This window comes from Sorex fumeus, unplaced genomic scaffold (genome assembly GCF_029834395.1).
Source record: "Sorex fumeus unplaced genomic scaffold, SorFum_2.1 ptg000039l, whole genome shotgun sequence".
Taxonomy (NCBI): domain Eukaryota; kingdom Metazoa; phylum Chordata; class Mammalia; order Eulipotyphla; family Soricidae; genus Sorex; species Sorex fumeus.
In genome coordinates this window covers 2,255,752-2,832,467 of record NW_026606096.1, presented here as the reverse complement: position 1 = coordinate 2,832,467, position 576,716 = coordinate 2,255,752, and the positions used below count along the sequence as shown (strand labels likewise).

At 43.1% G+C, this 576,716-nt stretch overlaps 6 protein-coding genes and 2 pseudogenes across 9 annotated transcripts in view; 3 read left to right on the top strand and 5 right to left on the bottom strand.

Annotated features, from left to right (window-relative positions):
• Positions 1-32,001: 32,001 nt before the first annotated feature.
• Positions 32,002-45,054, bottom strand: RAB7B (RAB7B, member RAS oncogene family). The gene is made up of 5 exons (XM_056119185.1): positions 44,989-45,054; positions 44,245-44,371; positions 43,404-43,619; positions 35,988-36,113; positions 32,002-32,128 (listed from the first exon to the last, which is right to left on the bottom strand). Exons 1-5 carry the CDS (start codon positions 45,039-45,041, stop codon positions 32,048-32,050), a joined length of 603 nt encoding a protein of 200 aa, XP_055975160.1. The 5' UTR covers positions 45,042-45,054; the 3' UTR covers positions 32,002-32,047.
• A 20,599-nt stretch (positions 45,055-65,653) lies between these two features.
• Positions 65,654-76,996, bottom strand: CTSE (cathepsin E). The gene is made up of 9 exons (XM_056119168.1): positions 76,923-76,996; positions 75,791-75,947; positions 75,254-75,371; positions 74,271-74,389; positions 72,522-72,721; positions 70,195-70,317; positions 68,092-68,233; positions 67,897-67,995; positions 65,654-65,818 (listed from the first exon to the last, which is right to left on the bottom strand). The coding sequence occupies exons 1-9, from the start codon at positions 76,988-76,990 to the stop codon at positions 65,654-65,656; spliced, it is 1,191 nt and encodes a 396-aa protein (XP_055975143.1). The 5' UTR covers positions 76,991-76,996.
• A 97,584-nt stretch (positions 76,997-174,580) lies between these two features.
• AVPR1B (arginine vasopressin receptor 1B) lies at positions 174,581-178,961 on the bottom strand. Its single transcript, XM_056118814.1, has 2 exons — positions 178,025-178,961; positions 174,581-174,906 (listed from the first exon to the last, which is right to left on the bottom strand). The coding sequence occupies exons 1-2, from the start codon at positions 178,959-178,961 to the stop codon at positions 174,581-174,583; spliced, it is 1,263 nt and encodes a 420-aa protein (XP_055974789.1).
• Positions 178,962-210,971: 32,010 nt separating this feature from the next.
• LOC130028082 (prefoldin subunit 6-like) lies at positions 210,972-213,010 on the top strand (annotated as a pseudogene).
• A 44,304-nt stretch (positions 213,011-257,314) lies between these two features.
• FAM72A (family with sequence similarity 72 member A) lies at positions 257,315-268,757 on the bottom strand. Its single transcript, XM_056118892.1, has 4 exons — positions 268,606-268,757; positions 264,973-265,050; positions 262,000-262,124; positions 257,315-257,499 (listed from the first exon to the last, which is right to left on the bottom strand). The coding sequence occupies exons 1-4, from the start codon at positions 268,755-268,757 to the stop codon at positions 257,405-257,407; spliced, it is 450 nt and encodes a 149-aa protein (XP_055974867.1). The 3' UTR covers positions 257,315-257,404.
• Positions 268,758-270,193: 1,436 nt separating this feature from the next.
• On the top strand, positions 270,194-567,372 carry SRGAP2 (SLIT-ROBO Rho GTPase activating protein 2). 3 transcript variants are annotated; one of them, XM_056118891.1, is made up of 24 exons: positions 270,194-270,328; positions 272,161-272,770; positions 381,982-382,174; positions 426,042-426,204; positions 484,978-485,040; positions 493,542-493,757; positions 494,353-494,481; positions 505,071-505,295; positions 509,797-509,898; positions 511,075-511,272; positions 524,172-524,256; positions 527,727-527,754; positions 529,692-529,716; positions 534,383-534,443; positions 539,803-539,880; positions 540,815-540,949; positions 542,540-542,645; positions 551,492-551,716; positions 554,902-554,981; positions 557,538-557,718; positions 559,542-559,688; positions 563,078-563,396; positions 564,100-564,197; positions 565,865-566,003. In XM_056118891.1, the coding sequence occupies exons 2-23, from the start codon at positions 272,704-272,706 to the stop codon at positions 564,190-564,192; spliced, it is 2,919 nt and encodes a 972-aa protein (XP_055974866.1). In that variant the 5' UTR covers positions 270,194-270,328; positions 272,161-272,703; the 3' UTR covers positions 564,193-564,197; positions 565,865-566,003. The 3 variants fall into 3 exon arrangements, with proteins under 3 accessions (XP_055974866.1, XP_055974865.1, XP_055974864.1); XM_056118890.1 differs by lacking the exon at positions 564,100-564,197 and having other exon boundaries at positions 505,074-505,295; positions 565,865-567,372; XM_056118889.1 differs by lacking the exon at positions 564,100-564,197 and having other exon boundaries at positions 565,865-567,372.
• Positions 407,409-408,132, bottom strand: LOC130028186 (60S ribosomal protein L23-like; annotated as a pseudogene).
• A 7,639-nt stretch (positions 567,373-575,011) lies between the features above and the next one.
• Positions 575,012-576,716, top strand: part of IKBKE (inhibitor of nuclear factor kappa B kinase subunit epsilon) — a 19,405-nt gene continuing 17,700 nt past the window's right edge. For both annotated transcript variants that reach the window (XM_056119046.1, XM_056119045.1), the window contains exons 1-2: positions 575,012-575,147; positions 576,367-576,482. In XM_056119046.1, the coding sequence (XP_055975021.1) occupies positions 576,396-576,482 (87 nt within the window). In that variant the 5' untranslated portion in view covers positions 575,012-575,147; positions 576,367-576,395. The remainder of the gene's footprint in view (positions 575,148-576,366; positions 576,483-576,716) is intronic.

The window sequence follows — 576,716 nt, the reverse complement described above, 5'->3', positions numbered from 1 at the left end:
CAGTGGGGCCCCTGCCCCACAGGCTCCCCCAAGGCAGATAGCCGGGCTGAGAAGGGAGACTGGTGGACCCCTCTCTGAGATTGCTGTCCCCTGCTTTGGGCCTGGGGTCAAGCCAAATAGCCTCTTGGACAATGGAATCCATTGAGGCTACCAAGGGGTGTGGTCCTGGGGCTGCTTACTTTGAAGAGCAGAAAGGTGGGCAGGAGGTTGGGGACAGGTCTCAGTACACCCTTGAGGAAGAAGATGGAGCATGTTGGGGAGGTTTGGGCTTTGGATGAAGACCTGGCTCCTCCCTCTGTGCCGAACCTCGGGTCACCTATGAGGGTGGTGCCTTGGGCTCTCTACACAGGACCAGAGAAGGCTTTCCACAGTCCCAATGACCCCGGCCATGTCAGGGAGCAGGAGGCTTCTGATCTGGTAAAAGAGCTAAAAATATTGGGCATCCATATTCTGCTTCCTTTTTGGCATTTATGTCCCCATCAAATGGCATTTCCAACATCTTAGACTGCCTTGACTGTATTTGATCAATACAGATTGGATAACTTATAATTTGAGCATTAGAACCATCTAGAAGGAATGGTTTATAAAGTCTCACAACTGTGGTATCGGTGAAAGTAGGAGAAATATTTAATAGACTATTAGGACAAAAATTAAAATAATCATTTACAATATAACTTAGTGTCTTCCTTGTTATATCAATATTATGGCATGAAAATCATATATAATTGGCAATAACATTTTTATGAATAGGCAGAAAATTTCTGTGGCCTGGCACAGTTGTATAAAATCACAAACCTAGAATGATTAATCTTATTTTGTGACACAATCTCTTCTACCTTTCTCTACATTTGCTACGATCTTCCACATCTTTGAACTCATTGATCTTTATTTCCCTTTTCTTCAGACTAATGTTCATTGTTTTATATTACCCTACTTTCTTCCTAATATTTTAATATAATTGATATTTTTAGCCAATTCATAAAGGGAATCATTAAACATAGCATGTTCTGTTCTTCCTTCGGTTTTATTCCGGACTCTCCAAATTATCAAGTCTGATACAATCTGGTTGTATTTAATATTCATAATTTGAAAAAAATGAAACCTAGCCTGTGGTTTGCTTACAACTTTGAATTCTGTCCTATATTTTCATTTGATTGCTAAATATTCCCATCCTTACATGATACAAACATTTCAAAACAAACACCTTCAAAAGTTTTCTACATGTCTTTCTCACCCTATTAACCACTGTGGGTTAACAGAAGGCATCATTCCAAGTTATTATTACAAATTATTTTCTATCATGGTAATCCCTTGGGCTGGAGTGATAGCATAGCGGGTAGGGCGTTTGCCTTGCATGCAGCCAACATGGCCGGCCTGAGTTCGATTCCTCCGCCCCTCTCGGAGAGCCCGGCAAGCTAACGAGAATATCTCGCCCGCACGGCAAAGCCTGGCAAGCTACCCGTGATGTATTCAATATGCCAAACACAGTAACAAGTGTCACAATGGAGACGTTACTGGGCCCGCTCGAGCAAATCGATGAACAATGGGAGGACAGTGACAGTGACAGTGACAGGTAATCCCTTATTAATGAAATGTCACTCTAAAGACTGGTTATGCCTTTAAATGTAGAATATTCATTTTTAATAATCTATTCATGACTTTACAAATATTTGGGTAATTATGCAAATATTCTAAAATATATGCCATCATATATTCCCAAAGAATACTATCAATAATTTGAAGGTTTGAAATTCTGGATTCATCCTGCATCATTTCAAGAAACTTATATTTTCTGGGTCACAGCAGCCCTAGCTCTTGCCCACTGTCTGATTTCAAGCTACCTGTCAACCTGCACCCCTTAAGCACTGTGGGGGGGAGGGGGGAAACCTCAGCGAGGGTGGGGAGGTGAAGTCAGAGGCAGGGGGGTTTTGACATCTTCCCTCAAAGGGAAAATCCCCCTGACCAAAGGCTCCTACCTCAATGGCGTCTGGGACCTGGTCATGGAAGGGAGGTCCAGGAAGATCTCAAGATAAGCTGAGTGAGAGAGACTGACAACTTGGAGTACTGAGTCATCTTCCTTCCTTCTTGAGAAAAACAGGCTCTGAGGTAGGCTGGAGCCAGTACAGGGGCCTTCAATAAGGCACCCCTGAATTTTAGAGTGTAAATGTTCCTGGGAAGGTATAACAAGTGAGCTTCGGTACATAATAGGGACTCGATAAATATTTGTTGAATGAATGAAAGAATGAATTGTCAGTAAGCCCAACCCAAGGGAGAGTTTGTAGGTGCATTTCTGTGGGGACCAGGGAAACACCCGGGTCACTCAGAGTTGTCAGGGTGTAGCCAGGGGATCGAACACACCTGAAGAAGGTGTCAGAATGCGAACTGCTCCAGCCTGGGCTGCCCACCAGAGGACACTTGTGCATGGCCACTTCCCCCCAGGGCTTGTAGGTCTTCTCTAGTGCCCTGTTCCCAGGCTCCCTTCTTCCCCACTGGGACAGAGTGGAGATATCTGTCACCCTTTCCACAAAGACGAGGATCTCTGAGGAAGCACTTTGCCCATTTCCTTCAAGTTTGTGTCATGGTCTCCTGCCACTGTCCCACATTCAGTCCAGGATCTCAGTCTTGATTTGTGGAAAGGGTGAATGACTGAGAGAAATTTTGGATAAAGCAGTTGGAGGGCAAGAGATTGTCTATATATCTCAACATTGTTCAGTGCAACGAGGAGGCTGACAGATTCTAAACTTGGGACAGGCAATTCCTAGAAAGCAAACGAGTCATCAGACTGCCCCCATGGCCAGGTGACAGTGACCATCGAGATCACACTCAAAATCCTTTATTCTGGGAGACCACTTTTGAACGTCTGAGGCTGTCCTCAGGTTACTTCTCTCAGCTGAGCTATAGACATGTGGGTCTATCCACTGGTCCAGTGTGTGTTTGTTCATGTGAGTTGGTTTTCCTGAATCTGGCTGACTTTTTATAATGACACTCCGTTTTCAAAAAGGTTGTTTACTTAGTTTAATTCTCATAATAACCCCATAATCTAGGCATGTTGCTTTCATTTTTTTCAATCAGCAAATTATGATTGGCTGAAGTTAGAATTTTTCCAGTCACAAAAACCTGAACAGAAGGGGCCGGAAGTGAACTTGGATACTGTATCTTCAGATCCTGTGTTTAGGATCCTTCGTCCTTGAGCCTGCAAGATGAGGCCCCAGATGCAGGCCCTGACAGTTGAATGCTTTCAGCCTCCCTCTCAGGTACAGCTCCCAAGGTAACCTGGATGAATATGACTAGCGCTGCAATAGCAAGATCTGGGGTTAGGAACTTGTTGGTTCTCTCTCTCAATCCTTCTCTGATTGTCTTGACAAAAAATTGGGCAGAGATATCTTGTATAAGGACAGGAAGGATACATGAATCCAAAGGTTCCTCCTTTGTTACCTGCAGAGACAGATCGGGATCAAGTCTGGAGACTGGTGATGGGTGAGAGGCCCAGGAAGAACTCAGGATAAGCTGAGGGAGAGATGGATAACTCCGGAGGCCATCTTAGTGGTATCTTGGACAGAATTTAACTGGCTACTTCAGGTTGATGGAAGGAAAATAAAACAAACAAACAAATTAAAAAACAACAACAACAGGTGAGTATTATGTGTTATTTCTGGGGTAATACAGATTCTTCTTTGGAGAGACAGTGATAGCAGAAACAGACATGCAGAGATGATGGATCTCAGAGCAAACAGAGACACCGAGAACACATCTGAGAGAGATGGTTATCTATTTGTTTGTGGGGGGCGGGGGTTTGTGGTTTGGTCCATTTCTGGTGGTACTTGGGGCTTACTCTTGGCTCTGTGCTGAGTGATCACTCTTGCTGGGAGTTGGGGGAACATATAGGGTGCTGGGGCTCGAATCAGGATTGACCGAATGTAAGTTAAGTTCCTACCTGCTGTACTATTGCTCTGACCCCCAAACAGCTCATAGTCTTGATTTTTTAAAAAATTTATTTATTTCTTGGCTTTTTGGGGGGTTCACACCCAGCAGTTTATGCCCAGGCATTGCTCAGTGGTTACTCCTGGCTCTGCACTGAGGAATTACTCCTGGAAGTGCTTGAGGGACCATATGGACCATATGAGATACTAGGGATTAAACCTGGGACTGCCACATGCAAGGCAAACACCCCAAGCACTGTACTATGGCTCTGGCCTCTCATCTTGATTTTTGTTATGTCTTGTTTTCCCCAGTCACAACAGTTAAGGATGACCTGTTCTTCTTTCTGGACCAGTATAAATTCATTGGGAACAAGTGCTTAATGACTCCAGGGTGAAATATAACAATCTTCACACACTTTCCTCTAAGGAAACTTTTTGGGATCATTTTTAGCGGATTATTCATAACAAGCAATACAAAATAAATTATTTAGGTCCTGCTTTGGGAGCAGGGTTTGGGTGCCGGGGTGTTGAAATATGGTGGTGGGAAGGTGTAATGGTGGTGGGGATTGGAATATTCAATGTAATAAATTATTGTGAACAACTTTATAAAAAGAAAATTTAAATTAAAAAATTCAGTGGAAGCTAGTCTATGTACCCACATCATGAGGGTGTAAAGTTGTATCTATTTATTCATTCATGCACTTAATAAAACAAGTACCAGGATCCTGTCCTGGGAACAGGAATACAGACTCCATCTGTGCCCGGAAGAGGACGACAAGGTCAGACACAGGGAAGCTAAGAGCCACAGAGATGGGGGACAGGCTCCTAGCTCAGCCCTGGAGGAAAGCAGGGAGAGCCAGAAAGGCTTTTTAATGGACTAGGACCCAGCCAGTCCCCCACAGGTGAGGTCTCCAGTTTAGAGACCTTGGCTTATAAACTCCAAGGAGCTGTTCATAGGAGGAAGTAGAACTGGGGCGGGGCGGGGAGGGGGGGATTGCTCTGGAAGTTCTATTTCCAAAAGGGGGCTCCACTTGTCCTCGGTCCTTGAATCCACCTGAAATGCCCAGCTTCAAAACCCATCGTGTCTGTCTGTCTGTGTTCATGTCTGTGTGTCCATCACACTCTCATTCCTACCCAACACTTTGGAGGATTCACTGGGTTATGCAAATAAAATCCAAGTCTTCACAAAGTGCCCTTTTGACCCGCCTCTCCTTTGAGCTGGTCTAGCTAAGGAACAGGGAATCCCTCTATTCCAGATGAGTAAACTGAGACCAGATTGCCATGAGATCGATGCACGGCTTCTGTTCATCCCTGGGCCTCGGTCTGATCTGCTGCCACGGGCTCGCTGCACGTGTGCCTTGTACAGTTTGTGCCAAGGGAAAGGGCAGGGTCATGTTTTGAGCAGAGCAGCCCAGTGACTTAAGCAAACAGCTCCAGGCTGAAGATGGAGAAGTCTGAGCCTTGCTCCGCAGGTCTGCGAGTGCCAGAGAGTTTCTTCTCGCCTGTCCCATGTCGGGGAGGTCAGTGGCCCCGTGAGTGATGGGAGGAGTGTGGGGTAGAGAAAACCTGTGTCCAGTCTTTCAACACGGGCACCTGGGCTCCTGCTTTGTCCTGCCCTGTGCTGATTCTGAATCCAGGACCCGTGACGACTGTCCTCAGGATGGTGGGCAGAGGATGACAGAGTTTGGGGGGAGGGTATCTGCTGGAGGAACCTTGGGGTGAGCTCTGAAGAGTGGAGGAAAGGCCAAACCTGAGTGCTGGATAAGAGTTGTCAAGACTCAAACGCCCGAGGCCAGAGGTCAGGAGTGTCACAGGGTCACAGATGAGGGGGGAGAGGAAGGAGCCTTGGGGATCATCTGCACTCCCCACCTCATCGAACAGATGGGAAAGTGGAGGCTAAAGAGGCCTAGAGGGGGAGGAGCAGACCAGAAATCAGAAGAGATAGTTCAGACCGATGGTGACGCCGTAAACCCAGCCTATGCCCCATGTGCCCTGAAGCACCAACCAAGATCTACCTCCACCAAGGAGCAGGAGGCTGTTTATGGGGTCTCTTCCAGCTCCTCATTCTCAGTGTGGCTCAGAAACGAAGCCCAGAGTGGGCTGTATCCTTCAGCGGAGTGACTGGGAAGGGTCAGTAGATATGGGAGTTGGGGGTGCTGAGAGCCCAGGGGGATGCAATACAGCTCCCAGGGGGGCTGGTCCTATAGTTTCAAACAGAAGAGAAGGTTTCTGCTCAGAACCGGAGAGGTGCGGACTGGGAGAGGCGTTCCAGGCGGTTCCCGCTGCCCCGGGAAGGCTGAGACTGGGGCTGGAGTGGGGAGGGCCGTTCCGCGTGAGTCTCGCTGACTGACAGGCCTCCTGGCTGTTCCTCTGACTTCGGGGCCCAAAGCCAAGCTCTTACTAAGCTGGGTGTCAGGGTGGGGCACGAAGGGCCTAGACTGCTGCACCCCACTGAGGCCTCACCTCAGAGAACTCAGACAGCTGGGGAAGAGGAATCAGTCAGCCTGGGTGCTCGGCCTTGCTGAGGCTCAGCATGGCCAGAGAACAATGTCTGAAGGTACAGTTGGTGCCTTTGGGAGGAATATGGGAAATTAGGAAACTCCCCACTCCTAGTTCATGTGTCCCCACCCTGGCCAGGGAGACCCCTGTCCACCGCCTTCCTCCTTCTATTCTCTCTGAACCCTTGAATGGCCAGTTCTAGGGCTCTGAGACCTTGTGTCCCCACCAGTTCCTTGAGCCAGGGGCCGAGTCCTGGAAGGAGCAGAGCCTCTGGGCTCAAAGCCCATGTCTGGGTTTCTAGTTGTATGTCATGTGACTGCATGTGATTTATGTCCCATGTCCTCCTCCTCCCATCTCCTCATGGGGCTTAACTGGCTCCCCTGTTTTTGTTTTTTTTTTAAAAAAAAAACAAACCCAAAAAACATGTGGTACGAAGGAGGTGCTTTGTCAGATGCTTCCTTCTACACGTCTTGAGTGATGCCCACTCAGCCCAGGCAGGCAGGGCCTGTCCCCAGCATCTTTGGTGGGTGCTTCTCTCTCTTAGCTACACATCACGGGGCCCAGAGCTCGCCCCCGCTTGAAGGTTTGTCCCCACAACCTCCCGGCATGCAGAATGGGTTCAGAAAGATTCTTCCAACTGCTCTAGCCAAGCAACCTCCTCAGAACCTGAACTGGGCACTCTGGGAATCCCGTGGGTCTCCTGGAGGCCCCACACAGGTGGGCTGTGAGGGGAACAGTGTACATGCAAGGTACCGGTGCTGAACAGAGAGGGGTGCGTCTCTGAAATGGGGCTCAAGCACACATCCATCCTTTCCTCCCTCCCTCATGCCCGGCTCCCTGGTAACCACTGCCTGTGGTCCTTCATTCTCCCCCACAGCTGGCCATGTATGAAGCTGGCGAGCCCTCACCCTCTTACGGAGCAAAGTGGTCTTTCTTCCTTCCTTTCTTTCTTTCTTTTTTTGCTTTATGGGTCACACCCAGCGATGCACAGGGGTTACTTCTGGCTCATGCATTCAGGAATTACTTCTGGTGGTGCTCAGAGGACCATATGGGATGCTGGGAATCGAACCCGGGTCGGCCATGTGCAAGGCAAACACCCTACCTGCTGTGTTATTGCTCCAGTCCCAGCCTTTATTTCTTTTGAGTTCCCTTTTCCCTTCTGTATGCTGTGATGCCGGGCTCACACTCTTGGCCAGGGGAGCTGGGGGTCAGTTATGCAGCTTGCTCTCTTCTCAGTGCTCAGCGGGGTTGCATGCTCGGCTATGTGCTTGCACACAGAGCTGCAGTACTCGGGGTGACACTACACACTGGTTGTGGCGCTCAATCAGTGGCTGAAGTGTGCCTGAGATCACACACTTTTTTTGCTGTGGTGCTGAGGATCCCCAGCAGAAACACTGCTAGGGTGGCCTCTGTGTGAGTTGTGTGGGGGTCGAACTTCTGGTCTTACCCCTGAGCGGCAGGTGCTCTGCTCCTGAGCTACCTCTGAGCCCTGACCCACACTGTTAAGGACCCGGCCCACTGCATGTGGGCAGTTCTTGCAAGATGAGCTGGTAGCTGGGCTGTGCCCCCTTCCCTGTTGGTGTTGGAGAGAGGGAGGACAGAGGTGGATGTGTCCACTTGAGTTTTCCCTCAGGACCTTTGCCGGGGGGGGGGGGGGGGAAGTCAGAGGATTTCTCAGGCCCTGTCGTATTTTTAACCTTCCAAGGTCAGGTCATTAGCACCCTGGTTATTCCCTCTTATTCCTTTCGGAACTCCCCACCCCACCCCCTGGCACTCATAAGGAGGGGGAGCCAGGTCAGGGTTAGTTTGGGGTTGTAGAGGTGGGGCTTGTCCATCTTCTTGGGGTCACAGGGCTCAGTCAAGGCTCTGTTACCTGGGACACAGTAAGTAACACAGTCTGTTACTCCATGCCCAGCCTGAACCCCCTTCTGGTTTGGGGAGTCAGGAAGATGTGAGGTGTGCCTGGAGTTCCCCGATAACACAAGCTAAGAGTGTGGGGGAAGAGGGAACTAGGCACCAACTCCCAGGTGTCTCAACTGGAGTCACTTCTGGGTCCCCAGCACATCAGACAGCAGTTAGCACATGTCCTGGGCCCAGAGGGCAGGAGCAGCGCTTGGCAGGGGCAGCGTGAGGAGCACCAGGGCGCCAGGGTCGGCTAGGGCTAGTTCCTGTCAGCTCTCCAAGGCTGGGCCCCAGCTGGACTCTTCACAGAACTGCATTGTTCCCCAGAGCCTTGCACTCAGCTTGTCTCATCTTGCTGGTACATTCGTTGGCTGTGATTCCCACTGAAGACATCTTGGGGGGAGGCAGGCAGGGTGCCAGGTTTGCGGGCAGGACCTGGATTATTCCACGGAGCAGCAGGGGCTTGTCAGATGGTGAGCAGACAGCTGGAGTGTTTGCCAAGGGCATTGAGGCTTCCTGGGAAGTTCTGATGCCATCACGAACGAGCACTGGAACAGCGCTAAGAATGGATTTCACCTCCAAAGCATCCTGGAATGAGGCTCTGGCTTCCCCTAGGTCGAAGCCCATGATTATGAGCTGCTGAGTGAACTTTCCGGAGCTCTCAGTTCCCTCATTTGCCTAATGTAGATCCTGCCAGCAGTTCCTCTGAGTGATGTTGGGAAGATTGAACAAGGAGACCCAGGAAAAGCACAGAGCAGGACCTGGTACTTTCCAGAAGACCCACCTCACCAACATTGTTCTTTTGCTCTTAAACCTTCCCTCCATCTAGCTTGAAAAGCTTCCCCTTCCCTATCTTTCTTTCTCATAGCTCTTCTAGTCCTTCAGCTCAAGCCACACCTCCTCTATGAAGCTCTCTCTGCTAGCTCTGGGGACAGCCACCTTCTGCAGTATTCTCCAAGGCAGTCACACTTGTCTCTGTACTGCTAGGGATTGGTTGACAAGAGGCTGCCTTCTGGGAGCATAGGATTCAAGTGTTTTGCTTCTATTGCGTTCTCCATGGAACCAGAGATGCTAAGCAAAGTTTAACAAGCCTATTAAAGAAATGTGCCCATTAACAGTCATTAGAAGGACCCCCAGTTAGTGCATGTCAGCCACACTCTCAAAGAGAAGGTCCAAGGGGTGCTCCCACTGCAACCCCAGCCCCTCACCCTTGCAGTTGCTGTGGTTAGTCGGGGGAGTCCCTGGGGCCCTGGGGCCCCTTTTCTGCTCCAAGCAGTGAAAACACCTGGGCAGTCTGGGTTGGGGATGGCAGCCAGGTATTGGACAAGCAAGACACGGTAAGAGACGTTAAGCAACTGCACCCCTTGCCTTGTTTTTTTTGCGCACCGTTCTGTGGAGCTGGATGGAAAAGAAGGAATTCTGAGCTATGGGGGTAGCCAAGGGTGATGATTCCCTGCTGGGAAAATGGTTCAAGGAAGGATTCTGGGTCCTTAGAGTAGGGGGAGGTGAGGTGCTGCTGTCACCCACAGGTGACCTGAGGACAGAGGTAGCAGGGAAGCCAGATGGGGTGGGCTAGAGAGGGGGATGATCCCCTTTCAGTCAGTCATGCAGAATCCTTTGCAAGAAACCCCACCTTCTGGGAGGGACTTAAGGAGGTAGTAAGCTACCCTGGGGCTTTCATCCATGCCATTGATTGCTACCAACATGGAGACAAGATCCCCCCACCCCCCAACCCCCCGAGGATTCTGTTCTGCTGCCTCCAGTCCCTGGCCACACAGTCATGGACGGCCACTCCATGTGTGGGTAGTGACTGTTCTCACACCTAGATCGGCCACCTCCAGCCTCCTGTGACACAGAGTCTGCCCCCAGAGAGCATGAAGGAACGATCTGGCATCCCTTGCCTGCAATGTGATCAAGCCCGCACAGGGGGCACTGTGGGGGAGGCGAGCCGCTTCCAGGTGGAGGCTTTGGCGCTCTCCCTTCGGTGCTGGTGTCCCAGCTGCTGCCCTGTGCAGTAAAAATACCCGGGCAGTGGGGAAGACACAGTTGGAAGAGCCCCGGACCAGCATGATTCCACTGTACCAGGGGCTCTGCTCATGAGAGAGTCCTCCCTGCCCGTGGTGCTCCATGATGCACCTTTGACAATCTTTTCCCTAGCCTGGCTCCAGTGTGCTGAGCCCAGTCCCAGCCCTACCCACTCCCTCAGGGCTGGCCAGTGGCCAGAGAGGCACATCTCTGGGCGCTCCCTCTCTGCCCCTGACACTTGACCACAGCGATTCTGACTGTCCTGTAAACAGAGGCCTGGAGGGCTCTGATTCACGGGCTCATTAGACACACCCAGGCTTGGATTTAAGGTTGAAACTGGGATTTAGGATTAGCGGGGATACCCAGTCCTGTATATCACCAACAGCAGACACTTCCTGATTGACGTCCCTGCCTCTCCCCTGGCCCCTACTCCTACCCATTCTGGTGGGTCTCCTGGAGGAGGAGGGTGCAGCTTTTGTTGGCTCACCTGTCTCCTTAGAATAAGATGGGAGAAGGGTGGGGGGGTCTTTAAGACAGAACTAGGTGGGTGAACAAGTTCTACACATCTCTTGTATCTGTCCAGGGAATAGCAAGCAGGATGAACTGAGGTTAAGAAAAATCTGCTTTGGTTCCGGAAGGTGGCTCAATGGCTTAGGGTGCTTGCCCCAGCAAGAAGGGCACGGAAGAGGGCTCAGGGGAGTTTTTAAGCACTTGCCAGACAAGTGTGAGGCCAAGAGTTCAGGCCCTGGTGTTGTCCACAAGGATGAGGGCGATCCTGCTAGCCTTGCTGCTAGGAGTTTCCAGAGAGAAAGGACCGGAAAGATGGCTCAGTGGCTTAGGAAGCAACTCAGGCCCAGCATGAGGCACTCATATTCATCCCAGATGCACGCAGATTCCACCACTGCCCCAGGAGGTGGGGTCTCTGGGGAGGGAAGAAAAAAGAAAATAAAGGAAAAACAGTATTTTGATCCCTGCGTTTGTAGAATACTAGTAGCTAACAGAGAAATTCCCATTGTTTAAAAAAAAAAAAAAGAAAGAAAGAAATTCCCATTGTTGTTCTCAGGAAGAGGCTGTGGCACAGATAGAATTCTTCACTGCCATTTTACACGTGAATCTGACGGTTAGTTCCCCAAATGCCCAGACTGGGATTGGACCTCAGGGCTTCTGAATCCTGCTTTGGGCTCTCATTTCTGTATCTAGACAGCTGGAAACATGCCATTCCCTGACTTAGGCGCAGTGTGAAGCATCTGGGAGATTGAGATAAGAGGGTTTTGTCTTGAGGAACCTCAGTTTGTCCTTCTATACGTGAGAAGGGCATCTTTGCCAAGCCCAGACCAAATGGGGGATTTGCTACTCCTTCTGCTCACTTGCCAGAATGCCAGGGCTTCAAGGTCATTGGTTCTATGGGCCTCAGCTTCTCTGGGGAAGTGGGGTGTGGGACTGAAGAGGTGTCCCAGGGCTGCTGCCCCCAGATGGGTTGAGTGTCGTTAAGCCTCCTCAGGTTAGCTTTACCCAGGAGAAGCCTCAGAGCAAGGGGACCGGGGGTTGGGGACTCACTCTTTCGCCTCCAGTGGCCCTGCTATGGGGCACTTGGACAGAGTGCAGAGTAAAGGACCAGATAGAAGAAAGGCTGGTTTGGCCTCAGTGCAGCCCCACCAATCACGCATACAAACATACCAGCACAATCCTCAGGTCCACAGCCTCAGCCCCAGCCTGCAGGCTCCTGGTTCCCTAGAAAAGCTACACAAAGGCTTTAAGACACAAAGGAGAACTTCCTGGGTGAGGAAATGAGAGCAGAGACTCACCTGGAGTCTAAAGGAAGCATAATGTTGTGTAGATGTGGAAAAAAAAAGGACTCACCCCTTGGGTCTGGGGAGGAGGATGGGGAGAAGACAACTGGTCAACCCAGAGCAGCAGAGAAGCAGAGAGGAAGGTGCAGTCTGGGTTGGGCATGGACAAGCAGCCAGGTATTGGACTAGCAGAACACAGTAGGATACATAAAGCAACTGCACCCCTAGCCTTGGTGTTTTTTTTTTTTTTTTGTGCACCATTCTGTGGAGTTGGGTGGAAAAAGAAGGAATTCTGAGCTATGGGGGTAGCCAAGGGTGATGATTCCATGCTGGGAAAATGGTTCAAGGAAGGATTCTGGGTCCTTAGAGCAGGGGGAGGTGAGGTGCAGCTGTCAGCCACAAGTGACCTGAGGACAGAGCCAGTGGGGAAGCCAGATGAGGGGGCTAGAGAGGGGAAGGCCGGCCCCTTTCGGTCATCCAGAACCCTTTGCAAGAAACCCCACCCCTGGGAGGGATCTAGGGAGATAGCAGTCTGCCTTGGGGCATTCATTTTTATTTCTACTTGTATAATGAAAATGCTGAGTGCAGAAAAGGTGAAAGAATTCTACAGTGAACACCGTATTCCCAGCCCCTCACATTTTCTCGCCATTAGGATTTGGCTTCTGTGCTACATTGCCCACTACCCAGCTGCATCTGTCCCTGAAGCCAGTCATCAGCCCTGCTTAGTTTTGGACTCATTTAGAAGGAAGGTGCAGCCAAGAGTGCCCGTGTCGGCAGCAGCTCAGCCATGTCACTAACAAGAGACAGACACGTTTCGTAGCTCCAAAATAGTTTTTCTATTTTGAACGGTATATGCTTCATATGACAGAATGTGCAAATCTCCAGCACCTCATGTATGAGTTCTGACAGTCGCTGCGCTGTGATCCCTGAATGTCTGTCAAGGCACTCGGTGTGGTGATGAATCTAGTAAGACTCCCCCCTTTCCTGCTCCACCGGTCTCAGGACTCCCCCACAACCCCCAGATGTTTTCTCCCTTAACTCCCTATAGCCTGTGTTCATACTTTATCTACGCAGATGAAACCCTACTGCTCTTGGCAGGGCTTCTCCTTCAGCTGATTGATTCCTGCATTCTTCAGGAAGGTGTCAGCTTTAAACCATTTTCCCTCTGTTTTATTGAGAAATAACCGATATAAGTTAATGTATGAGTTCAAAATGTATAGTGTAATGGTCAATTGACATACATGGTGAATGGATTACAGTGTGTTTAGCTGTAAATGTGTGTTCAAACATCATCATCTCATATAGACACAGTAAAAGGCAAAGAACAATCTTTATTTTTTTATTTTTTTAATATTTTTTTATTAGTGAGACAGCATGAGGCACAGTTGTAGACTTACAAATTTTTGTGCTTGGGTTTCAATTATACCCTTCCCTCCACCAGTGCCCACTTCCCACCACCACGGATCCCAGTATCGCTCCCACCCCCCCCCCCCCCATCTCCCCCCATCCCACCCTGCCTCTGTGGCAGGGCATTCCCTTTTGTTCTCTCTCTCCTTTTGGGTGTTGTGGTTTGCAAAAGAGGCATTGAGTGGCAATCATGTTTTGTTTATTGTCTACTTTCAGCATCTTATCCCCTGTGATGAGAACACTTTGGCACTCAGATGGCCGCACATGACACCCCTAGGACGTATTTATTTTATAACTGGAAGTTCAAACTTTTAGACCACTTTCTCTCAGTCCCCCTTCCCCCAGTTTTTTCAAGCACCAAGAAACATGTCCCCCAATCTAATCTTCATTAAGCTCAGGGAAGCTGTGTTTACAAGGGCGTGATCAACCCCCAGCATGCTCACTCTGTTTGTCCTTGACCAGCTGAAGGCAAACAGGGCCGGCCCCACGAGATCTGGGAGTGGGGCAAGATTCTTCAGACCCCAGCCCCCTTTTTATGTGAACGTTGTCATCAGCCTCTCTTTGCCCTTTTGGGTACTCCCCTCCCCCAATGTGGTCACTAAGGGCTCTGCCTCCCTCACACCTCCCACCTACACCCCCAAACCTGGGGGATCTGATAGCAGTCATTTGCTCTTGATAACTGATAGTCAGGTTACACTGTAACTGGAGGCCTCTGAGGTGCAGCCTCTCCCCATGTTGACTTGTTCCCACTTTATCTCTGAGTGGTGATAGGCTCCCCAGCCTGTGCCCCTCACACTTCCCCTGAGGCTCCCTGAGGACAGAGTCACACTGGGATCCTCTGGGGCCTCTCTGAGAAAGAGTGTTTCTAGAGTTTTTGAGACTCAAACCAGAGACTGCAGAGGTGGAAGGTTGGGGTGACAGAGGAAGCACCCATGCTGACAGAACAGGTGGGCAGGGTGAAAGGTGGTGCTCCTCCTTCCTGGATGGGAGGCCACACACAAAAAAACCCAGAAAATAAGGTTCCCTCCTATGAAATGAGGAACAGAAGACCTCCCTGTCATAAAAAAGGTTAGGGAGGGGAAGAGGGAGATGAGAACAACTTTAGGAGCAAGGTCCTGTGCATTTTCTCAAAAGTGGGGATGAGGAATTCCACTGCCTCTGTTGAGCATGACCTTCCTTCCTTCCTTCCTTCCTTCCTTCCTTCCTTCCTTCCTTCCTTCCTTCCTTCCTTCCTTTATTTCTCTGTCTTTCTGTCTTTCTTCTTTCTTTCTGTCTGACTTTCTGTCTTTCTTCTTTCTTTCTTTCTTTCTTTCTTTCTTTCTTCCTTCCTTCCTTCCTTCCTTCCTTTCTTCCTTCCTTTCTTTCCTTCTTTCTTTCTGTCTGTCTTGACAGAGTGATTACAAAGCTATCTATAGTTGGGTTTCAGGCATACAATTTTCCAGCACCAATTCCACCACCAATATCAATTTCCCTCCACCTTTTGGGTACTCACCAGTGTCCCTGGCTTCCCTCCCAACCCACAGTCTTCCTCTCTGACAGGCACATTGTTAAATTTAGTTGTAGTTTGGATGTCCTGCTTTCAGTGTTTTGGGTTCTGTGGTTTAGATCTATAGATCTGTACCACTCTACACCACCCATGTACTCGAGGCCTTGGACCTCTATGCCCATCCCCACCCCCACCTCTGTTATCTCTTCTTACTTTCCCCTCAATTTCTTCTTTTGTTTTGTTTTGCCTTTTGAGTCACACCTGGTGATGCTTAGGGGTTACTCCTGGCTCTGCACTCAGGAGTTACTCCTGGCATTGTTTGGGGGACCATATAGGGTGCTGGGGATTGAACCCTGGTCAGCCATGTACAAGGAAGAAACATCCTACCTGCTGTATTATTTCTCTGTCCCCAGTAGGAGCCCCTCTTAATTTCTTTCCTTCCCTATCCTTCTCCTTTCTATACTCTAAAGTCAAGGATGATCTGGGAATTCCCTCATCCAATTATTCTATATATGTTCTATAAGTGAGAACATCCAGCATTTGTCCTTCTGATCATTTCAATTAACATGATATCCTCTGGTTCCATCTAAGTTGCATGATTTCATCATTCCTTGCAGCTGCATAGTACTCCATTGTGCATACATACCATATCTTTATAATCCATTCATCTGTCACTGGACATCTACGTTGATTCCATATCTCAGCTATTATACTGAGTGCTGCAATGAATAGAAGTGTGCACATGCCTGTTGGAATGGCAGCTTCTGTGTCTTGGGGATAGACACCCAGAAGTGGAACTGCTGGGTCATACGGCATCTTGAGTGCCATTTCTGAGGAGGTACCCTTCCCCACAGCCCCCAGTCCTTCCAAAATCTCCCAGTGATGGTCTTATGTGCTGTTGGAGTTCTGTGACCTCCGACCCCAGCACCTCACTTCCAGCTGCTCTAGCTGAGAGTCTCAGCCTTTGGTGGAAACTGGAAATGGAAATGGGAAATGGGAAGCATTTGTGGGGTAAGAGAGCAGCTCCAGTCCCTCTGCTGGGCCTGGGGGACACCCTGGCAGTCCTTGTATCAGGACTGTGGGTGTGTGTGGGTGCTCGGTGGACTGGATTTCTTTCTCCTACTCCCTCACCCCACCCTAAACCATCCCTGCTGCTGCAGAGATAGAATGTGCAGTGGCAAAGTTTGTTTTGGAACCAAGTTCAAGTTCTGGAAGGGCTCTTTGGCTCAGGAGGGTGCCTCAACTGGGCCCAGAACTGCCTGGCAGAAGGCACGCCCCTCCAGGTCTGCCCCCCGCTCTGTCCTAGCCAGCTACCCTCTCCCTGGCCACCTCAGCCAGGTTTGGACAGGGACTGCCCTGGGGACAAGAGTCTGCACTGAGCTGCTCAGATACACTTGTGGGACCTACTCAAAGTCCCTCAGACAATTCAGATGCAGAGCAAGGTAAGAGGAGGCCTGCCCATCCTTCTGCCTCTCTCCCCAGCAGGAGCTCACGAATAATGTGATTCTGAGGGTAATCAATGACTTTCACAGTTTATCAAATATCTATTTGTCAATAAATAAAATTATGCTTTCCCACATCATTTATTATTATGACATCTCATTCCTACTTTGACAAACTGCAGAGTCTGGCAAACTCCCCATGGCGTACCCAATATGCCAAATACCAGTAACAATGATGGGTCTCATTCTCCTAAAGACCCTTGAATATAATCTCAGGGCTAGGATGAAGGAGACGTTACTGGGGCCTGCTCGAGGCAATCGACGAATAACAGGATGATCTGTGATCTGTGATCTGTGATCACATCATTTAATATTTCCTTCTCTTCCCCTCCATATGAGCTAGTTACAGTGTCTCGGGGCTGCACTTTGGGTCTCAGTGTTCCTGAGACCATCTTTGTGCGTTTCTGTTTTGGGGCCACACTTAGAAGTGCTCAGGTGATACTCTTGGGCTACTGTTTGGAGGTCTCTCTTGGCAGTTTTCAGGGAACCTGAGTTGTTGGGGAGCAAACCCAGTCCCCTTGAATGGAGAGCGTGTGTGTAGCCTTTGAGCTAACTCTTGGTCCCGGTGTGTTTGTTTGTTTGTTTATTTTTCCAGGGAGCTCAGAGGCTGAGGGCCACTACTGATGGTGCGAGTCTCATGGCTCAGTGCTCAGGCCTGGGGATATGGTTCTGCTTGGGTCCAGCAGTGTTGGGTGCCACCAGAGCTGCCCTGGGATGGTGATGAGGGGACTCTACGCAATGGTAGAGATCAAATTTAGGACTTCAAGCATGCAAGGTAGATGCTAAGCATTTTGAGTTGTCTCCTTGGCCCTATATTTGCTGCTTGTTTTTGTTTTTGCTTGTAAAGGTAACACTTGCTCATTATAAAAATTTCAAATAAAGATAGCACTGTATCACTGTCCTCCCATTGTTCATCGATTTGCTCGAGCGGGTATCAGTAACGTCTCCATTGTGAGGCTTGTTGTTACTGTTTTTGGCATACCGAATAGGCCCTGGCGAGCTTGCCAGGCTCTGCCATGGGCGAAATACTCTCAGTAGCTTGCCTGGCTCTCTGAAAGGGATGGAGGATTCAAACCTGGGTCGACCGTGTGCAAGGCAAACGCCCTACCCATTATGCTATCGCTCCAGTTACACATATCTATCTTCCTTGGCTGGGGATACAGCCCAGGTACTATGGACGTGTGTGGGACTCTGGTTTGTGGTCCTGCCACTGCAAGGTCCCTTCTCAAATCTGAGATATGAAGATAGCTGGCAGAGATAGCTGAGCTTCACCAGGAATGACCCTGAGCCCTCTAAGCTCCGCCTGGGGCTCCTTCCCCTACGCAGTGCTTGAGCACCCTGATCAAAAAATTAGTATCGTATCAGAACCAAGTTCAACTTCTGGAAGGGCTCTTTGGCTCAGGATAATGCCTCAACTGGGCCCAGAACTGCCTGGCAGAAGGCACGCCCTTCCAACCCCGCTCCCCTCTCCCACTCAGGAGGAACCTTTCCCCAAAGGTTCTGTGATACTAAAGCTCCATAATCTAATTTCCTAATGATAACCAGCCTGAGCCAAGGAGCACACGCCCTTTAGATCTCTCCCTAAGCGCACGAACAGCTTCTGCATGCTGTGCTACTTCCCCCAACGCCTTTTTCAGGCTGTTGACTCCGTCTTCTTGGAGCGAATGCCTGTTTCGCTTTGCCTGCCTCACTTGGCCCCATTCTCTGAACTCAGCCCATTCTCCTCAGACACCCTCCAGTCTTCCCTGGGCTATTGGAACCACGGCACAGCCCTGGCAAAGCACCGAACACCGGGAATGACAAACTCCTCATTGCTGTGTCTGTCTTCCTCACTAGAGTGGAGCGTAGTGGGCTAGAGGTGAGATGGGGGTCCTTCCCCCCACCCTGTGCTAAGTGCTCCACTACCTTTGGCTCTGCTAGGCTGTCCTCTCTCTCACTGTGCTCAGCGGATGGCACCCCATGGGCGTTGGTGGAATGAGTGCCATGTAGCAGGACTTATCTCTGCACAGGTGGAGGGCTGGAGTGGGCGGCCGCCCAAGAGCTGAAGATCTCTATGGTGCCTGCACCCACAAGCTGTCACTCAGCAGTCCTTGTGTAACTTGGGGACACCTCAGGGTGTCTTAGGCACTGATGAATGGAGCTTCTCTCCCACTCGGGAGGAACCTTTCCCCAAAGCTTCTGTGATGCCGGCATCCCTCAGGTCTCTAGCTGGGGGCTGGCAGGTGGCTGTCACCACCCCCAGTCCCCTTTCATTCTACACATTGAAATCAGAATTCTCCTCCTATCACTTGAAAGGCTAGGGATGAGACACTGGAAGTTCCAATCTGCAGGGCTGTAAGTGCCTGCTCCCTCCCACCAGGGCCCCTAGCACTGCCTCCCTGCTGGGGAACTTGAGACAGGCCATTCCTGCTTCCTCACCTGTTAACTGCAGTGGGGGGCGGGGAGGGGGCGCTCCTGCCCTCAGGTTCTTTGTCCCCACAGCACTGTGGGCCTGAAGGACTTTGCAGAGAGGTTCCCTTCAGCTCCTGGAGCTCCTACCCCACAACAGAAACAGTGGAACAGTACCTGGGATCACCAACTTTGGACTTCTGGGCCAAGCGACATCACAGATCACTACAAAACCTTCAGCTGGCATGTTTGTGCTCAGAGAGGGCAGGTGGGCCGGGGGAGGGAACTCACATGTGGGCTTTTGGGTCGAGTCATGGGGTTCATTCCTCAAACCAGCAGCACCACTTGGGGGCTTGGTGAGAATGATGATTGGGCCCGCTCCTGCCCAAGGTTCTTGGAATCTGAGTCTTTGATGCATTATCACAGGCCCCTGGGGAGATTTTAGGGGTAGTGAGGTCGGAAACCGAGAGCTGAGATCGAGGACTGAGCCAAGTGTGGCCCATGACATCATCACAGCCTCGTCTCCAGGATGGTGTCGGGGTGGTGGAGGGAAGATAAGACCGGCTGAATGAACAGTTTCAGAGGCCCAGGCAGGAGGGCCGCCCCCAGCTGGAGGCCCTGGAGGCTGCTTCCTCACCACCCACCATCCCATCCGCCCGGGCTCCTTCACACGCTCGCCCTCTCCCTCACAGGGCCCGGCCGGCTGGCCAGGAATGCTCCGCTTTGGGTCCAAGGAGGAAACTTGAGGAAGGGCTTGGAAGCGAGCCAAGAGGAGAGCCAAGGAAGTGAGGAAAGATATTTTTAGGATTACTTATTCCAGAAAACACCACGGGGAACACCTTATCCAAGAACTGGAGATGCTTCCTCATTAGACTCTTGACCAGGAACTGGAGGTGAAACAGCAGCTGAAGGACTAAGGTGGCGCAGGAGACGCTGACCCAGGAGAAGGTCACGTGGTTTCCTGAGCATGGCCCGCTGTGTGCCTGGCACTTGCCCTTCTGAGCACAAGCGCGGGTGGAACCTCTCCTGGGGGACAGAGCCACCGTGCCTGGGGCGGAATCCTGGCTGGCTGGGGCACAGGTGGGGATTTTGTTCACACAGCCTGGTGTGGCTTGTGCCCCTCTGAGGGGCACGTGAGGTTGAGTGTATGCTGCTGAGGGTTCTACCAGAAGAGCAAGAGGTGCTCAGAGGGCTGATATACCCTCCTGGGGAGCTGTTCTCTGCCCTGTGGGGACACTCCTTCCCTGTGGGTGTCCCTTCACCGCCCACTGGCTTCCCTGCTCCTCAGAAAAACATGGATGAGCAGCCAAGTTTCACACTCAGTCACTACATTTCTCCAGGAGCTTCCTTCCAGGTGACTGGATGGCTGTTCCCCACGCCTATCTCAGAACCATCACTGCAGTCTTCCATTCCCTCCTGACCACCTCCCCTCCCCTCCACATAGCTGCTTCAGTCACTCCGGTCCCCTCGGGCCCCCGCTGCTCACGGAACCACTGGCCCGCCACATTCTGTGCCAATTTCTCCTCAGTGTGAGGGTCCATTGCCCTTGGCCTCCCAAGCCATAACCCCCTCCCCCAACAAGCTAGTTTCTGAGGGTTTGCACAGCCCAGCACTAGCAAGGAGGTTCCGGGGAGGCTGAAGGAACCTTCTTCTGCCCCCGGAAGTGAGTGGCTTCGGTCCATGAGGCAACGGAGAATGATTCAAGTCCAAACCCACAGGAACTGGGAGTAGAAACTGGGCAAACTCCGTCCCGCTCCTGAGTCACCAGCAGCCTCGCGACAGCCGGAACCTCTCTGGGCTCTCCTGGTGCAATGGGAGGCGGATCCTGGGCCTTCCGGAGCGAAGGCGTGAGGAAGGACGGACAGGAGCAGTGGACGGTGTTTGTCTAGTATGCTATGTGCTGGGAGCGGCGTGAAATATTTTCCGCATTGTATTTACCCTTCTTAGCACCGCTGAGGTGGCACTGCTGTTATTTTTGTTTTTTAGACCAGCAAATGGATGCAGAGAAACGAGATGCTGCCCAGCGCCAAGGCTGGATTGGGGCCGGACCCTTCTGACGCGGCCCCTTCCTTCAGGAACAGGATGAGGGATAAGGACCAGGCAGACCCCTGAAGGCCACTGCAGAGATGCCGCCTTCCTCAGACCCTCAAGTCTCTCCATCCAGTCCCTGTCTCGGGGCGGGCTGGGAACGGGGGGCCCACCCCGTCGGCCCAAACCGGCCTGCTTCCTCCTGGGGGTGGCCTGAGCTGGCACATCCCAGCTGGGACTCGTGCCTTTGTCCGTTTTAGAGCCTTCTCTCACTCTTCCTCCCATTTGCCAGAGGAGGGATTAAATGCTCAGGTCAGAGCGAGGGTGCCCGGCTGCCGTGTTGGTTGAGGCAGAGCTGCAGCTCAGAACTACTCCAAACTTGTTTGAACAGAAACGCGCACATTTCCCCACCTCGTGAGCTGCTCCCGAGTGCAGCCAAGCCCTGGCTGCCAGCGGGCCCCACAGACAGTCGCGGACCCTCTCTCAGATCTGATTTTTCCAAGTGGGCTCCAACCGAGGAGAGTGTGGGCTCAGCTTCCATGGCCAACGCACGGCCCACCACTTCTCTCACTCAGCCCCTGGGAAGCTCACCGGTCGGTCTGGGGGGAACCCAGCGAGCAGCCCCCCCCTCACTCTCACACAGGGGCTGCTGAAAGGGGGTCCACTTGCATGGGCGTGAGGGAACCTTGGTGCCCAGTCTCCTGTCAGTGATTAGGAAAAGGGATTCTACACTCTGGACATTCTGTTTAGAGATTGCTGAGGGGCCCAGGGCTGGAGCCACAGGACGTAGACTCTGGGCCAGAGCTCCTGGCCCACTGGTCACCCGAATTCGGCTGGGTGCAGCTCTGCAGGGCCCAAGCACTGCCTACACACAAGCCTGTTCTTGCTGGAAGTAGCACCCCCTCTCCCCCCAATAAAGACTCTTGTGAACCAATCCAAAATTTCAAACAAGTGACCTAAGGCTTGTTAGACCACATTCCTGCTGAAGTCTCGAAAACCCTCGCCCCAGAGTGACAGACTTGAAGCTTTGCCCCCACTCCTGTCCTGTTCCCTGAAGACAGGCCCCAGGACCCTGGAGGCCCGTGTGCAGTGGGGAGGGGCGTCGCCTGTCCATAGCAGGGGGTGTCTTGGGCTCCCTCACTCTGCACCTGGCACCGCACCTTAGAGTCTGAGGCCAGAATAGCGTCCACCCATTGCAGCCGCACTTCTGTTCAGCGGCATTTCCCAGTCCTGCTCTCATTGTGGTGGCCGTGGGGGCAAACAGTGAGGGGGACACTGTGCTTTTGGGAGGCCAGTCAAGTTTAAGCGGATACCTGGGGATGATTGCAGTGAGCCCCTGGAAAGCAGGATGGAGCTTGCAGGGTGTGGGGGGGGTGTTGGGGGGAGGATGCAGTGTAAGTTTTAGCAGTAATTGTTTGGGAAAATCCAATGGCAAAGAGACAAAGCGTCATTAGCGCCATCTTAGCTCAGACTCTTGATCTTTTTTTTTTCTTTTTGGGTCACACCCGGCGATGCACAGGGTTCAGTCCTAGCTCTGCACTCAGGAATTACCCTGGCAGTGCTCAGGGGACCATATGGAATTCTGGGACTCGAACCCAGGTAGGCCGCGAACAAGGCAAAAGCCCTACGCACTGTGCTATCACTCCAGCCCCCAGACTCTTCATTTTTCAACTGCCTGAGCCCCCCTCCCTGCCCTGCTCCCCTCTTCTCTTCTCATTGGAGCCTTCACTTCCGCCCAGAGCGGTATGATTGCTGGGACTCCCCTGGGGTACTGAGAAGGAGCAGGTGAGGTGGAAGGGACGGTGGAGAGGAACATCCTGACAGGGCTGGTCCCAGGGAGCTCGGGAAGCCTTTGTTCTGCCCGCCTGTAATGGGTTTCAGGAGAGAGCTTCAATATTTGCTGCAAACAGCAGCACAAAGGCCGTGTGGGCTATTGTGGGTTTTGCAAAGAAGAGCTCACCCTCCGGCAAGCCGCGGGCCCAGAGGGGTTCAAGTGCTGGGCAACTGCTGAGGGTGTTGCCGTGTATGATACTGGCAGGAGATAATAGCACGGATGGAGACAGTCTCTGCACAGGTGGAGGGAGGGGGTGGCGGTGGGGGACAGCACCTGTCGGGAAGGCTCCGGGCAGGCCACACCCACCCACGCCCACCCCAGGAGCTGCTGGGACCTATAGTTTCCTGTGGCCTGACCCATCCTGCGCAGTCCTGCTGTCCTTGGCCCAGGGGTCACTTGAGTCTAGGAGGTGGGGCAGCCTCGGTCGGGGCTCATTTTCTTTCCTTTTTGCTCGCTCTAGTTCTCTCTGGGCCTCTTTCCGGCCCAGTGCACAGAGACAAGCCGTTTCTTGGTACTGGGGCCCAAGGAGAGGGAAGCCAGCCATATTTGCATCTCATTAGCATACAGACTTAATTTGCTACTTTCAAGTCTACTTTCAGCTTCTCCAAACCTGCCCATCATCTCTGCATATTTGGTCCAGTGACAGGGTCAGGAGGTGTTGGAGCAGTGAAGGGGCTTCCTGAACCCTCCTGCGGGTGTGAGGACCAGCCCAAGTTAGAGGCCTGCAGCCACAGCGGGGTTGGAGAAGTGTAGGCAGTGCTACGAGGGTCCCTGAACCCATAATCACATCCGGGGAAGCAAAATCAAAAGGAGGAAATGGGGCTGACCTAAGTGGCCATTCACATGGGTGACATTATTCATTTTTCCAGAATTGCAATCTCTCTCTCTCTTTTTTTTTCTTTTTGGGTCACACCCAGCAATGCTCAGAGGTTACTCCTGGCTCTGCACTCAGGAATTCCTCCTGGTGGTGCTTGGGGGACCATATGGGATGCCGAGGATTGAACCCAGGTCAGCTGTGTGCAAGGCAAATGCCCTACCCACTGTGCTATCATTCTGGCCCCAGAATTGCCATCTCTTTGCTTCCCCAAAATTCCTGCCCTTGGGGCTGTCTTCCCTCACTTTTGAACAGCTTCCTAAGATGCACATCTGCTTCCTCTTGAAGAGGGAGCCGAGGGACATGCAGGAACTTGGTGCCAGGGGCACAGGAGATCAGACAGGGGAAGCCTGGGGGCCCTGAGGTCTGAGGTGTGGGGGATTCTGTCTTTGAGCCCCCTGCTTTAGTGCCTGCAGCTATTCCCCGGGTAGAGACTGCCCAGGGGCCGGGGCCTGACCAGGCTTTACAGCCACTGTCCTCTCATCTGAAAGCAAGCGCCTTACTCCTGGGTTCTAAAAAGGCCCAGGAAGCATCAAGAGCTCCCCAGGGACATTCGACAGCAGCAGAGGAAGAGAAAGTAGAAGAACTTGGGTCCCTCATCTGGCAATGTCAGCCATGTAGTTATTTCCACAATCAGCCCCATTTCCCTGTATCAGAAATGAGGCTTTAATTGGCCACAGCTAAGCGGAAACCTCAGGCAGATGGGATAACTCTCCTTGACCTGGGCCATTAGTGTCATTAGTGTTGTCTCAGCTCTAAAAGAGGAACTTCCCTGTCCTCTTTTTGGAAATTCTCTCTTGTCTTCTGTTTTTCTTTCTCACTGAGGATGTCTCGAGTGTTTCCCAAACCACTGAGCCATCGTCCTGGCCCCTTTCTCTCTGGTGTGGCTCGCAGCAGGACTGGCAGTCTTTTCAACAATTGTTGGGAAACTAGGTTTGACCTCATGGCTTTGTCCTTGCTGGGCAGACAGTTCTGATCACTAAGTCATCTTCCAGGGACCTTAAACAAGTCTTTAAATTATATTGTTGCAGCCTCAATAAGCAAACTCCTGTGCTTCTCGACAACTAAAAGAAACCCACAATCTCTTGTAAAGCCAAAGTCCAGTGACTTGGCTCTCCAGCCTGGAAACTGTGGCTGACCCAAGCTGCCTGGCTTAGCTAAGCTCTAAGGAACGGTTCCTCCAGGACCCTGAAGGTCTCCATGGACAAGCCCCCTGGCCTCTCTACCCAGAAAGCCCAGCTTCTCCTCCTGCTTTGGGGTATATTTTCCTTATGGACACAGAGCCTCATTCCTCTCCCTGCTCCAGTGCCCAGCAAAGCGCTGAGAACATAGTAGAGACTCGCGGAATGTTTGCCAGGTGAGTCAGTGGGTAATAGCCGTGGCAGCAGGGATCGGCAGCCACCACGGTCCCTCTCCTGGTTCTGTCAGTGGCCGGGGAATGGTCACGGGCACATGACTCACCACCCTGAGCCCCTTTGCCTCCTCTGTGAGCAGGGATAATGATAACTTAGGGACGGAATTGAAACTCAGCTTTATGTAGTGTCTGGTGGTGTCAGGCAGTAGGAGGGGCTCCTGAGATAGTGATTATTAATTTGAGTAATTATATCTTGGTTTCAGAATCACCCTGCCCTGGGATCTGCTCCTGCCCTCAAAAATTCACTTTGATGCTCGAGCTGCTGGCTGGGAGAAAGAGCACTGTAGAGCGAGGTAAGCCCTGCCCGGGAGAGAGTGGGGCTGCTGCCGCCAGCTCTGCTCAGACCTCCCACTGTGGTGACCCAAAGTCACATGCTAGCCCCTCACCCAAGACTCGTCTTCCCCAAACTCATACACTGGCCACCAATCCCTGAAGGATGTGGGGCCTATGGGAGATGTTGAGCTGGGAGGGAGGAGCCCTCACTGCTGAGACAAGCCCCACCCCACCCCCAACAGCCCTTCTTCTCTGTCATAAGCTCAGTACATGTTTGGTAACCTGATAGAGCTGTCAAGCAATCGAGGCTTTTTTGGTTTGCTTGTTTTTGGACCACAACGGCAGGGCTCAGGGCTTACTCCTGGCTCTGTGCTCAGGGCCATTCCTGGCAGTGCTCGGGTTGTGGATGTGAGGTTGGGGTTAGGTTTGGCTGTGTGCAAGGCAAGCGCTTTAATCCCTCCCTGTACCAGCTCTCAAGCCTGTAGTCAAGAGGGTTGATTCCTAATGCAGTATTCCTTTTACATTGAGCTATGTAAACCTGCACAGTTTCCAAACCTCTAATGCACACATGAGTTACCTTTTTATCATTCTTGTGGAATAAGAAATAATTATTACTATACTCATACAGAGGAGTTTCATTGTTCTCCTGTCCAGAGGAGAAAACTAAGCCTAGAAACACCATTGGCTCAATAGCAGACAAAAGCATCGTCAAGATTCTATGACTTTGTGGCCCGCAGAGACTGTTCAAAGGGCTGAGTACATGCTCTCATGCAGGATGCCTGGGTTCATCCCTGGTACCGTGTGGTTCCCCTGAGTACTGCAGAGAGTGACCTCCCTCCAGCAGTGCCTGAGCACTATTGAGTGTAGCCCCCAAATGAAACAAACAAGATAATATGACTTCAAATATGCCAGTCTCCTGGATTCTTAGCTCGTTCCCCAATCTAGTCCAAATGAGAAGAATGAAAACTCAGAGCGTCAGGGCTAGAGCGATAGTACAGCGGGTAGAGCATTTGCCTTGCACGCGGCTGACCGGAGTTTGATTCCCGGCATCCCATATGGTCCCCTGAGCACCGCCAGTATTAATTCTTGAGTGTAAAGCCAGAAGTAACCCCTGTGCATCGCCAGTGTGACTCAAAAAGCCAAAAAGAAAAGAATTAGAGAAAAAAAGAAAACTTAGGGCGAGGTCATAGAGATTCTCAGGCCTGAAAAATGTCTGTGAGTTCAAGTCCCGGTTTCTCCGTGTCTTTCATGTCAGGGTTTATATCTTCAGTGACATTCTTCACATCCTGGGGTTGTTGTTTTATAGCAGACAAAGGTAGTTGGAGTTTCAAGGTCAAGGGGACTCTGACAGATTCAAGAGCGAGGACAGAGGCCTTCCAAGCAGGGCCTTCCGGGCCAGCTGGAGGTCTCTGCACCTCCAAGGGTGGTGAGCATGGGGGGCACTGCCAGGGCCTTCTCAGAGCCCCTCGGCCAGGACCTTTGGCACTGTTTGCCAGCTGGCTCCTTCATGGACCCTGGGGAGGTGTGAACATGGTACTGTGATTTTTTTTTTTTGCTTTTTGGGTCACATCTGGTGATGCACAAGGGTTACTCCTGGCTCTGCACTCAGGAATTACTCCTGGCGGTGCTCGGAGGACCTTATGGGATGCTGGAAATCAAACCCGGGTCGGCATCGTGCAAGGCAAACACCCTACCCGCTGTGTTATTGTTTCAGCCCCCGGTATTCTGTGTTTTGTCTTAAGTGATGACACTGCTCACCAGAGATTTGCACCTCTGAGGTCTGTAGGAAGAGTAAAACCTGTTTGCTTGTCTGTTTTGTTCTTGTTCATTGTGTCATTGGGATCCGGATTCTGTGTGCCGAATCACAGTTAAAGAAAACACCCACGGCTGATCCTGAGCCCTTAGGCGCCTCCATCCAGAGCTGACGCTGAGATGCAGGGGTGCATGCAGTTCGGAAGGGACACTGACATCACCATCGGAGAGATGGGCTCTCTAGGGGGACAGTGGGGCAGTGACACACCACACAGGGTTTGTATCCTGGCTTTTGGAAGCAAATCCAGGATGCAAACCCAGGCCTACTTGACTTCCAGAGTTAAAAAAAATTTCAATTTTCAATAATGAGCCATAAAAAGGAGTAAGAGTCACATATTTCTACTACGTGAAGCATCATTCTGGGTGTCTGTGGCCCCAGTACCAGTTGAAGGAGCTGATCGTTCCGTGCAGCATCCAAAAACCTTGTGGGTTTGGCCCCAAATGTGTTCCCCCACATCCCTTCACTCAGCCCTCATCCCAGACCACCTGAATTTTGGGTTCTTCATTTCCTTTTATTGCTGTGTTCTGTTACTTCACCGTCTGAGGTTGTGATAACTGTGGCGATCAACTTAGATGGGCTTGGTTTGGAACTTTACGTAAATGGGATACAGACATCTTTTTTTTGGCTTTTTGGGTCACACCTAGTGATGCTCAGGGGTTACTCCTGGCTCTGCACTCAGGAATTCCTCCTGGCGGTACTCTGGGGACCATATGGGTTGCTGGGAATCGAACCCAAGTCGGTCGCGTGCAAGGCAAATGCCCTACCCGCTGTACTATTGCTCCAGCCCGATACAGACCATCTTGCCTGACTTGTAATTTTCCAAATGCTTCCCAGAGTCATTTGGAAAATCCTTCCCGGCGGGTTACAGCATGTGACTTTAGTGTATTCATTTCTATGCTGTGAAATCCCACTACTGAGTAGCCTACGTTTTATTCACCCAGTTTCCTGTTGAAGGATGTCTAGGCCACTTCCAGCCTCTCTCCTATTTCAAACGGTGCTATAAACAGAACTCCTGCATGTGGCCACAGTGACGCGGGGCCGGAACTATTGCCATGGGCTGCTCTTGCTCTTCGTACTTGCTGCCCACCATGCACAGACGTGCCAGGGGGCCTGGGTGTCTTTTCAGGGGCCTGCGGTGGGTTTAGGGCAGGGGCTCTGCAGCGTTGCCTGACTGGTGAACCCTGAGTTGAGTCCTGGGAAGCCCCATGGCCCTGTGCACCTGCTCATTCAGTAATTCTCAGCAGTCTATCTCTAGAACTGAGCCTCCGCTTGGAAACTCCTGTCTGTTATCGACAGGCAGCTGCTGGGACAGGAACCTCTACTGGGAGAACAAAAACACCTCCGGGCTGTCTTGCCCCGCCTGGGAGGTCGTGTGGGTGTGTGGCTGGACGCCGCTTAGGTGTTTGTGCTTCTCAGCGCTGGGGACCGCGACTGGCGCTTGCCCATGGCCATGTGATGTGTCGGTGGGGAAGGAGGCCCTGCTGGGAGTCGCAGCCCCTCGTCCTGCTGCTTTCTCCCTCCCTCCCGTCAATACTCATTTTCCTTCAATACAATGATTGAGGAATTCCTTAACTGAGTTCAAAGTGTGAAGCTATACAAGCAAACATCCCGCGCCCACTCCCGACACTCGCTTGCCTGTGCAGCGGCCACTTCTGTTCTCCGTAACACAGTCTTTTCCTATTTTCTCTGCACTGGCAAATGTGAACTGGCTTTTCCCGGCCTCTTCTGGACAGGCAAGTGTGTCTGTATGTAGCTTCCTTTGCTTTTGAGGTAATTTGGTGGCTCGGACTCCTTTCCCTGCGAGGACACATTTTTGCTCCTCTGTGGCAATGCGGGGTGGGTTACTGTCCTGCCACACGACAGCACTGGCCTCTATGCCAAGTGCACATTCAGATGGCGAAGCAGTGATGGGACGTCTGCAGAACACTGAGCGGGAGCAGATAGCAGAATTTGTGGTTCCCCGAGTCCCCTTGGGTAGTACGATAAGATTTGGTTTTGTTTTACCCCAAGCCCAAGGGCATATGCCTCCAGAGTCCTGGCTGGGTTTAGCAGCAGCCTTGCCTTGCCTCTGGGAGCTGAGCTGCAAGCACACATGTGAGGGCATGTATGTGAGAGCTCATGTGTGCATGTGTTCATATGTGCATGCATTTCTGTGACTGTATATGTATGCATGTGTTACACCCATATGTGGCTTGTGTATGTGTGCATACGAGTATATATGCACACGCATGTTTATGTATGTGTGCACATGTGCATATGTGTTGCATGTGTTTGGGTGTGCCCGTGTGCATGTAGCTATGCATGTATACATGCACGTGTATGCATGTCTTTGTGTCTCTGTGTATTTATGTATGTGTGTTTATGTGTGCGGGTATATGTGATGTGTATGTGTGCTTGTGAGTGTTTACATGCATGTATGTACGTGTATATATGTAGATGTGTGTGGTGATTGTGTTTGTGTATGTGTGTGAATGTGTGTGGTGGATTGTGTGCTTGTGTATGTGTATACGTGAATGTGTGTGGTCTGTGTTTGTGTGAATGCGTCTGATGTCTGTGTGTTTCTGTGTGAATGTGTGTGGTGGATTGTGTGCTTGAGTATGTGTATATGTGAATGTGTGTGGTCTGTGTGTTTGTGTGTGAATGTATGTGATGTCCGTGTGTTTGTGTGTGAATGTGTGTGATGTCCGTGTTTTGGGGGCAGGGATTTGGGATGGGCTGGGAGCACAGGAGAGGTGAGACCAGGGTGGTCTTTTCTCTGAAGGGGTCCAGGAAGTGCTGAGTTCCAGCCCCCTTGCATGTTCTCCAGTTGATCCCTATGTCTGGGCATGCCTCAGGCTGCATGCAGCGAGGCCCAGGGGGCCCTGCGGGCTGCTGTCATGGTCCCTTGGTTCTTCCCACATCTTAGACAAGGCACCCGCCTTTCCATCTCTCACCGGCCTTGACTAGCTCTGCAGCTGGCCATTTCCCTGGTCTTCCCTTTAGTATGGTCTGAACTTTGAACTATGGAGATGTGTGTGTGTGTGTGTGTGTGTGTGTGTTTTAAATGTGAATGGCGAATACACAAAGGATCCAAAGGACACCTTTATTATTTGTTGCTCACATTTGGAAACGGTCCACATGGCCACGTCACTGCCCCAGCCCTCTGCGCACGCACCGCCCACGCTTCATACCTCCATGCCACTGAGACGGGAGCGCCCTAGAGGGACGGGCCAGGGCCAGGTCTTACCCTCAGCCAAGGGGAGCAGGGACAAGGGCCTCCAGACCCTGCGCTGACTCTTCTGCACCCTCCATACAGATCCAGAGTCAGTGCTTGAGGCAGGAGCAGCGTGTGACCCCAGGAGCCCCCCAGGAATCCTGAGGGGTCATCCTGTTTGCTCCTCCAGGCTGGGCTGCATCTGTCTATGCGGCCACAGCCAGGTCAGAGATTCTGACCTTAGAGTCTGCTTTACTCTAGTACTGGTCAACAAAGTGTACTTTAAAAAAATTAAATATATTTAATTAAAATTCAAAAATCGTCAGACCCTCCTGGCTGTATTCAGCTCCCAGCTCTGAGCTTGGGCATTTCCCCTGCCTGTGCTCAGGGGACCATATACAGTGCCGGGGTCAAATCCAGGCCTCCAGCATGAAGGCCTGCGCTCAGCCTGCTGAGCCTCCCTATGTGGATCTTGCCTGAATCACCAATGTAGCAGTCTTGGTGGGCTGGAGCGATAGCACAGTGGTAGGGCATTTGCCTTACAAGCGGCCAACATGGTCGACCCAAGTTCGATTCCTCCACCCCTCTTGGAGAGCCCAGCAAGCTACTGAGAGTATCTCGCCCTCACGCGAGCTACCCGTGACGTATTCGATATGCCAAACACAGTAACAAGTCTCACAGTGGAGACGTTACTGGGCCCGCTCCAGCAAATCGATGAACAATGGGAGAACAGTGACAGTGACAGCAGTTTTGGTCTATTTCTTATGGGATTCTCCTCCTGACCAATTTCCAAGGGCTGAGGATGCCCAGAGCTGTCTTTGAGCTTTACCACAAGGGGCTCGCCACTGAGCCTGAGCCTGAAGGAGCACTACTGCCCTCTCGTGGCATGTTGGCAGAGGCGCAACAAACCGTCCAGGGGTGAGTGTCCTTTCTGTGTTCCAAGCTCGTCCTTGTCTCAGTCAGGCATTGACCCTTGCTGCTCCCTCTCTCTGGAATGCTCTTTGTCCAGATCTCAGGTGGCAGCCCCTTTCTTATTCTCTTGACCTCAGGCTAAATGCTGCCTCCTCAGGAAAGCCCTCCAGGACTACTTAGTCTGAAACAGCCCCCAGTCCTAGCCCTTCCCGTCCCTCTCGATCGGGTTATTTCACCTCTCTCAAGCAATTGCTGCTAGTTGGAAATACTGGCTTAAAGTCCGTGTCGCTTGCCTTTCTCCCTCAGCAGTGTGAGGCCTGGGAGAACAACCAAGAGGTGAGCAGGGCTGTGGGGTTCCAGGCCTGCTGCGAGGTAAATGAAGCACAGTCTGGGTTCGAGAGACTCCTGGGGTCTTCCTGGGACCCCCGTGCTCTTCCTGAGCGTCTGGAAGGGCAGCTCCCCAAAGTTTCAGCAGCAGAGTTCCACACCTCCGACCATGGTCCCTCAAGGTGGCTGAGCTGCACCTGGTCCCGCGCGGTGGGTGGTGACAAAGTTCAGTCTCGGAGCGGGCCAGGAGCCGTCGGGGCAGGAGGGGATCTGAGGAGAGTGGCCGGCGACTCTCCAGGGCCAGGGCCTGGCTGTGGCAGTTTGGGTCTCCGCCCAAGCCATCACCAGTTCTCTGGTGGCAGGCTCGGCACAGTCCTGGGGCATCAGGCCACGTGCCTGGGCAGTGCTGGCGTCGTGGGGCCTGGGGTGACCAGGCTCAGTGGCTCCGAGGGAGTCAGGACTAGCAGCATCGCCTCTGGGACGGGTCTTCGGGGGAGAGCTTGACGGAGTCTGTGAGGTAATTGTCCAGGATGCTCCGGTACTGGGGGAGGAAGGGGACGTCAGTATCCCTCGGTCCCTGCGCCAGCGGCCAGGGGCAAGCTCTGCTGCTGGGGGATAGGGGCAGAGCAGGATGCTGGGGCTCCCCACTGCCCCTCCTCCCCATTGCCTCCAGTGTCTTCCTGGATCCCAGAGCGGTCCCGTGGCTGGGCCAGGGGCCAGACCTCACCCAGCTGAGTCATGTTTTCCAGACAGGAGGCCTGATGGCAGCCCCCTTTCTGCTAGACTGCTCCCCAGAGCCCTTCATGCCTCCCTTCTCTCCACTGCAACCCCCTGCTCCTGAGGAGGCCCAGGACACCTTGTTCTCATTTGCCAAGGGGCCTTCATGCCCTCTGCCCTCTGCCCGCCTTCTCTGTCCAGGAAAAACCAACTCAGTCAGGGGCACACCGGTCAGGGACCACCCACCCTGGGGCAGGGCTGGGACAGGGGGCCTTTCTCTGCATCTGGGGTCTCCAGGGGGGTCCTTAGGGAAGTTCGGGAGCATGAGCTGGTCTTGTGAGCAATGTGAGGGGAGAGCAGGCTGGGCACCCTGGGACACCTTCCTGGATGGCCTGTCTGAGAGCCACATGTTAGGTGGAGCTGTGGTCAGCTCTGTCTCCAGCGGCCCTCGCATGGAGCTCCACAGTGGAGACTTTCTCTCTGCTTCTTCCCCTTCGGGCTGGCTGGGACTGCAAGCGCATTTCAGCCCTACCCCTAGTGACACATGCAGGGAGTGTCAGGCCCTGCTTGCTGCATTCTGCCATGGCGGCTGCCCAAAATGCAGGAGAAGACCCTCATTAACTGCCGCTGCAGACAGAGCCGGTCGCCAAGCCTGGGGCAGGCTGCTTCGGGCACTGGGCTCAGTCCTGACCTGGGTCTGGACTGTCCTGGGAGACCGCCCGTGTCTCAGTCTTCCCTGGGAGCCTTGGGGCCAGCGGTGTGTCAGCTGCCCTCTGTCAGCCTGAACTCAGCACATCCGTTGGAAGCCTTAGAGCTGAGCCTGAGCATGAGGTATTTTAAGAGGAGAAGACTCCAGGCCTTCCTCCCAGAGCCCTCTGGAATGCCCAGCTCATCCCCCTCAGAGTCGGGAGAGGCCTCAGGTGCCCTGAGAGAGTAAAAGCCCCACCTGTGTGGTCTGCACCCCAGCAGCACTCAGGCCTCGGTGAGAGTGAGGTGGGCTTGGGCCACCAGCTCTGGAGACCCCCCCCATGGACTCCGCCAACTACATAGGGAAGGGTCACCGGCTCAACTGTTAAAATCTTGACATTTAGGAAACTCTGGAGGACAAAGGAAGTGCCGTCTTGGCCCCTTAAAGACCACTGAGGGGCTGAGAGCGATAGCACAGCGGGTAGGGTGTTTGCCTTGCATGTGGGTGACCGGGTTCCATTCCCAGCATCCCATATGGTCCCCCGAGCACCTCCAGGAGTAATTCCTGAGTGCAAACTCAGGAGTAACCCCTGGGCCAATGCTGGGTGTGACCCAAAAAGAAAAAAAACAGACCACTGGGTTCTCCGCACCCCCTTTTCCATTTTTGCCGATAGATCCCTATTCAGGCAGGCGCTGGGAAGAACCATGAGTTTGGCACTTTTCCTGGGACCTCTGTCCCCGTGAAAGCCAAAGCCAGTTGATGGCCATCAGGAGCTCTACGAAGCTCAGAGGCTTGTGCCACCACTGCAGGCAGCAGTGCCCAGGGCTTTACTGCAGGGACGACCTGTCCTGGTGGACAGGACACTCGCCAAGGGCATGCCAGGGCTGAGGTCTGGCACCCACCCTCTTCTTGGCACCCACCTGCCTGCCCAGAATGTCCCTCTGCACTTCCCATCCCGCCATGGCCTCTCTCACCCCTGAGGTCTCCTGGACACCGCCAGTGACCCGCAGCTGTAATGTGTTTCCTGCTGCGATTCCCTTGCAGGCCGTGGTCCTCTGAGTCTCACAAGGGTGACTGGGTGTCATTGTAAGGGTGTGAGTGTGGGGGAGGAGGTGTCTTTGGGTCCCATCCCCTCCACGTCCTGCCTTTACATCCTGCCTCCTGAGGGCCCAGCCATTTCCTGTCACCTCACCAAGCTCGCCTGCAGCCAGCCTGTCTCCCCCAGCCAAGGTAGCCGAGTCTTTCTCCAGTGTTCAAAGGAGGCCACAGATGGCCGCCTTCTGCAGCAGCTCCTGCCCCGAGTCTGGGGAAGACCAAGCCCATGGCTCCTGCCAAGGTGCTCCTCTCACCCTTCGGGGAATAACAAGGCTCTTGAGCAGCTTGGGCTGCTCCTCTCCTCCGAGCAGGCCACGGAGCACTGTCCAGGCTGAGTCACTGGCACTCCTGCCTCGTTGGCACGCACCTCAGGAAGCTGAGGGCCAAACCGGATGGACTACGATGCCCCCTGAGCGGTGTCTACTCTCCCTCCTCTCTATTCGGGTCCAGGGTACCCCAGACCCACGGCTTTCCAGTTGCCAAGCTAGTAACCAGGCCCCCGATCGCCTCTTTCCCATATTTCATCACCACCAGCCCTGTTGGTTCTATCTCTGAAGCATCTCGAAGCAGCCGCCTGCATGCCTCAGTGCCTCTCGTGGCTGCGCTGGGCAGGATCTGGGCACTCAGCCCTGGTGCCGTTTGCACACAGCCTGCTCTGCTTAACGCCTTTCCTGGGCTCTGCTAGGGTTTCCTGTGGCTCCCAGCAGCCAGGCCCAGGCGAGGTATTATTTATTATTAGTACTTTAAAGAGTGGAAAGTGGTGCTTTAGGCCATTCGCAGAAGTTGCTTACAGACACCAGAAACAGAAGAAGGTGACCCAGGATTCAGGCAAGAGCTGGGTCCTCCTTGGTTCACTCACTGTCTTGGAAAACTCTCTTAACCTTAAAAAATTAATTTGCAAGCTTCAGTTTTAAAATGACTGGGAAAAAAATGACTGGGAAATATGCATACATTTGCATTTCTTGCCCTTGGAAGTTTGCATTGTTTATTTTTTTTTCTTTTTCAATCTGCCTGAGCCTCACACAGTCAAGGCCAGTGCCCTCTGGAGTAGCCTGCCTGGCCCTGGCCCCTCGTAGGCTTTATTTATTTATTTACTTACTTTCTCAAAATAATTTGCGTCACACTATGTGCTCCCAGTTGAAGAATTGGGTAGGGGACCATGTGGTGCAGGGGGCAATGGACCTGGGTCCCTGCACACAAAGCCTGTGCTCAGCCCATTGGGCAGTGTCCCTGGCTGAGTTATCCTCTTGTAAAGGTGAGTGCTTCTCCTCTGAATTTCTGAGTAACGTGGCACAGCAGAAAGACCTGCTACATAGACTCTCGGGTCCCAGGGGAGTCCTGGTGTGCTGAAGTGGTCAACTGTGCTACCTGGAAGTATCCGGGGCCTTGCCCAAGACCTAGGAGCTCGCCTGTACTCAGGACCTCGCCTGAACCCTGTACCCAGCACTTTGTCTGTCCCCAGGAGCTGCCTTGCTTGCTCACCTATATTGCCACTCAGGAGAGCAGGCTGAGCCCCTGCAGTGCTCCTTCCTGTCACTTGCTCCTGCCTGCTGAGTGACTGCCCCAGAGACTGCATGAAGCACCCTGTTCCTGAGGGTGCCAACCCCTGCAGCCTTGACAGTGCCGTGGGCAGGTCCTAGGCTCCTGAGGGCTCCTGGTGAGCACTCAGTCTGCCTCGCAGGCCCGGGATCATTCAGCACCTCGGGCTGAGGCTGGAGGAAACGACCCAGTCCAGGATCCATCACACTCTTCTCCATGGCAGCTGAGAACAGCAGTGCTGATTCCAGAGAGGGGACAGTCGAGGCCTCTCAGAAACATAGAGTAACCGGCTCTACCCACACCCCACCAGGGCCGGTTTGTCCCCTGGAAGTCCCAGCCCCCATTCCCTGGTGCCACTCACTCTGCACAGAGCCCGACCGGCCAGCATCTCGAAGGCTTGGACCACATTGAAGTCACTCTTGGCACTGACTTCAAAGTAAGGAATATCCTTTTCTTTACACCAACCTTGGGCTACCTCTTGGGACACCTAAAAGAGGGAAGGAAGTGATCACTGTTCATAGAACATCCTCCTCCTTCTCACCATTCCCCACCCCTCTAAACATTGTCACGTCCCCCATCACACCCTCTGCTGTCACATACCCCATTATTGTGACATCTCACCCCCATTGTCCATGTTCTCACATCTCCACTATTGTCATAGCCCATCCCCCATCCTCGACATTGTCATATCCCCACCCCCACCACTCTCGTATCCCCACCACTATTCTATTTATTTTTTTGGAGGCCACACTCAGTGATGCTCAGGGTTTACTCCTGGCTCTGCACTCAGGAATCACTCCTGGCAGTCTCAGGGGACTAGATGGGATGCTGGGGACCAAATCTGGGTTGGTCACATACAAGGCAAATGCCCTACCTGCTGTGCTATCGCAAGAGTCCCTCCTGGACACTTTCATATGATTGTCACACCCCCAACCACCATTATCTCATCCCCACCACCATCCTCACCACGGTCATATCCCTACCACAATCCTCGACCTTGTCACATCTCCATCACTGTCACCCCCCGCCCCCCACAATTGTCACCCCTCCATGACATCCATCCCACCAACGCCACCCCACTCCATCTTCGTGTCCATAATATGTGTGTAGAGAGAACAACATTATTTTTTAACATGGATCTATGGTTTGACTGTTCAGCTCCATTTTACAGAGGAGAAAACAGAGGAGCAGGATTGGGCAGAATCACTACGTGCCCTTTGCTGCTTCCTACAGCCATGACTAGGATCCTTCCCTGCTATTGGCACCTTCTTCAGTCCCTCCTAAAGGGAGAGGGACACGATGGACACCAGGCTGGGAGGTGTCCTAGTGAAGGTCTCTGCTTCCCAGGGCAGAGTCCTAGGAATTCTGCTGAGCTCCTGATGTCACCAGAGACACCTAATGGACACTTGCTCCTGCTCCCTTTCCTGTGCTTTGTTGCTCCTTCGGGTTCAGACTCACACAAGGTGATGTGGGTTGACTCCCGGCCTCACGCAAGCGAGGCAACTGCCAGAGTCACATCCTCAGGCTCATGTATTTATTCATGTCAAGGCAATGCCAGGAGCTGGTCTTACGAGATCCCTTTGCGGATAAGAGCACCATGGCTCAGAGCAGCTCTTGACTAAGAAAGACAGAGATGACAGGCTGCCTGCAGCTGCCTCTGTGGGGGCTCTGCCCTAGAGCAGCTGCTCTACTGTCTAGGGCATGTTCCTTGAGCTCAGAATCATGGCCCTGAAGGAGTTCATCACTAAACCGAACGAAAGACCCATCACAGTTGGAATGCTCAAAACGCCCTGGCAGCCTGCTGGGCGACTTTCAAATCCAAGTGGTACCACCGGGTTTCACATTGAAGGTTTTGTGAGAAGGGTTTTGTGAAATGTTGTAGCTTGGCCGTGCCTCTTTAAAACTGCTGATTGAATTTGTTTCAGGGGGCCTGGGTTTTTCTTATGGGGAAAGGACCATTGCCCAGAACAGAGACTCCCGGGGAGATGGACACAGTCTCATGGAATCGCCTCCCCTGTCCTTTTATTGGGGCTACAGAGACCTTCAATGATTGCTGTCCCCTTGCCACAAGCCCAGAGCCCAGGGCCCTCTTCCACAGCACCTTTGCTCTGGCAGCCTCACTGGGTGCAGCCTGGCCAGGACTGGCCGGGAGGGCTTCTGGGAGACTCCTCTGCGCAGGCGCGGCCTGGCCAGTCTTCCTGGAACTCTGACCAGGCGCCGATCTGGACCTGTTCTTGGCGATGGATCTGAGGCTTTCCTGCCTTTGGAGCGAGGGGCCCCAGAGGGAGCCTCACCGCATGGAGAAAACCCTGGGCTGTTTGCAGGAAGGATCAAAGGCCCGCTGCTAATGAAGGGCAGGGTTACCATTTATGAGTGTTCTCACTAGTCACAAGCAGAGAACCATAAGAAATTAACACATTAGACAGGCCTGGATGGCATGTTAGTCAAAGGCTTTCTACCTGCCACCGTGCAAGATGGAGCATGTCTGCCTGCTCCTTTCTTCACAGCTGCCCCAGCTCCGAGTCCTTGACTAGGCACAGCACGGAGGCTCAGGGTGGGCGGCAAGAAAGGAGTGAAGGGGGATGTAGAGAGCTCAAAAGGCTTGTGATGTCCTGGGTAGCACCCCCAGAACCCCTCCTGAGCATCAAAATAAGCACCACAGGGTGTGACCCTTCCCCAAAATGAATCAACCAAGCAAACAAAAGGGAAGTGAAGCAAAAAACAAGTCAGGGTCTCTGTTTCAGGGCATGCTAGCAGAAGCCAAGAGGGTGCCCGAGACAGCCAGGGACAGGATCAGGATGAGCGGCCCTATGTAGCCACCTCCTGCTTCCTCCCTGGCCCTGCCCTGCCCAACATGGAGCAGACCTGCACAATACATGCTTCACCTCTTTCCCCTGTGCGTTTTCTCTCTAGGGTTCACTGTTATCTCCCATAGTCTTCAGGGCATGTGCTCCTACTCCCCATGGATAGCCTTCCCCACAACCTCAATGAGAGTCGAATGTACAAATTAGGCATAGGAAGAGAAAGCAGTAACTAATAATAAAATAGAACATTAAAACAATATGTGAGGGCCAGAGAGATAGTACAGTGGGTAGGGCATCTGTCATATGTGCAGCCTCCTCAATGTTTCATCCCTGGAACTCCATATGCTTTCCTGAGCCCCACCAGGAGTGACACTTGAGCACAGAGCCAGGGGTAAGCCCTGATCACCTCTAGGTGTGGTCCCCAAAACAAAGCAGAACAAAAATAGAACTTAGTCCAAGTTTGGAGAGTGTGGTGTCTCTCAGAATATCTTACTATTTATTATATTTTCAGACCATGGTAGTATAAGGGTTTCGTGAACACATAAGGAGAGACTCCCGGAAAGCACACTGGAATGTCAGGTGACTTAGCTGTAATTTAACCTTTTAATACCCACTTGCTTCTCCATCCGCATCAGAAGTAAGTTGGGAACATAGCACTTTTTACTTTTCTCTTCCAATTCAAGTTATAGCTTTCAAATTTGAAAAATAGTCATGTCTTTGATTTACAAAATAACTTATTCATAATCAATTTGGAAATATACTCCAGGTGTGGTACTTGGAGACATGGAAAGACAATTTTAGAAATGCTACTTCCATTTATTTTTAAAATTTTTTGGAAGGGCACAATCAGGGCTCTCCTGGTGGTACCCAGGGTACCACATGTGGTACTGGGGATCAAATCTGGGTCAGCTGCATACGTGCCTTACCTGCTTTCCTATCTCTGGGCCCTCATTTTGCTTTGGGTGGGCAATATACTGTCAACGGTTTGCTTCTTCTTTTAGAGTACTACTGATTTATCAGAGGTTAATGACAACGTTAGTTCACTAATTTATGCTTTTCATCTCATTTACACAAAGGTTAATAATCATGCCTCTTAAAATTAGTGTCTCAAATATATAGAGATCCACTACCAAGAATAAGAACGAATATTTTAGACATATAATCTCAACACTATCAAGCAACCGTATCAGAAACTGCCTGAACATGGAGCAAATAAGCAGAATGCAGGCCTGTCACACCTTGTCACACACTTCCAGGGGGTGCTGGTAGCCTCCAGTGCAACTGGTGTGCATGTGGGGGGGCACTCTTCTTAAAGAAGGTTGATTTTTTAGAGCATGCTAAGTAATTTTTATTATATTTTGAAAGAGGGGGCAGTAGGCCCAGTATGTTTAGAAGCTTCTATTGGCAGGCTAAATTCTGTTTGGGGGTGGGGGTGGGGGAGAAGGTGGAAGAGGTCAACTCACCAGTGCCTGGGGCTTATTGCTCAGTGATCACTCCTTGCAAGGATTGAGAGACCATGTGAGGTGTTGGGGATTAAACCTGGGTCGACCGTGTACCAAGCAAGCGTCTTACCCACTCTATTATCTCTAGTATCTAGTATCTCTGCAGCCCCAAATCTGTCATTTTAAGCAACTAATACTCTTTTACTATTACCAGAAGGAGCAAGGAATTTAAAGAAGTCTAAGTCAGAGTCAGAGAATAAGACCTCAATGTGTAGGATGACGGGATTTGACCCCCAGCACCGCATGGTTCCCTGAGCAGACCAAGAGCAGGCAGCAATCACAGAGCTGGGAGTACCCCTGAGTGTGGACCCCAGACCAAAATCATAAATAAAAAGTTTAAATAAAAAAAAAACTAAGTCAGGGGCTAGAGCGATAGCACAGTGAATAGGGAGTTTGCCTTGCACATGGTAGACCTGAGTTCAATCTCTAGCATCCCTTATGGTCCTGCCAGCACCGCCAGGAGTAATTCCTGAGTGCAGGCAGAGCCAGGAGTAATCCCTGAACATCACTGGGTGTGACCCAAAAAGCCAAAAATAAAAAAAAGCAAACAAGCAAAAACCTTAAAAAAAAAAAAAACCTAAGTCAGTAATCTATTAAAAATCATTATGGCAATATATATGTTTATTGTGATAAAATAGACATAAACCTAGAGCTGCACTTTATGGCATTAAGCACATTTCCCATTTCCAAGACCTTTTATCATCCCCAATCTAGCAATATGGTTTTAGAGGGTCATTTTCTTTTTGTTGAGAGGGGAAAGCTCCCTCCCTATCTCCTCAGCTTCATGTTTGGGAGAGAATAAGGAGAATCATCATTTCCATTGATTAAACTTCCCATGTGCTTTTTATAGGCATTGCTCTGTCAAGGTGTTTTTTTTTTTTCAACTTTGTCCTTCTATTTCCCACAAAAATTGAGAAGGACTCTCAGGAGTTAGAAAAGCAAAATGGATTGTCTTAGGGCTTGTTTGGAGGGCATGACACTCTGTCCCTGGGAGAAGCTGCCCCAGGTTCTCTTGGCCCTGAATGGGACAAGGTAGAACTTGAGGAACTTTTGCACTGACGAGGACCCCAGACCCCTGGCTGGCCAGGTCTGACCAGTGGGACTGCAGGCAGAGCCCTCAATCTCTAGTCTTCTCAATCTTCATCACCATACTAGAAAGCACACCTACAACAATTCCCTGCCATTTCCTGAAACTGTGTACCTGTATATGTTCATTGCCTGCTCCTCCATTTTGCTTGCTCAATATGTATTAGCTATCTGGAAAAAAACCCCCAAAACTACAAGGGTATGCATAAGCTGTGCCATCTCGACTCCTCTTCCTCTCTTGAGGCTTGTTCTCCAGCCCAGGCTGGTGGGCACTCTTCCCATTTAAACTGTTCTCTTGCCAGTAAAGCTTCCCTTTTCTAGCATTTGCTCCTGTGCTTTGTTGAGGACAACATTACCTTTGCTCCTCAAACACTCTGTGCAACTGTGTCTGCATTGGAGTCCGGAGAGGGGGTGCCCGCAGCTTCCTCCTGGGTCTACCCTGAGGAAGGGGCAATTGTCCTCTCCAAGCCTAACACACGCCTCTCATCAAGTCCCCTAAACACCCCCATGTCCCTTACTCCCAACCCCAAAGTCAGCCTTACCTCTTGGCTTAAAAAAGAAAAGGTTTTTCGTTTGCTTTGGGGGACACACCAGGCTTTGCTCAGGGCTTTCTCCTGGCTCTGTGCTCAGGGCTCACTCTTGGTATTGCTCAGACAAGCATTGCATTATCCCTCTGGCCCCACCTCTGCCTTTAAAGTCCTCTGCACCCCTCCTCCTGGAGTTATTTCTGCACCCTACCCAACTTAGATCTCAGAGAAGTGGTTGGACTTGCCTGGATCTGTACTGCTTCTTCTTCTTCTCTTCTTTCTTTCATTTGTTTAGCTGTAGTGCATGTAGAATTCAGGTCTTACATGTGCAAAGTGAATGCCCAGCTTCTGAGCTACACCGCCAATCAATTCACTGTTTCTCTTCCAGAACAAGGTTCATGCCTGAGTTTGGCTTGGGCCCATTTCCCTTCCCAGTCGGTCCGCACTTTCCATCCTGCTGGGCCCCTCACTACATGAATACTTGGAGGACCTTCACCATGGAACTCCACCTCTCACAACACCCACATTTCATCCCTCCGACACTCTTAGCCTTTTCTCCACATTAACTTCTTCCCGGCCAGACCCTGGCCCTCTGTCAGATGTCCAGTTCTGATGCCCACTCTGTGATATGGCCCCTTTGCCATCAATTTCCTCTGACCTCACGCGTGTCCTATCCTTAGAGTTCTTAGCATGTAGCCATTGGCCCTCCTGCTGGTGCCTCCCAGCCCATTCCCATTGCTTACACAGCCCTGCTCTACAGAGTCCCTTGACTGAGGGAAAGCTGATTTAATCATATGCACCGTTACTTCAAAGCAGAAGAACAAAGCCCACTTGGAAAGCTCTGGGACTTGGGAACTTCACCAGTGACCAACATCCACTTGAGGGATCTCAGTGAAAGACACAGGGCAGAGGGAACAGGAGCTCCGGCAGCTCTTGTTCCTATGGTCCCCAGTGCCACTAGTGATTTCCAGTAGCTCCACAGCCAGACATATGTGGGCACTGCAACGGGATCTCACTGAGTACCACAAATCTCAAAGGCGTGTGATAGTTCCTGGCCAGGAAGCGTGACTCTGGTGAACTCGTGTGCGAGAAGCCAGATGATAATCTGTGCACATCAACTCAGCTTGCGATCCCTATGAGCACATGTGCAAGAAGAAGCTTGCAGTGCAGACCTCGTGGGCACTGCTGCAGAATGTGCTGGCACCACAACCTGCTGTCACACCACCACAATGAAAACTCTGTGGGCACCCCTGCCAGGGCTGCGGGCAACCCGATCACAACAACGATGGAGGTCAGGGGAGGGGACAGGGTCTCCAACATATATAAAGTAAAACACTAAAAATTGTGCACAAGAGGGGCTCGAGGGATAGCACAGTGTGTAGGGTGTTTGCCTTGCACGCAGCCGACCCACGTTTGATTCACAGCATCCCAGGTCCCCTCAGAACCGCCAGGAGTAATTCCTGAGTGCAGAGCCAGGAGTAACCCCTGTGCATCACTGGGTATGACCCAAAAAGCAAAAAAAAAAATTGTTCGCAAGAGAACCTAACATATAAAACAAAAGCAAAACCTCCTTCGGTCTCAGCTCACATTAGAAAGTTCCTTTGCTTGTGCTCTTTCTACAGCCTGGAACCTCTTCCCCTAGGAAGCCTTTCTGTAGTCTGGGTTTGAGTGGCTGCCCTTTCCCTGGAGACAGAACCCAAGGTCTATAGCTGCACCTGCCATCATACAGCATCACGATTGCCCTTTAAAGTGCTGAGTCCACCGTAGGCTGTGAATGCCGAGGACCCACTGATGCAGGTCTGTGTGGCTGGCACAGGTCTTCACACCACGCCTGGGGAATGAGGGAACGAAATGATACCTGCCGCTCGGCCAGGTCGACCTTGTTGCCCAGCACCACCATGGGGTAGGATTGCTCCATGGGAATGGTTTTGGCCAGGACATCTCCTCTCCAGGTCTCCAAGGCTTCAAAGGATTCCAGGTCAGTGACATCAAAGGCCAGGATGCAGCCATCAGAGCCCTTGTAGAACGTGGACACCATGGAACGAAACCGCTCTTGTCCACCTGTGTCCCAGATCTGGGATTGGGGGGAGGGGGCAGATCAGTGATTCATGGGTCAAGGGGAGTTGCCTGAGGGGCCCATTTGGGTCCAAAAGCTTCCTTTTCCATACCTTTATCTTGTGGGTATTTCTGATCTGCTGATATGTGCATGCCCGTGCCCTTATAATTGCACCAGCATCCCAAGAGTATGACTCCACCCAAGCTCAGTTTTCCCTGGGCTGTTAGGGTAGGCACTGGTTCTCACACCGGTCAGTTTGGAAACTGGGGACTTTGGGAGCTGAGGCACCCACAAAGTGTAAGAGAGGCATGTATCTATGCTTGGATTAGCGCACTCCCTCCACCAGTACCAGGAAGTTATTTTTGGAGTCAGATAACAAATATTTGAAGCTGCTGGTGAGATGACTCCACCCTGCAGTGGGGTGGGGTGTGTAGGTGGAGTGGGGACAGCAGCCTCAGACTGGAAGCAGCTGGAGGGGAGTCTGCATTCCCACCAGACTTTGTCTATCCAGTAAGGAGAACCAGGCTGGCCTCTAAGTTGAGTTTCACTAACCCGCATTCTAGATCTTTCTAGATCCCCTGGCACATTCCTGTCTGTGGGCCCTGACTCTCAGACCTGTTCGTTAAAGAGGGAAGGGGCTTACCTGAAGTTTCAGTGTTGTGTCATCCAGGATGATGATCTTGGAGAGGATGCTGGCCCCGAGGGTGGTCTGGTAATCCTCGGAAAACGTCTTGTGCACGTACCGGTGGAGGAGCGAAGTCTTCCCCACCCTGGGGAGCCCCGCAGACCCAGTGAACACACACACACACACACACACACACACACACACACACACACACACTCCCCTCGCTGATCCTGCACCCTTGCCCGACCCCCTCTCCTGCCTCTAGCTGCCTAAGATTCTCTACTTCTTTCTTTTTTGAGGAAAGTCTCAGAACAGTGCTCTGAAGACCCGAAGGCCTGACCCAGAGATTCTCATCCAATGGGGCCCAGGACACACGTGCTAGGGGCCAGAACCTGCAGTGTTGGACACCATGCATGGCCAGGGATGGCATACTCCTTACCCTGTGCCCTTCTCTGGTGCCTGAGATGCTGAAGTTCTAACACCAAGGACATGCTTTAAGCAGCTGGGACCCAGAGATGGGTTTGCAGAAACAGGGACCAAAGTGGGCAGAAGGCTTGGAGGGAATCAGTGCCCTGGGGAGGGGACAAAGTGGTAACCAGGGAGATCGAGTCACAGCCTAACTCCTGGTCTGTTCCTACCAACTGACCTCTCTTCCTGGGTGTCACCCTGGACCAGGAAAGGTGCCAGGAGTGGCAACCCAGCCAGGAGGTCTCAGCACTGGGGAGACTGATGCTGCCCCCATCCCCGCCTAGCTGGGCTTACCCCAGGGATCCGATTATGATGAGCTTCAGATCCACCTTCTTCCGAGGATTCATGAAGGGACTGTAGAGCCTGTCAGGAGACAGAGGACAATTGCACACCATGGGGTGGGCTGTGGGCTGGGCCCCACTTTCCCTCCCAAGCTGCAGACCTCTGTTCTGGGCTCAGAGACCCAGGACGGGGTGGGGGGAGGGGATCTTGAAACGCTGATTCAGCAGCCTTCCACACTCGCACCCTCTCCCCATGGCTGGAGGAAGGTAACCCCCTACAACAGGCACATTGCTCACCCCCTTCTGCACCCTGTTTCTGAAGGCAGCCTGGAACCCCAAGAGGACCAAATGTATACCCTCGACCCCCAGCCCCCTCCCTGACCCCCAGTCAAGCTTAGAGCCAGAGCCAGGGGCAGTGCAGAGCAAAGCGAGGCAGGCAGGGCCAGGGACCATTGTCAGGATGGGAGGCTGTCACGGAGGAGCTCCTCATCCCCGCACAGCTCAGGGACAAGGGGTTGCTGCTGTCACAGAATCAAAGGCTCTTCGCTAGCGCAGTTGGTGAGGGCATTGGCACATGGCGCTGAGAACCACTTGGCAGTAAGCACGGAGAGCACGAAGGCTCCTTCTCTCCTTGACAAGGAAAGCGTCCCATGAAAGGGTGGGACGCAGGCAGAGGCTTTGCTCACAGCCGCCTTAGCAATACCACAGAACAGCCGTTTATAAATGAACAGTGGGGCAGTTGTTGAGGGAGCCACTGCACACAGGGAGAGAGAAACAGTCTCTGGAATGGAGTGGGGGAGTGTAGGATGCTAAGGAGAGGGGAAAATGAGAAGATGCCAATCTGCACACTCAGACCCCCCATATCTGAAGCTCATGAGAAGCTCTCATTCAGAGCTCATGAGAGCTCATATTGGGAGGTGTTCCTACTTGGGGAAAATATATATGTATATATATTTTTTCATATGTATTTTATATATAAAATATCTATATGTATATATGCATGGCAGAGCCTGGCAAGCTCCCCGTGGCATATTTGATATGCCAAAAACAGTAACAATAACGAGTCTCATTCCCCTGACCCTGAAAGAGTCTCCAATATGGTAGCGTTGGGAAAGATGAGTAAGGAAAGACTGCTAAAATCTCAGGGCTGGGATGAATGGAGATGTTACTGGCGCCCGCTCGAGCAAATCGATGAACAACAGGATGACAGTGTGACAGTGTTACAGTGATACAGTGATATGTATATATATTTTTTTCAGACAGTAGGCAACAAATCATAGAGGGAAATATACATTTATATATATGCCTCTCGGAGAGCCTGGCAAGCTACTGAGAGTATCTCGCCCACACCACGAAGACTGGCAAGCTACCCATGGCGTATTCGATATGCCCAAAACAGTATCAATAACGGGTCTCAATCCCTGACCATGAAAGAGCCTCCAATACAGCAGCGTTGGGAAGGACGAGTAAGGAGAGACTGCTAAAATCTCAGGGCTGGGAGGAATGGAGACTTTACTGATGTCCACTGGAGTAAATTGATGAACCATGGGATGACAGTGACACAGTGATACAGTGATATGTATATATATGTGTATGTGTGTGTATATATATATATATATATATATATATTTGAGTGCTTGGGGCCAGAGAGCTAGAACCATGAGTAAGGCCCTTGCTTGCATACAACTGGCCAGTGTTCAATTCCTGATTTCTCTAACCACACCAGGGGTGACCTCTGAGCACAGAGCCAGGAGTAAGTCTGAGTACAACTGGGTGTGGCCCCCAACACCAACCAACCAGTCAACCAAACAAAAATAAATAAGTGTTTAAATCTGGGTGGTAAGAGATTACATGGATCCAGTTTTCTTTTTTAGTATGTTTTATTTTTTCAATAAACATATCAAGCTGATATCATTTTTACCAAAGAAAAATACACGTAAATGCATGACCTCTATCTATATTTTTATCTTTACTTTCTAATCTTATTTATTTCTATTTTAAACAGGGAGAGCGAACAGGAGACAGTCATATCTAGCTCTTTGGTTCGGCCCTTGCCCAACTAGAGGCTGACCCTGTTGGATCCCCAACACTCCAGATCTCTTCTGGGTGAAAAAATGTCATTGAATGGAACTGGAACTCACTGGACCACAGTGCCTTGCTGGGGAGTGTGTATTAGAAACCCCAAGGCCCGGGATTACCAGTGTTCCCTCCATGGGGAGTCCCATTGGTGTCCCAAGGTTCTGCTCAGAGCTGCTTGTTCTTGAAGCTGGATCTGATGGCTCTGGCCCTTCTTCTCCAAGCCTGGAACATTGCTCCAAAAACTAGAGATTGAGCTCCCGTTGGACCCAGCAATATTACTTCTGGGAATATTTTCTGGAGCCCAGAAACACACAACAGAATCACCACCTGCACTTCTATATTCATTGCAGCACTATTCAAAACAGTCAGAATCTGGAAACAACCTGAGTGCCTGAGAACAGATGACTGGATAAGGAAACTATGGTACACCTACACAGTGGAATACTATGCAGTCACAGGAAAAATCAAGTCATGAAATTTGTTTATAAATGGATGGATATGGAGAGTATAAATATGATGAGTGAAATGAGTCAGAAAGAAAGGGGCAGACATAGAATTACTGCATTCATTTGTGGGATATAAAAAAAATAATATGAGCAGAATATTCAAGGTCAGGGAAAACAAGGGCCAGGAAGACTGGCCAATGGCTGGAAGTTTGGCACAAGTATGTGTGTGTGGGTGGTGGTGGGGCAGCATAAAGGACAGTTAGGATAAAGAAGGAACCAGTATGACAAGAATATGACACTAATAGTTGGAAATGATCACTCTGGACAAGAACTGAGTGTTGAAAGCAGGTAAAGGGATATACATGAAGGCCTTTCAGTATCTGTACTGAAGATCGTAATGTCCAAAGGGGGGGGGGGGGAGAGAGAGAGAGAGAGAGAGAGAGAGAGAGAGAGAGAGAGATGCCAAAAAAGGCTGGGGGGAAGGTATTTGGAACGTTGATGGTAGGAAAAATTACACTGGTGCAGGGATAGATGTAGGAGTGGGATGGGTGTAGGAACATTGTGTGATTGAAACACAATGGTGAACAGCTTTGTAACTGTGTGTCAGTAAATAAATAAATCAATAAACCCAGCCCCAGGCAGCCTGAAGGGAGGCAGTAAAGAGCCCTCCTGACTAGATCTGAGTGAAAGAGCAAAGCCCCTCCTCAGAAGCCCTGAGAAGTGCTGTGGGAATCCAGAGGGGCCCAAGAGGTCAGAGACAGACTGACCTGTGGAAATGTGACCCGTGGGAGTCACAGGTTAGGTGCTGAGTCAACCAAGCCTGGGAGGCTTCGAGTGAAGAGGCAGGAGCAGGGTTTGCTCCAGGGACTCAAGAGGCCAAGGGTGCAGAGGAGGGAGGCCGGCCCAGAGAGGAAGTAAGAGAAAGATGGGAGGTGCATGCCAGGCTTGGATTCATTCATTCATTCAGCAGATATGACCTGTGTTCTAGGAAAGCAGGGGAGAGAAGTCAAGGTCCCCGGGGAGCTGCCCACATGGGGAAACAGCAGGGAGGAGCCCCGAAACCCCCAAGCCACTAAGCGCCACTCAGAGAAGGGGGTGCCACCTGCAATTTCTCTGAAGGCTGTGGCTGACCTAGCATCCAAAGCTCATACAATGCCTCAGAAGGGAGCCAGAGTGAAAGGGGAGCAGGGTGAACCCTAACAGGAAGAGGCTTCAGCTGACCATCCTCAGGGCAAGCTCTGTGCACTCTCGGGAGCTTAGGGAGACCCCATCCCCAACCAGCCCCTCGGGAGCTTATGAGCTGAGAACAACCAAAGCCCAGAGACTTGTTACTTCTAACTCCCATACAGACCACCAAGCAAGTAATAAATGGTTAACTTAATGGTTAAATTGAAGGTCAGACTTGCTGCTTCCTTTATAAAAGATATTTTAGTTAACAGAAAGTTTGGGGGGCATCCCCAGCAGGGTGTCTGGAGGTCACTCCCAGTGACCCTCACTCAACTGGGTTGGATGGTCCAGTATGGGGATGCGGGGGTCTGGGAGAACTGGGGACCCTCTGTGTCACCCACAGCAGGGATCGGCAAGACGTGTTTGCTGGGAACTAGGGTCTCTGTGCATTCCAGGCCTGAGCCTCATCCCCCAAAGTTGCCTTTTGAGCTCCTGAGTTTCAACTCAGATAATTGATGTGCACGATATGTAGGTTTAGATTATTTGAGCCCTCACTGAAACTCAAGCAGAGTTTTAGGGGCGGTTAAGAGAAAGGCAGCCAAGTGGCAAGAGGTGAAATGGGAACAGAGAGCTGCAGAGGTGTGTGGGGACACACATGTCCCTGGCCAGGGACTGCCCAAGAGCAGTGACGTGCCTGGCACTGTGTCAGGGGTTCTGGGCAAGTGAATGAGCAGTGCACACCCCTTGTGAGTTAGATGAATGAATGCATTGTCCTCAGCACACTTGGTACCAGACATTATTATAATACACATAGTGGTACAATCAGGCCTCAAAACTGTTAGCTACTTCTGCCTATTATTAGCGCATTAAAAATAGCCTCTGGAATCAGCACTATTTTTAGCTCTGCTTCGCCATTGGCCCAGCAGATGTTTAGAGAAGTGAAGCGGCTTCTCTCTGAAGACACAGTCCCTAAGCCTGGACTCGGAGCCGGGGCTGGAGTCCTGGACTAACTCCAGACATTACACCCTTAGCTGCTAGGGCCTATGTTTTTGTGCAAAAGGACCTTGAGAATCATGGCCCCTGCTACTCTGTGCCCTTCGAGAGGGGCTCAGGGGCAGGAGGCTGTGATTGATGTGGTATGATGGTGACAGGATGAAAGGAAGTGGGGTGAGAGTGCGGCAGGGTAGGCGGGAAGTGTCTGTGTCCAATAGCAGGTCAAACACCAGGGTTTAGAGCGTGGGTCTCTGCACATAATCCAATACAACAGGAAAATCAAAAGTGAGCAAATAAAAAGTGATTAAATAACCAGTAGAAGTGTTTTTTTTTTTTTGGTTGTGGTTCTTTTGTATGTTTGTTTGTGTTTTTTTTTTGGGGACCAGCTTACTGCTGGTTCTGTGCTCAGGGATCACTCCTTGTGTGGCTGTTGGGACACTATGTGGTGCTGGAGACTATACCCAAATTAGCTGCATGCAAGGCAAGCAGTACTAGCCCACAGTATTATCTCTTGGGCCCTAAAAAGAAGCCTTACAAATACCAGAAGTAAAATTTGAAAAAATATCACCCTTACTGTTATGGACATAAAAAAATTTAAAAATACCATTTTTTTTTATCCATGAAGTGGTACAAATTGAAGACTGGGAGTGGGGGGTGGCTCTAGTGGTAAGCATATGCCTTGTATGTACGAGGTGCTGGCCCTAATGACCTGCACCGTGTGCCCTAGCCTAGCAACACTGGATGTGGTGCTGGTGGCCTCTGAGTACCAGAACCAGCACTGAAGGGAGGGTCTATTAAAGAAAAGATTGTTTTTCTTTTGTTTTTGGAACACACGCAGCAATGCTCAGTGGTTACTCCTGGTTCTGCACCCTGGTGGTGCTCAGGGGACCATATGGGATGCTAGGCTCCAACCTGTATCAACCATGTTCAAGGTAATTGCCCTACCCACTGTACTATCAATCCAACTCCAACAAAAGATTGATGACATTATTTCAGGATTGATCAGTGAGTAGGACAGACACTAAAGCATATTGTTATAGGAGTATGAATTGCACAGCTGTTCTTGGAAGCTATTTGACAAATACCAAAATTTATCATCTGCATATTCTAGGTTTTATTCTAAGAACACTGGAACACACCTATACTCAAAGCACACGGTTTAACAAAGGTGACTGTTGAAGAGCATTGTTGCACCTCAGTGTCTGTCACTAAGCGACTCTCCACATAAATTATTGCCATTCACATCTGGAATTACCAGGTGGCTTTGAAAAGAATGAAGCAATGAAGTAGAAAGGCTTTGCAATTTAAGGTACAAAAGAAACATCACTGGACATGCCGTATAGTACAATACAATTGTAAAAAACCTTTTGTGTGGGGCCAGAGAGATAGCATAGGGGCTAAGGCCCTTGCTTTCCATGTGGTCATCTCTGGTTCGATCCCTGGCACTGCTAATGGTCTTCAGGCACTGTCAGGAGTGATCCCTGAGCACAGAGCCAGGATTAGCTCGTGAGCATATTGGGTATAGCCTTCAAACCAAACAAACAAATAAAAGAGAAAAATAAAATCAAAAGGATTAAACCTTTCCTATGTGGCATGTCTATATTTCTATATTTGCATGTCCGGTAGACACAGAGAGTTTTGCATAGATACACACTAAGTGTTTAATGGAAGGTGGGAAAGATGGTTAGAGATTAGGAGCTACTGCGTTCTCCTTTCCTTTTCTCTTCTTTTTTTTCCTTTCCTTTTTTAGTCTTCATATGTGCAGTCTGCTAATTGTTATAAAAACCTAGGACATTAATGGGGCTGTAGCAATAGTACAGCAGGTAGGGCATTTGTCTTGCATGTGGTGAACCCAGGTTCCATTCCCAACATCCCATATGGTCCCCCGAGCACCGCCAGGAGTAATTCCTAAGTGCAAAGCCAGGAGTAACCCCTGTGCATTGACTAGTAAGACCCAAAAAAGAAAAAAAAACTAAGACATTATAATAAAAAAATACAGTAAGGGGCTAGGAGGCGGTGTATGGCTAAAGCATCTGCCTTATAAGTGTGAGGCTACAAATTTGAGCCCTGGTCCTGCTCTCGTGTGCAGGGCACCCATGTGGCAGCACTGCTGACTCTGCTGATCTCCAGCACCACAAGCAATTTCCTGGCTCATTGCAGTGGGTGTCACAACTAAAAAGATATGGGAGCACCATGGCTGGGACCGTGACCCCCAAGCGAGCACATGTGAGTCCCACAGCTGAAGGGAATGACTCTGGTGACCCCGATGACACCAGAATTTGCAGAGTTTCCACAGTGAAGAACCTGCCCTCTGGTCATTGCCACAACGTCAGCAGGGGAAGAGAAAGTATGCAGAGCTTTGTTTTTTTTTCCTTTCATTTTATTTTTTAATGATTTATTTATTTGGCTTTTAGGGGTCACACCCAGGAATGCTCAGGGGTTACTGTTGGTTCTGGACTCAGGAATTTATTCCTGGAGGTGCTCAGGGGACCATATGGGATGCTGGGGATCAAATCTGGGTCAACCACTTGCAAGGCAAATGCCATCCCTGCTGGACTATCGTTTGGGCCCAGTTTGTTTATTTTTAGAGTGATTTGATTTCATGGGTGCTCACAGCCGCATAGTATCTACTGTATATTTACCACATCTTCACAATCTGTTCCTGTGTTTTGGACACCTAGATAGACTCCATATCTTAGATATTGTGCTGAGTGCTACAAAGAATAACAGTATTCATATGTCTTTTTGAGTGTTTTTTTTTATCTTGGGAGTAGATGACCATAAGTATTCTAAGTCTATGACTCAATTATCAAAAACTTTGTAAATCACTGTTCTCAAATTAAGAAAAAGAATTTTAGAGTGACTTGATTTCTTTTAGAATACACACACCTAATAAGTGTTAGAATTTAATTTAAATATTAGAATCACAAATTAAGAGCACAGGACTGGAAGATGGAGGGTCTGGTGTGACTCTCTGACAGGACACATCATTTTTGGGGATTCAGGGTAGGGAGGCTGGCTAGAATCAGGCACTGATCATGAGTTTTGGAGTCAGGGCTGGCATCACGAGTTTTGGTGTCAGGGATGCTTCCACTCCACACATTCGTAACCTTGGTCAAGTTACTTAACCTTGGTGAGGCTGTTCCTTCTTGGCAAAGATGGACATCATCATTGACTGTGGTTTATATGAGGTGGTATTGGTCATGTTCTTATACCACAACAGGCTCCCCCAGAATGGGGGTGGTGGACCCAGGCAAATGGTTGAGCACATGAGGGTGGTGGGTGGCTTTCCTGACTCATAGCACCAACAACTCTCCTACTTAAATGCTCCCAACTTGGCTGATTTCCAGAGACTGGTGTTATGCTGCCCCAGCCCACAAGAGATGCCTCAGAGGATACCCAGTCCAGTCCCCACCTAGCTCTGAGTGTCCCTCCACATTCAAGGATGGATGGAGTCACATTTGCCACTGTAGAGCATCGTCCCCACTTGGAGTGGATTTCTCCTGGTGACCAGTCAAATGCCAGCCCTTGAGTGGGTCTTTTCGGAGGGTGAGGGGTTGATTGGGGGCCATACCTACTGTGGCTTTCTCCTGGCTCTGAACTCAGGAATTACTCCCCTCAGTACTCATGGGATCATATAGGGTGCCAGGGACGAACCCATGTTACCACGTGCAAGGTAAGGATCCTTACCGCTGTACCGTTGCTTCAGACTCGGCTTTGAGCCATTTAATCTCTGAGTTTGACTGGGATCTTCTCATCGATAGGGCCTTTAACCCATCTCAACCATAAGTTTCCTTATTTCTCCACCACCTTCTGTCTCCCCCACTAAATTGTCCTCTCGTCTTTTCCCTGGAGAAGGCAGAGACCCTTCTCCACTCCCGAGGTGGGGCATTGCTGAGGCTGCTATTGAAAGCAGCCAGACAGAGGCTCAGGACAACTGGTAAGAGGGTTACTAGGGCAGCGGCAAGGAGGGTGGGCAGCCAGGGTAGACCAAGGAGGCACAGACAGATTTCATCCAGAGCTAAACTTCCTCACCTGGGTTGCGGGCATTTGGGTGGGTTTTGACATTTTTGGCCTTGTGTAGTTGTCCTTAGTATAAAAGCCTTTTCCTGCCCACTCAGCTGACTCAGTGGCCTCCCAGAGGTCAGGCTGAGATCTCACCGGCACTGATAAGTAACGGTGAAAAGCATCTCAGAATGCAGACCCTGCTCCTGCCAGCCCAGACCCGCACAGCAGGCGGCAGACCTCTGCCCTACGCTGCAGGTAACAACGCTTTTCCCTTCTCGCCAGAGCATGTCTAAGCCCCAGGGCCTTGGCTCTGCCCACTTACCCAAACTATAATGCAACCCATTGCTGGGGACAAGGACAGACAGATCTAATCTCCAAGTCTGGAGCTTGGGATCATTCCACAAGAACTCTCTGACTGCTCCCACCTGCCACTTCCCCATCTTCCTTTCCTCTAATCCCACCAGAAATCAGGCACAATTTTCAACCTCCTATGTGTTGGGTAAGGGGACATTTCTGTAAACAAGGAATAAATGCCCAGTGAGCCGGGAAGACGGTCTTCTGACTCTGGGAAAGTCTTCCCCAGCCCAGGGCTGTCTTTCTTGGTTTCTTTTCCTGCTGCTCATTTCAGCCCAGCCCCTGCCCATACTCTCACACCTTGGAGACTGGCAGAACATATCTACTTCAAAGCATAGGATTTACAGTCTTGGCAGTCCAATTTGTCTTTGGAAAGGGGCCTCTTAGGGGGAGTACAAAGCTTTATCATCGACCAGAAATGCTAGCAACACATAACTCCTTGGAGACTGGGGAGTTTTGCAGTGTATGTACCCAAAGGTTTCAAAAAAAACCTTTGTACTCCTGCTCTTCAGGTCTTTGAGGGCATTCATGCTCTCTCTCCAAATAGACTCAACGCTTCCTTGCATCCCTCCAAATACCCTGCTCCGTGCTGGGATATTGACTCTTCCATAAAGTCATTCATTTGTCCACCCATTCACCTGTCCCTCTATCTGTCCGTCCATCCATTCATATATTCGTTCATTCATCTTTCCTTCCATCCTTGTCTGTCTGCCTATTTGTCCGTTCAACACTTGTTCTGTGTTCCTACTATGCAGCGTATATGGGCCTGAGGGTACAGGCAAGTTACTGTGGGACTTAGGTGATGCGGGGTAAGTCTGAAGAAACTGTTTTTAATTAAGACAGAATCCTCAGTAATTACAGGGCACTTTTCAGCTCACAAAAGGCCACTGTAGCTCAATACATTCCGGAGTGAACTCATCAGAGGCAAGCTGAGACCAAAGCCTGAGTCTGAGCTGTATCCAACAGTTGGCCAGCCTGCAGCACTGTGCTGGGCAACTCTGCTTGAGCTTGGAACAAACAGGAGGCCATGCTCCTCCTCTGGACTTTCCTCTTTGCTGCTGAGACGGCCCCGGTGCCATCCCAGAAGGGCCCTGTGGCAGCAGCTGGACTTGGGTCTCCTGCTGGCCCTCCTCAGAACACTCAGCCCTGTCACCCTGCAGTCTGGCACCAGCGTCTGGGGCAGGGCCCAGCTGAGCCGCACCCGGTCCCTGGCCTGGGCAGCTCAGTCTTGCCTCAGGGAGTTTCTCTGGAGTGGGGGTGAGGGGTGTCTTCAGGCTGCATCTGCATAAATTCTGCTGGATTTATGAGTCGTAGCATCCCCTGACTGCACTAATTCCCAACAGCCCACAGAGCTCAGGGCTTTCTCTCCTGAGACCAGTTCTCTCAAAGCGGCCGAGCAAGACTCAGGGCTCAAGTACTTACAGTCGTGACTGCTGGCAAGCAGCTCCCGAGGGTGAGGCAGGGTCTCTTCTTGTTTTCTGGGGCCTCCTCTGAGAGCAACAGTCTCGGCCGGCCGGAGGATATAAGGCCTGGGGAGCACAGAGGCTGCGCGAGTCACTTCCTTCTCTGTTTTCCTTCTCTCCTCATGCACAGACTTGGGAAAGTTGCAAAAGAGGCTGGGCGGGGTGAGCTCAGCCCTATGGGCGGTGGGTGGGGTGGAGAGGGAGGCTTCTGAGCAGCACATTGTAGCCTGAGAATAGAATACGGTGTGGGGATCAGTCCCTGGGGGAAATGGGAGAGAGAAGCTGAAGGGTGGGCGCTGGGGGGCAGGGCATAATGGGCCAGGTAGGGGGCACCTTAAAAAGCCTCAGAGACAGAGCCGACTTAGTGGCTGAATTCACTCCCCCCTTTTTCCTCCTCCCTTCCATACACACATTGCCTGGTCCCCTTGAGCATTCCTGGGTGTGTCCCTCAAACAAAAACAAAAAAAAAAACACAAGCAGCTAGGAATAGCTGTCTCTTCTGTGGCAGTCACCCAGGAAACGGGTGCTTTGGTTTTCTGGGCACACATCTGGCCACAGAGGTGCCATCCTCACAGGCAAGGCAGACTCTGTTCACTACCAGCCCGCGGTGGGGTGGGAGGCACCCTTCAGGCTTCACTGCCTCTTAATTATTTTTTTTCTCATCTCCTTAAAAAAATTATTTTATTTTTTATTTTTAAGCATCATGCTCAACAGTACTCTTAAAGATAGGGTTTCATGCATTGTTACTGCACCACCCCCAGAACCAGAGCGGCCCCCTCCTCAACAACCCCTAACTCTATTTGTTTGTTTGTTTATTTATTTATTTATTTATTTATTTTTTACTATCACTCAGCCCTCCTCCTTTAAATGCTGTACACACACCAGACCTTAGCTCACATGCACACCACACACACACACACACACACACACACACACTCACTCACTCACTTACTCACTCCAGACACGTGACATGGAACACCAGTCCTGACATTTTCCTGATCTCTTGGATGGGGCACTGAGGGAATTAGAGCAGTTTAAAGTGCTATTAGCAAGAGGCTCATTTGGGTACCTTGGAGGTTTCTGTAGCCATGCTTGGGAAACGCAGTTAAAAGGCAGTTAAAATTGGTTTAGACATGCCCCACTCACAGAGGTCATCAGATTCCATGACCCCCTCTGGTTTATGCTCCATCCCTTCTTTCTTGAACTTGGTTTTTTCCTCCTTGGCTTCCTATTTCTTTGTTTACTACTCCTCACTGTTAAAAAATTCTAAGGTCAGAGAGATAGTACAGTGGTTAAGGTGCTGGCCTTGTATGAGGCCCCTTTAGTGGTGACCCTAGTTTGATTCCTGACACCACATGGAGTCCCCTGGCCACCAGGAATGATCTCTGAGGACAGAGCCAGGAGTAAGCCCTCAGCATACACATTGCGTGGGTCCCAAACAAAAGAACCAAAACACAGAAGTTTTTCCTCGTGCTCAACATGAGTTATTCTGTTATCCCTGCGCCATTAGATCGTTCATCCCTGAGGGCAGACTTGGTAACCTGAATCCCACACTCAGTCACTTGCAATGCTAGATACAGGGGAGATCTTGGTGCCACAAAGAACATCAGTGACAGATGATTTCTTGCTTCGACAGAGAAACTGCCTGGATGAAGACACGGTGATCTCCATAGCTGGACACGTGGAGGGCAAGAGCGACTTACTGTCTGTTTATTCCAATGTCTAGTTTTCTTGCTTGGAAAAGGCGCATACCTGGTATAGGATGCTGTTTTTTCCTGAAATTGTTGCTCTTTAGAATTTCCTCTGATACTCTTCTAAGGTTGTGAGACTAGGTTTTAGAGATATATTTGTGAGTGCGTGAGCCCTGTGTGCACACACGTGTGTGCATGTGTGTGTGTGTGTGTGTGTGTGTGAGAGAGAGAGAGAGAGAGAGACAGAGAGACAGAGAGACAGAGAGACAGAGAGACAGAGACAGAGAGAGAGACAGACAGAGAGACAGAGAGTTGTGAGGAGGAAAAGGAGCACCGTTAGAGGCACCGTGAGCCCCTTCAGAGAACAATGCCTCATGCCTGCTGCCTTGGGAGGCTTCTGAGCTGGAAAAGGGAACAACCCTGCACTTGCCCCACAGCCTCTGAGCCTGGACTTTCACTTTGCCTTAGACTTTGGGGGGAGGTTTGCAGAACCCCCATAACACCTTTGGAAACTGAGTCACCAAGCACCCTCAGGCTCTAACTCCCACTTCCCCGCCCATGGGGGTGGCATCAGCACTTCCCTCTCTTGCTCTGACACATGCTCCCATGGACCATGACATGAAGCTTTCCCGCTGTGGTCGCTGGATTTACTTCCTTCCTTCCTTCTTTCCTGCATATTCACCCAGCCCTGACAGAGCCTGTGAGGGACACAAAATGATTACTTGCTTTTTATCACAGTGCAAATAATGATCTGAGAAATGCAGTGAAAGGGATGGGAGCAGAGGTGAATTCTGGTTATAGGGGCATCTCATTAAAGAGGGCTCGTGGAAAGGAGGTTTGAACTGAAGCCTGAGGGATGAGCAGGACAGGAAAGTGAGTGATAAGTGGAGTACAAGATACATTTCACACAAGAAGAGGTGATCTGGGGGTCAAGGTGGTGGGGGCAGCACGCGAATCCCTGTGAGGAGCTGGGGTGGGAGCAGAAAGACTACGGTTGGGGTGCCCACCTCAGCAGCCTGCCCCAGGGCTGGGACTTCCCCCTGGCTGTCTGTGGAACCAGGACTGTCACCTCCTCCAGATGCCTCAACTCTGGTGGAAAGGGCTCACTTGGGGGAACTTGCTCTTCTTGTGAAGAAGAGAAAGAATCTCAGACCAGGGTGCAGGTGTGAGTGGGACTTGCTTTGGTCTGGAAAACAGATACAAATGGATGCAGAGATATATTGTGGATTCCAGGGGGCAGGGGGTGCTGTGGGGCCACTGATAGGTGGGGAGCGAGCTAGGATGCCACTCAGGCCAGAATACAGAAATGCATCAGAGCCTGAGAAGACCTCAAAATAACCCCGAGGAGAGAAAGGGACTAGGGTGTGGGGACAGGGACAAATCCCAGAAGTAATTTGGTGTTTTTGTTTTTCTCTGTGTGTGTGTTTTCTTTTTTTTTGAATTTATTTATTTTTTATCGAATCACCGTGTGCTACAGTTACAAAGCTTTTGTGTTTGAGTTTCAGTCATACAATGATCAAACACACATCTCTCCACCAGGATACATTTTCCACCACCAATGTCCCCAATATCCACCACCACTACCACTACCATCACCCCCGCCATCCCACCCCTCCCCCTGCCTCTATGGCAGACAATTTCCCTCTTACTCTCTCTTAACTTATGGACATTATGGTTTGCAATACAGATAATAAGAGGCCATCATGTTTGGTCCTTTTTCTACTTTCAGCACACATCTCCCATTCCGAGAAATCCAACTATCATTCCCTTCGCTATCCCAGCTGCCTTTCCCCCGGCTCATAAGGCAGGCTTCCCACCCTGGAGCAATCTTCCTGGCCCTTGTGTCTAGTGTGTGTGTGTGTGTGTGTGTGTGTGTGTGTGTGTGTGTGTGTTTGAGGGGAGGCATACTCAAGGGCCATTTCGGGTGGTGCTCAGAATGGAACCTAGGCATCCTGCATACAAAACACATGCATTCAGCCTGTTATGTCTCTGGCCCTCATAAAATCAGTTTTGTAGCGAGCCCCAGAGTTGTTGTGAAGGGGAAGTGGGTGACTGGTTCCATCATCCAGCTGATGTGGCTTAGGGGTTTCCTTCTCCGGACAGCACCAAGCTGGGCTATGCAGGCAGTGGAAAGTGAGACACTCACCTCTGCTCTTCCGTGGCATTCGGAGGGTTCTCAGAAAATATCAGTTCAGTCAACAGATATGCTGCGATGGGGAGGCAGGAGGCTGGCAGAGGGGTAAGTCTTGGCTCTGTACATAGAGTCTGTATAGTGCAAGTGTATGCCAAGGAGGCCCAAGATGGGTGCATAGGGAGATGCAAAGGGACAGGGCTTCCCATTTTGTGTCACTGAGGTTGAGATGCCAGCAGGACATTTCCACGACACACTTAAGGGTGAGCTCTGTCTCGCCCAGATGCTCTCCAGTATCTGCTTCTGACCCAAGCCTGCCCAGCCTCAGCTTCTGGTGGAAGCAAAACTGGGGATGACTCCAGCTGTGTCCAGGTCCCAGATCTACCAGCACCCCTACTACAGATCAAGTAACCTGGCTCCCAGCTGAGAAGAAAAGGGATCTGGGCCTACAGCCCAGAGGGCTACTGGTCGCAGAAGTTCTAGCTCAACACCAGCTCCCTGCTGAGGAGAAACAAATAGGAGGAATGGGAATGAAATGCTATAGGCAAGACCTTGACCAACTGAGGTAGAAGAGCAAAGAACACACAAAGTTCAAGATCACCCCTTTCCCCTCCTCCCGACCACCAGTGGTCACTGACCCTGGGAGCTGCGTGTGGTCAGAATCTTGCTGCAGTTGGTTTGTGGCACCCAGCAAGAGCTGTGTTCATTGCAAATTGACAGTCAACCTGGAATTTGTTTTCATTCCCCTTCTCTCCCTCACTTCCCTTTCTCTACTTTTGCTTCCTTTGTATTAACTTCCTAGTAAAAGGTTTCGTATGAGCATCTGACTCAGGTATTAAAAATTTGTTTTCTCAGGGATACTAGACTAAGAGAGGGATCCATAACTATTTGTAGGGTAAATAAATGATTCTAGGATTAGACCTGGCCCTACTGTGAGCAGGGTCACAAGCAAAGATACTCGATGTGAAAAGCTCCTAGGTTTGGAAGGCATCACTTAGAAAGGCATCACCTCCAAAGGCCACACTCCCAGACTTTGTCTCTGAGGTGTGGTAGGAGGATGGATAAAGGGAGAAAGAACCGGAGTCTGGTGAGGCAGATACTGAGCTCCCTCTAGCTGCCAGGCCTTTGCTAGGGGGCATTTTCCTTCCACCCAGGGCCAGGGACTGCTCCCATTGGTCAATGAATAGAGCAGTGAACAAAACAGCTCCTGTCTGTAAGGTGTCCAGGCAAACAGGAAGCACCCTGCCAGCACTGAGCTTTTGCGAATCCTGACCCAGTCAGACCCCTCACAGGACATGCATCCTTTCCTATCTCAGGGATGCAGGGTGGGCTCTGTCCCAGGTTGTGTGGGAGTGACAAGATTTTGTGGGGAGAGTGGGGCTAGGAACACGCTCAGCTGTGCTCAGGACTCACTCCTGGCTCCGTACTGAGGGATCAGTTCTGATGCTGTTCAGGGAACCATCTGGGGTGCCAGAGATCAAACTTGGATGGGTCGTATGCAAGGCAACACCCTACCCACTGTACTAGCTTGGCCCCTGGGACTGATAAGACGGAAGGAGACCAGCTCTTGGCTTCCTCCTGATGCAGTAACCAAGATTTGGGAGTTTATAGCTTTATCTGACAAGAAAAGAGGCTGCTGTGGTGTAAGAACTTGGGTGGGTGGGGGACTAGTAGCTCCAAAATTTGCCCTCTTGTTCTCAGATCGGGTACCCAAGGTGTATTCCGAAGTATATGTTCTACCCGACCTCACAGGCTCATGTTCTTCCTGCCCATATCGCTGAGCAAGTTTTGGAGCTTTGCTTCAAAGACATCAGATGCCCTGAGACTGTTGACCCATGGCCAGGCCATCTGCTCACCTTCATGCAGACCTGAGTTCATCCCTGTAGTGTCTGTGGATAGGCAGCCCACCAGGCTCACTCGGGAAGGAGTGGCAGATGCTCAAAGGCAGGGCCTCAAGGAAGCAGTGGGCTATGAGAGCAGCCTATGTCCCCCAAGGAGCAGACAGCGGCCCGCATCCTCTCGAGATCAGCAGCTACATCTCTCTGCAGCCAGCGTATCTTTATTTTTAGAAGGAGCTTTTTGGGGAGCTGACTACAATCCACTTGCTGTCCTCGCACTGCAGATGAGCTGGCTTAATGCATACGGGGGTCCAGGGAGAGGAGTGAATTAGAAGCAGTAGATTCGGAGTAGATTAGTAGCTTTCACAAGATGGGGGTTCCCCTTTCACCTCTGCTTTTGGGAGGGTACTTCTCTGTTTTACTCTCCAAATTCCTCATCTAGTAAACCTGGTTATAAAATCTGCTCTGCCAGATCTACAAATTCGTTGGGGGGGGGGGGGGAGAGAATAGAACAGGAAAACAAAATACAGAAAGTTCTGGAAAGAACTTTAAGAAGTCAAAACTCAACTAGAAGAGCAATTCATTGGCAAAGGGTCTGGTATAGGTTGAACCATGATCCCTCCTAGGAGGTATGTGGGGTCCTAACCACCTCCCCCACAGAGACTGGGAGGGTGGGTCTCTGGCCCTGCAAGACTGGCATCCTTGTCAGAAGAGACACAGGTGTAGACACAAGGCAAGCACCATAAGGTGTGGGCTCAGCAGTGCTGCCAACACACCTGTCCTGCTCCCCGCATTGCTCACTCTGCCAGAGGTCACAGAGCCAGAAGGGCCCACCTTGCCATCTTGGAGGTGGGCAGACCCTGCAGCCCTGGATTTTGGCCTGGATCTGACTTCAAGCATAGCATGTATTTTAATGCCACACTGTCAGTGGTCCCTGGTTACTAAAGCCCTGTTCCATCCTGGAGAGGTGGGACACCTGTGTCCAGTGTCAGCCATGGACAAGGCTCTGGGTTCGAGGGATCAGCATCCCTCACAGACATGGAGGGCATCCAGAGCAAAGAGCCATCTGGGACACACCATCTGCTACAGGGCTGAATAGGGTGTCAGCTGCAGAAAATGGCCCACACTGAGTCCACTCTAAGTCCACGCTGAGCCCATGCTGACAGAGCTGCGCTTTCCTGGCTCCCACTGCTTGTGGGCTGGTGGAACATCTTCCTCAGACCCCAGGCCCTGCGTCTTGGGCTCCTGAACCTCCAGCCACCAGGCCATACATTCAAAACCGGAGGGGGGTCCTGCTCATACAAAGACGGCCCCTACTGGGTTCTTGGGTGCTTCATTTTAGAGGAAGAGTCATTAAGCATATTTTACTAGGTACCTTCTGCTTTTCATGAAGTTTGCCTGTGCATTTGCTGGGTAAAGGGGGGTGGGGTGGGCTGTGTGTGCCTGTAGGCATGTACATGGCTAAGTAAAAACCATGGCCTTCTGCTTTCTAGTCCTCACACTAGCACCAGGAGGGGGTTACTACTAATTGAACCCATTTTACAGTCAAACAAATGGAGGTGCAATGGCCCCATGGCAGTGTCAGGGACCAAGTTTGTCTGACCCTGAGCCTGTGTGTGTGTGTGTGTGTGTGTGTGTGTAGCTGCTCTGCTCTCTTGAATTGCTCACACAGTTCATATGGACCAGCTGTTCAGAATGAACCCTGAGAAGAATAATTCATCCAATGGCATCATAGTGTACTGTAGCCATTGTCTTCATTAAAAATGATGATTATGGGAAGGAAGGCTCACTCAGGAGCTGGTTCTTCTCACTGGTTGAGTTAAATGGCATCTGCACAGCTCTGGCAGGTGGATCTCTCAGAGCAAGGAGGAAGTGGCCCAGTTCATGAGAACACCTGTCCCAGCTGTGTGAAGGGAGAGTCGAAACCTATCTCGGACAGCAGAGTACTTGGCTTTAGCTCCTGGCACAGAATCAAAATGTACTGGACTGTGTGAAGTCCCTCTGCAAAGTGCATGGAAGGCTATTGAGAGGATTTTCTAATAACATCTAACTGGACACAGCTCCGAGTCAGAGCGAGCTACCCCACTGCAGGGAATCCACCATGCAGCAATACCTTCAGAAAGAAGAAGCCTGCCCAGTAGCCACGTCCACTCACATACCTAAAAGAGAACATCCGCACAAAACAACTTAGCACTGACAGTAATGCTTATCAGTTTGAACATCTCCAAGGGCAAAACAGAAGCAAGGAAAAGAAAAGCAAGTTATTTTTGGTGACAAAAGATCCCCCTAAAACACAGCTCAGATAGAGAAGGGAACACCAAGTAAAGGATGTTTGGAAGACTCACTTGAGATATGAGATGCTTGCTGAAAGTAGACTACAGACCGAACATGATAGTCACTCAATACCTCTATTGCAAACCACAACACCCTAAAAGAAAGAGAGAGCAAAAGGGAATGCTCTACCACAGAGGAGGGGTGGGGTGGGGGAGATGGGGTGGGGATGGGAGGGCTACTGGGTTCATTGGTGGTTGAGGATGGGCACTGGTGGAGGGATGAGTACTTGATCATTGTATTACTGAAACCCAAACATGAAAATTTGTAAGTCTACAACTGTACCTCATGATGTCTCAGTAAAAAAAAAAAATCCCCCTAAATGGGGTGTGTCTTGGTGAGGACTCCCAGGGAAAGGGTTCACTGAGTCCTCATTTTGTGTGGACATTCTCCTTTAGGTATATGAGTGGACGTGACTACTGGGTAGGCCTCTTTTTTCTGCAGGAAAGGAGCTGCATGGCATTGCTGCATGGTGGATTCCCTGCAGTGGGGCAGCTCGCTCTGCCTTGAAGCTGTGTCCAGTTACTTGTTAGTTAGCAAATTCTCTAACTCCATGGACTAGGAAATATTTTCATTTAGAACAAACATATAAGCGTTCTACACAGATCAGGATTCCTTGGGAAAACAGGCCCAGACAGCTCTGTCCTAAGATTGTCGTAAGTTCATTGGAGATAACTGTCTAAGGTGATTAGTAAGTCTTTAAAAGCTCTAATAAGGGGCTTGTGAATTAATACAACAGGTAGGATACTTGCCTTGAACGTGGCCAACCTGGATTCAGTACTTGGCACCCCATACAGTCCCCAGACTAACAATAAAGAATGACAATAAATTGAAATACTCTCACAATTCTGACTTCGGTAGAGAAATAAAAGCCCCATGGACCAGTGATTACCTTGACCTTCCTGACTGAGTGAGCAAGTAGTTGATAAAGGTTACTATTGGCAGGGACTGGCATACCCAGCAGTGCTCAGGGCTTGTTTGTTAACCCCTGTGCTATTTCTCTGGTTCTTAAAAATCATTTTAAAATTGAAGAATCTCAGCAAACAGAAGGAAAAGTGGAATTTAAAATTCCCTATTTTGAACCCTAGCCAGCAGTGAATCTAAGCAGATGATTCTGTGTCTGCTGAGACCTTCTAGGTAAAAGTTGGAGACCCTTTACCAGGGCTGGGTGAGCGAACTCTGGCACCCACCCAGTCCTGACACTACCAACATTGGGTTTCTTTGTCCCTTCATGGTATTCAGCACCACTGAAGAAGTATTTCTGTCACAAAATCAGGCCTGTGGTTTTACCTATCAATTTATAAAAAAGGCTAACTCTGAGAATCACACCCACAACCACTCTGGGTTTCAACCTGTCAAGTTAAGAATGTGGTGAAACTTGCCGATGAAAAGAACAAAAGAAATTTCAAATAAACACAGTTTGTGGACTTGGAATCTTGATACAAACAAGTCAGCTATAAAAAATGACCATTTCTGAGTCAATAGGCAAATTCAAATACTAACTACATTATTTGAGGGTATTAGGACTTGTGACAAGGTGATATGATGCCGAGAATTTTCATAAAAATGTCCAGGAATAAGGGAATGCCCTGCCACAGAGGCAGGGTGGGAAGGGTGGGGATGGGGGTGGGAGGGATACTGGGATCCGTGGTGGTGGGAAATGGGCACTGGTGAAGGGATGGGTAATTGATCATTGTATAATTGAAACCCAAGCACAAAAATTTGTAAATCTACAACTGTACTTCATGATGTCTCACTAATAAAAATTTAAAAAAAAAGAAAAAAATGTCCAGGAATGTAGCACTGGAGAGAGGAGAGGGCAGTGGCAGATAAAATAGGCCTGAGCAAAGGATTCAGGCTGAGAGGGTGCAGGAACTGGTTTCAGAAGAATCTTTGCTGGTGAGTATGTTTAGAGATTTCCATGATAAAAAGTTAGCAGAAAGCCACAAGAAATCATTTAACTTAACTTCACATGCCTTTATTTGTTTGCAATGTGTGTGAGGTGGATGGGTAAAAGACTTCTCATGCTGGTCTTACCATGACCAACATGTTTGGTCTTAATTCAAATTCATCTCTGGCACAGCTGCCTTCTATTGAAAATGGCCTTTTGACAGGCCCCAGCCCAACAGACCCTTGAGAAGTTCCAAGGAGCAGCAGATAACATAGACTCAAGGAACTCAGGGTATTGCTGGGGCCAACCCGACCAGGTTATTCCCACGGTCAAACACGGAGTAAAACTGTCTAATAAAGACATCACCCAGGATCCAGAGGGGCCCATCTGGAGGCTGGATGTCAAGACCTTGAAAGCCGCTGCTGCAGAAGTTCATCCCATCGACAAAGTCCTGGGCAGGAAAGGAGCAGGTGAGAGAATGCGTGGGAGGAGGGAGTGTGTGTGTGTGTGTGTGTGTGTGTGTGTGTGTGTGTGTGTGTGTGTGTGTGTTAGACTCTGCTGTGCGCTGTGAGCTTGGACAGTCACTTTGTAGTTTGGGCAGGCTGGTTGGTTCTTCTTCCTGCTCCACAAATTTCTAGCCTGGTTTCCTTAGTCAAGTGTCTGCACAAATTTACGTGTGTGGGCCTAGGAATCTGAGTTCTAGGATTGTGAGAATTGCTCATTGGTTAATCCTTAGCTTAGTTGGTTTAATCCTTCCTTAGATCTATCCAAGACTTTATAACTGGGCAAACCAAAGTCTTGCTGTGTGATTGCATGATCAGAAGATAACCTGTACCCTTAAATTTGGGCTTTTTAAACTTTTGATGAAGGTCACTGCTACTGCTGCTGCTACCACCACTACTGCCACTACCACTACTGCCAGTACTACTACTACTACCACTATTTCTTCTTCTTCTTCTTCTTCTTCTTCTTCTTCTTCTTCTTCTTCTTCTTCTTCTTCTTCTTCTTCTTCTTCTTCTTCTTCTTCTTCTTCTTCTTCTTCTTCTTCTTCTTCTTCTTCGTTTTAGAGCCACACATGGCTGTGCTTAGGGCTTATTCCTGGCTCTGCACTCAGGAATCTGACTTCTGGAGGTGCTCAGGGAACCATATGTGCTGCTGGGGATCAAACCCAGATCGTGTGTACATTGCAAGCACCCACTATACAATAGCTCCAGCCTTCTGGTCTTAATTTCTCTATAGGAGAGAAGCTACTGTTTGCCTGGCTGGCCTTGACTTTTGTTGTCGATGCTCTGGGAAGGATAATGAGTGGACCCTTGCGGGCAGTAAGGTGTCTATGGCTCCATTAGTAGAGCATCAGTGCCCCCAACCTTAGTTTTCAGTTTAGGAACACCTTTAGTTTCGCCTTACAGCAAAAACTGTAGCAAATGTGGGTCTAACCATTAGGCAAACTCTTTCAAATAACCCTTGGAAATCTGATGTTGATTCTGAGAAGATGGAAAACTTGTTTGAGAGGAGGAGATAAAAATTCAATATTATTACCACAAAGTCTAATGACTGAGGTGGCCCTGACATATGAAGGCGGAAAAGGCACACGGTACCAAGTGACATAGGCCAGGATTGGGCACACATCAGGATCACGTAAGGTGAAGGTGGAGAGTATTGGAGTGCTGGTGTGACAATGATGACAAGACCGATGAACTTGGCCCAGCTGCAGGGTTGACTTGACCTGAGTCTGGTGCCCACAGGGTCATGCCAGAGTTTTCTGTTGGAGGAGCCTTGGGGAGTTGGTGTGAAGCTGTGCTTTTAGTCAACAGTTTCACTTGCACTGTCGATTGTGTTTGGAAGGGTTGCTAGACTGGAGTGTGGTGGGGTAGGAATGCTAAGTCTCTTGTTCCGTGCCTTAGTGTTCCCTCTGAAGCTTGAGCCACTCTAGGGGAAAGTGAGCAAAGTGAAGCGTTGCCAGTGAACGGCATGTTGGAAATCCTGTCAATGGTAGTGTGGAGTGATGGCCGGTTTCCAGAATACCCAGAGTTCTCTCTCTATCTCACCCTTCAAATATAGAATTTATGTTTGTGGCAGTAAAGGCCACAATCTTGTTGGAGGAGAATGCTAGAATGCTAGTGTGAATGTTTGAAGAGATATAACCGTATTCCGTATGCCCTTTTCAGCCCAAGCAACTCATAATTTCAACCCAGTAATTCTCTAAGTCTCTATATCCTCAACTGTAAAATGGGATAGTAAAATAGCTTCTGTCTACCTGACTGGGAAGTGATGAAACACTGTCAGTTTAAAAGTCCTGGTGACATGGTCAGAAAATCTCCTTAAGTTTCTTGTCTGGAGTTTCCTGCTACTTCACGGCACAACAAGAATTGAGAGAAGCAGCCCAGGGGTCTTTCCACTATGGGCATCCTGTGTCCCTCAGAGGGACTGTGCTTCAGAGTAGGGAGAGAGGCCTGGGGGGGGGGGGAGGGTGTGAGGAAATGCTGCCTGACTATTTGAGAACTAGCATAAAGAGGAAACAGTTGTTACCAGAAGGGTGTAGGCAGTTGGTTGGAGGGTGTAGGGGATTCCATTGATGGTGAAGGTGACATCGGGCATGACGTTGAGGTTGTCACACTCCATTGCATACTGAAATGGAATATAGAGGATTCACTTAGGACTCCTTGCTCCTGGAAGACAGCCTTTCCTGCCTGCTGCGCCCTCTGCAACCCAGCAAGCACTCACTTCTCCATCCACCGGCTGTGCCCCGATGGCCCTTTGCAGGTGTTTGATCTCCTTTGAGGGGCCTGTGATGAGGGAGGTCCCTGTGTCCACGATGGCTTGGCAGCCCCTGGAGCAGAACATCACTGTGCCTCCCACCTGGATTCTGCAGGCAAAGGAAGCATCATCAGATTTGCAACACCCCAAAGCCCCCCTGTCTCGCTGCAGTTTTCACCCCCCACCCCGGGCTCTCCCTGTGCTAAGACTCACACACAGTGCTTCATTTTGGGGTCTCTCACCACACAAGCATTTCCAAATCCTTTGGGCTGAAATCTATAGTAAGAGTCAGGTTGCTTCTTGACCCAGCACAAATATACAAGCACTTGAATTAAAGTTTCATGAACAGCACCCAATTACCTAATCTTCATATGTGACATAACATTTTCTATTTTATTCCTTTTCATTGGAAAGTGTAGGTCATGGTCCCTTTTAGCAATGTAATAATCCATCACCAGATAATCCCTCTGTTTGAAAATACCTCTGCAGAGCCGGAGCAATAGATAGTACAGTGGGTAGGGCATTTGCCTTGCAGGCAGCCGACTCAAGTTCAATCCCCGGCATCCCATATGGTCCCCCAAGCACTGCCAGGAGCAATTCAGGAGTAACCCCTGAGCATCACTGGGTGGACCCCAAAAAAGCAAAAAGAAAATACCTCTGCAGAGAGTGAATGTTGTGACTTTTTGGTTTGTGTTCACAGAGTGGCACCTTGCAGGAACTATTTCTTGGTGGAACTGAGTCTGAATAATACTTTCTTGAGTCTCTTCATTGTCTAGGACAGTTCTAGGAAAGTGGCTGGGGTCTAGACCACTTGCCTAACTTGCTCCTGCCCAGGCACTTGCCAAGGCTCCACTGAAGTGCCATTCTTTATAAGATCTTGAGGAGTTTTTCCTACAGAGGCTGTCTTGTCTTGTCCCACCTCTTGGGCCACTCTGGTGCACCTCTCTGGGGTATTGACTACTGTCCACCTCAGATGGCAGTGACTTGTATGCATGTTTTACTCCCTTCCCCAAGTTTTATAATTGATATGCAATACTTCTAAGTTTAAGGGGAAGGCTTGAATGATTTGACATAAAAACAAATTACAAATGGTTCCCACAATGACGTTAGTTAACAACCGTGATCGCATACAGTTATAAGCTGTTTTTCGTGCTGATAACTCTTAAGATCTAGTCTCCTAGCAACTTCCAAGTGTACCATACAGCAGTGCTGACCAGTAGTCACAATGGGGGACATTGCATGGCAAATACTTCTAGCCTTATACTTAGAAGTTTGAGCCTTTTTTACCACCTTTACCCAATTCTTTTGCTCCCTGTCTTTGGTTATCATAAATATGATTTCTTATTTTGTGTTTTATTTACTTCTATTTTCTATTTCTATTGTATTTCTATTTCATACATAAGGTCACATAGCATTTGCATTTCTCTGATGTCCTCAAGGCCAGCCATGTCACAGATGCCAGGTTTTCTTTCTTTTATAACTGAATTTTATCATATGTATGCATGTGTGCCATAGTTCTTAATGTAGGGGACATGGGGACATAGAGATCTCTCTGACATAATAATCCAATTTACTTTGTATAAATAGCCAGCAATGAAATTTCTGAATCCTATGAATTATCTGAATTATCTGTGATAATCTGCATTATCTATTATGTCTCATATGTCTCACGTATTATACAAAAGTCCCTTTTCACCTCCTACCATTACTTGTCTTTTGCTTTGTGTGTTTCTGAACGTTGATTGATATAAGTATGTGGCAATGTGTCTCTGTTGTCGACTGTTGAATTACAGGTGCACCACGTGTATAAGGATAGAAGCTGAGGATTGGTACTTGGCTCGCTTCCCTGGAACCTTCTGAATCTCTGCTTAGCACAATCCCACACTCACCCATTCACTTTTTATAAATACCCAGAAGAAAAACTGCTGGATCCTATGATAGTTCAATTATGTCTCCCACAACAATTAAAAACCACACATCTTCAGTCCCTCACAGGTATCTGTTCAGTCAGATAGGTTCAGTCAATACAATTCAGGTAGCATATAAAATCTCTCCACAGAGGTCACTCACGAGTCCAGTGAGATCTGCCAATAGCCTTGCTTGGTGACCGGGACCCAGTTTAAGCTCCCAGAGAAATGGGAATGGTCATAGCCTCCGAAAATCAGCTCACTCCCCGCACCACCTTCTGGGTTACTGCAAGGAGAGAAAGACAGATTGTCAAGGAAGGGCCATTGGGAAGCCTGGGAATGAGCCTTAGTTGGCTCTGTCACTCAAATCAAGGACAGAGAAAGGCATATATGTTGGCTTTGTCTTTGTGCCAGGGATTCTGACTGCCACAAATTGGACCTGGGCAGAAGAATAGAAACTGATTTGTGATTGTACTCCTGCTTCTTGGCTGTATGGGGGAGGGAGAGCATGATAACCTCTCAGTCTCTGCCCAAGAGGAGCAAGAAAGAAATAAAGTGCCTCCCATAGAGACAGGCTGGGGGAGGAAGGTGGTGGGAGGGAAACTGGGGACATTGGTCGTAGGAAATGCATACTGGTGCAGGGATGAGTGTTGGAATATTTTGTGACTGAAGCCCGATCATGAACAGCTTTGTAAGTGTGTATCTCATGGTGACTTAGTTTAGAAAAAAAAGCTGCAAAAAATATGGTACCCTCCCACCCCTGCACTCCAAACCAAGAGATCTTTTTCCTAAATATAGTCCCAACATGGAAGTGCAGCTTCCTGAACTTTCCACATTATTTTCTCCTTTATTAAGGCTAATTTAAATGCAGTTTTCAGTAGTGCTGATTTCTCAGACTATGTTTTGTCACTAACAGGATTCTAGAGGAAAAAGATAGAAACCAGATTTATTTCCAGAAAGAAAATGATCAGAAGAAAGGCAACTTGGAGTTTGCAAGACAGAGCAGTGAGGTAGGTGGGACTTGGCTCGGGATGGGGGCGGGGGGGCGGGTGAGGGAGTCCTGGGAGTCTCGGGTCCTCGAGAAGAGGAGCTGGCCTTTCCAGACCTCACAGGAAATGCTGTGCTGACAATTTGACCTACATAATCTCATTTCATGATAACATGGCCTAGCGTCATTTAAGGAAACTGGACCAAGGAAAATGTCTGGCTGAATGTCAATATTAGTCCCACTGGCTCCAAAACCTCTGCTATTTCACTTACTAATGTCTTCCCAGGTTGGAAGGGGGCAAAAAGTTCTGTAAGGGGGAAATGGAGGGGTCCAGCTGTCCTCCCTCTTATGTCTGGCCTGGTCCCACTTTATTTATGCCCTAGGAGAGGCCGCACTGTAGAGAGGAAGCTGGGCTCTCCATGAGAGAGAGAAGGAGGAGGCTAGTGTGGGGAAAGCTCTGAGCAGGCTCACTGGGAAGGAGGCAGGAAGGGAAGAACCTTCCGATTTGGGAATGAAGGTGAGTGGGGCCTCCCAGGCGCAGGGAAGAATGCCCAGTGGCAGCAGCAATTTAAAATAATGCCAAAGCTGGTAAAACACACACAACATAAAGGTTATCAATGTTCCCATTTTTAAGAGTTCAGAGTAATCTCCAGAGCCTTTTCAGTTTGCAAAATAAAAACTTACACTCATCAAGAATCAGTTCCCCCTCACGTGTGTGTGTGTGTGTGTGTGTGTGTGTGTGTGTGTGTATCTTTTTGTTTTGTTTTGGGACCACACCTGGCTGTGCTCCAGGTTTATACCTGTCTCTGTGTTCAAGGAATGCCAATGCTGAAGGCATTCTACTATAGTTTATCATTTCACCCATAAATGGTGTAATTATATTATTATTGATTTATTTTTCTGCTCTCCCCACTATACATACACTGAAATGACCCTATTTTCTTGTGCTTTTAGTGCCCAACAAGATGCTCAGTTGGTGATAGGTACTTGATAGAGATTTATTCATTGCATAAGTGAACATTCAGACCCACTGTCACTGTCTTCCCATTGTTCATCAATTTGCTCGAGTGGGCCCAGTAATATCTCCATTGTGAGACTTGTTGTTACTGTGTTTGGCAAGCTTTGCCATGCGGGTGAGATACTCTCAGTAGCTTGCTGGACTCTCTGAGAGGGGTGGAGGAATTGAACCAGGTGGGTCAGGTTGGCTGCATGCAAGGCCCTACTGCCTGTACTATTGCTCCAGCCCATTCAGACCCAAGGATTTCTTAACTTAGCCATGGGTGGTCCCATTCATAGCTTTTCACAAGACCATATAAGGCTAACTCTATTTCCTCACTATTCAGGTAAAGTGTTTTGCCCGAGTGCACACAGCTGGTAATAGCTCAAAAATGCACTCGAACCAGCTGTTAAGATTGCTAAGACTAGGGTTCATATAGCAGGAACTACAAGATGACCCCTTGTGGTTGTAATGACCTTAACTTGGTGGACATGATGGGCCTTACCTGCTCATGTACACAGAAAACATGGGCACATCTACCAGGTTCTGGGCCATCATGTTGTCAAAAACTGGGGTGACTCCCCCAACAGCCAAAGAGGGGTATCCCAGGCCCAGAATTCCATCAAACTCTGCATTTACAAAGGTGTTTCCTGGCTCGGTGACGCTCTCTCCAAACTGCTGGCCAACCACGGTCAGTCCCTCCACCTGACCAGAGAAAACCCAAAGTTTGATCAGCTCATTGGCAGATTCGTGTAGATTTTCTCTCTTCTCTAGAGCTAAATCTTCCTGTTTAGTTTTCCTTGATTAAATGGGCACAGGCTTTGGGGGCATATTTTCACACATTTAATTTTTTAATACATACCATAAGAAGTTGAAGTATAGTAATGAATACAAAAATTATAAGTGTACAGTTCAATGGTTTCTTTTTTTTTTTTTTTACAAATCTACACAGATCCATATAAGTAAGCTTCCAAACAGAACATTACAATGTCAGAGAAGTCCTTTCATGTCCGCCTTGTGATTATCCTATTCCCCCTCAGACGCAGTATGTCTCCAGACATTTTTTTTCTTTTTGGGTCACACCGGGCAATTTACAGGGGTTACTTCTGGCTCACACACTCAGGAATTATTTCTGGTAGTGCTTGGGGACCATATGGGATGCTGGGAATTGAACCCAGGTTGGCCACATGCAAGGCAAATGCCCTACTTGCTGTGCTATTGCTCCAGTCCCTGTCTCCAGACTTTTAACAGCATAGATAACTTGCTCATTTTTGAATTATATTGTAAAGGAATCATGTGGTCTGAATTCTTTTGCACCTGTTTTCTGTCACTCACAATTATATTTGCACATGCTATTGTCTCATGGGCATTGCGATAGCACAGCGGGTAGGGCGTTTGCCTTACAAGCGACCAACATGGCCGACCCGAGTTCGATTCCTCCGCCCCTCTCGGAGAGCCCGGCAAGCTACCGAGAGTATTCGATATGCCAGACACAGTAACAACAAAAGTCTCCAATGGAGACGTTACTGGGCCCGCTCGAGCAAATCGACGATCAACGGGAGGGCCTTTATTTATTATTTATTATACTTTCTACCATTGATGTATGTTTGGACAGTTTCTTGGTCTTGGCTATTGCTAATAGTGCTCCCTGCACCTGTCTTTGGGAGGATACATGTATATATTTTATGTTGGATATAAGCCTGGCAGTGAAACTGTAGATCATTTGTTTTGCCTCAGTAAATATGTGATTATACCAATCTATGTTTCAACAACAGTTCCTGTTGTTCCACATTCCTCTTAACACTAACATTGCTATCTTTTGTTCCATTTTAGTCTTCTCTGTATATGCAAAGGGTTACATTGGGATTTTAATTTGCATTTCCTGGTTAATTGACAAAAATCAACATTGAATAACCTTTTTGAGTGAAGTGGGTTATGTATTAAAATTGATTGGTAGGAGTTCTTTATTCTGGAGTCAAGACATTTGTTGCAGCACTTGACTGCTCTTTGTCTTTAAGATGGAGGCTAAGTCTTGAGTCCAGCAGCCACCAGGCTCTCAGCCTAGACTCTGTTCCCATGGGAACCTCCCCCTGCTGACTCCCTAAGGACTCAGAACCCTGAGCGACCTACTCAGCAAGCAGTGCCTGGCCAGGCCTCCCCATCCCTGGAAATCAGCTCTGCTTCCCCTAAGTATTCTGACAGAGCTAGTCACCCAAGTGTCTGCCCAGAGAAGAGGTGATGTGATTGTACTCACAGTGACGTCGTCGGCTCCAGTGATCCCAGACAAGCTTCCAGTCCCATACTGAATGGAAAAGTGACTTCCCAGTGCGTTGTATGTGTCCGACTGTGATGGAATGAACTGGGCGTGCGTCTCTGCAGAGCAAGGGTGCTGCTTTTGCCTTGCTGACCTCACCTTCTGCCATCATCTTAGAGGCGAGGTCATTCCCCTCAATTCCACCAGAAAAGGTGACTCTGGCCTCCTCCTGCCCCCACCCATGGCGCCTTCATCTCCCTGACCACATGAGCTAGCCTTCCAAGTCATTGGTCCTGGGCCTGTCGTCTGCAGAGACGTCATGAGGCTCACCAAGTTAAGTGCCATTCATCAGATGCCAGATACCATTTATCTCTGCCAAGGGTGTGGGGGAGAGTCTGGCCTTCAAAGGAAACTCAGTCACAGTTACTGTTCCAGGAAGCAACTCTGGACTTCAGGCTCAACCTTAGGATGCTTTGCTGTGGGGGTTCCCAAGATATTCTGCCTCAAGAATTGGTCTCCATACCTTTCCTTAGCTTATAGTTTCTTAGTTACCTCTGACTTCATGAACCCTCCCACAAGTGCCCCTCCCCAGTTCCATCTGGGTATGTTAGGAGATAAGCCCCCAGCAATGCCTGAAACAGTGAGCCCCTCCCACTCTCTATTCCCCAGAAATAACCAATGGCAGGGACCTTTTCCTCACATCCTTGTGGGTGTTCCAAAGGCGGTGAGTCATCAATCATTTTCAGTAGCTGAGTTTCATTAATCCTGGTCAGTATTAGGCTGACAACTTAGAAAGCAGATTCATTTTTAGCTCTCCTTCTCTCTTTTTTGGCCTAGCCCTGATTCTGTAGGGACAGGCAGATTCAGAAGTGGAGAGGGGCTGCAGGTGTGGCAGGAAAGTCAGTTTCTGGCTGTCTTGACACCCACCCCCCTTCTGGGAGGTCTCCAAGTCATTCCACACTAGGGCTCCAGGTCCCACTTACTGCAGGCGGGGCTGGTGCAATACACAGAGGGGACCCAGAGGTTGGAGGAGCCTGTGTCGAAGATGACAGTGAAGTTCTGTGGTGGAGAGCCAATGGAGATGGTGCCGAAGTACTCCATCTGTGGGAAATGGAGGGAGAAGGTGGAACATGTTGGTGGTGGGGATGAGGGGCCAGAAAAGGGAAAGCAGCTGAGTCAGGAGGTCTCTTGGTAGCAATATTTTCCCAGTCTCCTGGCCTGCGAGCAAGCAGGGAGCAGTTGTTTTTCTGCTCTGCAGTCAGGGGCCAGGACTGGGAGGGTCAGCCATTGCTGAGGGCGTGCTGCTCAGAGCAGAAGCTGACCTGTCTCCTTCAGAGACCACCACATGTTCATGCGGGCACACTGGAACTAGCTCAGCTGAGTCCCAGAGATGCCAGGGGGTTGTGCGTATGAGCCATCCCAGGGTGCCTAGTCACACTGGCTGCCACTGGTCCTGCCCTGGCCAATCCTGCCCACCCCCTTCCCCTCAGTGCCCTTTCCCAACCCCTTTGCAGTCTCACATCCAGGTAGTTGATGAGGGGCTCATTGGCACTCTGGTCCACCGTGCAGGATTCTGTGTATTCGATCATGTCCAGACTCTGGGCTTTCCAGAACTCAGAGAGCTGGCCCCGTGCTCGGAGTTTCTTCCGCAGGGACTGGCGCCTCCTGAGTGGCACCCTGAGAACAAACCCAGGGGAGGAAGGTTGCATTTCTGACCTCTCTGCCCTTCATCTGCCCATGCCAGTCCTCAGTGTCAGACAGGGTTGCAGATTTGCAAAGCAATGGGTCAGGGTTAGGCCAGAACATCCCAGAACAAGCCCTGGACAGCCACACAGACTGAGGTGGACATCCCCAGGAGATAGGCTCCTCACACCTGCCAGGAAAACAGGTCTGTGGATGAAGGAGTTCTATAGGAACTATGGGGGGTAATTTAAAGGGACAGATACCCTGTGCGTGGTGGCAATGGCCAGTCCCCTCAGCAGGTACTCAGGTTCTTTATGGACTAACGTAGTGGAGAGTTCTTTCTCTTCCCTACACAGAGAAACTCAGGCACGTAGCCCCTGTGGGGGAGAGGCAGAGGGACCCAATCTGCCACAGACTGGAGCTGAGAGCCCATACAAGGCAAGCCCTGGGGAAAGTCTTTCCTAGCTCTCAATTCCTTCCTTCCTTCCTTCCTTCCTTCCTTCCTTCCTTCCTTCCTTCCTTCCTTCCTTCTTTCCTTCCTTCCTTCCTTCCTTCCTCCCCACCCTCCCTTCTTCCTTCCTTGCTTCTTTTTCTTTATTTCCTTTTTACCCTCCCTCCCTCCGTCCTTCCCTCCCTCCCTTCCTCCCTCCCTCCCTCTCTCCCTTCTTTCTTTCTTTCTTTCTTTCTTTCTTTCTTTCTTTCTTTCTTTCTTTCTTTCTTTCTTTCTTTCGTGATGGGTGAGTGTTTGGGCCATACCCTCTGGTGCTCAGGGCTTACTCCTGACTCTGTGCTCAGGTAAAATTCCTGGCAGGGCTCAGAAAACCATGGGGTGCCAGGGATTGAGTCTGAGCTGTTCCACATGCCTTGCATAAGTACTATAACTCCAGCTCCCTCTCTCCTCTTTCTGCTATCAGCTTTCCTCTCCCAGGGCAGCTAAACCTAGAGGCCAGAGTCTGGGGCCAGACTCACCTATGGAGAGACCCTTGGGCCTGTCCCAGGTCCAGGAACACCAGCAGCAAAAGGAGCAGCACTTTCATTGTGGGTCTCCCAGTGGTTCCTTCCTCACTGTGCCAAGGCCTTCCTTGGTTCTCTCCTTTATCTGTTCCAGGGCGGTGGGACCTCTCAGATCTGCCCTGCCCAGCCTGGTCCCAAAGATAATGGTCTGGAGTCAATCAGTAGCCAGACCCAGAGTAAACAGAGTGTGAGACAGGGCGTTCCACCTACACCCACAGCTGTGCCCTTCGGCAGCAGGATCTGGTGAGGAGGTGTTGGACTGAACACCTTGTTACCCCAATATGTGAGACCCTCCCTCCCCCACCATAAAGCCATCTCTATAGCCATAGCGCCCCTAACAGGGCAGATTCTGCTTTCTGGAGTGTCTGTGATTCAGGTCAATCAAACCCTCTAAATGCAGGTAGCAGAGCCCATCACCACTGTCCCAGATGCCAGCACTGCCCAGATCTGGAGCAGGAGACAGAAGACCTGGGCTAGGTTGATTCTGTACTCATCAGTCAGTGGCTTGGGAAGTCTATAGATAGCGACTGTGAGCACTGATGTCCAGCAGACAGACTTAGAGTTGGAACTAAACTAAGGCCTGCCTAAGCTTCTAAAAGCATAAAAGGATAACCTCCTCCCCTCCACTCCTCACCTCTTTTCTACCCCTCCCCTTCCTCTCCCCTCCCCTCTTCTCCTCCCACCTTCTTCTCTCTCCCCTCTCATCCCCTCCCTTCCCCTCTTGTCCTCTCCCCTCCCTTCCTGTCCCCTCCCATCCCCTCCTGTCCTCTCCCCTCCCCTCCTCTTCTCTGTTTCCTTTTCCTTTCTTTATCCAGCTATGCTCAGGGTCTTCTCTCAGCTTGGTGATTCTCAGGGAACCATGTAGTTCTGGGAATTGAACTAGGCCTCTCACATGCAAAGCATGAACACTAATCCTTTGGGTCACCTCTGGAGTTCCGAGACAATTTATTTCAGCACTAATTTGGCTACATTCACCATATTGACCTGCCACAAAATGCCTTAGTTTTGTCTTCTAATTACTACCTTTAAGGAAGGACCAAGTACATGGCAGAGAAACATGTAGAAGCACTTGAGAAACTGTTCATGTCTCAGGGGGACTGAGGTTGCTACGGCAGAGACCCTCTGCCAGGTGGCTTCTCTAGACATTCTTGCACATAAGTGGGAAAATGGGGGCACAGAGAGATGAGCCTATGGATGTGTGATTCATTTAGATGCAGTGCTCAGATTAGGACTCGGGCCTCCTGATTTCCTGCCAGTGATCTTTCTACAACATTCTCACTGAACTAGTGAAATGAGTTTAACCATGACCCTTTCCTCCTCACCCAGAATTCTGACCTTCCCCAATTCCCAGATTTTGCCCTAAGAGTGGAGGCTGAAGGACTAGCTCAGTGGGATGAGTGCATGTTTTGCATGTGGGAGACCTTGGGTTTGATCCCTGGCATCTCTGTGATCTTCTAAGTATATTCAGTTGTGATTCCTTAGCCCAGAGCCAGGAGTAGTGCCCCCTACCCCAAACAATAAAAGGGAGTAGAGGGTTTGGTGGGCACAAGCCAACCACACTGACTGGAGGAGAGACCACGTGGGTCATTTGTGAGAAGCTCCAGGGATCAGGATCATGGGACACAGGTAGGAGGATAGAACTAAACAGCTCAGTTTTCTCTGCAAACACCAGTAACCTCACTTACCTACTGCAACGATTCAGTGTTGGCATTGGTAAGAGGGTATCATGAAAGGCTCTCTGGGATACAGGTGGGATACTAGTTTGAGGCAGAGGTTTTGTCTGTTTATAGCACATTTAACTTCTATTGGCTGTGACACTATCCAATCGATCTTTCCTCTCTAGAGTTTCAGTTTTCAGAAGGTGAACAGATAATTAGAGGACAATTTCTCAGTGCTCTATAGAATCACTTTATTGGGTGACACAGTCCTAGAGACCACGTGTCAGCATGACAGTTACTCGTGGCTTCTCTAAGGTTCTGTTGGCAGCTGATCTAGGGAAGAAACAGCCTTGGCACCTTGAGAATTCGTCTCAATAACCCTCAACACTCTTGACCTGCACAAGTAACTTTACCAGCTCAGAATGGAGATGACAAATGGAAATATCCTATTCTCTTTAAGCTTAAAGTTGATGAATGAAGGAAAAAAATCTATAACATTGTATGTAGCACTGTGGAAAGAGTGCTGGGCTGGGCTACAGGGATCTTGACTTGGCTCTGAGACTAATTGGCTGAATGCAGGGAGATGAAGCACATTTCTCTGAATCTAGTTTCCTCATTTCCTATGAAATGAGGAGACTGCATGAGGAAATAATAGCAAAGATCACTTGCGGGGTGTAGACTACATGCCAGCTGTGAACTAAGGACTTTAAAAGCATGAGTTAACTCAGGGCTAGGGATGTAGCTCAGTGGTAGAGAACTTGCCTTGTGTATGTGAGACCCTGGATTTCTTCTACTGCAAACACACACACACACACACACACACACACACACACACACACACACTTAACCTTTACACCAATCCCATCCAGTCAATATTCTTTTAAAACCCATTTTATGAACAAGATAAAGATAACTTGCAATATTGGGGGCCAGAATGATAGGACAGTGGGGAGAGAGTTTGCCTTGCATGCAGCAGACCTGGGTTTGGTCCCCAGCATCACATATGGTCCCCTGAGCATCTCCGGGAGTGGTTCCTGAGTGTAGAGCCAGGAGTAACTCCTGAGAATCGCCTGACGTGACCCCTCCCTCCCTAAAAAAATATCCAGGGCACAAACCCAAGCTAGTTTGACTTTAAAGTTGACATTCTGTATTGGATGATCTTCAGGGTCAGCCGTTTAAGAATTTTTTTCTGGAAGAGAAAAACAGAGGCTGAATAGATGAGAGGGAGGAGCAAGAGAAAAATTTCCTGCAAGATGGAAAAATCAACTCATTTCATTGCGAGAGAAATGGGTGTGTGCAGGGTGGAGTGTGGTGGGAATAGCTGTGTGAAGAGAAATCATGTAGCTGCTCTTTCATTTCTTCCAATTTTTCTGCCACATCCGGTGGTGCTCAGGGACTGAGTACAACTCCCTATAGTGCTCAGGGACCATGTGGTGCTGGAACCAAATCCAGAGCCTCACAAATGAAAATAAATGCTCTACCACTGTGTCACATTAAGTAAAGTAAAGTAAAGGCCCTCCCGTTGATCATCGATTTGCTCGAGCGGGCCCAGTAACGTCTCCATTGGAGACTTTGTTGTTACTGTGTCTGGCATATCGAATAGTCATGGGGAGCTTGGCAGGCTCTGCCGTGCGGGCGAGATACTCTCGGTAGCTTGCCGGGCTCTCCGAGAGGGGCGGAGGAATCGAACTCGGGTCGGCCATGTTGGCTGTGTGCAAGGCAGACACCCTACCCGCTGTGCTATCGCTAGTCCTTTCATTGCTTGTATTTGCAAATATTTCCACTATTTTCTTCCAAGAACCTCTCTGCAAGGATTATTGCATTCAGTTTCAAAGATCCTTCCATGCAACCCTCTGCTAGTGGTTACCTGGTGGTTACTTTCTACTCTACACTAAATTGTGAAAAATAAATGTGTAAGAGCTAGGGATAGAGTACAGGGGTCAGGGGTTTCATATTTTACATGTGTGATATCTAGGTTCCACTTCTATTACATGTGACCCCCGAATCACCATTTATATCCATGAAGGCCCCAAGTACTTTTGGGGTGGTCTTGGGAGTCTTCATCCATTAGCTCTCCTAGACATCTTTGGGTCCCAGCACCAGGCCATTTGGCCCAGCTGGCTGAGTATTACAAGGAATGGCCTGTGATGGCTTGAACACTGTTTGAGAAGACCCTCAATTAATTAATTAATTTTTGCTTTTTGGGTCACACCCTGCATGCACAAGTGTTATTCCTGGTTTTGCACTCAGAAATTACTCCTGGCGATTCTCAGGGGACCATATGGGATGCTGGGAATCAAACCCGGGTCAGCCGCGTGCAAGGCAAATGCCCTACCCACTGTTCCATTGCTCCAGCCCCCCTCAATTTTTTTAATGGAAAAGAACAGTTTAAGAATACTGAGCTATTTGTTTATTGCTAAAATTGAGCACTTGGCACAAAAGCTTGCCTGGTGGCTTGGCCTGCTTTGGTTTGGCAATGCCTCTTGTTTTCATGCAACTAGAAATTAGAAGGATCCATTGTCCTTAACAGCTTACCATATCAAGAATTTAGTGTTTGAATCATTTCCAAAACCATTGTCCACCCTATTCCAGGAAAGTGCCTCTCAGAGCAGAATTATACAGTCAGCAAGGTCTAAGCTTGGGAAGTTTCTTTCCTCGTTCCATAAGGTATGGGTTTCCTAGGTGTTCCTCTCTGAGTTTTAGAGGGCTGAGGAGTACTGCAGCCCCTACTCCCACCAACCTCTGTGCTCATTCTTGAACCCAGACCCCAAAAGGAGATAGAGCAAGGTGGGTATCAACCCTGCTGCTTAGATGGCTGTGTGACACTGAGTTGTGAGGAGCTCCCGAATCCCTTCCAGTAGGAAAGCATGATGTGAGGATCCCACAAGACCATCATCAGAATGAATCTTTATAGGTGTCCCCAACCCAGTGCATGGCAGAAATCAGGACTAAGTACCAGGGCCTGCCCAACAGAGGGACTGGAACAAGCATCTGATGTCATGCCTGCTTTTATTTTTAATTAAAATTAAATGTAATATAGTGGATGTGTTCACATTAATGGTCTTGGTGTACAGAGTTACCTCTCCCTGGTTCTTTTTGGCGGAGTAGTGGTAGTCACAGCTGACTGAGATTAGGGTTCATGCCAGGTCCTAGGCTCAGAGATCACTCCTGGTGGAATTCAGTGGACCATATCTGGCACCAGGGATCGAATATGGGCCAGCCACATGCAATGCAAGCATCTTATTCCTTGTCCAAACTCTCTGGACCTGCACAATTTTTAAAGGTGATTAAGAATAGCATTTATTTGGGTGGCTTGGGAGTCACATCCAGTGGGTCGTGGGGGCTGCTTCTGGCTCACTGCTCACCATGCAGTGCCAAGGATGGAGCCTGAGACAAAGAATGCTCTATCCCAGCCCTTTGGGCTATCTCTCTGGCCCAGTGTCACTATTTAAAGACCAGAAAATGAAAATATGTAATGGAGTTGTTTGGAAGATGGAAGATTCTATCAAGGCATATGTGAACAAGTGCTTAATGAATACCTGATCACGTTTTGCTCTAAGGGGAAAGGAGGGTCTGCTTGGGCAAAAGTGGCTTCAGTCTGGATCAAGCTCCTTAATGGCTATGATTTCAGAGACACACAAGCGGAAGTCAGAGCCCAGAAGCTTTTGGCAGAAATGCGTCCGGACTTTGCATTAGGTTTAGGGCACAGGGCCACTCCAGGTGGGAAAAGGTGCCATCCCTCCTCCTTTTCCTCCTGGTGGCTCGGTGGCCGCCATCTTCCAGAGGCCATTGGACAGTGAGGTATGGGCCAGCAGTGACGAGACACATGGGGCCTCACGGGATGGTGGTGGTGCCTACCCTTGATATCCCCTGCCCCAACGAGATTCCCGAGTCACCACCCATGAACTGTCCCTCCAGCTACTGATCAAGCTGCTTAACGGCCATGATCCCAGAGACACACAAGCAAAACTCGGAACCCAGTGGCTTTTGGCAGAAATCCCTCCAGATTTAATTATTAAAATTTCAGAATTCCAAAATATCATATGGTAGTCATAATCAGCAATAAAAAAAATGGTCTAATGTTGCCCTTTTTTGCAGACCTGAGTGTTGGGGGAAAGTCCCAAATAATAATGGTGGATCTGGTGTAAAAATATTGAATGTAATCAAAGTAGGGAGAGAGAGTGATGTGGAAACCATGTGCCACAAAGGTAGGGCGAGGGGGTGGGATGGGGGGATACTGGGGTTTTTGGTGGTGAAAAATGTGCACTGGTGAAGGGACGGGTGTTTCATCATTGTGTGACTAAGACTTAAACTCGAAAGCTTTGTAGCTGTTCTCACAGTGATTCAATAAATAAATTTTTTTTGAAAAAGTGGCTTCAGTCTGGTGCCTTCCCTCCCTTTGGGGTACTCCTCAAGCTTCCTGTGATGCACTGTACTTCAGCAGAACTTCTCTCCCAGGCCAGCTTTTCCTCTACCTATATGTCTCGCCCAATCAATTTTCTTCCTGAAACTGATTCAGGAACCCTCAGAGTAAGACTCAGGCTGTGTCTAAATAACAGAAAGGCCAATTTAAATCTCAATCTGATTAAAATGAATTTGTCTCCATTAACAGAAACTCTTGTCTGGTTCCTAGTCCATTCAGCCTTGCAAACCACAGGAGGAAAGAGCCCTAAAGACACAGTGGAGATGATCTTTATTCTGGGACACTGAGCTACTTGCCTCATCCTCCCTTCAGGCTTCACAGGCCCAAATGACACCCCACCGCAAATTCCATTTATTTATTCACACACACAAAAAGACAGGACTCTGATTGATCCTCTTAAAAACAAGACCCCAAGAATTCTTTTCCTTTAAAATCAATCTACAAGTCCAAAAAAACCCCCTCCCCAAACATCCACATAAATGAGTCCACTGAACAGACCTCAGGAGATGTCAGAGACTTGGAGAGAGTGGAGATGGAGGAACTGTTGTATTGAGATTTGTTTTCTGCCAAAAACCCTCAGAACAGGATTGTGAATTTGATGAAGATAAAGGAAGTGAAAATAAAGGATGACTTCTATAATTTGTTTCACAGAATCACTATGTTCTCTGAAAAATAGGCTGGTACTATGTTAAATATTCACTGACCACTGTTTGGGATGGGAAGAGTAAGTAATTATGAGTTATCAAACAGATGGAATGCTGTGGAACCAATAATCAAAACATGAAAAAATGCCAAAGTATATATTGGGCTAGAGTAGGCTGTCCCAAAGAGGTCACTGGAATGATTTAGGGGGGTGCTAGAGTAACTCCAGCTGCAATTAGGGAAACTGAGTGGAAACAAGGGAAGTGGTAGAAGCAGATAGCAGAGAAGGGAAAATTGAAAAATATTTATACATATATATTTTTCTTTTTGGGTCACACCTGGCAATGCACAGGGGTTCCTCCTGGCTCTGCACTCAGGAATTACCCCTGGCAGTGCTCAGGGGACCATATGGGATGCTGGGAATCGAACTCAGGTCGGCGGCGGGTAAGGCAAACACCCTACCTGCTGTGCTCCAATATTCATACATATTTTATCTGGTCGTAACACAGCTGTTATGGCTTCCAAATAAGCACTCAAAATGCAAGTTATAACCAATCAGTGGTCAAGTTCGTCTACAAGTCTTAGCAAGTAAGTGCTAGCAGGTGAGTGTGTGTGCACTGTTGAGAGAAAGCCAGCATACAGCTGGAAGGATATATGCATGTCATGATTGACTTGCAAAATAATAGTATGAATAAGAGACATGTAGGAAGTCTAATGTTATTTCTGAATTCTGTGACAAGTGGTTAAAAATAATTCAAGGACAATAAGTATTTAAAATTTAAAGTTCATTTTTGCTATCTTCAATTTTAGTGTATTATGAATCATATAAAAGTGTCACCATTATTTCAATAAAAGTATTTACATGAAATGTTCCCTTCTATTGCTTTTAACTTAAATTAAAAAATTTAGGCGCTGTGATTTACAATGCTGTTAATAATAGTTTCAGGTACACAATCCTGCAACAATGTCAGCATCCCTTCACTAATGTCTCAAGGTCCTTTCTTACCTTCCCACCCTGTGGCAAACTCACTTAAACATTTAATTATTAAATTGTAATTATGTATTATTAATTATTCGTCATTTGTTTATCAGTTCAACTCTTTGAATTTTACTCAAGTCCAAGCAATATTGCCTAAGCTTGAGTGGCACAATGGTGGCAGCAGCAGCAGAGAGACCCTTCCCTCTTACCCGGGGCTGAGACCAAGGAGGACAAAGACAAGACTTCTCCCATAAAATTCTCTCAGAGACCTCCACGAGCAGTGGAGGAGACAATGACAGTGAAGTGGGACAGACGTACTTCCATATTACAAAAAGAGCCGGGCTAAAGCAATGCAAAAACACAACACAGTAAGTGGGTGAACATTGTAAATCGGACGACCCTATCAGTAACAACCTCCTGTGTAATCTCTCTGAAAAGGAGCTTAGAGTGGAAATTATTGGGATGTTTAACGAGTTCAAAGAGACTAGGGAATGCACAGCCAATAAAACAAAAGAAGATATAAGAACAGAAATAAGAAAGCTACAAACAGAAATGACAGATCTGAAAAGCATGGCAGCTGAAATGAAAAACTCACTCTGGGCCTCACCAGCAAAGTGACAGCTGCTGAGGATAGATCAGTGAGTTCCAGAATGAGGTACAGAAAACTTTCAGACAAGAGCAGAAGATAGAAAGAAGCCTTAAAACAAGCAAACAGATGAAAGAGAGCTTTGGGATGAATTTAAGAGGAACAACTTAAGAATGATTGGGGTTCAGAGGGCCAGGAAGACAACTCTGATGAAGAAGCGTCAAAAGTTATCATTGCTGAGAAGTTCCCAAAGGTCAAGAAGAGTGCATGCATCCAGATCCAGGAGGCCTGCAAAAAGAGATTCAAATAAAAATACCCTGAGACACATTCTAATCAGAATGACAAAAACACTAGATAGGGATATAATACCGAAAGCAGCAAGATCAAAGAAGGAAGTTATATACAAAGGAGAATCCTTAAGATTTACAGCAGACCTAATCACATGAAACTCTCTGAGTCTGAAAATAATGGTGAGATAAAGTTAAAAAAAAAAACCTCAATAAACACCTCACCAAGAATACTTTACCCAGCCAGACTCTCATTCAGATTTGAAGGAAGGGCACACAATTTCATGAATAAAAAACAGCTGAGAACTTCATAGGTATGAGACCATCTTTACAAGAACTAAAGGGACTAATTTAAGGCAAAATGATTCTCCCAAACCTCTGTAGAACGATGGCACAGAATTCCTGGTTTCAGTAGTCTCTCTCATTGTCAGTGACTAAATGCACCAATTAAGAGACACAGAATGGCAGGATGAATTAGAAAACTGAACCCAACATTCTGTTGCCTGCCCCTAAGTATTGCTTTTGCTATGTCCCATATGCTCTGATAGTGTGTACATTCAGTCCTGTTTACTGTGAGCTTTAAAAAATATTTTTCTTTGATTTCTCTTTGATACAACAGTTATTTCTCAATAGATTGTTCCATTTCCAAATGCTGGATTTTCTCAACATTTGGGGCTTGAGGATACTATTCATGTCTACTAATCCCAGTTGTTTTGGGCTATTTATTTTTTAAATTGTTGATTTGTCTGGTTTATCTTTCCAGTGATCAAAGTGGGTGTTAAAGTCTTTCATTGCTATTATGTTGCTTTAGTTTTATCTCCAGGTCTATTAGGCAGAGCTTTATATACTTTGCTGCTGCTCCTTCATTTACACACATATTTGTTGATAAGGAGTCAGTTCTCTAGATCTATTTATCTCTTAACCAATATGCCATATCCATACCTATATATAACTACTCGTAAAAATGATTTTAAATACTTTTAAAATCATATTTTGTTTTTAAAGTGTTTTATATATTTTTTACAGCTCTACTATACATTTTTGTGTTCTCTAGAGTTTATTAATTATAAAATCATAGCACACTTATGTCATACACTACCATTTGAAGTGTACAGTTACTATTTGTCATGTTTTATTATATTAGTGGAAACAGGAAAATCAATTCCTAAAAAAACCTGTCAATCATTTATATCTATTAAGTCTTTCAAATAATCTGTTAACTGAAAAATAAGTCATGTGTTAGTGAAAAACATTTTTCCACTTTATTTTAAACATCACGATTTACAAAGTTGTTTATGATGATTTCTTAGAAGCATTCAATATTCCAATACCAATACCACCACCACCATCAACTTTGCTCCATTGTCCCCATTTTCCCAACCATCCCTCAAGCCTTCTCCCATAGCAGACCCACAAACATTTATTTTAGGTTGCTTATTACCACTAAATGGCAAATAGAATGATTAAAAAATACTTCAGTAAAAGAAAATTTGTGAAAATTTCTGTATCTCACCATGGGGATAGTAAGTCTTTGAGAGTTTCCTAAGCTGTTGTTGCTATTTAAGCCTTCATTGTTTTGTTTTTATTAATTGGCTTTTACATTACATTCCTATCCAACCTGATATGCTCCTATTGGCATGTTAGTATAATAGAGTTTGGAGACTTTGCTCCAGAATATTTAACTGAGCAGTGAGCTTGCATGGCGGTGGTAGTGTGGCTGCAAGTGCTTCTGGAAGTACAAGGAGGCGTGGGGAGGTCACCCACCCTGACTCTGAGAAGTATTTAGCCGAAAGTCCTCAGTGTACCTGAAATTTTCAGCAATTTGGCATCTCTGTGGAGCTCAGTCATGAGCTGATGTTGTCTGGCTGGAGCTATGGCAGCAGCTGTTGGGATTAAGTGTGGCTGCCAGGATTTTGGCAGGGTGGGAGCTTGTCTCATCCACCTCCAGAGATTGCCCAGACAAAGAATAATTTTTTTTAAATAAGGGAATCCATATTAAAATTATTAACTTATTTTTATTTTTATTTTGGCACATCTAAAATTATTTATTGATAAATTTAGTTTTATATTTGACAATTTAATATCAAATATAAATTTCTAATACTGAACAAAAACTAAACTCATTTAATAATTTTTTAGTATTTTTGTTTGTCTTTTGCTGTCCCACACAAAAAACACTTTTTACTTGATGCTGTGACCGTCATTCTAATAACACAATCATTGTTTTTTTTTAAAAAACTTGGCTTTAGGGCCAGAAGGATAACACAGTGGTTAAACTCTTTGCCTTGCAATGACGACAACCCTGGTTTAATCCCTGGCACCTCATATGGTCCCCCGAGTATTGCCAGAGATTACTCTTGCACAGAACTAGGAAAAGCCCCTGAGTACTTCCAGGTATGTCCCATTTTCCACACCTATTTTGAGTACAGTGAGAAAATTGCATTTTTTAATTAAATAAATTGTATTTTCAGTAATTTTCTAATTATTTTGTTATTATAAGTACACAAATTTTGGAAGATAATATCATAATATAGTGCCAAATGTTTGAACTATGGCTTTATTTGGTCACCTACATGTAATACATTACTGATGTGCCTGATTGGTCAAAAAGTTTTATCAAATAAAACTATGAAACATTCATAACTATAAGAACATTTGATAAAAATTCATGCTGATAAAAAATAAAGATGTATCTTATTTTCCAGAACTTCAGGAAAAATAACCTGAGACAACTGACACGGGCAAAATGCTTTTCAATCACCTCCATACAGATGGTGCTGAGCTGCATCTTCTTACAATATATTTTGCTGATTGCTGCATCAGGAATGCTTTATATTCATGGGGAGGAATGAATTCTACTGACCATAAGTGAGGAGATGCACATTAAGCTATGTAAGTCTAGGTCTAATATTGTCAATCATTGTAGCACTGTAGCACTGTCCTCATGTTGTTCATCGATTTGCTCGAGCAGGCACCAGTAACATCTCTATTATGAGACTTGTTGTTACTGTTTTTGGCATATTGAATATGTCACGGGTACTGTTTTTGGCATATTGAATATGTCACGGGTAGCTTGCCAGGCTTTGCCATGTGGGTGGGATGCTCTCAGTAGCTTGCCAGGCTCTCTGAGAGGGACGGAGAAATCAAACCCGGGTTGGCCTCATGCAAGGCAAACTGCCTACCCACTATGCTATTGCTCCAGCCCAGGTCTAATATTACCAAAAAATTTTTTTCAAACAATAATACAGTGCAAGAAAAATAAATGACTCAAGATGTTAAAGACTCATTATTTAAATATTTTAAAACATCCTTGTTATCTGTACAACTTGATAAGTCTACTTTCCCAGCAAATAAAGTATATGTGTGATTCATAAAAGAAACATTTCATAAAAGAATTATTATTTGATAAAAATTTGCAAACTAACACTAAAGGAAAAATTCTATTTTATGTATAAAAGAGCTCTTTTTAAAAAAAACAAAAAGAAATCTCCAGAGGCCCCACATTCAAGCTCCACCATGACAAGCTAGCCAGCTTCAAAACTCTAGAAGCCTGCATGTCACCACACCTTCCAGCACAATAGAAGCACCGCAAACCTAATGGGGAAGACACCTAGAAACCCAACAAGCTCAATGAGCAAAAATAAGAACATAGAGGACTGAAGCAACACCGAACAGTTCAGTAAATTCTCAGTGACTTTAGTGGCACCATTGTGAGATTGTTTAATGAGATCAGAGAAACAATAGCATAAGTAGTTAGCTGGAGCGATAGCACAGCGGGTAGGGCGTTCGCCTTACAAGCGGCCAACATGGCCGACCCGAGTTCGATTCCTCCACCCCTCTCGGAGAGCCCGGCAAGCTACCGAGAGTATTCGATATGCCAGACACAGTAACAACAAAGTCTCCAATGGAAACGTTACTGGGCCCGCTCGAGCAAATCGACGATCAACGGGAGGGCCTTTACCTTTACCTTTAAGTAGTTAGCAAAGTCAGCAGTGCAGAAGAAGGAAGGAGTGCTGAAATGAGAAAACTAAAGCAGAAATGAATAGCATGGTAGGTGATTTTTAAAACTCAATAGAAGTTCTGAACAGCAGATTAAGAGAAGTTGAGTAAAAGATCAAAGAGACCCAATATGAGATGAAGAAAACTGCTAGAAAACAGAAGAAGGTGGGAAATAGCATGAAAGGAAAGGAATAACCAGAGAACTACTTGATGAATTCAGGAGGAACAACTTAAGAATCACCAGAGTCCCTGAAGAACAGGAAGGCAAATTTGAAGAAGAAAAAATATTTTAAGAAATCACAGAGAGGGGCTGGAGCAATGGCACATCGGGTAGGGCATTTGCCTTGCACGTGGCCAACCCGGGTTCGATTCCCAGCATTCCATATTGTCCCCTGAGCATCGCCAGGAGTAATTCCTGAGTACATGAGCCAGGAGTAACTCCTGTGCAATGCCGGGTGTGACCCAAAAAACAAAAACAAACAAAAAAAGAAATCATAGAGAAGAATTTTCTAGACTTGTTGACTATAGGCATTGAGATCCAAGAGGCCTGGAGAGTTCCAGGGAAAATAGACCCAACTAGAAAATTCCAAGATTCATTGTACTCAAAATAAAAATTCCAAAGATAGAGAGAATATTTAAAGCAGCAAGATCAGTAAAACAAATTTACATATAAAAGAGATCCCATACGATTCACAGCAGAGCTATCAATTGAGACTCCTACAAGGAGAAATGAAAAGAATACAGTTTTTAAAAATCAATGAAATGAACACCTTACCAAGAATATTCTACCAAGTTAGATTATCATTTAAATTTGAAAGAATGGTACAAAGCTTCAGGGACAGGCAACGTTTTAGGGAATTCATAGTCTTAGAACTAGTTCTCCAAAAAGTATTAAAGGGGCTTGTTTAAAGGACAGGACAAATTTATCAGCATGTGTCATTGAGTATGGCACTCACTCATGGTGCTTAAGATTGCCCTCTACTAGATAAAGGAAGGTATAGTGGGTAGGGTGTTTGCCTTGCACATGGCTACCGGGCCAACCCAGGTTTGATTCTTCTGCCCCTCTCAGAGAGCCCGGCAAGCTACCGAGAGTATCTTGCCTGCACAGCAAAGTCTGGCAAGCTACCTGTGACATATTCAATATGACAAATACAGTAACAAGTGTCACAATGGAGATGTTGCTGGGCCCACTCGAGCAAATTGATGAACAACAGGAGGACAGTGACAGTGATGTTTACTCCTAGCTTGCTAAGGGATTTTATACATTTTCAATAATGAATTAAAATCTCATTTCTGTTGAATGTGCTATATCTTATATATTTTCAATATTTCCTTTCTAAAGATAAAACACTGTTCTTTCACAAGACTATTCAGATCCTGCCCTTTAAATTTTCCTTTTTAAAATTTATTTTTTATTATTTTAGTTCTCAAGTACATTTTAAAGTAGACAAAAGCCACAACTATTGATACAATTCTATTGATAGAGTTGAAATTGATTAGATGATTAGATAACAGAACTCCAATATTAAAATCAATAAGTTTAAAAATCAATTTTTATGTGAAAATGATATGTCATCATGGGGTTAAGTGCTTGTCTAAGAATTTACTAAGCTATTTGTTACTAGTTGAGTCTTCTTTGTTTTTGTTTATTGTTTTTGTTTAGTTGGCTTCTATGTGACTTTCCCATCTAATTTGTTGTGCTCCTACGAAATTTCAATATTGAGGAATTAGGAGGTGTCCAAAGCCCAGGGACTTCAGAATCTATGTGGATATAGGAGGTGGGCATGGCTCCTGGGGCTTCAGAAATACAAGGGTAGTGAGGAGGGAGGCAGCCCACCCTGACCTGGAGAAGACACCAGAGTTCTCAGTCTGGGCAGGTGGAAATGGTTCACAGTTTGAGGTCTCTCCAGAAAATAACTGTGAAGCAGTGGAGTTGAGCCCTAGGCATGGCTGCAGTGACGGGGTGTGGGTGTAACCACCAGGACTTGGGCAGGGCAGGTATTGGCCCACCAGCCTACTAAGGGTGCCCCAGAGTTTTCAGCCAGAACTGGTGTTTTCCATGAATTTTCATTACTTGACTAACAACTCCTCAGAGATTTAGTCAGGAATTGGTAGAGTAAGGCAGGCGGCTGAGTCAACATGGTGGCAGATGTGGGAGGCGGACCCTTTTTAATTTTCTTAATTCTCTTCACTCTTACTAAATTTAGTAAGTTTTTGTCAGTTGTTGGCTTTACCTATTTCATGCAAATATATTAGTGAAGAATTAAAAAATAGTTTTATCGATGACAGGAAGATAGGATTATTACCATAATTATACACTGTAGCACTGTCCTCTGGTTGTTCATCGATTTGCTCAAGCGGGCACCAGTAACATCTCCACTGTGAGACTTGTTACTGTTTTGGCATATTGAATATGCCACGGGTAGCTTGCCAGGCTCTGCCGTGTGCGCGGGATACTCTCCATAGCTTGGATCTCCGAGAGGGGTGGAGGAATTGAACTTGGGTCAGCTTTGTATAAGGCAAATGCCCTACCGCTGTCTATTGCTCCAGCCCACCATAATTATACATGTATAAAATACAAGTAAGTGCAATATATTTTTGATACCAGAATTGAAAACTTATCTATGTAAATTAAGGTAGGTATTGTATTAAATTATTGCATTTTCTTTATTTACATAGGCTAATATTACATAGCAACCAATGATCACGAATTTACTTTTATTAATTTATTTTTTTATAGTTGCATTTGCCATTCCCCTAAGTTGTCTTGATGCTAGTAATTTGAGATAGTTCTTTTGGGGTGCTTGCTAAGGGAGCAGGCTGGGGGGATACTGAAATCATTGATGGAGGGAAGACCACACTGGTGGTAGGATTGGTGTTAGAACAATTTATACCTGAAACAACTGTATTATGAATAATTTTGTAAATCACAGTGTTTTAATTAATGTAATTTTAAAAATAAAAGATAAAGAAATATTCCTATTAATATTTGTCAACTGCTACTGAAAGAAGAGACATTACAACAGATTCCTCAGAAATTCAAAATATCATTAGAAGTTACTATGAACAACTTTACATGGTTAAGCTGGAGAAATTAGAAGAAATGTATAGATTTCTAGAATCTTACAATTTCCCAAAACTGAGTGAGGAGAACATAGAAAACATAAACAAGCCAATAACAAACAGGAAATTATAATAGTAATTAATAATCTCCCCAAGAACAAAAGCCCTGGTCCAAAAGTCTTTAAGGAAGATTTACTACCCTTGCTCTTTAAGCTCTAACAACATATCAAAGGAACAGGAATCCATTCAGACAGCTTTTATAACGCCAACATTACACTAATACACAATGCAGATAGAGATACTACTGTCTTTCTGTCTGTACACTGTCCTCCCATTGTTCATCAATTTGCTCAAGCAGGCCCAGTTACGTCTCCATTTTGAGACTTGTTACTGTGTTTGGCATATCGAATACATCACAGGTAGCTTGCTAGGCTTTGCCTGCAGAAGCCAGCAGGAATGATAGATTACACAGTGGTAGGGTGTTTGCCTTGCACAAGGCCAACTGCATGCAAAGCCTGGCAAGCTACCCTTGATGTATTCAATATACCAAACACAGTAACAACAAGTCTCACAATGGTGACGTTACTGGGCCCACTCGAGCTAATTGATGAACAATGGGAGAACAGTTACAGAGATACTACTAAAGTAGAAAATTTTAGGCCAATTTCCCTAATGAACATCAACAAAAAATCCCCAATCTTAGTCAACTGAATCCAACAACATATTAAAAAAATCATACACCCTTATGGAGTGGGATTCACTTCAAGGATGCAAAGATGGTCCAACATATGCAAAACAATTAAGATAATACAGTACATTTCTAAAGGAAAAGATAAAAATCATATGATCATATTAATCAATGTAGAGAAAACTTTTGACAATATCCAATATTCATCAACGATAAAAAAAAACAACAGCATCTCAATAAAATAGGGTTAGAAGAACTCTTCCTCAAGATAGGAATGGCCACTTATAAAAAAATCCACAGACATTTTCATTCTCAATGGTAAAAAACAATGGTGAAAGCAATCCCTTTGAGAATAGGCACAAGGCACACTATCTCCACTTTTATTAAATATAGTATTAGAAATACTTGAATAGTAATAAGACAAGGAAAAGAAAAGGGATCAAAATTGGAAAAGCAAAAGCCAATTTATCACCATTTTCAAGTGGTAATTTGTATACAAGATATTAAAAAGATACGATAATATACATTAAAAAACCTGAACAGTCAACTAAAAAGCTCCTTGAAACAATAAACCAATAAAGTAAAATAGCTGGCAACAAAGTCAACACACAAAAAATCTGTCTCATTCCTATATGCAAATAATGAACTAGAAGAGAAAGAGATCAGAGAATCTTCTTCATTAAAAATAGTGCTCCAAAACATCAAGTACTAGGACTAGATTTAACAAAAGAAGTGATGTACATGTATATACAAAATGAAAATTATAAGTTAAGAAAAAGATAGAAGAAAACCTTAAAACCTCATGGGAAGGGGGGCGTTCCGGTCCATCCTTCACGCCCTACCGAGGTCACCAGTTGCCCCCCACGAGCGGCTCTCCAGCACGGCCACAGCCCCAGAAGCACAAGGACTTAATGCAGAACCCAGCAGCTTGGAGCAGAAAAGTGAAAGGACTATGCGTTAATCCAGGCCATCATGTCTGCCCAGAGGGGGAAGGGTGTTGCTCCCTTCCGCCCTCCTCCCTCTGGAAAGAAAGATGGCGGCTGCATGGGAGCCTTGTGGACAGCAAGTATGAGCCGGGGGTGTGGGGGCGACTAAAACCTCATGGGAAGGGGGGCGTTCCGGTCCGTCCTTCACGCCCTACCGAGGTCACCAGTTGCCCCCCGCGAGCGGCTCTCCAGCACGGCCACGACTCCAGAACACAGAAACCAATTTCTTAACTATCTGACTTTCAGTAGAAATACTTCCAGGGTCAATAGGTAAAATAGCAGAAATCCAAAACCAACATTTAATTCTTGAACCCAGCTGTAGAAAGCAAATCACCTCACAATGCCTTTTCAGCATGTCTGATTTGGGGGGGGTAAACTCTAAATAATAGTGGTGAATCTTTTATTGAAACAGTGAATCTAATCAAAGCAGATAGAGTGTTAACTAGAATTCATCTGCCTCACAGGGACTGGGAGGGGTGGGGGGTGGGGTTTTATTGGGGTTCTTCATGGTAAAAAAAAGTATTGGTAAAGGGAAATGTGTTTGATATTTGCATGACTGAGACCTAAACCTGAAAGCTTTGTAACCTTTCCCACAGTGATTCAATAAATAATAAAAAAAAAAGAAATAAGAAATAAAAAACAATTCATGTTCATGGAGTGGAAGAATCAATATTGTCAAAATTACCATCTACCTAACTTATTATATATTTTCACCTCAAATACTCATCTTAATTCCCATGGTATTCTTCAAAATCTTAGGAAAGCCAATGATAAAATTTGTATGGAATCCTAAAACAACTGAATAATTTAAATCACACAGGGAAACAAGAAATTGGAAGGTATTAATTTATCTAACTTGAAACTGTAGGCTATCACTATATAACTATAAAGTTATGTATAACTATAAAACTGTAGTGATCAAAACAGTATGGAATAAGAATAGGTGCCCCTGACCTCTGACCAATGTCAGAATTTAGTGCTCAAAGTCAAGATCCCTGACCTGTGGTCAACTTATTTTCAAAAAAAAAACTGGGTACATAAAGTGGAGTAAAGATAGCCTCTTCAATAAATGGTATCAGGAAAACTGGATAATCATGTATAAAAAAAACATGGAACTGTACCCATGTATCAGATCTTACAAAAAAGTCAATTCAAAGTGAATCAAAGAACTTGAGATCAGATCAGAATCAATAAAATGCACTGAGGAAAATATAGACAGAATATTCCAAGATTTGGACCTCAAAAATCTTTTCAATAATATGACTCCATTGGCAAAGGCAACAGAAACAAAAATAAATAAATGGGGCTATACAATTCTGTATGGCAAAAGAAACATGAGCTAAAACTACAGGACTCCCTACTGAATCAGAGACAATATTTGCACTCAACATATCAGATGAAGGGCTGATATCTAAGATATATAAAGCACTCACAAAGATTAACAACAAAAACAAACAAAAACTCCAAGACCTATCAAAACATGGAGAGACAAATGAACAGGTACTTCTCTGAATAAGACAACTAGATATCTAATAGGTACATGGAAAAAGTGCTCATAATTATTTATTATCAGGGAAATCCAAATCATGATGACTATGAATATCAGCATCTCACACCAGTTAGAATGGCACATATTTAAAAAAAAAAAAAACCAAAAAAACAAAAACACGGGTAAAATCTGTGTTGGTAGGAATCTGGTGAAAAAGGAACTCTCATTTACTGCTGGTGGGAATGTTCAACCTCTATGGAGATTTCTCAGGAATGTCAGAATAAAAATTCCATACACCTCAGGAATTCCACTTCTTGATACTACCCCCAAGACACAAAAACATTCTTGCAAACATATGCACACCATTACTCATTACAGCACTTTGTACAATAGATAGTATATGGAATCAACACTCCCAATGACAGAAGTCTGGATAATGAAGGTGTGCCATAGATCTATATCTATATCTATATCTATATCTATAACTATATCTATATCTATATCTAATGGAATATGATGTAGATGTAAGGAAAAATGAAATCATGCTGTGTTCTGAAAGTAGACTATAGACTGAATATGATGGCCACTCAATACCTCTATTGCAAACCACAACACCCTAAAGGAAAAAGAGAGCAAAAGAAAATGCCCTGTCACAGAGGTGGGGCAGGGTAGGGAGCAGGGGAATAGGATGTGGGGGGATTACTGCGACCATTGGTGATAGAGTATAGGCACTGGTGGAGGGATGGGTACTCGATCATTGTATAAATGAAACCCAAGTACGAAAGTTTCTAAGTCTACAACTGTACCTCATAGTGTTTCACTAATAAAAAATTTTAAAAAAAGAAAGAAATCATGCGATTTGCAGCAACTTTGATGGAAGAGGAGGATATAATGTTAAGTAAGTCAAAAGGAGAAATACCAGTGATCTTACTTATTTGTGGTATTTAGAATAATGGAACAAGGAAAGGCAAGGTACCACATTACTCTTGACCCTAGATTATAGAAATGAGAACAGAAAAGTAAAGAAATTAATGGGGAAGTAAGAAGAAAATAGGAGGTAAAAGGGCCAGAGTCAGGGGCCATGAGCATTTCAGTAGTACAACGGTGCGGTACAGGCATATATCTAAACCACAGTGCCAACAACACTGTAAGCATGAGACCCAAATCTCAATACCAAGCTTAAAAATATAACTAATGAGGGATATAATATGCATGATACCGTTTCAGTAACAGTATTGTGAACCAAAATGCCTAAAAGGGGGACAGGGCTGGGAGGGAGGGAGAAGAAAAGTATCTGCCATAGAGGCAGGTACGGGGGCTAGAGGGAAACTCTGGACATCAGTGGTGGAAAATGTAACTGGTGAGGAACCAGTATTAAGACATTGTATGACTTAAACTCAATGATGAACAACTCCGTAACTATGTATCTCAAGGTGATTAAAAAAATATGCCTGCCAAGGAGGCAGACTGGGGGTGGGGGAAGGTGAGGAGTGTGGGAGGGAACCTGGAAACATTGGTGGAGCGAAGTGAACACTGGTGATGGAAATGGTGTTATAAAGTTGTATTCCTTGGGCCAGAGAGATGACACAGCAGGTAAGGAGAGCAATTGCTTTGCATGAGGCTGACCCAGGTTCTATCCCCAACATCTCATATGCTCCTTGTGCCAGTCAGTAGTGATTCCTAAGCATAGAGCACTACCTGATGTGGCCCCAAAATAAACAGACTATTATACTTCTTAAACAATTGCAAATAACTTTGTGAATCACAGTGCCTTAATAAAAAAAATTAAACAAGCAAAAGAAATATCCCTAATTATATCTTGTCAGTTGATACTGAAGCTGCCACCAGCAATGAGAGAGCGTAAAGGAATTTTCTTGTGTATTTTTAAAAAATTGGTTCTTGGGCCAGATAGTGCAGGATGAAGGTGCTTTCCTTGAATGCAGCTGATACCAGTTCCATTCCCAGCATGACAAGGTTGGTCCCCTAAGCACTGTCAGGTGTGATTCTAGTAGCACCACCACCAAAGGTGGGGGCGGGGACAGTCCTGGAAGTATTCACTCTACACTGTGTCATTCATTGGCAATGTTTAGTTACCAGAATTTTAGCGAACACCTATATAGGTCATTACTTTATGTCATTAAATAAATCAATTAAATCAGAAGCAATTCATTGTTTAAATAACTTTGTATTGAAAATAATGAAGAATTCAATTACTTGCAGCTTCATACAAAAGTTTGTTGGCTATCAAAAAGCAACTGGCGGGGATAAGGTGAAAAAGAGACTATTTGGATTTGTTTTACATTTTACGATCTTTTTTGACTCATGGCTAGAGTTCCTAGGGAACCAAGATGGTGCTTTATGAGTCAAGTTGGTTGATTCCAAACTAATACAGCTTATTTTACAGACTTGTTTAATAAACTTAATGAAACAAATCTACAGCACCAAGGTCATCAGCTGAATCAAATCAAAACAAAAACTGTTATTTCTGCATTTGTGGCAAATTTTTTTCTGTGCAAATGAAATTTAAGGCAAGAATAATTCAGCCAGTTTCTAAATTTATCAAAAGTACAAAACTTGACGAAGATATGCTTTCCTATTGCCAGCCCTTGGAGGCTCTCCATTATGACTTCTGTAAATAATTTGAAGATATTTTTAAAACGAATTTCTGGATTATTTTTCAAGTTAAAAATACAGAAAAATGCCCTAAATTAGAAGAAGAAGAGATAGAAAGAATTTAAATTTAATTCAAATGTGGCTATCAACAGTTCTGGCTAAAAAAGCAGATGCCTACACTTTATCTTGAATTCTGGACTGTCATACAGAAGTTTTAAATTGCATTTACATCATTATAATTATTGAAACATGGGTTCAGTGTGGTCACAAATCTGTAAACTAAAAAAGGAAACAACTGCAAATAGCTAATGATAATAACCTAAGAATGCACTGACAAAAATAGAGCCAAGCAATAAATGGATAGCAGTTCACTGGGCCAACCTTCTCATGAAGATTTGATTAGTATTCAGATGGGAACATATGAACCTGGGAACAAACCCAGTGATTCTCAGGGGCTAATTTCAGCTCTGTGCTGAGTGGTCATTCCTGGTAGTGTTTGTAAGATGACATGTGGTGCTGGGGGTTGAATTGGGATTGACCATGTACATGCAAATGCTTTAATCCCTGTCATATGTCTCCAGCGCTTCATTAGGATTATTTTAATTTATTTTGGTTTTTAATTTGTATTGTCTTTTTGCACCTTCCCACTCCTTCTCCCACCATACTCCCCAATCCCTCAACGGCGACAGAAGTGAAGTTGCTGATCATTAAAATTATTTTTAATATTATTAATAATTTTTAATTTTTATCTGATCTTTGGGTTTATTAGTTTTCTGTGTGCAATATGAATGTTGACATCACTGATTTTAATAAATAATTGTATATTTTCAAACTTTAAGGTATCTTATTGACAGCATCTTTATTACTACGCTGTAGGATGTAGGTATGTAAAAAATAAATGAGAATGAAGACAAGCTATCAGAACCTGTGGGTCCCAGCTGAAAATAATATTTACAGACAAGTTCATAGCTATGCAGGCTTATGTCAAGAAAAAGTTCAAATCAATGACCTAACCTCACAGATTAAGAAACAAGAAAAAGAACAAAAATAAATTCCAAAGCACATAGAAGGTAAGAAAAATAATAATTATAGCATAAATCAATTATATGGAAATCAAGAAAACAATAAGAGGAGTCTATGAAACAGGAGTTTTTTTTTTTTCAAAAGAATACACAAGATTGGGGCTGGAGCAATAGTACAGAGGGTAGGGCATTTGCCTTATAAGCAGCCGACCTGGTTTTTATACCTGGCATCCCATATGGTCACTCAAGCATCTCCAGGAGTAATTCTTGAATGCAGAGCTAGGAGTAACCCCTGAGCATCGCTGGGTGTGACCTAAAAAAACAAAAACAAAATAAAGAATACACAAGATTGACAAATTCTCAACTATACTTAAGAAGAGGAAAAAGAGAATACCCAGAGATCAAATCAGAGATGAAAGGAGAGAAATTATAACAGGCATCTTAGAATACAAAATATCATAAGAGGTAACAAATAACTTCATTAGGGTGGAGAATTTAGAAGAAATGAATGAGTTTTTATAATCATTTAACTTTCCAAGACCAAATGAGGAGGAAGTAGAAAGCCTGAACTGATCAATTACAAACACAGAAATTAAAACAGTATTTAAAAATCTTCCCAAGAATAAAAGCCCAGGTCCAGATTGGCTCACTGGTGAGTTCTACCAAACCTTCAAATATTTATTACTCTCAAACTCTTCCTAACTATTAAACAGAAATATGTCCCAATAGCTCCTAGGAAGCCAACATTTTTTTTGTAGGAGTACTGCTATTTATTCAGCCACTAATTAGCTGATTGAATTGGGCATGAACTCCACCTTAATTTTTTAAAATTTTATTTATTTTTTCCTTTTTATATTTATTTATTGAATCACTGTGGGAAAAGTTACTAAGCTTTCAGGTTTAAGTCTCAGTCATACAATGATCAAACACCTTTCCCTTCACCAGTACTCATTTTTCACTACCAAGAACCCCAGTATACCCCTCTCCCACCCCTCCAAATGCCTGTGATGCAGATGATTTCTACTTAACTCTTCTCTACATTGATTACATTCATTATTTCGACAAAAGATGCACCATTATTGTTTAGAGTTTCCCCCCAAACAATCAGAATTGCTGAAAAGGCATTGTGAAATATTTTGTTTTCTATAGCTGGTTATGAGAATCATATAATGTCACGCGGCCACGATTTTGGATTTCTGCAAAGAGCCAGATAATTACGAGATTGGTTTCTGTGTGTCTGGTGTTATGGCTGTGCTGGAGAGCCGCTCGTGGGGGGTAACTTGTGACCTCGATAAGGCATGAAGGATGAGCCGGTACTGCACCCCTTCCCATGAGACTGCAGTTGACCCATCACCGCCTAGCCAACATTTTTACCTTCACACCAAAAGGAGACTGAGATACCACTTAAACAGTGAAATTGGACACCCACATCCCACATCATGTAAACTCATCTGTTGGCCTAGCTTTACAGATTCACAGTTAAATCTTGGAAGAGATGCAGTCCATGCTGCTGAAATTTATGAATATACTGATCTCCCAGATGAAAACTCTGGGGCACCCTCAGAAAGAGTGTAAGCTGATTTCCCAGCCAACTGAAATATCGGCAGCAGCACCTACACCCACACAGTTATATGTGGCCTCAAAACAAAACAAAGATGGAATGTTCCCAAGCTTTTTACTTTTTTTTTTTTTTTGGTTGATGTGACCCGGGTTCAATTCCTCTGCCCCTCTTGCAGAGCCCGGCAAGCTACCGAGAGTATCTCGCTTGCACGACAAAGCCTGGCAAGCTACCCGTGACGTATTCGATATGCCAAACACAGTAAGGACAAGTCTCACAATGAAGACGTTACTGGGCCCGCTCGAGCAAATCAATGAAAGACAGGAGGACAGTGCTACGGTGCAGTGCAGTTTTCTTTTCAATAATCTGCTAAATTTAAAAAAAAACCTTCTAAAATAGAGAGCAAAAGGGAATGTCCTGCCACAAAGGTGAGGCAGGGTGGGGGAGATCAGCTGGGGGTGGGTGGGAGGGCTACTGGGATCATTGGTGGTGGAGAATGGGCACTGGTGGAGGGATGGGTACTCGATCATTGTATAACTGAAACCCAAGTACAAAAGTTTGTAAGTCTACAACTGTACCTCATGGTGTTTCACTAATAAAAATAAATTGTAGATCAGATACAAGGGAAAATAACCTTAAAAATAAATTGATTTACAATAAAAAAACCCTTCTAGTATAATTTAAAAAAATGTGAATCTAGTAATTTTTTCCTGAGATTTAAGAAAAAATGTGTTCTCAATGACCACTCAATGCCTCTAGTGCAAACTACAACACTCAAAGGAAAGAGAGAACAAAAGGTAATGCCCTGCCACAGAGACTGGGGAGGATGGGGTGGGGATGATGAGGATATTGGGATCATTGGTGGTGGGGAATGGGCACTGGTAGAGGGATGGGTACTCGAGCACTGTATGACTGAAATGCAAGCATGAAAGTTTGTAAGTCTGTAACTATACTCCACGGTGATTCACTAATAAAAAATTTTAAAAAATAAAAGAAAAAAGAAAAAAATGTGCTCTTTAAAAGTACTCCAAACTTTCATTCGTATTGTCTCTCTGATGTCCTGGCTCTGGCTGGGAGGTTGTCCCCATACATGACTGCACCCTTGGTTGTGCTCCTTGAGGATTATGCATGTTTAGTGGTAGTGCTGGCTCATGTGATTACTGGTGCCTGCGCTCTTGGCCACAGTGCTCATCCACCTTTAGGTGTGGTACTCACTGGATACCTCATGCTTTACTTGTCCTAAAGAAATTGGGGCCGTAACAATAGTACAGCGGGTAGGCCGTTTGCCTTGCACGCCACCAACCAGGTTCAATCTCTGGCATTCCATATGGTCCACCAAGCACCTCCAGGAATAATTCCTGAGTGCAGAGCCAGGAGTAACCCCTGAGCATTGCCAGGTGTGACCCAAAAACAAACAAACAAACAAAAAAAACAAAACAAACAAACAAACAAAAAGCTTAAAAAAAAACTAAGTCAGTAATTTATTTAAAATTGGGGCTGGAGCGATATAGCACAGCGGGTAGGGCATTTGCTTTGCACGCGTGAGACCCAGATTCGATTCCCAGCATCCCATATGGTCTCCTGAGCACCGCCAGGAGTAATTCCTGAGTGCAGAGCCAGGAGTAACCCCTGAGCATTGCTAGGTGTGACCCAAAAAGAAAAAAAAAAGAAATGAAATTCACTGTTTAGAAACAATATCTTTTTCTTGATTGTGGTATTTATTATTTTATTTATTTTTGTGGCTACACAGTATGGTATTTTGTACATATAATAGTAATTTTTATCCATTCATCTCTTTTTTGGACATTTGGATTTCCACGTTGCCAGGGGGAAGTGAGGAAAATGATTAGGCCAACTGGAAGTAAGATGGGGTCACAGGTGTAGAAACAGTATCTATGCTGTAACTAGCTGTCCAAAACGTAACTGCATCTAATTTATGAATATAAAATACTTTGAACATATGCAGTGAAAATGAACATTAATTTCTACAGAAGTGAGTTCTGTCACAGTGCCTAAATGAAAAAAAAAGGGGGGGGGACAAAAAGAGAGCAAGAGAAGAAAAGTGTATGCCTTGGAGGCAGGCTGGGGTGGGGTCCAGGAGGAAACTGGGGACATTGGTGATGGAACACACACATTGTTGAAGAGAATGGGTGTTAGAAATGAAACTCAATCATGACAACCTTTTAACTCTGTATCTCAGGGTAATTCAATAAAAAAGTGAGTTGTGTCATAATTAAATATGATAGACGCAGATTAGGGTGGGGAATGTAGAGTGCTGAATTGCCATCAGGTAATGTGAATTCTAACCCAAAATTTTAGATTTAGCTAACATACAATACTAATAGAGAATTTAAAAATTGGATTAAATATCTAGAATTTTAGTTTTAAAGGCAACCATTTGAAATCACTATCCTTTGTTAGTATTTTGTTTTATTTTATTTTGTAGGAGTAGTGCTATTTATTCAGCCATTGATTAGCTGATTGAATTGGGCATGAACTCCACCTTAATTTTTTTACTTATTTTTTTTCTTTTTATATTTATTTATTGAATCACTGTGGGAAAAGTTACTAAGCTTTCAGGTTTAAGTCTCAGTCATACAATGATCAAACACCTTTCCCTTCACCAGTACTCATTTTTCACTACCAAGAACCCCAGTATACCCCCCTCCCCTCCCAAATGCCTATGATGCAGATGATTTCTACTTAACTCTTCTCTACATTGATTACATTCATTATTTCAACAAAAGATGCACCATTATTGTTTAGAGTTTCCCCCCAAACAATCAGAATTGCTGAAAAGGCATTGTGAAATATTTTGTTTTCTATAGCTGGTTATGAGAATCATATAATGTCACGCGGCCACGATTTTGGATTTCTGCAAAGAGCAAGATAATTACAAGATTGGTTTTTGTGTATCTGGTGTTATGGCCATGCCGGAGAGCCGCTCGTGGGGGGGTAACTGGTGACCTCAGTAGGGCGTGAAGGACGGTGCCGGTACCGCCCCCTTTCCCATGAGACTGCAGTTGCCCCGTCATGGCCGGCTCGTACCTGGCTTTCCTATAAGCTCTGAGGCAGCGGCCACCTTGCTGCCAGGAGGGAAAAAGGTGGAAGGGAGCAACACCCTTTCCCTCCTGGGGAAGCATGGCATCGTAGTTTAACGCATGGTCCATTCACTTTTCTTCTGCAAGCTGCTGGGCTCTGGACTAAGTCCTTTTGCTTCTTTAGCCATGGCCCTGCCAGAGAGCCACTTGTGGGGGGCAACTCGTGACCTCGGTAGGGCGTGAAGGAGTTGGTACCTCCCCCGTTCCCATGAGATTGCAGTTGCCCCATCACCGCTGGCTCATAACTGGCTTTCCAATAAGCTCTGAGCTGGCAACCACCTTGTATGCAGTCCAGATGCATTTCTGCCAAAAGCCACTGGGTTTCAAGATTTATTTCTGAGTCTCCGGTATCATGGCTATTAATCATCTTGATCAGGAGCCAGAGAGGCCGTTTGTAGGCGGAGATTCGGGGTCTCGTTGGGATGGAGAGAAAGAGTCAGCTCCACCCCCATGTGGTGAGGCCCCATGTATCTCGTCACTGCAGGCCCAAACCTGACTGTCCAGTGGCCTCTGGAGGATGGTGGTCACCAGGCCGCCAGGGGGAACAGGCCAAGGCACAAAACCTGTTCCCACCTGGAGTGGCCCAGCGTCAATAACCTACTGCAGGAACAGGATGCATTTCTGCCAAAAACCTTTGGTTTCTGAGATTCGTTTCTGAGACTCTGGGATCATGGCCATTAAGTAATTCGATCAGGAACCAGAGAGGTCATGCATCCAATTATATAGCTGAGCCGGAGGTGGTTTGTGGATGTGTCTCCCACATACCTAACTTTTGGCCATTTACTTTCTTGGTAAACTTTGCCCCAAGTTTTTGGGGTCTGGCCAAAGGCACAGCAGCAATTTTGGGGTATCTGAAAGACTGACGTTGCCATCAGGCTGTTGATGCACTCACCTCACAGGTACAGATTGACCTGCTGGCAGCACCATATCCCCCTTTGTTAGTATTTTAAATCAGAAGGTTTTACAAAAGCATGGCTACTCAATAAAAAAGAGAAGAAAAAAATCAGAAGGTTTTTATCACACTCATTATGTTTCAACTTATGATGTCAACATTATTAGAATAAGTCAGTTTATTGTCGTCCGTTTATTAGGAAAGTTATATGGACAAATCCTTGTAGATAAAACCTTTTATTATCTGATAGAAAAGTACTGGAATAAGAATAAAATTACTTACTCTTGAAGCTAGCTGTTAAATAAAAACATGAAAAAGATTTCAAAACAATAACTATTATGTCTTGGACACCATGACCTTGAACAATAAACAAGCTTGTGTTCTCTAAGCTTTATGTAGCCATTGCAGCTAATAAAGGGCCTCCCAGGGGCTGGGAAGAAAGTTCAAATAATGATTAGAGCTTAAATAATTTTTGTTTCCATCCAATTTATTTTCTTTGCTTGTAGTCTTCAGAATGAACTGATCCCGTTCCTCAGCTGGTGGGTGTGTCTCTTCCTACAGGCTATTTGTTGCATAGTTTTGATTTCCTTTACTCTCCACGACCGTTCTCTCACCCCATCATGCCTCTCCCACAGGGATACGCAGTCTTGTTTTGTTCAAGTGTACCCCATGATGCTCTCGAAAGAACCCTAAGGCCATTTCCACAATTATGCAAGCTTGAGCATTCCTTGTTTGGGGCCAAATTTGTCTTTTGGTCAAGGACTGAATCACTTCACTGAGGTTTCAATAGGGCAGGTGGGCCTGGCATCAGGGCTGGGAGCGGTCAGAAGCTTGGCCTGATCTGAGCTTCCTCCCCAAACTGCCCTGCCCCAGCCTGGCCCCCCTGCCCTGAATCTCTGGCACTCAGGCAGCCCCCGAGTTCTCTCTCATGAGTGGTAAGTCCTCCACATGCACAGCCATTTGAGAACCCCCTTTGTGTCTCTCCTGAACCTTTTGACTGGTACCCTTGGGTATTCCAATGTCTTGGTGGGACCACCTATCCCCCTCTCTGGTGAAGAGACAAGCCAACAATGATCAAAATGTTTTGGTCTTAGGACCCTTTTGCCCTTTAAAATTTATTCAGGAACCTCAAAAGCTGTTTGTGTAGCCTAGTTACACTGATAGTTACCATATCAGAAATGGAAGTGGACATTTTAAAAGTATTGATTTAATTCTTTTTAAAATAGTAAATGTTAAGCAGCACATTTTAATGAAAAGAGCCTTTTGTGGTAGTGGGGGCAGGTGTGGGGTAGGGAGCTTGTTAGGCCATACAGGCCATTTTCATGTATTACTCCTGGCTCTCTGCTTAGGAATTACTACTCTTGGTGCTCAAAGAACTGAGATGCGATGCAGGGGATCAAACCCAGTTGGCTGCGTACAAGGCAAGACTCCCTACTGGCTGCACCATCACTGTAGCACTGTCCTCCCATTGTTCATCAATTTTCTGGAGCGGGCACCAATAATATCTCCATTGTAAGACTTGTTACTGTTTTTGGCATATCAAATATGTCACCAGGTAGCTTGCCAGGCTTTTCCATGCGGGCGGAATACTCTTGGTATCTTGCCGGGCTCTCTGAGAGGGGCGGAAGAATCGAACCCAGGTCAGCTTCATGTACTACCACTCCAGATAAATGTTAAAAAAAAAACATTTAGAGAGGAGAAAGGCCTGATGTACAGTTTTTCAAGCCTCGTTACTCATATCTGGCTTGATGAGAGATGGCTGGGCTCTCAGCTCTGTCTGTGTCTGTCTGCTACAGGGTCACATTGTAGGGACCTGTGGAATGTTCCACAGGATCTTGAGAAAGACTGGGGACAGGAACTGCACCTCTTACAGTACTATTAGGGGAAGAGTTTGGAACTGACAAAGCCCTTGAAAGAATCTTTAGACTCAAAGAGGTTCCCAGACTACACTTTGAGAACTACCTGCCTCCTTAGCCCACCAGTTGCTTGATGGTAAGACCTTCTCTGCTCATTCTTGTGGCTGTGGTTTTAGCAGACTGTCGCTGGGAGAAATGTTGGAAATACCTATGTTGTGGGGTGTTTTCCCACTCCCATCACAGTGGCCTGGAATCAGTGGCTGGCTGGGAAATGCCCTATTTATTCTGGGGAGGCCACGCACATGATGGGGGTTTCTCGGTGGGATCAGATTTTTGTTTTCTGTCCTTACTATAAATGGAAGTGTCTTGCTCTAGCAGTCTCTCCCAGCTGGTATCCCAGCCTTCATTCACACTGCCAGGATGTAGCATGAAATCTCACATCCTCCCTCTCCTTCCCTGCCCCAACCACCTACACATCCAGCCCAAGGGCTTGGTACTTCATCTGAATGTGGGCACAAAACCTGGTTTCTGTTTCTATTCTTTCCTTCCTCAGAAGGTAGACAGGAACTGTCAAAGAGAAACTTGGTGAGGTCAGCTGTCTTACTCAGAATGGACACAGAAAAAGGCAGAGAGACAAAGTCATTCACTAAAATTCCATCCATCCTGACTACCCCAAGAGGCTAAAATTCTTGGCAATTCCACCCATTCTTTGAGGTTAGTTTTCATTTTTCCCAGTGATCTAGTATGTCCCTTCCACTTCACTCCAATAGAAGTTCTCATTTGAGTGTCTGAGTAGCCAATTCCTCAGGTACATGTCCAGGTATTGCCTGCCATTGGTGACTAACTGCAGCTTAACTTTTGGAGGAAGAAATAATTTACTGAGTTCAGGAAAAGGGAGCTTTGAGTTTAAACTTGAAAAACAAGGTAGGCAGATCCTAGGTCCAGAGGTAATCTGGGAGAAGGGACTTAACTGCATTTCCTCCCCTATAAGGCAAGAGGATTTAGCTAAATATGTTTAAAGATCCATTTTGACTGTGGAAATCCAGGAACAGATTGGAAAAAATCAAGAGAACATTTTTTTTCCACAGTGTGAACTGTAGCATTGTCCTCACCAGAGCATGGACAGACTCTCACACCTCTGTTTAGACCAGTTAGCTTCTGTCTTCTCCCTGGAAAGCCCCTCAGATGCCCATCCTTGTACCTTGCATCTGCATCGCTCTGATCACCTTTATTCTATCCAACCCCAGATGGTAATCCATATTTCTTTGTGAGAATGCAACAGTGAAATGGTCACACAAATGCTGTGATACATACTTGCAAACATACAGTTTAAAGTCAGAGAGATGGTGGCTCAAGTTTGAGCTCAGCTATTTACTCGACCTTGAGCAAGCCTGATCTCCATGAACTTCTTGCTTTTCCATAAGATGGGGATGATAATTGTTTCTACTTCATTGATTAGTTATGAAGATAAGTGAGCTGATGAATATTTCCAGCATGTATTTCTGCCCAAATAAATAGCACTGCACTGTACCACTGTCCTCCCATTGTTCATCAATTTGCTCGAGTGGGCCCAGTAATGTCTCCATCATGAGACTTGTTGTTACTGTGTTTGGCATATGGAATACATCATGGGGAGCTTGCCAGGCTTTGCTGTGAGGGCGAGATACTCTCAGTAGCTTGCCGGGCTCTCTGAGAGGGGCAGAGGAATCGAACCTGGCTCGCCCTTGCAAGGCAAATGCCCTACCCGCTGTGATATCGCTCTTAACCAGATCTATTTTAACCACATGTGCCTGCATGTGGTATCCTTTATTGTGCCTGTCTTCCCTTAATGCAGAAAATATCACCACCCTTAAGCCAGAAACCAGAACTCATGAGGTGAGCGAGAGCAGGGCTAGCCTGAATTTCCCTGTGTTAGCATTATGGTCCTCATTTTGCTCTCTGTAAGGCTCTTGCCCATGGCCCAGAAGAAATGGGGTATAATGAGAACCTGAGAACAGACGACTGGTTAAAGAAACTTTGGTACATCTACACAATGGGATACTATGCAGCTGTTAGAAAAGATGAAGTAATGAAATTCACTTAAGTGGATGGACATGGAGAGTATCATGTTAAGTGAAATGAGTCAGAAAAAGAGGGACAGACATAGAACTGTACTCACTTGTGGAATATAAAATAGCATAATATGAGATGGACACCCAAGGACAGTAGACACAAGGGCCAGGAATATTGCCCCATAGTTAGAAGCCTGTCTCATGAGCTGGGGGAGAATGCAGCTGGAATAAAGAAGGGATTATGATGGTTGGAGGAATCATTCGGAATGGGAAATGTGTGCTGAAAGTAGATAAAGGACCAAACATGATAACCTCTCAGTATCTGTATTGCAAACCATAATGCCCACAAGTAGAGAGAGAGTATGGGGGAAACTGTTTGCCATGGAGGCAGGGAGAAGATTTGGATGGGGAGATACACTGGAGACATTGGTGGTAGAGAATGTGCACTGGTGGAGGGATGGGTATTTGATCATTATATGACTGAAACTCAAATATGAAAGCTTATAACTGTATTTCATGATAATTCAATAGAAAAAAAAGAAACAGGTCATGAGAGTAAGATGTCTAACTGACCCTGAAACTGTGGGTGGAGAGTTGACACCCACTACCTCAAACGGGTGGTAGAGCTGAGGTGACTTGGGGATGAGAGGAGTGGGCAGGTTAGAGGGCCTCTTCTCTAGAGCTGCACAAAGCAATAAGATTTATTTATGAGACAAATTATTAATTCTGAAAATCAGATCTCAGCAGTATACATATATTCCAAATATTCTGAGGTTTATCAAGTGGGAGAAATATTGATGTCATATAATTACACCTCATATTAAATTACACAATATTTTAATGTGGTTCACTTCACTTCTCTTCGTGGACACTGGCTTTACCTAAGAGATTGAAAGTGGTGGGTTTGCATTTCAAAATTCAACTCTAAATCCAATTAACAATCAAATGAAAGTGGTTACTACTCAAACTGAGTCTCCCAGTTTGTTCATTTTTCTAGGACTATTTAAGAAACAACTGAAGAATGAGGCCAACTTTCTCTACAAATGCTCATCAAGGACATAGTTAAGTAGTACTAGTGGGGTTCTGGTCATTTTTGCTGTGATTTCATACTGTTCTCTAAATAACCCCCATACAAAGGCTTGTGGCAATGAGGCAGAGAACAACCTGAAAGAAATGTTTCTGTGGATGGAGGGGGAGCCAGAACTTGTTCAGCAGAAACTCAGTGTTTCACTTACTGCCTAGCCTAGCAGATGATTACCCCCCCCCCCTCCCCACACACACACACACACACTTTGGTCTTTGGTGCCCTTCAGCTGAAATAGCTCAGTTGGAGAGCATTAGACTGTAGAAGTTTCTGGTGAACAGCCATCTGCCTCTAAGCAGAGGTTCTTTCTCTAAAGGATCATTTCTGTCATGCTGACAGCTTGCATTCAGATGATTGAGCTGCCCTCTGAAACATTGATGACTCCACTGTCTATGTCAATGGACTTTCTTTTGCTCATGCATGAATTCACCAGAAGAAGTGGAATATGCCACCATAAAATTCCACTCATGGGGGGCTGGAGTGATAGCAGAGAGGGTAGGGTGTTTGCCTTGCACGCGGCCAACCAGGGTTCGATTCCCAGCATCCCATACGGTCCCCCGGGCACCGCCAGGGGTAATTCCTGAGTGCATGAGCCAGGAGTAACCCCTGTGCATTGCTGGGTGTGACCCAAAAAGCAAAAAAAAAAAATTCCTCTCATGGGAAGCAGCAGAGATGCTTCAGGCAGAGTCAGAACTGAGTCTTGGAAAATTCTCAGAGGATTTTAATTTGTGTGTGTGTGTGTGTGTGTGTGTGTGTTAATGCACGACACACATTCTAATAAAGGTAGGTATCTGGAGCTTCTAATTTGTTAGCAGTGAAATGTAAGTCAGGGAAAGGAAAGACATGAGAGGCAAAAGACATGCTCATACCAGCCCCTGTCAGACCCAGAAGAAGGTTCTGAGTAAGATTGGTTGTCAAAGGAATATTTTTGAGCTTTTGCCCTTCAGAGGTAAGGGCTAAGAGAGACTACTTCTCTTCAGATTCTGCCTTCCAGATTTGTCTTCCCTGCTCTTCCAGTTAGGGATTTCCTGTAGAAGTTATTCATATTCGTGCATGAAGTCTGTGGAGCTACTATGTAAAATCATGATGGCTGACTTCCTCACATGTCTGCTCAAAAGAACCTAATATCGCTGGGAAACACATAAAGTATTAGCAGAGGAGGGGAGGAGAACTTCAAGGATGTAGAAGGTGCTCCTCACCAAGAGTGAGATCTGGGGGGGCTTCCACAAAGAATGGAGGCCCCCTAAGAAAGAGTGCCTAGTGGAAGGGGATTGCATGTTACCACCAACCAGAGCCAGTTGTCAGTGGAAATTGCTCCATTCCTTTCTTTCATCTAAAAACATTAGATGCTGTTTCAGTCACACGTCTGTAGCGAAGCTTGAATCCAACAAAGCAAACCTCATCCTCCTGGAGTGTAGCCTCTAGGTGGGAGGTACGATCAATGAATAACTAAATAAGCAAATGTACAGACCCTCAGAGAGGCCTTGGGGGGGGGGGAGACAAAACAAGTCACGTGAAAAGGGAGCATCAGGTGAGACTGGGCTGTTATTTCATACTGATGCGTCAGTGATGGCCTCACTGATATTTGGAAGTGAGAATAGTGAAGAGCCCTCCCGTTGTTCGTCGATTTGCTTGAGCGGGCCCAGTAACGTCTCCATTGGAGACTTTGTTGTTACTGTGCCTGGCATATAGAATTCGTCACAGGGAGCTTGCCAGGCTCTGCCGTGCGGGCGAGATACTCTCGGTAGCTTGCTGGGCTCTCTGAGAGGGGCAGAGGAATCGAACTCGGGTCGGCCATGTTGGCTACGTGCAAGGCAAATGCCTTACCGCTGTGCTATCGCTTTTGAAAAATGCAAAGGTCCTGACAGGAAGTAGACCTCACATGATTGAAAAACAGCAAGGACAGCTCAGAAGATAGTACAGAGGTTAAGGCCCTGCTTTACATCCCACTGCTTGCAGTTTGAATCCTCAGCACCACATATGTCCTCCAAGAATCTCCAGAGGTCACTCCTAAGCACAGAACCAGGAAAAATTCCTGAGCACCACCAGATGTGTCTCAATACCTCTCCCTAAGTCAAATTTTAGAAAAGAATATAAAGGAGATGGCTTTGTCTGGAGGGAACACTCTGGGCGATAGGGTGATGCTGAAACGTTTCATGTATGAAACCCTACCATTAACAGTATTTTAATCATGATGCCTAAAATAAAATAAAAAATTTAAACAAAAGAGAAAGAAAACAGTTGATTTAAGTTTTGGAACTGCTGTGGGACAGACCAGGTAGGAAGGAACAGAAACTCTGAGCTGTGTTCTCTTCCCTGGGTCAGAGAAGGCATGCCAGGAGCAGGCATGATCTTTGTGGGAGCAAGGCCATCACATGGTTGGTTCCCTGGGACTTTCCTGCTACTCACTCCTGTCCCTATGAAATGATTGCGTCCCCTTTCACTCTCGAATGTGTCATCATAGTTTGGATGTGACATCCTGTAATTGCTTGCTAAGAAGGCTTTGAAAGTTCCAAAATAGGTCTATGATCAAGAAAGGCAAGCAAACAAGGAGAATGGATTGGAGGCAGAGTGCATGGGGACCTGGAAAGGTTGTGAGTTGGTAGAGGATGCAGAAAATTTGGGGGGAAAATAGGTGAGAAGTACACAGAAGACTTGTACTGCAAACTTCAGTAAAGCTTGCTGTACAGCCAAGGCATCAGTGGGTTTGGGGGAAGGGAAAATCAGTAAAGGGGAACCCCCCACCCCTATTTGAGTCTACATAGAACAGAAGCAAAAGGGAAGTGGTAAGAGGTGAGATACGAGGGAGCTGATCAGTCTCAGAAAGACTGACCATAGTGCTGGTAGTGACCCAAAGAACACAAATCCCCACAATCCTCACAAATCTCAGGGTACACATCAGAGCTACTAGAGAACCTAGAGTTGGGAGACTGAGTCCATTATACTTAAGTTTCAGTGGTAAGTGACTTCGGTGTAAACGTGAGATAAAAATTTCAAAAAGATTTTTAGGGATAGCAAGACAGTCCAGGGGTTCGGGTACATACCTTACCTGTGCCTGACTCAGGCTCATTCTCTGGCACTACATCTCTGGCACCTTTCAAGCATCACTGAATGTGTGCCTGGAGGTCGCCAAGCACTGTTGGGATGGCAACCCAGGCTGCCCCACATCTTTTGGACGAAGCATGACCTTTGTTCCCCTGAACACAAAAACAAACAGAAGTTTAGTAGGTTTTACAAGACAGGTAGCATCTTTTGTTGGTGGTAAAAGTAAAAGTAAAGGCCCTCCCATTGATCATCGATTTGCTCGAGCGGGCCCAGTAACGTCTCCATTGGAGACTTTGTTGTTACTGTGTCTGGCATATCGAATACATCATGGGTAGCTTGCCAGGCTCTGCCGTGCGGGCAAGATACTCTCGGTAGCTTGCCGGGCTCTCCGAGAGGGGCGGAGGAATCGAACTCGGGTCGGCCATGTTGGCTGCATGCAAGGCAAACGCCCTACCGCTGTGCTATCACTCCAGCCCTTGTTGGTGGTAGTTGTTGTTATTGTTGAGTGGGTCAGACAAGGGAAGTATCCAGTGCTGTGAATAGAAACGGGCCTCATTCATGTAAGGCATGAGCTCTACCACCTGCACCCCAGTTTAGGCTCAGTTAGGATAAGAGAGTTCTGGACATTTCTAGCCAAAGCCTAGCCTTTAGTAATCCCCCTCAAGGAAGCCCGGATCTTTTGTTTTTTGTCAATTTGTCTGGTTGGCAAGAAGGGAAACATCAGGACAAATTCCCTTAGAAAATTGCCCTAACTAGGTGGTCTTTGCCTTCCTGGTATACCCATACTCATGGCTTCTCTGTGGCATGTTCTCCCAGAAGCTTTTAGTGTCTTTTTTCCATCAGTGAAATCATCCATGTATGCTCTACATAGCCCCAGCCATGCTCAGGGGCTACTCATGGTGCTTGGGGGAACATGAGGCGCAGAGAATCAAACCTGGCTACCTGCATGCAAATCAAGTACTCCAGCACTATGAGCCATCTCCCTGTTGGAGCAATGTATCATCTGTGTAGTTTTTATAATATGTAAGTCCACTGCAAGTGTCAAAAAGAAAATGTCTCATCGAATCCTCACAACAGTACTAGAGAAAGTGACGGTTACTATCAACTACAAGAAAATGAGTCACAGATTCCATAATAGCAGTAACACGGCAGATCCAGAAAGGCTTCAGGGTCTGGTCCTTACCTCTTTGTATCCTTCTTCCTGCCTAGCCATCAATGGATAAATGCAGACATGAGCTCACCTATGTCTGTTACCTCCTCACTGCCCCTCTTGCCTTTTTCCTTTTGTCTTGACTGACTTTCGATGTTTCAAATGCTCTCAGCTCTTTCCCGAGTTCTTACTTGTGTTTCTTTCTCTGCCTGCAACCCCTACTGCTTAAGTTTCAGCACAGGTCCTCTGACCTGAAATTCAGCATAGCATTCATCTCATCTTGGTGCATTGCTGTGTGCAGTCTATGATCCCATGTGCTTGAGAATAGGGGCCATGACCAATTGCTAAGCATAAGGCCAAGTGCAGTGTAGACTATCCAGAAATATCTTTAGAATAAAAACTGAATGCTAGAAGTATTTGGAAGGAAGAGCATAGTGTCTAGACTAGCAAGGCCCTCGATATTTAATATTGTTCATTAAAAAATGATTTATCTAGTTTTTCCAATTTTCCCCTTTCACTTTTATAAACACTGCGGATGGAAATGTTGTTCGTGATGATTTGTTACAGGCACTTAATATTCCAACAGCAGTCCCACTACCATTATACCTTCTCTCCACCATTGTCTCCAGTTTTCCCAACCAACCTTTAATTATGCCCTAGCTTAATTTAATTTTGCTTGTTATCAATAATTTGCATAGCAGGCACTCAATAATTTAATTTTGCTTGTTATCAATAATTTGCTAATAGAATGAATTTGCTAATAGAAAAAATGTCTCCTTAGAAGAAAGTTAGTGGAGATTGTTGTACCTCACCTTGAAGCCATTAGGTCCTGTATAAGAGATTACTAAGATGTTGTTACAGCTTAAGTCTTATGTGTTTATACTTTTCTTTTCTTTTTTTTATTGGTGAAACACCATGAGGTACAGTTGTAGATCCACAAATTTTTGTGCTTGGGTCTCGACTATACAATGATCAAACACCCATCCCTCCACCAGTGCCCATTTCCACCACCATGGATAATATCCCTCCCACCCCCATCCCCCCCATCCCATCCTGCCTCTGTGGCAGGGCATTCCCTTTTGTTCTCTCTCTCCTTTTGGGTGTTGTGGTCTGCAAAAGAGGCATTGAGTGGCAAACATGTTCAGTCCATAGTCTACTTTCAACATGCATCTCCCCTCCTGGGAGGATCCTCCAAACACCTTTTATTTGGTGCTCCCTTCTCTATCTGAGCTGTTCTTTCCCATAGAACACCCGGCTGGCCTCTAAGCTATGGAGTAATCCTCCTGGTGCTGATCTCAGCTATTCTTGGGTATTAATCTCATACTTTGTTACTTTATATCCCCCAGATGAATGCAATCTTTCTATGTCTAGCCCTCTCTTTCTGACTCATTTCGCTTAGCATGATACTTTCCATGTTGTACCACTTGTATGTAAATTTCATGACTTCATCTTTTCTAACAGCTACATAGTACTCCATTGTGTAGATGTACCAAAGTTTCTTTAACCAATCATCTGTTCTTGGGCACTCAGGTTTCTTCCAGTTTCTGGCTATTATAAAGAGTGCTGCAATGAACAAATAAGTGCAGATGTCACTTCGACTATACATTTTTGCCTCTCTGGGATATATTCCCAGGAGTGGTATTGCTGGGTCAAATGGGAGCTCAATTTCTAATTTTTTGAGAATCGTCCATACTGTTTTCCGAAAGGGCTGAATCAGTTGGCATTCCCACCAACAGTGAAGAAGTGTCCCTTTCTCACCACATCCACGCCAGCATCGGTTGCTTTTGTTCTTTTGAATGTGGGTCAGTCTCTGAGGTGTGAGATGGTATCTCATTGTGGTTTTGATCTGCATCTCCCTGATGATTAATGATGTAGAGCATTTTCTCATGTGCTTTTTTGCCATTCGGATTTCTTCTTTGAGAAATTTTCTGTTCATTTCATTGCCCCATTTTTGGATGGGGTTGGATGTTTTCTTCTTGTGGAGTTTAACCAGTACTTTGTATATTCTTGATATCAATGCCTTGTCAGATGTGTATTCGGTGAATATCCTTTCCCATTCTGTAGACTGTCTTTGTACTTTGGTCACTGTTTCTTTTGAGGTGCAGAAGCTTCTTAGTTTAAGATAGTCCCATTTATCTATCTCTGTTTTCAGTTGCTCGGCCAGTGGCGTGGCATCTTTGAAAATACCATTAGCTTCAATATCATGGAGGGTTTTGCCAACTTTGTCTTCAATGTACCTTATGGTTTCTGGTCTGATGTTGAGGTCTTTAATCCATTTTGATCTTACTTTTGTACAGGGTGTTAGGCAGAGTTCTGATCCCATTTTTTTGCATGTAGCCATCCAGTGATGCCAGCACAATTTGTTAAAGAGGCTTTCCTTACTCCACTTCACATTTCTTGCACTTTTATCAAAGATTAGATGATCATATGATTGAGGGGAGATGTCACTGTATTCAACCCTGTTCCACTGGTCTGCAGTTCTGCCTTTGTTCCAGTACCATGCTGTTTTAATTATTACTGCTTTGTAGTAGAGCTTGAAGTTAGGGAGGTTGATTCCTCCCATTTTCTTTTTCCCAAGAATTGCTTTAGCTGGTCGTGGGGGCTTATTGTTCCATATAAATTTCAGGAGTGTTTTTTCCATTTATTTGAAGAATGTCATGGGTATCCTTATAGGGATTGCATTGAATTTATACAATGCTTTCGGTAGTACTGCCATTTTGACAATGGTAAGTCTCCCGACCCATGAGCAGGGGATATCTTTCCATTTCCTCATGTCCTCTTTTATTTCCTGAAGTAGAGTTTTGTAGTTTTCTTTGTACAGGTCCTTTACTTCCTTAGTTAAGCTGATTCCTAGGTACTTGATTTTCTGGGGCACAATTGTGAACGGGATTGTTTTTTTCATGTCGCTTTCTTCTCTCTCACTGTTTGCGTATAGGAAAGCCATGGAATTTTGGGTATTGATTTTATAGCCTGCAACTTTACTATACAAGTCTATTGTTTCTAGGAGTTTTTTGGTGGAGGTTATTGGGTTCTCTAAGTAGAGTATCATATCATCTGCGAATAGTGAGAGCTTGATTTCTTCCTTTCCTACCTGAATGCCCTTAATATCTTTTTCTTGCCTAATCGTTATTGCAAGTACTTCCAGTACTATATTGAACAGCAGTGGAGATAGTGGGCATCCTTGTCTCGTCCCTGACCTTAGAGGGAAGGCTCTCAGTATTTCCCCATTGAGGATGATGCTTGCTGTAGGCTTGTGGTAGATGGCTTTAACTATGTTGAGGAACTTCCCCTTATACCCATTTTGGCTAGGGTTTTCATCATAAAGGGGTGCTGGATCTTGTCAAATGCTTTCTCTGCATCTACTGATATGATCATATGCTTTTTATCTTTTCTTTTGTTGATATGATGGATTATGTTGGTTGATTTCCGAATGTTAAACCATCCTTGCATCCCTGGGATGAATCCTACTTGGTCATGGTGTATGATCTTTTTGATGAGTAGCTGGATTCTATTTGCTAGTAGTTTGTTGAGGATCTTTGCATCTGTGTTCATCAGGGATATCGGACTGTAATTCTCTTTCTTTGTGGTATCTCTGTCTGCCTTTGGTATCAGTGTGATATTTGCTTCGTAGAAACTGTTCGGAAGTGTTTTTGATATTTCAATTTCGTGGAAAAGCTTAAAGAGGATTGGGAGTAAGTCCTCTTTAAAGATTTGGAAGAATTCACTGGTGAATCCATCTGGGCCAGGACTTTTGTGCTTGGGGAGACTTTTTATTACCATTTCAATTTCCTTGATGGTGATAGGTCTGTTCAGGTATTCCAGGTCTTCTTGGTTCAGTCTTGGGAGTCTGTAGGAGTCTAGGAATTTATCCATTTCCTTGAGGTTTTGATGTTCCGTGGCATAAAGCTTCTCAAAGTACTCCCTGAGGATCCTTTGAATTTCTGTAGTTTCTGTTGTAATGACCCCCTTTTCATTTCTGATTCGGTTTATTAGGGTTTTCTCTCTCCCTTTCTTTGTGAGTTTTGCTAGAGGCTTATCGATCTTGTTAATTTTCTCGAAGAACCAGCTCTTGGTTTCATTGATCTTTCAAATTGTTTTTTGGGTTTCCATCTCATTAATCTCTGCTCTGAGTTTTATTATTTTCTTTCTCCTGTTCGGGTTGTGCTCCTTTTGTTGGTCCTTCCCCCAAGCTCTTAAGCTGTGAGGTTAGGTTATTTATGTGTGCTTGCTCCTCCTTCCTGAGGAATGCTTGTAGAGGTATAAACTTTCCTCTTAACATAGCTTTTGCTGTGTCCCATAAGTTTTGGTAACTCGTGTCCTCATTTTCATTCGTTTCCAGGAATCTTTTGATTTCCTCTTTGATTTCCTTTCTAAGGCACTCATTGTTCAATAGTGCACTGTTTAATTTCCAGGTGTTCGATTTAGTTTTCTGTTTTTGTGTGTGATTTACTTCTAATTTCAGCGCATTGTGGTCTGAGAAGATTGTTGATACAATCTCTATCTTCTTAATTTTATGGAGGCATGTTTTGTGGCTCAGCATGTGGTCTATCTTGGAGAATGTTCCATGTACACTTGAGAAGAATATGTATTCAGCTTTTTGAGGATGAAGTGTCCTGTATATATCTACTAAATCCCTTTCTTCCATTGTTTCCCTCAGGTGAAGTATGTCCTTGCTGAGCTTGAGTCTGGTTGATCTATCAAGAGGTGACAAAGCGGTGTTGAAGTCTCCCACTAGTATTGTGTTGCTATTGATGTCTTTTTCCAAATCTATGAGTAGTTGTTTTAACTACTTTGCTGGTCTCTCATTAGGTGCATATACATTATTATTGCAATTTCTTCCTGTTGTACAGATCCTTTGATCAATAATAAATGGCCTTTACTGTCTCTTATGACCTTCTTCACTCTGAAATCAATGTGGTCTGATATTAGTATGGCTACCCCAGCTTTTTTATGGGAGCTGTTTGCCTGTAGGATTGTTTTCCAGCCTTTGACTCTGAGTCTGTGTTTGCTTTGACTATTGAGATGTGTTTCTTGCAGGCAGCAGAATGTTGGGTTCAATTTTCTAATCCATCCTGCCACTCTATGTCTTTTAATTGGTGCATTTAGCCCATTGACATTGAGAGAGATTATTGTTATGGGATTTTGTCCCATTGTTCTGTTGAAATTAGGTGTATTTGAGGGGCCTGTCTTGCCTTAAAGTAGCCCATTTAGTTGTTGTTGTAACCATGGTTTTGATTCTATGAAGTTCCTGAGCTGTTGTTTGTCTGTGAAACTGCGTGTTGTTCCTTCTATTATGAATGAGAGTCTCACTGGATAAAGAATTTTTGGAGAGGCATTTATTTCATTGAGTTTTTTCACTATGTCCCACCACTGTTTTCAGGCCATGAGGGTTTCATCAGAAAAATCAGCTGTGAATTTTAAGGATGCTCCTTTGTAAGAGATTTCTTTCTTCGATCTTGCTGCTTTCATAATTTTGTCTCTATCTAAGGTTTTGGTCATTTTGATCAGGATGTGTCTTGGGGTATTTTTATTCGGATTTCTTCTAGCTGGTACCCGTCGGGCCTCCTGAATGTGGTCACAGGTTTTCTTCAGCTCTGGAAATGTTGCAACAATGATGTTTTTGATAGTTTCTTCTTCAACAAGGTTTTCTTCCTGTCCCTCTGGGACTCCAATAATTCTTATGTTACCCCTCTTGGCTTTATCACGATCTTCTCTTGCCATCTGTTCCCGAATTGTGAGTCTCTTTTCCATTTTCTGCTCTTTTCTGGAGAGTCTCTGAACTTCATCTTCGAGCTCACTGATTTTGTTTTCAGCAGCTGTTACTCTGCTGCTGAGGCCTTCCACTGAGTTTTTCAATTCACCTACCAGGTTTTTCAGGTCTGACATTTCCGATTGCATTTTCCTCATTTCTGCCTTCAAATCCTCTTGTCTTTTATTGGCATGGCTTTCCACTGTTTCTTTTAGTTCCCTAAGCATCCTAAGTAGCTCCCTTCTGAATTCCCTGTCAGAGAGGTTGTCTAACACTACAGTACTGTTGGTGTCTTCTGGGCTAGCCTCTTCAATAAGAAAGTTCGGTGGGCTTTTGCGTTGCTTTACCATTGTGATCAGTGTGGTTTAGTCCTTCACGTTCACTGTTACTATTCTGGTTGAGTGAGGAGAGAGTTCCTGGAGCCGTTCAGCTTTTTTGCCGCGATATGGGCCTCAGTTCCCGTCCTGCGCTGACCATACTGTTCCCTCTGAAGGTGGGAAAGGATTTTGGATAAGGTTGTTCGATGGTAGCCAGCCTTCTACCTTTCTGAATCTGACCTTCTCAATCAGGCGTTATTCTTTGTTTTATAACCGACATTGAGTGAAACTTTGGAGGAGGTGCTATTTAGTATTGAGCTTGTACAGCTCATTTCAAAAAGGTCTTTTGTTAGAAATGGCGTAGGTGAGTGGGATGTTGTTGAGTTGTAGTAGAAGTGGTGAGAAATTTTTGGTCGGTATTAGGCGACAAGTTGTGGGATGAAAGTCCTGAGTGCTCTGAGTGGGTAATATAACTGCGGCCACTCAGGAGAAGGTCACACCCACTTTGGGAGGCCACGCCCCCTTCGTAGTGGCCACACCCCTAGCCCGTCCTGGGCCACTCCCACCCAGGATCCAGGAATGGAGGAAGGGTAGTGGACAGTCCCACAGAGCTGGACCTGCCGCAGGGGTCTCCGTGCTGGGGTTTGGTGGGAAGAGGCGCGCGGCTGCAGGGGAGGAGCGGCTCCCGCCTCATGTGTTTATACTTTTCAAATCAAGATTGGTTACCTTCTGTGGTATATTCCATCCAATCTGTTGTGCTACTATTGATTTATCAGTGTTGTAAAGTCTGAGATACTGAGTTTGGGATGTTTATCAGTGTTGTAGAGTTTGAAATGACCCAAAGTTATGAAGCTGCCTGCGGCTTGTGGTGGTAAGATCCAGCTGTGAGGATCAATAAGCTTAGACAAGCACCTTAACCCCATACTATCTGTACAGAACCCCAAATGTTATTCTTTTTAATATCAGCCTTATTGAGTTGTAGCTTGCCAGGCTCTCCGAGAGGGGCAGAGGAATCAAACCCGCGTCAGCTGCCCGCACAGCAAAGCCTGACAAGCTACCCATGACGTATTCAATATGCCAAAAACAGTAACAAGTCTCACGATGGAGACATTACTGGTGCCCGCTCTAACAAATCGATGAACAACAGGAGGACAGTGACAGTGATTGAGCTGTAACCTACACACCATACTCATTCAAAATGCACACTCTATTTTTATCTGTCCACAAAAGAATGTGGGCTATCACACTACCTATCAGCCTTAGAACAGTTTCACCCGGAAGATACCCAGTCATTCTATTTTCCTCTTAGTTATTTTAAAAGATAATTTGTAGTGTCTTTTTCCTAACAGTACACTACTCATAGGTTCAGTGAATCTCAAACATTTCTGTGAGGTTGTTATTTAAATGAGGTTAAATTTTAATTTGTAGAATGAGACTTTAATCAATATAAAAAGTCCAGTCTGAAAGGAAGAGGAAGAGGGGTGGAGATGACCTGAGAGCCGGAAGCTCAGCTCAGTCTAGACTTGGGGAGGCCCAGATCAGAGGATGCAAATGTGTGGTCCTAGGTATTTGGTGCTGCTCTGCCTGCCAAGCCAGGGCAGAGTACATGCTTGATGCTTTTTTCTCTTAGAGATTCTGATGCAGAGACTCAGTCAGCTGGGAAGTGGGGGGGGGAGTGGTGGTGCCTGGGAGCGTAACTTGTACAGAAATAATAATAAACACATGACTTTTTAAAAAATATATTAATTTATTTTAATATTAATTTAATATTAATTTATATGACGTATGTATTTTATTTTTATGTATTTAAAATTTTTTAGAATTTTTTATTTTAGAGAGTAGTTCACAATATTTGATTACATTTAATATTCAAACACCAATCCACCACCATTCCACCTTCCTGCCATCATATTTCAGATCTCCCTATCTCAAACCTTAAAGCAGAACTGAAATAATGTATTTTATATTGTTTGTTATGAAAAACCGCAGAAACCGCTACAAAAAAGTATCCTTAAAGGAAAGCGTGTGAGGACTATTATATTTCACCCAGGGACTATTAAACCCTTCTTTAAGTCTGTAAAGAAAATATTTCCCTCTAAGATTGGTTGCCTCCATCAAATGAGACTTGTAGAATGAACCCCATCAAATGTGGTGCGGTGCTCTTGGAGTATGGTGTGCAGTATGAAGTGTCATGCAGTCAACTCAATATAGGTTGAGTTCTGGAGGCTTTTGGCTCCCAGGGCTGAGTCTCTTGGGGCGGAGAGGGATCTCACCCGTCCCCTCCGAGGTGCCCCAAGTGAAACAGCCTGGCGTGGGGTCCAGCAGCATGGTTATGGCGAGCATCATGTTATGCTCCCTTTCAGGAGAGAAGGATATGCAATCTCGATGGTGGCCGATGCCGAGATTATCTGGTGCCAGTCAGAGGTGGCTGAGTCGCCAGAGGGGGGGGGGGGATACAGGCAGAGGACATCTGTTCCTGGTACCATTGAGTCCAGAGTTTTCAGTCACAAAGTTCCGTATACCTTGGTTTTCTGGGGGTTCACTCATGGTTGAGGCTCAGCCCAAGGGTGTGGAGAGTGGCTGTAAGCATGGCAGTGGTTGAGTTCTGGAGGTATTCAGCTGCCTAGAGCTGGGTCCCTTGGGGCTGGGCGGGGTCTCACCTGCCCCCCTCTGGGGCATCCAAAGAAGTACATGACCTTTTAAATAAGCAGAGCTCAGAGGATGGTGCATGTGGTCCTCCAGCTTCAATACTCTGTACTACATGGTCCCCAAGCATCTCAGGCTGTGCTCCTGGGGACTCTCACAAGCTGCTGGATATGGCCGGAGGGATCCCTGGTGCTATAGGGCTCAAATAGTATCACAGCCTAACGTGCTGGCCAAGAATCCCTGGGAGTGGTCCCCAGGCCTCCTGAGCACCACTTTGGAGCCTTTTCCTCCTCTAAATAAAATTTAAAATGCCATGAAGAGTTTGGGCAAAGAGGGACTCCTTTGCGGGAGGGCCTGGGAGAGTGAGGAGCAGGTGGGCAGAGGTGGAGGAGAAGGTGAGAAGCAGTCAGAAGCGTGGGCAGGCCTGCAGGTGGGGGTCTCCTAGGTCTGCTCTGTTGATGAATTGCATCCAAATGCAGGGAGAAGTTAGTGGAGAATTGGAAGCAGAGTCACACAACCCAAACTGGGTTTTAAATACTCCTTTGTTAGAATGTGAAAAACTATTTGAAAAGCAGTAAAGCCTGCCCAAGTGGGAAAGTGCTGTGCAATCACACTGGGGCATAAATAGGACTTCCTCTTTTCAAAATTTCTCTCATCATCCTGGCACACCACTTTTCTCCCTTAAAAATGGAAACGGGGGCAGAAAGATGGCCCAAGGGGCTGGTGTGGGTGCAGGCTTTGCAGGCAGGGGTCCTTCAGACTGTACCACATAGTCTGAACACTGCTGAAAATGACCCCCGGACATGAGTCAGGAGTTGCCTCCAAGCACCATTGTGTGCAGCCCTCCAACAAAAGGAGGGAGAATTAATTCTTCCACAGAGAGCAAGTATTTTCTCTGAAAGATTAATGCACAAATGGTGAAGACGTGCAGGGAAAAAGAGTTGAGCCTGAAAGTAAGTAGGTAAAGGACCAAATATGATGGCCTCTCATCATCTTTATTGAAAACCATAATTAGAGAGAAAGAGGGAAATTGTCTGCCATAGAGGTGGTGGTGAGGTGGGGGTGAGATGGGAGTGGGAGTGGGGAGGGATACTGGGGACATTGGTGGTGGAAAATGTACACTAGTGGAGGGATGGGTGTTTAATCATTATATTACTGAAACTCAAACATGAAAGTTTTGTAACTGTAGCTCACAGTGATTCAATAAAATAAATAAATAAATGATTTTTAAAAATTAAAAAAAAAAGAGTTGAGGGAGGTGTCCGCTGAAACATGCAGATTGGAAGATGAAATTGTTATTGGTACCTCAGTGGTTCCTTCTCCATCAGATAATAAATTATCAATAAACTTCTTGCTGAAGTTACAAAATAACTTTATTTACTGCTGTTCTGATCTGCTTTGGGAATGATGTCTACCAACTGAAAGTGGAAAGGTGGGTCATAAAGTAAGGGCCTCAGCACCTGAAGGCCGGGATTTGAAGCTTAGCCAGGAGCTGGCTAAGAGTCTTTGTAAATCAATCATTGTTCATCTTCAGAAAATGGTCGCAGGTAGCCAGAGAGTATGGAAGGCATAGGAGCATCCTGTACATGTCTCCAGAGCACTTTAACTCCCTCGCTCACTTATCCATGCTACTGATGTGTGCTGAGCACATACTAGGAGAAGGCAGAGTTCTGGCAATCCAGGATTGGCCAAGAATAGCACTCAGTATTCTTAGTTTGCTAAGTAGAGTAATCATGGATGGTGTAAAGCACTTTGATTAAAATTCTTTTACCATTGCACATAATAAAATGTAAGCTTGGGGGTTCCGGGCCATTGAGGTTCAAGTCAAGTGGACTTTCTACTGGGCTGACACTGTCCTGTGAGAGAGAACATGGAGATTCCAAATAGATCCAGCTTGAAGCTCCCTATCAACCACCAGATACTGTGAGCCTCAGAGTCACATTCTGAAAGGCTCTGGTGCAAGACTGGCCCAGGAAAAGGGAGAAGGGTAAACACTGCACAGTTCTGGAAGTTGCACTATCTCCCCAGTTTGTGGGATGGGGTGACAGAATAGTGAGTCAAGGTTCCTGACTCGAGTCAGAAGTGATAGAAGAGAGCATAGGGCACCTTGAATGAGGTCAGCTTGGGTTCCATCCCCAGCATCCCATATGGTTCCCTAAATACCACCTGAGTGATTCCTGAGCACAGAGCCAGGAGTAAGCCCTAAGCACTGTAAACTGTGTCCTCAACTCCTGTATAAAAAAGAACTCCTGACTCACATCACTCATTGCATCTGGGTCCCTGATAGGAGCTGGCAGAGGTGGGAAGAGAAGTATAAGGGTGTGTCCTGGCATGAAAACTTGAAGGGTGAGAGAGCCCAGTTGGGAAATGGCTCCACACAGCTCCTTGAGTGAGACTGGAACCTCGTGTCTGAACACAGACAGGGTATACCAAGGAAGGGAAGCTGCACCAGCAGCCACATAGCCATCTAGACTGTTTCCTGTGGAACATAAAACTCTGGAGGGACTCAACTTAAAAGATGGCAATTTAAGCTTCACTTAGCAAAAAAATAAAAAATGGACTGTCTACTTACCACAGAGAGAAACTTCTATTCAGTGCTTTGCTCATTTATTTATATTATTCAATCTGAAGCTTATTTTTAAAATTACATATATGGATATATATGGACATATTAATAGGGACCATCTCCAGCAGTGCAGTGAGGGTGGGGAGCCCAGGGCCGCTCCTGGAGATGTTTGGTGTGGGCCTGGCAGTTGGTGTTTCAACCATGAGTTTTCCGGGATCCTTGTGGTGTTAGGGATCAAACTCAAGGCTGTGGACTCAACACACATATACTCTTCTACCCAAACTATCTTCCCGGTTCCCACTGACTTTTTAATTCAACCAGTATTAGAGATGACTTCTACTCAAATCTCTTCGATAGCCATGTCCACTTGCCGACATACCAAATTCCACAGGATGGATATGTCGTTCCCAACGTTCTCCCTTCCGAAATCTGACACGCCATTTCGTCCGTAAAGAAACAAATAGCACCCGGCCCAGACAAGGTCAAACCTGAACACCTGAAGAACCTGCCGTCAGTACTCATCAATACACTGGCTCGGCTCTTCACACCCTACCTGTCTGAGTGCAAGGTTACGTCCCAGTGGAAAACCAGCAGGACCGTACTACTGTTCAAGAAGGGAGACATCCATGACATTGGCAACTATCGCCCGATCTGCCTATTGTCTGTCATCTACAAGTTGTTCACTCGAGTCATCCTAAATAGGATTGGCAGAACACTAGATGAAGGACAACCATGCGAGCAAGCAGGGTTCCGCAAAGGATTCAGCACCATCGACCATATCCACACGATAACCAAGCTCATTGAGGTTTCTCGGGAGTTCAAGATGCCGCTCTGTTTAACGTTCATTGATTTAAAGAAGGCCTTTGATTCTGTTGAGACGGAAGCGGTCATTGAAGCCCTAGCCAATCAGGGCATTCAAGCCCAATACATCAGGATCCTCTGTGAGCTGTATTGCGGATTCACTACCAGGATCTCACCATTCTACAAAGAAGTGATCGTTGATGTCAAGAGAGGGGTTCGGCAGGGTGATACCATTTCACCGAAACTCTTCAGTGCCACCCTCGAGAACATCATGCAATGACTGGAATGGGAAGGAATGGGAGTGAAGATAGATGGTTGGCAACTACACCACCTCCACTTTGCTGATGACATTGTTTTAATAACACCAAACATCAGCCAAGCGGCACAAATGCTGGCCGACTTTGACCGTGAGTGTGGAAAGGTAGGACTACAGCTGAATCTTACGAAGACAATGTTTATGAAAAACAGCCTTGTTCCTGACGCCCCATTTGCTCTCAATGGAACGACCATCTCCGAATGCAACAGCTATGTGTACCTAGGTCGAGAGGTCAACATGACAAATGACCTGGCACCCGAGCTACGCAGGAGGAAGAGAGCGGCTTGGAATGCCTTCAAGAACGTCGAAGAAATAGCTAAGAGGACGAAGAACCTCCGGCTCCGGGCACATCTCTTTGATTCCACTGTTCTTCCTGCATTAACATATGCCTCAGAGACCTGGGCCCTACGCAAACAGGATGAGAACGCTATTCAGGTCTCCCAAAGAAGAATAGAAAGAGCTATGCTTGGAATATCACATTTCACTCAAATGAGAGAAAAAATCCGGAGTTCTGACATCCGTCGACGATCAAGGATCAGGGACGCTGTCTCATTTGCCAAGGTGTCGAAAATCAGATGGGCTGGTCACGTAATGAGATTTAAAGACGACCGTTGGACTAGAGCTGTTACTGATTGGATTCCACGGGATGTCAAAAGACCGCGTGGCCGCCCACCTACCAGATGGTCAGACTTCTTCGTCAAGATCATGAACGATCGGTTTGAGGCCCTTCATGTTCCCGGAGCGAACAGATGCCATTGGGCTACACTAGCACGCGACAGGGACAAATGGAGACGTTACTGGCGCCCGCTTGAGCAAATCGATGACTAACGGGAAGTTAAGTGATTAAGTGATTAAGTCTGGCTCGGAGGCTCCATTCATTGCTAGTAACTTGTCCTGAGACACAACCTGCAAAGTTCTGCTTAATTTTTTTTTATACCAAGGATCATTTTATCCTCCTCCTACCTCTTAATACTGAAGGTAAGGGTTTTAGCTCAAAGCTACAAGAGAGCTTACATCCACCTTTTATCTACCTTCCTGACACTGCCATGTTGTATCACTCCACTGAGGGTGCCATTTTTGACTGCAAAGAAGTTGTGCTGAAAAAAATCTTCATCATTACCTTTCATCCGATTTACACTCTTTTATTCTACAGTCAAATCACACAGCAGAGATGAGCCAATTTAGAAGGAAACTTGGCTAAGGTATAGAGATTTACTTATCATTTTACAGAGAAAAGCATGAGCTCCTACAAGGAAAACTTGACCTGTTAAAGCTCAGTGATAGAGCTGGGATTCAAACCCAGGCCTCCCGCCTCCTCCAGTGCACCCCCCGCCCTCGTCCTATGGCTGTGTGTAAGTTTGTGGAACTTACGTGTTCACAGGAGAAACAGTCTATTAAATTCCCTCCATCTATAGAAAGTGTCTGCAGCAGAGAATGGGTGAAAGAGATTGAGAGGTGTTCTCTGTCCCGTTTTCTCCTCTACTCAACTAGGTAAGATCTCCTAGCAGCACGCCCTAGTTTGTTGGGAAGAAAGAGATTTTTGTTAGTGACCCCAGTGACCAAGAAACTCCTAGGTGGTGTTGGAGGGGGAAGGGAGATGCCTCAGCAGGACAGAGCTGAAAAACAGGCGGGCCCCACCTTGCTCCTAGTACTCAGGGTAGGTCCACTTTCTCCTCCCAGGTGGGATCAGGAATCTTTTGAGGAGTGTGTGAGGTTGCAGGAGGCATTTCAGAGGGGATTGTCCATCCATGAGTCCTATTTCAGGTTGCGGATCTGCAGTAGATGAAGGAACACTGCGTTCTGGGTTTCTGTTGATTGGCTATCACCAGGTTTTTCTACATATTCAGGAATAAAAATACCGAGTAACAAATATGATCAGACTTAGAGTTAGAAACAGTAAAGTTTTATTGAAAATAGAAGAGAAATTTCATCATCATCATCATCATCATCATCATCATCATCATCCTCGTCTTCCTCATCATCGTAAGAGTAACAACAACAAAAAAAAAAATTTAAAAAAACTCTCTAACACTAAGTAAGGATTAACACTAAGTTTAACACTAAGTTAAGATACCAGTTCCTCACTGTATGACTGAAACCCAACCATGATCAGCTTTGTAACTCTGGATCTCACAGTTATTTAAGAAAGAAAGAAAGAAAGAAAGAAAGAAAGAAAGAAAGAAAAGAGAGAAAGCAAGAAAGCAAGAGAAAGAAAGAAAGAAAGAAAGAAAGAAAGAAAGAAAGAAAGAGAGTAAGGGGGGGAAGAGTGAGAGAAGAGAGGAGAGGGAGAGAGGGAGAGGGAGCAGGAGAGGGAAGGAGAGATATCAGTTCCTTGTGTTGGGCTTTATAGGAAAACAAAGTCTGTGTTTCTTATCAAGCTACAGGGCTTTTCCAAAGTATCAGAGGATTTGCATTTGTTCCCAGAGAAGTCATACAGATTTATTGTCTTTTTGTGTTACTAAAATAAGATTAACATCTTGCATTCCCACTTAGACTCCTGGGGGCTATCTGTTTACTTAAAGGTCTTTAGATTCTTTTTTAAACATCTGCCTGGCCTAAGACCTGGGTTATAGTTTGTGGCCCTGAGAAACTGTGGGCTCCCGGTCTAAAGGAGAGCTCTGGGGAAATTGTAGGAATATTTAGAATGTGGGCCAACTCTCAGCAGCTGGCAGGGGAAACTGGGACTTGGAGGCCTGAGGACTGGTACTTTTCACATTTGGGCATTCACCATCAGCAACAGTGACAGCCATCACTTGGGCTAGAAATCACATGGATTTTGGTTACAGAAAGAACTGGATCCAAAGAACTCTGTTAAACCTCTGTCAGTCTCAGATTCCTCATCTGTAAAATGGATAAAAAAAATCACCCATCTTAAAGTGTTGCTCTGAGGATTATAAGTACCTGGTGAGTGATCTAACAATAGTAGCAACGAATATATTTAAAGTTATTGGGGGCAGGTATTGGGAGCACATCAGGTATCACTCCTGGCAGTGCTCAGAGGACCATAGGTGGTGCCAGGGATGGAACCAGAGTTGGCCACATGCATGGCAAATACTAAACCCCTGTACTACATCTCTCTGGCCCTCTAATTATTATATCTTTTAAGTTAGTTGGAAATGAGGTATCTCCCCTCCAAGATGTTTTCTGAAGCTTCTGTCTGAGTTGCTTGTGAAGGAAAGGGGACCAGTTTTTAATTTAAAATGCTAAGAATGATGTTCAGAAAAATGCATGTTGTGAAAGGCAGCAACTACACAGACGTCCAGATAAGCAAGGTAGCCTCAGCACCAGGGTAAATGGTAGTAAAGTCCTTACACCCAGCTATCTCTGTGTCAAGTTTCACATAGATTAATTCATTTCCTCCCCACGCCAATCTACCAATAGATTTCTCTTTATGGTTTAAGAAACTAAGGGGCACAAATGTTAAGCGACTTGAATAAAGTCAATTAGTGAGAGCTGGCTTATTGGGAGAATGTCAGCATTACGGCAAAGTTCATGAAGTCTCTCCTCTCCATGCTCACTAAATCCTGGCACTTACCTGCAAGGTATTCTGCTCAGAAAGAGAGCCTTGGTAATTGCTGTCCCTGATTTTGTTCTGTGTATTAAACTTGGTTATCTGTGGTAATTATAAATATAATGCCCTGAGTATATCAGCTATTAATTGGCATGGCCTAGTGCAAATGAAAGCTGGGTTACCTTGTGAAAATGATTAATAAATTAAAATGGCAATAATAGAGCAATAAATCAGTCATTAGACCTTCTGACATTGGGGCCCTACTAGTTTGAGCAGGTGACATGACCATGATGCTGGCCTTGAACTTGAGACAGGAACAGGAAGTTCCTAGGATCTCCCCTGCTTGGCAAATTCTATGAGGAAGATGGATCACTTCCCAATTGACCAAGAAAGAGACCAAGAGTCAGGGACATTAAGTGGTATCTCCATAGTCAAACAGTGTTTATTCTATGCAAACTAATTTAGTTGCCATGTAGATGAGTAATGCTGTAAGCCTAGATCTTTGAGATCTTGAGTACAATGATTACCAAATATAAAGAAAGCATTTGGAAAGTCAGCAGTTAAGAGACATGGGTTTATTGTATACTTACAGAAACAAGCAAGCAGAACTAGCCAAGCAAGCAGGATCAGTGGCAGAAGGCGGTTTCCAACCTTAACCACACCAGGACTTTAGTCAGAAGGGAATGATTTATGGTTAGAGCAAAGGTAAAACAGAACAATGTGGGCATAGCCTTCAGAAAGGATCGAGGGAACAGAGATGCGTTATGTCAACAAAAGTGCTGACAGGGTTTGCAAGACAGTGGGGACACCTGACCAAAATTGTCCAGTCAGGTCCATTCCCAGAATTGGCTCTGCTTTTCCACCCTGAAGACTTCTGGAAGGTGTCAGTATATCATATTCCCCACACATCTACCTTATATTTTGCATATAAAATCATCGAAAACTGGGCAACACCTATAGGAAGGGAGGTAAGCAGGGTACATGTGCCACTCTGTACGGTGGCCAGCATATCTAGTGCCATGTAGTTGCCTTGGATCATTTTCTAGTTTGTGTTATTTTCTCTGTAAGGAGAGTGAGAGCAAGTTTGATTTGGTTCAAAGCAGCGGCTGTTATGGTATCCCAGAGCTTCTATGGGGGACTATACAGACCAATAGCTGCACTCCGGGATAGAGGAGGTCTAACGGGTTGAACCACCATGTGGTCATGGTGACTGACCCAGTGTACATCCTATTTAGAAGGCGCATTGAACAGGCTTTCTTGAACTTTGTCAGGAATATAGGGCCACTCACATACACCTCCTGTCCCATTACATGGTAAGTAAGGCAAGTCACATGAGTCAGATTGACACAGGATAGGGCTGGCTCCAGCATGTGATGAGTTATCTTGATACCCCACTGATTGGTAGAGGATAATAATTGTGACATTAGCTAATACATTGACTCTCAAGTTTCCATCTGACTACCAAGGTAGTCTCCTCTTTTGTCCCAAATCTATACAGCTTGAGAAATTCCGTAACTTGGTTTGTTTTTCCAATTATTTCATAGAATCAGTCTCTCAATCCTTAGTCCTTAGATCAGTTCAATAAAAGTGTTATATCTCCTTAATAGACATATGTTTTATACATTTAACACAGACAAAAAGAAAATGGATTAAAAAGGAATTTAACCAAAAACTGTTATGGAAGCTGTAATAATTGCCAGAGGGTAGTTATTCAATGCCTGCTTCTCCTGGATTATTCAGAAAATAAATAAAGATTTGTTTATAGTGGCTAAATTTCTGTAGTCTGTATTAAAACGTCTATTTCCAGCTTGCATGCTCTTTAGAAAAGGACAGTCTTCCGTTTTTAATCAATGCAAGTCAACTTTAACAAGGAAATATGGAAATATTGGCTTGAAAAATCATCACCAGATATTAGAGTGATTTACAATTTTTTCATTAATAAAGGGAAAATATTTTTAGTGACTAAGCAGACAATAATCTAACATTCACTAAAGGATATTAAATCCCATTAAAGGATATTAAATCCTATTTTTGTCTCCACTTTTATCTAAATTTTACTAAATTTAAATCTAAAAATGAAATTAATTTTTTTGCAAATTATATTTAGTTCAAATAAACTGTTGAATTACTTTTATATAAGCACACTAAGAACACAGAGAGTTATATAAATTCTTATAATTGGCTTTGCTGGAATTGATAACAATATAGTAGCATTTAATAAACCAACAGGAATTAGGTGGCTTCTCCCAAGGTGAGGTTGTCATATCTTTTATCTGCAGACAAGTCTGTTTAGCTTTCTAAACTCTGGCAAATCATTTGTACTTTGGAGGGGCAGGAAATGAGAATTATTCTATCTATCTCTTTGGTTCAGAGCCTGTTTCATAGAAACAGATAAACTAGAGTTAGATGATTCCTTTGGCACTCCTGTGTGGAAGGCAGAATGATATAGTGTTCTGCTCCACGTCCACCCAGGCCCTTAGAGAGACTCATATCTAGGTGTTAAGGAATAAAGCCAATTTAGGGCAACTGAGGCACAGGCTAAGTGTATATGATAATCATCTGAAGATTTACAAAATGGCTTTTCAGGGACCATGAGATAGTTTAGTGGTTGGTGGTAGGCATTTGCTCAGATTCAATCCCTCCCATCTCTTGTGAGGACCCTAAGAGTATAAAAAAGAAAATGGAAACGATATTTCATTTATCATTAGGATTTTACCTATTATAACTGTAAGTCTTCATTTCTGAAGCATTACAGCTGCTGACATTCCAATAAAAGCTTCTGTAATAGAACTTGTTTTCAAACTTTTAAATCATTTACAATCTTTCCTGATTTTATGCAAACATATTGCTATGAAAAAATAAGAATCTTAGAGATGTTAGTAAGAGACATAGCAAGTATCTCAGTTTTTCTTTCTTACAGTAGGATCAATCTACCAGGTTTCTGCAGGTTACAGTTTAAATAGGTAAAGTTTACAATTTGCTAGAAGTAAAACATATCATTCTGAAGTCATTTAAAATTATGCTCATGGCCACCCGCTTGGAGCAGAAAAGCAAATGGACTATGTGTTATACCGCGCCACCATGCCTGCCCGGAAGGGAAAGGGTGTTGTCCCGCTCGCCCGCTCCTCTCTGGAAAGAAAGATGGCGGCCGCACGGGAGCCTTGTGGACAGCAGGTTTGAGCCGGGGGCGGGGGGCTGCAGGGGCCTCATGGGAAGGGGGGCGTTCTGGGCCGTCCTTCACGCCCGACCGAGGTTGCCAGCTGCCCCCCACGAGCAGCTCTCCCGCATGGCCACGACTCCAGGGCACAGAAACCAATCTCTTAACTATCTAACTTTTAATAGAAATTCTTCCAGGGTCAATAAGTAAAATAGTAGAAATCCAAAACCGCGCGGCCGCTATTGCGGCCGCGTGACATCATTTTATTCTTAAACCAAGTTGTAGAAAGCAAATCATTTCACAACGCTGTTTCAGCATGTCTGATTGGGGGGGGGTCATAAACTCTAAATAATTGTGCATCTTCTATCGAAACAATGTATCTAGTCAAAGTAGATAGAGTATTAACTAGAACTCATCTGCCTCACAGGAATTGGGAGGGATGGGAGGTGGGGTTCTATTGGGGTTCGCGGTTAAAAATAAGTATTGGTAAAGGGAAATGTGTTTGATATTTACATGACTGAGACCTAAACCCGAAAGCTCTGTAACTTTTCCCACAGTGATTCAATAAAGAAATAAATTATAAAAAAAAAATTATGCTCATGGGGGTATGGTGCCGCCAGCAGGTCAGTTGGTACCTGTGAGGCAAGTGCATCAGCAGCCTGATGGTGCCTTTAGACTTCCAGATACCCCAAAATTGCTGTTGTGCCTTTGGCCAGACCCCAAATACTTGGGGCAAAGTTTACCAAGAAAGTAAACCGGCCAAAAGTTAGGTGTATGGGAGACACACCCACAAACCACCTCAGGCTCAGCTATATTATTGGAGGCAAGGTCTCTCTGGTTCCTGATCGATCTGCTTAACTGCCATGATCCCAGAGACTCAGAGACAAATCTCGGAACTCAGCGGCTTTTGGCAGAGATGCATTCAGTCCCCACAATGGGTTACTGGCGCTGGACCAGTTCAGGGGGGAAAGGATGTTGTCTTCACCTACTTCTCCTTGGTGGCTCGATGGCCGCCATCCTCTAGAGGTCATTGGACAGTCAGGTTTGGACCCACAGTGATAAGACACAGGGGGCCTCATGGGGTGGGGGTGGAGCTGGCCCTTTTCTCCCGCCCCAACAAGACCCTTGAGTCACTGCCCAAGAAAGACCTCTCTGGCTCCTGACAAAGCTGCTTAACAGCCATGATCCAAGAGACTCAGAAACAAATCTTGGAACCCAGCAGCTTTAGGCAGAAATGTGTCCAGACTCCGCAGTAGATTACTGTCGCTGGGCCACCCCAGGGGGGAAAGGGTGCTATCCCTCCACCTGCTCCCCCTTGGTGGCTCAGTGGCGCCATCCTCCAGAGGCCACTGGACAGTCAGGATTGGGCCTGCAGTGATGAGACACGTGGGGCCTCACGGGATGGGGGTGGAGTTGATCCTTTCCTTCCAGCCCCAACAAGACCCCCTAGTCGCTGCCCACGAATGGCTTCTCTGGCTCCTGATTAAACTGCTTAATGGCCATGATCCAAGAGACTCAGGAACAAATCTCGGAACCCAGCAGGTTTTGGCAGAAATCCCTCCAGATTTAATTGTTAAAAATTTGGAATTCCAAAATTGCGTGGCCACTACTGTGGCTGCACGACATCATATGTTATTCATAACATGCAATAGAACATAAATTGTTTACTGTTGCCTTTTCAGCAGATCTGAGTGTTGGGATAAAATCCCAAATAATAATGGTGGGTCTGGTGTCGAAATATTGAATTTAATCAAAGGAGAGAGAGAGAGAGAGAGAGAGAGAGAGAGAGAGAGAGAAATGTGGAAATCATCTGCCCCACAGATGGAGAGGGGTATGGGATGGAGGGTATACTGGGGTTTTTGGTGGTGGAAAATGGGCACTGGTGAAGGGTTGGGTGTTTCATTGTATGACCAAGACTTAAACCTGAAAGCTTTGTAACTGCTCTCACAGTGATTCAATAAATAAAAATTATAAAATTATAAAAAAGGAAAAAAATAAAAATGAAAATAAAATTATGCTCAACATCAATAGCTTGTTTATTTCTATGTAGAAACTCCCATTGTCCATTAGTAATTCTTGAGAAGTCAGTTTTTCTCTAAGTTCTGAGATTAATTATTCTCATTTAGTTTTACAATATATGGATATTTTAGTGCATTTGCCCACGTCCTTTCTGATAAATCCTCTGAAAACAAAGCATTTGTACAAACACATTTTGAAAATGGAAAACAATGTAAAATGGTGATAATTAGAGTTTCCATTAATTATTGAGAGATTTCATTCAACCATATGACACACATTTCAGAATAATACCCAGAATTGATCAAAATACATTAGAGTTTTCAGGAGTTCCATGGAATAAATTAAAATAATTAAATATCTCTTCTTATGTGAGAGAACTTCCCATGAGACTTTTACATACTAGTTAGTCTAAATTTATATATATCTTTTCTTACCATAAGGGAAAAAACAATTATTATGGGATTCCTTAGAAACTCTTCTGAGGGTGTTTAATATCCTCTCAGAAGTCCATGTTCCAGGGGTTGCTCTAGCTTCACCCCCTATATTCTAATATTAGAGAAACATCTGTGTTTTCTCAAATGATGGCTGCCATTTGATGGTTGTCTGGTAATGGAGATTGAATGTGGACATAACTTATCTTGAATGCTATCGTCCCTCAAGTTATAAGTATTTCTTTCTCATGTAAGTTAAAAAAATATTTTCTATATACACAAATAGGTATATATGTATAAATTTGACATTAGTGGATATATGCATTTATATAAACTTAAATATAATTCTAGAATATATATGTGAATAGTCTAGAATTGTATGGAATTCTAGAATGTATGAAGAATACACATAAATTTTTATAATAAATCTATTAGAATAATGAAAGGAAAAAAGAGAAGCAATTACTATTTTGTCTTTGGGCCTCACAGCTCTTTGAATCACATATTTATGCACCTATAAAAGTTACAGATGGGATTAAGCACAAGACAAGATTGTTCAATGAGATCACTCTTATTAAAAATGTTTTGAAATCCTTACCACAGCAATCAGACAAGAAAAAGATATCAATGGGACACAAACTGGAAACAAAGAAGTTAAACTATCACTATTTGCAGAATTGCAAATAGTGATAATTGAAAATGCTAAAGTTTCCACCAAAAAACTTTAAAAATAGACAATCAATAAATAGGTTATAAAATTAATCACTTCACTTGATCACTTGACATCCCATTACTCATCAATTAGCTCGAGCGGGCTCCAATAATGTCTCCATTCAACCCTGTTGCATGCTAGTGTAGCCCAATGGCATCTGCTTGATCCAGGAACACCAAGAGCCTCAAACCATTCATTCAGGGTCTTGACGAAGAAGTCTGACCATCTCGTAGGTGGGTGGCCACGTGTTCTTTTGACAGTAACAGCTCTAGTCCAGTGGTCGTCTTCAAATCACATTATGTGTCTGGCCCATCTGATTTTCAACTCCTTGGCAAACGTGACAGCATGCCTGATTCTCAACAGAGGTCGAAACTCCGGATTCCTTCTCTCACTTGAGTGAAGCATAATACTCCAAGCATAGCTCTTTTGATTCTTTTTTGGGAGACACAAATAGTGTTCTCATTCTGTTTTCATAGGGTCCAGGTCTCTGAGGCTTATGTTAGTGCATTAATTAATTAATAATTAATTTAAATTAATTATAAAATTAATGCGCAAATAAAATAATCAATAGAATAGGTTATAAAATTAATACACAAAAGTTTTATATGTAAATAATAAACTATAAGAAAAAGAAATTAAAAAGAATATCACTTTCAAAATATTTCCTTCAAATGGCAAATATCAGAAATCAACTTAATAAGGGAGGTGAAAGATTTGTACAGTAAAAACCATAAATCACTGCTTAGAGAAATAGAAAATAACACAAGTAAATGAAAAGATATTCCCTGTTTACGGATTGAAAAATTAACCTTATTAAAAATAACAATCCTACCTAAGGTATTATACAGATTCAATGGATTATTAAGATTCCAATGATTTTAATTTGATGAAATCCCACTATAATTTGATGAAACCATGAAACTTTCCAAATATCATAAGCAAGTCCATAAAAAACAAAGAAGAGAGGAGGCATTACATTTCTGAACTTCGAACTATACTACAGAGCTGTGTTAATCAAAGCTGCATTGTTCTAGAATAAAGGCAGGCCTGCAGACCAAGGAAACAGAATCAAGAATCCTGTGTTAACCCTCCAAATTTATAAACAGTAAATCTATGATACAGGAGCTAAGGAAGAAGTGGAACAAAGAAAATGTCTTCAATAAATGGTGCTGGGAAAACTGGGTAGTTACATGTTTAAAAAAATGAAATTAGTACTGTACCTTGTAGCATTCACAAAATTATACTAAAGTGGATTAAAGACTTTTAGATTAGACCAGAATTCATAAAAACATTGAAGAAGCAATTGGCAGAGCTCCCCAGGAAATTGGCAGGCTCTTTCAAGGCCATGTCCTCCCTAGAACACATATTCCTCTCTTTCGCTTTCCTCGTGTCTTTCCCGGTAAATTTATTTCTAAGAAAAAACTATCCTTATTATTTCGCCTCCTGAATTTTTTTCCTGCAAGGTAAGATTAGGATTGCTTTCCCTTTCCCACAAAGAGCAATCCTCCATTCCAATCTGAATTCATGACTCCGTGAGAAGTGGACTTCAGGCTCAACTTGATGGCAGCCTTGTAGGGCTGGTGGGTCCCCACCCTGACCCTTAACCAATCCTTACCCAATCCTGACCCAGCCAGGCATCAGGACCCTCGCCAGGATTGGTTATCCTGACTTTACCAATACTGACCCTAGGCAGGCATCATTTCTCCAGATGGCCCAGGAGGGTGGAGCAGAAAGATGGAAGCACTCTTTTCTTAAATTACCTCTCTTTCTTCCCACTTTATCAAGCCACTGGCAACACTTTCCCTCACCCACATCCCACCCATAAGCAAAATACATTCACTCCACCTCCCAAACATGGTGTAACTATTCTATGAGAAATACAGTTCTGACACTGCCACAGGCTAGGCTGCCATAATTGCTTGTTTATTAAACAATCTCTTCACATGTAACTCAGGTGTTGTCACTCCTCCACTTAAATTCCTCAATGACTTCTCAGTTGAGCAAAGGTCAAAATTATTATGTATACAAACAATAAGCTAAGTAGCTTCACCCTTCTCTTCCTACCTTTTGTCTTCCAGGTACACTAACTACTTTCGTTCTTCAAACAAAATTAATTTTTTTATTTACTGAGGACCTTTGCACACACTGTTCTCAGATTTTTTTTAAGACCTCTTCCCAGGGTGCCCCGGAATCACTCCTAGCAGTGATTTAGAGTAACAGGGATCAAGCTGGGGTTCAAAATATGTGATGCTGGAGCAATAGCACAGTGAGTAGGGCATTTGCCTTGCACGCGGTCAACCCGGGTTCATTCCCACCATCCCATATGTCCCCCAAGCACCGCCAGTGGTAATTCCTGAGTGCAGAGACAGGAGTAACCCCGGAGCATCGCTGGGTGTGACCTAAAAAGCAAAAAAAAAAAAAATGTGATGCAGGTGCCTTAGGCTCTATACTATTTTCAGATCTTAACCTGAAGAGACCCCCACCTTTCTTTCTCTATTTTGGCTGACTAGTTCTTATTTTCTAAAATTAGGTTAAATATCACCTCAACGATTTCTTTCCTGGTCACTTTATTTTAATGTATAGTAATGTACACACGAACTTCCATGCTCACTAGCTACATAATTGGCATGCAAGCAAGTTGTGATCAAGACTTGTAGTCCTGGTTATACATGTGCGACTTTGGCACCATCCCAATAGTGCTACTTAATGCATATTCCTCCTTTAATTTTGTTTATGTTTTCAGGAAGAGTTGGACCACACCTAGTGGATTTCTAAGGTGCTCCTCTAAAATATCTCACTGAAGAATCTTTCACCCCAAAATGAAATATTGACTATCCCTTCAGAGCACCTACACCCATGCCATGGGTATTTTCTATCTCCTTAATAAATCTCTACTATCCTCAAAAAAAAGAGAACTCTCCAGGAAATTGCCCACAGATATGTCATCAACAAGATGACCACAGTGGCAAAGACAACAAAAACAAAAATAAACAAATGGGACCACTTTATTCGGGTAGGGCGTTCGCCTTACACGCGGCCAACATGGCCGACCCGAGTTCGATTCCTCCGCCCCTCTCGGAGAGCCCGGCAAGCTACCGAGAGTATTCGATATGCCAGACACAGTAACAACAAAGTCTCCAATGGAGACGTTACTGGGCCCGCTCAAGCAAATCGACGATCAACGGGAGGGCCTTTACCTTTACCTTTACCTTTTTCATTGAATCACCATGAGATAGTTACAAAGTTTTCATGATTGAGTTTCAGTCATACAATGTTCCAACATCCATCTACCAGTGTACTTTAAATTAAAGGACTTCTGCAGGAGCCAGAGAGACAGCAGGTAGAGGGTTTGCCTTATATGCAGCCAACCTGGGTTCAATCTCCAGCATCCCATATGGTCCCCTAAACCCACCAGGAGTAATTCCTTAGTGCAGAACCAGGAGTAACACTGAGCACTGTGGGGTGTGGCCCAAAACCAACAACATAAAAAAAAACTACCACAAAATAAAACAAAGCACTTCTGCGCAACTATAATAAAAAGATGCCCTACTGAATGAGAAAAACATTTGCGCATAACACATCAGATAGAGGGCTAATATCCAAGATCTATAATACACTTACAAAAACTCATCAATAAAATATCCAGTGCCCCCATCCAAAAATAGGGAAGGGAGATGAACAGACACTTTCCCAAAGAAGACATATGAGTGGCCAATAGGCATCAGAGTAAAGTGCTCAGCATCATTCATGATTAGAGAAATGCAAAGCAAAACAATGCTGAGATATCATGTCACACCAGTGAGAATGGCACATATCAGAATGCCTGGATACAGCCAGTATTGGAAGGGCTGGGGTGAGAAAAGAACTGTCAACCATTGTTTGGTTCAGCCTCTGTGGAAAGCAGGATGGAGATCTTTACAAAACATAGAAATAGAACTCCCAGATGACCCAGTGATACCACTTCTTCGTTCTATTTCCCAAACTTAAAAGCCTACACTTAAAGTGATATATGCATACCTATGCTCATCGAACAGCTTTTAATACAATAGCCATGATATGGAAACAAGGCAAATGCCTAGCTATGGATAAATGGATCAAGAAGCTGTGGTATGCATACGTAATAGAATACTATGGAGCTCTAAGAGAAAACAAAATCATGCAATTTGCAGCAACATGGTTGGAACTAGAAGATACCATGCTGAGTGAAGTCAGTAAGAGGAAAGGGCTAATAGATGTTGAATGATCTCTCTCATATGTGGAACTTGAAGATACATAGCAAGGTACATACAAGATATATACAAGCAAAGGGCCAAAGGCAACACAACAGAACTGATACACGAAACTGAGTTTGTGTGTGTATGGTGGGGGGATTGAAAGGGAGGCACAAGGGGCCTTGGGGGATGGAGGTGGTTATACTGGTGATAGGCGTGGGGTTGGAATTATGTGCAGGAGAAACCATAATTTACAGCATTATAAATCACATAACCACAGTCAATTTTTTAAAAGTTAAAAAATATATAACCATAATTCAATTCAATGCCAAAAAACTTCTTGAATGTTATCTTGCACAAGATTACCCAAGATAGAAGGAGATGAGATTTTGGGCTTGTAGCAAACACCCTCCCTGCTGTCCTATTCCTCCAGCCCCTGTGAGGATGCCTCTTGAGAAGGTTTTCCTGTAGCTCCTCTTGGTCTCTCTGCCTCTCTTCTTACCACTTGTTAGCCTGCCTTCTGTACTGGGCATAGTTTCTGAGATGTAAATCTCACCCGGAAGTTCAAAACCTCATTTCCTTCTATCTTGGATAATCTGGTCCCCTGAGCATTGCTAGGAGTGATCCCTGATCACAGACTGAGGAGTAAGCCCTGAACTCCTCCAGGTGTGGTACTATAAAAATTTACAGATTACTTTGTATATTGTTAGCATTTGAGTACAGAATTATGTATGAATGTTGGTAATTTTATTCTTTCTTTTTTAGTATGTGTATCAGAGTAACTTCATTTTTATTGTACCCTCTTTTCTTTTTCTCAAATTATTGCATTAATATTATTTTATAATGATACCTGATTTTAATAGTTGCTTTTTAACAAATTGAAGATGATTAGTTCCTCCTAAATGGCTAAATTTGCATCCTAAGTGGATATTGATTTTGTTGAATGCTCTTTTTGCATATAACAAGTGAATAAATAATTATTCTATTAGGTACTTCACATTGCTACGATAATGCGCACTTTGTCTTGATATATATAGAGATGTGTTTGACATGTACGTTCAAAAGCAACAAGATGAAATTTTATTCCCTACTATTTATTGTCTTTATAATTTTTAAACTTACTACTGCTATATTTTTGTATTTGTATAAAACATAAAATATGAGTTTTTAAAATGTCAAAAATAAAACAAATGGTAAAATAAAATAATACATAAAATAAAACTTTACATGATTGTAAATAAGATGAGTCTTGTTAAAGTTAAGACTAAGTCTGTGAACTTATTCTGATATGCACACTATCTTTGCATTTTTGGCAAATTATTTACAGTTTAATAATAGAATGCAAACTGATCACAGTATTAAGAATTCTTTTTGACCATAGAAAATGAGAAACATCAAAGTATGTATATTCCAATGTTGACATCTAATTTTAAAAATTCTTAAAATTCATTCCTTCTAATTTAGTTTAACCACATAGAGTTCCTTTCAAAGATTCCTGTATCTGCCACATACATTTGTTTAATGCCACTTAAACCTGTCAAAAAACTTTCTACTTCTTCCTAGGTTTCTTCAGCTTTGTTCTATTCTTTCCCTTTTTTTACTTAAAACTCATATTTTTTTTTCCTGGAAAACATTTTTTTCTTTCTATTGTCTCATAATGTCTACAAACATTTATTTCCCTTTATTTCTTGAAATTCTTAATTTCTGATGAGCATTACAAAGTCCAGAGAGTTTCTGTTTGTGTTTTAAAATGACTTTTTTATTTCATTTTCTTTTGTCTGTCTCTAGTTGGACATTTAAGGGCTACACTCAAGAACAGTGAGGCTTTATTGTGTGCAGCTGCATGATAAGCAGACAGAATATATGTTCAGATGAGAGGAATGAAAAACTTCAAGTTGACTGAGCTGAGTTTGAAGGTCAAATGTTCCCTTGATGGCCCTTCCCTATTTTCTGCACAGAGTTCCACTAATTTGACAGTGAGACCTGCCAAACACTAGAGTGCGTGAGTTTGACAGAGGATCGAGCAAACTGGCACCCACCCCTCAGGATGATTGATCCTTCTGTGCTTTCACTATTTGCACCACAAGAGCCTCAATTATTTCTTTGCTCTCCAATTCTTCTATCTTCCTCTAAGGAAGTAGAGCCCTCAGCGAGGTCCCACCTTTGGGAATCCCAGTCCAGCCTGATGAGCACTGTTCTAATATGGGTGATTGGCAGTTTTCTTCCTCTGGTCCATGCAAAGCAGAATAAAAAGTCCATGAACTGGTCTTCAGCCTTCTCTAACTTCCAGGTTAACAGTTTATTACAGTTGGCTAGAGCTCAGTGAGCCTCTTGCTCTAGTTTTGACTCTTATTGCAGCCCATTGACCTAAATTTGCAATGTTATGGTCTTTTCCATTGCCAAATAGCACAAACTGCTGCAGCTATATGGAAAACAGCACTTTGTGAAGTTTTCTTTGTTAGAGATCTGCATCAGAAGAACTTGCAGTCCATCTGCTGCTTCCAGGAATCCTTATACACACACAGCAAGCCTCAGCGGCTGAAAAACTTCACTCTTCCAGACCAAATAAAGCACAGGTCCGTTCCTGGGTTTACCTGCAGCAGAGCTTCCCAAATCCATGATATCGACTTAGCAGCTGAGTCAGTGACCATTTCTTTGGAAACCTGCCAGGCTATCCCAGTCATAATGCTCATTGAGCTTGAGCACAATGACAAGCAATTCCAAAGAAATCACCTGGAAATTCAGCAATTAAAGAAATGGGTTTACTGTGTATTTACAGAAGTAGGCAGTCAACCCATGTCTTTAACTGCTGGCTTTCCAGGTGATTTCTCAGTGAGCACAATGATTACCAATTTTAAAGAAATCACTTGGGAAGTCAGCAGTTAGAGACATTGGTTTACTTAACAAAAGCAAGCTAGCAGAATTAACTGAGAAAGCAGGACAAGTAGAGGCAGGCTGTTCCCAACCTTAACCATACCAGGACTTTAGTCAGAGGAAATATATACGTATACAGCAAAGGAATGCAGAGAACAAACTGGACACAACGTGAGAAAGAATCAGGGGGAACAGAGCTACAGTATTGGGCACAAAGACAGTGGCCAACATTTCCTTCTTGGTACATTTCCATTCTGTCCCTGGGAATTGACTGGTCAGCTCAATTTCCAGGATTAACTCTGGGAGGGATCAATATCTTTTACTTCCTTTTCCCCATAGTATAATATTAGCTCAGTGTTTTCCCCAACAATTTTGTCAGTATTATGCCAGGAACACTGTAGTGTAAAATAACTAACAAGACATGGCCCCAGACCCCAAACATTAACAAACAGCATAACTTGTGGAAGACGCTTTTTCTCTTTTCCTTTTCTTTTTTCTTTTAGATGCTTTATTTTCTAAGAAATTTAGTTGACTGCTCTATGAAACAGAGAAATATTTGGCATTTCCAATTCATCTAGAAAATGATTTTTTGAGAAATCAAAAAATTAATCCATAAATACCACTTAATTGTTTATAATTCCTTATATTCTTGCTGATTTAGTCTTAGGGATAAGTGGTATACAAATTGCTTTTAGGTTTTCATTATTTTTTGCTTTATTTATCCCCTCCCATCACCACTTTATTTAAACACCATGATTTACAAAGTTGTTCCTGACAATTTTTTCAGGCATTTAATATTCCAACCCCAATCCCACCACCACTGTCACCTTCCCTCCACCATTATCTCCATTTTCCTAACCACCCCTCAACCTGTCTCTACAGCAGGATGACAAATAATTTTATATTGCTTGTTACCCTGAAAAGGCTAACGGAATGATCAAAAAATGTTCCTGTAGAAGAAAATTTGTATAAGTTGCCTGCTCGAGCAAATAAACAACTGGAGGACAGTGCTACAGTTGTATCCCATCATGGGGATATTAAGTCCTTGTCTGAGGGTTTACTAAGCTATTGCTGAAAGTTAACCTTTTGTGTTAAAATGTTTTTGTTGGTTTCTACATTATGTACCATCCATCTATTGGGATGTCAGTATCCTTGATATTGGAAATATTGCAGCCCCACTCTATAGAAAATTCAGATTTATTTTTTTTCGAACTGAAATATTTCCATATTTTCTATAATTTGAAAATATAGATATTTTTATTTTTTATTATTAGTGAAACACCATGAGGTACAGTTGTAGACTTACACACTTTCGTGCTTGGGTTTCAGTTATACAATGATCAGGTACCCATCCCTCCACCAGTGACCATTCTCCACCATCAATGAACCCAGTAGCCCTCCCACCCCCCACCCACCCCATCACCTCTAACCCCGCCCCACCTCCTATAGGGTGTTGTGGTTTGCAATAAAGGTATTGAGTGGCCATTGTGTTCGGTCTATAATCTACTTTCAGCACGCATCTCACATCCTGAGCGAATCCTTCAAACACCCTTTACTTGGTGTTCCCTTCTCTATCTGAGCTGCCTTTCCCCCCAGCATCTGCTGCTGGCTTCCAAGCCATGGAGCAAACCTCCTTGTACTTATCTCAACTATTCTTGGGTGTTCGTCTCCCGTTCTGTTACTTTATATTCCCCAGATGAGTGCAGTCTTTCTATGTCTGTCCCTCTCTTTCTGACTCATTGCTACTTTCCATGTACTACTACTCATGCTACTTTCCATGTAGTACCACTTGTATGCAAATTTCATGACTTCACCTTTTCTAACAGCTACATAGTATTCCACTGTGTAGATGTACCAAAGTTTCTTTAACCTGTCATCTCTTCTCTGGCACTCAGGTTTTTTCCAGATTCTGGCTATTGTGAACAGTGCAGCAATGAACATACAAGTGCAGATGTCATTTCGACTATACTTTTTTGCATCTCCAGGATATATTCCCAGGAGTGGTATTGCTGGGTCAAATGGAAGCTCAATTTCTAATTTTTTGAGACTCGTCCATACTGTTTTCCAAAAGGGCTGAACCAGTCGGCATTCCCACCAGCAGTGAAGGAGGGTCCCTTTCTCACCACATTTGCGCCAACACTGGTTGCTTTTGCTCTTTTGGATGTGGGGCAGTCTCTGTGGTGTGAGATCATATCTACCGAGAGTATTCCGCCTGCACGGAAGAGCCTGGCAAGCTATCCGTTGTGTATTCGATATGCCAAAACCAGTAACTACAACTGGTCTCATTCACCTGACCCTGAAGGCTTCACCGACATGGCAGCACTGAGAAGGATGAGAAAGGAGAGGCCGATAAAATCTCAAGGCCGAACTAGGCTGCCACAACGAAGGAAGACAAAAATGATCATCTGTACTTTCAATGCATGTACGCTAGCATCAGATGCATCCATCGAGGACCTGATGCTACAAGCACGAATGATCAAGTACGACATCATTGGTCTGACTGAGACAAGAAGGCATGAATCTCACCATGCCATTTTTGACACTGGAGAAGAATTGTTCCTCAGAACATGCGATAAAAGAGGTGTCAGAGGTGTCGGTGTCCTTGTCCACACAAACTTGGCCATGAGCATTGATTCATTTGAATGCCTAACAACCCGAATTGGATGTTTACATTTGAATAGACATGTGGCTCACTGCCGGCAGTTTCTATCTTCGTTGTCTACGCACCAACATCTCATTATGATGAAAGAGAAATCGAGAAGTTCTACATGGAGCTGGAGAAGTTCTATAAAGAAGACCACACCTTCTACAAGATCATTGTGGGTGATTTTAATGCCAAGATAGGACCGAGAAGATCAGCTGAAGAACTTCATATCGGGACCCATGGCCTAGAATGGAACGAACAGGGTGAGAGACTGTCTGAGTTCATCATGTCGACCAAGACCATCCATAGTAACTCACAGTTCCAGAAGGCAGAATCTAAACGTTGGACATGGGAGTCTCCCGGTGGACAATTCCACAACGAAATAGACCACATCATATTCAATCGACTGTTTTGCCTGACCGATGTTGCTGTTGTCCCAAAATTCTGAACAGGATCGGACCACCGTCTCCTTCGTGCAAAATTCTACTTCACAGAGCGGGGAGAAAGGGCTGCAAAGTTTAAAAAGAGAACTCCCAGAACGACCACCAACTGGGAGCTCTTTGGCACTATTGCGGCAACATGGGAAGATGCCATTGTTGACAACACTGATGAGGAATACGATCGACTGGTACAGCACCTCCATGAATGTGTGAGGAACGCGCCACCATGCCTGCCCGGAGGGGAAAGGGTGTTGTCCCGCTTGCCCGCTCCTCTCAAGAATCAGGGACGCTGTCTCAATTGCCAAGGTGTCAAAAATCAGATGGGCTGGTCACGTAATGAGATTTAAAGACGACCGCTGGACTGACTAGAGCTGTTACCGACTGGATTCCACAGGATGTCAAAAGACCGCGTGGCCGCCCACCTACCAGATGGTCAGACTTTTTCATCAAGATCATGAATGATCGGTTTGAGGCTCTTCATGTTCCCAGAGCGAACAGATGCCATTGGGCTACACTAGCACGTGACAGGGACAAATGGAGACGTTACTGGCGCCTGCTCGTGCAAATTGATGACTAACGGAAAATTAAGTGATTAAGTGATTAAGCTTTGATCTCCATCTCCCTGATGATTAATAATGTAGAGCATTTTCTCATGTGCCTTTTAGCCATTCAGATTTCTTCTTTGAGAAAGTTACTGTTCATGCCATCACTCCATTGTTTGATGGGGTTTGATGTTTTCTTCTTGTGGAGTTCAACCAGTGCTTTGTATATCCTTGATATAAACCCCTTATTGGATGGGTACTGGGTGAATATCCTTTCTCATTCTATAGATTGTCCTTGTATTTTGGTCACTGTATCTTTTGCGGTGCAGAAGCTTCTTAGTTTAAGATAGTCCCATTTGTTTATCTCTGTTTCCACTTGGTTGGTCAGTGGAGTGTCCTCTTTGAAGATATCAATATTGTGGAGGGTTTTGCCGGCCTTGTCTTCAATGTATCTTATTGGTTCTGGACTGATGTTGAGATCTTTAATCCATTTTGATCTGACTTTATTGCATGGTGTTAGGTTGAGGTCTAAGCCCATTTTTTTGCATGTGGTTGTCCAGTTATGCCAGCACCATTTGTTAAAGAGGTTTTCCTTGTTTCACTTCACATTTCTTGCTCCGTTATGAAAGATTAGATGTTCACACTTTTGAGTTTGTGTGTAAGGATATTCCACCTTGTTCCATCGGTCTGTGGCTCTGCCTTTGTTTCAGTACCATGCTGTTTTAATTGTTACCGCTTTGTAGTAGAGTTTGAGGTTGGGGAGGGTGATGCCTCCCATCGTCTTTTTCCCAAGAATTGCTTTAGCTATTCGTGGGCATTTGTTGTTCCAAATGATTTTTAGGAGTTGTTGATCCATTTCTTTGAAGAATTTCATGGGTATCCTTATAGGCACTGAATCTGTATAGTGCCTTAGAGAGTATTGTCATTTTGACAATGTTAATTCTTCCTATCCATGAGCAGGGGATATGTTTCCATTTCCTCATGTCTTCTTTTATTTCGTGGAGAAGCGTTTTGTAATTTTCTTTGTAGAGGTCCTTTACCTCTTTAGTTAGGCTGATTCCGAGGTACTTGATTTTCTGGGGCACGGTTGTGAACAGGATTGCTTTTTTTATGTCTCTTTCCTCTGTCTCATTATTTGCGTATATGAAGGCCATGGATTTTTGGGTATTGATTTTATTTTCTGTGACTTTACTGTACACGTCTATTGTTTCTAGGAGTTTCTTGGTAGAGACTTTAGGATTCTCTAGATATAGTATCATATCATCTGCGAATATTGAGAGCTTGATTTCTTCTTTTCATATCTGGATGCCTTTAATATCTTTTTCTTGCCTAACTGCTATTTCAAGTACTTCCAGTACTATATTGAACAGAAGTGGTGAGAGTGAGCATCCTTGTCTGTCCCTGATCTTAGAGGGAAGGCCCTTAGTTTCTCCCCATTGAGGATAATGCTTGTCATAGGTTTGTCGTAGATGGCTTTAACTATCTTGAGGAAAGTTCCTTTTAAGCCCACTTCGGTGAGCGTTTTCATCATAAATGGGTGTTGGATCTTGTCAAATGATTTCTCTGCATCTATTGATACGATCATATGGTTTTTATCTTTACTTTTGTTGATATGATGGATTATGTGGATTGGTTTCCGAATGTTAAACCATCCTTGCATCCCTTGGATGAATCCCACTTGGTCGTAGTGTATAATCTTTTTGATGAGTTGTCGGATTCTATTTGCTTATATTTTGTTGAGGATCTTTGCATCTGTGTTCATTGGAGATATTGGCCTGTAATTTTCTTTATTAGTGGTTTCTTTTGTTTGCTTTTGGTATTAGGGAGATATGTGCCTCATAGAAACTGTTTTGGAAAGTTCCTGTTTTTTTAATTTCCTGGAAAAGCTTGAGGAGAACTGGCAATAGGTCTTCTTTAAATGTTTGGAAGAATTCACTAGTGAATTCATCTGGGCCTGGGCTTTTGTTTTGGGGAAGATTTTTGATTACAGTTTCAATTTCCTTGATATTAATGGATCTATTCAGGTATTCCAAGTCTTCTTGGTTCAGTCTTGGGAGATTATAGGAATCCAGGAATTTATTCATTTCTTCTAGGTTCTCTTGTTTCGTGGCATACAGACCTCAAAGTAGTCTCTGAAGATCTTTTGAATTTCATTGGTTTCTGTTGTGATGTCCACTTTTTCATTCTGATTCGGTTTATTAGGGGTTTTTTTCTCTCTCTTTTTTTGTGAGTCTTGCTAGTGGTTTATCAATCTTGTTTATTTTCTCAAAGAAACAGCTCCTGGTTTCATTGACATTTTGGATTGTATTTTGGGTTTCTATGTCATTAAGTTCTGCTCTAAGTTTTACTATTTCTTTCCTTCGACTGGTTTGGGTTCCTTTTGTTGGACTTTTTCTAAGATCTTGAGCTGTGAAGTCAAGTTATCTATGTAGGCCCTTTCTTCCTTCTTGAGGAATGCTTGCAAAGCTATAAATTTTCCTTTTAACAAGGCTTTAGCTGCATCCCATATATCTGGTAGCTCTTGTCTTCATTCTCATTTGTTTCCAGGTATCTTTTGATTTCTTACTTGATTTTTTTCCTGACCCACTCATTGTTCAGCATTGAGTTATTTGATTTCCAGGTTTTTTTTATTTGATTCTCTACATCTGTGTGTCATTCGCTTCTATCTTCAGTGAATCGTGGTATGAAAAGATAGTTGATACAATTTCTATCTTCCTAATTTTATTGAGGTATGTTTTGTGACCCAGCACCTGGTCTATTTTAGAAAATGTTCCATGTGCACTGGAAAAGAATGTGTATTCTTTCTTTCGGGGGTATAAAGCCTGTATAGGTCTATTAGACCTCTCTCTTCTATTTCTTCCTTCAAAGCCAGTGTTTTCTTGCTGAGTTTTGTTGATCTATTCAGAATTGACAAGGCGATGCTCCAATTATTATTAAGTCTCCAATTATTATTGTATTGCTAGCAATGTCCTTTTTAAAATCTGTTAGCAGTTGTTTTAAGTATTTGGCTGGTCCCTCATTAGGTGCATATACATTTAAGAATGTGATTTCTTCCTGTTGTACATATCCCTTGATAAATAGAAAATGGCCTTCTCTGTCCCTTCTAATCTTTTTCAACCTGAAATCTATGTTGTCGGATACTAGTATGGCGACCCCAGCCTTTTTGAGGAAGTTGTTTGCTTGCAGGATTGTTTTCCATCCATTAACTTTGAATCTGCGTTTGCTCTGACTGTTCAGATGAGTTTCTTGTAGACAGCAGAATATTGGTTTCAGTTTCTGGATCCATTTTGCCACTCAGTGTCTCTTGATTGGTGCATTTAGACCATTGACATTGAGAGAGATTATTTCATGGGGTTTTGTGCCATCTTTCTGTAAGGAAAGATGTGCTTATGAGTTTGTTGTGCTTATGAGTGTTGAATTACAGGAGGCTATTTTTTAAATTTTTATTAATGAGACACCATGAGGTACAGTTGTAGACTTACAAATTCTGTGCTTGGGTTTCAATTATACAATGATCAAATACCCATCCCTCCACCAGTGCCCATTTCCCATCACCACAGATCCCAGTATCCCTCTCACCTCCCATCCCCCCATCCCTCCCTGACTCTGTGGCAGGGCATTCCCCTTTGTTCTCTCTCTCTCTCTCTCTCTCTCTCTCTCTCTCTCTCTCTCTCTCTCTCTCCTTTTGGGTGTTGTGGTTTGCAAAAGAGGCATTGAGTGGCAATCATGTTAGGTCTATAGTCTACTTTCAGCATGCTTCTCCCATCCTGGGAGGATCCTCCCAACCCCCGTTTTTTGGTGCTCCCTTCTCAATCTGAGCTGCCCTTTCCCCTAGCATGTGTGGCTGGCCTCCAAGCCATGGAGCAAAATTCCTGGTACTAAACTCAGCCATTCTTGGGTGTTAGTCTCCTATTTTGTTACTTTATGTTCCCCAGATGAATGCATATAAAGATATGTCTGTTCCTCTCTTTCTGACTCATTTCGCTTAGCATGTTACTTTCCATGTAGTGCCACTTGTATGTGAATTTCATGACTTCATCTTATCTAACCGCTACATAGTACTCCATTGTGTAAATGTACCAAAGTTTTTTTAACCAGTCATCTGTTCTTCGGCACTCAGGTTTTTGCCAGAGGCTTTTTAATCCTTCTTTTAGGTTTGATTTTGAGTCTATAAAGTTCCTGAGTTGTTGTTTATCTATAAAATAGTGTATCGTTCCAACGAGTTTGAGTGAGAATTTAGCTGGATAAAGTATTCTTGGTGAGGCGTTCATTTCATTAAGTTTTTTCACTATATCCCACCATTGTCTTCGGGTTTGGAGGGTTTCTTCTAATAGGTCTGCTGTAAATCTAAGGGGTGCTCCTTTGTATGTGATTTCCTTCTTTGACCTTGCTGCTTGCAGTATTGTGTCTCTATCCACAGCATCCATCATTCTGACTATGATATGCCTTGGAGTGTTTATATTCGGGTCTCTTTTACCTAGCACCCTTCTGATCCTTGGATCTGGATGCCTGCATTCTCTAACTCTGGGAACTTTTCAGCAATGATTTCTTTAACAATGGCTTTTTTCACTGGAGTTGCCTCCCTATACTTCTGGTACTCTGATGATTCTAATGTTGTTCCTCTTGGAGTCATCTCCTAGTTCTCTGATTTGCCTTAGAGCTATTTTGTGATCTTTTCCCATTTTTTGTTGTTGCCTATATGATTTCTGCAGCTCATCTTCAAGCTCACTGATTCTGTCTTCAGCTGTTGTCATTCTACTGTTGAAGGCACCCACTGAGTTTTTAATTTCATCTACCAAATCCTTTATTTGTGACACTTCTTTCTGTAGCTTTCTTATTTCTGCTCGCATTTCTTCCTGTATTTTCTCAGCTATCCATTCCACTGTTTCTTTCATCTCTTCCTTTAATTTTCTGGATGTCTGCTCCATTGATTCTTTGAGTTCCTTGAACATTCTCAGAATTTCATCTTGAAATTCTTTATTGGAGAGATCATATTTGTGGGTAACCCCTGTTGAGGATTCAGGACTCTTTTCTTCGTCCTCTCTTCGTAGTGGAGATTTGCGCTGTTTCCTCATGCTGTTGTGGTTGTACAGAGGTAAAACCTTCAAATTCACTAGCACTGTTCCCTCTTGTTGCGGGAAAGGATTCCGAATAAGGTCGGTCGATGATGGTCACCCTTCTCTCCTTCTAGAATATATCCTTCCTCTCAGACATTATTCTGTGGCTTATGATAGGCATCTAGTGAAGCATTGGAGGAGGTGCTCTTTTATATTGGGCTTTTACAGCTCCTTGGGTATACTCTGGTCTTTTGTTGGAATTGGAGTAGGCCGTAGTCTGGTGGATTATTATAATATTGTGTTTGAGGCGGCCAGGACGTTTTCCACAGAATTAGGTGATGAAGGTTGAGATGTGAGTCGAGAGTGCTGGAAGTGGGAAATATAACTGTGACTGCAGGCCTCACAGAAGGACACGCCACTTTTGAAGAGACCTCTCCCCCTACAGTGGAGACCACAGCCCCCGCCTGTCCAGATGCTAATCCTCAGACCTGCTGAGAGGGGCGGCTAGTTGGATTGGCGTCCCGGGGGGAAGTGAAGGCAGGTGCCCCCGGTCGGGGTCCGGTGGCTGGTGTTGAGGGGCGCGGGTCTGGGTGGGAAGGGGGCGCACAGAAGCAGGCACAGACCTGTTGAGACGGGAGGTAGCTAGTTGGGCTGGCGCTCCCAGGGGAAGTGAAGGCAGGTGCCCCCGGGTCGGGGTACCGGTGGCTGGTATTGAGGGGCACGGGTTTCAAAATTCAGATTTCTTAACTAGGAAGTCCAGTAGAGTTAAAAATTTAACTCTGAGATGGCTCGGAGTTTTCAGCCATATAAAATCCATGTAACTGAAGTTTCTAGCAGATCAGGTTCTCCTAGAGGATCAACTCTGAGATGATAGAATTTGACCAGAGGCATGGTGGAAGCTTTGAGGTGTGGGAGCGACTGAGGGGCTTTGTTTGGGCTGACCCACCCCCTTCAAGAGGGTCCTAAAGATCTTAGTTAGGAACAGATATCCGAGAAATTTTGGTGGCTATGTGATCTGCTTTGAGATTTATTTGAGTCTCTGGAGCACAGCTGATGCTCCTTACATGGTGGCAGATGTGGGATGTGGGTGTGGCTGCCAGGGTTTCTGGAAGTAGAGGGAGGAGGGGGAAGGTCACTCATCTCGATTCCAAGAAGGCCTGGAGTTTTTAACCATAAGGACACATTTAGTGGATTAGGTTCTCCCTGAGAATCAGTCCTAAGGTGATGGAGTCCAGTGAGAGGCACAGTGGCAGCTTTCCAAATTGCTTTCAGTTCAAATAGTTTCTTCCCAAAATACTTTCGCCTTTAGTATTATCTTTTAAGAGTATTTTATAAAATTACTATTTTATAAGGGCTGACTGGAGTGATAGCACAGCTGTAGGGCATTTGACTTGCGCGCAGCCAGCCGGCCAAGCCGGATTCGATTCCTCTCAAAGAGCTCAGCAAGCTGCCAAGAGTATCTCGCCCCCATGGCAAAGCCTGGCAAGCTACCCATGACGCATTCAATATGCCAAACACAGTAACAACAAGTTTTACGATGGAGACGTTACTGAGTCCACTCGAACAACAGGAGGACAGTGCTACAGTGCTACTATTTTAAAACAGAAAATTTAGTTGGATTTTTTCATTCTAAAACAATAATGCCTGCACCTTATCGATAAGTGTGGCTATAGACAAACCTATCTGGTTGATTTTCTATCAAAGTTTAATTTTCTAGTTACTTAGAGTGTTTCTCTTTATGTTCACTTACACTCACGTAATTTTAGAATAGCAAAATATCAGCACTGGATTTACTTAACTCATCAACCTTGGTTTAAAGATACAGAGTCCATATATGGCATGTGGTTCCCAAAGCATACAAAATAATAAATAAATTTAAATAAATAGATATAGGGAGGCTGAGGTTCACAGAAGAAAGTGACACTCATGCCCTAGATATTCATAAAAGTATTTACAAAGTTGGTAGAGTCTCCTGCCCCCGCGCCTGGCTGTCCTCACTGGGGCCCCTTGGAGGGGGGAAGGTTGAGTTTCTCTCCCCCCCCCCACTGCCCCGAGAAGAGCCCCAGCAGCTGAGGACCTCCGGAGCCAGTCATGGCCATGCTGGGACCACTCTCCATACGGCCGGACAGGCCTCATGCATGAAAGAACTGGCAGAGGAACCCAGGCATGCAGGTCCTGGAGCTGAGGTCTCCAAGCCTACTCAGTTTGGGACTGGGCCTTCTCCACCCAGACCCCCCATCTTCCAGTAGGTAGGCGTCACATCCACCAGCTGCCACCAGTGCCAGATTGGACCCATCAATGGCCAAGACGCAGAGACTATAAAACCCAGCTCCTGAAAGCGCATGGCCGCATTTGCGGCCCACGACATCTTATTTTTTCCTTTGGAAAACCTGACAGGCTACCAAAAGTATCCTGCCCGCAAGGCAGAGTCTGGCAAACTTCCCATGTCCTACTCAATATGCCAAATACCAGTAAAAATGATGGGTCTCATTCTCCTAATCCTGAAAGAGCATTGAAATGGCTCTTTTAAAATCTCAGGACTAGGAAGAAGGAGACGTTACTGGTGCCGCTCGAGGAAATCAACACAAACAACAGGATGATTGTGATCGTGATTTACAAAGTTGCCAAGACAGAATGTTGACTTTTGGTTATCATTTCATTTTCCAAACATATTACAACCATTTAGCCTAAGGCCCTGGGCATGAGGACAAGAGCTGAAAGGATCTGGGGATGATTCCTGCTCCCCAATACCCTCTGTGGTCTGATCTTCATGTTCATAGTTATGATCCTCACTCCTTCCTTTCCAGCACTGCTCATTTTGACTTTCTCTCTTTCCTGGTTTTGAGCTAGTGGCAGTCATTGAATCAGGCATTATTCAGAACCTGACACCTTCCAGGACTATATAACTCTGAACTATAGGCTCACTTATAACTCCCCCTGAAAAACATAAATGGGCCCCTTTTTTCTCAGAGGGTCCTGTAGAAACTGGAGTATATTTACAGTGAAGCTGATTTTCAGCCAAACCCTTATTCTCTCTGAGTATCACACCCTGTTTAGTACCTTCTATGCCAGGCACTTCTCTAGCTTTTTCAATACCAAGTGCAGCGTGCCAAGAACTGGCCCCAAATCACTTGGGCCTGAATTCTTCTTAGGGGATTAAAGCCTCTTTTTCTCATATGTGAAATGGGGATATCAATATTACATAATTCAGCTATTTTCTGAGGATTATTCGGTCAGATAATTTAAGTAAAACACTTCCATAATGTTTGCACACAGTAAAAACATATATGTGTCAGCTAAAAAGATGATCTGGGCACTGTTCTGTTTTATGGATAAGTAACTGATCCTGATAAGATAAAAAGCAACTCAAGGCCTCAAAGACCAGAACTGAAATTCCAGACTATAAAGTTCCTGGTCCTCCCACTATCCTATACTTACTCAAGAAGTTGCTCAGAAGACTCAGCTCTCTCCCACATTATCTTATTTCTAAGTTGGAGAATCTTTGTCATACTCTCTAAGCCCTAGTGTCCTTATCTTGGAAAAACTGACAGTGTCAAAAGGACAAAAAAGTGCATGGTGAATACTCAACACTAGTCAACTGGGGGGAACAGTATGTACAGACCTTCAGGATCACTCCTGGCAGTGCTCAGGACATGTGGTACCAGGGATCAAACCTGGACCAGTCATATGCAAGGTAATGTAGTATCTGTACCTCTGTACTATCTGATCCCTCAAAACTTTATCAATGTACTGGATTTCCTTGTAATCCCAAAACAGCTTCTTTTTGTTTGTTTGTTTGTTTCTGAGACATGCCCGCAATGCTCAGGGGTAACTCCTGGAACTGTACTCAGGGATTAGTCCTGAAGGTGCTCAGGGGACCATATGGGGTCCTGGGGGTCATACCTGGGTTGACCACATGCAAAGCAAGCACTGTATCCATTGAATTATTGCTCCAGCCCCAACAAAACAACTTCTTGATGTTATCATATAGTTGTCTCTGTACTGTTAAGTTTGAAGAGTTTTCAGACTATTTCTGTATCCCAGATGTACTTAGAGAGCAGAGAAATTAATTGATTCTTTAAAGTTTCAAATAACTGAGTTGCTCTGATAATGTGGTTTTAGTTTGTTTGCTATGAAGTCACACCTAGCAGTGTTTAGGGGGCTACGTGATGCCAGGGATTAAGCCTAGATATTCCCTATACAACACATGCACTCCAGCCCTTTAAGCTCTAAAGCTTTCTTACTAAGTTTTACTTTTGTGCCAGGAATTGGACTCAGGTCCTCATTCTTTCAAGACATGAGCACTACTAAGCTATACCTTCTTCTATCTCTTTAATTTCTAAATAATGTCATTTAGTCAGTTCTTATTACTATGTGCCAAAAGCTGTAATAACTGGTTCACATATCCAGTGCTCTTTTGTCCACAGAGGTAGTTATCATTTATGCTCATGTCCTCTAATGTTGAGAGTTAGTTCTTATTACTTCCATATTACAGGTAGGAAAACTGAGTCTTTGAGAAGTTACATAAACAAACTGGACTCAGGCAGAGACTGAGATGGGGGGACTTAAGCTGTGTGACTCCATGTTCCTTGCCTTTAGCATCTAGATACCATGCTGCCTACCAAACTTCTTGTTCTTTTGAAGTAAAATAGTTTTATTGATGAGGAATATTCAATTCTGTGGATAGCTTAAGATTCTCTAGAAAAAGAAAAAGACATCCCATTGCACCTACTAAAAAGAACACGAGGGAACCTCCTACCTATAGACAGGAAAAACAACACAATGGCAGCTCCCAGGATTTTTCACCAGGTCCAAAGTACATGAAAGAATTGTTCTTAGTACTCTGAACAACTGTGGGTTGGAAAGCCCCCAGCAGCTTGGGTGTTAAATCTCAGCAACGTGAAAAGAACAGTCTTAGGAACAGAACCTGTTATACAAATTCCACCTAGTCCATGTACTTTTGCACAACATGAATTACCTTAAATCGCTCATTTCCTGGTTGTTTGGTGAGATGGGGGAATGCACCGACCAATGAGCAGGCATTTCTACTAACTAATCAGAAACTAGGCTCTGAGGAGCAAACTGCTTGTTTTGGTTAAGGGCCATTAGCTACTTGACTAATGATGTTCATCTCTCATCCTGTCCTGAATCTACTCTAGTCTCCACTGGGTGATGATTTTGATTGATTAATATAATGCCTCCCACACCAGCATTCTGTAATGCTATGACTAAAGGCATACCCAGGAGACCAAGCAGGATCGCTCACTTCCCCTGTTATGCAAGTATAGAAACTGAGGCACTGAGAAGCTCAACAATTTTCAACAGAAAGGGGAGGGAAGCAAAATTCATATTTAGGACTGTTTGACTGTTGTCCATATACTATTCAGAGTCTCCTGCCCCTGCGCTTGGCTGTCCTCACCGTGGCCCCTTGGAGGGGGCAGGTTGAGTTTCCCTCCCCACCCCGAGGGAGCCCCAGCAGCTGAAGACCTCCGGAACCAGCCACAGTCATGCTTAAGACCACTATCCACATGCTCGGACAAACCTCACGCATGAAGGAACTGGCAGAGGAACCCAGGTGTGTGAGACCTGGGGCTGAGATCTTCAAGGCTGCTCTACTGGGCTTCCTCCACCCATGTCTTCCATCTTCTAGTAGCTAGGCTGGAGCCACCAACTGCCCCTGGCACCATGTAATCCCATCAACGGCCAAGACCCAGAGACTATAAAACCAAGCTCCCGGAAGCACACAGCCGCAAGTGCGGCTGCATGACTTCTTATCATCTAGTTCTCACTCTCGGAGAACCCGGCAGGCTACCGAAATTATCCTGCCCACATGGCAGAGTCTGGCAAGCTCCCCGTGGCGTATTCGATATGCCAAAACCCAGTAACAATGATGGGTCTCATTCTTCTGACTCTGAAAGAGCCTCCAATGTGGCACTTGCTAAAATCTCAGGGCTAGGACGAATGGAGATGTTACTGGTGCCTGCTTGAGGAAATCGATGAACAATGGGATGACAGTGACAGTGACTATTCAGATACTGTGGGTCATTTAAGTTGTAAGTTCTCATAATATATTCAGTAAAATGAAGTATGAGAGATAGACTTTTGTGTAAAAAAGTCAAAATCAGTATTTTTTAAGTTAATGGAACATTTATACACTGTCCTGATTCTCAATTGGATGCAAAAGTAGCTGAACTGCCTCAGAGGAGCATTGAAATGGTAAATTTTTTTCTGTCATTTTTGTTATGTCAACCTGTGGTGGTCTCCCAGCAAATGCAAAATGGTTCTGGACAACAAGGAATTGCCTCATTCCAAATATCAAATACTGCTAAGAAGTAAAATGGCATAGTCACCATTAAAAGTGATTAAAGGTGTTGTATCCAAAAAGACAATGGGTTAGTAAGCACCAGGGCTTCAGTTATACTGGTGATATGGGTGAGTGGTATAGCCATATATTCAAAGCACAGACTCAACAAAGCTGAAAACATGATATCGGAGCTGTAACCACTGAAACTTTGTAGTGTCTGTTAAGTTGACAGGTGAGGATGGGGTAGGGTTCGGGTGGGGAGGGAATATGGGAACACTGGTGATGGGAAGTTCACACTAGTGGTGGAATTGGTGCTGAAACATTATGTGCCTAAAACTCAACCATCAATAACTTTACAAACAATTGTTCTTTAGTTTTTTTTTAAAAAAAAGAAGAAGGAAAAAACAAAAAAATTACTTAGGGTGGGACCGGAGAGATAGGACAGTGGGTATGGCACTTGTCTTGCATGTAACCAACCTGGGTCCCATCCCTGGCATCCCACATAATCCCCCTGAGCACTGGAAGGAGTGATTCCTAAGTGCAAGGCCAGGAGTAACCCCTGAGCATTGCCAAGTATGGCCCAAAAACCAAATAAATAAATAAAACTAAAGGTGGCATACTCAGATGCACTTGGGGATCATTTGGGGCCTGACAGTACATGTCCCTTCTTGGAACATCCAAGTCTTTATTTTATGCCACGTATGTCAAAAACAGTAGCAACAAGTTCCACAATGGAAACATTACTGGTGCCCTCTCGAGCAAATCGATGAACAATGGGACAATAGTGCTACAGTGCTACCCTGGGGTCACTCCTAGCAGTGTTCAGGGAAGCATGTGGTTCTGGAGACAGAATCTCCTGCACACAAAACATGTGCTCCAGACCTTTGACCTTCCTTCCTTCCTTCCTTCCTTCCTTCCTTCCTTCCTTCCTTCCTTCCTTCCTTATTCCTCTGTTCCCAGAATCAAATCCAGTCTTCACACATAAAGCAAGTATTCTACTGCTAAACCACAATGTGGAAGAATAGAAAAATTTTAATAGGTTTTTCTAATTGGAAACATTTTTATGACATACTAAATGAAGAAGAGAGATTCTAATCCTATTTTTAATTTATTTTTATTAATATACTATGATTTACAAAGTTTTTATAATACTTTTGCTTCAGGCATATAGTGTTCCAACTCCAATCCCACTACCATTGTCTCCCTCTCTCTACCAATGTCCCCAGGTTCCCTCCCACCTTACCCCCCACAAAACTTATAGGAATGACAAATGAAACTATCAGAAAATAAATCAAAAAAGTTAATCTGTGATGATTGATTACTATATTATTTAACCTTTCTCATTTACATAAATACGTTTTCAATTCTGGCATCTAAAATGTGTTGTGTTAAATTTTATTTTGGCATATTGAATACTCTCAGTAGCTTTCCAGGCTCTCTGAGAGGGGCAGAGGAATCGAATCCGGCTCAGCCAGGCTGGCTGCAAGCAAGGCAAATGCCCTACCGCTGTGCTATCACAAGAAGTCTCACAATGGAGATGTTACTGGGCCCGCTCGAGCAAATCGATGAACAACGGGAGGACAGTGTTTTGACAGTTTGAAATTTTATTTTGTACCGGAATCTTATTGTGATAATTGTCATGTCTTCCCTGTCACAAGTAATACTCTTTAAAATTGTGTGCTTTTTTAGCTCAGATAGAGAAGGGACCACCAAGTAAAGGGTGCTAGGAGGGCCTGCTCAGGATGGGAGATGCGGGCTAAAAGTAGACTATAGACCGAACATGATGGCCATTTAATACCTCTATTGCAAACCACAACACCCAAAAGGAGAGAGAGAGAGAGAGAGCAAAAGGGAATGCCCTGCCACAGAGGCGGGATCGGGTGAGGGAGATAGGGTTGGAGTGGTGGGAGGGATGCTGGGACCATTGGTGGTGGAAAATGGGCACTGGTGGAGGGATGGGTACTCAATCATTGTATGACTGAAATGCAAACACGAAAGTTTGTAAGTCTGTAACAGTACCTCACAGTGATTTACTAATAAAAAAATTTTTTAAGTGTCTGCTTTTAAAAATTATATTATAGAATTTATGGGAAATCGGTAAAACCTACAAATGTAAATTTTGGTAAGAATGAAGAGAATTAAGAAAATTTAAGCTGGAAAGTCTAGATAAGCCTATAAAAGTACAAAGTGATTTTATCCTAAAAAATAAAATATTGGTTTTATATTTGAAAATATAGTATTATTGATACTTCTTGGGTTTCTATATTAACAAGTAAAATATTGCAATAAAATATGAAAATAAATTAACTGATAAGACATAGAACAGTCAATATAAATGAGATGCTAATTTATTATTGTAAATGTATAGATTCCCTTAGAAGTCTAGAAGCAAACATAGAAGCCAACTAAACTTGATTTGAAAAAGACTTTAACACAGAAAGTTCAACTAGCAACACTTTAGCAAACCCTCAGACAAAGATTTAGTGAACCCATGGTAATATACAACAATTCTCACAAATTTTCTTCTACTGAAGTTTTTTTTATAATTTTATTAGCCATTTAGTGGTAACAAGCAATATAAAATAAATTTTGGTCTGCTATGGAGGCAGGAGGGAGGAGTAGTCGGGGAAATGGGGGCAGGTGGAGGGAGGATCACGATGATGGTGGGATTGGGGATGGAATATTGAATGCCTATTACAAATGTATCATGAATAACTCTATAAACTAAGGTGTCTAAATAAAGAGGGAAAAGATGAACGTTTGGGACTGGAATGATTGTACAGCAGGTAAGGAGCTTGCCTTATACGTGACTAACTCAGTTTCAATCCCCGGCATCCCATATGGCCCCCTAAAGACCATCAGGAGTAGTTCCTGAATGAAGAGCAAAAATAACCCCCCAAAGTAATAAAATTTATAATGAACATTTTAAGCACAGTATTAAAACACAAACTTGGGTTGCATTTACCAGTCCTTAGATGGAAGTGGGTGAATGAATTTCATGACTGAGGTCAAGTAAGACATTAAATATGAAGTAATAAATATTCAGGTGCAGTTATAAATGCAGCATTTAAAATTTCTAGGCACACCTGCTTAGTTGCTAGCCCTGACCCAGATTTTAATGTCTTTTATGTTGCAATAAGTTCTTCAGCCATATCCAAAGAACTACTCCTGACCCTGCACTCAAGGGTCACTCCTGGTGGTACTTAGGGGACCATATGTGGTGTCAGGCATCAAATTGGGGTCAGCTGCATGCAAGCAAGTACTCCTACACTATTTCTCCAGTACCTCTGTACTAAAATATTGAGAAAGTATGCAAAGTAATACAAGAGAGGTTATTTAAGATAAATTCATGCTTATTTCTAATCAAGTCATCAAAACCCTCAAGACCATTTTTTTAATCTCTGAAAAGTTCCATTTTTTTCTTCATTTGATTGTTTTACGTGGAATTCCCAGCATTTTGGTGCTGCTATTTTAATTTTGTGCACAAGTTGAGCTTTTCAACTGAAGTTTGATGATCACTGGGAAGTAGTGGTTTTTCTATCCGTTTGCTATGGGGAGGTAATAAATGGGTTCTACATTCCTTTCTCGCCTGCCATGGGACAGGTCCTGCTCCCCACAGTCCCTTCTTCTAAGCCATAGAGTGAATTTGTGTAAGTTCTCCATCAGAAAGAACCTGAGACTTTCTGATATTCATGGGGTTCTGGGGTGCTTATTGGCAGTAGTGGGATGAAGCCATGAGGCTCTGACACCAGAGACAGAGGGGGAACTCTGCCAGATTGGAACAGCCTCCCGGCCCACACACACACAATCTCACATGATTAATATATGCAGGCTGTAGGGCTCAGGTCTGCATCCTGATATAAATCAAGTGAAGTGGAACTCAGAGTGATCATGAATGTGAAGATGTGTCTTGAATGTAGGACATTGGAAAGAGAGGGTGTAAATATGATAAATAAATTGGACATGTGTTGCTCCCAACTTTGACCTGGCAAAGAAATGTCATTCCTGAGGATTAGCTTATTGGTTTCTGATGGGTGTGGGGAGATTGGTGGTATTTCCTTTCCAGAAACTTTCATCCCACATTGCAGCCCTGAAAAGGAGATGGGAGAAGAGCCTGCACTTCCCCCCATCACTGCCTTCTCTCTCTGTACTCTCCATCCAAGTCTTGGTACTAGAAAGCTGTTGTGTGCAAAACAGTATTAAGTTTCCAAGGACTTTCTACATTGTACTCACAAGCTCTTGGGAGAATAAACTGTTTTTATTTATTGGATCGCCATGAGATAGTTAGAAGCTTTCATGTTTGGGTTAGAATCACACAATGATCAAACATCCATCCCTCCACCAGTACACATTCCCCACCACCAATATCTCCTGTATACCCCCTCTTTCCCACCCTCCCCCTGCCTCCATGGCAGACAATATTCCCCATACTCTCTCTATACTTTTGGGCATTATGGTTTGCAATGCAGATACTGAGAGGTTATCATGTTTGGTCCATTATCTACTTTCAGCACACATCTAGCTGGGAGAATAAGTTTTAACATTTTTACACTCTACAGAGGATACTGGGTGGCTACGTGACCCATCTCCACGCTCAGAAGTATCATTTCAAAAGTCTGAAATTATCATACTTTGGTTATAGTAAATTCTATATACAGCAACTGCTAATGGAACTTACAGCTGAGTTTTCAAATAAACATGTTCCTGAGAAACTAATAATAAATAGCATCCACAGAGGTTGTAAAGTCAAAAAAATTTATGGATGGGGGTGATTAGTATCTGTGCTCATTAAAAACTCTTCCCCATATCTTTGCTCAACTTGAAGCCCCTGGACATCTCCACAGCAGGTTAAGCTCCCAGTGAGAAGCCTTTCAGGTGAACCTAGGGCACGTAGGCCTGAATAGAGAGCTCACATCCAGGCCTGGTCACCTGCCAGTGTATGACAGCAGACACGTCCCTGGAACATTACACAGCTCAGAGAGAAGGAGGGGGAAAGGGAGGGAGAAGGAGGAGGGAGATCTGGTTTTAGGCGCATACAGCTGGCTGGAATGTCAGGTGTGTCTGGGCTCAGAACTGTGACCCCACCTAGTGTTAAATATTCACATTCTGTTGTCTGTTTGTAGATTCCCAATACTGAAACCAATAGAAAGAAGGAAGCAAATGACTCTAGGGACAACTAGGGGTAGAGTCCACGGATCTTGACCAGCTGTCTTGACCCCCAACAAGCCTCCAGAAAAGTCCTGCAGTGGCAACTACTTGAAGATGAGGTTCAGGGTGGTCTGCCCCTGTTGTCTCCAAATAGTTGCGTCCCACACTCAGCATCTGTGGCCACACTGCACGGAGCATAATTGCTGGCAGTGAGTTGCTCCAAGAAGTGCCTGGGCAAGGCTCTCCAAGGTGAACCTGCCTGGGCTCCATGTGTGTGGCATCCTCCTTTTGGCTGCTCAGGTTTCAGTGAAGGACTAAGAGATAGCCTCAGACATCCAGCAAAAACATCTGGACAGATGCACAGCTCCTGGATGAGGATGAAAGCACAGCTCCTGGATGGATGGACACTCCCGGATGGATGCACAGCACAGCTGCTGGATGGTTGCACACTCCTGGATGGATGCACACTCCTGGATGGATGCCTGGCTCCTGGATGAATGCATGGTTCCTGGATGGATGGACTCCCCTGGATGGATAGATGCTGCCGGATGGATCGACACTCCTGGATGGATAGACTCTGCTGGATGGATGCATGTCTCCTGGATGGATGCATGGCTCCTGGTGGATGTACGACTCCTGGATGGGAGTACAGCTCCTGGATAGATGCACAGCTCCTAGATGAATGCATAGCTCTGGATGGATGCATGGCTCCTGGTGGATGTACGGCTCCTGGATGGGAGTACAGCTCCTAGATGTATGGTTGTGCAGCTTCTAGATAATGTTCAGCTATATGCACCTCCTGGCCACCTCTGACCCCACACACGCCAGATACGACATGAAGCTCTGGCATTGCTTAATGATCACAGCAAGGTCCCTCTGGCTGCAGTACTGCCTCTTTGCAGCTGCAAGCTATCTACTCGGCCAGCACATGGATAACTCTCCACACATCCTGAAACAAGATGGGTCAATTTGAGCCTTGAATATCACTTTAAAACAACTTGAGGATCCACTGACCAGGACCTCCCTTTTCTGGCCAACTTTTAACTGAGTGATTCCCACTCTGACCCAAATTACTTTTGGTTGGGAATGGTTGCTGGAGTCCTTCCTTACCCAGGCATGAGCTAGCCCATCTTCTGCAGTGTTTAAGTGGGGAGACCCCTCAAACCTTGGGCTGCTAATGCCTCCATCATTCCAAGAACATAACAGGAGGAAACACAACAGAAGAGTTTGTGGTTAGACTGAGATAAGAAATTCCACTCTTTTTTTGTAGGGGGAAGGCAGGTTTGGGCCACACCAGGCCCAAACTTAGTGCTCAGGGGCTATTCTTTTTTTTTTTTTATCATTTTTTTTATTAGTGAAACACCATGAAGTACACTTATAGACTTATAAATTTTTGTGCTTGGGTTTCAGTTATACAATGATCAAGTACCCATCCCTCCACCAGTGCCCATCCTCCCCCACCACGGGTCCTAGCATCCCTCCCACCCCCCACCCCCGCCCCCATCCCACCCTGCCGCTGTGGCAGGGCATTCCCCCCTGTTCTCTCTCTCTTCTTTTGGGTACTGTGTTTTGCCAGAGAGGCATTGAGTGGCAATCATGTCTGGTCTATAGACTACTTTTAGCATGTCTCTCCCACCCTGGGAGGGTCTTCACAACACCCTTTATTTGGTGCTCTCTTCTCTATCTGAGCTTCCTTCTCACCTAGCACATGTGGCTGGCCTTCAAGTCATGGAGTAAAATTCCTGGTACTAATCTGAGCCCTTCCTGGGTGTTAGTCTCCCGTTTTGTTGCTTTATGTTCCCCAGATGAATGCAATCTTTCTGTGTCTATCCCGCTCTTTCTGACTCATTTCGCTTAACATGATACTTTCCATGTAGTACCACTTGTATGTAAATTTCATGACTTCATCTTTTCTAACAGCTACATAGTACTCCATTGTGTAAATGTACCAAAGTTTCTTTAACCAGTCATCTGTTCTCGGGCACTCAGGTTTTTTCCAGATTCTGGCTATTGTAAAGAGTGCTGCAATGAACAAACAATTGCAGATGTCACTTCGACTATACCTTTTTGCCTCTCTGGGATATATTCCCAGGAGTGTTATAGCTGGGTCAAATGGGAGATCGAATTCTAATTTTTTGAGAATCGTCCATACTGTTTTCCAAAAGGGTTGGACCAGCCTGCATTCCCACCAGCAGTGAAGGAGGGTCCCTTTCTCGCCACATCTGCACCAGCGCAGGGCTCTAAACTCAGGGGTAATACCTCAGGTATTACTCTCTCTCTCATTGCTTTTTGTTTTGGGGCCATACACAGTGGTGCTCAGGACTCACTTTCTCCTACATCTACACTCAGGGATCACTCTTGATGGGGCTCAAGGAACCACATGGGATGTTAGGATAGAAACGGGTTGGCCATAAGCAAGGCAAATGCCCTACCACTGAACTCTCCCTCTGACCCTGAGATTTCACTTCTGACCCTTGCTCTCTCCTGCTCAGCCAATGGTACTGAGCAGATACTGACAGGGGCCAGACCCAGTCAACTCTTACCCACACACCTGTTGCCAGGAGGCGAAGGTGCCCCTAGGAAAGAGAGAAACACCCCTGTGTCTGATCCCTGAGACAGGTATGAGTGTTGTGGTGGGAGAAACCTGAAGTGTATTCTGTTGTCAGGATTCATGGGAACCTACCTGTTCAACCCAGGGTCCACCCACCAGCCCAAACAGCAGCAAGAAACAGATGTTCCTTAGGCCCATCTCAGTGGGGGTTTTCCAATCTCCCTTCTAGGGAAGAGGTTGCTGCTGTGACATTGTTTAAGGGCATCTGAGTTCTTTTCCAGGCCTGTGCTTTCATGGAGGACTGCAGGCCTGGGGCTGTCTCCATTCTCTCTTTGTGGATCTGATGGCCGAGATTTCATCCTCCTCTGTCACCTCCAGCTCTGTGCTATCCGGCCTCCTTAGTTTTGGTGATGGATCAAATCTATATCCATCTCTGGCAACAGAACCAACTAAATCACCCTCTGCCCTCCCACCCTGCCCTATTTTTCTCTGTGTGAACTGGATGGCCTTCAAGATTATTTGCATAGTGACCACACTGTACTGCACTCTGAGACTCCATGCCCAGAGGTGACCCCTTTCCCAGTGGCTCAACTCTCAATTGATCTGTATTTTCTCCAAACCATCAAACATATCTTTTCAGCTGGAGAAGTCAGTCTGTCAGACTACCTTGGCATGAAGGCCTGAGTGAATGGGGGAGGGATCTAAATCCCCCACACCGGCCACATTCCATGGTTTGGAAGAATGGAAGCATCCTGGGTGACTCCCAGCTCTAGAGCCAGGCAGGGTCATAGGTTGGTGAGGCCTCAGAGATCATCAGGCAGCCCTATTGTTATCCAGGGTTCCAGAGTTTACCCTAGCACAAACAGGAACATGACCAGAATGGTCTCAGGCTAGGAATGGTCTAAAGTTAGTGAGTTCGGAATGGTCTAGGGTTCAACTGGAGCTTGCATGAGACTTGTTACTCCATGGGCACAGTCAAGCCTGGGATGCTGGTGTTCATTATTTATGGAGCTGGGCATGGCAGCTCAGATTCACAGACGTGCCCCTAGCTGTGGGACTGTCTCTCTCTCTCTCTCTCTCTCTCTCTCTCTCTCTCTCTCTCTCTTTCTCTCTCTCTCTCACTCTCTCCACTTTTTCTCTGCTTGATTCCATCTTTTTGGCAGGGGTATGGGGTTATTTTCTTGCTTTTCTATTCTTCTTTGAATGCTGGCTTTGTCTCTGTCTTTTTCTCCATCCCACTGTCTCCATCCTCTCCTGACACTGGTTTCTGCTTTCTTTAGAAGCAACTAGGTCAATTTCTCCCTAGATGACAGAGACAGTTCCTTGGACAGTTCATCTTTCTCCAGTATCTTGCCTCTTACTCATCGGTAAGGGACACTCTTGTGACCCCAGTCCTCTGCAGCAGAATAGGGCTCTACTGTAAACCTCTGAGGATTTAGACTACAGAGAGAGGAACACAGAGAAAGGGCATCCATTAGTGAGGGTGGTCAGGTTTCACTTACAGGCCCGTATCAGCCAGGACCATTCGAACAAAACCAGGCTGAGTGGGGTGCAAAATGAAAGTGCTGTTATGAACCTCTCTGCATCTATCCTTGCCCCAGTCTTAAACCATCTGCTCTGAGCCCTTAACCTCATTTGGACTGAGTCTCTGACTCTATTCTCCCTTAAGCTCTTTCATTCTCTACAAACCAGAAGAAAGGCATTGACAATCTTCCTTACTAGTTCTCCTGGCTGTGTTCTCAGACAGCCTCCTGGGGCCCAGGTCTTTCCCCTAGGAGCCTTGAGCCTCTTTCTGTCTCCTCCAAGTATGGTAGGGGGAGTGAAATACCTAAGATCTCTCTGTTCCTCTCTCCTCTAAGGCCATCAAAGACTTCAATTATACATGAGCAGTCTTTGCAATCTCCAGAAAATGGTAAAATGAGTCTACACTGAACTATGAGAATATAAAAGGAGCCAAAGACTTCTTGACATCCAGTGTCAATCCCCAAAACTATAAGCCAAATACTGGACTTCTCTGAATTGCACTGTCTTTGCACCAGTGGCCATGTAAATTCTAGGTTTTTGAAGAACTTTTTAGTGAATTCTTGCATTTATGTTATGGAGAAATGCCTTCTATCCTCCTTCCCTTCCTAACTCTGTTCTTTCTGTTCTTCCTCCCTCCCTCCCTCCCTCCCTCCTTCCATTCCTCCTTCCTTCCTTCCTTCCTTCCTTCCTTCCTTCCTTCATCAAAGGCGGGGGTTTTGGGGTGCAGGGGGGATTGACCTGTTTCTGATTGAGAGAGTGAGGTTAAGGAGCTGGGAATGTGACTCAGTGGTAAGATAAAAGTCTCACATTTCTTTGACCTTAGACTGACCTTGACACTACAAAATGTAAAGATTCAGATCACATGTCTTTGACCTTAGACTGACCTTAACACTACAAAATGTAAAGATTCAGGTAATATGTTAGGAAAATCTTCTAGATTAATTGTAAAATTTTGGGGGTATATCAGTGGGAAGAAGTGATTAAGTCTCTGCATAGAAAAAAATGTTAAAGATTTTAATCAGCTACAATAGAGTAGTGTTTGGTAATCTTATAATTACATGACTCTATGCTCTTTAATTACTGGTAATAAATCAAAAACTTCCTGGAAGTTTTAAATAAAACACCGGTCATTTGTTTCACTTTTTATCTGACCAGCTTGCACACTTACCCTCTTCTAGTGCTGGGTCTTCTGATTAATCTTGTTTTTCTCTCAGAACTTTAAATAGTACTTTCAAAATCCCATCATAAAGCACCCTTTGAATTTGCTGTTTCTATGAACAAAAGATGATAAATAGAGTCTTGTAAATACCAACCTACATCACAATCTGTTATCCCAAAGAAAATCTTCCCAAATTAAATCTAATAAATGTCAATATTCATTCATGGTTTGTTTGATTGTTTGTAACCATTTCATAATAAAAGGACAGGTCCTTAACTTGATTAACAATAGCCTCTCTCAAATCAACAGATGCCAGGGTATTTAACTATAGGTCATAGACACAGTCCTATTAAATCAAGAACAGCGTCAGAACATCCACAAGTCAACTCTCCCCGTCATCATCTAAGATGTTTCTTAAGGTTCTAATCAGTGCAAAAAATAGCACAAATAAGAGGTTTTTAATTTCTTTATTGGAAAGGAAGATAAACGTGTCATTTTTTGCAAATATCCAGTCTTAAAAAACTTAGAGAATTATTTTGTTCCTAGCACCATATAGTAAGCAGTGACTAGGAAACATATATCCAACACCTAATTAAGACAATAAACAAAAAAAGTAATACTTTTTTGCTCACAATAACTAAAAAATATTTTAAAAAGTAAAAACCCTAAAAAGAATAGTCCTATGGTCTACCCACTGTAGACCCCAAATGTGTGATTTCAGACCTTGACTGTGGTGTGAGAGGCTCTCTTGAACTCTACTATGGGAGCTGTGGGGAGCCACTAGCCTCCAGGGTTCCTCTTCTCCAAATGATGGGGGGTTGAACTTCTGGAACTGGAACATTCTTTTAGCTACCATTGTTTTCCCTCTCCCACCATAGTTTGAATGTTTGTCCCCCTGACTCCATGTATTGAATTCCGTTCCTGATACCCAGTGATAGTGTTAGCAGACAGAGCCCATGAAAGGACAAAGCCCTCATGAATAGTACAGTCTTCTTTAATTTTTTATTACAACATCATTATCTACCAAGTTGTTCATAATAAAATTGCTTCAGGCATTAAATGTTCCAACATTAATCCCACCACCAGTGTGCTGTTCCTTCCACCAATGTCTTCAATTTCCCAACCACCATCCAGCTTGCCTCCTTACAGGAACAAATAAATTTGCTTCAAATTGTTTGTTGTGAAGGCAAATGGAATTATCAAAACCTAGATGAACAATATTCAATTTATGATAATTGTTATATTTCACACTGATGTTACTAAAGTTATTTTCTACAGATCCTTTGTGCTGATTAGTGCTAGTTGAGCTTTCTGTGTTATTACTAAGTATCAATGGGTTTAGTGGTCTTCCATGCAACTTTCCAATCAGATTTGTTGTGATCCTACTGGACTTACACGACTATAAAATTTTGAGGTGTCACATGGCCACCTATGTGGCCTCATGGTCCAGTAGCATTAGATCTAGAACCATTTGGTGGTTTGGCAGCTTGCTGAGCTTCTGTTGTGGAGCTGTGCTATTTCTGTGTTGGAGGGTGTCAGATATGGTTGTGCCTTCAGGCAGAAAGAATAATCTTTCAGTCCCATGATGAGAAGGCCCCAGAGTTCTTAACACGGACCAGTATACCTGGGGAAATTTGGCAATATCATATTCTTTTGGAGATTTGACACTGGGCCTGTTATAGTTTACTTAACAAGAAAATCCAAAGAGTTCCCTGAAGCCTTGCTTCTGTGAAGATACAACAAGAACTATGTGACCTGGAAGAAGGCCCTTTTCTACCCACTGTCACCCTGATTTTGAACTTGTAGCCTCCAGACTAATCTTTTTTGTCTCAAACCCCAGTCTATTGTATTTTGTTATGATGGTCCAATAGGACTGAGGCATCTCCTTATAAAACTTTCTGATGGGGAAAATAAATTCTATTGATTGGAGAGAAATAAAAAACATTAATAGTGCCACAGCCAACCATAGATGATTTTTTTCATCCATATATGAATTCTAATTTTTACTGGTATCATCTGAAAGGGGCAGGGGGAAGACAAAAAAATGTGCTGAAGACAGGGATGTTGTCAAGACAGGTCCCACAGGAGAAGAGAATACAACTGCAGTGAGCCAGCTTTCTGCAAAATTCTGTCTGACCCTGGAAACTCTCATTTTTTTTGCTTTTTGGGTCACACCTGGCAATGCTCAGGGGTTACTCCAGGCGTTGCACTCAGGAATCACTCCTGGCAGTGCTAAGGGGACCAAATGGGATGCTGGGAATCGAACCCAGGTCAGCCATGTGCAAGGCAAATGCCCTACCCGCTGTGCTATCCAGACCCCAAGGCTGGAATTTCTACACTGTCTCTTCCCTAAGATGGAGCTCTTATTCTTTCCCCTCTTTGTCAAATACATATCAGTGACCTAACAGAGAAAGAAATGTGAACTCAGGCGTCACAGAAGAACAAGGTTAGCTGAGGGCCAAGTTTCCACATCTTTAGAATAAAAGATTAGAGCCAGGATGCAAGATGACCTTCCTGGGCAGCACTGTGGGTCTTTCCTTAGAGCATCCTTCCTTCTTTCAACTCCACACTGCCACCTAGTGTCTCCAGGGCATATCCTAGGCCTCTCATTTTTGTCTCCCACTTTTCCATTACCCACAGCCTCCCCAACCCCCTACACCCCATCCATCGTCCTCACTCCACTATCTCACACAGGAGATCAAATATTTACTTAGCTTCCATAATTACCCTGGAACATAAATATATCTAGAAACTTTCTGATCTTAAGAAGTTCTACTGATCAATTTAAATTGTTGATCAATTTAAACTGCTGCTGTATGTGAGCCTATAGCTCTTTGCACTTACGAGAACCCGGCTGAGCACATGCTTTGCAAGCAGGTGGCCTATGTTTGGGCCATTGGTTCCCCAAAGGGCCAGTGCCAAGAGTGACCCCTGAGCACTGAGTCTGAAGTAGTCCACAAGGTCAAGGAAAAAATAAATTTAAATTATTCAAAAATTAAAATATATATTAAAGACCATTGAAAGGGACTAGGGAAATAGTACAGTGGATAGGGAGCTTGCCAAGCACATAGCTGACCCAGGTTTAATACCCGGCACCACGTATTGTCCCTTGAGTCATGCCAGGAGTGATCCCTGAGCACAGAGCCAGGAGTAAGCCCTTAGCACAGTTGGGTGTGGCCCCCAAAAGAAAAAAACAAGACTATTGACATAAAAGAAAAACACAGTCACAGTCACATGGAACATTACTCAAATACACCAAGCAATATCAAAAAAAAATCATTCTGAGACACTTCTATAATCGACCAATTAATCTAAACTTGTTGTGGGCTAAAGTACTGAATTTTAGTGTGCCCTTGGATAGTGGAAACATTCTCAAAAAATGACCAATCCAGTGACTGCATTGTCCAGTTCTTCCTGTAGTTTGTGTCAGAAATGAATCTGACTGCTGAGGAGAGCACAGGACGCCTTTATAGCTTCTCAGAGATGCCCACTATCTTACCAAATCCAAGGCCCTTGTGCTACTCCCAGAACGTCCCTAAGAACTTCCTAAATGGTTTTGAAAGAGTTGTCATTCATAGATCCTACACAGGATCCTGTTGTTCCCACCGGGAACCTCTTGAACAGCCTTCCAGAGCACCTACTGGCTTGCTAAATGAAAAATATCAAGAACAGCCCTTCTGTGGGGGTTGGCAGAAACAGCCAGGACCCAAAACCACCACAAGTAGCCCCTGCCTTGGGTGATGCAAAACTGAAAGTGTAAGGGTGATATTATGTAGCAGGTGAAGCCCAGAGACTGAAGACACTGTGGTCAACCTTGATCCCAACTCTCCCCTTTGTCTCTGATCTGTGAGAGGTCCTGGGCCAGCACCTGGAGTCATCCACCAAATGCAATTCAGAGCTGGCATCATTGTCTCCTTTAACATCAGAGTGTCCTACAGTCTTTCACAAACTCCTCCCCAAACAATGGTCATTGTTATTCCTGTTATTAAAAAAGGGGACTCAGCTCAGATAACCTGTCCAAGATCATGTAAAAGGAATGAGATTGGGAGTCAGGTATTTCAGGTACAAGGCTGGTGTTTCTTCTTCTACCTGGATAGGTAAGATTTACTCCTACAGCCACCAGTATCACTGTGATCCTCAGGGAGGGGGAAGTTCCAGCGCAATTTGAATGGCTCAGACTGACAATGGACCTAAGTTCTGTTCCACTGGGGCAGATAGGCATGGAAGAAGGGGCTGGATGTCTGGACTGACATAGACAAAAGAGCAGAGTGAGGGGCACCAGGGGATTTCCCATTTGCCCTGAGCTTAGAACTCATGTCCCACCCTCTGGTTCCAGCACAGAAGGGCTGGATGCTTTACTCACTTACAACAGCCCTCAGCTTCATGCTCTTTCCAACATTAAGGGTATTTTAGATTAGAAGTAGAGTTTGTGTGGGAGCACGAATCCTGCTGGAGAGGATGAAGAAGAGCAGGACAAAGGCCCAGTTTCTACCTTGCCCTCTGCTCTCCTGATTTCAGCACTAAGGAACTGCAGGTGCTGTGAACAGTTTGACCATGACAAGATTCACTATTCCCGCACTGAATAAGGGTTATAAGTGTCATTTTCAGAAAATCCCCACAATTCTTCCAGAGCTTTTGTGTTTCCCAATTGTCACACCATTTACATTTGCTGCAAAGTCCTGCGAGACTAGAGCAGGAAATACCTTAGAAAGCATCTTTGTTCTGCAGGTGAGGAGACTGCGCTCCAGAGAGAGGTGACTTTCCCGTCATCATACAGACATACTGAAACAGAGCTGACTTTCCCGCCCTGGGCTCCTGACCTCATCAGAGCATGTGATACCCAAGGAACTCTGAAGCGCCAGGAAAAAATCCAGAGGCAGTACCACATCACATCTTCCTAACCATGTTCCTCTGGGCAGCCCAGAGTGAAGAAGGACTCCAGATCAGGGGTGGGATTGGGGAGGTGAGCAGCAGTTCCTATTGCCATTGGGGCTTTCTTCCCCATTTAATTCTGTCTCTCTGACTTCATCTCTCCCTTCCCAGCCTTTCTCTCTTCACATTCCACTTCCATGGGTCATATCACTGGGATTATGTGATGGGATAAACCTACAAACGAGCAGGTATAACAGTCTGCCCCGTTACCCACCCTATAAAGGGAAACTGGTCTGGGAAGAAGAGGGACTAGCATTGTCAGAGCTTCTACTAGCTTCCAGGGGTGAACTGAAACCTTTTTCTCCCTTTGGTAGGCAAGTGAGCATAACAGGGAAAGCCCTGCCCACTAACACGCTCACTTTTCTTTATTGAAAAGAAACAGAATGAAATTTGAATAACAAGTCCAATAAATTCCTCCTCAAGCATCTTTCTCTCCCCTGTCCTGGTTGTGCTGGATTGTGCCACTCAGGTTAGGATGGAGAGTTAGCCAAGGTAGGAAACCAGCCTCCCCGCTCCTCGTGGCCCCCAGATAGGACAGGTTAGACCCACCCCAGAATGGGGGCACCTCGTCCACCTTTACCATATGACCGTGTTCTCCCACATTCTGTAAGTGTGGCAGGAGCAGGGAGGGCCTCTAACTCCAGGTGTGGCATTGGGGGTGTATAAAGGCTCCATAGACCCCAGGGGCAGCTGAGAAATCAAGGGTAGAGAGATCCTGCTTCAAACTGCCACCCTAGTCCCAACACTGACCAGAGTCTTTTTCACAGAACCTGAGATGACAGAGCCCTCCGCTAGCCCTTCAGATGCTGGGGCCGCCCGAGTAGAGCACTCTAAAAGGCGCTGGTCTCCGTGGAGGCTTCGCCCGCTTGCTCTGGGACTTTGAGGGGCTCCATGGTCTCAGACCTCCCGCTGAAGCTGGGGCTCAGATGGAGGGCGGGTGGGCAGCTGGAGCGCAGCAGCAGCGTGGTGCCCCGGGTGGAAAGGCTCCCATTGGAGATCTGCCTGCGCATCTGGGGCGAGGGACCCCCGCAGCAGGCGAGATGGCGGAGGGGGCGCGGCCACAGGTGTCTGTTGAAGCCCATGTAGATCCAAGGGTTGCAGCAGCTGCTGAGGTTCCCCAGAAGCATGGAGATGGTGAAGGCTTGATTGGTTGAATCTGTGGGGGGGACAGGCACGGGAAACCTGAGACCCACCGAGCTCCAAGAGCTGCATGGCTGAGGCCCGCCCAGGGCAGAGGTCTGGGTCACTCCCGCTGGGTCCTGCAGAGAAGCACTGGTGGGACATGAACCTGGAACTTCCCAAACCCAGAGTCTCACCTCGCTAAGTTGTTTTTCTTTTTCTTTCTTTCTTTTTGTTTTTGAGTCTGGCGCCTTAGACCACTCGGCCATCCTGACATATATTATATATAATATAGGGCTGGAGCGATAGCACAGCGGTAGGGCGTTTGCCTTGCACGCAGCCAACATGGCCGACCCGAGTTCGATTCCTCCGCCCCTCTCGGAGAGCCCGGCAAGCTACCGAGAGTATCTCGCCCGCACGGCAGAGCCTGGCAAGCCACCCGTGATGTATTCGATATGCCAGACACAGTAACAACAAAGTCTCCAATGGAGACGTTACTGGGCCCGCTCGAGCAAATCGACGAACAACGGGAGGGTCTTTACCTTTACCTTTACCTTTACCTTTACCTTTTTGTTTTTGGGTGACAGGTTGAGGTCTGCTCCAAGTTGAATTTAGAGGTAGAAGCAATTAGGGACAGGACCAGCCCAAATAGGGCAGGCTGTTTCTTCCACAACCTTCAATTTCCTAATGGGCGTCAAGAGGGAAGCATCTATATGCAGAGGCAATACCAGTCTCCAAGTTGGTTTGGTTAAGGGATATATAAATATATATATATATGTATACAGACATATTTGCCTGCTATGTATATATTATATATCACTGTCACTGTCCTCCCGTGCTTGAGCAGGCCCAGTAACATCTCCATTGGAGACTTCGTTGTTACTGTGTTTGGCATATCGAATACATCACAGGTAGCTTGCCAGGCTCTCCAAGAAGGGTGGAGGAATCAAACTGGGGTCAGCCATGTTGGCTGCGTGCAAGGCAAACGCCCTACTGCTGTGCCATCGCTCCAGCCATATATTATATATAATATATGTTATATAGCACTGTAGCACTGTCCTCCCATTATTCATCAATTCACTCAAGTGAACACCAGTAACATCTCCATTGTGAGGCTTGTAGTTACTGTTTTTGGCATATCAAGGTAGCTTTCCAGGCTTTGCCATGCGGGTGGGAAACTCTCAGTAGCTTGCTGGGCTCTCTGCGAGGGGCAAAGGGATCGAGCCAGGGTCGGCCTTATGCAAGGCAAATGCCCTACCTGCTATATACATTATATACTATATACAATATATTATATATAAGGGTTATATATACATCTTAGTTCCAAGTCTGGAAGTAAGATAGATACAGATATAGATATAGATATAGATATAGATATAGATATAGATATAGATTGAGTAGATTAGGCCTGGAATTAAGAGATGTCACAAGATCCTTCACTTTGGAAACATCTCTTTGATTTGATCTTTCTTTGAAGTCAATACAGTGAAGAGTCAAGAGATTTGCTAAGATCTGACCTGGGAAATGGGTGACAAATTTAGGCAGCAGATTTGTCTAGAGATCCTCAAGTTTCAGTCATAGACAGCCCCTTTGTCCTGGCTGCAACTCAGCTGATAGCTGGCAACAGGGAACCCTAGCTAGGAACCTGCCTGACTCTGAGCAAGCCTTGAAGAAAGTAGCCAGGAGTCTGCAATATAGAGGAACTCAGCACACTGGAAGTTGATGAGTCTCACCCCAACTAAGAGGCCTCCCAACACTTGCTTTTAGTCTGAAAGATCACTCTACAAGAGAACAATTTGCTCCTCTTGAGCAAGGGTCAGCTCAGCACCACAGGTGAATCGTGTAGTGCCAGGAGACAGGCTTGTGATGGTAGTTTACATAGCAGGCAAGCAGGAAAGGCTGCCTTGGCTGGAATACAAAAGAGGCAGAATCCCGTGTTCTTGTGCGGTATTGTGACAGAGCATCTACTTACCCCCGCACCATTTGCTAAGCTGTGATTCTTGTGAGGGAAGTATTGTCATGAATAAAACTGGGACATTTGAGACCTTGTTTCAAGTCCTGGCTCCATCTTTCCTCCCAGTTCCGACTTAATTTTACCTCCCTTAGTCCTGGGTTAGTCCAGGGAAAAGGTGAGAGGTCAGCCCTCAGTAGCGAAAGAACGGAATGAACTGGGCACTCCAAGGAAGACCTTTGTCTCTTTTGTATTTAACAAGCAGAGAAGTCGCACTATGAGTCAGAATTAACATGCTCAGAACTTGCAGGGTCATTTGCAAATTTCCTCTTGTCCAGACTGATGTCCTTTAAAGATGGTCAAGAAGAGATAACTATGGGTGATAATCATATGGAATTGTTCTTGCACTAACTTTACAGGGCTGTGTCAAATTCATAAACCCCTTATTTCCTCTCTCTAGAAAAGCAAAGAATTTGGCTTAAATGGCACAAAAACACAAAGTCCAGGGGATCACTCCCTAAGATCTGGCAGGATTTGGAAGCTTGAGTTTGTTGTACACAACACCAACTATACTATACTCTCAAGCTGTGTAGCACATCCACTATACAGCTGAACTATACTCGACACCCACTATACACCCTGAGCTATACACAAAACCCACTATACTCTCTGAACTGTACACACACCCACTATTACTCTCTGAGCTGTACACACACTCACGATACTCTCTGAGCTATACACTACACCCACTACATACTCTGAATTGTACACTACACCCACTATACACTCTGTACATGACAACCACAGTACACCCTGAGATGTACATGACACCCACCCTAAGCTATATAAGACACTCACTATACACTCCGAGCTGTACACAACACTATCTATACAGTCTTAGATTTACACTACACCCATGATATGACCTGATGTGTACACTACACCCACTATATACTCTGAGCTGTACACGACATCGACTACGTAGTCTGAGTTGTACAGCCATTATATACCCTGAGCTGTCCGCTACAACCTTGACGCAACCTGACCTGTACACTATACCCATGATACCCAACATACATCAGAGCAGTCCTGATCTGCAGACACCCGATGGGTGACATTCCCCAGGCCCCACGTTTCTTGGAGCAGAACCTGCTGTCCCCCTGCTGGTTCTTTTCTACCACCCCGCACTGGAACACACACTTGCCTTCGTCAGGGGCATTCTCATCCCACACAGACCACATCTGGACACTGAAGAAGGGTGCCCAGCAGGCGATGTAGGCCAGCACAATGACAAAGGTCATCTTCACAGTTCGGATCTTGGCCCGGGAAATGGTGCTGATGCTGCTGACCCTGGAGGGCAGTCCTCGTGTGTCTGGGGCAGAGTGGGGAGGCCTGTCCCATGTCCTCCAGCCCCCTCCTTCTGCCCTCCAGGCCTGGGTCTTGACTTTAAGATTCTTCCAGATCTCGTGGCAGATGAGGCTGTAACAGGCTGTGAGCATGACCACAGGAAGAACGAAGATGGCCAGGGTGGTCCAGGTGATGTAGGCCTGCGGCCCCCAAGAGAAGCGGAAGTCTGCCCAGCAGTCCAGCACCCCAGAGCCCCGGATAACCTCACGCAGAGAAAAGATGAAGACTTGAGGGAGGCTGAGGATGGCAGCCAGCAGCCAGGGGGCAGCGATGAGTGGGTAGGTGAATTGGCTGGGCTGCTGGAGGCTGTGCAGTGGGTGGCAGACGGCCAGGTAGCGGTCCAGAGTCATGGCCAGGAGCATGTAGGTGGAGGCGAACATGCTGAGCCCCTGCAGGTACTTGACTGCACGGCACAGAAGGTCCGGGCCCTGGAAGCGGTAGGTGATGTCCCATAGCAGCTGGGGCAGCACCTGGAAGAGTGCCACGCCCAGGTCAGTGAAGGCCAGGTGCAGGACAAACAGGTTCATGCGGGAGCGCTTGTGGCCACGTCGACCCAGCATCAGCAGCACCGTCAGGTTGCCCCCCGTGGCCAGCACTAGGACCGTGGTCAGGACTCTGACCTCCACCTTGGCAAGCTCCTCATCCCGGCCCAGCCAGGGTGTGGTGGCATTGGGGGCAGAGAGGGTACCCCCGGGGGCCGTGGGCTGGGCAGCCAAGGGAGGCCCAGAAGCCATGACCCACGTTTACTGAGAGGGAAGGTGTCAGAGGCTGGGTGGAAAGTAGGAGTGCAAGTGGAGAGAGGTGCAAATGGAGGGAATGGGGCAGGCAGGGAAAGGTTTCAAATGGGCTGGAGGACAAAGCTAGAGAGGAGGAGCAGCAGGTATTTGCTGAAGGTATTTGCTGAAAGGAGCAAGGAGAGGTGGTCAGGAGGAGGCTGTGTGGGAAGGGAAGCTAGAGTTAGCTGCCGCCACTCCAACCCCGACCCACATCCACCTTCTCCGAACTTCTGAGGCAGAAAGCCGTGCAGCTGGGCCGCTTCGGGGTGGCCTGCAGGCGGCAAGCCCGAGGTCCTGGTCCGGATCGCGGAGCGGGAAGCTTTTATGCGCCGCCAGCCCCAGCCCAGCCGCCCGGGCTCGCCGGTTGGCTCCGGCAAAGGGCGGGGTAAGCTAGCAAGTACCCAGGCGGTGCGGGGTGGGGTGGGGGTGATCCTGGACTGTGAGGGCGGAGGGACCAGGACAGAGCCGAGAAAGAAGAAGCTGTCGCGAACGCGCGCCCCAGACTGCAAACAGGAACTCACCTACACCTGGCGATGCTGCTGTGTATCACCTTGTCTGGGGCCCCGGTTACCCTGTGAAAAAGTTGAAAGTTCGCGACGGTACCGGGTGGGCGAGGCAGCGCCCCAACCCCCCTCCCCCAAAAAAACCCGGTAACCATCGTCTGCACGTTAGCAGACACGGTCTGGAGACTTGGGGGGTTGCAGAAGAAGTGGGGGGACATATGTGCAGCGGGGAGATGCGGCTTGGGTGCAGGGAGAGGAGGATCTTGGTGGGAACAGACACGGGAATTTGCAGGTACCACCTCCATTCTCAACCCCCAAAGTCTCAACTCGGATCCTTTTTTTTTTTTTAATTAGTGAAACACCATGAGGTACAGTTGTAGACCTACAACTGTTTGGGTTTCAGTTGTACAATGATCGAGTACCCATCCCTCCACCAGTGACCATTCTCCACCACCAATGGTCCCAGTAGCCCCTCCCCCCTCCATCCCTCCCACTCCATCTCTGTGGCAAGGCATTCCCTTTTGCTCTCTTTTTCCTTTAGGGTGTTGTGGTTTGCAATAGAGGTACTGAGTAGCCATCGTGTTCAGTCTATAGTCTACTTTCAGCATGCATCTCGCATCCTGAGTGATTCCTCCAAACATCCTGTACTTGGTGTTCCCTTCTCTATCTGAGCTGCCTTTTCCCCCAGCATGTGCTGCCAGCTTCTAAGCTGTGGAGCAGACCTCCTGGTACTTATCTCAACTATTCTTGGGTGTTCGTTTCCCATTCTGTTACTCTATATTCCCCAGATGAGTGCCATCTTTCTATGTCTGTCCCTCTCTTTCTGGCTCACTTCATTTAGCATGGTACTTCCCATGTAGAGCCACTTGTATGTAAATTTCAACTTGCCTCCTTTAGGGGCATAGTTGACTCCACACAGTTTACCACCCTGGAAGGCCAAAAACTTGGTGGGGATTATGACAGAATGGAGGCTGTTCACCAAAATCTTTTTTTTTTAATTTAGTCCATGATTTATTTATTTTTTATTTTTTTATTAGTGAAACACCATGGAGTGTACTAAATTTTTAAATAGCTTTTGTATGATGCCTGTTAAATGGTCTTATATATACTAAAAGATACAATTTAACACAAAATATTTGGAAAATTAAAAATAAATTCTTCTTACTGCATCTCTATTTCCTAACTTGTGGTCCCCTGTTTGGTTGCGGTGAAAACTTCCTTGTTTTCCTGCCAAATCTGTGCGTTTGGTTAAGCAAATTTCTGGTATAATATACATGTTCTTGAAGTTGCGGGTCAAATTCTACATTATTTTTAAATTTGTCCATGATAATACACAAGGTACATTGTGTTTATTTAAATATTTCATCATATTCAAGTATGTGATCCAGGTTCTTTAAATAATAACTTGTATTTTCCCTATTTGTTTAAAATGTTACAATGGGCATTCTTCTTATATGTTTCTTTATAATCATGTGTGAAATTTTCAGTTATAAATTCAGAAGTATTTGCTGAATATTAGCATTGTTGTCAATATGTATGAAATTTTAACTTGATATGGACATATCATTAATTTTATCTCTAAATTTAATATTCTAATTTATTTTCCCACCAACTAACTTCACATATTCTAATATCTATACACTAAATTTTATCAATTTTACCAGTTTCAGAAATATAAAGTAGCATCTCATTTTATTTTTATTTTATATTTCCCTTATCACTAATTATCTAGAATATTTTTTCATATTTATTTGTGACTTAATCTCTTCTGTGAGGTTTTTATATTCTCTATGTAATTTTAATTGATATTTTTCAAATTCAAGTAGCATTACATGATAAAAGTTTCAGGTGTACATCATTAAAATCCACATGTGTATGTACTATATTAAGTTTCTCACTTAGAGTCCACTTCTACCCCTTACCATTTCCTCTTTGTTCTTCATTTACCCACCCTTTTCCCTTCTGGTTGTCATGAATTGGTCTTATATACATACATTTTTATCAATTATGTAATAGCACTGTCCATTATAGCACTGTCCTCCCATTGTTCATCAATTTTGCTCAAGTGGGCCCAGTAACGTCTCCATTGTGAGACTTCTTGTTACTGTGTTTGGCATATTGAATACGTCACGGGTAGCTTGCCAGGCTTTGCCATGCAGGCGAAATACTCTCGGTAGCTATACGCAAACAGTGAGAGAGAAGAAAGCAACATGAAAAAAACAATCCCATTCACAATTGTGCCCCAGAAAATCAAGTACCTAGGAATCAGCTTAACTAAGGAAGTAAAGGACCTGTACAAAGAAAACTACAAAACGCTACTTCAGGAAATAAAAGAGGACATGAGGAAATGGAAAGATATCCCCTGCTCATGGGTCGGGAGACTTAACATTGTCAAAATGGCAATACTACCGAAAGCATTGTATAAATTCAATGCAATCCCTATAAGGATACCCATGACATTCTTCAAAGAAATGGAGCAAACACTCCTGAAATTTATATGGAACAATAAGCCCCCACGAATAGCTAAAGCAATTCTTGGGAAAAAGAAAATGGGAGGAATCAACCTCCCAAACTTCAAACTGTACTACAAAGCAGTAATAATTAAAACAGCATGGTACTGGAACAAAGGTAGAACTGCAGACCAATGGAACAGGGTTGAATACACTGACATCTCTCCTCAATCATATGCTCATCTAATCTTTGATAAAGGTGCAAGTAATGTGAAGTGGAGTAAGGAAAGCCTCTTTAATAAATTGTGTTGGCATCACTGGACGGCTATATGCAAAAAAATAGGCTCAGAACTCTGCCTAACACCATGTACAAAAGTAAGATCAAAATGGATTAAAGACCTCAACATCAGACCAGAAACCATAAGGTACATTGAAGATAATGTTGGCAAAACCCTCCATGACATTGAAGCTAATGGTATCTTCAAAGATGCCATGCCACTGGCCGAGCAAGTGAAAACAGAGATAGATAAATGGGACTATCTTAAACTAAGAAGCTTCTGCACCTCCAAAGAAACAGTGACCAAAGTACAAAGACAGTCTACAGAATGGGAAAGGATATTCACCGAATACACATCTGACAAGGGGTTGATATCCAGGATATACAAAATACTGGTTAAACTCCACAAGAAGAAAACATCCAACCCCATCCAAAAATGGGGCAATGAAATGAACAGAAACTTTCTCAAAGAAGAAATCCGAATGGCAAAAAAGCACATGAGAAAATGCTCTACATCATTAATCATCAGGGAGATGCAGATCAAAACCACAATGAGATACCATCTCACACCTCAGAGACTGGCCCACATTCAAAAGAACAAAAGCAACCGATGCTGGCGTGGATGTGGCGAGAAAGGGACACTCCTTCACTGTTGGTGGGAATGTCCACTGGTTCAGCCCTTCTGGAAAACAGTATGGACGATTCTCAAAAAATTAGAAATTGAGCTCCCATTTGACCCAGCAATACCACTCCTGGGAATATATCCCAGAGAGGCAAAAATGTATAGTCGAAGTGACATCTGCACTTGTTTGTTCATTGCAGCACTCTTTACAATAGCCAGAAACTGGAAGAAACCTGAATGCCCAAGAACAGATGACTGGTTAAAGAAACTTTGGTACATCTACACAATGGAGTACTATGTAGCTCTTAGAAAAGATGAAGTCATGAAATTTACATACAAGTGGTACAATATGGAAAGTATCATGCTAAGCGAAATGAGTCAGAAAGAGAGGGATAGACATAGAAAGATTGCATTCATCTGGGGGATATAAAGTAACAAAGTATGAGATTAATACCCAAGAATAGCTGAGATCAGCACCAGGAGGATTACTCCATAACTTAGAGGCCAGCTGGGTATCCTAGAGGAAAGGGCTATTCAGATAGAGAAGGGAGCACCAAATAAAGGATGTTTGGAGGATCATCCCAGGAGGGGAGATGCATGTCGAAAGTAGACTATGGACTGAACATGTTTGCCACTCAATGTCTCTTTTGCAGACCACAACACCCAAAAGGAGAGAGAGAACACAGGGGATTGCCCTGCCACAGAGACGGGGGGATGGGGGGATGGGGGTGGGAGGGATATTATCCATGGTGGTGGAAAATGGGCACTGGTGGAGGGATGGGTATCTGATCATTGTATAATTGAAACCAAAGCACAAAAAATTGTAAATCTACAACTTTAAAAAAATAAAATAAAATAAAGGGGAAAAAAAAAAAAAGAAATACTCTCGGTAGCTTTTTGGGCTCTCAGAGAGGGGTGGAGGAATCGAACCTGGGTCAGCCTGTCTGGCCGCGTGCAAGACAAACGCCCTACCTCTTTGCTATCACTTCAGCTATCTTATGTGCTATCTTACGTAGTCATGGCTGAGTGGTTAATGCGATGGACTAGAAATCAATTATATAAATACATATATATTTATTGTTTATCAAGACACAGGTTATTTCTAAGGCTGGTCTACTGTAAATAACAATGTAATGAACATGGGAGTAATAAAATCTCTTTAAACTAGTTTTGTATTTTGGGGAGTAGTTACTCAGAAATGCCCTGTGTTCTTGCCAGTATGCTTCCTCATTCCTCACCCCCATTTTTTCTTCCTTGGCATTTTCATTTGAAAATATCTATTTTAGGGGCCTGAGCAATAGTGCTGTGAATAGGCTATTTGCCTTGCACAAGCCAGACCCAAGTTCTATCCCTGACACTCCTCAGGGGACCATATGTGATGCTAGGGATTAAACCTGAGTGGGTTGTGTGCAAGGCCAGTGCCTTGACTACTGCCTCTCCAATCCTCACTTATAATCCTTTATACACTCATAGCGCACTGTAGCACTGTCCTCCCGTTGTTCATCAATTTGCTCGAGCAGGCCCAGTAACGTCTCCATTGTGAAACTTGTTGTTACTGTGTTTGTCATATCAAATACATCATGGGTAGCTTGCCAGGCTTTGCTGTGCAGGCGAGATACTCTCGGTAGCTTGCCGGGCTCTCTGAGAAGGGCGGAGGAATCGAACCCGGGTCGGCTGGGTCTGCTGCTTACAAGACAAACGCCCTCCCTGCTGGGCTATAGTGTTTGTAACTTATTTTCAGTTTTTAGTTTTAGTTTAGTTTTAGATCTTTAGTTTTAATTTTATTTAATTGATTTTTATTTTGGTCTCTCTGTTAGTTTGGCTAAAGCACCTATTTTGTTCATCTTGATTTTGTTGACATTTTGGATCTTTTTAAATCTTTATTTTGTTCATTTTTTTTTGCTCTAATTTTAAGTATTTCTTTCTGTGCCTACTGACTTTTTTTTCTTTTCTAGAATTTTTTTTGTACTAGCTTAGATTTTTGTGATTCTTCTTGTTTCCTGAGGTAGTTCTGTATAGCTGTAATTTTTCCCTCTTTGCGCTAAGTTTTTTGCTATTTTCCATAGACTATAATAAATTTGGTATTTATTTTTATTTATCTCTAGGTATATTTTAATTTAGCTTTCTACTTCCTCATGGACCCAATAGTTTCTCAGTAATATGTTGCTTAGTCTTCAGAAATTTGTGAGTTTCTCTCTTTCTTATTTTGGTTGACTTTTATTCCATGAGCACCTGAAAAGAATATATATTCTAGTGTTCTGAAGTGGAATATGCAGAAAATATCTTTCAAATCCATTTAATCTAATTTGTTGGCTTTTTGCCTGTTTGAGCTGTCCATTGCTGTAAATGGGATTTTAAAGTCCCCATTATGACTGGCACACATCCAAAAGAACAAGAACAACCAGTGCTGGCACAGATGCGGGGAGAAAGGGACTCTCATTCATTGCTGGTGAGAGTGCCGACTGATCCAGCCTTTTTGGAAAACAATATGGGCATTCCTCAAAAAAACTAAAATTTGAGCTTCCCTTTGACCCAGCAATACCACTTCTGAGACTATATCTTTGGTCACAAAAACACAACAGAAACACCATCTGCACTCCTAAGTTCATTGCAGCACTATTCACAATAGCCAGAATATGGAAACAACTTGAGTGCCCAAGACCATTGGATAAAGAAACTATGGTACACCTACACAATGGAATACTATGCAGCTGTTAGGAAAAATGAAATCATAAAATTTACTTATTAAAGAATGGACATGGAGAGTATAATGCTGTGTTAACAAGGCAGAAGAAGGTATAAAATTATTGCATTCATTTGTGTTATATATTAAAAAAATAGTATGAGACTAACATCCAAGCCCAAGTAAAACAGTGGTCAGGAGGACTATCGATGGTTGAAACTACCACAAGTGAGAGGTGGGGGGTGGGCAGAGGTTAGGTAAGATAGAGAAGGGATCAGTATGACAATAATAATTGGAAATGGTCACACTGGATAAGAACCGAGTGTTGAAAGTAGGTAAGGGAATATACATGATAACCTTTCAATATCTATTGCAAACTGCAATGCTGAGAAAGAGGTAGAGAGAAAGGGACTTGGGGGAGGTGGGAGTGATGGGGAGGAACTGGGGACATTAGTGCTGGGTAATATACACTGGTGGAGGGATGGTCATTGGAACACTGTATAACTGAAACCTAATCATGTAAGGGAAAATCACACAATGATTCAACTTTTTAAAATTTTATAAATAAATAAAGTCTCCATTATGATTGTTAGTGTCTCTCTTTAATTATGTCAATATTTGCTTTACGTTTTTTGGAGCTACTATTATTTTTTATTTGGTGACAAACAGCAATTTAATATTTTGTTGGACAAGGAAGTGCTTCATTACATTGAACTCTTTGTTCTGTTTTTTTTATCTCCAGCAGAGGAACAAATATTACTATAAAAAGGAACATATTTGTTGCTTAATAGCTTAGTCTGGGTATGTAAGAATACGGATTTGGTAAGGTTTTCTTTTCCTTTGTATATTTATTTATTTATTTATTATTAGTGAGACACCATGAGGTACAGTTGTAGACTTACAAATTTTTGTGCTTGGGTTTCAATTATTCAATGATCAAATACCCATCCCTCCACCAGTGCCCATTTCCCACCACCATGGATCCCAGTATCCCTCCCACCCCCCACCCCCCATCCCACCCTACCTCTGTGGCAGGACATTCCTTTCTGTTTTCTCTCTCCTTTGGGGTGTTGTGGTTTGCAAAAAAAAACATTGAGTGGCAATCATGTTTGTTCCATAGTCTACTTTCAGCATGCTTCTCCCATCCTGGGAGGATCCTTCCAACATCCTTTATTTGGCGTGGGGCTACTATTTTGGGTGCATATATATTAAGAATTCTTATGCCTTCCTACTGTTATGATCACTTTATCATTTTATAAGATGACTGCCCTCCGACGTCTTGATGTCGACATCCGGATCTATCACATCTTCCAGAAGGGCCAGGGGTATGGAGGCAATTTTGGATTGTAGAATCAAGCAGCTTCTGGGGGCTTTGTTTGGGCAGGCACTAGGCCTACCCGCCCCCCTATGTTTCTTATTGTTTATTGCCCTATGGTCATAGCTATGTAAATATTCCATCCTTAATCTTAATGTATATGTCAGTTTTTGATGTACATGCTAACTATTCTTAATGTACCTGTTAGTGTAAACAATGGCTAGAGTATGGAGAGCCAGGAAACGGGGTGAGGGGTTTGCAGATATTCTACTCAATAAGTGGTCAGCCTGGCCCCATATTAGGGGGTTGCAAAGCTAACTTGTTACTTGGACAATCCACAGTATCATCTTATTCTTGGTGATTGACAGAATCAAGCTCTACCTTGGCAATCAGGCAGGTCGAAGATGACAATCCAATTGGCTTTACTGTGGTAAATCACCACACATGGACCAAATTGTTAATAAGTTTTTTAACAATAAAATATTTTATTAGCCAATTAAGGAATTCTGAATGCTGAATGAATATGTGATAATATGAATGTGTTATCGGTAGTATGGGGGATGGTTATGTATTGTAGTTATATTAAACATCTTCACCATTTAGAAAAATGCCTAAAAATTTATAGATGGAATGACATAAAGTCTGACATTTGTTTCAGAGTAATCTTGGGAAATAGACAAAGTGAAGGAATAAACAGATGAAACAAGACTGACTATACATTGATAATTACTAAAGTTGGGTGATAGCAACTGACTTGCTTAAGTGACAGAGCATGAGAAAGTTGGTTGATGGAAACAATGGGACTTCCCAACTCTAATCTCTCTAAGTTAATGCCAGGTTAAAATGTTGATTAATCCATCTCCACCCATTTTCCTTATAATCTTGTTTTTGTGTTTTGTTTTTCATTTTTTAGTGCTGGGATCAAATTCAGGGCTTCACACAAGTAAGGCAAATGCTCTACCACTGAGCTATGTTTAAAAGTAGCCTGTAAAATTTTCCACAATTTAAACTTTGAAAATTAAATTGTTTAGCAAGTTTCTATGCTGAGGCTAATTCAGATTCTGATGATATTATTTATGTCAGGATTTCCTGAGGTGTTAGTAAATGTTTCCATCAAGGATACATAATATCTTGTTGTCATCTTTTTATATTAGCAGTCACTGCTGTGATTGCATCGATCCATTAATTTCTCAGAATTACAAAATTATATTTATTTTACCCTGAGGTACAGTATATACAGGAGATATAGAAATACTATTTAGTACTTTTCCACCACCCATAGTTTTCATAACAATGAATTTATTCCCTGGAATTCTCTAAATTATAGATTTTATGTGTTTTAATGACTTGTAGCTGTTATTTTGTTGCTACAATTGCCGCATCTTTGGCTAATGGGGGCTTATTAAAGTTGATACTTGAGTCATTTGCGTTTTTATTGTTCACTTTGCAATTTATATTTAATGTATATATTTTAATGTATATTTATTGAGGTATAATTTTCATATCATAAAATTCACCTCCTTAAGTTACATAGTTCAGCAGTTTTTTTGTATAGAAAAAATGTTGTGCAACACTCAGCACCATTCTCTCTAAAATGTAACCAAACACACATAAAAAAACACAACAAATAACAGTCACTTCCTGTTTTCCCTCCCTCCCAACCCGTGGAAATTACTCTCTACTTCCATCTCTATGAATTTTCCTTTTCCAGACATTTCAGAGAAGTGAGATCATGCAACATGTGTCATAGTGTCTGGCTACTTTCAAATAAGCATGATGTTTCCAGGTTTTCATCTATATTGTAACTTTACCTTTTTTACTTTATGATTAAATAATATTCTATTGTATGAATATTTCAGATATGATTGATCCTTTGTATGGACATTTTATTTGTTTTTGTTTTTGCCTACTGTGGACATTCATGCTCTATGTATTTTGTGTGTTCTCCTCTTTTAACTTCTGCTAAAATTTTCTGAGGAACTGGGTTTCCAAACTTGCTGCTTCTTTTTATCCTGAGTTCTTTTGACAAAACTAGTATTCTTGGGTCAGTGGGATGGCTGACACACATGCTTTGCATGAAGGAGTTCCTGGTTTGACCCCAGCACCACATGGTCACTTGAACACCACTAGGGTGTTACACCAAAAACCAAATAAACCTTTATTTCTGGTACTTTTGTTGCTTTTAAGGTATGACAACACATTTTGTATATAGGTAGCTTGCTATACACATTTTTCTTCACTTGACTTCTCTCCCCTGCCCCCCACCCCTCCCACCACTTATCACAGTCTGGAGATCACTTCATAGGATAAGTTAGTGGTTTTTCCTCTATGCTTTGCTGTGTTTAGTATTTAAATTTGTAGAAGTACCAGAGTTTATTCATCCAACACCATATCATGGGAATTCATTGTATCTGTGTGTGTGTGTGTGTGTGTGTGGCATGCATGCCAGTCTAGCTTTGTGATAGATTCCTAGAAATGATATTGCCAGGTATGCCCATAACCATTTTTTCTTTATATTAACAAATTCTCCTCTCTAGTATTTGAACCAATTTGTATCCCCATTAAGAATATGTGAATATGTCAGTTATTTATTTTTCTATAGATGTCTACTCCTGTCTAATATTTTCCTTATGTCACTGTCACTGGGCTGGAGCGATAGCACAGCGGTAGGACATTTGCCTTGCACGCAGCTAACATAGCCGACCCGAGTTCGATTCCTCCACCCCTCTCCGAGAGCCCGGCAAGCTACTGAGAGTATCTCGCCCTCACGGCAGAGCCTGGCAAGCTACCCGTGATGTATTCGATGTGCCAAACACAGTAACAACAAGTCTCATGATGAGACGTTACTGGGCCCGCTTGAGCAAATAGATGAATAACGGGAGGACCGTGACCGTCACTGTCACGGTCCTCCCGTTGTTCGCCGATTTTCTCAAGCAAGCCCAGTAACATCTCCATTGTGAGACTTGTTGTTACTGTGTTTTATAAACTTTGGTAATTAGTCTTTATCTGATGGTTAAGCTAAAAATATTTTTCAATTATTTTCCCTGATGTGTTTACTTGGTTTATCACATTTACAGATATAATAATTATATGAAGTTATATGAATTTAAAGTTGAATATTTAGAAGTAAAGGTTGTATAGCATCTTCAATAAAAAATATTTTAAAAATTTGGAAAGAATAATTATTCTCAATTGTGTCTAATTCTTTACTAAAGAATTTGATTTCTTGGAGTTGAATGCTAGTTTCTACATTATGACTAGTGGACTGAGGCAGAAAAATTGAAATTGTTAGGTATCATCTCCACTGAAAAAGATTTTTCTTGGGGCTTGAGTACTGCAGGTAGGGCATTTTCCTTGTGTGCAGCCAACCTGGAGTTCAATCTCCATCATCCCATATAGTTCCCTGAGTACCACCAGGAATAATTCCTGAGTGTAGAGCCAGGACTGGTCCCTGAGCATTACCTGGTGTAACCTAAAAAGAAAAGAAAAGAAGGTATTTCTTTTTCATAAAAAGATTTTCTATTTTCATAGATGTCTTTGAATAGTGCTTTTCAAGAATGGACCTACCTATCAAAAAATAAAACTTGCTTTTTAGAGCATATATATTTTTTCCTTTCCTGATAATCTTCCTTTTGGCTGAAAGAATTAACTTGAAATCCTTCCTGCATTTTTGCTGGCATAGGGATATGTGCTATATTTGCCATATCTTTACATGGGTGGAAGAAAGTGGATAAAGTCTCACCTGTAGACTGGGGTTCAGACCCCTTTTAGCAGGTTGAGCTACTTGCTAGAGCTGGCATTTCACAGAGATGCCTCGTCTCTTCTTGATATGCCCACCAGACACCAGGCACTGCCTCTCTGCTTAACTGGGTGACCCTTGATTCATGGTCCCATAAATGTCTAGATGGAGGAAGCAGTCTGGGGGAGATGGACCATTATGGGACTAATGCATCTTTTATAGCCAAGAGCAGACCTTGATGCTGGCATCACATGCTAAGTGAGTTTAACCCTGAGAATAATGGAGAGTAAATGGGTAAAAATACTGGGCATGGAACATGGAAGTATGGGCCTAATTGGTGCTGACTCCCAGAAAGACTCCATTTTTCCCTCTCAAAATAAACTACCTGCAAAACTCATAGAATGTTGGAGTTGAAAAAAATCAATCTGAAATTCAAAGAGGCAAGTGAGATTCTCAACATCTCACAGATACGGAATGTGAGAGCCTGACCAGGATCTGCCTACCCACATCTGTGTTCTTTTTCCCATTGATCACTCAGAGCAGACTCTCCACCCGACTATACGTGATAATCTCCTTCACACATATGCCCAGGCCTTACCCTCAGAGATTCAGAGTAACTATTATAAGGCAAAAGTTCCAGCTCTTGCAAAAAAGGGGAGGTGGGTGAGTTGAAGAGTAGGGAAGGAAAAAAGGGATGCTAGGGGCGAGGTAAGTCCGCAAGGTGGCACAAGGCTGTTTCAAAAGAGGCATGTCTCATTTTAGCATCTGCTCTGAGGGCATTTTGACATACACATACTCTCCCCAGGTCTCGTATTTCCAATTTTGCCCTGATACATGGCTACCTGATATCAGGACCTAGGAAACAATGCAGAGGGCGTTGAGCAAAAGCCATACCTTGTATCTCAGTCATTGTTGAGACAGAGATGAAGAAAAATGCCAAGATTCAAAAGGGCCATTTGGTAGAGCTGGACACTGAAACTCGGGTGGTGTGTGATAGGTAGGGCAGATGGACTTTTCTGTGTGTATGTGTATGTTTGTGTGTATGAGTGTAGGGTTGTGTGTTTAAGATATTGTGTAGTGGTATGGGCCATCTCCTCCATATCCTGAGGAGCAGGTGCTTCAGAGGATCTTTTGCCCCTAAGTTCCACTCAGATGATCCCACTTTCTTTACAATCTGATTATTTATCCTCTCACCTTAGCTGCCTTTGTGTTTCCACTTTTGCTTTGTTCTTCTCCTCAATTGAAAATAATATTTGAGTTCAGGAGAGATCATTTTTCATACAGGATGCCAGTGTTCGATCCTCAGTACCACATGGTCCCCTGAATGCCTCCAGGAGCCACCTCTTATCATCAACCCCAAACACTGGTAGGTATGTGCCCAAAACAAAAAACAAGAATCTTTGCCATTCCTCAGCTTGTCCAAATCCTACTTTTATAAATCCGGACAGCAAAAAAGTCTATCCTTCCCAACCTCACCATGCAGGTGACGTTGGTCTTGAAGTGTCCACAGCTCCTGAGTTTCCACACCTTCCTAAATTCTCCATGTACTACTTGGTGCAGAGAGCTGCTACAAGATGTCCATGTTCCTTTACAACTAAAGAGCACATGGCTGAGAACTTCTGAGACATTCAGTTTTAAAGTACCTGCTTCACACAGAACTTACCTCACATGTGCATCCTAACTTAGAGTCCAGAAATTACAGCATCTGTTGCTAGCGGTGAAACTCAGCACCTACATGTGTCAGGAGATTCAGCTGTGCACCTATTGCAAGTTGTTGGCTCTGACAAAACTGGGGTATGTATGCTTGTTTGGAGTCTTTATGGAGCATACATGACTAGAGTCACTGGGACTGATGTTGTCAGTAGGGCTCAGACCCTCAGCTGTAGATCTATGCTTTCTCCCAGTCTCCCACCGTTCCCTGTAAAAGAGAAACTCTCTGAGAGAAAGGAACTCAGTTTGTCCACAATATACTCCTCTATCCCCACAATACAACTAAGTCGGGTTCCTCAAGGGGAATGTTTATGAACTGCCAGGCCCACCCATAGATCCTGCTATCCATGCCCTGAAGGCCACCTGGCTCTGTTGTTGGATGAAGATGAAAGACTTCTTAGTGGTCCAGGCCCTTGGGCTATCCCTAGACAACTCTGACAAGACCAGTCGCCTCCCAATTATTACCTTACTAAACTTCCTGGTGTTCAGAGAAAACAAGCCATCTAAAAGCTCCAAATTCCTCTACTCTCTGAATATATTGAAAATTCACTTCCACAAGAAACTAATCAATAAACTTTAAGGAAATGGAGAAAATGGAAAAATTAATCTTTTCGGGGGGGGTGAAATATAAGTGAAAAAATTTAAGAACAACTAAACTGAACTTTTACACACTGGTTATAAATTCCTGTCAGATTTTCAACGTTCTCTGTTGCTGGTCTACCAAGCTCCTTCAGTGCACTCTGCCTCCTCTGGGGCAGTGTCCTAACCCTCATTTCCACCCTCCTCCTGCCCACACACACACACATCGGACATTTGATAAAAGAGAAGCAGGGACTCACACTTAAAATCATGCCCCATCAAAGTCTAAGAATCCCAAGACATAAGAGATGCAAAGAAGGAGCAAACACATCTTTAGACTGCTTGCAGATGGGCGGAGATGGTAAAAAGCAGGAAGGTGTCATAACAGCTGTGTGTTCTGGGAAGATTAATTTGGCAGCAGCTTGCAGAATGGACCTGAGATGGCCACTGGAGGCAGAGAGTGGTTCCGAGATGTTGGCAAGGAGCCCAGAGGGAGATAAGGGCTGGAGGCACTCTAAAGGGCCAGACAGATGCCACATGTTGACCCCTGTCATAGATATGTATGTGTGTTTTAATTGCAGGCAGTCACCAGATCCTTTTGGAAGTTGCAAGGCAATAGACAAACAAATAAAACATATGAATTCACTTAGAAAAAAAAATGATCTATTCAAGTTGGTGGAGGCTTCAAGCCCTGGAGAGATGATGGTTGCCTTCCTGAATATAATTCAAATGAAACAACATCATGGAGGTTTAGTCTGTAGGCTTCTTTCTAGATTCTCTGACTTCAGTATTCCAAATACAATCACTGTAACTGCCTTCTCTTACCTTTTTTCACTCCTCTATACTGCCAAACCCTATGACTTTGTCTTTCTGGGAGGTAACCAAAGCTAGCTAGGGAGGCAGGCTAGAAATATGACAGGGGGTACTCTGGGAGTGGGGTGGATGTTCCAGGTAGAACATAGGGTACGAAAATGGAACTGAAGTTTGTTTATTTATTTATTTATTTATTTATTTGCTTTTTGGGTCACACCTGGCTATGCTCAGGGGTTACTCCTGGCTCATGTACTCAGGAATCACTCCTGGCGGTGCTCAGGGGACCATATGGGATGCTGGGAATAGAACCTGTGTCAGTTATGTTGGCTGCGTGCAAGGCAAATGCCCTACCCGCTGTGCTATCGCTCCAGCCCTGGAACTGAAGTTTAAAAAAAGGAAGTCTTCGCAGGAGATGAGTCTGTCAGGGGCAGAGGAATAGAAGCTTCTGGGCAAAGTTGCATTCAGCACTCTTTCAGAATATCTCTAAGAGCTGGATGGAAAGACAACTTGAGGAAAGCACAAATGAAATATGGATATGAAGAGAGTTGTTACAATTTGTACGTGTGTGTGTGTGTGTGTGTGTGTGTGTGTGTGTGTGTGTGTGTGTGAGGCCTCCCAAGCAGTTCTTGGGAAGCCCAGCAGCAGAACCCACTGGTGATTTTTGTCCAGCCAAGCTAGCAGTTCAGTGTGAGGGTTTAAGGCTGCAGTGATGCTCAGGCCTTACAAAGCAAGAAATTACCTGAGCCACTTCAGTGGTGCTTGGGACCCTTCAGAGTCACATCTGATGGTGCTCAAAGACCTTTAGGGATGTACTCAGCCTTGTCTGGGAAATAATAGGGTGCTGGGATAGAATTGGAGCCTGGCATATGCAAGACATGTGCCTTAACTCCAATAGTATCTCCCAACCCCTGTCAACTTTAAAAAAAAATTTGTGGGGCCATACAGGGACATACTTGAGGATCCAGTGGTCGTGGGTATAGGCAAGGGGAGTAGGAATGGGTTACAGGGATCAAACCAAGAATTCAAGGGCCTGGTGGTACTGGGGGTGGGGGGTAGGGATCCAGCTGAAGTGTGAGGGCCTTGTGGTACTGAGGACAAGGAGTGGGTGGTGAATGGTGGTCAGAGTGGGTGCTGGAGATCAAACCAAAGACCTTGAATGTGCTCTACCACTTGAATTCCCGGCCCTAGAATGTTGTCATCTTTTGTGATGCTCTTACATGGACAATACAAATTAGATAGTCCAAGAAGAGGAGTGCTCCAGAAGAATCCACTCCTAGGTGTTCTAGAAGGATCCAGGTCCCAAGATCTTCCACAGAATGAGGAAAAGTTCAGCCCAGCCATCACCACCTCTCTTGGGGTAGATTCTGAACTCACCCAGAAAGCTTCTGGCTATAAATTCCACTCCTGGAAATGTGTCTTGGAAAACAGGTGGATAACCTGTTCACTGCTAGCCCATTTGTGAATTGCCCTAGTGTGCATGTGTCCCATGAGGCACTGCCAGCCCAAACCTACATTCCAGGGTCTGAAATCAGAAAACAGCAGCAGGAGAGATAGTACTGTGTAAGGCATGTGCCCTGCACAGTGATGGTCCCAGTTGGATCTCTTGCACCATGTGACCCCCGAGCAAAGCCAGGCATGGCCCTAGAGGCCCCCAGCATTGCAACTTTGGGCCCCAACAATGAGCCATTGATCCTACAATCATTGAGAGAGGGCCCTGGGCTCCTGAGGACCACTTGAGGGCCCCCAAAAGTAGAAAACTGAGCTCTGACTCGATTAAGCTGAGGGAGCTGCAAAACCCAGGACCTGTGCCGGCTACAGCCAGTCTGCAGCCTCTATACATCTGCTCAGCGAGGCTGTGTGTCTGTTTTCATGGTGCTGAGTAAGGGTTTCATTTTTCAGAGAATATCACACTGAACCCCACATTTGCTTTTTATTTTAAAGTAAATCCCAGGCTTGATGGGAAAGGAATTTTTTTATTTTAATTTTTTTAATTAAAGAAAGATTTGTTGTTGTTGTTGTTGTTGTTTTAATTTTTATTACTGAAACACCATGAGGTACAGTTGTAGACTTACAAATTTTTGTGCTTGGGTTTCAGTTATACAATGATCCAGTACCCATCCCTCCACCAGTGAGGAATTTTTTTAATATAGTCATTTTCTCACATAACCATAGTGCCAATATCACATCTAACCAAATGATCAATAATGCCACAATACCATTGAGTATCAACTCCAAATTCAAATTTCTGCATTTGCAATAATGAGTTCATACTGGTTTGTGAGCAGCATGTTTTAAGATGCCTCCAACTTCTGCCAAATATCCCAGTAAAGGAATGACTGAGTGGGAGCAGTCCACCACAGCTTCCTGTAGGCTTTTTTTATTTAGAAAGAAAATGGGGAGTTCTATGAAAAAAAAACTGGGGTCCAGAGGAATAGTTTAGTGGCTTAGAGCACCTGCTTGCAGCTTATGATCACAAATTAAATCCTTTGTGGCATCATATACACTGAGTGTGATTCTGGCAGATCTGCTCTCTGAGGACCCAGGGTACTGCAAAAAATAACCACTTACATTGCATTCAGATACTACGATCATCACAAAAAAGGAATGAAGTTCCCAGCAAACACATCACTAAAACAGATGCAAGCACCACAACCAGGAAGCACAACCCCTGGTAAGCATATTTGAAACTTCTAGGAAGTTCCACAGCCAAAATGTAGACAAACACCAGAGCTAAAGGGTATGACCCTAGGCAACACGGAAGCTGGAACATGCAAATATCACAGCCAGGTGTGTATGCAGCCCACTGTCATCACAAAAACTTTGACATGAAAGGAGGAGAGCATAAAAATTACAAAGAAAAATGTTTAGAAATTTTCTCTCCTAATGTCTTAATCACTAATTGCTTTAAATTGAAGGGATGACTTCCTAATTGTGTGATAGAGAGGGATGCAAGGGAGATTTGGCAGGTAGTTGGATGGCTCTAAAAGGAGAGGATTTTTTTTCTTCCACTGGCACCATGACTGGGCCCTGGACTCCTGAACAGTCCATCCCAGAGCCTGGAATACCTCAGTCAACTTGATGGTTTCTCCCAGGCACTCACATGAGTGAAACCCTGTCTCTCCCCTCGCTAGGTGCCGAGGTTCCAATCCATGATCCTCCCTAGTTCCTGCTCATTTGTAGGGCAGATGAAATGGTCTGAAGCCAATGAATCTGGAATCCCACCTTTTAGTTTCTACTTCCCACTTTCCAAACTGCCTGAAGACCCTGACCCCAGAGGAGCTGGACTCCAAAATTTGAGTTATTACAGTCTGGTGTTACTAATCAAGACAAACAGAACATTCAGCCAGCACAGACATGGTCTTAGCAGCACAGTGAGAACAAGTGGGGCCCATCTGCTCTGGCTCAGCAGGGGCTGCAGCAGCGATTGGACCCGCCTGAAGAACACACACTGATGATTTCAGGAAATGCTGGCCCTTTCCAGAACCTTGAACATCACAGATTTCACTACCAGTGGGACACCTTTCTCCTTGTTAGGTATGCGCCTGCACTTGTGACTTTGAACCACTGCTCAGCACTTATTCCAGGCTCTATATTCATAGAGGTGCTCAGGACATCATATGAGGTACTGGGATTCAATTTAGGTCAGTTGCACATATGGTAAGGGCCTGACCTGCTGTACCAACTCTCAGGGCCCACATGTGAGATTCTTAAAGTTGAATTTTGGTGACTAAGCCTGCCCAGTCTCTCTCCAGCTTGAGGGCCACACCCAGTGGTGCTCAGAGGTTAAACTTTGCAGTGCTCACAGGACCATGTGGTGCCAAGTATTAAATTTAGGCTTCCCACATGTAAAACTTGTACCAGACTCTTTAACTATTTTTCTAGCCCACGGTTCTCTCTCTCTCTCTTTCTTTCTTTCATCTATTCTGCTTCACTGCAGGATCTTAAGCTCCATACAGATGGTATCAGTGTTCATCAGTAAACACATATTAATAAATACATATCAATGAATGCATAATTACCCAATAATTTGAAGAGTATATAGACAGTGTTTAGATAAAAAAAAACAGGGGACTGGAGTGGTATTACAAGATGTAGGGCATTTGTCTTGCACATGGCCACTTGGGTTTGATCCCAAGCACCCCAAATGATTTCCTGAGACACGCCAGAAGTGATCCCTGAGTACAGATCTAGGAGTAATTCTTGAGCACTGCTGGGTGTATCCAGAAAACAAACCCAAATAAAGCATCCTTTCCTAGCACAAATATTTTTATTACAAATTGATAAAATTATGGCTTATTTTTAATCTAATATTACTGGCCTATTTTAACTCCCTGGTTCTCTTTGGATATAAAAGAGCCATATCATCTGGTTTTATCCCTAAGGTGTTCAAGATTCAACTGGTGACAAACTCACTCAAGAAAGACAAAGCATCTAGACAACCTATGTGTCTCTTCAGCTCTCCAAGCATGATCCTGCCTTCAAAGTTCAGATGAGGAAATCTCCTCACACTGTGCATTCATAACTCATTCCTGCATTCAATCAGTCATCACTGAGAGCCAAGTACAATATCCAAGAACCAGAAACAGAACAGTGAATGAGAGAGCCATGTTTCCTTTTCTTAAACATAAGCTGATCTTGAAAACTTACAAATTTTTAAGACAAGGAAATCTTAACTTTAAGAACTCTTGCCCACCCTTCAAACTCCAGCTCTAATGCCGGTTATGCTGCCTCCTTTCCTGCAGAGGGCTAACTCCCTGTCACTATGAGTCCATACCCCTTGAGGAAGACCTCTACAGATAAAAGTTAGAATTACTCAAGCAGCTGGGTGTTTGGGAGAAAGGATGGGGCCCCACAACGAGCACCTCACTCTTCCTTGGATTCAGGGTGAGTAGAGGCACATGCCTGTAAACTTTGTCCTGCTAGGATGGCAGACAATCAAATAAACATCATTTATTTTGTTTGGCAGAAGCTTCTTAATTTGATGTAGTCCCATTTGTTTATCTTTGCTTCTGTTTGCTTGGTCAATGGCTTTGAATCACTAAAGGTGTCTCTAGATTCAATATCATGAAGTGTCCTTTGTTTTCCTCAATATAATTTATGAATTCAGCCCTATATTGAGGTCCTTAATCCATTTTGAATTTACTTTTGTCCTTGGTAAGAGAAAGGGGTCTGAGTTCATATTTTGATATATTGCTGGATTTGATTTGCTAATATTTTATTGAGGATGGTTGCATCTATATTTATTATGAATATAGGTCTATAGTTTTAATTTTTAGTGCTGTCTGCTTATGGTATCAGGATAATATTTGCTTTGTAGAAATATTTGGTAGGATTCCTGTTTCTTTGACTTTATGGAAGAGCCTGAAAAATATTGGAAGTAGGTTTTTGAAGGTTTGGAAACACTCACTAGTAAACCCATATGGGTAAAGTGAATTTTTAAGAATATAAAAATTAAATAAGAGTAAATTCTAGGCATTTGTGAGAATGAGGTGTCTTATCGGACTCTGCACAATTGGAAGTTGGGCTCACCAGCCAGAATGTGATAAGGAGACTTTGGAATGTCCACACAAAACTTTGCAACATGAGAATCACTGTAGCAATTGGTTGCCGGAAGAAAGTTGATATCTCAAAAGAGCCCACTCAGGAGGGTCAGGGGAAAGTTTTATCTGAGAAGGCAGGTGGAGGAGAGCGAGGAGTCAGGCAGTCACAGCCCACTGTAGAGAGGCTCCTGCAATGAGTGAGGGTGACTGGGATCTAATTTCAGGAGCCTGGGGTCAGAGGCTAGATAGTCCCTAGAAAGAGCAAGAGAAACAAAGGGGAGCCTGATTCATGGGTAAGCAGGGCATTTACTCAGGCAAGACTTCAACTTGGAACAAGGGATATGTATTGGAGGCTCAATACATTAAAATTGCAAGGAGTGTGTATGGAGGGTGCAAATATTGAAACTGCAAGGCGAAAAGGCTCAAATATCTGCTACATGACTGTACATCTCAGTAAAGTGAGACAGAGAAGGTTGTCAAAAAGAATAAACGAGGCTAGAATAGATGACCAACCAGACTAGTTATTTTCACCTGAAGCCAAGTTTTCAAGGTTTCTTCTAGCTCGCCTGACTGACTGGAAATCTTAAAAGTGAATAGTTTTGAAGAAACAAAAAGAGAAGACCCTGTAACTCTTCAGTTAGGCAACTCTTCAGTAGGCTTTGTGCTTAGTGAATGAGATTGTCTTCTGTTACCTATAAACCTGGATGGAAAGTTCTAGTTTCACTTTCTTCCAAAGCGTTTCTGTAACTGTTTCTTACTGAAACAGTTTACTTTGTTGACCACCTTTGAATCATATTAAACTACCAAACAAAGGAGTTGGAGGCTACTCACCAGGGCAGACTGGGCAGAGCTTCTCCTGATACATTTCTCCCCAGGACTAGGGATCACGGAATCTGGGCCAAATGAACGTGTCACTTTATTTCCCCCTTACCGCTCCTTTTGTTATTGTGATGATGTGATGAACAGAGATCACACACATTTTGTGTGTGTGTGTGTGTGTGTGTGTGTTGCCAGGAATCTCAAAGTTATGCTGGCAAGATGATACTTCTGCATGTGAGGTGGTGCCGGGGATCAAACTCACAGCCTCATACCTGTAAGTCTGGTGCTTGCCCACTGAAACACATCCTTGCGACCCCCAAAGAAGCCTTTCAAAGAACACTAAAGCGCTATCACACTATATAAACTAGTCTGTTTGAATAGAAAAGGTTCTCAAGAGTGAGGGTACTTCCTATCTCAGTTTCAGTAAAACCAGAAAAGCCCCCCATAACTGGAGACAACAGGCTCCCTACAAAAGAGCACCTCCATTTCTCAGAGAAAGACAATATGAGACAAGTAGTGACAGGCACACTTATTGCAGATAACTGGAGGTTTGGTGCTTTTTGTTTTTTTTTCTTTTTGGGTCACACCCGGTAATGTACAGGGATTACTCCTGGCTCATGCACTCAGAAATTACTCCTGGCGGTGCTTGGGGGACCATATGGGATGCTGGAAATTGAACCCAGGTTGGCTGCGTGCAAGGCAAACGCCCTACCCCCTGTGCTATCGCTCCAGCCTCCAACTGGAGGTTCTTCTAAGTAGATGTCTGGCCCCTTCATCATCAATAAATCCGGGGAGGGATTGAGGACTTAGATTTCTACCAAGTGGTGGTAATTAGAAAGCAAGAGTTTCCATTGTACTCGATGCTACTGCTGGACCACAGACAAAACATCTGCTCTGAAACACTGGATTCTTAACTGCACATTGGAGTCATCTAAGATTTAAAAAATCTGAGGGACCTGAGTCTCATCCCAGATATTCTGATGATTGCAGGGGTTTGTTTTGGAAGCTAAAGTTAAAGTTCCTGGAAGATTCTAGTGTGCAAGAAAATTTGAGACCATGGCTGGTGTACTGAGCAGACTGACATTTGCTTAACGATGTTTTCCTCAGGACTGCAAGCAGCACTCTGGCCTATATAGTGCTAGGGCTGGAGCATCAGAAGACACTTGCACTCCCTCAAGGGACTTCTTAAAGGGGAAAAGCATAAAGAAGTCCACATAAAATAATATATCAATTAAAAACTGTGACATTAACAAGGAACTAGGAACTAGGTGGAAGAAATTACAGGTATGAGGGTAGGAAGAGGCTGGGAGAGCTGGTTTATATAGAAAAAACATTGAGGACACACTGAAGTAAAAGTTGAAAATTCAGGAGCTCAACATGCCAAGTGGGGGGAGAAATCCACCCCCAAAAAAGATAGGGCTAGGGCTTATCATACACATTCCTGGAGGATGGTGAGCAAATGTCGAGGACCGAAACAGCATCATAGAGGCAGGACCACACAGAACAGTCTGGGGCCTTAGCCAATCAGATTGGCACCTTTGATTTCTGTCCAGCAGGAGCCAGTTACAGAAAATGAGACAAACATACAAGGACTGTCCAAGCTTTAGGGTCACTCGGGAGGCCATCAGTGAGCTCACAGGTTGCCATTTATTCAATACTTACTATATCACTCCTTCACCTGGGTTCCCAATACGTGAACCATTATCTAAGTTGACAGAGACATTAAGGACAGTTACTAAGCACATAAAAACTCAGTGGGTACATTAAAATCAGAGGCTGGGATATTGCACATAGCCAGTCAGTAGGCACCCTTAAGGTATAAAGTCATGACAATTTCCTATTCTATTTGTGCACATATTATTCTCTACATATAGAAGACCCTAAACTGTTGCGACCTATTCTTTACTGGGTGCATTTTTGCTTGCCTGGATTATATATTTTTTTTTTGGCTTTTTGGATAACACCCAGTATTGCTCAGGGGTTTCTTCTGGCTCTGCACTCAGTAATCACTCCTGGAAGTATTGGGGGACCATATGGCATGCCAGCGATCAGAACCAGATCATTCAGGCATTCAAGGCAAATGCCCTACCCACTGTACTATTGCTCCAGTCCCCGCTTGCCTGGACTCTATTCTAAAAAACCTAAAATGTTTTCCCAGGGTGCTCTCCCAACCTTATTGTTATTATTAGGGCGACATTTTTTCACAGTCTACGTGCAAGAAAATCCACTAAGTAATATATTGCTCTCCTGGTGCATATTTTCAGGTGCTAAAAGAATAATTTTTATACCTAAAAACTTTGTGACTGCCCAGGAACCTGGATGGAGCAATAGCACAGTGGGTAGAGCGTTTGCCTTGCACGTGGCTGACCTGGGTCCCTCTCGGAGAGCTCGGCAAGCTACCGAGAGTATCCACCCGCACAGCAAAGCCTGGCAAGCTACCCATGGCGTATTCAATATGAAAAAAAAAGTAACAAAAAGTCTCACGATGAAGATGTAACTGGTGCCCACTCAAGCAAATCGATGAACAAGGGAGGACAGTGCTACAGGGCCTAGGAACCCAGGGCCTCAGTTTCCCTGTCTCCTGTTGGGATTGGATCATCCACATCCAAGTGTGAAATACGAAATGGCAATTGGGAGCAACTAGCCTCAATTTCTTCATCAAAGAGAGTGAGAGTTTCAGATACTGGGAAGTCACAGAACCTGCATGCCCAACCCCATGGGCAGCTGTGATGCCAGAAGCTTATGTGGGCCCCAATGCAGAGGCTGCCGCATCTTCTTTGTGCCCTGCCTGGAATGATTCACCAGATATCAGATTACGTACATCAATATAACACCGCCTCCACCTCTTCTCAGCGGGGCTTTCTGCTGGAGGCTGTTCTAATGAGGGCCAGCTTTACAGTTCCCTGCTACCTGAGCTGAAGTTCCAGGGCTGGCAGCCAGGCGAGGCAGTCCAAAGCCAAGGCCTCTGGCCCACAGACACAGGACTCCCAGGTGCACTGCCATCTGCAGTCGTTCTTCATGTTGTGTGGGGAGCTTAATCTATCATCCAGGTGGAGCTGGATTAAATGGTTCTTGCATGTAACCAAAGACCTGAGTTGGGAGGGCAGCAGCAGGGACCGTCTGTGGAAAAACCTGTGTGAGGAAGCAGGTGCCAGCTACCCCAGGGCAAGAGAAGGGTCAGTCCCTTGATGCATGCAGAAACTCTCACCAGAAAATAATTTCAGAATTCATTTGAGCTGAAATGAAATCTGTCTAGAGAGAAAATTAATATTCCTTGTGCTGCCTTCTTGGAAACTTATCTTAAAATGCACAGAAAAAAATGACAGAAAGGCAGAAATTTTTTTTGTGGTCTGTTTTATAATCAGGGAAACAGTACAGTATCATAATGTGTAAGAAATGTATATTTTGTCATTCAAAATGTGATATTTCAAATATTTGGTCTTCACCCACAATTGCTGGCTCATGACTTAAATTGCTCTGGAACTATTTGAACGAAATTACTTCAGGACATATCTATGGGCAGTGGCGGCGGCAGGTTGTCTGGGGAACTGACCACTAGAGGGTTGGAAATTCCAGTCCCACCTACTGACCTCCAGAGGAGAGAAGGACTGGAGGCTGAATCATCACCAATAGTCACTGAGTTCAACAACCATGACTAAGTAGAATCATCATCATAAGAACTTAGAAGGATGGGCTCAGACATTTTAGAGTTGGTAGATACACAGAGTTTTAGGGGGCAACGGTGCACCAGAATGAACCTAGAAGCTCTTCTGTCATTCCTCTTACCTAGCCTGATGCATCTAGCTGTTCCTGCATTATAGCCTTTGTAATACTGAATGACTAAATGGGTTCCCTAAGTTATGTGAGTCACACCAGAAAATTTAGAATCAAAGGGTCTCTGAGATGGGAGCTCAGAGACCCTTTGATTTATGTATCCATTTTGGTCAGATGCACAAGTTGGGTGTCAGAGACAGTACAGTGGGAAAACACTTTCCTTGCACACAGCGGACCCAGGTTTGACCCCTAGCACCTCTCACAGGGTTCCCTAAGCACTGCCAGGAGTGATCTCGGAGCACAGACCAGGAGTAAACCCCAAGAACAGCTGGGCATGGCTGAAAATGAACAAACAAATAAAAAGCACAGACTTGCCTGGGTTTATGACCAGTAACTGAAGTGGAGGGTGGCTTGGGGGATTGAGTCCTTTACCTGTGGAAGCTGATGTTATCTCTGGGAGATAGTGCCAGTATTGGGGTGAATTCTCAAACACTCTGATGGTGTTGGTGTGGGAAAGCCTTCACACACTCATCCTGTAATTGGGTCTGGGAATCCCCATCACAGAGGCTCAGAGCAGGGCAGAACTGCTTTCGATGGAGAATGGGGAGGTGGGATAAGATGCCCTGGATCCTACTCACTATTCACTGCTGTATTCCCGTTCCCAGTATCCTGTCTTCCTTGGGAATAGCCTGTGTGAAAGGTCTTTGTGTCAGGAGAGAAGCATAGAATACATTGAGTAGGAACTGAGGGAGTGAAACTGGAGCGAGATGAGTGAATAAGGGACTAATAACTGGGTCTCCATCATGTTCCCAACAAAACTTTACTAATGGAGAGTAGGTGCTGGAAACAGAGGAGGAAAAGAGACATTACTTTTGCAGGGACACCTCTTATTTATCTCTGAACTATCAGTGCCTTTCACTTAGTAGACATTCAATACAGGGAGCTGCCTGCTTATGCAGGGTCTTTAAGTGGACCTAGCCCTGGGAGCTGCCTCACTCAGAGGGCCAAGTGTACTTGGCATAGCTCTCTGTCTCAACACCTCTAATATGTGGAGTAGTCATTATGTCACTAACTCAAGCTTACAGAGAAGTTAATACTACATCATCCTCAGTTTTCAAGAGAAGTTAATAAAAATGGATGCTTTGTGATCTTGTGGCATATGCGGGAAATAACACGTTGGTAAATCACGAAAGTATACAGGAAGGGTCAGAGTGTTCTTCAGTATACTTTGTTATTATTTCTACCTTGTTCTTATTTCCTGTTACTGATCTAAATAACATTGTTTTCATTATATTATGCTTCCTATGCTTCTTATGATCTAAGAAATGTATCACTGTCACTGTCCTCCCATTGTTCATCGATTTGCTCGAGCGGGCCCAGTAATGTCTCCATTTTGAGATTTGTTGTTACTGTGTTTGGCGTATCTAATACATCACGGGTAGCTTGCCAGTCTTTGCCGTGGGTGAGATACTCTCGGTAGCTTGCTGGGCTCTCCGAGAGGGGTGGAGGAACTGAACTCAGGTCAGTGGGGTCGGCCGCGTGCAAGGCAAATGCCCTACTGCTGTGCTATTGCTCCAGCCCAAGAAATATATCACTTGATCACTTGACTTCCCGTTAATCACCAATTTGCTTGAGTGGGCGCCAGTAACGTCTCCATTTGTCCCTGCCGCGTGCTAGTGTAGCCCAATGGCGTCTGTTCATTCTAGGAACACGAAGAGCCTCAAACCGATCCTTCAGACGAAGAAGTCTGACCATCTGGTAGGTGGGCAGCCACGTGGTCTTTTGATGTCCTGTGGAATCCAGTCGGTAACGGCTCTAGTCCAGTGGTCGTCTCCAAATCTCATTACATGTCTAGCCCATCTGATTTTTTTCTTTTTTTCTTTTTTTTGCTTTTTGGGTCACATCTGGCGATGCACAGGGGTTACTTCTGGTTTTGCACTCAGGAATCACTCCTGGCGGTGCTCAGGGGACCATATAGGATGCTGGGAGTCAAACCCGGGTCGGCCGCGAGCAAGGCAAATGCCCTATCTGCTGTGCATCCAGCCCCCCATCTGATTTTCGACACCTTGGCAAACGAGACACCTTGGCAAAGCGTCCCTGATTCTTGATCATCGATGGAAGTAGGAACTCCGAATTCTTTCTCTCATTTGAGTGAAACATGATACTCCAAGCATAGCTCTTTTGATTCCTCTTTGGGAGACCTGAACAGCGTTCTCATCCTGTTTTTGTAGGGCCCAGGTCTCTGAGGCATATGTTAATGCAGGAAGAACAGTAGAGTCGAAGAGATGTGCCCGGAGCCGGAAGTTCTTCATCCTCTTAGCTATGTATGATCTAAGAAAACACAAAATGTATGTTTTTTGCAATTACAATGGATGATTTTACCTGCCACAGCGATAGGGCGTTTGCCTTGCACACAGCCAGCCCGGCTGACCCAGGTTCAATTTCTCAGCCCCTCTCAGAGAGCCCGGCAAGCTACCGAGAGTATCTCGCTCGTTCGGCAAAGCTTGGCAAGCTAACCGTGACGTATTCGATATGCCAAACACAGTAACAACAAGTCTCAAAATGGAGACATTACTGGGCCCGCTCGAGCAAATCGATGAACTATGGGAGGACAGTGTTTGACAGTTTTGATTTTACCTGCCAAGTAAAATCATAGAGATGTATAAGAGGCTGTCTGAAATAAAGATCAGTGCTTCTGTTCCATGAGAACTCAGCCCTCTCAATCACTTGTATGCAGTTTCTTTGATCCTCTCCTTCCCTCACGACCTGTTCGACTGTCGGCTTGTCTGCTACCCAAACGCTGGGGCTTGAGGTACAGAAGTATGTGAGCCGCCCAGAAAAGAAGGCAGCACTGCAGGTTAAAGTAAGGAAGTCCGGTGCGGGACGGTTATTGTTGAAAGTAAGGGGGAAATAATGGGGCAACATTCAAGTAAGCAAATTTTTGTATAGATGCTGAAAACTATCTTGAAAGATAGAGGAATTAAGGTTAGTACTAAGCAATTACATGTATTTTTAAATTTTAGTAATGAAATATATCCTGCCTTCCCTGTAGATGGAACAATTGATTATGAAGTATGGAAACAGGTAGGGAAAAGACTACAGGAATATTTAGAACCCCAAGGACCTGGCAAAATGCCTATTTTTGCTATTTCACTTTGGTACGTCATTAAGGACAGTTTGGGGCCATCTCAAGAAGGATGTGGTAAGGAATCGTTGCCACTAATGCAACTGCTCCAGAAAATCCCTACCACTCATAACATATGAAGTTGGCAACCTTGACAGAGGGAAATGAGGAGTCAGATGAGGAAGGATTAAATTTCTCAAATCAGGAAAAGTTAGAACAAGAGGCTACACAGTACCATAAGCCTGATGCACAGTCCTGGAAAATTGTTATGAGTTCTCCAGTAAAAGAAGTTAAACAACAGTCAAATACTGATTTACAGGATTAAAAAAAGAAGGATTTGCTAGTTTGGAGAAAACCTTTTGCAAATTACTAAATATTGTCGCTTTAAGATCTAATTTTCTTCCTCCTTACAGAGAGGAGGCCCGCAAAAATCTTTCACGTTTCCACCCTCAGTTGTGGCAGGTTTAGATCCAGTTATCAACCCCCTGGAACCAACATTAATTAATCTAGACCAGCCAGTCTTAGAGCAACAATTGAGCCCCTTTCAGGGGGAATGTTAAAAGCAAAAGAACAAGAAGAGAATGTTACGGAATGTTACAACTTTCCCATATTCACTCAGCAGGCTACAGGTCAAAAATATCATGATCTGATTCCCTTTAAGCAACTAGAAGAGTTAAAGCAGGTGTGGGCTCAATATGCGCCTATTGCCCTATTTACAGTCACAACGCTTGAAGGAATAGTATCTCAAGCTCTAACACCAAATGACTGTAAGCAACTGGCTAAGGCGTGTTTATCAGGGGGAGATTATTTGTTGTGGAAATCAGATTAGAGCTCAAAATATAGGTGTTTCTTATGACATGCTGATTGGCGAAGGACAATATATTGATAATCAAGCTCAGTTAAATTATCCTCAGGCTGTTTATCCTCAAATTGCAGAAGCAACATACACAGAGCGTGGAAGAAATTGCCCTGCTCTAAAAGGAAATCAGAAGAATTATCTAAAGCCAGACAGGGTCCTGAAGAACGTTTCAGGACTCTTAGCTCGCCTTCTTGAAGCGTGGGTGAAGTCATTCCTGATGAGCATTCAGCTGTAGTTAAACAATTGGCTTATGAGAATGCTAACAGCGCATACTTAGAGGCATTGCACCCTCGCCCTCGTTGGAAAAAAAGGAAACCGTGTGCATAATAGTCTTAACCTCAAAGAAATTAAATGGGTGTGGTTTGGGTCACCCTCCCTGGATATTCCTCTGGGGTCACAGTGAGCTGATCCAATAGTTTGGCTTTCTGATACACAGGTCTGAGTTGAGCAGGGGCCACTTAATAAAGAAAAGCTCGCTGCTGCAGAAAAGTTAGTTCAAGAACAATTAAATCTGGGTCAGACAGTGCCTTCTCATTCTCCCTGGAGCTTAACTAATTTTCATAATAAAATAAAATAAAGGGATAAAAAAGAAAAAAATCAGGAAAACGGAGGCTTTTACAAGATTTAAGAAAAGTTAATGAAACTAGGGAACATATGGGAGCTTTACAGCCTGGTTTACCTGTGCCTTAACAATTGTTTTAACTCAAGCTGGACTTTCTATTGCTCCTGAGAAAGTACAACACAAGGAGCCTTATTCTTATTTAGGTTATCAGTTATTTACAGATAGGGTTAAAATGCAAAAATTAAGCCTCAGAAAAGAAAATTTATGTACTCTGAATGATTTTCAAAAACTTCTTGGTGGCATTAATCGGATTAGAACTGGTAGTAGTAGGCCATACTACTGGTATGCTTAAGGCATTGTTTGATATTCTTAAAGGAGACTCAGATCCCAATTCTTCTTGAGCATTAACCCCTCAAGCTCTAGAAGCGCTGAAATTAGTTGAACAAGACACTATGACTCAGTCCATTGGATATTGTGATTATACTCGCCCATGGACTTTATATGTTTTACCCACTGCCCATACTCCTACAGCAGTACTATATCAGGATAAGACTTTTTTTGTGGATTCATTTACAAGCTTCTCCTCAGAAAGAGTTAACTTCTTACTAGGAAATGGTTATTGCTTTAATTGCCTTGGGTCGAGAACAATCTAACTTATATTTTGGAAAAGACCTAGGAAGAACTGGAATTCCTTTTGACAAAGACAAGCAAAACTGGTTAAATCAGTTTTCTGATTCATGTGCCATTGCTTTAGCAGATTATTCAGGTATTATTTCTAATCATTTATCACAGGACAGGATTTTGCGTTTTATGGTGACTCATCCCTTTATTTTTTCCACATAATACAGTTCAACAGCCTATTATTACTAATGCCTGTTTAATTTTTACTGATGGATCTTCTAATTGGCCATGCAGTGGTACAAACAAATGCCAGCACTCAGGTTTGGCAGACAGATTACACTTCTGCCCAAGAAACTCAACTTTATGCTATACTTCAGACTCTTAAATTGTTTAATGATGTGCCCTTTAACCTTTATTCTGATAGTCAATATGTGGTTTGAGCATTACTTGTTATTGAAACTATTCCATATACTGGAACTTCTAATCATCTTGTACAGGATTTTTTAAATCAAATTCAAGCTGTTATTCGTAAGTGAACTCATCCATGTTATTTTGGATATATTCGCGCTCATTCTGGTCTTCCTGGACCTCTTTCAGAGGGAAATGCTTTGGCTGATAAGGCAACTCAAATATTCTTTTCTCAAGCTCAAGCCACTCTACTTTCCCATAAACTTCACCATTAAAACAGCAGGAGCTTCTGCCAGCAGTTTCATGTTCCTAGAGAAGTTGCCAGACAAATTGTTAAACAATGCTCTGAATGGCCTTTGCTGTGTTCAGTGCCTCATTATGGGGTTAATCATAGATGCCTTTTACCCAATATATTGTGGCAAATGGATCTCACTCATATTCTTGCTTTAGGCAATCTTCGCTTTGTTCATGTCACCATAGATACTTATTCAGGATTTTTACATGCTACTTAACAAACAGGGGAGTCTGGTAAGCATTGTATTGAGTATTGTTTGGCTTGTTTTGCAGTTATGGGTATCCCAAAACAGATAAAAACAAATAATGGGCCTGGTTATATCGGAAAAAATATTCAATCTTTTTGTGCACATATGAATACTGCACATAAGACAGGTATTCAGTATAATCCTCAAGGACAAGGCATTGTTGAACGAGCCCATCAAATTCTTAAAAATCAATTACAAAAAATAAACAAGGGGAGTTATATCCCCTACAAGAATTTATTAAATCATGCTCTTTTTAAAAAAGTTTTTATTAGTGAAACACCATGAGGTACAGTTGTAGACTTACAAAGTTTTGTGCTTGGGTTTCAGTTATACAATGATCGAGTACCCATCCCTCCACCAGTGACCATTTTCCACCACCACAGGTCCCAGTATCCCTCCCACCCCCCCATCCCTCCCATCCCACCCTGCCTCTGTGGCAGGGCATTCCCTTTTGTTCTCTCTCTTCTTTTGGGTGTTGTTGTTTGCAAAAGAGACATTGAGTGGCAATCATGTTTGGTCTATAGTCTACTTTCAGCATGCTTCTCCCTTCCTGGGAGGATCCTCCCAACACCCTTTATTTGGTGCTCCCTTCTCTATCTGAGCTCCCTTTTCCCCAAGCATGTATGGCTGGCTTCCAAGCCAAAAATCATGCTCTTTTTGTTTTAAAATTTGACTTTTGATAAAGATGGACACACCCCAGCACAGAAGCTGTGGGGGAAAAATATAGAAAATAAAAATTCCCATCCTCTTGTAAAATGGAAAGATCCATTGGATGGAAAATGGCATGGGCCAGATCCAGTATTAATGTGGAGATGAGAGCATGTTTGTGTCTTTCCACAGGATGCTGAAGAGCCGAGCTGGTTGCCAGAGAGGTTGGTACTCCAGCTATGCCGGAAAGAAAGAACCTGATCAACTGATTCGTGCAGGTGACATTGATGGATCTGACCATCTCTGCCGAGACCCTAGTGACTATGAAGCAGATACAACAAGCATACTTTCAAGCTAAGAGAAGTCAATAGAACGTAACCATGACTGCTTTCTGTGTACAGCTAATGCTCCTTAGTTCAGCAAAGGCAGACACGTTTTGGTCTCACATTGCAGACCCCCCCCACACCCCCACACCCCCACCCCCCGTGCTGCAGTTAGCCACTTGTGGAGGAGAGCAGATTCAGTTTTACAATAATGCTATTCAGTATGCTGGATGAATAAGAGCTGCACATATTATCTGGCACCAATCAAATATTTCTTTCTCTGGAATATCTCGAGGAACTCCTATTTGTTTAGAGAGAAATTCTTCTGCTAATGGGACTTTGGGAAATGCCTTTCTTCCTATTTGAAACCTGAAAATTTGTTTAAACTTACTTATGCTGTTGTTGGATTTGTAATAGTAGTGTTTATTGTACTTTTCCTCTTATTCATATTCTTGCCTTGTTTGTTTAAAAGACTTTTGAAGAACATCTTGCAGATGAAGGCTCTTTGGCGTCATAATGAGTTACATAAATTACCACCACCTTGGTAAAATAAAAAGGAGGAGCTGCAGGGAGTTGCCTGCTTATGCAGGTCTTTAAGAGGACCTAGCCCTAGGAGCTGCCTCACTCAGAGGGCCAAGTGTACTTGGCATAGCTCTCTGTCTCACCACCTCTAATATGTGGAGTAGTCATTATGTCCCTAACTCAAGCCTACAGAGAAGTTAATACTACATCATCCTCAGTTTTCAAGAGAAGTTAATAAGAAATGGATGCATTGTGATCTTGTGGCATATGCAGGATATAACACCTTTGTAAATCACGAAAGTACACAGGAAGAGTCAGAGTGTTTTTCAGTATACTTTGTTATTATTTGTACCTTGTTCTTATTTCCCGTTACTGATCTAAGTAACATTGTTTTCATTATATCATGCTTCTTCCTATGCTTCTTATGATCTAAGAAATGTATGATCTAAGAAAACATATATGTTTTTTGCAATTACAATGGATGATTTTATGTGCCAAGTTCCTTATAGAGATATACAAGAGGCTGTCTGAAATAAAGATCAAAGCTGCTGTTCCATGAGAACTCAGCCCTCTCAACCATTTATATATAGTTTCTTTGATCCTCACCTTCCCTCTCGACCCATTCTACTGTCAGCTGGTCAGGCAATTCAACATGTTTATTGATAGAAATTACTTAAGGACTTAACAAAACAAATTCAGTTAATTTATAAACTATTTAAGTGTTTCCTTGATAGAACAGTCTTCACATGAGACCTCTGGGAAGAAAGGGGACAGAAAGAATGGTAGGTGAGATGATGAATATTTGAGGAGAAAGAGAATTTAAGTTAAAGGATTTGGGATCACATTACACAGGCCAGTCCATGGGTGGATATTCCATACCCAAGAAGCTGCCATAAGTGAGAGTAGTCATTTCTTTCTTTTGTTGTTTTTTTTTTTTAGCCATGCCCAGAGATGCTCAGAGGTAACTCCTGACTCTATGTGGTCTGGCTCCAGGTACCATATGGGATGCCGAGGATCCAACCCAGTTTGGCTGTTTGTAAGGCAAGTGCGTACCTGTTGCACTCTCTCCAGCCGCGCGAGTTGTCATTTCTTTTGGCCAGGTTAGAAAATGGGGGCTCAAGTACCTTTCATAGTAAGAAACCCACTCTCCAGCTTACTGCAGATTTTGTTCTCACCGTGGCTGAGCTGATCCAGAAGAAACTACATGGGGAGGTGAAGAAATACCCGCAGCTACAGAAGACGGTCTTGAGTAAATCCATGTCGGGGCAGCAGAAGCTAGAGGCACAGCTAACAGAAAACAATATCATGAGGAGGAATTGGCCTTGCTGGAAGGATTCAACGTGGTCTTCAAACTTCTGGGTCCCTTGTCGGTCAAACAGGAGCTGGAGGAAGTTATAGCCACCATAGGGAAGAGGCTGAACTACATCTACATCACAGCTCAAATTGTACAGCACAAATCCTAGCTCTGGGACCTGGAGTGGCATTCAGAGCAGCAAAGAGAGACGCTGGCTAAGATGCAGCAGGACTTCCAGCGTGCCCAGGCAGCAAAGGCTGGGGCTCCTGGGAAGGCCTGACCTCATGGTATGAGTATATGTGGGGAGAGGGAGGACAGGGAAGGTAATGGAAAGGGAGGGAACAGGCAGCTCCACTGTTTTATACTGTAGCTTATAAAATATGAAAACAAAAATAAATCGAGGATAAAAAATGAGTGAATTTTATGGAAAATATAATAAAGAACAAGCAAGAAACTGAGAAAATCTAGTAAAGAAAATAAATATATTTATTGTATATTCGATATCTGGAGGTCAACAGTATCTCAAAATAATAAAATAATAAAAACTAATCACTATATTAATTGAATTGAAGAGAGGATTCAAGTGAAAGGTTTATGTACTGCACAAAAGACACAATAGATGATGTCTAGAAGTTTGACATAAAGAAACACCTCTATAAGCTTTTTTTTTTTTAAGATATATGGAGTTCAAAGTGATCACCCTTGGGAGTAAGAACAGGAAAGGCTCTAAAGACATCCTCCACCCTTTGGTTAGCTTGTGGCTCCCACACTTGTCTCTCAAATCCAGTCTCCCCACCAGCTTAGAAAGATAAGATTGTGCTGCGAAATGGAGAACCAGAACAGGCCCTTGAAAAGAAGGGATCCTCAGATGCTTTGGGTTCTTTTATAGAAATTTTCTAAGTTGAGATGTTATTTTTTTAATGTGTTTTATTTTAAAGGTTACGTGTAAAACTTCAACCAAGTTAAAAAAAAAATCTCCGTGGGAAGGAGCTCAACTGGTGGAGAACACACCAGCAGGAAGAGAGGTCATGATGGGATCAAAGCTAATCTTTTGGATGTTCTTCACCCAGCTGATGTAGTGTGTCCCAGATGGATTCAACCTTATCCATTTAGGGGACAAAGGAAAGAGGACTTTAATGAAATCACAAACTTGAGGCAGATAATAGAATGTCAGGGCTGGAGCTGTTTCAGGAAACTTCATGTTGCTTCTGCCTGAAATGGCACATGCTCAAGTTCAGTGAAGTTTGACACAGGCAGGCAGGGTAGAACAATCAACAAACTGAGTGTTCTGGCTTTTTTAGTTCCGTCCTTCCTCTCACTATATACCTCTAGAAAGAAAGGCAAGGTATTTAAAAAAAAAAAAACGGCTGAAAGAAAGAGACTTGAATTCCAGCTGGAGATGTTACTGGTGCCCACTCGAGCAAATCGATGAACAACGGGAGGACAATGGACAGTGCAGACAGTGTAATGATATTTCAACCATCTCATCTCAATCTCCAGCCCCAGAAGAGTATGTTCCAAGTTTGGAAAGAGAGATTTTATACTCATGTCATGCCTAAAAGATCTGCTTTCATACTAGAGGGATAAAGTATAAAAAAAAATCCCATAATTCACAAGAGCCAGGTTTTAAGCCTGGAAAGGTAGAATTCAGGTACTGGTATCTTTTACAAACATGGAAGGTTATATTTTATACTTGGAAGATAAAAAAATATCTATATGGTTGATTTCATATGGAAGATCATAGTTAAAATGCAGAATTTGCACCTAGGCTAGTTAAACTTATGCCTCAAAGTGTAGGCACAAATAAACAATATATAGGTTCTATGCCTGAAAGACCAAGTCTTATGAGTTTATCGCTCCTATGTTTTTGATAGCTCAACACCAGTATCTGTATTTTTAGGTATCTCACTTTCTAGGCAATTTTTCAGTATTGGATATTGATTTTCATACATGGTAAGCCAGGTTACAAGCTTCATATTATAATTTAACATTGAGTATTAACTTCTATGCTAGTAGGGTAAGGGTTTTCTTTTCTTGAGGAATTAATTTATGTTGTTTAAATTCAACCCGGGCTGGAGCAATAGCACAGCGGGTAGGGCATTTGCCTTACACGCAGCCAACATGGCCGACCCGAGTTCTATTCCTCTGCCCCTCTCAGAGAGCTCCACAAGCTTCCGAGAGTATCTCGCCTGCACGGCAAAGCCTGGCAAGCTACCGTGACTAATTCCATATGCCAAACACAGTAACAGTTGTCACAATGGAGACGTTACTGGGCCCGCTTGAGCAAATCGATGAACAACGGGAGGACAGTGACAGAGACAAATTCAACTCACTGTCTGAACCCCATCAAATACGGTGGGGTAGTTATGGGAAATGAGTAGGGAGTGAATTATGATGTGTCCAGGAATATGTTCACTCATGTCTGAGGCTCGGCCTGAGCATGTGGAAACCGGCCTGGAGCGTGGCGGTAGTTGGGTAGCGGAGGTCGGCTGCTGGGGCTGGATCCCTTGGGGGTGGGGAGGGCTCTCACACGTCCTTCTTTGGGGCACCTCAAGTGAAAACAGCCTGGTGTGGACAGTGGCATGGTTATGGGGGCCTCATTTTGTACTCCCTTCTGGGAGAAGAAGCTGTGAGTTCTGGAGGGTGACCTGTGAGGAGATTATCTGACAACAGCAGGAGGTGGCTTATGGGTGTGTTCCCTGGGTCGCCGGAGACTGGGGGAAGCAGAGGATCTCTGCTCCCTGGTCCCACTGAGCCCAGAGTTCAAGGTCACATAGCTCTGCATTATCTGGGCTTTGTGGGACTTCATTCATGCATGAGGCTCAACCCAAGCGTGTGGAAAGCAGCCTGGAACATGGTGGCGGTTGGGTAGTGGAGGTCCCTTGAGTATATAGAATCCTTATACTGGGATCTTATTATATGTTTAGATAAAAATAATACTTACAAGACCAAAATCAATACCTGAAAGCCCAGATTTCTTATTAGAGTGTCACTTATGAGAGATTTGGAGACTAAAATTCTGTATATGAGTCGCAAGCTTTTAATTTTAGAGAGGAGGAACTATATTTTAGATTTATGAGAGAATTAGTCTCCAATTTCCTAACTAATGCCCTTTCCTTTCTGAATTTATTTATGGTGCATTGCAGTAAAGCAAAATAAACTCCAAAGGAGTAATAGGGCACCTCAACATACTGTGGTTAGGATTCATATTTTCAACACGTTGTAAATCATAATCTTTGTGTGTGTGTGTGTGTGTGTGTGCGCGCGCACATGTGTCAAGAGATCGAACATGCATGCAAGACAGGTTCTTTCCCACTATACTTGGGTTCCATGTCTTTTTCTGGCATATCCATGTGACTGAGAAGAGTGAAGCATAATACAGAAAAAAATACATAATATGTATCCTGAATTCATGTGTATCACAGTGTTCAATGATCTTTTTAATGATTTAATGATATTGCCTTTCCCTTTAGCTGGTATTGTTAAAGAATGAGTTACTGAGTGAGTTCTGTGAAAGTATAGCATAGTCAGTACTAAATATTGACTGGAGCAAAGCTGCTTTATTCAGATGACAAAAATCTATCCTTTCTTCCCTGACTTTGCTTCTTTACCAGTCCTCATATGAATCTTGTCATAGAGAGGAAGGAAGGAAGGAAGGAAGGAAGGAAGGAAGGAAGGAAGGAAGGAAGGAAGGAAGGAAGGAAGGAATTTGGTAAAAAGATTTCTTTGTTTTGTTTTGGGCCCACAGCTGTGCTCAGGGCCAACTCCTGACTCTGAGCTCAAGGATCACTACTGGCAGGAGATCAGGGATCAAAGCCAGGTCAGCTATATACAAGGCAAACACACTACTCACTGTATATCTCTTCAGTCTTGCATTTCTTTTTTCTTTTTTTTTGTTTGTGTTTTTGTTTGGGGGCCACACCTGGATGTTCTCAGGGGTTATTGAGGACTTGCTCCTGGAAGTGCTGGGGGGACCATATGAGATGCCAGGAATTGGAACCATGCAATCCCTGTCTGCTGCATGCAAGGTATGCAAGGCAAATGCCCTACCCACTATACTATCTCTCAGGCCATGGTCAAAAGATTATTGATGCAACAAACCCATATTCAGCTGTTACTTGGATGTAATCTGCTGTTCTTCTGCACCACTGAATTACAATCACTTCTGATTTAGTCATTTGTGCTATGTGTTTATTAGATTTAGATTAACTTAATGGAGATGCATAATGAAGTCAACTGTAAATAATGCACTTAAAACAATAATCATTATCTTTTGTAAGCAATTCACTTACCAGGGTTCAGTACTTTCTTTTTCTTTTGCTTCTTAGTATTAAACTGATATTATAAAATCATATTATTAAACTGGTATTATTATTAACATGTTATTAAGCAGAATATTTACTTATGTAATAAAAAGTTCCCGAAACATAACTTAGTATGTACTGACCTACATTTTAGAAAATGAGCTTCATTAAATTTATATTAGAAATATATAAATTAAAATGTTCAAAAATTCAAAAAATGGGGTGATGAAATGAACAGAAACTTTCTCAAAGAAGAAAACCAAATGGCTAAAAGGCACATGAGAAAATGCTCTACATCACTAATAATCAGGGAGATACAGATCAAAACAACAATGAGATATGATCTCACACCACAGAGATTGGATCACATCCAAAAGGACAAAAGCAACTGGTGTTGGTGCAGATGTGGGGAGAAAGGGATTTTCCTTCACTGCTGGTGGAAATGCCAACTGGTTCAGCCCATTTGGAAAACAGTATGGACGATTCTCAAAAAATTAGAAATTGAGCTCCCATTTGACCCAGCAATACCACTCCTGGGAATATATCCCAGAGAGGCAAAATGTACAGTCGAAATGACATCTGTGCTTCTATGTCCATTGCTGCACTGTTCACAATAGCCAAAATCTGGAAACAACCCACGTGCCCATGCTAAGTGATATGAGTCAGAAAGAGAGGGACAGACATAGAAAGATCACATTCATCTGGGGAACATAAAGTAACAAAATAGGGAGACTGTAGCACTGTCCTCCTGTTGTTCATTGATTTGCTCCAGCGGGCCCAGTAACATCCCCATCGTGAGACTTCTTGCTACTGTGTTTGGCATATCGAAAACGTCACGGGGAGTTTGCCAGGCTCTCCAAAAGGGATGGAGGAATCGAACCCAGGTCGGCCACGTGCAAGGCAAACGTCCTACCCACTGTGCTATCACTCCAGCCCAAATAGGAGACTAACACCCAAGAATAGCCAAGATGAGTACCAGAAGGTTTACTCCATGACTTGGAGGCCAGACGCAAACGCTAGGGGAAAAGGCAGCTCAGATAGAGAAGGGAGCACCAAATAAAGGGTTTTGGGAGGATCCTCCCAGGATGGGAGATGCATGCTGAGAGTAGATTATAGACCGAACAAGATTGCCACTCAATGCTTCTTTTGCAAACCACAGCATCCAAAAGGAGAGAGAGAGAGAGAGAGAGAGAGAGAGAGAGAGAGAGAGAGAGAGAGAGCAAAAGGGAATGCCCTGCCACAGAGGTGATGTGGAATTGGGGGGGGTGGGGATGAGTGGGGGGGGAGGGCTACTAGGATCATTGGTGGTGGAGAATGGGCACTGGTGGAGAGATGGGTACTCGATCATTGTATAACTGAAACCCAAGCATGAAAGTTTGTAAGTCCACAACTGTACCTCATGGTGTTTCGCTAATAAAAAAATAATAAAATAAAATGTTCAAAAACCATTCAATTAAAGGATTTTAGGCCATTTGCATAACCTCAGGGAAAGATAACAGTTTAGAGGCAGTTAGAAGCAATCATGTCGCCTTTAAACCTACCACTAGAAGGACCTGGGCGGAGACATTATGCCAAGTGGTTGCTTCTGTTTGATCTGGAAGCTGGATGTCTTCTGCTCCCTCTGAATCTTCACCTAAATTGATTCTACACATGGCTCATATTTATGATATTTTCTTCTACCTTAACCATAGAGTGGTGGAACCAGTGCTATGTACCTGCATCATAGCATCAAGATAAGTTGAGAAAATTTGGCCCCTAATTTCAAAAGGCAGACTTCCTGTATCAGAGTTCCTTTTTAAAATTCTTTATTAAGGTGATTTACAATTTTGTTAATGAATATTTCATGGGCTGAAACGATAGCACAGCTGTAGGGTGTTTGCCTTGCTCGCAGTCAGCCCGGCTGAGCCGGGTTTGATTCCTCTGCCCCTCTCGGAGAGCCTGGCAAGTTACCGAGAGTATCTCACCCACACGGAAAAGCCTGGCAAGCTATCCGTGACGTATTCAATATGCCAAACACAAGTAACAGCAAGTCTCACGATGAAGACGTTACTGGGCCTGCTCGAGCAAATCGATGAACAATGGGAGGACAGTGATATAGTGACAGTGATCATTGCAACACCATACCACCACCAGAGTGTCTGTTTCCCTCCACCAAGGTCCCAAAGACCGGTCCAGCTTAAACCCCTCCCACCCATCTTCCTGTGCTCAATTCTGTGACCAGCACTCTAGGTCTGTTGCCTTTGGTCCTTTGTTGCTCCCTTACTGTGTGTCTTTAAATCTCACAAGTGAAATATCATTTGATACCTATCCCTTTCCTTCTGACTGACTTCACTCAGCATGATGCCCTCTAACTTCATCCATGTTGTAGCAAATTGCAGGATTTCCCCCTTTCTTACAGCTACACCGTATTCCATTGCGTATATATGCACAACTACTTGATCTGTTCATTGCTAGTTAGGTTTTTGACGTTTCTTAGCTATTGTACTAAGTGCCACCATGAACACAGGCGCATATGTCCATTCAAATTAAAAATTTTTGTGTTTGGGGGAGTTAATTTAAAATATATTGCTGAATCCTATGGAAGTTCTACCTTTTTTGCAAAACCTCCATATTGTTTTTCATAGAAGTTAAACTAAACGATATTTCCATCAACAACAAATGAAAATGATGAGAAAGTTCCTTGAAAAACAAAGAGCAGAGCCTTAGAGATAGCTCAAAGGGCTTAACATAAGCTTTGTATGCAGGAGGACTGTGTCAATCTCTGATATTGCATTGTGCCCCAACACTGACAAGAGCAACTTCAGAGCATAGAGCCAGAAGTGTGGGGGGGTATGTGTGTGTGTGTGAGTGTGAGTATATGTGAAAATTATACAAATAATGTAAAGTTTTTAAACTAAATTTTTTACTGAAGTAATATTTGTTTACAGCATTATGCTTCTGGTGTACAACATTATAATTTGATATCTATATGGTCATCAAAAGTCTTGTTTCCAACCACTACCATCCAGTTTTCATCCATAATTGCCCTTTCTCCTCTGGTAACAACCAAGCTGTTCTCTGTATTTAAGTATATTGTTATTTCCATGTATGTTAATTTGCTTTATTTCTTTATATTCCACATGAGTGAAAAATATACAGAATTTGTCTTTCTCAACATGACTTATCTCATTTAAAATGATAACTTCAATTCATCACTCCATTTCTCTGACTGCAAAAAATAGCATTTTATTTTTCATGACTGAATAATATTCTCATATAGGCCACATATTCCTGATCTATTCATCCATGGATTGGCTCTTGGGTTATTTCCATAATCTTGCAATGAACATAGGGGAACATACATCTTTTTTAGTTACTATTTTCATTTTCTTTGGATAACTACCTAGAAATAGAATAGCTGGGTCCTGAATGCCCAAGAACAGTTGACTGGTTAAAGAAACTTTGGTACATCTACACAATGGAGTACTACGTAGCTGTTAGAAAAGATGAAGTCATGAAATTTACATACAAGTGGTACAACATGGAAAGTATCATGCTAAGCGAAATGAGTCAGAAAGAGAGGGATAGACATAGAAAGATTGCATTCATCTGGGGGATATAAAGTAACAAAATATGAGGTTAATACCCAAGAATAGCTGAGATCAGCACCAGGAGGATTACTCCATAGCTTAGAGGCCAGCTGGGCATTCTAAGGGAAAGGGCAGCTCAGATAGAGAAGGGAGTACCAAATAAAGGGTGTTTGGAGGATTCTCCCAGGAGGGGATATGCATGTTGAAAGTAGACTATGGACTGAACATGTTTGCCACTCAATGCCTCTTTTGCAGACCACAACACCCAAAAGGAGAGAGAGAACAAAAGGGATTGCCCTGCCACAGAGGCAGGGTAGGATGGGGGGGATGGGGGTGGGAGGGATATTATCCATGGTGGTGGAAAATGGGCACTGGTGGAGGGATGGGTATTTGATCATTGTATAATCGAAACCCAAGCACAAAAAAAATTGTAAATCTACAACTGTACCTCATGGTGTTTCACTAATAAAAAAAAAGAATAGCTGGGTCATATTATAGTTTTATTATAATTTTTTAGGAACCTCTATGCTGTTTTCCATAATGTCCAAACCAAGTTACATTCCTACCAGCAGTATATAAGGATTTCCTTTCCTCCACATCCTCGCCAACATTTATTGCTTTTTTTTCAATAATTACCATTCTAACAAGAGTGAGGAGATATTTCATGGATATTTTGATTTACATTTCCTTGTTGAAAATGATGACAAACATCTCTTCACATCCCATTAGTCCTCTTTGTCTTCTTTGATTAAATGACTCTTTAGACCTTTTAAAAATATTTTTTGTTATGTTGAGTTCATGAATTTTTATGTATTTTAAGTATTAACCCCCTTGTCAGATGGATGATTTGAAATATCTTCTCCCTTTTAACAAAATATCTTTTTGTTTCAATGATTAATTTGTTCACTGTGCAGAAGCTTTTTGTTATGTAGTCTATTTTGGTAATTTTTGCTTTTGTTTCCTTTGCTTTCAGAGTTTAATCCTCAAAGAATTTTCTAAGGTCAATGAATGATATGAGTTTAAATACAAATAAAGGTAAAAAGGTAAAGGCCCTCCCATTGATCGTCGATTTGCTCGAGCGGGCCCAGTAACGTCTCCATTGGAGACTTTGTTGTTACTGTGTTTGGCATATCGAATACTCTCTGTAGCTTGCCGGGCTCTCTGAGAGGGGCAGAGGAATCGAACTCGGGTCGGCCATGTTGGCCGCGTGTAAGGCGAAAGCCCTACCCGCTTTGCTATCGCTCCAGCCCATTAGCACATAAATGAGAATTGTTTTCTATTTATTTTGCCATAATACTTCCATTCAGCAAATGATGCATTGTTTATCTTATTTTAAAATAATTGTTGCAAAGAGGAATGATTTTGTATTTGTAAAGTCAACAAATAACTCTTAAGGAGACATATCTTAAAGAGGATGGTTAGCTTGGAGATTGCATATTAAAATATACATAGAAATTTTTCCTCTTGTTACTGTAAATTAAAGACTGCTTTCAAAAATTGATATTTTGTGTTTTCCATTCAGCCTTTGAGAAACTGATCTGTTTTACTGAATTTTTAAAAATGAATCAACACCACTCCCACTTTAAGCCTTTCACGACATAATAGACCAGTGAATGTCACAGCCACCTGTTCTGAAACACTGCTTTACTCTTTGGAAGATACTCGAATCTCAACTTCTGGTTAGTTGAGATTTAGCACTACTCCCAGCTCACATTGTGTATGTCTTGCTGACCTTGTAGACATGCCAACATTGTCTGATCCTATAGACACTGGGCCACATATTGAGACTCTGATTGCAGTTTTCCAGAAATACACTGGCAAGAACGGAAATAACTGCCAACTATCCAAGACTGAGTTCCTAACCTTCGTGAACACAGAATTGGCTGCCTTCACAAAGAACCAAAAGGATCCTGGTGTCCTTGATGGTATGATGAAGACACTAACCCTCAACAGCAATGGGCAGCTCTTGTTTTCAAGAATTTCTTAATCTTGTCGGTGGCCTGGGAGTAGCTTGCCATGACTCCTTTATTCTGTCTACTGGTTCCACAAGTAGAGTCGAGGAGTGAGAAGACCTGCCCCTCAGACTGACCCTCCTTCCTGCCAGCTTCTTGTCATTGTGCCCCACGCAACCCATACTCCCCTAAGTCCAGGACCCCTACCACCCACTGCTGGCCATTCCTGCAGGTAGTAAAAAAAAGTTTTTAAAATTTTATTTATTTATTTATTTATTTATTAGTTTTTGGGGCCATACCTGGCACTGCTCAGGGATTAATCTTAGCTCTGAGCTGAGGAATCACTCCTGGCTGGACTCAGGGGGACAGCATGCAGTGCCAAAGATCCAGCCCAGGTAAGCCACATTCAAGACAAACACTTTAACAACTGTACTATCTCTCCAACCCCAGATTAAAAAAAAAAATACACACAGAACTTGAAGCGGTGTGTATTCAATCCCAGTTAGAATGACAATGGCTAAAATCAGACTGGCTCTGCAGCCTGAGGTCCACAGATGAGTCCTGCCTCCCTGCATCTTGGCTCACTTACTGTTGAAGTCAGTACATGTTTTAGTTGATCAAAGAATAGAATAGTTAGGGCGGTTTTCAGTGACTGCTTTCAGCTCTGCACACAAAACAAACACCTAAACAAAAATAACCATAAAATTAACCCTACCAGAAATGGGGCTGGAGAATAGTACAGGAGGAAAGAAAAGCCCTGGCCTTGCTCGCAACCAACCTCTTATTAGCATGATATCATGCAATCAGTTATGGTTCCCAATGCACCACCTGAGCACAGAGCCAGAATAGCTTCTGAGCACCGTATGGTGTGGTCCCAAATTCCCACTACTACCCTGTCCTCCAAAAATACACTACCCAAAACACCCAACCTGAGAAAAAGAAGTTCCAGAACAAGGACCCCATTCTGGCTCTAGAGCGCCCTCTGCAGCTTGGAACTCAAATGCTGCCAATTAGGTGCAAGGGGGACCAGGGTAGACCTTTTAATTAGGATCAATCCCATTTGGCTTTTTATTTACAGGGAGTAAAGATCTTTACACCCACAAAGTGTTACTGCCCAAAGAGTGTTTATAAATAGTATCCTGAAGCCTTTTATCTTATTTGTTCATTTAGAAACAAAACAGTTGGAACCTTATCTTTACTTAAAGCATATGGTATTCCAGTTGTAACCAGTGACCTTTTAGTTAAAAGAAAATGACAATAGCTTTTGCTTTCAACCAACCAATAAATTGACGAGGAGGATGGAACAGATCAAATACTGAAACAGGAAGCTAATCCCTTAGCAACCTTGTGTGAGTTAGGACTGGAGAGATACCTGGGGCCGGAGAGGTAGCTCAACGGGCTGAGCACACGCTTTGCATGCAGGAGAGCCATGTTCAATCCCCACCACCACATGGTCACCTGAGCACTTCCAGGAACAACCCCCAGAACTAAGCACCCCTGAGTGTGACCCAAAAACAAATACACCAAGTAGCAAAAAGAAGTGAATAGATGACTCTTGATGGCAATGAATGGCATGTGTTAGCAAGGATCCCGTTTTATCTATGATTTTTTTTTCTTAAAAGACCCCCAACCCAGAACTCCCAGTGCCAGTGGTGGTTCCAGGAATGCCCAAAGTGGTTGAGAGGGCTTAACTCTCCAAGTATGTGCTTAGTGTGGGCTGCATGTGACATCTGGGTAGGATGTGGCCTCAAGGCTCAGCATCATTAAGGCCTGCCACATTCACAGCCCATCCCAAGTGTTGCTCAAGTTCTGTAAACCCTCACAGGCTGTTCCAGTCTATCCAGTTCCTTTCATTTGCTTCAGTTGCTGCACATCAACTGTATGGATCATTTTGGCACTTCCACTGTTACTTCACTGTTTCCTGTGAGTCTTGGCTCCCTTTGAGAGAGTTCCTCGATTGTTGCTGTGTTATGCATTGCTGTGTGAAGTTACTGTTTTGTTGCACACTGAAATAAATGTGCATTACTCTCATCGGATACCCACAGAATATTCCAGAAGTAGGAGAGCTGGTGTCCTCCTTCCTGGGGCCTCCTAAGGTGAAGGTGTGACAGTCCCGTTAATTGCTTGAGGCAGAACATAGGAACTGTGCTTTTAAAAACTTCAACTTCAAAAGGACTCCAAACTGAAAGAAAACTTGTGTTTTTGTAAAAACAGGGGATTGTCTTTATACAGGAAAAAGTCAAGATGACAATTAATCCAGCTACAAGGGGTTAGTAAGACAAGACTTGGCTGCTGACTGAAGAAAAACTCTGGTAGACACAGAGCCATGAAGTTGAAAGATGCCATCAATTTTTTGCTTAGGACCAAAAGCTTCACAGATTTTATGAACTTACCTGATTTTCTTTTTACTCTCTCCTTCCAAGTCATACCATCTTAGGAAATATCTGCCATCCTATCAGCAATCAAGGGAAGGGGAAATCTCCAAGACCAGGCCAGAGCTCATAAAGGAAGCCCTATACTCCGGAGAGCTGTGTGTCTTGTGTTAGTGTAGAAAGAATCCCTCACTTTACAGCTGAACTGTCGGCTTCAGCAGAGAATAACAACACTTTCTATTGGGTGAATAAATCCATGTCCAAGCATAAGATCTCTGAGCCAGAACTTCACAAATGGGAATAGCAAAGACCCTCAGATTTCTTCTATGATAATTTCCAATTGTGGTCTAAGAGAAAAGACGTTGCTAAGTCTTTCATAAAGAAGTTTGAAACTTGAAATTGTTTTCTTAATTTCATAAATAGGTAAAATAGATGTGAGGAATAACTTCCTAACAGCAAAAAGATTAGATATTGGAATCAATTCTAAACTTAGAACATCTGTACAAAGCTTTTGTCTTTAAAAATTAAATAGAAAAGTCTCACACCTGCCTGCCATGACTTGGGTTATTACATCCCAGATAGGAAGAAGTAACTGCCAGGGATCTTGCTAATTAGGCACAAGACCCCAGCTCAACCTTTCCCTCTTACAAAAAACATCATCTTGAAAAAAAATATTGTTCTTAATCAGTTTTTAGCATAAAAATAAAAATAATGGTGACTGGAGCCATAGTTAGGGGCTAAGGCACTTGCTTTGCACACAGCTGACCTCTATTTTATGTCTCTGCATCATACAGGGTCTCCTGAGCACCTCCGGAGTGACTTCTGAGCAGAGTCAGGAGTAAGCCTTGAGCACTGTTGTTGTGGCCTCAAATCCCTGTCCCAGTAATAATAATAATAACAATAATAATAATTGAAGTGATTGCTCACAGGATTATTTGCAGCTAATGAATTGTTTGAGTATGACTGAGCACATTAAAATTGAAGGTGGTGTAACTATTAATGCTTATTATCATAATTAACTTTTAACAAAACCTCATAATAGCCTTTTCTCTAGCCTCTTAATCACACATTCCTGTCCTCCTTTACTGGGGTGCCAGCTTATGAGTCTCGGGTGCAGGCCCCAGAAGGGCTGGAATGGCATCGGGTATAGGAGAGAGCCTGCAAGGAGCTATTTGCACAATAAGTGGAGGAATCAATAGGAAGGATATGGAATTAGACTCACGCCACTGATTTCCAACCTGATTTCTCACAATCCACAACAATCAAGAGTAGGAGGTAAACAAGCAGCTGAACCATTATCTTGTTGTCAATCTGTAGGTAAGGGAAACAACACCAGGTCCACACTGTCACTTGAAAGAGCTCACCTGTGATGAAGAGCACTGAGCAGGGTCTGAACTAACACAGATGAGGTTGGAGGAGGGGGCGGGGGGGGGGGGTGGGTAACAGGGGTGGGCCTGGGCCTAGTCAGTCAGAACTAGGAGTGGCTAAGGGCAATGGCATCTAGAAACCACAGCATTAGGCAGACTTGGGGCTCTGTCTCCCTGGATAAATTTCCTTGTTGGAAAAATGCTTTAAAAGACTGAAATAGAAGCTGTAGCCCCAGGGCCTTGCTTCTCTTCCTCTTTATCTGGTTAACTCCAGTTTAGCTTGGGGCTTTCAGATGAGAGCCTACTTCTTCCAGGAAACCTTCCAACTGCAAGTCTGAGTTAGGTGTCACAGCTGCATGTTGTATCTTCTGCTAGTCCCCTCCTTCCCCCTCCCCAACATGATTCACACAGTGCAGTGCCACTGCCTGATTATGGGTCTTGTCCTCTGCTATATGTAAAGTTCCACAGGGTAGAGACCCTGTCAGCATTTTGCTGCTATAGTCTTGCTCCCATTCATAGTACCTGATGGGGCCTGAGATGATAAAGTTGCTTCCAGCTCTTAGAAAAGGCCTGAGAAGAATGTTCCATTGTGTGATCACGTGGTATTCTGAGGCCAGGACAAGACACAGAGGCTGACAGACAGGAAAGGAGTTTATAGACCGTGGGGGTCGCAATGACTTCATATAGGTAAGAAGACAAGATCCCCTAACAGCACCCTCATACTCAGAAGTCGCACGAAACAGGAAGACACCCACAGGATATTTTCTTTGCTTCCCCAACTAGCAAAATCGTCTCAAGTTTTCAATTTTGCTGTCCACTGTATCCTCATGCTGATGTGATTTTAGAGAAACCCATGCTGCTCCTCCACCTGCATTGTTGCATTTGGTCACCCTCCTTAATGGTCACCCTCCTCTATTTGAACATCCATGGACGTCTGATAAAAATTCTGAATCTTCTCCAAGAAAAAATAAGCACATAAACATATGTTAGGGACTGAAGCAATAGTACAGTGGGTACGGTTTTTGCCTTGCATGCAGCTGACCTGAGTTTGATCCCTGTTACCACGGGATCAAACTGTGGCCCTCTTGAGTCTCTCCAAAAGTGATCCCTGAGTCCAGAACCAGGAGTAAGCTCTAAGCATTATCAGGTATGATCCCCAAATCAAACAAACAAATAAAAACATAATATTTTATGCACATATACTCCTATGCGATTCCTCTGCCCCTCTCGGAGAGCCTGGCAAGCTACCGAGAGTATTCGATATGCCAGACACAGTAACAACAAAGTCTCCAATGGAGACGTTACTGGGCCCGCTCGAGCAAATCGACGATCAACGGGAGGGCCTTTACCTTTACCTTTTATACTCCTATGAAGCTCATCTGTTGACCTCAGTTCTCATTCTAATTCTTCATAAGCTGATTTTTATAGAAAGCATTTGGGGGAAAAAAATCATTATGTGTATTGAACTTTTGTTATCCTGAGGGAAAACCAGTACTAGGCCTAAGTCATGTTCTCCTCACACTTACTGAGCCTCAGGGTCTACTGTTCCTGCCAGTTCTGCCCAGGTTCTCGCATTGACCTTCCCTCCTTCCTGCTTCCTGGTTTCTCATCTAGCTTCTTGAGAACTTCCCAATATAGATTACTCAAATGAAAGCTCAGGTTCAGCAATTTGGGAAAACCAGACTCTGAGAAGTGATATTAAATGTCCTGCCTGATCTGCACCGGCCTGCTTTTCGTTGTTGTTGTTGTTTTGTTCTGTTTTGTTTTTTTGCTTTTTGGGTGACACCCAGTGATTCTCAGGGGTTACTCATGGCTCTGCACTCAGGAATCACTCCTGGCAGTGCTCAGGGGATCATATGGGATGCTGGGGATTGAATCCAGGTCAGTCTTGTGCAAGGCAAGTGCCCACCCCGCTGCCCTATCTCTTTGGCCCCTACCTTTTTGAGTTCCATCTCTTGCCACCCTACTCAGAGTCCAGTAGTTGTTTCTCTCATAACACTGAGATTTTTATGCCTTGTCTGAACATACTTTTCCTGATCTTTGGACTTTATTCTTACTCGTCTTTCAGGTTATAATATAGGTTGCCTCTTCAGGAAAATTATTCATTCAAACCTCTTCCCAGTTTGCATTAGCTTCTTCTGGCGTCTCAGAGCTGAACTTTCTTTTCCAGAGTTCTTACCACATAATGCTGTAGATATATCTATATATATAGATATAAATATATATAAATATAGATATAGATAGATAGATATAGATAGAGACATATCTACAGCATCACGTAGATATATACTAGATATAAAACCCATGAGCTTTATCTATATATTTTCCTCAAACCTTGCCCAGTGCATGGAACCCAACATTAGAATTCTGTAATTGTTGTAGACTGTCAGACTAAATGACACATGAAAGTTCTGAATTAAACCTGTGGCAGGCAGTAATGAAGGTTTTCATAACACTTAGGTATAAATAAAGCCAAGAGGAAAGTCTACTGATTATTTTGTTTTGTTTGTTTGTTTGTTTTGGGGGAGTGGCCACACCTGGTAATGTTCCTGGCTCTGCATTCAGGGGTCACTCTTGTCAGGGCTGGGGGGGACCATTGTGATACAGAAGATCTGGCCTGTGTCAGTCTCATGCAAGGCAAAAATCCTGCCCATTGTACTATCTCTGTTGCCATGCTAATTAATGTACTTCTCATCTTTTTATTAACACTTGCACTTAAATATAACTCTAGAAAAATCCAAATACTGTATTTAATAAACTTTCTTTTAATAGAAATTCTTGGTTTCTTTTTGTTAAAATTATGAAAAATTTGTCATAATAATTAATAGGGAACATGTAAATCTTTTGTTACAAATCTTTTGTTACATGTACCTTTTGTGCACAATGAAAACCAGGTCTGACATAATTATAAAAATTCTGTGTACAACAAACTGCTGAATAATATTAAACAAGTGGGTGAAAATCTTGGACAAAGGCAGAAAGAGACATGATCATAGCCTGTTTCCAATGTTGCTGTGTCGCTCTATGCAGTTAAGGAAGTCACTTTCTCCAAGTTTTTTCTAAGAACACCACTTTTTGAAAGTTAGAAACCACGTTATCTCACACAAATAGGGAAAGAAAGATTTCTACAGCTAGAACTGATATCCCCCCCCCAAAAAGTGGACTTGCTCTCTTTAGCTAGTATGTATGGATATTTAGTTATAATGATTAATACATGAAATTTATATAATTTTGAAGTGTAATGTCATTTCAATAAAAAAGACATGTTTAAAACTTCAAGAAGTGAGCCTTGGAGATGGTTCAAAGGACTGGAATGCATATTTGCATGCAGAAGTCAGGTTCAATGCCCAGTACTGCAAGGAGCATCTTCTGAGCAGTAACTGGAACTACATCCTAAGCGCAGATGCATGCTACCCAAAACCAAAATCCAAAAGGTCAAGAAGTCATTTCTTTGGGTGATCTGGAGAGAATCAATTTGAGACACAAATTTGAAATGTTGCAAAGATGGAGGACATTTGTTTTCTTCTCTTATTTGCTGAATGACGTTGGCATGATACCTAAGTTCTCTGAGCTTCAATGCCCCTGTGTGCATATTATCTCAGGGTTTCCCACATGTGAGGATACCAGTGAAGACATGTTAGGATCATTACTAGGTTGTGATGGTGACCCCTTAGCCTCCAGCTGCATGCCTGAGGAATGTTAAGTTTTCATCTCCTGTGTTACTTCTGGGACCCATATAATATCTCTCACATGTGCTCAAGTTCTGTTGACTAGATATTTGGAGAGGACCAGTGGCCACTGTCACTGATGCCACGTCTGATAGTAGGAGATACCTTACTACTCATCACTGTCCTGCACAGCTAGTTTTTCTGTGTTCCAGTAGAAACAGAAAGAACGCCTCTCCTTGCTTTGCACCATTATACTTTGTCAGCTGAATCTTAAACAACATTATTTGCCACTGAGGCTCCAAAGCCAATCAAACAAAGAAAGTACTGGGCTAGGGGTATAGGTATCACATGATTCTACTCTTCCCTTTTCATCCCACTTCCTCTCAGACACCTGCACTGGACCTTTCTCCATTCATACACAAATGCTTTATACACACACACAAACACACCACACATCACACAGAGAGAGACAAACCCCTTCATACCACACAAGAAGATGCTGGGAGCTGGTTCTCACATGACTCACATATCTAATGGACACTTAGGCTCTAGTAAGACAACCTGCTACACAGAAAATAAATATTTGTTGTGAGGATGAGAAATTAAACATAGAATATTGATTTTGCAACAAAAACAATTAAGTCCTAGTAAATATAAAACATGTATAAGTTAATAAAAAAAAAAGGCAGCCCAAAATTCCCAGAAACAGCTAAAGCAATCCTTCAGAAAAAGAAGATGGGAGGGCATAACCTTCCCCAACTTCAAGCTGTAAAACAAAGTGGTAGTAATTAAAACAGTATTGGAATAAAGATATTGGAATTGGTATTGGTATTGGAAGATATTGGTATTGGAATAAAGATAAACATGCAGATCAATGAAATAGATATGAATATCCTGACACAGACACTTTATCTTTGATAAAGGAGCAAGAAATATGAAATAAGGAAAGCTTCTTCAACAAGTGGTGCTGGGGAAACTGGGCAGCTACATGAAAAAAAGAAATAAGTTCAGACCACTTTCTTATACCAGGCACAAAAAACAGATCAAAATGTATTAAAGACATCAATATCAGACCTGAATCCTTAAGGAATATGGAGAAAAATATAGGCAGAACCAGCCATGACACTATCTTCAAAGATGAAAGACCAGAGGCTGGAACAATAGCACAGTGGGTAGGGCGTTTGCCTTGCACATGGCCGACCCGGGCTCTATTCCCAGCATCCCATGTGGTCCCCCAAGCACTGCCAGGAGTAATTCCTGAGTGCATGAGCCAGGAGTAACCCCTGAGCATCGGCTGGGTGTGACCCAAAAAGAAAAAAAAAAGATGAAAGACCATTGATGAAGCAATTGGAAGGCAAAGATAACAAGTGGAACTACATTAAACTAAGAAGTTTCTGTACCTCAAAAAGACATGGTGACCAAGATACAAAGACAGTTCATGGGATGGAAATATGATAAAGGGTTAATATCAAAGACATATAAGTCATTAGTATAACTTTACAAGAAAAAAATTTAACTCCATCAAAAAATGGGTAGAAGAAATGAACAGAAATTTCCTCAAAGAAGAAATACAAATGGCCAAAAGGCAGTTAAAAAAAGTGCTCCTCATTTGTGGAATATAAAATAACATAATATGAGATGGACACCCAAGGACAGTAGACACAAGGGCCAGGAATATTGCCGCATAGTTGGAAGCCTGTCTCATGAGCTGGGAAAGAAGGCAGCTGGAATAAAGAAGGTAAGTCTATGTTGGTTGGAGGAATCATTTGGGTTGGGAGATGTGTGCTGAAATTAGATAAAGGACCAAACATAATAATCTCTCAGTATCTGTACTGCAGACCATAATGCCCAAAAGTAGGGAGAGAGTATGGGGGGAATTGTCTGCCATGAAGGCAGAGGGAGGATTGGAAAGGGGGGATATACTAGGGAGATTGGTGGTGGAGAATGTGCACTGGTGGAGGTATGGGTGTTTGATCATTGTATAACTGAAACTCAAACATGAAGGCTTATAACTGTATTTCACAATGATTCAATAATAAAAATTTTTAAATTTTTAAAAGTTGTTTTAACTTTTTAAAAAGTGCTCTACATCACTAATCATCAGCAAGATGCAGATAAATCAACAAGGAGGTATCATCTCACACCACAGAGACTGGCTCATATCAAAAAGAACAAGAACAGCCAATGCTGGGGCAGATGCAGAGAGAAAGAAACTCTCATTTATTGTTGGTGAGAATGTCGGCTGGTCCAGCCTTTTTGGAAAACAATATGGGTGTTCCTCAAAAAACTAGAAATTGAGGTTCAGTATGACCCAGCAATACCACTTCTGGGAATATATCCTGGGGGTCCAAAAACATACTGAAGAAAAGCAATTTGCACTTCTATGTTCATTGCAGAATTATTCACAATAGCCAGGATCTAGAAACAATCCAAGTGTGTGAGAACAGACCACTGGATAAAGAAACTATCTTACATCTACACAATGGAATACTATGTAGCCACCAGGAAAAATGAAGTCATGAAATTTGCTAATAAATAGATAGACATGGAAAATATCATGCTGAATGAAATGAGTCAGAAGGAGAGAGACAGACAGAATGACTGCACTCATTTGTGGGATATTAAAAGAAAACATAATGTGAGACTAATATCGAAGGGCAGTGGAAACAAGGGCCAGGAGAATTGGTCCACAGTTGAAAGCCTGCCACAAGTAGTGTGGGAGGAGGGCAGTTAGGATAGAGAAGGGACTGCTATGTCATTGATAGCTGGAGATCAGCTCTCAAGAAACGAGGTTTGACAATAGGTAAAGGGACTGTAGAAGCAGGCTGAGGGTGGGGAAGTTGCTCGAGGGAAGCTGGGACATGGGTGGTGGGAAATGTACACTGGTGAAGGGATGGGTGTTGGAACATTCTATGACTGAAACCAGGTTATGAACAAGTTTGTAACTGTGTATCTCACTGGGATTCAGTTGAGAAAAAAAAGTTTAAGACAGTCCAACAAAAATATACCACTGTACCACTGCCCTCCCATTGAGACTTGTTGTTACTGTTTTTGGCACATAGAATATGTCTTGGGTTTGGGTGGGATACTCTTCGGTAGCTTGCTGGGCTTTCCAAGAGGGGCGGAGGAATTGAACCAGGGTCTGCCACATGCAAGGCAAACACCCTACCCTGTGCTATTGCTCCAGCCCATTTAAAAATATAAGTAACCCATAAACACAAACATTTTACTAAGTAACCAGGGAAACAGAAATTAGTAACTATTTTCATTTATCAGATTGCCCAGAACTGATGCTAAAAACAAAGAACTGATGAGGGGAGGAGGAGAGAGAAGATGGTGGCGGCAGCAGGCGTCGGAGCTGGCAGAGTAGTGGCAGCTCTCGGCGCTCTGATCAGCGGAGCTGATGGGTCATAAAACTTCTGCATGAGTGACCGTAAGTGCCCATTAAGTATTTTCTCTCAAAAGAGTGGCTTTAAGTGGAACCAAACTGGCGCGGGTGGCCAGAGAGGGACTCGTGAAGATGCTGCAGTGCTTGCCCGGGCTCTGAAGCTGACTGAGCTACTGGCGCTGCTGCAGCTCCTGGCTCTGTGGGTAGACGACCACCACGGAGACAGAAGTTTAGCATGAATGAATAGGGATCTTTGGGTTCAACTTGGCACTATCACAGAGCGTGGGTCCCCGAGTCCAGGGGGCGCCTGGGTTTCCGACGTGGGAGGCCAGATTAGGCAACATGCCACCAGCAAGGCGTCCCTACCACCCTTTCTTCCCCGGACCAGTCTACGCTGCCAGTGCCTTTTGCAGCATGTTATGGAAGAAAACCTCCCTGAGCACAACTGTTTGGAGACTGAGGATGGGGGCGAGTGACCCTGTTCAGGTTTTTGTCGGACTGATGGCAGCAGCCCACCCAGAGCACCTGAGCCATGAACAGTAGCAGCTCTGACTTCGGTCCCTTCTGTGGTCACTGCTGCCATCAACATGGACCCAGAGGGTACAGTGACACCCATGGGTCAACCTGGATACGGGCAGGTGTAGGAGAAAAAGGGGCGATGGCATCATCATTCTGATGGTGCCCTTGGCCTTTCTGACACTCCCAAATCGCCTCTGTGCCTCTGGCTGGATTCCAACAACTCAGGACCAAGTTTTCCAAGAAGTTAAACTGCCAAAAGTTAGGTATGTGGGAGCCACACCCACAAACCACCTCCAGCCCAGCCATACAAGCTCATGTATTGACCTTGTTCCAGAGACCTATAAATAAATCTCAAAAGAGATCAAAAGCTGAGGTTCATCTTAGACCCATGCAAGACTGAACAGACAGGGGTAGATTGGAGACGGCAGGTTAGCCTGGCAACCTCTTGCTCCCACAATCTAAAATTATACCATGTCCCCAGCCAGACTCCACCATCTTGGCACAGACCTCACCGAGTTATTAATCTGCTGAAAATTTGGGTATGTGGGTTTCGTAACTGAAATCTCCAGGCTTTCTCAGGCTCAGGATGGGCTACTCCCACTGACCTCCGTGTGCTTTCAAAAGCCCCGGCAGTCATACACCCCAAAGCTGTCATCCAGTTTTTTAAAAAATAACTCTAGCTGTACCTTCCCGATAGGAATACTGAATAAAGCAAACACGATGACCTCTTAGCACCTGTATTGCAAACTATATTGCACAAAAGGAGAGAAAGAAAGAAGGTGCCTGCCATGGGGGTATGTGGGGGGAGGAGGGTGAGAGGCATGGGAGGGAAATTAAGGACATTGGTGGTGGGAAATGTACACTGGTGGAAGGATGGATTTTGGAACATTGTATGACTGAAACTCAATCATGAAGAGCTTTGTAATGGTCGATCTCATGGTGATTCAATTAAAAAAATAAAGAAAAGAAAGAGAAAGAGCAAAAAGAAAAAAGAAAGGAAGAAAGAAAGAAAGAAAGAAAGAAAGAAAGAAAGAAAGAAAGAAGGAGAGAGGGAAGGAAGAAAGAAGTCATGAAGGGGTGGAGGATGTGGTTCAGCTTAGAGTACTTGCTTTGCATATGTGGCGCCCTGGGTTCACGCTCCACATCACGAAAATATATATGTGAATTAGATATACACACACACACACACACATACACACACAGTATTTGTATTTCTATGGATAAGTGAAAAGTCTGAGTCCAACAGTGGAGGCATTTTAAAAATCGTGATTTTGCAAAATCTATTAAGTTGAAGAGTGTGGAGCTGGCCTCACTAGAAGGTACTTAGAAGAAGCACATTCCCTGTTATTTATTAAAAGTGGAAAACAATAACTAGCTAGTTTCCATTTGTAGGGAAAAAGTTTAATAAACCATGATTTGTAAATGCAAAGACTCCTATGGATAGATTTATGTGGCATTGGAGGATCTCTGGAATGTAGTCTAAAGTTTGAAAAAAAAAAGGCAAGTGAAAAAAACAGTATATGCAGAATGATGCTGTTTTTCCACAGGAAAAAGTCCAAGGATTCACTGCCGTCCCCAGTCTCTGGGCATAACCGTCCCTAGGAGACAGTTATCCTACGTTTTTGTGCCATCTTATACCATCACAAGTTTTTGTGCCATCTTATACCATCACAGCCCTCACACACCTTAGTCTAAGGCAAACACAACTTCTTGGGAAAGGCAAGAAAGAGATGACAAGAAAAGGAGTTAAGTGAAAATCAGGCTATCCTGCTACTGAGGTGTTAACTTTTAAAAAATGTTTAAAAAAATGTTTAATAAACTGGGAGGAGCCCAAGTGGCAGAGCTTAGGGCCATACGTTTGTTTGATCCCCTCAGCGCTGGGTGTGGCCCCTATTTAAAAATGCAAAGAAGTTTATCTGGATCTTTTCTTATTGACAAAGTAATGCACTCACTTGATGTTTTCTAGTAACTGGGCATTTGAGGTCAAAACCATCAAAGTGTGGACCTAAAGAAGCATTGCATAAGGAAAACTTCCTTAGTGCCACTTTCTCCTCATGGCCAATGTTGTTTCTGGCTGGAAAGACAGCAGGTGGCAGCAGAATCGAGCATTTTCATGACAGAAGCTTCAAATGGGTCTCAGAGAAGGTGCCTGTAGGGAAAACCTTTTGTCTAAAAAAAAAAGGAAAAAATTTTAATTCGGCAAAGAGAACAAGATCAAAGCAGAGTGAAGAATTGCTATGGTGGGCCTCATCCACCACAGGCCCGGAAGTCACTGTTGGAGCACTCCACAGAACCACCAGAACCACACCTCAGCTGCCAGGGAATTCTGGGATTCCTTGCTTGCTGGCTGGGAGAGGAACCTTGTGGCCTCTCCTTGAAAGCTATTTTACAGGGTTCCTGTGCTAATGGTGTCCTTGTCACACACTGAAACTATGTCAACAAGAAAGAGGCTGGGCTCACTGGAGAGGTCAGGCTAAATTCAGAGCACATTTATGCCTAAAGAAAGGGTATTTACTATGCAGATTTTGCTGACAGTGAAAAGAAATAAAGCACCGATAGATGTCACAACATGAAAGAACTCTCAACACATGCTAAGTTAAAGAAGACAGTCACAAGAGACCACATAATACAGTCTTATTTATAGGAAACACTCTGAAGAGGCAAATCTAGAGACAGAAAATAGACTTATAGTTGCTGAGGGCAGGAAGATGGTGATTGGGAAATGCCTACTAATGATCACAAGGTTTCTTTCAAGGATGACAAAAATGTTCTAAAATCGGATTATGGTAATAGCATTGCAGTTCTGTAAATATACAAACAATAATTGAATTGTACACTTCATTAATTTTATTAACATTAGTTTAGCACACCTTTTAGGTTTCAGGTTCATAATTCTCACCTTGACAACTGTATAACTCACACCCTACCTACCACCAAATATTCAGTCATCGTCCACCAGAAACCAATTGGTTCCCTCCATCAGTTCCAGCTCCCCACCTCCAACCCGACCCCTGCTTTATCTTTCTGACTTGTTTCCTCTGTAATAATTCCCTGAAAGTTCATCCGTGTTATAAATGGTAAGGTTGTTTTCCCTACCCAGTGTGTGTATGTAGTCCATTGTGTGATTATGTATTATATATGTTTATCATGTTACATACATACATGCTTATACACATTTGTGTAGTGTTCACTCATCCATCATTGGACATTTGGGTCATTTACATATATTGAATATTGCAGATAGTGCTGCCATGAACTAAGAGTCTATGCAGCTTTTATCAGATTCTTCAGTTAAAAACCTAGGAGTGGCACTACTGGGTCTTATGGTAGTTTGTTGTTCTGTTTCTTTGTTTGTTTGTTTGTTTTTTAGGGAACTTAATACTATTTCCCCCAGCAGATGTATTAATTTAATTTCGCACCAACAGTTCCAAAGATTCCTTTATCTCCGTATCCTCAGTGACACATATTTTTTTTCTGTCCTTTTGTTAGCAGTCATTCTACCTGAAATAAGGGTAAGATCTCATTGCGTTTGATTTGCGTCTTCCTACTGATAAGGACTATAGAACACCTTTGATCTGTCTACTGATCATCGCTAAGATTTCTTTGGTGAAATGAATATTTAGATCATCTGTTCATTTAAAATATGTTTAGCCAATTTAATTGTAATCAATGTAATCATTGAACTGTATGCATTGTTTATATATTTTGGATATTAGCCCTTGATATATATATATGTATATTGTAATTTTTTCCCTCCCATTCAGTAGGCTTTTTTCATTTCAGTGATTGGTTTCTCTTGATGTGCAGAAGCTTTTTAATTTGATGTAATCCTCTCTATCTTCTCTTTTGTCATGTTGGAAATGAATCTTCAAATAAATCGCTAAGGTTGATCTTCTAATCACTTCTATTTCCTTTTGTGAATTTTATGGCTCTAGGTCTTATTAGATTCTATACTTTAAATGGGCAAATTTTATGCTATGCAAATGATCTCATTAAAGCTGTTTGAAAAAGAGGAAAGAGTACCTTTATCTTCAATATATTTTGAGTGTAAGTTAACCTCGAATAACTATTCAAGGAGAGAGAGACTCAGGGACTGAAGCTTCCACGAAAAAAAAAAAAATTGAAAGTTGGTTAACAACATGGCCCAGAACATTGGTGAATGTGACATTTTGTTCTGACTGTGTTATGGTGCTAAATGCTTCCTGCTCTAGTCATGCACTCTCCTTCCGTGAGAACTGTAAATACATAACTGATCAAGTGATATCTGGAGGCGGGGTGCCATCTCACCATTTCACAAAATGGTGTTTTTTCTGGAAAAGAGGCAGCATAGGCTGACAGAAATAACAAAATTCTGAACTTGCACAGACCAAAATCTTCCTCTTATTAGTGAGGCTGTGGATTCTTTTCCAGATACACAGGTCTATGGAGAACAACAATGATTTAACATGAAACATGAAAATGCCTAATCCATTGTATACAGAACTTGGATGACTCTCCTAGAACGCCCATCATCTTAGTAGCATGATACTTGCCCACAACCCCAGATGTGTCATCTTTTGGTGGTATAACTCTCAGGGCCTTCTCTGCTGCCCCTACCTTCCCTCAACTGCAGTTTCCATTGTTGATTTCACTGGCACTTTTTACAACATTGGGGAGGCACTGAGAATGGAAAAAATAGGTCAACGACAAGAAGAGTGTGAGGAGGAGGGCACCCCTCCCTTGGCTATTTGAAACACCACACTTAGCATCAGTGACACAATGTGACCCTGAATAGCAAATATGGACTGTGAGTATGGCTCCCACCAGAATAAGAGCAGTTTTTGTTTGTTTTGCTGCTTTTGTTTTTTGGTTTTGGGCACACTGGCAGTGCTCAGAGCTTACTCCTGGGTCTGTGCTCAGTGTAAGGCAAGCTTCCTACACAGTGTACTAACTCTCTAGCCCCAACAATAGAATCTGAGGTTTTAAAATGAAAGTAAATATAAAACTCTGGAATATTTGGGGGGAGTCAACATTCAAGTAAGTATTGTACTTGAAATTTATGCAAATTTTAGCATCATAGGCTTATGGGGGGAGGGATTATGCCCTGCTCATAATGTAATAAGTAAGAACATGGATTAAAGAACTGAACTGCCTTATTTTAAAATTTGCTTTTGCCTCTTGTAAAATTAAGGCAGCTGCTTAAGCTCTCTGTGCTTCAGTTTCCTCAGGCAATAATTGAGGGAATGATAGTATCTACCTCATAAGGCTGTTTTCAGGATTCTGTGAGCTAATGTAAAGTGCTTAGAAAAATGCTTGGCACATAGTAAGCACTGAATAAGTCCATAAATCCATAGCCACAAATGTTTACTGAATGTAGATGTGGCTCATTCAGTGCCATCTTTTCAGATGCTGGGAATACACACATCAACAAAACAAATGATGTAGCTTAATTCCTGAAGTGATGAATGGGGAAACGGCAACAAAACCATATATATATATATATAATATATATATTATATATATAATATATATAATATATACATGTGTGTCTATATGTCTGTGTATGCATAGATACACATACATACACATAAGTACATATATTCCTGTTGAAGTCCCAACCTCCAATAATGTGCTGGTATTTGAAGGTGGAACCTTGTGAGAATATTAGGTTTCTCGAGTCAGGAGCATGGAATGGGAATATTTCCTCTATAAGAAGAAGAGAGAGCTCTCTTCTCTCTCTCTCTCTCTCTTCTCTCCCTCTCCTTCTCCCTCTCTCTCTCTCCTCCTCTCTCTTTTGCTCCTCTACCTCACTTCTTGGCACCCCCACCATATGACTGCATAGCAAGACAATATCCTCTGAAAGTCATGAAGAGACCTCCCCAGAAACCAAATCTGCACTTTCATCTTGGACTTCCAAACTGATAATTGTAGTTGTTTTTTTTTTAAAAAAAAAAAACAACTATCTGTTGTTTAAATCATCCAATTTTCAGCTTGAGTGACTAATATTAACTTGCATAAAAATACATTATTATTACTTGTTTGTTTGGGGGGCCACACCCAATAGTGCTTAGGGCTTTCTCTTGGCTCTGCTCTGAAGGGTAACTCCTGGTGGGACTCAGGGAACCACATGTGATGCGGATCAAATTTGGACAGGCAATGTGCACAGTAAGTGCCCTACCTGCTGTATTATCACTCCAGCCCAGGAAATACATTATTTGAGAGAGAAGCTTTGCATTAGCCACATAGCCGATCTTAGCAAGGGAGCCCCATATGAAAGATCAGCAAGAGGAGTCTGCATCCCCCATGGCACCAGCTCTCCACAGTGTGGCCTTGAAGAAGGTACTCAGTTACTCACCTTGGGTTTCTACAACTCTAAAATGATAGACTGAGGGGGGGAGCGGCTGGAGCAATAGTACAACAGGTAGGGCACTTGCTTTGCACCATGACTGACCCACATTTGATCCCTGGCATTCCATACGGTCCCCTGCTCACAGAGCTATAAGTAATCTCTGAGCGCCATGGGGTGACCCAAAAACAAAAACTAAAACAAAACAGAATGATGGATGATTTCTGAAATATTTGACTCTGCCTATCTCATGGTTAGACTACAATTACATACACAGGTGTGCTAATGTTAGCGTGACAGAGAGGAATCCTGATTATCCTGATTGTAGTTTTCAATTGAAGATTCATTAAGCCTCTACATTTGAATTTGACTTCCTACTTAGCAATGTTTTCTTACTTTCTGGGAAAAGCAAAGCAAAACAAACTAACTAAAAGACAGTACATGTCAGACAAGATGTTCCTCGGGTCATTTTCCCTTCTCCCTGGCTTATTAGCTCTAAGTCTCTGACTTGCTATTCTCCGAGAGTCTCTTCCTTCCAGAGATGTCAAGCAAGCACAGAGCTCAGGCTTTTCTGAGGTTCTTTTGATAAATGGCTGGCATCTGACTGATCCATTCTCAGGATGCTTGTTACCTTCAGAGAAAAACTACAGAGGAACAACATAAGAGAATCATTTTTAAATTATTCAGACATTTTGTAAAATATGATTTTTCTGCCTCTCACTCCTGAAAGCTTTCACCCTGGTGTTTTGGATATAAAAGATTTATACATGTTCTTTTGCTATTGGAGTTTCCAGAATTCTCCAAGCAGGTGACAGCCATTAGAAGCATATTCAAGGAAGTGTCTTATCACTTCCACCCTTTCATCCCAAGAAACTTCCACTAACAAATGTAGAAGAAAATGAGAGCCTTTGTTTCTTATGAGCTCAGTGGAATTTCTTAATTCCACTGAGAAATTGGGAATACTGGGAGACCATGTGATGGAGTTGTCAGGTTACGAGTCTTGTTCGCTTGATGATGAGACTTGAGTGACTGTCATGAAACCATAGATATGTTATTTCACTTTCTCAAAAGACTAATCGAAGTGATTAAAGAATTGTCTCTATGATATGCTGCTAAGGAGGAAAAGGTACAGAAGTATGTGAAAAATTCTATTTGTTTAATATGCAGAAACCAATGACACAATTTGCATCTGGGGAGGAAAATTTGAAAACAGTTTGCCATTAACATCCTAATCTTTCATTTTAAACTTTATACGACTTATGTTTGTATGCATTTAAAAATCAGTTAAGATATCAATATCTGTAATAATCACACAAAAACCTACAAGAATATTAGCTCATATCATTAGATTTTGCTGTATGTCAGGCATGGGTTTTTAAACACTTTTGCCTGGAATATTTAATTTGATTTAATCATAAATTTAAGGCAGGTATTATTGTTATCAAGTATTATTGTTATCCCCAATACATAGAGTGGAAAATTGGAAAAAAAAAACAACCTGCCTAAGTATTCATACCTAATTAGTGGTATAACAGATTTGAACCCCACAAGTTTGGTTCTGGAGAACATACTCTTTGCCACCATTGTTTACTGTTCCTCTATAATCCTGACCTTAAATGAACTGCTAATGAAAATGTGACTAATATGAAACTTCGGTAAACTCAGATGTGCAAGAACTATTCCAATTCTTTATTGACTTTGAATCAACAAATCTGATTCTTAAATCCAACTCTATTAGCAGAAAATGTCAAATTATTGATGCATCTCCTTTTGAGGGATGTTACCTGTACCAAGGTCTGACAGAGACCCTGCCATAGTCAGCCCACACTCATCACCACAGCACTCACCCTGCTCCATGTGCCTTCTTATGCAGACGGTGACCTCCTCCCCACTCTCACCTATAGACTGCAAGTTTTTTTTAACATTTCTTAGAAATTTTCTCTTTCCCTGCTACCTTCAAAAACATTGAGGCTATTTCAATGAGTGTACATTCTAACTAAAGACAGCAAAATCATTCTTTTTTTTTTTTTGGCTTTTTATTTTTTTTTATTTTTTTATTTTTTTTATAATTTATTTATTTATTGGATCACTGTGGGAAAAGTTACAGAGCTTTCGGGTTTAGGTCTCAGTCATGTAGATACCAAACATATTTCCCTTTACCAATACTCATTTTTAACCCCGAACCCCAATAGACCCCCACCTCCCACCCCTCCCAATTCTTGTGAGGCAGATGAGTTCTAGTTAATACTCTATCTACTTTGACTAGATAGATTATTTCGATAGAAGATGCACAATTATTGTTTAGAGTTTACGACCCACCCCCCACAATCAGACATGCTGAAACAGCGTTGTGAAATGATTTGCTTTCTACAATGTGGTTTAAGAGTAAAATGATGTCGTGCGGCCGCGATAGCGGCCGCGCGGTTTTGGATTTCTGCTATTTTACTTATTGACCCTGGAAGAATTTCTATTAAAAGTTAGCTAGTTAAGAGATTGGTTTGTGTGCCCTGGAGTCGTGGCCGTGCCGGAGAGCCGCTCGTGGGGGGCAGCTGGCGACCTCGGTGGGGCGTGGGGGACGGCCCACAAAGCCCCCCTTCCCATGAGGTCCCCGCCGCTCCCCCGAGCCCGGCTCAAACCTGCTTTCCACAAGGCTCCCGTGCGGCCGCCATCTCTTTCCAGAGAGGAGCGGGCGGGCAGCAAAATCATTCTACCAAAAAATAAAATTAAAAAAAACCTCTCAGGTGAGAAATTCCTAAAGACCTATGTGAGATTAATGTGGAAAAATATCATAAGGCAAAAACTTCATATTTCAATAATTTATCCTATCACAGAGTCATGGTTCCACCCCCACCAACACACGCACACACACACACACACACACACACACACACACATGCGCGCGTGCTGAATACAGACACTTTTGTGTTTGAAATTCACATCCTTTATAATTTTCATCTTGTGTGCTTTGTGTGGTTCTGGAATAATGATAATAATAAAACTATGCCAGAGTGACTCCTAAGCACAGAGCCAGTAGTAACCCCAGAACAACACAGAACAGGGCCAGACCAACCCCCCTCAAAAAAAAAAGCCCCATCTATGTCATTCTTTGGTAGCAGATTTGGACTGAAACATGGGAACATTAGCCCTTACATGTTTAAAACAAAGTCACTCAGAGTATACTTTGCAAAAAGAGACAAAATAGAAACTGACGAGTAGGGTTAAAAGAATAACCTCTCTATAACATACAAATTCTAAAATGGGGCAGAAGGGGGAGTGGGTAAATGGGAAGATAACTCAATGGGCGGAGCACATGCTTTACCTGTAGGAAACCCAGACTTGACCCCAAACTATACAGCCCCTTGAGGCACCCTGGGAGAAAGCATGAGGCCAGGAGTAGCACCTCCTCACCAACCGTTATAGCCCCCAAACAGACAAATTCTCAAAAAAGTCTGGATAAAGAACTTAAAGGGTTGAGCACAATCTTTGCAGGCAAATGGCCCAGGTCCCATCTCTGAAATGGTGTGATATCCAGACCACTACCAGGAGCAACCCCTGGGTACCAAGCCAGAAATAACCCCTGAGCACTTCTCAGTGTATCCCCAAAACAAACCAAAAAAAAATTAAATCAGCTAATAAAATGTAAAACTTTCAAAAAAAAATCTCTCAAGTTTCTGGTCCCAGATCAAATAAACTACTCATAAATGAAGCAAAGGAAGATAGAACTAGAATCCAAGTAAGGATTAAAATTCAAGGGCCTAGAAACAAAGAAAATATATTTAAATAGAAACCAAGCTGGTGCCAGAACTTTGGGTTAGTTATAGCAGGCAGGAAACAGAGGTGTGTTCTTTTGACTCTAGGAGCCTGGGTAAGAGTTCTGCACCCAATTCCATCTGCCACCAATGAAAACAGAAAGGAAATGTGTAATGAGATCCAAGCCATAGGGAAACAATCCAAGATGGGTGTGTCCCCTATGTGTTTAGTAATTGTGTCCAGCTTAGAAAATCGGAGTTTCTTTGGACTACTATTCTTGTTTGGTTTTGTTTTGGTGGGGGAGTATATCCTGCAGGGATCAGCCACACACAAATCACCCTATAGTTGAATCTCTCTCATTCAACTACTTATTTTAATGAGCAGGGAACATTTGGTTCCAAGAAGTTTCAGAAACCCAGTTATCCACTGCCTCTCCCTCCTCTCAAAACCTTTGTCTAAGATTTGTAGAAAAAAAGAAATAATTGTAGTACTGATCTATAGTTGCTTGTGAGCACTGCTAGTGAACCAATTCCAGGTCCTTTGCTCCCCCTAGTGGATGTCTAGGCAGATAGCCCTAAAAAGAGCTCAATAATGAGAAGGGTGTGTATACTCTGGCTGACAAATCTGAACTTCCATCCGTCATTTATTGACAATATCACATTCTACTCCAACCTGTCCTTGCTCAATTCTTTCGTTTACTTTCATTAAAACCAAATATGTTGCTGAACCTAATATATTTATTTTCTCTTATAATACACGAAAAACATACGATAAGAAGACTCATTAGCCAGAAGAGTCTATTTCAATCATAATGGTCAAACAGAAAAATAATATGATATTTACTGCTGTTCAGTTAGTTCGTGTCCCTTGTATGTTTGGAAAAGGGTCTTTATAAATGTAATAAAGTGCAAATGAAGTCATGAGGATGGATCCAATTTTACTGGTCTCTTTAGAGAAGGGGAAATTTGGAATAGAAACACATACAGGAAGAACATAAATGCCATGTAAAAATTAAGATAGTTGTGTACAATCCAAAGACAGTGGCCTGAAATAGATCCTTTTCCTCACAGTTCCCAAAAACTCTACAAGTATCTTCATTTCTAGAATGGAGATAATAGATTTCAGTTATTTAAGTTATCTGCTCTGTTTCTTTATCTCTAGGAAACCAATAAAAATGTCCCTATAGTATGAGTGAGAAGATCTCTGGAGGGCCAGAGATAGTAAGGGGTTCAGGCACTCAACTTGTCTTGTATGTATCCAACTGGTTTTGATCCTCATCACCACGTGTTTCCTGAGTACAGAGTTGAGAGTAGCCTCCAGGCTGGAGGCCCTACAGGTGTGACCCAAACTACACTCCATCCCCCAAAAGAACACTGAATCACACACTAGTTCTGCTTTAGGCCAGAGAGATAGTATAGGAGGTAAAGCATTTGCCTTGTATGTGATGTGGCCAAACTTAGTTTGAATCCCTGGCACCATATATGCTTCCTCAGAACTGCCAGGAGTTACTCCTGAGCACTGGCTGTGGCCAAAAAAGAAGCTATCTGAGACCACATATACAGTTCAAAGGGATGAGTACATGCTTTGCACACCAGGTGCCTGTTTGCGCCTCAGCATCGCATGGTCCCCTGAGAACCAACCTGGGAGGAACTCTTGAGCACTACTGGTGTAGCCCTAAAGCCAGAAAAAGACAAAGTGGCTGTCTGTAAAAAAATGAAATTAATTCTCTAGAATGCTAGCATTATAAAGAATCTCCAAAAACATACTGATCGATCCTTTTGTTTTAAAATGGCTTGCCTAAGGTCACATATCAAGTTTGTGATTTAATCACCCATTTAGTTCAGTCTCCATTTCAAACATGGTTAAAAAAAAAATTAGCCAACGATGGTGACTGTATCCAAAACTATGTTAGAAAGAATTTCCTGCAAGACAATAAATAAGCATGGGCCCTTTCTAACTATGTGCTAAATAGGAAGATTAATTGCTCGCTAAATGGAGAACAGTAAGACAGATAGCTTGACCTCTCACTATGGTCCATAGTATCCATTATTTCTCTCGATTGATTCTTGGTTGTAATGAAAATCTGGCTCTTTTAGGGAAACTGCCCCCATCCCATCCCACTAAGGATGATTCACCAGAGTCATTCAATTATTCATGGGTCAGAAGCTCAGGTTCATGAGAGCGGGGTGGGGGTTGGGGAAACCAAGCTTGAGTAATGTTTCAGAGAGGGTGTGGAGACGTGTTGTAATAGTAAGTATGCTGTTGATTAAGTACATGACACAAATAATTGCTAGAGATTCCAAACCAGCTATCACCTAGGATTACGGAGATCTGATCTCATATTAGACGAAAAGCCCAGTTTCAACTTCGCAAGAGAAGCCTTTGAAAAGTGTCCAGGAGTATTTGGCATTTAATCAATGTAATCATAATCACAACATAGACTCCTTCAGTTCCAGGACCCCTTGTAAAAACTGAACTGCAAAAAAAGGGGGAGGGGGTGGAATATGTGCATGGAATTTCACCATCAAAAATATTTGCTTCACGGGGCTGGAGCAATAGCACAGTAGGTAGGGCGTTCGCCTTGCACGCGGCAGACCTGAGTTTGATTCCCAGCATCCCATATGGTCCCCCGAGCACCTCCAGGAGTAATTCCTGAGTGCAGAGCCAGAAATAACCCCTGTGCATTGCTGGGTGTGACCCAAAAAGCAAAAAAAAAAAAAAATTGCTTCACCGTCCTGATAGGTTCAAGTGAAAATATACATTCGCATTTTTATATTTGAGAAACACAGTTCCCTATTAATAAGAATCCAGTCTTATATCAAGAGTGGTATAGCAGTCTTAAGCATTTCCCTTTAGAGAGGGAAAAAGTAATAGGCGTTAATTTTGATGCAGAAAATGAATGCTGTAGAGACAGCTGAACATTTCACGTAAACTTTCCTTCGCTCTCCACAAAGCACTGGGAGGCATCTTGACTACTATGAGTCCTGAGTGTGAAAGGGGCATACATTGCTTATAATTAAGGGACAAAGAAATACCAACTCTGCTCTTGCTTTTTCTTCACAAAGTATTCCCACTGTGCATCAAATGGTGTTTAAAAGAGTATATATCTCTCATGGTAGATAGCCACTATTTGTGGGCCTATATTCTCTCTCCTTTTCCTGACTAGAGTTTATAGTTCTTATTCACTTTCCCCATAAAAGTAATTATATATTAAAAAAAAAAAGAGGAGGCCCATACTGGCCTCTCAAATCTTTCGTACATGACAGGTGACAGGAAGGAGGGTGAAAAAAGTTCTTAGGGACTTAATTATCCATACCCTGTTTGTTTAAGCAATGATATGTCTAATGTCATGTTTTTCAAAGGATACTCCCACTGCAGAATGACTATAGAGCTTGCTGACAATGCAGATTGCCAGGTCCTCATCTGTCTTCTGAGTCACAACTGATGCAGGTCAGAGCCTGGAATTTACATGTTAGCAAGAGTTTCTAAATATCTCCTATAAATACACTAAAATGGATTCTACTCATCTTCTCTACATAGAAACGCCGCCAGTCCCCAAGGTTCAGGCTCTTCTCTACATACACTTGGTTCCTTATTAACTGCATCACGGTTCATGATGCAATCTTTTTGTATTAAAAATATTGTCAAATTTATATCTGCAGACCACACCTCTTCACTCAAACTCCAAGAAAAACATAGGATCCTATCTACTGATTGATGTCTAATAGGTATATTAAAAAACAAGCCCTTCAATTTTTCTCTGAAATTTTTCTTTCTCATCTCAATAAAAGATAACACAATTCACCCCAGACCTTGCTGTTCTTGTTTCTATTCTTTGTTGCCATCTTCTACTCTTTCTCTCAAACTCATTCCAAACCATAAGAGCTCTGGAAGCTCTACTTTCAAAATATGTCCCATATCTTTCTCTCTTACCTGGAAACAAAGATGTTTGCTTCTTAGTCACCTTGTTACTTACTTGGCATAGCAGTGCTCAGCTGCAAATAACAGAAGCCACTCTAGGTATTTGAAGAGAGAGATTTAGCATGATTGTAGCACTGTTGTATTGTAGCACTGTCCTCCCGTTGTTCATCTATTTTCTTGAGTGAGCACCAGTAACGTCTCTATTGTGAGACTTGTTACTGTTTTTGGCATATCAAATACATCACAGGTAGCTTGCCAGGCTTTGCCATGCGGGCGAGATACTCTCAGTAGCTTGCCGGCTCTCCAATAGGCTCTCGAACCGAGGTCAGCCTCGTGCAAGGAAACGCCCTACCCGCTATGCTATTGCTCTGGCCCAGCATGATGATTATATTTAGTATAACTGGATTCAGTGTGATTGATACTACTATTCTTCTTGTTCCATATACCTTTAAAAAAATTGAGATTTTTCCAGAACTATGCAAAAGAAATTAAGTCTATTTTTCCCTCTTCTTAAATCTAGGCCAACCTTCTGATTAACTTTGACCAATAGAATGAGGCAGCAGTAACGCTCTGTAATTTCCAGACCAAGTCTTAGGAGACTTTCTCAGCTTCCATTTTTATTCTCTTGGAAGGCAGCTGTCCCAGATTACTTAATGAGAAGCCTTTACGAAAGAGAGGGATGGCTCTGACTTTTAGGCTTCCCTGCTAAGATCCCAGACCTGTGAGGGATGCCATTCAGGACCTTACAGCCTGACATGACTGACAATTAAATTCAGCCCCACCAGGGGAGAACAGTAGAAATACTCAATCAAGCTATGTAAAGGAGATGTTCATTACAGAGCAATAAATAAATGAAATGTTAGTGAATTTAGGCTTTGTGAAACCTTTAGAGGGCTGTAGGGGCAGGCTTTTGGCTAAGTCTCTAGGAATTACTCACAGAATAATACTGCAGAGGAAGTGCTATTTCTGCCACATTCTAGAAGCTAAAGATCAGGAAGCTATTAACCATTCTTTAGCTCCAGAAACACACCACCTCAGTCATGAGGGCAATCGGAAGTCTCTACAAGGTCTGATGGCTGCAGCTCCATACCTATCTTTTACATTAGCAAAACAGATCATTCATATGCTAATACAACCTTTTCCTCACTTAAGTTAGTTCTGAATTCCAGACTTCTGCAATATGCTTTTTGTATGTAATTGGCAAAAATCTGCACTTAGAGTAAATGAGAATCTAAAAAATGTTTGGCTCACAGTTAACGCTTCTAAAGTTATAGCTTCTAAACTAATGCCTGTATTTTGGCAAAGGAGTGATTGTACAGGCACCAAGATGATTTCCTTGCATCCTGCCAATCCCAATTTGAGTCTCCTGCACCATGAGAGTTTCCCTGAACACTACCAGGATTCATTTCTGAGTACAGAGTCAGGAATAGCCCCTTAACATCGCCTGGTGTGATCCCATCCCCCAAAACCCTAACTATAGAGATGACATAAAGTAACGTCTGCATCCAAGAGATACTTTTTAATGCTTGGACTAAAGTTTGATAAAGGAAAGGCATAATTGAGGGATGATTGTCTCCATCGATGCCAGAGTACATACTGTATGACTGAAAATTCCATTTTTGTCATTTCCTCCTATAAATGTATCTGCAAAATCAAGCAAGATTTATGATTTAAGATTTTAGCTTAGTCCTTGTCTTCTTTATTTTAAACATATTAAGTCTTGTTTTGGTAATAAATTTTTGTTAAAAATATGGAGTCAGGAAGAATTTTCTGGAGGGTGAGTTCTTCAGTATTCCCTACTCCCTGTGGCATCTCTCTTTAAGGGTTTGTTCTTCAGAATACTGACAGCTTGGTTTTCTTGCATAACATCATGCAAAGGAAATTAGCTCAGTATGTCTTCTACTGAATTCCATCTGTAGCTCAGCATTTAAAGGTATCTGTGAACAAGGTTACAGAGAAATTTTGATAAGTCAAGGCAATTCTCCAGTCTCTGAAAATATTCCCCGCCCCCTCCTCCTGAATCCATTTTTTTTTTAATACCAGAGAACAGCCTGAAAATCCACCCACGCATGAGCAATCTCCTGCAATATACAAAAAGCTTTTCAGGTGTCACAGCCATAATAGCAGGTGGCTTCTTTGGGCAGAAAAATTACGGCAAAGATAGAGCAACAGAAAGCAAACTGTTTTTTATATTCTGGGTACAGTTTTCCCCAAGTGAATCATTCCCATATGCATTGGGCCCCTTTCCAGAGGAAGTAGGTTGTGTGAAGGGAGGTGTAGAGAGGCATTCTGGTGGGCAAACTTTGGTAGTACCCGTATTTGGCAGAGCCAACTGATCTTTAGATATTTTTCAACCTACTCTTCTGTAAGCCGCAAAGACAAAATTTGAATATGCATTTCATACCTGTTTTTGCTTCTCTCATAATACATAATCTTGTTATAAAGATTCACATAGTGCTCATTTGAAGCAAAGCTACTTCTGGAATTTCACATAAATTGTTCTTAAATAATGCTTATAAGGAAGCTGAGGCAGAGCAATTGCAAAGAATAATCATTTGGATAACTTTTGGATATGCAAGTATTTAGAACATAGCACTGTGGCACTGTCATCCCACTGTTCATCGATTTGCTCAAGCGGGCACCAGTAACGTCTCCATTGTAAGACTTGTTACTGTTTTTGGCATATCGAATACACTACAGGGAGCTTGACAGGCTCTGCAGTGCGGGCAGTATACTCTCGGTAGCTTGCCGGGCTCTCTGAGAGGGATGGAGGAATCGAACCCCAGATTGGCCGCTTGCAAGGCAAATGCCCTACCCACTGTGCTATCGCTCCAGCTCAGAAAATAGGTAGTACTGCACTGCACCATCCTCCCATTGTTCATCGATTTGTTCGAGCGGGCACCAGTAATGTCTCCATTGTGAGATTTGTTACTGTGTTTGCATATGGAATACGTCATGGGTAGCTTGCCAGGCTTTGCTGTGTGAGCGGGATTCTCTCCATAGCTTGCCAAACTCTCTGAGAGGGGCGGAGGAATTGAACGCGGGTCGGCTAGACCAGCCGCATGCAAGGCAAACGCCCTAGCACCAGAAAATAGGTATTTAATGTTCCAGCCCCAGAAAATAGGTATTTACACTTAATTAAACTTTTCTTATAAGCTGAAGAGCTGGACTAGTAAAGATGACTCAATTTCAGATAGCAAAAGGAGACTCTGACATCACCATCTTAAAACAAAAATCAGCAAAGGTCTAATTGGGAAAGATGTATATAGGAAGTTTGCCAATGGAAAACCTCACTTTATTTGGATGGAAGACAACTATTTTGAAAAATAAAAGTGAAACAAAATTAATTGGTGGTGGCCCCTCTAAATCTTTTAATGGTATCATATACTAGTTATGTGATTTGTAAAGTTTTAAAACTCTCTATGCCTCAGTTTCTCCAACTGTCTGGTGAGAATAACAACAGGATTTACCTCTTAGTTTTGTTATATATATGAAACTCATAGAAAAGTGACTGGCTTTTAGTGAAATGAGTTGGCTCATTTCTTCCTTCTTCTCAAGAGAAGGAGGAAAAGCAAGAATTTTTTCTTACTTCGGTATCCCCTAGCTTTATTTTGACCATAGTAGTCATTTAATAAATATTTATTGAATGGATTCATTTATATAACTAGACACTGATGTAGAACATTTGAGACAAATTGTTCTAAGTTTAAAAACTGGTGAGAGGAAAGTAGACCTGCAGTTTAAGGGAGTTTAGCTTTTGGAAATAATCCCCAAACCAAGATGAGCAGACATATTTTAAGTTTAAATTCTTCCACCTCTTGAGATCTGATGACTAAGGTTTTCTTTCTTATTTTGTAAGCTAGAAACAAATATCAAGATTATTGTAAGGATAAAATTAAGGTGTATGTGAATGCTTACAATATAAAGAGATATAAAACATGTAGTATTATTAATTTTTGACACAGTAGGTTTGTCTATCAGCTTACAATAAACTTACTATATAAAAGTCTTGGAAGGAAGAATCTTTAGCTAAAGATTTAAGTACTAAAAATATTCAACCCCAGAGGTACCACAGACATAGACTAATTTTTTCCATCTGTGTAGTTTAGGATAGATTTGGCATACACTCAATACCAGGCAAGAAAGAATCTATGGTTTTAGGTTGCTTTGAAAGTTGAAGAAAAAAAATAAAGGCAGAAAAGGAAACCATTTCCTGTTAGAAGCATGAATGTTAAAATAGGGAAAGCCTTTGTCCAGTAATTCACCACTAAAGCAAGTCTATATTCTTTTCCATCTTTCCCCACGCCCCATTTATGTTCTATTTAGCTGTTACATGTATTATGATTCATGTGTTTTTGTTTGTTTTGTTTTTTCAGGTCAAGGATCAAACCCAAGGTCTTATACGTGCAAGGCTTTTACTCTACAACTGAATCACATTTCCATTCTCATGTTCTATTAATTATTGTAACTTCCTTATGACCAAAGAAAAGCAATACAGAATATTCTTTATAAGCCACATATGACTTGGAGGTTAAAAGAACACCTCTTTGTATTGTATTTTTAATGTTTAATATTTTTATATTAAAGACCTGATTTCAGAGTCAAGATTATTCAAAATGCTATGATTTTTAAAACTAGTCACCACCCAAGATGATTACATAGATTCTGAGTTTTAGACTGAGAAACTGACTTGAAAAGAAAATGTTATGGGCCAGAGAGACAGCTCAACAGGCTGACCACACACTTTGTATGAGGGAAACTTGGATTCAAAATCTAGCACTGCATGGTCTTCAAGTGTTGAGCCAGGAGTAACCCCTCAGCATTGCTGAATGTGACAACAGAAAAATAATTAATAAAAGAGATAAGGCATAGGGGAAAACAGGCTTTAATTAATGGGTTGATGACTCATTTGCTCCTCCCTTGAATTTTTGGAGTGACAAAATGAAAGATGGGGAAAGGCAGTGTCCCACTGCAGAAAGACCAGAAAGTCAGGGAAGTTAAAGATTAATATTAAATTAAGTAAAGGCAACAAATATAAATTCTATGGTCAAGATGATAGGTTCATTAATAAAAGGGGATCATGAAAAATAATTTTTTTTTTTTGGTTTTTATTCTCAGGCTGGAGCACAGCGGGTAGGGCGTTTGCCTTGCAAGCGTCCAATAAGACCGCCCGAGTTCGATTCCTCCACCCCTCTTGGAGAGCCTGGCAAGCTACCGAGTGTATCTCGCCCGCAAGGCAGAGCCTGGCAAGCTCCCCGTGACGTATTCGATATGCCAAAACACAGTAACAATTGTCACAATGGAGACATTACTGGTGCCCACTCGAGCAAATCGATGAACAGCGGGAGGACAGTGACAGTGACAGTGATATTCTTGGACCATTCTTGGGGGGGCCTGGGCTTATCCCCTTTGCACTAGGGGATCACTCCTGGCAAGTTTAGGGGATCATATGGGATTCTGGGAATCAAACCTGGGTTGGCCATGTATAAGACCTACGTGCTGTACTATCACTCTGGCCCCCTGAAAATTAATTGTATCCTAAATGTAATTGTTTTATTCACCTGCTTACAAACCTCAGTAGCATTGATCTAGTAGCATTGCTATTGAATCAATCTAAATTTATATTAGCATTGAAAAGTCTAATGGGTCGAGTCTTCATAACATGATCTCAACCTTCCATTATAGCTTCATAGTCTAATTAATTCTTACTACATAGCTTGGAAAGTGTAGAGGGCCACTTAAAATTTCCTAAATAAGTCAGATACTTTTAAGCTCCTGCCCACTTTTATACACTATTCTTTGTCCAAAATTCAACTTCATGCTAGTACATTTCTGTATTTGAGGCAAGTATCACTTATTTTCAATGGCTTTTTCTGCTCCCAGTGTCTTCTACTACTCAGAATGGTGTTCTTTTATTGTAAAGAGCTGTGGAACTTTTAGGCACAGCTTTGTTAAATCACTGAAACTGATACATTAAGGAAATTCATAGGATTTTATCCTCACCTAGTTCACTGCATTTTTCACAAAGGAAAGTGTAAATAAAACTTAGTGTTAGATTTAGAAGAGTCCTTCTCATAACCCAATTAGTTAAAAGATAGTTAAGTAATTTGAAACATTTTCCAGTTGGAGTTGGAATGACATTTGAGGGTTGCTTCAATCAGTAATCTGTCTTATTTTTTTCTCATTAAAGAGCCCCTCAATTATAGCCTTTAAAGGTATGAGCAGATGTCAGATGAAGTTTATGGAATTTTAAACTTGCCATATCCCCTACTCCAGTATTAACCTTCTATTTTTGTCGAATTTAACAAATTCATTTAAGAATTACATAATGTTGTATAAATCTATTTTTAAAATCTTATTGTTTCTGCTTCCTTAAAGGTTTCTTAAAAGAGGCTAATATAAATACGTGGTCTCAAAAGTACAAGTAGTTCCATTCTTACCCCTTTGGTTCTTTTACTGATCTTCCACCCGTTCTGATCATGAATGTGAAAGACTTTTGGAAACATTTTCCAGGAACCAGAAAAAGCATTTCCTGAAATAACTTTTTATCTTGGATTACAACATATGATTCTTTTGGTGCCCGCAGGTCACTTTTAATATAAAACAACTATGAGAGTTTCGATCTTGAAATCAGTTACTTGGGCCTTCACCTAGAATATGTAACAAGATAATTATCCAGCATGTATCCTGGATATATAAAATAGCTGATGGATATCTGCAGGTGCATATTGGGTACAGCAATAAGGATTAAGAGTAGGAGCTCTGGAATTTGTCTGCGTTTGAATCTGATCACCTGTCTGATAAGCTTGACCTCGAACAAGCTCTCTCTATGCTTCACCTATTTGATTAATCAAAAAAGGACTAGCAAGTGTACCTTCCTCATGGGTCTATCGTGTGAATAAATTACATTGTAAAGGATTTAGAACAGTGTCTTGCACATAGTAAGCACTCAAGCACATGATAAATGTTAATTTCTATAGCACTGCACTGTAGCACTGTCCTGTTGTTCATCGATTTCCTCGAGCGGGCCCAGTAATATTTCCATTGTGAGATTTTTTTAAAAAAATTTTTATTAGTGAAAAACCATGAGGTACAGTTGTAGACTTACAAATTTTTGTGCTTGGGTTTCAATTATACAATTATCGAGCACCCATCCCTCCACCAGTGCCCATTCTCCACCACCACTAATCCCAGTATCCCTCCCACCCTCCACCCTCCCCTCCCCCCATCCCACCCTGCCTCTGTGGCAGGGCACTCCCTTTTGTTCTCTCTTTTTGGGTGCTGTGGTTTGCAAAAGAGGAATTGAGTGGCAATCATGTTTGGTCTATAGTCTAATTTCAGCATGCATCTCCCATCCTGGGCGGATCTTCCCAACACCCTTTATTTGGTGCTCCCTTCTCTATCTGAGCTGCCTTTACCCCTAGAGTGTGCAGGTGGCCTCTAAACAATGGAGTACTATGTAGCTGTTAGAAAGGATGAAGTCATGAAATTTACATACAAGTGGTACTACATGGAAAGTATCATGCTAAGCGAAATGAGTCAGAAAGAGAGGGACAGACATAGAAAGACTGCATTCATCTGGGGAACATAAAGTAACAAAATAGGAGACTAACACCCAAGAATAGCCGAGATAAATACCAGGAGGTTTACTCCATTGTGAGATTTGTTGTTACTGTGTTTGGCACATCCGTGCGGGCGAGATACTCTCGGTAGCTTGCCGGGCTCTCCGAGAGTGGTGAAGGAATCGAACCCCGGTAAGCCTGGCCGGCCGCATGCAAAGCAAACACCCTACCGCTGTGCTGTCGCTCCAGCCTTGTCACACCCAGCAGTACTGTGGAAGTGAATTGGGGCCACTCCTGGTGATGAAGGCCTAACAGTTGTATGCTGGAGAGATCAAAGGGTCATAATCAAAAGTGTTGGGGATAGGTATAGAGTAAGAGAACAGGAAGATGGGGAACTCAAGGTCTCACATATACTAGGCATGTCCTTTACCACTTGAGCTCTCTCCATGTCCCTCTTATACTCTATACATATATACGTGTGTATATATATTTACATATATATTTGGGGATGGTTTGGGGGGGTCATACCTGGTGGCTCAGCGAACACTTTATGCAGGGCTGGGGACTGAACCAAGTGCAAGGCAATCAGGCGCCTTAATGATCTCTCTGGCCCCACCTTTATATATATATTTTTAATTTTTATTAGTGAGACATCATGAGGTACAGTTGTAGACTTACAAATTTTTGTGCTTGGGTTTCAATTATACAATGATCAAATACCCATCCCTCCACCAGTGCCCATTTCCCACCACCGCGGATCCCAGAATCCCTCCCACCCCCCATCCTCCCCATCCCACCCTGCTTCTGTGGCAGGGCATTCCCTTTTGTTCTCTCTCTCTCTTATTGCCCACCTTTATATTTTAAGAAAAGTAGTAAGCATAATAAATATTTATTTCTATTTTCAGGCAAGAAAAGGTTATAAGAAAAAACTGGAGGATGATCAACTTTACAACAAACTTTATTTACAAAACCATAATTCATCTGCTTTGGCGTTGCTATTGATAACATACCTAGAGTTAAGATATTAGCAAAGGCAATACAATGATTTTAACTTTATATAAAACCGAACACTATCTCAGTTTTCTTTTCCTTTGTGGCTCTGAATGCAGTTTTAAATGACACAACAACAGTGATGACAACAACAACAACAACAAAAAAAAAAAACAAACAGCACTTTAAAAAAATATATAATGGCCTAAGCAAACCACTTTAATTTTCCATTAAAAAAATACTTGCTATTTACAGAGGACACCCTGAAATGGGATAACTTAAAGATTGGGGTTTAGTTTATCTGGATTTCATAGCATAATATCCACAAGACAGTAAAAGTATAAAAATAATATTGGGTAAAAGTATAAATTGATATTTTTTTTAAAAATTCACTATCTGCCATGCTGAGGAATTAAGAGAATTCTGCCATACATTTTGAAGTTTTAAGTTTTCATTTCTTTTTGCTGATTATCAAAGTCTTGTTTCATATTACTTATCTTCAATATAAAATATGATAAACAGTACTCAAGAAACCTAACAGCCTGTTTTGTAATTCCCCATTAAGCATTAATTCCCAATTGAGTTTGACTTATTCATTCATGCATTTTATATACATGAATATATGCATGGTTGTATATGTGTGGGTACTAATGCTTCTTATTAGAATATGAAATTAATGACATGTGTCATTTAGTTGTAAGAAAATTCTCTCAGATTGGAAGCTTGCTAAATAATATGTGAAAAAATCTGTTTCTTTCTGCATTTGAAAATACATCTATCTTGGGTGAAGAGGGGAGAAAGAGAAAGAGGAAGTAGAAGTAGAAGGAAAAAAATTGACTCAACTATATTCAGATAATCTGAGAAAGCAAAGAAACAAACAAATGCATTTTAAAAAACTGAAAAATTCTTCAGAAATTTTAAAGTTGATCCATTAACACATATATTAAATAGGAAAAAGGCTGAACATCATCCATATCATAATTTCATTCATCTAATACACTCCTCTGCTGAAATATCTAATATGGCTTCATCTGTATTCTCTTCTGTCTCTGGCAAGTTCCCCCAAAGTAGGAAGTTTATACCTGCAAATTAAAGTTCATAAAGTTATTTAGCACTGACCACTATTATAACTCAGCATGAAATATGTAAATTAAAACATAATGGTTTCATTAATTTAAAAAATGTTAAAAAATGTACCACAAGTTGGACCGGAGAGATAGTACAGGAGTTAAGGCACTTACCTTGCACACTGGCCAACCCTCGTCCAATCCCAGGCACTGTCTATGTTCCTTCAGCCCACAAGGAGTGATCTCTGAGCACAGAGTCAGGTATAATGCCTGAGCACACCTTGGTGTGACTTAGACTTGCTCCCCCCACCCGCCTATCTTTCTCATAAAAGTACTACAAATAAAGAATCTGAGGAATATTTACTCAAGGCTTGCCTTAGCTCCATTTTGCCATAATCACTGTATACCAAAATTTCTAAAAATCCATTTTAGGGCTGAAGCGACAGAATAGTGAGCAGGCAGGGCACTTCCCTTGCTCAAGGTTTACGAGGTTCAGTCCCTGGCACCCCAAATTGTCCCTGAGCACTGCTATGAGTAATCCTTGAAAATAGATCTTATATCTTTTTAGAATAACTTTTTCTTTAGACTGTACCAGCAAACAAAAAACCTTAAGTCTCATCTCTTCAACAAGTGTAGAGGTAATTGATGCCTTTTGTTTTGTTTTGTTTTGGGGCCACACCCAGCAATGCATAGGGCTTATGCCTGGCTCTTTGCTCAGAAATCACTCCTGGCAGGCTCAGGGAACCATCTGGGGTGCCAAGGATCAAAACTGGTTAGGCCGTGTGTGAGGCAAGTGCCCTACCTGCTATTACTCTCTCTCCAACCCACCTTGTGCCTTTCTTAACAAGGTTCTGGAGTCAGCTTTAAAATAAAGAGAACCTGAAAGTAATTTAAGAACCAAACATGAATGTCCCTTAGTATCTGTTTTGCAAATCATAACGCCCCAAATTAGAGAGAAGGTAAGAAGGAATGTACCTGCCACAGAGGCAGGGGGTGGGATGGGGTGGGGTTGATGGGAGGGACACTGGGAACAATGGTGGCAAAAAATGTGCACTGATGGAGGGATGGGTGCCTGATCATTGCAAGACTGAAACATAATCATGAAAGTTTGTAACTGTATCTCACGGTGATTCAATAAAAAAAATAAATAAATAAAATAAAATAAAATAAAAAAGAGAACCACAGCAGGGACACTCAAGCAATGAGCAGGGTAGACAATGAGCACTGCCAGGTATGACCCTCAAACAAACAAAAATAATAAATTAATATTCTTTTAAATGAACAGTATTGTTTAATACACGTGGATTTTTTTTTTTTTGGTCAATATGACTATAAAATTTAGGAACAGAGTATAGCAGTCAATACAAAACCAGAATAAAACCTCATTGTGGAAGAATGGCCAGGTTTCATATTATAGAATTTAATATAATGGAATTTAATATAGTGCAGTATCACATAAATGCTAAAGAGATAATGAGATAGTTTATTAATGCACTATATCAATGTTAATTGAACCCAACACCAACAACAAAATAAGTGAGTTAAACAAATCTGGGCCAGAAAGATAGCAAAGGATTATTTCTAGTTCAAATCACATATGGTCCCCAGCACTCAAAGGTCACTCCTGGGTACAGAGTCAGAAGCAGATTCTAAATATATTACTGGGTGTGGCCCCAACTCACTCACACTGGCCCCACTACCCCACCAAATAAATAAAGAAAAAGGAAAAGAAATCTTAAGCTGTTCATTTGTGACTGTGGACACAGGAAGACTTAGCAACTCTAGAGACCCACACTGCAGACACTGACAGTAGTTAGATGGGAATTCTAAGACAAGATTAGTTATTTTAATCCAGTTTCTACCACTAGCAGTATAACATTCATGTTTATATTACTTTTGCTAAAGTATAAGCAACCACAAACTAAATATATTATTGTTTTATATGTTATACTGTGTATCTTTTAAATTCTTCTTTTAAATCATTTAACATGGAAATTTACCTATGTTCATATATGTAGATTTACCTATGTCCATAATGTGCAGCACTTTTCCTTCTGTAGGAGGGAAAATTTTCATAGATGCCCTAAGATAGACATGTGTAAGGATGTGTACTGTTGGAGAAACAGTAAAATAATCAATGATCTCTTGGTTGGGATACTAGAATCTAACCAGATTCTGGTGAAAATACAAATGTCTATCATCATATTTTTATAAATTCTGTTTTGTTTTGATTATAAAAAATAAAAAATATTTCGAGAGAGAGAGGGGAGGGGGGAAAGAAAGGGAGACAGAGAAAGGGGGGGGAGAGAGAGAGAGAGAGAGAGAGAGAGAGAGAGAGAGAGAGAGAGAGAGGAGTCTGCCATAGAGGCAAGCTGTCAGGGGGTGGGAGGGAGGAGACATTGGTGGCAGGAAATGTATACTGGTAAAGAGATGGATGTTGTAATACTGTGTGACTAAAACCCAATCATAAAAAAAAATTTAAAAAAATAATTTTGGAAAAAAAAAGGGTAAAAGAGAGTACACAGGTAGAATGTTTGCCTAGAATGCAGCCAGCTAGGGTTTTATCCCTGGCACCCCATATGGTCCCCTGAGCCTGCCAGGAGTGATCACTGAGCTCAGAGTCAGGAGTAATCCCTGAGCACCACTGGGTGTGGCCCCAAAACAACAACAAAAAAGCATAAGTGGTGCTTTGCCGCTGGTAAAATGACATTGAAGAGTGCATATAATCACCAGAATTACTATACCAAAATCTGAGGGGGTGATTTGAACTTGTAGGGGTAAATGGAAAGTTGAAGTTCATTTGCTTTTTAGATCATTTACTAATCACAGGGAATTTTAAGCGATGTTTTCTAAGCTTTCCTCAACAAAGTTTTGGAAAAGCAGAGCTACATATGAAGACTAACCTAGAGCATAAACTTATTGAGGGCTCTTTCAGTTTAAACTATTCTAGAATATTATAAAGCATCTGAAGGTATTCTGTTGATACTACCAATTCTGTGATCAAAGACAGTTCCAACACTATCAGAAATTCTGTTTATCAAGCACACACACACACACACACACACACACACACACACACACAATTCTTTAAATCACAATATTTAGGGGCCAGAGTGATAGTACTGCAGTTAGAGCACTTGCCTTGCACTAGGCCAACCAGAGTTGGACACCCCATTTGGTCCCTTGAGCCTGCTAGGAATGATCCCTGTGCACACAGTTAACCCCTGAAAACTGCTGGGTGTGGGTCAAAAACAAACAAACAAAAAAAATCACAATATTAGGGTTACAAAGAAGTTTGATATTTCTGGAGTCAATATTCAGAGACATGAGTAGCTCTGCACAATTGGTTCAAAGGACAAAAAATAAACTAAGCGTTTGGATCTGACAGAAGCAGTACCTTCCTTTCTCTGTTAAGAAAGAGGAAGGAAATCCTGTGATCCGTCTGTTTCTCCTGGATTACATTCAATACAAATGGAAAAATGCTAGGCTTTTCTCTTTGAAAAATTGACTAATATTAAAAAGTAAATCAAAATTGAAAAATCTCCACCTTGTGTTTTGAATTCCATAAAGCAGGAAAAAGAGTATCAAAGGAGAAACTTCCTTTAATGAGTCCCATGAGAAACACAAAATTGGAAAGCTAAATGAGCTGCCTACATCTCACTTTGCTCATAAATTTATGCCTTCATAATATATTATCATGTTAAATTAAGATCTTCCAACTGAAAGGTAGAGATGCACAATTGAACATGGGGTTATTAAAAAAAGTAGGATCACAATTTAAGGCTTAAAGACCTATGAACTTAGTTGAAAATTCATGATTTTTTAGTCTTTAAAGACAAATCATACTTTCAAAAACTGGGATTTATTTTAAGTTCTGAAGAAGATAAAAACAAATTGAAACCTGAGACTGCGAGTGCCAAATTGGATTGACAAGCTCTTTAAAGTTAACTCAATCTGTTATATAAATAGATTTAGACACTGAAAAATGTGTCCTATAACAGAAGTAAATGGCTTCATATAATATGAAATGCATTCAGTAAAAATCAGAATTGGCTATGCAATTTTCAATTAGACAACTAGTAAAACATATTAGTATTAAATTTCCCTAGGTTAAAATTGTATCATAATTTGTTACTATGAATTTATAGATGTCAGAATGTCTATTTTATGCTGAATAAACTTAAATATACTTTGCTATCAAATCTAAATTATTTCATAAATTTTCATAAGCTGAGATCATAATATCAAGGTAGAAATTTAAAGCAATTGAAACATTTAAGATCATAAAACTTAGTCATGTTTGAGGCTCTAAAATATAAATAACAAAAATAGAAATGGAAATTGTTGGTTAATAGGTGTCATAAAGAGATATTTGTGATAAAAGAATTAAAAAGTTTCATCCCAGTGAATCCATCCCAATATGTGGCTTTAAGGAAATTGCTAAAATTAATTTTTGGGAGTTCTAGACACTGCTAGACAAAATTTGGAGGAATATCAGAAATAATTATTTCTTACCAGAAGAGTCCAGTCTGTTAATACCATAAACTGCCTGGCTGTGAAACATCCAGAAGTGTCCATTATTGCAAGAAAGAAGGCAGGAACAACATGGAACAATCACATGATAACCTACAATGTTACCACTAAAAAGGAAAGTAAATATTACCTATATTATTTGGCCATATGAGCATTTTATGTGCTAATATAAAGAGATCATATAAAGAATTCATTTCCTCCTAACAACCTCCATGGCTGTGGTTACAGCTCTACTGCTGAGAGGAAAAATAAAAACAGTTTTTGGGTTAAGTAAAATACTACCACAGTCTTTGCTACTACTGTTTTATAGATTCTCCTACACAAAGCAAGCCTTAGAAGCTATAAAGTTGAGATTTGTTCTCTAAAGTACTCCAAATTGATGTGCTAGACACACAAAATACATAAAATAAACTCAGTGCTATAGGTAAAGGCTTTTTTCTAATCCCCAGAACTATGGCAAATTGGATTCTTCTATGTTCTAGTCCCATGAAACCTAAAAACTGTTTCAACAGATGGAGGAGTGGGAAGACAGCATGAGCTTCTCTAAACCAAACACAAGCTGGCTGCTCTACTTTTAGTTTCAGTATTTTGAAGGAATTTAGAAATAAAGCAAATCCAAAGCTTCTAGAAAAAGTTGCAAAAGTTTTTACTGTCTGCAGGATTATCCATTATAAGTAACTCACTCTTGAACAGTATTTTAAAAAAACTATCTGGTCACTATTAAAGGTGACTATGCAAGGAATGTTCTCATTCATACTTCTAAAAACGTGACATGAATATTTATACATTGGGCTGTAAAATTTCTATTAATTATAGGTTGTTCCCACGCTGTGAAATGTGGGAGTTAATCATTTTTGTGAGGCCTATGAAGAAATACTATACATGGTACTAAACCATCAAAAATGTCTCCTAATCAAAATCTGCTTGAAAAGCAAATAAATAAAGGCTAATATTCTTGGAGTAGAAGTGACAATTACTTGCAAGACTAAATTCTATGGGTTTAATTGTCACCCATGTTCATTCATTCTTTATTCCTTCAACTAATGTTTACTGAGCACTACTCTCACTGCCAGGAATACAGCAATGGACTAAGTCATTGTTGTCATGCAACTATTCTCACAGACACATTAGACCATTCTAATCTTTTGTTAAAACTTCAATGACTTCATACTGGAGAAGAACGATAACAAAACAACAGCCACTAGTTACATGCCCTGGTTAGAGGTGGGGGTGGGAAAGGAAGGGGAGGAGTCTACTGAGTCATCCCTGGCCCAAGGGGTGCTTCAGTCTAGTGCACAGTCCTTTCTTGTGTTTTGAATCTTGTGTGCTGAATGAGGCAAATACAAAGGATTCTATATTCCTGGGAAAACTTTGGACAGTCCCACAAAGGCTGCAAAAATCTGTAATTTAGAGTTCAGGAACATTTCTACTGCCCTGATTAGACAGAAGGGAACCTAACTGAACCTTTCGTTTCTCCAGAGACAGACAGTTGTGTCCCATTCTAGTCACACGCTAGATGACTAGTTCTGCTCCATGTTCAAAATCTCAAGGGTTATTAAGCCCTTGATATGTGCTGGGATGAATCAAGATAGATGCTCTCAGTATAAAATGTACTCTATATTTCAAAGACTAAAGAATAAAACAAAATATTTTGTTGATACTCATTAGGATATTTAAATGTTGAAATAAACATCTTGGATATATTACATTAAAAATCTGATTAAAGTGATCTTCACTTGTATCTTTTTATGCTTTAAAATGTGGTTACTAGAAAACTAAATTACACATGTAGTTTGCATATTTTGGTTACTTTGTTGGTTTTGGGCCATACTTGGCTGTGCTCAGTGCTTACTCCTGGCTCTGCACTCAGGAATCACTCCTGTCAGGGTTCATGGGGTGCTGGGGATTAAACCTAGGTGAGCACCCTACCCACTGTTCTATCTCTCTGGTTCCCAAATACAAGACTTTTTTCTATCTTAAGAAGATAGCTTTTATCTTCCAAAATTTACTAATATACTTTACCAACATACATATTAAATAAATAAGTTTAGAGGTTTGGAAGCATAAGTTTGCTCAAGATCACATAGATTGTAAGAATAAGAGGTCTGGGAGATAGTACAGTGGTTAAGCTGCTTATGCCTGACTTGGGTTGGATTCTTAGTACCATAGAGTCCCTTGAGCATCACCAGGTGCAGCCCTGGAGTCCCTTGAGCATTATCAGGTGCAGTCCAGGAGGCCCCTTAGCACTACCAGAATGGCCAGGGTCAATCCCTGCCTATACAGGGACAGAGAAGCACCACATTCTTGGACCCTTATTACAAAGTGCAGATTCAGTTAACCAGAGAATTATTGGTGGGACCATAGCACTCCTATGCACTACTTGGGAGTCTGGCCACATTCACAAAAAATGAGTAAGGATAAGAGATAGGGAGTTAACTCACAGGGATGGAGACGAGGTTCAATCTCTGGTATGGGACGGTCCCCTTAATCCATCAGGAGCAACCCTCAAAGCGCTAGGAGTAGCAAAGCCAGGGCATATATATTTTTTTCACAAAGAAATTTTATTAAAGGAGGAGAGAGAAAAGGTAATGCATTCAAGAGAGACTAGAGGCTTCTCCAGAGAGAAGAGAGAACCCCATGAAGTAAAAGGAATTACACACCCATCAAAGCTGATTTTTGACTGTAAATCAAAATTCTACCCCAATTACATTGTCTTGTACAGGAAATTAAAAATTATTTGTAAATGCCTTTAAAAATCATAAAATATACAAATGTAAAGTCTTTTAAAAATGTTTTTGAAATGAAACTTTAAAAAATAGTTTAAATAGTTTTTCAATAGATTCATGTATGAGTTACAACCAGTGTCTGAAAGAGGCAACCAAGCCTTTCTCTGTGTTTTGGATTGACAGTCAATCTCCCAAACCCAGGGTTATCTAGAATTGTGCCATGTGTTACCATTTCAAGCAAGCAATGTTCTTCAGTTTACAATTGCAGATTTCAGTGAAGTAGCATCTTCCAATGAAATCCACTGCACTGGAAAGGGAAAAGCAAAGAGATTAAATGTACATTAAATACATACACACCATTATCTATTTAACTATTTCTAAGTACATAGTTCAGAAATGTATATTTACATTTTATGCAACCAATCTCATATTGCAAAACTAAAAGTCTGTACTCACTAAACAGTAACTTCCCATTTTCCTTCCCACATACACCCTGGCACCATTCTAATTTCTTTCTTTCTCTTTTTTTTCTTTTTTCCTTTTTGGGTCACACCCAGCGATGCACTGGAGTTACTCCTACCTCATGCACACAGGGATTACTCCTGGCTCATGCACTCAGGAATTACTCCTGGCGGTGCTGGCGGAACCATATGGGATGCTGGGAATTGAACCTGGGTCGGCTGCGTGCAAGGCAAACGCCCTACCCGCTGTGCTATCCCCACTGTGCTATTGCTTCAGCCTCCTGCACCATTCTAATTCCTATTCACATAAGTGGAATCATACAGTACTTGTTTTGTTGTGACTAGCTCATTTTATTATTACCGGTTACCATATGTGGTCCCAGGAACTGAAACAAGGTAGGCCTCTTGCAAGGCAAGCACCTTACATATACTATGTCTCTGGTCCCTGATGACTCACTTTACTTAAGGTAATGTCCTTAAGGTCCATCCATGTTTTGCATATGAAAAGATACTCTTTTCTTGAAGGGGTGCTCAGGGACCAATCCCAGCAATATACTGCCAGCAGTTCAGTGCTGGGGCTCACCAGGACTGCACTCAGCAGATATAGGGTGTGGGGGAGAGAACATAGTGGGTGATGATGGTGGGGGATACAGGAATGTGTTGCCAGGTATAGAAGTCAGTGACTCAAAAATGGAAGACATACGCTGGAGACAGTACAGGGGGTAAGGTGATTGCTTTGAACAAAGTCAACTCCAGTTGATTCCTTTTTTGAATTGTCTCCCTGCCCTACTCTTCCTTCCCATTTTCCTTTTTCTTTCTTTCTTTCTTTCTTTCTTTCTTTCTTTCTTTCTTTCTTTCTTTCTTTCTTTCTTCTTTTCTCACGACTGGGAATTGAACCCTGGGTCTTACACATGCAAAGCAAGTGCTATACCACTAAGCTATATTCCAGCCCAGATCTTCACTTTTTAAAGGTGAAAACTCATTATATGTATATACCACACTTAGTTTACTCACTATATGTTCACAGACTTCATCGTTTGGCAATTGTGAGTAATGCTGCTAAAAAATAGGTTTGAAAATATCTTACAGATTATGTACTGAATTTTTAAAAATTATATATCCAAGACGTGGGATTGCTGCATCACATAGCAATTCAATTTTGTTTTTTTTGAGTTGTCATAGTTTTCATTTCAGCTACATCATTTTACATTCCTACCTGCAGTGTACAAGGGTTCTGACTTTTCCATATTCTAACTACTGGTTGTGACTGAATATATTTGATTCTATTTAGTATGAATTTTGTTGACCTATACCTGAGACTTTAAGAATTCTATGAGTTGCTATTTCTAAGATTATTATATTCAACATATCTTTCATTTAAAAGATCTTTTCTTTTTGAGCATGCGGTTCTTCAGTGTTACACCTGGAAGTGCCAGGGAAACTACGTGGTCCAGACCTGGCATGCACTCTAGACCTTTAAGCTACATTTCTGGCCCCTCTATTAACAATCTGCTATGTACTCATTGATTGATGTACATCTTGCACACTAATCTATCACTACTGTAATTTCCATAAAGAGCAGACAATAGGAAAAACCTGATTCTCTAGTCTAACGTAACAACTCACAACTGAGCTTTCCTTATGACTGTCTTATTACCACAGTTATTGAGTTGGCTACTGTTTTTAATTTGTATGTGTGCTGCTAAAAAGAAAAAGCACTAGCAACAACTCATAGACACTTTGAAGTGTAGGTTTTAAATTTATTGCCTACCACTTTTTCTCCTTTCAACACATAGATATTAATCCATTTATATTTGCAATAAATGATAATGTTTCACTTTGCCATTAGCCATGACTACACTTAAACCAAGTCAGAAAAGATTTCAAGGTAAAGGGGCTGGAGAGGTTGCCTTGTAAACTGTCAACTGGTATCATTCTCCAGGGCTGGGTATACTTAAATTAAAAAAGAAATCTACATTATCATGAAACTAATTTTAAAGATTTTTAGTCTTCCTCCTCTGGCTTTGTTCAAAAGAAACACTGTATATCTAAATCTTGGATAATTACTGCATTTTAATAATAAAGTATGCTATAAGTATGAAGTAAGTTCCAACAGAGATAAATATTGAAAATCATATAGGGAACTGATACATTGGTTGTAGAAAGAGAAAGTAGATACCTTTTTTCAGAGCTAGGAAAAGGTATAATTGAGAGAAATAAAATGGCTATTTTTTTACATTTATTTCTCAAACCTGTCAATATATATATATATTTTTTTTTTGAGATGTGGGGTGGATTGGGCTTAGGCCCGGCTCTGCACTCAGAAATCACTCCTAGCTGGGGTACAAGGTATCAAACCCTGACCAGCCTCAGGCAAGGCAAATGCCCTACCCCTTATACTGTTTCCTTTCCCCCAGTTAATTTTATTAAGAAAATTATCTTTCTCATACACACGCTCTCTTTCAAATTCATTGTCTGTATGCTTAAGTTTTTCTTCACTTTGCAATCACTTTTTTTTCCCTGGCTTTTTGGGTCACACCTGGCGATGCTCAGGGGTTTCTCCTGGCTCTGCTCTCAGGAATTACTCCTGTCGGTGCTCGGGAGACCATATGGGATGCTGGAAATAGAACTTGGGTCAGCCCGGTACAAGGCAAACGCCCTACCCACTGTGCTATGGCTCCAGCCTCACTTTGCAATCACTTTTGTACTATCACATTGCAAACACTTTCTGTACTATCTTTCCAGCCCAGCTACTTTCCAAATTGGAAGCAAACTTCTCAAGATTCTACACCAAAGTGTGTGGAGACTAAAAACAGAATTTAAAATGATTTAATTATGCAAACGAATAATATTCAAACTAGGCTTTACTTGGGCACTCTTACTTCATCTCCTAAAAATGTCTCTTATTCAGCAAAAAGGAATCTTAGAGAAAAGAATACTGAATTCCATAGACAGGATTCTATTTATAGATGAAATCCTGGATCCAGCCTGCCCATTACGAATAATGGTAGGGAACTTTTTTTTTTCGGGGGGGGGGATTGATGTAAGACGTAATGGGGCTGGGGGGGTGGTACCCCAAACTCAAAACCTTTCCAAGAGCATAGGGAATCTTGCTGGTTGGACTTGGGCCTTGAGATAGGCTGGTAGGACAGGGCGTCTGGGATGCAACCGCGGGGATGTGGTCACATGACGCTAATTAATTGACCCAGAAGCATTACATCAGGCGTGACCGCCCTGGCTACACCACAGACTCGGGGCCAGACAGGCTGCCCACTTAGTTCTATTCCCAGGGGATGAGACTGTCGGGAGTGGCTTGGACCAGCACAGTGATAACCTCCGGGTCGCCGTGCGAGTTCCCCGCCGTCCACTTGCCCCCACTGCCCGCCGCTAGCACGACTTACTTGGTAGGAGGGATGTCTGTGGAGAAAAGGTCTATCTCAGTATCCGCCAGCAGGACGGCCTTCATGCCCCTAGAGCTGAGCACTTGCTTACAGAATTTACAGCACAGGATGGACACGCACCGGTCCTTGAAATGACAAATACTGGTAGACATGGCGTCCCGGGGTGCGGCGTGGGTGGGTGGGTGGGTGGGTGGGGGTGGGGGGTTGCTGGGGAGACAAGAGCAATTTCTTTCTGGTTTGATTCTCCTAGGCCAAAAAAAAAAAAAAAATCAAACCGTGAGGAACTTTCGAGCCAGTCCCTGCCCTAAAATAGGGGCGGAAAAGGAGGTCTTTTATTTATTTCCCCGTCGGAAGCAAGCGTGCTGGGGAACTGGACGGGGAGAAGCAACAGACCAGGCGTTCCTGTCAGCTCCTGGCGAAGGGAGTAGCGGTTTGCAGCGGGGGAGCGGCGGGGTTTTCTCTTCAGCTTTCCCCTTTCTTTCTTCCGGCTCCTCTTAGCGATCCCCTCAGCGGCTCCAGCAAACGTTTCACTGAGAGCTTCTCTTGGAGGATGCCCGGCTCCCGGCCTCACGTTCGCACCAGCCGAGCGTCCCCTGCCCACGCCCCCCCCCAGGAAATCTTTCTCCGCGATCCCGGATTCGGAAGTCTCACTTTTCAACCAGTCGGGGACGATTCCCCGTTCTCCCGAGTCCTCCCGCGACCCTCCAACTCCGCGGACGTGTTCGCCGGTCGTCCCACCCCCAGCCCTCGGCGTGCCGGCGTCTCGTGCCGTGTCTTTTCGCGTCCTGCGCTTTTTCCCCCTCGAGCCTCTCGCCGTCCCCGGAGCTCTCTCCTCCCCGGAGCGGCCGCTCCCCAGAGCAGCGGGGGTGCCGCAAGGAACGGAGCGGGAGGGAGGCGGAGCGGAAGGCTGCTTTCTGGCTCTCCGGCAAAAAACACGTTGGGTTTTTCTTGCTCTCTCTTCCGCTCTCTCTAGCCTCCCCGGCCGGCTGTCAGTTTGAATTGCCTGCGCTGCGCACCCATTGGGAGAACGAGAGTTCGCCCGCGTCCCGCATTGGAGGGCTTCGGAGCCCTCCCGACGAATCCCAGGGGCGAGGAACGTGGATGCCCCGCCTCTGTAACGGTACGGAGATCACGGAGGCTTCTGATTGGCCAAGCTTGGCTCCGCCTCTGGTCTCATTGGCCGGCTCCTGGGAGAAAGCGGCACGGCCCGGCCTTTCTCACTTCTCATTGGAAACTGCTCCACAGTCCCACCGACCTCTACTCGCTATTGGTTAAAATTCTCCGCAACGCCCCGCCTCTCTACCCTGGCTCCATTGGTTCCTGCCTCCTCCCAAGAGTTTGTGTTGGGTAGTTGGTTCCCTCTTAACCCCGCCTATTAATTCTACTTTAGGGTTCTGGCAGCCCGGGGAGGAGCTTACTCTGTAAACTACGCCTCGAAGGTGCTAGTCACACCTCCAAGTTTCGCCAGCCCCTCCTCCTCATTCCGGGCCTCTCGCGACCAACTATTCCCATTGGCTACCGGCCCCATCGGTCGATAGCAAACGGGCGGTGATTGGCAAGGGGGTGGGCTCTACTTCCCGGCGGGGTACTGCAGAGTTGGCGGAGGCTCCTCGGGGGACTCTGAGAGCGATCTGCGTAGAAGCGGGTGGCGGGGCAGAAAGGGGAGGAGAGCTCAGAGTGGGAAGCGGACCCCGGGGCCCGGGACCCGTCGCGACAGAGCCAGGTAAAGGCTCCTTACCCCTTCCCTTTCTTCTGCGCGGCCGCCTGACGGGATCCCCGGCCGAACCCACCCTGGCAAGCGGCGGGAAGGAGAGGGCGCGGATGCTGCCTGCGGTATCGCTTTGGCGGTGCCGCCCGAAATCCCTCCCCAGACCGCCCCCTCCCACCCCGACCCTCGCTGAATCTCCCAGTGCAGCCCATAATACTTCTCAGGACCGCGTCTCTCCGCCCTTCGCCGCTGAGCCCTGGGACTCAGCCCTGGCTCACATGCCGCCGCGCAGCCCGCACCCAACCCCCCGCCCCCCCCCAAGTCTGCTCGGTCCACCGCGGGGCTCCAGTCGATGGCATCACTCGTAATCAGCGACTGTCCTCCTCCCCGGCTTCCGAGCCCTGGCGGACGGCCGGTCTGCAGCCCGGGAACACAGAAGGATGGGTGTTCCGCATTGCTTCCGGGGCTCTTCCCCTGCCCCTGTCTCCGGCCGCCCCGGAATGGCTCTGCAACGCACTCGCGTCCTCCGATCCATATCTGGGTCCCCAAAGTTGCTCATATCCTCGCACTCCACGTAACAGCGTGGCCCGTGCCAGTCTTTTTTGAACAGCCTCCTCGGCCCACCGGTGGTCTTCAGCCACTTGCCCACTCCCCATCTTTCAGGCGCGTGCATTAGGAAGGTCGTTCTGCCCTTACCCTGGTGCAGCCTCTGGACCCCACCTTACGCCCCCCGCCCCTCCCAGCTTCCCGCCCGCCTGCAGCACCACGCCATCCCGGCTCCCTCCAGCCCCCTCGGTTGCGGTCCTTTCCGGGCGCGGGAAGTGGGAGACGCTAGCGGGAACCTCCCGCTTCGGCGCGGGGAGAGCAAGGGCGGCCTAGGAGCGAGGGTCGCCGGGCACGCGGGAGGGGGGATCGAGGCTCGGCTCTGCTTCCCCGCCCCGCTTCCTTCCCGCCGATCCGGCTTGGGCCCGGGAGTGCTTCTCGGGTACCGCGGGGAATGCGAGGAGTTGTGACCCCGACTCTCGTCGATACCCCACCCGCAAACACTCCTCCCTCCTCGCCCTGGAAATTGCCTGGAATTGGGTGCGGTATCTGGGATCTCTGATCTTGGATGGCAAAAATGGTCGGGGAGGGCAATTACAGTCACTCCGGTTGCTGGCTAGGGGGAGGTGCGGCTACCTTCCGCCCCCCGCCCTCCGGTCCCCGGTTTTCCCGACTCCGACCCTTGCCTCTAACCCGTTTCCTGCTTCTGCCGACCACATTGTTTTCCTGGATGTGTCCCGTGCATAGCAGGGTTTTTCCTGCTGATCTCTTCCCCCCTCCCCCCCCATTTTGCTGCCAAGAGAAGCTAGTAACCAAAAACAAAACAACTGGGAGGAGAAGCGGGAGGGGAAGAAAAGTTGTGCCCCGGTGGCTGGTCCCTCCCGGGCTTTGATCCCCTTTGATGTCCAGGGAGTTGCCCCCGCCGCGGGTCAGGGGCCACGTCGGAGACTGAGCCAGGAGAGCTCCCTCCGGCTGGCCGCTGCCCAACCCTGGTGGGGCTCGGCAGGGAGGCCGCGGAGGTGCCGCAGTCCCAGCTTGGAGTCCCGCGTTCCCGCCGCAGTCCCCACCCGGAGCCGGTGCAGGCGGCAGCCCCCAAAGTGTTTCCTTTTAGCCTTAAAACAAAATCCGGAGGGAGCTTCCTTCCTCCCTACCTCACCGCACCGCACTCCGCGGAGCGCGAGGCGTGTTCGGCCGAGATGAATGGGCCCAGGCCGAGCTCGGAACACGGTCCCCTACCCCACCCGGCGGCGATTAGGATCTGCGCCGGGGCTAATCGCCCCCTCCCCTTTTCCCTGCGTTTACAGGCAACTGAACCGGAGCAAACGACTTCCGATCCAGTCCGCGCTGCTTGCTCCCGTTTGGGATTTGATTCGCAGCATCTTCCAGCCTGTGCAACAAAAACCCGCGAAGCACGCCCAGCCCTCCCCCCTGCACCCCGATACGCACCCACTCCCTCCTGGGGATACAGCTGGGCGCGTCCACACCCCCACGCCCCCCACACCATGTTGTGCGGAAGGACTTCCACTCCCTGCCTGTGTCGTTGATGTCAGACCCCAGACCAGCCTCCGGGCGCTGCAGTTCTCCCGGCTAATGCTCAGGCTGCGGCTCTAGCGCAGGAACCAGAGGCTGCCGCGCCCGGCCCCAGCGCCCACCGTCTGCATGTGCCCGCCGTAGCCGCCTGCCCATTCCGCAGCCCGCAGCCCGCGCTCCCCGGAGCGCTGGAGACCACCGCGGGGGGCCCCTTCAGCCCTCGAGAGAAGCGGTCTTGGAGGTATTGATTTCGGTGGTTGGATTTTCCCCGTGGATCTATAAATTCACAGTTTGAATTTGGAAGAAAGAAGGAAAAAATGACGTCTCCAGCCAAATTCAAAAAGGATAAGGAGATCATAGCAGAGTATGACACTCAGGTCAAAGGTAAGGGCTTTGAAAAATAGCATAATGCGTCTGTGCTGGGGATCACTGAGGCATGCATTTCCACCCAGATTTTCAGGAGGTTCATTTCTTTGGGTGGAGCAGAGGGGCTAGGCTGACCCCAGAGGTGGTCTCCTAGGCAGGTCTTATTCTCCTTGGGATGGGCAGTGCCAAGAGCCACAAGCTCTGGAAAAGAATTTTCAGAGTGGGGCTCTAGCTTAACCTGTGTCCTGCAGACCATTTTGGGGGCAGCCCTTTCCTCCAGGCTGAGTGGGGGGAGGGAGATTCTTGGAGAGGTTCTTGGGCAGTTTCCTTTTGGGTGCCCGGGTCAGGTTTCCTTGAAGGACAGCTACAATCTGACAGGTGTTTGGGAATATATTTCAGAGGTGGTAGTGGACTCCCGGCCTCCAGGTCCAGAAGGGCAGCCTTGGGGAGACGTGTCATTTGGAGGGGCCCCTTCTCCCCCCCCTTCTTCTTCTTTTTTTTTTTATGCACTACTGTATCAAAAAAAGACATTTCCTAGTGCATGGAACACAGAAAGTCTGTAGCAACCAGGGTGCACCTTGTAAATGCCTAGTCTCAGATTGCCCTGTATTCATTAGGTGATCAGAGAACAGAAAGAATAAGGTCACTCTTAGTGGTCTCCGCCCTCACCTAAACCTGAGTGGATTGGGATGGAAGAATTGCCGCTCTGAAGAATGGGAAGACATAATTGTTTAACCCTTTTGTGTTGTCACTCTCTGCTCCAGATTACATGCCTTTAAAGGCCCACTCCTCTCTCTCTGTACAAAAATGTGAATGGTAAAGCCAAATGTGGACCTGGAGAAGACATGTGACCTGTGTGCACATGCGGTTCAATTCCGTTTGGCACACGAATCAAAGCCCCTTCCCAGGTAGCCCTCACAGCAGCAGTTCTTCCCCAGGAGAGATTTCTGCCTATTAAAGGGCCCCAGCATGTGTTTGTGCAAGGTACTGCCCTTTTTTGGCTAGTGACCGGGAAGAGCCATGTAGTTTTAGCCCTTGAGACCTCCGCTGAGGACTGGGAGATGTGGGTGGCCTTGAATGTTGCACCACATGGAGGAAGCTCTGGGTTTTCCTTTGTTTCAGAGTACAGAGGGAGGGGCCCCTGTTCTATCCCTGCATCAATGGAAGGAGACCTTTTCCTATCACAGAGGACTTAGAAGGGCCTTGTCTTCTCTCTGACACCTGACTGGGGTGGGGGTAGGGCAGACTTGAAATGGACAGTTGCCTTGTCTTTAAGGATTGGAAGGTGGTATGGAGTCCCTATTGTGCTTGTAGGATCTTTTTAATGTCACCTGCTTTGGTCAGTGCTGGAGGTGCCCTAAGGGACTTTGTATCCTTGGTTGCAAATATTGGTGTTTTTTTCCCTTTTTTTTTTTTTTAGACAGAGATAGGGGAGTTGGCTGATTAATAGCTTCAGTTGAACTGGAATTGGGAGAAGTGTTGTAGCGAGTTATAATTGAGGTCTTGGCCTCTTGTCACTGTTCATAATCTGGGCCTGTTTTTGTAAACAATAGACCACTGGTCTGTGTCCTTTCTAGATGCAGTCTGCTCTTGGAATCCCCCCCCTGCAATTTTAACTAGATTATGTCATTCCATTTTACACATCCTATTCTTGACTGTTGCCCTAGGGAGTGTTAATAACTTTGACTTTCCCAGATTTCTCTGTTGAAGCACGCCATTTGTCTAAGGTGTAAAGTGATTTTTTACATGTTTTTGGTTTTTGTTGTTGTTGTTTTGAAGGGTGCAGGCTTGATAGGTGTTAATAGAACTGTATCTGCTTTTTCCTTATTGGTGAAGGTTTCTCGTGAGTTTCAAAATTAAACACTTTGTGTATTTACTAACATTGCTCATTGAGATGAGGTAATGCAGTTGGATACTTAGAGTTTCTCTTCTACCTTGCCATAAACAGGGGTCCGTTTTGCTTTGCTCTAGTATGTTTTCTTTGTAATATTCAGTATTATGGGATTTTCTAGGTGATTGAGCATGATGTCTTATCCAGAGGTGTCCTTAAATTAGGAATTTTAGGACTGGTATGAATCACTTAGTCCCTCATCTTACAGCTGAGGAGAGTACAGAGAAATTATGAGGCTTGTCCAGGGCACTGGTAGATCTGAAACGAGAAATAGATTACAGATTTCCAGATTTCTTTTTTATTCTAGTTTTATATATAATGAAAGCTTGACCAGAGTAGGGAAAAGCAATCCTTAGCCAAAATTTGGCCAGGGATGTAGTTTAGTGGTAGATCATTAGCCTTGCATGTGTGAGACCCTGGATTTCATCCTCGTCATGGTGTTAAAAAAAAAAAACTGCCCAAATTTGTCAATAAGTATAGTATTTAAAAAAGATAGCAATAGATTACATTTGGGTATGCCTATATTCCAAATACACCCCAAGAGATATATATGATTTCACGTTCCTTAGATAAACTCTCCTTAGATCACATAGCCAAGCTATATGAGCTTGACTCTATTTGTTTCTGGGGACTGAAGATGTATCCTCTCCCTCATTGAATTTAGATTCTAGAACTCATACACTTGTGTGACAAGGGGCTTGAGTTCTAGTTTGGCTGTGCCTCCCAACTCGCAAGAGCCAGAATTGTTAGATTTTCAACCTTTTGCACGTTATATAGAACTCAAGAGTGTTACTGGTCTTTCTTCTCTTACAGATGGTAAGATAACAAACATTAAACTGCTAATTTGGTCTAGTGGTTAAGTGCGCAGGCTTTAGGGATTCAAGTTTAAATCTAATCTTTGACTTTCTTGCCTCATTTCTAAGGTAAGTTTCAGGACTTGTCGGAATCTCTATATTCTTACTTAGAACATAGGCAAAATAGTATAGTTTTTCCAAAGATAGTTAGCAAGACATTATATAAAAATCATGTTGTACAGCTCCAAGCACTTGCAAATACTTAATAATTGCGTAGACTACTCTGTTAGTTAGGCTTCCTTCTACCTTGCCGAACAGTATAAACAGAAGTATAATTCTGTGTGTATGTGTGTCATTCCAGCTGTAGAACCTTTTTGCCTCTGGAACACCTGCCATTAAGTGGTAGAAAACAAGTCTAGGTATGAAATAAGTTCTAATTAAGTTCTTCTAGGAGTAATAAAAGCTACCTGGGTCAGTCATTTCAGCCCTCAAGACCTCATTTTCTCTCTGTAAATTCAACAGGTAAACTGTCTAATTTTTGGCTGTTTCTTCTGTATGTCTCTGACCAGAATATTGGTTGTGGCTTCCAGTCAGAATGGTTTGAACCAGGTAAACTCTACATGACTTTTTGTGACCTGGTATACCCTGTGTCCTTCATCCATTCTTAAACCACCTGTTTGTTTGTGCCCCCAAGCATTTCTGAGGCTGTGACCCCAACTATGGCATCCCCAGTGTGGTTTTATGAAGGGCGTGCCTCCTTAGTCAGCCTGGCTTATTAGCTGCCTTCTTAAAAACCGTCATTGTTTCTGGTTTGTGGGTGTTCAGATTCCTTTGAAAGTTCATGCCTCTCAATATCTGACTCGAAAGCAGTAGTGCTTTTCTTGGTGCTTTTCAAAGCTCTTCCCAGTTACAAAGCATTTTCATATACATTGATCCCTGGAAATTTTTGGAAACTCTGATCAGATTCATTTATAACCTGAGAGCATTGTCCTCTAGTTTGTTCATTTCTGTGCAACAAAAGATGGTAAGGTGCAACCAGGTTTATCAAAGGTGAAGATCTGGGTTGAGTTTGGGGGTGGTGGTGGTTCAAATTATATCCAGTCCCTGGATTGTTCTGTCCTTACCCCTTTTTTCTTATCTCCACGCCTGGGGTTTTCATAGTTCCCAGAAAGCTTGAGATTGACAGTGAATTCGAATATTCCAGGAGAAATAGTCTGAAACAGAGTGGTACTGTGTGCAGAGCAGTCAGATTCTCTTTCTTGAGAACATTAGGGGTCTTGTCTTTTTTTTTTTTCCTCCCCTTAATGTCTTAAGAAGAACAGTGTATGTATATGTGTCACCAAGCTAAGAAGTATAATTCTGTCATTTCTGTCTAGAGCATTTTAATAGGGAAGTTTCCGACTTTTGCCTGTTAACCTTTTTAGGAATCTTTGAGAGCGGGTGAAATTTTAAACTCTTATCCTCTTATCCCATCTCCGCCCTTCACCTCCACCTGACAGGATTGGGGTGGAATAACTGCTGTGTGGGGCTGATTCTGGAGAGTGGAAAGACATATTATGTTTAAACCTTTTGTGTTATCACTCTCTGCTTCATAATACATGCTTTTAAAGGCCCACTTTTCTCTCTCTGCAAAAACTGTGAATGGTAAAGCCAAATGTGGACCTGGAGCAACCATGTGGCATATTGTGTATGCACACCCACTTGGGAATTTGGATTGCTGATATTTAAACAAGTGTGTTCCTCAGGGAGGTCTTAGCACTTCTTTACTCATGCCAACAAAGGTCTTTGCTCCGGATTCTTTCCTCCCAGCCCCCATTCCCCAAAGGAGCTTTAAATATAATCAGTTTGTGAAAAGCTGCAGTTAAACATCTCTGAATCCTCAAGCAGATGCTATCATTTTCCTGCAAGATGATTGAAGGCTTCTCTTTCCTTGCTCAGTGAAAATAAGATCTGCATAAGGTGATCTGGGAAAATTCAAGCACTTGATCTTAGAGTTGAAAGACACTGGAGGAAGATGGTGGGCAAGTTGTTGGAATGCTCTGTACCGTGCCAAGCAGCAGTGGTTAGAAACGGGAGTTGAGATGAGTTCTTAGTGTTTCGTTTCTGGCACTCTCTGGTCGTATGGGAACAGAAATTTCCTTTGGAGCAACTCATCTGGTATTTACAGCCTCTTGATCATGCACCTCTTAAGTTAGGTTAGGTTGAAAGCTTAGATAAGCCCTCATCATTTCTAGGATGTTTACAGTCTGACCGGGGGCCATATCCCTTTAAAATCAGTAGGTGCCCAGCCCCAGATTCTTAATGCCCACACTTCAGATAAGGATAGGCTTCCAGTGACACTGTGGAATTCTCTTTTCAAAAGAGAGATTTTGTTCATGAAAATTATGCTCATTTTCCATCCTAGATTTCTGAAGATTTCATTTGGAAAGTGAGTCTTCTCATAGGGAATATGGAGTTGGTATGTAGATATCTACTGGTGAAATTCAAGGGAACAGGGTTTTTTGTTTGTTGTTCTTGGTTGTGCTCAAGGCTTATTCCTGGCTCTTGGCTCAGGGATCTCTCTTGGTGGTGCTTGGGATTGAACCTGGGTAGGTCACATGCAGTTGCAAGTGCCTTAACTAATTGTGTACCTAGTGTCAGCTATAGAATTGAATTTCTGGGAGAAGGGGTTTGGAAAGTTGCCTTGAAAGTTGTTTGCCTTAAAAATAAGGAATGTGTACTTTAATACGTGTGTGTGTGTGTGTGTGTGTGTGTGTGTGTGTTGGCAGGGATTGAGTCCAGTGCCTCACACTTGCACAGTCAAGGGATTATGGCTACAGTTGAGCCATATTCCAGGCCCCTAAGTGCTTAAAAAATTATAATATAAAACCTTTATGGTTATGTGGAAACTCCTGTTCTCATTTATTCTCTCATTATGATTAAATAAACATTATAAGATTTACCATCTTATAGTATATTTAAAGTGTATTTACATTGTTGTATAACCATCATTACATCTATCTTCATCATGTAACACTGAAACTTTGTACCCTTCACTCATTTCTGTGTGAAAACTCTACCTCATATAAGTGAAATTACGGCATGTTGCCTTTTGTGTCAAGTTTATTTTGCTTAACATAATGTTTTCAGGGGTCATTCGTGTTGTAAATGACACGGATATAAATCAGAATTACTTTCCTTTTTTTTTCTTATCTTCCTTTATAAGGCCTTCACATGTAAAGATCATATATTTTATTTTTTGCCTACTCAATCTATTGATGGATACTTGGGTTGCTTCTGCTCTTTGGCTATTGAAGATAATGTGTCTGTGAACATAGGTGTTTTTCCATTTAAATGCCCTTTATACTAAAGTTTTGTATACATACACCAGCCTACATAATCAGTTATCCTGATAAATTTATTTAAAGATTTTAATATCTGAACTTAGTTCATTATTAAGTTCCTCCCCTGCTGGGGAGTTTCTCTCTCTTTTACATTTTTTCCCTCTCTTCTACTTTTAACAACTATATATATAAATATATATACATATATATTTATAAAAGACTTACATATGCATTTATATTTTATGGCTATTTATGTTGATAATAGTAGCATGATATATTAATAAAATTTTATGCCTTTTAACAACAGTATACTATAAGCTTTTGCTGTATTTTAAAAGTTCAATTGAAATTTAATTGCCTTGTAATTATTCATATTTAAGATGTACAATTTGACATATGCGCATGAAACCTTCACACTCAAGATAAGTAAACAATCATCTCACCACGTTTCTTCATTACGTGTCAATGAATGAGTAATATAATTAACATTTTATAGAAACTACATTAGCTTAAAATGAGTAAAAGCCCAGGTATTAACAAGTTTAAAAGTATAACCAATAAGTAACCCAGATTGGTTTCTGAAAAGTTTATTTAAGCATAGTATGTAAAAATCTACAGGAAAGTAGATTAATAGTTGTGTCTTATTCATTACTGTGTGTTTTGGAGGAAGAAATAAGGATCAGGAGGGAGAAAAACCCAATCTTGGTCGTGTTAGGAGTCGATGGGTGACAGAAACCGTTTTCATTTGTAGATTTTCTTAAACCAATCCTCAGGGTCTCTTGCCTCTTCTGAAGTTGTCCCAAGTGAGTCCAAGGGACTGGGGTGCCCGTGGAAGATCTGCTTAGACTCATATAAATATTACTTCTTTCTTCTGATTGATTCCCTATAGTCTGCTGACTTTCCAGACGAGCATTGACTTGCCCTCAGACGGGCTGCACATGATCATTTTTTTTTCTCTTTTGCTCATTTTACCTTTTATGAGAGGACCGGAGGCCTATCTGTACTATTTGCCATTCTCAATATGCATGTTCTATTACCTGACTTCTTGCACTTTATTTGGACTTATCATACACATAACCTTTACGCTAAATATTTTACATAGATTGTTTCCTACCCTCATACCATCTCTAGGATGGAAGGTATTACTGATGAGGAAAGTAAGGTGAAAGAGATGAGTGAGCTGCTTAGGGTGAACAAAACTGGTGAACAGAAATTCAATTATTTGGCCATCCAATACTATGGTGAATTTTCTTTCTTAACCTTATGTCTCTGTCTCCTTAGATTTTTGTCTTCTGGTAAAGTCTTAACTTTTTTTTTCTGGACTATCTTCCTGGGTCACTCTGACCAGAAATAACCTTTCTCTAGCTCACACAGTGGAGCATGTGTGTTATGTTTTAAATAGTTGTCTTTCAGTCTTCTCCCTTCTCCTGGACTGCTGGGATGAATGTTTCTAGGTCATATAGTATAGCGCAAAGAATGCATTCTTTTGCATACAGGGTTTTGGAATCCTGCATTCGTTGGTTTGGAACCAGTGGGAAGCCTGTCAACATCATCTCCTTGCTCAAGTCCCTCAACAAACTCTTTTTCTAAGCTTTCTTCTGTGGCTTAGAAAAATCAAAGCCTGTTTTGCTGGTTTATTTGTTGGGAGTTGTGTGGAAAATATTACATGAATAATAAGTAGCTCTTATTATGGTGGTGGGGAGAGGTGGATCCCTTCAGAGATGGAGCATGTCAAGAGTAGTGTTGAAACCTAAAAGTTTTCTTGGTAAGATTTATTGACTGTGGTGATAGTATATAAATGAATGACTTGGCTGCTCTAAAGATTTTGAATGTTTTCCTAACCCTAACCCCGTCTGCTGTATGACCTCTATGACTGTGAAAATATTTTTCAGGCTTTTATGCATTTTAAATTGGTATTATTTTATTCATTATTATTTTTATTATTTAAAAAATATATGCACTGTGATTTCCAAAGCTATTAATAATTTTAGGCATACAATGATCCATTTCTAAACCCATCACCAGTTTTAGACTTCCTCCCCCAATGTGCCCAGGATGGTATATCTTTCACAATACCCCTAACATGATTATTTTAAAAAGACAGATGTGGGGTGGGGGGAATGAATTAAGGGCATCTTTGCACAAACTTTTTGCAAAAGAGTCCCACATTTGATCTCCAGTGCTGCATGATTCCCTGAGTTCCACACAGGCAGTGAATGGCCTGGAGCACCAGACTTAGCTCTTCTGTTAAGATGCCTGAAAGACTTCTATATCTATTACTTTCCAGTTGCCTACAGACAGCTTATGTGGCTTAAAGCTGAGCTGCCTTTAATTTCCTTAGTATATCATGTTATTTGGGCTGGAGCGATAGCACAGCGGGTAAGGCGTTTGCCTTGCACGCGGCCGACCCAGGTTCCATTCCTCCACCCCCCTCGAAGAGCCTGGCAAGCTACCAAGAGTATCTCGCCCACACGGCAGAGCCTGGCAAGCTACCCGTGACTTATTCGATATCCCAAACACAGTAACAACAAATCTCACAATGGAGACGTTACTTGGCTTACTCAGGCAAATCGATGAATAATGGGAGGACAGTGCTACAATTATGTTATTTCTTACTTTAACCTTTATCTCTCTGGATGTCCTCTCTTTGGAATGAGTTATTATCTGAGACTTGGAAAACTTAAATAAGTGTTTCCCAAAGGAAAATAGCTCTGAAAAGGGCAAGGGTGGAGGAGATAGGACAGTTTTCTATTATTTCTTTAAACAACATAGATTTCTAGGGGTGCCAAATAAATATGGGAATCTTGCTTTAAATCCTATCCTAGGGACATAGTTTAGTAGTAATGCACTTACTTGCTGTGTATGTATGCAGTCCTGCAACCAATCTCTGGCACCACAAAAAATTAAAAAATTAAAAAAATCCTATCTCAAATGCCACCACCTCCAGGCAGAGATTCCTGCTTTTCCCTTCCCTCTGTAAGTGGCCTTGTGGAGTGAGCTCAGAGATCACTACGTATTTCCAAAAGGATTCCAAATTGGATTCCTCAGTATCACCTACATCACTTCGATACATATATCCTCAGCAGTATCCATATGCGTACCTGTATTATTGTGCCTCTCAAATTATATTGTAATCTCTTTGTGTTTTGACTTACTAAGCTATGAACAGAACTGTCATATTGAATCAGTTGTTTCCTGAGTTGTTTGCATGTGACTGACTGTGCCATGATATGGTGCTTCTACAGTTTCCTCCTACTCCAATATCAAGCCTTCTCCTTATGTTAGTATTATCTGAAATTCTAAGTGAATCAAGCAGTGCGGTTTTTGTCAACACATAAGGACAAATCTTATACTGTAAAACAGTGTGGAGGCTTCCTCAAGGGGATTTTTTTTTTTCTTATTTCCTCCACTGTCCTTTTAGAATGAATCACTGCCCTAGACTTTACTTAAGTTGATCAAACCTCTTCATTCCTGACTCTTTTCTTGGATACCAAGAAAAATACCAACTTCAAAATCTTCAGAGGTTAAAGCCAAAATAAGATTTTTTGGAGTCGAAGCAGAACACATACTTTAATCTTGGAATTTATTCATCACTTGAAACAGATATTCAGAGAAAATGTAGACTTATTTTGACCCGGAGTTAAAACAGAGTTGACTTGGAAGGGAACTGTTCCAAGGATGGGTTTGAGGAAAATTGGTGCCTCATTAGGAGCAGCTGCATGATCTGTGGTAAAGGGGGAGGAGAGGGCCCAAGTGGCAAACAGGAAAACTCTCCCCTCTTTTCAGTCATTTGGCATTAAGTAGCCTTGACTTTATACAATGTGAATGAATGGTTGTGAAGTGGAAATATATATTGAAGAGGAAGGAAACACAGCTGGGCAGTGTGCCTCCCTTTTTGTGAAGATTTTTTTGGTTGCCATCTGTTAGGGAAGAAAACAGAGTTCCTGAGTCTTTTCTTTGCATTATTTCCCCTCCTTCCCCCCCAACCTTAGACAAAAATTTGCTGATTCACAGGTGACTTTAACCAAAGGCAGTGAGTCGGTTGGGATCTTGTTTTTGCTGTGTGAATCTTGATTGTGCACTTAGAACCAGCATAGTGGGCCGGGTCTGAGTGCTGTCTCAAGGTGATCCCTAGCTATGGGGAGCAGCCTGGCCAGGCTCCAAAAGAGACAAGACACAAGAGCAGGAACATGAGTGGCCAAGACATGCCTTACCATGAGCTTAAGAAAACCATCTTGTTTCTTAAGAGTTGACAGTTTCTCCAGCCATTGTTAGAGATCTGTTCCTCCTTATCACTAGCTTCTTGTGTTTATTTGAGGTGCAGAATATCAGGCTAGATTTTTGTCAGACAGTGACCTTTGGGGGAGGCATCCTGACTGAATCACTTATTTTGGAGAAATAGTTCTTTTGGGACCACAACAAATTAGATTATAGAATGGCTGAAAAGAGTGCTGGATTTGGTGGGGGGCGGGGGGGTGCGTGGCGGGGGGGGGGGAAGCTTGCATTGTAATTTGGCTATGCCATTTAGTACTATAGTTTTAGGGATAACAGGTCTCAAAAATCCCTAGTGTCTTCATCTATAAGGTGGAATAGTGCTTGGCCCTCCTAACAATGATGTTGACGTCTAGTCTTCAGTGAATTCTTATGTCTAAGTTCTGTTTTAAGTGCTTTGCATGTATTAGGAATAAACTTCAAATGATTTGGTTACAGTTAGTATTGTCATTTTATAAATGAAGATGTTAAATAACTCACTGCACAGACTAGTAAGTAATGAAGACAGTATGAACTGAGATGAACTTTATGCTCTTGTAAGACTCAAATGGCTAGATTTGACAGATTTTTTTTTTTTGGTCTACTCCCAGTAGTGCTCAGGGCTTACTCCTGGCTCTGTGCTCAGGGGACCACTCCTTGTGGGCTTAGGTGACCATATGTAGTGCTGGGCATCGAACTTCGGCTGGCTGATGTAGAGCAAGCTTCCAAAAGTTGTCCTATTGTGTCAGCCTCGTGAAGTACAGAAACCTGTGTTCCAGGGAGACTGCCTGGGACTACTGTCACATGGAATATGGTCTTCATATAGTAGTAGGGTAACATCTCAGTAAGAAACAGTTGAAATGACAGGGATCACTGCCTGATGCATATGTACCTCATAGTTGGAGAAATCAAGGGGATAAACCTTGAGGTAGATTTGTCACTGCATTCCTAGGGATGAAAAATGCTTTCATCAGGATGATTATATTAAATTTTTTTAATTTTTTTTTTTTTTTTTGCTTTTTTGGGTTACACCTGGCGATGCTCAGGGCTTACTCCTGGCTCTGCACTCAGGAATTACCCCTGGCGGTGCTCGGGGGACCATATGGGATGCTGGGAATCGAACCCGGGTTGGCCGTGTGCTAGGCAAACACCCTATCAGCTGTGCTATTGCTCCAGCCCCGATTATATTAAATTTTGGACTTGGAGTAAATTCAGAGATTTAAGAGAGTAAGAAAAAAAAAAAGAAGAAAAGCTCTGCTGTTAATGGTGTGGGTGACTGTCCTTGTCTATGTTGCTGGGTTAGAGTGGGACCTGTGTACCAAGGCACTTATGTTGTTGTGTGCAGCAGCATTAGGGTTTAAAAGAAAAAAAGGAAGTTGGGTGCTTGACTGTAATTGAAATAAAAGAAATTAGGAACTGGGAGCCTTTTAATCCCTGACATCCGGGTTAAAACAAACTGGAGGAGGTACTGAGGATGTGAAACCAGAGTAGGGTTGATCTAGACATCTGGGTTGTGGGGAAGTGACTTCAGGCTCTCCCCGGAAGGATATCAGGTTGCCTCCTTAGACCCCTCTTCATGGGCTCCTTTGTCGATTATAAGATTTTTTTGTGGATTATGATACATTATTGAAATATATTCATGTGTATGTTTATTTTCTTTTCATCTAATGAATAACGCAAGTGAAAATATGTTTTTGTATTACTCCTGGTGGTGCTCAGGGGACTATACAGGATGCTGGGGATTGAACCCAGGTTAGCCACATGCAAGGCAAACACCTTAGCCATACTATCTCTATGCACCAATAGTCTTTTGTTTTAAAATGAATGTCATTATTAAGAAAGCCAACCCATATTTTTATCATTACAGCATGTACAAAATAGCACTCATAGGGTGGGAGACTTATATGCAAATGGAGGATTAGCCAAAGAATGTGGAACAAGTCATTCTACCTTTGGTGTTTTCAGCTTCTCAACTGGAAAGTGAAAAGATGAATTACTGATTCCTCACTTTTTAGAACCTATGACCTCAAACTGGTTTTCATAAATTGAGATTTTATAGTTTAGAAGTTGGTTATTGTTCTGAGGGAAGAATCGCAACCGCAGAGGATACCATAAACTCACCTACTCATCTCTGCTACTCTCGGTTTAAGGTTTCATCTTTAAATGACATTAATGAGCTTTGGGCTGTATCTTTAGATCCCTTATTGTGTTATATCTTTTGATCTGCTATTTATTCAGTGATTTGTGGTGATGTAAGTTATCTCAACTCAGTTTACTGTCAGCAATTTTAAATGAAACATTGAAGCATTTGGGGTAGATGGTATCTGTTACTTTGATTAATGAAGTTCAAGATTTTAAAGCCAGCAAAAAACCCCCTAGTTTTCATAAAACTATAATACTCTCATTACCAAAGTGTGAAACTGATTGGTGCCAGTTATTTCAAAGTTTGAGAGAGAGATAGAGATAGAGATAGAGATAGATAGATAGATAGATAGACAGACAGACAGACAGATAGATAGATAGATAGACAGAGAGAGTATATGTATTTTCCTTTGCTCTTTTATCCAGGTAGGGAGTAGGACTGCTAGTCCAGAAAGGCTAGCTCTTCTGGATTCAGAGGCAAATAGAGTTAATCATTACTAAGGAACAAATGAAACCCAGAGATTTTAACCTTCCCTTGTCTTGAATTTCCTTCTATTCCTGAAATAATAGAAGAAAAGACACTCATAGACTTCTGCACCAGCACTCATATACACTTTTACAAAACTTAATGTAAAATGATCTCATATTTAAGAGAGCTGAAATTACTTGGTGGAATACTTGTATTCTGTAGACTCTGTGGGCATGATGTGAAAGCAAGACTATTTGGCCTGTGGAGATTGCAGATAAGAGAAATGCTTGTGTAATTGAGTAAGAATTTGAAAAATTAACCGATAACATTAGGAGCAACACACCCACTTAAATAAAAAAATATATACATATGCACATATACGTGCATGTATGTATACTGACAACTATTTGGAGGAGTAAGGAGCTAGTGTTGTTTTCAGGGTGTGGGAATTCCCTCTTCACTCTTTGATCCTGATATGTTTGTTCATTCCGAGGGTGTGTGGTTCCTGAGAGGTCTTGACTGGCCATTTGGTGCATTCTTCTGCCCTGGGCTAGTTCTTCATTCTAACCATTTCCTGAAAAGGGCTGTAAGCTAATCTTTAAAATCCTTTCAAAAAAATATACCACAGTCTACTTTCTCATCCTTTTCCAGTGGTCTAAACTATAAACGGTCAATTCCTTCATTTGCAGAACTTAAAATCTGATTCCGAAAAAGGAGGTCTGATAAATCAAACATGTCTGCCCCCATAACCTGTACAGACCTTTGCTGCTTTTGGATGCTTAGCAGCGGAGGGAAGGAAGTAATTAATAAAACTTCTCCAGGCATATGCTCATGTTCTTTCCACTTTTCTCCTTTTCTCATTCCCACCAGTGTTAGACACTTCTAAGTATTGAACAAAAAAAGCAGGAGGACATTTCGAACAGGCTCCCAGTTATTTAGCACTCAGTCTGTGCTTGGTATTGTACTAGGTTGTGGACATGTAGAAATTGACAGTGTCTTGGCTTTAACCTATCAAAAGATGAACAGATGACATAAATATAGTGCTCAGACCACAATGTAGAGGGATGTGGAAGGCCAATGTAAGAGAGAACAGTCCGCCAATGAGTGAGTAATATGGTGATTACCATCTGGTATTTGTGGAGGATGTGGAAGTCTGTGAAGTGACTTTTCATACTCTATCTCATTGTATCTCAGGATGATTCTTTTTCATAGCTTTTGTTATTTCTTGATCTTTGGGAAATATTTCATTTTGAGATTTAGTACAGCTGTCCCTTCTTCTGCAAAAAGATTATTTACCTTTTTTGGTTTCTCACAATGATTAAAATCTTACAAAAATATAATACAATGTCACAGCCAAGATATTGATATTGATAGAGTAAAACTACTGAACAATTCCATCTCTGAAGTGGTCCATCATGCTGACCTTTTGTGATTCTCTGTCCCCTTTTTTTCCATCATCCACCTGCTTTGATCCTTGATTCCAGACCATAAATTTGCTCAATGTCTATAATATTGTAATTTCAACACTATTATATAAATGCAAACATGCAGTATGTGGTCTTTTAGGAGTGGCCATTTTTTCCACTCAGCATAATTCTCTGGAGAGAATAATTCCACTCAGCATAATTCATCTAGACTGTGTGTATCAGCAGTCAACCCCCTTTTATTGCTGAATTCCACAGTTTGTGATGCATCCCATAATTTTTCCATTGAAAGAAAGCTAGGTAGTTCTGATTTCTGACTTTTGTAAAAAAGCTCCTGTGAACATTTATGTGCAGATTTTTGTGTCAACAGGTGTGTTTTTTTAAGATCAAGGGCGTTTAAGGAAAAAAAAAATAATCTTGGTTAGGCCGTACCTGGAGATCCTCAGCCTAATAGTTCAATATGAATGTCTGAGGAGGCAGTGCTATTCAGTCCCTGTGGTGCCAGGGAACTATGGCCACCCTTTGCTGCTGGCGGGACTTCCAGACTCACACCTGCTGTTGCTCAGGGACCTCCAGGGTTGTTACTCAGCAGTGCTTGTATGGGATGTGGGGTGGACCATGTGATATAAGGGATTGAAATTGGGGTCAATAAATGTTAGGGCATGTACCTTTACCGCTGTACTATCTCTCCAGCCCTAAGAGGGAAAAAGTTTCTTTAAATATATATACCATTGGTTTACAGTTTCACATCTCTTCAATTGTATGTTAGTTTTAAAATTTGTTCTTGTAATTAAAAGATTGTGGATTAGAAGGTGGAAAATATGGGCCTGGGGGATGTAGCTCATGGTAAAGTACCTTCCTTGCACACATAATGCTATGAGTTCAATCCCTTTCTGCCAAGTGTGATCCCAGTACACTGCAACCAGTTGCGTGCAAGCACAACCAAAGTCTGTAACCCCGGGTAAGGACCTTAAGTGTGTGAGCATCACAACTTTGTATGCAGGCACTGCTACCCAGTGTGGGTGACACTTGATCATCACAATAGAAATTAAAGGGAAGATGGGTGAGCGAAAAAATATGGGGTTCCTTCTCATTGTTCTCATTAGGAACTGATATATGTGTTACCTTTATAAGTTTCAATTTCTTTTTCAATAAAATGACATATTCAGACTTTATTCTTAGGTTGTTGAGGCGATAAATTGAGATAATATATTGTAGCATAAATATAGCATATGGAATGGGACCTTGCTATTTCTGCTGAGCATTAATGGGAGTGGCCCCACTCCCCCACTTTATTCTAGCCTTTAGGCTCTAGGAGAATAGGAACTGGGACCTTAACCAGAATAGCTTCGAATTATGATGTAGTGACATCTTAGGCTTTTAGTTATTGATATGTAGATTTTTCTTAAGTATTTTGACATCTCATTCTTTGTTGGTGGTACAGATTGCAGAAACCTCCCAGATACAGCTTTTTAATTTTTGTCAGATTCTTTGGTATATAAGAAAAAGTTAATGTACTAAAATCTAACTTTTCTTTCATTGTTTGGGCTTAATCTCACACACACACACACACACACACACACACACACACACACATCTTTTCTCGTCCAGCATTTATAAGAATATTTTTTCTTAAGGCCTTCCTTAAAAATTGCATTGCTCATATATATTTTGTATATGTTTAGAATTTATTTTTGTGAGTGGCGTGAGATAGGGATCGAAATTTATTTTATATTTAGCGTGCTAATCATTTGTTCTAGTTCCACTATAGAAAGGGCCCATTTCCCCCTAACTGATGTGTAAAATCACACTTGTACCTATAGTGAGTTTCCACCTATTTCTGGGCAAGGTAAACCGCCCATCATGCTACAGTGTTAACATTGTGCCTCCTGAGCTGTGTGGCATGGGCTGCTGGTGAGGAGTTTAATGTTTCCCTCATGAGGTAGGCAGTACTCAGCAACTTCGGCTCCAACCAGTATAGCTGTTTTTCTGTTTACTATAATAGTTGTTCACCTAATTTTACTTGCAGAACTTCTTGCATTTGATTTTTAAAAGGGTGTACCATTACAGTTTTAGTTTAGAATTGTTATTTGGAAAGTCATTTGGGTTGAACACAAAGGATAAGCTATGTAGAAATCAGGACCTGGCATTGAGGGGGAAATATGTTTGCCAAAGTACTTAATTTTTTTTATTGTTAGTGATCCCAAAATATCCCCTATTCCATGAATAATTATTATGTAGATTCCATGAAAGCTTTCAAATGGTCTTTATTCTTGACTGTGTCTTTCATTTGATTGTATAAACCAGTGGAGAAAATAACTAACGTATATGAAAAGTCATAGACAAATAGTTTGACTCATTGTAATGTAAGAAATGACATCAGCCAGTGGATGACTGAAAATGAGTTAGTGTTGATAAGAACTTGAGGAATTCAGAGATGGGGAGAGGTGTGGGCCCGAATGAATAAGACCTTGACTTATGAAGTGGGAATTGGCCAACTTGGGAGTAGGAGGAAAGAACAGAGGCAGTGTGTGCGTGCCCCTCAGTGGGTTCCTACAACCCCCATTGTGCTTACCACTCCTGCATCACTTCCTACGCTGCTATACAATGATAGTTTTATCCACCCTCACCCCCACCCCTTTTCCCTTTCCCCAGACACACACTCCCTACCAGAGACAATTTCGTTTCAGCCTTCCCAGCATCCAGCACCATATTTGTATGTGATAGGCACATAGTAAATGTTTCCTGAGTGAATGAATAGTTTCTGACTGGACCAGGGGAATTAGGGACAGTGGTATATGCTTGGACTGGGTGGTTTTTGGTCATCTTGAAGGTCAGCCAGAGTCTGACTCTGGCTGGGGCAAGTGGAGGACAATAGAGGTAGTCTTAGTTGAAGAGCAGGGAATGAAGTCCTGTTTCTGAGAGACTACTTGGTATCTTCAGCCTGGGAGGGGAAGCTTGCTCCTGCCCACACATGTACTAGTTCATGCTGGACCCTGTGATTCTGTGAATACTTATATGTGACCAATTCTTAACCTCATCTATGAGGGAAGGAAGTGCATATCTCCATTTACTTAATTAGAAACTTGGTTTCAGACAGATGAGCTAAGAAAGGTAAGTTGTGGTACAGGGTGACAGAGGCCCAGATCTGTTTGACTACAGAATGTACTTACTTCAATAGTGTGTTAGACTTTAACTTTTAGTGAGGACCGTTGTGTGCTGGGGGCTCAGGTCTGAGCCCTAGCATCACACGTTCCTGTCTCCTCAGGAACCCCGCCTCAAAACAAAACAAAGAATTAACCAGCAAAAGAAGACACTGGTAAAATGGGCTCAGGATTTGCAGAGATGACTCTGGGGGCCAGGGGTGAAGTCAGGAATGTCTGAACTTCTAGCAGACAAATGGAGAAGGAAGGTGACAATGGCAGAAATAAAGGAGCAGCACTTTGGTCATCCTGAATTTGAGCTTGAATTGCATCCAGGCAGGAATTTTATCTGGCAAGTGACAGTGGCATCCCTTTCCCATTTCTTCCTCCTACCCCGCTTTGATTAAATCTGCAATTTTCTTTTCTTCTAAATTGGGAATGTCACACAGAAACTGTGAAGTAGATGACACTTCGTGTATATGCCAAACACCTGGCCTCATTTGCTGCTTCTTTACATTTTAGTTTGAAAAATGTTCTCTCTTAACGTTTGTGTTCAGAAATTAATAGCATTTTCCTTCCCCAAACCCCAGAGGGGATGAATACAGCTAAACAAGCCGAGGAGTAAGTTGAGTTTTGAGACACTGTGCTCTGCTCTGATAAACCTCTCCGGCTCTGAGATTTGTTTGGAGGCACCTGCGAGGATCACCGTCATATCAGAGAAATTTGCATTAAAGAAAAATTAAATCTAGCCGTGCCACCACTTTCTACCTCTTGAATTACCAGGGTGGAAGAACAGGCTAATGAATAAATTTTAAAAGCATTCCAGAGAGCATGGGAGAGGCTGAGTTCAGCAGATCTTAGCTGGGTGGTGCTGGTGTCATTTCAAGGTGTGGAGGCAGGAGTGGCTAATCACCTTAATTTGAATAACTTTGGAATAGTGAGATGACTCCTTGATAGAGCTTTATACTGGGGATCTTGACTAGGAATTTTTAAGAGAGGGGATTCTTGTAGGAAAACATATTTTAGATATTAGCTGTTGAACTTTAATGTATTCTGCTGTTACCTCCGAAGTCTTGGGATTTTTAGTGTTATTTCTCTTTTTCAGAATGGCTTGTGATTGCTTCTCATATATAGGAATTTATTATTCTCCACCCTGTTTTTCTTTCTCTTTTTTCTTTTTTGGGTCATACCCGGCGATGCACAGGGTTTACTCCTGGGTTTGCACTCAGCAGTTCTTCCTGACAGTGTTTGGGGAACTGTATGGGTTGCTGGGAATTGAACCCGGGTCGGCCGTGTGCAAGGCAAATGCCCTACCCGCTGTACTATCGTTCCAGCCGCCACCCTGCTTTTTTTTTTTTTTTTTGTATATTAAGAAAGATCACCATTGGCGGGGCAGAGAATTTTAGTCTGACACTACCCAGTTGGAGATCGGAAGGCTTGGGTACCAGTCCCGCGTCTATCTAACCCTTGGCTCTTGGTAAATCCCTAACTCCTCCTAGCCTCCTTTAGCTTTCTCAGCTAGAAGATGACCACAAAATACTTATAGGTAAAGCGTTGCTGTGTTGATTAAATGAGATGATGCTTGTGCTTCGTAAATAACACAGCCCAAACAAATACGAATTAAGATTTTATTTGCTGTGACAGAAGAGGAATAATTACTTGGAGTTCGTTTTAATGGGATTTGACCTATATAACGTTGAGTCAAGGATGTTTGTTAAAGTGAGTCACTTGTTGCTTTCTGGGCCATACTTGAAATGACATGCTATGTTGTGGTGAACCCCTTTTGCACCACCCCAAGTTCAGATTGGTCTTGCACAATGTGGGCGAGATTCATGCATACACTTATTCCTCCTTAGAAACAAACAGTGACTTGGGCAGGGTAGACCCTGGGAAAGTGACTTAGCTGGCAAATATGTGATTAATAACATAGATTTGGCCTAAGTGTTATTTGGACCTCAGTATATTGGTGGTAAATGATAAATAACAAGCCTGCCAAGTAGAGCATGCTGGGATCCTATTGGGTTCTATTTATGATTAGAGTATACTATGCCAATGTTGTACTTGGTATACTTACTAATTTTATTCATACGAATCTCACTATTTTGCACTTGTTTGTGCTTCTTGCTTGCCTGGTAAACTGTGAGCTCTTTGAGGGTAGGAACTGTTTAGCTTTGTTTTTTCCTGGCATTTAATACGTGCTCTTGGCACATATGGAGATATTGGATTTAAATGAATAGAACTTCTTGCACTTAATTCATTCATTTGGAGGGACTTTTGGTGGAAACCATAGATATGTGATTATTTCTGTTGTCATCTGCTGACTTTCAAGCTCTTGTATGCATGTGTGGAGACCCATATTTATGTATAGCTGGGTTGTGCTGGCTGCTGCATTTAGCTAAGCTGCTGTGGCCTGATGGTACAGTGGTGAGGGCTGAGTCAACACTGTTCCCTCTGGTTTCTTTCAAAGACTAATGAGTAGAAAAATAGGCTCTGCCTGCAGCCTTTCTACCTGTCTTTCATGGCTTGCAGTTCATAATTTTCTCATAGACACGTTCCTCCAACAATAATATATTCCTCTGAATAATCATTGCATCTCTCACTGTTTTTAAGTAATACGAGCACATGCACACAGAAAAGAAAAAGAAAGGAAGAAGGAAAGCAAATGATAATGGTCAACCCCACTCTTTTTTGGGGGAGATGGGGGGGTTGAAGAACACTCAGCGATGACACTCAACAATACTCAGGGGTTACTCCTGACTCTGAACTCAGTAATTACTCCTGGTGTGTTCAGAGGATATGGGATGCTGGGGCTCAGACCTGGGTCAGCCCTACTGCTATTCTGACTCTCTAGCCCTTACACCCAACTCCTTTGCATTAAAAAAAAATTTTTTTTTTTGGCATGAAATTTGTGACAATTATGCAGTGAAATGTAGTATCTTAACCATGGCAAGCACACTTGAAAGCTCTAGTGATGAATGGCACAGAAGGTAGGGCGTTTGCCTTGCACGCTGCCCACCCAGGTTCGATTCCCAGAATCCCATATGGTCCCCTGAGTACCGCCAGGGATAATTCCTGAGTGCAGAGCCAGGAGTGATCTCTGTGCATGCCGGGTGTGACCCAATAAGGGGAAAAAAAAAGTTCTTAAGCTCTGAGTGAAATGAAAGCAATAGAATATTTGTGAGGTTGATGTTACAAGTGCCCCTAAACCTCCGTTTGAATCACTAAAAGTTTCCATTTACTTTCTTGTCTTTCTTAAATGAAATCTCTTTCTCAGGAACTGTCTAAAAAAAAAACAAAGCAAAACAGTCCACACCTATTTCCTACTCAGTTATATTTCAGTGGAAAGAGAATGAGATTTGGAGTTGAAAGACTATTGTTAAGAGTCCTGTCACCATTTCTCACCTGAAAAAAGTTCTAGGCTTTCTGGACATCAATTTCTTCAACCTTTAAAAAAATCTTAAAAAAAAAATTCTTAGTATATTCACCAAAGCTTAGTGTATTTATTAAATACTACTATTCATAACGTCATGGAAAAGTTTATGTACATGGAAAACTCCTTGTGACTAATGGTGTTATGTACATGCCGGATATTTCTACTGTTACAACTAATTTTAATTTCTTATATCCTGTTTCATCTGCAAATACTCAATATTTTTGCTTTATGGGATATCTTTTTTATCAGTTTGAGTTGAAGTATCTGTACCATACCATACCATACCATAAGGTAAAGGTAAAGGTAAAGGCCCTCCCGTTGATCGTCGATTTGCTCGAGCGGGCCCAGTAACGTCTCCATTGGAGACTTTGTTGTTACTGTGTCTGGCATATCGAATACTCTCGGTAGCTTGCCGGGCTCTCCGAGAGGGGCGGAGGAATCGAACTTGAGTCGGCCATGTTGGCCACTTGTAAGGCGAACGCCCTACCATACGTTTTATGGAGACATGTGTTTGAACTTCAGGCAATAAAGTTACAGATAATCTTACTATACAACATACTCTATGGGTAAATTAATTGAAGACTGTTTCTAGATTGTTATGTGTGGAAGACAGGAACTCTATTTTATACTTGTTTTGTACCTGACACTGGTGTTTAATATAATACTGGGCTTGTAACAGGTAATTAAGATATACTGTTGTTGATCACTGGAAAAGCTATTTTAATCATGACCTGGAATCATTTTACTTAGCAGCAATCTAAGTATATTGACTTAATCTTAAATTGACTTAAGTTGACTTAATGTTAAATTGACAAATCTATTTTAGAATTGAGATTGGGAAGTTAGAGGACTGTCTATTAATAAATATATATTTATTTTGGTGTTGTAAACTGCGAAATTAGATAAACGTAAAGAAAATAAAATCTATTTGTTACAAAACAATAGTGTGTATATGCCAGTCCTTAGCAAAGTGTGTGTGTGTGTGTGTGTGTGTGTGTGTGTAGAGAGAGATGAAACTTCTTACTTAGCAGGGTATGTGTGTTTGTGTGTGTGTGTGTGTATGTTTGTGTGTATGTGTGGAGAAACAGTGAGAAGTGTGTGTGTGGGGAGAGAGAGAGAGAGAGAGAGAGAGAGAGAGAGAGAGAGTGATTGAAATTTATACACGAAACTCCTTAAATCAGCAAGGAGCCATTTCCCTTTCTTGCTTGCACTTGGGCTGGAGTGATAGCACAGTGGTAGGTGTTTGCCTTGCCTGCGGCCGGCCGGGCCAACCCGAGATCAATTCCTCCACCCTTCTTGGAGAGCCCGGCAAGCTACCCAGAGTATCTTGCCCGCACGGCAAAGCCTGGCAAGCTCCCTGTGATGTATTTGATATGACAAAACAATAACAAGTCTCACAATAAAGACATTACTGGGCCTGCTCGAGAAATCGATTAACAACGGGAGGACAGTGCTACAGTGCTACTTGTTCGCATATAGAAAAATATACCAAGTATGAGAACCTATGAAGTGGATTATATCAAACTGCTTTAAACCAACTTTCCTTAAAAAATGAATGTGAAAAAAAAAGAAAGTTATTTTTAATATTGACCATTGTACTATTTTGCCCACTGGAGGTAACTCAAGTTTAGTGCTGTCTTCAGTAAATAGTGGGGAGACAGGATAACACTGGGAATAGGTCTTTGTGGAGCAAGAGTCTACAACTAGGAAGGACGACTGTTGAATGCTTAGGGGTCTTTAAAGAGGGCCTTCAACATTTGTAGAAGAGTGTATGGCAGGGTGTGGTGGCAGAAGTTTGGGCTGGTAAACTCTCTTTGGGAAACTTTTAAGAGTTTGTGTGCTTGCATTTTATCTTGAAGGGGCTCCTGGCTCAATTTGGTTTCACTGTTCCTTTTGTCTTATCTTGCAAGCATATCACTATAAGTGATTAAATCATTAACAACTCATTTAGTCTCTTCTGGCCATTTTTATTTTCTACCAAGCTGAAACCAAGGTGTGGTGGAAACTTGTGCAGGCCTGCGGCAAGGCCACACCTGAGCACTTGCGTTGCTCCTAGCTTTTGGCAGTCAGAAAGCTCCTGAATAAATAGATGGATTGGAGGGGGAGACCTCATCACGGGGAATTCTTGAACAGAACCCCTGGGTGTCTGTAGGAGAGTGAAGGATAGTTGAGAGCGAGCTTCCATCAGTACCTCAGCCCCATAGGGACTGTCTTTTCCTTCTTTTTTCAGAGATTCAGAGTGTTTTTAATCCTGCCTTCTCATTTTTCTCTCTTGGCCCAGGGACTACAGTGTTGATAAAGATGAAGTGGTATTTGCTTCCTGAATCTTGGAGTCAGTGTTCCACAGGCAGTTGGAGATTGCTCACTGTATACATACATACATGCATCCACATATCTATTTCCACTCACTCACATATATAAATATATAATATGTAACATATGTTTTCATATAGACATCTTCCTGTGCTAAACAGAAAATTGGTGAAACTGTCACTTTAATGTCTCCTAAGAGGAAATTTGAAGTGTTAGTAATTTTCTGTATTTTAAATATATTACTCACAAATTTAAATTGAAAAGAAAGAAATAAGATTGTTTTTCTGCTTTTTTTGTGCTTTTGAACTATTTGTTTCTGGTAACATCACCAATTGCTGCTCGGATTGAGAGAAAGACATCCAGTCAATTAAAATATGTTTCTGTAATGGCATGTTTTGTAATGGAAATGAAAATGACAGCATTTTTTTTTTCATTTTGAACGAAGAGGTTTCCTTTCCATTGATGCTATAGTAATGTTATAAGTGTTTTTGCCTGTCTTTACTCATGATTGATTATGGAATTGTCTGATGGAGGTGGCACTTGACTTCATTTTGGCATTTAGATATATTTCCCTACTAAAGTGTGTTCTTGCTTTGGTTTCTTGAGGTCTAGAGGAGGGCCTCATCAAGTTTTTAAAGACTTTCAACTTAATTTATATAAAAGTGCTCATTCACTCTTTTGTCCATGTACTCATACATGTCCACTATTTCCCAAACTCTGTCTGGCACTAGATAGAATTAACAGTAAGACAGAGTGACACTCTGCTTTTGTGCAGCGGCAATCCTAGAAGGAAAAGTATGTAATAAGCAAATAAATGGATCAATCTGTTGTGCTATTTAGATAGTCTGATAGTTCTGAAGAAAACAAGGAGGACATGGGGAGCACAGAGTGGCTGGCAACTTACTTTATTTACATGTAGTTCAGAAGCTTTCTTGGAAATGGCAGCCAGGCCATCCAGTGATAGGAGGAGGCAGCCAGGGAAAGACTTGGGCTGTGGAAGAAGCAGTTGCTAGAATCTCTCACTAGTGCATGGAGCTGCGTATATCTATGTGACCCAGGAGGATGGGCAAGGAATCATGGAATGAGGTGGAGCCAGTGTGCAGTCAGAGCCCACGGAGCCTGGGGAGCAAGTTCGAGACTTCATCTGATGCCCAGCGGTAATAGAAATGCAGAGCATGGAAAGTGGACCTCGGTAAGAAGCTTGTCACTGAGGTTGGGTGGAGGCGGGGATAGGTCAGGGAAAAGAACGCCACGACAATGGTAGCTGGAAATGGTCACCCTGGAGGAGGACTGGGCGCTGAAAGGAGGTAAAGGGATATGCATGATACTCCACCGGTAACAGGATTATAAACCACACTGTTTAAAAGAAAGGGGGCAGGGGGTGGGGGAAGAAAAATGAGGCAGGCTGGGGGTGGGTGAGAGGGCATTGGGAACATTGGTGGAGAAAGGTGAGCACTGGTGAAGGGATTGATATTGGAACATTGTACGCCTGGAACTCAATTATGAATAACCTTGTAACTTTGTAATTCACAGTGATTGAATTTCAAAAAAAAGGTAAGACTTTATTTGGTCCGCAGTGCTGTGGGAAGCCTCTGAAATGCAATAAGATGGGGAGTAACATAGGGGATTTTTATTTATTAAAGATCAGGCTGTCCGAGTATCTATTGCAAATGATAATGCCCCAAATTAGAGAGTAAGAAGGTGGTACCTGCCACAGAGGCAGGGAGTGGGGTGGGTTGGGGGTGGCAGATGGGACACTGGGAACAGTGGTGGTGGAAAATGTGCACTGGTGGAGGGATGGGTGCTCGAGCATTGTGTGACTGAAATGTAATCATGCAAGTTTGTAGCTATCTCACGGTGATCCAGTAAAACTTCTTAAAAAAAAAAATCAGGCCTTGGAAATAACGGGATGGGGGTGGTCAGGCTTCATGCTTTGCATGTGCACGAACTCAAGTTCATCCCCCAGCAGCACTGGGTGTTGTTCTGGATGCCCCTGAGTATCATAGTATAGCCCTAGGTGACCCAATACATTGTGGTGCATGAGTGTTAAACCAGTTGACCAGGTATCACCAGGAGAAGTTGTGCCCCAGTACTGCCTGGGAGCTTCTCGTAACCTGCTTTGCTTCCCCCAGAAAAAAAGATCATAGTGTGTGGCTGGGGACCTACCTCAGTAGTAAGCACTTGATTTGCATATGTGAGGTACCCTGGGTTTGAGCTCCAGTACTGGTGTAAATACAAAAAAGATGGTGCTACTTGCTGTGTGGAAATGATGTTCGTGGCTGTAAAGGTTTCAGTTGCAAGTAATCAAGTGAGATATGATGGTGGCTTGGACTTGGTGAAAAGTGAACAAGTTGGTTATCTTTCTCCACCATGTGAAACCAGGATGAATGGGTTTGTTAAGGTATGACTTTGTGATAGATGTAGAGTCTATTCCCATTTACATAAGACACACCTTTCAAGAAGGACATTGTTGCTGTTTACTGCACAGGCTCTGTGATAAGGCTGACATGCAGACAAGACCTACAACTCTGCAGGCCCACTTGAACTTCTTTGTAAGCCCACTTGAACTTATCTGGAAGAGTGGCAAGCTGTAGTTCTCTATTTGCCTAAGGCTAGATAGAAAACCAGCCTGTGGTGTGTGTGTGTGTGTGTGTGTGTGTGTGTGTGTGTGTGTGTGTGTGTGTGTGTGTGTGTATGTGTGTGTGTGTGTGAATTTTAGGCCCTCTTTGGAGGGCTAATGATTTTCTTTCATCTTTAGCTTTACTGGTTTAAAATGGTCTCTTGGGGCTCAACAGATTAAGTATATGCTGTGGTCTCCTAAGCACCACAGGGAGTGACCCCTGAGCACAGAAGTGGGAGTGGGCCCCAGCACCTCTGGGTGTGCCTCACATACATTCTCTGAGTGTGGCTCACATATACTCTCCCAAATAAGAAAGGGGAACATGACCCTGTGTGAAGGGACTTCACCGTTAGTTGTTAGTTGTTTAGCCTTAAACTCTTGCCCTCAGAGAGCTCTAATTTTTTAATTTTTAATTTTTTTTTTATTAGTGAAACACCATGAGGTACAGTTGTAGACTTACAAACTTTTCGTGCTTGGGTTTCAGTTATACAATGATTGAGTACCCATCCCTTCACCAGTGCCCATCCTCCACCACCACGGGTCCCAGCATCCTTCCCACCCCCCAGCCCCCCATCCCACCCTGCCTCTGTGGCAGGGCATTCCCTTTTGCTCACTCTTTTCTTCAGGGTCTTGTAGTTTAAAAGGCAGCTATTTTAAACTTACAGTTCAGGGAGTTTGCTTTTGCACACATCTGTGTAATCATAAACCATATATAAAGAATTGGTCTTTATTTTTATTTATTTATTTTGGTTTGGGGGGCAATGCTCAAAGGTTACTCCTGACTGCACTCAGGAATTACTGCTAGCTGTGCTCTGGGGACCATATGGGATGCCAGGAATCAAACCCTGGTCAGACGCATGCAAAGCAGTCCCCTTACCTGCTGTACTCCAATCCCATTATCATGTTACATTGACTATTTCTATCACACATTCCCCTACCCACCAAGAATGAGTTTTCCTCATGTTTCTTTGCATTAATCTCCTTTTTCACTCAGATCTTTTGATGTCTAAACCAGTGCACTTTTCACTAACCCACATTGATTTGACAGCCTTTTTAGTCATATCCTTCTGGGGCGAGTACTGGCTGGCAGCCAGCTAGTTCCTTGGTGTTGCTTTATGTGAGTGAATGGAAAGCTAGTGGGTTGGTTACTCCACTGTTCCTTTCTTTCCTCTTTTACTGGCTTCAGGCTATGAAAGGTAATGTGGTTCTCCCTTCCAGGAGAGCTTGAAGAACAGGCCACCTACTCACCAAACTTTTCTGGCTCCCCTTTTGCCTAAAGAAGGGGGCAGAGGTAATGGGGTGATGGAGGAGATGACCTCTAGAGGATGCCCTTCTTCTGTATTGTCTGCTCAGTCTCCTCCTTGGAAACATGCTCTCTGCTGCCTAGTTGCAGTTCCCCAAGGTCTTCAGTAATTTGAGTCTAATATCTGATGAATGAATCATAAAGGTGGGGAAGATTCCAGCTCTGAGAAATGAACCAATCCTGAACTTAGCACAGGTCCGGAATAAAGCCATAGCACTTGTGAGGAACGGTACTTCTATTATGTTTATCCAGTTCCTGGGTTTTGACCTGTATCTGACACATTCCAGACCAGTAAGAGAGAAGATGGGCTCTCTAGCTGAGCCCTTAGAGTGGTTGCAGGAGGTAACCAAGAATGTTTCCTCTGCTTTTACTAGGTGATTTTACTTCCTTATTCACGCAGTTTGGGTACAGCCAATGTGCTATTTGCAAAGACAATAACTCATTTGTTTTGCCCTATGTGAGTTTACAGGGCCCATCTCATCTGACCTAGGACAGCTGCAAGGCAGAACAGACTCTGCTTTCTCCTCTGCAAAAGCCCGTCTTAAATCTAGGGCCCTGCAGTATTAATTTTCTTCTAGTTATCTTTACAAATTTCTCTGGCTTTTCTGCTGTGAGAAAAATCAGCAGGCCGCATGCTTGAGCTTCAGGTTTCTCCTTAGCTGGCAACCCCAATCAGGAAAACTTCTTTTAGAGAATTGGGCCTCAGGCACTGGTTGGATCTGTCCTCCCTTCCTTATACAGCAGCTGGCGGCCACACGTCATCTCCATCTCCAGTTTGCCACCTAGCTCAGTGTGGTGACTCCCTGATAGTAATCCTTGGCCTTGCACTTGCCCCTCCGCCTGCTCTTGCACTTCCCGGCTTCTCTGGGTTTTGTCTACCAGCAAAGCTGGCTTCTCGGATGCCCTATGACAGTATTATGTGACTGACTTGGTGTGCCTTGGGAAGATACAGTGTTAGGAACAAAGATTTGTTGAGAGCCCTGGGGTCAGAGATCTTTTATGCCTGCAGACAGTTCCATTTGTGTAGAAGGGTAGAAGTGTACAGACCATAGCAGTACTTTCTCTTTTTTTTGCTTTTTGGGTCACATCCGGCGATGCTCAGGGGTCACTGCTGGCTCATGCACTCAGGAATTACTCCTGGCGGTGCTTGGGGGACCTTATGGGATGCTGGGAATCGAACCTGGGTCGCCCATGTTGGCTGCGTGCAAGGCAAACGCCCTACCCGCTGTGCTATCGCTCCAGCCCCCATAGCAGTATTTTCGACTGGAGTTAGATTTCTAAAGATCCATGAAGGTTTAGTTCCTTTTTTCCACCCCAAGAGTGTTTACCCTAGCATTGAGAGAACTGTAGGAAATTGGTAGGATTACAGATGGCAAAAGATCATAGCAAAGAAAAAAAAAGAGGAGTATTTTAAAGGAAAAACCATTTTTTGAAAATGAGGTACTGTGATTTATAATACTGCTGCTGATGATTTCCTTTGTACATACTTCCAGTAAGAGTCCCAGTTCCCTCACAGGGACCCCAATTCCCCTGCCTTTCACTCAACCTCACCCCATAAACAAACTTAGTTTTGTGGATCAGTTCTCCTGTTGTGTTACCTTTAGCCCTTTGTTCTTACCTTGCTATGTTTCTTTAAGTCTCACAAGTGAGAGAGATCATTTTGTTTTTATCCCTTTCCTTTGGATTGCTTTAATCAGCATAATGTCCTCTCTGTGCATCCATGTTGCTGCAAATTGCATGGTTTTATTCTTTTTTAGAGCTACATAATATTCCATTGTGTATATATATCATGCCGTCTTGATTCATTCATCTGTAGTTGGACATTTAGGTTGTTTCCATAGCTTGGGTTTTATACCAAGCTCTGCAATGAACACAGATAGGTGTGCATATATTCTTTCCAGTAAATGTCTTTGTGTTTGGGGGATAGATGCCAAGAAGTGTTATTGGTGGGATGATATGGGAGGTCAGTTTCTTTTTGTTTGTTTGCTTTTGGTCATACTCAGTGATACTCCAGACTTAGGCCTGTATCTATGCCCCAGGGGTTGAACCTGGATTGGTCACATGCAAGGCGAGCACCCTACCTGCTGTACTATCTGCCAAGCCTCCTCTTTTTATTGTTGAGATCTCCATATTGCTTTCTAATTAGACTGAACCAGATTACATTCTCACCAATAGTGGATGAGGGTCCCTTTCACACCACAGTTCTGTCAACACTGGATATTTCCAGACTGTTATGTACCATTCTCACTGGTGTGAGATGATAGCTCAGTGTTGATTTGATTTGCATTTTCCTAATTGTGAATGATGATGAGCACTTTTTTTCATATGCCTGTTGACCATCTACATGTCTTTTTTTGGGAAAGTATCAGTTCATTTTCTTTATACATTTTAGGATAGGATCACATAGGATTTTTTGTTGTTGAGTTTTGTGAGTGCTTTATAGATCTTGGATATTCTCCTTTTATCTTATATATTCTATACAAATATTTCCTCCTATTCAGAAACCATCTTTTTATTATAGGCTGAGTTTCTTTTGTTGTGCAGATATGGTTTCATTTCACTTAATCACTTAACTTCCCGTTAGTCGTCGATTTGCTCGAGCGGGCGCCAGTAACGTCTCCATTTGTCCCTGTCGCGTGCTAGTGTAGCCCAATGGCATCTCTTCGCTCCGGGAACATGGAGGGCCTCAAACCGATCGTTCATGACCTTGACAAAGAAGTCTGACCATCTGGTAGGTGGGCGGCCACGCGGTCTCTTGACATCCCGTGGAATCCAATCAGTAACAGCTCTAGTCCAACGGTCGTCTTTAAATCTCATTACGTGACCAGCCCATCTGATTTTCGACACCTTGGCAAATGAGACAGCGTCCCTGATCCTTGATCGTCGACGGATGTCAGAACTCCGGATTCGTTCTCTCATTTGAGTGAAACGTGATATTCCAAGCATAGCTCTTTCTATTCTTCTTTGGGAGACCTGAATGGCGTTCTCATCTTGTTTGCGTAGGGCCCAGGTCTCTGAGGCATATGTTAATGCAGGAAGAACAGTGGAATCAAAGAGATGTGCCCGGAGCCGGAGGTTCTTCGTCCTCTTAGCTATTTCTTCGACGTTCTTGAAGGCGTTCCAAGCCGCTCTCTTCCTCCTGCGCAGCTCGGGTGCCAGGTCATTTGTCATGTTGACCTCTCGACCTAGGTACACATAGCTGTTGCATTCGGAGATGGTCGTTCCATTGAGAGCGAATGGGGCGTCAGGAACAAGGCTGTTTCTCATAAACATTGTCTTCGTAAGATTCAGCTGTAGTCCTACCTTTCCACACTCACGGTCAAAGTCGGCCAGCATTTGTGCCGCTTGGCTGATGTTTGGTGTTATTAAAACAATGTCATCAGCAAAGCGGAAGTGGTGTAGTTGCCGACCATCTATCTTCACTCCCATTCCTTCCCATTCCAGTCGTCGCATGATGTTCTCGAGGGTGGCACTGAAGAGTTTTGGTGAAATGGTATCACCCTGCCGCACCCCTCTCTTGACATCAACGATCACTTCTTTGTAGAATGGTGAGATCCTGGTAGTGAATCCGCAATACAGCTCACGGAGGATCCTGATGTATTGGGCTTGAATGCCCTGATTGGCTAGGGCTTCAATGACCGCTTCCGTCTCAACAGAATCAAAGGCCTTCTTTAAATCAATGAACGTTAAGCAGAGCGGCATCTTGAACTCCCGAGAAACCTCAATGAGTTTGGTTATCGTGTGGATATGGTCGATGGTGCTGAATCCTTTGCGGAACCCTGCTTGCTCACATGGTTGTCCTTCATCTAGTGTTCTGCCAATCCTATTCAGGATGACTCGAGTGAACAACTTGTAGATGACAGACAATAGGCAGATCGGGCGATAGTTGCCAATGTCATGGATGTCTCCCTTCTTGAACAGTAGTATGGTCCTGCTGGTTTTCCATTGAGATGGAACCTTGCATTCAGACAGGTAGCGAGTGAAGAGCCGAGCCAGTGTATTGATGAGTACTGACGGCAGGTTCTTCAGGTGTTCAGGTCTGACCTTGTCTGGGCCGGGTGCTGTTTGCTTCTTTACTGACGAAATGGCGTGTCGGATTTCGGAAGGGAGAACGTTGGGAATGACATACCCATCCTGTGGAATTTGGTATGTCGGCAAGTGGACATGGCTATCGAAGAGATTTGAGTAGAAGTCATGGATAATCTTCTCCATTGCCGTTCTGGAGGATGTGATGGATCCATCAGGACGTCGGAGGGCAGTCATCTTGGTCTTATAGTTGGCGAAGGACAGGCGGGCGTTACGAATACTTTTCCCGGCTTCTGCCGCATCTACCAGTACTTCTGCTCTTCTCTCTTTGAGGTCTTCCTTGATCGCATCTCTGCACTGCTTTGCAAGCTCGGACGTTAGCTTGCGGTTGCCTGAGGCATGCGCCAAACCACGCTGGCGAATTAGCTCAAGAGTTTTCGAAGATAGGCGACTTTTTGTGGCTATCTCTCTCTTGGCGTTCCTCGCACATTCATGGAGGTGCTGAACCAGTCGATCGTATTCCTCGTCAATGTTGTCAACAATGGCATCTTCCCATGTTGCCGCAATAGTACCAAAGAGTTCCCAGTTGGTGGTCGTTCTGGGAGTTCTCTTTTTGAACTTTGCAGCCCTTTCTCCCCGCTCTGTGAAGTAGAATTTTGCACGAAGGAGACGGTGGTCCGATCCCGTTCGAAATTTTGGGACAACAGCGACATCAGTCAGGCAAAACCGTCGATTGAATATGATGTGGTCTATTTCGTTGTGGAATCGTCCACCGGGAGACTCCCATGTCCATCGTTTAGATTCTGCCTTCTGGAACTGTGAGTTACCATGAATGGTCTTGGTCGACATGATGAACTCAGACAGTCTCTCACCCTGTTCGTTCCATTCTAGGCCATGGGTCCCGATGTGAAGTTCTTCAGCTGATCTTCTCGGTCCTATCTTGGCATTAAAATCACCCACAATGATCTTGTAGAAGGTGTGGTCTTCTTTATAGAACTTCTCTAGCTCCATGTAGAACTTCTCGATTTCTCTTTCATCATAATGAGATGTTGGTGCGTAGACAACGAAGATAGAAACTGCAGGCAGTGAGCCACATCTATTCAAATGTAAACGTCCGATTCGGGTTGTTAGGCATTCGAATGAATCAATGCTCTTGGCCAAGTTTGTGTTGACAAGGACACCGACGCCTCCAACACCTCTTTTATCGCATGTTCCGAGGAACAATTCTTCTCCAGTGTCGAAAACGGCATGGTGAGATTCATGTCTTCTTGTCTCGGTCAGACCAATGATGTCGTACTTGATCATTCGCGCTTGTACCATCAGGTCCTCGATGGATGCATCTGATGCTAGCGTACGTGCATTGAAAGTACAGACGATCATTTTTGTCTTCCTTCGTTGTGGCAGCCTAGGTCGGCCTTGAGATTTTGTCGGCCTCTCCTTTCTCATTTATGGTTTCATTTATTTTTGCTTTTATTGTCTTTGCCTCTGTGGTCATCTAATTGAAGACACTTCTGCCAATTTCCTGGAGACTTCTGCTGATGCTTTTTCTTTGATTGTATATTATGGGTTCTGGTCAAATTTTGAGGTCTTTAATCTATATTGAGTTTACTTTTGAGAATGGTGAGAAATACAGTAGTAATATCATTAAATTTTTTTTTTATTAAAGCACTGTGATTTACAAAGTTACTCATAACTGAGTTTTAGACATTCAATGTTCCAGCACCAATCCCACCATCAGTGTCAACTTCCCTCCATCAATACTCCCAGGTTCCCTTCCATACTTCCTCCCCACCACTCTCCAGCCTGCCCTTTTGACAGGTACTTTTTAAGATTGGTTATTAAAGTTTGGGTCTCATGTTTTTACCATTGTTAATTCTGTGATTTGGATATTTTACTGTCACTCATTAACACCATTCAAGTAACACCATTGGGCTGGAGCGATAGCACAGCGGGTAGGGCGTTTGCCTTGTACGCAGCCAACATGGCCGACCAGAGTTCGATTCCTCCGCCCCTCTCGGAGAGCCCGGCAAGCTACCGAGAGTATTCGATATGCCAGACACAGTAACAACAAAGTCTCCAATGGAGACGTTACTGGGCCCGCTCGAGCAAATCGATGATCAACGGGAGGGCCTTTACTTTACTTACTTTACATTAACACCATTGATGTACCCAAATCCCCTTGACCTGTCTCCCCATTGTTTTTCATCTATCTTTTCTCTCTCTCCTCTCCATTCTGATTCTTTCCTTCTCTTTCCTTTACTCTGGAGCCAACGGTGAACTGGGCAACCCCTCTTTTAAGCATTGTGTTCCCTCGTCCAGTTATTCTGAATTCCACATAAAAGTGATATCATCCTGTGTTTATTCTTCTTCTGGATTACTTCATTTTACATGATGCCTTCCTATTCCATCATGTCTCCACAAATTGCATTATTTCATCATTCCTTACAGCTGTGTAGTATTCCGTTGTGTATGTATATACCACATCTTCATGATCCATTTATCTGTCACTGGACATCTAGGTTGATTCCAAATCTTAGCTATTGTGCTGATTGCTGCAACTAATAGTGATGTTCATTTTCTTTTGAACGAATGTTTTTCTGTCCTGGTAATAGATACACACACAAAAAAGGCATTTGTTGGGTCTTATGGGAGTTCAAATCTGAGTTTACTGAGAACCCTCCATACTGTTCCCTATGGGGGTTGGATCAGACATTCCCACCAGCAGTGCATGAGGGTTCCTTTTCTATACTGCACTCCCGCCCATTGAGATTGCTCCCATTATTTTTGATATGTGCCATTCTCACTGATGTGAGATAGTATCTGTTCATTGTCTTGATTTGGATTTCCCTAATAATAAATGATGGTGAACATCTTTTCCTGAGCCTGTTGACCATCCATTGGTCTTCTTCAGAGAAGTGTCTGTTTATTTCTTCTTTCCATTTTTGGATGGAGTTTTTAGATTTTGTTGTCACTGTTTTGTTGGTGATCTTTGTGAGTACTTTATATATCCTGAATATCTACCCTTTATCTGATGTGTTGAGTGCAAGTATTGACTCCCTCCCAACTGTCTTAGTCTGTGCTTCTTATGCCAAGTAGAAACATTTTCATTTGATAGAGTCTCAGTTGGTTAGTTTTGATTCTGTAGCCTTTGCTGTTGGCATTGTATCATTGAAGACTCATTTGAGGTTTAGGTCTTGGAATGTTCCACCTATATTTTCCTCAGTGTATTTTATAGATTCAAGATCTGTGATCCACTTTTAGTTGACCTTTGTGTTAAGTATAATACATGTGAACTTTAATTTCTTGCACATGGTTATCCAATTCTCTCAACACCTGAAGAAGGTGTATTTATTCCATTTCATGCTCTCTGCTCCTTTGTAAAAAATTAGCTGACTATGTATGCGGGGGGTTATACATGGATAGTCTATTCTGACCCATTGGTTAGAGAGTCTGTATTTGTCTCAGTACCATGCTCTTTTGATTACTGTGACTTTATAGAATTGCTTCAATTTAGGTAATGAGATGCCTCCCAGTTTCTTATTTTTCAGTATGGTTTTGACTATTCTGGGTCTTTTATGGTTCCACACAAATTTTATAAGTGACTGTTCTAAGTCCTTGAAAAATGTTGTCTGAATTTAGTTAGGGATTGCATTGAATCTATGTAGTAGTTAGGTACGATTTTTTTTTTTTTTTTTTTTTGCTTTTTGGGTCACACCTGGCTCTGCACTCAGGAATCACCCCTGGTGGTGTTCAGGGGACCATATGGGTTGCTGGGAATCGAACCCGGGTTGGCCGCGTGCAAGGCAAACACCCTACCTGCTGTGCTGTTGCTCCAGCCCCGGTAGGATGGTTTTTTGAGAATATTGATTTTTTCAATCCATGAGCATGGAATGTTTTTCCACTTCCTAAGGTTTTATTCAGTTTCTAAATTGTTTTGAAGTTTTCATGGTATAGGTCTCTCACCTCTGTTGTTAAGTTGATTCCTAGGTATTTGATATTTTTGGACACTATTTTTAAAAGGATAGACTCTTTGCTCTTTTTCTCCTCTGATTCATGATTTGCTTATAGGATTGCAACTGATTTTTGTGTATTGACTTTGTAGCCAGTAATGTTGCTTTGTTCATTTTTGTATGAACACAGTAAGAGATATATTAAGCTTAAAAGATGGCTCTTCCTGGGGACATCTATATATCCCAGACCACAGTCCTCAGGCCAGGTTAGTTTTTCCTAACCCCAGCAGGGTCCTTATTAAGTTACTTTTTTTCGGGTCAGGATAGAATTTGTTCTATGACCATGCTCTTAACATTATTCTAAGCTTGTCCCTTTTTTATGCCAGGGTAGCTTAAAACTTGCCCTGGGTCCATCCTTGTCCTTTGCTAGGATCCTCTTTTTGGGGGTGTTAGGAAGTAAGGGCAACTGAGGCTTAAGTCAAGTAAATATGATGGATTCCCAGGAGTAAATCTTATTTGGAGTCAATTAATTCCCATGTTACAAAAGCATAGCTTTAACTGTCTTCCTGTGTCTATACAAAATGGACATACTAAACCATACACAGAACATAAAGGAAAGGGAAAAGCAATTATTTTCCTTACCATCATGCAGTGTTGTTTGAACATTCCCCTAGAATTGTCAGCTAGTTACTCCATTGAGTTAATTGAGATTTAAGGATGTATTCTGCCTGGGAAATAGGAATGCCGGATCCCACCTGCCCCCAGTACAAGAGCTATATGTAGTAGTGTCTTCATGCAGATGCTAGTGCCTCTGCATGATTTTGAGTTTAGAGGATAGGCTGATGTGAATTGGGACCAATCCTTGGCCTAGGGGTGGGGTTTAACGGCACAGGACAGAAGGTTGGGGGTCCCTAGGCTTGCTGACATGTGACTGCATGGGTTTCAGGTTGGGGAGGTACAGGTCCACACTCCATAGGGCACGCATTGGGCTTAGAGGATAGGCTGACATGAACTGGGACCAATCCTTGGCTGAGGTCCTTAGGCTTGCCAGCCTGTGACTGCTTACGGTTTCAAGGCTGGGAGGGGCAGGACCCTAATTTCATTGTTTTACATGTGGTTATCCAGTTTTCCCAGCACCTTTTATTGAAGAGATTTTTTTTTTTGGCTTAACTTCATACGCTTAGATCCTTTGTTGTGAATTAACTATCCATAAATCTGGGGTTTTAACTCAGATCTCTCAGTTCAGTTACATTGGTCTGCAGATCTATCTTTATTCCAGTACCAAGTAGTTTTGATCATCATAGCTTCATAGTATAGTTCAAAACTTTGAAATGTCATGCCTCCCATAATTCCCCTCCCCCCCAAGGTTTGCTTTGACTCTACAGGGCATTTTTATGGTTCCATGCAAATTTTAGAAGTGTTTGTTCCAAGTCTTTGAAAAAAATCATTGAAATTTTAATTTCAACTGCATTGGATGTACGATGAATATCTAAAAAATACTTTAGGTACTATGATCATTTTGACAATATTGATCTTTCAATTCATGAATAGGGAATGCTTTTCCATTTCCTGATGTCTTCTCTTTCTCTTAGCAGTGATTTATAGTTTTTGGTTTTTTTTTTTTTTTTTTTTTTTTTGGTCAGGACTTACTCCTGGCTCTTTGCTCAGGGATTACTTCTGTCAAGGCTCTGGGTGCTGGGGATCAAACCTGGGTCAGTTGCATGCAAGGCAAATAACCTGTCTGCTATAGTATTGCTCCACCCCACAGTGATTCTTCATTTAAAGGAAAACTCTTTGGAAATGATGTTTAGATGTTGGGAGAGATTTGGAATTTTTAATTTAAGTTTTAAGCTATTATGTGTGTGGTGGTGCGAGGGGTTGAACCCAGGTCACATGGATACAAGACAAGTGCTCTACTGCTGAACCACATCCACAGCTATAAATCCCTGACTTATTTGACAGTTCTTAAAATCTTTGTAGCTTCAGGTGTCCACTAGTCTGGAAACAAGGGAGAGAGTAACACCCTTTCCTCGGATCTGTGTGGGAGTATCCAGTCCTCAAAACCACATGGAACTGCCGCAGCTGGGAAGCAGATTTCTCAGCTTTTCTCCAAAGAGCTCTGAGCTGTGTAGCTACTTCCTCTTCTTTCTGCTCTGACTGTATTGCAGCATGAATTTTTGTTTTCCATAGAAAATTTCTGCTGCCGAAGCCAGGATTTTACCTGAGCTTCGATGGACTGCCGCCTCCTTTATTCTTTACCTAATGACTTCTTGTGTGTAGACACCTTGGTGTGAAGAGGGGTTATGATCTGTCTCTACTTCTTGCAAGGACTGCATCTTCCCAAGACAGGTGGCTGCCAAGCCTATATTTAACTGTCTTCTGGGAAGAAGATTCCGCAACCTATTTTGGAATCTGTTTCACTGACTGACAGCTCTCAAATTAGGAATTTCTTGCCAATACCCAACATGAAATTTTACAGCTATGATGGAAACTCATTTCCTTCTATTCCTTTGGAAGTTGAGGGATCTTAGAGGTCAGCCAGACTTACACCTAAAACCGAAAACGAGTCCCATAGATTTCCTGACTCCAAATTAAAATGGAAAACAGCTTCTCATCCTCTCATCGAACAGCCCATCAGTTTTGAGATCTGCTTTTGAAAGCACATTTGGGTGCCATTCTGTGAAGAATCAGTTTAACTTTCTAGGGGAAAACATGTGATTCTGGTGTTGAAATTGGAGATATAGGATGAAAGCATTAATTGCTCTACTTTATTTGTAGGAAGTTAAATGATGCTTATAGAATTAACTTGCCTGTGTTAACTGAGAGAATAGAAATAAACTCAGCTTTCACTATACAAAGGTTTTCTTAGTTCTTTTCTCTCCCTTCCTACTAGCCCCTTGTCTTTAAGATGAAACAGGGTTGGGATTTTTCATCCATTAATAATATCTCTTTGAAGAATATTGTCAGATGACGGAAACTGTACTGAAACCTCCCTTTGCATTTGGCTTTCTACTGCAGCCAACATATTGACACAAGGCCCTGTGTTGCCTCACTTGGCAGATTGCATCGAGATACATAAAGCTTTAGTGGGAAATTAATGATGTCGGTTCAGTTTCAATACGAGAATCATGCGATATAGCACCGAAATCCAATGTTCTATGCAATTAAATACAAACCTATGAGATTGCCTAAAATGGGTCTTCGGCAGGCATCTCATTCCTTGATAACTGGCACTTGTGTCTTTTCTCATAAAAATGCCCTCAGAGACATACTCTCCTGGAAGAGATAACATCTCATGACCTGTTGGAACAAGGGGTTCTTGCAACAACTGATGAACTGTGTCTATATCTGTGACAAAGCTGAAGTGGTATTTTGGGCATCCCTCTTGTCCCTGCTTCAGACCAAAATTAGCATCTTTGTAAATTAAGCATTTAACTAAACTTTTTCTATTTGAGAGAGGTAGTTTATTATTTTATAAAATCACATACCAACTTTTTTTTTTTTTTTTTTTTTTTTTGCTTTTTGGGTCACACCTGGTGATGCACAGGAGTTGTTCCTGGTTCATGCACTCAGGAATTACTCCTGGCGGTGCTCGGGGGACCATATGGGATGCTGGGAATCAAACCTAGGTCAGCTGCATGCAAGGCAAACGCCCCACCAGCTGTGCTATTGCTCCAGCCCCACATACCAACTCTTTTTATAAACCAGTTTGATTGGACTAAGAAAATATAAATCATCAGCCCTTAAGAAACTGGTTTTGTAGGCAGCTTATCTGGGGCAGAGGTTACCTGTAGTTAATCAATCTGAAAACTCAGTTAAAGCAGAGAATCTTGGGGCCAGAGAGATAGTGCAGCAGGCAAGGATTGCCTTGTACCTAGCTGACCCGAGTTCAATCCCTGGCACCCTGTTTGATCTGCTGAGCACTGCCAGGCATAACCCCTCAGCACAGAGCCACAAATAAGCCCTGAGCAGGGGGATATAGTTCAGATGCACTTTATTTTAGCTAAAAAAAAATTATAAATGTAGGGCTGGAGAGATAGTATGTGTGTATGGTGCTTGCCTTGCAAGTTCAATTTCTGGCATCTTATATGGTCCCCTGAGCCCTGCCAGATTGGATTCCTGAGTACAGAGCCAGGATAGGCCCTGAGTACCACCGAGTGTTGCCCCCCAAATGAAACATAAATAAATAAATAAATAAATAAATAAATGTATGTACGTCCACAAATTTTTCCATGGGGGCCAGGCCTTTTCTGAGCGTGGATCTTCAGAGGGGAGTTCTATTGGCTTTCTTTCATAAATACACCCATAACAAATTACCTGTTATTTTTAGTTTTTTTTTTTAAATAAAGTGAAGTGAGTTCTTAAATGTTTTTGACAATAAAATACTTGATATTTCCAGATCTGTAAGCTTTACCATGACCATGATTTTTTAATTTAGTTTAAAAATTCTTTTAAAATTCCTTTTAATTCACTTAAAAATTCTTTATTGATTTTTCTTTTCCTTGCACACATATACTTAATGAGTTTGCATAATCATTTAATTTGTAATTTAAACAAACCACCCTTTTACTGACCTGAAGAAGCACTCAGCACTTGGTGGAAGCAGAGGTTAGGAGGTGCATGATAGGGACATTAAGAATTCAGGCAGGGCAGTGTGCATAGTAGACAAGGTATGTCAGATAAGCTGGCAGGCTGATTAAGAGCACATCATTGGTTTACAGTTTTCTCTCCTCTTGGTATTCATTCTTTGCAATAGAAAATTTTATGCGAGCACTTAAAGTCATGCTTCCCTTATTAGGACTCCTTTAGGAGAATAGAGCCCATGTCTTATTTGTGTTTTTCTAGTGGCTAATACAATGCCTGGCCCCCAAAGTAGGTGTTCTAGTCATCATTCTTAGAATAACAAAATTTGTATTAGCAATAACTAATAATGAATGAGTACTTTATTCCAGGCACTCTGCTAAATGTACGTTATCTTATTTAATCTATGTTACTCTGAAAAAGGACAGAAGAAGACATACTCTTTTTATTATTCCTATTTACAGATGAGGAATCTTTGGGAGCTGGCAAGAATGTAGGAGAAAGCCTTATCTTTGAACAGTTGAGTAATGAGTTCAGTTTGTTTTTAGAGAGCTGCTTATTTTAGGGATTGTGGGTCCCTCTAGGCAGGGTAAAAGGAGCTCTTGAGTCTAGAGACTGCCTCCAGGGAGAAACATACTTGCTTTTGACTTTCTGGGAACCAGGGCCGTTATGCTCATGACTCCAGAGAATAAAAAGAATCCTGTGGCTGGGCGTTGCTCGGAGTGTTTGAATAGCTTTTGGCAGGTGGAAGGTAAAGCTATAGTGGCAGTGAAAACCAGCTTCTGTGGGACATTAGATCCTGCCTGTCACGTCCCTCTCGCTTGTTAGAGGGGCCGTTCTGAACCCTTGTTCTGGGGGTCTGTATCTGTATGAGTAAACAGCTTGCAGGTGCCCATACAGATCACACGGAGTCTAAGGGGCTGGGTTGGGAGCTTGGCAGAGCAAAGGGCTCCATTTTGGAGCAGTGGTAATTAGTTTCATAGGTCTTTGCATGAGATTGGTTCTAAGCTAAATTTAAGAGCTTTAAGAGCTGTGGTCTTTTGTTCTTTTAGCAGTTGCCACTAACCCGGTCTACAGATTCAATCATAGCCAGAAATGAACCCCCCAAAACAGCTAGTCTGTGATCTTCTTGGTCAGGAAGATGAGAACAATAAATAAAATAACCATGGACTGGCAAACAGCTGTACACTTGGTGCCTTTTTGGTAGGCTGGAAGAAGACAGCGTATGGAGATGACTTTCTTTCGCCGCCCCCATTTTTAAAGAAAAGCAGTAGCTAATTTTGTGATTGGCTTTACATTGATAACAAAGATAATTCTGGCCTGAGAATTAAATAAAAGGATTATTTATGTATTTTTAATCTGAGAGATTTTATGCTGCTCGGTGGCCATTTTTCCCCCTTTGTTTACAGCAGTTAGAATTTTGGGCAGATTTTTTGAGCAAGAGTTTAGATTTTGATCAAGGGAGATGACTTTTACTTATCAGAAAGTCTAGTTTCACATTTGAATTAATTCTCTGGATCTTTCTCGAGCTACTATGTAGTCCTTGAAAATAAAGATCTGGACTCTTAGTTTTATTCTGAGCTGTGAAAGTTGGCCAGTTCAGGAATCAGAGAGTGGAGTGAGAACTTTGCAGTGCTGTGGATCTTATTAGTGTAAAGTACTGTGCCCAGCTTCTCTTGTTTCACCTTGAACTCTAGAGCTGACTCCCTGAAGCCACAGCCTCCCAGTCATGCCTGCAGGCATAAGCTGTTCACGCTTGGGCCTTGTATGGAGGGCATTCTTCCTTAGTTTCATATCCAGTTTCTGCTTCCCTGAGACAAAGCCGAATAGCTCTCACAAAATCTGGCTTTCAGAAGTTCCCTAAAACATAATTCTAACAACAGCCTTGGGTGATGGTGATTATTATCTTCATTTTTATTTATTTGCTGAGGGGCTCTCAAACAGTGCTCAGGGAACTTGGCCACTTCTGGCAATACTTAACCAATTGGGCTAACCAGACCAAGAATTCGTAGCTTCAGGGACAATCAAGACTATTCGGAAGGTGTTTAGAAACCACTTGATACCAGGGTTCAAATTTAGGTTTCAGGGGCTAGAGCGATAGCATAGCGGGTAGGATGTTTGCCTTGCATGCGGCTGACCCGGTTTGATTCCAGCATCCCATCTGGTCCCCCGAGCACTGCCAGTAGTAATTCTGGAGTGCATGAGCCAGGAGTAACCCTTGAACATTGCTGGATGTGACCCAAAAAGAAAAAAAAATCAAATTTAGGTTTCAGTGCATGCAAAGCACTCAGCCCTGACTACTGGACTTTCTCCCTCGCTCCTATTACCTCCATTTTACAGAGAGGAACCTGAGACTAAATAAATTTACGAACATTTAGGAGAATTTAGTAAGTTCACACCAGTTCTAAAATCTGGGATTCCAAAGTTGGTCTATGCTTTTCACGTTGGGCATCTGAACTTGACCTCAACCCTTTGCCCTTTGCACTATCATTGCTGTGTTACCTTTTGCATTTCTTGGAGAGAAATGAGCTGAAATGGGTTTGAGAAAGAAAAAAAGAGACACTGAACTGTGTGTTGTTGTTAGATGCTTGTGGAACAGTGCTTCTTAACCCTTTCCAACCTTGTTCCCCCTCCTGACTTTCTTTCTTCCCTGTGGCCATCCCTGAGTCCCACCTTCTGATCCTACTGGTTGGCATCCTAGTCGCTTGCCATGGCTTCCATTTATGTGAGTTTTGTCTGTGGCCCATTGGAATATTCAGGGGCTAGGGGGTTCATGTGGTCTCCAAATGTGTCCACAAACACTGTTGTGGAGTATCCTCTAGCATCCCAAGGAAATGCTGCCAGCCCTGCCATTTTCCTTTGTTCAGACTAACCTTTATGGTGACCAGATAGTAGAAGAGTGATGCTTCCAAAATGACAGAAGCTAAGAGGGGTTCAGTGAGGCACACTGTGATTTACATAATAAAATAAGCATCTCCCCAGTGACTATTCCTGTCAGTGGCTATGATAGAGTGGCTCATATTGGGGAAAGCCTCACTTAAGGGCTTCCCAGGGTCACCAGGCTCACAAAAGATCTCAGAATCAATTGTACAGTTAAACTGGTGTGCTCAATCCATTGGGATAAAGTCTTCATTTACTTTCAAAGCAGTATGGTGCTCAGGCCAATTTCTTTTAGAATTTCTTGTCTGGGGGAATTGGGATGTAACTCTGGGAGAGCACTTGATTTGTGTGTATGAGGCCTTGAGTTTGAGTATCCACATTTCATTGTTCTCTGAGCACTGCCCGGAACAGTCCCATGTACAGAACTGGAAAAAAAGGCCCTAACACCACTGGATGTGGCCCCAAAACCAAAACAAAATTTTTACCGGAAGATGATCTTGCTGCCCCAAAAGCTTTGATTATTTGTAAAGAAGGAATGACTATTTTTGAGGTGATGGTTTATAGTAGTACTAATACTGTTTTATGCTTGCAATGCTACTATAGTACACCCACCACCAGAATTTTTTGTTTTGTTTTGTTTTCTTTCTTTTTGGGTCACACCCAGCTCAGGAGTTACTCCTGGCTCTGCACACAGGTATTACACCTAGCAATGCTTGGGGGACCATATGGGATGCAGGGGATCAAACCTGGTCAGCCGTGTGCAAGGCAAATGCCCTACCCACTGTACTATCGCTCTGGCCCCTACTGCTCTGGCCCCTACCACCACTAGAGTTTAAGTATACCTGCATTATTGTTTCTAAGGTCCCTTCTTCTCTTCTCTCTTATTCCTTGGCGGCCTCAATTAAAAGTTAACACTATTATGAACTCTTAATACACACACACACACACACACACACACACACACACACACATACTTGCAGTATCTTGGAGTTTGTGTGTGTATATATACATATATATATGTATATAAATTTTGTTCTAAGTATCTTGGCATTTACTAGGGAACAACTTCAAAGTAGTCAGTGTTGAAAGATGAGTTTTTGGAGCTAGTTTTGTACCTGTTTTTAAGTGATTGTTCTAAGGGTTTAAAAGATGACCCAAGTGGCTTTTTCTTTTAAGTCTGGAGGGTGTTTTATTGTGTGTGTGTATGAGAGAGAGAGAGAGAGAGAGAGAGAGAGAGAGAGAGAGAGAATCCTCCTCCTATACTCTTCCTCTTCTTTCTCATCTTGATCCTTTAATTCAACATTTAATGACCTCTTTTAGTGCCCATATGATTTAGATTTTTTATTTTTTACCTTTCTGAACTTCTAAGAGACATGCTGACCTCCAGAGGGAGTCATACCTGCTCCTGATCCCCACTCCTTTTTTCCCAGTGAACATTCCTTTCTAAAAGACAAAGGAAAAGTAATTTGGATTTATTCTCTTTGGTTTTGTTCATAAAAGGCCTTTAACTTCTTTAATTCTTGATAGGCTTGGATTTGTAAAATAAAGAATATTAATTGAAAGCAAAAGGAGTTAAACAGAGAAAAAGATGTTGTCACATTTCCAGCTAAAGGCAGACTTTAGTCTATAATTTCAGACATATTTTGATTATAAAGGGCAGTGACCCTCCTCTCCCCTTCTGTTTTTCTTCCCAGTTCTATAATCAGGAGTCTGCTGTTCTCTTCCTAGTGCTGTAATTAGTAGTCTGGGCTACTATATAAGAACCTTAAAGCTCTTCACAGAAACACTGCTTACCTTAGTTTACAGAAAGGTCACAGCCTCTAAGAATTGTTTTGTCATTCAGCATATATTATTGTGCACTGGCTTTGTTAAAGAACTCTCTTGGATATAGAGTTAAATATAAAAAGATCATGAGGAACGGCGCCGCTGGTGTAGTGGTATCATGCAAGATTCCCAAAAAGATCATGGTTCTTGTCTCTGGCATGAATTGCCTGATCAGTGAGGTTCCACATATGAACAGCTAGACAAAATTTCATTGTGAGAATTATAATGAAGTTGCATACAGAGTTCTAATTTATAGTATGGAGATTAGGGCCCTTGCATTGCATGTGGCCAGCTCCAGTTTGACCCCTAGCACCCCATATGGTGTGCTGGGCCCTGCCACGGGTGACCTTAGTGCAGAGCCAGGAGTTAGCCCTAAGCACTGTTGGGTGTCTCCCACCAAAAATAAACAAAACCCCCAAAATTTCAAAATCAGAGTTCTAACTTGGATTTACTGGTGGAATATCATTTTCCATACTGTGTTGTATTTGCCAATTCCTCTATGAGTCTTAGGTTCAGGAATGAAAATGAATATGGAACGAATGACTGAACAATTAATTGCTATCAATGCCAGGAATATCTTATAAGGTGAATCTTATATTTGTGAGAACCTGTTTAATAAACACGCTTTTTGTTGTTGCTGTTTTTGGGCCACCCCCACTGTTCTTAGGGCTTACTCTGGGCTCTTGCTCCTAGCAGGCTCAAGGGACCATAAGGGATGCCAGGGATTGAACCTAGGCCAGTCTCATGCAAGGCAAGCACCCTGCCCACTGTATTAACACTTTGGCCCCAAATCTTTGTTTTTAACCATCCTGTAAATTATTTTAGTTACTAAAGATGAGTGGGCTGGAGTGATAACACAGCAGGTAAGGTGTTTGCCTTGCACGTGGCCGACCTGGGTTCGATTCCTCCGCCCCTCTCGGAGGACCCGGCAAGCTACCGAGAGTATCTTGCCTTCACAGCAATGCCTGGAAAGCTCCCTGGGATGTATTCAATATGCCCAAAACAGTAACAGCAAGTCTCACAATTTGTTGTGAGATGTTACTGTTGCCTGCTCGAGCAAATTGATGAACAACAGGAGCACAGTGCTACAGTGTTGCTAAAGATGAGTAATCACCCGAATATTTTGCTTTAATAGATTTTGCATTCTTGTTCATTAGAAAGTATCCAGTTTATTTTCAAGGGTGCAGTTAGATCTAGAGATTGAATCATTGCCGTTTTGTAAATCATTTCACTGTTCTGTCTAATAAAAAGAGACTAATTTTTTTTTATTACAGTTGTAGATTTACAATTTTTTGTGCTTGGGTTTCGATTATACAATGATCAGATACCCATCCCTCCACCAGTGCCCATTTTCCACCACCATGGATAATATCCCCCCACCCCCATGCCACCCCCCCCTCCCCCCCGCCTCTGTGGCGGGGCAATCCCCTGTGTTCTCTCTCTCCTTTTGGGTGTTGTGGTCTGCAAAAGAGGCATTGAGTGGCAAACATGTTCAGTCCATAGTCTACTTTCGACATGCATCTCCCCTCCTGGGAGGATCCTCCAAACACCCTTTATTTGGTGCTCCCTTCAAAAAGAGACTAATTTTAAGGTCATCCTAAACATATTGTCATGGATTACTAGCTCTGAGTTTGAGTTCTTTGTAACTTCAGAGAAGGACCCTGTGCCCCAACTATTTTCCTATGACAGCTCTCGTGTGGAATTCCCCTAGACTGCCTTTTTGTAGACTGTCAGGGTATAAAACTAATGCTCTGTGCTTAGTCAAAAATATTTTCATTTACCTTAGAGAATATACAGAAACAGTTTCATGCATAAGGAAAAACAGCAAGTGAAAGGATGTGTACACAGCAGCATGAATGGGGTGCTATTCTTAGCAGGGGCTCTAACCTAGAGAAAGAACAGGAAACAAGATGCTTCTGAATGTGCATTCCTGCTGCCACAGGCCAGAGCCAAGAGACTTCTAGTCAGAGGGAAACTCATGACAGCTGCTAGTGTCTTCCAGACCTTCCTCTTTTGGTAAAAAAATTTACACTTGTGTGTCTCAAACTACCATGGGGATGGAAGATGCTTTTTTCTTCTAAGGGATCTGAGGAGAATGAGTGGATTAAGGCTGGAGAAGGAGTCTTTCCACCTGTTCAGTTCCTTGCCTAGTCTGATCTGAATCTTCTTGGTAGATAGAGCAACTATTCTGGGCAGGTTCTTTTTTTTTGTTTGTTTGTTTGCTTTTGTTTTTGAGATGGGGGGGGCAATTTGATTGTACTAACTGAATTGTTGATATAAATATGTATTAGAAATAACTATTCTTAACTATATGTTTTGTCTGTTACTAGCAGTTGTAATTTTAAAATAGTTTTATTTCAGCACTGCAATTTACAGTTGTTCATCATGCAGTTGTTCCAGGCATTCAGTGGTCCAACATCAGTTCCACCACCATTGTGACCCTCCCTCCACCAGTGTTCCCAGTAGCTGACTAACTCCCCAAGTCTTTCCTCTTAGATACAAACAACTTTACTTCATATTGTTTGTTACAACAAAATGGCAAATGAAGTTATTAAAAAAAAGATCAATAAAAGTCAATTTGTGATCATTGTTATATCTCACAATGGTGTTACTAAGGTCACTGAGGATTTACTGAGCTAGTTCCTGTTAGATGAGCCTTCTGTGTTATTGTTTTCTCTTGTTGAACTTGGTGGGATTCTATATAACTTTTCCATCAAATTTGCTGTGTTCCTACTGGACTCTAAGTATTGTGAAATTTGGAGGTGTTACTCTGCCGCAATTGTGACCAGGTGTGCTCCAGGGGCTGCAGAGCTGTGATGATTTGGTGACTTGGCAGTTTGATGAGATTCAGTTGTGGAACTGGGCCACATATGCCCATGGATGTCAGATGTGTATGTGCGGAGGGTGGCTGCTGGGCCTCTGACAGGAAGGGGAATCTGCCCCTCCCTATTCAAAGAATGCCACAGAATTCTCAGTCGGGAGAATTCTTAGGCTGGTGTTACGGAGATTTGGTGGCTTGATCTGAGTGTTTTGGTTTCTAAAAAAGAGAGGGATACCTTGGTTGACTAGACTAGATCTTTTTTTTTTTTTTTTTTTTTTTTTTTGCTTGTTGGGTCACACCCGGCAATGCACAGGGGTTACTCCTGCCTCTGCACTCAGGAATTACTCCTGGCGGTGCTCAGGAGACCATATGGGATGCTGGGAATCAAACCCGGGTGCAAGGCGAATGCCCTACCTGCTGTGCTATCGCTCCAGCTAGATCTAGATCTTCGCCTGCAATTTAAACGTTTCTTATTTGTTGTTTTATCTTTCATGTTTGGGTTGGAGAAATAAAGAGAGACAACAAATAGAGGAGGGGGTGGGCAAGAGACAGAAGAGAAATAACCAGGGGCAAGGGTCGAGGTACATGGGCGTACATGGGCGGTATTAAGGAATGATAGTTAAATATCCAAATCACGAGGTCAACAATCCTGAATCCATGAAATCCAAACCTTAAAAAACAAACTTAAAAACGTGCTTGTCAAGATGCCAATCTGGGGTGGGCGGCTGGGAGGGTAGTCAAGGGAACCCAAAAGCACACTGGTTTAGGGAAGTTGACACTGGTGGCCATACTGGTGTTGAAAAATTGTAGGTCTAAAACCCAACTATTAATAACTTTGTAAGTCACAGTGCCTTAATAATACAAAATTTATGGGCAGAAACATCAGGAAGAATAGAAATGCTTGGTATATACTACAGGCACAGTGGAAGGTTGGATACATTCTAGTTGTTCAGTGATAGTGGTCTGGAATTGGATGAATCACCCATCTTCTCTGTCAGACGGTGTGATTGATCGGAAGGAATGTCTCCAGGTGGCATTACTCTTCAGGATTAGGATGGTGATGGTACTAACCGGGGTCTGTGTTGTCACTGTTACTATCTCTGAATAATCTTTTTTGTGATTTTACGTAGACTGGTATAGTAAGGCATTATGCATCCATCCTATCCTGTATGCCCTTTATCTTTAAAAATGCGTTAATATTACTATTGTTAGTTTGGTTTGGGGTCCAAACTTGGCAGTGTTCAGGGCTTACTGCTGGCTCTATGCTCAGGGTGCATTATGTGGTACTGGATATTTAAACTGACGTTGGTAGCATGCAAGGCAAGTACCTTACCTCCTCTATTATCTTTCTGGACTCTGTGCTCTTTATTTGATACTGAAAATCTGCTGTTAAGTTAGTATTTACAAGGAACTCAAATTATAAATTCTTTTATCAGATATTTCTTCAAGGGAGATCTCATATTTTAGTGTTACCTCTGGCACATGTTCTGAAAGGATGTTGTCCCATTTATAAGCCATACTACTCCCCATTTTTCTAAATTAAACAAAAACAAACATTTCATCCCGCTACTCCAAGAGATATTACAGTCAGAACAACCTTAGAAGAAAGAAAAAAGAATTCTTTAAGATGAGTGCATAAGAACCTGTGTCTTCTTTTAACTTCTTTCTATTTGATTAAGATTTATTGAAATGAGTATAGGAAACATACTTGCTATAGACTTGACAGTAGGTAACTTGTTTAACGGCCTGTTCCTATCTATGTGCTTTGACCATCTGCGTGCTCCATATTTCCTAGTTGTCAAGCTAGCTCTTTGCTACTGGTTAGCTTCCGTAGATAAGTTCCAGTTAACTGTTTTCATCTGATAGGGTGGAGGGGAAGAGATACTTGCCAGCTTCTCCTTGGAAGTGGTAACCACGTCAGAGTTGGACCCTGGAGGCCTGGTTTGAAACAGCCTGGAGGTTACTCTTACAAGCCCCTTTTGATTTGTAGACTTTCCCATTTGGTGCTAAATCTGATGAGTCACAATTTTCTCAAGCGTCATCATTTCCAGGGAATTATAATAGTATACCTAGCTTAGTTTGGACTGTGTCACATTTACTTTTCTTTTACTTGCTAATCTTTGCTACTAAATTTGTGTGATTTCTGGCCCCAACCCCCTTCTGCGATTTGAGCAACAACAAAGATGCCAAAGAAAGAAATTTTTATATAAGAGTTATGGAAGCAAGAGGGCTAGAAAATTGATTTTGCCACTGATTTGACAAACCATGATGAGTTCTGTTGAGCATGGGAGGGCCTGGAAGTTTCATTTGGATATGTTCTGAGAAAATTAAAGTAAATTGAAGTTTGACACATGGGTATGGAGCAGGGAGGCAGGACAGGGAAATCTTTTTTTTTTTTTTTTTTTTTTTTTTGGTTTTTTGGGTCATACCTGGCAATGCACAGGGGTTACTTATAGCTCTGCACTCAGGAATTATCCCTGATGGTGCTCAGGGGACCATATGGGATGCTGGGAATCGAACTCGGATTGGCCAGGTGCAAGGCAAACGCCCTACCCACTGTGCTATTGCTTTAACCCTGGACAGGGAAATCTTTTACAAAAGAAAATCTCTATATTGATGTAATCCCGGGGTGTAGCGATAGCAGAGTGGTTGGGCGTTTGTGTTGCTTGCAGCCAGCCTGGCTGGGCTGGGTTCGATTCCTCCGCCCCTCTTGGAGAGCCTGGCAAGCTACCCGTGACATCTTCAATATGCCAAACACAGTAACAACAAGTCTCAAAATGGAGACGTTACTGAGCCCTCTCGAGCAAACCGATGAACAATGGGAGGACAGAGTTTGTTTGGGCTGGAGTAATAGCACAGCGGGTAGGATGTTCGCCTTGCATGCAGCCAACATGGCACACCCGAGTTCAATTCCTCCGCCGCTCTCAGAGAGCCCGGCAAGCTATCAAGAGTATCTCACCCGCCTGGCAAAGCCTTGCAAGCTACCTGTGACGCATTTGATATGCCAAACATAGTAACGGGCTGGAGTGATAGTGCAGCGGGTAGAGCATTTGCCTTGCAAGCGTCCAACATGGCCGGCCCGAGTTCGATTCCTCCGCCCCTCTTGGAGAGCCTGGCAGCTACCGAGAATATCTTGTCCTCACAGCAAAGCCTGGCAAGCTACCCGTCAGATATTCCATATGCCAAACACAGTAACAACAAGTCTCACGATGGAGACATTACCAGGCCCGCACGAGCAAATTGATGAACAATGGGAGGACAGTGACAGTGACAGATGTGATCCCTCAATACCTCTTTTAGTTAAGAGATTAGATTGGTCTTTTGTGTCGGTACAGAGTATGTGAAGTCAGCTGAACGAAGGAACTGACGATAGAAGAAATGTTGAGATGAGGCCTATTCCAAGGCTGGAAGTCTGCTGTTCTTTAACAGGAAGGGTACCTCTGATGTACCATTTACCTTTTTGTGTGGCTAGTTATTCTTATCATCTGATTTTCTTATCCTGAAGACATTCTTACTGACCTTGGACTATGTTCACCAAATTAATGAACTTAGTAACAAGGTGTGCAGTCTAGATGCTTAGAGTAAGGGTTTTGTTTGTTTGTTTGTTTGTTTGTTTTTGTGTGTTTTTGGCTACACAGTTGGTATCTAGTTCTTACTCCTGGCTCCGTGCTCAGAGGTCACTCTTGGTGGTTGGAGGTCCATATATAGTGCTGGGGATCGAATTGGGTCAACTTGATGCAAGGCTGTGCTCTATGTCTCTGCCTCCTGAAGCATAGTTTTTGATTATAGATTGCTTGGGTTCTTTAATTAGCCAGAAGACACCTATAGAGCAAATAAATGGAACCCAAACAAGCATCATTACTATCACAGAGTATGGATGGATTCAAATACTGGCAGTGCCCTCTACAAGCTCTGTCACTCGTTTTGAATATATTGCTTAATCTTCTGAAAGCTCCATATTCTCACTCTAAAATGTAAACAGAATCCCTGACTACCTTGCTGGGAGGTTGTGAACTAGAGTGAATAAAGGTGAAATGCCACGTAAGGCATGTGGACATATTTGTTTGAGCCACTTCTATTATTAGCAACAGACTTACAATGTACACATCTCCATGCTTTCCATTTTTCCCCTTGTAAAATGAACTTGACATTCCTTACTCAGTGATTGACAGAGAGATAAGTGACATGTGGAACTGATGAGGATGGACCCTGGAATCCAAATTGGGGTCCACAAGTTACACTATATTTATAAGTGTAGAACTACATTATAATCACACCCTTGTCTATTTCCCCTTCTCAGTCTTCCATTCACATTGGGGCTTGCTGCCCTCGTGCTTTAAATAGTCTTCAGATGGTAACTTGGATAGTAGATGAATACAATCCTTCTGAGTCCATGTGCCCTGTGCTTGGAGTTCTATTCTTAGACCACAATCACCGGAATACAAAGCCTATGACCTGACATCCCACTGGAGCTATGTGCCTGGTAATGAATTTCTCTGGGAAGCTAAGACAAAGGAGTAGGTCTGCTTCTATCACCGAGTGGGCTAGGTATGGGTGCTCTACTGAAAGCTGATCTCCCCTTAATTGCAGTTTATGAGTTTTGCTTACCTGGGACATCCCATATTATGATTCTAATTAAAGTTCGGCCTGTTTACTTGCTTCTGTCCAGGGATTCTAAAAGAATAAAGACAGATTAGATATTTATGGGTGAACCCCTTCCTGTTTCATTTTCCTCTGTGATTAAAGGATTAGTAGCCCTTGCTAATTATTGACTAGAACTCCAGGAACGAGGGCTTTAGTACTTATTTTGCTCCTTCTATAGACCATTAGCATTTCAGATATTACTTCATTTAATCCTTTGAATTGTTTGTTCCATAATATAGAGGCCAGGGGTTCATCATTGCTGGCTTTCTATTTGCTACACTTTATATACCCTCTGTCCTAAAAGACAACTATGTTATCATAACATGGTCATGTCAGTATAGATACTGATAATTTAAAAGTATATGTTTATTTGAGAGGGATGGAGAGATACAGCAGGTAAGGTGCTTGCCTTGCATATGTCCAACTGAGTTTGAGTTTAATCCCCAACACCCCATATGGTCCCCTGAGCCTACCAGGAGTGTTTCCTGAGAATAGTGGGCATGGCCCCCCAAACAAACAAAAGATGTTTATTAAACATTTGAATGTAGTTATTATATATGTGAGAATAGACTTACATGTAAGATACTTGTCATTCTAGAGTGGCTGGTCCCAGTCCACTGTTGGGCATTTGTGCATTATTTGATTCCCCGTTTCTAGATCATGATACGAGGGAGAGGGAGCCTCGGTACTGTGGGATGTTCCTTAGAGTAGCTTAAATCCTTTATCTGAAGACTGTCCTCTGCTCAATGTCTTTGTCCAGGAACCCCCTAGAGCATCCAGAGACATGATCTCAGCTCTATAACATCCCTGTTACAGACAGGAGGGCTTGAAATCACTTGTTCTTTTTTGGCAGTGAGTGGGAGGTTCAGGCACAGATGGGAGACAGAGGCACAGAAAAATAATTAATCCAGGGTCACATCAAATGATTTCCGATTCAGCTAACAAACTCTTCTAGGACACAAATGTTGTAGCTTCCCTTTTAATATAATTCAGTTTTACCCACTTTACGTGTTTATCTTTCTTCCTCTTTTCTCTCTTTCAGTAAATAAGATGTTTTCACACCTACTGTCTGATTAATGTTGTGTTTTAATTTAGCCCTTCAAAATGATCAATGACTTAATGGGAAAACTTATGATAGAATGCAATTTATAATACATTTTTGTCATTTTTTTTTCCTGGAGGCAGAATTTTCTGTTTCTGTATTTTGCATATTGTCAGTCTCTTTGGATTAAGAATTTAGGGATTCTTCACTTGGGCAGAGGAACTTCTGCAGTTAGGAATTGTCACTGTTTTTAGAGTAGCTCTATTGGGATAAAATTTTAGTCAGTTCTGTCCTCAGCTTTGTAAAACGAGGGGGGCATAGCCAATGGGCTAGCCTTGGAAAGAGAGCACAGCCAAAGGGCTAGCCTTGGCTATGCTTCCCTAGCTCTTCAAAACTGTACAGTTTGGCTCATCTTATTGCTTGCTAGTTGTAATAATACTGTTTCATAATCATACCTTTCTAGTTATGGTCATGACTCCATGTATTAAAACATGAGATTACACAGTATTCTATAATAAAGATGCTTAGATGGTGTGAGATTATGTAATTACATATGACCTCAGTAAATAACCAAGTTTTTCAGACTCCCTACTCTGTTTTGTGGCTGGTCAGCAGTCCTACTTTTTACTGTGAACTGAGTTTTTAAAGAGGATTTTTGTTTGTTTGTTTTGGTTTGGGGTCACACCTGATGGTGCGTAGGGCTTACTTCTGATTCTGAGCTCATGAATCACTCCTGGTGGGGCTCAGATGCCCATATGGGATGGCAGAGATCGAACATGAGTCAGCTGCATGCAAGATAAGCACCCTAACCGCTGTACTATTGCTCCGGCCCAAGAAGGAACATATTTTTTACAAAAAGAGATTCATTCTTTCATTCAGCATTTCTAATGTACATTATATTTTTACATTGGACACTGGGTAGCAGATATGAAAGCTCTTAAATACTAAATCTTATTTAGACATTGGAATTTAGTGTTACTTATCTTCATTAGCTTCTGAGTAGCTCCAAAATTTTCTAAGATCCTGTCTTCCTTATATCCTTCTGACTCTACTTCAGAGTATATCCCAAACACTGACTGTCCTTTTTCTGCTGCTGTTCTGGGCAAAATTGCGATATTTTCTGACCTGGACTCTTTTGGCAGACTCCAGTTAGGAAGATCTCCCTTCGTCGTTCATTCCCAGTACAACAATTAGGATAAATTAGAATTCATGTCATGTTGTACCCTCTGTTTAAACATACCAGTGGTTTTCTACTCCCTACCTGATCAGGCCCTTGCTAGTCTTCCTCCTCACTCATCAATAGGGCTCATGGTGTTTCCTTCAGTATGTAAAGCATATAGCTGCAGTCCTAGCTCAGGGGTCCTATGCTTCTTTTTTTCCAGAACATTTTTCTCCTAGTATCTGCATGGCTCACTGCCTCAAATCTTTCTCAAAACTCACCTTATCAGCAGATCCTTCTTGACAGCTTTATAAAATTTATTCCCACCAGGGCCAGAGAGATAGTATAGTGAATAAGGTGCTTACCTTGCATGCAGATGACCTAAGTTTATCTCCAGGACCTCATATAGTTTCCCAGGCACCACCAGGAATGATCTCTGAGTACTGAGCCAGTTGTAAGCACTAAGTATAGCTAGCTATAGTGCCCTCCCCCTAAAAATAAATAAATAAATAAATATGTATATATTCCCACCTTGTACTTCCTGGGGTTTTATTTGTTTTGTATTTTGGAGCACTCCAGGTAGGACTCAGGTCTGGCGGTGCTCTGGGCCCACCAGGATAACACTGGACAGTGCTCTGAGGGACACAGGTGCTGAGGATAGAACCCAGGGTCTTGCACATGAAACAAATTGATCCACATCCACAGACCCCTACCTTGAACTTCTGTTTGCTTGTCTCATGCTACTCCTACCCTCACTAAACAAATTGCTGAAGATAAAAATCATGTCTGTTTTGTTCATTGCTGACCATGTTCCTATTGCTTGGAAGGTTTTCTTTAAATATTTGTTGGCTGAATGAATTAGCCTACTGCTGGATCACTCAGTAAATGTCTTCTGTAGAAGGAAGAGTCTCTAGGATCAGTGGCACACAACTTTAAAACAGGTGATGTGGGAAGGATATGGTCAGAACAGAATATAATTTCTTTCCATAATCCCACCAGGTGCCTATAGGTTACGTTAGTTCCAGTCTTAATTGTATCACTTTTTAATTATAAAATGAGAGGGGAAGGGATCTGGGGGACTGTTAGGTCTCCATTCTTTTTTTTTCCTGATGTTTATATCTTTTTTATTCCAATAAGAGTCCAGAGGAGGCAGGCTAATTACCTAGAGTCATAAAGTTTATTACGGTTTAATCTAAAATTATGTCTCTAATATCTGATTTCTTAGTCTTTATTGCACCTAGTTTAGTCTGCATGAAAGAGCACATTGGCTTTCTTCAAATTTGATAGTTTCTCTCTGGCTCCAAATAGTAGTTTTTATCTGACATTCTGAGTCAGGGCAGATAGATGTGGAATATGTGGAAAATCCCAAGGATTGACCAGTTTGACTGAGAACTACTTCAGATGTGCGATTAGCTCCAGATCTGTGCTTATTCTAACATTGATAAAAGCTACTAGGGTGGAGAGGAAACTAAAATCAAGACATGGTTTGTTTTGTGGAGACAGGCCACAGTCAGAAAATGCCTTCCATTTAAATTAAGGGGTTTTTGTTTGGTTGGTTTGGTTTGGGGGTTACACCCACCATTGCTCCATAGCTGCTCTCAGCTCTGTGCTTTGGGATTACTCTCAGTGGTGCTCAAGTGGTGTGTGGGATTGATCATGAGGTGCCAGGGATTGAACCCTTGCCTCCTTCATGTAAAGCATGCTTCAGTTCATTGAGCTCGCTCTCTCTCTCTGGCCTCTAAATTCAGTTTTTGATGAATGGTCACACCAGCTGCAACCTTTTAGAGCAGAAGTCATGATCTCACCAGCTGTCCGTTTGCTTGATGGACTTGCTAATTCTAGACATTTGTGTGTAGTCTCGGTCTGTCATGGACCAACCAGAGGGGTGTATAGCATTCTCTCCTCTGGACTCTTGAGTTTCCACCAAGCAACATGTGTCCTGTGCTCTTTTATTCAACAGGGTGAAGGGAGAGAGCACTCAAAAGAGAGAACTTTGGCCTTCATGAGCCATTGGGATGGCAGACTTAAGGTTAATAATATCTTGCTATCTGCTTTCTGATTTAAGGTGCCCAGTTTGAATTTAGAAGGCATTTTGATCAAACACGAAGAATGTTTCACATTTAGTTCTACTTCCTGTGGCTTTGTTGACAGTCATGTAGAAGGCCCATGTATTTGATGCACCTAGTTTTACTCAAGCAAAGGGTTAGACTTTTTAAATTTACTTTAGCTTATTTCCAGTTTAGATATAAATGTACTTTGGAGATGCTAATTTCACATAATTACTTTGGGGCCAAAGAAAATTTAGTATCCCCAGTACGATAGTGATTCTTTTAGGGAGTTTCAATTTGATTTGATTTACAAAATTTATATTAGCTTTATTTTTTTATATTAGGTGCACAAAATTGGGCTTTGGGGGATTATTTTAAGAAACTGGGCTATGTAAGACTCAATTAGGAACTAAGAGTTATTTCTGTTACAACTGGGCTAAAGGAATTTCTGAGCTTCAGTGAATACTGTCTTTTAAATCTTTTTTTTCTCTGTTATTGCTTTTGTTTGTTGAGTTTTGTTATTTTCTTTTTTTAAAAAATTTTTATTAGTGAAACACCATGAGGTACAGTTGTTGACTTACAAATTTTTGTGCTTGGACTTCAATTAGTTTGCAAACCTTATATTCCTCTGAAACTTGGCTGATTATTATTTCTGGATCACAGTCTCTTAAGGGAATTCCTGGAGTGAGTGGACTTGGGTTGGGTAGAGGAGTAGATGAGAGGGATTCACTTCCCTGCTTGTTATGAATCTTCTTACCAGAAAAGCTAGAGAGGAGTGTTCTCAAGGTCAGGAGAACTCAGTCTGAAGTTTTTAGTTGTCAGGGATTATATACTGGACCCTGACATGGGTTCTGCCGTCAAAATATAGAGTGCTTTTATCCTTAGAAGCAAAGACAGCTCTAACCTGAGGAGAAGTAACTCAGAAATTCAGTTTGTTAAACCAATTAAACTTTCGGATTTGAGCCTTCTTTTTTCCCTCTCTTTCTTACCTTCTTTTTCAATAGCAGTTTCTTTTTTTTTTTTTTCTTTTTGGGTCACACCCGGCAATGCTCAGCGGTTACTCCTGGCTCAGGAATTGCTCCTGGCGGTGCTCAGGGGACCATATGGGATGCTGGGAATCGAACCTGTGTTGGCCATGTTGGCTGCGTGCAAGGAAAATGCCGTACCTGCTGTGCCATCGCTCCAGCCCCTCAATAGCAGTTTTATTTAAAGAAATGGTTTTTTTTTGGCTTGTTTGTTTTTTTGGACACACCAGGCAGTGCTCAGAGGCTCTGTGCTCAGGGATCATTCCCCTTGGTTCTTGGGTCATGTGCAAGGAACCTAGACCTCTAGCACTCAAAGCATGTACTTAGGCAGGTGCGCTCTCTCTCTAGACTTCAGTAGCAATTTTAAATGCACAGTTCACTTAAACAAAAGCAAAAGGATATTCTCACCCTTGAAATTAAATGTGAACATAGACTATAATACTGTTCTCAGATTTTCTCTTTGTGTCTCTGTCTCTCTGTCTGTCTGTCAGATAACGTCTAGGTAGTCTGTTATTTGTATTTTCTGGCTTAATTTTTTTTTCTGCCTCAGACATTATTATTTGAATTGAAAAAGCAGCAGGTGAAGGCTGTTTTCAGAATTCTTAGGAAGAGTGTGGTATGGACGACAGTTTCAGATAATGGTAACCAGAGCCAGGGAGTTGGGGTCAGTCTGAGCTGCAATCAGTCAGATTAGTCTCATGGACTCTCTGTGTCAGAAATACAAGTGACCACAGAGTGTTAAACACATCTGGGAAGGAATTCTGACATCATCCCCAAAGTCTGTGGGGAATACATGCAGCCTGCAGACCTATTCCTCTTTGACCCTGTAAAGATTCTTTAAAGAGTACTGCCCTGAGTGGTTTTCTGGCCTGCTTGCCTGCTCATTTATCTTTAAGGAGATGGAAGGAGACGACCAGCCTGTGGGGCTCCTTGCCCCAGAGGCAAATGGATTTTGCATTTGAAAGTGCTGAAGCTAAGAGCCTGGGTCTTAGGGGACCCCAAGGGATCTCCTTTTCCTCTGCTCATTGTCCCTACAAAACTTTTCCTGGCAGCCTGCACTGCTGTTTAGATGAGTTGTTCTCTGCTGTTTAAGTTGTTTGGCAGTGGTGTTCAGGATGCGGGTTTTCTGAATGCTTTCCCAGCTGATGACTTTAGCAGTGGGGTGTTCTCCTGTCTGGATGCTTGCAGCTGGACTGGTAGGGAAATTTTGCCGGCTTTATTCTGTTACCTTTCATGGCACTTTGGTTCTGAGAAGAAGGTAGGGGTGAGATGGGGAGTTGGGGAGATCTTTTTCTTTTTTTAAGGAATGATGGTTTTTATTTATTAATTGATTGCTGGAGCGATAGCACAGCGGGTAGGGCGTTCGCCTTACACGCGGCCAACATGGCCGACCCGAGTTCGATTCCTCTGCCCCTCTCGGAGAGCCCGGCAAGCTACCGAGAGTATTCAATATGCCAGACACAGTAACAACAAAGTCTCCAATGGAGACGTTACTGGGCCCGCTCGAGCAAATCGACGATCAACGGGAGGGCCTTTACTTTACTTCACTTTTTAATAAGCGCTTAAAGGCTCGTCATGCACAGGTGAGGCATGCACTCCATCCCTTTGAGCTATTTGCCCAGGTGATGAAGATTTTTGGTTGTGGTAGGAGGGAATCTGGTGTGTTCAGAGGACTCAGTGTTGCTGGGGATTGAACCTGTGATTTCTGCATGCAAAAAGCATGTGCTCAGGCTGGATAGTGCACAGAGGGTAGTGTGCTTGCCTTGCATTTAGCCGATGAGGGTTCAATTTCAGGATCCCCATATGGTCCTCTGAGCATGTCAAGTAGTGATGCCTGAGCATAGAGCCAGTTGTAAGCTCTGAGCACTGCCTGGTGTGGCCCCTAAACCCAAACCCAAATCAATCCTCTGTGCCCGGCCCTTTGAGGTCTTGAGGTCTTGGTTCTCTTTTGGTACATCAGGCTATTGGACTGCATGTAATTAGACATAAACTTGTCTGGTAGTCCTTGCCCCTTCCTGTGGCTTGAATTTCCCCAGCTGCTGTTGGCTGAATTCATAGATCAAGTCCCTTTCAAGTTCCTGAAACAATGATGACTAAAACGGAAGTTTGTGAGCTACCTATCGCCATCATGAGACCATCTAGGCCCGATATCTGCAGATCATGCGCCTTTGATGTCTTTGCACCTTAACATTTGTGACTCAGGGCTAACGTTGCTCCTCAGATCCTAGTCTTTCTTACGGAAACCTTGCCTAAACCCTCAGTTTCTTAACTCAACTCTAGCACTGTTGCTTTTTTTTTTTTGGTGGTGGTGGTGGTGATAGTGGTTGAGGGAGAAGATTCAAATATAGCAAATCTCTATACACCAAAATTACAGATGTTGTTACCATTTGTCAAATGTTTCATTTTATCCCAACTTCTAAAAGTGTACTTTCATACCAGAAATATAGAGAAAGATTTAGTTTCCACCTTTAAAGTTTATCTTTGAGAAGGTCTTATATGACCTAGAAACTTTTAATGATGCTCCAGGAGATGGAGCACCTTTAAAAGTTTTAATGGTGTGTGGGATATTGAACCAGGGTTGGCCACATGCAAAGCAAGTGCCTTAACCTCTATTCTAGCTCTTCAACCCCATATTCAAAAAACACTTTAGTCAAGGGACTGGAGCAATAGCGCAGCAGGTAGGGAGTTTGCCTTGCCCATGGCCAACTTGGGTTCAATTCCCAGCATCCCATATGGTCCCCTGAGCACTGCCAGGAGTAATTCCTGAGTGCAGAGCCAGCAGTAACCTCTGTGCATTGCCGGCTGTGACCCAAAAAGCAAAAAAGAAAAAAACAATTTAGTCAAATAGTTTATCATGATTTACAATAGTATTAATGTTGCTGAATAGTATTGTACATTTACAGTGCTGCTGTACCAATAAACTCCAGGATTTATTATGTATTTGATGTGTTCCAATCCATTTTTTAAAAAAACTTATTTGGGATGCTCACTAGGTCTAATCTTAGATCATTAGGCATTCCTTCAGGTTGACCTTCATGCTTTTTGATAGGACATCATTGAACTTCGATGATTTTCTAGCTCTTTGGTGCAAGATGCTCCCAGCTTTATATTCTGCAGCAGATGTGGAATCAGACCTTTTTCCATGGAATTACATTCCTTTTAGCAGAGAACACAGTCTAGGTTCTAGGACTTAATTACTTTGTCAACCTCTTCTCTGGGGACTGCACCAGCTTCCCTGCTCATAATCAGTGTGGGGCTTTTGCTGGGAATCAGCAGATCAATATTTTGCCACTCTGGAGTTTGGTCTCACTCTTGTAGTTATTGCTAAGCATCTTGTACTCTCTGGTTGTTGTACTTTCTCATTTCGGTGGGAATTTTGCTTGTTCTGTTTCCTATGCCCTGGGCTGCCAAGCCAAGCCTATCTTTATTAGGGCCAATTTCCCAGACTGGGATAGTTAACCATGCTTAATACCTTAAAAAGCAAAGTTTTTTCTGTGTTTAGCGTAATTTCTTCCCCTGTGGGTACTGTGTTCCACCAGTTCTCAGCATTCCATTTATTTCATATTCTTTTATCAAATGTTACCTAGTCTTTAAAGATTTATTATGGCTTTCAGTGCTCTGAAGATACAGCTCTGGAGTTCTGTTTCAGTGAAAGAACCTATGTAAGTGTGTCTCATTAGACTGGTATTAACCCAGTTAGGATTAAGCAGGATGGAGTTAGAGTGTGCTCTTGGCACAACATATTCCTGAGTGACTTACTATCAACCTCATTTTCCCGCCGGTAAACCAGGGGCTTCATTCAGAGAGTGTTAATCGGTTATCTTCAACCAGATAGAAAGATGCTTTGACTGTACCAAAGGCCGTTACCATAGGATTGATAAAGGGCTACAGTGGAACAGCATGGAACAATTGCCTTGTAGAGAGACATGATATCAACCCATTTGAGCGGTTTATACTTGGCTCCTTGATTGGTTGGTAGGTCCTTGACAGGGATTTTTAATGGCTCTGGTACTAGATCACCAGTACTTACTTTGGAGGCAAGTTAGTTAGTCGTCCTCAAGGGTGATTGTGTAAGCTCTCTTGCATGTAGTTTTGTTGAACTTCAGAAGTTTTGTATATAAGTTTCTACCATTTAATTGTTTTGGCTAAGCCTGTTTAGTTTCTTTATATGAAGATCATAAGCATGGAAGAGAAACAGACATTAGGGTTGTTTTTTGTTTTTTGTTTTTTTTTGGGAAAAAAAAATAAACATTTTGGAGCCTTGTTTCTATCATCTCCTACTTGGATTCGTAAATGGACCTGTAAGTGATTAGTGAGCTGCAGTGGAGTGATCTCTGTTTTGTGTTTGCTCCAGTCCTTCAGTCAAATTCATTTCAGACAATTCAGAGTTCCATGTAGAGTGATCATTCAGGACTGCACTAACTTGCACTTCATTATATCAAATGGGAAACCCAGTAATTTATAGTCTATTATTTCTGGAGTCTGGTGATGGCCTGGTATAAGCTCTGCTAGAGGATTCTATTACATTAGAAGATAGCCTTACTGTGCATAAGGTCCAAAAGTTTTGTATGCTAACAAGGCCATGTTACACAGAATGACTCTGGAACCCATCTCAGAGAGTATATTTTGGGTTGTTCTCTTCTCATTTTCCTTTGGTTTTGGGTAATAAATTCCCTTTTAACTTCTCAGTGAATGATTTAGGAGTTCCCGGCAAAGATTCATCTCAAAACCATCAGACTGAATTAGGGAAAACCTTCTTGGCTCTTGAACAGATCTGGGTAGATCGGAACAGGATAGGTTTTCCTGGTGCCTGTGCAAACAGAGCCCCCAGCAGCCACTTGCTCCCACTATCCACTATCACCACTATGCCTCCAGTTGGACTCTATCATCTTGTGGCAGACCTCACTGAGATATTAATCTGCAGAGAATTTGGGTATATGGGTTCTGTGACTGAAATTTTCAGACTTTCTCAGGGTTGGGATGGGCTGCCTCCCCCCCCCCCCCCCCCCCCACCTCCCTGTACTTCTGGAAGCTCTTCAACTTCTGGCAGTCTCATCCACACCCCAAAGCGGCTATCCAGTTAAAAGAAGCTACTCCAGCTGTGCCTTCTGAATAAAAACACTGAAAGCCCTGAATAAATACAGTGGCCTCTTAGCACCTATATTGCAAACCATAATGCACTAAAGGAGGGAGAGAGAGAGAGAAAGAAGAAAGGTGCCTGCCATAGAGGCAGGTGAGGGGAGTAGGGAAGGGGGTGGGAGGAAAACTGGGGACATTGGTGTTTGGAAAGGTACGCTGGTGGAGGGTGGGACAGAAACCCCATCATGAACAGCTTTGTGATGGTCTATCTCATGGTGATTCAATAAAACAAACAAAGACACACACACACACACACACACACACACACACACATCCCTTTTTGGCCTCGATAAACATTGAAGGATTTCAAAGAACGAGTGGAAATTCTGCTAGAAATAACAATTTCCATGTTCTTGGTAAGACTGGTCTGCAGAAATTTCTTGCATGTGTTAGGTCATTTTTATAGTGAAGTAACAAGCATTGGGTTTTCATTGCTATTGATGACAGAGAGAATGTGGATACTTGGAACTTGTAGAGAATCTCTAAATTGCATTTTAAGCATTATGTCTAAATGTTATCTCTTTTCTAACCCTTTGACTTATGAAAGGCTTAGATGGATTTGCCTTTGTTCTTTCTCCCTCTCTGCCTTCTTTTTGGAAAAGTGCCTGACTAGTTTTCTTCTACATGGAACCTGGTGACAAAAAAATACAAAGCCAGATTCAGATTTTAAAAACTCCAATTCAGTACATTCTGTTGAGTGATGAGGCACTGTATAGACAGTGAAAATGAAGAGAAAACAAGGATTCACAAAAGTATTTAGGACATAGCAATCAGTGCAGTTTATATTTGACTTGATGGATAGTAGTCGGGAAGGCAGCAAAAGGAGACTAGTAGGATGACCATCAGGTTTCTGGGTTAGGTGAGTTGGTACCATGAACTGGGAATGGGATAGTGGGGCTAGAAAGAGCATGTGTTGTTAGGGAGAAAGTCACAGGACATAGGTTGATTAGGGCATCCAGGTAAAGATTTCAAAAGACAGGTCTGGAACTCAGTGGCATGAAGTTGGATGGGTGGTATCAGGAATTTTGAAGTCATAGTTAACTCTGACCCTCCCAAGAAGGGGACTGGATAGATTTCAAGTGGCATTTATTTCATACGCAAATTTGGGAGGGAGCAAAGCTCTTAGCCTTAGTTAATCTGATTGTCTTATGACAAATATTTTTTTCTGCACACTGATAGACTTTAATGAGAACTTGCTTTACCAACTCCTCTGGATGGCAGCCTGTTTCTCTTAAGTGGGTAATTAGGGGCATTTCCTTGCCAGACTCCCTGGCTGACATTGTTGATTTCTTTTTTTTTTTTCTGCTTTGGGGCCACACCCAGCAGTAATCTCTGACTTTTTCTGGCTCTGTGCTTGGGGCTCCGCTGGGGACCATATAGTGTTGGTGGTCGACTCCTGCAGACAACACATGCACCCTAGCCCACTGAGCTGTCTTTTCAGCTCTATCCCTGCTGAGATTGGAATATTTGTGGCCTTTATTAATTAAATTTTTTTTATAAGTTCCACTCCCAGTGACACAGTATTCAGGATCCACTGCAACTGTACCTGGCGTTGCCTGGAGTGGGGCCTTTTTGTGCCAGGGATCTAACTCGGACCTTGACATGCCAGGCTTTTGCTCTACCGCTTGAACTGTCTCCTCAACCACAGTTTTAGCCTTTAGATATTCAGCAATAGTTCATGCCGGCTTATGTCTTGTTGAGAAGTTCTTTTGTTGGGGGAAGAACTTTCTTATACCAGGATTAGACAGTTGATTTGAATGTGCTCATCTCTAATTCACAGAGCTAGATAAACCCACTATACCTCCTTTCTTGCTCTCATCTTTTTCTTTTCTTTGGAAGGGGGAACTACAAACTATTTATAGAGGCATTTGTGTTGAAAGCAAACTTTAGGTAATTATAATTTTAGACTTGGATATAAATCTCTCTTTATAAAAGCCTTTTATGAAATTCAGCAATAAAATAAAATTTGTAAAAGGAGAAGGGAAGGGGAGCCATTTCCTACCCTGTTCTCTCCTACCCACCTCTTTTCAAAACAGTGTCACATTTTTGGTATAAGCATACTTTTAGAAGACTGAATTAACCCAATCTTAGTTTTTATGAATCCAGATGTCTTCTTATCAATTTCTCCTTTCCTCAGGAGATAGTCAAGCAGTGCAGTAGTCTTTCTGGGCCTCTGACCTAATTTGCTGCTGTCTACTGGTTAGCTGGTTAGCTACTGTGTCATACTCACTGAGAAAACTGGAGCTGGATCACTTGTTCCAAAAGCCCTCATTACCCACCACCAAATAAAGTGGGTATAAGGGCAAATTCAAAGCATAAAAATCATTTATTGTATCTGTTTATTGTTTCCTCCTTATAAGGAAATGTAATTTGATATGTTCCATTTGGGTTTTTTTTTTGGCCCCATCTGGCAGTGCTCAGGGACTACTCCCAGCTTTGTGCTCCAGATACCATGTGGTGTAGAGATTAAATTTGTACCTCTGCATGAAAAGTATGTAGTCCAGCCTGTTGCGCTATCTCTACACCCTGAATATCTCTCCTTATTTCTCTTTTACTCTTATACAAAAGATAATATATTAAATAACCTGTTCTGTAAGTCACTTTTTTTGGTTTGTTTTTTTTTGTTTTGGGTCAAGGACCCCTTTTTTGTGTGTGGGGCCGGTGGGGTGGGGATTGGATAACATCTGGTGGTGCTCAGGGACTTTTCCTTACTGGGCCCGCTCGAGTGCTTGGGGATCTCTCTTGGTAGACCTCAGGGGAACATATACCATGCCAGGGAATAAACTGCCTTATGCAAGGCAAATACCTTAACCCCCCTGTACTTTCTCTCAGGCCCTGCAACTAGAGTTTTGTAACAGTATGTCCTGGGGTTCTTTCCGTGTTAGCACATAGAGAGCTTCCATGCTCTTTTATCAGAGCTGCAGAGTATTCCATTGTCTCTATGATCACCTCCCCACTTGCTGACCCTTGAAAAGAGAAATATATTGATGAAAAAAAGGATAGTGCTTTTAAAAGGGTTGTATAGCACTGCATAAACTGCTTAAATGAGATTATTATTCCTCATTCTTAGAATGCTAGTTGGTTTTATTGGTTGATAAATTCCCAATTACTGGTATCATGAGTGAAACATTCATAAAGGGGCCAACTTTCCTTCATAATTCAACAATCATTAGTATGACTGCCCCATGGAGACATACTGCTCTATTTCAGGTTTATTTTAATAATAAAACCTTTGGAAATTTTAATAATGAAACCTACTTAAGGCCCTTTGCTCAAGAAGTCTGAATCACTGATCACTGCAATTACTGCCATGGCAGCTGTAGAGCAATTTAACAGAATAATAGTGAATAAGATAAATTACACTTCAGATTCTTAATGGATTTAAGCTCAGAAATAAGCAGCAAAGGTGGGGGAGGGAGCAGTGTTCCTTTCACATTTTAGCGCCTAGCTTTATAAAATAGGGAACTGGGCCATGGTAGCCTTACTACTTGGAATGAGTCATTCCATACCAGTCTCCGGGGTTCTGTGATAGGTAGCATACACTATTTATTATAGAAAACAAGTTGAGTTAATTCTCTTGTTTGTTTCTGTGGAGTGGGTGGAAATGCTAGGTGACTTGTTAATTATCTTGTTTAGAATACTCCTTTCAGTTAAAGAATTAGTATCTTTGGTGTGAAAATAGGGAGGCAGACCAGCTCTACAAATAGTTACTGGCCAAGCCACTAACAATTTCTGCCAGGTGAGTGGTTTTAAAAAAAAGAGGCGGGGGGGTGGGGGTGGCAGGGAGCCGACTGGAAAAATAACTGGGGGATGTTTGAGTGTTTCACTCCTATTTACAAAACTAACATAGTCTGCCTGTGTATTGGGACTGGGGCTGGAGTAAAACAGTTAAGAAATGAGTATAGTGCGGGCTTTGTATGTCCCCGGATTTGTGTTTAGGGGAGAATAGTGAAGATGTGGGTCATATGAGGGTATGGAGGGCGGAGAGATATTCAAAGGGATCCTGAGGGAGCAAATCCAGGAGACTTGGCTGCAGTTCCACGCTTTCAGACAAACATTCCTTGGGACCAGATCGCTTTGGGCATGCCAAGCATCTGTGATGTATTGATCTTGCACCTTCAACCTTTGTACAAAACACTTAGCACCCATTATCTCCTTCATCCCATCTAAAGCCCTTGGAGAACAAAGAACAGAATAACATGGCTTTTTCTTTCCTAAAATTTAATCTGCATTAACACATCTTAAGGTGTTACTGGATTTGAAGTAGAGGTCTGCTGGCATTAAAGCAAACTAAATTGTCTTGAAATGTAAAGTCCTGGGGCTGGAATGACAGCGGTAGGATGTTTGCCTTGCAAGAGACCTGGATTGGATTCCCAGCATCCCATATGGTCCACCGAGCACCTCCAGGAGTAATTCCTGAGTGTATAAGCTAGGAGCAACCCCTGTGCAACCCTGGGTGTGACCCAAAAAGCAAATAAATAAATAAAAATAAAGTACTTTTGGATAAAGGGAGAAGCAGTGGGCTGACAGGCCAGGTAGGGCACACTTCTGGGCCTGGCATGCAGTGTTCAGATCCTGCTTCTGCCCTTGACCAAGTCATGTAATCTCTGATTTATAGTTATTTTGATCTTTGAATGAAGGATAATCTGGGGTAGATAGTTCAAAGGAATAGTCTAGGTTCTATTCCTTGAGTACTACTGACCACCAAACTAGTAGTAATCCCGGGAACCCCTGGGTACTGACTGTTATGACTCCAATATTTTTTAAGTTTTTTTTTTTTTAAAGAAATGAAGAGTTGAAACTCTTAATAAGTGAGATAATGGATATAAAATAAGCTCAAATAGTAGCAGCTTACTATTATTAGTAGTCGCTTAAAGGGGCTCAGTTTTAGGTTTGAAGCGAAGAAAGGTACTTTGTCTTGCAAAAGGAGAATGATGCTCCTGGCAGTAAATCAAGAGGGTTGCCTTTAAGATTGGGAAACATATTGACAGTATTGGAGCAAGATGTTAGTTACCATAGCAACTTGGGAATTCATTTGGTGGGAGGGAGCTTTGTGACTGGAGGTTATCTTACTGTAAATGACTGGCTGGTAGAGATAAAAAGAAAGACCTGTCTAGCAGGAATAAAACCTTGTTTTCTATCTGCAGAAAATACTAAGGCATGTTCTAGAGAAAGTTCTGAAAGAGAGTCAGAACATTGTATGGGCCTTCCTTGTTAGTGCAGATGTGTCTCGATGAACCCAATGATGCTGCTAGGATTGTTTTTATTTTTATTTTTTTACAGAATATATTGAGTATTTACTCAGTATGAGTATGTATGTATGAGTGGGATTTTTCAGTGAGTTTTAAAAATTTAATCGAAAACCTGACATCAGATGATCATACATTTTCTTATAGTTGGTTACCAGTTCTCATGTGCTTAGTTACAAACATAATGAATACCCAGTGAACCCTAATCATTTAATTTGTTCTTAAGGTAAGTGACATACTGAATACATATATTTCCTCTTGGTACTTAGGCAATTAAGATATCTTTTCTTCTTATAAAGGCTCTTTTGATACTATCATTCAGGTACTGATTTTGAAAAGCCTTTTTGTTACAGTGCACTTAATGTCCATGGTTAGTTTGATTCTTTAGTAAGAATTAAAGAATTCTTTAAAGCTGCTGTTGCCGGTTCCTTTTTCTAATGGAAAACTTGCTCAGACACAGGAATGACAAATGAAATTCCTTCTACTGGCATGATTCCATATTTGCCGTGCAATTCTCTTTGTTCCATTGCTCATATCTACTTCCCTTCTTCCCTTTGAAGTTAGGTGTGACCACGTGACTAGCTTTGGTCAGCAAAATGTGATCAAACATTGCACTTCTGGGCAGAAACAGTTGCCTGCATGAGATAGTGCGGTGTTCTTATTCACTTTCTCTGTGATGTGAAGCGGCACCTCAGTCAGTATTTTTAAACTATAATGATGCATTGAGTCTCCCCATCTCACCTTTGTCGACAGAGAATAGATAAGATTACATTTTACTTGTGTAAAGCTACTGGGATTGGGGTGGTGGTGGGGGAGGAGTGGAATCTGAGCGTTCTTTTAGCTAATATGATTTTGGAAGAAATAAGATGATGAGGAGGGCCTGGACAAATAGCACAGCAGGTAGGGCGTTTACCTTGCGTGTGGCTGACCCGAGTTTGATTTCCAGCATCCCATATGGTCCCCTAAGCACCGCCAGGAGAATTCCTGAGTGCATGAGCCAGAGTAACCCCAGTGCAACATCGGGTGTGACCCAAAAAGAAAAAAAAAAAGAAATAGGATGGTGAAATATTTCCTTAAAATTTCTGAGTTGTCCTATAGAAGTTTTTTGAGATAGTTTTTTTCTTTTTAGGGCGTCTGCCTTGCATGCAGCCAACATGGCCGACCCGAGTTCGATTCCTCCGCCCCTCTCGGAGAGCCCGGCAAGCTACCGAGAGTATTCGATATGCCAGACACAGTAACAACAAAGTCTCCAATGGAGACGTTACTGGGCCCGCTTGAGCAAATCGATGATCAACGGGAGGGCCTTTACTTTACTTACTTACTTTTTTTTTTCTTTTTATTGTTGTTTTGTGGCCACATTCAGTGGTGTTTGGGGGGGAGCTACTCCTAACTCTGTACTCAGGAGTGACTCTCAGTGGTGTTTGGGGAGCAAATATCTATCTATCTATCTGCATGAGATAGTGCGGTGTTCTTATTCACTTTCTCTGTGATGTGATCTATCTATCTATCTATCTATCTATCTATCTCTGTATATAGGCTTTTTGGGTCACACCTGGCGATGTTCAGGGGTTACTCCTAGTTCTGCATTCAGGAATTACTCCTGGCGGTGCTTGGGGGACCATATGGCATCCTGGGTATCAAACCCAAGTCGGCTGTGTGCAAGGCAAATGTCCTACCCACTGTGCTATTGCTGTGGCCCCTTGAGCTATCTTTCTAATTATTAGATAGCTAATTTTTTTTTTCTTTTTGGGTCACACCTGGCGATGCACAGGGGTTACTCCTGGCTCTACACTCAGAAATCACTCCTGGCAGTGCTCAGGGGACCATATGGGATGCTGGGAATTGAACCCGGGTCGGCTGCGTGCAAGGCAAACGCCCTACCTGCTGTGCTATCTCTCCAGCCCCAGCTAATTATTTTTTTTAAAGAAGCAGAGGAATAGAGATCATGTCTGTTTGTTTGGGGACATAGGTTCCATTACCAGCTGAAGTGATCAGCTGAAATGATCTAAAAAGCTTTATCTGCTTTTCTTCCGGTTTGTTTTTGTTTTTTTGGGGTGGGGGTGGGGGTAGGGTGTTTGCCTTACAGTCAGGCGACCTGGCCAACCCAGGTTTGATTCCTCCACCCCTCTCGGAAAGCCCAGCAAGCTACCGAGAGTATCTCACTGCACGGCAAAGCCTGGCAAGCTCCCCGCAGCATATTGAATATGCCAAACACAGTAACAACAAGTCTCACAATGGAGATGTTACTGGTGCCTGTTCGAGCAGATCTGTGAACAACAGGAGGACAGTGCTACTACAGTTTGTGGGGTGAGGTGGGGAAGTGAGGAGGTGGAAATAAGACCAAAGAGGGGGAGATTGAAAGAGGAGGTATTAATGACCATTCAGAGGAAAAACAATTCAAAGAAGCCTGAACATTAGGAGAGAAAGAATTTCTGAATTCAATATTTTTACCACTATGAGGACAAGAAATCAGAAGGGTTGAGAATGATTTCTTTGCTTCTCTTTAGTCCAAAGAGTCTTATGCTTATCCTCAGAGATAGACTGGGAATTTTTAGGGTGAGCCCCAAACGTATTTCCCTGTCTTGAATATTTTGACCATTTTATGTTGGCACATACTCTGAAACTCCCATCTGGATGAAACTTTAGAGAAGTAGGAAAAATGGATAAAATTTAGAAATACATAGTATTGAAGATATGCATATCCTTAAATAAATGGACATGTTGATATAGTGTAAGTTTCCATACCAGAAGCTAAGCCAGCAGTTTAATGATGTGTATAGTAAAGTTCCTTGTTAGTCTCATTCAGAAACCCTAAAATGAGCTTCAGAACTCAAAGTATCAAAGCTGAAAGCAAATAAATAAATAAATAAATAAAAGGATCATGTTACCTAGGGTCTCATGAATAATCCAGTTGAGTTTAATGATTTTTCCATGGTGAAAAATGAAGCTGAAATATTTGCTGTAATGCAGGTTAATCATGTCCCCCCCCCGCCCCCCCCCCCCCCCCCCCCCCCGCTTTTTTCACTTGGTAGTGGTGGGAGGGGATGTGGTAAGTGGTTGGTCATGAGGAATGTGAGGAAGAGTGAAGAAAAATAAGGAATCTTTTCAAATTCTTTAAACCTAATATATGGAATTTCTCTGTGTTTCACATATAAAGAAATCTATAAGAACTAAGGTTGGAAGTTAGAAGGAGTTTCTTTTGAGTTCTTATTAATAGCTGAAGATCTGCTTTGGGCTTAAGAAACTTATTACTAAAGACACTTGTTACTAAAGTCATAGAAGTGAGGTCAGAGAAATTCCAAATAAAAAGGAATGTTTGATATTCACAGCAGGTCATAGAGTGCTGGTCTTTTTCAGGAAAATAACAATAATAAAATAATCCTTGGGAATGAACAGAAAGAGATTTTATTTTGGTGGTTCTGGGATTGCATGGCATGTGCTTATTACCATTTAGCCATGTCCTTGGCTGTGAATGTTCTTAAAAGTTATATTCAAGTTCACTTACCGTAATGGCTAATAAGTCAAAAACTTAAGGAGAAAAGGACATTGTAATAAGATCTGTGGTAATAGTTAGGATTATTTTTCTAAAATTTTTGATGCTGAAAGTTAGAATTATTTTTCATAAAGTAAGTATATTCCCTTTTCTTCGACTTTACTTTTAAATTTTTATTTGTTTTTTTTTAATGGTGCTAGGAATTGAACACAAGACCTCACACATGCAAGGCAAGTGCTCACCTGCGCCTGCTAAACCATATCTCCCAACTCTTAAATCTGATTTCAGTTGCTTTTTATTTTAAATTGAGACCTTAGTTATCCAGGGGATAAAGCTCTGGACATGACATTATTCTTGTTTCCAGAATAGGTGAAGCCTTCTGTTTCTTTCTACATCTAAAAATAATGAGAGAACATTTAAGTTCACAGAATCTTTTCACAGAATGTTTAAGCTAAAAGAACTTGTAGATAATCTAATTTACCCATTTGACAAATCTAAGACTTAGAAATGTTATGTACTTAGAAATGTTCAGTGTCACATCACAAAGTAGAAGATGACTAATTATGAATAGGGTAAATGAGTAAGAAAACATTCTTATCAATTAAAAATACATGGAAAATACTTGGGCATTGTATGACTGAAACGTAATCACAAAAGTTTGTAAGTCTGTAACTGTGCCTCATGGTGATTCATTAAAATAAAATTTTAAAAAATACGTGGAAAAGAAAAAAATCTATAAATCACTCCCAAGGCTCAGCAACAAAATCACCATGAACCCCATGAAGACATATAGATGGCCAGTGGTATGAAAACTTGCTCTTTGTTATGTCGACACACACATCAAAACAGCAATGGGATATCAACTCACACCACGCAGGATGGCATATATCGAAAAAGTGAAAAATAAGATGTTGGCAAGGGTGTTGTGAGTATGTTGAAAAAATTCATTGCTGTTAAAAATGTTACCTGATCCTGTCTCTGTGTATGGAAAACAATGTGGATATTTTTTTAAAAAGTAAGCATAGCGTTCCTTTGACCAACTGTCCCACTGGAGCCAACCCTAAACACTAAGCTAGAATTATTAGCACCTTCCCCAGCCTTTCCAGCAGCACAAATATATAGATATATTATATAATTATATTTGAAAAATTAATTTATATCTGGCAAAATACAAATTGTAGGGTAAAGTTCTGTGGAATATTAAACAGAGTGGTGGGGGCATGGTAAGGTCTGTGTGGTGCCAGGGATTGAACCTGGAATTTCTGCGTGCAAAATATGCACTCCAGTCCTCAGAGACATCTCCCTGACCCCAGAGTGATATTTAAAAAATTTTTCAAACCTAGAGCTCCAGTAAACTATTGTGAGGGGATCACACCAGCAATGCTCAGGGCTTACTCCTTGCTCTGAACTTGGAAATCACTCCTGGTGGTTCTTAGGGGACCATTTGGGATGCCAAGGATCAAACCCAGCATGGGTACGTGCGAGGCAAGTGTCCAACCTGCTGTATTATCTCTCCTTAATATATTTTTATTTTCTCACCCTTTATGTTGTTTTTGCTGTTGTTGTTTGGGCCATAGCTGGCAGTACTTAGGGCTGACTTCAGGAGATCACTCCTGGCAGTGCTTTGGAGAATCATATGCGGTTCCAGGAACCCGAACTCAGCTTGGCTGATGTGCAAAGCAAGCGCCCTACCTGCTGTACTATCTATTTGACCTTTTGGAATTTTTTTTTTCTTTTTGGGTCATATCTGGCAATGCTCGGGAGTTACTTCTGGCTCTGCATTCAGGAATCACTCCTGGCAGTGCTCAGGGGACCATATGGGATGCTGGGAATCGAACCTGGGTCAGCCGTGTGCAAGGCAAATGCCCTACCCGCTGTGCTATTGCTCCATCCCTTGGAATGGTATTTTTTTAATAATTGTTTTTGAGACAACTGGATAACCCTAAAAAAAAGTTAATGAGATTTTTATATTCTTTTCTCATAAAAACAAGTTTTTGGGGGCGTGTGAGGTGAATAAATATAATATCTAGAAGTGCCCAAGGGCTACTCCAGGTTCTGTGTTCACTGGTGACTCCCTGCACTAATTTATTTATTTATTTATTGCATTTTGGGTCACACTGGGCATTGCCCAGGGATCACTCCTGGCTCATGCACTCAGGAATTACCCTTGGCAGTGCTCAGGGGACCATATGGAATGCTGGGAATCGAACCAGGGTTGGCCTCATGCAAGGCACAGGCCCTATCCACTGTGCTATTGCTCCAGCCCATCCCAGCACTATTTAGGGGAATCATGTGGTGCCATCGATCAAACCTGGATCAGCACCTGCAAGGCAAGTGCTTTAGCCCTTGTGTTATCTGTCCTGCCCCTCCATCAAAAAAGTTTTAAAGGGACCAGAGAAATAGTACAGCGGGTAGGGTGTTTTGCGGTCAACCTGAGTTTCATCCTCAGCACCACATATGGTCCCCCAAGCCCACCAGAAGCGATTCTTAAGGGCAGAGTCAGGAGTAAGCCCTGAGCACTGCCAGGTGTAGCACCTCCCCCCAATGAAATATACATGTATAATATGAAATAATAAAATTAGAAGCAGGGGGTAATATTTTTAATATATAAAACGCAGAAACTATATAAAAACATTAGACATTTTTAGTGTTTAGTGACCAGGAGTTGGGAGGCTCAGGGGGAGAGTACCTGCTCGACTCCCAGTGTATGAGCCCCAGGTTTGCAGGCAGTCAATCAATCAAATAAGTTTTGCGTGGTTAAAAACATAAAGTGAAGGGCTAGAGAGAATTCAGTGGTCCTGTTTAAATTCTCTGCCAGGGGTCCCTCCTAAGCACAAAGCCAAGTAAAATAAAATTTAAGAAGATGTATAAAGTCAAAATATGAACAAGAAAATGTTTGTAATGTACGGCTAAGTTTTAATTTATTTTATAGGTAAAGTGGTTCCATAGTCAACAAAAAGTTTATCAGATTTTTTGACCATTAAGTTGATTCTCATTTGCAATACAAAAGTTACCTGAAGTTGTTCTTTATATATTTATATTGTTTACTTTTTTGGTATATTGTTTTATAAACTCTTTGGCAAAGATTTTGGGGGGCATTCAAATTGCCACGATACATGTTCAGAAAGAACTTTACTCTAAAATTAAAAACCGTTAAATCTTATTACAACAACAAAGATACAAATTTAGGATAAGATTCCTTTTCTCAATTATAGTAGAAATACACAAGTGAAGCCACAATACTATGTCTAATCTTTTTTTATATTAGATAAAAATACTTTTTAACACATAGGCACTTGCTGATGTATCTTTGGAAGGGTATTAGGTGAAAAATGTTTAAATTCCCTTTCAAGATTTTTTTCCCCTTATTTTGGTTTTGGGTCACACCCACCGGTATTTGTACTCAGGGATTACTCCTGGCTCTGCACTCAGACACCACTCCTGGCAGTTCTCAGGTGATGTTGTGGTACTGGGAATTGAACCTGGGTCAGCTACAGGCAAGGCAAACGCCCTAACTGCTGTATTGTTGCTTCGGCCCCCTCATAACTTTCATAATTCATTTAGTTTTGGGGTCACACCTGGAGATGCTCAGGGATCATTCCTGGCTCTGCACTCAAGAATTACTCCTGGAGGTATTAAGGAAACCATATGGGATGCTGGGGAATCAAACCCGGGTCGGGCATGTGCAAGGCCTTACCCACGGTTCTATCTCTCCAGCCCCAAGACTTTATTTTAAAGATCCATTCATGTCTGATTCAAAATAGTATTGTTTATGGGGCAGAAAATTGGAAGCAATGGCAAGGATCATCAAAAAAGGATTGGTTGAATAATGAACACAACCATCTGGCGGATGCTGTGAAGCCAGAGGAAAGAAGGAACCTATCAATGTGTACAAATATGAAGAATGTCTAGGATACACTGTTAAGGAAAAAAAAACAAGCAAACAAAACATGGCAAAGAGCAAATATGGTGAGGGCCTTATATCCAGATGTTTGTTCACACATAGAATATTTCTGGAAAACTACATAAGAAAATACCAACAGTGTTTTTCTTTCCATAGAAGCGCAAAGCTCAAAGTAGGGCCCAAGAGGAGAAATTTTCTCATTGTCTACTAATTTGTATTGTTAGAAAGTTTGTGCCAGGTAAATATACTTACTTAGGAATATCTGAGATATTACTAAACCAAACCAATTCACGTCTGCCCATAATGATTTCTTAGCAGAGATGAGTGATTTCTTAGCAGCATTGCCACCTTTAGAGTAAATATCATAACATTTTTTCAATGACTGTGGTAACTGAAAAATTTCCCTATAAATCTCTGAGTCCCACAAGTTGTGCAGTAGGGTATTTAAGCTATTTGAGTGAAGAATCTAACGTCTCTTCAGAATTTCTCAGCGCCCAGGTTCCAGTGGACGACCTCCTGGACATGAACAATTATAGAACTCTACCTAGTGAAGACCCTGAATAAGCTTCCTTTCTATAACTCATTCTGTTCAGCCAAGCCTGTGGATATTAAGCTTTACTAGTGATAGGCTCGGCTCTTCACTCGCTACCTGTCTGAATGCAAGGTTCCGTCCCTATGGAAAACCAGCAGGACCGTACTACTGTTCAAGAAGGGAGACATCCATGACATTGGCAACTATCGCCCGATCTGCCTATTGTCTGTCATCTACAAGCTGTTCACTCGAGTCATCCTGAATAGGATTGGCAGAACACTAGATGAAGGACAACCATGTGAGCAAGCAGGGTTCCGCAAAGGATTCAGCACCATCGACCATATCCACACGGTAACCAAGCTCATTGAGGTTTCTCGGGAGTTCAAGATTCCGCTCTGCTTAACGTTCATTGATTTAAAGAAGGCCTTTGATTCTGTTGAGACGGAAGCGGTCATTGAAGCCCTAGCCAATCAGGGCATTCAAGCCCAATACATCAGGATCCTCCGTGAGCTGTATTGCGGATTCACTACCAGGATCTCACCATTCTACAGAGAAGTGATCGTTGATGTCAAGAGAGGGGTGCGGCAGGGTGATACCATTTCACCGAAACTCTTCAGTGCCACCCTCGAGAACATCATGCGACGACTGGAATGGGAAGGAATGGGAGTGAAGATAGATGGTCGGCAACTACACCACCTCCGCTTTGCTGATGACATTGTTTTAATAACACCAAACATCAGCCAAGCGGCACAAATGCTGGCTGACTTTGACCGTGAGTGTGGAAAGGTAGGACTACAGCTGAATCTTACGAAGACAATGTTTATGAGAAACAGCCTTGTTCCTGACGCCCCATTCGCTCTCAATGGAATGACCATCTCCGAATGCAACAGCTATGTCTACCTAGGTCGAGAGGTCAACATGACAAATGACCTGGCACCCGAGCTGCGCAGGAGGAAGAGAGCGGCTTGGAACGCCTTCAAGAACGTCGAAGAAATAGCTAAGAGGACGAAGAACCTCCGGCTCCGGGCACATCTCTTTGATTCCACTGTTCTTCCTGCATTAACATATGCCTCAGAGACCTGGGCCCTACGCAAACAAGATGAGAACGCCATTCAGGTCTCCCAAAGAAGAATAGAAAGAGCTATGCTTGGAATATCACGTTTCACTCAAATGAGAGAACGAATCCGGAGTTCTGACATCCGTCGACGATCAAGGATCAGGGACGCTGTCTCATATGCCAAGGTGTCGAAAATCAGATGGGCTGGTCACGTAATGAGATTTAAAGACGACCGCTGGACTAGAGCTGTTACTGATTGGATTCCACGGGATGTCAAGAGACCGCGTGGCCGCCCACCTACCAGATGGTCAGACTTCTTTGTCAAGATCATGAACGATCGGTTTGAGGCCCTCCATGTTCCCGGAGCGAAGAGATGCCATTGGGCTACACTAGCACGTGACAGGGACAAATGGAGACGTTACTGGCGCCCGCTCGAGCAAATCGACGACTAACGGGAAGTTAAGTGATTTAAGTGATTAAGTGATAGGAGAATTCAAATTAAGCAGAGTTGTGTATTTATTGGGGAGAAACATTGGTATCAATGGACAAGAGTTAAAGAACCAGACTTTGTTTTTTGTCTCTTATAAAGCATATGGGATTGCCTGTATCCTAATTATAATTAATCCACTATTCTGTAATGTGCTGTTTAGCCTTAAAAACAATACTGTTTTTTCTTCGTTGCTCTATTTTTCCATTTTTCTTGTCTTTTAGTGTCTTTTTTTTCAACTTTTTTTTTTTTGATGTACATTGATCTCAAATGGTAAGACAAAGTAGGACTGAGAGTAGAGCAACAGCATCTTGGTCCTAATAAATAATCTGCATTCGCATTATTTTTCTCCTTCCGCATCAGGTATAATGAAAAGCACAAGTCAGGAGCAATAGCACAGCGGTAGGGCATTTGCCTTGCATGCAGCCAACATGGCCGACCCGAGTTCAGTTCCTCCGCCCCTCTCGGAGAGCCCAGCAAGCTGCCGAGAGTATCTCACCCGCACAGCAGAGCCTGGCAAGCTACCCGTGACATATTTGATATGCCAAACACAGTAATAACAAAGTCTCCAATGGAGACGTTACTGGGCCCGCTCGAGCAAATCGATGAACAACGGGAGGGCCTTTACCTTTTTTTTTTTTTCATTTACACACAGTTTACTAAGTTTTTCATAGTACAGTTGTTACGGACATTCCAACATCAGTCATGCCACCAGAGTGACCTCTCCATCGTTGTCCCTATTTTCCCAACCACCCTCCAGGCCTCCTCCCTAGCAGGCATATAATAATCTATTTTTTTTATATTAAAAAAATTTTAATAGTGAGACATCATGAGGTACAGTTTCAGACTTACACATTTTTGTGCTTGGGTTTCAATTATACAATGATCAAATACCCATCCCTCCACCAGTGCCCATTTCCCACCACCACGGATCCCAGTATCCCTCCCACCCCCCATCCCTCCCATCTCACCCTGCCTCTGTGGAAGGGCATTCCCTTTTGTTCTCTCTCTCTTATTGGGTGTTGTGGTTTGCAAAAGAGGCAATGGGTGACAATCATGTTTAGTCTATAGTCTACTTTCTGCAGAGAACATAATCATTTTAAACCTGGAACTTTGTACTCTTTGACCAACATCTGCCTTCTGCATAAGCATGAGACGAATGTAAGTAATTTTATTCAAAAGATAAAGTAATTTATCCCAAATCATGCATCAGTAGCAAAGACAGGATTTAAATGGACCTCTGAGTTCAGGTAAAGTGTTATTTTCTGTGTGAGAAGAACAGAGCTCTTCATAAAACAGTGTCAATGCTCACACACTGGAAAAATCTACCTTGCCATTCTGAAGGAAGTATAGCTCAAACTTAATGACTTTTCCCTAAACTTTGAGCTCAGGTCAAAATGCACACGGATCACTGATTCTTTCCTTTGGTTATATGGTTCCACACTTCAGAGGCAAAGTAGAATATGCTTTTTTAAAAGTAGTTGATTTATCTTTAGGTTTGTTGGGATATATTTATTCTCAAAGTTAAAAGATCCTATAGTTTTAATTTCTCTCCTCAAAATACATTAGCAGAATTCATAAAGAGGAAGAAAGTAATGCAATCTGTTTTTAGCTTCTATCCTCAATTTTATCCGGGGGCTTACCATGCTAGCTTATGTGATCATTAGTTTTCCTTTTCTATGTGAAAACATAGTGGTGTGCACTAGACCTGGACCATTTTTTCCATTCAGTTTTCTCATGTTGTAAGTGTAATATATAATTACTCTAAAAATGTGGGGTTTTTTTTTGTTTTTGTTTTTCTTTTTTTATTAGTGAAACACCATGAGGTACAGTTATAGGCTTACAAGTTTTGTGCTTGGGTTTCAGTTATACAATGATCAAGTGCCCATCCCTCCACCAGTGCCCGTCATCCATCACCACGGGTCCCAGCATCCCCCCCACCCCCCATGCCCCCGTCCCATCCTGCCTCTGTGGCAGGGTATTCCCCCTTGTTCTCTCTCTCTTCTTTTGGGTACTGTGTTTTGCAAGAGAGGCATTGAGTGGCAATTATAATAATCTATTTTATTTTGCTTGTTGCAACAAAATGGCTAATGGAATTGTCAAAGTAATCCAGTAAAAGAAAATTTGTGAAAATTGTTTTATCTCACCAAGGCGTTGCTGAATCCTTTTCTGTGGATTTACTAAGCTTTTGTTGCCAGTTGAAACTTCTGTGTTGCTGGTTTTATTTGAGTTTAGTTGGCTTCTATGTTACTTTCTCATTTAATTTGATGTGCTCCTACCCAGATGCAAGAATAATGGAAATTGGAGGTATTACATGTGGCCTCGCAGTCTAGAAATTTCAGGATCTGTAGAAACGGGCTGGCGGGTGAGTCAATGTGGTAGCAGTTGCAGGATGTGGGAGTGGCTTCTGAGGCTTCTGGAAGTATGGAGATTGGGGTGGGGAGGCTGTCCACCCCAAACCATAAAGACCCCAGAGTTCTCAGCCTGAAAAACTGGTGTACCTGAAATTTTCGCAGTTTAGTGTCTCTGCAGAGATTAACTGTGAAGCAGTAGTTTGGGGCTGTTGGTGTGGCAGTGCCTGTGAAGTATGGGTGTGACTGCCTGGGTTTTGAACAGGGTGAGGACCTATTCTGTCCCCCTCCAGGATTTTCAGCCGTGAAACCAGTATATCCATGAATTTTAGCTATTTGGCTTGCTTCTCCTTAGAGATTTAGTCCTGTAGAGTAGGGCTAGTGGGTGAGTCAACATAGCAGTAGCTGTGTCTTTTTTTTTTTTTTAAAAAGCAAAAATATCTTTCTGCAGTATTCACTGCCAACAGATTTTTCTGAGCTGGAAGAAACAAATGTTTTTTTTTTTTTTTAATTTTTATTAGTGAAACACCATGAGGTACAGTTGTAGATTTACAAATTTTTGTGCTTGGGTTTCGATTATACAATAATCAAGTACCCATCCCTCCACCAGTGCCCATTTTCCACCACCATGGATCCCAGTATCCCTCCCACACCCATCCCCCCATCCCACCCTGCCTCTGTGGCAGGGCATTCCTTTTTGTTCTCTCTCTCCTTTTGGGTGTTGTGGTCTGCAAAATAGACATCGAGTGGCAATGAAACAAATGTTTCTTTTAGAAATTGTCATGTGTCTCAAACCTCACAGTGGTGTACACTTTTTGCAAGTCCAGGCCCAAATAACGTGGAACTAAAGTTTGAAGACTCCCTTGGGTAACACCAGGTGAAGAACCTGTCAGACTCTGGTAATCCTGGAGGCCATCAGGAGAGCAGAAATGGAAGACTAAGCTCTCCCTGTGCATGGAGAGCAGTGCCCTTGCCTGTTGGCCAGAGACCAGGAGATGTTTCTAGACCTCCTGAAACTCAAGCAGAGGACTGAGACCCTAGAGGAACTCTAAGTTCCTGGATTTCTGTTATTTTCCAGGGCCCTCCTGCGCTACATGCCCACTTAAGAAACTGTATCACTGTCACCCCGTTGTTTGTCGATTTACTCAAGTGGGTGCCAGTAATGTCTTTATTCCTCCCAGCCCTGAGATTTTAGCAGCCTCTTCTTACTCGTCTTTTCCCAACGATTGGAGGCCCTTTCAGGGTCAGGGGAAGAGATCTGTTGCCGTTACTGGTTTTGGCATATCGAATACACCACGGGGAACTTGCCAGGCTCTGCCTGTTCGGGAGGGATACTCTCAGTAGCTTGCTGGGCTCTCTGAGAGGCATATATTTATATATTTCTCTCTAATATGTTGCCTACTGTCTGAACTTAAGGAACATCAAGGTAGAAATATTTCTTCTCAGAACATACCTAGAAATTGTGGTCATCTCTTTTGAGTACTTTATTGTGTAGCACACTAACCAATCTCCTGTGATTAAACTGATCATTTCTAAGTATGCATAGTAAGTTATATGAAATTTCTATCCTTTTATAACTTTTAAAAGTTATGAAAGTTTTTTCAATGAAGTTATAAAAAATGTTTTTTTTCTTTAAAAACATTTATTTTCTTTCATCTTTTCTCCTTTAGCTTCTTTCCCCCTGCCTCTCCACACCAGGTATTGGTATACTCCCAGAGCTTCAAAACATTCTGTGCATTGCTCATGCTGAATTTTTAAAATATTTTAAGGAACTGTCACTGTCACTGTCCTCCCATTGTTCATCGATTTGCTCGAGTGGGCCCAGTAACATCTCTATCGCGAGACTTGTTGTTACTGTGTTTGGCATACCGAATACGTCATGGGAACTCGGGTTGGCTATGTCGGCTGTATGCAAGGCAAACACCTTACCATTATGCTATTACTCCAGCCCATTTTAAATAACGTTTACTGCTTTTTTTTTTTTTTTTTGCTTTTTGGGTCACACCCGGCGATCCTCAGGGGTACACCTGGCTCATGCACTCAGAAATCACTCCTGGCGCTGCTCGGGGGACCATATGGGAAGCTGGGAATCGAACCCGGGTCAGCCATGTTGGCTGCATGCAAGGCAAACGCCCTACCCGCTGTGCTATATCTCCAGCCCCTACTTTTTTTTCAAATTATAAAAGTAACATATTTAACATAGATACTTTGTCCAGAAAAGAAAATGAAGGAAACAATTATCAAGAAAAATAATATTCATTTCTAAGAAGTCATTTTCTCTCCATCTTTGCAGCCACAGACACCTCACTCTATGTGTTATATTTTTGAGAATCTGGGTGTTGGCACCTAGGGATTTGGAGGGACTCAGGTTATAAGAATAGTGAAGTAGGGGCTGGAGAGGGTAGATCAAACCTTTTGCCCAGTTTGATCATCGAAACTCCCTATGGTTTCCTGAGCCTGCCCAAAGTGGACCCTGAGCACAGAGCCAGGAGTAAACCCTAAGCAGAGCCAGATGTGTTTACAAAACAAACAACAAAAAAAATCGATCAATTATTAAAAAAGTGAAATAGAACCAGCTGCTATTGGCCTTGTTGTGGAGAAAACTTTGCCTCTCTGGAGGACTTTAGTCACCTCCCAAGGGGACTCATTTCTGGGACCAGAGGATAGAAGTGGTGTGTGCATGGGTAGTGGGTGGGTTTTCCCTCTGCTGTGTCAGCTTTAGTCTTCAGCAGAAAAGGGAATTTGTGTCTTCTACCAGAATCTAAGGTCAGTAAACTTGACTCTTCCTGTATCCTTTAAAAAAAAAAAAAAGAAGAAGAAGAAGAAGAAAGGTAGAATCTCTTAGTTGTTGAAATACTTATCATGCTGGTGAAATTTTTGGAGAACTGGGATACAAAGTGAGAATTCTCCTGCCTGAGGTTTTGAATTTTTGCTTTTAGCTAGTTCCTGGCAGATAAGAATGTTGGAGTTCCTGACGGGGAGATGTCACTGCAGTTTTAGATTCCTTTTAAAGGAAAATTGTGTGAAAATTCAAGAGATTGTGATATTTTTGATGATTCTCAGAGTTAACACTTCCTAAGGAACTTTTTATTTTCATTAAAAAAATCCTTTTGTGTTGAGATAAGTTTTTATGAATGTTTCCAGGTGATGCCATTTTGTGTCCTTTAGCTAGGTATCTACAATGACACTGTAGAGTGGCCTCCAAGTGAAGACATGTAGACCTTGTGGCCATTGTAGACCTTACAGACCTTTGCCCAGTTCCTCTGCTAAATATTTTCAACCTGTTTTATTTCCCAACCTTTTAATCTGGGGATCATTTTGATACTCTAGTATTATTTTCCTTAGATCTCTCATGAAGAGGTAACTTTTATTTCCCGATTCTTGCTGAAATAACTGTATTTTTCAGAATAACACGGGAAAGGGGAAACAAACAGCTTTATTAATAACAGCAACATTTTAAAATAATCTTGATGAAGGCCAGGGAGATAGTATTGGTGCTTCCACTGCACGTAGCTGATCCCTGGTTCAATCCTGATACTGCATATGGTTCCCCAAGCACCACCGGGAGTGATCCCTGAGCACTTCCAGGTGTGACCCCCCCAAATAAAAATCATCATCATCTTGGTGAATAACCCTTACAAAAATTTTTTGTGAGGAGTAGTTGTAAAGATTCTTTTTACAAGGGAAAACTGTGACAAAGATAGTTGGAAATGATCACTCTGAATAAGAACTGCATGCTGAAAGTAGGTAAAGGAATAAACAAGCTGAGCTCTTAGTATCTGTATTGCAAACCATAATACCCAAACGGTTTGAGAGGAGGAGAGAGCACTTGGAAGAGAGAGGAGAGAGCGCTTGGGTGGGTGGGACATGACAGACAGAGAAGGAAAGTGCCTGCCATAAAGATAGAATGGGGGGAGGGTGGCAGGAGGAAACTGGGGACATTTGTGGTGGGAAATGTACCCTGGTAGAGGGATGGGTGTTGGAAAACTGTATGACTGGAACTGGACCACAAACAACTCAAAGGAAGGAAGGGAGGGAGGGAAGAGGAGAGGGAGGGAGGGGTTCTGTCTACCGACTCAAGTGTGTTATTCCTGAGTCTTGCTGGTTGCTATCCGGATATTTCTTCTGCTTGTGCCTCTGTCCTTTCTGCTTTCCTTTTTGCCTGCTTTGAGAGAGTAGGATAGCAAATAGGCCTAAAGAAACTAAGAGTCATCTTTATTGGCATAGATTCTTTATTACATACCTATAATCAAGAGCTGCTGCGAGGTTCCCCCGAACCTCGCTCAGTGCCCCAGAAGGAGCCTGTTGTGTTTGAGATTGCTCAGATTCCGGCCATTTTTTTTTGTGTCCTTCACGGGGCATAGTCGTAGGTGCTCAAGAAAGATTTGTGGGATTGAAGTAGTTTGAATTAAATACGATTTGTCTGTAATTTCATATTCAAATAGAGTCTGTTCCCAGTCTGAGTTTCTTTTCAAATTACATATTGCTGCTCTGAAGATTGTCATTTCCTGAATTTTCCTTCCTTTGTTCCTCTCACCCACCTGCTTCTGTTGTTCCAAATTTAGGCTTATTGGCAGTGAGAACTGGTGGGTGTTGGAATAACTTTGTCGAATTAAATTGTTCAGTCAGGGGAAGGTAGGGGAGATGACTGAAGATACCTTTTGTCTGTAGTTTAAAGTGTGCAAGTAAAAACTATGGTAGAGCAGCAAGGACAGAAGGTGACAGAGGTCTCATTGGACAGGAATGCATGCTTCTCATGCATTTGGATTTCATCTCTGATACCACATGGTCCCCTGGGCACTGCCAGGAGTCAAAGAGCTGGAAGTAGCTCCTGAGCAATTCTGAGTGTGGCTTAAGAACAACAACAAAAAAAAGTCAAAGGAAAAAGTAGGTGACTAATACTTTGCTTTCCTTTATTTAAAAAAATAATGGGGGGGGGGGGGCTGGAGCTATAGCACAGTGAGTAGGGCATTTGCCTTGCACACAGCTGAACCAGGTTCGGTTCCCTACATCCCATATGGTCCCCTGAGCACTGCCAGGGGTAATTTCTGAGTGCAGAGTAACCCCTGAGCATCGCCTGGTGTGACCCAAAAAGGTAATAATAATAATAATAATAATAATAATAATAATGGGGAAGTGGGATCCCACCTGGCTCTTCTCAGGGTTCTCTCCTGGTGTGACTCTAGGGACCATCTGTGGTGCCAGGGATTGAATCCGGGTCTGCTGCAGCAGGCAATGGTTACCGCTGCCTTTCGGAGTCTTTGGATTTAGCTTCCTCGAAAAGCAGCTCTTGTGGATAGCAAGCTCTTCCTTCTGGGATGGTATTCTAGGTCTCTTACAGCGCTTTCCTCTTCAGATTTTGATTTTGGTCTCTGGAGTCTTCCTCCCTCCCTCCCCCTGAAAGTGAAAGCCACCAGCTTTCTGGCGGCTTTGCCTTTAATCCTCTCCCAAGGCAGCGGCAAGTACAACCTCTTCAGTGTGGCTGTTAGACTGTGCATTTAACTTCTCCATCTTTATGAGATTGCACATTAGCTATTCAAAGCCTTAATCTCCTAATGATTTGTGTGTGTTGGTAAAAAGGAAAAACTATCATCCCTTTCTGGTATGTTCAGATGTTCCATTTGATGCTATGATGGCAGAATTTCAAGTGAAGGGCCATTTAATTTAATTTTGCAGATGGCAGGGGGTGTTATAGAAAGCTTGGTCACAGTGTGCCCCCTCCCAGGAGAATAAACTCACATGGACTGAGGAGCTTGTATGAGGCGACTGTAGCTCTCTGCCTTCTTTCCACCTCCCCTTCTTTATAAAATGAAATGGGGAGGGCTTCTTTGGGGCTGGAAGGAAGTCACTTTGAAAATTGCCTACATTGAAAAGCCAGTGACTTATGTGTGATTTTCATGGTAGCAATGGTGCTCTAGACATATGGATTATGACCAGCTATAGATTAACCTATTCCCCTTTTAATTGTTTTATGGCCTGTTTCTTCTGCAATTGCCCCCTTGTGGCCTAAAATCCTTTCTGGGGTTTTCAGTAGTCTGGGGACTGTGTTTTCTGGTGGAAATAAATCTGTCTCTTTCTAGGCCACTGGTTCTTCAGTGGTGCTGAAGAGGAATGAGGGAGCTTCTTTTAATTTTCCTTATTTTAATTTTTGAATGATAACCTTCCCACGGAAACGTAGGCTTGGGATTCGGAATTGCAACTTCACAGCAGCTGGAACTTTGCTGCCCTGTCCTTGATGAGGTTCCAGGGGTAGAAATCTAAACTTTGGCCACCCCTCAAAAAAATGTTGATTTGCCTTTGAGCCAGTAGAGAGACCCAAAATCTTAATGATTTTCACACTCTAGCTATTGAACATTTGATATCAGATCTTGCTGGAGTGAGAAGAAATTGTTTCTCTTTATGTTTTAATTTCATTCTGCTCTATAAAAAAGCCTGTAATAGATACAAACAGCATTCTTCATAAGTTCTTCTAGGAGGAGTTACGGGCAAAATAACTATCTAAAGTTTCTGTTTGTTCCTTCTCAGCTGGATATCTGATTTCATGGATAAATTGTGAATGTTTAAGTTTCTGTCCTTTTGCAAACATCTTTCCCTTCTTCACTCTTATTTCCTCATTTGTGGTGACTGTCATTCCTGCTCTGTTGACCACTAACTGTGCTCTTTAAAAATAGACAAGTCTCATGTTATTTTTATACTGATATATCTTGTGTAAATTACTATTTGCATTTCCGTCATTTATCTCCATATATGACTAGAAGGCGCTGTATGTTTTTCAGTCACCTCCAAGTAGATGAAGAAATAGCTATATTATATGCTACAAATTCATTCATTAAATTCTCTTTTCTATGTCCATTCAGCAGATATTTATTGATTATCTGCCATGTGCTACTCTATGTGCTTAGTTGTGCTTTGTGTATATCAATTAAAAAGACAAAGATCTCTGAGTTAAAATTCCAGTGAGAGAAGGAGACAAAACAATATGATGAATATGTAAATTACTTAGTATTTAGAGGATAATAAGCACAGTGGGGGTTGGGGATCAGGAATGCTAGTTAGTAAGGTCTGGATGCATTTTATTTTTTATTTTTTCGCTTTTTTGGGTCATACCCGATGATGCTGATACTCAGGAATTACTCCTGGCTCTGCCCTCAGGAATTACTCCTGGTGGTGCTTGGGGGACCATATGGGATGCTGGGGTCGGGATGGAACCCTGGTGGGCTACATGCAAGGCAAATGCCCTACCCGCTGTACTATCGCTCTGACCCCCATGCATGCATTTTTTAAAGGAGGATGATGAGTAGGTCTTACTGAGCAGGTCATGGAACACACACACAAAAAAAGAATAGAAAATACTAAACTGAATTGGGTGTAGAAAAGATGGTTTTTGGTTTTTGTTTTTGTTGTTTTTCTTAGTATAGGAATATGTGGTGTGTGTGAGCACAGGAACATATGTACTTTATGTTGGTCATTATGGGTCATGATTAGAAAAAGTTAGATTATAGTAGATTGTCCAAAAGTTATATTTTCTTACTGTAGCAATGATAAAAATTGAGAAGTGAGTGCCTCAAAAGGTTTTCTCAGGCCTGGAGCAATAGTACAGCGGGTTGGGCATTTATTTTGCACGACTGACCCACATTCTATATCCAGCACCCTATGTGGTTCCTTGAGCAATTCCAGAGTGATCCCTGAGTGCAGAGTCAGGAGTAAGCCCTGAGCATTGCCAGGTATACCCCAAAAACAAAACCAAAAAAGGTCATGTGTCAGTGAGATGAAAGTAGAAACCTAAATGACAGTTTTTAGTTAGAAAAATAATGCAGATTTGGTTTATTACTCTTCTGTGAAGGTGGAAGATATTGTGCCAAAACATTATGTGTTTAGGTCAACAGGAACTAAGCTTGTTTTTCTGTGCACCAAGAATTGTGCAATTTCTAGTGGGAACTCCCCTCTGGAGGTGGAGAGGGAAGGGGAAGAAAAAATGGAGAAAGAGACAATTAAGTAGAATTCTACATTTTGGGATTAGTTTACCCAGAATCTGCTGTAGTTAACTTTGAGGCTTTGTCCGGATCTGCCAAAGATTCCTAATTGAAGATAGGGGGAAAAAGCACAACTCATTTCCATTTATTTCATGTCAGCATTTACACCAGGTCTGAACTAGGTGTGGAGATGTAACAATGAGTAAGACACTGTCTTGGACTTGTCGTGCTTCTTGCCTGGCAGGAATAGAGAGTGTGTATGTCATAATAGAGAGTATGTATAAAATGCTCTGGAATAGAGTTTATGGATTAGAGGGACGATGCTTTCAGTTTTTCATTCTGAGAAATGTACCATTTAGTAATAAAGAACTGGAATAATAAAGAACTTTGCTAATGGGGAAGTCACTCTTTGGAAAGAAAATGAAATTATTAAGAGAATCAGGTTCATCCAGCTAGATTACTGTTATTTCATGTCCTTAATTTTGATTTTTTGTTTCAAAAGCATAAATTATAATCTGTGCCTTGGTGATTTTTGTGGGAAATGGGTGTTTGGTCACAGTCAGCTGTGCTCATGCTCTCAGCTGCTCAGGGATCACTCCTGCTGGTGCCAGGAGTTAGCCATATGTTAGCCACTGTTCAGTCCAGGTTGGCTGCATGCAAGGCAAGAACCTGCCCACTGAACTATCTCTCCAGTTCTAAAAAATGATTTTTAATGCATTTGACATAATCTTTGCCATAAAGTTTGGAGACACATAAAACATTTCAAAATAATTTTCCATGATATCTTAAAAAAAAAAACTGAGGTCAGAGAGATTGCTCAAAGGGTTGGAGCACATGCTTTCTACCTGGGAAGTCCAGATTTGATCCCCAGCACTGTGTGGTCTCCTGAGCACTGCTGGAAGCAACACCCCCAAGTACTGAGTCAAGAGTAACTCCTGAGCACAACTGGATATGTCACAAAACTAAAAATAAATGGCAACAAACAAAACAAGGGCTTCAGTGCTCTTTTCTGATGTAATCTATACTAGCTTACTTTTCTCTTTCCACTGATCCTTAAGATCAGTAATAACATGGACCTGGGAGTGATCACTCAAAAGGTTGGAATGCATGCTTTGCATGTGGCAGGCCCGAGTTCTATCCACAGGCAAAATTTTGGGTAGGGCCCAAATTTAAAAAAAAGAAAAAAAAGTAATGCCTTTATGAACCTTATAGTACTACAAAGAAATATCAATCACACTGTCTATTTAAAGTCTAGTGCTCCTTTTCTCCCAAATGTTGGCTAATTTACCTCTTTGTCAGCTGCTTTTAGTCTGTCCCATGACTGTTAACACTGAACCAGGAGCTAAGTTTTAATGTCTTTTGTTTAATTTTTATGTCATTTAGTTCAATTTTTTTGTTTTGTTTTTGTTCCACTCAGCAGTACTCAGGATTTACCCTTGGCTTTGTGTTCAAGTTGTGGGATCACTTGTGTGGGATCACTCCTGGGGGTTCAGGGAACCATGTGGGATGCTGGGGAGTGAACCCGGGTCAGCCACGTGCAATGCAAGTGCCTTACCCACTCTACTATATCTCTGACTTCTCTTCTTCTTCTTTTTTTTGTCTTCAACTGTACTCCCAGTTTTGTTCCTGCTGACAAATTCTAGATATACCTATTTATGGATTTGAACAATATTTTTTCAGAGGTATCAAATAATTAAATATTGCCTTGCAATTATAGAAATGTCCCTCATCCATATCCCAAATGGTGTAAGGTGGATAAGGGGAGAATATACTGACCACAGTTTCTCAGAGGAAAGTGAAACCCAGAGATCGGCATCTAACCCATGCAAGTATCCTGCTTCTCTACTGGCAAGTTTAGAGCTTGTGATCGGTTTTCTTGTTAATGTTTGGAAACCTCAGAGAGTGTCTGTAGGGTATGTGTGTGTGTGTGTGTGTGTGTGTGTGTGTGTGTGTGTGTGTGTGTGTGTTGCTGGGATGAAATTTATATTTTATTTGGAAAACTAAGTGTGGGAAATCGAGAACCCTCTCTAAAAACAAGTCTCACATTTTCTTTCTATTTTGACTCGCTGTTGGATAAGGAACACTTACGTCATTCAAAACAGTATAGGTTGTTTATCTAATTTCTGCTTCATGATCACAGTGCTCTCAGGAAGAATTCCATTCTTCAAACTATTTACAGTACCTTCCAGGGCTTGACCCTGGCCTCTCTTTTTAATCAGTCTCCATCTTTTCACCCTCCCACTTAAACTCTATGTTCCAGCTATTCTGAATTTTTTAGATTATTTTAATTCCTATGTGTTTTCATTCTCTTACCTTTGGACTTTAAACATGCCATTCTCTCTGGGTGGTTCCCTCTTTCTCAGTTCACTCCAATATTTCAAGTCCTTTGGCAGCACCTCATTAAGGAACTTGTTAAGTTAGGGTTGTCTACGGTACCTTCCTTTCCCTAAAAAGTTTTATGTTTTGTCTTCTCTGGTAGATTAGAGTCCTTGGGAAGGCATTTCTAGGGAAGCTAATTGAAATTACTAGAATTAGATTTAAAAGTCTTTTTTTACTAAACAAGTATTTTCCACATTAAAAACTTTGTAAATGCCTTTTAGAATATTATAATTTTGTTAGCTGCCCCAGGAATCTAAAAATTATGATGTCATGATTATAAACTGATAAAATGAAGCATAATGTTTTCTTTTTTTATATTATTAAAATTATGTTGTTAGTGCTTGTTTTAAAATAGGCTTAAATTATAATACCCTCCTATATATATATATATATATATATATATATATCTTTCCTTTTTCATATAGTAAGGGATGCCAGGGCCAGATAAACTGTGCAGGGGTTATGACGTTTGCCTTATATGTGGCCAACCCTTTTTCTGTCCCCTGCTGCACAAATTGGTTGGTTAGGTGCTGCCAGGAGTGATCCTGATCACATAGCCAATGGTAAATCCTGAGCTGGGTGTGGCCCCAAGACGAAGACAAAAATCAAGGGATGTGCACTATTTATTTAAATGCATTACGTTAGAAAGCTTGTCATTTGTTTAAAAGAGCTCCAGCAAATCGATGAACAACGGGAGGACCGGGAGGACCGTGACCGTGACATTTAATTTTATTTATTTAATTTTTATGGAACCGAGGGTCAAACCCAGACCTCACTCATGGTTAAGAATATGACTGAAAAATGATGTGAAGCTTACTTGGGATCAAATACGGATTAAAATGTAGCTGGAAATGGAATGACTTGCTGATTTTGACATAAGAGAAAATACTTTCTTGACCAAAATTTGTATTTTCTGATTTGTTTTGTTTGGGGGATGTGTCCTCAAGGGACCATATGCAATGCTGGGCATTGAACTGGTGTTAGCTGCATTTAAAGCTAAACACCTTAACCTCTGAATGACTTAAGTTTGGAATTTTTTTCGTTTTCATACTTTTAAGAAATGACTAATTATTATTTTAAAGTTTTCTTTTTTTTTATTTTAAAGTTTTCTTTCTAAACAATAAGACACCACAGATTGCTCTATCTACATATCTACAAGGGAATAAATAGTGCCCTATAGTATCCCTTTCTATCTTAAAGGTGAAAAACCAATTTGGATATGGTTAAGCCTATATCTTATATCCTTTGCAGAAGAAATATAAGATTAATCTATGAATACTACAGTGATCTGGTGAGGATCATCTTGATGTAAACTGAAGAACTTAATACAATTTTTATGTATTTAATGACAATTGCATTTTATCATCTAAGTTCTTACTTAGACTTCTTGTTTTTAGGGCATAGTCTAATATGATTAAAAATTATATGGTACGTGACAACTGAAACATTGAAAAACTGCAGAATGTTCAATATTACCTGCACCTAAATGGAAGTTGCCAGTGTTGGGGAATTGGTATTTAATGGAACAGCTTTTGTAGTGGAAAAGATACAAAGTTCTGGAGAAAGGTGATGGTGTTACTTGGACCAAAATGTGATCTAATTAGTGTTGCAGAATAATACACTTAAACCATCAAGAGTATGTGGCGGAAGTGGTGCACCATGTGTGTTGCATGTCCTAAGCTTGATTTTCAGCACTACAGGACCCTCAAGCCCAGCTATATGAAGGCTTTGACCCACTGAACATACCAAGATGACAACATATAAAGAAAGTCAGATTTCATTGTTCAAACTCCCCTTATACCAAAAGACCACTGAGTACTTTACTGTGTGTTAGGTATTAAGTACCAGGCATCATCAGGGAACAAAGCACAGTCCCAATTACCCCAGGACTGATTTGGTAAAGACGATAAGCAAATCGGCATGCAAATGTGATGAAGAAAAATAAGGTGGAGTAAGGGAATAGAGTGTGTCGGGGCAATTTTAGGTAGAATGTCCACAAAGACTGCTGAAACAGAGAACTGAGTGATATGCAGAAAGTCGGCAAAGTGGCTTCAAGATGAGGTATATGAAGTGGAAATGGGGCCCTGGTGTGTGAGTCTACTTGGCATGTTCTGAGTATAGAGGCCACTGTGGCAGATTTGTGATTAAGGATGAATATTATTGGGAAATAGGAGAAACAATCAGGACAAAGCCAGGTACTTGAGAAACAAATTGGAAATAACAAGACACAGAACTGGAAGAGATACTCGGGGAAAAATAGAGATGGAAGCGGGGCTAGTATTAAATCCTTGAATGTTTCAGCCTTTACATATTGAGAAAGAGAAGGAAATTCAACAAAAGAGATTGGGAATGGGTGTTCAGTAGTTTATCAGAAAAGGATTGTGTTCCAGAGCCAGGGAATTATTTGTCTTTGTATCCAGTCCAGGGGTGGTGGGCTGTGGCCATGTTTGGTAGTGGAGAGTATTTCCTTCTGTCACAGGCATGAAGCACTGGAGGTATGGCTTGAACAGTAGAGCACAATGTCTTACTTTGGGGAGATCCTGGGTTACATTCGCAGGAAAGCACTCACTCAACACGAGTGGAACAAGCAAGAGACAGCTTAAGGGGAATAAAGAGAAAAAGGTTAGAGTCCACATACACTTTCTATTCCAGCTTTAATCAGTACACAAACAGAGGGTGGCTTGTAGCACTGTCCTCCTGTTGTTCATCGATTTGCTCGAGCGGGCACCAGTAACGTCCCACAGCAAATTGTCAGACTTGTTGTTACTGTTTTTGGCATATCAAATACATCACGTGTAGCTTGCCAGGCTTTGCCATGCGGGCGAGATAATCTTGGTATTTTGCCGGGCTCTCTGAGAGGGGTGGAGGAATAGTTTTATATACATGGGATTATGCTATATGTCCTTTTAATACTTTTTCAAATTGAGCTTAATTTTACTTGAATATAACAGAAGAAAAAAAAAACTAGTGAAAGTGATGAAATTGCTAGTCTTCAGATAAATATTTCTTCTCCATAAAAGACAATAGTTCCTTAAAGGTCTCTCGGGTTAAGAAAATAACAGTGAAAACTACAGGAACCTGAAGTTGTTAATATTTTAAACTATATTTTTAACCAAATCTTCACTTTCAGACAGATTGAATCCTTACATGGGAGGATTCAATGGTTCATATTTTTATGCTTCTGTATACCTTCTCTCTTTTATTTTTGTTTTTGGGCTACACCCCGTGGTGCTTAGGGGGTTGTTCCAGGCAGTGCTCTAAAGACCATGTAGTGCCAAGAGCAAGAGCTGGGGTGTGAGGGTGGGAGGGGGGATTGAACCTGACCTCTCACTCTGTAAAGCATTCACACTGGCCCTCTGATACCTCTTTTTCTTGTCTCCCAGTTTTTGTTGTTTATCTGAACTTTTTTTTCTTGGAAGAGTTTCTAACATTTTCTTTCTGACTTGTATGTTCACATTTTTTTGCCTTGGTATTGTGTTTGCTGCTTATTCTGTTACTGTGGCTTCTCTGTTTTGTGAGTTTTGTTTTGATTGATTGTGTATAGGATTTCTGCTCCTCAAGAAAGGTTCACGAGTGCAGCAAGGGCGGAGATCTTTCTATTTTGAGAATGTGTGAACTGTCTTTACATTTGAACAGTAACTCAGCTTGCCATAATATTCTTGGAACCCTCAGAACTTGCTTTTCCCGCAGGATTTTTTTTAGATGCTACAGAATCTTCGGGCCCTGACCATTGCTGCAAAGAAATCTGAGACCAATCTGATTTTCCCCCTGTGTCACTGGACGAGTTGCTTTATTCATTGAATCATAAAGCTTTTTCTTTATCCTTGAAATGAAACAATTTAGGCATTTCAGGCCAGAGCTATAGTAGACTGGGTAGGGTGTTTGCCTTCCATGTAGTCTACATGGGTTCGATCCCTGACATCCCATATGGGCCCCATAAGTGCAGAGCCAGGAGTAAGTTCTGAGCACTGCTGGGTATGGTCCCCAAACAAAAAGAAAACAAAAAATTTAGGCTTCTTAGGTAAAGATGCTGATTGTTTTAGGTAAATTTTCTGGCATCTAGTATCTTTTTTCTACTCACAGATTGAGATCTTTCTACTTTTTTTTTTTAAAAAAAAAAAAAAAGGTTTCTGTGGGGCACACCCAGCAAGGCTTACTCCTGTCTCAGAATTCAGGGTTTTCCTCCTGGCGACTTAGGGGACCATATGTTGTTCCGGGAATCAATCTTACTTTGGATACATGCAAGACAGTTGCCTTACCTGTTGTACTATCCCTCCGACTTTTTTAAGAAAAAAGTTCTTCCTTCTTAAGGAAAATGTCTTGTATTGTATCTCTGTATATTCTTTGTTCTGTTCATCATTTTTGTTTGCACTTACATGCTATTAATTAGATTTTAAAATATTTACTGACTCGCAACCTTTTTTAAAAAAACATGTTATTAAAATGTTATTAATTAGATTTTAAAATATATTTAGAAAATTTCAAATATATGCAAAGGTAGAGAAAATAGTGTCACACACTCCAGTGTACCCATCATTAAGCCTTTATAATCATCAGAGCACTGCCAATCCTGTTTTATCTCTTTCACTTGCCCTCCTCATCTTGAAATAAATACCAGACATTTATGCTTCACTATTTCAGTACTTAGCTTTGAGAGATAAGAACTCTATTTTTTTCCTAATCAAGAGCAAGTTTCATCTACTTGCTTATAATTCATTCATTAAATGCATGATACTGTTTTGTGTTAGAACACTTTCTTCTGTTCTACAGATGGGCGACCGTCAATGGGCCTCAGAATCAGGAAGAGGAAACTAAGAGCGCAGGCCAGGGATCACTGCCTGCTGCAGAATGGCAGCAACATCGGATTAGGCAACGTTACTGTTGTGTAGACAGGATGTATCGGCTGCTTCCTTGGTATTCTCTGAATTTCTGGTGCTCATGTGAACTGTAGATGGAATGGCAGGAGGACATAGAATGTTCTGATTCTTCTCCAGTGAGAAGTGAAACTTGGATTCTGACAACTGTGAAGAAGCAGCTGAGTTGGTGGAATAGATGACTATGTTGTAGTTCTGCCTTTGGTAGTAAGGTGTTTTTAGTCCAAAACTTTTGAATCTGTAGATGCAGGCCTTGAATAGGTCATGAATCAAATTAATGGGTCACAGTCAGCACTTTCATTTGGTTTGGGGCAGCATCTGATGTGCTCAAGGTTTACTCCTGTCTCTGTTCAGGGATCACTCCTGGTTGTGTGTGGGGCTCAAACGGGGTCAGCCAGATGTAATGCAAGTTCCTTAATCTCTGTGCTATCTCTCTGACCCTTCACAATCAGCCTTTTAAAAGATAACAAATATCAGATAAAGCTGTACTGTGTCATGCAACTTGTTTTGGTTTTGTGGTTTGGGGTGTGCACAAGAATTGTGCACAAGAATTGTCCCAAGTGCTACTTGAGGTACTAGATTGAAAGTAGGGCTCCCATATGCCAAGCTTGCTCTCTAGTCTTTTGAGCCACCTTCTGGCCTAAAACTTTTTTTAAAATTTCAAGTAGGAGTCACATAGGAGTTGTCAGAGGGCTTGGGGGTCACTTTGCCCAGGGTAGGGATCTGATGGTGTAGTGCTTGGGTTTGGAGCACTAGCACCATACACAGTGGTACTCGGGGTCATGCGGTGCTGTGGGTTTGACTTGGGACCTTGTATGTGCTAAGCACGTGCTCTGCTACTTAGTTATAGCTTTAACCTCCTTTCCACAAAACTTTTGTGAGTGTTCATGGTGTACAAGTGGAATGACTAATAAAAAATGAGAAGTAACTAATTTATTCAATTCCTGACACCTGTGAGTTCTCATCCAAAAGTCTAAAATATCAGAGCCCATGAAACAAATTTGATTTATGCATTTAATGAAGCAGTAATGTAGTTGTGATGTACAGAATTTGTTTTTGCAAATATTAACTCTTAAAACCCCTCACAGGTAAGTTTTATTATTATTATTGAGTGCATGAAGACATCAAGGTGGAACAGATTGATTAGATGATTTACCAGTAGGTCACCCAACTATTAGTAAATGGTGGAGTTGGCATTTTAAACCAGACAGATTGCAGAATCAGACTTTGCTTGCTCTGTCACCGCTCTAGTTTATAACTTCTATAGCTACTGCTATAAACATTTTTGCTGCTATTTTCTTCAAGAAGAAATAATAAAAAGGTATTACCTTGATACATAAACATTCACAGTTAAAAACGACTTTTTTTTTCAAAAGTTAAAGAAATTCAGGGATCCACTTTGTTAGCAAGTAAATATTGGCAGCCCAGAATTACAGGATTTTGATCTGAAAAGCAACCAAATGATTTCATACCACAGCCTTATAAACACACTGATGTAGAAGAGTTCTTAGGAGCAGTGCTTTTAGAATTAAACACATCCAGGTTTCAATCTTGTGATCTGTTATACTCTGGGTGACCTCAGGCATAACACCATCTCTGAACCTCAGAGATCTCTCATTTTTGAAGTGAGAAGAATCATGGTTGACTTTATTGGCTTTTAATTTTATGTGGCACCAGACACAAGACAAAGCACTTCATATACGTAGTCTCTTCTACTGGAGTTGCTACTGTTTAAAACTTTAAAACTTTGTTATATGGGTAATGAAGCAGAGGGATTTAAGTATCTGCTAAAGGATGTGTAGCTGAAAGGTGGCAAAGCTAGAATTAAATCCCAAATCATTCTGTGCTCCTAATCACTCAGCTCTACTCCAAATGTAACCCATTGTGTTGTCTTGAGGATTAAAGGAGATAATGTACCTTTGTGCATGGTGAATCAACTTGTACTGAGCTCTTAGCACATAGTAAGCACTAAATAAATGCTATTTGTGATTATAATATAAAACATGTCCGCCTATAATTTTTGTGGAAACTATTGACTTTCCCATGGGAAATAAACTCTCGACAATTAAATCAATTATTATAAAACAACATGTTAACTTTGTGAAAGAGAATTGGTTAGCTCTTGTGGAGAATCTGCGAAGCAAGGACTTACTGATTACATTTCAGTTAGGAAGGCACTTTCCCCAACATCAAGAACAATATCTGGAGACTCAAGCTTGCACTTTATTTGGGAGAACCATTTTAGGAAAAACAGGAATGATGAGAAAAGCCAAGTGAGAAGGGGAAAGAGGAAGAGCAGACAAAGGGGCTGTCTGTTATTTTCAGAGAAACAGTGTGAAATTGTTGTGACTTTGTATAGTCCATTGGGAGGAAGAAGGAGCTTTTTAGATTTGCTAACTCTGTCTTCTCTTACTCACTTTGACTTTATGGAGCTTCAGTTCTTTGATGCTTCTTAGTTGCATGGCTAGTTCCACAGGAACAACTGATTAACTGTGGGTTGGGAATGGGAGTATACACCCTGAGTAGGGGCAAGACCCTGTCAGGCTTGTCCATCAATGATGTGAAAGACTAGCACAAACATTGCAACAGGAATAGTACCAGTCATTTCAGCCCGTCAGTGGCAATCGTTGGAGTTTGCGTAGATTAGACCCCACATAGCAGGTTCTCAATAATGTTGAACTCCTGTTACCTCATGCCAGTACCCCTATTGCCACAGTTAACAAATTCATGCCATCTTTAAAGTTTTCAGTTTTGATAATTTGGTTCATCTCCATTTTTTTTTTTCACAATATACTGACCTATTTCCTCTTCCTTTACTTTCCACCTAAATGGGGTTGCACCTAGGTGTAGGCCTCTTTTGCTCTCATCAGTATGATCTCTGTGGCCTGCTGCATTCACATTCATGGTCATAATCCCATCACTTCTCCTCAGACTCCAGATTGAAGAAATGGGAAGTTCCATAGGCACTTCAAAGCCAAGTGAATCTCTTGGTCCACTGTAATCATCTTTGTTCATTCTTCTTCCTGACAACTAATTTAAAGTGCTTGATCCAAGCGTGCTAAATAAACTTAAAACAATGTCCAATACTATATGCTAGGTTGTGTGTCGTACATAAAATGAAGTAAATCCTTCAGAGCCAGCTCTCTATTACTTTAAGGTTTGGATTTTAATATTTGTCACGTTTTGTTTTTACTCCGAGTATATTAGAATTTTGAGCAACATCCAGTTTTACTGTTGTGTCTTATTTATAGTAGTCAGGTTTAAATTGTCATTACTCTTTTCAGGAATTGATTGGCAGGAAATTACTTAGATTTTGACTCTCCTTAAACAGTTCTAATTTTCAAGATTCTTACCTTGCTTTTTTATAGACTGCAGATCCCTTCTGAGCTGTTTGTCTCTGATCTTCTCATCCAGTCTGCAGACACTCTGCTGGCCCTCTTCCTATTTCACCTATACCCCCTTAATTTTCTGTATGTTTATAGAAGAGTATTTTATTGCTCTACACTGTCTCCTATTCATTATCTTCATCTCTGCTACTTTACCTTTGCTGTACTGACCACACCTCTGTTTCTTCTATCACCACCTTCCACTTCTTTAAATCATCCCTAGTTTAAGACCGCAAGGTTAACTCAGGTCTTCACTGGTCCCTTCTAATCTCTTCTCTGAAACCATTATTGTGGTACATATATTATTGAATACTGTTGCATTTAGCTCCCTCTTTAAAAATTGGACCAAAAGGTCCTTGAAAAAAAGACAGTGTCATGGTTTTTTTGTATGTTCGGTGACTTGTCACTCCAATTTTTGCACAGAGACAGCATAAGATATATATTTTCTAGACTTGTTGGTTGATTATTGTGGCCCTTGTGTACTGATTCTTTGCCCTTATTGGTGAATTGGGAACAATAGATTAGGCATACTTCTAGATGAGTTATTGGTCTTTTTTACCCCCAAATCTTTAGTTTGCAATATAAATTAATTCTAGATTTTTTTCAGTGCCCACATCAAACCCAGGGCCACAAACATGAGAAACATGTGTCCTGCCCCTGTGCCACATCCCTGCCATGTAATTATAAATTTTGAACCTTGGAAATTGTTTCTTGAACATTTCAAAGAAAGCCGGGGAACCTACAATTACTACTTTGGCATTGAAGAGCCTTTTGTCTCTGATTTTCTATTGAGGCACTTGAAAGAGAAAAGACAGCCTACCAGAACTTTGGCAATGATTGAAGTTCATTGAAATGTCCTCTCCATATCCTTTTGCTTCGTTGGTTTTATGGGTTTGCTTTCTGTGCCTTCATTTAAACTTAGAGTTAATGGTGTGTTCTCTGGAAACTCTTATGGCCAGTTTTCTCCTCCTTCCTATTAGTTGGTTTTCTTTGTCTCTAAAGCTGCATGCGTTATTTTTAGATAATATGAAGTTAATGCAAGGGGAGGAGAGTTTCTTTTTGTTCTTAACTTTTGGGACAATATGCTACATAGGACTAAAGATGGCCAGCAGAAAACTTGTTAGTAAAGAAAGACCAAATACAATTACCATTCTTTCTTCCCTTCCCATCAAAACATATTTGAACCCAAAGGATGTCAGTGGTCAGTGTGCTTACCATCACTTAGAGAAGGTAGTTTGGAATCACTTGGCTTTTGGGTCACTGACTCTAAAGTATTCTTTTCTTTTTAATGACTAGTGTTTATGTGCGTGCACATTTTACACTTTTGGAATTCACTCACTCATTTTGACATTTGTGCCATCAGCCTTGATTGTTTATTAACGCTTACTCTTTGTTTGCTCGTTTTGGACCACACCCAACATGCTCAGGGCTTACTCCTTCCTAGCTCTGAGTTTAGGGATCACTCCTGTCAGGGCTCCAGGGACCATATGGGGTGCCAGGAATCAAACCCGGTCACCAGTGTGCAAGGCAAATGCCCTATCCACTGTACTATCGCTCCAGCCCCATTAATGTTTACTCTTTATAAGGCATAAATGTCTATTTGCTCTTTCTTCAACTTTGTTGACATCCTGATGCAAACTTTCAGCACTTCTGTTTCTATCTCTTAAATCCAATCTATTCTATTGGCCTTTGGAACTGCACCCTATCACCAACCAGGTTTCTGTGTCATCCTTTGTTCTGTCTAGGCGTTGCTTCTCATCACAACACAGGGACCACACTCACGTACTTTCACCAACTGATGTAGGTTTTATCTTCCTTTAGTATATTATCTCCTCACTCTTATATTTTTACGAAAATTCTTCCTTTCCTCAGAATACTAGTTCAGACTTTTATTTCCTCCCTTCTTCATTTCTTTTTCTTATCTTTTCCTTTATAAATTTGAAGACTTGTTATATACCAAATATTTTTCTGGGCTCCAGGATTTTGTTGGTGAACTGAAGTAGTTCTTCCTTTCAAGTTTAATGTCTTTCTTTATACTGATAGTCCCTACTGCTTTAAGTTCTCAAAATTTTCACTTGTGATAATTTTCATAACATCATGTGCATAGCATTGTAAAGTGTATATCATGTAAACTATGTATCTTACATAGTTATATAATGTATCGTATATTTTTATTACACCTTATAATTAGATTTCAAGTTCCTTGAGATCAGTGACCTCTATGCTTCAGAATTCCTTACTTTATTCATTAAGACTCCTTTGTTTGCAAGGAACTAAAAATCCAGTGTAAAGCATTGCACAGGGGCTACTCCTGGCTCTTCACTCAGGAATTACTTCTGGCGGTGCTTGGGGGACCATATGGCATGAAGGGAATCGAACCCAGGTCGGGCCACATGCAAGGCAAATGCTCTACCTGCTGTGCTATTGCTCCAGCCCCCAATGAGAAGCATTTTAAACAAACACACAATAAGCTTGTATGAGACTTGTATGACTAAAGAGGTCAGGGAAAAAGGTTAGTGTCTGGCCTTGACTTGATTTAGGTCCTCAAATTTTCTGTACCTGTTTCATAACTGCATCCTCCAAGACAGCTACATTCTCACAAGGACTTTCTTCTAATGGTGGCAATAGTCTTGGGCTCATATTTTTCCCTGGGTCTTGCCTAGAGGTAACAGTTAACCATCTTCTTTCCACCCCTGACACCACACACACGCACACACACACACACACACACACACACACACACACTTTATTTAAATATGGTGATTTACAGAGTTGTTCATGATGGTTTGTTCACCTTTCCTCCACCATTGTCTCCATTTTCCCAAGTACCCTTCAAATCTGCTCCTGTAGCATGACCTCAACAATTTGTTTTATATTGCTTGTTCAAAAATATTTCCTTAGAAGAAAATTAGTGGGAATTTTGTATCTCATCGTGGGGAGATTAATCCTGTCTGAGGGATTTGTAAGACGTTGTTAATCTTTTTTGTTAGTCGGGATTGGTTGGCTTCCATGTTATATCCCATCCAGTCTGTTGTGCTGCTACTGAATTGTCAGTGTTGTAAAGTTTGGAGATGTCGCACGGCCGCAAATTTGGCCTCGTGTTCCAGAAAATTCAGAGTTTTTAACTGGGCAGTCCAACTGGAGTTAAATACTTAACAGGGCTGTGTCTGAGACATTTTTGTGGCTAGTTGATCTTTTTTGAGATTTGTTTATGAGTTTCTGGAACAGGGCCGGTAGATGAGCTTACATGGCAGTGGAGGTGGTTTGTGGGTATGGTTGCTGGGACTTTTGGAAATACTAGGGGGTGGGAAGGTAGCCCATCCCAACTCTGAGAAGGCCTGGAGTTTTCAACCTTAGAGACCCATGCACCTGAGTGTTTTGGCAGGTTGAGTTCTCAGTGAGTCAGTCCGGAGGTGATGGAGTCTGGCCGGAGGCATAGCTCTGGCTTTGGGTGGTGGGATAAAGCAGCTGCTGGGGCTTTGTTTGGGTGGGTGCTGGCTGCCCCTTGCCCCCCCTCCCCCCCAGTCAACCATTGTTATTGTTATTGGAGGAGATAGGTGGCTTATCATTAAGGAGTAGTAGAGAGATATGTATGTATATCTAGCGCATCTGCATATTCTAGGAGTTTAGCAGCTATTCATTGGTTGGTTACTTGGATTAACTGTGTCTATTCCTATCTTGTATACAGTAGGATAAAGAAAAGTCATCAGGAAGAACATTTCACATTTCCTACTTTTTTTTTTATAACTTACAGATAAATCATATCAGTTGTGAAATATGTGACTAGAGGGTGAGATGCCACCCATCCCACTGCTCTCCTGGCACTGTGTGCATCCCTCATTTATTTTTAGGATTTTTACTTGTTGTTTTCCCCCACTACTTTGCTAACTTTGTTATTCTTAGACCATTTGGAAGGTGCTCAAATAAATATTTGTGATAAGAATAAGTGGAGAAAAATATTAGCTTGGGAACCCAGTGGCTGGGTTAAGGTAGAAGTAGGTTCTGTTTAATCTGAATTAAATGGCTTTTGATATCCACAGCTCCCTTCCCTGCTCTGGATTTTGATTCTCTCATCTGTGGAACAAGGTTTTTTTTAAAGGGGCTTCCTATTACTGAGTTTATAGAAAGGCAAATCAGCAGGATAAAGAGTAGTCTTGGCAGAGCATTTCAGCATTTTGTTTCCTTGGGAACAGTTTTGAGAGGGGCTGATTACTGTTTTGATAAGAGGTCTTGCTAAGAGATATGGAGGATAGAGTCCAGTGAAAGCGTCAATTGTATTCTTATATAACACTTGCTGGAAAGGTCCTAGGAATTAATATTCCTGAGATGACTGAGGTGACATCATGTTGTTTTGTGAAAGAACTAAAAGCAGGTGAGGCAGATTTTGTGGTAAAAGACAGGCAGGCAGGCCAAGTTCCCAATGCGGAAGGACTGACCTCACATCCTTGCTCAGAACCTGGTGGGGTTGCAGCTTTTGTTCCTAAGGTACTCAAGGGAAGGGAGGGATGTGCCTATCTTACTCTCCTGAAAGGTTATATCTTTCTCTCACTTACTTCCATCCCCATTTTCTCCTCACAAATGTTGGATTCATTGAAAGGGGTCCCACTTGATAATCAGAAAGTTTCTGAAGGAAGAGAATTTTGAAAGAGGGGCTGGTATTATCTCTGAATAAAAGCCATAGGTTAAACAAGATTCCTCTGAACTTGCTGACTGGTGAATCTCCTAGGTATTCTCTAAAATGAAGACAGTTTTCAGACAGTCTCACCTGCATTGGCAGATGTTATGTAATTTACTGTATGTGATTCTTGATGCGGCTGGGTTAACTGCTTTTGACAAATGATCAGTATCCTAGTAGGGTCACTTTTTTTTCCCTCATCTCATCTTTTTTGTACCCATTCAGTACTCAAGGAAAACCGTCTTCTCCTTCGTCTCAGGACATGTATAGTTAGTGTCTTAGCAGTGCCAACTCATAGACATGGAGTCAGCACTTCTCCTGGAAAGTTTTGCTGCATATATATGTCTGCTGATCCCGGATTTGAACTCATGCAGGATGTGTTGTTTTGCCACATTTTAAACTGATACCCTTTCCAGATGACCTAATGGTGACCAATCTGTGGAGTTTAGTGTCATTGCCATTCAAGTCTTTGTTCAGAGGAGCAGTTTTCAAGATTGCCCTTCAATGCACAACTGAGATTCAGCCTATACAAATGGAAAATAGGAAACAAGTATTCCTTCCTTCTTGTTGTGTGCTGGCCCATTTTTCATTTAGCAGGCAAGATACAGTATTCAGATAAAACATTTTTTTCTGTAAGAGTTAAATTTTGGAGGGATGTGGGGAGGGCCACTGCCATTGATGCTTATGTATCTATTCACAGCTCTGTGCTTGGGGGTTATTCCTGGCAGTGCTCAGTTTATCATGTAATGGTGGGAATTAAACCAGGGTCTCCTGCTACTAAGCTTGTATTCAGTCCAATTTTCCAAGTGGAAACTTGTTCTAAAAGTTTTTTCTTTTGTAAAGGAAACTGCAGTTTTATTCAAGTTTAATTTTAAAAACGGGGGGAAAAAGAGGACTTTGGATTGCTGGTTTTTGAGTCTTTGGTCTTGAGATTAGAAGTTACTACCATGCTTTATTACAATAATGTTCAGAGCAAATGCAACAAGTTTCTCTTGTTCAAATCCTTCGTTATAGGATTTGAATGTGTTTTATTCTTTATGACTGTCACTTAGGCTATGGGGATGCCATATAAAAGTCTCAGTAAACAAGCAGGGAAAGTAATTTGGGGCATACATCACCCAGGTAGGTTATGGTGAACTTTGTACTTTGGCTCTGTGGCTGGCCAGGGCATCTGTGCATACCCCTGTGATAACAGCAGCTTCTTGAGGTGAGAACATGATTTGTCCCCAATTCATTTTAGGGGCAGCTCCATTGTCCTCAGCTCCCAAATACATTTGGGCAACTACAATTGGTAAAACCTTAAGGAACTGGTTTAGCGAAGTACAGTGGTGTGTGTGTGTGTGTGTGTGTGTGTATGTGTATGTGCACACATGTTGATATACACACTTGCCATAGTTCACGAGGGGACTGTGAGGAATCTCTCAATACCTTTATAAATCTTTCAGTACCTTTATAAATTGCTCCTTTCTTCTCTCTGCCCTTATAGTTTTCTCTGTAAGGAAGAGTGCAAAAAGGAGCCTTGAGCTGGGTTGTGCTGGCATCAAGTGGCCCGTTGTTTCCTGCCATATATATAAATGGATGGACATGGAGAATATCATGCTAAATAAAATGAGTCAGAAAGAGAGGGACAGATAGAAAAATGACTTCATTCATTTGTGATATTTATATATGTACATATATACATATATGTATATATATACAGGGACAGAAGACTGGAGCTGACACAACTACCTTCTTGGGGTGTCATTTATTTTCTTAGTAGTAGCTGCAACAGCACATTTTGCCCTGGACAGAGCAGCCGTTTTGTCTTGGTGCCGTAACCCTGGAGATGAAGTGGTTGGAATCTCCCTGTAGTGTCCAGATGCTCTGACTACGGGAGCCAATGATTCTTCTTTCAGGAAGGTTGGGGGGCTACTCAATTGGGGCCTATCACATATAAACCATGTTGGCTGGTGGTTTCTCTCCAAAAAGACTCTTCTGCCTCTATCCTCTAAGATTACTTACAGACTAAGGGCAAGATAAACATCTTCTCCAAAGTTGCCTGTAGAATAGATCTAGGATGCTGGGAAAGGGACCCAGCTAAATTGTAAGTTAGTGGAAACATGGGCTAGTTAGTGAGTTTCTAGGCTCTTTGCCTCTGGGCATCTGAATCACCATTCAGCAGAAAGGCGAAGGGGATCCACCAGGAGTAAGATCCATAGTCACTGTGATTTGCCCAGAAATACTTTCCGAAACTCCAAATTCAGGTTTTGTTTCTTTTGTTACCCTGACTTATTAAAATCTTTGACAACTCGTACAATCCTATGAACAACTCATACAACCCTATGATTGTATGAATTGCATCCTATCGTTGTATCCTAAAATACAATTTAGTTTTGATCCCATTTACTCTTAATTTCTGACCCATTGATAGGCTGTTTAATGAGTCTTAATCCAGTTCTCTCATCCGTACAGTCAGGTAGCTGGGAATAGTTCATGGATTAGTTGTGAGGATTGAATTAGATTATGTATATAAGCGCCCTTTCAGTGTTTAATAACACATGCTCCCATTCCCTCAGGGGTATATAGGGTTGTCTGAGGGTGGAATGTCATCTGTTCTGAGCTGCCTACTAATTAAGGCACCTGAGAATTCAGAAGAATTCTGTGTTGGCTGAAGGTGACTTCTTAAATTAAACCTGTACTCAGAGATATTCTTTGAAGTGCTGGTTCCTTGGACAAGACAACCCTGGAACTTAATGGATGTCATTGGAATTTATCTAGCCTCCTTTATTTTGGTGGGAGGTGATTCCCATCTATTTTAGTTGACTTCTTTTTGTTCCCTCTGTTTGTAAGATTTGAGTGAATAAATTACAGGTCACTCAAGGGGAATGACCCGTTGCCTGTTACCCATCCATAACCCCTTGCATATCTGACTGGATACCCGGAGAAACATTTTACCCTCAGATGCCATGATTCTTATTTAATATGCAGGTTCTAAGTGATATCAGTGAAGAGTTTAAATGACCTTCTCATGCAGTCTGCCGAGCCAGTGACTATTGTGCAATCTTCTTATGGTATATAGAAGGGAGATAGATGCCTCTAGGAATAGTCTTGACAGGAGCCGTTGCCTTTAAGATGTTCAGAATCCTTGGCAATAACCACATGCCTGGCATGCACTCTGTAGATTTTTTTTCCCTCTTCCTCTCGACTCCCTTGTAATCAGACTCCAAAAACATAGACCAAGAGAGCTTTGATGAGTGATGAGCTAGGCGACTTTTCTACGCAATCTTCTGTCTGCTTGAAACAATCCTCTGGTGCTCGGTTTCAGTTCAGGTGAGGTGACTGCAGGTCTTGTTCCATTGATGTTTGGCAAGGGGGGTTATGGGAATGAAGAGGGTAACAGCTGCACCTAAGTAGGGACCACTGTGACAATAATTGTTGAAAATGATCACTCTGGACAGAAACTGAGTGCAAAAGATAGACAAAGGGGTATACATAATAGCCCTTCAGTATCTGTATTGCATACCTTACTGCCCAAAAGGGTGGGTAGGTGGGAACAGGAGGGAAACTGGGGACATTGGTGGTGGGAAATGTGCACTGGCAAAGGGATGGGTGTTGGAACATTGTGTGACTAAAACCCAATCATTTCAAAAACTTTGTAATTGTGTATCTCACAGTGATTCAATTAAAAAATATATTATTTAAAAAAAGATTATTAAAGAATACCCACAAAGAACCAGATTGTAATATCTATGAAAATAAAAATGAAGATGGAAATAGATTAGGTATCCCACCCCACACCCCCACCCCAGCTATTCCATGACAAAGTTAAATGTGCATTTATTTGCCTCTCCCTCATTGCTTCATAAAAGGAGTGGTTGGTAAATGTTTAAGCATCATATCTCTGCTCTGGTATTTTCTTATGATTTATCCACAGCTCAGGTGAAAAATGTAGCTCTTCCTATACATATAACATTCTTATGACTACTTGAGAATGAACACTATTTGACAATGAATTGTATACATATTTGGAAACATGTATAAGGAAAGATCATAATGTAGGTGCTATCCCCAGAACTAGAGCAACGGTCACATCCTAATGCATTTGGAACTGAACAGACTTGCAAGTGAAAGGGGTTATAGAAAAGGCTCCAGGGACTAGAGATATGACTCCATCAGTAGAGCACTAGCCCTGAATATTTGAGGTCCTGAGCTCATTCTAGTACCATGTGGTATGCCCTGCTCCCCAGCAGTGAGAGAGATGGAGGTGGGAAGGAGGAGTAGGAATGAAGGGACAGAAACAAAGGGGAGAGGGAGAAAGATAGAAAGAAAAATGGCCCGTTCTCACTCAAATGGGAATGGATACAAAATTTCTGCAGTACACACACTGTAGGCCTTTTCTGGGCTGAAAAAGCAATCTGGCTTTAGCAAGCTGCTTCCTTTGGGAGCCAAGTCTGTTGTTAGTAACAAATGCAGTATAGCATTTGAGGCAAATTTGGTTGCATCTGAAGTTACCATTACTGCAGCTCCAGCCAGAGGATATTTACTAGCCTTGCAGGAGTACACTCACCAGCCAGAAATCTACAAAGCCAGATAGAAATATCTCTCCAGTACAACACAGGTTCTGAACTTTGGGGAGGAGAAAGCAGTAGGGATGGGTATAATATTTGTTAGTGGAAAAATCTACTTCTTGAAGAGTGATTTATATTTTGTTGTTGGAAATTATGAAATATGATACAGTGAATTATCTGCTGGCCTAAAAGTTCTGGCACTTAATTCTTTTTTTTTTTTTAGAAAGTTTATTTAAATCCTGTGGTTTCCAAGTTGTTCCTGATACAGTTGTTTTGGGTATTCACTGTTCCAACACCAGTCCCATCACCAGTGTAATGTTCTCTCCACAGTTGTTCCCAGTTTCTCACCCCCTAAAGCCCTTAGGCAAAAGGTACTTTATTTTATATTGCTTGTTGTGAAAAAAATGGCAAATTAGCACAGTGGGTAGGGCGTTCGCCTTACAAGCGGCCAACATGGCCGACCCGAGTTCGATTCCTCCGCCCCTCTCGGAGAGCCCGGCAAGCTACCGAGAGTATTCGATATGCCAGACACAGTAACAACAAAGTCTCCAATGGAGACATTACTGGGCCCGCTCGAGCAAATCGACGATCAACGGGAGGGCCTTTACCTGTACCTTTACCTTAAGTTGGGGCTGGAGCGATAGTGCAGGAAGTAGGGCCTAGCATGCAGCTGACCCAGGTTCAATCCCCGGTTATCCCATATGGTCCTATAAGCACCGCCAGGAGTAATTCCTGAGCACAGAGCCAGAAGTAACCCCAAGCATTACTGGGAATGACCTCACACCCAACAAAAAAAGAAAAAGAAAGAAAAGAAAAAAAAGAAAAAAAAGGAAAAATACTTCAGTAAAAGTAAATTTGTGAAAATTGTTACATCTCACAGAGGGATTATTAAAGTCATTGTTTGAGGAATCACTGAGCTCTTTGTTGCTGGTAAATGGGGGTCGGGGATACATGCCCCTACTCCAAGGCCTCAGGGAGCCCCAGCAACCACATCCACATCCCACAGCCACCGACTTGTAAACAACCACCCAGTTTCACAACTAATGTCAGAAGAGATGCTAAATCAGTGCAACTCACTGGTCTTTGGGCGGAGAACTCTGGGGCCCTCGTGGGGGGGGGGGGGTCATCCCAGTTCTACAGATCCTAGAACTCCTGAAGCATGTGACTGTCATGCAATACCTCCAAATTCCACAATACTGACGGACCAGTAGGAACACAGCAGATAAGATGGGAAAGTAGCATAGAAGCCAACTAAGCTCAATGGTATTTGTTTAATTTTTGACTGTCATTATTTGACCTTGGGCAGGGCCCTTTCTTCATTCAAATGTCAGTCTACTTCACAAACATGTTGAATACATTTTGAAATGATGGGGAACATAAAAAGTTGGAACTTGGGCTCTGATTTCAGTCTATTTGGGTTTGGATCCAGGCTCTAACCACTTGATTGCTTGATTTCTTCAAAATCCAGTTTTATCTGAAAGTAAGGTGCTTTTCATGCAGCCAACCCCTGGTTAGAATACCTTTCACCACATGTGGTCCCTCAAGCATCTGCAAGTGTCCAGCCTGAGCACATAGTTAGAAAGAGCACTTTTGCAGTGGTGGGTATGACCCAGTGCCACACCCCCTCCTGCACCCCTCACCCCCACCTTCAAACAATAAAAACAAAAATTCAGCCAGTTTTCTTTTCTTCAAAATGGGGAAGAAAATATTATATATTGCATAGGATGACTGGAATATATGAAAATAGTATCTTATAGATCGCTCATTAAGTTCTTGGCTAGAAGAAAGCCCAAATTTTTCCATGGTAATTGTATCTAATAGAAGAGTTTCTCTTAGATGATTTCACAGTTTCTTGGTTCCCAGTGTTCCTCAATAGTCTGAAAATAATTGAGTTTTTTTGTAGGTACCTCAAATCATTTGACTATTTCAGACATTAAAATTTTTTCCTTTTTTTTTTTTTTTAAAGCTTCAAGTTCCCCAGATAATAGGGAGCAATGGCATGGAAAAGATAAATACTGGTGTACGTATGTGAATTTTCATGGATTCTCACCTGTCTTCCCTTGTTGTATTGCAGAGATTCGTGCTCAGCTCACAGAACAAATGAAATGCCTGGACCAGCAGTGTGAGCTTCGGGTGCAATTGTTGCAGGATCTCCAGGACTTCTTCCGCAAAAAGGCTGAAATCGAGATGGATTACTCCCGCAACCTGGAAAAGCTGGCAGAGCGCTTCCTAGCCAAGACACGCAGCACCAAGGACCAGCAGTTCAAGTAGGGATTCTATAGCTATTACTTTCAGAGATCTTGGAAATGGTCCAAGGTGATGAGGGGTGGGTGTGCCACCTAGATCTACTTGGAGTCTGTAACAAATAACCTAGTGATTTCTAATTGACTTAGGGTTGAGAGCTTTTTTTAAGTACTTCTTTTCCAGATTATTCTTAACATACCAGTTCAACATCTTGGAGAGATCAGAATAGATATGAACTCTGTAATAGTAATAGCAAACACAAAACGTGGTTCTTTGTGTACCAAACACCTCAGAACTCTATATATGTTAATTTTCTTCATCACTATAACTGTGTGTTGGTTATTATTATATCCCCAATTTGCAGAGGAGGCAATTGAATCATAAGAGGTACAGGAATTTGACCAAGTTTCCCCACTTCACAAAGCACATAAACATACCCTGTTAAGTAAGTAGGACTGGATTTGAACCCAGACACCAGACATTCTGAGTCCAGACTCTGCATTATTTTCAAGTTGTTGTTTTTGGTTTGGAGGCCACCCCTCATAGTGTTTGGGACTTACTTCTCCTGACTTTTTGCTCAGGAATCACTCCTGGTGATACCGTGGGGACCCTATGTGGTTTCAGGGATTGAACCTGGGGTTGACTTCATGCAAGGCAAGCATCCTATTCATTGTACTCTTTCTCTGGCCCATAAACTCTATTCTTTTTTTTTTTTTCCCCCTTTATTTTATTTTATTTTTTTAAAGTTGTAGATTTACAATTTTTTGTGCTTTGGTTTCAATTATACAATGATCAGATACCCATCCCTCCACCAGTGCCCATTTTCCACCACCATGGATAATATCCCTCCCACCCCCATCCCCCCACCCCCCCTGTCTCTGTGGCAGGGCAATCCCCTGTGTTCTCTCTCTCCTTTTGGGTGTTGTGGTCTGCAAAAGAGGCATTGAGTGGCAAACATGTTCAGTCCATAGTCTACTTTCGACATGCATCTCCCCTCCTGGGAGGATCCTCCAAACATACTTTATTTGGTGCTCCCTTCTCTATCTGAACTGCCCTTTCCTCTAGGATACCTGGCTGGCCTCTAAGTTATGGAGTAATCCTCCTGGTGCTGATCTCAGCTATTCTTGGGTATTAATCTCATACTTTGTTACTTTATATCCCCCAGATGAATGCAATCTTTCTATGTCTATCCCTCTCTTTCTGACTCATTTCGCTTAGCATGATACTTTCCATATTGTACCACTTGTATGTAAATTTCATGACTTCATCTTTTCTAACAGCTACATAGTACTCCATTGTGTAGATGTACCAAAGTTTCTTTAACCAGTCATCTGTTCTTGGGCATTCAGGTTTCTTCCAGTTTCTGGCTATTGTAAAGAGCGCTGCAATGAACAAACAAGTGCAGATGTCACTTCGACTATACATTTTTGCCTCTCTGGGATATATTCCCAGGAGTGGTATTGCTGGGTCAAATGGGAGCTCAATTTCTAATTTTTTGAGAATCGTCCATACTGTTTTCCATAAGGGCTGAACCAGTGGACATTCCCACCAACAGTGAAGGAGTGTCCCTTTCTTGCCACATCCACGCCAGCATCGGTTGCTTTTGTTCTTTTGGATGTGGGCCAGTCTCTGAGGTGTGAGATGGTATCTCATTGTGGTTTTGATCTGCATCTCCCTGATGATTAATGATGTAGAGCATTTTCTCATGTGCTTTTTTGCCATTCGGATTTCTTCTTTGAGAAAGTTTCTGTTCATTTCATTGCCCCATTTTTGGATGGGGTTGGATGTTTTCTTCTTGTGGAGTTTAACCAGTATTCTGTATATCCTGGATATCAACCCCTTGTCAGATGTGTATTCGGTGAATATCCTTTCCCATTCTGTAGACTGTCTTTGTATTTTGGTCACTGTTTCTTTGGAGGTGCAGAAGCTTCTTAGTTTAAGATAGTCCCATTTATCTTCTCTGTTTTCACTTGCTCGGCCAGTGGCGTGGCATCTTTGAAGATACCATTAGCTTCAATGTCATGGAGGGTTTTGCCAACTTTATTTTCAATGTACCTTATGGTTTCTGGTCTGATGTTGAGGTCTTTAATCCATTTTGATCTTACTTTTGTACATGGTGTTAGGCAGAGTTCTGAGCCTATTTTTTTGCAGGTAGCCGTCCAGTGATGCCAACACAATTTATTAAAGAGGCTTTCCTTACTCCACTTCACATTACTTGCACCTTTATCAAAGATTAGATGAGCATATGATTGAGGAGAGATGTCAGTGTATTCAACCCTGTTCCATTGGTCTGCAGTTCTGCCTTTGTTCCAGTACCATGCTGTTTTAATTATTACTGCTTTGTAGTACAGTTTGAAGTTCGGGAGGTTGATTCCTCCCATTTTCTTTTTCCCAAGAACTGCTTTAGCTATTCGTGGGGGCTTATTGTTCCATATAAATTTCAAGAGTGTTTGCTCCATTTCTTTGAAGAATGTCATGGGTATCCTTATAGGGATTGCATTGAATTTATACAATGCTTTCGGTAGTATTGCCATTTTGACAATGTTAAGTCTCCCGACCCATGAGCAGGGGATATCTTTCCATTTCCTCATGTCCTCTTTTATTTCCTGAAGTAGCGTTTTGTAGTTTTCTTTGTACAGGTCCTTTACTTCCTTAGTTAAGCTGATTCCTAGGTACTTGATTTTCTGGGGCACAATTGTGAATGGGATTGTTTTTTTCATGTTGCTTTCTTCTCTCTCACTGTTTGCGTATAGGAAAGCCATGGACTTTTGGGTATTGATTTTATAACCTGCAACTTTACTATACGAGTCTATTGTTTCTAGGAGTTTTTTGGTGGAAGTTATTGGGTTCTCTAAGTAGAGTATCATATCATCTGCGAATAGTGAGAGCTTGATTTCTTCCTTTCCTACCTGAATGCCCTTAATATCTTTTTCCTGCCTAATCGCTATTGCAAGTACTTCCAGTACTATATTGAACAGCAGTGGAGAGAGTGGGCATCCCTGTCTCGTCCCTGATCTTAGAGGGAAGGCTCTCAGTTTTTCCCCATTGAGGATGATGCTTGCTGTAGGCTTGTGGTAGATGGCTTTAATTATGTTGAGGAAGGTCCCCTCTATACCCATTTTGGCTAGGGTTTTCATCATAAAGGGGTGCTGGATCTTATCAAATGCTTTCTCTGCATCTATTGATATGATCATATGCTTTTTATCTTTTCTTTTGTTGATATGGTGGATTATGTTGATTGATTTCCGAATGTTAAACCATCCTTGCATCTCTGGGATGAATCCTACTTGGTCATGGTGTATGATCTTTTTGATGAGTAGTTGGATTCTATTTGCTAGTAGTTTGTTGAGGATCTTTGCATCTGTGTTCATCAGGGATATCGGCCTGTAATTCTCTTTCTTTGTGGTATCTCTGTCTGCTTTTGGTATCAGTGTGATATTTGCTTCGTAGAAACTGTTTGGAAGTGATAAACTCTATTCTTAACCATTTTACCAATCATTAATCAGAAGAAGTCAGTGGTGTTGTAACCATACATTTAACTCCCTTCCTGTTAAAATATTTTTTTATATTTACAAAATAAAAATAAAATAGTGTATATTTATACTATTGTATGCAGTTCCTCTGTTCGAATGCATTGCCATTGATCATGAAAATCTTTGCTTGAATGATTGCAATACTACTATATTATCTATGGCAGAGGTCCTCAACCCTGGTTATACTTTAGAATTTGTTGGGGAAATTCTGTAAAATGCTGAAGTCTGGGCCCCATTCTAGTCCAGTTAAATCAGAAACTGGGAGTAGGGCATGGGTAACAATTTGGTGTGATACTTCACAGTTGATTCTAGTAAAAAGTGGTGTTGAGCAACCTAGAGCTTCTTCCCATTCAAATTTGCCTGATCCACTATGATCAGATTTTGTCTTCTAATACACTGAGAATCAGATAATGTGCAGTGACTTCTAATACTCTGAGAATCAGATAATGTGCAGTGACTCCCAGTTGATACACAAGGTATGACTCTCAGTATCAGTACCCTCTGGGATGTTAGGAATGCAGACGTTTGGGTTCAGTCCCCAGATTTACTGACATAAGATTCCCAAGTGATTTGTGTGCACATTAAAGTTAGAGAAGTGCTCACTGTCACAAAGAAATATACCCCTTCTTGCCTTGATGTTCAAGTCCTTCTACAATATCTGACTCTGACTAGCTTTTCACCGTATTTCCTATTTCTGCTCTAGTGTATCTTCACAAAACAAAACATTCTTCTTCTGAAAGGCTTTCTCACTGTCTTTCTATTTTTTTTTTTTGGTACCTATAACTCAGGTCTAAGCTACACCCATGTTTTAAGATAGATTTCAGACCATTTCTGAGAAATTTTCTTGAATTCTCCCAGAAGAGAAAATATCTCTGACTCCTTAGTTCTTCAGTCTTGTATTTGTTTTTTAATTAGGATGCCACCACTGTTTGCCATGTTATATACTCCTTTTGGGTGATGCATATAAACTTCCTGTTTCATCTTTTAACCTCAAACACTAACATAATATGCAATATATAGTAGTTTTTTCTTACTAGATTTTTTTAATGAATGAATGAGTTTAAAAATTAGGGCAAAGGATAAGCTTCAGTGATTTAGCAAAAGCTTCATATCTATGATGCTTTTGGTGTCACAAAAAAAATTAATGCCACTTATATTGCATTTTCTATTTTATTGTCCCAACAAAAACAGAAAATTCTATTTCTATTGCCCTAATATTTTGATACAAATTATTCTTTATAAGCCAGTTCTGAGCAATAAATATGAAAGTTAAGATTAAGGAGAATAAGACTCACACATCCTTGGGAACACTCCCTCTTAGGGACATCCTCTGCTGCCCCACAGCCCCTCTTACCAAAGAGGACCCCCTGACATGGGGATGGAACTGCAGTGTTGGATATAATGAATAAGGGGAGTGATTTGCCTGCCCCAATGAACAATGACAAAAGCCCTAGAAGGACCCCAAATACAGAGGACTGCTCTAATCTTTCAGATGAGAATTTCAAAATGACAATAATTAGGCTTTGCCTCAGATTCAATCAAACAGTAGAGACAGGTTCCAGGAAGGAAAGAGAAAGTGTTAAAAACTCCCGTCAGAAATCTCTCATCTGAAGAGCACACAATAGAGTAAGCAATGGCAAAAAGGCAGAGGAATAAATCAGCATCTTAGAAAACAAGAAACACTGCCATCCAAAAAGAAAAGAATCAGGAAAAATAAAGAAAAACTCAGAGATCTATAGGACAACCTGAAGAGATATAATATCCAAATTATAGGGACCCCAGAAAGATAGGAGGGATAGGGGAAAGAGTTCTGGCAAGAAAAACTATAGCCCAAAACTTCCCCAATCTGATGGTCAGTTCAGTCCCTCAGATCCAGGATGCTTGCAGAATTCCAGTAAAAGTAAACCCAAACGAAAACACCAAGACACATTGTAACTAAATTGGCAAGAGTCAAAGATAGAGATAATATACTGAGAGCAGCAAGAGAAAAACGAAAAATTACCTGCAAGGGAACCCCCATAAAAATAGTAGATGTTTTGCATGAAATCCAGTTGGATATTGGAATAGTATAAGATATCCAACACACTGAATGAATTGAGCGTCCAAACAAGAATACTACAAAGTTGGTTAACATTCAAGTGTGACACAAAACTTCACTGACAACAACTAAAGTAGTTCTTGGTCACTTAACTAGCACTACAAGTTTCAATAACTAGTTTCATATAAAAGACACGAGAATCAGAGACTACAGTACCTACACAAAAAAGGCGGCATATTTTCTTTATTTCAGAAATAAAGAAAATAGATTGTAAAGGTGAACCCAACATTCTACAGCTTACAGAGACTCACATGAATGATCATGATTAATACAGTCTAAATTGAAGTGCTGGAAAACAATCATAAAGTTAAAATAGGCTAAAAAAAAGTGGGGAAAGCCATACTTATAAATAGATTATATAAAATAGATTTCAACCTAAAAAGGTAATGAAAGACAGAGATGGGCATGATATAATGATTAAAGGATCTATTCACCAAAAACACAACAGTCATTAACCATGTATGTACTAAATGATCACCAAAATATATAAGCATCTACTAGTAGGTCTGAAGGAAAATACTGACACAATAGTAGTAGGAAAATTTAACACCACATTCTCACCATTGATTGACCAACCAGACAGAGAATCACAAGGAAGTAGCTGTATAAAAGAAGAATTAGGGGCAGAGAGAGATAACAAAGACTAAGGCTCCCACCTGGCATGTAGCTGTGGTTGCAATCCTGGTTTGAATTCTTACACCACTTATAACTCCTGAACGCAGAGCCAGGAGGAAGCCCTGAGCACAAAACTAGGAGTGGCCCTTGAGCACCTTTGGGTAGGGCTCAAAAACAAAGACAAAGAATAAAACTAATAAATGAAGAAATAGAAGAGATGGGCTTAATAGATATCTTTTGGGTTCTTTATCCACCCAAAGTACAAAGTGTTCTCTAGTACTTATGGATAGACTCCTAGATGGTACTCTAGGATAGACTATGCACTGGAACACAAAAGAAATCTTCATAAAATAGAATAAGAATCATATCAGATGTCCTCTCAGATCAAGGTTCTTTAAGGCTGGAAATAAACCACAAACATGGAGAAACTCAAACATTTAGAAACCACACTACTAAACAACCTTCATTTCAAAGAGGAAGTCAAAAAGAACTAAAAGATTCCTAGATACAAATGAGGATGAACACATGAGCTAGGAACTAGGAACACAACAATAGCTGTGCTCAGAGGGAAGTGCATAGCACAAAAGTGTTCAACAGGAAGCAATAAAAGACACAAGTGAAACACTTAATCTTACACTTCAAGTAACTAAAACAAGACATCCCACAGCTGTCACTATGTAAACAACAGCCTATGACTTCACAGCTTCATGACTAATCTCCAAAGAGATGCCAAGGCAAGCAGATACAACTCAGGTACACAGTCTTCAGGCTGAAAACTCTGGGACACCCTTGGCAGAAGGGCAGGCCGAGAATCCATCCCAGTTCAATAGAACCTGGAGCTCATGGAGCTTGCAACCACCATGCGACACCTTCAAATTCTACAGTACTGACATGACAGTCCAGTAGCAGCACAGCATATTAGATGGGATGTAGCATGGTAGCCAACTATGCTCAATAAACAGAAACAATAACATAGAAGATTCAATTAGTAACAAACATCTCAGTAAATCCTCAGACAATGACTTTAATAATCCCACTGTGAGATATAACAGTTTTCAAAAATTTTCTTTTACTGAACTATTTTTCAATAATTCACTTGCCATTTTGTTATAACAAGCAATCTAAAGTAAATTATTGTTTGCCTGTCAGGGATTTGGTTCGGGGGTTGGTGGGACACTAGGAACAATGATGGAGGGAAGGTCACACTGGTGGTGGGATTGGTGTTGGAACATTGAATACCCAAAACAACTGTATTTTGAATAACTTAGTAAACCATGGTTTACTAAGCAAGCAAAAGAGAAACTAAAACAAGAACAACAAAGGGAGTCCAAAGTAAGTAGAAGCAGGGAGAATCCAATGACATGGGAATTAAAAAGCATATAAAAAATTAATGAAATTTAGATTTCATTGAAATATTGATAATGGATAATTATTTTTGAAATTAATAGTATTACCAGTCCTCTGGCTAGACTACTCTGATAAATTGGACCAGAAATGAAAGGGGAAAAATATGACAAATCACAGATACAAAAGATTAAATGAGATTACCATGGACAACTTTATGGCACTAAATGGGAGTCTCTAGAAGAAATGGATAAATTTCTAGAGTCTTACAATCTCCTGAGACTAAATCAGTAGGAAGTAGAAAACTTGGATAGATCAATAACAATCAAGGAATTAGACACAGTTGTCCAAAAGAAACAAGCAGACAGTTAAAGACAATTAGAGACAGTTCTCCCCCAAGAAACAAGCCTAGAGCCAGATGGGTTCACTGTGATTTTCCAAATTTTCACAGAGGACCCAATACCATCCTTTTCATATTCTTCCAGGAAATGGAAGAGGCAGGAATTTATCCGAAAACAGTTTTTATGAGATAAACATCCTGATGCTCAAAACTGATTGATACAACTTGTATCACTGATATACATGGATGCAAATATCCTAGCAAATAAAATTCATTAAACACATCAAACACCTTAATTAAGTAAGCATCATCCCAGGTATATAAGGGATGGTTTTATATATATATATATGTGTGTGTGTGTGTGTATATATATATATATATATATATATATATGAATGTGCTCTGCCACATTAGTAAAGAAATGACAAAAACCATATAATTATTTCCATAGATTCAGAGAAAACATTCAACATGATTAAATACCCATGCATGATGGAAATCCTCAGTAAAATGAGGACTAAAGGAACTTACCTCGATACTATATATACAATAGACTTACAATAACTTCATCCTAAATGTAGAAAAACTAAGGTATTTTGGTTAAAGTCAGACACAAGACAATGACGTTTCTTTCACTGTTGCTGGTCAACATAATATAGAAAGTTACAACAGCAATTAGGCAAGAAAGGGAAATCAGATGAATTCAAAATAATAGAAAAGAAGTTAGATTAATCACTCCTTTTGGATGACATATTATACACAGGAAATCTTAAAGACTCTATTTAAAAAACAACACCTCCTGGTAATAATAAATATGGTAAAGTAGTAAGGTACAAAATCAACAAATAGAAATTTGTCATATAGGGCCAGAGAGACAGTACTGTGGGTAGGTTGCTTGCCTGGCATATGACTAACCTGGGTTCAATCTAGCACCCCCGTATGGTTCCTTGAGTCTGCAAGGAGTAAGCCTGAGCACTGCCAGATGTGTCCCCCTCCAAAAGAAATTGGTTGCATTCTTGAATGTAAAGGGCTGGAGCAATAACACAGCGGTAGGGCGTTTGCCTTGCACACAGCCAACATGGCCGACCCGAGTTCGATTCTTCCACCCCTCTCGGAGAGCCCGGCAAGCTACCGAGAGTATCTCGCCAAGCTACCGAGAGTATCTCGCCCGCACAGCAGAGCCTGGCAAGCTCCCCGTGACGTATTCGATATGCCAGACACAGTAACAACAAAGTCTCCAATGGAGACATTACTGGGCCCGCTCGAGCAAATCGACAAACAACGGGAGGGCCCTTGAATGTAAACAACCGTGTAGAAAAGAAAGAAATTCCCATTTATAATCATGTTAGAAAAGAAAATAAAACCCCTCAAATGTAGGAATCTACTTTATAAAGGCAAAAGGCCTATTTAGTGAAAATTATAAATAACTCTTGAAAACAATCAAAGAAAACACAAGAAAACACAGAGACATATTCCTTGTTTGTGGGTTGGACTAATGAACATTGTTAAAAATGACCATTTTACCGAAAGTAATTTACAGATGTAATACAATTACCATCAAAATTACCACTGAGTTTGTTCAAAGACAATGAATGCTTCTAAAATTAATATTAAAACTGTAAAACTCCCAGAATAGCCAAAGCAGTCCTGAGGGAAAATATGGGAGTCATTGCACTTCTAGACTTTTATCTTTATTCAAAGTTAAAATAATCAAAACTGCATGGTACTGGAGCAAAGATTGATTTCAGATCAGGGGATTAGAATTGAGAGCCCAGAGATAAATAGACAATTAATGACAAGGGAGTAGGATCCTGAAGTGGAGAAAGAAAAGATTTTCAAGAAATGGTGTTGGGAAAACTGGATAGTCATAACAAGGAAAGCTTTTCAACAAATGATGCTGAGAAAACTGGATAGTCACATGCAAAAAAAAAAAAAGAAATTAGATGCTTATTTCACACGTGCATGAAGGTTAATTTAAAATTGATTAAGGGCTGGAGTGATAGTACAGCGGGTAGGGCGTTTGCCTTGCATGCGGCCAACCCGGGTTCAATTCCCAGCATCTCATATGGTCCCTTGAGCACCGCCAGGGGTAATTCCTGAGTGCAGAGCCAGAAGTAACCCCTATGCATTTCCGGGTGTGACCCAAAAGCAAATAAATAAATAAGATAAAATTGATTAAATACTTTGATACCAAACTTGTTTCTATAAAACAAGTCAAGGAATGCACAGACAGAATTCTCCAATATGCTGACTTGAGAGAAGCCTTTAGCCACATAATCCCATTGGAAGAAACCAAGGCAGAAATAAACAAATGGGACTATATCAAACTTCCAATAGAAACATGTCCTGATATACAGGGCTGTGATCTGAGGATGTTAAAAGGGCGGGATGAAGGTACCTTGGGATAATTGTGGAAGGACCCTAGCAGTCTTTGGTGGGCATGGTGAGTAGCACAGAGAGTATAAGGTAATAATATTGCTAGTATTAGGCTGGAGCAATAGCACAGCGGTAAGGTGTTTGCCTTGCACGCAACCAACATGGCCGACCTGAGTTCGATTCCTTCGCCCCTCTCGGAGAGCCCGGCAAGCTACCGAGAGTATCTCGCCCGCACGGCAGAGCCTGGCAAGCTACCCGTGACGTATTCGATATGCCAAACACAGTAACAACAAAGTCTCCAATGGAGACGTTACTGGGCCCGCTCGAGCAAATCGATGATCAACGGGAGGACAGTGACAGTGACAGATATGCTGGAAATGACTAGACTAAATCCAGCAGCACTGACTGACATGGAGCATGGGGAGGCGGTGATTTCTGTTTTCATTTTTTAAAATATTCTGTTAATTTCCTACAATGAATTTTCATAAAAATCTTATTTTAAAACAATGGTTAAGGAGAATGGGCCAGACCTGTGACTCAGTGGTAGAGCACGTGCCTTGTATGTATAAAAGGTTTGCCTTGATTTGTTTCACATATGCACAGGCTCATGCACACACACGCACACACATACACAAACACAGACACAAGAGATTAAGGAGAACAAATTACACTATCAGTAATAAGTCAGAATGAGAATTTTCTCCCCCAAGTAACTTGTCTTTCCTGAGTCTTGTAATCTTTATGAAAAGTAATCCAGAGATAATAAAAGTGAATAAGTGAAGATTTAGGAGAGAAATCATTAGCTTTAGAAAAATAAAACTGAATCAGATTTATCCTGTTTCTCTAAAGATTTAAATATCATTGATTTGTTATTAATGTGTCATATTCTCAGTGTAAGAGTATATTTCCTACAAATTATAAATGTGCTAATCTTCTAGTCATCTGAATTGTCCTGGTTAAAATAACATACAAGGAATGGGATTGTTTCAGTAAATTTACTTTTGATATAGCTTCTACCTGACTTCATTTATTCCTCAAACAATCAATGAGTATTTATCGAGATCCAGCTAACTGCTCAGCATTGAAAAAGTATTAGAAAATGTAAAATAAGTTTAACAAATAGTCCTGACCCCCACCCCATCACCTGTCCCATGTATAGTTTTGTGAAATTGGATCTATCTGACCTACTGTTTCCTCATTTATAAATGATATAATAATACCTTCATTGTAACCTTATCAAGATACTTAATATTTGGGTCAGAGAAATGACAACTACGTATGGTCCCTTGAGTCCCACCAAGCGTGATCCCAGAGCACCACAGGGTGAGACCCAAACACACAAAAAAGATGCTGAATACTTAGAAACACTTAGTATTATAAAAGTTACCCCCCAAATAGTCTTTATGTGGGTTTTTTTTTTGCTATTAATGTCTTCTACTCCCTCTAGAATGTGAGTTACTTAAGAACAATATCTTATAAATCTTACATCTTCTAAAAGCATTAAAATCTTACATAGAAGTGCTCAAGATATGTTTGGGTTAATTAAATAATGTGCTTCCTTGGGACAGTGTGGGGAGAGAGTTTTATTTGGTTGAGAAGTAATGAGAAGATAAAGCATTAATGATCTCAATAAGAGATTCTTGGATAAGATGTCACTGATGAATCACCACAGACAAATAAAGGATCTCAAATAGTTGAGACTTTTCATGAAGCAAACGGGATATGGGATATAGTTTAAAGATAGATTTGTACAGGTAGCACTTGAACTGGGGGGTGGGAGAGAGGCTGGCAAAGTATCCAGTCTCATTAAAATGTGTTAATGTATTTAATGTAATTAATGCATTCATTCAACAAATGCTTATTGCACATTCTCTGAACTCTCTTAGACCAGATATTGTATCTTGGGATATATGATGAACACATAATGCCTCTTCTATATGATACTCACAGTATAATGAGAAACGGGCATTAAACAAATCACACAGTTATCTGAGTGAAATAAGTGTTGTGAAACAAAAGTATAGGTGTTAGAAGAAGTTTTTAGAAGGGGGCTTTCTCCAGTCCTTTTGTTGTTCCTTTATCACTACTTTATTTTAATAGTTCCCTGTCTGTTCTTATCCTGAGCACCTATGTGCTTGTTCAGCAACCCCCTTATGAACTCCTACGGGTACTTTGCTCTGTGCTGATTTCCTGGGAAAACTAAGATAAACTCTAGAACGTGTAGTTAGCAGCGAAGAGAGACATGTTAACAGTATAATGTAAAAAGAACTTTAATAGGTTAATGTAAAAAATATGAGAACACAGATCTTTAGTATAGAAGTGATTGTGGAGAATGTATGAACTCAAAGAGGAGAAAGAGAGCAAAGATCTTACTCCAAAACCTAAAACTTGAGCAGAAACGGGGGAAATTCAAAGAATAGAAGGCAAGTAGGATAGTGTTATCTGATGGAACTATAATTCTTTCAAGTAGAAGATTTTCAAAAATTAACCTCAAGAATTTTTAAATTGATATTCTCCCATATCAATTTAAAAGCATGTGAGTATGCAAATGATTAAAATGTGCCCTAAACCTAAGAGTTTTCTGTCCAGTGATGTTTTTCTTTACTAAGTTAAAATGACCATTACTGGCAGAGTCATGTAGTACAGCATAGGAGGAGAGGAAACGAAACATGTGGATTAGTGCACTTAATATAGGCAGGATGTTTAGATCGGCTCATAAGAGACGCCAGTCAACATTCTACTTTCATACAGAATTTATTCCTAATTATCAAACAACAGTAATTTGAATAGAGTGTATGATTCTGTTACTCTAAGTACATATGTGAAATTCTGATTCGTATTTCACCAGGCATAGTATCAGTATTTTGCACCTTGTCTTGAATTTTCTTCTTTTCCCTACTCCCTTTCTTTCCACTACCCTTTGCCCTCATAACACCATAACACCTGAGTTCTATTATCATTGTCATCTTCTCTTTTTTTTTTTCAGAAGGGGCACAACCTATGATGCTCAGGGACCATTCCTGGCTCTGTGCCCAGGAGCCATTCCTAGTAGTGCTGGGGTGCGGGGGCTGAATATATGCAATGCTGGGATTCAGACACCGTCCACAGCCACAGCTGCGTACAAGCGCCTTAACCTTTGTATTATCTCTCCAACTTCATCCACTGATTTCTTTTTTTTAATTTTTTTTGTCTGTTTGTCAATTCGATATGCCAAAAACAGTAACAACAAGTCTCACAATTTGTTGTGAGATGTTACTGGTGCCCGCTCGAGCAAATCGATGAACAACGGGAGGACAGTGCAAAATTTGTCAATTTTATAGCATTATATGTCACATATGGATGAAATCATCCTGTACTGGTCTTTGGATTTATTTTGGTTTACATAATACTCCCAAGCTTCCTTTGTTTTGCTGTTGATAACAAAATTTTATCTTTTTAAATAACTGGGTATTATTACATTGTACAGATTAACCATATCTTCTTTATCCAATTATTAATAGATGAACATATTAGTTGCTTCCTTATTTTAGCCATTGTAATGGGCACTGCAGTAAATATACGTCAGTATTTTCCTATTCTTCAGATAGATACTCAGAAGTGGAATTACTGAATTACATAGTAGCTCAGTCTTGCTTTTGGGGGGTAGTGAGGATGTGGACCACATCTCACTGTGCTCAGGGCTTAATCTTGGCTCTGCACTCAGGGATCACTCCTGGCAGGGATATGGGTGAGCTATATATTGTGTCAGAGATTGAATCCAGGTTAGCTGTGTACAGGGCAAGCACCTTACCTACTGTACTATTTCTCCAGTTTTGTCTTTAGCTTCTTGAAGACCTTCTGTACCATTTAACAAAATGAGTATGCCATATCACATACCTCTTTGATTTTCTTTTTTACATTACAAACCCATGATCTGCCTGCTAGAGCTAAGTGGGTATCTGGAAAGTCCACATAGCTAATGATTTGAGGGTGGGGCTTTGAAGAGTTTGTGCCACACCTGGAGATGCTCAGGCGCTTTTCCTGGCTGTGCTCAAGATACTGTCCCCTGGCAGTACTAAATGACCCATATTCAATACCAGGGATTGAGCTAGGGTTTGCCACGTGCAATACTAGTGCCTTATCTCCTGCCTGCAGCAAGGATTTTTACTATGTCTTAGTATAGCAGTGTCCTGCTGTATTAACAGACCTACACTTTCATCTTTCTGCTTTCTCCTCATTTTTATGTTGCAAGAGGAAGCCAGGTATTCAGCAGACACAAACGTTGCTGTACAGAAAGAACCATGCAGATTAAATTAATTGGACCTTCGCAGGGAGCACCACGAGGCCAAATTAGAAACATTTGGTAGCAACTGAAAATTAACATTTTTGACACAGAAATGGCTTTTAGGCATATATATTTTGCTATGGCTTCTGTGATAGACCTCAAATCGTAGTGGCTTACACACGATAGAAGTCGATTGCTCTTTCTTGTAATTGTCTGGGTGGTAGTTACCCAGAACTATTACAGGTTTATTATTCCATTCCATAGGTGTTGCCCTTATTTGTGCAATCCAAGAAGACTCATGACTACTGTTCCCATGCCAGTAGTGAGAGGGTTAAAGGACAGTGAGAGAGAAGATACATTCTTACTGGCCTAGTGGCAGAAGGCATCCTTCACACATTTGAATCCCTGATTCTAATCTTTGGCTCCCACCCTTGAGATGGGGACAGGGTTGTAGCTTAGTGGTAGAGAGCATGTCTTGCATGGGTGAGGACCTGAGTTTGATTCCTAGTACCACAAAACATTAACTCCCCTCTCCAGATAGGTAGGTGATAGAGAGAGAAATACATAGATTACAGTCTGGAAGTCACACATAAATTCCCTTCAACTCATATCTAATTGACTTAACCAGAACTGGCGAGCTATTACTGTCTTATGATAAGGTTGAAAAGTGTAGTAGTAACTAGGTGATAACATTTCTATTCTTTTAAGAGGGAAAATTTGAATTATAATGAACAATTAGCCTCTACCACATTGTGTGTGAGATTAATGGAGCAGGTGCATGGAAGACCATGGCTACCCATCTAACCCAAGTGCCACAGAGCTCAGAGAAGAGAGATTCCTTTTGTGTGAGGTAACGAGTGGGCTTTGAGGGGGTGAAGTTCAAAAGTGACATTGTTGGGTATGGGTTCTGACCTTGATTTAACTGAGATAATGCAGAACTTACAGAGGGGGATAAAAAGACATAGGACGTGCTTTAGACAGAAAAACAATGCTGGTAGAGACATAGAGGTGGGAAAGATGAGGCTATTAGATAACTCATATGTTTTCTTGAAGACCAGGAATAATAAAGATGATCGTGAGTTAAACCAGGAAAAGTTTATATTGATCACAATTGTTAGTGGCCCATGAATGCCAAGACTATCTTCTGTCTGCATGGGAAGCCATTGGTGACTTCTGAGTAAGGAATGTGATTATGACTGTGCTTTGAAAGGTAACTATGGCAACAATGTATAAAATCAATTGGAGCAGAGAGATTAGAAGATCTGCTTAGAAGTTGTGGCAGTGGGCCTAAGGTTAATATGGGCCTAAACTGAAGTCATGTCGTTGGAAAAAGAAAAGATGGGCCAAGTGTGTGAGGGCAAGAAACTATTAAAATCATCAAATCTGGGACAGAAGAAATGCTGTGAATTTCCTGGGTCCCTGGAGTGGCAATTGTACTGTATTTTCATTCAGCTAGTGAAACGTAGCCTCAATTTTGCTGATTCTAGGGCTGGTCCCCAGAATCGTTCATTCTCTGCTCAGAGCATCTCAGTGGGCATCCGTCGCCTCCTCCAGAGCTATAGCAGCTGTTGGCCCAGCAATGCCATGAATTTGTCTCCCTGTGCTGCCAGGAGAGCAGCTGCCAGCAGCATCTCTGGGCAGACATGTCTCAGAGACATGGAAACTATTCAACTTGAGATGGGGCAAATCAGCCAGGGCCACATGGATTTGTCCCACCCCATTTCCTGGCTGGCTTCTCACCCTGGCTAGATTTCAGCCTCTTGTTCTATGTTAGGATGGTATTTTGTTAGTTTTTCATGGCTGCACTGAGGGACAAACATTGCTGAACAGCCTTTTTTATCTCTTGGATAATTTCTCACTGTGGCAGGCTTTACCCTGCCACTCTGTTGCTTTGCTTTCTGTTCTGCTTTGCTCCTGTTCACCCCTCTTCCTGCCCCCCTACTTTGTTTAGTGCAAATGCCCTCATCAAAGCCTACACATCTGACTCTCAGAACGCCTGACTGTACTCCTGTCCCCCTCATGTCCTTCCCCCGCCCGTGGAAAAATGTCAAGAGACAGAATAAGAGATGCTCTAAACAGAAAAAATATCTGCCATATGCTTTGTAAGCCAGGTAATATGGCTTTCTCCATCCTTTTAAATTGTGAACGGATCCAGTGAAATGTCTAAAATTCTGATTGCCTGGTTTAATTAGGAACAGAGAAAATACTGTGTGAGACCAGGTTCTTCCTCGAGATGTTCTTGGATTTTCTTTGGAATCTGAAGAGTGTAAATGCATCTCTGTCTGTTGCTGAGACCTCGATTGTCTCTTTTTTCAAAAGACTTTTTTTAGTCTCTCTGAAATCACAAAGTTACTCATGATGGGGTTTCAGGAATACAGTGTTTCAACACTGATCCCTTAACCAGTGTCCACTTCCTCCACCAGTGCCTCTCCCACCCACCCACTTTTCCTCCCACCCACCTGTCTGCCTCTAAGAGAGGCACTATATATATATGTATATATATTTGTATATATATATACACATGTGTATGTATGTATATACACATATGTGTGTATGTATGTATGTGTGTGTGTATGTATGACTTTACATACATATGTGTGTATAAATATATATACACATACACATATATATTCTTCTGCACTCTGGTTTACAATACAGGTACTGATAGGATTTTATGCATAACGCTTAACTGCCTTTCAGCAGCACCCCTCCCCCTTCTCTCCCCCCCCCCCCCCCCCCCCGCCCCCTCCTCTACTCCTGTTTGAATTCCTCCCTCCACCATAGTTCTTGCCCATCCCTATCCTGTCCCCACTCCCCCCACCCCCATCTCTCAAAGTAGCAGGTTTCCTATTGAAGACCAGTTCTCAGGTGTTCTTTGTTTCCATTGTCTTTGGGCATTCCTTGATGGTCTCTTTTAAGTGGAATCTGTTTGTAATGCTCAGCAGGACTCTTAATTGATAATACTTGGCTGTTTCTTTGTTGTTATTTTTTTTTTAACATACACTTAACTGTAAATTAACCTTTCAGTCATAGTTTTGATCTTCTACTTTTAAAAGCTTACTGTTTTCATTTTACTTTGAGATAGTTGTTTTCCCCTATTAGATTTTTTTAAATTTTTATTTATATATATTTTTTTATTGAATCACTTTGCTCAAGTGGGCCCAGTAATGTCTCCATTGTGAGACTTGTTACTGTGCTTAGCATATTGAATACTCTCCATAGCTTGCCAGGCTCTCCCAGAGGGGCGGAGGAATCGAACCGAACTCGGCCGGGCTGGCTACACGCAAGGCAAACGCCCTACCGCTGTGCTATCACTCCAGCCCCCCTATTGGATTTTTAAAGGACCGCTACATCACTATAATGCTATGTTCCTTACAGAGATCTTATGCTATTTTAGAATCCATTGCCAATATCTTTTATCTTTTTATTAGCTTTCCTCCTTCTTAGCAATAAATGTTTGCTGAAAATTTTAAGGTATTGATTTAGATTCTTAGGAGAGAGATTCAAAGATTAGAAGTCATTGGTTCTTTTCCCACACACCTGTATAAATAATCTGAACAGAAATGTAGATTATCCCTTCAGGTAAAATATACCCCAGGTATTGTGAGTGGAACAGGAACACAAATCTTCAGTATTAAGGCCAGAGGTATGTACACATACCAACTGTGTACTGTAGGAGGGATGACATAATGAATATGGAAATTTTCAGGAAAGAAATGAAATTTGATACAAAGCGTCTTGCTGAGCAGTGAGTAAACTGGTTTGACTGGAGTAACAAGTGTATATGGAGGAGTTTGACAAAGCCAGGTCATATCCTATCCTGAGAGACCTTGAGTCTTAACTAAGAGATTTTCCTCTGTGTAAAGGCTGGACACCACTGGATAACTTGGTGTCCAATCTGTAGGTAGTTTGCTAAATGATAAGAAAACTTGAAATAAAAAAATAAGAGCCCTAACGCAGTCAAGCCAGTTACCTCAGCAGATAATTAGATCTTAAATTAGGGTGGGATGGTTAGAGTGAAAAGAATAGAGATTTCTTTCTATATATAAAATGTGCTCGTACCATGTGCTGGACACGTGCCAGGCAAATCAAATACCACTACCCTTTGCACTCCCGGAGCTTATAGTCTAGAGACAGATGGAAAACACCTGGTGCTCTTTAAAGAGAATCTTCAGGGATTGCTGATACATTCAGGCTTCAAGTGTATTGGGAAGCACAAAAGAAAAAGGTGTGTGAAGTTTCCTTTGGAATTGAGTGAGATATATAATATATATAATATATATAATATTAGTGTGTTAAATAGAAATACTGAAGTTAAGAATTGTTTTTGAAGACCTAGAGTATGAGCTGTTTGGTTTGGAGATACTGAATTGAAGGTACTGAAATGATACTGAAGCTGAATTTTCCTGAAATTAACAGAAAATGAATATCTGTATTTCAAGTTAAAGATCGGAACTGTTGGTAGAAATTTGTAGAAATTTTCTTGTGTTTATAAACAGTGGTTTGAGCTGTAGAAATATTTGTGATTTTCAGTTTTAAGTATTTAGGAAGAAGCTAGGGGAAATATTAGTTTTATACTCAGATTGCAGAGAATAAACAAAGATTTAAAAGGTACACTTGTTTGTGGGGCTGGAGCCATAGCACAGTGGGTGGGGTGTTTGCCTTGCACGCGACGAACCCGGGTTCGATTCCCAGCATCCCATATGGTCCCCTGAGCACCGCCAGGAGTAATTCCTGAGTACAGAGCCAGGAGTAACCCCTGTGACCCAAAAAGAAAAAATAAATAAAAGGTATACTTGTTTGTGTATTTATTTAATACACATATGATTATGTACCAGACATTTAACTAGGTACTGGAGATAGAGAGTAAAAGGGCAACATCCTATTCTCACTACCATTGTTGCCTATAATATATATATATATATATATATATGTATATTTTGGAGGGTGAAGGAGGCCATACCTAGCAGTACTCAGGGTTTACTTCTGACTCTATGCTCAGGGATCACTCCTGGTGGTGCTCAGGGAACCATATGCAATCTCAGTGATTGAACTAGAGTTGGCACAAGCGAGGCAAGTGCCATAATACCAGTACTTTCTCTCCAGACCAAGTACACAACTTATTAAGGAAACACACATAGAAAGTAAACTTGCTTATTTGACTGGTTATGGGTTGTTGCTATTGGAAGAAATGTGAGGGAGTATAGGGCCTAGGTATCTCAAGAATCTGGTAGACATTCAGTTTGCGGTATTCCTTTCAGTGGGAGCTTGGGTTGACAGTTAATTAAAGAGAAATTCTTATAGTGTTCGTATTTGTGGCCATGGGCCAAACATTTGAATGTACCAATTCTCTATAGTTCTGTTGCCTGTTGTTGATGGATTTCTCCGAAGCTGAATTTAGAATTGTTCATCACTCTTACAGCTTAGCTGGATTGAAAAACAGAATCAGTTGGCCATTGAAAATGTTATAGTTGTAATCGAAAATCAGAAAAGGATGGAAGCCCAGTATGGGATGTCTCTGAGGAGTGCAGAAGAAGGAAGCATAAAGCTGTCAAAAGAGAACCTCTTATTTCCTGGGACTAGTTTGCCTCTGATTCATTTTGGATGTATTTGAGAGCTGTTTGTTCTCTCAAGGAGGAGTTTTGACCAGATGTAGTATCTGCTGCTGAGCAAGGCTTCACTTCTTTTCACCATGGCTCATGCTGTTTTTGCTTAGAAACTAACAATAACAACAACAACAAGAATCCCTCATGAGTTTTTTATTGACCGAGCCCATAAAGAATCATAGGCAGTGGTTTAGTCTTTTATTTTGTGGAGGAAGAGTTGGGTGATCTGCTCCCTTATGGAAGAGCAGGAAAAAAACGAGAAGGGAGTTTGGAGTCATCAATGCGATAAGGCCGTCACCTGAGCTTGGAACAGAGAAAATTTAATTTGAATGGTCTTTGGAAGACGTTATGACTTAGTATGAAAAAATCTCAGAGCTCTAATCCACACAGTTTGGGCTGAATCCTATCTTCCACTTAGAGCTCTGTGACCTTGAACAAGTCACTTAATTATTTTAGTATCAGCTTTTTGATCTATGAAATGTGGAGATTATTGCTTACCTTAAGGAGCTTTTCTAAGGATTAGAAATAATAGAATATAAAGCACTAGCTTATTGCCTATAACTTAATAGATGCTTGACAGAAAAAATAAAATAAAAGTTAACTGATACAATTATCACTACCATAGGAGGAGTGTAGCATGATTTTCTTTTTAAGTTCAGTTATCTTTTTTTTTTTCACAGTTACAAAGTTGTTCCTGATTGAGTTTAGCATGATTTTTATGGTTATAGGTCTGTGACCAAATTTCCTGAGTTTGCAGTCCTGGATTGCCCACTTACTAGCTGTACTGTTACAGCTGAAGGTTCTGAGTTGTATCTTTAATAGAAAGAGCTCTTGCTGTATATGGGTGTTGCCCTAAGTTGGCACTGCACTGCACATATATACAACAATAAGTAACAGTCACTGTTATCTTTATCAGGAGTTGGGTCTAGAGATATCTGAGGCAAAAATCCTGGTAGATTAGATTCACTACTTATACCTAGCTTAGTTTAGCATTCTTAAGCCTGGCTTAAATTATATCATGTCAATCTCATTCTCAGAAACCCCTGTGGGCCTGAGAAAATGACTTCTCATCCTACTGCTTGCTTTTTATGACATGGCTACATTGGGCAGGAAATATGCTATTATGTAGCTATAAAATTGTATAGCTGATTCCTATAAAAACTCCACAGTTGTATGTTTTGCCCTCTAAGGTGTCTTGTAGTTCAACCTTGGTGTGTTACATTTGGATCAGGGCTCAAAATTATCATTTCATCAGTATAATCATTCCTGAATTCCTTGTTCTCGTAGTGGCACTAGTTGGCACTAATGACCAAATAACGTTGAGTTTTAATAAAGGTATGGGCCCACAAGTTTCCAACTGGCAGTAAAAGATTGCCAGTTCTACACAAGCTTTTGAGTGATTTCCTTTGAACCACCAGACTACTGCAGAACCAGCCTCTTATCAACAGTTGTGATTTACTGGGTCATTCATATTGTGAAGCTAAGTAGAAGGTCCCCCCACCAATTTTTGTATAAATGACTTCATAGCTACATTAGTGAGTGCGTCATAGCTTGCATTAGGGGATGATGGAGAGCGGGAAGGAAATATCCTTTTATGAGCAGTTGGGAGAATGTTGAAGACTATCAAGAGTTTCCAGTATCTCCTAGGATCTGCCATTGCAACATCAGAAGGCCACATCCGCAGTCTGCTGGAGTAGAGACACTTGCAATCATATCTCGTAACAACAAAGCTAGAGCACAGGGAACTTTCAGTATTCATTTTCTCGGCTCTTTTAAGCCCCATAATAATTCTGTATAGACACAGGAAATGATGTGTGGCTAGGTTGAAGGATCTTTAATTTTCAGGAATTTGCAGCCAATTAAATGAATTGACTTTGAGCCAGTCCTACTTTAAAGGCAAAAGACATGTCATCTTTATTGGAAGCTATTTTAAGTCAGAGGGCTTACAAGATAAGAAGAAAAGACAGTTTTTCATAAGGACTTTTAATATTGAAATGGGGAAAATCAGACAGGCTTAAAGAATAATAAAAATACATATGTTCATGGGTACATGAATGTAAAATAAGTTATTATTTAAAGCAGGTTCCAGTACTCATTCATTGGGAAGGGAAAGAAGGTAGAGGACGTAGGAGGGACTTGTATTTGGCTCAGCTAGGGAAAGGTAAAATAGCAGTTACATTCTCAGTTATAGTTGGTCAGTTATTTCAAAGTTAATTGAAGTAGTGACTTTAACTGAACTGCACAAAAGATCACACTGTTATGTGGAAGGAACATAGAATTAGTGAAGGATCTAGGTAGAATGAGAAAGCGTTTGGGTTTTTCCAAATTGAAAAAAGATCATTCTGCTGCTGCTCCTTCTTTTGTACACCCTCGCCCCATCCTTCACTAGTTACCCCTCAAGTTTTAAATGAGGGAGGGTCAACAGTTCTGCTTCCTAACATAGTTTGAGTACAGCTCGTTACAGAATCAGGATTGGAAAAAGGAATTGATCAAGTTAGGATTATCTTCAGTGGTATGATCCTGAGCATTGTTTGCTGATTCTTCTTCTTAAGCAGTTGGGACAGAGCATCCTTGCATGAAATTTAGACATCCCTTCCTGGGAGTCTCCATGTATAAGTAGAGCTTGCAGAACAAGTCTGGCAGCACTTGGTTTGAACCTTTATAAACAACAGATGTTTAAAACTAAATTCTGAGACTGCGGAGTATAGATTTTTGGTGATGCTAGAAATTGTTATAATTTAAAGGTATCATATTGAGGATTTAGCTAGGATTTTCCTGCAGCTCATGAGGGTAGATATGATTCCTCTGATTCCTCAGTTCCTTTGGAAGATGAAGCACAAAGTGAACTTTAATAGAGAGAGAAAAGAGGAGGGCATAGTTTTTAAAGGTTGAGTTTCTGGGGCTGGAGCAATAGTACATACATTGGGTAGGCTGTTTACTTTGCTTGCGGCCAACCTGGATTTGATCCCCGGCACCCCATATGGTCCCTTGAGCACTGCCAAAAGTTATTCCAAAGTACAGAGCCAGGAGTAAGCCCTGAGCACTGTTGGGTGTGACCTGAAAACCAAAATGAAAAGAGAAAGTTCTGTTTCAGAGGTGTAGTGACATCCTCCCCTTCTCCCATTTTCTTACTCCTGTTTTCTCTGGTTGTTTCTTCCTGGAAGGGTTTCTTCCTTACCATAGAGTCCTACTTACACTTACATAGCAACAAAAGGCAGGCATACCACATGATCTCTTCCATTTATATATCTTGATGCCATGCCCTTATTTATCTTAGAGCCTGACCTTATTCATGTATGATTTCAAGATTACTTTTGCCATCATTAATTGGAGGTAGTAAAGATCAGGTGGTTTATAAATATTTTAGTACTGCCATTGGGGGTGGGGGGACACCCAGCTCTGCTTAGGGCTTAGGCCTAACTCTATGCTCTCGGATCACTCCTGACAGGCTTGGGGCGATTTTTGGGTCATGGAGTGATAGGACAGCAGGTAGGGCATTTGCCTTGCACATGGCTGATCTGGGTTCGATTCCCCCATCCCTCTTGGAGAGCCCAGCAACCTACTGAGAGTATCCCGCCTGCACGGCAGATCCTAGCAAGCTCCCCATGGCATATTCAATATGCCAAAAACAGTAACAACAAGTCTCACAATGGAGATGTTACTGGTGCCCGCTCGAGCAACTCGATGAACAACGGGAAGAAAGTGCAGTGCAGTGCAGATTTATTTATTTGTTCAGTCCGAGGGTGTCCAGAAAGTAGTTGTAGAAATGTTGACCTAGGCTTCACAAAAGGCTACTAACAAGATTTCTTTGCTGGTCTTAAGCTCATTTTACATTGAAGAAAAAATATAGCAGAATGCTCCAAGGTCTGGACCTCAGGGGATCTTCAGTGATACAATACCACTAGCAAAGCCTACAGAATTAAAAATAAACAAATGAGACTACATCAAATTAAAGATTTTCTGCATGGCAAAAGAAACACAGGCTAAAACCAAAAGGCAAGTAATCACATGGGAGAAAATACTTGAGGTCAACACATCAGATAAGGGGTTGATATCCAGAATATATAAAGTACTCACAAAGATCAGCAACAACAACAACAAAATCCAAAACTTCCATCAAAAAATTGGAAGAGGAAATGAATAAGGACTTTTCTGAGGAAGACCAATGGATGGCCAGCAGGCACATAAAAAAATGCTCATCATCACTTATTATTAGGGAAATCCAAATCAAGAAATCAGTGAGAACAAATAACACCAGTGAGATTGGCAGATATCAAAAATAATAGAAACAGTCTATATTGGCAGGAATGTGGTGAAAAGGAAACCCTAATCGACTGCTGGTGGGAATGTAAAGTAAACTCAGAATTGAGCTCCCATATTACCTAGACATTCCACTTTTTGTTACTTAGGCCCAGGACAAAAAAACATGTATTCAAAAGAATGTATGCATGCCATTATTCATTGCAGCAGTCAGTACAATAGCTAAGATTTGGAATCAACCTAGATGTCTAACAACAGATCATGAAGATGTGGTATGTGCGTGCTGTGTGTGTGTGTGCGTGTGTGTGTGTGTGTATGCACGCACATTCACAATATATGTATACAAACAAAATAGAATACTATGCAGCTGTAAGGAATGATGAAATCATGCAATTTGCTGCAACATGCATGGAACTGGAAGATGTCATATTGAATGAAGTAAACATGAAGAAGAAAGATAAACCCAAAATGATATCACTTACATGTGGAATAGTAAGGAAATGCAGTGGTTTAAATGGGGGGATACATAGATCACTCTTGACGCAGAATATCGGGAGTAGGAGGAAAGAAATAGAATGAAGGGGAAGGGGAGAAGAGATAGATAAAAACAGTGGGAGCAGGGGTCAAGGAGACTCAGGTACACCGGTGGTATTAAGGAATGATAGAGCTAAATATCCAAATCATAGAGTCAACAGTACTTAAATAATAATACCCAATTTTTTTGGGGGGGGAGCGATTTTTTATTTTTATAACAGATGGAATCGATTGAGTCACATCCCCTTACCCCCATCCTGGAAGCAAGTACTTTTTTTTAGTGGGTTCTTTTTAACAAATACACTAAAAAATCATGCAATGCTGCCAGCATTGGGAGCAATCCTGGGCCTTAAGTCTGCACATTCCTTTGCAACTGGTCCGGTGATGGCAGAACCTTTCATTTCGCCTTTATTGTTTACTATGACCCCCGCATTGTCTTCAAAATAAAGAAAGACACCATCTTTTCTCTGATGACTTTCGTTGTCGTATTACCACTGCTGGATGTACCTTCTTGACCATGGCCTTTCTTGACCATGGCCATCACCATGTCAAACACACCAGCAGCGGGCAGTCTGTTAAGCCGTCCCTTGATTCCCTTCACAGAGATGATGTCACTGTCACTGTCACTCTCACTGTCTGCCCGTTGTTCATCGATTTGCTCGATTGGGCCCAATAACATCTCCATAGTGACACTTGTTACTGTGTTTGGCATATGGAATATGTCAAGGGTAGCTTGTCAGGCTTTGCCATGCGGGCGAGATACTCTCTGTAGCTTGCCGATCTCTCTGAGAGGGGCAGAGGAATTGAACTCAGGTCAGCCATGTTGGCCGCTTGCAAGGCAAACGCCCTTCCTGCTGTGCTATCGCTCCAGTACATACAGATTTGTAGCTCCTATGTTGTCCGCACAGTTGATCACGGCTCCAACCGGCAGACCCAAGGAGATCCGAAACTTGGCCCCGGGGGACCCACCGCATCCTAGCTTCAACATCTTGAAGGCCGGAAAGGGACAGAAAGCAATACCCAATTTTTAACAATCAAAGTTAAAAGATGCCTATCAAGATGGCATACTGAGGATGAGAGTCAGGGTAGGGGTGGGGGTGGGGGTAGCAGAGGGAACCTGGTAACATTGGTGTAGGGAAGTTGACACTAGTGGTAGGATCAGTGATGGAACATTGTATATCAGACACCCAACTATGAGTAACTTTGTAACTCATGATGCTTTACTGAAAGAAAATTTCAGGGGGGAAACGAAATACAATTTTTTTGAAATATGTCTGCAATGACTTTTTTCCCTCTTGGTTCTTTTTAGTTTGTCAGTATATTACATAAAATTTATGCCCAGATTTTGATAACTATGTTAGAAAACCTGAATTTTAGTAAACATGACATAATTCAATATGCCAAACAGTAACACTAAGTCTCAAAATGGAGATGTTACTGGGCCAGCTCGAGCAAATCGATGAACAATGGGAGGACAGTGACAGTGACAATGACATTGAAATGTTAAGGAATCAAATGGGAAGCTATTCTGTCATAATAAGCATTTCTCATTGTTAAATCTTTTCTTTGACTAGAGATTGAGCAGTAGGTGAGAGACTTGCTTGCTTACCTATTGGTTAAAATTAGTGCTTTATAGAATATCAACAGTGGACGCATGGGCCAGAAAAAAGACCTCAACAATAGCCATCTTTTGGGTATTCCTACCCCCTCCACTTTCATTCCTTGGCTTTTATTTTGGAATGTTAAGTTCCAAAATAAACTTGAAACTTACGGATTGGAATCATGCTATTTTCTCCTAAGATGATTCCTTTCATTTTCTTACTGCTGTTCTCCATGATCATTTCACTTTTATTTCGAGAACCAAGAATGTGGCTTTCTTTTCAGCTCTAGGTTATGATTCTGATGATTGAAGCTCATTTAATGTGCTTGTTGTAGAACTTTTAATATGACCTTGATCTGTTGCCTCAAAGCCAGACTCATTGACACTTGAAGAATCCTCCCCTCTTTGGAAGCAATTTTATTTATTTATTTTTTGACTCTTTCATATAAATTTTTCTTTTCTTTTTATTATTTTTTAAATTTTTATTAGTGAAACACCATGGGGTACAGTTGTAGACTTAACAAATTTTTGTGCTTGGGTTTCAGTTATACAATGTTCGAGTACCCATCCCTCCACCAGTGTCCATTCTCCACCACCACTAATTCCAGTATCCCTCCCACCCCCTATCCCCCCCATCCCACCCTGCCTCTGTGGCAGGGTACTCCCTTTTGTTCTCTCTCTCCTTTTGGGTGCTGTGGTTTGCAAAAGAGGAATTGAGTGGCAATCATGTTCAGTCTATAGTCTGCTTTTAGCATGCATCTCCCATCCTGGGCGGATCTTCCCAACACCCTTTATTTGGAAGCACTTTTATTTTTAATTTTAAAATTATTTTTCTAATTTTTTTTTATTTGGGCACATTTTAAAATTTAGGTTATTTATAGTTGTGATCTTGCAAGATTTTCAGGCAGAATTTTCAGCCCTGTTCCTGGCCTGCGTGCTAATTCCCCGTTCTGAATCCCCTGTCACTTTTCTGCATTGACTCCCTTCACTCAGGTGCATGGCCTTTCTGCTAACTCTTCTGCACCAATTCTGACCGCCATTTCTCTCCCATCGGGGTATGACTTCTAGATTCAGCTCCCAGATTCCCCATTCCCAGCCCTGTTTAATCCTCTTTCTCCATTCGCCATGGGCTCATTTTATTTCTCTTCTTTCTCTACTTACACTTAGCATGGTCAGTGCTGCTAATCCCAGCTGTTCTGAATATTGACTACAGCTTAAGTTAAAAAGCAGATGGACCGAAAGCATCATAGATCCCATGCCAATTTCTACCACATGAAAACAAATTACTGAAAAGCATCAGGAAATTCTAAAATTGTTTTAAGGTTTGATTCTCTATCTTCTCCCTGGTCCTCCCTGCTTCCTGATGCTCCTTCCCCTGCCTCTCTCCTTCTCCTCCTCGACCCCTCTCTCAGTAATTCCTTGTCATTTCCCCACCTCCTTGTGTGCTTTATTTGTCAATCCTGGTTTCTAAAATCTTTCCCATTTATATTCTTTCAGTTTAGAGATAGAATTAACTTTGGGGGACAAAAGTGCTGACAATTAATCTGGGGCTGTTGCTCTTTTTCTAGTTGTCCCCTGTGCCTTTTTGAATTCTTATTACATCAAGGGCTAAGGAATTCCTGTCATTTTGGTCATTTAGAGAATGTGGGACTTCCCCCCTCCCTCCCTACTTTCCTTTCATGGCTCCTGTCTTTTTCCTCCCTCCTTCCCTTTCTCTCATCCTTATTCTCCCGCTCCCTCTCCTCTTTCAAAAATCCTTTTTCCAGAATACTTGGGAAGAATCCTCAGACTCTCAAAAAGAGTCTGGAGCATGTAATCACCACAAAAAATTAGCACTGTAGCACTGTCCTCCCATTGTTTATCGATTTGCTCTAGCGGGCACCAGTAACATCTCACAACAAATCATGAGACTTCTTGTTACTGTTTTTGGCATATCGAATAAATACATCACAGGTATCTTGCCAGGCTTTGCCGTGAGGGCTAGGTATTCTCAGTATTTTGCCGGGCTCTCCAAGAGGGGTGTAGGAATCAAAACCAGGTCGGCCACGTGTGAGGTAAACGCCCTACCCGCTGTGCTATCGCTCCAGCCCACCACAAAAAATTATTGAAAATATTTAAGAATACAAACATGCAGAGATATTTGTATATTTTTTAATAAATAACTAAAAACAACCATTCACAAAGCAGTACCTAAAGAATGTTACTGTGTGGGATATATTTGGTATTTTCTACTTTGTTCTTCTGTTACTCTTTTCCATCTGTGTTCTGATTTTTTTTTCTTTTTTGTGAGAAATGCTAGTGACTTGCTGAAATGATTAACCCATTAACAGGTCGTATCTAGGGTTTGGAAAATTGTCCTCTAAGAACATTTTTTTCTTAAAATTTTGGTGTGCATAAGATTGCCTGAAGTGGGAGTTGACAGAGTATAGTGATTAGGGTTCAAGCTTCAGCATGTGTTCAAACTGATTTTGATTCCTGGTCAGAATCACATGGTCTCCTGAGCATTATCAGGTGTACCTGAGGTTTATGAGTACTACCAAATGTGTGGTCCTTGAGCACCTCTGGAGTGATCCAGGTAATTCCTGGCAACGCAGGACCTGAACACCATCATGTCCTTGGGTCCTGGCCTTGAGCAGCTGGCCTTTTTGGTCAAGAATCACTTGTGGAGCCTCCAAGCCTCCCAAGCACCATATTCTCTCATCAAAATTTTCTGGGATGCTTATTTTTAATGCAAGTCCTTGAGTTTTACTCCAAGTTCAGAGTCTCTGGAAGAGAAGCACAGGAGTCCATGTTTTGTTTTATTTTTATTTTTAGTTTTTGAGCCACTCGACTCAGTGCTCAGTGGTGACGCCTGGAGGTGCTCCGGGGACCACGTAGTCTAAGGGAATGAACCCCAGCCTCCCCCATGCAGAGCATATGCTCAGATTTTTCATCCTTCTCTCTGACCCAGAGATTCAGATGTAAGGTGAAGATTCAAATTTCGAAGACTCAGACAGAGAGATTGAAGGCTCAGTTGCAAAGGCTCAGAGAAATTGTTCTCTTGAGGGCTTTTGAGCCTGGTTGCTCAAGGCTTCTGGTCCTCACACTTGCTAGGTGGTGACAGACACTACTGGGTGTCATCTGAATGCAGACTGCATTATAGAATGAGCCCAGTCACACATGCTTACTCCTGATTCTTGCCATCTCTTAATCTTGCCCGCTCTTTTTTTATCAACAATGAGCCTCGCAAAGGAAGAGAAGGAGTTAACTGAAGCCACAGAATAGACAATGAAGGAACCAGAGGGTCATTTTAGAGTGGCTGGGGTGTGGCTGCCCTCTAGTAGGTACTCGGAGCCAGTCCCAAATTAGAATGGGGTGGGATTCTAAACTGCTTTTCCTATTCATTTGCCTTTCAAGTTTAACCACATGCAGCGTGTCAACATGCTTTCCGGCGCCGTTAGGCACCAGCAGTTTTCCTCTCTCTGGGTTCATGGACCCTTGGTATTCCTGTCATGTGTTGTCTCAGAATAGTTCTGTACTCTGGGCCTGGGGCAGCTGAAGACTGACCGTTAACTCTTTTAGCACCCAATCTAAAGGCTTTCTAGTTGAAATAGAGCAGTAACCACAATGAAGTAAAATTAGATTGCTACTTAAGAAACCTTACTTTTCTGCTGTACATGTGATGTGGGGCTCTCTTAACCTAATTTCCTCAGTTAGAAAATGGTAAGTCTGGTCCACATAGTCAACCCTCTTGAGAAAGTCCCTTCTATCTTTGAAATTCCATGATTTTTTTTTTTTTTGGTACCTGTGCTTTTCCTCTTTGCAGTTTGGAAGACTTCCCTTTAAAGGATATTCACTGAATTGGGGAGTTTCCAAAGAACCAGAGGGAAGTTGTAGCATCAAAAATGTATTTAGTGTACTGATGATGTAGAAAATTAAAGAAAACCTGGATGTTTGTCTTTGAGACTTGCCTGTAACAACTTCGTTTTGTAGGTGTCAATATACTCTGTGGATGTCGAGTAATATTAACCAATAACAATAATAATAATTGCTGGTGATACCTGTCAGTGAAGAACACTTTCATGCTTATGAAGTTTTTTGGGGGACTTGACCTTACTTGACTTCAAAAATCTGCGTGAGTTTAGGCAGGAAGTTCTGTGGCCCCAACTTATTTCTTTAAATAGCTGAAGAAATTTTGGAATCCAGAAATTTAGCCAAGATTGCCTGATTAGCAGTTACCTGACTGCACCTGGACAAAGAGAATACAAACTGAGTGCCTGCTTTGCATGTAGGAGGCACCTGTTTGAACTCTGGCAGCACATGGTGCTCCTAGCATTGCAGTGAGTGGCCTCCCAACCAGAGAGCTGGAAATAGTCCTAAAGTACCATTGGGTTTGACTCCAAAATCAGAATGATAAAAAGTGGCAGAAATAAGACTAGACTCTAAACTCATGTAAGCACGGTTTAGGGTACTTTTCAAAGAGTCTAGCCCTTACTCATCCAGATTCGTTAAGGACCTGTGGAATTTCATAACCTAAGATAGAAATTGGCCAAGATGGCACTTACTCCATGTAACCCTTTAAGATGTTGTTGTTGTTGGTGGTGGTGGTGGTGGTGGTGGTGGTGGTAGTGGATTTTGGGCCATGCCTGGCTATGTTCAGGACTTACTCTTGGTTTTGTGCCCAGGGATCACTCCTGGAAATGCTTAGGGACCATATAGGGTACCTGGGATCGAACCAAGATACCCTCTGTATTATCTGTCTGACCAAACCCTTTAAAATTTTGCCAGCAAGTTTTCCCCATGGTTAGTAATGTGCTATATAGTACAGACAAATGGAAATACAGATTAACTCACTTAGCAGTCACCCCAACAAGATACATGTACTAGTAGCTGATTAGGCAAGACATAAGCTAAAAATATTGACTGTATTAAATCACTGTCACTGTCCTCCCATTGTTCATCGATTTGCTCAAGCGGGCCCAGTAACGTCTTCATTTTGAGACTTGTTACTGTGTTTAGCATATTGAATATGTCACGGGTAGCTTGCCAGGCTTTGCCATGCGGGTGAGATACTCTCAGTAGCTTGCCAGGCTCTCTGAGAGGGGCGGACCAATCGAACCCAGCTAGGCCAGGCTGGCTGCACACAAGGCAAACACCCTACCGCTGTGCTATCGCTCCAGCCCATATTAAATGAATTTAATTAATTCAAAACACCCACCTATTCTTGGTGATAGCATGCAGCTGAACTATTGACTGTTTAGTCATCTTTTTATTTAGCATTGTAGTTTCCCAGTATTGAGTCATAGTATTTTTTTCTCTCCTTTTCATTGTTATCAAGAGCCATGTAAGGAAACTCACTGTGCCAGGAATAGGAGTCAGAGGAGATATCTGAATCTTAGGGATACCCTTTCTTTCCAAGAGAATTGTTGGTGTTTGGCATAATTTACCAGCCAGGAGGAGTTACTGGCTATAGATCAAGCTTTCTACTCCTGTCTGGTGCCAAGGAGATGCCTGCTCAAAGGTGGTGGTTACTGCTTTGAAAATAACTGCGTGTATTTCTGAGTGACATCATTCTAGTTTGGCACAGACAGGTATTTATTTCTCTTAAAAGAACTACCAGAGTGAGCCAGACTGTCTGACTCAGTCATCTCCCAAAATTTCATTCATTTAAAAAATCTTCTAACACATCTGTGTTTTTTTTCCCCCTCTGTATATTTGTCACGTGCTGTAATTACTTACGGGGTTTCTAGTGACATCTTAATTAAGTAGAGAAGGAAAGATGAAGATATAATTATAGTTGTTCAAAGGTTATTCTATGGAATATGTGGATCCAATTGTTAGTGTGTCTGTTTTTAAATTCATCTGGTCTGGATATCTCCCCTGTGTTGTCAGGGGGTCATCAGGAGGGTATCTGATGGTGCTCTAGGGCCATTGAGGGCCAGTGATCAAACTCGGGGCCATGCATGTTGAAAGTATATGTTCTAATCCTCCTCACTCTTTCCCTGGTTTATAAAGATTTTTTTTAACTGAGAAACCAAATATAACTTTTATATTTCTGTCACCAAGCACACCTTTGTTATGTCTTTCACTCATAGTCTTTTTTTAATTTTAATTGAAGAATTAATAAGCTCGAATCTTTTGATGTAATCATGATTCATTTGTTGTATGGGAGGCGGGGGGAGCTTTAAGGGGGAAAACTTAATATATGACTTTCTAGGCCCTTAGTTCTATGGATCATATTGGGGTGCTTGGTTCCACAAAATTTTGATTTTATCCAGAGTACAAAGGGAGGGTTTTGCGACCACTTTGTCCATTCCTCTCTGTGTGCCCAGACATGCAGGGAAGACGGCAGATCTGCAGAAGCCATAGAAACTAGCACATCTTCTAAGCTGGTAGAGTTGTTGCTTTACCATAGTTTCATTCAAACCAGTGTCACACACATGAAGATCAGAGTAAGATCTTGTTGTGATCAAGAGCAGGAAGGCCATGTCTTAGAACTAGGAAGTCTGCGTACACGGAGGGTGCGTGGGGAGGGGTGCATGTTTCAGTGTTGCTCACTGTCGTTTATTTTCTCCTCACCAGGGAGCAGGGATACAGTTGAGAGCATGGGGGTGCGGGGTGTGATATGAAGCTGGTGGGCTGTCAGGATCCCTTCAGCACAAGCAGTGGCACCAAATTAAGCCCACAGCCTCACACTTGCCTCAGGGTCCCTTTAAACCCTCAATCACCTTCCAGGCCCTTTTCTCACACTACACATGTGCCCAGGTAATTCCAAGGAGCAGAGCTGTCAGGATCACCTGGGCACATGTGGTGTCACTGGGGTTTGAACCTTTTTGCTTTGTTCTTGTTGGAAAAGTACTTTAAGCCATTTTCTGCACCCCAAAGTGTTACTCTCTTTATCCCTAAGACATAGTAGATATTTATTGAATAAATACTGAACCAGTATGTATTGAAAGAATGAGTGAATGAAATGAGACTTGTCAGAAAAGGAACCTATACAAGATATATCAGATATCAGATGTATCATTGTCACTGTCCTCCCATTGTTCATCGATTTGCTCAAGTGGGCATCAGTAACGTCTCCATTGTGAGACTTGTTGTTACTATTTTTGGCATATCGAATACACCATGGGGAGCTTGCCGAGCTCTGCTGTGCGGACTGGATACTCTCAGTAGCTTGCCAGGCTCTCTGAGAGGGATGGAGGAATCGAACCCAGGTTGGCTGCATGCAAAGCAAACGCCCTACCCACTGTGCTATCGCACCAGCCCATCAGATGTATAGGCAAGATATATCCCAATCTCCAATGTTCTGTCTCTTTCCCCCAATGTCTGTTCTCCTGGGCGCCTAACAGAATTGTATTGAGTGATTCAAAGACCCTCAATCATCCTGTTTCCCATCAATATTGAGGTTAAAGAGAAGGCACAGTCTTTAACCTCTCCTAAAGTTGATGTGGGACATTTCTTTTCTTTCTCTCTTTTTTTAAATTTTTAAATTTTATTGAATCACCGTGAGATAGTTACAAGCTTTCATGTTTGGGTTATAATCACACAATGATGAAACAACCGTCCCTCCACCATTGCTCATTCCCCACCACCCATATCCCCAGTATAACCCCATTTCCCACCCTACCCCTGCCTCCGTGGCAGACAATATTCCCCATACTCTCTCTCTACTTTGGGGCATTATGGTTTGCAATACAGATACTGAGAGGTTATCATGTTTGGTCCTTAATCTACTTTCAGCACACATCTCCCATCCCGACCGGTTCCTCAAGCCATTATTTTCCTAGTGATCCCTTCTCTATTCCAGCTGCCCTCTCCCCTTTGCTCATGAGGCAGGCTTCCAGTTATGGAGCAGTCTTCCTGTCCCATGTATCTACTATCCTTAGGTATCAGCCTCATGTTATGTTATTCTATACTCCACAAATGAGTGCAGTCCTTCTATGTCTGTCCCTCTCTCTCTCACTCATTTCACTTAGCATGATACTCTCCATGTCTATCTATTTATAAGCAAAGTTCATGACTTCATCTCTCCTGACAGCTGCATAGTATTCCATTGTGTAGATGTACCATAGTTTCTTTAACCAGTCATCTATTCTAGGGCACTTGGGTTATTTCCAGATTTCGGCTATTGTGAACAGTGCTGCAATGAACGTATAGGTACCGATGTCATTTCTATGTGTTCTTTTGTATCCTTGGGATATATTCTCAGAAGTGGTATTGCGGGGTCATATGGAAGCTCAGTTTCTAGTTTTCGCAGGACTGTCCATATTGTTTTCCAGAAAGACTAGACTAGAGGGCATTCCCATCAACAGTGAAAGAGTTTTTTCAATGTGGGACATTTCCATGTATGTGTACAGTGCCTCAGGTTTAGAAGCCTCTTTCAGGTCTCTGACCTGACCTAGGACAATCTTGGGGCTATAATCATTCAGGAAATAGTTGTTAAGATGCCCATATAGTGCTAGTCCGGTTCTCTGCTTCAAAGCAGAGCTCTAAGCTCCTACCTCTTGGGACATTTGTCATTTGTTCCAAGGGTGTGGTTGTGCTTCATGAAACAAAAAGCCAGAGCCACAAAAATTCCATTTCCAAGTAACTCTTCTAAACCTGATTCTCGGGGACAATTTAGACTGTTTTGAGTAAGGTACTACTGTTTGAATTCTTGCTAATTGCCCGTCTAAGCTACTGAAGATAATTTGCAGTATTAATTTGTTCCTGAAAAATTTAAAGCTCATTTTCTCCAGACATAGAATAATACATTTTTCAATGCCTTTGACACCTTCAGTCTGTTCCCCTCTCCCCGCTTCTTTTTTCCTATTTCAGTTTCTGAACTCTTCTACTCTGATCTCATTGCTGGCAACCCTGAAGCCTGAGCTGTGATAAACCCAGAGAAATGTGCCTGCCTCCTCCCCGCCTGCCCTCACTGCCTGCCTGCATCTGTCTTTGAAAGAGGCCTCCAGGCTGTCATTGTACTACTGGGTCACACAGCCAGCACCCACCATTACAGGCTGAATCTTTTTTAAGTCAGTTCCCACCTTCATGATTTCGCCCCCCTCCCTCCTTTTAACACTTTTCCTCAGCAAATCCAATCCATCCTTTGGCTTATCTGGGTCAGCATGGGTCTGATTTTATGCATGGCACTGTCACACTGTAAATCTGCCACAGCTCTGCCTTCATCCAACCCGTTCACTTCTGTCAGCATCAGCAAAATGCATAATAGAGAAAAGCCAGAAAGGATAATAATACTCATCTGAATAAAATCATGTCTTTGACTGCTTCAATTCATTTCATTTTAATCAAAGGCCCAGAGGGGGGGAATTTGGTTTAAAAAAAAAATTAGTCTCCCCTTGTTTCTAGTCCCCTGTGTAGTCACAGATCACTTTTATTATGCATGTACCTTTATTTATTTTTTTTATTCTCCTCAGACCTGGGTGCTCAGTAACCTCTTGAATGATGTTTTTGATTCATTTTGGGTTTTGTCTATCACCATGCATATGTCTATTTTTACAAGTAAGAAATTATACCCCTCTTAGATGATTTGCTATTTCTCTACACAAACTGGCAGCTTTGATAGGAATTTAGAGAAAGGGGGGCTCTTTGGAAGGGGCTTGCTGAAGCACTGGATTTCTGGCCATCTGGGTTCTTTTTGACTTTCTGTCAGCCTCAGCACATAGTTCTCTGCAGGCAGTGCAGGACTGATAGTTCCACCTTGTCCCTAAAGGCTTGAAAGAGAATGGAAGATTAAATTCTGCTCTCTGGTTGGTATCTCCCTCACGTCTTCCCAGAGACTTACAGCTGCTTGGTTAATTGCCTGTTGCTGCTGTCTTATCCCAACCATTATTTGCCAAAGGCTGTGCATTTTCAGCAGGCTGTGCTCTTGGCCCTGACCCAGGACTTGGTGAGAATGTTGGAAATTGATTTTAAAAAAAAATTTTTAAAAAAGGAGTTCTAGTTTGTTTGGAAATATAAAGAATAGTGTTTCTTCACATTTGTATAGCGCTTTACTGTTGATGTGCCACTTTTGTATCCAGCATCTGCTGGAGCCGCACGACTGGCTGTGGGCAAGTTCAGAGACTTTGGCCTCAACGGAAGCAGATCTCATTATAATAGTGCAGAAGCTCATGCCACCCACTAATGCCAAGCTTGTGGTGCACTTCCATCTGCAGAGTTCCAAGCATAGCCATCAGTAATTAAATGGCACCTTAGGCTAGGAGAGCTTCCAGGAGTTTATGACCATGCTTTGAAGAGCTTTAGGGAGCTACACAGGGCATGTGCCCGTTTTGAAGGTGACACAACTGAAACTGAATGGGGGAGAAAAATAAGAAATATATTTCTGCACTGTAGTTTTCTTGTTTGGTTTTGGCTTTGGTTTTGGTGCTCAGGGATCGCTCATGGTAGATTCAGTACCATATGGGGTAATATTCAAAGGGTTTGAATCTGGGTCGACTATGTACAAGGCAAGCACCATACCCATTGTACTATCACTCCAGCCCCCAGCAGTATAGATTCTTTTAAATTCAATTTGGGGCTGGAGTGATAGCACAGCAGGTAGGGCGTTTACCTTGTATGTGGCTGAACCGGCTTCGATTCCCAGCATCCCATATGGTCCCTCAAGCACCATCAGGAGTAATTCCTGAGTGCAAAACCAGGGGTAACCCCTGAGCATCGCTAGGTATGACCCAAGAGAAAAGAAAAATTAATTTAATTTTGAGTCTTGAGGCTACACCCAGATAACTTTTGGGTTGCTTCTAGCTCTGTGCTCATGGGTCATACTGGCTATACTCGGGACTATAATGATGCCAGGGATAGAACCAGGGCTGACCACAGTCATCTTAACTCAGGAACTATCTCTCCAACCCACCATTAATATTTTATGTAAAAAAATTTTTTATTAAAGCAGCATGATTTACAAAGTTATTAGTTTGGGGGTTTTAGACATACTGTGTTCCAGCACCAATCCCACCACCAGTGTCTTCTTCCTTCTGGGTTTCCAGATTGCCCCCAGCCCCATCTCCAGCCTGCCACTTTGACAGGCATAGCTTTAATTTTGGTTGTTGAAGTTTGGAGCGCTCTTTTTTTTTTTTTTTTTTTTTTTTTTTTTTTGGCGTCACACCTGGCGATGCATAGGGGTTACTCCTGGCTCTTCAGTCAGGAATTACTCCTGGCGATGCTCAAGGGACCATATTGGATGCTGGGAATCGAACCCAGGTTGGCCGCGTGCAGGCAAACACCCTACCCGCTGTGCTATCACCCCAGTCCCTGGAACTCTTGTTTTTAGTGTTATTTACTCAGTGGTTTGGATATTTAGCGACATTACTCCTTTATACCACCAGTGTACTCAGATCCCCCTAACCCTTGCTCCCATTGCTTCCTATCTATCGCGTCTTCCCTCCTCAATTTCTTTCCTTCTTAGCCCTTTTCCTCCCTATATTCTTGGTCAGTGGTCATCTAGGCACCCCCTCCCCCGCCTTCAAACTTTGCATTCCTTCATTCAGTTCTCTATACCACATGTAAGTGAGATCATCCTTCTACTGCTGGCTTACTTCATTTAGCATGATATCTTCTGTTCCATCCGTGTTGCAGCAAATTACCCGATTATCATTTTCCTTACAGCTACATAGTTTTCTATTGTGTATATATACCACCTCTTTGTGGTCCGCTTACCTATCGTCGGACACCTAGGTTGTAATCCATATCTTAGCTATTGAACTAAGTACTGCAGTGAATAATGGCGTGCATATGTCTTGTTTGAAAACAACTGGGCTGGAGCAATAGCACAGCGGGTAGGGCATTTGCCTTGCACGCGGCTGACCTGGGTTCGGTTCCCAGCATCCCATATGGTCCCCTGAGCACTGCCAGGAGTAATACCTGAGTGCAAAGCCAGTAGTAATCCTTGTGCATCACCGGATGTGACCCAAAAAGCAAAAAGAAAAAACAAAGAGGAAAAGAAAGAAAACAACTGCTGATATTTTAAAGAAAATTCTTTGAGTATTTTCCGCTGCTTATAAATGTGCATACACAGTCTATAGGAAGAGACAAACTGGGCTAATGCATTTGAAGCTAATAATGCAGTGTGTGGGTTGAGCTCTTTGTTTTACAACGGTCATCGCGCTGTGCATGCAGAGCTGGTTTGGGACTTTCTGGGCCTCCTTTTCTTTGACTTTGGAGTCATGCCCTCTCAAATATATAATCATGTTTTCTTGATCTTCTGAAAAAAAATCAAGAAGGAAAATAGTTCTGGATATTTTGCCTGCTTTTTAGGGATTAGTGTTTGAGGAGGCTCGCAGCTGTTCAGCACATTCCTGAGGGAAGCGGGCCCTTTTCTTTAAATGCCCAAGTATTACACCACCTATGCTGTAAAGAAACTGTACAAACAAGTGATAGATGGAAAAGATATAAAGACAAATTTCAATCTCCTAGCCAAACAAAGTTCCCTTGGCACAAGCAACCCCAAATAAAATCAGGCTTCAAAGCTGCTGAAGCAGGAAACCACTACAGCAAAAGCTTCATGTGCTTTCTATGAAATCATGTCTCGTTGACTTGCTTATTTTCCAGCCTGAAGTGTGTTTCATCTTTGTTCATGTTGGCTGGGAAAATTGCCTCTACAGTATATTTGTGTTTCCCTTCTACACAGTTCCTTCACCTCTCCTGCACTACCACTACCCATCATAAATGAATGGATGAATTAAATACCTCAAGTGAAAGAAAGAATAACACGAGAAAACATACAGACTCAAAAATACAAAATAAAACTCCTCAATCCCCCGCGCAAACATATGTGTAAAAGTTTTAGTGGAAATTAAGTGGAAACCCTGGTCAAGATAGACAAAATAATGATACTGTTTTTAAAAGTCATAGATTCCTTGTTAGAATAAAAAAAAATTTTACATAGTACTAAACGTTGCATATTTTACCCAATATGTGCAACAAGTAAAAATCGTGTCTTCCTGAAGTAAATCTCCTTTGCAGGGCAGTTTTATAGAGTATTTATTACAGAGTCAAATCAGTGGGAGCAATGAGCCTGTGTTTATGAACTCAAAATATTGAAGTTTAGCATATGACTCATAGTTGCAGTTTTATATCAGTCATTATCCAAGTTATTTTTGGTTCTATTTTGGGTTGCTGAATATAAAGAAAATTCTGATTCACACAGATATTATTGTAATTGAGATAGTTTCAAATTGATTTAGACCCTTGAAAAGCATATTTTGTTTTAAAGTTGAGTAACTAGCATTAAGTAGCAGCACTTCCCTTTCTTCTTTATAAATATTTAGATAACTCAGAAAATGTATCCTAAGCACTTGGCAGTTACTAGTGGGGTGGAGCAATTGTGTTCTCACCCTCCAACCATGATGAGCCAACATTGGACCCTAAGTCTTCTGCGGTGTGTAATCTTCCACCTATACAACTTTATCCAAGGAAGAATGCACAGTCTTGGATTTAGAACTAAGCTTCTGGAGAACTGTATCCATTCTAACCAGTAATTTTTTTATAAGTTCTTGTACATGCTTTAGATTCTTTATTTGGCTTATAGACAGCAAAACTCACCTTGCACCAATGGGATATTGTGATACTTACATCAGAGAAAGTGAGTCCTAAGTTCCTTGCTCATTTAATTGGGGGTTGCTTATTTGAATGAGTTTGTTACAGTTTGGAATTGAACTGTGAATTTCTAAATCTAAACTGTAAATTTCAGAGTTTCTCTGAACACATTTTAAAAAATCTCTTGTTCCCAGGGTCATGGAGATAGCTCAGTGGGCTGAGTTCCTCTGTATGAATTCCACTTTGCATGTCGGAGGCCTGGGACTGTCAGGAGTCACCCCCTCAGCACTGCCAGAGCTGATGGTAGCACCCAAGCCCCGCCAGGTGTGGACCCAAATCCAAAAAAGAGCTTCTGCTTACTGAAACAAATAATAACTATCCTTCTACATGTTGTAAAAATGGAAATGAATACATGTGATAAAAGCATGATCATCCCCTAGAATATAATATACAAATATAGGTTATAAATATATAAATATATGTATATATTTAATAATAAATAAATAATAATAAATAAAATAATAAAATATCAGTTTATTTGTATTAAATGACAAGGCATCTTTGAAAGATTCCTATTTATACCCAAACTTTTTTATTATTAACTCATCTTTTTACTTATGCTTTCCCATTGAAATTTATGCTCTGCTTCCTTTACCATGTGTTAGATTGATTTTGCCTTTGCTCTCTACTCTTGTGATGTGTGTTGTACATTTGTGAGCAAGCAGGCCCTTTGTTCTTATCTTACCATTCTGGTATATTCTAGGCTTTCATTTCTCACAGCAGTGTTACATCAACACCTTCATAATCACAAAACCACTCTTTATTTGGTGAGATTGAATTGCAGTGATGTTTTATATGTATGAAACATTATAGAGAGAAAAAAAGAGGGACTCTGAAGATGTTTAAGTCACAGAGCACACGTGTAGCCTGAGCAAAGCCTTGAGTTCTATTCCCAGCCTGCTTTTCCGCCCAACCACCAGTAGTACTGAATCACCACACCTACACTGCTCAATTGAGCATCAGCAGATCATTCACACCTGATCACCTATAAAAACAGATTGGACTCAGTTGGAAGATTAAGAACTTTTGAAATTGCCCTCTTGAAGTATAAGTGTACTTACATATCTGATATATCCTATACTTACCAAGTATATGGGTATCTTCCCAAGAGAAGCCACATCAAAAAAATAAAAGCTAAATTTTATAGGATTTTGCACAGAAACTGATTTTGAATCAATTTGGAAGTTTTATACAACAGGAGAATTAAATGCCACTGAATGCATATGTCCAAATACTTCACCATTTTGAATTTAGGATAATTTCCTTTCTAAAAAGCACTGTAGCGGGGCTGGAGCAATAGCACAGCGGGTAGGGTGTTTGCCTTGCATGCGGCCGACGCATGTTCAATTTACAGCATCCCTTATGGTTCCCCGAGCACCGCCAGGAGTGATTCCTGAGTGCAGAGCCAGGGGTAACCCCTCAGCATTGCAGGGTGTGACCAAAAAAGAAAAAATAAATAAATAAATAAATCACTCCCGTTGCTCATCGATTTGCTCAAGCGGGCCCAGTAACATCTCGATTGTGAGACTTTGTTGTTAACTGTGTTTGGAATATCGAATACGTCACGGGTAGCTTGATACTCTCAGTAGCTTGCCGGGCTCTCCAAGAGGGGCGGAGGAATTGAACTTGGGTTGGTCATGTTGGCTGCTTGCAAGGCAAATGCCCTACCCGCTGTGCTATCGCTCCAGCCCAAATAAATTAATTAATTTTTTTTAAAAAAGCACTGTTCATTGATTTGCTCGAGCAGGCCCAGTAACATCTCCATTGTGAGACTTGTTGTTACTATGTTTGGCATATCAAATACGTCACGGGTAGCTTGCCAGGCTTTGCCATGGAGGCAAGATACTCTCAGTAGCTTGCTGGGCTCTCTGAAAGGGGCAGAGGAATCAAACCCAGGTTGACCGGGCCAGCCGCATGAAAGCCCTACCACTGTGCTATCACTCCAACCCTTTTTAAAGACTGGATTGATGTGAATGTTTCTTCAGCTACTATTTATTTTTCCTATAGAAATATTTTAATTTCCCTACAAGGTGGTTGGGCAATATTTTGCTAAGAGTTGGGGATTTTGACTCCAGGTCATCAGGGATCAGGAGTCGGGGTAAGGTATAAAAGACTTTCAATTTGGACTGTAAAGAATTATTGGTTTGAAGCAACTGCTTGTTGTTAGCTAGTCAGATACTTGATTTAATGGTCTGGTGTGTTCTGAAGTCAGTAGGTGTGGTGTGATTATTTGTTAATAACAGTCTTCTGCAAAATAGAAAAATCTTTTCTAAGTTTAAATCCATGCTCTACAAATCACAGGTGCCCTGCAGCCTCCAGTCCTCAGTGAAAGCAAGTGAGGAAACAACCAAGTCACTCTCAACTAGCTTTCTTTTTAGAGTCGTATTGGAAGGAGGAGAGAAGGGAAAAGGAGCAAGATGTGGTTCTTGCAGCTAAGATCATACTCTTTGTAATTACAAGACCTAGTTTTTAGTTCCAGCATTACCACTTTTTAGCCATATGATACTTAACCTTTCTTAATCCAACTTTCCTCATCTGTCAAAGGTGATTAATAACACCTCTTTTCATCAGGCTTTGTGGGTTTCAAGTTAAACAATATGAGACAAATGTACAGTAAGCCTCAATACCACAAACAATCCCTGCTCTTTCTCTCCATTAGAAACCCAGCTTGCAGGGGCCTGAAAGAGAAGTGGGGCACCTTCCTTGATGCAGCCAACCTGGGTTTGATCCCCAGCATTGCATATGTTTTTTCCAGGCACTCCCATGAATGGTCACTGAACACTGAGCCAGGAGTAAGCCCTGAGCACAGCTTAGTGTGGTCCAAAAAAGAAAAGAAAAAGAAATTCAACTCACAGATGTGGAACTTGCTGCTGCTTCAATTTGCATAGTGCTAGATGTTTAATAATTCTTTTGGATCACTGTGTTTTATTAAAAATGAGCACTAGAGTTGCTTTAGTGAGGAACTAGCAGTTCCACTGCTTTGCTCAGTTTTAGTTATAGTTTCACTGCTTACATAGAGTTTTTACCCTTGATTGTATGACGTAAAGAACTCTTGGATGTGGGAGATAATGACTCAGTGAAATCAAAGTCTACTTAAATGCCTTCTGTAGAACTGAAAAGTGCGGAAATACTTTTTTTTCTTAATGACAAATGCCTCTACAGTTATCTTCATAGATTTTAAAATGCATATATGTGTGGCATTTAGGGAGTCTAAACTGATTCCTAACTTCTGTCTCTGACTCTCAGTACAAACCATGACTTAGTGAATTAGGTATAGATTTTGAAGCCAGTTTAGATATATTCTAGTTGGACATACAGAATTGTGATTATGTTCTCTAATTCTTGCTAGCTCTTTGACTCCTTATTAACTCAGTGTAAGTGACAGCTCTCTGAGTTTCAATATTCTAATTAATAAAATAGGGGGAGAATGGTAGCTTTTTTTCCCTTTACAATGAGAAGTGGAATATAGATGAGATAAAGTATATAAAGCATTCACCAAATTACTAGAATATAGACATGCTCTGCAGAAAATCCTGTCTGTCCTCCATCTCTTATTAACCTTTCCCTTCCTTTTTGATTATCCTTATTTTCTCACCAAGGTTTTTTTAAAAAAGGAAAGATGGAGATACTTTACTTATAATCTGACCTTCCTCACTGTGCTTTTGAGACATGGACTATAGTTGTAGATGTTGATTGTGACAGCTTACCAATACTAATTCTTTTTCTTGTTGTTCCTCTGCAGGAAGGATCAGAATGTTCTCTCTCCAGTCAACTGCTGGAATCTCCTCCTAAACCAGGTGAAGCGGGAGAGCAGGGACCACACCACACTGAGTGACATCTACCTGAACAATATCATTCCCCGATTTGTCCAAGTCAGCGAAGACTCAGGAAGACTCTTTAAAAAGGTATATAGATATTTCTCATAACACAGATTCTTGGATAGTATCTTTTAATAATATCTTCTAACCTAAAGAAAGAATAAAAGAATTAACTAAAAGAATAAGCTTTTCTATTGTTCATTCCATACATTATTCCATGTACTTGTGGAGAAAAAGTATTGACTTGTCATTCTTTTCTTCTTTTTCAAGCTGAATTAATAATAAGCCTAAGAAAGTCACTATTTCCAAAGTATAGCCCCAGGACTGGCAGCATAATATATATTTTGCAGATATTAATAATGATGGTAGTCAGTTTCCTTCAACTGATTTGTGAATCTTTTGAGATTCAGTGTCATTTTATATTTTAATCATCTATATGATTTAGTAAATTCATGTATGTTTATGTTTTTTATTTAGTTCTCTTTATAAATTCTTATTTCAATCAAGGTGAACTCATGAATTCTGTTATTCTTCTCATAATATATCTTTGTCTTTGGGTCCGTGAGTGTTTTCTTGAAGCTCAGTTGTCAGGATTCCTGGGGTGTTTGAACAAAGAAAAACTCAAAAATAACTGTGGTAAACTTAAGTAAAGTTTAATTATTTAATAACTTAGCTAAATTTATCTTATCTGTCTTGGTTACAAATGATAACAAAGGGTCTATCCAATGTACTTAATCTACCATGTCCAGAACACTTTCAGAAGGCAAATAATGTTCCCACAGGCTACAAGTATAACGAGGATATATAGAGCTCTTTCATTGACTTCAGATTTTCAGTGAATAAAGTCCGGCATTAATATTTGAAACTGATAGATTGTGAAAAGTATGGTGGTTAGTAAAAAGAAAGAAGGGGCGGGAAATGAGTAGAAAGTAAGTACTTTGGTGGGGGGGGGGTAGTATTGGGACTTTGGTGGTAGGTACAGTGAGTATTAATCATAAATAGAGATATAAACCTATATCTGGGAATTTTATAGTATTATTAACCATAATATAATGTTGGCTGCGTGCAAGGCAAACGCCCTACCGCTGTGCTATTGCTCCAGCCCAGATATAGCACAGCGGTAGGGCGTTTGCCTTGCACGCAGCCAACATGGCCGACCCGAGTTCGATTCCTCCGCCCCTCTCGGAGAGCCCGGCAAGCTACCGAGAGTATCTCGCCCACACGGCAGAGCCTGGCAAGCTCCCCATGACGTATTTGATATGCCAGACACAGTAACAACAAAGTCTCCAATGGAGACGTTACTGGGCCCACTCGAGCAAATCGATGAACAACGGGAGGGCCTTTACCTTTACCTTAATATAATATAATAATATAGTGTTATTAGTATAAGTTAACAATAACCAAAGTTAAAGCTGGGAGAGAAGGGACTTAGAAAAATCATAGCAGAGTCAGCGTTAGTCTGTTTTCCAATTCTTAACATTAGAAAACTTTCCAGGTCTCAGTATTGCCTAAATATGAACCATGCTTCTTTTGTTTGTACCAACATGGAAAAAAAGATACTGGTTTAGATTTGTCTTTCTACATAATTGTGTCTGTGAAGGGCCCTTTCCTGCATGTTAGAGGCAATCAGATTAAACTTGCAATCATCTGATAGTGGAAAAAAGGAAGAAAAGGTTAACTTCCCCCAGACCTCACTGACTATTTTTCGTGACCCAGTTGTGCTGTGGTTGGAACCGTAGTTCATTTAGGGGTGCAGGTGCTTTTCATCATTTTTTTCATGATTTTCAGCAACTGCTTTAGCTTGCTCATCATTTATTTGAATTATTCTCCAATACTTGATGATGTGTATATATTTGACAAAAATTAATGATTATAGTTAGTAGTAATCCAGTATTGAAAACTGGAAATATCTAAGATAGTAAATTCAGGTGATCTTTTCACACATGCAAAGAAATCACTCTGTGAGGAGATATGTTGCTTAGCATGGCTATAATTATCTTTTACTGAGTAACATGAATCATGTTGTGTATTTCAAATATGTACAATTTTTAGTAGAAAATTTAGAGCCAGAAAGATAGCTTTGGTGGTAGAGTACATGTGAGACCCTATGTTCGATCTGGGCCACTACACAGATCCCTGAGCACCATGAGGTATAGCATGTACCACCAGGGGTGGCCTGGTAGACCCCAACCTCTCCATGGCTGGAGCATCTCCAGAAATGGCTCTCTTGAGTTCTCTGAAGAGGTTCCTATAAAAAAAAATTTTAAGCCTGTTTAGGAAGAACCTTGACAGCAGTCAGATATCATTGCAGCTCTTCTTTGTGATCTTGGCAGCTTCTTACACTGTTCCAAGAAGGGAAAAAAACCTTTTCTTCTTGATAGTTTTTTCCTCTATTTTCTCCATTTAACTGAGAAAAAAATTTCTAATGAACTCACAAAAACTATTGTGTTCTGCTGTCTTGACTTTGTCTAATCTCCCAGCTCCCCTCTCTCCCAACTTTGAACAGTTAGAGAAAAATAAGTGGAGTATGTCTTAGAGCTCCTCCAGACCTTTGAGATCAGAGGTCTCTGAGAATCTCAGAAATCTGGTGAAAATAACTAGATCTGAAGACAACCAGATTTCAGAGTAAGAAGTTTGAAATGGTGGCCATTCAAATTTCACCCAAGTTCTAAGTGCATGGCATGTATTATTAGATGTGACCATTAACCCTCCAGAAAGAAAATTTACCTCTGAAAGCTATTCTTAACTCAGTCTCTCTGTATATAATCATATAATATAAATGTTTGTTGTCCAGTCTCTCTGTGTTCTTCAGTTGATCTTAGAACATGTAATTCTGTGCTGAGGGTATAAAGAAGAATTTCTAGTTACTCACAGGACTATTGATATATTATATTTCAGTGAAGAAAAACTGACATAGACTTAAAGATAGGTGCATTTTAACAAACTCAACATATCTGTGCAACTACTCATAGGTCAAGAAGCAGAGTATTTAAGTATCCCAGATAATACACCCCCCATTGGCCCCTCTAATAATTAGGGTCTTGGGAGGGGAGTCTCAAAAATCAAGAATAATAATCATCCTGGTACTTAACTGTAGAGGTTACAAGGCCAGAGAAGTAGTACAGTGGTAAGGTGCTTTCCTTGCATGTGGCTAATCCTGGTTCAATTCCCAGCACCACATTCGATACTCCAAGCATCTTCAAGAGCACAGAACCTAGAGTAAGCCCTGGGTACTCCCAGGAATGATGAAAGAAAAGAAATGAAGGAAAGGAAGGAAGCGAGGGAGAAAGGGTGAGAGGGGCATACCTGGCAGTACCTGGGAGCCACACCCTACTCCATGCCGTGGTCACTTCTTGCTTTCAAGGGACCACGAGGGCTTAGAGATTGAGTAAGACCCTCCAACAGGCAAAGTATTCACTCATTTCATTGAGCTCTCTGAACTTCATACTTTATATAAATAGAATCTTACAATATACATTGTTTGGTGTCTGGTTACTCTCATTCAACATTATGTTTGGGAGTTGTTTATATGTTGTCTGTAGTTGAACATATGTTGTCTACAGTTGAATATTATCGGACTTTCTCTTAACCTTTATCACTTTTATTTTATTTTCTTTATCACTTAATCAATTAAATTTTAGTTAGAGATACATATAGTATTACTGAAAAACCAGTGATTAACGGTCCTACAGTATCAGTAGTATAAACTAGAGCAGAAATCAACAACATAGAAACCAAGAGAGTAATTCAAAGAATCAGTGAAACCAGGAGCAGATTCTTTTTTATTTTTATTTTTATTTTTTTTTTATTATTAGTGAAACACCATGAGGTACAGTTGTAGATTTACAGTTTTTTGTGCTTGGGTTTCGATTATACAATGATCAAATACCCATCCCTCCACCAGTGCCCATTTTCCACCACCATGGATAATATCCCTCCCACCCCCATCCCCCCCATCCCACCCTGCCTCTGTGGCAGGGCAATCCCTTGTGTTCTCTCTCAGGAGCAGATTCTTTGAAAGAATAAACAAGATAAATTAGCTAGCTCACATGAAAGAAAAAAAAAAGGAGAGAAAATGTCCAAATTAATCAGATCAGAAATGAAAGAGAAGAAATTACAACAAATCCATCAGAAATTCAAAATGTGATGAGAGGTTATTATGAACAACTTTGAGCTCTTAAGCTGGAGAAATTAGAAGAAATATATAGGTTCTTTGAGTCATGTAATATCCCAAAGCTGAAATAGAAGGAAATAGAAAGAGGCATCACAAGTTAAGAAATTGCAACAGTTAGAATCTCCCCAACAACAAAGTCCCAGTTCAGATAGGTTCATTTTTAAGTTCTGTCAAACCTTCAGAAAAGATTCACTGCCCTTATTTTTAAGTTCTTCAAAAATGTTGAAGATACGAGAATTCATCCTAATACAATTTATGAAATTACATCACAGTAATACACAAAGCACAGAACACTTCCAGAAATGAAAATCTCAGACCAATTTTCCTAATGAAGATTGATATAAAAATCCTTAGAATGTTTGTTAACCAAATCCAGGAACATACAAAGAAAACCATACATAGAACACCCTTAAATAGTCCGAAATTAAAAAGCTACTAGAAACAATACACTAGTAAAGCAAAGTAGCCCGCTACAAAGTCAATCAATACACAAAAAATGGGGAAAAGAAGTGAACAGAAACAGAGACTTCTCAGAAGAAGACAGGCAATGGCCAGTAGGCACATAAAAAGTGCTCAGTATCACTTATCATTAGAGAAATCCAAATCAAGATGACAGTGAGATATCTTCTCATACCAGTGAGAATGGCACATATCAAAAATAGTGAGAACAATTTGTGTTGGCAGGGATGTGCTGGTAAAGAGCTCATGCACTTCCACTAGAAATGTCTGGTTCAACCCTGGTGGGATAATATGAAGAGTTCCCAATAAATTTAGAACTGAGTTGCTATATGACACAGCAATTCCACTTTGGGGAACCTACCACCAAGACATCATTCATTCAAAAGGACATATGCACATCATTATTCCTTGCTGTATAATAGCTAACATACGGAATCAACCTAGATACCCAACGACAGAAAAATGATTCATAAATCTGTGGTATACTATACAATGGATTACTACACACCTGCAAGGAACAATATAACCATGCAATTTGTTGCAACCTGGTAGGAATAGATATCATGTCAAAACTTCAAGAAAGCCAGAAAGATGGACAAACAAGGATGATCTCACTGATCTGTGGTATATAAAATAACTGGACGAGGAAATGTGATGTAACAAAGGGTGATGTCTGGATCACCCTTGACCCCAGAGTAAAGGGAGGAGAAGGACAAAGGAAAGAAGTCAAGGTGGGAAGAAAATTAATGAGAAAGGAAAGTAACAGGGGAACAGGAGTCAGGGGCCTCAGACATACTGGTGATATGGGAGAGTGATATAGCACAGACTCAACAACACTGACAACATGAGATCTAAACTACAGTCACCAAACTTTGGAATGTGCTCATCAAGGTGGCAGGATAAAGAGGGAACAAGGGGATAGGGAGGGAGCACCCTTACCCCAGCCCCTTGCCTGCTATGGAACAACAAAAACAACAAAAATCTTATAATCTCTTTCTCAGTTTCCCAATAGAAGCAAAAAACTCTTCGGTATAATCTGGCTTGGCAGATTTTAAGAGTAGATTAAACCCATTGGAGCTAGATGAGTGCCTGCCTACTTTCTAGTAGCAGACAAAGCTGTCCCTTCATGGACATTAATTTTTCTCTCTTATTTCCAGTGTTTTGTGCATGAAGAATTAGAATTTCAATGGACACGATCCAGTTACTAGATATTAGAAAACTAAAGAAGGGACGTGACCACCTCCATAGTTAAAGCTTCCTGGGGTTTGCTGTATGTTATCAGAGCAGATCTTTTCCAAGGGGGATGTCTAGATCACCCCTGACATAGGCTCAGCTCTGATAGTAAATACAAAATCTTGGACATTTACTTCTTTCTGCGCTATAGTTCCCCCAAAGTTTTAAATAAGAGTTTAGCTAATTGATATTTGTGCCAAATCTTATTTGGTGGTGGGCAGAGGTTGGGGAGGCACACCCAGGTTTGCTCAAGAACTATTTCTTACTCTATGGTTGGGTATCACACCTGGCAGTGTTCAGGCGACCAGATGCAGATGGAGTCAGGGCCAACTACATGCAAATCAGGAGTCTTACCTCCTGTATTAGCTTTCTAGCCCTTCGTGCAAAATTTTATATATTGTTGTACGATGACAAGGATATCCTACACTATCTTATACCTTATGATTTTGAGTCATCTTTGTTACATTGTGTAGTAAACTCAGTCTCAAGATGAAGACCAATAAAAGTAGGTGCAGGTATAAGAGGGGCATAGATTAAGCAATGGAAGATCAATGTTGCTGGAGAAGATGGTAGATTGTTTCAGATTCTATTATCTATAATAGCCAGTGAGTTGCCAAGCTGGAATGTAAATATGCAAAATAGATATACATTTTATCATTATTTTGTGGGGAGGCTCTTTGAAAGCCCCGGGGTCCCTCCCTGCAGTTCTGGGCCAGAGATTCAATGCAAGGACCTGAGGATACAATATGATATTGTTTGGGACTTACAGTGCTGGAATTGCTCAGGTCACCAAGGGGTGCTCAGGGCCATTCGGAGCTATACTAGGCATGCTCGAAGCCTTCCAGGGCTTCACTCAGCTATGCTTGAGGGACATACGGTTTTGAAGATTGATCTGGGCTCAGCTGCATATAAGGCAAGCACCTTAACCTCTGTACTATCTCTCTGAACTCTGTACCTTCTATTTTACCTCAACTTGGTCCATCTCTGGAGACACAGACATTAGGAAAGGCATCTGTATTTCTGGTTCAGTTACGGAGACCTGTGCTGTATTCAAAATACATTTGAATCTGTTTGTCACTGCAAAAGTCACCAGCATTCATACAAAGACAGTCTACAGAATGGGAAAGGATATTCACCGAATACACATCTGACAAGGGGTTGATATCCAGGATATACAAAATACTGGTTAAACTCCACAAGAAGAAAACATCCAACCCCATCCAAAAATGGGGCAATGAAATGAACAGAAACTTTCTCAAAGAAGAAATCCGAATGGCAAAAAAGCACATGAGAAAATGCTCTACATCATTAATCATCAGGGAGATGCAGATCAAAACCACAATGAGATACCATCTCACACCTCAGAGACTGGCCCACATTCAAAAGAACAAAAGCAACCGATGCTGGTGCGGATGTGGCGAGAAAGGGACACTCCTTCACTGTTGGTGGGAATGTCCACTGGTTCAGCCCTTCTGGAAAACAGTATGGACGATTCTCAAAAAATTAGAAATTGAGCTCCCATTTGACCCAGCAATACCACTCCTGGGAATATATCCCAGAGAGGCAAAAATGTATAGTCGAAGTGACATCTGCACTTGTTTGTTCATTGCAGCCCTCTTTACAATAGCCAGAAACTGGAAGAAACCTGAATGCCCAAGAACAGATGACTGGTTAAAGAAACTTTGGTACATCTACACAATGGAGTACTATGTAGCTCTTAGAAAAGATGAAGTCATGAAATTTACATACAAGTGGTACAATATGGAAAGTATCATGCTAAGCGAAATGAGTCAGAAAGAGAGGGATAGACATAGAAAGATTGCATTCATCTGGGGGATATAAAGTAACAAAGTATGAGATTAATACCCAAGAATAGCTGAGATCAGCACCAGGAGGATTACTCCATAACTTAGAGGCCAGCCGGGTATCCTAGAGGAAAGGGCTATTCAGATAGAGAAGGGAGCACCAAATAAAGGATGTTTGGAGGATCCTCCCAGGAGGGGAGATGCATGTCGAAAGTAGACTATGGACTGAACATGTTTGCCACTCAATGCCTCTTTTGCAGACCACAACACCCAAAAGGAGAGAGAGAACACAGGGGATTGCCCTGCCACAGAGACGGGGGGATGGGGGGATGGGGGTGGGAGGGATATTATCCATGGTGGTGGAAAATGGGCACTGGTGGAGGGATGGGTATCTGATCATTGTATAATTGAAACCAAAGCACAAAAAATTGTAAATCTACAACTTTAAAAAAAATAAAATAAAATAAAGGGGAAAAAAAAAAAAGTCACCAGCATTCTTTTATTGTTTCAATTTTGATGAATTCACTGGTAAAAGTGTCTGGCATCACTTTCTCTGATAATACAGAGAAATACAGAGAAAGTACTTTCTCTGTATTATCTTGTTGAATCCATGCAATAATTTTATAAGGTAGCTACTATATCATTCCTTTTTAAAGAGGAAACTAAAGCTTGAAGAAATTGAACAAAAAAGAGGTAAGACTTGCATTTAAATCCGATCATCTGACTTTAAGATTTATATTTACGTGTTCTTGGAGTGGTCACGATCACGACCACCCTGTTGTTCGTCGATTGCCTCGAGCAGGTGCCAGTAACGTCTTCTTCGTCCTAGCCCTGAGATTTTTTTTTTTTTAAAGTGCCATATTCAAGGCTTTTTCAGGGTTAGGAGAATGAGACCCATCATTGTTACTGGTATTTGGCATATTGGGTATACCACGGGGAGTTTGCCAGACTCTGCCGTGTGGGCATGTTACATTTGGTAGCCTGCCAGTTTGACCAAACTAGGAATGAGATGATAAGATGTCGCGCGGCCGCTGAGTGTGATAATCTCTGGATCCTGGCCGTTGTTGGAGTTACACGGCAGTTGGTGGGTGTAACTGTCTAGTTACTGGCAGGTCCAGTCCCAAACTGTACAGGCTTGGAGATCTCAGCCCCGGGTCCCACACACCTGGGTTCCTCTGTCAGTTCTTTTATGCGTGAGGCTCATCCAAGTGTGTGGAGAGTGCTCTCAGCATGGCCTTGGCTGGGCCTCGGTGGTCTTCAGCTGTTGGGCCCTGGTGGAGACAGTCAGGCATAGGGTAGGAGACTCTGCCTTGTTCTCTCCCAGGAGCTGAGTGTGATGATCTCTGGATCCTGGCCATTGTTGGAGTGGTATATGGGGTAAATGTATTTTGGATCTTTTACTCTTTTCCATTAAGTCCTGATACAAAATTAACCTAATCTTTTCTCTTGCACACAAGCCTTCAGTGAGTATGGAGGAATTAAATATCAACATTTGGTTCTTTGTTTTACCTGGTATGGGGGCAAGCAGCTTAAAATGGAAAAAAAAAAAGGTAGCTTGTCTTTCTCTCAGGGGTAGCAGACTCTCCAGTAAAAGGAAAACAAAGACTCATTAAATGTGAAAACTAATCAAAAATCTGGCTCACAGTTATTTCTTCTAATTTCAGGATGTCAGGGTAGCTGCACAATTGGCCTCTGTGCTACTGAATACTCTTCAGGGGTGCTCACTGCTGGCGCTCTGGTTATGTCTGTGGGGACATATATTACATTTTGCATGAAACCGTGATGGAGATTCCTTTAACTAAACATAACATCTGGGGGGAAAGTAGCCTCCTATACACCGCACAGAAACAGACTCACTTTGTCTAGGATTCCAGGGGAAATTGAGCCCATTTGGTGCTCCTGACATCTCCTTTCATGTAATGAAAGCTCAGTCTGTCTAACTCCTGTTGGAATCAAGGTTTGAACAAATATTATTGCTGCCACCTTCATTTGTTTAAAGCAGGGACTTCAAATACGGTGACCAAACACTGCCAAGACCAACAGTAACTCCCTGCTCCATGTAGTCTGTGAAAGCCGTGCTCTCAAGAATGCTTCTGCAAATAAATGTTTCCCACTTTTTCAGTCAAAACAAACAAATTTGGATTTTCTTTTTCCCAAAGTGTGGAAGACAATCCTGTTTTCTCTTCCTCCTTTCGCTTAACTAGAACACACTGAAAGAACCTCTAATTTCACTTTTTGGTGGGTGGTTCTAATTTTTATTAGCTGTTCAGACTTAGTGGTCTGTTCTGACAGTCCTAAGATTCTTAACTGTGTTCTTTTTATAGTTTTCCAGGTAACAGTACTGCTATTTTACCTTTGTCACCCTAAATTATAGGTTAAGTTGAGAAAGTCAAATGCTGATTAAATTGAGAATACTAGGTCAGATTCCCAAAAGACTAATGGTTCTTAATTTACCTGTGCATGAGGGTACTTAGGAATTAAAAAATACATGTATTTGTATCCTTGACTAGACAAATATTTCTTAGGCTATAAAGGCATGCATCATCATCATCATCATCATCATTATCATCATCATCATCATCATCATCATTATTATTATTATTGGCCATGCCTGCCAGTACTCAGCCTGCTTGTGGCTCCGTGCTCAGGGCTCACTCCAGAGGGTGCCCAGAGAACTGTATAAAGGGCTGGGGATCAGGCTAGAGTCAACTACATGCAAAGTGAGTGCCTTACTTACTATGCTATATATTTGGCCTAAAATACATGAATTATTAAAGAAAAACAAAAGATAAGTAGGATTTTATCAGGTTTTGGACTTTTGTTGTTAGACATTTTTAAAATGAAAAATAAGCTATACAGTAGGATGAATTATTTGTAATACATATATCTGATAAAGACACTTATATCAAAAGTTGAATAGAGAACTCTTAGAGCTCAGTAGTAAAAGACAAAATTACCTAAGTTAAAGACAGAGCTACCTTTTTTAATGAGAAAAAGATTCTAAAATAATCCATTAAATAAGATGGCAAGTAAGGACATGAAAAGATACCAATATCAGTAATCATCAAAGAAATGAAAATAAAACTATAAAGAGATGATAAGGCTCTCTAGAACGGGTCAAATTGTTGTGAGGATTCACATCCTACTTACTTTCGGTTCTGTGCTCAGGGCTCACTCTTAGTGGTTCAGTCCGAGGACTGAACTGAGGTGGGCTGCATGTAAGGCAAGTGCTTTAGTTTCTGTACTCACTATCTCCAGCCCCTAGAATATTTACTATTTAAAAGACTGATAATCCCAAGATTACAGATGAAAACTAGTATTCTTATATGTGCTGAAAGAAACATAAAAAGGTACAACCACTTTGGAAAATAGCTTGATAATTTCTTTGGAAGTTTCTGGTAAATAACTACTTACCATGTGACCTATTAATCCTCCGTTTAGGTATTACCTGAAAAAATAAAGCATATGTCTAGAGACTTGTACTTAAATATTCATAAATCTTTTGTGACTCATATCCTGGAACCTGTGAGTATTACCTTATCTAAGATCCAAATGGAGTAAAAGCAGGCACCAACATTTTTATAAGAGAAAGGTGAAGAGTGATTACAGATCAGAGAATAAAGTAATGCAGTAAAAGGAGGATAACAAAGACGTAGAAAATGCTAGGTTGCTGGAGGAAAGGGCCTCAAGGTAAAGGTTGAAGCTCTTCAAGGAAACAGTTTCTTCCCAAGAGCTCCTAAGGGAGCTCAGCCCTGCTGACACTTTGGTTTTAGCCTCATGAAATTTGTTTTGTACTTCTGACTTCCAGAATTATAAGAAAATTAACCTGTGTTACTTAAAGCTACCAAGTTGTAGTGATTTGTTATGGCTTTCAAAGGAAACTAATATGTTATTTATAATAACAATAAATAAAAACAACTCAAGTAGCTATCACACATGAGTGAAAACATAACAAATGAATGAAAAGCAAATCTCCAACAAAATACCATAGAGATGCCTCCAGACCCCATGCTAGGCTATCTTCACTGGGGCAACTCTGAGGTGAGTTTCCCTCCCCGCCCCAACAGAGCCCCAATAGCCGAAAACTTCCAGAATTCAATTGCTGTCATGCTCACAGCCGCTCTCCACAAGCTCAGATGAGCCTCACCCGTGAGTGAATCTGCTTTTAGAATCATTCTAAATTTTAGAATTCCTGGAGCACACCTCTGCGACCTCTCATACTCCACACCACTGATGTACCAACAGTAGCACATACAAGGTCTTAATGTCTCCAGGATTAAATACAACAATCTTCACACTTTCCTCTAAGGAAACCTTATTGTTTCAGTTCTGCTTTGGGGAACACAGTTTGGGATTTGGGGTGGAAACACTCAAAATGTGGTGGAAAGGTGCAATAGTGGTGGGATTGGTATAAATGTAATGAATTATTGTGAACAACTTTATAAAAATAATATTAAATTAAAAAATCTCCACATACGAATATTACTCACTATAGATTAAAAAGAAACAAAATGCTGATAAAGATAATAGTATATATATATATGTATATATATATATATAAAATTTTGTGCTGGTGAGTGCCTTTGGTCTGATTCTATTTATATAAAATTTTAGAAGAAATAACTCACCTGTAGTCACAGAAATATTGGGGATTACCTTGGGCAAAGGTACAGAAGGGTTTGACTGCAAGAGGATGTAGTGGTACTTGTGGCATTAAGAAGCGTTTTGATTATGCCTGTTGTTATATGAGTATGCCTTTGTCAAAATTTATTGTACTATATACTTACAATGGACTGGAGCGATAGCACAGCAATAGGGCATTTTGCCTTGCACGCAGCCGGCCTGGCAGAGCTGGGTTCGATTCCTCCGCCCCTCTCAGAGAGCCCAGCAAGCTACTGAGAGTATCTCGCCCGCACGGCAAAACCTGGCAAGCTACCCGTGACAATATGCCAAACACAGTAACAACAAGTCTCAAAATGGAGATGTTACTGGGCCCACTTGAGCAAATCGATGAACAACAGGAGGACAGTACTATAGTGCTATACTTAAAATGGTTTTATAAATGAATATATTTTATTGTATATAAATTTTATTCAGTAAGGTCAATATAAGAGATAAAAATACCATGCAAAGGGCTCTACCCAGATAGCTGAATCAGGATTTCTGATATAGGTCCTAGGTGATTCTTACATTATAGTGAGAGTTGGGAACTACAGCTGTAGATACTCTGGTTTCCTTTTGGGGAAATGTGAGAGCATGGTAGATAAGATACCTAAACTTGCATCATTTTGTATGAGCAGTTTTTGCTCCTGTAACTGCCTTGTGAAACGTAGTCGAGACTGGTTTAAGCAAACCATGTGTTTCCCTACTTTATTCTTGAGGTGTGACAAAGGGTAAATTTGGTATTATTTTCAAGTAAGTAAGACCTAAGAAATATATGAAGGGAAAAAATGGAGATCAGTTAACACTTTTCTCCAGAATCTCTGATGTTAAACAACAGTGTGCTTTCTCAGGAGTAATTCAGTCACTAGAAAACTGCCAAATCAGTCAGATGTCAGATTTTCTTTGGCACTAAGGAAGTAAATGCAGCAGCAAAAGAAGAGAAAGGAGATTTGAAACTAAAAGTAGTACATGTTACCTACTTGCTTATGCTTTTTGAACTAGAATAGGGTTCCTTAGGGAATCTTTGAGTCCATCTATTTGGCATATGTGAGGGAACAGGATGATGATACTCTAGATGGTTAGCATGTTCTGTGATGGTGTCATAAATTAGAAAGGGAAGGAGCCAGGGAAGTAGCTCAAAGGACTGGTGTGCATACATTGCATGCGTGAGGCCCTGAGTTAGTTCCCCAGTACTGTAGGTCTCCCCAAACACTGTTGGGTGTGACCCTGGCAACCCTGGGAACTACTAGGCCTGAGATATTCAGCCCAGTTGACTATCATTGAGGTGGTCCTTCATACCTTTGGACATTTCTTGGACGATTTCACCAAAAATATAAAAGAAGAAATGTTCCACAATTTTTATGTTGTTGAATATGTGACTAATGTAAGTTGAATGAATGGGGAACAAATAAATTTCCAAAGATATCTTTGTATTCTGCTCTCATGAGGAGTTTAATTTGGAGATATCTTCAGACGTTGTTCAGAAGTGATTTATCCCTCCCTTGCCTGCTTAATCTGCTCCACACCTCTACCCCCAATGGATTCAGTATTGATTGAATTTCCTTCACATAATGTAGTCACTAATAGCATTGTATGGTACCTTACAGACAGCCTTTCCTGTTAACCAGATTCATCTTGGTGGCAAAAATCTGTTCTGATTAATTGAAATTTATTCTCTCATACCTGATGGATACCTGATGGAGATCCTCTTTGGAAAAAGAGAATAGGATGTGAAATATAGCTAATTTAAGTAGGGAATGGAAGATCATAAGCTCCTTCAAAGGTATCTCTGCTGATAGGGCCATCAGGTTTGCTGCTATAGCCAACACAGAGGAGCTTTGAGGCTAGAGCTGTTCTCTCTCTCTCTCTCCCTCTCTCTCTCTCTCTCTCTCTCTCTCTCTCTCTCTCTCTCTCTTATTTATTTTTTACTTTAGTTTTTGTGACAGTCAGCTGCAAGTTCTCTCTGGGTAGCGAGGGTTTTGGGTTTTGGGTTTTGGTTAACTGTCTTCCAGCTCAAAGGAGGTTTTTTGCATCAAAAATGCCTGCAGTGTTTGCTCAGTTTAGTTCATGTTGCCGCATTTTTGGTATTTCAGTTCTCAGGTATCTACCTCTCTTCTAAAGGGCCCAACATGCTATGTTTAGAACATTTCAAGGCTTAACAGTATTTTGATCTTTATAAATCACAAGATGATTAAGAGAAACAAAGAAAAGTGAAGGACATGGAGGATGGTAAAGTAGAGTGACAGAAAACAAGTGTTCAGATGTGTTCTTGAATTTAAATACTACTCTGAGCTAGAAAAACATGCAATCAAGATGTATTTTTAGTGAGTAGTGTAAACATAAAATTTTTCTAGATGCTAAAAAGTATGTATGTATTTAAGGAATAAGATTTGCCCCCGGAGAATTTGGGGAGTTTTAGTCAGCCTTTCACTCCTCCTAGATTTTAAAAAATTCTGTAGAATCATAATAACCACTCTTAAAATGTGTACTCTGACTATAATACAATATAATAGACCTTTAATCAATATATATTTCTCTACTCTTTTTTCTTTGTTTTCAAGGGTTTTCCCTTGACATTTTATGAAAGTATTAAATATTCAAAGTACATCCAGTGGAAAGAATATAACTATGAGCTAACACGTAGACAAAGAAAAAAAATGTTCCCAGTATCTTCAGAACCCCATTTTGCTCTTGTTTACAGTCATTACTCTTTAAAAATGGTGACACAAGGGGCCGGAGCAATAGAACAGCGGGTAGGGCGTTTGCCTTGCATCCGACTGACCCAGGTTCAATCCCCAGCATCCCATATGCTCCCCCAAACACCACCAGGAGTAATTCCTGAGTGCAGAGCCAGGAGTGACCCCTGAGCATTGCTGGGTGTGACCCAAAAGGCAAAAAAAAAAGTGGTGACAATAGAAAATATTTGTTTAAAAACATTTTTTATAAATGGGATCATATAATATTCTTTCATACTTAAATTTCTTATTATTTGCTTCCTGGCTTCCATATTTTGTGATGAGCGGTCAACTATAATTTTTTCTTTTCATCTAATGTTTACTACTCTTAATATTTTTTGTCTACTCTTAATATTTTTTTGTCAGTTAATTGTGCTGAGTCTAAGGAGTGATTTTGATTGTGGTTGTTTTGCTCGGGTAAGAGCAGCTTTTGAGCATCTTTTTCAGCGGGTAGTGACTTTCCCCACTTTGAAAAACTTTCTGGTAATTTTTTTTTCTATCCCACTTTCTCCTCTTGTTTTGATCCCACTTGCACACTTATTCTACTATCTGAGGCAGCCCTACAAGTTAAGTGAGACAAGTTTTGCATTAGTGTGTGTATGTTTGTGTTTCTCTTTGCATGATTTCTATAGATCACTAATTCTTTATTTTATCCTGTCTGCTATTAATACTATCCGATGTAATTTTTATTTTATATTTTATATTTTTTTGTTTCATAATCTCCACTTACTTTTTTTGTATCCTGAAATTTCTCTTCTCTCAGCCAATTATGTTAGAAGCATATTTGGTGGTTATTAAAATTTTTCTTTTTTCTTAACTTTATTTAAACATCATGGTTTATAAAGTTGTTCATTATATAGGTACTATGGGCTATGGGCATTCAGTGCTCCAACACCAATCCCACCGTCAATATGACCTTCTTTCTACCTTTGTCCTCAGTTTCTCACCCACCCCTGCAAGCCTGCCCCCTTAGGAGGCACAAAATATTTTATTTTGTGTTGCTTGTTACAACGAAATGGTTAATGGAATTATCGAAATATATCTTAGTAAAAAAAAACTTTATAAAAATTGTTATATCTCACCATGGGGTGATTAAGTCCTTGTCAGATGGTTTACTAAGCTATTTCTTACTAGTTAGTTGAGCCTTCTGTGTATTTTGTTTGGTTGGTTTTGGTTTTTTATTGAGCTTAGTTGGCTTCTCTGCTGCTTCCCATCTAATATGGTATTTTCCAACTGGACTATCAGAACTGTGCAATTTGGGAGGTCTACCATATGCTCTAGGAACTCCAGGAGCTTTGTAGAACTGGGCTATTGAGTGAGGGCAGAGGCGGGGAGAGATGGGTGTGGCCGCCAGAGCTTCTGGAAGTACAGAGGTGAAACGAGCCTTCCTGACCTTCATTCCGAGAAGACCCCAGAGTTTTCAGCCTGAAAGCTGGCATACTGGGAATTTTCATTGTTTTAGTATCTCTGAAGAGATAAATCATGAAACAATGGAATTGGGCCCTTGGTATGGTGATAGCTGTGGGATGTCGGTGTTCCCTCCTGAGAGTGTCCTAGACTTTTCTGCTATAAGACCAGTATATGTGTGTGTGTGTGTGTGTGTGTGTGTGTGTGTGTATTGCTATAAGACTCTGTATTTTTGTGGCTTGACATGCATCTCTTCCAAGATTAATTGTGAATCTATAAAGTTGGGGTGATAAGTTTACTTGGCAGCAGCTATGTCTTATCTTCAAGAGAATAATTTGGTTCTTTATGAAAAAGAATTGGTTTTTATTAAAAAAAACCCAATTGTTTGTATTGGGTTTTCTATTCACAATGGAGCACATTAATTTTTTTCATATGTCTATTACATTTTTAGAATTTCATAGATATTGTGTAGACGATACATTATAAAAACCCTAGAGGTATGTATCTTCCTCTGAAGGATGTTAGTAAGTTTTATTTTAGTAGACAGTTGAATTTCTAATCAATCTTCATCCTTTTCTACAAGCTGTTGAAGTGTATTTTTTCTTTGTTTATTTTGGTCTTTTCCATATTCTGTATACCTAAGGAATGACCTTTCTGTGATTTCCATGGAAAGATGAAGGTGTTTTGCAGGTCGCTCTAATTTGGCTAGATCTGAATTCCTATTTCTGTTTCTCGCATTTCGGGCAGTAACTAGACTGACCACTGTTCCCATTTGCCTGGAGCTGAGGGTATTCCTGAGACAAGTGAGTCTGTCTCCATTTTGCATTTGGCTAATTTCCAGTTTGAGTCTATTGTGAAAAATTCTGCTAATTATATTGGATGACTCTTACTTGAAATAAGCAAAAGCTCTCATTGGCAAAATACTTTTTTGTAAGGCCAAGAAAAGGTAACATTGAAATATGAAGTCCTGTGTATTACCACTGTATTACTTTGGTATTCTTTGTTTCAGCACTGACATGTGGTATTGTTAAGCAGTATTTGCTGTCAAATCAGGCTATTGTATCTGGTCACAAACTGAGCATTAAGGATAGTGAATTTAGAACCTCAGTCTTCTTTTTCTCACCATCCTTCCCTCTCTGTTCCCTCTGCTGCCCTCCCATCCCCCATTTTTTCTCACTCTCTTTTTCCCAGTTCTCTTCTTTTTAATAATCTTTAATTTTTTGTAGTACATGTGCTATATATAAAATTAAAACTTAAGTAAAAACTATGATAATAAAATAATATATAATAGCACAGCGGTAGGGCGTTTGCCTTGCACGCAGCCAACATGGCCGACCCGAGTTCGATTCCTCCGCCCCTCTCGGAGAGCCCGGCAAGCTACCGAGAGTATTCGATATGCCAGACACAGTAACAACAAAGTCTCCAATGGAGACGTTACTGGGCCCGCTCGAGCAAATCGATGATCAACGGGAGGGCCTTTACTTTGCGGCTGGAGCGATAGCACAGTGGGTAGAGCGTCTGCCTTGCACGCAGCCAACATGGCCGACCCGAGTTCTATTCCTCCGCCCCTCTCGGAGAGCCCGGCAAGCTACCGAGAGTATTCGATATGCCAGACACAGTAACAACAAAGTCTCCAATGGAGACGTTACTGGGCCCGCTCGAGCAAATCGACGATCAACGGGAGGGCCTTTACCTTTTTAATAAATAAAATAATAAAAACTATGATAATAAAAAATAAAAACTATGATAATAAAAATATGATGATAAAAATTTTATTGCACACACTATTTCATAATCTTAATTTTAAATTTTTTAAATTAAGACACCATGGTTTACAAAGTTGTTCATAATAGGGTTGCAGGCATGCAATGTTCCAACACCAATCCCACTACCAATGTCCCCTTAGCTCCATCAGTGTCCATAGGCCCACCACCACCTGCCACACTACCTCCTTGGAAGGCATATAATAAATTTATTTCATATTTCTTGCTCCAACAAAACTTAAATGGCAAATGGAATGATTAGAAAATCAATCAACAAAAGATAATTTGTAGTGATTGATTGTTATGTGAAGAAATTAAAATAACTTAATAAAATATAGTTAAAATATAGTATAATGCCTACTCTCATTTATGTAACTAAGTTTTCAACTCTGGCAACAAAAATACATTGAATCCATTGAATTAAATTTTGTTTTGTACTTGGATTTTATTGCAGTAATCATCAAATATTCCCTATCATAAAAGATGCTTTTTAATTCTGTCCCTTTGACAGACATATAATAAATTCACTTCATATTATATGGTCCAAAAAACCTTAAAAGAATGGTAAATAGAATTATCAGAAAATCAATCAATAAAAGTCAGTTTGTTTTGATTAATTGCTATATGTTTTTAACCTTCTTTAATCTAGTAGAGAACATATAACTCACTATATATAACATTAGTGAGTGTCATACTCAGTGTCACATGATGGGAAGTTTCTCCAGTCCTATAAAAGAGATCTTGTAATACTTCTTGCAAACCTGGTTTCAAGGCCACAAATTCCCTAAACTGTTGCCTGTTCATGAAGTTCTATCTCACTTGTATCACTTGTCATCCCATTGCTCATTGATTTGGTTGAGCGGGTGCCAGAACATCTTCATTCGTCCCTGTCACATGCTAGGGTAGCCCAGTGGCATCTGCTCGCTCCAGGAACACGAAGAGCGTCAAAATGGTCATTCAGGGTCTTAACGAAGAAGTTCGACTATCTCGTAGGTGGGCAGCCAGGCGTTCTTTTGACGTCCCATGGAATCCAGTCGTTCTATATAGTTCCTTCAAATCTAGCTGAATAGAATATTCTTTGTAAGATATTCATTTCATTGGACTTTTGTTCTATATCCTTTATAGAGTCTAATTTGATAAATCTGCTGTACATCTTATGTAAATTCCTGTTCTTTGTGTGTAAACTCCTTTCTTGATCTTGCTGCTTTCAATATTCTGTCTCTACCTTTGGATTTTGTCATTTAGAGTATAATATGTCTTCAAGTTTTCCTAACTGAGTCTACTTTTACTGGGGCCCTTCAGGGCTCTTGGATCTCAGTGCCTGTAATTCTCCACTCTAGAAAGTTCTTATTAATGGTTTCTTTAACTATTATTTCTTCATATTTGCATTCCCGTTCTTCAAGAATTCGATGATTCTTGTATTGTTCCTCTTGAACTTATTCCATAGTTCTCTGGTAATGTGTTCATTTCTTTTCAGGCTATTTTCTACTGTCTCCTGTTTCCTAGCATTTTCTTCCTCATCTAGAATTCCTCAATTTTTTGCCCAGTTTTTGTTACCCTGCTACTCAGAGCTTCTGTTGACTTTTTTTTTTAAATATATCATCTACCATGTTCTTAATTTCTGTCTTATCTTACTGTAGTAGTTTTTTCATTTCAACTCTCATACTTGTGCTTTTCTGTCTACCTGTGCTATTGTTTCTTTGAACACGTTGAATGTCCTCATCATGGTGTCACAAAAGACACTGTCTGGGGATTTTTTGGTGCTGTTTATGTCTTTGGTGATACTGTTTTTGCTCATTGACCATGGTTGGGCTTCTGCACAGTTTCCCCGTTGGTTTCTAGAGTCTTTGCTGTGCTGGGGGTGAGTCTTTGTAGTTAATCCCCCTGGAATGTGCCGAAGAATTAAGCTAGATATAGTTGTAGTTCTCTGTCTTCTTTGCCCACCCTCACAGAATGATAGAATAACTATGAGCATCATGTAGTTTATTATAAATCATTTTCATTTTCTGCACTAATTTTTGTCTTTGAGATATTATGGGAACCTAAGAGCATCTCTCCTTAGAATTTCATGTGCTCTCAGAAATCATCTTCTTAGTGAGCTAAGTAACTATTGTTAAGAATCAGACACAGTATTAATAAATAACAATTTTTGTTTTTGTTTTATATTTCCTTTTATTTTGGAGCCAAAAATTGCTTTTGCTTAGTTTTTTTCCAATTGTCAAAGTAATACAACTTTTGGTTTATTTTTAATAATATTTTTATTTTAGGCATTGTTAACAATACTGTTAATAGTAAGGCTTCATGCATGCAATATTCTAGCACCACACTTTCTACCAGTGTTTACTTCCCTACACCATGTCCTAGTGTCCTGCCTGTCCTTCTACCCCTTTCCTTCTCCCTCCATGTAAGCTCATTTCTTTAGACCAGTTCTAAGGTTCTCTTGCTTTGGGTCATTTGTTTATTTTCTTACTGTGTTTCTTTTTGTCCCACCCATAAGAAAGATCGTTCTGTGGTTTTCCCTCTTCTTTTGATTAACTTCACTCAGCATGATACTTTCCAGATTCATCCAGATAGCAGCAAATTGCATGATTGTTCTTTATTATGGCAGAGTAATATTCCATTATATATATGTGTGTCTATGTTTTTGTCTATGTCTATGTTTTTTTTAATTCAGTCATTCAGTCTTGGACATTTGGTTTGCTTCCAGATTTTGGCTATTGTAATGAACATAAGAGCATAGAAGTCTTTTCAGAATAAGAGTTTGGGGACCTTATAAGAAGCAGCATTGCTCATTTGTGTGGAAGATCAAGTCTTGGTGTTTTTGAGATGTGTCCACTCCTTTTTCCAAAAGGTTGAAACAGTCAACATTCCTACTAGTAGTGGATAAGGGTTCCATTTCCCCCACATCCATGCCAGCATTGGTTGTTTTGCTTTTGGTGATGTGTGCTGGTCTCAGTGGTGTGAATTGAAATCTCAAAATCTCACTGTTGTTTTGATTTGCGTTCCCTGATAAAAGTGACACAGAACATTTTTTTTCATACACCAAATGCTGTTGAAATTTATATAGAGTAGTAATATACCCTGTGCCCCACCACACCCCAAATAGCCAAAGAAATTCTAGGAAAAAAGATGAGAGGCTCTCTTTCCCCAACTTTAAATTATACTATAAAGATATTGTAATCAAGACAGTGTGAAGTGGAATAAAGATAGACTCTCAAACAAAAGGAATCAAATTGAGAGCCCAGGAAGAGATTCTTAGGTACATAGATAGCTATTCTTTGACAAAGGAAGAAAAAAGCAAGGAAAGTCTTTTCAATATATGATGCTAGGGAAACTAGTTGGTCATATGTAAAAATAATAGACTCAGACTCCCTTCTCACACCATGCACAAAAATCAATTCAAAATTAATTAAAGAGCTCACTTAAATTATATTTCGGAAAACATAGACAGAACATAGAATTTAATTATACTGAATCTAGAGACATATTCAATACTTAATGTCATTGGCGACATCTTATTATCTCATTCTTACTTTGGACAACCTGGCAGGCTACGGAATGTAACCTGCCCACACGGCAGAGTCTGGCAAAGTCCCCGTGGCGTACCCAATATGCCAAATACCAGTAACAATGATGGGTCTCATTCTCCTAACCCTGAAAGAGCCTTGAATATGGCATTTTTTAAAATCTCAGGGCTAGGACGAAGGAGACGTTACTGGGGCCTGCTCGAGGCAATCGACGAACAGGATGATCGTGATCATGATCAATGTCATTGGCCAAGCAATTGGAGGCAAAGATAACCAAATGAAACGACATAAAACTAAAAAAAGTTTCTGCACTACAGAAAAAGGAACAATGACAAGAATTAAACCACACAGAAAAATCAGTCCCATCAAAAAATGTGGAGAAGGAATAAACAGAAACTTACTCAAAGAAAGCATACCGATATCCAGTAGTTATATGGGAAAAAATTGAATTTTTTTAGACAGTGTCTGTGAAACATTTTTAAAGTAATGCTTATTACCAAATAATCATTTCCTTCTAAAATTTTTTTAGACTCATTTTTCTTTAGAAAATTAAGTTTGTTTTTTTATTAAGCTTTGTGTGATACTCTTCATTTAACATTTTAAGTCAGCATTTTTCCATGCCATATCATATTTTATTTTATTTATTTATTGCTTTTTGGGTCACACCAGCGATGCTCGGGGGTTATTTCTGGCTCTGTGCTCAGGAATTACTCCTGTCAGTGCTAGGGGGACCATACAAAATACCAGGAACTGAAATTGGGTCAGTCGCGTGCAAGGCAAATGCCCTACCCACTGTACTATCGCTCCAGCCCCTCATAACACATTTTAAAGACACTTTTTAGGAGTCAGAGATACAACTCGAAGACCTGGAGTATGTGATTTGTATTTCAGGGCCCTGAGTTATATTCCAAGCATTAAATGCCTCCCTAAACACTACTGAGTCGACCCTTGATGGCCCCCCAAAACCACCAAACTGGTCTGGGTATCCCCTAGAATCACCTAATAGGCTCCCAAAACTACAAGGGAGACCCCCCAAATAAATTTTTTGTAGGTTTCAGTTCACAACATTGTTGTCTGATTTTCCCACAGCTTGTATATTCATATGCCCCTATAGTTCTTTGATTCTGTTTTCTTTATTCTCTGCTTGACCATATTCTAGGATACCTAGAAGCAATCCGAATCTCATTGATACCTTCCTGGAATTCACATGTTTTTCAGTTTGGCTAAGTGGACTGTCTGTATCTACTTTAATTTACTGTCAACAAGAACAGAGATCCTCCACCCCTACATTCTGCTTCTTCTTTCCCTTTTTCTTCCTCTTCCATCTTCCTCATAGTTTCAAAGCTAAGCTGGGAGGCAAACCAGCTCAGAATTATGTCTGTCTGACTGTCCAATCATGTTTCATCACATTAGGTTTCGGTTTCCTCATCTAGAGAAATTCATATCTTCAGAAAATCACTCATGTCCTGACTCTTCTTTCCCAGAATGCCATCGGAATCAGTAAATCTGGAAATACAGTGCTACACATTTACCATGAATCCAAAGGATAACAAATGTTGAGAATGTAGAGAAAAAAAAAGAACCTTATATTGTATTGGAAGTAGAAGCTGGTCCAGCCTTTGTGGAAAAGTATATAGCAGTGCTTTATATTTTTAGAAAATGGGATCCGGAATATGCTGGAAGATAAAGCACAAGCCCAGGCTTTAATTCCTGGCACCACAAAAAGTAAATAAGTTACAATAAAAAATTGAACTTTGTAAAAGACCCAGCTATGAATAACTTGTAAATCATGGTGCTCTAATAAAATAAAATATGGAGAAAAAAAGATAATATTCCAGAAGATAAATTAGCACAGTTAGGAAGTGCACAAGATATATATCTTTTCTTTCAAACATCTTATATTACTCAAAATATCTTCAACAAGCCTATATTAACTATGCTTCCATAGTTTTAAAAAAAATTGTCATTGAAATAATTCCTTTCAAGCATTAAAATACTGCTACCCAACAAGGAAGGGGCGGGAGAGTGGAGGTAGGGAGGGATTGAACTTTCAATAATCCAGCAGTCCCATTCCAGTATATACATCCAGAGGAATTGAAATACCGCTCTTAAAGAGATTTTCAAGCTTATTTACACCAGGATATGAAATCAATCTAAATATCCTCCTCCAGATGAATTAAGACAGTATGCTGATTAACTGTTTCAGTTGTGACAGGGAGGTAGCTCAGTAGACTTTCTGTATGCTTTGACTTCTGGTGGCCATCCCATCCCCAGCACCATGTAGACTCCCAAGTACTGCCTGGAGAAACCCCAAGTTCCACCAAAAGAGAGAAATTAACAATTTTAGTTAACAACTTTTTGATTAATAATGGATTCCATTTAGTGTGATTCCAATAGGCTAAACCATATAACTGGGGTGTGTAGGTTGTCAGGTATATTTAAATGAAATGATCCCTTGAGCATCACTCCAGGAGTAGCACTACAGGGAGACTCCTACCAGCCCCCCAGACATACAAAGTTGCCTAACAACGTAGTTTTAGAAGGTACCTCCGTTGTTAAGAAGAGTATTATATATATTTATACATATCATTGATATATGTATACATGGGCTGGAGCAATAGCACAGCGGTAGGGCGTTTATCTTGTGCACGGCCAGCAGGCCTAGCCGGGTTCGATTCCTCTGCGATTCCTCCGCCCCTCTTGGAGAGCCCAGCAAGCTACCGAGAGTATCTCGTCCGCACGGCAAAGCCTGGCAAGCAACAAAGTTAAACAAAGCAAAGTGCAGTGCTGGGATATGTCCATGCTGAAAAAGTTCTCTTGTACCTTCTCCCTGCTAGGCTGGTCTTTGTTTCTCCTGGCTAACCTTGTTTACTAGTGTGTTATCATATAGTGTAGAAAGGAAATGCAGAGGGCTCACTCGGAGATCCAGTCTCTCGTCTTTATCATCTCTTCTCCAAAGCCAAGATAATCCAAACCCTCTGCCCACATACGCATCACATCCTTTCCTGCCTCGCCTCTTCCCATGACCTTGTTTCCCTTTTAATGTTCATTTTGAGAATGGATCGTAGGGAAAAAATTAAAACATCTCTTTTTACGGTTCTCTGAGTAAGTGGCCTTACTGGGTCTTTGAGTTCGAAGGTGATGAAAACTACATAATTCACCTTTATAAGAAAAAAAAGTATATGGAGCTGCAGAGATAGTACAGCTTGCTTTGAATGCAGCCAACCTGGGTTCAATTCCCAGCAACACATAGTAACCCTGAGCACCACCAAGAGTGATCCCTGAGCTAAAGCCAGGAGTAAATCTCCTGAGTACCGCCAGATGTGGCCCCAAAACAAAAGGGAAAAAAAAAGGAAAGGTATTTATCACTGCTTTGTTTTCACTTCGGGGCATATGGGCCACATTAACAGAGGTTAATGTGTTTGCCTTGCAGGCAGCCCACTCTTGTTCTCATCCTGGATACCATGTATGGCCCCCTGATCATGATCAGGGGGAACTTCTGAGCCTCAGCATAATCCTATGCTAATAAATATATTTGGGAGCACAAGTGACACTACTAGTTTTTTAAATTATTAAAATATTTATTATTACTAATTTATTATTTGTTACTTAGTAATAAATTAGTAATATGATTTTTTTAAGTATATGCAATTGCTTGGGCTGGAGCACAGTGGGTAGGGCGTTTGCCTTGCATGTGGCTGACAAGGCCAACCCGAGTTGGATTTCTCTGCCCCTCTCGGAGAGCCGGGCAAGTTACCGAGAGTATCTCACCCACATGGCAAAGCCTGGCAAGCTACCCGTGACATATTCAATATGCCAAACACAGTAACAACAAGTCTCACAATATTGCTAGGCCCATTCGAGCAAATGGATGAACAACAGGAGGACAGTGCTACAGTGCTATGCAATTGCTTAGTATTTAGCTTGGCACTAATAAAGTATTGTAGAGCTTTTTTTTTTTTTCTTTTTGGGTCACACTCGGCTATGCTCAGGCTCTGCACTCACAAATTACTCTTAGCACTGTTCAGGGGACCCTGTAGGATGCTGGGAATCGAACCTACGCTGGCCACGTGCAAAGCAAATGCCCTACCCACTGTGCTAGTGCTCCAGCCCTCTAGAGCTATTTTAAAACATGCTTCAAGATCTTAAATTTCCTGAGCATCGTTGGAGTAGGGCACCCCTCTACACCTACCATCACTGGCCCAGCCTCCTGGGAACCACCCCACTGACTAAACTATATGGGAGTGGTCACAGGATCCTTGAGCACTACTGGGTATATATAGCCCCTTTGAAAAAAGATCTTAGAGGGCCAGAACCATGGTACAATGGCTATGGCATTTGCCTTCCATGCAACCAACCCTGGTTCAATCCCCAGCATCCCATATGGTCCCCCAATTACCAGAAGTAATTCTGAGTGCAGAGCCAGGAGTAAGCCCTGAGCATCACTGTGCGTGATCCAAAAAGCCAAAACAACAACAAAAAAATTCTTAGATTTTATGCATATCATTTGAATAAGCATGCCATGTACTCTTGAAGCAGGTTACAACTTAAAACACCAATTTAATGAATGGTGCAGCTAACAAATTATCTGTATGAGCTTAGAAAAACAATTGATTCATGAGAGGTGAGTCAGACACGCTTCATAAAAGGGGATGAATTGTGCCGATGTGCTTCTAATTACATGCTGCTAGGATTCCCAATTGTCCACCCCTATCCTGTGGAGCTATATTTTGTATATTTCCATATTATCTGATGCCAACTTCTTCTCCTGCTTCATTGCCCCCATTAGAGATGCTACCCATATGATCAGTCTTACAGCAGCAGAATGTTTAAAAACAAACAAACAAAATAAAGTCCAGAGAGATAGTACAGTAGGCAGGGTGCTTGCTTTGCATCAGGCCAACTGGGTTAGATCCCTAGCACTGCATATGGTCCCCTGAGCTCAGCTGGGTTTGGCCCAAAAACAAACCAAAAAAACAGTAGAGCCTTTCTCTTGGCCTTCATTAGGAAAGCTGTGTGGATTTAACTAGAAGCTGAATGTGGAAGACTTTGAATGCTGGATCAAAGAATTTAAGCTACTTTCAAAGAGACCCATTGACCATCTTAGGTAGGGCAATGAGATATTAAAAGCCATGATTTATACTGGCATTGGTGGCAGTGTTTGGTTTAGGGTGAAAGAAACTATTTGAGAGCATAAATTAGTCATTCAAAGTGTTAATGAAATTCAACTAGTTGCTTCTTAGATAATGTCCATGTAGAACAGAAAGATTAGATTTACCAAGAAGCAAATAAAGTAGAGGTAGTGCTAAATAATCTTACAGATGTTGGAGAAGATAAAGTCTAGGGAGAAAATAAAAATCCATTTAGTTACTCAACAAATATATACAATTTCCTCTCATATTCCAAGCACTGTGTTTGTTGGGCACGTTATACAGAAGATAACAAAACATCTTTGCTTGGAGCTTCTGTGGGAGAAACAAACAATACAGTTATTACAAAATATATCAGATAATCATAAAATAAAATAGGGTAAAGAATATAGGGGTGTTAGAAATATTGTTAGAAATATAGGGTGATCCAAGATAACCTCACTGATAAATTGCATTTGAATTGATTCTTGAAGGAAATAAGAAATGCTGCTGTCTTGCTTTCTAAGGAAGGTCTTTCAGACAGAGGAAATAGCATGTCTAAGGCTGTGAGATGAAAGAGTGCTTATTTGGTTAAAGCAGAGTAAGCAAGAGGAAGAGTGGTAGGATGTTGGTTAGGGTGGGGACAGACTGTCTCAGGAAGGAGCCTTAGAAGACACTGAGCAGCCATTGGAGGGTTTGGAACAAGGAGTGATGCCATCTGAGTTCTGCGTAAATAGGACTATTCTGGCTTGTCTGTCTGAGAGGACAGAAGAGGAACGAGTTATACCATTTAAAGGGGCTTCAGCATTTCAGGCTAAATGGAGATGATAGTAAGAAGTTGTGAGATTCAGAGTGGGTATTTTAAAGATGGAGCCTATAGGCTTTTCTGCTAAATTAAATATAGCATGTGAGAAAGAGAAGGCTCGAAGATGAGCAAATATCTGAGAGTAAGCAGTTGGGAGTTGAAATTGCTATTTAATAGATGAGAAAGTGCCACTGAGTCAAGTTTAACTCTGCAGTTACTGGAGCATCTGAGAGCCAGTGTCTTGGTAAGTAGAGTAGATAGATACAGGGCCAAATGTACCAGGTCTTCTAACTTCTATTCAAAGTTTTCTTCAGGATACAGCAGCACCTCTCTTTCAATTTTAGACATGACCGGGCGCACGAGGGGGGGGGGGGGGGCGACACTCAGCTAGTTGAAGACAAGAGAAAATTTGTACAGGAAAAAAAGGATATTTGAGACCTAGTAAAAGGACAACAGAGAGAAGAGCAAATTAAAATGGATAAAAAAGAAAAAAATTTTTTCATACTATACCAAAATAATGACTTCTAGGTTTTATGAAAAAGATTCAATTTTGTGTACTCTGAAAGGGTCAGGAGGAATGTGGTCTAAGTAAACTTCATTAGATTTTAGGTTTTGCCCTCTTGGAAAACTGATGCCTTCTATAGAACATCTGCTAACATTTTAAAGCATTTTTCTTATCCTTTAACCTAATAGGAAAAGAAGTATAACAGCGTAAGTCTGAGATGGGCAATTAAAACCAATTTTCTTCCCAATTTAGTATTACCACTTATGAACCTTAACACAAGAATCTGATCTCAGACCTGTGTGATCATTTATAAATGAACAAGAAACATCCTTCCTATTTTGCCCTCTGGAAATTATGTGGAGATAACAGTGAATAATACTATGAAACTGGAAAAGAAGTGTTTCTTCAGTCAACATTATCTTTTATCTGGTTAACTCTTAACGAAATTTTAGTGCAAAAAAAATTCTTGAAAGAGTCATTAGAATCTTTATCTTGGGAGACAGTAAATGCAGAACACACTGACTTATAAAATAAAAATTTCTCTTTGAAACATTTTTATTTTTAATAAAATTTTATTAAAATTTTACTATTTTTACTAATAAAAATAAGATTTTTATTAAATCCTACAGACTTTGTGCATTAGATTCATATCATGTCCTTCCATGGATTTTCACTTTATTAAGTTTATTTTAATATATTTTTAGGGAGCACACTTTTATTTTTCAATGAGGGTTGGGTCACACCCATTAGTACTCAGGGACTAATCCCAGTTCTGTACTTAGACATTCATCCATTAGTATTTATCTTGCCAGTGAAACACAGGGCCAAACTTACCTACTCCTGAATTTGGAGTAATCTGTTTTAGAACTGCAAACTGAAGCCCCAGTAGGGTTTAATTTTGTCCTTCGACTCATGTAACAGAATATGAAGAACAAGAATAGAAATCAGTTGTACCTGCTGGTATTATTAGTCACCAGTGCATATCCTCTCCTATGCCAGGGAGATTTCACACCTTGCTTAAGGGTATTGTAATCAGAGCAGATAATTTCTTACACATGGATGGTCTTCTCCTTCAATTTAAGGATGTGATCTGAGCTTGTGGTCTCTGACCTGATAACGCATAGCTCTGGGCTCTGCAGAGTTTCTGCCTCATTTAACCACCAGCCCTGGAGAAAAGCTCTTGTTGGATTTTTTTAATTAAAAAAACATAGATATAGATATACATGTATAGAGATATATGTATATATATATATTTGGATCATCATGAGATACAAAGTTACAAAATTGTTCATGATTGGGTTTTATTCATACAATTTTCCATCACCCTTCTGTTCATCAGTGTTTATTTTCCACCACCAGTGTCCCCAGTCCCCAGTTTTTCTCCATTTCCCCCACCCCACAGCCTACCTCTATGGCAGGCACCTCTCTCTCTCTCTCCCTCCCTCCCTCCCTCCCCTTCCTTTCGGGCATTATGGTTTCAATACAGGTACTGAATAGTTATCTTATTTGTCCCTATTTTCAGCCTGCAATTCTTGTCCAGAGTGATCAATTCCAATTCTCCTTGTCATAATGGTCCCTTCTTTATCCTAACTGCCTTCCCACCACCATCAATATGTGCAGCAAGCTTCCAGCTGTGGGCCATTCATCCTTGCCCTTGTTTTCACTACTCTTAGGTATTAGTCTTCTACAATGTTTTTTTTTTTTGTTTTGTTGTTTTGTTTTGTTTTGTTTTATCCCAAATAGGTCCAATCATTCTATGTCCCTCTCCCTCTGACTCATTTCACTCAACATAATGTTCTCTATGTATGTCCATTCATACACAAATTTTATAACTTTGTTTTTCCTGGTGACTGCGGAGTGTTCCGTTGTGTAGATGTACCATAATTTCTTTATCTAGTAATCTGTTCTTGGACACTCAGGTTGTTTCCAGATTTAGTGCTGCAATAAACTTAGAAGTACAGATGGCTTTTCTGCAGTGTGTTTTTGAATCCCATAAGTGGCATTGCTGGGTCATGTGTAAACTCAATTTCTAACTTTTTGAGAAATGCCATATTGTTTTCCAGAAAACTGGACCAGTCTATATTCCCACCAACAATAAATGAGGGTCCCTTTCTCCCCACATTCACACCAGCACTGGTTGCTCTTGTTCTTTTGGATGTGTGCCAGTCTCTGTGGATGATATCTTGTTGTTTTGACTTGCATCTCCCTGATGCTTAGTGATGCAATTTTTTTCATGTGCCTTTGGCCATTTGTATTTCTTCTTTGAGGAAGTTTCTGTTCATTTTTCTCTCCATTTTTTTATGGAGTTGGGTATTTTTTTCTTAAAAGTTCTACCAGTAAATTTCTACCAGTGCCTTACATATCTTGAATATTATTAACCCCTTATCAGATGGATATTTGGTAAATAGTTTTTCCCCATTCCTTAGGCTGTCTTTGTGTCTTGGTCACTGTGTCTTTTGAGGTGCAGAAACTTCTTAGTTTAATGTAGTCCCACTTGTTTATATTTGCTTCCACTTCCTTAGTGGTGTTTCATCTTTGAAGATGCCTTTAGCTTCAATGTCATGGAGGGTTTTGCCTACATTTTTCTCCATTTACCTTATCCCACCTGCACAGCAGAGCCTGGCAAGCTCCCCATGGCATGTTTGTTATGCCAAAAACAGTAACAACAAGTCTTACAATGGAGATGTTATTGATGCCCACTCAAATAAATCGAACAATGGGAGTACCACTGTACTACAGTGCTACCTTATGGATTTAGGTCTGATATTGAGGTCTTTAATCCATTTTGTTATGACTTTTGTGTATGGCATTGGATAGAGGTCTGAGTTTATATTTTGTAGCTGGATCATTTAGGTAGAAAACTTAGGTCTTCTCACTTAAGTGTATTCCAGCAGCACATTCCTCACTATAGGATGAAGGCAGGTGTCTTGGTTATGATTAGCTTCAGTCACACCTTGTTTCAACCTGAATGAGATAAAGAATTGTGGTGCTGCTCCCTGGTGATTCAGTTCATGATTGCAAGCATTTATGAGGTGTTTTCCCCGAGCACCATACCAGGCCCAGACAGTTCTGCCGCCATGCATGTTGTAGTACTGGGCGTGGTGGAGATGAGCTCCTAGTGTACTTTATTTATCAAAAAAAGACCCTGACTTGGGAGGCTATTTAGTTTTACTAGGTCACTTCCATAAGTCCAGTACCTATATACATCTTATTAAATTTGTTTGATTTTCTCCTGTTTAAAAAAATAAAATTCCTTACCTGGAAAAGAAGGTCGTATGTGGTTTTCACGTGCACTCACAGTAGCCTGGCTTTTTGGTTTTTTTGTTTTTGTATTTGGGTATACTTACTCCTAACTCTGCTTAGGGATCACTCCTGGTGGTTCTCAGGGGACCATATACAGTGCTGGGGAATTGAACTGGGTTGGGCAGCATTCAGGGCCTTACCCCTATATAGGCCCCATGACCTATTTTTTGTTGTTTTGTTTTGTTTGGAGGCCATACCTGGTGGTACTCAGGGATTATTCCTGGCTCTATGCTCAGGGATCACTCCTGGCAGTGCTCAGATGCCTGGGATTGAACCTGCGTTTGCCATGCAAGGTAAATGCCCTACCCACTATACTATCTCTTTGCCTCTCCATGACCTACCTTTATAACCTAAGACTTGGTTTTCTAATATTTAAAATAAAAATTCTGTTTTTTGTTGTTTTTTGTTTGTTTGTTTTGCTTTTTGGGTCACACCCAGCGATGCACTGGGGTTACTCCTGGCTCTACACTTAGGAATTACCCCTCGTGGTGCTTGGGGGACCATATGGGATGCTGGGAATCGAGCCAGGGTTGGCTGTGTGCAAGGCAAATGCCCTATCTACTGAGCTATTGCTCCAGCACCCTAAAATAAAAGTTTGAATTAAGCATTCTCCCTGAAATTCATAGTTGAGGAAATTTCCGTGAAAGTGCTTGGTAAGTGATTAGATGGGTGGTATTATAGTGGTCTATAATTAAATTGTCTACCTGTAGACAATACATACATTCAACACTTAGTTGTTGAATTCTGATTCTGTGTGGTGCATTTCCAGATACTTGGAAGATGGCACCATGGGACCCTGACATTAGATCAGTTAGAGAAAGATACATTCAAATAAGCAGTGACAATATAGTGTAATGATGGGCTCTTCAGTTGTGCTTTATGACATTTTTAAAGTTTTAGAAAGCATTGCAGAGTGATGAGGAGAATGTAGGGATTCCAGAGAAAAGAAAGGGTTATTCAGGAAGTAAGATTGCATATAGAAGAGAATAGTCTTCCAGTACTACTGAGGTATTGTGGGTAGGGATGGCTGAGCCCACTGCTGGGGGTATAGTGAGCTATGAGAATAAAGAGGCAGGTCAGTTTTGTATGCACACTAGAGAGCTGAAGCCAAAGGAGGAAACTATAATGTTATTTTTCTAACTTCTAGAGCCAGAGAAGGAAATCTATAATTTTGTTTTCCTGATTTCATTTTCAACTTTAGACTGAGAAAAGTTGGGAAAATAGGATTGAAATTTCTCTTTTAAACTTCACCAATGTTAAAATCTAATAATCATAGTATAAAAGCAAAATGAGATATTTGCACTGATAGAATACTATTAACTTGTCTGCTGTTTTAAACCAAGTTTTTCCAGTTGCCCTACTGGGTTCCAATGTTTAGTTCAGGATCACACATTGCATTAAGTTGTACTGTGTCTTAATTTCCTCAGCCCTCTGACAATTCCTGTCTTCCTTTGTTTTTCATGACTTCAACACTTTTGAAGAGGGCTTGCTCGTTGTTTTATAGAATCTCTCAATTTTGTTTTATCTTATTCTTAGATTCAGGTTAAGTAGTTTTGGCAATACCACCACAGAAAGTTTTTCTCAGCACATTTTACTTTTATTTTATTTATTTGAGTAGGGAGGGGAGTTTTGGGACCACATCCAGCAGTGCTCAGAGGACCATGTGATGGCAGGATTAAACCAGTTTTGACCACATGCAAGGCAAGCACCTTAAGCCTGTACTGTATTTTAAGATATTCATGTCGTCAATTTTCCCCATTCCTAATGATGATTGTTTGATTGCTTGGTTAAGGTGGGTGTCTGCTGATTTCTTTTCTTTGTTTTTGGTCCATGCTGAGTGGTGCTCAGAGGTCACTCCATGTTCAGTGCTTAGGAGTTACTCCTGGCAGTGCCTGGGCCTGCTGAATGCAAAGCATGTGCACTAGCCTGTTGAGCTGCCTTTTCTGTCCTGTCAGCTGAGTTCTTTACTGTAAAATTACTGTCTTTCCGTTGCACTTTAATAAACATATGTGAAAGACTAAGAAGATAGCTTACAGGCTAGAGCACATTCTTTGCATGTAGGACCTGTGGATTCAAGCCCTGGTACCTCTGGGAAAGACCCCAAGCACTAAGCCAGTAGTAGCTACTAAGGACCACCATTTGTTCCCCCAATAAAAAAAGTATATATGAAGAGAATATTTGAGACAGTGTATGTATCCTATTTCTCCTGATTTTTTTGGTCACTATTTTTTTGTGTTTTCTTATTTTTAATTTTTGTTTCTTTTTTGGCCACTATTTTTTTTTTTTTACTTCTATAGATGTTTCTTAACTCAAAGTCCTAGTAATGTGTTTTGCCAAGAGGTTATGTGGACAAATTTGCCTTCTAGAAATATTGTCCCAAGATATTTATATGTGATCAAGATTAGAAAAATAAGGATAACTACAGACCTTTGTGATAGTTCATCTAAAAGATAATGGGTGCTTGAATTCAGACTGAGAGAAGTGGCAAGAGGCATCCCAACTATAGTGAGAATTAGAGTCACTAAGGCTTACATGTCATACTTAATGTAAATGCTAAGAAACTTTTCTTTGATAAGAAAAAATTACAATGTCTTCAGCTTACCAGGTGTTTTGCCAGGAGGGTATGTGAACAAATTTGCCTTCGAGAAATATTATCCATAGATATTTATATGTGAGCGAGATTAGAAAAATAAGGACAACTACAAAACAGTGTCTGGTTTACTTTTCTAAGAAACAGAATAGCTGGCTTTATGAAAAATACAGATTTCATTGAATGAAGTTTCACCATTTGTTACTTCTTCATTTGTATAACTCTTGTTCCACCCAGAATTGTTTCTGATCTTCAGTGAAGAGTATCTCTACCGGGTTATAGGATACAGTAAATGTAGTAAAAAGTGAGATATTCTCCTATCCCAGGAATAGCCCCACTCCCAAATTTCTACCACTTAGAAGTTTGACAGTATCCTTTTCTCAGGTCAAAATGAGTACTCTGTGCCCTAAACAAAAGCTGAGAATAGGAAATGTCCTAGAATTTGACAGTTTCTGGGAAGTATTTCTTAACACCTTTTCCAAAATAAGAAAGTGCAAAAAGAGAGGTGGTGGGATAGGGAATAATGCAAAGACTTGGTTCTTTATCTAAAAAGCTTCACAGGGGTACTGTGTGAGGAATTTTGTAGCAACTATATAGGGAAGTTGGAGAGAGCATTTTAGTTTTTCACGTTTGGGAGATTAGTTGAATTTGTAGAGTTACTTGAGGATTTGGGATTAACCATATCACCTAGGATAATCCCCAACCCTGGACTACTTACTACTTAGGCTGGGAAGGAGGAAAGGGAATTGAACACATCATTCCATTTGCTCCAAAAACTATGGGTGTTACATTGCTCCTTTCATCTAAAGTCTTGCTTGCTAGATTTCTGAAATCTCATGTAATTTAAAAAAAAAAAAAGACCATATTTGGTCTTGGTGAGGTGAGCCGATCAAGCTGACAGATAATGGAAAAAATAGTTGTATGTCCTGGGCATTATGTCATGAAAAAATGAATCTGTGGTTACCAGAGGAATTTAACACATAGCTAGGCAGTTCGTTAGGCCAGTTCCTTGGCCCTGCCCCATGTCCTCCCTCAATAGATTTGGTTCCTCCTGACCTACAAATCAGACTTCAAAAATTCAACTATATAAATCAATTCAGGGACATGATGATAAGCAGTCAGGCCTCTTTGGGAGCTATTACAGCAGAAAACTAGAAAATCAGGTAACCCAGGACTCCAACTGGATTTTTGTTTGTTTTTGTTTTTCTTATTAGTTTAGTTTCCTTCTATATTTTTGAACTTCTCTTCTGGTAAAGTAGTAAAGGGAGGCCAATTTGAATCAAAATTAAGATAATCAACATTTTCCGATTTGGAAAAATTATGGTTGAGTGGAATGAAGACTAGGAAAGAAAGGCAAGATAATTATAATAATCTTTGCTTTTCCTTTTCATTCTTTTTTTTCTGTAGTGAAGTAAAACAGTTTTGTTTAGAGAAATTAATTTAGAGGAATGTGAGGGAAAGGAGGAGAGAAGGAAGGAAAGAAGGAAGGAAGGAAGGAAGGAAGGAAGGAAGGAAGGAAGGAAGGAAGGGAGGGAGGGAAGGAGGGAGGGAGGAAGGAAGGAAATGGGTTTCTGCAGAAGGGAAAAAGTGTACAGTACACATTTCAAGTCAAGATATATGTGAATCTCTAAGGTGAAGAGTATACCAATAACTAAAGATTTTTAGTTATGCATTTTAGAAAACAATTCTTATAGATAAATCCTGTCCTTTTTGCTTTATCTTTGTTTTTTTGTTCTCTCCTTGTGTGTGTATATACTTACCTAAGTAAATATGTTTCCAGAATATTTAGGGTTAAATCAAAACTATAAGGACTGAAGATAAACAAGGGTTTATATTCTTGCCTTGTAGGCAACCAACTCTGGTTTGACCCCAAGCACCACATATGATCCCCGAGTGATCCCTAAGCATAGATCAAGAGTAAGCCCTGAACACAGGCAGGTATACTCACCCTTCACGTTCCCCCTCCTCCAAATAATAGATCATAGTTGTGTACACCTACAGTTTACAGAAGATATTGATAGACTGTGGCTTAAGCACCCTGACTCTTACCTCCTCAACTTGCTGGTTTCAACCCTATGTTATGCCGTGAAGAATGCAGAACTGTCAAGTCCACTCCATCCACAAGTTAGAAGGACATCTTGATTAAATTAGTGTCAAGGGAGCTGGGAATGTAGAGAGGGGCATAGTGACACAAAGAGTGTTTTGAGGAGCTCTGCAATGCCTACAGAGAATGAATGTTCTAGTTAAATATGGCCGTGACCTGTAGTGCCACACATGCCGGAGACACAGCACAATTGTCTTTAAGAGTTGGGGGTGGAAATGATTAGGGGGAGAGTCCAGCACTCTCCCCACTCTTCATCTCAAAGTCAAGAGGACAGCTTAACGTGGAAAACAGGAATAGAGGGACCTATCGCTTTCTTTTGCCATAGTACGGCAACTGATTCTTTGATCATGATTCTTATTTGGGGAGTAGATCAGGAAGTATTTCATTTCCCCTGAGTGTCTGAACTTTCCCTTTCGTTCTCACTTCTCTGGGTACCAAGAGAATTCCTGAAAGCACCCATTGTCTTAAGTCATTTTTTTCCCACTCCCTTTGTTGGGGCTCTCCAAGAAGATCGCTGCCTGAACTCTGTAGGGCAGTGCCCCCAGTATAGTGCTTGTCATTTACCACCATCTTCATCCCATTCATCCTAAAGTTCCAAGACCAAAGCAGAGAACAGATGAACTGTTGGGGCCTTCCACAGGGCCACAGTGTCAGGGAAAGGAGTGCTTAGCTACCCTCAGCTCAGTTCCACCTGCATGTGGCCAGGGTACTTCATGAGACATGAGTTTGCCATTTACCCTTTAAATGGCAGCTATCCAAATTATAGCCAATGGGTGATTACATTTTAGAATCCCTCCCTTTAACCAGAATATCCTAGAAACTTGTTTTCATAGCTCTTTATGTATGGTTCTCTTTGTTTTTTCTTGCCAGGGATTTGCCCAGACAGTGGGGCTATCCAGATATACTCAGTACATGAGTAGCATATAGGATCTGGGATTAAGTGCACACAGCCTCACTCTTGCCCTAAGCACTTTTTCTTTTGTGGGACAATGGAGGTGACAGAATCTAATACTGGGCCTGGATGTGATGCTGGGCCCCTCCTTATTTGGGGGGTCAGGACAACACCTGACAATACTTGGGAAGCTCTAGAGTGCTGGCAATTGTGTTAAGAACCTGGAACACTACTAGTCATACTGGGCTCTTTTTTTTGAAAAAAAATTAAATATATATATATTTATCCATATATATATGTATCTGTAGCACTGTAGCACTGTCCTCCCGTTATTCATCTATTTGCTCAAGCGGGCCCAGTAACGTCTCCATCGTGAGACTTCTTGTTACTGTGTTTGGCATATTGAATATGTCATGGGTAGCTTGCCAGGCTTTGCCTTGCGGGCGAGATACTCTTGGTAGCTTGCCAGGCTCTCTGAGAAGGGTGGAGGAATCGAACCCAGTTCAGCTGGGCCGGCTGCATGCAAGGCAAATGCTCTGCCACTGGCTGTGCTATCTATCTATCTATCTATCTATACTTTTTTTTATAATATATATTATGGATGGAGCAATACCACAGCAGGTAGGGCATTTGCCTTGCACACGGCCAACCCGGGTTTGATTCCTCCATTCCTCTTGGAGAGCCTGGCAAGCTCCCCGTGGTGTATTCGATATGCCAAAAACAGTAACAAGTCTCACAATGGAGATGTTACTGGTGCCCGCTCGAGCGACTCGATGAACAATGGGAGTACAGATATATACATACATATATATTACACTATTATACACTATTATAATTACATTATATATACACTACATATATATTACACTATATATATATACATACATATATATTACACTATTTTGAGAAACGCTCCTCTGTAGTGCTAAGAGGTAACTTCTGGCAATACTATACCAATTGAACATGATAGTTCAGTGCTTGGGCCTGGTGATGAAGTGCTGTTGAGGCCCTGGGTGCTGGGGGCCACTGGGGTCAAGTCTGATAGTGCTTTGGAGATCATGTATAGCGGGGAAGTGAGCTTGGGTGTCTCTGCATGCAAGGCATACACAGTGAGGCACGTCTTAAGTCACTGAGTCAACTTCCAGACCCTTTATTGCTCTGAATCGCAAACAACAGAGAATATAGTATTGGCTCAATGTTTGTGCTCTAACTGGGATTTGAACTCTAAGTGCTTGTCAGGCAAGAACATTAAGCCACAGAGCTAGCTTCTGGACCAAGGAATTTTTTTTTAATTGACTCACTGTGAGATACAGTTTCAAAGCTTTCACGTTTGCATTTCGGTCATACAATGATCAGATACCCATCCCTTCACCCATGCACATTTTCTACCACCAAAATCCCCTGTATCCTCCCCCTCCCAATCCTACTCCCCTGCCTGTGTGGCAGACAATTTCCACAATACTCTCTCTCTACTTTGATTACATTCAGTATTTTAACATCAGTCCCACCATTATTATTTGGAATTTTTTTATTATTTCTCTTTGTGCTGTGAAAGTGTACCGTCTTTCATACTCTTATTTTTACATAATAAATTATTCTGTGGTGTTGCTATATGCAGAGCATTCTACAAAATGAGAATAGTTTTTACAAAATCATTGGATTACACACTTATTATAAAATTATTGGAAAAATCTCATTTTATAGTCCCCCAAGCAGCACTGGGAATGACTCCCCTGAGTACTGTGATAGGAGCACCATTCTGTGTCCATTCCCCAGAAACCAAAAGGTAATTAAATTTAATTTGATTTATAGAGACTTACCTGTAATGTGCTATTTATGTTATAATAAGCAATTATAAGACAAACAGGAAATAACTCGCCCTGCAGGTCACCAAGAGAATATTATTAGCATCTTGAAAGTTACAGGTAGACTTCTCAATCACAGCTTTCACTATCCACCCCCATCCTAATTTTGTCATAACTACTTCCTTTTCATAAATAGTGGTCTATAAACATTCACCAGTGAGCAGCATAACTTAATTTTATCTGTTTTTAAACTTTCCATAGACAAAATCACATTTTTGAGCTTTTATTTTATGATTTGTAAGACTCATCCATACTCTTTCAATAACTGTACTTCATTTATTTTTCATTCCTGCAGAGTTTTGTTTATTAATTCACCACAATTTATTTGTTCATTTTTCCCCAGTGGGTGCTTGGGTTATTTTTAGTTTGAGACTAACAAAAATTATAGTAGTAGGAACATTCTTTTGGAGTAAATGTGCCAGATTTTTAAGGTTTTTACCTAATGTAGGAATTGCCAAGTTAAAAAAAAAAAAAGATATGTATATTCTTCATTATATGGCAGTCACTTTCCAAGGTGGTTATTGCTTATTTTCACTGCCAGCAACAGTGTGTATGTTTTCTTATTTCTGCTTTCTTTCCAGCATTTAGTATGGTCAGTCTTTTCATTTTAGCTGTAACTTTACCTTTAAATATTTTTTTTAAATATTTTATTGCTATATTGGTTCTAATTTGCATTAGTTTCATTGTTAATGAGTTAAAAGGCCTTTTCTTATTTGTTTGTTTTGTTTTGTTTTGTTTTTTAGGCCATACCTGGCAATGCTTAGGGATTGCTCCTGGCTCTGCATTCAGGAATCATTCCTGGTCATACTCAGGAGACATTATGGGATGCCAGGAATCAAACCTGGGCTGGCCATATGTAAGGAAAGTGCCCTGCCAGCTAACTGCCAGCCCCAGGCCTTTTTTTTTTTTAAATTGCATCACCATGAGATAATAGACCATCACAAAGCTATTTATGATTGGGTTTCATTCATACAATGTCCAAACACCCATCTCTCCGCCAGTGTACATTTCCCACCACCAGTTTCCCCAGTTTCCTTCCCACCATTTACTACCACCACCACCACCCACCCCCAAAGCCTGCCTTTGTGGTTTTGTGACTGAAATCTCCAGGTTACCTGGAGGCAGGCACCTTTCTTCTTTCCCTCATTTTGTGCATTATGGTTTGCATTACAGATACTAAGAGGTCATTGTGTTGTTCAGGGCATTCAGTATTTTTAATGGGAAAGTATAGCTGGAGTAGCATTTTTTTTAACTGGGTAATGTCTTTGGGGTGTGGATATGACTTTCAGGGCTTCCAAAAGTACAGAGAGGTTGAGGGAGGTAGCTCATCCCTACCCCAAGGAAGTTTTGTGATTTCAGTCACAAAACCCACTTACCTAAATTATCAGCAGATTACTATCTCAGTGAGGTCTGTCCAGAGATGGTGGAATCTAGCTGGGGGTATAGCATAATTTTGGATTGTGAGAGCAAGTGGCTGCCAGGAGCTCTGTTCCGGCAGGTACCAGGCTAACCCTCTCCCCTCCAGTCTACCCCAGTCTGTTTAGCCTAGCACAGGTCCAAGATTAACAGGGAACTTTGATCTCTTTCAAGATTTATTTATGGGTCTCTGTAGTGAGGTCAGTAGAAGAGCTTACATGGTGGCGTTGGAGTTGGTTCGTGGAGATAACTTCCAGTGCTCCCAGGAGCATTGGGAAATAGGGGATGGTAGCTCATCCCTACTCCTAGATTACCTGGAGATTTCAGTCACAAGACCTGCATACCTGAATTTTTAGCAGGTAAGTATCTCAGTGAGGTCTGTTCCGAGTGGGTGGAGTACTACCAGGGCCATGGCAGCGATTTGGATTGTGAAAGCAAGCAGCTGCTGGAGTCGCAACTTAGGCGGGCACTAGGTTCACCTGTCCCCCTCCAGTCTACCCTGGTCTGTTCAGCCTTGTGAAGGTCCAAGATTAACTGTGGCTTTTGATCTCTTCTAAGATTTATTTATGGATCTCTGAAGCAAGGACAATAAATGAGCTTATATGGCTGGGCTGGAGGTGGTTTGTGGGCATGGCTCTCACATACCTAACTTTTCACAGTTTAATTTCTTGGAAAATGTGGTCCAGAGTTGTTGGAGTCCAGTCAGAGGCATAGCGGCAATTTGGGGGTATTAGGAAGCCTGAAGGCACGCACCATCAGGCTGCTGATGCACTCACTGCATGGGTCCAGGTTAATGTGCTGATGGCACCACGCCCCCTGTGTCCCAGTGGCAGAAGCAGCAGCAACCCCAGCAAGGACCAGAACTGTGCTCAGGACTGTTACCGGTCATGACCTGGGCACTCTGGGCAGGCTACAGCCACCAGTCCGGTAGAGCCTGACCAGGGTGCACACGACCCCATGTTGGGTCTCCAGACTGTTGTTGTTCAGGGAGGTTTTCCTCCATAATATGCTGCAGGCAACGCGGGCTGATCCAGGGAAGAAATGGCAGGGCTGCCCCACCAGCAGCAAATGTCTAGGGCCCCATAGTGGAAACCTGGGGTGCCCCTTCAACTCCAGGACCCACACTCTGCGGTTGTGCTGAGTTGCACCTGGAAAGCTCCATTCAGAAACAATAAAACTCTGCAACCACCCATTGCACCTAGAGTTGTCATAGCTTTGCCTGCTTGCAGTCATGCCTTCATCGTCACGAGTCCTACTCCGGGCTAGCACTCCACCCCCAGACCATGTTTTAAAAATAGTTCATAGTCCCTTTTGAATCCCTTAGTCTGAATACTAGACTTTTTTTTTTTTTTGGTTTATAAACATAGGTTCTCTTACACTATGTTTCTTTTTCTTTTCATATCTTCTATTTTAATGAAGTTGCATTTATTTTCCTGTTTGGTTAGTGCGTTTTCTGCCACATTTAACAAAGCCTTTATTATGCTAAGGTCTTAAAGATATGCCATTGTATTATCTTCTGGAAGGCTTTAAGTATCCTTTTTTCACTTGTACTTTAATGAGATCAATTTTTATATGAGGTAGGACACACTTAATTTTTAATAGATTTACATGATTTTGTATCTTTTTGTATTAAATGAAAATTGTAGTCTCCTCCCCATCCCATACTCAATAATAGATTATATGTGTCACTGTCACTATCACTGTCCTCCTATTGTTCATAGATTTGCTCGAGCGGGCCCTATGCATATATAATTTATTCTGTACTAGGCATGATACTAAATGCTTTAATGCTGTAAATAGATGAAATTTGATCTGCAGTTTTATTTTCATTTGTTTTAGTTGAGGGCTAAACTCAGCAGTGCTCCGGGCTTATTCCTGGCTCTGTGCTCAGGAATCACTCCTAGTAGTATTCAGAGGAGGCCATATGTGGTACCAGGGTTCGAATGCAGGTCAGCTGCATGTACAGTCTTAACCCATGCACGTGAACATTTTTATTGAATGAAGATGATTTCCTCATTTAGGGTGCAATCTGAGGAATTTCTGAGTATGGAGGGATAGTTCAAGTTGAAAGACATGCCCTACTGAAGAAACAGGCATCAGTACAAAAGAGCACAGGAATGTGTGAAAATCCTGCAGAAGGTGATAACTGAAATAGTTGGGCAAAATTAGGTATTTATGAGGAAAGTTGTTGAAACAAAGCTGAAAAAAAGCTTTTGATGCTGACCAAGCAGTTTGAACTTTATTCTGAGTATATTTGGGAACCATAAAGTAAAGGTTTATTCATAGAAAAATGATGTGATAATGGAACTGCTGTTTTAGAAAAACTGGGTCTCCAAACCAGAGGCCAGAAGGCCCTGAAATGTAGCAGCCGTGACAGGATACTGAAAAGAAGACAGATATCTGATGGATATATTATGAGGGAAGTCAATAGCAGATGGACATTTCTCGGAGAAGAAATTTGTAAGTTAATAATTGTTTATTTCTGTTGATATGCTAGTATCATTTTAGAAAGGCCAGTGTGCTATTAATGATGTGGGATAGCTATGAAATGGACATTGGACATTTCTATGTATCTACCAATAATTAAATTACCAGTCCTTTCTCAGATTCCAAGTTGCCCCATGGAAGACTTTTATGCATATAAGACTTTTATATGTGCTCATTTGTAGTGCTTCATGTGAAGTGCCTTTATTTGGTAGACTTTGGCTCACCAGAGAGACTGAGATTTAAGTCTGGATTCTCAATCACTCTAGCTCATTTTAAAGCCACCCTTTATACATTGTAGAATCGGCTCCCTCTGTCATTTGATGGATTGTGGTTTTTGAAAAGTCCCTGAGTAAATACTAAGAAATCTTATGTAAAACCTCAGGTTTATTTCTCTTTTGTTTTACCAGAATACTTTTTTTCTAATGTCTGGGGAGTAAATAATTTTAAAACATAAATGTAGTAAACCTTCATTTCACCAGTATCCATTTGAAGATATTTCAGATTTGAGGTTATTTTTCTTTTCTTGTTTGTGGTTTTTGGGCCATACCTGTCAACATTTAAGGATATTCCTGGCTCAGTGCTCCAGGAACAATTCAGTGGAGGGTTTGAACCCAGGACTCCTGGAGACAGAACGTGTGCTCCCGCTCTTTGAGTTAAATGACTCTACAGTTCTGGCCCTTTAAGATAGATAGCTAGAAAACCCTGGCCTAATAAATTTGGATCTAATAAGAACTATAACAAAACAGAAAATAATTGTTTTCAAACATTATACTTGAATTTTGCTTCTAGAAATGGCAATTTAGGTCATTCAGGCCAGCCCTTAGACCTGATTTTCCCCAAAAGAGACATCTGCTCTTCTAGATAGATCACTTGAAGGCCAAGAAGCTGAGCAGAGCTTTTTAGTAGCCTTTTAGGGTTATTAGCAAGATAGTGGAAATCAGGGCGAAGCAGATGAGACTCTGATAAACTTCCACAGGCTTTGGGACCCCACAAACGATACAATTTATAAGTAAAGATAAACCAGAAAAAGATTTCAGCAGTCTCACAGGGACTGAAGCCTAGCTCCAAATTACCTCAATCTGATTAAATTAAGGGTATCCAATGCCATTAGGATAAATAGCAAGAGGCAGATTAAAATTTTTTTCTAGAGAAAGATCACCCTAGGTATATTATCTTTCTCTCTCATCATTTTGCATATATAATATAAAAAGGAAGAAAAAAGATGCATAGGAGAACCACGTAAGGTGACATCATAACTTTTAATTATGTATTATATTTATGAAATCAAATAATATAGAAATTATTTAGAAACTCAGGGCTGGATAGATGGTTCAGCCGATAGAACAATTGCCTTGCACAGGGCCAACCCGGGTTTGATCCCTGGCCCCCCATATAGTCCCCTGAGACCCACCAAGAGTGACACCTGAATGCAGGTCCAGGAGTAAGTCCTGAGCACGTCCATGTGTAACCCAGAAACCAAAAAAAAGAAAAAAAAGAAATTGAGCAACTCAACATGGAACAAAAATATAAATGTAAGAAGACATAGATACAAATCTTTGTAATCTTGAGTTTGGGGAGTGGTTTCATAGATAATGTGACATTAAAGCATAAGGATCTAGTGTTTAGGATACATTTTTTTTTCTTTTTGGATCACACCTGGCGATGCACAGGGGTTACTCCTGGCTCTGCGCTTAGGAATTACCCCTGGCTGTGCTCAGGGGACCATATGCGATGCTGGGAATCGAACCCAGGTCGGCTACAGGGCATATGGGATGCAGGGCAAATACCCTACCCACTGTACTATTGCTCCAGCCCCATACATAAGAATTCTTATAACTGACTAACAAAGACCTAAATAGACATTTCTCCAAAGTATTCAAATAATCACTAAGTGTGTGAAGAGTTACTTAACATTATTAGTCATTAGGAAACAGCAAATCAAAGTCATGAAACAGTCACTCCACATACACAGTAGGATGACTATAATTCTAAAAGAAAAATAAGGGGGAAAAAACTGTTGGCAACGATGTAGAGAAACAGGAACCTTTGCTTATAGCTGGTAGGATTGTAAAATGGTGGATACCACTGGCAATTCCTCAGAAACATAAGCCAAACTTAGACAAAGTCTACGTGAAGAGTTATCCTATGATCTGATTCTACTTGTACCCAAGATAACTGATTTAGTACAAAATCTTGTACTAAATGTTCAAATGACTGCACATTGTGTGATTCTACTTATATAAAATGCCTGCAAGGGGCAAATTCATAGTTAAAATATGGATAGATTAGTGATTTCCAGAACTGGGGAATAAGGATTAGGATGTAACCACTGAAGTTTCTTATTACATTATGGAAGATTCTTAAATTATGTGGGGGTAATTCTGAACAATCTTTTGAATATACTAAGAATCATTTAATTGTATACTTTTAAAAGTGAATTGTGTAGTAAGTGAATTTTATCTCACTAAAAAAACAAACAAAAGTTCTTTAAATAAAAATTCAGTAAGTAAAATAAAGAGCTCAATATAAGAACTAAACTGCAGATTTGATAAAGCTATTCATTAGTAATTAATAAACTGAAAGATAGGTGAGAAAAATATACATAGTTTTAAGATTGGAAAGATAAAAGAATGGAAAATATTAAGAAGAACACTTATCAGATATGGCCTAACATGCATACATTTGAAGATCTAGAGGAGAGCAGTGATAGAAGCAGTATTTGTAGAGATAATGGCTACAAATTATCTCTAATGACTTCAAGTCTCAGATGGATTGAAGAAGAATATGAATCCCAAGAATACTTATAAAGAAAATGACAGGTCAGCAATTTATAGTGAAATCATTAAAACCCAACAGAAATATTTCAAATAACCAGAATGCAGGTTGGGAGTATATTACATTGACTATCCCTTATTCTTGGGAGATAAGCTCCAAGTTCCCCTATGAACATCAACTGCAGTTTTTCTTATGCAGAAAAACATATATCTATGATAGTCTAACTGATAAAGTAGAGACAGGAAAATATTAAATAATAAAGCATAGCAATTATAAAATATATATTATAATTTAAGTTGTATCAATTTGTTTTCTCTCAAGTTATTATGTAATATCTTTGGACCATGGTTGACCTCAGGGGATTGACTGTTTAAGGAGAGGGTACTGCACCTTCAAAGGGCATTGACAAGGCTGACATCTGACTTTTCAGCAGAGATAGTGGAAGACAGGAGATAATGAAATTGAAATGCTGAAGGAAATACCCTCTTAAAATGAAGGTGATGGAGGCCAAATGATAGTGCAGGGGAAGTCTCTTGCTTTCCACATGCCATGGTCCCTGGCATCCCAGGGATGTTCCTCCATGTCTGCCATGTGTGATCCCTGTGCTCAGAGCTAAAGATAACCCCTGAGCATCACTGGATGTGGTCTAAAAAATAAAAAAGGTGATCTCTATGAATAGCAGTATTGTTTACAATACCTAAAACATGGAACCAACACAAAGGCCTCATTGATGGATAACTTAATAAAATGATTGGCGTGTAAATATTGCATTGAATATATGTTGAATACATATATGTTAGCTATTTTTAGCTGTTTTATTTAGTTTTAGCTACTTTTTTAAAAAAGATTAATCCATATTTTTTGCACCAACATGGATGGAACTTGAGGCAATTATGCTAGTGAGATAAGTAAGAATGGTAAAAATAATTACCAAATTGTTTCACTTATATGTAAAATGTAAAGAAAGGTAAAATGTAAAATGTAAAGGTATAGTTAGATGGTAAAGATTGGGTAGAAGGAATCTTTTAGACAGAGTGATGGCACTAGTGACTAGAATTTTACTGGTGTGTGTGAGACATGTATACATTTAGAGGTATGAAACTGACCTCCTGAAATTTAAAGTATTGTAAATATGGTAAATCAGTAAAATTTGACTTGCATTAAAAATAAATAAATACGTATCTTAGGGGTTTTTTTCTTTTTCTTTGTATTTTTAATGCTGGGGACTGAATCCAGGACCTCACAAGTGCAAATCAGGCATTTTACCACTGAGCCATATCCCCAATCTCAAATAAAAATTTTTATGGAAGATAACCTCAACATGTTTAAACAAGAAGAATCTAAGATACCTTACCAAATGTGTACTGAGAGAAATGATGAATTAGGCCAGGAGATATGACAGCTGTTAAGGCACTTGCTTAGCAGCACAGGGGACTCAAGCATCAAGTATTGCAGGGGGAAGTCCATAAGGATGCCTGAGGACCAAAGGATATGGCCCTCGGAGCCCCCAGCATCTCCAGGGTGGCCTCGGTCTCTCTGACACTGCAGGGCCCAAGCAGCATCATACTGTATCCTTTGGTCCTTTAACTGAACCAAGGGTCCAGTTGGCTGGGAATCACCTATGTCCTGGCACCCTCAAACCTCTGAGCAATGGTTGGAAGCCCCCTCCCCACCCTCAAAGGAAAGAAATGCTGAACCTTTAGCAGAAAGAAAATGAGCCCATGTATTCTATACACACACACACACACACACACACACACACACTATACATATAATGGAGAGGAGAGAAACAGAAAAGTATACAAATGTGTAAAGAATGTTGAAAATTTTTTTTTAATTTTTCAATTTTATTATTTAATTTTGGCTTTTTGGGTCACACCTGGCTCTGCAATCAGGAATTACTCCTGGCAGTGCTCAGGGCGTCATATGGGATGATGGGGATCAAACCTAGGTCAGCTGCATGTCAGGCAAACACCCTCCCCACTGTGCGATCGCACTAGTCCCAACTATTGTTTTAAGGAAAGTTTTCTTGCAGGTTTTGAACATGTAAAATAAATATAAATGACAATAATAGAATCTAGATGGGGAGGGTGAGAAAATAGACTTAAAGGTATTATCTCATGGGATCCGACAAATAGTACAGTGGGTAGGGTGTTTGCCTTACACATGGCAGACCCAGATTTGATCCCAAATATGTTCCCCCAAGCATCTCCAGGAATGATCCTTGAACTCAGAGCCAGGAGTAAAGCCCTGAGCACCCTCCACAGGGCTCAGAAACAAACCCAAAAAAAGAATTGTAAGTGGTAAAAGTATTCCTTTTCACTTGATTTATAGCAAGTCAATGATCTATGTTTTAAGGCTACTATTCCAAAAGAGAGAAATAAAAAATAACAAGGAACGGCAAGAGTCTGGAAAAGGCAAAACTAGAGAATGTATATAAAGAACTCAGCAATGGCTTTCATGGGTAAAGGGTGTAACAGAGGTTGCATGAGAGGGTTTTTTTTTTTTTTGTAGACAGTAGCACACTCTGTCTTAGTAAGGTGATGGGAGTGGTTGTGCCTGTAACCAGACCAGAGCCTACAGACCACCTCAGAGCCCCTCCCAAGATCTCAGATGCCTTTTCCCCCCACACTCGGGTCTCCCAGGTTTGTTCTTATGTAAAGGAAAATGCCATGTCTACGACCGAACCCACTGGGCCCTCCTTTCCTCTCCTCTCATCAGATTCTAAGGCAACCCCCACAGCCCAAGTCTACACAGATCTCTGGGTGAAGCGGCTGCTGTTGGGTTCCTCTTCTGAAAGTATTTAATCAGCAGTTTTCGCAGTGCCCGTGGCATTTCCTGTAAGGGTGCTGCTGACTGTTTCGCTTCCTACCAGTCTGTGTTCGGCCCCTGTGACTCTCAGGTTCACACTGCCAACTTTCAGCTCTGTTAACTTGGATTCTTTCAGCCATCTGGAAGCCACACGGGCATTCTTCCCGTTCCCCAGCCCTTGGAATTCCTCAGAGGAGGAGGGCAGATGTTTGCAAGCTCCCTTATCTTCCTGGTCCTGTGGAGGATCCTCACTTCCTGCTCAGTTCCAAGTCATTGATTGTTTTTCCTTAGAGTGCATTCTACAACTGCTGAGAGCTCGGTGTCTCAGATTGCTTTTTGCTTCTGTGTCTTTGGGCTCCTGTGCCTCAGTCCACCCAAGGGTGCTATTGCCGCTTAGCCCTCATATCTGTCCCACTATATGACCTCAAGAAAAGCATTAGCATGAGAGCTCAGGGCCTGAAGATATCACACTCCTCCTGAAATTGTTACCCAGGGGAGTTAATGACAAAAATGTACCAGAAAAAGATCACAGCAGTGTTTTAAGAAACGAAGCCTCAGGCGTGATTGTCTCTTATCTGTTAAGCAGTGTTGCTTTCAGCTTATTTTATTCGGAAAATGTAATTCTGAGAGATTAAAACCATCACCCCAGAACACCCTTCAGATTGCTAGAGGATCCGAGGTCTTGGAAGAGGAAAAGGCTCTCATCCTCTTCTTGTCATCCACCATCCTCCCCTCCCTCCACCCCGTCCCACCCACCACTGCCCCTCTGTTCAGTAGTAATTGATTATTTCACACTAACATGATTTCTGGTAAGAGACAATGGCTGGTTGTGACAGAGCTTCGTGAGTGGGATTCAAGGAAGGTAGACACTTAATCCTTGGGTTCATTATCAGGCCAAAGTAGTATTTTCTCCTTGAGCCACTAGCTTTACTGTGGGCTATGAAGTCTGAGTACTCACATGTTCCAGAGCTTCCTAACAATCTTACTTCTTACTACTTCCAGAAGTAAATATCTTGGAATACTGAAATTCACTGAACACTAAGTTATGGGTTTGATCCCTGTTCTACACCCACCCCCCAACAAAATGAAGTGATTCTTGGAATTGTGGAGATAGCTCAAAGGTTGGAGTGCATACTTTAACGAGGGGGGTGTTCGGTATCATCCCCAGCACCTGTAATTCCTGAGTACTGCTGTATATGACCTGTGAACACTGTTGGTTGTGAGCCAAAAAATGAACAAATACTTATTCTTGCCTCTTTTTCCTCTGTATAAACCCTTCCCTCCCCCTCTTTTCTTCTAAACATCTTTTATTTATTTGTATTATCATTATTACTCTTATTATTATTGTTGTTGTTGTTGTTGTTTGGGAGCCATACCCAGAGGTGTTCAGGGCTTACTCCTGGCTCTGTGCTCAGAGTTTACTCTTGGCAGACTTGGGGAACCATATGGAGTGCCAGGGATCAAACCCAGATTGGCTGCATGCAAGGCAAGTGCCCTGCCTACTATCTTTTCCCACATCCCAAATATCTACATTTAAAAAATATGTCTTTATTTTTTGGCTTCCACCTCCCCCTCAGGGAAACTGTGTATTTTTTTTTTAATCATTATTGTTTTGGGGGAGTTTTTTTTTTTTTTTTTAGCTTTTTGGGTCACACCCAGTGATGCTCAGGGGTTATTCCTGGCTCTGCACTCAGGAATTATTCCTGGCGGTGCTTGGGGAACAATATGGGATGCCGGAGATTGAACCCAGGTCAGCCACGTGCAAGGCAAACACCCTACCCGCTAGGCTATTGCTACAGCCCCTATCATTATTGTTCTTCTAGCTCTTACCAGAACCGGGAAGAATACATTGTGCAGTAGTAGACATAAGGGAAATAGAATCTTCTTCCCAGTGGATTGAGGTGTTTCATCACTCCCCTCTACATGTACAGAGAGGAACTATCACAGGGATTTGACTATAACCTATCCTGGGAATGAACCTGGGGAGACATTTCTAATCATATACATTTTGTAAGGCTATGTAAGAAGGTAGCACCATGTGGTGGAAAACGTACTCCAGTGACTGCTGAAAGGGCTGGGTTCTAATATTAACCATGACTAACCTTTATGAGCATATGGGATCCTGTGTTCTGTTCTAAGCATCTTACATGGATATTATTGTTGTTATTGTTAATATTTTCCCAAATCTGTTTTATAAGTGTAAAAACTGAAGCATAGAGTAATTCAGTAATTGACAAAATTTCATAAGATTAGAGAGTGGAAGCTAGATTCAAATTCTCTATCTGAGTTGGCATATTTTTCCTCTTCTAATAGTGTTTGGGGTCCTAGACAGTGTATTGTACAGCTCATTTGGAAAAAGTACTGGAAGGTTTTTGTTTTTGTATCATACCCGACAATGCTTGGAGGTTATCCTAGCTCTGTACTCAGGAATCATCTCTGGTGGAGCTCAGAGGTCCATATATTATGATGGAGACTAAACTCAGGTCGGCCGCATGCATCGTACCCAATGAACTATCTCCTCAGCCACAGAGAAAGCATGGAAAGTTTTTGATTCATCTCGGAACCTGAGGGACTTCATGTATATAGCCTCAGATAAAGTTTCTAATTTTAATAATCTGTAGCACTGTCCTCCCATTATTCATTGATTTGCTCAAGCGGGCACCAGTAACGTCTCTATTGTGAGACTTGTTACTGGTTTGTCATACTGAATACGTCACAGGTAACTTGCCAGACTTTGCCATGGGGGCGAGATACTCTTGGTAGCTTGCTGGGCTCTCTGAGAGGGGCGGAGGAATCAAACCCAGGTCGGCAGGGCCGGCCGCGTGCAAAGCAAATGCTCTACCACTGTGCTATTGCTCCTGCCCAATTTTAATAATCTACATGTAGAAAATATAACTGTTGGCACTGGTGATGGGTGTGAAGTTAGAACATTGTCTGAAACTCTATTAATTATATTGTAAATCATGGTACCTAAATAAAATGTAGGGAAAAAATTTAAAAGAGAATATGTCAAAATGGTAACTCTGAATATTGAAATTATAAGGAATTACCTTAGGCGGAGGGAGTGGATATTTGTCCATACTCAAAAACGCTTAGGGGCTGCTCCCAGCTCTGTGCTCAAGAGATTGACCATAAGGTGCCAGGGATTGAACCCAGAGGTCAGAAAGACAGAGCAGGAGATCAAGTGTTGCAGGAGGCCAGCCCTAGTCAGATCCCTGGAACCCGCCAGGAATGACCCCTAAGCACCGAGCCAGAAGTAAGCCTGAGAATAGGTGGGGGTAGCCACCCAAAACAAACAAAAATTACAGCCTAAAATGTGTCTAAGTAACATAGGAAAAGGATTTGTTAGATAAATTCAATGAAAGGGGGAGCTAGATATTTTTGAAATCAGGTTTCTGTCTGACAAGCTGAGTTCAGTATCTGGTTTTCTCTAGAGCTAGGTTAAAGTATGAAACTTCCTGGTAGGAAGAGAAATAAGACTTTTTGTTTGTTTGTTTATCTCGAACTAGAAAACTGGCTTAGGACATTCCACTGGGAGTAACTCCTTTGAGAACACAGAGCTGTGTTTTGATCGGTACAGCCGTCTTGTGAGAATGCCCCATCTTCCTCAGTGGACTATAAAATTTTAAACTGTTTTGCAGAATGCTATATTCCCAATTACCAGTGCTCCCACATAATAGGTTATTTTATAAGTATTAGTCTTTAGTAATTAACTCTTTGTTGTCCACTCTCTAAAATTCAGCATACACTACCTGGTCCAGTAGTTGAGCTTAAATATCCAGTCACCCACCCCTGAGGAGACAAGTTATCTAATTCCTCTCTTGATCGGTGGAATCCAAGCTTTTGCCCATAGTTAAGAGTATTTAGCCAGTATTTTGTTTATTATTTTTTATTGAGTCACTGTGAGATACAGAGTTACCAAGCCGGTTATGGTCGGGTTTCAGTCATACAGTGTTCCAACACCCATCCCTCCACCCGTGTACATTTCCCATCACCAGTGTCCCCAGTTTCCCTCCTGCCACCTTCCCCCAGGCTGTCTCTGTGACAGGCACTTTCATTCTCTCCCCCTCTTCTGCCCCATTCTCTCCCTCCCTCTCCTTCCCCCCACTCCTTCTTTCTCTCTCTCCCTCCCCATTTTGGGGCATTGTGGTTTGCAATGCAGATGCTGAGAGGTTATCATCTTTGTTCCTCTACCTGTTCTCAGCACACAGTTCTTAGCCAGAGCAATTATTTCCAACTATCTTTGTTATGGTGGTTCCTTCTCTATCCCAGCTGCCTTCTCCCCCAGCATTTGAGGCAGGCTTCCAACCGTGGACTAGTCCTCCTTAGAAAGTCTTTTTAAACCTTGTGTAATGACTAATTAATGAGTTGTGAAATGAATTTAGTGATTAATGAAACTAATTATAACTAACAAAAGTAGAAAAGAGTTACAAATAGAAGATTGTACTTTACATAATAAATTTGCTGTAGATACACATTGTATATGTATATATAGTTTAACTGTGTATGCTGTTGACCTTTGGGGGCTACCCTTGATTCTGGGGGTTCCTCTCTACCTAGTGTGGAGTAGGGGTGCATGTGGTACTAGGAATTGAATCCAGGCTAGTCCTAGATTCTAAGAAAGGCCTAGCTTTACACATATGAAAGCGTGTTCTCCAGCCCACTGAGCTAGCTCCCCAGCCCAGCAGTGCTTCGGGGCCCGAGGGTTTTCCTGCTAAACTTGGCTTCTGCAGCCTGTGGTGCTGGATGTCACCCGAGCGACAGTGGTGAAGGTATTGAGGGACATACAGAGCCGGAGCTCAGCCTTGCATACGCTCAGTATGTGGTCTACCACTATCTCCCCAGCCCTAAAATTAATTTTAATGGCATTTTTTTTAGAACTTCCTGGTCTACCCAATCTACAGAAGGTAAAGCACTAGCATATTCTCAGAGCCACTCTCAACCTGCCCACTGCAGAATCTTCACAAGGCAGTGTGCTTTTATCTTCTGCTCCTTGGCGCTCCAGAGTGTGAGCTCCTAAACTGGAGTCCAGTTTTCCTAGGGCCACCAGCTGGTCTCTCTGAATCAGTGAATGAGTGCAGCCTCCTGCATGGGTGAAAGTCGCCACATGGGGCTGGAGCAATAGCACAGCAGGTAGGGCATTTGCCTTGCATGCAGCCAACCCGGGTTCAATTCCCAGCATCCCATATGGTCCCCTGAGCACCGCCAGGGGTAATTCCTGAGAGCAGAGCCAGGAGTAACCCCTGCGCATCTCCAGGTGTGACCCAAAAAGGAAAAAAAAAGAAAGTCGCCACAGCTGCAGGGAATCTCAAAGTCATTCCTTGGCTCCAGGACACCACCTGCTCCCCCCTGCCTTACAACATGCCTCCCATTTGATAGACAGTCCTAGCTACATCCCGCCCTGTCCTCCCCACAAAAGCGTTTCAGGTAGATTGCTCACTCATGAAGTTGACCTGTTGGCGTTATAGTGGGCAGGGCCCTTATAACTGTTTCTCTACCTCTGGTAGCACTTTTTCTGTTGCCAGAGCATCCTATAAGGTCCCTAACTCTAAAATGTCTATACACAAATGAGGTTCAAAACTGGTTTTGTCTTTATTTGGGGCCCACACCCTGTAGTGCTCAGGTACTCAGCTTGATACTTGGAAATCTGAATCCCATGGTGCTCTGTGGACCATACAGTGCTCATATGGAACCAGAATCTCCTTCATGCAAAGCACATGCTCCAGTCTGTGGAGCTATCTGTTGTACTGTATTTTTTTTTTTAACAAAAAAGTCTTAGAAGTACATTTACAGTGGTCAGAAGCCCTAGCACTGGTGAAAGAAAATAGGTGGGTGCCCTGAAAATTAGTGCATATGAAATCCCTGGCACCACACAAATTCTGGAGAACACTGGGTTGTGCTGGGTGCACCGCCAGAGACCCTCGTGTACCGCCAGGACCCTGCCGTCAAAGGACCCAAACTGAGCACTCCCTTGCATCTAACTACTGGTCCAAATGATCAAGAATTGCGAGTGAGGACTCCAGGCCTCTTGAACAATCCTACCCGTACCGCAAAAAATAAAAAGAAAATTGTATTCTATTCTTTGCTGACATAGGTTAATCCATAGAGAACCATTAAACCTCACTGTTTCTACGTGCGGATGGACTCAGCTTTGGGGACTGAAATGAGGCCTCACCACACCTCAGAGACTTGCCTTTGCTTTTCTCTTTCCTAAAGAGAGTTTTGTTTCTCTTCAGCAATACAGCTTTCACTGTGGATAACCAGTAGCCATCACTGCCACCCACCACTCTAAACTTGGAAAGCACATTAGTGCTGACCCAGATAACTAGAGAATCGGGAATAGATAAGGTCCCTGGTGCCCACTAGTTTTCAGACCCTTTTGCCATTGGGAAATGCAAATAGACAAGCCTTTGCAAGCAGGGGAAATGTACTGATGAGCCGAAGATGAGTCGCTAACCTGGTGTCCCAGCAGCCCAGATTAAAGTAGCCTCGTTTCTTTATATTTCTGCTACTGTATCCTTTATGTGCTGAAGAAGTTATGGAATATTAATCTTCGGGAAATGAGTTTTTGTATTTCAGTTCTGTGGTTCAAATACTGTATCTGCTGGGAAAGGAGGGTTCCCCTCTCCACTTTGTAAGCTCACAGCTGGCAGGAGCTGTTGCAATATCCTTGCCTTCCCATCATCAGCTCCACCCGAGCCCCAGGCAGTTGGGGCCCCCAATGAAACACTCCCTGGCCAAATGGTTGCGGTGAATTTCAAAATAAAAGATCTGGGCGGCAACACTTCATCGAACATCCTGTCCCATAGAATCAGCATTGTTAACTGTGCCACCTCTCTGTTCTAAATTTAGACATTTTTCACCAAAACATTTAAGAGAAAAAATTTGCCCAAAGTCATCCCCCCACCCCCACCCCCACCCTCCGGACTTCATTTTTGTTTCCTGCAAATGTTTAGATGACTCATTCTCTTCCAAGTAATTTTAAAGGAAAGACATGCGGACTCCGTGATAGCACACAATGACAGCTTTGGAGAAATTCTTTTTCTTCCTGCCTAGGAACTCCTGACTTTTTTGAAAAAATAAAAATAAAAAAATAGAGAATGGAAAGGCACTCCATTCTTCATATGCTGGACCTCATCAGTTTCTGTTGCTTCTAGGAATAAATGTCCTCCTTGTCTTGGGGTAGGGTCTCCTTGCCACTTGCAGCTCTGACACACCTCCAAACAGGCACAAGCCTGCGCAGAAGCCCGTCCTGAGAAGCTGGGGGCTAAACTTGCTCCAAATCACACAAGTTTCTGAAATAGAGAAATGGATTTCTCTTTTATAGATAAAAGGATTTTCTTTTTAACTGTCCGTCAAAGAGGAGGTGCTAGCTGTTTCCTTCGTCCTCTCCTGTACCACCGGATTGCTGGAGGTTGGATTGGATACGTACAGGAATAGCGCTATTCCCAGCCCAACCTTTAGCCAGAGGGAATCAGAATTCTGGCTTCCGCAGCTTGTTGAAGCAAGCAGGGATAATAGTTGAGTGTGCCCTTTTTCAGCTAACATATACACAAAGGGAAACGTCTGCTTAGGCATAATTGCTGTTTTATTGGGTTTGCCCTCTTGGGGGAGGTAGGTGGAGCTAAATTATTTAATTGTGGGTAACTGTCACCTTCTCTTGTGTCCTCTGCTATTTGATATAACCTCGGGATGGACAGGACGGACGGGACATGGTAAGGAAGGCTAAAGGCTGATGGAGGGAGTTGGCCTGGCATGGGGAAGTAGGGCATTTGAAAATGATAGTGTGGTCACATATGGGCCTTGTGATTCTGGTCTGGTTGGTCAATCAGTTTGCCTCTTGATGTTCTCCAATCTCTGCCTTGATTAAAACTGTTTTCTTTCCTCATGAGAAGAAGAGGCTGTTGTCTGAGTTTTTGAATGAAAGGATTCCTCTTTTGTGAGATTGAGTTCCAGGAGTTTGAGAGCACTTGATGAGATACACTTGAGAACAGAAAATTTAAAAACGGGTGAGAGAGGGCCCAAGGATGTAGCTTACCAGCAGAGCACTTGCTATCCTGTGCTCCAAAATAGGAAAGGAAGGGAAGAAAGGGGGAAGGAAACAAAGGGAAAGGGAGAGGAACATAAAAGGACTGATGGGGGGAGGGGTGGCTCAACATGCTGGAGTTCATGTTTGCATGCCAGAGAACAGGTTCAATTCCAGGCACCCCATGTGACCGCCCCTCACCCCCTGGGAAATGACCCCTGAGCTCCAGAGCCTGGGTGGCTCCTGAGCACCACCATGTATGGCCCAAAAGTGAGGGAAGGAAGGAAGGAGGGAGGGAGGGAGGGAAAGAGTTTGACAAGATAACACTCAAGCCTCTTTCGTTTTGTAGGACCCCTCGGATCCTAAGAACTTGCTCATTCTCTTTTAGCCAACTAACCACATAATGCAGGGGGTGGTTTTGAATCTAATATGGACTCAGGAAAAGATGTTAGGAATATTTCATCCAAAGACTTGTATTTTATGGAAAGTGAAACACAGGACCTGAGATATTCACCATATTGCTCAAAACTACCTACTTTATGGTGGCAAAGCTGGGAAGAAGAGATTCTCATCATTGCTAAGGATTTTTTTTTCTACCCTTTCTCAACTATCAGATGTAAATCTTTGTGTCTACTCTTGACATACGTGATAGTTCATAATGAATACCTTAATGGATAATAGCAAGACATACAAGAAAATTACTAATAAACATGTTAAAAAAAGTTATGACTCACTAGAATCAGAGGATTGCAGATTACAATAGAAAATCATATTCAATTGTTAAGACAAAAAGTGAAATAGCATTTTTTGAATGAGTATAGTTTTTTTCAAAGTCAGTTTAATGGTATAACTAGTCTTCAGCTCAGCTGTACAACTTTTAGGAGATAAGTAATGAACTGTACATGCATATATTAGGTAAAGGTAATTTTAAGAAGCACATTATATAAAAATTTTTAAGAAACCACAGGTCCAAAATTAGGAGCTACATAAATATGTTATGTTTATAGGATAGTAATCTGTGACTAAAATATTAATAATATATTTAAATGAATTTTATATCGCAGCTTGTGTAAATAAATCTCAATTTCATAAAAATCTTAAAGACAGATATTTAGAAAATATATACAACAAAGTCTAGAGTGGACATTCAGGCAGTAGGGAATTTTAGGTTTTCTATTATAAATACTCTTTTGTAGTAGGAAAAATATTTTTAAGTTTCATATCTTGAAAACAGTATGATCATCAATGCTTATGTTTCTGACACGCAATACTTCTTTTTTGCCTGGGAACTTGAACTTTGTCAAAAGTAGTATTATACCTTGTGTTAGAAGGGAATTGTTGGTATCTGATTTTTAGTAGGAAAGAGCTAGAAGGAGTTGGCAAAAGATAAAAGGAAGGCTCCCCTCTCAATGACCCAGTGATGCCAATCAGTTTTATCCCCTGTTCTGTTGGACTTGCATAAAGCACTCATTTAGAAGGCCTTTTTCTTATTTCCTTCCTGTTTCCTCATTCTTCTTTATTTTTGCTATTCTCCCTGTGTCAGTTGTCAGATGACAGCACTGAAAAACCTGCAAGCCACCAGTGCTTAGGACTAACCAGTTGGAAACCCTTGACCTTATCCAAACTTAATAATCTAAAGCTAATCTTGTAACAAGTTGTTATTGAGGTAACACTGCCCCAGGAATGAGGGGTAGGAGCCCAGCAAGAGGTATTTGTCCTTCCTACTTCATTGTTCCTATTTCGTTAAGGACGGTGACATCCTTAGTTGCTTATATACTAATTCTCTTTAGCCCATTTATATTTGCATCTTACTTTCTTCCAAAATTTTCTGGAATGCTTGACTATGGTATCCAATAAAATTTAATCCACCTAACACCATTTGCTAGGTTGAATGTGACTTTCAGACTTACTCTTTGGGAGACCAATGGAAAAGTCAAAGACTACAAGCCATTTCTCTTCCACAGGGAAAGCCTTTGAGAGACAATAGAATGGGAACATTTTATTTTATTAAAACTCTTTGAGTAATCTGACCATAATTGGGTCTGATAGGAGTGGTTATGTAATTTGCTGGGTTAAATAATGGACCTTAATTGAGTCTTGTGTTATTTGTCGAGTCAGGACTACTGTTGCGTTTGTTGCCCCTTCCTCCTTCCGGTTTTTTTTTTTCTTTTTTGCTTTTTTTGGGTCACATCCAGCAATGCTCAGGGGTTATTACTCCTGGCTCATGCACTAAGGAATTACTCCTAGTGGTGCTCAGGGGACCATATGGGATGCTGGGACTCGAACCCAGGTTGGCCGTGTGCAGGCAAACACCCTACCCACTGTGCTATTGCTCCAGCCTCCTTCCTTCTGTTTCCCGGTTAACCTTTATTCTTCTTTCCTTGCAGAGTAAAGAAGTTGGCCAGCAGCTCCAAGACGACTTGATGAAGGTCCTGAATGAGCTCTACTCGGTAAATCAGAGACATCTACTGGCCCTTTAGCAAGCAGAAGGACAGCGTTTGGCAGCGCATGGCCCTGGTCACGTCAGCCGTAGAACTGAGCTGAAATTGAAGACAGTGCATGGTGTCCTCATTGGGGTTGACTCCACCCATATTTTTTTTCAAAGTTATTATTTTCAAACTTAAATGAACTCAAAAAAAAATTTTTTTTTCACATTAAGAGCTTTCCTCAGCTTTGCAAGCTTACTCTAGTTCTGTTTGGGCCATAAATGATATAGATGAGCAAGACCTGGGTCACTAGTACATCTGACCCCCATTAGCAGCGAACCATGGCCCCTAAACCTAAAGGCAGGGAACGTAGCTTGCGTTATACCAGTAACATGTGGTGCCCTTTGGAAAAGATTTATGCTTCAAGGTTTGCGTTAGTTCTTGGGTTCATCTACTGCTTTGAGACCCTAGCAGGTGCTCTCGAGCTGTAGTTTCAACCTTTTTTATTCGTATTTTATTCAGCACCGACCTGTGCACCAATCTCAGTGAGCACTGCAATAGACCACTGGTTTGTAACCCTTGCTTGCCTGTTCACTGAAATCAGTCCATGAGCCAGAGGTTAAAAAACGCCGTCACAGAGGAATGCAGAATCCAAAACATATAATGCAAGGGACTAGTTCTGGCAGAGAGAGTTTTGAATCAGCCCTCTAGGGCTTTTTAAAGGCCAGATCTCAGTGATGAGGCAGACTTGAGACTTGCAGAGGACAACACAATCTGTGGTGAGAAGACTGGCACTCGGGCACGTGACGCCTGCGACTCCTGCGTGTTGCTTCATGCAGGGGAGGCGGCAGTGCTTGTTTTCCTCCCGGCCATGTTGCATTCATTATAATTCAGTCACACATGCACACCAAGGAAATTCCTGCTGCCATAAAAGGAATGTTTCAGTTGTGCTGCGAAAGTCCTTCAGGACCCCTCTCCCCAGTGCCAGCCCTTTGTGTCATTTTTCCAGGGTTGCCTCATTCTGTTGGAGGTGAAATTGGTTTCCCTGATTGGTTTGTTTATTTACTGCATTTTCCCCTCTTTTTTTAATTCACAGGCAGACAGGCAGTGGTGACATGCATTAGGGACCTTTGGGATCAGAGAATTCCAAGTTTTTAGGTGTGGCTGTTTTGTCATGGCAACTATTAAGCAAGTAAATAGGGTAGAGTAATGGTCAGACTTGTCTCCAGTGATGCTTGATTTGTTTGGAATCTGCTCTGAAGCCAAGTGGATAGATGGTACAGCTCCCAAGTTTTCATTTCTTTCAAATGAAGATAAGCCTTTTTAAATAAAGAAGTATGTGGACATAAACCACTTTCAAACTGGATGGGTTTCTTAAATCCTTTATCTTTTTAATGCTTCAGTTCTCTAATTTTAGAGTATCTTTTGGGCACCAAGAAGAGCTATCACTTTTTTTTTCTTTTTTTTTTGCTTTTTGGGTCACACCCAGCGATGCACAGGGGTTATTCCTGACTCTGAACTCAGGAGTCCCTCCTGACAGTGTTCGGCAGACCATATGGGACTGTGGGGATCAAACCCAGGTCGGCTGCATGCAAAGCAAATGCCTGATTCGCTGTACTTTCACTCCAGCCCCAAGCTTTTACTCTTTTCTTCTAACAAACAACTCACTAAGATAGAAAATGACACATAAGTTATTATATGAATCCTTTTATTTTTCCCACGAGCATCTTGGGCCTTTGCTATTTGCTGTTTCTGGGGAGGAGTATGTTGGATAAATGCAAACACCAAACCAACTAAAATCTAACACACCACTCATGTATTTATTTATTTATTTATTTATTTTTGGTTTGTTTTAGGGCCACATGTGGTGATGCTTAGGGAAACCATGTAGTGCCAGGTGTAAAGCATGCCCTCAGCCCATTGAATTATCTCTGCAACCCCCAAACCCATCATGCTGCTTATGCAGTGGGGCAGAACACAGAGGAAGAACAGCTTCTAGGAGTCTGTTCGCTTTATTTAGTCAGGGATCTCGTATGCTGTGATGAAAAAAAACAACAGCAGGTCTGGAGGAATAGAGGGTAGGGCAATTGCCTCGCACTCGCACTCAGGGTTTCATCACCAGGATCCCTTATGGTCCCCCAGCCATGGCCAGGAGTGATCCCTGAGATCAGAACCAGGAGTCCACCCAGACCACTGTCAGGTGTGCTTCCCCCCCCCCCCCCCACCACCACACACACCAAAAAAAAAAAGTGTATAATTTGTGATGGAGTGGCAAAGAAACCCTGGAATTGCTCTCATTGAGGAGGGTCGGCCACTCCAGGTATCCCAACATGGCCAGTTACTGACCACTGTGAGGTTCGTTTATGACAGATCATGAAATCTGTGCACTGCTGTGCAAACTCAGAATGTTCTGAACATGGTGTCCCCTGCCTTGAGGTGAATTGGTATACATTGTAATAATTTGTCTGGGGGCAAAAAAGAGGTTTGGTATTTTCCTCTCATGGGCATAGGGAAAAGAGGAAAAGAACAGAAAGAGCCGTGGTCACTAAAAAGTCCTGAGGCGTCTGATGTAGTGTATCAGCAGGGGCGTTTAGCAGTGTCTGTAGAAATTTTATTAGGTTTTCTTGGGAGGTTGTTTTGGTCACGAAAAAACTAAGTCAGTTCTTAGTTCTGGCTCTGTGCTCAGTGATCACTCCTGACAGGGTTCTTTGGACCCTGTGGGGTGCTAAGGTGTCAAGGATCGAACTGGAGTCAGCTGCCTGCAGGGCAAGTGCCCTACCCACTGTACTATCACTCTGACCTCTGTGAACATTTTTAATTTGCACAACTAAGGTGTGGTTTTCTTGAGCCTAAGATGCAACTGAAATTCAGAATCGCATATGATATTTCCTCCAATGGGCATTGTTTTCCGTGTTGTATTTTTTTTCCCTGCACAATGAGCTGACTGGTTTGTTGGCCATGGCATAAGTGGTTTTCATTTTCTGACTGATGTCTTTGAAGACAGAGAGCATACTGCTTCCTGAAGAATCCTGGTATCCTCGCCTCAATTATACTCAGCTTGTTTCTGGGTAAACCTGGCAAGGACATAGTCTGTGGGGTGGCCCTGAAGCCATTTAGGAGCCTGGTAAGCTACCGAGAGTATCTCGCCCGCACGGCAGAGCCTGGCAAGCTCCCCGTGACGTATTTGATATGCCAAACACAGTAACAACAAAGTCTCCAATAGAGACATTACTGGGCCCGCTCGAGCAAATCGATGATCAACGGGAGGGCCTTTCTTTCTTTCTTTCTACATATAAAGAGTCCAGGAATCCCTGGGACTGAGAAAGAAGTTCTAGATGTGGTGCTATTGTTTGCTCTAGACGTTTTGTGCTTCTGAACTTCTCCTGATTATACATGACCTTGACTTTAAGTACAGCCACTGTTAGCTTGCAGAGCACTGGGATTTAGAACCTGCCCCTGGGAAACAGTGTCAGTTACTAGGACTCCAGTTCTTTTGGTCGTGTGTGTTGTAGCACTTGACAACTAAAAGCTAATCCTGAACTCATCATATTGTTTTAGTAGAGGAGACTGAAAAATGAGGCAGCACATAAAATATGAGTTCTGGTAAGGGTTCTCTTTACATTTCTCCATGGAAAAGGAGCATATCAGGCTTTCTGGAGAGAAATTTGAACTAAGTTTTAATTGCCATGAGCTTCTTTCATTCTCTGTCCTTTTTTTAAAAGAAAACTATTACATCCTTCTCTTATTTCATGATGTGCTATCTTCATTTCCCATTGATTATCTCTAGACATATTAAAAGTTTTCTTCTTTCTGTTATACTTTCTGTTTCCTCTAACTTCTTGGTGTGGTCTTCCTCTTTCACAGTGCTTATTTTCCTTAATGTCTAGTCATCTTTAACTGCCTCTTCCCATTTTAAAGTGAAGCTCTGAGGAGTTGATTATAAGTGCTGTTTCAATCATGACCTTCCCTATAGGGTAGTCTGAGTGAGCTGTGACCTTAAGGAAGTGCCAGCTCAGTATGTCCTCATTTCTTTGTATTTTAAATCATGGATTAAGATTCCCCAGACAGGCATCTTCTGATCTCTCACTCAGGTCTGGGGACTGAATTGTGGAGAGGTCTGCACCATCTAATGACTTAGGTATAATTATCAGTGAATTCTCCTATTTTAGATCAGAATTCTCTGATCTTAAGGGCATCCTCCGACAATCCTGGAATCCCCAAACCAGAGACCCGCCCTAGTGAACAGACATCTCAGGAATGGGTTTGGGAAGTCTGTCTGTTCTCAGACTTATCTTAGTTGCTCTCATTCTACACTAGTTCCCTTCAGAGTTCTCTCTCAGAGGAGCCTGGTTGTTTCCTGTTCCCTATTCTTGGTTCACTGATTAACTCATTACTTATTTCCCCACTTTTCAGCTTCCACTTTTATTCCTTTTGCTTTTCTCAGTTTATACATAAAGTTAATAACAAAAATGTTTATTATTTTAGTGCACAGTATAGTACTGTCCTCCCGTTGTTCATCAATTTGCTCGAGCAGGCACGTCTCCATCGTGAGACTTATTACTGTTTTTGGCATATCGAATACGCCACGGATAGCTTGCCAGCCTCTGCCATACTGGCGGAATACTTTTGGTAGCTTGCTAGGCTCTCCGACAGGGGTGAAGGAATCAAACCCAGGTCAGCTGCATGCAAGGCAAATGCCCCAACCGCTATGCTATCACTCTGGCCCACTTTAATACAATAGAACTGCACTGCACTGCACTGTTCTCTCGTTCTTCATCAATTTGCTCAAGTGGGCCCAGTAACCTCTCCATTGCGAGACTTGTTGTTACTGTGTTTGGCATATCAAATATGCCAGGGGTAGCTTGCCAGGCTCTGCCATGCGGGTAGAATACTCTTGGTAACTTGTCGGGCTCTCCAAGAGGGGCAGAGGAATCGAACCCAGGTCAGCTGCATGCAAGGCAAACGCCCTCCACACTATGCTATCACTCCGGCCCATTTTAGTAAAATAGAACTAAAGGCATAAATTCAATATTTATGTTTACCAAAATGAATTTCTCTTCTTAGAACTGAAGATTTACATGTTTTCCCCGTATTTGTATCTAGTATCCCAGTATATAGTTCTCTAGGTTGGTTTACCTATTGCTTCGATATTTGGACATTACTTACTCAAGTTTCAGTCTCTGTGTATTACCCCAGTTTTTCCTTGAGTTGGAGGATATTAGTTGTATTTGTCATATAAATATATATATGTGTGTGTGTATATATATGTATATATATACATATATATAGTGCTACTACTATATATATATACATATATATATAGTAGTAGCACTGTCCTCCCATTGTTGATCGATTTGCTCGAGTGGGCACCAGTAACATCTCACAACAAATTGTGAGACTTGTTGTTATTGTTTTTGACATATTGAATATGTCATGGGTAGCTTGCCAGGCTTTGCCGTGAGGACGAGATACTCGCGGTAGCTTGCCAGGCTCTCTGGGAGGTGTGGAGGAATCAACCCAGGTCGGCCACGTGCAAGGCAAACGCCCTACCTGCTGTGCTATATTTCTGGGAGAAACTGAACAACCACAATGATTGTAAAGCTACCACTGTGTGCATTTCATTTTTCTCACTGTAGAGAAGAGAAGAGAACACAAAAGGAATTCTTAACCCTTACTTATCATCTTTTCCACAAAGTAGTATTTTACTCTTTTTACCAAGACAGTGCTTTAAGGGAAAGAGGCAGTGTATTGTTGGTTTTTATAGCTTTAGTCGTTGGCATTATTTCCTTGTGCTCTTTTTTGGTCTTTTATCTTTATTCTACCTTTATCTTATTCCTCTTTATTTTGCAGCTTCATGAAATTGAAAATTATTTCCTTAATCATTCATTGTTATAACTGTTCACTCAAGGTTTTTAATTTTTTGAAACAATCAGTTGAAAAGACAGAATAGGAGTCCCTCTATACCTTCCTTCAGTCAGGAGAATAGATGCCTCTTTCCTAACTCTTAGTCAGTCTGGAAACCCGGAGGATAATTTGAACTACTTTGAAAGGCTTTTAATGATGTGAGTTGCAAAATATTACTTCTCCTATGTAGAGAATGAGCAGTGTATATGGACAGAATAGATCTTATACTTGTGGGAAATGCCAAGTTCAGAAGAAGGTGAAGGTGAAACTGGTATGAAGCCTTCTGCATCCACAATGAGATATTGCTTCAAATCTGATGTACTAGATTTTTGTCAGGGTGCTGATATTCTTTATTCCTTCCCCCACCTCCAGCTGACCCTGAGGCATTAGTATGCCACAGCTTTCCTTGACCTCAGATTTTTCCTTGACCTTCATACCCTAGCCAGTAACAGTCACATATTGGGCAAGGCAGTTCTTTGTTATAGGGGCTTTGCGGCAATCCTATGCATAAAGTGTTAGGTGTTATTACTGGCTTTTGTTGACTCTATTCCAATAAAAAAAAAAAATTCAAGCAATGATAATTAAAAAAATATTTCTAGCTTTACCAGATGTCTTCTGAGGGATCAAATTAACCCTTAGTTGAGGCTGGAGAAACATTACAGTACATAGGGCACTTGCCTTACACATAGCCAGCCCAGGTTCAGTCCCCAGCATCACACATGATCCCCTGAGCCCTGCAAGGAGTGACTCCTGAAAACAACACCAGGAGTAACCTATGAGCACCACTGAGTGTGTGGCCCAAAAACAAAGACAAATTAAGCCCTAGTTATATCACCACTGTAGCTGAAGTCCATAGAGTAAACGAGCCTCTCTTTTCACGCTTCTCTTAACTTAAGCTTTCCGACTCACTCAGCTCTAGTTTCTTGCCACTTTCCCTTAGTGGCTAAGAATATGGACTTTGAGTCCTAACAGACTTGATTTGAAGCTTGATTCTGCCACTTACTAGCTGTGTGACTTTGGGTGTGATGGTTAGTTTGTCTGATCTTCAATTTCTTCGTCTCTGACTGTGGAAGCAATAGCATTCATAGACTTAAAAGAGGTGATACAAGTAGAGTCCCTGAAAGACAGCATGTACCAAGTAAGTGGTAGAGAGTGTTGCTAATTTTATATCTTTTGCTCTTCTGCTTTTCTGTCAACACACACACACACACACACACACACACACGCACACACACACACACACACACCCTGACTTCTTTGTTTTCCAGTTCTCTTTCTAAAAGAAATCTCATGGCACCAAAATGTCAGCACTCTTGACCTTCAGCTTGCGTGGTTTGTTATCAAACATTTTAAAATCCCAGATAGAAGCTAGAGACTCTCTGTTTGGAGACAGTGAGCACCGGCTGGGAAGAGCAGGCACCTTGTGATTGGGAGTCCTCTGTTGAGAGGATGGGAGACTAATGCAGATTACAGGCTCTGGCCTTCTTTGAAAAAGGAATTATGCTCCCCAATAGATGCTTCAGCAAAAATTTTGAAAGTGGCATCCCTCTCCTTTACTTTTTCTTTTTTTTTGGGGGGGTGGGGGGTGGGGAATGTCACACCTGGCAATGTACAGGGGTTTCTCCTGGCTTTGCACTCAGGAATTACTCCTGGCAGTGTTCAGGGGACCATATGAGATGCTGGGAATCGAACCCGGGTCAGCCACGTGCAAGGCAAACGCCCTACTCACTATGCTATCACTCCAGTCCCCATCTCTCTCCTTTTCCACTACTACCTTCCTTCATTCTGCAGTTTCACTGATGTGGATTTTATTTCTTCCCTTGCTCTTTCCTGAATTGCTGTGCAGGTTTGCAGTGTGTATAGTTGTCTAGCTCACATGATCAGAGTGCAGATGAAAGGACAGGAAACGTGGGAAGCACTTGGAGTTTAAACGGCCAGGCATCTACCAGATGCTTAGTACAGGGCCGCTACAACCTTGCTGCCACTGTTCCACTTGCTCTCAGGATATTGCTCTCTGCCCTCTCAGGGATCACTGGCCAGCCCATTGAAGACTAAGAGTGGGGGGCTAAGAGTGGTGGGATGCTTTTCATCTACCTGATATTCAGATATGACTAAGCACTAGAAATTACCTGGTGATATAAAAAGACTAATGGGAACCAGAGAGCTAGCAGAGGGTAAGGGTCCATTCTTTGCATGCGGCTGGGTCCTCATACTTAGACACCTTAGAGAGCAACTTTCAAGCACAGAACTCCCCAGCGCTGCCAGGAATGGCTCAAAAATGAAAATGAAAAGAATCATTATTCCAACGGCTAATGAATAGAAGTGAACAATACATAACAAAAGGCATGAAGTTATTTTTGTTTTTGTTTTTTGTTTTTTTGGTTTGGGGGGGTGGAGAAGAGACTTTTTTTATCATAAGACTTGTTGACTCCAGTTCCAATATTGCTTTAGAGTAGTCTGTAATATCTAGTACTTACTGAACCAAGCAGTTGTGGATTTTCTCCTCAGAAGTTTAGGATGTTGCTTCACTAGGGGGAGAGATCTAGCTATGCTGGTCTACAAAACAGAAGGTGGACCTCATTGGCTTGACCTGAGGGCTGGGGATGGGGGATATTTTGCAGGTCATGAAGACATATCACATGTACAATGCTGACAGCATCAGTGCCCAGAGCAAGCTAAAGGAAGCAGAGAAGCAAGAGGAGAAGCAGATTGGCAAATCAGTAAAGCAGGAGGATCGGCAGACACCACGCTCCCCCGACTCCACGTCCAATGTTCGCATAGAGGAAAAGCATGTGCGGAGGAGCTCAGTGAAGAAGATCGAGAAAATGAAGGAGAAGGTACGTATACCCGTGGCTGGCATGGGGGAAGGAGACTTGGGAAATGAGGACTTACAACAAGATACTTACAACAAGATACCTTAAAGAAAAGAGCAGAAATCTGTGGGCTCCTTCGACTACCAAAAGTGAACTCTCAAAGAAACGGTAGCAATTCCAACATCTTGAGTGTGGATGCTGCAAGTTTTTAACCTGTAGCAGATAAATAGGAAACAGTAGACACCTCCCTGAAGCCTGGAGAAAGGACCTTAGACCTGGGATTTGGTGCTGCACATTAGATGTTGGGGGAGAGGGGAAAGGGTTAAAGGAACGGCACCTCCTTCAGGATGTTGGTACTAGGATAAATACGGGTAATTGCAGATAGAATCAAAGTAGGGCACTTATCTAAAGTAGAGGACCTCATTAACTTTGCCTGGATTGACCTATATTATGTCCTTGAATCTCATTAGGCAGAATTAGAACCCAATTTAAGACAGACGCGCAGAGGGAGTAGCCGCACAATTGTAGTTTTTGAATGTAGTGAACTTTAATCTTTTAGAGAATGAGCTCCCCTCTGGAAAGAAAAGAAAATAACATTGAACTTCTGTTCCCTTTTCAGCGCCAAGCCAAGTACACCGAGAATAAACTGAAGGCCATCAAAGCCCGGAATGAGTACTTACTGGCTTTGGAGGCAACCAATGCATCTGTCTTCAAGTACTACATCCATGATCTCTCTGACCTTATTGATGTAAGTGCTGAAAGCGAGGTGCCTAAGGGCTCTCTGTCTTGGTTTCTGAGTGCTGCTCAGGTATTCTCCAGATCTATTACTCAGGCCTTTAGAAGCATTTTGAAGACAGGCAGATAGTAACTATCTCATCTGCTGTTCACTGTTATCCCGAAGGACAGGCTTTATCTTCTCATTTTTTTCCCCACAGATTAATATTCAGAGAGCTTAGAAGACGTACAGTCAAACTTTGCACCTGGGTCTGATTACCAAATTCATGCTCGTAACCCATGTTCTTTAAGTCAGCTATTGCTTATAAAAGTGAAGGCAAGAACTGAAGAGCGAAAGAGTTAGCATTTAGAATTTGTTGGTCATCGCTGCACTAACACCATTTAGTGTTTGTCAGTAGACTGCCCTAGCACGCTTCAGGGTCAGTGTTGCTATCTCCAGTTTAGATAAGGAATAGAACACAGGAGTTAAGGGGTTAAGAAACTGCCTGGGAGATGTTGCATTGCAAGTTGTGGTCCTGGTCAGGGAGGACATTTGTCACATTCTTTCTGATAACCTGATACAATGAAAGGGCAATGAGCAGGCCACGTGTCTTATGTGGAGCAGGCACGTGGAATAAACTTTTTGGTCCTGACCTTATTTCTCTTGTTGCTTTCCCTCAAACATTTCAGTTGAATCTTACAGCCCTGCTCATCTGCTGGCCCGCTTCTGAGCCAGTCCTGACTAAACATACCTCTCCCCACTTTCATCCTGACTTAGCCTCAGCACCCAGGCTCCAGGGCTTCCTGCTCAGTGTCCTGACCTCACACCTGCTTCTGGTGGTGGGCAATTGCTGGGCCTCGCAGGCCTCCACCCGGGCTTACTCACCCTGGTTTCTCCATGAATGAACCTGTCACACTTCCCAGCCTCGTGCAGGGTTCTGATCTAATATTTGCTGTTTTGTAACAGGCGGGGTAACCTGGGGTTGGCACTGAACTGTTTCGGAACTCGGCTTTGTCTCCCCCATCTCCCCACTCCCTCTCGGGTCAACTGAAGAATTGAATTAGAACATTGGTACTTAAATCTGGCCTCCCATCAGAGTTGCTCGGGAAACTTTTCTAAAATGCGGATTCCTGGCTCCTTTCAGCTAAGTACTTTTGATTCAGTAGGTTTTGGCCTCCTAATGCCCTGGGTGTCATTATCTCACTCAGTAAGTGGAGCCTTGATCCCTGTTCAGGCGCCTCTTTGTTCTCTCTGCTTGTTGATGCCAATCAGAACGCCGTCCTTCAGTGGAGGTCAGAGCCCTAAACTGGATGCTTTCTCCTCCTCAGAAGCAGCTTCCTGAAGGAAGGGTCTCAGAGAAGGTGGTTTTTCTCTTGTCTTCAATTTTTACTCTTATTTTTGCAAGAAAACCAGGCTGTGGGGGCCGGAGCAATCAACAGTACAGTGGGGAGGGCGGTTTGCCTTGCACATGGCCGACCCAGGAGTGAGCCCTGAGCACAGAGTGGGCCCTGAGCATCACCAGGTGTGGCCCAAAAAACCAAAAACAGAAAGTCAGGCTGTGCAATTGGCCACCCATTTTCTACTGGTTTGTCCTCTCTTTTACACCCAGGGCAACTTTAGCCCTTTTTACCAAAATGCTGACCGGAGGTAGAAGGACTGCTCCTCACTCAGTCACAGCCTTTCTAATCCAGAACGCTCCATCAGTACGAGTAGGCAATGAAAGCCAACATGCCCCTGCACCTTTAAAAGGCTCATGTGAAGAGCCTGTCTCCACTGGTGCTGTGTGAAGTTTCATGAAAAGACGTGTAGAGCCTCCTTAACTCTAGGTAACTATGAACAAGGCTGCCAAGTGTCGGCCAATGGTTAAATTGCTCTGGCTTTCTTTGGTTTTGTTGTTGGGTTTTTGTTTGTTTTCCTGGGATAAGGACAGATTAATTTTTTAAGCTGATAACATTATCCTGCGCTATAAACGTTTTGTAAATATTTATTTGAAATGAGGTTATGTGCTTAGTATCAGGAGGACAGAAGGAATTTCGAACCCTAGAAATAAACAGATAATTTCTATCTAACTAAGGAAATGCAGCACTCAGGTAAGCATAGGGGGTCTCTCCAATAATAGTTTTCAAATTATAGGGGTGTTACAGGAGTCAGGAAATCACTTTTATGGATTTAGTTTATTTGCTTTAATGAGTCAAATCGAATAGAATAGGGAAGAAAACATCAAGGTCCATCACAGTAGTAAGATTAGTCTCACTTTGTGAAAGTGTTAGGTGTATGTGCAGGCACTCACAGGTATGCATATGTGTATGTGTGTGACAATCCAGGATGTATTTCTTTACTTTTTACTTTTTAAAAACACCATTTTTATTAGATTACTGAGTTTGCAATACTGTAAATTATATTTTTCACGCATCTGTCATTCCACACCACACCCATTATATAGGTTCCCACTTTCCTCCAACAGTATCCCAAAGACCCTTCCCAGTCACCTGCACTCCCATGTAAGCTCAGTTTTGTAGACATAATCATTACTTCCAATTACTTTGGCCACTTGTTGTTTCCTTACAATGTTTCTTTATATATCACACATATGAGAGAGAAAACTTTCTTATTTTAAATTTCATACTCTACCAACTGAGCTGGCCGGACAGTTAGGTCGTTCTTATTTTAGTTTATTGTAGAGGTATTGACACACACATAGAGATGAATAAAGCTAAACTCCTGAAGTTCTACAAAATTGCAAATCAATGAGCAGTTGATAAAGAAGTTTTTTCAAAAATGGTGTACATTTTAATAGATATATAAATTTTTAATTAATAGTATAAATAATTCTGTGTAATACATTTTAAAATTAATATGAAATAGAAGAATCCTACAAGTATGCAATTCAGTAAGGGTAAAGAGAAGGGGATTAAAAATTTACGGGAAAGCCTGAATGGACCTTTAAAGGCTTAAAACTGTATTTTATTCCAAAAGGGAATATTGGGGACTAGAAAGATGGTTCAACTGGTAGGGTGTTTGCTTGGAATATGAAAGACCTGAGTTCAATCCCTGATGCCCCATATGTCCCCCCAGCACCTAGGTCAGGAGTGATCCCTAACCACAAAGCCTGGAGTAAGCCCTTAACACTGTCAGGTGTGACCCAAAAACAAATGAATAACTGAAAATGGAATATTGGCTTTATAGTAGAGAATATTACATTATAGATGGTGCTTAAGTATCACTATCTATATCTTGTATCACTTGTCATCCAGTTGCTCATCGATCTGCTCGAGCAGGTGCCAGTAACGTCTCCATTCATCCCTGTCTCGAGCTAGTGTAGCCCAGTGGCATCTGCTCGCTCCAGGAACACAAGGAGAGTCAAACCGTTCATTCAGGGTCTTGACGAAGAAGTCTGACCATCTTGTAGGTGGGCGGCCAGGCTTTCTTTTGACATCCCGTGGAATACAGCACTTACAGTAAGTGCTTAAGTATCTGCATTAATAATAAAGTTTATAATAAAAATTTCTACACATGTAACAAAATTACCTGAATAAGCATAGCAATTCAATGTAAAAGAAACAATTCATGATTGAAAAATATATATAATCTCTTAGCAAGCAAGGACTAAACAAACTGTTCTTTATCTAAACAAAGGCAACCATAAGTAATACCATAAGTGAGTGCCATACTCGGGGCAAAGTCCTGAAAAGTTTGTCTTGTCTTTTAAAGAAACTCCTTTAATGGTTTCTGGCAAAACTGACTTCCCTAAGAATTCCTTGAACAGTTGCCTGTCTGTGAAACTCTGTATCATTTCTTCACATTTGAATGATAATCTAGCTGGATAAAGTATAGAGTACTCTTGGTGAGATGTTCTTTACATTTGTTTTTGCTTTTGCTTTGGTTTTTTGTTTTACTGTATCCCACCATTCCCTTCTGACTCATAGAGTCCCATAGATGTGCTGTGAATCTTTTGGATTTTCTTTTTCCCATAAATTCCTTTTTTTATTTTGCCGCTTTCAGTGTTCTGTCACTGACTTTGGTTTTTGTCTTAAGAGTTTTTCTACTTGTTTTTTTCTTTTCCACCGAGACCCTTCAGGCCTTTTAGATTTTGATGCCTGCGTTTATCAGTTCTGTGAAATTCTTTCATATGATTTCTTTAACAGTGGTTCTTCATTGAATTTGCCTTCCTGTTCTTCAGGGACTCTGATAATTCTTCTGTGTTCCTCCTGACCTCATCCAGTAGTTCTCTGATGTGCTTCTGTTGTTTTCTAGAAATTTTTTGCTTCTCATCTTAAAGCTCCTCAGTCTTTTCCTCAGCTACTATTATTCTGCTATTCAGACCTTCTATTGTGTTTTCATATCACCATAGTCTTCATTTCTGTCACTTCTGCTAGTAGCTTTCACATTTCTGCTCTCAAACTTCCTTAAGCTTTGCTGACTACCTGCGCCATCATTTCTTAAGCCCCGTAATAGGGTGTCACTAAAGACATTTTCTGAAGTTTGCGGAACTGGCTGGTACTAGTAGAGCCTTCTGTGTTATTATTGTTTTTACTCATTGAGCCTAGTAGGCATCTACTTGTCTTCCCCATTGTGTTTGCTGTATTCCTGCTCTGCCTAGAATGAAGCTTTATATTTAGCCCCCCTGGGAGACTGTGGGATTAGGCTGGGTGTTGCTCTTTTCCTTCCCTATCTGTCTTCAGTGGGTGAGAGGAAGTGTAAGTGTGAGCTGTGTGAGTTGTGAAAAATAGAGCTGTCGCAGGTGGATGCATACACAAATCAGGAGATGTGGGGAGAGGTCTCATGAGATGGCAGGGGACAGGTGTAGAGGCTCAGAATGTATATCTTGCTGAGTTGGAGGTCAAAAAAATTTGAAAGTCACTTCACTGCAGTGAAAATGATCTCAGTATCTTCTAATAGCTCCACAAGGGCAAACATCAAGTCTTCTCTAACCTTACTTACACAAGCATACAAACCTTACTACAGGGCTCAGAATATAGACTATTCAAGGAGGGACTAAGAAAATGGAAAGAAGAAGAATATTTCCCAAACCCACGTGTTTCTCCTTTAGATCCCTTTCATTCTAATTCATTTAAAATATTATTTACATAGAGGGACTGAACTTAAGTATTAGTTTCAAAAATTTCAACAAATTCTTATACCCTTCAAACCTACATTTCTGTCAAGAGACAGAATGTGTTTATCACCTGAGAAAGTTCCCTTTTCTGTTTCCAGTTAATTCTTCATCCCAAGGCAATGACTGTTTTTATTTCTTTCACCATGAATTAGTTTTACCTGGTAGTTTTCACAGATAAGATTATATAGAGTATATTGCTTTTTGTGTCTGTATTCTTTTGCTCAGTGTTTGTTTTTGAGTGCCATCCATGTTGTTGCATATATCGGTAGATTCTTCCCTTTTTTGCTGATCAATGTCATGAAAATGGCCAAAAGAATGATTTGAAAATCTCCCAACAGAGCAGGAGAGAATGGAAACTTGAGTACGTTGGCATTCTAGTCATGACATTATCCAGAAATTGTTTTAAGATATGGGGTGATTTTTGTTGCAGTGTATTGCCATCTGTGTTATAGGCACCATTCTGCCTCCTTCTTAGGAAAGCTTAAGCTCAGGATGTGCTTAAGGCATAGAGAATAAATTTAAAAAGAAGTTATTTTTATCTCTGCCAGCACAGTGACACAAGGACTTGCCTTTAGCTTCTTTTTATAGTATAGTAGAAGACTTAGCCTGCAGGAATCCACGTGAGGCATCTGACATACACTAGGAAAACCTTGACTTCAGGCCAAAAAGACCTTCTGAGCTGACTTGATAGAATCTAAGAACTGTAGGCTCATTGGAATGTGCTTTTCCACCCCCATGCTTCTGGACTCTCAACCCGGGAACAGATGGATGAATGAAGAACATTGTCTTCATGATCTCTGGAATTTGTGAGTGCTGCACACAGGGTTGGAGAGTTTGGGACACCATGTGTGCCCTGAATGGACATGAGGGTCTCAGCTTTCTCGGTAGAAAATTTTACTAAAGGCAGCTATTTTCTCTTCTGCATGGACTTCAAGTGGGCATTTCTCCTACAGGACTTCTCTAAAGATTCTGGGTAAGGCTATCAGATGGTAAAGGGTTAAAGAGTTATCAATTCAAATCATCTCACGTTTGAATGGGCTATCATTAAATTCTTATAAAAATTTGATTTCCTCTGAGAGAGTTTTCATCTAACATTTATATAACACAGAAATGGCCTGGGGAATCTTGCGTGGCCACAGAACTCATCAGACCATGAAAAGCATCCTTTGTCCCCCTAGTGGGCAAAATACTGTGCTGCCTCTCTCTACTCATGGGGTTCTCCTGGGAACAAGGATGAAATATTCAAATCTTGTTTACTTAACCTTGCCAGAAATTGCTTCTTTGCTAAATCCTGCATTTCTGGCAATGATCCTTATGGATATGTGGATTGCCAAGGCTCTGGAAAGTCTATTTCAAATCTCCCTGGTTAGCCAGAGGAGTAGAGAAGCCCAAAGCACACTGTGAGTCAGACTCCCCATTCATAGGCACAGAGAAGCTGTCGAATAGATATATAATCGAGACAGCGGACCCACTCGAGGAAATTCTCTGCTTTCCATCGGCCATAGAGAATGAGAACAATAGGCATCAGTGGTCATATTTGCCCTCTTAGTCAGCCTGAGTTGACTTTTTTTTCCCCCACTCAGAGACTTGAATCTGTACTCCAGTCAACTGATATGTATTAAATCCCTACTTTGAGCAAAGCTCATGGTAAGGAATACAAAGAAGAAATAAGATACTGACCAAGGCTTCTTTGAAGCATGCCTTCTGGTTGAAGTGACAGGTCACAGCATAAGGGCACATATCTGTAAGGCATAATGGCTACGGTTGAGTGTGGTTCTAAGAGAGGCTGGGTTATATAGGCTAGGGTGTCAAGACTGGCTTCTGAGAGGCTGGAAATTTGATTTGGATTTTGCAGATTGGTACAGTTCCATTAGGTGTGATGAGTAGGAAACTTTTTGTGAAAAGAATGCTAGGAGCTAAGGGATGGAATTCAGGGGATTGGGAGGTGTTAATGATTGGTGTTTGTGTTTGCTTGGTACCAGGCGAATGCAGATACATTTGCCTGTTCACAGCTCAACAGCAATTCGTAAGATTGAAGTTTCTTCATTTTGTAGTTTGCCCAGAATTTACTCAGAATTATACAACTGATTTGAGGATTGTGGTTTTCCAAAACTATACCCTAAACAGAGTAAGTATGCCATTGAATTAAAGCAGAAGATTTTGAAAAAGAAATTGGAAAGAGATGATGTTAGATGATATATCTATATTCAGCCTTGAATAAACTGTAATTTATTCTAATTGCTGACCTTTCGTCAGTTATTTGATTTCACTCAACCTCCGCTTCCTAGTCTGGAAAATTAAGATATTATCAACCTCACTGGAATTGTTCAAAGGATTATAATGTAGATTATACATAAAGCACTTAGTACACCAGTTGGAATATAGTAAGCACACCTAGTAGACAGTAAGTGCACCTAGTAGAAAGAGTCTTCTGGCAGGGTTGGGAAGGGGTTCTCTTGGTGATACTTGGGGGATCATGCAGTGCCAAAAATTAAACATGGGGTTCCAATATATAAAACATTCACTCCAGTCCATTGAGCTAGCTTTCAGCTAAATGCCTTGGAACATTTTTATTATTTCCAAACTGAGGAAGATGAACTTTACTTTGGAAAAAAATGAAAGCTGGTCTGGAGCGATAGTACAGCCAGTAGGAATCTTGCCTTGCACACAATCAGCCTAGGTTCAATCCCCAACATCCAGTATGTTCCCCCAAACCCCACCAGGAGTAATTCCTGAGTGCAGAGCTGAAGAGCTAGAAGTAATCCCTGAGCATCATGAGTGTGACCCCAAAACAGAAAGAGAGAGGGGGGGGGAGGGAGGCACAGCAAGAGACAGAGAGAGAGAGCACTACTCTTACAGGTTCTTCATCAGAGGACTGGCCTAACAAAAGTCATATTTTAGTTCAGTGAAGAGAAAGCACTGGTGTATGATGATGTGGGCCTGAATTAGGGTAGAGGTGCTAAGAACGAAGAAAGGGAGTTATTCAAAATGTGTAAAGGTCATCAAGGAAATCCTGCCTCTCATTCTGCACAAACCCTCTCTCCTTAGCATCCAAGCTTGCTCAGTCAGGTGACTATCTTTGCATCTCTCCATCGGACTTACAGGCACAGGGCTCTTCACCAGGGCCTGCACAGAGCTCGCTGGGAATGTTTGCCAGTTCAAGGGCAGCCTGGCTAGGCCAGCAGCAGTTCCCAGCGGAAGAAGCGCCCCTGCACGTGCAGCCTCCCAATCAGCCGCTTTTGTCTGGCTTCCATGTCCTCTTCCCTCCCAATTGAATTTAATGTCTTGCCATCCGCTGTCTCTGGTTAAACTGTAACTGCTGTTCTTCCGCTGCAGCCAGGCACCTGCCAGAGTCTCTTGGCACCAAACCCAGAGCCCAGCCTGCCAGGCTCTCTGTTGCTGAACTTCTTGTCAGATGCAGGGAGGAGGAGGCGAGTCACATGCTTTTCCTTCCCCAATAGTAGCGGCTCCCAGTGTGATTGTGATGAGGGGGAGAACGTGGGGGCAGAATTAATTTGATGCCTGCTGATAGAATGAAATGGCAATCAGGCAGATGGTCTTCTCTCTCCATGGATTCTTCTCTGGTGTTTCTTCTCAGGTTCTGAAGAGGATAATGGAAGGTCAAGGAATTTCCATCTCTGGGTCCTTTGGGAGAGATGAGGAATTTGTCCTAGACTTACAGCAAGCTATTGTTGTGAAGAGGGGATTTTGTTTAGTCCAAGATTTTCAGAATTTTTTTCCCTAGCAGAAGACTTATTTCTTTAAATCATACCTTTCTTACAATCACATTTTTTTAAAACACTTTTTAAATTTTATTTATTTATTTTGGCGATTCTCAGGGGTTCCTCCTGGCGGTGCTCGGCAGACCATATGGGATGCTGGGGGTCGAACCTGGGTCAGCCATGTGCAAGGCAAACGCCCTACCCACTGTACTTCCACTCCTGCCCCACATTAATTATTTTTAAAAAGTAGTTGGTTGGTTGGTTGGTTGGTTGAAGCAGGGATAGGTAGCTCCAAACTCCAAAGTCAGACTGGACTGACTTTTCATTCTCTTCTTAAGGGCAGCCTGAGTACTGGCACAGAACCTTAGAATTAGAATCTGGTATGTAGCTGAAAAACCAGATATGCTCATCTGATGGTTGAAAAGATGGACGAGGGAGTGGAGAATAGCTTCCAAATTACTGATTTCCCATCCATTGTTGCTGCTGCCTGTTCCTTACCATTCTTCATATTTTCCTTTTTTTCCCTTTATTTTCTCTTTTTTTCTTTAAAATTTTCTCTAAAATATTCGAATTTGGTGTCTTGCACACGACCAACCCAAGTTCCATCTCGGCATCCCATATGGACCCTCCAGCCCCACCAGGAGTTATTCCAGAGTGCAGAGCCAGAAGTAACCCCTGAGCACCACCAACTGTGACCCAAACCAAAACCAAAACAAAAAAAGTGAAGAGTCATGGAGTAATAGCACAGCGGTAGGGTGTTTGCCTCGCACACGGCCGGCCTGGCCGAGCCAGGTTTGATTCCTCCATCCCTCTCGGAGAGTCCGGCAAGCTACCGAGAGTATCTCGCCCTCACGGCAAAGCCTGGCAAGCTACACAGTTGTTACTGTGTTTGGCTATATGCCAAACACAGTAACAACAAGTCTTACAATGGAGACATTACTGGGCCCGCTCAAGCAAATTGATGAACAACAGGATGACAGTGCAATGCTACAATAATAAATTAAATGTCAGAATTTCACTATATGATCTGAACTTTCCAAGGAAGGTTTATGTTTAGAAATTTGGAGATTTAAAAATACAATTTCTGTGGAGCACTTTACTTTTCATTATCTACTGAGGGAGGCACATTTAGTGGTGTACAGGGGCTATTCCTGGATCTGTGCTCAGGAGTGACTGCTAGCAGGGGTCAGGGGACTACCATTTGTGAGGCTGAGGACTGAACCAGAATTGCAGCCACTTTGGAAACATGCAAAGCAGTATGCCTTCCCTCCTGTACATTCTGAAGAGGGAAGGCACTTGAATTGCAGACTCTAGACCTTAGCTGAGACTTGTCCTAGAATAGTGGGAGCTGGTGGGGGAAATAATTGAGAGTTATCTCCCCTTTCTCTTCTTCTGCCTATCAGTCTGAGTTTGTGTAAGTTCTTGTAATACTTATGATTTTTCAAACCCAGAGTGATTGTATAGTAGTATCTCCAGACAAACCCCCATTAGAAGATTCTATTTAACTCTCAGCTCTTCTCATGCTTACCAAATAGCTCTGGATAGCATATAATTAAGCCATTTCATGGTGTCCCAATGAGACCTCATCGTTTTAATCACCTCATAGTCTGGAGTGTGTTTTGCCATTGAACTAGGAGACAGCTGAGAATCTTCCCTCCATCTCAGAGAATATCTGTCTTCCACTATACTACAGCCAGTCTCCTGGGCCCACCTTGGGCCCACCTACCTCTCCTTCAGGCTTGGGACTGTGCATGTCTTATTCTTGTTCCCTTTCCTCCCTACAGCAGTGTTGTGATTTAGGCTACCATGCTAGCCTCAACCGGGCTCTGCGTACCTTCCTTTCTGCTGAGTTGAATCTGGAACAGTCAAAGCATGAGGGTCTGGATGCCATCGAGAATGCTGTAGAAAATCTGGATGCCACCAGTGACAAGCAACGCCTCATGGAGATGTACAACAACGTCTTCTGCCCACCTATGAAGTTTGAGTTCCAGCCTCACATGGGGGACATGGTAAGTCCCTCTTTCCATCCCCACACCCCACACCCCTCCAAAGGTTCAAGCTCACTGTACAGTCATTACATTGCACCATTATATTGTTCTGAGGTTTGCGGCCACACCGTGTAATACTCAGGCATCACTCCATGTGGTACTCTAGGATCATGAAGTATTAGATCTCTTGAATCAGCCTGGGTCAAAGCATGCATTCTGACCCATTGAGCTATTTTCCAAGTTCACAATATTTATTGTTAGAGTGATTTAGTGCTGACTTCCTGTCAGATCAATGTGACACATTCTGCACTTTCAAGGAAAAACTCTCTTCTTGGCTTGACCTTAGACATGGGGGATTACAACCCTCACAGAGCTTATGATCTGGAGGGTTGAGAGAGTTAGGAATAGGGAGAGGTAACCAAAGGGACCAGCAGGATCAGAGGAGGTGAAAAATGGCAGAAGTGTTTGGTTTGAAGAGTTCAGTTTGGTGTTTGGTGTAAGGGGGTTGTGAGGACGCAGTGAAGTGGAACAGCACTCATAGTGATGAGGCTGAAGGAAGTAAAAGTTGAGGGCAAATACTTTGGGTTGGAGAGATAGTACAGCAGGTAGGATGCTTGCCTCACACATGGCTGACCCGGGTTTCAATATCCCATATGCTCCTCAAGGCACCACCAGGAGTAATTTCTGAATTGAAAGCCAGGCGTCATCCCTGAGCATCGCCAGGTGGGGCCCCAAAACAAACAAACAAACAAAAAAGAATTGAGGGAAAATAGTAAAGGTATTTGTTATAGGTAGGAAGGAGTATAATTTGTAATCATACAAATTTTTGCTTGGATATTGAACATAAAAAAAAAAATTGGTGCCGGGGCTGGAGCGATAGCACAGCGGGTAGGGCGTTTGCCTTGCATGCAGCCAATATGGCCGACACAGGTTCGATTCCCAGCATCCCATATGGTCCCCCGAGCACCGCCAGGAGCAATTCCTGAGTGCATGAGCCAGGAGTAACCCCTGAGCATCGCCGGGTGTGACCCAAAAAGGAAAAAAAAAATAGGTACCTCTATAAAAGACAACAACTACAGGTTAGTCTGTTTATTTGTTTTTGTTGGGAGGAGTTTTGGACCACATCAGGGATAACTCCTGACTCTGTGCTCAGGGTCACACTTCTCAGAGGGGCATATGTGGTTCTGGGATTGAACCAGGGTTGCAACATGCAAGGCAAGTGCCTTACTCCCTGACAGTCTCTCTAGTCCTGAGGAGATTATTCTGATGACCTGATGCCGGTGCCCAGGCAGGTGAATATAGGGACCCTCTTTTGGTCTGTATCTCCACAGAGAGAGATGCAAAGGGCCTAAAGAAAGTGAGAGAAAGAACCCTTTCTTTTTTTTTATTTTTTGAATATTTTATTTCTACTTCTGAAGGTTTTGCATAACATATCTGATTGCCTGTGGAAATAAGAATCACTATTTAAACTACCGATGAAATCAGAAGGAGGTGTTTGGACTTATATCACAAAAGCTTGGCATGGATTTGTAGGTCTGACTGGAATTAAAAGTGGAGTTTTATTAAAACTCAAAATTTTTCTCTCTCTGTTCCATATCCTGTGTGCTCACTTCATTCTCAGCCTAGTATCCAGTGGAGGCAAGGTGACTTTATTTCCAACATTATCCACTTGTGGGTTGAAATCCAGCAGGATGCGTATCTGGATCCCTTCTAGAAGTTCAACATGGAATAGCATGTGTTTCCTTGGCTCTGATTGGGTGCTTACCCCTGAACCAACTACTGTATCTGCAGTTCATTGACTAATTGCTCATGCCCAGATCTTACGCTCCCTCCTCTTAATCGAGTATAACTCCATTCAAATTACATGACCTAAACTGGGATTTGTTTGGTTGATTTGAAGGAGTGAAGTCTGGGCTACACCCTGTGGTGCTTAGGAGCTACTTCTTGGCTCTGTGCTCAGGGGTCACTCCTGGAGGTGCTAGGAAGATCATAGGGTCAGCTGCATGCAAGGCAAGCTCCTTAACCTTTGTACTATCTCTCTAGCCCACAGCCTGAATGATTGAGTTGGATGGTCTCATCGACAGTCAGACCAAAATCACCAGAAAGATGTAGGGATGGAATGGAGCTCAAGTACTAGAGCATACGCCTAGACTTTGCAGGACCCTGAGTTTTGGGAGACCAGAAATCCACAATATCCTTTCACAGGGATTGTCATCCAGTTTCTTTAGAAAATTCGGCTCCAGAGTGACAGCTGTTGCAATGTAGCTAAAGGATTCGCTGTCATTCATAAGCCTCAGTGGAGAGGGCAACATTTCAAAGGAGCCTAAAGACAAAAACGTAGAGATGATTTCTTTCCCTGCCTTTCTTGGGGAGAACCAAGCCATTTACAGTTTGTTTCTATTGCTATGACTTAGAAAATGTCAGCTTCTGAACAGATGGCAAAGTGAGATGGCAGCCCATGCAATTAGAGTAGGGGAAGGTGTGTCACCAAGCCCCAGGAAGCCCCATTCCCCACCTTCCCTGGCTTCTGGTCAAATTTGCCTTCCAAGTTCATTCTCCAGCTGCTACTGAAATTCTCAAGAATCAGGGGAACTTGGGGACTGAGTGGAGTGATACTTTTTCTGGTGTTACTGAGTAGTCTTCTGAGCCAAACAGCTTGTCTCTATAAAGGGGAAATCCAAGCGCAGGGTGCTCGGGCCCCTTCCTAGCTCTGTCAGAACCTCATTTCCATACTTCAGAGTACAGCTGGAATGTATTACCTTGCACCCTGGCAGAGAACCACTGCCAAAGCATGCATCAGCAGCTTTGCTGCTGCTTAAAGGAATAAGCATGTATGTGGTTTTCCCTCAGTGATTCTTCCCTGCTAGGTCTGGGTCACTTTAAACATCAATACTTTTTTCTTCTGCCTACATTTTTTTTATGATATATTTGATCAGTGGCTGAGCCATAAAAGAGGCCAAGGCCATTCCTAGGTCTTGCAAAGTTCCCACATTCCAGCCTAGCCTTCATTTGAGTGGAAAATAACTAGAGGATGATGGGGCAAGTCTTTGTTCATCCCTGTAGCTAGTCTGTTCCTTGTCAGTGTGGGTTGTCTGTGGACCGTGGAGGGAACAAGAGGGGCGGTGCCTGGAAGTCCTTGAACTAAAGCCAAAGTGCGCGTGGCATTTTGACTCGAAGCCCTGAAATTGGCGAAGGCCTCATAAGGACTGGTGTTCTGGGGTGCTCAGCACATGGATCGGAGCCAAGTGTTATCAGATCTATGAGGAGGAGGTACTTGGCTCTACCCTTGGTGCCCCCAGAGGCTTGTGCAGCTCTGAATGCCGGACTGGTGACATCAGGCAGCCAGAGAGTTTCACTTTTGGCACTAACCCATCCTGGTCACTGAGCTTTCTCCATTGTGTCTGCTTATCCAAGAACTAGAATGAAGTCAGCTCTCTCCAGATCCAAGAGCTGGCTCAGGGCACCCCTCAGCTGGGGGAGGAGATTAAGTCAGTTGGTTGCTTGAAAGGCAAAGAAGGAAAATGTCAAGTCCTAGCCTCTTCCATTTGAAAGAGATTTTGTCTTTCAAACAAACAAACAAAAAAAGTCAGTGATTCTGATAAGGCCCCCACTTATTTCTGGAGAAGGAAGAGTCCGGTGCCATCAGGATAGCTCTCTCTAGACACTAAGGGAGACTTCCTTGGTGGCAGAGTAGCAGGAACTGCCTATGTATAGGCTCTGCGTCCAAATCTGCCCACCTTCTATTCCTTTCCTCTCATTCTGGGGACTATGGGTGACCTCATGCCCATTCCGTAGTTGTACTCTCATCAGAGCATGGGTCACAGCCATCCCTCCACCCAGGAGAATGTCACTGGCAGTGATTCCTGAGAGAAGAGCAACTTCCCACACACTGATCTGGTGAAGAGCTTTGGTAAGATGGTAGAACTTTGAAAATGCCAAGCTATCCTGGATGCCACACCCTCTAGTACCCTCTGCTATAGTCTGGGGCCTTGTTCCCAGCTTCACACCTCCTCGTTGACTCAGAGTTCTCATGCAGGGGCCAGATTTATAAATACTTATTGGCTGCCAACAGCAGCAGTGTAGCCGCCTGACCTACTTCTCTCCTGTTTTTACTCTGGTGTAGGATGGGGGTGAAGGAGGGGCCAGAAAGGTGGCCTCTTGGCCACCTAACAGGAAATTCTCGTAGTGCCAAAGCATTGTTTATCTGGAGTTGGGGCTGCCCAAGGCACTTCCTGGCTGCCTCTAGTTTCCATGGACCCCGTGAGGCCTGACCCTGCAAAGCACCAGCCTAAAACTAGATTCCAAAGAGACATGGTCTTTCTTGACAGGCCTCACTCCTCATTCGTCTCATGTGTTGTTTGGTCCTTGAAGAGGTACACACGCTTTGGCTTTAGGTTGTCTTTAACACAGAAACTGCCTTACGGCTTGACTAGGTGTAGTTGTGTTATCAATAACAGGGCTCTGGAACTTTTAAAAAAGAATTCTGTCCTCCTCCTGACCTAGTATTGGTTTTTTTTGGCAGGCTTCCCAACTCTGTGCCCAGCAACCTGTTCAGAGCGAGCTGGTACAGAGATGCCAACAATTGCAGTCTCGTTTATCCACCCTGAAGATTGAGAATGAAGAGGTGAGTTTCCTGCCTGCCGACGAGGATCCGAACTACCCCTTGGATTTCCCTCTCGAAACGCTTGCTGCTGCCTATCTGGGAGCAGGTGGAAGGAGCATGTAGAGAATGTCCGGGCTTCTGCAAACATTTCCTAGCCAAATGGAGGCTTGGATTTTCCCCCCTCTGCTACATCCTGCCCTTGAACTGCAGGAAGTTGCTCTTGGACTGCCAAAGGTTGAGCTCTATTTTGAGCTTTTGCAAAATGCTTTTTTTCTCCTTCTACATTTAATCAAAATGGCATTTGGCAGCTGTGTGAACAATATTGTGTCTCTGAAACCACCCCCTCATGCCTGGCTTTTTCCAGAATATTCAGACAAATAGAGTCCTTTGACTTTAACACTTCAAACATCTCTGTCCTCGTTCGGAAGGGTGACTTTCTTCTGGGATCTGGGTATTTGCTCTCAGCAACTAATTGAAAAGAGCATTATGATTGATTATCTGCACTTCCTTCTTTGAACTTACATGGCACCGCACCTGGCATCTCAGTAAGATGCACTTCCACCAAGTGGATTAGGAAGGACTAGATATGGACCACTTAGTTTGCATGTAGAGAAACAAGCTCAGTTACTTCTTAAAGATTGTGAAACAGAACCTGAAACATTGCTAGAGTAACTCTTCATCCACTAGAATTTGTTTCTTTCCCTTAGCACTCCATTAAAGATTGAGTTTATGTTAGATTGTTTTTTTAAATAGGCATTAATAATAGCTCGAGGTCAGGCTGTGACATGTTAGGTCCTCATTGGAAAATGTAGGTAACTGATTTGTTTTTGTGCGTTTTTGCCTTTTGGTTTGTGTTTGTTTGGGGGCCATAATCAGCTGTGCTCATGACTTAACTCCTGGCTCTGCACTCAGGAATCACTCCTGACAGGGCGCAGGGGACCATGTGCAGCGTCAGGGATCCAGCCCCTGATTGGCTGTGTGCAAGGCAAGTGCCTCACCCACTGTACTATCTCTCTAGCCCCAGGGAAGCATTTTATAGCAGAGTCTGTGTGATGGTTGTCACTCAGGAGAAGTCGAGGAGAAGAAGGATGCCCCCCTGCTAGCGGTCCCCTCCCTTCTTCCTCATTTCTCACTTTTCTAACACCTGCTGTTTTGCCACCTGCCTCTCATGCATTATGTCGGCCCTTGTCATGGCAGGTAAAGAAAACAATGGAGGCCACGCTGCAGACTATTCAGGACATCGTGACAGTTGAGGATTTTGATGTGTCTGACTGCTTCCAGTACAGCAACTCTATGGAGTCGGTCAAGTCCACAGTCTCAGAAACGTTCATGAGCAAGCCCAGCATCGCCAAGAGGAGAGCCAACCAGCAAGAGACAGAGCAGTTCTATTTTACGGTGAGAGAGCTCTTTGGCATATAAAAACTATCAACAGGCACTGTGGCACACAGGGGAGATTGAGAACCAGTTGTTGTTAAATTAAATCATATAAATTTATATTATTGCTTCGTGTTGTATATATTCTTTATATATTACGAATTATATATATAAAGAATATGTTTCTATTATAAATTAAACAATTTAATTTATTCCACAGAAGGGCAGTCTGAATATCCTAGATTTAGAGCTAACTCTCTTCTGAAATCACTCCTTACTTAGGGTTGAATCTACAAATTGTCTGACAGAAATACCCACGAGAAAGGATGTTCTCAAGTACACTACCAAGAAGATTTTGTCTGTTTCCTTGTTTGTTTCTGCACACTCAGCAGTACTCAGGGGCTCCTTGACTTGATGCCAGTGATCACTTATGGCAGTGCTCAGCGTACTGTGTGGTGCCAGGGGTCACACTCGTGCCTCCTACACACAGAAGTATGCATTCCAATTCATTGAGTTGTGTCTTCTAGCCCAGATCATTTCTTTTTCAAAAATAAATTTTACCAACAAGTTACCTTTCACTTGAAAGTTTCTTTTTAAAGTCCGTATTCTTTTCTAAGTGATGCAGTTATGCGTTTTGAATGAATGAAATTGTTCATGATCATAGGTAAAGTTCAAAGGGGCATGTAATATGCAGCATTACCGAGGACTCCAAAAACATTGTTGTTTGGGGGGCTGGAGCAATAGCACAGTGGGTAGGGCGTTTGCCTTGCACGCGTCCGACCCGGGTTCGATTCCCAGCATCCCATATGGTCCCCCAAGCACTGCCAGGAGTAATTCCTGAGTGCAGAGCCAGGAGTAACCCCTGAGCATTGCTGGGTGTGACCCAAAAAGCAAAAAAAAAAAAAAAATTGTTGTTTTGTTGTGTTTTTTAGGCATGTGTACTGGATTTTCTAAGTAGTGTTAATAGTTCTTTAGAAGGTCATGGATATCTTTGGGACTGCATTTTAATAATTAAGTCATTTTGAGCTTGCCAAGTAGGATTTATTGCATGGATAAAATTTATTTCCTCATCTTCTGACAACCAAGAAAGGAGAAATTAAGTTTGCAGATGTGAGATGAAATATAGCCAGTGAATATGCATACTGATTCTGAATGTGAGGAATTAACTTGTTTTTCAGTCAAGAAAGACAGTCTGCTTGCAGTAAATTGGATTTTTCTTCCAACTGGAACAATTTGTTTAATTTTTCTTTGAACACTGCCCTTTCTTCATTAAGAACACTAGTGATTTGCTATCTGTTTTTAAAGAAAAATCTGTTTTTTAATTAGTTAAGCTAAGAATGCTTAAGATTTTTTTATCCTGCAAAAGGCTATTGAAAGAGACTGATTTAATCATATAGTTCTTTCTTCTCTACTCTCTTCTTCTTCTATAGAGAGAAACATGCTTGTTGTATAAAATTTAGAAGCAAAAAGAAAACCAGGGCTGGTGCAATAGTATAGTGGGTAGGGTGTTTGCCTTGCACGCGGCCAATCCGAGTTCAATTCCCAGCATCCCATGTGACCCCCCTGAGCACTGCCAGGAGTAACTCCTTAGTGCAAAGCCAGGAGTAACCCCTGTGCATCACCAGGTGTGACCCAAAAAGCAAAAAGAAAAAAAAATAACAAAAATCACCCATAATCCCACTACCTAGAGATAGTATGTTAGGATCTTTTCCTTTCTAGACATTTTTATGCATACGCAAACACCATATATTTGTAATTTTATCACAAAAATGCAATATAGAAGATGGTTGCTCTGAGGACGTGAATCTCCCACCTCCCAACCTGCCAGCTTGTTGCCAATAAAGCTCTTTCTGAACCTATTTTTAAAAGGGGGGGGGGGGGATCTTGCTTTACATAATGCTTTATAATCTGCTGCTTTCATTTTGATACTTTTCTGATTTATTTAATTATAAAATTCTTTAAATATAGGGCAAAATTCTAAAATCTATACAAAAAATGGAATGCTATTTTGGATCATGTTCTCATTTTTTTGTGAAATATTTAGCATATCTCCTTATTTATGGTGTTTGGTAAATAGTAAACATTTATTATCATCATCATTATCCATTTGTTTACCCATCGTTGTTAAATTGTTCATTGCTATTTATTGAGGATCTATTATGTGCCAGACACTGTTATAAAATGAACATGCTATCACTATCACCCTGTTGTTCATCAATTTGCTTGAGCGGGCACCAGTAATGTCTTCGTTCTTCCCTGTCACGCGCTAGTGTAGCCTGATGGTATAGTGGGGCTTTTTCAGGGTCAGGGCAATGAGGACCATCATTGTTATTGTTTTTGTCATATTGAATACACCACGGGTAGCTTGCCAGGCTCTGCCGTGCGAGTGGGATACTCTTGGTAGCTAGCTGGGCTCTCCAAGAGGGATGGATTGCAATGGATGAAAATGCAAAAATTATAAAATAAAAATGAATAAGATTCGATATATAAAGGCCCTCCCGTTGATCGTCGATTTGCTCGAGCGGGCCCAGTAACGTCTCCATTGGAGACTTTGTTGTTACTGTGTTTGGCATATCGAATACGTCACGGGGAGCTTGCCAGGCTCTGCCATGCGGGCGAGATACTCTCGGTAGCTTGCCGGGCTCTCCGAGAGGGGCGGAGGACTCGAACTCGGGACAGCCATGTTGGCCGCTTGTAAGGCAAACGCCCTACTGCTGTGCTTTTTACTTAGTATACTTCTAAATTAAGTACAACAGATTGACTTTTGTGACTGTAATTAAGAGAGAGAGAGAAAGAGAGAGAGAGAGAGAGAGAGAGAGAGAGAGAGAGAGAGAGAGAGAGAGAGAGATCGCAGAGAGGACAGAGAAATGACTTAAAATGCTGAGTGCTGAGCTCATGCTTTGCCTATGGGCAGCCCTGGTCCCAACCCCAGAGCCACGGGATACCCTAAGGACCTCTTGAGTGTAACTGCCAAGCACAGAGCCAGGAGCAACCCCCCAAGCACCATCAAGTATGAGTCAGAAATTCCGGCCTTCCCTCCCCCAAAAATTGATGCATATATAATAAATGGCAACCAGGACTAAAGGAGTTAGAAAAACATCACACACAGAGTATTATGTTAATCGTAAGGGATTGGGCCACAGAGAAATGGGAGGAACGGCATTCCTAGAGCAGAGTGCATCATATTCAAAAGCTTTAGGCGTGCACAAACTAGGATGAGACAGGAAGAGAGCTGCTTGTCTGTAGTGCCGGCATGTCACCATCCCAAGCTTCCCTATCTCAAGAGGCTGTTGAACACTCTTTAGAGGCTTTTAATAATAGGTAGGACTGTTTGGCTAGTCTGTCTGGACTGCTTAGATATGGAACTATTTTAAAACCAAATCTGTTTACATTGTGCAAGATTTCCGATTTTTTTTCTTAGTTAAATAAGTATGAACACAAAAATCTGTATTTCAGACTCTCAGAATTATTTTCTGACTTTAAGTAAAGCTATACTATTTGTACTCAAAGTTGACCTTTATTAAGGCCAGAAACGACTATATTCAAACTGGAGATCTCTCCAGTTATTCACACTTTCACCTCTGCATGTGCACTGAAAGTCTTTACCCCATTTCCTGTCTTTTGTGACCATCCTGCGACTTATCAAAATTATGTACAAATTTCCATAGATAATAGGAACCTTTTTTGTCTGGGCTTGTCTAGTACAAATTTACCAGAAAGTTCATCATTTTTGTGACTAGTTGCTTGGAATGCATCAGATAGTTTATGTCATGATAAAAAGGCTTTTGTGTGTGTGTGTGTGTGTGTGTGTGTGTGTGTGTGTGTGTGTGTGTGGTGAAATGGACATTCAAAAGAAGGGAGTGTGCGTGTTAACCAGTCTGACCCTGTTCTACCAGCCTTCCCAAAGCCAACCAACTGCAGATGTGCCTTTTTTCAGTCTCTTGCCTCCACAAACGTTGCCCCTGACCTTCAAAATTATCAAAGTAGTGCATCCTGCAAACTCCCTTCTTAGTGAGAAGTCCTGGTTGGGACTTTGACAGCTAAATAGTGTGCCCTAGTGTCCAAGAGAGCTGCCTGGAAAGCTTCCTGAACCCTGTAAGCTGTCATCAAAGTAGTCTGCACAGATGAATGACATCAGTTGGAAATTTGAAACATGACTTACAAATATAAAACCAGTTGTTTTCAAGAGCCCCAAGCATAGTTATTCTCTTAAATCTTGGAATAGTCTTTATGTGAACTTTTATTTGGGTTTTGTTTTATGGATCCCACCCAGCAATGCTCAGGGATCACTCCTGGTGGCTGGGGAACTAGGTAGTGCCAGTAATTGAACCTGAGTCAGCTCTGTGCAAGGCAAGTGCCCTACCCATTGTACTGTGGCTTCGGTCCCTCAGGCAAAATATTTCTTTTAAAGCACCTTAAATTCAGAGAGGATGGGTAGCTTGTCCAAGGTTCCCAGCACAAGCTGACAGCAGAACTCTGCTCCCCTGTCTATAGGCCATAGGCATTTCCTCTATATTCTACCAGAGCTGAGTTTAAGGTAAGATCAGAATCTATTCATCTGCCTTCTCTTCTTGGCCCTAAGTGAAGTCATATTTCCTTGTCTCCTTGACTGTCACAGCTTTTCTATAACACATAATCCAGTAATGTCTACTCTTTCCCCTTTACTTTTTTATGCGATTATCAATGTTTTTTTAATTATTCAAGAGACTTCAAAAGGATATATAGAAAGCCAAGCTTCTCCCTATCTCTGATTCCCACTACCAGGGTTTGATACCAGCTTGTTTTGTATCCTTCCAGAAATATTCTAGGTTCTATAATAATTGCAATTAATTAGATTAGAAATATAACAAGGGGCTGGAGCGATAGCACAGCAAGTAGGGCGTTTTCCGACCCAGGTTCGATTCTCAGCATCCCATATGGTCCCCTGAGCACTGCCAGGAGTAATTCCTGAGTGCAGAGCCAGGAGTAACCCTGTGCATCGTCAGGTGTGACCCAAAAAGCCAAAAAAAAAAGCCAAAAAAAATGTATATAATGAAATGGGGCTGGAGCGATAGCACAGCCGGGAGGGTGTTTGCCTTGCATGCAACCAACCTGAGTTCGATCTCCAGCATCCCATGTGGCCCCCCAAGCACCGCCAGGAGTAATTCCTGAGTGCAGAACCAGGAGAAACCCCTGAGCATCACCAGGTGTGACCCAAAAAGAAAAAAAAAGGAAAGAAAGAAAGAAATATAATGAAACCCAAGGAATGCAAGGAGAAGTAAGTACACCACTCAAGCTGCTCTTTGCATTCCTTTTTCACCTAATTTATTTCAGATACTAATTTTGTAATAGTCCGCAAAGATCTGCCTCATTTTGTAATGGCTGCTCACAATTCTGTTATGTAGGTGGGTTGTATTTAATTGGTTCTCTGCTGATATGCTCTCATCAAAGTTGCATAAGGCCAGCATTTCTTCTAAGTATTTCCTTGTATGGTGTTTGGGTTACTTGTATAAGGGAGAAGTAGGGAAGAATTAGGGGTCCTGACTGATAAATGAAAGCTAGACTACTTGAATTCTTGAGGACTGTTAGAAAATTCAGTACCTCAACCAGCGCTGTATAACAGTATTTCTTAACTTCTTTCCAACAATGATCCCTCTCTCACTTTATTTCCTTCTTGTGGGCTCCTTCTTCTACTTCTTGGTCCCCTAGTCTCATGCTGTGCTCCATTTACTTGATTTCCATCTGTGGCTCCCTGGAATATCTTTGGGACCCACAAGAGGCCATATGGCCCCTGATTAATAAATGCTGCTCTAGAGTAGCAGATTTAGAACTGGTGGTTCTACATATTTTTATCTTGGTATTCTGTAGGCACTCAGTAAAGGATGCTAAACGGGTAGAGAACCAAATGCCCCTGCCCTATCAATTAATGGGGAGATTTGTACTCCCACTGGAAGATTTGCTCTATTAAGTACTCTGTCTTGTTCTATTTTTGTCTTATAGTACTGCTTTATTAAGTATTCTGACACCTGTTTCCTGCTTTTAAAAAGGAGGAAAATATCAGTGTGTCCAGATGGTGAGGAAGCAGCCACTGTAGTGACATCTGTGGGTCTCTGCACAAGGGACTGGCGAGCAGAACTCGTGACTCCATGGCTGCTGTGGTGGATGCTTACGGCCTGGCTTTACACCAACTCAACTCATGGCATAAGCTTGATTCCTGCATTTTGGCCCCATAGTCAGAGTGCTTTTCAAGGAAGGAAGCTCTACCCATTGTACTATCACTTCTGCCCCTCACCTGAAGTATTTGTTTGAAAACACCTCAAATCCAGGGAGGAGGGGTAACTTGTTCAAGGTCCCCAGCAAGAGCTGACAGCAAAACTCTGCTCCCCTCTCTATAGGGCACAGGCTTTTCCTCTGTATCCTATAAGAGCTGAGTATTTAAAAATTAAATTTGAATAGCATTCTCATGCATGTATTTTTAGTGGCCAGAAATTACTGCTTTCTTATATATTATTTCTTATGGATTACCTGCTTTCTTATGAGTAGATAATTCATGTATAAGGAACACTGTTAATACCTGCTAGTGATGGACTCTGGTAGTGAGAGTAAACATCAAGGTCATGCTTATTATATATTTCATCTTCAACGATCACGGTCACGACCATCCTGTTCATCGATGCCTCGAGCAGACCCCAGTAACGTCTCCTTCGTCCTATCCCTGAGATTTTAAAAAGTGCCATATTCAAGGCTCTTTCAGGGTTAGGAGAATGAGACCCATCATTGCTACTGGTATTTGGCATATTGGGTACACCACGGGGAGTTTGTCAGACTCTGCCGTGTGGGCAGGTTACATTCATCTTCAACAATCTTGAATAAAAGATACCACCATTCTGGGGCTGGAGCAATAGCACAGTGGGTAAGGCATTTGCCTTGCACGCAGCCGCCCTGGGTTTGATTCCCAGCATCCCATATGGTCCCCCGAGCACCGCCAGAAGTGATTCCTGAGTGCAGAGTCAGGAGTAACCCCTGAGCATCACTGGGTGTGACCCAAAAAGCGAAAAGGAAAAAAAAAGATACCACCATTCTTCAGAAGGAGAAACTAAGACTCTGGGAGTTAAAAGTCTTATCCAGGGTTAGAAAACTTAATAAGTAGTAGAAGTGAAATATTTCTTTCAGGCTTTTCATTTTGCTATAGCTAAAATGTCTGTCAGGAAGGGAAGACTCAAATGAAAGTTTGTTGTTTTGTTACATCTTAACATAAAACTCATCACTAACTTAATAACCAATTAGAAACTATTAAGAAATAAATGATCCCCCACGCCCCACCAAGGTCGCCAGCTGCCCCCCACGAGCGGCTCTCCCGCACGGCCACGGCCCCGGAGGCACAAGGACTTAGCACAGAGAACCAGCCGCTTGGAGCAGAAAAGCAAATGGACTTGTGTTGATCCGCGCCACCAAGCCTGCCCGGAGGGGGAAGGGCGTTGACCGGCCCGCCCGCTCCTCTCTGGAAAGAAAGATGGCGGCCGCACGGGAGCCTTGTGGAAAGCGGGTTTGAGCCGGGCTCGGGGGAGCGGCGGGGACCTCATGGGAAGGGGGGCTTTGTGGGCCGTCCCCCACGCCCCACCGAGGTCGCCAGCTGCCCCCCACGAGCGGCTCTCCCGCACGGCCACGGCCCCGGAGGCACAAGGACTTAACACAGAGAACCAGCCGCTTGGAGCAGAAAAGCAAATGGACTTGTGTTGATCCGCGCCACCAAGCCTGCCCGGAGGGGGAAGGGCGTTGACCAGCCCGCCCGCTCCTCTCTGGAAAGAAAGATGGCGGCCGCACGGGAGCCTTGTGGAAAGCGGGTTTGAGCCGGGCTCGGGGGAGCGGCGGGGACCTCATGGGAAGGGGGGCTTTTTGGGCGGTCCCCCACGCCCCACCAAGGTCGCCAGCTGCCCCCCACGAGCGGCTCTCCGGCACGGCCACGACTCCAGGGCACAGAAACCAATCTCTTAACTAGCTAACTTTTAATAGAAATTCTTCCAGGGTCAATAAGTAAAATAGCAGAAATTCAAAACCGCGCGGCCGCGATAGCGGCCGTGCGACCTCATTTTATTCTTAAACCAAGTTGTAGAAAGCAAATCATTTCACAACGCTGTTTCAGCATGTCTGATTGGGGGGGGGGTGGGTCGTAAGCTCTAAACAATAGTTGTGCATCTTCTATCGAAATAATCTATCTAGTCAAAGTAGATAGAGTATTAACTAGAACTCATCTGCCTCACAAGAATTGGGAGGGGTGGGAGGTGGGGGTCTATTGGGGTTCGGGGTTAAAAATGAGTATTGGTAAAGGGAAATGTGTTCGGTATCTACATGACTGAGACCTAAACCCGAAAGCTCTGTAACTTTTCCCACAGTGATTCAATAAATAAATAAATTATATAAAAAAAAAAAAAAGAAATAAATGAATGAGACCATAGCAACTGAATTGAAGGCTCACAGTGGCAAAAAACAAAACCATCCAATATTCTCATCCCCTTTTTTTAGGCTAATGCTTTATTTTTTTAATTTGCATGTTTTTTTAATTAAATCGTTCATGATGATTTGTTACCTTCAATGTTCCAACTCAACCGCACCATCATTGTACCTTCCCACCACCATTATTTCCAATTTTTCCAACCACCTGCTCTTAATAGCAGGTCCTGAATAATTTTTTTATATTGCTTGTTATAAATAATGCGCTAAAAATGATTTTTAAAAGTTTCCTTAGAAGAAATTTAGTGAATATTGTTGTATCTCACCATGGAGCCATTGAGCCCTTCTATAAGAGATTACTAACATGTTGTTACATGTTAAGCCTTGTGTGTATATTTTGTAAACCAAGATTCGTTGCCTTCTACTTTACATCCTATCCAGTGTGGTATGCTACTCATGGTTTACCAGTGGTATAGAGTTTGAGATGTCACTCTAGAAATTCCAAAAAATTGAATGGGGTGATACATTTGGAGTTAAATTCTTAATTGGATGGTGCCCCTGATGACTTTTCCTGGCACCAGGTTCAGATCTGCAACTTGTTGATCTCTTCCAAGCTTTATTTATGAGTCTCTGGATCATGACAGTTAATTAGCTTACTTGGGGCCAGAGGTGGTTCCTGCCGATGCTTCAGAAGTACAAGAAGTTGGGGGAAGGTAGCCCATTCCCAACTCTGTTAAAAGCCTGGAGATTTTAGTCACAAAACCTGCATACCTGAGTTTTTCAGCAGATTAATTTATGGAAGAGGCTTATCCCAAGCAGTGGAGTCTGACCATAAACAGCAGTTGTGGAGTGTGGAGATTTTTGTCTGCTGTGACTTTTTTGGGCAGGTGCTAAGATCATCTGTGCCCCTCTGGGGTGCCCCAGACAACTCAGCCAGGCATAGAGTTCAGAAGCATCTCTGACTCTTCCCCCCTTGTTGAAGAAATTATCATTCATAATAATGTTGACTATAAATGCAGTAGCTGGAAGTGGAGGGGTCAGTGTGTCTTAAGAATTTGGTAGTACAATGGGAAAGGGTTCTTGAATGAGGCCAACCGGGGTTCAATCCCTGGCATCCCATATGATCCCCAAACAGCACCACTCTGAATGCAGAGACTGGAGTATCACCAGGTATGTCCCAGAAACCAAAGACACAAACAAACAAAAAAATTATTCAATGTTGTTGGTCTAGAGGTTCTTTATCCTTCTTGGAGGAAAACTTCAGGCAATAGTTTGCCTTTGATTTTTGATGAAGATTGTAGGGAATGGAATAAAAAAGAATTGCTGACTATTAGCATATACTTAAGTGAAGAACATGATCCCTTTTGTCCAAGGAAGGGATTTTGAGATCACACATAACAAACAGTTCTTTTCTTAACACTAGAAATCACTGGAAAGCCACCTAATCCTCCCTTACCTCCTGCTGTGTACACTGTCTTCTTCAGCCTTCTAACTCAGCTCCACCAGCCAAGGTTAGCTGGTTTCTCCCACATATCTCTCCTACCATGGCTGCAGGGCTCTCAAGGAAATGGAAAGTAGCCCATTTGCACACTCTTCACGCTTTTCCCTTCCTATGCCCATTCCTTTCCGTGGGACACTCTTGGCCCTTATTCCCCCAGTATTAAGGATGCAGATCATACCTTGACACAGTGCTTGCTCCTTCAGAATCTAATGAAACCTGAAAAGGTAATCCATCATCCCCTTTATCAGCTTGTTATTTATTTTAATGGTTCACCAAGTGACAGCTAGTGAACTGTGAACATGAATGAAAAAAATAATGTTTTCTAGAATCACACTTAGAAACAGTGAGAAGAAGTATTTGCATTGCTCTCCCGTCAGAATTGTAGCTGATTTTTGAGTTGTTTGATCTTATGTTAAGGGTTACAGTTTCTTGGTGAATATTTCCCTCATTTGAGTCTCCTGGGACAAACTTCCAAAAGGGGGGGGGGGGGGGGGCGGGGTGCATAGGATTCAGATGTTGGTAGTGGATGTTACCTGCATGGTTGTCACCTCTGGGCCCTAAGGTACTGTTCAGCCTCACAATTAGGTACTGGTTGGGGATTGGGATGCCACCGAGGGATAACAGAAGCAGGTGAGCTGGCAGCTGGAGCAGATGGAAAGGGAAAGGTGACAGGAGAGACTGTTTTCACGCAGATGTTCTTTTACAGAAGAACAATGGAAAAGAAGGAAGAGATCTTAGCTAATGCAGCTCTTGTATTTAATTTAGAAAATAGGGGCATATGTGGAGGCTTGGTTTATAACTGCTGACTATGGTTCGATCCAGAGGAAAGTGAGACTGATTCTTCTTTACTCATTCTTCTAGCTATTGAGTGTATCTGCTAGGTGGGACACTACATGTCAGCAAAGAGTGAAGTTTGGGACCTGGAGGTGCCTCTGGAAAGAAAGACCACCATGGCAAATACATTTCCATGCTGAAAAGTGCCGCATAGAGGTGTGCACAGTGCAGCAGGAGCCTGGCACGGAGCATGTGAGGGCCAGAAGGGAGTGCTCCCCAGAGGAAACAAAAGTTTTCTCTTGTGTTCATGAGAAAGAGAATAGAAGTAGGGCAATAATAATGAATATATGCTCTTTATTTTTTCTTTTTTGGTCACACTCAGCGATGCACAGGGGTTACCCCTAGCTCACGCACTCAGGAATTACTCCCAGCTGTGCTCGGGAACCAAATGAGATGCTAGGAATCAAACCCGGGTCAGCCGCGTGCAAGGCAAACACCCTACCCTCTGTGCTATCGCTCCAGCCCCTGAATATATACTCTTGGTTAAAGTTTAACACTGTACAGAAGGTTCTGAGTAAAAAACAACTCATATTTTTAAACCTATTCTTTTCTGCCTTCATCCTGAGTGGAATTAACAATAAAACCAAAGAGTTTGGTATATGTTTATACTTTTCTGTTTAAGACCTTAAAAGAAAGTCACTGGGCTGGGAAGACAGCTCAGAGTGGCAGAATACAGGCCCAGCATGTGCAGGGTTCGGGCATCGCATGACCCCCTTGCAAGCCCCCTGGTGAGGTCCTAGTGGTCCCCAATCGCCACACTGCTGACTGATGGCCTGTACCGGCAGGAAGAGCCTCACTGACAGTACCCCACTCTATCCCTGCACTTTGGGTGTGACCCCTATTTTTAAAAAGTCAGAAGGGCTGTAGTAATAGTACCAGGGGTAGGGCAACCCAATTTCCATCTGCAGCATCCCATATGGTTCCCTGAGCACCACTCAGAATAATTCCTGAGTACAGAGCCAGGAATAATCCCTGAGCATTGCCAGGTATGGCCCAACTCCACACCACACCACACCACACACACACACACACACACACACACAATCAGGATTATTTTATTTTTGAAACTTTCATCCACTTTTATTGTCTCTTTCCAACTCATCAGTTACTCACACAGATGCTGTTTCGGGGACCCTTCCATTCTGCCTCTGAGTTTAGACTTGGGCAGATGACTGCTGACTGAGCAGATTCTTCCTGTCTTTGCAGCAGGAGACAAGCAAGACAAACTAGGATTCCCCAAGAAAAACCACAGCAGAGGGGGTTAGACTCCTACTAAGAGCCTAAAGGCCTGGGTGCAGCAATCACTTACCACCTGGGGCAATCAGTGCTTCATCTGACACCCTCTTCTCTGAGGTCAAATAATACTATCTTTCCTGGTATACTATTGCATCATTCCAAGAATCCAATGAGAGTATGTACCAAAATACCCAAAAAAAAACTCTTAATTGACTATACATCTGCAGTTCATAAGCAGATGCATGATAAATATATACTCAGTTTATATATGAGTTTAGATGGCAAATGGTGTCTCTCACTGTGGGTGTTGAGAGATGGCAAAGAAGAAAACACATTTGGATTTTAGCTGCTCATGCAGGTAGGGTCACATTTCCATAATTCACCTGTGATTGGAGCTGGCAGTGGAGGTATCCATGGGTGGGTGTGTAATGGGGGAAGCAGCCCCTTATTTTGAGTACTCAGAATCCCAGCTTTCCACCCGACTCTACAAGAGGAAACAGCCCAGATACATGCTCTGCCAATTGTACTGGGGTCTGGCAGAAGCTGAGTCTGCTGTTGGCATTGCCCTGTGATGATGGGGTGCACTCAGTGGGGCACTCATTTGTCTATGAAGGCTTGTTGGCAGGTGTGTGTCCTCAAACAAAGATCCATATTCAGTCTCCTGCTCCCCCAGCCTTCTCGCCGGTGGAACTGAAACACAAATGGAGTGTTCTAGAGAAGAGTCTCTTATGTTGACCCAGGGGGAGCGTCCAGAAAACCATGAAGCAGGTTACTAATTCTCCATGAAAATCAGTAGCTGCTCAAGTCCTTAAAGAAAAAAAGACCTGGTGCAAATCAGTTCAGAAACCAACGTTCTCTTTGACAGCCAAGCATTTGTAATGAAGTCTTATTGCTTTTTTTTTCCCCTCCTTCCTTACAGAAAATGAAGGAATACCTGGAGGGCAGGAACCTCATCACCAAATTGCAAGCCAAGCATGATCTTCTCCAGAAAACCTTGGGGGAAAGTGAGTATGGGAGCAGGGCTGAGGTTTGGCTGTGAGGGGACCAGCTCCCACCTCCCAGCCAAGCCACATTCCTGGCTCTTGTTCTGTGAATGCATTCTTTCTCCTAGTCTGTCTGTTGTGGAAGCACACACCCCAGATGACGGCCTCGCTAATGGGAAAAGGCCAATGTTTAATGAAGCACTAATGTACGTGCACAGCTATACCCACGCCCTTCCTTTGCCTCCTCTGACACGACCAGGAAAAGGCCCTGCTAGGTCTGTCATTCTCCACGTACTTAGTTAAAACTTTTAGCTCCTCTGTGGTGAAACTGAGACTGCAGCAGAAAGGTAAACAAGGCCTCGAGAGAAGAGGGGCTGCTGAAGGGCAGAGCCCGTGAGTAGAGTACCGCTTTCTGTAACTTCAAGGTTAGAACTGCGGCTCTGCTCCATGGGTGGTGCTTTGCATCGTCTAATATCTTGATGTAAAATGGTGAAAAAGTCCTTTCTCTGCTTCTGCCATGCTGAGGCCATGATACTGAGTGGATGGTCTTACCTCGTAGCCTGATTCTAACCAGACCTTGGAAAACAGCAAGGCAGAGACTCAGCTGGCATTGTGGACTTTTTCTCCTCAGCTGTCAAATGGAAGGTTGGAAGAGAAGCTTCCCTGGGGTTCTTGGCACCCTGCCTAGGTCTCCTACCTGGCTCTCAGCATCCTATGATTAATGGGATTCCCAGATAGGGGATGCCTCTGTCCACCCCACACACCCACTTCTCCTTCCCAACTGATTTTCTCACTTTAGGAAGTGCGAACTTGCACTGCCAGAGAGATCTGATCCTTTAAGTAAATTAAGTAAATTCCTGAGCATGCTTCCAACAAACTGCAGAGTCTAGGTAAATGTCTAAAATTCACTGGTCCCAGAAATTTGCTCCCCACTTTTCATACCAGTTGCCTACCCAATCTGAAGAATTCCCCCCAGATGATAAATTTTCTTGTTTCTAATGTCTTTGATCTTATAAAGATTATTTTTAAGATTTCGTGTGTGTGTGTGTGTGTGTGTGTGTGTGTGTGTGTGTGTGAAGAAAACCTATTAGTCGATGACTTCTGTTCTTTTTCCCTCCAACCGCCCAAGGGAATCAGGCTGAAGAGTTTGGGCATTAAGATCCAAATTTTTTTTAGGATATTGTTCCAGATGTATTATTGGAAATTAAAAATATTCTAATATCTAAAAAATATGTTTAAATTTTAGGACAACATGACACAGCTCATTGACCAGACAAAACACACCTAAAAATATAATCCTTTTTCATTATGAATGATTAAAACCAACAAAGAAAGCAAGAGAAACAGTGTTTAAGCAAAAACTATATCATCTAGTATAAAAGGTTTCTTACTGCCTTTAATAATAATATAGATTTGAATAAAAGTAGAGCTAATATAAATACACTTTTGAATGAAAGCATTATATTTTATTATTTGTGCTAATCACTTTTAGACAATTTTACAAATATGTAAAAGACAAATCATTTTTGTAAGTACAAAATCTTTTGTGTATGAATTATTCTTTTATAAAATTTATCAAGTCAAAAAAAAAAGATCCAAATTTTACTTTATTTGCATCTTCTGCCTGAACAATTTTTTTCTCTGAACAAATTTCTGTTCTCCTGCCCTGAACAATTGTACATTTTGCTTCGAGAGGGTATAGCTCAGTTGGTAGAGCACCTGCCATTGCAGACTGCAGAGTGCAGTCCTGTAGCATTGCTTGTTTTGTTTCCCAGTGCACAGACCCAGAAATACCACAAGCAAAGTGTATGAGAACACCACAGTTAAGTGTACAACCCCTTGTGAGCACCATAACACAACTGTGAGAGCACCACCACCGGATCTACAGACGGGAAGAAATGGGGAAAATAAAAATACAAACAAAAATGTAAATTAGAAAAAATTTTTACTCCGGGTTATATAGATTGTTCCATGGGGAAGCAGAGGAAAGAAAGCCCAGAATATTTGAAAAAAGCGATATTGAAGTTCATAATTACAGTGTCATTTTGCCAAAAGAAGCTAAGCATAGTTCACAAGTGCAGTGGGGAACAGAGCCATAGGATGTGAGTGTGTGGGTACATGGATTTAGATGTGAATGTGCGTGTACATGTTGTGTTTGAGTGGATGGGTTTGCATACACACATACACACGCCAGTTGTGTTAGGATGGAGGAGCAAAGGTTGGTGACCATTCATTAGTGTTGCAAATTGCCTTAATCTAAAGATGACAAGTTTCAATGTATGGAAAACAATAGATGAAGATTTTTCTGTGTGTAAGTCATCTTGTTCCTGCATTCTGTATATATTTGTCACTGTAATTCAAGAGCCCTGTGTTCTTGCCACAGAGGGATAATTGATGGGTATGAATATTTCAGATTGAAAATGGGACAGATGTTGAAAATAATGGCCCAGAATAATATTTTTGCAGATGAAAGCTGAATCTTTAGTGATGAGAGTCTGTAAGGAGGCGCCATGGAAGAGGGTGTAGCTCTCGATTGAGCTGAACTCAGTCTCATCAACAATTAAAGGCAATACGTGAAAGTCAAGAAAAAGCCCTCCCTCAAAATATTCCCCAGTTTAGAGTTGCTTTTCTAGGAGTTTGAAGGAGGAGCTAATCTCCATCTAGGGAAAAATCAAGTTCAGCCTCTACTTGGGTTTTCCCTGGATTATCCAATTATGAGTCTAATACAGACCAAGCTGTGCATTCAAAGAAAGCAACATAGGTTATATAATAACCCACGCAAACAAGCGTGTATGTTTTCTCAAACATGAAAATACTGCTGAAAAAAATCTTTTAAATACCTCTTATGATCCTGAAAAATTTCTGTCTCTTTTTCCAAAGCTGCACTATGACCCATTAGACGTAGTATTAGGGCCCACAGTTTGATAGCAGTCTCCCTATCAACCAACATTAAATCTCATTTTTCCTCTGCTACCTTTACCTATTGGGAGAATTCAGTATGAATCTGAAGCTAGATCTCCCATATTCCTCTCCCCAATTCCCTTACCTTCAGCTGTGTGTGTGTGTGTGTGTGTGTGTGTGTGTGTGTGTGTGTGTTCATTCATTCATACACCAGTAGCAAGTAAACGTGTCTCTCCCTCCAAAACAAAGAGAATGTGAATAGAAGAGAATCTAGATTTCATCTCTGTGGAGATTCCTCCTAACTTGTTCTCTAAAGTATGATCTGTCTAGCTCTTGGGTTTTCTACATCTCCCTCTGTTTTCCCATTGGGAAATAGAGTTGTCAAATCTAAAGTTTAGACATTTCAATGTCATTGGTCTGGGAAATAGTACTTGCCCTGCAAAGGGGTCTAGATACTTTTTTTTTAATGCCTCAGGAGACCTGACAGGCAGCTATCCTGGGGAACCCTCCTATTACCAAGAGGAAGTTTCCCTCTTATACCCTTCTGCTTTGCTTTAACGTGTGCTTTTTTGCCTTTGTCTTTTCAACAGGTCAGCGGACAGATTGCAGTCTGGCCAGGTAGGTGTGGCCTGAGATGACCAGGAAGGGGTGACCAGAGACACTCCAGACAGTCCCTTCCAGCCAGGGAGGGAGCCCAGGAGCTGGGTTATAAAGGGTCGGAATGCCTTTGCAAAGGAGTGGCCTTTGGCAAGTTTGCTTCCTTCCCTTTGTTTTGCTGACCCAATCTGACCTCAAATGGAAATAGGGTTTGCTGTGACAGCAGGAAAAAAGTGGATTAGAACTCAGTGGAGGAAGCAGTATTTTGATGAAATAGCCCAGAGATTCCCCAGTGCCACTATACTGCAACCTAATAGAAATGTTCAACCCTGGAGGATCCTGATAACCTAAGTTTACTTGCCAACCTCTAACCTACAGGGCTTTGGGAAATTTTCTGACCCAGAGAAGGAAGATCAGGAAATAGCATTTGATCCAATATTTTTTATACACAAGAAAAAAATAATGGTCCTCCTTAGAGACTGTTCTTGGATAATGAAATACTGCATTGTGTTTTGGTAGAAATCCGTACCTGATGTATAAGTATGTAACCCTCCCTTACCCCATTCCAGCCAAATATTTTCCTTCCCAGTCACGGTACTGCAATAAGAATGAAAACTGTTGAGGCCAGAAAGATAGTACAGCGAGTAGGGCATTTGCCTTGCACGTGACTGATCCAGGTTCAAGCCCTGGAATCCCAGATGATCTTCAGTGCACCACCAGGAGTCATTCCTGAGTACAGAGCCAGGAGTAACCCCTGCACATCGCCAGATCTCTGGCTCAAAAAACAGAAAGAAAAAAAAAGGAGAGAAAGAAGAATAACAAGAGGGGAGGAGAGAGGGGAGGAGGGAGAAGAGGAGGGAGGGAGGGAAGAAGGAAGGAAGGAAGGAAGGAAGGAAGGAAGGAAGGAAGGAAGGAAGGAAGGAAGGAAAGAAAGGAGGGAGGGAGGGAGGGAGGGAGGGAGGGAGGGAGGGAGGGAGGGGAGGACAAGCTGGCAGAAACAAATGCATTCATTCGGTCAGCAGTGTCAGATGCCTTAAAATGTGCTGATTTAACTGGAGAGAGTTTTAATGAGCTGAACTCCTTAGAGACCTTGGGGTAGCCTATTATATCAACCACTTATATCTGCCAACACACACAATAATCACGAGGCCATTTACAATTATAGCCTCATTATTTAGAAATAGCTTCAGTTGGCTTTCATCATTTTGTCATAATGGATCACAATGAAGATCCCATTAATATACCAGTTTGGGTTACTGCAGGGAACCAGGATAATAGAAATCTGTGGAATATATATTCCTAGCAATAGAATCTTAGTTTAAGTTCACGTATAACCTACCGCTGCAGAACACTCCATGGGAATGAAAATTATTGAGCTAAAATTTCTTGTACGGTGTTATTTTGCTACGTGACTTTAGGCCACGCTTTACTCTGAACTTCAGAGTAAACTTCAGTTACTCTGAACTCAGAACTTCAGAATCTGAGTCAGATTCGCTGGAAGAAAAGGCTTCTGAGGCAAAACAGCTTGAAAAGTATTCGCCAAAGGAACACCTAGAGTCCATCCAGTTTGGACACACTATTTGTTTTGTTTGTTTTAAGAAGTGGCGGGAAGCTTTTCTCCCCTAAGATTCCTGGGGGGGGGGGGGGGGGAGAGAGAGAGAGAGAGAGAGAGAGAGAGAGAACTGCAGCCTCTCATTTATTCGTGTCTCCTAGCAAATAGATCCCGTATAGTCTAACAAAAATATATTTACTGCAGAGTCTTCCATGTTTTTGTGGGGGGGAAAAAATGTTTCACTGAGCTCTGTTTGGAAAGCACCTTATCAATAAGTCTCTTAGTCACTTCTGGGGGATGAGCTGAATAATATGACTTGTTTCATTAACCACCAGACAAGAGTGTTTTTAATTCCATTTTCTCTTTCCTTTGCTGGATCAATTCTCTCTGGTGGGGACAACCACAGGCGTAGCTCAACTGTGAGAAAGCAGGTAAGGTTCAGTAAGAGCCAGGCTGTCCTGGTTTAAAAATGGTTCCTTCCCATAGTCATTCTTGAAATTAGGAGCTGGACAGACACTTTTCTGACTTCATGCCTGTGTTTGAAATATGCCCTTTCGTCATGGTCTGTTTATTTTATAGCAGCTCCACAGATTCTGCTTGTTTAATTGGAGCAGTAGTGGTATTTCGATTGTTCCTCTCATCTCTCTTCATTTATCCTGATACTGAAGATTTGGTTTGTGGCAGATTTGCCAGAACTGTCCATGACTTCATTTTACTAGGCAATGAAAGAGACTTGATACACAAGTCCTCCCACACTTGATGCATAGGTACCAATGTGTGATTAATTCACTGAAGCTGGTCAGTCACCTAACCCAATTCCATTCTCAACATGAATCTCAACTCGGCTCTGAGTAGCTATTGTTACGCGTGTGTCAGGAGCATCTTTGAAAGCAGTAGCATGGAAAATCCACACCGACGGATCATCTCAACAGCACTAAATTCTTTTTAATTAATTGATATGTTTCTTTTTTGCCACAGTGAATTTGATTTCCTAGTTATACTTCATGGAATGATTTTGTATCCCTAGGCTCATCCTAGCTGTGCAGTAGGCATTTAGCAGAGAGAGAATGATGAGAACTCGGAAGAGAGTCTTTGTGTGAAAAATCATCTTGGGTACTTTACAGTGGCTCTAGCCACAGGGAGCTAACGGCACCGAGCAGGCGCGTGGTTTCTGGGGCATTGGCAGCCCCAGCAGGCACTTTAGCTGCTCTGACTGTGACGGCTGCTTGGGAAACTCGGATGACATCGCCTTCACTTAGCTTAGCTTTGCTGTGACTATTTTTTCCCCTTCTCTACTTTGGATCTCCTTTCAGTGAGAACACAATCAGATACAATGACACATTGTTCTCAATTTTTTAATATTTTATTCAAATAATATTGTGGTATATATCTTAATGTACTCATCGTTATAAACACCTGCATGTACTAACAAAAATTAGTAGGTACATGTTTTTAACTTTAAATTCTAGCAGTAGAAGTCTTTTTTTCCCCAGTTTGTATCGAGACAACATGGTTTATAACAGTTCCCATATTGTTTTGTACTTGCCATCCCACTGTAATATTTGCCATCCCAATTTGTCCTATACAAACATGACACCAGCAGTGTTCAGGGCCTCCGTGGCAGAGCTCTGGCCTTGAAGGCAGGAGGCTTGTGAGTCCCATCCCCAGCACCCATATGCCATTGGCACAGCTATTTGGAATCACTGGAGCCACAACAGAAAGTGTGTAGTCTCCCAACACACCACAGCCCAGTGCATGCGCCACCTGGCATTCCCCACTACTAACGTGAGGGGGTTAGGAGAAACGAACGCCTGGCAAAACCAAGCTTTCTTTCATTGGATATTAGATGACCATGAAGACATGTGTAGACTTTGTCTGCCGTCTTCCTGACTTCTGCTGCAGACCCCTGGGCCCCTGCTTTACAGTCTTTTGCAGGTTATTTCTACTACCCACCCCTCGGCTCTTAGTTTAAAGTTATCTTAATCTGATTGAATGTGAATTTGGCTGATTTGTTCTTAAATGACCCGAACCATAGGATTATATAACTTGAAATATTGTGAACAAGAGAATTAAATTGACATTCTTATGTTGTAGGAGGGGAAAAGGAAGGGCAGAAAAGAAAAGAAATGCAGTGAATATGAGCATATAGAAATCAGTCAGCTGCATGCAAATTTGGTGACTAAGTAAGGGTCTTTGGCGTTTCACTGAAACAGGTACATCCTGGGGCAGGGTGGAGGTGGGAAAATGAATCATCTGAGGCTCAGGGATTAGAGGGAGGATGGTGGGAGGATGTGAAGCTTTTGTGGACTTTGTCCAGTCCCTCCAGCGCCCCCCCCCCCGGGGGGGGGGGCTTAATTGGAACAGTGGGGATGAGTGAGGAAGTTCTCTTCTCTGCAAGACCATCATTTTTGACCCACTCTTGCCTGCCACAGATTATGCCTCTGAGCTACTTCTGACTTGCTACTGGTAACCATAAGCATTCAGGTTAATAAGTTTTAAGTCTTACTTTGGGCTACCATTCTACTTATTACAAGTCTAGGCAGAATTTTGCACTCATATCACTTGTTGAAACCAGCAACCTCTAAGTTCTCCACCCTATCTCCTTCTGGCCAGAAAATCTTCACAAACCTTCATATTGCTACTCCCTTCTCCTTGGTACTGCTGTTTGCAAAAGAAAATATAATGACCATGCTTATAAATATTAAAGAAAAAATTCCTGAAATGGGGTTTTTTGCTTTTTTTTTTTTTTAATGGAGTGGAAGTGTGTACAAAGGACTGACAAAGATTCTTCCTCCAAGATCACTAATTGCAGAAGTTGGTGCTGGCGACAAAAGGGCTGACACTGGCTCCCGTGGCTGGAGAGCCCGAGGAAGCAGCTGAGCATTTAGGTCACTGAGACCTTCGTGACTCCAGCTCCACTTTAGCACATGCAGCTCTGCCTTTGGCAGCAGCTTGGGTTTCCAGCAAGCTGGGAAGCTGGCGGGCATGCCAGCTCTCCTCGCAGTGTGACATCTTCCTGAGGTCCCGCTGCTGCCCTAAGTAGAGCCAAAACCCCATGGTTACACTGAAAAATTCAGCGCCAGTGGAGGGGAACACGACCAGCCTGTGAAGGGGGCAGAAGCCACAGGACTCCTTCTGCTTGCAAAATCCAGGAATTCTCAATACGAACATCGGAGATCCTTTCTGCTGGTTTTCGGTCCCCTCTGCGTGACTCATTTCTTCCCCCTTTCATGCATTGAGCTGCGCTATAAACTGATGTTTTTAAGTAATTTTTGGCATGCACACCTGGCAATGTTTACCAAAGTTCCAAGATGTGGGATGGGTGATAGGGAAGTGTTCGTTCTCAGAAGGAAAATGCCTGGGTTTGAGCTCTGGCTCTACCACTTAGAGTTATGTCACCATAGGCAGCTATTACAACCTCTCTAATCTTCATTTTCTCATCTGTCAGATGAGGATAATAATAATAAACACCTCATGGGTTTGCTACTAGCACCCATCCATCAAAGTGTTTAGTTCATGGCCCAACGCCTCTATTAATCCCTCTGTAAATGTTAAGCACATGTTCATGTGGCAATAGGAAATATTACTCATCTCAGCACCAGTCTCCTCCCCAGTTTGTATATACCAAGTTGAGGCCCAGAGGAAATAAATGAGGTTGGAGTTGTGTAACAAAATGGCAGAGCAAAAATGGATATCTGAGGATTCTTCTTTGCTTACTACCTAGTAGTAGTCGCCCAGATTGTGTGTAAAGTCCCAAGAGTTGACTTTACACACACACACACACACACACACACACACACACACACACACACACAGCTCCGCTTTACTCTTTTATCTTTTATGCCTAACAAACTCCCTTTCTTTGAGGCAGAAGGAGCCTTCCAAAAGCACTGCTTAGAAGGCCCTGGGCTCTTCCCAGAAGTGCTTGGCGGTCTCCAGGTTTGCATCCATGGATGCTCAGGGCACCATTTGGTTCTGGGGACCAGGCATGTATCTTGATTCTCGTACCATCACTCCATCCCCCATTCCCCTTTCAGATGCTTCATTGGTTCATTCTGCTACCCTCAACTGATTTTAGTTGAGCACCTCATATATGAGAACATCATGACCAGTGTTCAACATGTAAAAATCGACCTAGCATCTGTTCTTTGAAGTTTCAGCTGTAGTAATCACAAATGCAAGCCCACACACACACACACACACACACACACACAGACATACACAATTAAATCACAATTGGGACTGAAAGAACAAGTACAAGGTGCTAAGATGAGACTTGAGCTCATATGGGGAGTCTGGGAAAGCACCAGTGAGGCAGTTTTACTTGAACCAGGATCCTTCCAGTGGGGGTCAAGGACACACAGAGAGTTTCAGTAGCAGAAGCTGATGCAACACAATGCAAGCCCAGAGTGACTGCAACAGAAAGACTGGGGAAGAGTCAAAGAAGAGGAAACTGGAGCAAAGGCTGGATTCTGTGCGCACACATGGCTGCGTAAAGAAAGTGAGAAGTCTTTGAAAGAGAGACAATGATGAGTCCTTTTAAAGGTCATATAGTCACTATATGAAGGAAGAGGAAGTTGGTTTAGAGGCCTGGAAGATTCATCAGTGGGTTGGGTTGGTGTAGAGATGGGGAGAATTGAAATGAACTTGAGAAGTTGTTTTTCAAATGAAATAGGTTTACTTAGGAAATATGAAAGAAAAAAAGGAAAGAGGATCCCATAAAATAAAGGAAGAGAAATTACCCTGAGCGGGGACGTAGGAAACTCCAGCCAAAATGGAGTATGTCTGGATTTGAGAAATATTTAAATATTTAGGGGGCAAACAGCAGGAAGTATCATCAAACTGATTGGATTTTATTGGATTGCTAGGGTTGGGGATCTAGTTTGAGATTAAAAAAAGAAGAAGAAGAAAAGTTCCATTTGGGACAGCTGAATTTCAGGCGTGTGTATGTCATTACGAAGAGAAAAATGTGTTTGCATTCAGATGCTTCTCTGTAGACTGACCACTCATCCAGTTCTATAAAACTTGTCTGCTTTCTCTGGGTGTAGGTTGTCCCACTGAAAGAATCTGACCCCGTGTTTCTCTTGGGCTTTTCAGGATTCCAGCCAGGCAATTCCGCTGGTGGTAGAAAGCTGTATCCGGTTTATCAGCAGACATGGTAAGCAGGACTTGCAGCTTTGCCCATATTTGTGCAAAGCGAAGAACTTCCAGGAATTCTCCGTAAAATAAGAATAGGAATTGAGTTCCCATCCTGATATTCTCAGAAAATGAATAAAATTTTATTTGTTCTCTTACTGTCAGCTGCTTCAGAATGGCCACACCAAGACATGGAAGAAAAACATCATATGTTTTTACCTCAAAAACGACTTACACACTCCCTTTTCTAGCTGTAGAGTGGGCTTTAAATTACAGCTGTTATGTGAGTCAGTCCAGCTGGTGTGATGTGTGACGAAGTTTCGACGTTACTCACTGTCTTTGCACGCGTTGGTATCTCTCAGTGCACGTCCAGGCCATTATGTCATCTTGACTTTCTGCATCACACCAGTTTGAAAGCAACTCCTATAATGTTGCGTTTGTTCCTCATGATATTCCGTTTTTATTCTGGTTGGTCTCACTTGTGTAGACGCCCCCCCCCCCCCCCAAGAGCTCAGTAAGAGCAGGTCTTAAAGCCGTAACCTACATTGAGGGTCTGGCTCCCTCGTAGCCTAAGGCAGATCACACTGTCTTCTGTTTAGATGAAGCTGAATCTCAAGTTCAATAATTCATCGGCTCCTAGACTTCTTAGGCAAAATTTAAGAATTAGTGGAAATGAAATGTCATATAATTGATCATCCAGCTTTAGGAGTTTTTAGAAAGCACAGTTTTTTTGGCAATCAGAATGAAGATTTCTAGGAACAGGATATCATTGAAATTTTAATTGTGTAGTTTTTTTTTTAATTTTAAGACAAATTATTTTTATATGCTGCTCTGCCTAGTTATAGGAAAGGGGACAGAGTGGCCTTTCTGGAGGTAGGGAGGTATGTAGATGGTTGTTGGTCTAAATTCAAAGGCAGCCATTCTTTCTCACTTCCTCACTCTCTTCTCTTCTTATTAACTGGGATGTTGTTTGGTGATCATTTTTGGAATAACAATGATTTCAGTATACTTAAAACAGATGTTCAAGGCCAGAGAGATAAGGTAGGGAGGTCCTTGCACATGACCAATCCAAGTTTGGTCCCCCACAAGCTATATGGTCTCTTGAGCCCCACCAGGAGTACTTAGTGCAGAGGCAGGAGTAACCCCAGAGCAGGCTGGTGTGGCCCCCAAACAAAAACCCATCTCATTTTAACCAGTAATAATTTATTAATCTTTATTCACTTGAACTAAATAGACACCATTATTGAATGGTCAGCAGTTAATTATCAAGCCACTGATCAATGCTAGAGACCATGCATTGTCAAACAAGGACACAAGAAAGGGGTAATGTATTATTCCTATCTTCACATGACTTTTAAGAAAATAAATAAGCATGTGAACAGTTAAGTTCAAGAAGAAGATAAGCTATAGTAATTCAGGACAGCAGTGTAAAATTTTTCACAAGATAATAATGATTAATGGCCAAGCAATTGGTACAGATAAACCCAAGCTGAGTTCCGAGTAGGAATTGTTGGTGCCTAAAGGACAAGAGGAAGAAGAGAGTCTGGATGCCTCTTCATTTATTCACACATTTCATTAATTCCGCAAATATATATTATGTATATGTTTGCTGTGTGTAAAAAAAAAGGCTGTTATCTTTATGAACCTTGCATCCTATTAGTGGACAGATACACAGATGGTCCACTGATGAACTAGCATGCTGTGTGTCCAATGTTGGGGAGGATACTGAAGGAATGTATAAAGCAAGGGGAGGAGAGAGGGAATGAAGAGGTGACACAGTTTTCAGGTAGGTTGTTCTGGAAAAGACATCTCCTGAGAAGGTAATGTTCAGGTAGTTATGAAAGCAGTGATGGAAGGGAATTCCTGCATATCTGGGAGTGTCCAGTGCAGAGGGCTTGGTAGAACAGGACCCAGAATACTGATGACCTGGGGCTGGAGTGATAGTACAGCAGGGAGGGTGTTTGCCTTGCAAGCGGCCAACCCAGATTCAATTCCCAGCATCCCATATGGTCCCCTGAGCACTGCCAGGAGTAATTTCTGAGTGCAGAGCCAGTAGTAACCCCTGTGCATTGCCGGGTGTGACCCAAAAAGAAAAAAAAAAAGAATACTGATGACCATTGTGACTGTGACTGAGAGAATGACAGCAGGTAAAGCCAGAGACCAAACTCTTAGGGCTTTCTTGGCTTTGGTTATTCTGAGTGAGCTGGGAAACTATTGGAGGATTTCAAACAGAATGTAATATTTTGGAAGGATTCCAGGCTGCTTTGTGAACTTAGAACCATCAGAGAAAATAGAGCCAGAGCAATACAGCTGGTAGGGCATTTGCCTTGAATGCAGCCAACCTGGGTTGGAGCCCTGACAGCACAAAATATGAGTAATGGTGCAGGGTGGAAAGAAAGGCCAGGGCGCGGTGAGGGGGAGGAAGAAGGGTGATAGCTCAATGGCAAAGCGCCTGCCTTGCACGGGTGAGGCTACCAATCTGCACCTCCCTACATGCACCACACTGATGGTGGCTGCCCCGCCATTGGGATCCCCAGGCTTTGCCATTGCCTCTCCTTCCTCTTCAGAGAGGAATGGTCCTTAGAGGCACAGACAACATGTAAGGTTTGTTATAAGCAAGAATATAAATTCAATGCAAGAAGTGACCCCTTTGCTTATTTTTCTTTTTCTTTTTTTTTTAATGCTTTTAGGGTCACACCCAGTGATGCACAGGGGTTATTCCTGGCTCATGCACTCAGGAATTACTCCTGGCAGTGCTGGGAGGACCATATGGGATGCTGGGAATTGAACCCGGGTCAGCCGCGTGCAAGGCAAACGCCCTCCAGCCCCTGTTTATTTCTTAATATTGCTTCAACTGCGGGCTGGAGTGATAGCACAGCAGGTAGGGCGTTTGCCTTGCACGCAGCCAACATGGCCCACCCAAGTTCGATTCCTCCGCCCCTCTCGGAGAGCCCAGCAAGCTACCGAGAGTATCTCGCCCGCATGGCAAAGCCTGGCAAGCTACCCATGATGTATTTGATATGCCAAACACAGTAACAACCAAGTATCACAATGGAGACGTTACTGGGCCCGCTCGAGAAAATTGATGAACAACGGGAGGACAGTGACAGTGTCAGTACTTCAACTGCATTTAGGATTTCAGTTCTGGCCTGCAGAGTTTACCTCCTAAAGTCTAGCTCAGAGGCTTCCAGACTTATTTGACCTATTGCCTCTTTTTCAAGACAAAGATCACTCGGTAACTCTTGGAAGTCTATCTTCTTTAAATGAGCAAATAAAAGCTAATACTTTGCCCATAGATTATTCTGGCATCCATAGATAATTCTGACCACTTGGCTAATAGAGTTCTGTTACCCCTTTTTAAGGGAAGTAGTTCTGAAAGAATGGGCTAAATGTAGCATTGTTCTACTTTTTGTTCCCTAAAAAAAATCTGAAAAAAAAATTTTTTTAAAAATCTGAGATTTCTCTGACATAACAAAAGAAATTTTTTAATGGGCCTGAAAATCGCTATAGCTGGTAGGGTGCTTGCTTTACATGCAGTTGACCTAGGTTTGATCTCTGATGCCACGTAGGGTCCCCTAAGTCCTGCCAGGAGTGATCCCTGACCGTTTAGTCAGGACTAAGCCCTAAGCTTGGGGTGTGGCCCAAAAACAAAAAATATTAAGACTTGGGGCTGGAGAGGTAGCACAGCGGGTAGGGCATTTGCCTTGCATGCGGCCGACCCCAGTTTGATTCCCAGCATCCCATATGGTCCCCTGAGCACCACCAGGAGTAATTCCTGAATGCAGAGCCAGGAGTAACCCCTGTGCCTCACCGGGTGCGACCCAAAAAGCAAATAATAATAATAATAATAATAATAATAATAATACTCATGCCCTAACCAAAGGATTTTGGTAAAATACTCAAGATTGAGACGTAAGACTCCTGAGAAGTGCTGGACAGGCCTGATGCCCTCACAGTTAGCAGATCTGGGCAATTACAAGGCTGGCACTGAGCAATGTGCTTCCTCCTCCCCCCACCAACTTTGCATTTGCATAGATGGTGCTCAGGGTGCCATATCCACCTTGAACCTAAATGGTTCCTGCCCTCTGTGCCTTTTCACTCCAGTGGTCCCCACATGCCATGTTTGAGGGATGAGGACACCACCACAGAAGGTCAGAATTTGTATACTGGCTCTGGTTCTCATCACCTGGTCAACCTAAGTGATAACCTGGGTCATCACTAGAAAATGGATTTTCTGGTACCTCAGCCACATGACTGTTGTGAGGACAAGCTGGTTTATTTATTTGAAAACTTCTTAACAGCAATAACCACACACCTTTAAATATATTATATATTTCTATCATCAACAACCCAGCAGTTAAAATTATCATATATTATAATAATGAAACATCCGTACCTTTAGGCCATATGAGAAAAACTTCAATGAAGGATAGTGGCTCGCTTTGCATCCAGCTACACTACTAAACTGGCCCTGCTCTATTTCATGGATATTATTCTCTAGAACAGTCATATAGTATTAGAACAGCTAAAGCCATAACAATAGTCTCAGACCTTATGAAATTCTGATGAAATTTAGTTAATGGTCTTCCCAATTTCCATTCCTGACCCTGGATAATAAAAAAAAAAAAAGTGGGGAAGAGTGGGGGTCCAGGATGTCGTGGGTGGGTTGCTTGCCTTGCACACACTGAACCTGGTTTGATCCCCAACATTCCATATGGTTCCCTAAGCACCACCAGGAATAAGCCCCAAAGTAAAACAACGACAACAAAATAAGTGTCAGGTATGGTGTCTCTACTTGATAGAGAGAACTAGGGAAATACAAGGGGCTGGAGGGATAGCACAGCAGGGAGGGCATTTGCCTTGCACGCAGCCAACCCGGGTTTGATTCCCAACATCCCATATGGTCCCCCGAGCACCGCCAGGAGGAATTCCTCAGTGCAAAGCCAGGAGTAACTCCTGTGCATTACCGGGTATGACCCAAAAATATATACAAAACCTATTTTTTTTTTGTATTGGGAAGCAGCCTGCCTCTCTCTTAGAATTGTAATAGAGCAGGGGACAGAGAGATAGTACAGCAGGCAGGACACTTGCCTTGCACATGGCTGACCCAGGTTTCATCCCCAAGACTCCATATGGTCCCCAGAGTTTTAACAGGAATGATATCTGAATGCAGAACCAGTCCCGAGCACTGCTGGGTGTGGCTCAAAAACTAACTCAACATTTTCTTAGGCTAATGCCATCTAGTGGTTTCTCCAGAATCCTTGCACTAGAGAAATGGGGTGCATCTGACTGGGGGAGACTGACCTTCAAATACATTTAGAGCTGTGCATGCAAATTTGGTTTTGTTTTTTTCTTCTTGGTCACTCTTTCTGTCTTTCTAGGTCTACAGCATGAAGGAATTTTCCGGGTATCAGGATCACAGGTGGAAGTAAATGATATCAAAAATGCCTTTGAGAGAGGTGAGGAAATAGCCTTGATAAGACCAAAGGTTTATCTGTCCCCTGAGGCACCCCTCAAACTGTGCCCCTGAGGCATTCAGGTTAAGATAGTTTGGCTGTTCCAGAGAGAGAGAGAGAGAGAGAGAGAGAGAGAGAGAGAGAGAGAGAGAAAGAGAGAGAGAGAGAGAGAGAGAGAGAGAGAGAGAGAGAGAGAGATTGTCAGTCCTACTCCCTCCCACAGAGAGATGCCGGAACACACCCAGCTCCCCCCTCCTGAGCCCCATTTATCCTGCCCCTCTCCTGAGGATTATCTGCCAAACCCAAAGAAGTTAACTATAATATCTGGGTGGCTTATAGCTTCATCCGGAATCCTTGGTGGCAGTTAATATCAAGGCTAATGCGCCTGTTCATCATAGGCCATTTATTATCTCGTGGGCTATTAGGGTAATAGGCAAGCTTTGGCAATTTCCGTCACTGTAATGGATATACATAGTTTCAATTTGAGGTTGGTCCTATCATTAAATCTAATTACGTCTGATATGAAATTTTCCATAGGGAGCTCTGGCACGATTGTTCTCCTCTGAGTAGGTATCCTTCATTGCAGACCAGGTGGAGTGAGAAGTAGCCAGGAGTAGCTGGCCTCCTGGGTCTCATTTTCCATCCCCAGAGACTTAGCCACAAGCTGGAATCCTGATTCTTGTGAGAAAGTCCATCGCAATGTCCCCTTAGCCCAAGTCCACAGGGAAGAATGTCCCTGAGCTAGACTAGCACGAAGTGCTATGAGAATAAAGGCCTGGCACTGAGTACCGAGCCTGCACAGTCTTGGCTTTACCTGGTCCTGGGTGCTCCACCACTGGACTGGGGCAATGACTTTATTAGGTCACTCCTTCTCCACTGCCTCTGTTTCATCTTTTGTCTTATGTTGCCTTTCTGTGCCTTTCCTTTCTGGGGGTAGGAGAAGACCCCCTGGCAGGGGACCAGAATGACCATGATATGGATTCTATTGCTGGCGTCCTGAAGCTGTACTTCCGGGGGCTGGAGCACCCCCTCTTTCCTAAGGACATCTTCCACGACCTGATGGCCTGTGTTAGTAAGTATGACCTTAACTGCAGACTGGGTTCTGAGGGAAGTTGGACTTGTAGCGACAGGTAAGAACTTTCCATTGGTCTGCTGTTCTCATCAGGTTTAGGGGAATATTTTTCCTTCCTCCTCCAAAATTCCTTCTCCTGGTCCTCACACCTTCATTTCCTGGTGGGAGAGGACTTAAGTACCATGACTTTGGTAAAAATCTAGGACCACAAGTTGGAACTCCTGGCTTTTTTCTTTCTTATTATTCATATCCTTTGTTTTCCCGGGTTTTATCTTTCTTCAATAAAACGCATTTGTATTCATATCTATTCCTTTTCAGTTATTATAAGTCTACACATTTTTTTAAGTGTTGTGCTATTTCATGGTACAAAGGGAAAAGACCAAGTTGTTACAGAAGTATTTTCTTTTTCTCTTTAAACAGAAAGTGGTTTAACTGCTGGATATATTAATGGACATTCTTCTCTAAAAGCCCTCTGTACATTTAAAGTAGTAATATGATATTTTCCCGTAGAGAAATTTCTTCTCTACTTTTTCCTTCATGGAGCTTCTCTGCCTCTAATTGTGAAAGTAGGGCTTGAAAAAGTTATTCCTGGATATTTCGTTTCGCTCATTATACTGGAACATCCTTGCATTTATTTTCCATGGAAAATGATTCACAAAAGTTGGCTTAATATCTGCCTTCCTAGAACCATTGAATTGATGGCTCCATAGGGTGGGGGAGGCAGTGCCTTTGAACTGGAGAAAAGATCCTTCTTCCAAAACCTGCCCATCTTCATGCTCTCCATATTTGCATTGTGACTCAGCATACACCCTGAGCGCTGACCTCTCTTTTATTCTCAGAAAGGCCCCAGAGCCTTCAGAGAGCTCCTGTTTTGACCCACTGTGGCTAGTGCAAATGAGTTGTGGGTAACTAAGTGCCTGCGTCCCTCATGACTTTCTTTTAGGCTTTATGTCTTAAGTGTATTCAGGTTACCAAGAGAATAGTTGGAGGCTCAGTTTACCTTTGAGATGCACTTGCTATTTCTTTTTCACACACAAGTCCTTATCAAAATGCATGGTAGCCACATAGCACACTAGGAAGGGGAAGGCTAGCCCATAACAGCGGCCACCAGCAGATCACCTTATGTCTGTCTTATTACTGTCCACAGCATAAGGGGCCTGCTGTTTTCAGTTCTAGCCATGTTCTTCCTGCTCTCCCCACTGCAGATAAAGCAGGAAAAGATGTGCCAGGTTTGCCCAGAGAGTAACAGCAGGCAGAACAAGCCACACTCCCCTTCCCACACAGACCTTCCAAGGCTGGGTGTTGAACAGTTAGAGCTAGGTAATGCACAGTTCCTTGTCTGGGGGGAAGGGGAGGGGAGGGTTTAATAAGGGGTACAGGGATGAACTTTGAGTGCCCAAAGAGTATATACCTTAAGTCCTGCACTAGTGTCTGTGCCTCATCGTAGTAGCCCCCATCCTCCAAGGAGCCACCGTAATGGAAGGCCTTACATGGTGTCCACTTAGCCACTCTGTTACACCTGCTGGGGTAAGGTGAGTACTTCCAGCGCTCAGTCACTGTGGAGGGTAATGCCTGGCTTTCCTCTTTCAGCAATGGACAACCTGCAAGAGAGAGCCCTGCACATCCGCAAAGCCCTCCTGGCCCTGCCCAAGACTACTCTGATCATCATGAGATACCTCTTTGCTTTCCTCAATCAGTGAGTAAACTTGCACTGGGGAGCTGGGTCAGGCCGTGGCTCTGGTCATGGAAAGTTGATATGGGGACCAAGGACAATTCCTCAGACCACCGAATAGGAATTAAACTCTTGCTTTGTGCTGGGCACAATGCAGGCTCTCTGAATACATTGTTAAGATGCAAAGCTCTGATCTCGGTGAGTTGAGTTTCAAGGGAGGAGATAGTAACAGATATGATAGGTAACAGCAAATGCCTAGAAGAAAAATATACAAGGGTTGGATAAGGGAAAGAGTGCAGGGACCTGAATAGGGCCCGTTAAAAAGCTACCTGCTGCTTTATGAAGAAGCCTGTGAAGAAAAGCAAGGCTTCCATTCAGAGGTTACTTTGTGGTTTCTGCAAGGGTTGTGGGTGGTTTAGACTTTGGGGATGTAATGATAGAAAATGGTGAAAAGAAGTCAGATTTGCAATTTTTTTTAATATAACATTGACAGGAGTTATGATGGTTAGGCTATAGTGTAAGAGGAAAGAGAAATTCCACAATTTGAGTGTGGCAATAGGGAACTAATAGTGATGTCACTTAAGGAGTGGGAAAGACACCAGGTGAAGGAGGGATGAAGACTAGGTAGCAAGTGGGCACAATGACTGGAGGTGCCTGTGGACCTACAAGTGAGATTCTAAGTTGGCAGCTAACAGGAATCTCTGGATGGAAAACTCTCCTACCAATAGAAAGAGCTTTCATATACAGCTGCTGTCTCAGTGACTGCAAGAGAGAGAGAGCCACAGGCCTGAATGAGACTTTTCTTTACTTCCATCCAGTAGGTCCTTATTTAGGGCAGAAACTATAGTTCATGTAATGCAGCAGAAGCAATGTGAGGACATATGATAACTTCTCTTAGGCATTTCTATCAGTTCTATCAGCATCTTCTTCAACAACCTGTGTCACTGCACTGTCCTCCCATTGTTCATCAATCTGATTGACCAGGCACCAGTAACCTCTCCATTGTGAGACTTCTTGTTACTGTGTTTGGCATATCAAATACACCACGGGGAGCTTGCCAGGCTTTGCCGTGGGAGTCGGATACTCTCAGTAGCTTACAGGCTCTCTGAAAAGGGCGGAGGAATCGAATCCGGGTCGACCACATGCAAGGCAAATGCTCCACCCGCTGGGCTGTCATTGAGGTTACAAATAGGCAACCAGAGGTCTAGTTAAGGCTGTCAAAGTATTTATTGTAGGGCCCACTGTGTCTGGAAAACATGGATTAATTGAATACTGAGGGGAAGGGATTACTTTTAAAAATCCAGATTTCTCTCTTCTCCTGAAACCTGCAGTCTGGGAGCACTGTCGCCTCACTGCCATGTAACAGCCACACCCTGTAGAATCAGGGCTGTGGCTCAGATGAGCAGGTTCTCCCCAGTCCACTAATCTCACCCACCCCCAGTACCAAGCTGAATGTGGTTGCCATTAATCGACACCCTTGCATTGGGGCTTTTCTCATAGTGTTGTCCATTTATCTGGGTCTATTAGGATCAAAAGAGGGAAAACAAAATATTAAACCAAAGGGCTATGATATTTTTGCACATATTTCTTTGTGGAAATGAAGCTTCTTCCTATCCACTTAATCTTACCTTCAAAGGAATACATCCCTTGAGGCCGTCTTGAGCTCACTTATAAATTCATGGTCAGTTGGGTCCACGAGGCATAACTTGCCCATAGTCTGTTGTTACCAAATCAAACCCTTGGTAGAGTTAAAAGGTTTTATGAAATTTTATATATTTTAAAATGTGTCTAGGGACTCAAGAGATGGAACAGAAGACAGGGCCCTTGCCGTAAATGTGATCACTTTGACTGAGACTTGAGTTCTGTCCCTAGCACCACTTATATCCCCCAAGCACTTCCAGGTGTCACTTCTGAGCATAGAGCAAAGAATGGTCCCCAAGCACCCCTCTGTGTGGCTCCCAAATCAAAAATAAACAAATTAATGAAAATCTGTTAAAAGCTTAGTGTTCCCCTTGAGGGTCTAAGATTTAGATTTGCTGGGAGACTAACACCCAAGAATAGTAGAAATAAGTATCAGGAGGATTACTCCACAGCTTAAAAGTTGTCCTCACATGCTGGGGAAAAGGCAGCTCAGATAGAAAAGGGATCACCAAGTAAAGGGTGCCAGGAGGGCCCGCTCAGCATGGGAGATGCGGGTTGAAAGTAGACTATAGACCAAACATGATGGCCACTTAATAACTCTGTTGCAAACCATAACACCCAAAAGGAGAGAGAGAGCAAAAGGGAATGCCCTGCCACAGAGGCGGGGTGAGGAAGGGGGGTGGGGTGGGGGGAATACTGGGAACGTTGGTGGTGGAGAATGGGCACTTGTGGAGGGATGGATACTTGGATCATTGTGTGACTGAAATGCAATCACAAAAGTTGGTAAGTCTGTAACTGTACCTCACGGTGATTCACTAATAAAAAAATAAAAAGATTTAGGTTTGGGAGTCCAGAATCTGTGTTAGATAATACATGTCAGGAGATGCCTGCTCATCACTCCGTGCTGAAGGCCAGCAGCCCCTGACTAGAACTGAGGTCCATAACAAAAAGGAATCAGCCTTTAATTCCAGAAAACGTTCATTGGGTTCCACCTCTGTACCAGGCACAATGCTAAATGAATCATCATTTCATCTTTACCACAGCCCCATAGTGGATGTACTAAGACCCCACCGGGCTGCAGAGATGACTCAAAGGGCTGGGACACAGACTTTCCCTGCAGAGACCCAGAGTTTGATTTGTGGCACTACATGGCCCCACAAGAACTACCCCACTGAGTATGGCCCTGATAAACCCCAGAACCATGGCACTCCGGCAGCACTGCATGGCTCGGCCCAGGCACGAACTGTCAGGCTGGTGTAGCACCTGGGCCACCAACCACTGCTGGGGAGACCCAAAAATGAATACATGGTGCCAAAATGTTTCATGTATGAAACCCTACTAATAAGAGTCTTGTAAACCACAGTGCCTAAAATAAAATTAAATTGGATTCTTTTTTTAAAAAAATTTTTTTTTCAGCATCAGCAACTTTATTGAAATGGAGGGAAGCATCCCCCTCCCTCAGCCCTCCCTCTGAAATGCTGGCCGCTGTCTCTCACGATGGCGCACTCCGTGCTTTCTGCAACCCTAGAGGTTTTTGTAAACCAACAAATAACATAATTCCCCCATTTTATAGAGAAGAAATTAGGAAACTAGAGTAAAGTTGTAGAACTTTAGTCAGCAATAAAAGTAGAACTCAAAATTAGTTCTATTTGACTGTAAAGTTCTTGGTTTGTTTTCTTTCTAAATGTAATCAAATAGACAAACACATCACTAAAAAGGCAAGAAGTCTATCCTCAGGCACCACCAGATGTAGAGAGACTAAAAAACAAAGTCCAGAACAAGGGTTCCACACCAATTCTAATTTTCTCATTCTCTCCCCTCCGCACATACACACACACACACACACACACAAACTGATCCTAACCACTACATTGAACCTTTTTAAAATACATAAACGATAATGAGTTCAGATCAAATAAAAGAATTCGCAAATATTATGGAAACTATAGAAAACATTCTACAACACTTAGAAGAGATGACATGTTTGTAAATCAGAATTGGCGCACGCACACACACACGCACACACACACACACACACCACATTTCTAAGAGAGCTAGAGCCAGAAGGTAGGGCACTTGCCTGGTACTTGCCTGGGGATTGAACCCAGCACCATGTATACCAAGCCCCACCAAGAGTGATCCCTAAACACAGAGCCAGGACTAAGCCCTGAGTGCTATTGGGAGGGGCCTAAAAAACAAGAACAAAATGGGGGGGGGGGGGGGCTGTTACCAGTGTTATCCATATGGTTCACTGTGTTGGAATTCATGGTTTTCCTGAAGGAGGCCAGGATTTGATCCCTGGCATCACATTTCCCCCGAGCACAGAACCTACAATGCCTGAACTCCAGCAGTTTGCACCCCTAAAAAATTCAAAATAGATAAATGTATCAAATTAAAAAAAATACATGGCTAGAGAGATGGCACAGAGTTTTTTTAAAAATCTCTTTGCATGAAGAAACCCAAAGTTAGATCTGGAATATTTCAGAACCCTGAACACCGCCAAGAGTGCCCCCCAAGCTCCAAGTTGGGAGTCACCCCTGAGTACTGTCCGTTAGGGCTCAAAAACAAAAAAAAAATTAAAAATATGAATTCAAGGTATGTTCTCTCTAGTTTTTAAGGATTATTAACATAGTCATTATAAAATTGAGCCTTATATGTGTACATATATGAATTTTTCTTGGTAGAGAATCCTGAATTTTTGTCACATCCTTCTTTTGGGGAGTAGGAGATGGGAGGGGATTTTCCACAGCTGGTGATGCCCAGTGTTATTTCTGGCTCTGTACATGGGAATTACTCCTAGTGATATTCAGGGGATCAACCCTATGAATCCGGAAATCCAACCCAGGTCAAGCGCATGCTAGGCAAATGACTGCTCTCTCTCCAGCCCTTGATACATTCTTTTTGTTTGTTTTGTAGTTTGAACAGCTGAATACACCCAGCTGTTCTCAGGGTTTGTTCCTGGCTCTGTGCTCAGGGATCACTCCTGGCCATGCGCAGGGGACCGTATGCAGTTTCAGAAATCTGTTTGGTGTCAGCCTTGTGCAAGGCAAGTGCCTTAACCTCTGTACTACCACTCCAGGCTGTCAAATTCTGAAGCCTGTATCCCCCAGATAGCTTTAACAATCTTTGCTGTGTCCCCTAAACCATGGTATTCCTACTGTAGATCAGAAGACAGAGAAGAATCTTGGTCTTTATTTTAACCGGAAGAAGAAGAGCTAGACTCATGAGACCCATCCATGATGCCACATTATGTCCTGTTTATTAAACCAGTTGATCACTGCATGTCACAGAAGGCTTGCAGAATTTTTTTAATCTTTCACAGAACTTGAGTGGGATTCTGGGACTAGAGGTTGTTTCCCTTTGATCCAGGCTTCCCCACAACTACTGATTCCAGTGTCCACTCACACTTAAAACCGAGGGTTCCTTGACATTGTCCTTGCATAATTCCAGAGACTGACCAGTCTGAAATTAGCTATAGTTTTGGTTGGTGATACCTTCTGCCTCACTTATCAGTGAGGTTCCCAAGGTAATTTTATTTCATGTCTATCTCCTCTTTGGTTTTGGTCCACCCCAACAGTGCTCAGAGGACCAGCAGTGGTGCTACGGATTGAACCGGGGTCAGCTGCCTACACAGCAATAGCCTTAATCCCTGTACTATCCCACCCCCATTTTCAAACTTTTCAAAAAAATTATTAAAGCACCTGTAGCACTGTCCTCCCGTTGTTCATTGATTTGCTCGAGCGGGCATCAGTAACGTCTCCATTGTGAGACTTGTTACTGTTCCTGGCTTATCAAATACACCACAGGGCGCTTGCCAGGCTCTGCCATACAGGCGAGATACTCTTGGTAGCTTGCCGGGCTCTCTGAGAGGGATGGAGGAATCGAACCTGGGTCGACCGCGTGCAAGGCAAACACCCTACCCACTATGCTATCACTCCAGCCCTATTAAATCACCATGATCTATAAAATTACTTATAGTTGGGTCTTAGACATACAGTGTTCCAGCACTAATCCCACCGCCAGTGTCCTCTTCCTTCCACCAGGGTTCCCAAGTTCCCTCCCACACAACCCCATCTCAGACCTGCCACATTTTTAAGTTTGGTTGGTGACATGTGGATCTCTTGTGTTGTTAACTCTCCGGTTTGGACATTTATCTGGACTACTTTACATCACCTGCTCCTTTCTACCACTCCTTTACTTGGATTCCCTTGGCCGCTGTTCCTCTTTGCTTCCCATCTATCTCTTCTTTTCCCCTCGGTTTCTTTCCTTCTCTGTTCTCCTTCTTATACTCTGGGACCAAGGGAGATGTAGGCATACCTTTCATAGATTGCATTCCCTTCTGCAGTATCTCAGAGTATACCATATATACATGAGATCATACTGTGTCCTTCTTCTGGCTTATTTAACATGATATCTTCCAGTTCCATCCATGTTGCAGTGAATTGCATGATTTCGTTGTTTACCCCCATCTTTTAAATTTTATCTTAATGTACGTAAAACCACAACTGTTGATACAGTTCTAGAGTTGAAATGTATTGAATAACAAAGCTCCACTATTAAAATCAGTGGTCACGGTCCTCCCATTGTTCATCGATTTGCTCGAGCAGGCCCAGTAACATCTCCATCATTAGACTTGTTGTTACTGTGTTTGGAATATCGAGTATATCACAGGTAGCTTGCCAGGCTCTGCCGTGCGGGCGAGATACTCTCAGTAGCTTGCCGGGCTCTCCGAGAGGGGCAGAGGAATTGAACTCAGGTCGGCCATGTTGGCTGCATGCAAGGCAAACTCCTTACCGCTGTGCTATTAAAATCAATAAGCATAAAAAAATCAATTTTATGTGGAAATTGTTATATCTGATCATGAGATTGTTAAGTCCTTGTTTAAAGATCTGTTAAGCAGTCTGTTGCTCATTGAGCCTTCTGTGTTTATTGCTTTTGTTTGTTGGGTTTAGTTGGCGTCTGTGTTACTTTTGTATCTAATTTGGTGTGCTCCTATTGGAGTTTCATTCTTGAGGAGTTAGGAGGTGTCCAGAGACTTCAGGATCTATGGTCTGGGCCTGTGAGTTGACCTGGCAGCATCGGTGGGAGGCAGGCAGGGCTGCTGGGGCTTCAGGAGTCTGGGGAGTGGGGGAGGCTTCCGAGAAAGCAACTCCCAGAGTTCTAGCCTGGGCCCTGGGTACCTGTGATTATTCACAGTTTGGCGTCTCTGCAGAGACTATTAGGGAAGCAGTGGAGATGAGCCCCTGGGGTGACTGCAGCAATAGGGTGTGGGTGCAGCTGCCGGAGCTTGGGCAGGGCAGGGCAGGTACGCGGCCCACCCGACCCCTGATGATGCCCCAGAGGTTTCAGCCACGGGGACCTGTGTTTGCATGTATTTCAGCTGCCTGGTTTGCAACTACTTAGAGATTCAGTCAGGAATGGTTGAACTGAGCTGGTGGCTGGGTCAACCTGGTGACCTCTGTGGGAGATTCGGCCCCTGTTTTTCAAAACTAAGAAGTAGATGTCTAAGCTTCTATCCTTTCTGAATATCTGCTTTTTTTTTTAATTCAGGAACCATAGAAATTTTCAGAAATTTTCATAAATATTAAGACCTGGGCTGGAGCGATAGCACAGCGAGTAGGGCATTTGCCTTCCACATCGCCAACCAGACTGACCGGGTTCAATTCTTCCACCCCTCTCAGAGAGCCTGGCAAGCTACTGAGAGTATCTCAACCGCATGGCAAGGCCTGGCAAGCTACCCATGACGTATTAGATATGCCAAGCACAGTAACAACAAGTCTCACAATGGAGACATTACTGGGCCCCCTCAAGCTAATCAATGAACAACGGGAGGACAGTGACAGTGATTAAGACCTATGAGGAAGCAATTTGGCCCCTTAGAATTGTAACCTTACCCATCACTGGTCTCCTCGCATTTAACTAGGTCCCAGAGGCCAGTGACTCCCTAGTATGACAGGGAACATATTAGAAGCTTCTGTTGAGAGAACCATTAAATTAGAGAGACCAGCCTGGTAATTTGAGCCTGGGTGTGGAAAGCATTAGAAACTTTGCAGTTCTATAGAATGGCTACTCAGGGGCCAGAGCAGGTAGGGCATTTGTCTTGCATGCAGTCTACCAGAGTTCAAGTTCCAGCACCCCATATGGTCCATATGGTCCCCCAAGCCCTATCAGGAGTGATCTCTGAGCACAGAGCCATGAGTAACCCCTGAGCATTGCCAGTGTGGCCCAAAAACCAGAAGGAAATTTAGAAGAAAAAAAGAAGAAGAAAAGAAAAAAAGAATAGCTACTCAAAGGATGATGAATCTAAGGCTTTGGATTCTTCTCAGGATCTGAATCGGGCTCTGAGAATTGCTTCCAATTCCATGAGAGAAGCAGAATCACTTTGCATAGCACACAGCTCTATGAGCTCTGTGTGTGTGTGTGTGTGTGTGTGTGTGTGTGTGTGTGTGTGCGCGCGCGTGCGCAATGGAGACACATCATGAGCAAAAACTCACTCAAGCATTTTGTGTCCACTGTGTCCTCAGCCGAGGCTGAGAGGGTGGCTGGCCTGCTGCGGACTGGAAAGGGGAGTTCCCAGAGTAAATAAATACCGAATCATGAAGTCAGACTCAGCCAGAGGATGCCTGTGCCGCATGCCGACCTTTTCTAAATAAATCCTGAATGTAATAATAGAGGGGAGTATCATGAAAATGAAAAACAGCTGTATTAGGTGTTCCCAAAAGAAATTAACTCCACCTAATAGAACACAAAAACTAGTTAGCTATTTTTAAAAAATAAGTCCAGAGTTCAAATGGAATATCCCTATCACTTTATCAGTCAAAAAGTTACACAATGCACGGTGCCGATGTCTTCTGACTATCATTCCCAGGGCTGCCTGAGGGTTTCCATCTGCTCAGCTGGTCTATGAACTGAGGTCTATCGTCTCGGAGAGTTAGAGTGGATTTGTGGGGAAAGTGGGGGGCTGGTGATTTGAACAGAGAGCTGGAGAAAGAGAGAGCAGAGGTACCTCCACCTTCCCTTCCCCTGGCTTCTGAATGACCTTCTGGGTCTTCATTGCCTTCTCTCACTTCTGGGTCCTCTCAGATGAGCCTGGATCCCAGAGAGGCAGGTGGTAATCTGCGGGACGCATGTTCTTAATCTTGGCAGTGCCTCCCAGGATTTTGTTTCCTGGGCATTCAAGTGAGAAATGGAAAGTTCTCCAGCTTCCACCCTCTCCTTTCTTCCCCCAGCTTATCACAGTTCAGTGAAGAGAACATGATGGACCCCTACAATCTTGCCATCTGCTTCGGGCCCTCGCTGATGTCAGTGCCCGAGGGCCATGACCAGGTGTCCTGCCAGGCCCATGTGAATGAGCTGATCAAAACCATCATCATCCAACATGAGAACATCTTCCCAAACCCCAGGGAGCTGGAGGGCCCGGTCTACAGCAGAGGAGGAAGCACGGAGGATTACTGGTAAGGGACAAGGGGAGGGCGGGCATCACCAGCGCCCACTGACATGGGAGCCGGCTGGCCAGGCCAGGACCAAAGGGAAGCTCAAGTTCTCCAGATGCTGCAAGCGCCAGGAGCTAGGGATGGTGAGGCCAGTGCCCCACCCTGACCTGATTTCCAGTTAAGTGCCATCTCACATCACTTCCCTTTTAATGAGTTCTGAATGGCAAGGGGCACTGAAGAAGAAAGACACAGCAACAGCGGGATTCATAAGCTCCAGGAAGGGAAGTTCCATCGGTCACTGATTGTGCCGCTGTTCTTCCGTCAGCAGATTTGGGCTCCTGTTCAGTGCCTAAGAAAGGGTCCTGGCCCCAGTGGACTTCTCTTTTCCTGGGAAGAGTTTAGGTAGTGGAGAACAATTTCCCAAGACTGAGTTTCTCAGGTGATAATTCAGGGCGATTTCAGAAATGATGATGAGAAGGAGGCGTGAGGGCATAGTTTTGTTTTCAGTACGTTGGACACAGCTCCGCTTCCTCGGATGAGATTAAATTTTAGAGGGTGAGGTTTTTTATGTGACCTTCCCTGGTAGCAGAGATTTTAGAAAGGACTTCCGGGCCATATCACCGCTCAAGTATTCCATGAGACAAATCACCAATCACTTTATCCAGTTTGAGATGGTCTCCCAGCTCAGGCCACCCCCGTGAGGGGGATTCCAAATCTGCTCTGTGTCCATTAAAACAAGACCATCCACTACACACACAGTGGCATTTCCCACTGACCACAAGACAGCGGCCCCTCCCTTTCACTTCCTGGTATTCCTTGCCTCCTCAACTTCCTCCCCTCTCCTCTCCCTCTAAATAATGTTTCAGCCTGGGCTGAAAACATAAGCCAATTCAAATCGGATTTTGTCTGATTTTTGACATCTGGAACCAATTCCACCAGCCCCACTGCTACCAACTGAGGGGGCAGAGGGAGGTTATTTACTTAATTAGAGGCCGATTGGCCCACACCTCTCCCTTATCCCTGCAGGCCTCCTGGCCCAGAGTGAAGAAGGCACCATGACATCAGTGGCTTCCCTGGATCATTCCTCACCTCTCCTCACTCCCACTCTCTGAAGCCAGGCAGGAAACGCTGGAGCTTGCCAGCTTAGAAAGAAGGTTTTTCCGTCCTAGCCAGATGGCTGGTGGGGATCAGGGTTATATGGGCTCAAGCGACTGGCTGGTGAGGAACTGTCCTGTACCTGTAACTTTAAAAGTTAGCTTCCCCCTCCTACCTCTGCGGAAAAGCAAAGAGTGGTATTCCTAGTCCCTGCTTCCTTCTATCGTCCACTCTCCCTTCTCGAGTGTCAGTCCTCTGCAGGCTCTGGACTTGCCCCAGGTCCCCCACTGCTCTGCCGCCCAGCCCAGCCCACGACACATACTCCACTCCCCCTCCCTGCCCTGCTGTGCATCAACATTTATTAGCAACCTCGGTTAATTCCAGATGGTCAGTCAGCATCACTACCACAGATCTGTTAGGAAGCCAGAGGCCCTTGAAGATCAAGAGGAAGTGACTTAGAAATAAAAGGGACCATCCAGCTCCTGGATTCCGCCTTCTGGAAGGTTCCAGCCTCTCCTTTTCCTTCGTTAAGAAGAGAGGGAAGTTCCAGCAAAGTGATTTAAGACCCTTGGAGGAATAGGAAGGGTGGCAAGAGGGGAAGTAGAGCCCCAGAGCCCTGGAGAATGACAATGAGACCAGAACATCAGAGAGAGAGGAGTTCCAGGCCTCTCTGCAGCTGTGGAGAGAGGAGGCCAATTAATCCCTTCCCACCTGCTGACCTTCCCTGACCCACCCTCACACTGGGACCAGCTTCCTAGGCTTGCCCGCCCTGTGGCAGGCTGCGCTTCTCAGTGTCGGCCTGTGGATTTATTGTCTTGAGAGATACCCAAGGCACTCCGAAGTGTGAGAATTGCCTTCTTTCTTTGGACAGTCACATAAATTAACTCAAAACCCAGGAAGAGTGATTCACGTTAAAGGATTTCCATAATGTTACCAAACTCATTAGAAGATTTTTAGGCCTCGAAAACAGTGAAAAAGTATGCCCATGGTTTTTTGTTTGTTTGTTTGTTTGTTTGCTTACTTGTTTTTGACAAAGAGGAATTCCTGTTAATTTCCCAGAATAGTTATTAGAATCTGAAGGGTTTCCTAGGAATTGATTTGCTTAAGCGGGATGAGTTCAGAACCGAAACCCAGTCCTTGAGTAACCTTCTAGCGGTGACAGACTCATCCAGTGCTGGGAGAAGGTGCTGGGCTCAAAAATGAAACTGGGATCCAGGCTGTGGAGGGGTGTGAGTGCTCCCAGGAGGGACTCACTTGTTTCTGGGACTGTCAGAGAAGATTTTGCAACAAATAAGTTTCCACTTTTCAGGAAGTAAGAACTCCCAAGTCTTTCCCATGGACTGTGAGGTCCAAGAGCCAAGAGACTGGGAAAAGAATCAACTTTCCTAGAACTTCCTTGGCCATTGACAGTCTTCTACCCTAGAAGAGTTTAGACTCTGAGTATTTGTTCAAGAACTTGACTTGGTTTCCATCCTGCCTTCTTGCAAGCTCAGTCCACAGCCAGCTCTTCTGCTGCTGTTCTTGTTTCCTGACTCCCACCACCACTTCTCTTAATGCACCCCTCGCCTTCTCACCAGTACCCAGGCTGATACTAGTCCAGGGCAGCCTAGAAACATCCAGCAAAGTGAGAAGGAAAGGAAGTCCCACTCTCTTTCCAGGTTCTTTATGCAATTATGTTCCTTTCCAGAGTCTTTTTTTTTTTTTGGCTTTTTTGGGTCACACCAGGCAATGCACAGGGGTTATTCCTGGCTCTGCACTCAGGAATTATTCCTGGCAGTGCTCAGGGGACTGTAAGGGATGCTGGGAATCAAACCCGGGTCAGCCGCATGCAAGGCAAATGCCCTACCCGCTGGTCTGTCACTCCAGCCCCTTCTTTCCAGATTCTTTACAGAATTATTATTTTTTTTAATCCTCACACAATTCTATGTAGAACACAACCACTATTCTCCACTTATAGATTCAGCAGCTAATCCCTTCGAGAGAGGAAGTAACTTGCTCAAAGTTATGCAACTGCCACGTGCGTAAGCTGGATTTTGTGCAGAGCTTCTCTGTACAAAAGAGAAGAGTCTTGTGACAAGCACTGATCCCCATCCCTCATGCTTCTGTTGCAGTGACAGCCCTCACGGAGAGACCATCTCCACGGAAGACTCCACCCAGGATGTGACCACCGAGCACCACATGAGTGATGACGGTACAAGGCCCTGCATGCTGCTCTTCGGGGGGGGGGGAAGAGGGCCATGGGGCAGGTATCTTGGTCGGAAGGGACCTGGTCTCCTGCGCTCCTCATGAACCTTCCTTCCCAGCAGTCTGCTGCAGACAGGAGGGGGCACATTGTTTCATCCCTCCCCTCCTCAGAGACGCAGCCCTCCTCTCATACAGACTGGTCTTCATATTACACTCGAAGCTCTGTCCCTTTCATGCCCTCCACCCTCATGCCCAAAATCTTACCCCGCACATGTTTTAGCTCCTCATTCTGTCTGTCTGCGGTGTGATGTGGGGTCCCTGTCACAGGCCAGCCCAGGTAACTAGAGAGTAAATGCGATGCCTGGGGCGTCTAGGGAAGCTCGGGGCCAGGAAGGCCGCCGAAGCAAGGTGGAGAGAGTGAGAACCAGACTTCAGACCATGTGTTTGCACGATGCCTACTGGAAACGCTGACCCTTCTCAAGGGACAGACAGGCGAGGGCCACGCAGCCTGGCGCACGCACATGCATCAAGCCGTGGAATGTGCAGCTGGCACCCACCAGCTCTGCCTATGATTTATTAACGTCTCTAGCCAGCAGATTCTCTTCCTTCCTATAGATCCCCGCCTCCATTTATGAATCACTTGGACTCCAGAAGTCTCAGCAGCTGACACAGGGCCTCAGAATATTTTGGCACGAGAAATGGCACAGTTTGCAAAGCCTTTCTGCTTCCTGCCTTGCTGTGAATTCTGTAATTCTAAGCCGACTCATAAAGAGGGAAAAATTAGGCCTGTTTACTTGGATCCTGATATCAGATGGATTCATATGATAATTTGCCAGTGAACCAGGGAAATTCTTATTTGCCTGTGACCTACTTTGTGCCCAGCACTGCAAGATGCTTTATCTCATAAGTCCTTGTGAAATCATTATAGCCTCTATTTTAAAGTGAGGAAACGGGGGGCAGCAAGGGTGAGCAGCATAGTCAGACTCTACAGAACTGAGGCTGGGACATCTAGGCAAGCCTTTTCTGCATCCGTAGCAGACTCCAGCCCTGCTCCTCCCCCACCCCCCCCAAAGCTGTTCCCACATCATCTTACACTTAAGTGACCTTTCTCTCAACTACTCAGGGTATGTGACCTTAACCTCAGGATCCAGGGTCCTGGGAGTTTCCTACTTGCTCTCTGGCCTCTGCCTGCAGCCTCAAAAGCATAATGATAATCGCATTAATCATGGCATCTATGCCACGGCACTTACTACAGAGCCCAGGTGCTGCCCCAAGCACTTGTTGTGAACCAACTCTTCATAACAACTTCTCCAAAAAGGCTCCATCCTCCCCATTCTACAGAGGAGAGTGAAACTATAGTGCTTTTGTTTTGTTTGGGGACCACACCTGACTGTTCTCAGAGCTGACTCCTGGCTTTGTGTTCAGGAACCACTCCTGGCAGGGCTCAGGGGATCCAACCAGGGTCAGCCACATGCATGGCAAGCACCTTAGCCACTGTATTATCTCTCCAGCCCCAGAATATATAGCTTTCATAACCCCTTTCAATTTTCCAAATCACTTTTCCGCACAGTTTCTATATATTGTTCACAAAACACATTTCCATAATTTTCTCCCTGGCCAATTGATTGGGCAAGTTATTTTCTCTTTATTGAGACTGATGTCTGCTCAGGGACATGATAACATCAATTATTTACAGTACAAAATATGACTGGGATACAGTTAATAGCATTATTTTCTAACCTAAATAGACATAATTCTTTGCAAGTACAGTATAGGAAGTTCAATAGAGTGCCAGATAGCACCAAAGAAACACAGAAGAAGTGTCTGTGGGAAGCTGGTGATGTTTTAAATTCTCCTTCAATGTGTTTTGTCGGGCAGATAAGAGAGAGACAGAGGCAGTCAGGGATGCATCTTTTGCATGCACTGGGACATGAATTTAAAACCTGGCATGTAGATGCCCCCACCACTACCACATGTGGTTCTGGAGACCCCCAACTGCCAGGGTAGCCCTGGTTGTCCTCCCAGCACTGAACCATCATAACCAGTTGGCCAGGTTTTACTCAGAGTAGCTGCTTGGCCCCCTCAGCTCGGGAGCCTGTCTCCCCAAAAGCAAAGAGCAAAGATTCCCGGGAGAGGGACAGTGTGAGTAAAAGCCAGCACAGACTTCCAGGTGCTGGCCATCCCTGGGGGGGGCGGGGGGGGGGGTCCCCTGCTTTCCTCAGCCGCGGCTTATTTGCACGCTCCCTGTCCTCGTTGGTGCAGCTGCTTGGTCTTTTCCATCCAGCTGCACAAGCCCGTGGGTCCCCACACCACAATCACGATCACGATCATCCTGTTGCTCATCGATTGCCTCGAGCAGGCACCAGTAAAGTCTCCTTCGTCCTAGCCCTGAGATTCTAAAAAGTGCCACATTCAAGGCTCTTTCAGGGTTAGGAGAATGAGACCCATCATTGTTACTGGTATTCGGCATATTGAGTACGCCACGGGGAGTTTGCCAGACTCTGCCGTGTGGGCAGGTTACATTCGTTTCCACACCTCACATTTCCTTTTCTGCCCCTCTTAGAGTGTGAGCCCATCGAGGCCATTGCCAAGTTTGACTACGTGGGTCGAACAGTGCGAGAGCTGTCCTTCAAGAAGGGAGCGTCCCTGCTGCTTTACCAGCGGGCTTCGGATGACTGGTGGGAAGGTCGGCACAACGGCATTGACGGACTCATCCCCCATCAGTACATCGTGGTCCAAGACACGTACGTCGGCGTCCTGCTCCTTGATGGGTCCCCGGCCCCACTGTTGCAGAGAGACCTTACTTCTGGGATCACTGGGGAATGAGGGAACAACAACCCCAGCTGGGCGCTAAACAGTCCTGCCATCACATACCTTGGAGGTCCCTAGACTCAGAGATTAGGCTTGAATGCTCCACTGCTGCTCCCTGCAAATCATTCCTCCACCCCAGGCATTCTAGTAACTTTTCAGCCAGACTCATTCAGACTTAAAACTGATGAATGATAAGGATGGCTTATTATTTAACCACTTACATTTCCCTCCTGATATACATGCATATATATGTACACATGCATATACACATACATATATATGTGTGTATACATATATATTTTTCTCCTATATTATTTTTTTTTGTTGTTGATTTGTTTTTTTAAGTAATCCCCAGTGCAGTACTTCTTACTCCTGGCCCTGCACTCAGGGGTTACTCTGGTGGGCTTGGGAGACTATGGGGTGCTGGGGATGGAACCCTGGTCGTCTGCATACAAGACAAGTGCCCTCCCTGCTGTATTATCTCTCTGGACCCCCCTCCAGTTTTGGGGGATGGGGGGATGGCTGGAGAAGTTGTTTTTGTTTTGGCAGCCACACCCAGCAGTGCTCAGGAATTACTCCTGACTCTGCTCTCAGGAATCATTCCTGGTGGGCTCTGGGGTGCCAGAGATCGAACCTGGGTTGGCTGCATGCATGGCAAATTTCTTACCCGCTGTGCTGTCATTCATTCACCCCATTCTTTTATGCCCTCTGATGGCACTTTTCCACTTGCAAGTAAAAAAGGATGAATTCCTTTCCTAGGAGAAATCTATTAGCTTAAGCAATCTCATGGAACTAATCCAGTTGATTGAACCCAGATGATGCTGACTGGAGGAAATATGGGAGGAGAGAAAGGAAAGGAGGTGGGGAAACTGAGGGAACGTGATCTCATCCTAGAGAGGCTCCATGGAATGGACATTTCTTGAGTGGGAAGGCTGCCCCTACCTCACCCATCCCAGTCAGGCTCCCAGGCTGCCCATGGCTCCCTTCCCTCCGATGCACTCTAGTCAGTGTTTTTAGACCTTCCCTTAATATTATTTTTTAAAGGTTAGTTTCCTAAATGAGCCTGTACCATCCCACCCACTTCTCCCTGGCTTGTCCTGTTGGGGAAATCCTCCCTCTGTCAATAACATCACAAACCTGGTGGTACGGGGACAGGACCCTCCCAAGTTTAGTGTTATTACTATACTACAGGATTGAGAGATGAACGGTAGGGGAGAAAGGGTTTTCTTTGTCATCAGTAGCTAGGGGGTCCGGAGCGCAGTGGGAGAGCCTGGGACCCATTGAATGCTGTAGGCAGGGCTCCATGCGCTACAGCGGCAGGATGGGGGGTCCTGCTTCAGTGCAGCCTCTCCACAGCCTCCTCAGACCTGTTTTTATCGGGCAGGCTCAGGACCTCAGCAGATAGGTGGCCGCTTGCCCCAGGAAGTACCCCACCCCAAGTGTAGGGGAAGAGACAGGTGCCTCAAATCCAGGTGCCCCCTAGCCCAGCTTACCTGAGGAGCAGACGATCCCGCAGAAATAACAGGAGTATTTATTCTTACTTAAACCAGCCTCCAAAGTCCCTCCCTGACCGGCTAGCCCGTCCAGGTATGGCTGACGCAGAGTGTCATAAGGTCACGTCAGTGTGTTGACTGTGAGTGTGTGTCTGTCTGTGTGTCTGTCTGCGGGCGGGAGATGGGGGGGCCGCATCTTGCCACTTTAACGCTGCTTTTTGTATTGTCTCCCCCTCCGTTCCTGCCTGCTCCTTCTCCCCCAGCGAGGATGGTGTCGTGGAGAGGTCCAGTCCCAAGTCTGAAATTGAGGTCATTTCTGAGCCACCTGAAGAAAAGGTGACAGCCAGAGCGGGGGCCAGCTGTCCCAGTGGGGGTCATGTAGCTGATATTTATCTTGCAAACATCAACAAGTAAGCTCTGCTTTCATTTTCTGCTCCCTGACTCGCAGGCCCCAGCCTCACCCTCTGGCCTAACCCCCTCCGTTCCTGTGTTGCTCGAGGCCTCCCGCGGGCCTCCCTCACGTTTGCATGGATGTGCTCATCGCTGCTGCCAGGGGCAGGGCCGAGGCAGGTCCCACCTCAGCTCCCTGCCATCCCCCTGCGCGGGGCGCTCCACTCTGTTCCACAGTGTCTGTCGGCTCAGACCTCCCTGTTTGGCCTGCTGCTAAAACTCTGGCCAAAGCTTTGGCCTCTTTATGCAACTTGGTTTTTGTGACTGTTTCTCAAGGGTGCCTTTCTTTCTTTTCTACTTCTTTCGCAAATTATGGTCTTTGATGTCTTCCGTGCGACCCCCCCCCCCCCCCCATCTGTCCAAAGATCCAGTCTTGTGTATCTTCTGCCGGACTCCCGTTCCCCTGGCGGGTCAAGCTGGAGATGGCGTGTTTGTTTCTCCCCTGCTCTTGCATTCACACCCTCGGAGGGAAGGCCACCACTCCACACCCAGGAAAGCTGAGCCCGTCCTTCGTTGCCTAACCCAACTTCCCTTTTCTTCCGCCTTTTCATAGCTCTAGAAATAACTTTCCATTTTCCTCCTTCTGCTTTAGCCCTGTGTACTTCTCTTCCCTGTTAGCCCCTTTGCAGATCCCCTCTCCTGTCCAGCAGGCTCTTAACTCTGCCCCCCTCAGCTTTCACTGTGGCTGTTAGCAACCTCCTGGGGTTTTCACTCCACCTCCACCCGATCCGGAGGGATTCCACCGCTGTGTGCTGCTGCCTCCCCTAGAGACATGCAGGTTATTGGAGAACTAATCTCATCTCAAGGGGCCAGACACCAAGTCCCAAAGCCTGCAGACCTCTTTCCGCCAGACCCTGAGACCTGGCCCCGTGCCAGCGGGATGACAAGCCCCAGGGCGCTCCTGATGACTGTGGATTGGAGATGATGTACAGTTTTTATTCCCCTCTGGCTTTGGAGGAATGAAATGATTTGCACATTGAAAACCTGTTAACTGTAGCCTCTGGACACTGAAACTGGAAGGAGAATAAAAGATGCTTGTTGTTTTCAAACTGCACCAGGTCGCCCGGATCTCTTGGCTTTCTTCCAACCAGACGATAGGAGGGCGGGTGGCTGGGCACGTGACTCTTTCCATCTCTTTCACCCTCTGGTTTGTAAAGGAGTTATTCAGCTCGCTTAATATAGCTATAATTTCAGTCAGACCAGTTTGGGGAAAAAAAAAAAAAGACTGAGAATTCCATTTATTTCCCTCTAACCCTGCTGGGAGGGCAAGCTGTCAAAAAGTCACTGTGGACTAAACACATTTTTTTTCCTTATTTACTAGTTTATGTTAATTATATCCCTATAATTATAAGGTCGTAGACTATAATTAACCCAGAAACCAAGGCAGAGTTGATGGAGGGAGAGTGCTGTAATTAGTTCGGTACATGTCTTGTGCAGTAATTAGTTAGGTACATATTTGTACGAAGAAGTGAAGAGAATAGCAGCTGAAGTGGTCAAGCGAGGAACATCTGGTAGAGAATGAAGGTGAACTTGACCTTTCCTTGAACTCCATGTTTGATGGTGTCAGGATTGGGTTCTTGAAGGAGATGGTCTACCCCAACATTAGCAGTCAGTGGGTGAGCTGTAGCCCACCCACCCACATGTCTTACCCCTAGGAATGGTACCACCATCTGGTGTCAGCTTCTGCCCCTTTCCATCCCTCCCCACGTTCCCAAGCTCCCTGACTTTCCTAAGTCCCCCTGGGCTCTCTCACCCCAGACTTCCACATCTGCTGTCTCCTCACCTGGCCAACCCTCCTCTTTAGGGAAATCTTTCTGACAGCCTAAGTTCCTCAGAGCATTGAGGTAGATGCCCTTATATTGTATTCCATAAGTCATTGTAGTCAGTCTCAAGACTCACACTATACTTAGGTCTCCCAGCACATGAGTTTCTCGGCGCCAGGCGTCTTCCTCTCCTTGGATCCCCAAACCCTACCGAGCACCTGACACACACCAGCTACTTCACGAATCTGCCGCCTCAGCGGGTTTAGCCTGTGTGTCAGCCTTCCTCCAGTGGAAAAAAAGGCAATCAGCAAGGAGTTATTAAGTAAGGGATGGCATTTCAGCTTATTTCCATAGCTTCACTGAGTACCTGCAGTTGTGCTAAGCGCTGATGCCAGTTATTCAGAGTCCCTTTCCTCTGAGCTCACAGTCTGACGAGGCAAATGCCACATAATCAGGTAACTAAACGGTAACTATGAAGGAGCTGAAGAAGGACGGATCCACTCTCCCTGCCATTGGAAACAAAGAGTCATTTTAGCCGGGCTCTCTTAAGACTCTGAGAACGTCCTTCGTACACTGGAGAATGGCTGGCACCCAGAGTTAACAAGAGGCAGGGGAGCTTCATGGAGTGTCTGCTATGGGACAGGTCCCAGGCCAGGTCTAGGATATAGAGATGAGGAAGACCCACCAGTGAGCAGGACCAGGAACGGCTTAGAACACAGCCACACACTCCGATTCCTTCTCCTCAGAGGTCTGCTTTCTTTTCTCACATCCTCACCTCCCACCTCAGCCCCAGTTGTCCTCAGTGGTCAAGAGCTTTCCCACTTCCGTTCCACACCAGAATTTTCATTGCTTCTTTTATTAGGTCTTTGAGAATCTAAATCTCAGAGAAAATGAAACTGCTCAGCAACAGGAAATCCCCAGATAAGTAGGACTCTGCCCAGCCCTTTCATAAGGAGCACCTCAGAGGTCTGAAACAGACTCCCTTGGAGCCAGGGCTCCACCCAGCACTGGTGACCTAGGATTATATAGATGTTTCCACCCTAAGGAAACGCACGGCTCTGCAGCATCACAGTCCTTTGAAAACTATTCTGTTCCATGTCTGCAGAACGAGCAACAGTAGCCTCTTGCCAGAGTCCAAAATTACAGTCTTGTAACTGGACTGAGAAACATGCTAAAATTCAGGAAAGCCAACTTCTCTTCCCAGCAGTACCCTACTTCTTGGTGATGGTGAGAATTCTTCTCTTACCCCGGCCATAGGTTTCTGTTCAAAAGCAGGTAATGGAGTGGGCCTTTCCGTAAATCTGTCTCCTGTTAGAAACTTTCGCTTAATCAACATTTTTCCTGACAGCAGCTTGCATCTTAAGAACTCAAAGCCCACGGCCACCAAGTAAGTATGCGTTTCTCCTTTGCCCAGGTCGGGGGTGGCAGGGAAACAGACAAAAGGGAAACTGAGGAGAGGACATGCTCTGTGTTCCTCTCCTTCCAGAAGTCCCTGGGTACCAGAATCTGCCCCTCTCTCACTTGTCCAAGCTTCCTCATCGCCCAGGGCTCCCTGGTCACTCTGCCCTTTCTGTTTGCGATTGAAGGCAAAGGAAGCGACCAGAATCAGGGAGCATCCGGAAAACATTTCGGAGCGACAGCCATGGGCTGAGCAGCTCCCTGTCTGACTCTGCCTCCCCGGGGCCTAGCTGCCGTCCATCTTCCCAGCCCATCATGAGCCAGAGTCTCCCTAAGGAAGGGCCTGATAAGTGTTCCATCAGTGGGCATGGCGGCCTCAACTCCATCAGCCGCCACTCATCCCTGAAGAATCGACTCGACAGCCCCCAGATCCGGAAGACAGTGACAGCAGGAAGGTCAAAAAGCTTCAATAACCATCGGCCCGTGGACCCAGAGGTCATCGCACAGGTAACCGCGGGCCTGGACAGACAGCTGGCATGAGTCTATAGCTGGAAACAGGACAGTGCCTGGTACGGCACAGACAAGTTTAGGGACTGTCGGGCCTGTTCAGACTCTCCAGGAAATTCGTTTACCCTTTCCTCCCCAAGAATTCCAAGCTAGAATGAGAGATTTAGGGCTTCCTTAGCCAGAGAGATAGGAACACCAGGAAGGTGCTTCCCTTTCACATGGCCTACCTGGGCTCAATCCCTGGCACCACACATGGTCTCCTGAGCCCCACCAGGAGTGATTCCTGAGCACAGAATCAGAAGTAAGCCCTGAGCACCGCCAGTATGGCCCCCAAACAAAAACAAAAGTGGGTTTTCCTGCTCTCATGTGGGCTGTTTTGCAAAGTGGTTGTAACTTTCAAAGCCAGATTGACTTTGAAAAAGTCCTTTCAGCCAGTTTCTGGATCTTGAGGCCCCAATAGCCTTGAGTGAAACTGCCCCCATTTTAAGGCTAGTCGTGGACATTGCCCGAAGCACCCCTCGGGTCCCTATTGGTAGGTAGGTGATCCATCAGTCAGTCTGCTTCTGATTTTAAAGGTTCCAATAGCAGGAGCTCCAGCCCGTCCCCCAGTACAGTGGTGACAAGCTCCCTGCTTAGAACATGTTTTTTTTTTCCTTCTGTGTTTGACCACACTGACGCATCTCTGTTTTTCATGAACTATTAGCGATCCAACCCCACCTCTAAAACTCCAGCTACCGGGGCCACTACTCCAAGCAGTTCTCTCAGATGTCTCTCCCAACTCTATAATTTTCATTAGACCAGGTAGGAACGAAGGGAACCCGCTTTCGTCTCAACCTCATTGAGATTCTCCCCCACTCCCCCACAGCTCTCAGGGGCAGTAGAGGCTGGGCATGCTCTCTCCTGGCTTCCCTGTGCTGCTCTGCATAGCGGGAGGGTAGCTGGCAAGCTCAGCGGTAAGCTGTGGCCCTAGATGTCTTGCTTGGCTGGGCTTCTTCCATGCCTGTCCTTACACTCTTGGCTGCAGTCTGCCTTGTACCACGTGGGTCCCAGCTCCCTCCTTGGCCAGGTGTTCATGGAAATGACAGAGAAAGAAGCAGTGAGCACACGCTCTGGCTGCAGGGTAAGATGAGGAGGAGGAGGAGGAGGAGGAGGAAGAGGAGGAGGAGGAGTGGTTCTTCCTCAGCATTTGAAAAGATTTGGGATCCTAGGGATGAATGAAGTTGAATCCTTGACACTGGGAAGCAGGGATCATCTTGTAGGACTCAGTTCTAACCAGGGGCCTTTGCTTAGAACCTACAATCTTTCAATGTGAGCCTAATCCTGAGGGAGGAGCTTGGGGTGGTAATTAGGGGGTGTCAGACATAAGTGTGGGATGAGGGCGGGAGGGAGCTGGGAAGCAGCTGGCTGCATAAAATTACTGTTTCCTTGGTTCTGCCTTGAGTCCTGAAGCTAGAGCTGTCACTTCCTCCGGCACAGATGGCAACTCACCCATGTGGGCTCTAGCTCCCCCTGCGGGTCATTCTTTGGTCTCTTCATGGTGATGGGCGGAAGGAACCGGCTTCTTGGGGTTAGGCACTTCTGTGGCATGGGATGCAATATGGGGGGTCCTGATGAGTCTTCAGGCCAGGGCTTTGAACCTGTTTTCGGTCCTTGAAGAGGAAGGAATGACCCCTCAACCTTTGGCCTTGAAGTCTAAGATAACAGCAATCAGAATTAATGCCTACTGTTTGGGGGGGTCTTTTTTTTTAAGTTTATTGTGTATGATATCAAACATAAATTGGGCCTGGAAAGTCAGTACAGCAGGCAGGGCATTTGCCTTGCACACAGCCGACCCAGGTTCGATGCCTGGCACCCCATAAACACAGCTGGGTGTGGCCCAAAAACCAAACAAACAGTAAAGAAAATTGGATCATCTCATGTACTTAACAAAACTCCTGGCCACACTTAAGGTAAAGGTAAAGGCCCTCCCGTTGATCGTCGATTTGCTCGAGCGGGCCCAGTAACGTCTCCATTGGAGACTTTGTTGTTACTGTGTCTGGCATATCGAATACTCTCGGTAGCTTGCCGGGCTCTCCGAGAGGGGCGGAGGAATCGAACTCGGGTCGGCCATGTTGGCCGCTTGTAAGGCGAACGCCCTACCCGCTGTGCTATCGCTCCAGCCTGGCCACACTTAGATCTTCCACTTTTCCCTTCACTAGATTATGTGTCACTTGTCCACAAACTTGTCCGTGAATATTTGCAAAATCAACTTGAAAAGAGTTTGAGTTACTATTTTCTAGGACAACAACCAAAAAATTTCCTTAAGAACGAAAATCTGTTTCACCTCCCCACCATTCTGAACATTCATCTGTTCGAGGATGGGGGCCAAATTAAATAAATAATCCGGACCTCTCACGGCGGGTTTCTTCCTGAGCATCTGGAGGTGTCTCCCGGGGTTAGCCTCACCTCCTCCCTTTCTCTGTTTGCAGGACATCGAGGCGACCATGAACTCGGCCCTGAACGAGCTGCGCGAGCTGGAGCGGCAGAGCAGCGTGAAGCACACCCCTGATGTGGTTCTGGACACGTTGGAGCCCCTCAAAACGTCCCCCGTGGTGGCTCCCACCTCAGAGCCTTCCAGCCCCCTGCACACCCAGCTTCTCAAGGACCCCGAGCCCTTCCAGCGGAGTGCCAGCACTGCTGGGGACATCGCCTGCGCCTTCCGGCCAGTGAAGTCCGTGAAGATGGCTGCGCCAGTGAAGCCACCAGCCACACGGCCCAAGCCCACCGTCTTCCCCAAGACAAATGCCACTAGCCCCGGAGTCAGCTCATCGGCCTCCCCGCCGTCTACTGACAAGTCTTGTACTGTCTGAGGGATGGCGGATTGTATTGTTCCAGGCCAGGGGGCTGACTGTTATTAAATTCTTTCTATTTAACTAGGTCGGGGCTTCAGTTGAAAGTTAGATTCTCCGTTGTCCTGGCAGGAATTAGCCTCCCGTCACCCAGAACCTTGAGAATGAAACCCTTGTTAATGCCCTGCCTTGCCCTTCCCACTGTCGTCTGCTTCCTCCCCCATCATTGTAATCCCACCCGCTTCCGTGCATACTCTCCTTAGGTTAGCCAGAGGTAGCTCTTCATTCTCAAGTCACTGTGAAATCTGGCAGGGCTCGTCACCAGGACATGGGCTCAAGTCTTGATCCCCTCGGAAACAAGTGACTGCCTAACCAGATAGTCAGCTGCTGACATCCAGCGCTCAGTGGCACCATTTTTTGGGTACTATTATAGAGAATCATAGATAGTCCATTCTTTACACACATGCACACACGCACACACGCACACACACACACACACACACGGATTTTTTTCGACTCTGGCATGTGTAGCCTCTCCTGGTTTAGACCAATCTTTTTCTAAGTTATTGTGGCAATACACGCAGGAGCCACCAGAGGTCTCTGTTTCCATTCTAAACCTTGTTCTGTCTAGGCCGAAGAGCCTAACTTTTGAAATTGCTCCAATATATCAAATTTAGCAGAATGAGACTCGATTCTGCAGTTTGGGGGTTAGGGGCCCACTCTCTCTCTCTTCTTTCTACTGGTATGAATTGTTCATTAGTGTTCGCGTTTGTTCTCCTCTGTCCTCTAGAACTACAACCCAATCAAGTTTTTCTGAATGTATAGACACTTCTCGGGTTCCTATCTTTGTAATTGAAGGATCATTTCCATTTAAGACATTTTCCTGTATAAGATCACTTTATAGCTGATTCTTTTAAGATAAAAAGTCTTAAGAGGGTGGTATTGTGTTTATGGCAGGTTTGGAAAAGGTAAAAAATGGGTCCTTTTCCCTCTCACTCTTTGTGTGCAGTTAAGACATAGCACCAAAATTGTTAGCAAATGAAAACACCGGAAGCTCCTTTTTTCTTCTACAAGGACTCCTGGGGGACCAGAGAGGGTTTAGAGAACACTAGTTACATCAGAGGTTTCCAAACTTACTTGTCCTACAACCCCTTTACAGGAGGGGGGGGAAAAAACGCACCCAGTAAACCCCTGGAAACCAACTATCTTTAAGTGAACAAATAGCCCCTCACAATTTGAACCAGAAGCGACTACCAGCTCCCTGGATTATGCTGCACCCCAGGAAATCGTATCACCACCCCTCCCCCCACCCTTTGGAAAACACTGAGTCAGAGTAAAGAAAGACACTGCCCTTTAACTGGTTTTCCTTTATTCAGACAAGGACAACTAAGAAAACTTTGGCCCCATAGGCTCTGAAATCTCCTTAAGGCTAGAATTTGGACAAAATACAAATCATATGCTAATTTTCCCCTTTATTTTCTTCCCCCCAAAGAGCAAACTTATTCCCATGTAATCTGATCCCCAAACTTGATTCAAGTTCCCTGAGTACCACAGTGGGCGGGGACAGTCCTACCCCAGGTTCCTGGGTAATGAGTAAGTGTTGAAACTTATTCCTCATCCCAGTTTTCTGTTTTTTTGGCCTTCTTTTTATCTGTTGTTCAAAAGAGATGGTGAGTTGCTCTTCAGATAAGATAATGTGAATTTCTTTAGCATAGATCCTTTTGAACCAACTTTTTGAAGTAGGTAGTTGGTTCAGCGCAAAAATAGGAGGATTTTCCTTTCTCTGTGAGGGAAAGGGGGAATTTTGTGGGAAATCACTAACAATAGCCTACAGCCCCAGGAAAATCAATCCAAGAGCGAGAAAAGAGAAATGAAGAACTCCTTCAGGCCATGAGTCACCATCCTCTGCCTTCCTGGCTCACGTTTCTCTGTTCACAGCCTGTCCTTTCGTTCACCAGGACTTACGCCCGTCCTCGCTAAAGGGACTGACACATCCAGTGGTGTGTCTTTGCTGCAAATGAAAGCTCACTGTTTACTTACATTCCTCTTGATCCGGCAGATCAGAATTGGTGCCCACCCTACCCCTTCCCTCTCTCTCCAGCTTCCACCCGAGAGAGGAAAAGCCAAGCTTCCTCGTGACAGAGCTTGGGGCCACTCCGCTGTTTCTGCCTACTTTCTCTTTCCACCCTGACTTGTGTTCCCTCCCCCCTTCTGGGTCAGTGTCTGCCTGTTGATTCACATCAGAAATTGGACAGTGTGTGTGAGTGGTCACTCACTGCTCCCACCTCTGGAAGCCAAGAAGTCTTCCCTCTCTGGTGCTCCTATGCGAGCCGGTCCTGCTGAGGAGACCAACATCCCTAGGAAGAGCGTCCTTCTCGGCAGAGCTCTTTGCCGTCAACCGGAACTGAGGTTGCATGCCGATGTTTACACCAAAAAAAACAAAACAAAAAAGGAGCTGGCTGTCCTGGCCTAGGAGATCGGTCTTAAGATATGACTGTCAAAATCTGCATGATGCTTCAAAGACCCACTCTGCCTCTTGAGTGATGGATCCTTTTACTGGTGTTGACTCTGATGTCTTTAGGGAGCTGAGGTGGGTGGGCTACCAACTGGGAAAAGATCGGAGTTTGCAACCTATAAAAGCCTATAAACTGGAAACACTGGTCTGGCCTTCGCCAGCCCCCTCAGGGTTCCCTGGTTTCTCCCCAAGGAGCTGAAGCGAGAACTCCAGAAACAGGAGGAACAGACTGTCAGAAGGGCTGGTGTCTGTGTACTTCACCTGCAAAAGAGAAGCTAGATCTTCCAGGGAATGCAAAGTTGTGGCGTCTGACTATGTCACGTTTGTGTAAAATGGTATATTCTTTAAAATAGTGTTGATAACTGGAATATTATATGTATGCTTGGAGATGCTTTGTGCGGACCTATGACTGTCACTCAACAGATGTTGGATTGGGGAAAATCCAAAGCACAACTTCAAAATAAAATGCGTTTTTAGGTTTCAGTGCTGTGGTTAATATTCTCACCTCCACTTCCAGCATCTCTGGTCAAGGTCAGCAGCCTTCTGGAGGTATTTTGATTGCTCCACCTTCAGCCGAGCTCTGCGTGGCCATTAAAGGAGCTATCAGGTGATCATAGGAGCCAGCCACCTTCTCCCTCCCTTTCAAGGCATGACAAATGAGGCAATTCAACTGTGGGCTCCCTCAGTGTCTTTATTTAGCCATATGTGACCTAAGAGCCTGGGTAGAAAGTTTCCCAGCTCACCATTGGGCATTCTGCTGTCAGAAGAATTGTTTCCTTCACGGCATCCACTCCTTGCTTTCAACAAGACCATTTTGGTTTTCTCAGGGAGGTGGTAGCACTGTGGCACTGTCCTCCCGTTCATCACTTTGCTCAAGCGGGCACCAGTAACATCTCCATTGTAAGACTTGTTGTTGCTGTGTTTGGCATATCGAATGCGTCACAGGGAGCTTACCAGGCTTTGCCATGCGGGCGAGATACTCTTGGTAGCTTGCCTGGCTCTCCGAGAGGGGCGGAGGAATCAAACTCGGGTCGGTCGGGTTGGCCACGTGCAAGGCAAACTCCCTACTCACTGGACTATCGCTCCGGCCCTTAGGGCCACACCCAGCTGTCCTCAGAGTTTACTCCTGATTCTGTGCTCAGTGGTCACTCCTGGCAATCTCAGAGGACCCTATGGGAACCCATGTCAGCCACAGACAAGGCAAGCCCCTTCTCCGCTGCGCCTTCCTCCAGCCCTCATTTCTACCAAGTGGCCAGATGTTCTCACTTGGTGGAGTGAGACCTGTGGAGTTGCTTGGAATCTTTGCCATCCGAAACCACAGGTGACCGAGGTTTTATATCTTTTGCAACCTCAGCCCTGAATCCAACCTGTCTCGGGCAGGCCCCTGCCTGTGAGAGCGAAGCAAGAGAGATGCTTATGCTTGGGCGGGGACAGGGAATGCTGCCTCTGCTCCAGTTCAGAGATGCAATCTAAATTCAAGCGATCTAAAATGCAACATGTAGCAGCCTCTACGGCCCACACCTCAGCTGCTACCAGAAGGCCCTGGGTGGGCCAGACCCTCCAAAGGGAGTGCCCAGTGCTCGTGCCCGGCCGGATCAGACACACCTAACCCAGTTGGTTGTCATCTTTTGTTTCTGATTTCTTAAGTGTGCCAGTGCCCTTCCCATCTGCAGTTCCTTTCCCCTCTGGATTTAATGGGAGAGAATTGTCCTTTCTGTCTGCTGGGCTCAGATGAGTCAGATCTGAGGCTGTTCCACTACCCTGTACTGTGGAAGAGTCCTCACTCCCGAAGTGTAGGTGAGTTCTGGGATGAAGCTTGAAATTGAGTTGGGGTGTGTGGGGCAGGGCTTCAGCAGTGCTGGGCCTCACCCCGTGGTGCTTAGAGCCTACTCCTAGCAATGCCAGGAATCAAACCAGAGTCAGTCACATGCTGGAGGAGTGCTTAAGCCATGCTCTCACACTCCTCTCCCCCCCACCCCCGGCTCTGTCTCTGTGTGTCTCTGTGTGTCTCTGTCTCTCTGTGTCTCTGTCTTCCTCTGTCTCCTCTCTCTCTCTCTCTCTCTCTCTCTCTCTCTCTCTCTCTCTCTCTCTCTCTCTCTCTCTCTCTCCCCCCCCACCCCCCCGAAGCTAATTCTTAAGCTGAGAACATGTGATCAGAGAACTAAAGAAACTTTCCAGTGGTAGGCTGGGTTGGCCAGGGGCTTTCTGGTTTGGTTTGAGTTTGGGTTTTTTGTTGGTGTTGGTTTGGGCCCACTGAGAGCTTGATGAAACCAGTTACAACGAGCACAGTCAAAACAGGCCCATTCCATCTAGGTGGGAAGCAAAGGCGGGGGAATCAATGGCTGTGAATTTATGAAACCGTCTTTCTGATTACCCAGTCTAAGCACCTGCAGGTCTATGAAGCCTCCATTTACACATGAATGAACGACCCTGGCATGCCACATATTCCAAATATTCATTAGCAGTGAGCTTTTTAATTTCAGGGAGAACAGATAAACTAGCAAAATATGTGCTCTCTGAAAACAAAGATAGAGCTGGGAGTAGACCAGAAGGGCCATCGTGGGGGGTCATGAGCAAGAGCATTAATAGACTAACACAGGAGCGCAGAGATGTAAGACAGGCCCTCCTTCAAAAGCAGATCCCCAGGAAGCATACAGAAAGTGGAAAGGGGAGCACACACTAAGTAGGAATTCAACAGAGAAGGAGCCAGCATAGAGGACGGGGAGCGAAGGCCGAAAGCCGGTGGCTGGGAGAACACAGGGCCACAGACAGCCCATGTAGGAAGTATTTCAGCGGGAAAGGAGGCCGGGCAGGGTAAGCCAAGGCCAGATCGGGAGCCCCTGTAAGGCTGAGTCGAGCCAGTTAGGCAGCGAATGGGGGTGTCAGGAGTTTCCAGCAATTCATTCAAAGGGGTTTCTAGAGGGATAAAGGGGCAGGTTGGGTTTCTTTCCATTTTTATTCATTTATTTTAAAATGTGACTGTACTTTTTTTTTCTTTATGGGTCACACCCGACCATGAACAGAGGTTACTCCTGGCTACACACTCAGGAATTACTCCTGGTGGTGCTCAGGGGACCATATGAGATGCTGGGAATCAAACCAGGTCAGCCGCGTGCAAGGCAAATGCGGGGATCACTCTTTTTTCTTTTTGGCTCATACCCAGCGATGCTCAGGTGTTACTCCTGGCTCTACACTCAGGAATTACTCCTGGCAGTGCTGTTGTGCTATTACTCCAGCCCCCATGGCTGTACCTTTTTATGTCCCCAACCTCCTTGGCGGTGGTGTGGCAAGGATTGGGGGTGCTTGCTGGGGCTGCGCAGTGTGGTACGCACACACACTTGGCCACAGTGCTCAGAGAGGTGAGCGCCCCTTGTGCTTGTACACAGCTCGCCTCCGCAGAGCTCCTGCTGGGACTTGTAGTTGAGCCCAGCACTGAGGCTGTGCTGTCACCAGGGGGCACTACCTGCTCACACCTGTGTCCCCCACGAGGGAGTTGGGGGGCACTTCCCGGCCCTAGAGCTCACACATTTTTTTTTTGAACAACTGAGGTCGCAGCCGATTTCGTGGTGCTTATGCGTAACTGGTTGCAGTAAGGCCAGAAATCTCTCGCGACATCAGGGATCGCAGGCTTACCCAGCTTGAACCACAGGATGGCAAGCTTTGAACGCAGCACACGGCGTGTGCAGGGGTGAAAGTCATGCTTGAAAGGCAGGGGGCGCTCTAAGCCCACTGCAGTGTCCCTCCAAGCCTGGGCTGTCGCTCTGTAAGCCGACAGCACCCAGCGGAAGAGCAAAAGAGGGTGAACTCTTTTGGCCAAGCCCAAAGGTTGGCCAGGTTCAGAAGAGGCCATTCCTGTAGCTCATGGGAGGAAAGCAAAGTGAGCAGGGCAGCAGCAGTGAGAGAGGAGAGAGAAAACTGGGAAGGTTCCCTTTTGTTTCGAGTTTTATGTTGTTGTTTACTTACGGGGCTGGTGGGGGGGGTTGGAACACACTTGGCAGTGCTCAGGGTTTACTCCTCTGCTCTCAGAAATCACTTTTTTTTTCTTTTTGGCTCACACCCAACGATGGTCAGGGGTAACTCCAGGCTCTGCACCCAGGAATTACCCCTGGCAGTGCTGGGGGAGACCATATGGGATGCTGGAATTCGAACCTGGGTCGGCTGCGTGCAAGGCAAACGCCCTACCTGCTGTGCTATCACTCCAGCCTAGGAATCACTCTTGGCAGTGCTCAGGGGACCAGATGTGGTGCTGGGGATCAAACCCGAGTCAACCACAGGCTAGGCAGGTACTCTAACTGCTGTCCTATCTCTCAGGTCCAGGGAGATGGACGGCTAAGGATTAGCAGAGAGGGAGGAAGGGATACATCAAGCTTGGGGAGTGGAACTCACTTTCAGACCAGAAAGAGTGTGCAGGGATGTAGGGACCAGTCTTGCACTTCTGCCCAGGGTCAGAAGTGGGGGTCTGGCTGCTAAGCATGAACTTTGCTGGTGAGGGGACCAGGAGCTGTGACTGAGCAAGTGAGGGTCCCTCTCCACATTCCTCCCGCTGCTCTCTGCTCTGCTCAGGCCATGCTGGGTGGGAGGGTCATCTGCCCTGCAGGCTGACCAGCCAGCACCCATGCAGCTCATTTTGTCCTCACCCCACCCCCATGTCTGCCTGCAACACCTCCCTCTGGAAACTGGCCCTGCTCTTGTCTGCCACCCATCCCCGCCCCAAATCCACAAGATACCCAGGGACATGCAGGGCCAGCATGTAGGGACGGGGCAGGGGGAGAGGCGGTGAGGGTCTGTCTGTGGAGTCCTCGGCACACAGCACCTGCATTCAGGTAGGTACTGGACACACACTGCGGAGCCCAGGGGAGATGTGGAGCAGAGAGCAGGACCAGCAGGGAAGCCACCACAGTGAGGGGTGGACAGGTGACCAGGGGCCCTCTGAGGGAGGCAAGGCAGGCTTCTCGCCCAGACTCCAAGTCACAGATGGAAGCTTTGACTGGGCCCCCTCAGCCCATCACAGTGCCCAGGCGCGCTCGGAAAGGATGGGGCTCTGCACCCGAGGGCCAGAGGCAGCCCAGAGGTGGCTGCAGGCTGCGTGGCAGGGCCCTGAGAGTTGGGCGGCTCCTTAGGGTGGGGCCCGCAGGGGAAACCACCAGGTGTGGCCCCTGGAAAGTCCCCCCAACATTCTCTAGAAACAGGACCTTTTCTGGTTTTAACCATTTCTCGTCCAACTGCCAGTGCAGGCCTAGAGAGAGAGAGAGAGAGAGAGAGAGAGAGAGAGAGAGAGAGAGAAGGGAGGGAGGAAGAGACAGCACGCCCAGTGAGTGGAGGGGTGCGTTCTGGCAGTTTCAGGGGCATCCCCTATCCCTCTGTGACCCCCACACCTGTGCCTTCAGTGACAAGACCACCGTGTGCTAGCGTGTGCTGGCAGGGCCCGGTCCCTGTGGGCTCAGGGCGTGGGGAATGAAGTTCCAGCGCCTCCCTGAGCCTCCTGGGGCTGGCATCGCCTTCTGCACGTGGTCAGCCGACCTAACCGGACCCGCGCAGAGCTCAGTGCGTGCCTGCGACAGGTGCTCCGTCCTCCGGGCCCCGCCCCGGCCCCGCCCCGGCGGGCTGCCCCGAGGTTGACTGCGGCCCCTTTAAGGGGTGGGAGGGGAGGCCAGAAAGAAGGAGAGAAAGAGAAAGGGGAGAGACAGAGAGAAAGAGAAAGGGGAGAGTCACAGAGAGAGGGGAGAGGGAGGAAGGGGAGAGAGAGAGAAAAGGAGAAAAAGGGGTAGAGAGAGACAGAGAGAAGAGGGAAAGGGAGGAGAGACCGAAGACAGAGAGAGAGGGTGGGAAAGAGAGACAGAGACAGAGCGGGAGAACAGAGAGAGACAGAGAAGCAGAGACAGAAAAAGACAGAGAAAGAGAGACAGAGACGAAGAGACAGGGACAGAGAGGCAGAACAGAGACAGAGAGAGACAGAGAGACAGGCAGAGACAGCGACAGAGAGGCAGAACAGAGACAGGGAGAGACAGAGAGACAGAGACAGAGAGGGAGAACAGAGACAGAGAGACAGACAGAGACAGAGAGGCAGAACAGAGACAGGGAGAGGCCGAGAGAGGCGCAGAGACCGCGCGGGCCACCCGGAAGGCGCGGCGCGGGGCGGGCGGCGCTGGCCGTGGGGCCGGCGCGGGCGTGGGCGGCCCCGGCCGCTCCTCCCCGTGGGCGCTCCCGGCGGTCCCCGCCCGCCCGCCCGCCCGCCCGCCCGCCCGGGCCTCCCGTCTCCCGCGTCCTCCTTCCCCTCGCGGGCGCCGCGGGCCGGAAGCGCTGGGGCAGCGGGACCGACAAACAGGAAAGGGTTAAGGGGCGGCTGCCGCCGTGCATGGGGGCTCCGAGGCGCTGTCACCCGCGCTCTTTCCGGCGACCCGAGACCCAGTAAGTGGCCGCAGCCGGGCGGGAACGGAGGGGGGACCGCGGGGGCCGGGGTGGGCGGCGGCCGGGTGGGGGTCGGGGCCGCCCTTGCACCGCCTGCGCGTCCCCGCCCAGCCTTGCGGGAGTCTCCCACCCACCGGCTCCGAGGGGCGCCGGCCCAGCGTGCCCCTCCCCCGTGCAAGCCGGGTTCCCAGTGCAGGGCCCCTGGGTGCTGTTGCATGGCCTCGCAACACGCCGGGTCCCTGGTCAAATGCACAAGTGACCTCTGGGAACTGATCGCTCCAAGACGTGCGTTTCATCCAAGAGCAGAGGGCAGCGGGGCCCCAGAGCCCCGTCTGGTGGGCAAACCAACCGTGGAAGCTCTAAGAGCAGCAGCCCCGGCCAGCCCCGCTGGCAACAGAACGCCCGCACGGACAGGGCTGGACACTGTGGTCCCGTTCCTCAGAGGACATGCCTCTGGAGAGGAGCGCGCTGGCCGGGATCAAGAGTTGGAGGATTTGGGTCCCCCTCCCGACCCCCCCCCCCCCCCGTGGTGGTGTCGCAGGTGATCGCTGACCTTTGCACACTCACACACACACACACACACACACACACACACACACACACACAGGCCTGCAGCAGGAAGCGGTGTGCGGGGTGAGTGGGAGGGGAGGGGCTCATGTCGCAATCCTGGAGATTTCTGGTCCTGTGGGTGAGGCTGCCTGACCCCGGGCCCTTCCTCCAAGCACTGTTTCTGCTTCCTGGGACAATCCCAGGCCTGGGTGCCAAACCTCCTTAGAATTCTTTTTTTTTTTTTTCTTTTTGGGTCACACCCAGTGATGCTCAAGGGTTTCTCCTGACTCTGCACTCAGGAATTACTCCTGGCGCTGCTCTGGGGGACCATATGGGATGCTGGGAATTGAACCAGCATCGGCCACGTGCAAGGCAAACGCCTTACCCGCTGTGCTATCGCTCCAGCCCCAACCTTAGAATTCTTAGTGCCTGGGCAAAGTGAAATAAAAGGGGGAGTGGGGTTTTGCCTCTACCCAAGGCAGAGGAGGCTGGGGTGTGGGCCTGAGGGAGCAGACAGGCTCCAGGAGGGAGTTACCGAACCTTTCAGTGCCTGATGCCCCCGGGGCCCCTTCCCCCACCTCCCCAGTGACCCCAGGAAAACCTTGGAGACAACCCAGCCGCTACTCAAGACTGGACCCCGGAATCCCCTGGGCCTCCATGTGTTTTACAGGCAAAAGGTGGCCAGCAGTGGGACAGGAAATGCAGAGCACCGCCAATTACCTGTGGCACACAGGCGACCTGCTGGGCCAGGGAGCTACCGCCAGCGTGTACAAGGCCAGGAACAAGGTAAGCGCAGTCCTGCCTCGCCCACCTGCGCCTCACATGGGAGCAGCAAACTTTGAGCAAGTGTGACTGGGCAAGGCCTCTTTGGTTTGTCTACACACTCAGGGCACAGCCCTGGGCACGGTGCTGCCGACAGGAAGGCAGCTTTGAGGTCCAGAGTCAGGCGGGCTGGCTCAGACTCGGGGGCTTGCAGAGAACAGAGTCCTGCCAGCTCCTCCCTGCCAGCTCCAGCCCAAG

Bases quoted from the DNA above. Each gene is read 5' to 3' on its own strand.
- CTSE (XM_056119168.1), bottom strand. From the start codon at position 76,990: ATGAAAGTGCTGCTCCTTTTGCTGCTGGTGTTCCTGGACCTGGGACAG. The intron at 74,390-75,253 runs GTAAGTGGGACC...CTTGCTCTGCAG, and splicing joins TTGCACCAGCCCCGCCTGCA to AGACGCACGCCCAGTTCATT. The intron at 65,819-67,896 runs GTAACAACTGTT...TTTCCTGCCCAG, and splicing joins CAACTGCCTACACCCTTCTG to GACTTTGTCGATGGGATGAA.
- SRGAP2 (XM_056118889.1), top strand. From the start codon at position 272,704: ATGACGTCTCCAGCCAAATTCAAAAAGGATAAGGAGATCATAGCAGAG. The intron at 527,755-529,691 runs GTAGGTGTGGCC...GGACAACCACAG, and splicing joins ACAGATTGCAGTCTGGCCAG to GCGTAGCTCAACTGTGAGAA. The intron at 563,397-565,864 runs GTAACCGCGGGC...CTCTGTTTGCAG, and splicing joins ACCCAGAGGTCATCGCACAG to GACATCGAGGCGACCATGAA.
- RAB7B (XM_056119185.1), bottom strand. From the start codon at position 45,041: ATGAATCCTCGGAAGAAGGTGGATCTGAAGCTCATCATAATCGGATCC. The intron at 43,620-44,244 runs GTAAGCCCCTTC...CCCCAATCCCAG, and splicing joins ACACAACACTGAAACTTCAG to ATCTGGGACACAGGTGGACA. The intron at 32,129-35,987 runs GTGAGTGGCACC...TTCCTCCCCCAG, and splicing joins CCGGTCGGGCTCTGTGCAGA to TACCGGAGCATCCTGGACAA.
- FAM72A (XM_056118892.1), bottom strand. From the start codon at position 268,757: ATGTCTACCAGTATTTGTCATTTCAAGGACCGGTGCGTGTCCATCCTG. The intron at 265,051-268,605 runs GTAAGTCGTGCT...TTCCCTTTCCAG, and splicing joins ACAGACATCCCTCCTACCAA to TGCAGTGGATTTCATTGGAA. The intron at 257,500-261,999 runs GTAAGAAATAAT...TTTAATTTGCAG, and splicing joins TAACAGACTGGACTCTTCTG to GTATAAACTTCCTACTTTGG.
- AVPR1B (XM_056118814.1), bottom strand. From the start codon at position 178,961: ATGGCTTCTGGGCCTCCCTTGGCTGCCCAGCCCACGGCCCCCGGGGGT. The intron at 174,907-178,024 runs GCAAGTGTGTGT...TCCCCCCCACAG, and splicing joins TGAGAATGCCCCTGACGAAG to ATTCAACCAATCAAGCCTTC.